This window comes from Ovis aries, chromosome 6 (assembly GCF_016772045.2).
Source record: "Ovis aries strain OAR_USU_Benz2616 breed Rambouillet chromosome 6, ARS-UI_Ramb_v3.0, whole genome shotgun sequence".
Taxonomy (NCBI): domain Eukaryota; kingdom Metazoa; phylum Chordata; class Mammalia; order Artiodactyla; family Bovidae; genus Ovis; species Ovis aries.
Genome location: NC_056059.1, coordinates 101,559,204 through 102,135,919, shown reverse-complemented (window position 1 = coordinate 102,135,919; position 576,716 = coordinate 101,559,204). Strand labels below are relative to the sequence as shown.

General features: G+C 39.6%; 1 protein-coding gene and 1 pseudogene across 11 annotated transcripts; both read left to right on the top strand.

Annotated features, from left to right (window-relative positions):
• Positions 1-159,156: 159,156 nt before the first annotated feature.
• On the top strand, positions 159,157-576,360 carry MAPK10 (mitogen-activated protein kinase 10). 11 transcript variants are annotated; one of them, XM_060417390.1, is made up of 15 exons: positions 196,476-196,881; positions 202,349-202,463; positions 342,062-342,177; positions 384,174-384,245; positions 413,999-414,168; positions 466,246-466,375; positions 471,221-471,279; positions 472,107-472,245; positions 472,949-473,114; positions 487,074-487,145; positions 499,182-499,364; positions 504,411-504,535; positions 548,433-548,496; positions 550,374-550,451; positions 575,465-576,360. In XM_060417390.1, the coding sequence occupies exons 4-15, from the start codon at positions 384,180-384,182 to the stop codon at positions 575,605-575,607; spliced, it is 1,395 nt and encodes a 464-aa protein (XP_060273373.1). In that variant the 5' UTR covers positions 196,476-196,881; positions 202,349-202,463; positions 342,062-342,177; positions 384,174-384,179; the 3' UTR covers positions 575,608-576,360. The 11 variants fall into 11 exon arrangements, with proteins under 11 accessions (XP_042107540.1, XP_060273373.1, XP_060273375.1 ...); XM_060417392.1 differs by lacking the exon at positions 487,074-487,145 and adding an exon at positions 475,650-475,721 and having other exon boundaries at positions 575,460-576,360; XM_042251607.2 differs by lacking the exon at positions 487,074-487,145 and adding an exon at positions 475,650-475,721 and having other exon boundaries at positions 384,174-384,272.
• On the top strand, positions 351,182-351,752 carry LOC114115338 (large ribosomal subunit protein eL33-like; annotated as a pseudogene).
• Positions 576,361-576,716: the final 356 nt, after the last annotated feature.

Here is a 576,716-nt window from a genome sequence, read left to right as displayed (position 1 = left end):
TAACGGTAGGGAGAGAGATGGCAGCATCTGGGTGCGTCGGCTCATCTGGGGCTGCGTCAGCGCCAGGTGCCCGCTGTGCTCTCACGCTGGTGGCAGGCAACGCGGGGCTGCTTTCTTCCAAGAGACAGCATGAAAACCAGATGAAAAATATCCAAGTGGTACTGTTAGGTCTTGGGCTCAGAAGCAGAACAAGCGGTATCTGTAGCCTTCTCTTGTGAGTATTCTGAAAGATAAAACGCGGCTGGCCCTACAGGGACATCTTGTCCCATCTCACGTGTATCTGAGAAACGTTGGGAGTTGGAGCCTGAGCCTGGGTCTGGTTGATAGGTCAGTGACCTCTATGGTTTTATAGGCAGTTCAGTCCTTCATTTCACAGATGAAGATGCTTGGGGCTCAGGGAGGTGAAAGACTTATTGAAGGTCCACAGCCTGGTAGGGGCAGAGCCAGACCTAAAACTCAGTCTGTAGCTCCCTGGTGCTGCCCTACAGATCTTAGGCTTGCAGCTGCTGGCTGGCCCGGGATGCCAAGAGACAAAGCCCGATGGCATGTCTTTTTAATAAACTGGACTTCCTAATGTTATTTTCCAGAACACTATGAATAATGCTTCTCTGAAGGTGAAAGTGTTAGTAGCTCAGTCGTGTCTGACTCTGTGACCCCATGGACTGTACCCCCCCAGGCTCCTCTGTCCGTGGGATTCACCAGGCAAGAATACTGAGTGAGTAGCCATTTCCTTCTCCTGGGGATCTTTTCAACCCAGGAAATGAACTCTGGTCTCCTGCATTGCAGGCAGATTCTTTACCCCTTGAGCCACCAAGTACTTCTCTATCTTTTCATATTCTGAATAAAAATACAATGTGTACTCATTATGGAGAGTAAAAAATTTAGAAACAAAGAGAGAAGAAACTAATGATATTTTATAATCCTATTACCCAGAGACGATCACTATTAACATTTCATTGATTTCTTTCGCATCTTTTCCTTGTGTCTATGTGTGTGTAGGTGTTGTGTGTGAGCTCTTGTGCAGTTACCAACCTGAGGTTATATACTTTGTATCAGCTGGTATCCTTTAGTTGCAAATAACAAACTGACCTACTTTCAAATTTAAAGGAAGGAAAGGCCTTTTCTTGGCAGGCTACAAAATCAAAGAAACACCCAGGCCTTGGGAAAAAAGCACCAAGGGAAGCTCAGCTGCTTTTATCAGAAGAGAGAATAAATACTGGATAGGCCTAAATAACATTGGATATAGAGGTCTTAGTTTTGAAATTTACAGTCACATCTCAGATGAATACGTGAATGACTCTAAATTTCTTTGTAACTGAGGTCAATCTGTTACTAGTTGAGTATTTCTCTTCCAGGTCATTACGGCATTCAAAGTTCAAACTCCCATTCAGGATTCTCCTTCCTCCTACCCTCCTCTGCCCAGGCAGCGGCCTCTGGGAATAGAGGAAACTCATGGTACTGTCCGGCTGGTAGGGGATGGGTATCCTGTCCTTGTGTTACCCTCCAGTCCTTTCGGGCTGCATCCTGCCTTCTGTAAATGTCGCCTGTGGGTCCCTGGCCCCGCTGGTGTACTGAGGATGCAGCATGTTCTTTATATTCTGGGCATGGGCAGTGCGGTACAGAGCAATTGCTGCTGGGAGTTTTAGTATCTTCCCTGCTGCTGCTGAAAACCACCTGCCTCAAGTTTTAGTGTGGGGCCTCCTTATCCTCTGAGGTGGTCATTCCCCACTCCCCACCTGCCTGCAAGCTAGCTGTCTCATTAGTCCGAGCTCCCTTCCATTTTCCTTGTGCAGAATCACGGAGGTTATGCAGGCTGGCCACTCTCTCCATCTCTAGCCCTGACCTGCTGCCTTTCATACCCCTCTGCAGCCACCTTGGGTTGTCAGTGGCTCTTCTGAAAGAGACTCCTTTGTTATCTCATGGAGGAAGTAGAACAAAAGTACCTGCTTTTCTCAGATCTAGAAACCTATTTGGAGCTCAAGTGTCCATGTTGAATTTCTGCCCAGGAAAGGGGACAGTCCTCTCAGTGACTGCAGGGGTCCTGACCCTTTTTCACCCTACCCAGTCTCCCATACCCTGAGCCCGGCACCCTCATGCTTGGACATCTTCCTTCTTGTCCGTCTCCAGCATCCTTGCTGGGTCTTCCTTCTATGCAGATAGATTCTCATATAACATCACCCAGGGTCACCATGACTTCCCCTATCCTGCTTGTCTCCACCTAACGACTTTAGGACTTAATTGTTTTGGGAAAAAAAAAAAAAAAAAGAGAGAGAAGAGAAAGTGGAAAGGAAGAGCTCTCTAGATTTCTATGGTTTCTTTTCAGCCTTTGTTTTAAATTGTGTTGGCCAAAATGTTCATTCGAATTCTTCCATACCATCTTAGGAAAAACCTGAACAAATATTTACTAAATAGTTATTTATATCCCCATATAAATACTTTTGATTAGCATAATATACAATGTTGAAATAAGATACAATCTTTGCAGAAAGTGGTAGAAAGGCAACCCTGGGAGTAACAAAGCAAGCGAGGTTTTGTCTACAACTAAAAGAAGAGAAGTTGAATTTTAGCAAGGTTGAATTTTTCCTTTAAGAAGATGGTATGTAAAGTATAACTCAGGAGAATTTTAAAATTAAATAGAGAAAGCTATTCCCTAAAATCTGAAACCTCAGGATGAATAAATGTAATATTGTCTGGGCTCTGTGACTGCAGTGCATTAGTTACTCATGACAGATTGTTCTCTAATACACATCTGTTTCCATCTAGAAAAACAAACAAAAAAGCCCTTTCTTACCCTTGGCTCTACTTCTTTGAATTATGTCAAGTAAAATTAAACACTGAAAACCAAAAACTGTCCAAAGAAAGCATGGATTTATGTAAGCCTATTTACTATTATAGGTATTATTGTAGAAGACTGCCTGCTGAGTGTTTTTAGTGTAGATTATATTCTTCTATCACTAAATTCTTTAGTAGATAGATGCTGTTATTGCTTCAATTTTGCCTTGAATCAGACTGTCTTTTTCTAGTTTTCCTACATCAATTTTTCAGTTGACTAGAACCTCACAGTTGTCAATATCTGGGGACATAGAGGAATAAAATGTCCTCATTACATTTTTTCCTTATGATATTACTGTAGATTTACTATGAACTTCCTCTAGGAAACTCTTTTGGGAATTTCCTCTGGACTTCCCTGGTGGCTCAGACAGTACAGAATCTGTCCACAGTGTAGGAGACCTGGGTTTGATCCCTGGGTTGTGAAGATCCCCTGGAGAAGGGAATGGCTACCCACTCTAGTATTCTTACCTGGAGAATTCCATGGACAGAGGAGCCTGGGGGGCTTCAGTCCGTGGGATTGCAAAGAGTTGGACCTGATTGAGCGACTAACACTTTCAGTTTCGCTGTGAATTTTCTCTGGGATACATCCCATAATTCTCTTGGATCTACTTAATCCTTAAGAGTGCAATGGCCATAGACTTGATAGAAAATTTGTGGGATTATTTGCATCACAGTTGATACCATGCTTTGAAGTATCCTTCGGTACTTTGTTACAATAGACAAGCAAACGTTTCAAAATTTCAACCCTGGAAATTTGGTGGGTCCAACGGTTTTAACTCAGCTTGTTCTGATTATTCCCATTCAGAAGTGGTGAACTACTAAAGTAGATTAAGAAGTTTATGAAGACATAGTTATCTCATAGCATAAAGAGCACATACATTTAAATATATTCCTATATTAATTAAGTATATTTAAGCAAGGGATTGAACCTGGGCCCTTGGCAGTGAGAGCACAGAGTTATAACCACTGGACCACCAGGGAATTCCCCTTAATCAAGTATATAGTTGTTGATAGAAGAGAGTATAATTAATTTGGGTTGTGTCTTCATATGATTCTTGGGTTCTCGGTTTTGAATAAATTGCCAAATCTGTTTCAGCAGTAATTAACTTGAATTATTTGCTCGTAAATTTTAGCATTTTATAAATGTATCCTGGAATTTAGTTTTGGCAGAAGAATCTTGGGTGCTCACTTCTCAGAAATGGAGTTCAAGGGGCTGTTTCTTTCTTTTCACCAACCAAACTCAAAATGGAAGTAAGACCCCCAATCCAGTCATGACAAGGTTGAGAAAAAGCATTAAGCCATGTTAAGCCATTTACACAGAGGGGCATAAGTCTATAGTGTTGATTTTTTTAAGTCTCAGGATAGAAAAGGAGCCTCTTCCATGGCCAGGGGAATATTTCTCTATTTGCTTCTAAAGATGACCAGAGAAGGTATTAATGGATTTTTCAAAATTAACTTTTTATTTTGGAAAAATTTTAATTCACAGAAAGTTGCAAAGATAGTACGGAGTTTCTGCATATTCCTCATCAGTTTCCCTGAATGATATCCTTACATTACCATCGCACATTTGTCATAACTAAAACACTAGCACTGGCGCATTTCTACTCATTGACCTTCATACTTTATTTGGATTTTCCTCATTCTTCCAATATGTCTTTTTTTCCAGGATCCACTCTGGGATACCACAGTCAGTCATCATATCTCATTGCTGCTAAGTCGTGTCAGTCGTGTCCGACTCTGTGCAACCCCATAGATGGCAGCCCACCAAGCTCCTATCCCTGGGATTCTCCAGGCAAGAACACTGGAGTGGGCTGCCATTCATTAATCCCCTCAAGTCTGTGGCAGTTTCTCCATTGCCTCTTGCTTTTCATGACCTGGACAGTTTTGTGGTGTACTGGCCAGGTGTTTTGTAGAATGTTCACTAACTCTGGTTTGTCTAATGTTTTTCTCATGAGTAGAGTGAGGTTACAAGTTTTGGGAAGAAAATCACAGGGGTGAAGCACCCTTCTCTTCACATCCTATCAGGGGTACACGCTATCAACATGACTATTCCTGGTGATGTTAACCGTGTCAGTTTTTGTTTGCCAAGTTTTCCCGTTGGAAGTTTACTATTTTTCCATTTCTGAACCCTATTCTTTGGAAGCAAGTCCCTACGTCTAGCTCACACCCAAGAGGAAGAGAGTGTATGGGGAATTAATATTCACTTCCTGGAAGGGGGAGTATCTATCTATCTGTCCATCTATCTATGTTTGGGAGTCATTTGTAACAAAATTTTATTTGCTCTGTTTTATTTGTTTATTCATTCATTCATTTATATGACTGTGGACTCATGTGAATTTATTTTGTACTTTGGATTGCAATTCCTTGCCATGTTTTCTATTTTGTCGCTTAAATTTTTCTAGTTTGGTCCATTGGGAGCTTCCAGATTGGCTTATGAGTACCTTTGACATTCCTCTATCTTTCTGTGTTTTGAGCTTTCTGGCACCATAAGATGCTCTGGGCTCCTCATATATTTCTTCTAATCTAGCCCTAGAATCAGCATGTCTCTAAGAAGTTCTCATTTGTTTGCTGGAGAATGATATTTGGGTGAAATTTTCTAATGGGTTATAGCCTAGACAGAGCTCAGACAATTTTCACAATAGAGATCAAAGGCATGATCCAAAGTCTAGGAATTTTACCGGAAACCACCCTACTGAGGATTTTTATGAAAAGGCATTTAAGTGAATTATAGGATTGAAGAACAGTACTCATATTATATCATCTTGGAAATTTTCATTAGAGTGAGTAGGATTTATCAGACTGACATATATTAAATCTCTATGATTCATACCTGAGGGACGTTGCAATGGAATTCAGTGAACTCTGCGAATAGCCTGCATGAACTTTATGGGAATTAAGGAAAAGAGGAGCAACATTTAAAAGTAATACATAGATTCAAGCTTAAAAGAAATTCTGTGGTTAATTAAAAATTTTTTTTCTGGGTTAATAATTATGATTCCTTAAAGTGTCTGACATTCTAGTTATATGTATATTTTAAATGTGGCATGCATAGTTAAAGTCACTACAAAGTATATAAAGATATATGAGAAAGTACTTCTGCCTTCCAGAGAGGTAAATATTACAAGAAAACACTATGTGGTGGAAAAGACAAGTATTAATGAAGTGTCTTGGGAGCTGTATGGTAAATAAATTCAGTGGTTATGGCAACAGGATCCCTGTGGAGGCAGTAGAAGGCTGTATCTTTAGAAGCCATGATTCTAAGCAGATGGTTGTGGTGTGTCCGTGAGAGGGGGAGGGAAACTGAGATAGTGAAAGAGATTGGTTCCTCTCTTTCTCATGGGAGAAATATACTCACTAGTCAGGGAGCAAATGAGGTTGAGTCGACAGGACGTGAAGTCCGAAGAGGGTGGGAAAATCAAACAGTAGGACCATGAGCAGGAAGTCATACCTTGGTGAACTTATTTGTTTAGAAACCCTTAGCTCTAAATTGCTCACACACTTTATTTTAAAGTGTATTATTCAGAGTCAGGCCACAAAGTGGCTCAGAAGAAACCAAAGCCAAGTACTAGAGAGAACAAAGGTATATCAGAGCAGATATTCAGTCTTATGAAATCTTAGTAGGGGAGATACTTAGCCAGCTAGTTAGGAATCTCAAAAGAATGAGTGCAGATAGAGTTCTCTATTTTGATTTTCCACCAAACTCTCAGTGCCTTACTTTTTCTCTTCATGTTGTGAATAATTCATTTTAAAATTAAATTTATTTATTTTATCGTGGTAAAATATATATAACATAAAAGTTACCATTTTAGTCACCTTTAAAAAATATTTATATATTTGGCTTTACTGAGTCTTGGTTGGGACACGCGGGTTCCATAATTGCTGCACTTGAACTCTTAGTTGTGACATGTGGGATCTAGTTCCCTGACCAGGGATCAAACCTGAGCCCCCTACATTGGAAGCACAGAGTCTTAGCCACTGGACCACCAGGGAAGACCTTCCATTTTGATCATTTTTAAGTGTACAGTTGAGTGGCACTAAGTATATTCACATACCCATCAAATAATTACCTCCCATTCCTCTCTCCCTCCAGCCCTTGGTAATCACTATTCTAGCTTCTGTCTCATCCCCTGGAGAAGGAAATGGCAACCCACTCCAGTACTCTTGCCTGGAAAATTCCATGGACTGAGGAACCTGGTAGGCTACAGTCCACGGGGTCGCAAAGAGTTGGACACGACTGAGCAACTTCGGCACCTCATCTAAGCCGAATAATATAGTATCTGTTCTTTTGTTGTATGGCTTATTTCACTTAGCAAATTAAAAGACGCTTACTCATTGGAAGGAAAGTTTTGACCAACCTAGACAGCATATTCAAAAGCAGAGACATTACTTTGTTAACAAAGGTCTGTCTAGTCAAGGCTATGGTTTTCCAGTAGTCATGTATGGATGTGAGAGCTGGACTATAAAGAAAGCTGAGTGCTGAAGAATTGATGCTTTTGAACTGTGGTGTTGGAGAAGACTCTTGAGAGTCCCTTGGACTGCAAGGAGATCCAACCAGTCCATCCTAATGGAGATCAGTTCTGGGTGTTCATTGGAAGGACTGATGTTGAAGCTGAAACTCCAATTCTTTGGCCATTTCATGTGAAGAGTTGACTCATTTGAAAAGACCCTGATGCTGGGAAAGATTGAGGGCAGGAGGAGAAGGGGACGACAGAGGGTGAGATGGTTGGATGCCATCACCAACTCAATGGACATGAGTTTAGGTAAACTCTGGGAGTTGGTGATGGACAGGGAGGCCTGGTGTGCTGCGGTTCATGGGGTTGCAAAGAGTCGGACACGACTGAATGACTGAACTGAACTGAATGTCTTATTTCACTTAGCATATGTCTTTCAAGTCTCATCCATGTCGTCATGCTATACTTTCGTTCCTAATATCATCTCAGTCAAATTCTGCTGAGTTTTTGCTTTTTTTCCTGAGGCAGTTTCGTGAAGGTGAAGGCGAAGTCGCTCAGTCGTGTCTGACTCTTTGCGACCCTGTGGACTGTAGCCTACCAGGCTCCTCCGTCCAGGGAATTCTCCAGGCAAGAATACTGGAGTGGGTTGCCATTTCCTTCTCCAGGGGATCTTCCCAACCCAGGGATCGAACCCAGGTCTCCCGCATTGGAGGCAGATGCTTTAACCTCTGAGCCACCAGGGAAGCCTGAGGTAAATAGGAAGACACATGGAACGCATGTTGGAGGGGAGAGGGTGTGGTCTCCATAGTAGGGGCGGGATGGTCTCCGAGGTTGAAGACCAGGCATAGCACTGGGGATGTGGACCATGAAGCGCTGGATTGCCAGGCCAAGGCCGGTGGTTAAGGCTAGGATGCTGGACTGGGGCAGAGATATTAGATGGGAAAGACCCAGAATCCTGTGCGTCCTGGAGATGGAGTGCATGCGGAGGTGACTGTGGACACAGGGAAAGAGTCCAGCGAGTGACTCAGGTGCTGAGGAGAGGAAGGCCACTCTGGGTGGTTGATGCAGGACAGCCTTCATAGAAAAGTTGGTATATAAAGTGGGTAGAATCTGGACAGGCAGAGAGGCCTGAGCTGGTGATCTCCTCAGAAAACATGGCATCAGAACAGAGACGGGGGCAGACACAGCAAGATACTTTTGGAGCTGAACAGACCGATTCAACCGAGTCTGTAAAGATCTCAGGAGACAGCAGTAAGTTGATGGTGCCTATTTATGACGTACACTGGATACATGATTCAGATTCTTTTGTAAGCCATGGGAATCATCAGAAAAGGAACCAGCTTCTTTCTTTCTTTGCCTTGACTGCCATAGCCTTAATCTTAACCTTAAATAGAATACTTTAGCCTTAAAATCAGAGAAGGCAATGACACCCCACTCCAGTACTCATGGAAAATCTCATGGATGGAGGAGCCTGGTAGGCTGCAGTCCATGGGGTCGCGAAAAGTCGGACACGACTGAGAGACTTCACTTTCACTTTTCACTTTCATGCTTTGGAGAAGGAAATGGCAACCCACTCCAGTGTTCTTGCCTGGAGAATCCCAGGGACGGGAGAGCCTGGTGGGCTGCCGTCTATGGGGTCGCACAGAGTCAGACTCGACTGAGGCGACTTAGTAGCCTTATAATAGGGCTTCCCTGGTGGTTCAGACAGTAAAGAATCTGCAAAGCGGAATACCTGGCTTTGATTTCTGGGTTGGGAGATCCCCTGGAAGAGGACATGGCAATCCATTCCAGTATTCTTGCCTGGAGAATCCCTATGGACAGAGGAGCCTGGTGGGCTACAGTTCATGGGGTTTCAAAGAGTCAGACACGACTAAGCGAATAACACTTTCACACTAAAGTAAATGGACAAATATACTATGATTGTGGATAAAACATTCAACATTAGATATCCATTCTTCCCAATATGATCTATAGTTCTAATGCAACCTCAAACAAAATTGTACAAGTTTTTCTTTTTTAATTTATTAGTATTTTGAAACCCTGAGCGACTAAGCACCGCCTTATAGTAAGTTAGCATACTTTGCCCTGTAGTAGGTTGGAAGATGTCTGCATCTCCTTTGAGAATGTAAACTGCCTGAAGGCAGAGCTGTCTTCTTCAAGATCTTATCTCAGAGTATTAAGCACAATGTCTTTAACTTCCTGATTCCTCATTCAGCATTCTTTGAATGGAATGGTATTAGATTAGGGGGTTTTGATGGGAGAATTGGATAAAATGGCTAAGGTTCTGATTTAGGAAGATTAATCTAATGACAGTGTATAGAGAAACTGGACAGGCTGACTGATGGAGGAGCTATAACAGCAGTGGAGTGAGGAGGTAACTGAAGGCATTTCTCTTCCAGGCCTGGACAAGAAGGAAAGGATTGAAGAGACATCCATTACCAGATAACCCAGGCTTCACATGCCAGATGCCTTTCAGTGGCAGCTCAAAACAAAGGTTAGGAAGAAAGAAAGTTAAAAAAAAAGCAAAAAAAAGCTGAGAGGTGAATCATCAGTTACGCCTGCTGCATATTTTCTCCTGTGGAATCCTGAACAAGTCGCTTAACAAATATCATTTCCTTTTCTCGGAAATCACAGAAGCTGGTGCTTCCATGGAAAACTTCATTAGTCAGAAAGTAAAATTAACCTAGCTCTTCTCATTTTTTACTGGGACTTGTCTGACTAGTTAGTGACCTCGTGGGTTCTTTGTAAATGTGTTACCTCCCATCTGTCCGTGAACAGTACAAAAAAAAAAAAAAACAAACACACACACACACACACACAAAACCCACACACATTATATTTGAGGAGATTTTTGTTGGCACATGGAAGCACAGTGAAGTGTTTCCTAGTTATATAGAAATAAGATTGCTTGCTGAGAGTTAAGCCTATAAAATTCACTCACAAGCAGTAGATTAGCCACCTGTACAAGTAAACCATGAGAGATTGCCTGTAAATCTGGATCTAAAGAGTTTGGACAAACTTTAGGGCTTACACATTTCCCTGCAATGCTTTGGCACAGGAAAAATCACAGCACTTAATTTTCCAAATCTGATGAAACCTGGCTCCAAGCACCCTCTCATGGAGTGGGGAGCGCGGCGGTGGCCTGGCAGTGAGATGCATGCAAGTGTGTTAAATCACTTCAGTCCTGCCTGACTCGTTGTGACCCCATGGATGGTAGCCCACCAGATTCCTCTGTCCATGGGATTCTCCAGGCAAGAATACTGGAGTGAGTTACCATGCCCTCCTGCAGGGGATCTTCCTGACCCAGTGAGATGCCAAATATCAATCAGTGTTGAGGGTTCCTCCCCTTTCCTAAGGGCTTATATTTAGTAACTATCCAGAAACTTGTCATTGAAGCCCCTGGGATCCTTTTCGAAGACGAGTGCGTCCTCTCACTCTTGCTGGTTGCCGGGAGCTTTTGCTGAGGTTCCTTGGCCTGTTGTCCAGCCTCCTTCTCACTCCATGTGGTTCCAGCCTCCCCCAGCGATGGGCTCTTTGGGCCAGAAGAGCCCGTGGCTTGGCAGCTGTGACGACCCCCAGTACTGTCTCTGTTCCCTGCTGGAAATGCTCCCCTCCCCAGTGGCATCTTCTACCTTCTTTCCTCCACACCGCCTCCACTGGGGAATTAAGCTGAATCTCCTCCAGTCTACCTCAAACACATAAGCTGTTTACTTCCTTCCTGATGAGGGAGACAGGGAGCTCAACTTTTAAAAAAATTTTCATTGGAATATAATTGTTTTACAATGTTGTGTTACTTTCTACTGGACATCAAAGTGAATCAGTTATACATATACATATATCCCATCTTTTATGGATTTCCATCCCGTTCAGGTCACCACAAAGCACTGTGAAGTTCCCTGTGCTGCACAGCTCTCATTAGTTAGCTAATGTGCATCTGTGCTCAGTTGCTTCAGTCGTGTCCGACCCTTTGCGGCAAATGCAGGGTTCCAAAGAATAGCAAGGAGAGATAAGAAAGCCTTCCTCAGCGATCAATGCAGAGAAATAGAGAAAAACAATAGAATGGGAAAGACTGGAGATCTCTTCAAGAAAATTAGAGATACCAAGGGACCATTTCTTCTCTGTATAGTTCTTCTGTGTATTCTTGCCACCTCTTCTTAATATCTTCTGCTTCTGTTAGGTCCATACCATTTCTGTCCTTTATTGAGCCTATCTTTGCAGGAAATGTTCCCTTGGTATCTCTAATTTTCTTGAAGAGATCTCTAGTCTTTCCCATTCTATTGTTTTCCTCTATTTCTTTGTATTGATCATTGAGGAAGGCTTTCTTATCTCTCCTTGCTATTCTTTGGAACTCTGCATTCAGATGCTTATATCTTTCCTTTCCTCCTTGGTGTTTTGCTTCTCTTCTTTTCACAGCTATTTGTAAGGCTTCCCCAGACAGCCGTTTTGCTTTTTTTTGCATTTCTTTTCCATGGGGATGGTCTTGATCTCTGTCTCCTGTACAATGTCATGAACCTCCGTCCATAGTTTATCAGGCACTGTGTCTATCAGATCTAGTCCCTTAAATCTATTTCTCACTTCCATTGTATAATCATAAGGGATTTGATTTAGGTCATGAAATGCCTGGATGGCATCACCGACTCAATGGACATGAGTTTGAGTAAACTCCAGGAGTTGGTGATGGATAGGGAATTGGCCACCTCATGCGAAGAGTTGACTCATTGGAAAAGACTCTGATGCTGGGAGGGATTGGGGGCAGGAGAAGAAGGGGACGACAGAGGATGAGATGGCTGGATGGCATCACTGACTGGATGGATGCGAGTCTGAGTGAACTCTGGGAGTTGGTGATGGACAGGGAGGCCTGGGGTGCTGGGATTCATGGGGTCGCAAAGAGTCGGACACAACTGAGTAACTGAACTGAACTGAGGGAGGCCTGACGTGCTGCGATTCAAGGGATCGCAAAGAGTCGGACATGACTGAGCGACTGAACTGACAATTGACAGAATGGTCTAGTGGTTTTTCCCACTTTCTTCAATGTAAGTCTGAATTTGGCAATAAGGAGTTCATGATCTGAGCTACAGTCAGCTCCCGGTCTTGTTTTTGTTGACTGTATAGAGAGAGCTTCTCTATCTTTGGCTGCAAAGAGTATAATCAATCTGATTTCGGTGTTGACCATCTGGTGATGTCCATGTGTAGAGTCTTCTCTTGTGTTGTTGGAAGAGGGTGTTTGCTATGACCAGTGTGTTCTCTTGGCAAAGCAGACCTTTGCCCTGCTTCATTCTGTACTCCCAAGGTCAAATTTGCCGGTTACTCTGGGTATTTCTTCACTTCCTACTTTTGCATCCAGTCCCCTATAATGAAAAGGACATCATTTTTGGGTGTTAGTTCTAAAAGGTCTTGTAAGTCTTCATAGTACCATTCAACTTCAGCTTCTTCAGCGTTACTGGTCAATAAAGGAAAGAAATGGTATGGATCTGACAGAAGCAGAAGATATTAAGAAGAGGTGGCAAGAATACACAGAAGAATTATACAAAAAAATCTTCACAACTCAGATAATCACAATGGTGTGATCACTCACCTAGAGCCAGACAACCTGGAATGTGAAGTCAAGTGGGGCTTAGAAAGCATCACTATGAACAAAGCTAGTGGAGGTGATGGAATTCCAGTTGAGCTGTTTCAAATCCTAAAAGATGATGCTGTGAAAGTGCTGCACTCAATATGTCAGCAAATTTGGAAAACTCAGCAGTGGCCACAGGACTGGAAAAGGTCAGTTTTCATTCCAATCCCAAAGGAAGGCAATGGCAAAGAGCACTCAAACTACTGCACAATTGCACTTATCTCATATGCTAGTAAAGTAATGCTCAAAATTCTCCAAGCCAGGCTTCAGCAGTACGTGAACCATGAACTTCCAGATGTTCAAGCTGGTTTTAGAAAAGGCAGAGGAACCAGAGATCAAATTGCCAACATCCACTGGATCATTGAAAAAGCAAGATAGTTCAAGAAAAATATCTATTTCTGCTTTATTGACTATGCCAAATCATTTGACTGTGTGGATCACAATAAACTGTGGGAAATTCTGAAAGAGATGGGGATACCAGACTACCTGACCTGCCTCTTGAGAAACTTATATGCAGGTCAGGAAGCAACAGTTAGAACTGGACATGGAACAACAGACTGACTCCAAACAGGAAAAGGAGTACGTCAAGGCTGTATAGTGTCACCCTGATTATTTAACTTATATGCAGAGAACATCCTGAGAAACGCTGGGCTAGATGAAGCACAAGGTGGAATCAAGATTGCTGGGAGGAATATCAATAACCTCGGATATGCAGATGACACCACCCTTATGGCAGAAAGTGAAGAGGAGCTAAAAAGCCTCTTGATGAAAGTGAAAGAGGAGAGTGAAAAAGTTGGCTTAAAGCTCAACATTCAGAAAACTAAGATCATGGCATCTGGTCGCATCACTTCATGGGAAATAGATGGGGAAATAGTGGAAACAGTGGCTAACTTTATTTTTGCAGGGGCTCCAAAATCACTGCAGATGGTGATTGTAGCCATGAAATTAAAAGACACTTACTCCTTGGAAGGAAAGTTATGAGCAACCTGCTGCTGCTGCTGCTAAGTCGTTCAGTCGTGTCCGACTCTGTGTGACCCCATAGACGGCAGCCCACCAGGCTCCCCTGTCCCTGGGATTCTCCAACCAAGAATACTGGAGTGGGTTGCCATTTCCTTCTCCAATGCATGAAAGTGAAAAGTGAAAGGGAAGTTGCTCAGTCATGTCCAACTCTTAGCGACCCCATGGACTACAGCTTACCAGGCTCCTCCATCCATGGGATTTTCCAGGCAAGAGTATTAGAGTGGGGTGCCATTGTCTTCTCTGATCACCAACCTAGACAGCATATTAAAAAGTAGAGACATTACTTTGTCAACAAAGGTCTGTCTAGTCAAGGCAATGATCTTTCCAGTGGTCATGTATGGATGTGAGAGTTGGACTATAAAGAAAGCTGAGTGTTGAAGAATTGATGCTTTTGAACTGTGGTATTGGAGAAGACTCTTGAGAGTCCCTTGGACTGCAAGGAGATCCAACCAGTCCATCCTAAAGGAGATCAGTCCTGAGTGTTCATTGGAAGAACTGATGTTGAAGCTGAAACTCCAATACTTTGGCCACCTGATGCGAAGAGCTGACTCATTTGAAAAGACCCTGATGCTGGGAAAGATTGAAGGCAGGAGGAGAAGGGGACAACAAAGGATGAGATGGTTGGATGGCTTCACCAACTCAATGGACATGGGTTTGGGTAGACTCCGGGAGTTTGTAATGGACAAGGAGGCCTCTCGTGCTGTGGTTCAAGGGGGCACAAAGATTCAGACACAACTGAGCGACTGAACTGAAATGAATGGATGTTGCCTGCCAGGCTCCTCTGTCCATGGGATTCTTCAGGCAAGAATGTTGGAATGGATTGCCATGCCCTACTCCAGGGGATCTTCCCAACCAAGGATCCAACTGGGCCTCCTTTGTTTTCTGCATTGCAAGTGGATTCTTTACTGCTGGGCCACCATTCTATATGTAGTATCAGTAGTGTATACATGTCATTCCCAAGGGGTTCAACTTTAGAAACCAGTGCTTCCTGCATTGGGGTGGGGAAAAGAGATTGTTATCTTTCCTTGGTGAGTCTACAGTAATAATAGTAATATTTGCAACTATAGAAAAATATCCCATAACAGCAACAAGTACCACCTCAAAACAATCCCAAGGCATCAGTTTTGTTTTTTTTTCTTCCCCTTTTATTAACTCATCTGATTGAACAATACACACTGGTAATCAAGGGGATGTGAACATATTCTCAGAGTAACGGATCTTACACATGACTCTAATGTAAAGGCGCAAATAGAATCAATTGTTTTATAACTTGCTTAGACAAAGACTGGTTAACTACTGAGTCTGATAAACAGAATGGAGTCTAGAGAAAAGATAGCCAGTGAGAGAGAATTTTTTTCAGTAAATCTCCAGCACTCTTTAATTTAAATGGCTTAATCATGTTTGGCAGGTTACATTACGTACTTGTTTTGTTATGGTGGGAAAGGGTGCACCAAGCGATGTTAGCTCGACAATCATGGAGCTCTTCTAACTTTCTTTGTTTGGATTTCATCCCTCCTGGTCAGTTCTAGGTCTTGCAAGGCTGAGATCTTGTCATGGTGTCAGGCAGCCCTGAGAACTCTTACCCCAGTGGCCAGTCAGCCTAAGTAGTGTTTCTCATCTTACCCAATTTAGCTAGATCCAAATTTAAAAAAAAATTTCTTTGTTTATTTTACAATGACTACAGAAAAAAATACGTTTTCTTTTGGTTAGACTCTTGTTTTCCCACTGTGTGATGTGGTACATGTTTGTGAGACTGGTAGTTGCTTTTCCCATGAAAAGGAAATGTTCCAGTCACCCATTCATTCATGCAATAAATATTTACTGGAATTCTAGTATATGCTAGGCACTGTTCTAAGTATTCAGTTCAGTTCAGTTGCTTAGTCGTGTCTGACTCTTTGCGACCCCATGAACCGCAGCACACCAGGCCTCCCTGTCCATCACCAACTCCCGGAGTTCACTCAGACTCATGTCCATCAAGTCTGTGATGTCATCCAGCCATCTCATCCTCAGTCGTCCCCTTCTCCTCCTGCCCCCAATCCCTCCCAGCATCAGAGTCTTTTCCAATGAGTCAACTCTTCGCATGAGGTGGCCAAAGTACTGGAGCTTCAGCTTTAGCATCATTCCTTCCAAAGAAATCCCAGGGCTGATCTCCTTCAGAATGGACTGGTTGGATCTCCTTGCAGTCCAAGGGACTCTCAAGAGTATTCTGCATCACCACAGTTCTAAGTATGGGAGCTATGAAAATGAATCAGATAGATATGGTTTCTGTCCATGGGGCTTATATTTAACCCAAATAATTTCCTGACGTTTTGTCAAAATCACTCTCTTTATTTTCCCTTTTTTCCTTTTTTATTTGTGTTCTTAATTACAAGTTCTAAACATCAGACTGCTTGTATTTGAATCAATTGCAAATTCCCTGATCCTAGCCCTTGACATTCTAATCAAGTGGTTCTAAGATAGATATCTATATTTTTTCAAAAAATGCTTCTAGGTTGTTTGATGTGACCTAGATTTGAGAACCATTATTACCAAGACCTTTTAATCATTTAGAACTAAAATTGTGGTGGTATCTTAATCATACATGGATGATAGAAGCCATCGACAAATATAGGATGCCAACTAGGAATTTTCTTTTTGCCATGGAACTACTGTTAAGACTCAAACTGAAGCCCAAAGTGCAATGTGGTTCATTTCCTAAATTTATAAAATTACTAGCAATTGAGGTCAGCCACCCTCCTGGAGGACTCAAGTCTATGAGAGGCCCAGAGTTAGAGAAAGGACCCAACCACCCATGACTCCCAGGGAACTTTCGGGGAGAGGAAGACAGCCTTTTAGGGAGTGGATGTACAAAGTCATTCCTTCTCTCAAGTCAAGTGTGTGAAGGAGGGGAGCTCAGGCAAATCACTGGAAAGTAAACAATGTTGTTCCCTGACGGCATGACCTTCTCAAGCAGCAGACTTGCTGATGCACCTTGTGAGTGATGGGGATGTGGGGAAAGAGACCTGAGTGGAAATGGCATGAGGGGAACAAAATCCAGCTGGTGAGGGTTCCTCCTTCTTCAAAGTGCAGACGAGGGAGCCCTCACATGCCTGCAGACCCGGAAGTGGGCTCTGAGAAATAATTAATATCTGAGCCTGGGAGCTGCAGTTGTCCCAAGACTGATGCAGTGTTGGGGCAAAGAGGGACCCACACGTGGGGGAAGCCTCCAGGGCAGCATTTGCTAAAGATGTAACCAAACCTCTCTCCAGAGGGGAGGCCTGGAGCCACCACTGGTCCTCCCTGAGCCCATAGATGGTAGTCTGCTGCTGCTGCTGCTGCTAAGTCGCTTCAGTCGTGTCCGACTCTGTGCGACCCCAGAGATGGCAGCCCACCAGGCTCCCCCGTCCCTGGGATTCTCCAGGCAAGAACACTGGAGTGGGTTGCCATTTCCTTCTCCAGTGCATGAAAGTGAAAAGTGAAAGGGAAGTCGCTCAGTCATGTCTGACTCTTAGCGACCCCATGGACTGCAGCCCACCAGGCTCCTCCATCCGTGGGATTTTCCAGGCAAGAGTACTGGAGTGGGGTGCCCCTGCCTTCTCCAAGATGATAGTCTAGGAGAAGTAACAATCCACCGAGGAGAGGATGACCGTTTGCTCAGTCACAAGAGGAGATGCTCATGGCTTGCTCCCTGATCCAACGTAGGCAGAGGTGCATGGGGCACAGAGCTAGAATCCTACCTCATGACTCGCCCCCCCACCCCCACGCCAACCCTGTCATCTTGCCAATTCCCTCAGCTTTTAGTCCAAAACAAAAGGTCTGACGTTTTCTGGGTCATGCGACAAGTTGAGTTTTGATGGAAAATATAACTGAAGTGTTTGAGTGAACAGCACAGAGTCTGATATAGTTGAATGAGATAGTTGTAATAATCATATTTGTTTTCAAAGCACATGATATGTTTGGGGAGCTGCGATGCAGTAGGAAAATGGTGTGGGTTTGGGAAACTTATTGGAAACCTGAAACTATTATATATCCACGTGAAAGTGAAAGTGTTAGTTGCCCAGTCGTGTCCAACTCTTCGTGAACCCATGGACTGAAGCCCACCAGGCTCCTCTGTCCATGGGATTCTCCAGGCAAGAACACTGCAGTGGGTTGCCATTTCCTTCTACATTGGATCCTCCCAACTCAAGGATCAAACCTGGGTCTCCTGCACTGCAGCAGATTCTTTACCTCCTGGGAAAGCCACTGGGGAAGCCCCAGTATATGTCCATAAAGAGCTGATATTCTTTAACAGTGTTTTTGTTTTAAAATTTTTTGAATAGTTATATATATATATGCTTGTGTGACAGAATTTAAAACCTATAAAAAGCTAAGAATAGAAGATATGCTTTCTCCCCTTTCCTCTCCCTCAACCATGCAGTTCTTATATTTCTTTCTTAAAATAACACAGAACTGCTTTATAGTAAAGTGTCCAGAAATAGTATTTTTTCTTTTTTAAAAAGAATTTTAATTGGAGGCTAATTACTTTATAATATTGTGGTGGTTTTTGCCATACATTCACATGAACACATGGGTGTACATGTGTTCCCCATCCTGAACCCCCCTGCCCCCTCCCTCCCCATCCCATCCTTCATGGTCATCCCAGTGCACCAGCCCTGAGCACCTTGTCCCATGCATTGAACCTGGACTGGCGATCTATTTCACATATGATATTATACATGTTTCAATGCTTTTCTCTCAAATCATCCTACCCTCACCTTCGCCCACAAAGTTTCCAAAAATAGTATTTTTTAAATAAAATTATATTATAGTCATATAATTCTTCTATAGCACTGATGAACATAAATAAGAAATGTGTGGGCTAGATACATTTCTACAATCTAGGGTTAGTTTTCAGAAGCTGCTGTCAGGCAGCACCATCTTGTTCTCATGACTTCTTTGTGACCCAGTTAGTCTCAGTGTTTGAAATTCCCCAGAAGCAGATATTCAGAATATACTCAGGGGTTTGCCTTTAAATTTTGGATCTTTGAAACAGCTATTCCCATATTAATTAAGTCTTATTGATTTGCTTATTCATCACTATGTATTGCTTATTCAAATAAAATCACTTTATTCATTAAAGGTTTTATTTTTATGTATTTATTTGGCTGCACTAGGTCTTAGTTGGGGCATGCAGAATCTTCAATTTCTGTGGCAGCATTTAGTTGCGGCTTGCAAACTCTTAGTTGCGGCATGTAGGATCTAGTTCCCTGACCTGCGGTCAAACCCAGGCTCCCCGAATTGCGAAGGCAGAGTCTTAGCCCACTGGGCCACTAGGGAAGTCTCTCCTCAAAGATCTGAAGTCCTATATAGCTTCAGAAAGTTTGTTTAGTCACTGAGTCGTGTCTGACTCTTTGTGACTCCATGGACTGTAGTCTACCATGCTCCTCCGTCCATGGGATTTTCCAGGCAAGAGTACTGGAGTGGGTTGCCATTTCCTTCTCCAGAGGATCTTGCCATCCCAGGGATCAAACCTGGGTCTCCCACATTGTAGGCAGACGCTTTACTGTCTGAGCCACCAGGGAAGTCTATATAGCTTCAGAAGGAACGCTAAATGTACCTTCTGCCTCCTCTAATCATTCAGGATTCTGTATAAATTATGAAAACTATATACTTGGTTTTCTCAGCTATGGAACTGAATAAAGACATCTTGCTTTCTTCTGCTTTATATACTGGGGAAAAGCTTTGTTAGCTGGCTTTGTCACAGGCTAAAGATGAATGTCAAGAAGTTGACTTGTTTAAGTGACTTTTTTAGGATTAGTGTGTGGGTGGGGTTAAAAAAGCTTTCATTGGCCCAAGGCCAAATTCAAATTTAGGTAACAAGATTATAAAGCTGAGAATCTCTTCAACTCTCATCTCTCAAACTAAATTGGGTTTTCTCACTCTGTATTTGCTTGTTTCTTCAAGTCAATAATCATTCTTTAGCATGCAAGCTCCTTACAGAGACTGTAAATTATTTATTTTGCCTACTTGACAATACAATCAGAGCATTTTGTGCACTGCGAGTAATGGATAAAATATTTGTAGAGTGAGAGGCTGAAGAGTTTAGCTTTAATTCAGTAATGGATAGGAAAGTAAAACAACAACGAAAACTAAAAATAAAAAACTCAGGAATAGAAAGGGAGAGAGTTTAAATAGGAGCATTACACAATCAGAATTGTGTTTAGAAAGGTGAGTGTGGTACATGGCTACCAGATTCAGCAAATAAAAACACAGGATGCCCTGCATTTTACCTGACGTCTCTGGTAGGGTGTTAATACACTGTATAGATTGAGTGGGCTTCCCAGGTGGCACTAGTGGTAAAAAACCTGCCTTCCAAAGCAGGAGACCTAAGAGACTTGAGTTCATTCCCTGAGTTTGGAAGATCCCCTGGAGGAGGGCATGGCAACTCCTCCAGGATTCTTGCCTGGAGAATCCCATGGACAGGGGAGCCTGGCGGGCTATAGTCCATGGGGTCTCAAAGAGTCAGACAGGACTGAAGCAGCTTAGCATGCACTCATGCAAAGATTCAGTAGAAAGCGAATGGGCTTCCCTGATACCTCGGACGGTAAAGAATCTGCCTGCAGTGTAGGAGACTCAAGTTCAAACCCTGGGTGGGGAAGATCCCCTGGAGAAGGGAAAGGCAACCAACCCACTTGAGTATTCCTGCCTGGAGAATTCAATGGACAGAGGAGCCTGGCAGGCTACAGTCCATGGCGTCACAGAGTCAGACATGACTGAGCGACTAACACTTTCAGGAGACTACTGAGATTACTGTGGGTGAGGAGGTTGCTGCTGACAGTGGATATGCAAGGATTGGATTTGGGGCACACTGTGGAAGTGGAATGGGCAGGACTTTTTGACTGTGTGTGGGAGATGAAGGAGAAGTGAAATCCAAGTCATTTCTGCAAGGGTTTATATGAGTTGATGATCTCCAGAAAGCTGAGAGGTGACCAGGTTTGGGTAGGGAGAGGAAAAAGATCAAGATAGAAAATAAGTTCGATTGAAACCTTTTTGAATTTACAGTTGGACATGACCAGAAGATGTTTAGAAATACTGATTTCAAACTAGGGAGAAGTTTGGTAGGTTCAGACACAAGAGCCTTTTAAGAAGAATTCCAAGAAGCAGTAGGTAGAAAGATTTTTACTGGAGTATACCTGGTTGTGGATTAGGATGAAGACACGTGTCTCTTAATGCTGAATTTAATCAAGAAATAGGAGCCAAATGTATTTAAACATTCCATTAAGCGATGGTGTATATATTGGTGATTGTTTTCAAAACAATGTCATCCTGAGTATAATAGGGCCGTTAGTGAAGCAAAAAATTTTTCTTGCCAAACCTTAACAGAAGCACTGACAGCTTTGTCCTCAGGGTAAGAAACAAAGGCCAAGGAAGGGTCCTAACAGATGATGCTGTTCCTGCTTGAGTCTCTCCTGGGTTTCCTAGGTTGTGTATTCTTGAATAAATTTACTGAGGACTTAGAGGAGGAGGTGTGTGTGTGTGTGTGTGTGTGTCCCACCATAACCTTTCTGCAATTTTGCAGTGGTGATCAATAAATATTTATTGAAAAAAGAGAGTCAATAAATGAATGAATTGTCAATTAATAGGCAAAGATACAGCTGTATTAGTAATATCAACATAATGGTAATAGAGTGAATATTATGGAAATTTAGAAAATTCATTATTTTCTGTGAGTCTTTAGCAGTCTCAAGGAAGACGTCTGTGGATTTATGCTGGAAAATCATAGATGCTGGAGAACTGTCTCAAGTATTGATTCCAGCCCTGCCAGGTCCTCTTCCCACAGCACACCAGTTCCTGCATACACATAGTGACAAAGCCTGGGTGTAGCAGGGTTGGAAGCATGAGATGTTGGCGCCTGTTTAGAGTGCGCTTTTCTATTTTGAGGAGTTCCAGATGGGAAGAGTTGGATAAAAATGTATGAACCTAGTGCATGGAACAAGGAAGTCCCCAGAGGTAGAAAAATCTGACTAAAGGGTGAACTTCCCCTATAGTCGCTCTTCCTATCTGCTCTGTCAGCAATTGGATTTTGATCATCTGAGAACTAAATACAAATGGAAGAGTTTAAGTGGCAACCAGAACTCAAGAAACAAAACCACAACCTCTACGAAGAGGTTAAAAGAAAAAAAAGGTTTAAATGTTTGGAGCTCCATCTTCTGGTCATGAAATAAGATAGAATTGAAAGGTGAAGTGGAAGTTGCTCAGTCGTGTCCGACTCTTTGCGACTCCATGAACTATACAGTCCATGGAATTCTCCCGGCCAGAATACTGGAGTGGGTAGCTGTTCCCTTCTGCAGGGGATCTTCCCAACCCAGGGGTCGAACCCAGGTCTCTCACATTGCAGTCGTATTCTTTACCAGCTGAGCCACAAGCGAAGCCCTGAAATATGATGTTGATCATAAATGCTAAAATGTATCAATAGCAACTGTGCTAAATGTATTGTCTCATTTATCTGTTATGTCAAACAAATTGCAAGCTCACAAACCCAGAAATTAAGGTTCTTCATGATCTGACTCCAACTTCCTGTTTCATCCCCATTCATTCATCCATTTTTACAAGCGTGTACTTGAGCCTACCAGGTACTGGTCGGACTCCATGGGAAGTGCCAAACTATGTCTTCAGTCTTGGCCTTGCTTAAGGAACGATTCTTTTATTTGCATACCATCAAAAAACACATTGGCTATTTTACATGTAGTGTAAACTGCATCAAGAGTACATGGATAATGCTTCTTTTCCCAAATTAAAAGTTTGACAGAAATGGGTCAGTTTTCCGCTGATTGGCACCCCAGACATAATACACTCTTCCTCCCTCCAGCAGCCACAGCTGTAGGTTTGTGGATGCTGTTTAAGCTGTGACAGATATGCAAATACATGTTTGGTACTTCTTGTGAATTTGAGTAAGGACAAATGTGTGTATGAGTGTTTTTTTTTTTTTTTAAACAAAAAATAGTAAAATACTGTCCCTCTGTATGCAGTTGCTTACCACCCCAAGATGCAACACATAACATTTCATAATATTTAGCCTGTCTCCTTTTTAGGCTTGTCTGTAGAATTATAAGCAACGCTTACAAAGATTCTTACGCTCATGGGTGTTTCTCCAGAAGAGATACTGAGAAGCGGGATTATTGGGCCCCTGGGTATGTCTGTTTTTGGCTTGACAGACACTGGTCATTGCCCTGTGAAGTGGCAGTTGTAATGAAAGGGCTGTTTTTCTACATTTCTCTGTCTGTACACCTGCCAACACTTGATATAGTCAAACTCTTTATCTTTTTGGTCATTCCGATAGCTAAGCACTTGTATTTTACTATTGTTTTCACTTTTATTTTCTGCTTGTTCATCCTTTAATGCTTATTGACCATTTTGTCTTTTCTTCTGGGAATAGCATTTTATTCTTTCTGTGCTTCTATCCATTACCCATTTTTACTGGACTGGTTTGTGTATGTTGAATATATAGGAATTCTTGGTATATTACAGATTATTGTTTGCTATATATGTGGATTTTTTTTCTGTATTATTGCCCCTTTATTTCATTTTACTTTATTTTTTGTGAAAGTATAGATGGCATCACTGACTCAATGGACATGATTTTGAGCAAACTCAGGGAGTTAGTGAAGGACAGGGGAGACTGGCATGCTATAGTTCATGGGATCATAAAGAGTTGGGCTCAACTTAGCGGCTGAACAACAACAAATAGTTAATACACAATATTGTGTTAGTTTCAGGTGTACAACATAGCGGCTTGACACTTACATTATGAAATGGTCACCACTATGAATGTAGTTACCATCTGTCATCATACAAAGTTATTACAATATTATTGGCTATATTCTCTATGCTGTATATTACATCCCTTTGACTTATTTATTTTATGATTGGAAGTTTGTATCTCTTAATCTCCTTCACCTATTTCTCTGTTCCTCCATGCCCTCTTTCCCTGTGACAACCACCCGTTTGCTCTCTGTAGGTATGAGTCTGTTTTTGTTTTGCTTTGCTTGCTCATTTGTTTTGCTTTTTAGATTACACATATAAGTTATACAGATAGCTTTTGTCCTTTTCTGTCTGACTTATTTCACTTAGCATAGTACCCTCTAACTCCATCCATATTATTGCAAATGGCAAGATTTCATTCTTTTTTATAGTTGAGTAATATTTCATTGTATTCCTTTTAAAAACATTGCCAGTGGTATTATTTATAATGCATAAGTTTTTATTTTGGCTTCCCTGCTGGCTCAGATGGTAAACAATCCACCTACCATCTGGAAGACCTGGGTTTGATCCCTGGGTCAGGAAGATCCTCTGGAGAATGGGATGGCAACCCACTCCAGTATACTTGCCTGGAGAATCCTATGGACAGAGGAGCCTGGCAGGCTACAGTCCAAGGTGTCTCAGAGAGTTGGATACAGCTGACTATGAGTTTCAAGTTTTTATTTGTCAATCTGAATCATCAATCTTTTCCTGATATATATTTGTTCTATATTCTCATGCATGCATGCGTGCATGCTCAGTTGCTTCAGTATAAGGAGCTCTTTTAGTCTCTGACAATAAAGCTGTAAAAGAAACAAAGGCCTTCCTATCAGGGCGTTTATATTCTAGTAGGAAGAAACAGATGATATAGAATGTTACACAAATAAAATATTTCAAATGATGCCAAGTGTTATGGAGAATAGGGAGTGGCTGGGTAGGCTGGGGGGAATGTTAGTTACACAGAGTGGAGAGAGAAGAGCCCTTCATTGTGGTGATATTGAATAGACATTTGAATGGGTCTGAGAGAGCCATGCAGCACTCAGGTCAAGGGAACTGCCATTGCGCAAAACCTCAAAGGTGAGGGTACTACAGCTTTGTCCTTTAGTACCACCAAGATGACAGGTGTAGCTAGAGTGGGTTAAAAAGACGGAGGCTTGGGGCAGAGGATGAGGTCGGAGAGGTAGACCCACGTCATACAGGGTCTTGCAGGCCATTGCACGTGCTTTGAATTTTACCCCAAGTGAGATAGAAAGAAGCCATTGGAGGACTTTAATGAGAATAGTGACATAATCTATGTTTTAAAAGTATTACCATAGCTGCTTATGAAATCAGTTATCAAGTAAGGATTGAAATAAGACTAACTGCAGAAATTCAAGTTAGAGATTAATTGTCCAATGCTCTTGATTGGTTTAATAAAATAAAGACTGAGACTTGATCCCTGGATTTGGCAATGGGGAGTTTACTGTGGAGTGTGTACTCAGTTTAACAGGTAATACAGAGCCTTTGAAGATTTTATAGGGAAGTGATATCATCAACACTGTACTGTATGAAAATCTGTTTATTGGTCAATGGGAAGGATTGGATTAAATGAAAAAAAAAAAAAACCTGAGGATAGAGAGACATGTTAGGTGCCCATTTTATTGAAAAATTATGGGGTAGCAAAGAGAAAGGACATTTTAGAGCCTGAAGTGAAAGAACTAGCCAACTGAAGGAATACAGGGTAAGATCAAGACAGAAGAGTCAAAGGCAAATTTTTTGAAATTGTGTGACTAGAAAACTCAGAGTTCCATTAACAGAGATTGGACTGTCAGGAACGGAAGATGATACCTTTAATTTCATGTATAATGACTTTGAAGTTCTACACATCTAGGTTCATTTCAGTGTTCCTGTTTATTCATTTATTTATAGTTATTTACTTGGGCTTTCCAGGTGGCACTAGTAGTAGAGAATCCTCCTGCCATTGCAGGAGATGCAGGAGACCTGGGTTCGAACCCTGAGTCGGGAAGATCCCCTGGAGAAGGGCATGGCAACCCACTGCAATATTCTTGCCTGAAAGATTCCATGGACAGAGAAGCCTGGTGGGTTACATTCTGTAGAGGTGCAAAGAGCTGGACAGGACTGAGCATTTATTTATTTGGAAGTGCTGGGTCTTAGCCACTGGATCACCAGGGAAGTCCCTCAGTACTCTGAATTGTTGTTTTGCAACCCCTATCAGCAGTGCCTGCTTTGGGACTTCAGAGGCATCTGGTAAACCACGATCTTCTGACAGGCAGAAGGTCTTTTCACATCCTTGGAAGCCTTGGCAATTGAATCCTACTCTTCTTCCTAGTGTAAACCTTTGTTACTTTACTCTATAGTCCATATTGTTGATTCACATGGAATAGGAGCCTCGCAGAATAGGCCTTATTTTCCTTGGATTATGTGCTAATTTTGAAGTCTGTCTGTGTGATAAGTTTTGGTGAAGATATCCTTCAGAATGGAAATGTCAGTCCAGAATATAAAAGAGAGATAAAAGTTGACGATTGAAAGGTGGAAGTTATATGCTCTCCAACTGGATAAGAATCCCAAGGGAAAGAATGTAAAAAGAGAAGACTGTTAATTACAGATGCTGAAAGAAATCTATGTAGAAAGAAAGTTAATTTGAAAAATTGATGGGGTGGTAGGAGAAGATGTACATTTAAAAGCTATTGAGATCTTTTTTTTAAAAAAAAAAGATTTTAAGAAGATTTATTTATTTGGCCATGCCAGGTCTTAGTGAGGCAGGCAAATCTCCACTCTTCTTTGTGACATGAAGGATCTTTTAGTTTTGACATGAAGGGTCTTTAGTTGCAGCATGCAAACTCTTAGTTGTGGCCTGTAGCATCTAGTTCCCTGACCAGGGATGGAACCTGGGCCCCTGCATTGCGAGTGCAGAGTCTTAGCTACTGGACCACCGGGGAAGTCCCCAAACTGTTGCTATCTTAAATGTTCTCACAACAAGAAAGAAATGATAAATACTTATGTGGCAGAGGTGTTAGCTAATGCTATGGTAGTAATCATCTTGTAATATAAATTTATCAAATCAACATGTCATATACCTTAAACTTATACAATGTTACATTGTCAACTATATCTCAATTTAAAACATGTTTAAAAAAATTGGAAAAAAAGAGAAAGCAAGGAGGAAAAACAAAAGCCATTAAAAAAATTTCTCAAAAAAGAAAATGTTTTCTTTAGTCGGTCACCTTGATGGGCCTTGCTGTAGTGGAAAATAAAATTCAGAGCACAATAGTGGTCTACGGAAGACATAGAAACAAGGTTTGTGAGGCCTACAGGATCAATATAGAGGAAGAATGGGAAGAACTCCAAGAACTGGGGAAAATTGGGAAACAGGAAACGATGGGAGGGGATGGAGTGGATGTTGGAGTGAAGAGGGATGAGGAGATCGGTGAGAAGTTCCTGACTGTGGGTGTGGCTTTGGACTTTTAAGACCACAGGTGGCTTTTTTAAAAAATCAAATCCCTTTGATTTTAGGATACTGTGGGTAATGTGATATACTATCAATTTAATAAAATCTTTTCAAGAGAAAATATGACAGCACTTTAATTGTACAGATTGATTGTAAGGTATATCAAAATTCCAAGCTCATTAAAGTGGAGAGAATGTCTCTTTGAATGGCAGGAATACTGAATTCATTTTTAAATCTTTTGGTATGTTGTGCTGTGATACAGCACACCCTCTTACCTCATGTTGTTACTGAAACTTTAGTAAAGATATATGATCACAGCTATAATGTGACTAGATCTTAAGGGATTATTGTTTGCGGGAAATTAGTGTTTTGGAATATATTCTATACTGAGTCAATGTGGATTAAACCTAAGGAAAGACAAAGATGCCACTTAAGAATTCGGCAGAGGCAAGAAATCTGAGGAAGTGACTCAGAGTAACGTAAGTTCTTTCATTGTTCCTGAAAGTATTAGGGATGAGGTGGGTTTTCCATCATATACAGGATAGGGATTCTTTCCATTTTAATTCACATAATGTATATAAAAATATGTGGAAATAGAAGGGGGTGGTGTCTATTTTGGGAACATCCAGCTAGTAAACATATGGGTCACAACACACTTAAAGCAGAAAAGAAGAAATGGAGATGAGAAAAGTAATCATCAAAGAAGTAGAAGAAAATAATTTTAGATTATTTCTAACACTTCAGTGACTAAATCTGGACTGGTTAAGATGTCATCAAATCCTCTGACCTTTAAAAGTTGCTCTTGTCCTGTAATGCAATTACCTACTCCCTCTCTCTTTTCTCTCTTTAGAAAAAATTTTATAAGAAGTTAATTGTCTCCAGAAAGCTTTTCCTTTCAACTCAGAAGAATGTTGACTTTGTGCTTTTGGGGGATGAAATGAATGTGTCTTTTTATCTTCCATGTAAACCCAACTAGATCATAAGTTTCCAAACTGACCAAATTTTGTGGAAGTTGGAAGAGGAGGGCAGTCATCATCTCATTCTCTGAGACCATGTAATGATGAATCCCATTGCAATGTCTTTCAGAACCACGTGGGGTTCATCCTTTGTGCAGTTAGTCTATTGTGCATGTTCATTGTGTGGGTTTGTGTGTGTGTTGTATTTTCACTCTTAAGACTATTGGTTCTCTTTGAAACTCTACATCCAGGGTAAGCTGTGGATGGATAGTATGGACTTACCCCAACTAATTGCTTGTTAGCAGGGCTCTTTCTATTTCCTAATTCTCTCTCTGTTACACAGCAAGGGGAGCATTAGGATCCAGACTTGAAAAAGAGCTCCATGTTGTACAACAAAGTGATAGTTTTATATACCAAAATAGAGCATATAGTGTGAATGATTCCTTGGTTCAGAAATATATAAAATCTTAATAAGTACTTATTATCTAAATGTAGTTGTATATTTAGTTGAAAATTGTTGAAGACTGTATATAAAATAGTATGTATGTATCTCATCATATTGCACATTTGAACTCAAGAAACATTGTACTGAACTTTCAAGGTTATCAGTTTATTTTTTAAATTTCCTATGAAATTCAGAGCATTCTTTTTTTAAAAAACATATATATTACATATATATAAAAACATATACATATATTTATTTATGTATTTTTTTGGCTGCCCTGGGTGTTAGTTGAGGCATGCTGGGATCTTTTGGTCATGTCATGTGGGATCTAGTTCCCTGACCTGGGATTGAACCCAGGCCCCCTGCATTGGAGCATGGGATCTTAACCATTAGACCACCAGGAAAGTCCCGAAATTTTCTTGCTAGTTTCAATTGTGGAAGAATCAAAATTTCTCCAAGTTGTATAGAGTTTCGCATCGCTACAGATTGAATCTTTATCTTCATATTAAAGTATAAAGAACTTTAGATGTTACCCAAATGTATCATGTCTTCATTGTAACCTTAACCTTCTAATCAGTTTCTATTCTTAAAAGCTAAGGGGTTTCAAGTAAATACTTGTTAGAAGGGGAATCAAAAAAGCACATTGCTCTAATAATAAGGAGCTTCAGGTGTTGGCTTTGTGGACCTGGCATACAGATTTAAATCTCTCTGAGATTTATATTTGACCTAATGTGTATTCATAACTATTTTAGCTGTAGCAACATGACTTTCGTTTTGCATACCTAATAAGGGTAAGTGATGAGTCAGACTAATGATACTACTTTATGCTTCTTTAGCATCTTTCATCTACAGCTTACTATATACTTTGTAAACATTAATTAAACATCACAACACACCTTGGAGGAAAGGTAAGTATTATTATCCTTCTATGGATACAGATATAGAGGGCTTAGGTAAGGTGAATATTAAGTATATAGAACTGAGTTCTATAGGATAAGGCGCCAGTAAACTTCTTGGTGGATACAGAGAGAAGCATGGGCATAATTACCACACAGTTATCAAAGTTTATGGGGGAGGAGAATGTGAGTTTCTGGAGGACCAGAACCCTTTGTGAAATTACTTTCAGAGATTACATATTAAACTAAAGCTTCTGGTTAGAATGGTGTGTATCACCTGGCACCTAGACTTATCTTTTTCTGATGAAGTGGAAAATGAGGTCAGGATTACTTCAGCGTGCTTGAACTTAATAACTCAAGTAGAATCATAGGATCTGGGTGTTCTAGCACAGCCTGGCTTTCAAATGAGCTGATGATCTGCTTCTCCCATAAGTAGATTCAAACTATTCTTATTGTGTGACCTAATTTTTGGCTTGAGAATCAAATCACCCATAACTATCACAGTTAGTTTGAAAGTTTTGTTTCTGTATCCCAAAATGATTTAACTGGGTACTGGGGCAGTTTCCAGGTAACTTGGATAATTTGTAGAGCTAACATATTAGTTGTAAATTTCTTTCAATTGCTGATAACACCGATAGGAATTTAACAAGATGGGCTTTTGTCTTTTTTTTTCTTTTATAAAGGAAGGCTGAAGAGAGATAACCCCAGGCTTTAAATGGGGCATCTAAAGTGGAAGTAAGGACCAGGCTCTTTCTGTTATTTCTCCACTGTCGATAGCATGTGGTTCCCATCCCCAAGGTTGTCTTAAGGTCTAAGATAGTTGCTAGGGTTTGAGACATCACATGTATGTTCTAGGAAGGAATCAGGAAGGACAAAGAGGCACACTCTAGCTGTCTGCCTTTAGGATTTTTTCTCTAAAGCTCCACTTATTGTTCTTCAACCATCCCAAGCTGCAGGAGAGGTCAGGAAAGGCAGTCATTTAGCTGGACACACCACTGCTTGGAATAAAGTCAAAGTTCTATTATTAAGGGAAACCCTAGTGGCTCAGATAGTAAAGAATCTGCCTGCAATGTGGAAGAACTGGGTTCGACCCCTGGGTTGGGAAGATCCCTGGTGAAGGACATGGCAACCCACTCCAGTGTTCTTGCCTGGAGAATCCCCATGGACAGAGGAGCCTCGTGGTCTATAGGCGATGGGGTCGCAAAGAGTTGGACACGACTGAGCAACTAAGCACGTATGTCAGATAGGTGACAAGTGGTTTATAGCAAGAAACCAAAATCAATTGTAAAAGCAAAAACAAAACAATTCTCTCTGGACAAGTGAATTATCTGGGTAGCCTTTTGTCTAGTTCATATCGTCTGAACAACCTACCCATTTTTACTGCATTTCGTGATCTGGAGACACCGCCTATGGGTGTGTATGTACGGCCCTGGCAAGAAAAGAACTGAAACAACCAGTGCATCAGCAGAATCATTTGGAAACGTTCTTGCTGAATTCCTCCCCTCCCTCCCTTTGGTCATGAATGCAAGTCTGGGTTTCCGATGTGCTTACAACTCAGCTGCCTCTGATCCAAGTTAGGCCGAGACAGTGTAGAGTAAATCTCCCCTTTAATGTTTGATTCCAATCACCTGAGATACAGAGCCACTTTTCCTTTTGTGCAGCTTTCTGCACTGTGTCTTCTGTGAGTGTGTCTGTCTCTCTATGTGTTATCCTGAGGTCCAGCTATTCCACACTCTCCAGACACTGGTTGGGAGGAGTTTGAAAGCACAGGTGGCAGCTAACTTGCTGGAAAGGAATGTTTCATTTCAAATTCTAATTGCAAAAGGGTGTGGACATGCTCAGTTGCTGTCATGAAGGATTCTTTGTGACCCGTTGGACTGTAGCCCACTAGGCTCTTCTATCCGCGGGATTTTTCAGGCAAGAATACTGGAATGAGTTGTTGTTTCCTTCTCCAGGGGATCTTCCTGACCCAGGGATCAAACCCACATCTCCTGTGTCTCCTGCATTGCAGGCAAATTCTTTACCCCTGAGCCACTAGGGAAGCCTCCAAAGGGTGTGGCCATCCAGTAGTAATTTTTTCTCCATCCCTTTCTCCCTCCTTTCCTTCCTCTTTCTCTCCCCTTCTCTTTCTTGCTCTTTCCTTCCTTCCTTCCTTGCTGCCTCTCCAGGAATGCTTCAGAGCTACTTTCCAAACAAATTTTGATTATGCAATACAGTATTATTGACTAGAATGGCCAGGCTGTGCTTAGAACTTACTCATCTTATAACTGAAAGTTTGTACTCTTTTACCGCTTTCTTCCCATTCCCTGCAATTCTCCTAGCTCCTGGTAGCTAGTGTTCTACTCTTTGTTTCTATGAATTTGACTTAAAAGAAAAAGATTCCACATGTAGGTGATACCGTGCTATTTGGCTTATTTCACTTTGTCATTCTTTGACTTATTTTATTTAGCATAATGCCCTCCAAGACCATCCGTGATGTTGCAAATGACAGGATCTCTTGATTTTTTTTAAATTTTTATTTTTACTTTATTTTACTTACAATACTGCATTGGTTTTGCCATACATTGACATGAATCCACCACAGGTGTACATGAGTTCCCAAACATGAACCCCCCTCCCACCTCCCACCCCATATCATCTCTCTGGATCATCCCCATGCACCAGCCCCAAGCATCCTGTATCCTGCATAGAACATAGACTGGCGATTCATTTCTTACATGATAGTATACATGTTTCAATGCCATTCTCCCAAATCATCCCACCCTCTCCCTCTCCCTCTGAGTCCAAAAGTCCACTCTACACATCTGTGTCTCTTTTGCTGTCTCACATACAGGGTCATCATTGCCATCTTTCTAAATTCCATGTATATGTGTTAGTATACTGTATTGGTGTTTTTCTTTCTGGCTTACTTCACTCTGTATAATCGGCTCCAGTTTCATCCATCTCATTAGAACTGATTCAGAGTATTTTTTTAAGGTCAAATAATATTCCAGTGTGTGTGTATGTGTGTGCGTGTGTTGTCGTGCATGCGTGCTAAATCGATTCTGTCGTGTCTGACTCTTTGTGACCCCATGGACTGTAGCCCTCCAGGCTTCTCCGTCCCTGGGATTCTCCAGGCAAGAATACTGGAGTGGGTTGCCATATTCTCCTCCAGAGGATCTTCCTGATCCAGGGATTAGTCTCTTATGTCTCCTGCACTAGCAACCAAGGTCTTTACCACTAGCGCCACCTGGGAAGCCTGTGTGCGTGTGTCTCACATCTGATTTATTCATTAATTCACTGATGGACACCTAAGTTGTTTCCATATTCCAGCGCCATCGTGAATAATGCTACAATGAACATGTGAGTACAGATAATCTCTTCAATATTCTGTCCTCATTTCCTTTGGATATACACTCAGAAGTGGAATTGCTCACCAAATGGTAGTTCTATTTCTAATTTTTTGAGGAAATCCATGTTGTTTACCACAGTGGTTGCACCAATTTGCATTCCTGCAACAGGTGCACAAGGATTCTCTTTCCTCTGAATCCTCAGCAACACTTCTTATTGGTCTTTTTGATATAGCCATTCTGACAGGTGTGAGATGATATCTCATCATGGTCTTCATTTGCATTTCCCTGATGGTCAGTGAGTTGGAGCATCTTTCTATGTATCATTTGGCCACTTGTGTATCTTTGGAAAATGTCTACTCAGTCCCTCTTCCCATAATTGTTTTTTTTTTTTTTTTTGCCATGGAGCCGAGTGAGATCTTGTGTATTTAGAATATTAGCCCCTTACCAGATATATGATTTGAAAAAAGTTCCTGTCATCCATAGGTTGTCTTTTCATCTTCTTGGTGGTTTTCTTTGCTGTGCAGAAGCTTTTTAGTTTGATATAGTCCCACTTGCTCATTTTCGCTTTTGTGACATTTGCTTTTGGTGCCAAATACAAAAAAAGAAAATCATTGCCAAGACCCATGTTGAGGAGCTTACCCCCAACATGTGTTTTCTTTTAGGAGTTTTACAGTTTCAAGCCTTAAATTTAAATCTTTAGTTCATTTTGAGTCTATTCTGGTGTATGGTAGAAGACAGTGGTGCAGTTGTTTTCTTTTGCATGAAGCTGTCCCCTTTTCCCAACACCACTTATTGAAGAGATTATCCCTTGTCCTTTGTATAGTCTTATCTCCTTTGTCATGATTTAATTGACCAAACATCCATGGATTTATTTCTGGGCTCTCTATTCTGTTCCATTGACCTATGTGTCTATTTTTATGCCAAAACTGTACCATTATGCTTACTATAGCTTTGTAATATAGTTTGGAATCAGTAAGTATGATGCTTCCAGCTTTGTTCTTCTGCCTCAAGATTGCTTTGTCTGTTTGGGGCCTTTTGCACTTCCATACAAATTTTAGGATCATTTTTCCTTTTTTCTGAGGAAAAAAAAAAAAAAAGAAAAGAAAACATTGGAATTAAAAAGGTTTTATTGGAATATAGTTGTTTTACAGTGTTGTGTTAGTTTCAGATATATAACAAAGTGAATTTGTTATACGTATACGTATATTGTATCTTTTCTTTATAAGATTCTTTTCCCTTAGGTACCATTACAGAGTACTGAGTAGAGTCCCTTGTGCTACACAGACATTTGAATTTTGATAGGATTGCATTGAACATATAGATCAGTTTGGGTGGTTAAGTGAAAGTGAAGACGCTCGGTCATGTCCGACTCTTTGTGACCCCATGGACTGTAGCCTACCAAGCTCCTCCGTCAGTGGGTTTCTCCAGGCAAGAGTACTGGAGTGGGTTGCCGTTTCCTTCTCCAGGAGATCTTCCCAACTCAGGGATCGAACTTGGGTCTCTCGCATTGCAGGCAGACTCTTTACCATCTGAGCCACCAGAGAAGCTCAAATTTCAAAGTGAAAGTGAAGTCGCTCAGTCGTGTCCGACTCTTTACAACCCCATGGACTGTAGCCTATCAGGTTACATGGAATTTTCCAGGCAAGAGTACTGGAGTGGGTTGCCATTTCCTTCTCCAGGGGATCTTCCTGACTTAGGGATCGAACCCAGGTCTCCTGCATAGTAGGCAGACGCTTTTACTGTCTGAGCCACCAGGAAGGGATATTTAAAAATATATATAAGCTCTTTCAATCCATAGCCATGAGTGTCTTCTTTGGTTAGAGAAGGACTTCCCTGGTGGCTCAGATGGTAAAGCGCCTGTCTAGAATGTGGGAGACCTGAGTTCGATTCCTGGGCCAGGGAAGATCCCCTGGAGAAGGAAATGGCAATCCCCTCCAGTACTATTGCCTGGAAATTCTTCCATCAGCATCTTATAGATTTCTGCATACATATCTTTACATTGTTAGTTAAGTTTAACCCTAAGTATTTTATTCTTGATACAATTGTAAATAAGATTGTTTTCTTAATTTATCTTTCTGATAGTTTATTACCAGTGTAACGAAATGTATGTCACTGATTTTTGTATGCTGAGAGTTTACTGAATTTTTTATTAGTTTTAGAAAGATGATAGACATCCTAACAGATGTGACGTGATTTCTCACATCTGTTGTGATTTTGATTTTCATTTCCTTGATGATTAGTGATGTTGAGTACCTTTTCATATACCTGCTTGCCATTCATATATCTTTTTGGAATAGTGTTTAGTCAGGTCATTTGTTCATTTTTAAATTGTGTTATTTATTTTCTTGCTGTTGAGCTGTATGAATCAGTTGTGATTCTTTGTAGTTGGGTGTGATCTTTAAAGGTTTCCCAGGTGGCTCAGTGACAAAAAAAAAAACCCACCTGCCAATGCAGTAGGCATAGGTTCCATCCTTGGGTGTTCAAGATCCCTTGAAGAAGGAGGTGACAACCCACTTCAGTATTCTTTCCTGGGAAATCCCATGGACAGAAGGAACCTGGTGGGGCTACAGTCCATGGGGTTGTAAAAAAGAGTGATCTTTAAAAAGTAAGTATTCAATTCCATATTTGAACTAAATGTTTGGTCAGGTGGACTTTGATTTAAGATGAGAAGGTAGTTTAGATGTAATTCTGAAATAGCACGTATTTAAGTACTTCACAAATATGCAGAGCTTTATAATTTTACTCTGAGTGCCACTTGGGTGTTCCGCAACGTCATCTATGTAGATACACAGGTAGGGGGCTGAAGAAAGTGGAGTTTATTTGTAGGGCAAAAGGGCAGTGAAGGTTGAGGAAAAATGATGCTTGGAGACAAGCAGGTCCCTCCAACAGCAGCTAACATAAACACACTTGTGTGTGTTCTCAGTCGCTCAGTTGTGTCCGACTTTTGTGACCCCATGGAGGTGTTAATGATTGGTGAGTACAAGCACATATATGATGGCCATGAAAAACTCCAGCCTTTATACCATCTGAAGGCCTCTCAGAGATATAGTCCACTGGGTCTGCCCCGGGTCCTAAACAGTTGCAGTGCTCTGAGTCCTCCGTACTGAAAGAGCCAAGGAGCCTGGACTGTGCCTTCCATTGGCACCAAGACTGGCCATTCAGTACAGGCTTCTGTAGTCCCTTGCCAAGTTCACTGAGGTGGAAACCATCAGAGTCACTTTGATGCTTTTAAGAGTCTTACAGGTCTTGATACAGGAAACAAGTCAGTGCATGGGGGAACTAAAATTGTTTGCAGTGGTTTTTTTCAGTGGAGTCACAAAGTGTGTGAGTTTTAGAAGTTTGAAGTTCTGGATTTGAGTCCTGTTTATGTAGACTACAGCTGTGGAACTTCCCCCAAAATATTTCACTGCTTGGAATGTTTGTTTTTCTTGAAGTGGGAATAATAGTTTTCGATTATTAAGTTTTGAGGATAAATGAAATAGCACGTGAAAAGGAGTTATAAAGCTTAAAGAGCTATTTAATGTAAAGCATAATAAGGAGAGTGCATGTTTTGCGGCAAAAGAAGAGGTAATTGGGTTCTGACATTTTTAGCTAGTTATTTACAGGATAGGATAACACAGCTGGCTTATCCCAAAGCTGGTGAAGCACAAGCTTGTTGAGACCCCGTGGGCTGCAGCTCGTCAGGCTCCTCTTTTATTCTGTCTCCAGGAGTCTGCTCAGATTCATGTCCATTGAGTCAATGATGCTACCTAACCATCTCATCCTCTGCTTCCCCTTCTCCTTTTGCCTTAGCCCTCAAGCAAAGGGGTATTGACTTATTTTTTGGAGAGAAAGAATTTGATATCTCCCCCAGTCCCTCCAAAATATATTAGTTATCGTTAGAAGAAAAATATAAATTTGTTGAATTTCCTTATGCTTCTTTTACAGCTTAATGTTTTAAAATTATAATTTGAAAGGGAGTAGGGAATATTGCATTCTTTAAGAGTGCTTAGAATTTCTTTAAGAAAAACTCACATGAAATAGATTCTACTTAGGTTCTTATACGTCTTCTTGTCTTGAAAAGGACTGGGGTGAAGGAAGCCTTTAAAGGTGCATTTTGTGTCAAACACTTTGTACAGAACTCATAAAGGCTATTTTTTTTCTTCACAATACAGGCAGATATCAGATATAAAATGACTTTAGTACAATGTTTCCTCGTAAAATGCAAAATGTGAAAAAGTGAGTCGCTCAGTCGCGTCTGACTCTTTGCTATCCCATGAACTATACAGTCCATGGAATTCTCCAGGCCGGAATACTGGAGTGGGTAGTCATTCCCTTCTCCAGGGGATCTTCCTAACCCGGGGATCAAACCCATGTCTCCTTCATTGCAGGCAAATTCTTTACCAACTGAGCTATCAGGGAAGCCCAAAATGCAAAATAAATAATTCTTAATATTGAATTTTGATGTGTGGCAGAAACTTGAAATCTTTCAGGTTTGAGGCCTCGTTTCTAAGTGGTTTTTTAGGTGTATCTCGGTCTCCCTCTACTGGTTGCTGAGGTGAACTGAACTAAAACCTGGGGGATGAAAACTCCATTCTTTGAATCAAAAATAGTTTTGAACATCTAAGCCTTCAATTTAAACGGCTAGAAAGTGTGTCATTAATCCAGGTTTGCGCATTTCTTAGATGCTAAGTGTTGTTGTTGTTACTTGAACTTTTCTTGTGTTTATTTTTGGTGGTGGTCGTGTGTGTGTGTTATACTCTTTTCCATGAGATGCAGAGTCCTATGTCTAAATATAAATTATAGGTTCTTGGTGCTTTATGCAATATCTTCTAGTATAAACTCTGCAAAGATTTTGGCTAAGTATTTGGCCAAAACTTGAGATTACTCTAGTGGACACTTTTTTTTTTGGTAGAAATTAATATATTGCAAAAAAATTTTACCAAACTTGATTTTGATCAAACTTCTAGATCCAACTACCAACTTACAGGCAATCTGTAGGACAGAGGGTTTACTGGTGGCTCAGCGGTAAAGAATACCTCTGGTGGCTCAGTGGTAAAGAATACCTCTGCAATGCAGCAGACACGGGAGATGCGAGTTTGATCCCTGGGTCGAGAAGATTCCCCTGGAGAAGAAAAAGGCAACCCATCCCAGTATTCTTGCCTGGGAAATCCCATGGGCAGAGGAGCCTGGTGGGCTACAGTCCATGGGGCCTCAAAGAGTTGGACGCAACCTCATGACTAAACAGCAACAATATAGGACAGAAGAATATGTTAGACTGTACTGAGGAGATGTAATCAAATTCAGACTGTGAGAAATTCTACAAGACATAAAAGCACAATTCTTCAACAAATAAATTGCAAGAGGAAAAAAGAAAAAGATGAAGGTGAAAAGTCAACATTAAAAGAGATTCAAAAGACTATCATCGTTTATCATATCTGGTTCTTATTTGGATCCTGATTAAAATGAGTATGGTAAAGAAAACCTATTTGTCAAATTCAGGAGACAAATAGTTGATAAGATGTGTTTGATATTATTAAGGAATTAGAGTTCCAAAGAATAGCAAGGAGAGATAAGAAAGCCTTCCTCAGCAATCAATGCAAAGAAATAGAGGAAAACAACAGAATGGGAAAGACTAGAGATCACTTCAAGAAAATTAGAGATACCAAGGGAACATTTCATGCAAAGATGGGCTCGATAAAGGACAGAAATGGTATGGACCTAACAGAAGCAGAAGATATTAAGAAGAGGTGGCAAGAATACATAGAAGAACTGTACAAAAAAGATCTCCATGACCCAGATAATCATGATGGTGTGATCACTCATCTAGAGCCAGACATCCTGGAATGTGAAGTCAAGTGGGGTTTAGGAAGCATCACTATGAACAAAACTAGTGGAGGTGATGGAATTCCAGTTGAGCTATTTCAAATCCTGAAAGATGATGCTGTGAAAGTGCTGCACTCAATATGCCAGCAAATTTGGAGAACTCAGCAGTGGCCACAGGACTGGGAAAGGTCAGTTTTCATTCCAATCCCAGAGAAAGGCGGTGCCAAAGAATGCTCAAACTACCGCACAATTGCACTCATCTCACATGCTAGTAAAGTAATGCTCAAAATTCTCCAAGCCAGGCTTCAGCAATACATGAACCGTTAACTTCCAGATGTTCAAGCTGGTTTTAGGAAAGGCAGAGGAACCAGAGCTCAAATTGCCAACATCCATTGGATTATGGAAAAAGCAAGAGAGTTCTAGAAAAACATCTATTTCTGCTTTATTGACTATGCCAAAGCCTTTGACTGTGTGGCTCACAATAAACTGTGGAAAATTCTGAAAGAGATGGGAATACAGACCACCTGACCTGCCTCTTGTATGCAGGTCAGGAAGCAACAGTTAGAACAAGACATGGAACAACAGACTGGTTCCAAATAGGAAAAGGAGTACGTCAAGGCTGTATATTGTCACCCTGCTTATTTAACTTCTATGCAGAGTACATCATGAGAAACACTGGGCTGGAAGAAGCACAAGCTGGAATCAACATTGCCGGGAGAAATATCAATAACCTTGGATATGCAGATGACACCACCATTATGGCAGAAAGTGAAGAGGAACTAAAAGCCTCTTGATGAAAGTGAAAGAAGAGGATGAAAAAGTTGGCTTAAAGCTCAACATTCAGAAAACTAAGATCATGGCATCTGGTCGCATCACTTCATGGCAAATAGATAGGGAAACAGTGGAAACAGTGTCAGGCTCCAAAATCACTGCAGATGTTAATTGCAGCCATGAAATTAAAAGATGCTTACTCCTTGGAAGAAAAGTTATGACCAACCTAGATAGCATATTCAAAAGCAGAGATATTACTTTGCCAACAAAGGTCTGTCTAGTCAAGGCTATAGTTTTCCAGTGGTCATGTATGGATGCGAGAGTTGGACTGTGAAGAAGGCTGAGCGCCGAAGAATTGATACTTTTGAACTGTGGTGTTGGAGAAGACTCTTGAGAGTCCCTTGGACTGCAAGGAGATCCAACCAGTCCTCCCTAAAGGAGACCAGTCCTGGGTGTTCTTTGGAAGGACTGATGCTAAAGCTGAAACTCCAGTACTTTGGCCACCTCATTCGAAGTGTTAACTCATTGGAAAAGACCCTGATGCTGGGAGGGATTGGGGGGCAGGCGGAGAAGGGGATGACAGAGGATGAGATGGCTGGATGGCGTCACCGACTCGATGGACATGAGTTTGAGTGAACTCCAGGAGTTGATGATGGAAAGGGAGGCCTGGTATGCTGTGATTCATGGGGTCTCAAAGAGTCGGACACTACTGAGCGACTGAACTGAAATATTTTTAGGTGTGATAATAGTATTAGAGTTCCATATAAAGACAAGTTGTTGTCTTTTAAGGATTCCCACTGAAATATTTATAGATGAAATCATATGATATCTGGGACCTGCTTCAATATAGTGGAAAGGAAGGAATGGATGGAAGTGGGCATATGGCAGCATTGGTCCTGGGCTTATAGTTGTTGGCACGAGATGAATACCGGGGAACTCACTGTACCATTCTCTCTACATTTGAGTATATTTGAATTTCTCCATAATAAAACAGTGCCTTTAGTAACAGTTATGTAAATGAATACAGGCTGTCAGACTATTAAAACCATTCCCTTCACCCTCCTCAACCCAGCATAAGGTCACCTTGAACTTCATTTTGTATTGAAGGTACACCATAAACTTCTTAGGGCAGCCTTGAGAAGTCAGGTTCAGACCAAACTGAGCCTTGAGTTCTTGAACTACTAGAAAATTGGGTTAGTTTTATCTGGACCCTAATTCCAAATTAAACCAAAGGAGACTTTATACTAAAGGTCAAGGGTGGGGATCCTTTGGGAAGAAACAATGCGGTAAGCTCATATTACCCAATTCCTTGAGATAGTGGCAAGATCAATTAAGGATTTGCAAGCAAAGGCTTTATAAACAGTTACTACAGCTGAAACATTTCAGGCATTTTAAAGTTAGAGTAGTGGCAGGTTGGGGTGACAAAGAATGACACTGACTGACTGTGGTGTTCACATTCCACTTAGCTTCAGGGTTTCAGAGGGCCTTCCCTGATAGCTCAGTTGGTAAAGAATCTGCCTGCAATACAGGAGACCCCAGTTCGACTCCTGGCTTGGGAAGATACCCTGGATAAGGGAAAGGCTACCCACTCCAGTATTCTGGCCTGGAGAATTTCATGGACTCTATAGTTGATGGGGTCTCACAGAGTCAGACATGACTGAGTGACTTTCATTTCACTCAGGGTTGAAGATTTGCCCATATATCTCTCAGGTTTCCTTGGTGGCTTAGATGGTAAGGAATCTGCCTGCTGCCTGCAATTCTGATAGGTTTGATTCCTGGGTCAGGAAGATCCCCCAAAGAAGGGAATGGCAAACCACTCTAATATTCTTGCCTGGAGAATCCCATGGACAGGAGAGTTTGGTGGGCTATAGTCCATGGGGTTGCTAGAGCTGGACACGACTGAGTGACTCACACACACACACATATACCCCTCCCCAGCTATCTTCCCTCCTCCTCCCACCTGACCCTAACCTCAGCACACATGGGAAACCCCTCCCGTTCTTGTTCCAAGGAGGCTGAGTACAGCTTGCCTACCTAGTGTTTCCCTGGATTTCCCTACATGAACACACTGTTCATGTAGACCCAGGATACTGCCATCCCGCCAGGCTTGCATTGTTGCTCTTCTGATGTAATGTTCCCTCTCTCTGCCCACAAGCAGACAAGACTAAGCCTCACTGCACCCTAAGGTCAGTCTGAAATAACGCATGATCCTTTGCACATTTTAAGTTAAATTATTTCCCCTTGGAAACTCCAAGTTAAGCCCCAACCACTCCCTAATCTCCCACCTAGCGATTTCATACTTCATTCAACAAATAGCCTACTGAATGCCTAAAATATGTGAGGCTCAGAGGTAGGCAATGCAGATAGAAAGGTAAGCAAAAAAATAAAATAAAATAAAAGAGAGAGACCAGGTCCTTGTCTTCAGGAGACAGAGCAGTAGGCAGGAAATGTCTTCCGTACCAGCTCAGGCTAGCTTCCTACTTCTGCCCTCTTGGTCTAGTTCCTTTTGTGTGGTGGTGGCAGTTTAGTCACTAGCTTGTGTCCGACTCTTGTGACCCCATGGGCTGTAGCCCATCAGGCTGTCCATGGGGTTTCCCAGGCAAGAATACTGGAGTGGCTTGCCATTTGCTTCTCCATTCCTTTGTGTAGGGGCAGCTTTTTTTTCTCACCACTGGAATTGTTCTGGACCATTTCATGACTCATAATCCAGGACAAACTCCAAGGGCCCAGAGAGAGAATATTTTTCTACAAACTCTGTTAAATCTACTTTCTTAAATCCTCATTTCTTACCAGGATTAACCTCTTTCCAGGAAACTTAGAAAAAGTAGAATTTCAAGATAGGTGATCAAAAATTTGCAAGTTAGAATAAAAGAAAAGCATGTAGAGACAAGTCTCAACCTTTTGTAAGAAAGAATTTTCTAACAACTTTTCATGTTCAAAATGAAGGGAGTCACCTTGTGATGTTGTCCTTGGAAACATAAACAGGTAGGATGACTATTTTGTCAAGGCTGTGAAAACTCCTGTTTAATTGCTAAAAATTTCTTTGAACAGTGAAAGTGGGAATAGTGAAGGCACTGTAATATCTGGAACGGAGAGGAATATCAGGTCAGAGGTGTTTTCCGTTTATAGCTTATATGTAAGATGTTGTGTTGTTGTTTAGTCACTAAGCCGTGTGACTACTGACTCTTTTGCGACCCCATGGACTGTAGCCCACCAGCCTCCTCTGCTCAAGGGATTCTCCAGGCAAGAATACTGAAGTGGTTTGCCATTTCCTTCTCCAGGGGATCTTCCTGACCCAGGGTTCAAACCCAGGTCTCCTGCACTGGCAGGCAGATTCTTTACCACTGAGCCACTAAAGAAGCCCGTATATAGGATGGGTGTAGATAGAAGTTTAGGCATCAGGATTACTATATGTGTCAGTGGGTAGGGTCCTGACCCTAGACTGTGGGAGCCGTGACGAACCTATCTATCACAGGTCCTACATTCTCAACAGAGACCTGAGCAGAATCTTTATGGAGAACATTTTTTTTTTTTTTTTACTGCAGCTTCCAAAGTGTTGATATCTTCTGGGGGCGTCTGAAGACATCCAGGATACTTTGAGTCATCTCTTAGGCCATTCTCAAGGGGATGGTCCTGGCTATGTTGCCAGTTATAGAGTTTGACACACCAAATTGATGTACTGCTTAGGTCTAGATCCTCTTGAAACAGCCACCGCCACGACCAGCAGCAATCATTGTGTTAGATAATGATAATGCTGGGTAACAAACAACTGTGAAACTCTAGTGACCTAAGACAACAAAATTTGCTTGCACTTTACACTGCGTGCTCATTACAGATTGGCTGAAGTTCTGCTCAAGTCTCCTCCTCTGGAATCCGTGCTGATGAAATTTGTTGTTCCTTGTTCAGCCGCTCAGTCACGTCCAACTGTTTGAGGCCCTGTGGTTGGCAGCCTGCCAGGCTTCCCTGTCCTTCACTGTCTCCCGGAGTTTGCTCAACCTCATGTCCATTGAGTCGATGATGCCATCCAACTTTAGCATAGCCAGTGAAGCAGAAATAAATGTTTTCCTGGAATTTCCTTCCTTTTTCTATGCTGATGGAAAAGCCCCCATCTACAGCTTTGCCAGCTACCGTGGTTGAGGGAGTAAGAGAATATAAACATTGTTTACCAGCTCTTAAAATTTCCTATTGAAATTGGATGTTTGGTTTCTGAGTTGTGATTAAGATGGTATTTTGACCATATTAGATTTGAGATCCCAGAAAACCTGGGTCCAGCCTCCCACTAGCAATTTTCTTTACCAGATCCTTAAAAAAAAATATGTGAAGAAAATAATAAGAATCCAAAACAAAAACAGACTTGCAGACATAGAAAACAAGTTTGTGGCGACTGAAGGGGAGGAGGGTGTGGGGAAGGGATAAATTAGGATTCTGGGATTAGCACATATAAGCTACTTTTCATAAACTAGATAAACAATAAGATCCCACTGAATAGCAAGGGCTCCCCAGGTGGTGCTACTGGTAAAGAACCCGCTTGCCAATGCAGAAGACATAAGAGATGCAGGTTCAGTCCCTGGGTCGGGAAGATCCCCTGGAGGAGGCCAGGGCAACCCACTCCAGTATTCTTACCTGGAGGTTCCCATGGACAGGAAGCCTGGCAGGCTACAGTCCATAGGGTCACAAAGAGTCAGACACGACTGAAGTGACTTAGCATGCACACACACATACAGCACAGGAAACTATATTCAATATCCTGTAATAAACCTAATGGGAAAGAATTTTTAAAAATTATAAGAAAATACACTGTCTTTCCACAGATGTGTGTGTGTAGCCCCGGTGAAGAATTTCAGTGAGCTAGGAAGGACACCACCAGGAACTCTACATAAGCCTGGGAAGCTGAGGACTATAAAAGGGGTTAATTACCTGTTCTGCTTGCTTCTACTCCACAGCCTGGATCAGAATCTTATTCTTGTAACTGCACGTATGCCAACAAGAGGCTAAAGTGAGCACAAGATAGAGGGGAAGGAACTAGAGAGTGTTGGTCTCAAAATCCAGTGGAGAGCTGGTCTAGGGTGCATGTCCATCACCAAGCCCGGTAGGGAAAGAAGCCGGAGAACCCAGAGAGAGAAACAGCATGAGCCTGCCAGTGGAGATCACAGAGGGTGTTGGGGTGGGTGGGTGGGTGGCGGGCTGTCTCAGGGAGGATGGGCTGAGAACATACCTTCATCTCTTGGGTGCTGAGGAAGAGAGAGGAGAAGGGACCACATCACATGGTACATGTTCTCTTTTCAACCATTTCAACATCTCCAGTCGAACACCATAGCCCAAAAAGCCATCTTCATAAATCCATAGCAACCATCACAGGTCAGTACTAAAGAGGAAATCATGAGCAGATGGGGTTTCCTAACCATGATTTCCCTCTGGGCAGGGTTGGAGGTGAAGTGGGAGAATGAGGAGGGCTTTAATATGGTATTCTTTCCCCTCGACCTTGTTATCTGATAACAGTGGCCCTAAATTAAAGCATGTAGATGCATGTAGGAGATTAGTTAATAGTCTGTTTTTATTTCTTGGTAAGAAGGTGTGTCACTTTAATGCTTAGACTTTAAAAAGCTTTTTGTAGGTTGTTGGTTATGCTGACTCCTTACAATTTTATTCTGTATTTTTCAAGCATGTACCCCGTCCATTCTAAAGGAGATCAGTCCTGGGTGTTGTTTGGAAGGAATGATGCTAAAGCTGAAACTCCAGTACTTTGGCCACCTCATGCGAAGAGTTGACTCATTGGAAAAGACTCTGATGCTGGGAGGGATTGGGGGCAGGAGGAGAAAGGGACAACAGAGGATGAGATGGCTGGATGGCATCACCAACTCGATGGACATGAGTTTGAGTGACCTCTGGGAGTTGATGATGGACAGGGAGGCCTTGCGTGCTGCAATTCATGGGGGTCACAAAGAGTCGAACATGACTGAACTGAACTGAACTGACAAGTATTTTTAGTTTTTCTTAAAGGTGAGAAGTGGTCTATTTTTTACCTTACACATAGCGTGTGGTTAGGGACTGTGACTAGGTGTGAATGTCCTCTCCAGCTTCTAATTTGGTTCTCTAGCTACTTCTTTCCAGCCAGGATTCTTAACAGCAAAGAGAAAAAGTAATGTAGTCTCAATAAATAGGATATTTTAATTTTTTGCACACAGTGATTTGTTAATAGCAGGCAACTCTTGTTTTTTCTTTCCTTATTTTTTTAATTGGAGGAAAATTACTTTCCAATGTTGTGTTGGTTCCTGCCATACAACAATGCGAATCAGTCATAATTATATATATATTTCCTCTCTCTTGAGCCTCCCTCCCTCCTCTGTTTCACCCCTTTAGGTCGTCACAGAGTGCCAGGGTGGGCTCCCTGAACTATACAGCAACTTCCCATTAGCTATTTGTTTTACACGTGATACTGTATATATGTCAATGCTACTTTCTCGATTCTTCCCATCCTCTCCTTCCCTTGCTGAGTCCACAAGTCCATTCTTTATGTCTGTGTCTCCATTCCTTCCCTGCAAATAGATTCATCAGTGCTGTTTTTCTAGATTCCATATATACGCATTCATATGTGATATTTATTTTTCTCTTTCTGACTTACTTCACTCTGTATAATAGGTTCTGCTGCTGCTGCTGCTAAGTCACGTTAGTCGTGTCCAAGTCTGTGCGACCCCATAGATGGCAGCCCACCAGGCTCCGCCATCCCTGGGATTCTCCAGGCAAGAGTACTGGAGTGGGTTGCCATTGCCTTCTCCAGTATAATAGGTTCTAGGTTCACCCAACTCAGTAGAACTAACGCAAATTCATTCCCTTTTTGTGGTTTCGTTGAATAAATGTACTACATTTTCTTTATCTGTTCATCTGGCAGTGGACATCTAGATTGCTTCCATGTCCTGGCTATTGTAAGTAGCATACTTCCTGTTTTTTCTTAGCAACAGATAAGTTTCATTTAGACTTTCAGATATGAAATTGATCACGAAATCATAGTATGTGAGCTTATTTCTGAGGGTAAAAGTAGTCAGAATACTTTAGTAGATTCTGAGAAATGAAGTTGCTTAGTGGTGTATGATTCTTTGTGATCCCATGCAGTATAGCCTACCAGGCTCCTCTGTCCATGGCATTTTCCAGGCAAGAGTCCTGGAGGGGGTTGCCATTTCCTTCTCCAGGGGATCTTCCCAACCCGGGGATCAAACCCAGGTCTCCCTCATTGCAGACAGATGCTTTACCCTCTGAGCCATGAGGGAAGCCCCCTAGCAGATTCAAGGCATGTAAATTACCCTGATGGTAGGTGCTGAGAAGGACTGATGAGGGCTGATTATTTCATAATCATACCAAAAAAGAAGTGCTCAATATTACAGCCAAAGTCTAAATCCATATTTCTGGTTAATAATTAATGTATTTAAAAAAATTCACCTGTGTTATATTTGGACAGGGCTTCCAAGGTGGCACTAGTAATAAAGCATCTGCCTGCCAGTGCAGGAGACACAAGAGATGCAGGTTTGATACCTGGGTTGGGAATATCCCCTGGAGAAGGAAATGGCAACTCACTCCAGTATTCTTGTCTGGAAAATTCCATGGACAGAGGAAGTAGCCTGGTGGGCTGCAGTCCATGGGGTTGCAAAGAGTCAGACATGACTGAACTACTAACAGTTTTGCTCTTTGTATAGCCACAATTACTATGGGAGTCAACTTTCTCAAGATGACTTGATTTTTATGCAGTTTAGACACACTGTAAAATCATAAGTTTTGTTTCTTGGTTCAGGAATTCTGTTACTTCTAAGATGAAGGAGCGTGATAACTGCAGTTTAAAAAGGAATGTTATCTATGACGGATGTCAAAATGAAGTTCTCATCTGTTCAGTTGATCTTAGCTTCTTACACTGGGTCAACATATTTCTGAAAAACAAATAAGTAGGTAAAAAAAAAAAAAAAAGGAAAACAAAACCTCTCTTTATAACCTCTGCATATTCTAGGGAGTTGCTCAAGAATCCTCATCTCTCTTGTATTTCCTTCCTCCCATTCATTGTTCCCAGATTGTAGCTGGGCTCCCTTTGCCTGATTCTGGATTTGAGGCTTTGACATCACTTTGAAATTTGCTTCTGGCTTTTTCAGATTTGATAACCTTCAAGACAGCCTTCCTGCCATTTTGGGCCTTAGCACCCCTCACCGTGTCTCAGCTCTTCTCATCTTTTTGGTCATAGGGTCTCCCTCCTGATTGCAGGAGTAGACCTTGGTGGCCCTGAGCCAGAGCTGCTGGGAGACCTTCTCCCAGGACATGGACCTTTGGTTCCCCCGGCCTGGCACTAAGCAGCAGTGTTTGGGGCTGGTAACCCTGGTGGGCAGTCAGATTCTTAGAGTCTCCAGAACTGGGGTGGAGTCAACGGATGTGAAAAAGCTCCATGAATGAATGAATGAAAGTCACTCAGTTGTGTCTGACTCTTTGCGACCCCGTGGACTGCAGCCCGCCAGACTTCTCTGACCATGGAATTCTCCTGGCAAGAATACTGGAGTGGGTTGCCATTGCCTCCTCCAGCGGATCTTCCCAACCCAGGGATCAAACCTGGGTCTCCTGCATTGCAGGCAGATTCTTTACCATCTGAGCCACCAGGGAAGCAGAAAAGAAGCTTCCTGAGGGACACAGAAGGTCTTTTCCTGAACAGGTGCTTAGTGATCATCAGTCAGGTGGGCGCCTCTGACTGGCAGGGTTGTGTGCTCCTCACTCTGGCTGTGCTGCTGTCTCAGCTGCCCTGAGTCGCTGTTAGTGTGTAAAGTAAACTTTGCCATGCACCTCTATTTTCTTGTTTTGTTTCCTTTTGCAATTTTTAAAAAGTTTTAATTATTTTAGTTTTGGCTGAGCTGGGTCTTCGTTGCTGTGTGGGCTTTCCCTAGTTGTGGAGCTGGGGCTGCTTTTCCTTGCGGTGCGCAGGCTTCTCGTTGCAGTGGCTTCTGTTGTGGAGCACAGGGTCTAGGGGCAGGAGCTTCAGTAGTTGCAGCTCCTGGGCTCTAGAGCACAAGCTCATTAGTTGTGGCACCAGCTTAGTTGCCCCTTTTCTTGTGAGATCTTCCTGGAGCAGGATTGAACCCATATCCCCTGCACTGGCAGGTGGATTCATTAACACTGAACCCCCAGGAAAGTTCATGCACTTATATGTGAGGAACTTGTGTCCATTCACATCAGCCACAGCTCTGTCACCCTTGTGACCGCTGTACACAGTTCCCGTCCCTGGTTCACACAGCTTAACTCATGCCTGGGAGGCCCCTCAAGACCCTGAGTGGGAGCCAAGAATGCAGACATTCAAAGGGACAGGCCATTGAACTTTCTCTCTATATAAAAACAAACAAATATCAGTGGTTTTGGGAATTTACCTAGACAATGAGCTTTTTAAAGTCAAGGACTCATCTTACTCAGGTTCTCCCTCCACTCCTTCCAACGCCTAGCACAATACCTGGTCCAATACCACCTGCCTAGCAGTGGTACTGGAATTTTAGGAGCTGAATTAATGACACTTGCTTTCCTTCTTAAGTTGGGAACCAATCAAGAAATAGACAAAGGAATCAGATAGCTGGAAATCAACCGTCTGCTGCTAGCTCATAAACTGCCTTTGTTCAGATTAGAAAGAGGCATTTCTTTTTTTTGCTTGTTTTGGACAAATGAACTAGAAGAAAACTTCCACTGCAGGAAGATGATATGAAGATAGACTGACTCTCTGGGTGGATAAGCTAGAAGAAAGTTGTAGGGAGCTGGCTTGGTGTGCAGGAGTTGGGCTGGATTTAGTCCTTGCTTCTTCCCAGGGCCGGTACTTTTGTGCAGGTGCCTCTGGAGATCAAAGCAGAAGGGTGTTATATGCTCTAGTTCAACTTTTATTATTTATATATATATAATAAAAGTTGAACTAGAGCATATTGCATAGATATACCACTGCAATGGACTTTCTAATAATCTGTCATTGGGAATTCTCTGGTGGCCCTGTGGTTTGGACTCCACACTTTCATTGCTCAGTGCCCAGTTCAGTCTCTGGTTGGGAAACTATGGTCTCGCAAGCAGTAACTAAGGTCTGTTACCTCACCATCAACCAATCATGGAATTGAGTACACGCTGTGAGTACATCGTCTTTGAAACCCTGCCTTGGAAGTCATCGAGGAGTTTGGGCCTTTGAACATGGGCTGCCCATGTTCTCCTTGCAATAGACGCTGTAGTTTAGATTGGCTTTGCTGTGTCAAAGCAGGCCCACGTGTGGTTTGGTAACACTTTCTCCCAAAGTCAGCTATAGTATACTTCGTTTTTCTGTCTTGGATGGAGTGAGTAAGCAGGTGGGAAAGAAGCCATGGAAATTATTGTTGCAGAAGTTCTTACCCTTGGAATCATGAGACCAGGAGAAAGGAGGTTCTCAGTGACATAGTAGTTAATGTTTCCCGAATGAGTGAATACGTTTTAAGAAGAGGCAGATATGAAATTTACTGTATAAATATAGTTAAGAATGAACAACGGTAGAACAGTTAGGTGGCAAGTTTGGTGGTCTAAATGAATGTTTTGTGACTTGCCGATGAGTCAGGAATATGTAAACCATATTTGACTTTTTATCTGGAGGGCTTTGTTAACCTTTGACATTGGAGGTGGAGAGAATGATTACTGATAAAGGAACAGAAAAATGGTCTTTTGAAGGACTTAATTGTTCAGAGAGTGAGTTGGGAAGTACTCAAGATATATCCATTTTAGTGGAGAAAGATTAATCAACTCATTTGGAAACCATTCAAATCTGACTAGAGAGAGGAGAGATAAGGAATGAGAGTAATGATTTCTTAACTTGGGTGCATTTGAACAGACTTTATCTCTAGAGGATAAAATGAGAGTTAACTTTTATTCCTTGCAAGGGGAAAAAAAGAGGTAGACCTATGAATTCTCAAGCTGCTGCTTGAGAGGGAGATACCTGACGGAAGAAATGTGAAGGCTTATGCTGCCCCTTTTGTAAGTACTCTGTATGTTATCTTATTTTTTATCCTCAAATTACATTAATTAGGGTTAATTCATATTATAAGTTATTTGACTCATATTAGTTGTTGTTCAGTCTCCCAGTTGTGTCCAACTCTGTGTGACACTGTGGGCTGCAGCACACCGGGCTTCCCTGTCCTTCACCATCTCATGGAATTTGCTCAAACTCATGTCTGTTGAGTTGATGATACCATCCAACTGTCTCATCCTCTGTCTCCTTGTTCTCTTCCTGCCCTGAATCTTTCCCAGCATTAGAGTCTTTTCCCAGCATCAGGGTCTTTTCCCCATAGTGGTCTTTGCAGCTTAGTGTCAGCTACAAATTGGCACTTGCCACGGGCATTTGCCATCTGCCTGTGCTGCTGCAGCTGATGACCTTCGACATGCCCTGAGCGAGTTTGGGGTGGAGAGTAAGGCATTCTGTGCTTCAGGGAATCTGGTGTATTGACCTTCTCCCACTGCCTCTTTGGAGCAGTCTTTCAGAGCTATCTGAGGTGCTGTCTCCTGGGCTGCAGTCCTCATTTTGCCCTCAAATAAAACTTAACTCGTAATTCTCATGTTGTGCATCGTTTTAGTCAACAGTGCTGCTAAGTCACTTCAGTCGTGTCCAACTCTGTGCGACCCCATAGGTGGCAGCCCACAAGGCTCCCCCGTCCCTGAGATTCTCCAGGCAAGAACACTGGAGTGAGTTGCCATTTCCTTCTCCAATGCATGAAAGTGAAAAGTGAAAGTGAAGTCGTTCAGTCGTATCCGACTCTTAGCGACCCCATGGACTGCAGCCCACTAGGCTCCTCCATCCATGGGATTTTCCAGGCAGGAGTACTGGAGTGGGGTGCCATTGCCTTCTCCATTTAGTCAACATTAGTCCAGGATTTTGAGGTCTTAAACCTATGAAATGAAATTTGATGGTGGAAGAAAAGATCAGCTTTTGGGTAACCAGGAGGCTGGGTGATAGCAATACCTTCTTGGAGGTATTTGAGACTAAATTAGTAATCTATTGCCCCATGAACAACTACTCCAAGATTTAGTGGCTTGAAACAATAGTCACTAGTTAGCTTATAGTTAGGGTATGGGATAGCTTGGTATTCCTGCTGGTCTTAGCTGGGCTTACTCATGAGGCTCTGGTCACCTGCTAGATAAGTTAGTGAGTCAGCTGGGGAATTGGTTGGTCTCAGACGGCCTCCTTCACATGTCCAATAGTTGGCTGGCTGTTAGCTAGGGTATCTCTATGTCCTCCTCCATTGGCTTCTTGTCCTCTAGCACATTACAACCAGCCTGTAGAGACAGTTTTGGGTGTTTAGGTGCAGCAAGGGAGCCAGCACCAGCACTTTTAAGCCTCTGCTATACCTCTTGTTTGCTTATGTCCCACTTGGCAGCTCATGTGGCCAAATGATTCAAAGAGTGGAGAAATCAAATCTCTCTCTTATAGGAGGCTCCACATTGCCACTGGGTGGGGAGGGGCTTGATGCAGTTTTTACCATCTGCTACAGGACTTCAGGTTGCTGTGAAGACAGCAGGTTTGAAAAAAGAGAGGGATGTGAAGAAGGGAAGGGTAAAGATGATCTTTGTCTACTTCAAATCTTTTCCTGGGATTGCGCCTAGCTTGGGCCAAGCACCATTGTGTAGTAAAGAAAAATCTGGCAGATGTGGAAGCTAAAGTTCATACCAGAAATTATTGGAAAGGGGAAAACTATTAGAATAAAGGGGTTTGGTTGGGAAAAGGGAAACTTATTAGAGGAAAGGAGTTTGGTTGATTTGAGGATACATGTTGCAAAAATTGTGGTTGTTGTTTAGTCACCCAGCTGTGTCTGACTGTTTGCAACCCCCTGAACAATAGCCCGTGAGGCTGCTCTGTCCATGGAATTTTCCAGGCAAGAATACTGGAGGAGGTTACCATTTCCTACTCCAGGGGATCTTCCCGACCCAGGGATTGAACCCACATCTCTTGAATTTCCTGTATTCACAGGCAGATTCTCTAACATTGAGCCACCAGTTCAGTTCAGTTCAGTCGCTCAGTTGTGTCAGACTCTTTGCAACCCCATGGACTGCAACATGCCAGGCCTCCCTATCCATTACCAACTCCTGGAATTTACTCAAGCTCATGTCCATGGAGTTGGTGATGCCATCCAACCATCTCATCCTCTGTTGTCCCCTTCTCCTCCCACCTTCAATCTTTCCCAGCATCAGGGTCTTTTCCAATGAGTCAGCTCTTCACATCAGGTAGCCAAAGTATTGGAGTTTCAGCTTCAGCTTCAGTCCTTCCAATGAATATTCAGGACTGATTTCCTTTAGGATGGACTGGTTGGATCTCCTTGCAGTCCAAGGGACTCTCAAGAGTCTTCTCCAACACCGCAGTTCAAAAGCATCAATTCTTCGGTGCTCAGCCTTCATCACAGTCCAACTCTCACATCCATACATGACCACTGGAAAAACCATAGCCTCAACCAGACGGACCTTTGTTGGCAAGGTAACATCTCTGCTTTTGAATATGCTATCTAGGTTGGTCATAACTTTCCTTCCAAGGAGTAAGTGTCTTTTAATTTCATGGCTGCAATCACCATCTGCAGTGATTTTGGAGCCCCCCAAAATAAAGTCAGCCACTGTTTCCACTGTTTCCCCACCTATTTGCCATGAAGTGATGGGACCAGATGCCATGATCTTAGTTTTCTGAATGTTGAGCTTTAAGCCAACTTTTTCACTCTCCTCTTTCACTTTCATCAAGAGGCTTTTTAATTCTTCTTCACTTTCTGCCATAAGGGTGGTGTCATCTGCATATCTGAGGTTATTGATATTTCTGCCGGCAATGTTGATTCCAGCTTGTGCTTCCTCCAGCCCAGTGTTTCTCATGATGTACTCTGCATATAAGTTAAATAAGCAGGGTGACAGTATACAGCCTTGACGTACTCCTTTTCCTATTTGAAACGAGTCTGTTGTTCATTCCCCATTACTCAGTCCAGTAATCTAGATCTGGTATTACCCTCCCTTTATCTGGATAGGAATACTGGGTTATAGGATGTTACCCAACTCATAAAATTGTATGTAAGAAGCTTGAAAAAAAAATCATACTTATTAAACCTGAACCTGACATTGATGAAAAAGTGTCTTTTCCTTTATTGCTGTGGAAACCTGAGGTAAGGGCAGACATCTTACCACAGTTTCTTTATTATCAGCTGTGTCTGGAAATAAGAGGCCAGTATCACTTAACTGTACATGCTGGAGCCTTATGAGATAATTAACGATCTCAGCAGAACATCATTTCAGAAATGGAGGAGGTGGGGAATGGTGTGAGGAAACTGCTTTCTTCCCTTCAGTGAGCTCATCTGTCAAGGGACTAAATTAAGAAAGGAAGTAGAGCCAAGGAAGGAACTTGGCTCATTTTCTTCTCATCTGGGTCTTATCTTCTCTAGCCTCAAATCTTGAGGCCTCTTAAAGTCCCAACTTCGTCTTAGTAAATTGAGGTTGTTATGATTTGTGTTTTAGACTATTCAGGAATCTATCTTAAAATCAAGGCTTGGACTTCACAACATCCCGACTCCTCTACATCTTGTCTTTGTGTTTATTCACCTGATATTTTCTTTAAAATTTTTTTTCTTTTGTGTTGGGATATAGCCGATTAACAATGTTGTGATGGTTTCAGGTGAACAGCGAAGGGACTTAGTCATGCATATACATGTGTGATATTTTCTAATTGATATCTTTTTTTAGAGAAGTTCGGCTCACAGAAGAATTGAGGGGACAGTGTGGAGATTTTCCATATACCACCTGCCTTCACTCATGCAAAGACTCCCCCAGTTTCAACATCCCCTGCCAGAGTATACGTTTGTTTAAAAAAAACAAAAACAAAAACTTTGTTATTTTGAAACAATTTTAAACATAGAAAGGTTGAAAGAATAATAGAGGCGCCTATGTACCCTTTATACAGATTTAAAAAATTTTAATATTTTGCCACATTTGCTTTTTTTAATATTCTCTGTCCACCCTTCCCCCATGAATATATATAAAATCATTTGAGCGCATATTACAGTATGATTCCCTTTGACCTCTTAATACTTTATTATGTGTTTCCTGATAAAAATGATACGTTTTTTAACACTATCATAGTATGGTTGTCAAGTTTAGGATAACACTGACACAATACTTTTTCCCCCATCTATAGTTCATAATCCCATTTGTCTATTATCCCAGTAATGTCTTTTTTCTTTCTAATACAGGATCCAATTCAGGTTCCTGTATTGCAATTGGTTGTCCTATCTCTGTTGTGTCCAGATAGATTTCTTCAGCTTTTTAAAAAAGTTCTTTAATAACAAATGATTGATATTTTCAAAGAATACAGGATAGGGTGTTCATCACTTTGGATCTGTCTGGTGTTTCCTGATGATTAGACTTGGATCATGTGTGCCTACCCATCCACAACATTAATATATTTTCCCTTTCAGAGTACCACATCATCCGTTTGCCCTTACTGGTGATGCTAATTTGGTCACCTAACCAAGATGTTCTGGTTTCTCCATGTATGGTTATTATAATAATTTTTTTCTTTCAATGCTAAGTCATCTGTGGGGAGACACTCTGGGACTATGCATATATGCTTCTCCTCATTGAGCTCCTCTCACTGGGAGGCAGTGAATGAGTCTTTATTATGATAGTTTCAGGGTGTTTTTTCCCTATCTCATTACATAATTTTATCCTTCTTTTCCCACAGTTGTGTTTTGTTGAAAGATTTACTTTTGTTTCAGGTTTGGAGGATTAATTAACAGAAGAAACTACTTGTTACACATAAACAGTTTCAATCTTTAATAGATTATTTTACTTAATTTTAATATACAGTCATTAAAGGAAAAGAAATAGAAGCAATAGAGAGAAGTAACCAAGTATACATCACCAAATTGGGCCGATACCTATGGGCTTACTTGGTGGCTCGGCTGGTAAAGAATCCCCCTGCAATGCAGAAGACCTGGGTTTGATCCCTGGGTTGGGAAGATCCCCTGGAGAAGGAAATGGCTACCCACTCCAGTATTCTGGCCTGAAGAATTCCATGGACTGTATAGTTCATGGGGTTGCAAAGAGTCGGACACGACTGAGCAAATTTCACTTTCATTAATCCAGACTTGAAAAGTGCTGGAAAGTACCAAATGACAGCACTCTGGAGTTCTAGTTGGGAAAGGGTCCTGGCACTGTATCCACTCCATGGGTGAGATTTCAAATTGCATCTTTGGGGGTTCCTGCTTATAAGCCCAGGCCACAGACTGATACTGTTATCAGTTTGCTTGCAAAAATGCAGCTCCAGTTTTTAACTTTTACAAAGCTGTTTGTTTCACCTCTTGAGTCATAAGATTCCTTCGGCCGTGAGGGATTGGCTAGGTCTCCAGGGGCTGAAGAAATTTAAAGGTTCATTTGCTTTCTTATCCAAAGTGCTGTTTGACTTGCTGGAAATGATTGATGTGCTTGCAGGCAGGTGTGTAGTCTAGGTAGGTCCAGGCGAGGTCAGAAGTCAGTCAGAGCCCTGCTCCCCTAAAGCCTGAACAAGACTATCCTCATTTTAATTTTCCTAACAAGTTGAAACGTAGCTCCCAAGATCATCATCAAATTATTTATTTTCTCAATCTTACACTACACACAAAATAGTGTCAGAATAACTATACCCAATATCATGATGAAAAACCCAGCAGAAAGAGCTCAAGATTTTTTTGTAGCTCTTTTATTCTCTAGATTGTGGGTATAATGTCAAAATACTGTGCTCAAAAGTTACTTGGATTGATTCTCTTTCCTCCCCTTCTATGTGGTATTTATCCTTTGATTCCCTGGATTGGGAAGATCCTCTGGAAAAGGGCATGGCAACCCACTCTAGTATTTTTCCTGGAGAATCCCACGGACAGGGGGAGCCTGGTGGGCTACAGTCCATAGGATCACAAAGAGTCAGACATGACTGAAATGACTTAGCGTGCACGTACTCAATACGGTTATTAAACTGCAGTGTATTAATTTGTTTTTGTGTCTATTAAGTTTTAGTTTTTTTTTCCCCTACTTTCACTCCATTCTTTCAAACTTAAAATCTATAGCTTACCTTTTTAGCCTCCCAGGAATGCCATAATAGAGTACCATAGACTGGGTGGCTTGAAAACAGAAATTAATTTTCTCACAATTCTGGAAGATGGGAGTCCAGGAAAAAGGTGCTGGTAGGGTTGGTTTCTCCTCCTAGTTTATAGAAGGCCGCCTTCTCCTTGTGAGCTTGCATGACCTTTCCCCTGTGCTTAAGCCCCCCTGGTGTATCTTCCTCGTATAAGGATGCTGGTTCTATCGTATTCTCATCCTTTGACCTCATTTAAGCTTGGTTACACCCTAAAAGTCCCATCCTCTAAGTGATATTGAGTTTCAGGACTTCATATGAGAATTTTGAAGGGTACACAATTCAGTCTATAATACCCACAGCCTTTGGCTCTCTGGTGAAACTCTTAAATCTGTTTTTGAACTCATTGAAGCTGCTGACCCTTTTTGATTCAGTTCCCTCCTTGTCCACCTGTTTATATGCTTCCTTATTTATTATTTTCACAAATTCATCCAATCATTCATTTTTGAGTAATTTACTCATTCAAAAAACTATTTCTTGAACACCTACTAGACATAGGCTCTTTGCTACACATAGGAGATATAATGGTGAGGAGGAAAGCAGAGAAAAGATAAATTCCAAGAGTTTACAATCAACTGGGGGAGTCTGACATTGATCAAAGAGTAATCCAAATAACAATTGCATTTTTAATTTCCTAAACATGTAAGATGACAATGCAACTGTGCTCCAAAGAGTTGTATAAGAAAGTGTGAAAGTGTTAGTCACTCAGTTGTGTCTGACTCTTTGTGACCTCATGGATTGTAGCCCAACAGGCTTTTCTGTCCATGGGATTTCCCAGGCAAGAATACTGGAGGGGGTTGCCATTTCCTTCTCCAGGGGATCTTTCTGATCCAGGGATTGAACCCAGGTCTCCCACTTTGTAGGCACATTCTTTACCATCTGAGCCACCAGGGAAGACCATAAGAAAGTGTAAGAGGAGGAACTGACATATTTGGTGTAATCAGGGAAGGCATCTCCAGTAAAATGATATCTATGCTGCATCTACTGGAAGGCCAAGAGTTCACTGGAGAAAGAGAAATAAAGGAGAAGAGGAGGTGGTCTAATAGGGAACTGATGGTTCCAGCAAAGGAACAGAATACCCTAAGGACTATCATTTTAATAATCTGTACCAACACTGTCAAATTCTTTGCCAATAGTAATATTAATACTCCAACAGAGAATTAGTTCAACTATCTAAGAATAACGTTGCTATAAGGCATTATGGCAACTATGTGGATTAGTTCCACTGCAGATTCATTACCTGCAGTAATAGTAGCCTTTACTACTATAGTTTGCTGATGTTTCTGTGTTTCTGGGCAATTCTCTTTCTCTTGAATGTGAAAGTGAAAGTCGCTCAGTCATGTCCGACTCTTTCTGACCCCACGGACTATAATGTCCATGGAATTCTCCAGGCCAGAATACTGAAGTGGGTGGCCTTTCCCTTTTCCAGGGGATCTTCTCAATTCAGGGATTGAACCCAGGCCTCCTGCATTGCAGGCGAATTCTTTACCAGCTGAGCCACAAGGGAAGCCCAAGAATACTAGAGTGTGTAGCCTATCCCTTCTCCAGCGGATCTTCCTGACCCAGGAATCAAACTGGGGTCTCCTGCATTGCAAGTGGATTCTTTACCAACTGAGCTATCATTGCTGCTGCTCAAAAGCTAATTCAAACCTGGCTAGGTTTCCTTGAGCAACCTTGCCCATTATATCCTATGAATGAATTTTCCTAACACACAGCAAATAGAAGCTGTTACACGAGAACATCCTAAATATTAATATTTATTAGTATTTAAAAATACTATATGGCGAGGAGGAAAGCAGAAAAAAAGATACATTCCAAGAGTTTATAGCCATATGCTGAGGAGCTTGGTGCTGTTTCTCTAGCTCCCTGATTTCCCAACATCCAATTTGTCATCCACTCTTGCTCATTCAACCTTGTTGATATCTTTTAAGTGTCTTTTATTTTTTTAACTCTACTTATTTCAGACTCTTGCCATCTCTCTCTTACATTTCTGTAAAAACCTGTTTAACTATTCTCCTCCTTGCCTCCTGTCTTATCTCCTTTTAATTTATCTTTTATAGGGCATCAGGGACAGTCTCTGATTCACTATATTCTACATTAAAAGAACGAGTGTGGGCTTCGGAGCAGAACAAGCTCTCCCATATATTAACAGTTATATGTCTTTCTGTGAGTGACTTAATTTCTTTAAGTTTCAGCATTTAAATAGAATCTGCAAAATGAAGATCATAACACCCATACTTGGTTCTTGTATGTAAAATGTGCTCAAGCATGACCTGCTATCATGCTGCTAATGGTTAGCGTTCAGCTGCGGGATGGGCACTGTACTAACCGCTTTATGTTCACTATTGCATTTATCTTTTCCAGAAGATGAAATATTTGCACAAAGTCGCACAGAAAATAAAGTGGTAAAGAATTCATGTTAGCCTCCAAAACACCTGCTCTTCACCACACAACTATAGCTATTATGAGCGAGAGAGTGGGAAACTGAGAACATTGTGAAACATAGCTGCTAGATGAACTTGGACAAGTTTCTTAAAGATTTTGAGCATCAGTTGTTTTATCTGTAAAATGAGGATATAATACGTACAATATTTATAGAGAGTTACATAGAATTAATGTCGAAGGTAAAAGGCATGAAATATTAATAAAGAATGTCTATGACAGTCTTTATTTCTAGACTAGAAATACAGTTTTTGAGCTACTCTGTTTAAAAATTATGTTGCTCTCTCTCTGTAGGGTCTGCATAAGGCCCACTATCTTTAGCAAAGTCCACTAAGCTGTGTATTAAGGTCTTTTTCCCTTGTCTTCCATTTTGAAGTTTAATGATGACCATTTGGTGTTCTAAACATGTGTTGCTTTCATAGAACTCCCTGCCTTTGTTTGGCTGTGAGATCTTAGTTCCCTGACCAGGGATTGAACCTGTGCCCCCTGCATTGAGAGCTCAGAGTCTGTACCACTGGACCAGCAGTGAAGTCTCTGCCCTTTTAAAGGCTGCTTTCTTGACCTGAAAAAACTGCCCCTGCTTCTCTTGTTCCCACCCGAATATTTTCTCTTCTGGCTAACTTAGGTTTTTCAGTACTTGCATCACCTCCTGCCCCTCCCCCCACCTTTTTTTTTTTTTTAACAAATCTGTATTTGCTTAACATCTTCAACTCCCTCAATTATAGTTGAATGACTTTTCTCAGAAGACTTTGTAAGTGGGCATGCATCCATTGAATTCATTTCACAATTTTTTTACCAGTCATTTTTCCTCACTAGACCGTGAGCTATCAGAGGGGTAAATATTGTGTCTTTCTCATCTGTATGACAATACTTAGCACAGTGTGGGTGCAAGGCTGAATGCCTGATGTGTGAGGATTAAATACAATGCTTGAAAGTATAGAGCCTGGGTCTTGGCAGGTATTTAATAAATATTTTCTGACATTTTAATAATTTTTAATATTGGTTACAGTCATAAATATCTATTAATAATATTTATTGATTTATAATGTGAGGGTGATGTTTGTCTCTTTGTTCCCTTGTACACATTTCAGAATTTACACAACATATTTAGGAAAGTCTTTCTTCTACAGTTATCCTATTATCAGTTGAAGTAATTAAAAGGTGTTTCTGCAAACTACTTATTTTCCTCATTGTCCGGACATGGTGAGAGTCTCCAATTACGATGATTATTTTTAAAGCACACCTGTTAACCAAATGTGACGTCTTTTGTTAAGTTGTTAGCTGACCTAAAATAAAGGCATTTCCATGAAATCAAACTGGAAAGAATCAGCAAGGGTTAATGCAAAAATGACATACTGAAATAAACATGACAAGCAACGCAAAGAAGGTTGGAAATCCTTTTAGAAAGATACAGTTTGCCAATCTGACTCTGTCTTCTCTTTTGACAAAAATTCAGTGCTGGGGGCTCCTGCTGAGGAGATCGTGGAGGAGGGAGGGAGGAAAGACAGGGACACAATTTAAATGTTTTGACAGCTTAGTCAAAGAGAGTGATGTGCCGCAGGCGTTTGCACATTTTAACCCCAGCTGTAACAGCTAGAATTCTTATTGCACCACCTAAATCCAAGAATCGGCTGTTTGGAAAACTGTCTCCTGACTGCTACACACACACACAAAAGAAAAAGTGAAAAATATCAGGTAAGCAAGAAACTGAATACACTCAAGTCTCTGTTAAGTGACAGTAGTTAACTTGATTTTAATTTTCTCATGTCCATTTTTCATTACATTTTTATCCCAGATAGAACCAAGAGTGCCACAGCACTGTGTCTTTATTCTCTTGGGTCTCATGTGCAAAATTTCAACGCATCCTGGCAGCATGAGCAGGTTTAATGGTAAGGAATTAAAAAGTTCACTACGATTTAGTTCCGAAGTTGATCGAATCAGTCCATTGTAATTTGAAGATGCCTCATTCAGGTCATTTCTTTTGTCTACACAATGCTTATTGGAAGAGGCAAGTCAATCCACAATAAATTTCTCATTGTTGGGAGAAGGCGTGGTCTTCTAGGATAGCAGCAACTTTGCTCTGTGTCTTTCTCTTCCTCCCCCCACTTCACACAGGCACACACACATTGTGACCCTTAGCTAGAAATGAATGGGTGCCACTGAATACATATTGCCTGCCGTGTCAGTGAACAAAGGATGTGTCCGCCCCTCCCCCATCATGTACCCTGGGGAGACTCAAGATGAGAAAGCACAGGATATTCTGACCCGAAAGAGAGCTGAGGTTCATATCAAAGGAATGATTTCAGTGAGCCCATACTCTTGCATCTTTCCATGCATAGAAAAGCACTAAATTCCTTAAATTGAGATAGCTGGTTTTCTTTCATTAATAGTAATCTTTTGATATTCTGACTACCTGGTCTTTGTTGCAAAAACTCCTGTGTATCCCAGCTCCTCCCATACCTCTTCGGAGCAGTATTTCAGAGGTTGTATTCCAAACTTAAGTCCTCAGTTTTGTCCAGTGAATAAAACATAACTCTCAGCTTTCAGGTTGTGCGTTTTTGTTCAGTAGACATTGGGGAAGAGGCATAAAGGAAAAGAGGAATGTGGTGTTTGGGAAGTGACTTCATATAGCATTTCGTTCTACAAGCAGGATTTATGTTGTTGGACTGACTATTGTTTGAAATGAAATGAAGCAGCACTAGGTTTTGGGTGGTGTTATTAAATTTCAAATCCCCAGTCACAGTCACCTATCACTGTTAGGCACATGGGAGAATTTAAGAGCGACAAAACAGCGTCAGGCTGCCCTCTAGCCCTGTAAATGAACCAGGCAGGAGTGTGCGACTTGGCAAACAAAGCCTCTGTTTTATTAAGCTAACGAGTTTTTGTGAATAAGCAAGGCCAGCATTAAATCATTTAAAATGAATTTTCTCCTAGATTGAAACATTGTACCCACTGTATTATGAAATGAATTTTAAATTTTGGGTAAAGTTTGATTTCTAATAACATGCAATATTTTCTTCTTCTCTTTCATTGCTTTTCATTTAGAATTACTAAAGCTACATGACTTACTTCCTCTTGACTTTGAAGTAGTAAAAGAAAATAACTGAAAGTGCCAAGAATCTGGAGAATCAAGCTGTCCAGAGTCGAGCAGAAAGTGCTTATTGTTTTGCTTGTCTGGGTGGTGGTTTCCAGCAGAAGACTTCACGGGGTTAATTTGAATTTCTTGCCTTCTTAAAACTGTAAGACAGCCACATTCTTTTGCATCTGTTTTTAGCAGTACACACTTGCCTTGAAATCGCTGTTTCCATTGTAATGGACTAAGTGGTTGCTCAGCCTTGAGAATAAATAAGCCTCCTTAAGCACTTAAATCCCTCCTGGGGAGACACTTCCAGAAAGGTTCATTTTGTGTCACAGCTAGGGACAACACTCAAATAACAGGCGAGAACAACACCAATTATTTTAAAGGAGACTAATTAGGGGATACACAAGAGGAATTTCAGCTGAGAGCTGTAGAAACAATTTAGAGGTGGGAATCATAGCGGTAAAAGTTTTTACTCCTCCACTTCCATAACTTTTACGGTAAAAAGTCTCTGGCTTCAAAGCTGTCTCCCACAAATTGAACTCTGGCAGGGATTAGGGCGACTGGATGTTGATGCCCGTGGCTACACATTTGATCACTTGCGTTTCCAAACGTTTGTTTTCTTCATCCCGTGTCAGAGTAGAAGAGAGTATTTACAGACAGAGGCTCCTGAATCTCTGTCAAAATGTGTTCACTCACTTACCTGTCCCTTCATTTATGTCTGGTCAGGTTTTGGGGAATGCTCACTTTGTGTCAAGCACTGGATTAGTCAATACTTTGTCGTCAGCGCACTTTGCAGCTTTGTGAGCTAAACTGCGGTGCAGTGGGGTGAGGTGGTCAGCGGTGATGACGAAGGAAGAAAAAAAAATAGTTTCAAGGACCAGTATGACATTGTGTGCAAGAAAATATTCGCAGGATATTCTGCCAGAGATGATAGGTAATAGAAATTGTGGACACCTATTCAGCTCAGTTCAGTTCAGCCACTCAGTCATGTCCGACTCTTTGCCACCCCATGAACCGCAGTACGCCAGGCCTCCCTGTCCATCACCAACCCCCAGAGTCCACCCAAACCCATGTCCATTGAGTTGGTGATGCCATCCAACCATCTCATCCTCTGTCGTCCCCTTCTCCTCCTGCCCTCAATCTTTCCCAGCGTCAGGGTCTTTTCAAATGAGTCAGCTCTTCACATCAGGTGGCCAAAGTATTGGAGTTTCAGCTTCAAAATCAGTCCTTCCAATGAACACCCAGGACTGCTCTCCTTTAAGATGGACTGGTTGGATCTCCTTGCAGTCCAAGGGACTCTCAAGAGTCTTCTTCAACACCACTGTTCAAAAACATCATTTCTTCGGCACTCAGCTTTCTTTATAGTCCAACTCTCACATCCATCAGACACCTATTGTGTCTCTGTTAATAGTAACTCCAACTTCAGTATTTTGTTTGGGTTCCATCTTATCATATAATCATAGCTAAATTAAATTGTTGTTTTTAAAAGCAGTATATTGACCGCTCGTGTCATGTGATCGACTGAGGGGCCCCTGACACGAGTGTGGCATAGAAGGAGGCAATGCGTGGCGGGATGGAGGCTACCTTACAGCAGCGCTTGGAGGACTCAGTGGAGAATCTGTCCACTATTGGAGTCCTATGCACAGATTTACAAGCATTTACAAGTCTGGGCTGCCACAGACCTTGTCAGATGAGCATGCTGGGGTGATATCTGTTCTAGCCCAGCAAGCAGCTAAGCTAACCTCATACCCCACTGGTATTTCTGTGGTGTGTCTAGAATCAGATAATGGGAATATTATGCTCCAGAAACACAGTGGCAGTGTTCAAAGTGGCCTCCTGATGTCTTGTATCAGTGCTCCGAAGCCTGTCACAGGCCCTCAGTGGTACCTTATGTTAATTATCTTATAGATAATATAATATACTAGAGTTCTGAGTGACTTCACTTTCACTTTTCACTTTCATGCATTGGAGAAGGAAATGGCAACCCACTCCAGTGTTCTTGCCTGGAGAATCCCAGGGACAGGGGAGCCTGATGGGCTGCTGTCTATGGGGTCACACGGAGTTGGACACGACTGAAGTGACTTAGCAGCAGAGTTCTAGTAATTAGACCGTTCATGTACTAGGCATTGATCACTTTCCTATTAAGTTCAGAGTAAGCCTTTTGACCCTCTGTGGCTTGACTTATCAAATATTAGTTAAGGAAAGTACCATATTTTGAAACAGCAGGTTTAAGTCACCTTGTATATAGAATTTTGTTATGTTTAATAATCCTGGTTGGAGGAAAAACAAGCAGTATATTGATGTCTTAGGATGGGATGTCTTGGGATCCCATCAGTCTTGGGATGTCTCAATTATTATATATGAAAGCTATTTTAATACTGATTAACCTCTGCCAACAATTTGTAGAACTTTCCATATCAATCAGAAAAATGACCATATGTAGTGATAAATTAATTGTGAGACCATTACACTTTGGTGGCTCTAATGCCATGGTGGCTTATGTAAGCAAAACAGAATCTTAGCCTGCAAATGCCTCAAGGTCACAAAATTGAAAATGTAGGGATGACCAATCACAAACAATTTAGGCTTTACACTGTAACCAATCAAGTAGCTTCCTTTCTTTGTATCTGTACTTTCTCTGTATGTCTTCCCCTTGCCTCCTGTCTGCCAAGAGTCTGTCTAAGAGTACTCTTAACCATTTCCTGTTTGGTGCTGCCTCATTTCAATTAATTTTTGCTCATTTGCCTAAAATTTAAAATATGCCTCACTTTATCCATCAACAGTTGTTTTGTATAGCTACTTCATTCATCTCTAACAAATAATAACGATTTCTGAGATGCGCCAGAAACATTCAAAGATGCATATGTGCTCAGCCCCTTAGTTGTGTGCGACCCTCTGTGACCCCATGGACTGCAGCCCATCAGGGTCCTCTGTCCATGCGATTTTCCAGGCAAGAGTACTGGAATGAGTTGCCATGCCCGTCTCCAGGGGATCTCCCCAACCCAGGGATTGAATCCATGTCTCCTGCTTTGCAGGTGGAGTCTTTACTTGCTGAGCCATCCAGGAAGCCTACATATACATAGATCTCCTCCCTTTTCCATTTCCTCTTTTTTTTTTTGTTAATTTTTATTTTTACTTTATTTTACTTTACAATACTGTATTGATTTTGCTCTTTTTGAAAAACTCAATCCCACTGCTCTAAGGTGAATCACTTTGAATCATTTTTATGGGGAATTTCTTCCAGGTTTCCTCTGGCCAGTCATCTTGCTTTGTTTGCCTGGTTCTGAGTCTGTATTTGGTATATATTAATATCAAGGTCCCTTCCTCTGTGCATTCAAGATGGTTTCTAGTGAAGATGCTTAAGAACAGGTTGACATCATTACTATGAGGTGATGCCCCTGTCTTTTTGACCTTCAGGGAGCCTTTCTGTGTTGTTGTTGTTCTTCAGTCACTCAGTTGTGTTGGACTCTTTGTGACCCCATGGACTGCAGCAAGCCAGGCTTCCCTGTCCTTCACCATCTTCTGGAGTTTGCTCAAACTTATGTCCATTGAGTCGGTGATGCCATCCAACCATCTCATCCTCTGTCGTCCCCTTTTCTTCCTGCCTTCAATCTTTCCCAGCATCAGGGACTTTTCCAATGAGTTGGCTCTTTGCAGAAGGTGTCCAAGTATTGGAGTTTCAGCTTCCTCATCAGTCCTTCCAATGAATATTCGGGATTGATTTCCTTTAGGATTGACTAGTTTGATCTCCTTGCAATCCAAGGGACTCTCAAAAGTCTTCACCAACACCACAGTTTAAAAGTATCAATTCTTCGGCGTTCAGCTTTCTTCACAGTCCCACTCTCACATCCATACATGACTACGGGAAAAACCATAGCTTTGACTAGACGGACCTTTGTTGGCAAAGTAATGTCTCTGCTTTTTAATATGCTGTCTAGATTTGTCATAGCTTTTTGTCCAAGGAACAAGCATCTTTTAATTTCATGGCCTCAGTCATCATCCACAGTGATTTTGGAGCCCAAGAAAATAATGTTTGTCACTGTTTAAATTGTTTCCCCATCTATTTGCCATAAAGTGATGGGACCAGATACCATGATAATCATTTTTTGAATGTTGAGTTTTAAGCAAGCTTTTTTGCCCTCCTCTTTCACCTTCATCAAGAGACACTTTAGTTCCTCTTCACTTTCTGCCATAAGGGTGGTGTCTTCTGCATATCTGAGATTATTGATATTACTCCTGGCAATCTTGATTCCAGCTCGCACTTCATCCAGCCCAGTATTTTGCATGATGGACTCTGCATATAAGTTAAATAAGCAGGGTGACAATATACAACCTTGACATACTCCTTTCCCGACTTGAAACCAGTGTGTTGTTCCATGTCTGGTTCTAACTGTAGCTTCTTGATGGGCACTCAGATTTCTCAGGAGGCAGGTAAGGTGGTCTGGTATTCCATCCCTATCAAAATTTTCCAGTTGGTTGGGACCCACAGAGTTAAAGGCTTTGGTGTAGTCAGTGAAGCAGAAGTAGATATTTTTCTGGAATTCTCTTGCTTTTTCTGTGATCCCTGGATGTTGGTAATTTGATCTCTGGTTCCTCTGCCTTTTCTAAAACCAGCTTGAATATCTGGAAGGTCTCGGTTCAGATACTGTTGAAGCCTGGCTTGAAGGATTTTGAGCATTTCTGTGCTAGCATGTGAAATGAGTGCAATTTTGAGGTATGGTGAACGTTCTTTGGCATTGCTCTTCTTTGGGATTGGAATCAAAACTGACCTTTTCCAGTCCTGTGGCCACTGCTGAGTTTTTCAAATTTGCAGGCATATGGAGTACAGCACTTTAACAGTGTCATCTTTTAGGATTCTCTGTATGTATGTAGTAGGGAAGTTCTCCTTGACTTCGAGAATGAGGAATATGTGGTCATTTATCTCTTATCTGAGCAGGGTTCAGCTTCTTTTCTTGCTCCTCATTTGGGATATCCATCCACAAGGACAAATTCTGGCTGCTTAGCCTGGGGCCCATCTCTCTCCTGCCTCAGTATGTGGTATCTGTTTAAATATGGCTGATTTTGACCCCCTCCAAAGAGAAACACAACATTTATGAGCTCAAAATATAATAAGATAATTATTTCTAGGTAAAAATTTTGGAAGGACTTCAGTTTTCACAGGCCCTGGACAGAACATCTGAAAAAACAGCAGTTTCATTGCCAAATATAAGTGAATCACAAATGACATAATTTCCCCTGAAAAATGCCAGGAATATTTCTCTGTATATGGTTGTCTATATCGTGCTCTTACATATTTCTGAATCCCACTTTGTGTTTAAAGTCTGCAACTGTATCTTTTATCTGTATTCTACACTTAAAAATCTTTTATAAATACAATGCCAAACCATTCCTCTCGGATGTGTACCTATCGATAATTGAATAAAACTATTAAGGCTTCCTCGGTGTGTATGCCCAGCAGTGGGATTGCTGGGTCATACGGTAGTTCTATTTGCAATTTTTAAAGGAATCTCCACACTGTTCTCCATAGTGGCTGTACTAGTTTGCATTCCCACCAACAGTGTAGGAGGGTTCCCTTTTCTCCACACCCTCTCCAGCATTTATTGCTTGCAGATTTTTGGATCGCAGCCATTCTGACTGGTGTGAAGTGGTACCTCATTGTGGTTTTGATTTGCATTTCTCTAATAATGAGTGATGTTGAGCATCTTTTCATGTGTTTGTTAGCCATTGGTATGTCTTCTTTGGAGAAATGTCTATTTAGTTCTTTGGCCCATTTTTTGATTGGGTCGTTTATTTTTCTGGAATTGAGCTGCATAAGTTGCTTGTATATTTTTGAGATTAGTTGTTTGTCAGTTGCTTCATTTGCTATTATTTTCTCCCATTCAGAAGGCTGTCTTTTCACCTTGCTTATAGTTTCCTTTGTTGTGCAGAAGCTTTTAATTTTAATTAGATCCCAAAGAGACACATGTACCCCAATGTTCATTGCAGCACTGTTTATAATAGCCAGGACATGGAAACAACCTAGATGTCCATCAGCAGATGAATGGATAAGAAAGCTGTGGTACATATACACAATGGAGTATTACTCAGCCATTAAAAAGAATTCATTTGAATCAGTTCTGATGAGATGGATGAAAGTGGAGCCAGTTATACAGAGTGAAGTAAGCCAGAAAGAAAAACACCAATACAGTATACTAACACATATATATGGAATTTAGGAAGATGGCAATGACGACCCTGTATGCAAGACAGGAAAAAAGACACAGATGTGTATAACGGACTTTTGGATTCAGAGGGAGAGGGAGAGGGTGGGATGATTTGGGAGAATGGCATTCTAACATGTATACTATTATGTAAGAATTGAATCGCCAGTCTATGTCTGACACAGGGTGCAGCATGCTTGGAGCTGGTGCATGGGGATGACCCAGAGAGATGTTGTGGGGAGGGAGGTGGGAGGGGGTTCATGTTTGGGAATGCATGTAAGAATTAAAGATTTTAAAATTTAAAAAATAAAAAACTAAAAGAAAAAAAAAATTCAAATGTGAAAGGTTTAGATAGTATCATATATATTTTTAAAATAAAGATTAACTCAAGTTCTGAAAAAAAAACTATTAAGGCATAAATACTTGATTTCTTAAAATCCATAAATATAATTAAGAATCACTTTTACTGTTTTAATATATTGTGAGAAAAGGTTGTAGGAGACATACTATTACTCTACTGAAAAAATTTATTTAAACGAACTAAAGTGAACTATTGATGACTTAAGTTTGTGTTCTTAGAGTTCTCGTTTTCTAAAAAGGAGAACTCTTGAATTTGGTGAAACTGAAAGTTTTAGTCACTCAGTCATGTCTGACTCTTTGTGACCCCATGTACTGTAGCCCACCAGGCAGCTCTGTCCATGAGATTTTTTCAGGCAAGAATACTGGAGAGGGTTGCCATTCTCTTCTCCAAGGGATCTTTCTGACTCAGAGATTGAACCCAGGTCTCCTGCATTGCAGGCAGATTTGTTATCATCTTAGTCATTGGATGGAGAAGGAAATGGCAACCCGCTCCAGTATTCCTGCCTGGAAAATTCCATGAACAGAGAAGCCTGGCAGGCTACAGTCCATGGGTTGCAGAGTTGGACACAACTAAGCACACACATGTAGCCATTGGAACATTCATCAATTTAAAATTTAAAAATAGCTGAGATTAGAATTTACTGTAATGTACTCAGCCTCCTGTCCTGTAACTCAGTTTGATACGTACAAGTTTATTGTGACAGTTGGTTTATTTCTGATGAATATTGCTAGGAAAATTTCTTCATAACTATAACAGGCCCCCTAAACTCTTAAAAAGCAAATGACTGTAATTGTATTCAAAGGCAAAGTTCTAAAATTACTCTGAATTCGACATATGTTATTTACATTTTCATTTTCTACAATTATCCTTCTTGATTCATATTAGAGTACCCAGAAATCACCTGGGTTCATCTTTGAAAAAAAAAAAAAGTGAAAACATAGCAGATGCATTAGAGTAATTATATAACAATTTCTGCTGCAGGCTAAAAGCATCTTTCAGGCATTTTAATTAAGCCAGGGGTGTTGCAGCATGCTAGCTAATATACTCCATTTGGTCTTCAAAAAATACATATTATGACATGCACGATGACAGAATCAATGCTTTACATTTTAAAGAAACAATCTTTTTTCATATAATCAACTTTATTTTAAATGGTAAATTTCTATGTATAATTTAAAGAAGACAGGAGACGCCAATTATTTTGAGGAGAGATGGATTTGGGTGCAGGCTTCCACTGTATTTACTTTTCATGGATTTCTTTTTATTTTGCAAGAAGAGATTAGTAGAATACTTATGAAGTAAGATTTTCTTCTTGAAGAATTCTCCATAGTATTCAATTTTATTGCCAATGTACTATAAGAACTAAATATTTTGATTGATTAGTAATAAAATGTCAATAGCTATTTTAGGAAGAATGGAACTGTCTTTGTTTTGGTGACTGTAATAACCACTAATCTTAATTTCTAGATTTGAGTAGTTTGACTTTTGGGTTATTTTGGCCATCTTTTATTATTTTTTTACTTCACATTTGACTGTCTTCTATGATGACACTTTTTAGAAGTGTCTTTCTATAGGAGGGTCTTCTGTATGCAAAGTAATTCCCCCCACTGGCATTCAGTTCTTTCCCTTTGTAGTGAACAATTATGAATCCTTTTGGTTGCAAAGATAGAATAAAGAAGGAGGAAGATAGGGAATAAGAGAAATGGAAAGGAGTGGAAAAATAAAGGAGATACAATGGAAGCAGGTGAAGAATTTTAACCGAGGGAGTTGTAAGTAAAAACACTTAATTCTGGAGAAAATGAATGGATAGAATGAATGGACGAATAGATAAGTATTAAAATAAAAAGATAGTATAGAATAAAGCAAATAGCAAAACAAACATCCTGTGTTATTCATTTTAGTTAAAGAAAATATAATCTCATGCCTAAAAAGAAATTAAATTCTCTTGGAAGATGTTAATGTCAAAATATCTATTCAGTCTTGTCATACTTTAGATAAAAGCATAATCTTGCAGCTTGAATGTATTCTGATGTATTTCTTCTGTAAACGATTTTCTGGGACAGGAAACTCTAAATGACATCAACTACATGTTTCAATTACAAACCAAATTAACATTATTTTAGAAGAAAAATGGGTATCTTCATTTAGAAGCCAGATGTCTTATTAAATACAATTTCCTCTGTTGGCTGCTTTATATTAGGGGCAGATTTAAAATAAGAACAGCTTCTGTGAAATATAATTATACCCTTTGTGTGGCTTTCATGGTCCTGGAGGCTGGAATATGAAAATCACTGACAAACAGATCTGCAAAGCAGTTTTTTTTTTTTTTTTTGCTCTAAAGAAGTTGTTTAAATCCAATCAGCTGTCATTTTCTTTTTGGCTGTCCAGAACCTTGTTATTGTCTCAGTTATGTTAGATTGATTGATATATCCATTCAGAGTTTCCTGTTATGGCTTTCAGAAAAGTCTCTCATTGCTCTATCCAATGTTCAGCCATCAAATACTTCGTTGGTGGAGAATTTACTTTTTTTTTTTTTTGGTCTCATAAATGCTTTAAGACGGATGCAGTTAAGAAGCATAAGCTACGTCTGGTGTTTGGGAGTTAGAGTTCTTTTTGTATCTGTCTCATGTGGACACTCTAATGAAAGAATGACTTCTTTTGCTTATTGATTATTCTTATTTTATTCTTTCCCCTCTTAAAAAAAGTTCTTAATGCCTGTATCTTCCAATGGGTGGCATTTACTTTTTTTGGCTCCTTATGTCTAATGAATCGGAAACTATTGGCAGTTGGAAAACATGGGCAGTAAGTGACTGCCTGCTCATTAAAGTTTACTCAGACGCTCTCTGCATTATCCAGTAGGTAGAACCATGGAATCCAGAAGCCAATGGGTTATCTGGTCCAACAACCTGTCTAACACAATTGGTCTAGCGGTTCATACACATAATGTCTGGACCTTGGCACTTGCAAGGAGCCCATTCCATCTTTGGACAATGCTGTCAGACAGTTCTTCAGTAGATTGTGCTGAGATTTTCCTGACGCTTCCATTTATTGATCACAATTCTACCTAATGGCAATGTATAGAAACTTCTTGCATTTCTCATGTAACTAACCCATTACATATCTGAAGGCAACTGTTTTGCCCATTTGAGTCTTAATTCCCCAGATTTAACTTTCCTAGTTCCTTCACTTGTATTTCATAGGGGTCCCCTGACCGGCCTGGTCAATCAGAAATTCTAATCCTACCTCTGCTAGAAGGTTGATACAACTAGAGTTCTGTTGCTGTTTTCATCAAGACATTTTGAAAACTATTCTTTTTAAACAACTATTGTTTCTACTTAATAAGTCCCTCTTTAAAATCTCTTCTATATTATGAAATAGTCAATATGTGAGAAAGTAGAAGTACTTGAGTTGTCAAATAAAAAACAAATCCAGACTTAGTAAAGACTTTATTTTATTATTTTTTTAAAAACTTTGCAAGGTATCTTTTATTTTTATTTTATTTTTTTTCTTTTTATAAGCAACACACTTTATTATTTATTTGTTTTATATTTAAAATACTTTATTTATTATTATTTTATTTTTTTTAAATTTTACAATACTATATTGGTTTTGCCATACATTGACATGAATCTGCCACGAGTGTACATGAGTTCCCAATCCTGAATCCCCCTCCCACCATCCTCCCCATATCATCTCTCTGGGTCATCCCAGTGCACCAGCCCCAAGCATCCTGTATCCTGTATCAAACCTAGACTGGCGATTCATTTCTTACATGATGGTATACATGTTTCAATGCCATTCTCCCAAATCATCCCACCCTCTCCCTCTCCCACAGAGTCCAAAAGTCTGTTCTATCCATCTGTGTCTCTTTTGCTGTCTCACATACAGGGTTATCATTACCATCTTTCTAAATTCCATATATATGTGTTAGTATACTGTATTGGTGTTTTTCTTTCTGGCTTACTCTGTATAATCGGCTCCAGTTTCATCCACCTCATTAGAACGGATTCAAATGTATTCTTTCTGATGGCTGAGTAATACTCCATTGTGTATATATACCACAGCTTTCTTATCCATTCGTCTGCTGATGGACATCTAGGTTGCTTCCATGTCCTGGCTATTATAAACAGTGCTGCGATGAACATTGGGGTACATGTGTCTCTTTCAGTTCTGGTTTCCTTGGTGTGTATGCCCAGCAGTGGGATTACTAGGTCATAAGGCAGTTCTATTTCCAGTTTTTAAAGGAATCTCCACATTGTTCTCCATAGTGGTTGTACTAGTTTGCATTCCCACCAACAGTGTAAGAGGGTTCCCTTTTCTCCACACCCTCTCCAGCATTTATTACTTTAAGACTTTTGGATCGCAGCCATTTTGACTGGTGTGAAATGGTACTTCATTGTGGTCTTGATTGGCATTTCTCTGATAATGAGTGATGTTGAGCATCTTTTCACGTGTTTGTTAGCCATCTGTATGTCTTCTTTGGAGAAATGTCTATTTAGTTCTTTGGCCCATTTTTTGATTGGGTCATTTATTTTTCTGGAATTGAGTTGCAGGAGTTGATTGTATATTTTTGAGATTAGTTGTTTGTCAGTTGCTTCATTTGCTATTATTTTCTCCCATTCTGAAGGCTGTCTTTTCACCTTGTTTATAGTTTCCTTTGTTGTGCAGAAGTTTTTAATTTTAATTAGATCTCATTTGTTTATTTTTGCTTTTATTTCCAGTATTCTGGGAGGTGGATTATAGAGGATCCTGCTGTGATTTATGTCAGAGAGTGTTTTGCCTATGTTCTCCTCTAGGAGTTTTATAGTTTCTGGTCTTAATTTTATTTATTTGTTTTATTTTTCTCTGTACTGTCTTTGTTGCTGCGTGGGTTTTCTCTAGTTGGGGCGAGCAGGAGCTACTCTCCAGCTGTGTTGATGGGCTCTGGAGTGTGTGGGCTCCAGTAGTTGCACATGGACTCAGTAGTTGGAGCTCCTGGGCTGAAGAGCACAGCCTCAATAGTTACGGCACATGGGCTTAGTTGCTGTGCAGCATGTGAAATCTTCCTGGACCAGGGATGGAACCTGTGTCTCCCACACTGGCAGGTGGATTCTTTACCACTGGACCACCAGGGAAGCCCGAGAAAGACTTTATTTGAGGGGATTATTGCACAATGGGGAAAGAGACTATTGCAATTCGTAGAAGACTTTGACCATCAGATCTGCAAGCATTATACAAAAAGGGATCTTCTTTAATAGAAAGAATAGGAAGGTGAGAGGGACTGGTGTGTGCGGAAGTGGGCTGGAAGGGTAGCCAGATGGGATAGAAGATTGGAGACTCTTCTACCCTAAGGACAGTCTGTTCTCCAGGGACCTCTAAGGGAGGAACTGTATGCTGGCCAGAGTCAAGAGACCTTGGGGTAGGAGAGGAGTTAATCACAGGTTAACAAGCACTTTCTTCTGCTGAATCAGTGGGGACAAGCAGTTCCGTGAATCATTTCTGAGGTGGAGAATAGGAATTTGGAGGGTCTGTATCTGGCCACGGTGACGGTAAACCAGAACACTGTCTGTGAGTCTTATCTAGTTTACATGGGGACCAGTGGTGGTTTGAGCTAAGCCATTTTCCAGTACACAAAAGAGTGAGTGGGGGGGATTTCTTTAAACATTGCTGTTTTCCAGGATCACAGGGCTCTGATGAAGCTCAACATTGTTACTATTCACTGCTGGATTTCACAGATGTCAACATTTTGGGCCATATTTGCTCTAAAAACAAAAGAAATCTATACTACAGATACAGTGAACCCATGCAACCTACTTCATTTCCTTATTTTTCTCCCCAGAGTTTACCACAATCCATTTCTCTTTAGATGTTGCTGCTTCTGTGTGATACATCAGACAGACAGACAGACGCACACACCCACACAGAGTATGGTTTGTTGTTTTCAGTTTACTAAATGGTTTCATGCAATATATCCATACCTGTCAATCTCTAACCTATCCTCTATCTCTGTTTCTTTATCTATATCTCACTTTTTCTCAGCCAGTGATGAGTATTTGAGATCTGCACATATTGGTATATGTCTTTCTATTTCATATATTTTAATTAAATATAATCATATTTAATTATTTTAATTTATTTAATAAATTTACTATTTAATTACTGGGGAGCCTGGTGGGCTGCCGTCTATGGGGTTGCACAGAGTCAGACATGACTGAAGTGACTTAGCAGCAGCAGCAGCAGTACCCTATTGGAATATTTAATTTTTAAAAATCCATTCTTCTGTAGATAGGCACTTAGATTGTTTTAATTTTTCCCTATTAAAACCAATAAAGTCTTTTGTGTGTATCTCTAAGCTTGTGTATGTGTTAAAAAGTTTCTTTAGGGGGTGAACCTAGAAGTGGAGTTTCTGAAGCTTTACTATTAATAGATACTATCAAATTTTTCTCTAAAGCAGTTGTACAAATTTATACCCCCCTTTTTTCTCTAGCAGCCTGTGACAATTCCTTCTGCTCCACATTCTTATAATATATTTTAGTGGCAGAATAAAATTTTTGCCATATTGCTAGGCATGAACTATGGTATCATTTTGTGTTAATTTTTAGTTCCTGATTAGTAATGAGATTGGGTTTATTTTCATGGTTATAGACCATTTGGTTTTTATTTTTGCGGTATGGCTATTCATAGACTTTGCCCATTTTCCTTGAGTTATTTTTCTTATTAATTTGTAGATATTCTTCCTGTTTTCTGTATACCAGTTTCTTTGTCAATCATATCCATTGAAAAGATCTGTACCTAATCTGTTTGCTTTCATAGTTTTTTAAAAAAGATATATATTTATTTTCATTTATTTATTTGACTGTGCTGGGTCTTACTTAGTTGCTGTCCGCAGAGTCTTCAGTCTTCATTGCAGCATGTGGGAGTTGTAGCTGAGGCATGTGGGATCTAGTTCTCCAGTGATCGAACCCAGGCCCCCTGCATTGGGAGTGCAGAGTCTTAGCCACTGGACCACCAGGGAAGTCTTGCTTTCATAGTTTTTATGTTTGAACGTAGCTGTTTCAGTCAGCTTAAGGTAGATCATGCGGTGGTGATAGAGCTCCCAGATCTCAGGGTTTATTGCAGCAAAAGTTCCGCTTTTACTCACGTTCACCTGGGTTGACAGGCCCTGCTCCACAAATTTTTCACTCCAGAGATCAGAGTTGAAGATGCAGCTCTTATCTTAGACATGTCAATCTTGCAGCCTAGAGAAGAGATTACAGACCCACAGGAAGGCTCTTAAAGCTTCTGTTTGCCAGTGGCACCTGTCACTTTATACCCACATTTCAGTGGCCAAAGCAAATAGCATGGGGTGAGGGGGCGCAGTTGTGTTCAGAATGATACAGTCTGTCGCACCAAGACACTGGTCCTTTTCTTTGTGGTCTGTGTGTTTCATGACCTGTTGAAATAATTCCCTGCTGAAGGTCATAAAGATATTCTACATGTTCTTTGGAGGGCTTGATTTTTACATTTATGTTTTTGATATATCTGAATATATTTGGGATGTAGTGTGAGTTAGATATCTAAGTTTAGTTTGTTTCTATGGATATTTATATGGATATTTTTATTTATATTTATGGATAGTGAAACATGCCGATCAGCCTTTTCATCAGCCATCCCGGCCTTTTTCCTCTGATGGTTTTAATGTGATCAGTGCCATGTATCCAGTTCCCATATATGTGTGGTCCCTTTCTGGTGTCTCCAGTTACGTTCTGTTTGTCTATTTGTGTACATCTATGCTAATTACACCAAAGAATTGATGTTTTTGAACTGTGGTGTTGGAGAAGACTCTTGAGAGTCCCTTGGACTGCAAGGAGATCCAACCAGTCCATTCTGAAGGAGATCAACCCTGGGATTTCTTTGGAGGGAATGATGCTGAAACTGAAACTCCAGTACTTGGGCCACCTCATGCAAAGAGTCAACTCATTGGAAAAGACTCTGTTGCTGGGAGGGATTGGGGGCAGGAGGAGAAGGGGACAACAGAGGATGAGATGGCTGGATGAGATCACTGACTCGATGGATGTGAGACTGAGTGAACTCCGGGAGTTGGTGATGGACAGGGAGGCCTGGCATGCTGCGATTCATGGGGTGGCAAAGAGTCGGACATGACTGAGCGACTGAACTGAACTGAACTGAATGCTAATTTCTCTCTCTGTGTCTCTCCATATATTTATTTTATATAATTTTAAATTTAGAAATATACCCAAGCATGCTTCAGCCTTGGGGCTTTAATTTACTGAGGTGGAGTTAGTTTTCACCCCTTAGGTTTCCTATCTTGGAGACAGCCTCTTCCAGGACTTGGTTTCCTTGCCTTCTTTCCTGGCTCCGCCCTCCAGATCCATGCCATCCACTTCTGTTGTCACCCCTCTGGTTTTGAGTTCCTGCTTAATTTCTGGCTCTTAAGATTTACCTTTCTTATTTATTATTATTACCCAGCTTTGTAAATTAATTTTGGGATATATATAGACTTTCCTTATGGGTCAGCTGGTAAAGAATCTGCCTGCAATGTGGGAGACCTGGGTTGGATCCCTGGGTTGGGAAGATCCCCCAGAGAAGGGAATGCCTACCCACTCCAGTATTCTCGCCTGGAGAATTCCATGGACCATAGTCCATGGGGTCACAAAGAGTCAGACCTGACTGAGTGACTTTCACTTTCACATATATGTTTTTCTGGAACTCTCTTGCTTTTTCAATGATCCAATGGATGTTCACATGAGTTTGAGCAAGTTCCAGGAGTTGGTGGTGGACAGGGAAGCCTGGCATGCTGCAGTCCATGGGGTCACAAAGAGTCGGACATGACTGAGCGACTGAACTGAACTGAACTGATATATATATCTCTGCCTATCCAGGAATTGAATATATATTCGATTCCTGATCAGGGATCGAACCTGCGGCCCCTGCAGTGGAAACACTGAGTCTTGTTATTTTATCTATTTATTTTTGTCTGTGCTGGGTCTTTGTTGATGTGAGGACTACTTTCCAGTTGCATGCCCAGTTTTTTCATTGCAGTGGTTTCTCTTGTTGCAGAGCATGCACTCTAGGGTACAAGGGCTTCAGAAGTGGTGGCACGGGGGCTCAGCAGTTGTGGCTCCCTGGCTCTGGAGCAAGGCTCAGTAGTTGTAGTGCAGGGGCTTAGGTGCCCCATGTGGAGGCACTGAGTGTTAGCCACTGGACCACCAGAGAAGTCCCTGGGGGTTATATTTTATCCAGCGTTTTGTTTTTTGGTAACATGAGGGGAGTCTGTTCTGCTGAGTCTATCTCATTGCTGAAACTCATAGGAGACTCTTTAAAAGTTGAAAGTATTCAAATGAGAGAAAATCTAATAGTAGATTTAATAACTTGATTGACAAAAGAAATATTTTATGGGTCACAAGCCTTCCCAGGGAGTCTCAAATTATGTACTGAAGCAACTAACTTTTAAAATTAATTAAAAAGCTATCTGTTACCTAAGCTATTTTGATGGGTGAGCTTTAACTTATAGGAAGTTCTCTTGACATGGTTCCTTGCTATGGTGTGTTGAATTTAATATCTCAACTAATTTTCTCTAATTATTTTCAATAAATATCAGAAACAAACTGCAGGAAGCTTTCAGATTTCAGTGCGTGTGTGTGTACATGCACATATGCATGACAGTGTGTACAGAAGGAGAAGGTGGGGAGTTAGAGAGGGAAAGGGAAGTGGGAGGGAAAATTGTCTTATGTTCCTTTCCTCTCCCTACAGCTACTTTTCTGCCTGCGATAATTTCTCTCCCCTGCATGCTTAGAGAGAACATGAATGTTATGTGTAACTCAAGGATCTGATGCCCTTATTAGTAGAAAGATCTCATTACCACCTTCCCCCAAACAAGGATCGTCTTGCTCTAGGGTATTTGGGCTGCATCTTAGTCATTTCTGGTTCTCCCTGTTCTCTATTATCGCTCAGTTCCTAGCCATGGTTTTGTTCTGCCTTTGGTCTCTGTACGTTCTGCTCTGGTGCTTAACTTAATCATATGATATGTACAGACTCTGGAGGCAGATGATCTGGTGTCAGGTCTTGGCTTGACACTTACCAGCTGTAGGATCTTGGGTATCTCTCTTAATCTTTCTGTATTTCAGACTCCTCGCCTATAAAATGGAAATAAAATAAGTAGCTATCTCTTGGAGTTGTTGTGAGAATTATGTAGCAAGTGGATTGTCCAATATCTTCAGATTTTGTTTCCATTTCTGTGCATGCATGTTCCAAATGAGCTGTCATTCCAGAGCCAGCACTGGCTGTCTTTATTGTCAACTGCCCTTGACTGTCAGAACCTGCTTTATAAAGTTTTTGGGAATTCCCGAAAGTATTTGGGAATTTATGTCTGTGGTCCCTAGTCCCCTCCAACTCTGCCCCAGCCTTTTAATCAATGACTGATTAAATGGTTTTTAGAGTATAAATAGGGGCTTTGGGCTCCCCTTGTGGCTCAGCTGTTAAAGAATCCGCCTGTAATGTGGGAGACCTGGGTTCAATCCCTGGATTGGGAAGATCCCCTGGAGAAGGGAAAGGCTACTCACTCCAGTCTTCTGGCCTGGAGAATTCCATGGACTGGATAGTCCATGGGGTCACAAAGAGTTGGACACAACTGAGTAACTTTCACTCCCTGGTGACTCAGTGATAAAGAAACTGCCTGCACTGCTGGAGACACAGATTTGATCCCTGGGTCAGGAAGATCCTCTGGAGAAGGAAAGGGAAACCCACTCCAGTATTCTTGCCTGGGAAATCCTATGGTCAGAGGAGCTTGGTGGGCTACACTCTGGGGTCATAAAGAGTCGGACATAACAACTGAACAAGAACAACAAATTAGTAAGAGAACTGCTAACGTAAAGCTGTTGTGCTGTGATGTTCTTAGTCGCTCAGTCATGTTTGACTCTTTGTGACCCTATGGACTGTAGACTGCCAGGCTTCTCTGTCCATGGAGATTCTCCAGGCAAGAATACTGGAGTGGGTTGCTGTACCCTTCTCCAGGGGATCTTCCCAACCCAGGAATCGAACCTGGGTCTCCTGCATTCCAGGCAGATTCTTTATTGCTGAGCTACCAGGGAAGCCCATATAAGGCTGTTATGTACCAGCTTTCCAGAAAGTTTGGAACTAACAGTGTAGGACATAAAAATTTAAAACTGGATGAGGAATACAACTTATTTGTTAAGAGGACTTTTCAAATAAATAGAGTCTGGCCTTGCCTTCTTCTCTGGTTGTCTGTGCTTCTCTCTGACCCTGAGTGGGGACTCCTTGAAGTCTGTGGTGTTAATCCCCATCCTCTTGAGAAACTCCATCTACTCCAGGGTCTTTCCAAAATGTGACTTTGGACATGATCCTTTTCTTTGAGTGACTGAAGGATTTGCATCCAGGTAGACTGTCAGATGCTAATTTTGTAGGCTTTTACAATACATGGAGAAGAAAAAGAAAAAAAATTTTAATAATAAAAGTAATTTTGAATTCAAGGACTTCAAGCATTGAAAGGACTTGGTCAGCCAACGTATTGTTTTGTAAGCCAACATTTTAATGTTTTTTTCTTTTGAAAGAGATGAAACAGTTTGCTTTAAGCCTTGAGACATTAAATGTCAAGTTTGAACCCATATGCTGGATTGTAAGTGTTCAAATAGCTGTATTATGCGAAATTTTAGGAAACTGGATTTGCCATGGAAATGTTATTGTAGTTATAACTATGGGCAGGCTATTGTGGTTTTGTTTCTGACCATAAAAAAAGCACTAAAATTTATACCCCAGGGGTTAACTGAAGAAGAAAAGGCAGAGATAAATGAAACATTTCAATTTATTCTAAATAAGACTCTGTTCTCTCCATTGTCAGTTATAAATTAATATAATACTTTGATTTTTCAAACAGACTCTTGTACATATGAAAGATTTCAGTTTCAGTCAGGTCAGTTCAGTCACTCAGTTGTGTCCGACCGTTTGTGACCCCATGGACTGCAGCATCCCAGGCTTCCCTGTCCATCACCAGCTCCTGGAGCCTGCTCAAACTCAAGTCCATCAAGTCTGTGATACCATCCAACCATCTCATCCTCTGTTGTCACCTACTCCTCCTGACTTCAATCTTTCCCAGAATCAGAGTCTTTGCCAGTGAGTCAATTCTTTGCATCAAGTGGGCAAAGTATTGGAGCTTCAGTTTCAGCATCAGTCCTTCCTGTGAATATTCAGGACTGATTTCTTCAGGATTGACTGGTTTGATCTCCTTGCAGTCCAAGGGACTCTCAAGAGTCTTCTCCAATACCACAGTTCAAAAGCATCAGTTCTTTGGTGCTCAGATTTCTTTATAGTCCAACTCTCATGTCCATACATATTTCAGTTTAGACAAGTTCTAAATGCTGGTGAGTAATATTTAGTTTAGGTTTTGAAGTATGTGGTATGAAAGAATAATGTCAAAGCTTTGAGTTTAAGGAGTGTCTGGGAATAGTCTGGAATTCCTTACACAAATCTAAATTTAGAAAGAGAATGAAACTGTAGTATACTGATTTTTTCACTCATAAGTAACTTCACCACAAATTTGCTGATCTATGAGATATTTGCTTTATGTAGCTGCAACATTAGGGGGTAGGCTTTGACACAGTGTTTATTAGCTTTTTATTGCTGCTGTCACCAATTACCACAAACCTGAAGCTTAAAACAACATTCGCTTATTGTCTCACAGTTTCTATAGATTAGTAGTTCAGGTACAACTTAGCCAGGTCCTTTTCTCAGAGCTTCACGAGATCTCAGTCAGAGTGCCAGCTGGGCTGCATTTCTCTCCGGAACTCAGGGTCGTCTTCTTTTTAAATTTAAGATTTAAATTAAACGTTTGTTTTTGGCTGTACTGGGTCTTTGTTAGTTGGGCTTTCCCTAGTGGTGGAGAGCAGGGGCTATTCTCTAGTTGCCCTGTGCGGGCTTCTCACTGTGTTGGCTTCTTTGGTTTCAGAGCACAGCCTCTAGCTGCATGGGCTTCTAAGTAGTGGTGGCACATGGGCTGAGTTGCTCTGGGCCATGTGGAATCTTCCCTGACCAGGTACTGAACCCATGTCCCCTGCATTGCAGGCGGATTCTTAACCACTGGACCACCAGGGATGTTTAAGATCCTTTTTCAAGCTCCTGCGATTACTGGCAGAATTCAAGTCCATGAGGTTATAGAACTGAGGGCCTCATTTCTCGCTGGTGATTATCCAGGGCGACTTTTAGCTCCTAGAGATCTCATATACTGCTTGGCACATGGCCCTCTTACAACATGGTAGCATACTTCCTTAAGCTGGCGGGGGAATCTCTCCCTCCATTCTGAAAGACATTCTTACATAATGCAGCACAGTCACAGGAGTGACTGTGCTAGCGTTTTGCCGTATAATGTAACCTAACCAAGGGAGGACTTAGCCTATTACCAGTGCTGTATTCTGTTGACTAAGAGGCAGGTCATAGTTTCTTCTGCCCTGAAGGGGATTATGTAAAGGCATGTATCACTCATTGGAAGTCATGTTTGGGATAACCTGCTGTTCTTGGTATACCGAAAACTATATCAGTAGGTCATATAGCACATTAAAATTGAGCTAGGGCGCAGATGACAGCACCCTTATGGCAGAAAGTGAAGAGGAACTAAAAAGCCTCTTGATGAAGCTGAAAGTGGAGAGTGAAAAAGTTGGCTTAAAGCTCAACATTCAGAAAATGAAGATCATGGCATCCGGTCCCATCACTTCATGGGAAATAGATGGGGAAACAGTGGAAACAGTGTCAGACTTTATTTTTTTGGGCTCCAAAATCACTGCAGATGGTGACTGCAGCCATGAAATTAAAAGACGCTTATTCCTTGGAAGGAAAGTTATGACCAACCTAGATAGCATATTCAAAAGCAGAGACATTACTTTGCCAACTAAGGTCCGTCTAGTCAAGGCTATGGTTTTTCCAGTAGTCATGTATGGATGTGAGAGTTGGACTGTGAAGAAGGCTGAGCGCCGAAGAATTGATGCTTTTGAACTGTGTTGTTGGAGAAGACTCTTGAGAGTCCCTTGGACTGCAAGGAGATCCAACCAGTCCATTCTAAGGAGATCAGCCCTGGGATTTCTTTGGAAGGAATGATGCTGAAGCAGAAACTCCAGTACTTTGGCCACCTCATGAAAAGAGTTGACCCATTGGAAAAGACTTTGATGCTGGGAGGGATTGGGGGCAGGAGGAGAAGGGGACAACAGAGGATGAGATGGCTGGATGATATCACTGACTCGATGGATGTGAGTCTGAGTGAACTCTGGGAGTTGGTGATGGACAGGGAAGCATGGTGTGCTGCGATTCATGGGGTTGCAAAGAGTTGGACACGACTGAGCGACTGAACTGAACTGAACTGAGGGTCTGCTAGTTTTTCCATCTCATGTCATAGTATGGTAAATTGAAATACAATTAAAAAATATTATATTATGGAAGCCCATGAGTTCACTGAAACCACTGGTAGTCTTGAGTAAAGCGTTCTTTAGCTTTGAATTTGTATTTTAATTTCAGAAAAATAAATAAGAGGTCCATGCTACCCCCATGACCATGGTGACATTTGTGCTGTCTTTTGATTAGTATTTACTGGTCAGCCCAGGGCTTCAGAAGATTTTGATGGATTACAGGGGTAGAAAACTTTCATAGAGGGTTAGATCTGGAAGCAATAAAATGAGGCCCCAAGCACAATAGATAAACAACAGCCAGTTAGAAGATGCAATAGAAAAAATGCTCATTAATAATAGTGATAAAAGATGAAATACCTAGAAATGAAATTAAGAAACATTTACAAGATCTACATGAAAAAATTAAAATATTACTAGAGAACCCAAAGAAGACTTGGGGAAACAACGAGGCATGTCATGTTCAAGGAAAGGAGGATATAATGTTACTAGGCTGATATTTCTCCCTAAATTAATCTATAAATCTAAGCTAAGATACTACCAGAATTTTTGTTTTGGTTTAACAGACTAGTTTACTCTGAAACTCATATGGAAAAATGATCAAGAAACTATAGCCTGGAAAATTCTAATACACTGAAAGAGGGAGACTGGCGTGCTGCAGTCCATGGGGTCGCAGAGTCAGACACGACTATGTGACTTGCTCATCTCATATTAATATGTAAATGCTACAATGAAGCCACATAATTTAAGTGTAGTACTGCTTTATGAATAGAAAGAATAGAAAGCTGTGAAATAGACTCAAGTATATATATAGAATTTTAACGTAAAAGTGGTATTTCATATCAATGGAGAAAAGATGAGACACAACTGAGCGACTGAACAGAAACATGCTTTATAGCACTTATTTTCACTTATATTCAGTTGCCAAAGAAAAATTGGATAATACTTGGTAGCAAGACAGGGAAACTTACTGTCCTACTGATTACTGATGAGAGTGTAATTTGATACAAGTTATCCTCAAGGAGGTTATCTTAGCCATATCTTGCTAACTGAGAAATTCATATAGCCTTTCATCTTGCTATATATTTTTGAGGTATTGATCCTAAGGAATATTCATATGTGGGCAAAAGGAATGTACACAAAGATCTTCATGGAAGTATTGTTTGTTTATAATAGAAATATTTGGAAGCCACTTTAATTCCCTTTGATAGGATATCGTTTAAATAAAATATGATTTATGAGGATAGTAAGAGTTTTTCTGAATGTTCAGTGTGTGCTAAGTACCATAGTGGGCTTCCTGGGTGGCTCAGCGGTAAAGAATCTGCCTGACAATGCAGGAGACAGGTTCGACCTCTGGGTTGAAAAGAGTCCCTGGAGAAGGAAATGGTAACCCACTCCAGTATTCTTGCCTGGCAAATCCCATGGACAGAGAAGACTGGCAGGCTACACTCCATGAGGTCACAAAGAGTTGGACACAATTTAGCCACTAAACAACAACAAAGTACCATAATATGCACTTATACAATCTTATTTAACTCTCCTAAGAAATAGATGAGGAAGGAATCATTATCCTCTTTTCGCAAAAACGGGAAACTGAGACACAGAACAACTAATTTGCTTCTCATAGAGGAAAAGTGGAGTCACTCAGTCATGTCCGACTCTTTGAGACCCCATGGACTGTAGCCTACCAGGCTCCTCTGTCCATGGGATTTTCCAGGCAAGAATACTGGAGTGGGTTGCTATCTTTCTCCAGGAGATCTTCCCAACCCAGGGATTGAATCCGGGTCTCCCGCATTGTAGGCAGACAGTTTGTCGTCTGAGCCACCAGGGAATTCCTCCTAATAGGGGAGCTGGAACTCAAATTGAGGCTCTCAAGCTGACATATTCTTAACTAGGCTATCGTTTCTCTCATCAATGTGGAATTCTAGGATGGTTTGAAAAAGAAGGAAGCCACTCTATGTGCTTTACTATTATCCTAGAGTGTCTAGAAACACAAGCATTTTATATTTCTAAGACATATATTTTATAGGAAAACTGCAAGGAATAGCATGGTGTAGCATATTATCATTTTGTGGGAAAAAGACTATAGTGATAAATGTTCATAAGTACATGGTTTGTCTTCACAGATACAAAAAATTTAGCACTAGCATTTGCCTCAGAAGAGAGAAACTATGTATTTTGGGGGGAACAGAGAAAGGAAGAAGATTTATTGTTTATATATATCATTTTGTATATTTTGAATTTTGTGCTAGGCATGTATGCTATTTACTAAAGAAAAATATAATAAATAACAATAACAAAAGCAGTAAACACAGGGAAGAAGCCTCGTTCATATACCCTGTTTCTGCAAGTATCTTACTTCTACTTATAAGGATAGTTTATGTTATAAAAATTTAATGTGCACCATAAATAAGTGAAAAGGTGAGTTCCAAAAACTGAGAAGAGATGTTTATTTATAACACATAGGATCAACAAAGGATTCTTAGCTAGGACATATACGGGACTCAGTAAGAAAAAGACAAACAAACTAATAGAAAAAATGAGCAAAGAAATGAGCAGCTAATTCATAGAAGAAGAAGTTCAGGCTAACAAACACATGAAAAGATGATGAATCACATTAATAATTGTAGAAGTGACATTGCTCAGTCGTGTATGAGTCTTTGCCATCCCATTGACTGTAGCCTACTGGGCTTCTCCTTCCATGGCATTTTCTAGGCAAGAGTACTGGAGTGATTTGCCATTTCCTTCTCCAGGGGATCTTCCTGATCCAGGGATTAAACCCAGGTCTCCCAATTTGTAAGCAGATGCCTTACCCTCTGAGCCTCCAGGGAAGCCCAATAATTGTAGAAGGCAAGTTAAAATGATTTATGTCATCTGATACCCCAACTTTGACAGTTTAACACTACGGAGTATCAACAAGGATGGAGAGCAATAGCAAGAACCACTGGTGGAGTGTAAATTGGTTCAAGCACTTTGGGTGTTGCCTAGCAGAATGGAAGATGCTCCTGAAGACCTTGTGGCTCAGCAGTTTCATCCACATCTGCTCAGGGAGAACCACGCAAGGATGTTCAGAGTAACATTTTCTTTTAAATAAAATTTTTATTGGACATGTTAGATAATGCACTTCTCAAATATTTTATCTTAGAATTTCTAAAGCACTTTTCAATTAATGCCCATGACATCTATGAAATTGGCATTGCTACCACGTTTTTACTTTCTTAAGTGGTTGCCCTGGGCTTCCCGGGTGGCTCAGTGGTAATGAGCCATTGCAGGAGATGTGGGCTTGATCCCTGGGTCAGGAAAATCCCCTGGAGAAGGAAATGGCAACCCACTCCAGTATTCTTCTCTGAGAATCCCACAGACAGAGGTGCCTGGTGGGCTGTAGCCCATGGGGTCACGAAAGAGTTGGACAGAACTTAACGACTAAATAACCACAGTGGTTGCTCTAGAATTTGCAGTACACATTGACAACCAGTCCAAGTACATTTTCAAACAACATTGTGCTGCTTTCTGAGTACAAGTACCTTATTGCAACCAAGCCTGATGATTACTACTTTTGTGTCAGCTTGATTGGCCAAAAGAGAGCCAGACTAAACATCTTTTCTTAGTGTGTTTGTGAGGGTGTTTCTGGATGAGATTAACATTTGAATTTGTGGCTTAAAGAAATTATTTCCCTCCCTAATATGAGTGGGCATCATCCAATCCCTTGAGGGCTTGAACTGAACCAAAGGCAGAGGAAGGGAGAATTGGCCCCTTTTTTTTCCCTACCTCACCATTTGGACTAGGACAATCCATCATATTTTTTTCTGCCTTTGACTGGTATTTACACAAACACCTTCTTTAATTCTCAGACCTTAAGGATTCAGACTGAATTCTACTACTGGTTCTTTTGAGTCTCCAGCTTTTGGATAAGAGGTCTTGAGATTTCTCAGCCTCCGTAATTGTATAAGCCAATCCCTCATTTTATATGTACATATACAAATGGGGTTCCCTGGTGGCTCAGATGGCAAAGAATCTGCTTGCAATGCAGGAGACCCAGGTTTGATCCCTGGGTGAGGAAGATCCCCTAGAAATGGGAATGGCTATCTACTCCAGTATTCTTGCCTTGAGAATTCCATGGACAGAGGAGCCTGGTGTGCTACGGTCCACAGGGCCACAAAGAGTCAGACATGACTGAGCAATAAACTAGTAGACACACACACCCACACACACAAACACACACACACACACTCTCTCTCTCTCTCTACTCATTCTGTTTCTGGAGAACCCTGATTAATACACCAAGTATTCCTAATTTCTCCCTCTCATCCCTTGTATCACTGCTGGCATTCATTTCACTTATACATAAGTAATAATCACCAAATATATTGTTGTTATTATTATTTTGAACAAACAGTTATCTGCTAGATCAACTATGAATAAAAAAATAAAAGTTTCTATATACCTTCACTTGTTCATCCCCTCTAATCTTCCTCTCTTTATGTAGATCTGAGTTTCTGACCTTGTATTGTTTTCCTTCTCTCTGAAGAACTTTCTAAAAAATACTTTGCAAAGCAGATCTCCTGTCTTTATTTTTGTTTGTGTGAGAAAGTCTTTTTTTCTCCTTTACTTTTGAAGGATAATTCCAGAGGATACAGAATTCCATTTTGGTGTTTTTGTTTCTCTCAGTGCTTGAAATATTTCACTTCATTTTCTTCTTGATTGCATGATTTCTGAAGAGAAGTCAGATGTAATTCTCATCTTTGTTCCTCTGTGTGTGCGCACACTCCGTCATGTCTGAATCTTTGTGACCCCATGGACTATAGCCCTCCTGGCTCCTCTGTCCATGAAATTTTCCAGTCGAGAATGCTGGAGTGGGTTGCCACTTCCTACTCCAGGGGATTTTCCCCCACCCAGGGATGGAACCCTCATCTTTTGTGTCTCCTGCATTGGCAGGCAAATTATTTACCACTGCGCCACTTGGGAAGCCCTCTATAGGTGAGGTGCTTTTTCTTCTGGCTTCTTTCAGGATATTTTTGTTTTTCTTTACTATTTTTTTAAAAATGGATGTGTAATCGACATTTTAAGATTTTTTTCTTTATTTTGATTTTCTTCAATTTGAATGTGATATGCCTAGGTGTAGTGGGTTTTTGTTTTTGTTTGACATTTACCTTGCTTGGTGTTTTCTGACTTCTTGGATCTGTGCTTTGGTGTCAGCCATGAAACTGGAAACATTCTCAGTCATGTTGCTTCAGATCTGGCTCTTGTTCCCCTCTCTGTTCTCCTTCTGGTAGTCCACGGTGTAGTTATGTTACATCTTTTGTAGTTGTTCCGTAGTACTTGGATATTCTCTTCTGTCTTTTTCAATCAATCTTTTTTATTTTCCTTTTTTAGTTTCTACTGACATATCCTCAAGCTCAGAGATTCTTTCCTTAGCTCTATCTAGTCTACTTATGAGCCTATTGAAGACATTCCTTATTTTTGTTACAGTATTTTTGATTTCTAGCACTTCTTTTCGGTCCTGTCTGAGAACTTCCATCTCTGCTTATATTGCCTATCTGTTCTTGTATATTGTCTGCTTTTCCCATTAGGCTTCTTAGCATATTATTCGTAGTTGTTTCAAATTAATGGTCTGATGCTTCCAACTGTCTTGCCATATCTGAGTCTGGTTCTGTTACTAGTTCATTCTCTTTAAACTGTGTTTTTGCCTTTTATTACACCTTGTCATTTTTTATTAAAACCAGATATGATGTATGGGGTAAAAGAAACTTCTGTAAACAGCCTTTAGTGGAGTGGTGGTAGAGTGTCAGAGGCGGGGGGGGCGGGGGGTTGTTCTATAGTCTTATGATTTGGTCTCCGTCATTTAGTGAGTCTGCACCCCTGCTCTGTGAACTTCACATGTGCCTCTCAGCTTTTTTCCCCTGGCTTAGGCGGGACAGAATGGCTAGAGGGGGCTGGAATTGGGGTTGAATGGCTGGAGTTCCTTTCCTCCAAGTAGATTTGGTTCAGTTCAGTTCAGTTCATTCGCTCAGTCGTGTCCGACTCTTTGTGACCCCATGAATCGCAGCATGCCAGGCCTCCCTGTCCATCACCAACTCCCAGAGTTCACTCAGATTCACAGCCATCAAGTCAGTGATGCCATCCAGACATCTCATCCTCGGTCGTCCCCTTCTCCTCCTGCCCTCAATCCCTCCCAGCATCAAAGTCTTTTCCAATGGGTCAACTCTTTTCATGAGGTGGCCAAAGTACTGGAGTTTCTGCTTCAGCATCATTCCTTCCAAAGAAATCCCAGGGCTGATCTCCTTAGAATGGACTGGTTGGATCTCCTTGCAGTCCAAGGGACTCTCAAGAGTCTTCTCCAACAACACAGTTCAAAAGCATCAATTCTTCGGCGCTCAGCCTTCTTCACAGTCCAACTCTCACATCCATACATGACTACTGGAAAAACCATAGCCTTGACTAGACGGACCTTAGTTGGCAAAATAATGTCTCTGCTTTTGCATATGCTATCTAGGTTGGTCATAACTTTCCTTCCAAGGAATAAGCGTCTTTTAATTTCATGGCTGCAGTCACCATCTGCAGTGATTTTGGAGCCCCCAAAAATAAAGTCTGACACTGTTTCCACTGTTTCCCCATCTATTTCCCATGAAGTGATGGGACCGGAGGCCATAATCTTCCTTAGGCTCTGATAAAACTCCAGTCCTATAGAGTCTTGTAAAACAGTTTTTTGAGGGCAAGATTTGTTAAGAACAGAATGCTCTAGTGAGTTAAAAATGGTTGCTTTTCTCCTCCCCCACAGCAAGAAGCAATTTTTTTTTTCCTTTCAGTCTTCACTGTGAGAACTTGGTAGAAATTCTGATGGTAAAACTCACAAAAATGTGGAGAACTGGAAGATGAGGCTCCCTGGAAATTTTAACTCTTGGCTTGTCCACACTGAGCCTCCACCCATTCTTCAATTACAGTTCAGATTTTCCTACTCCAGCATGGAGGTTTCTGCTCATGGATTTCTGTTTTGGTAAATTGTAACTCTCTGAATGCATTTCTCCAATTTTTGAGGGCAGCAGTTTGCCCTGTGGACCTTACTTCTTTGATGGATCTCAGGAGAGTTGTTGATTTTTAACTTTTTACTTGTTAGGGTCGACTGCCAACGTCCAAGCTCCTTGGAAGGACTTACTGAGAATGAGAAATCTGCTCAGTGTCATTGTTTTTAGTACTGAAAAATTTGAAACATCATAAACATCTATCATTAGGAGAAATAATAGTTAGATTGTGATATATTTGTATAATGGACTACTATATTGCAGCTAAGTGAATGCAGTGGATTTATATGATTTAAAGTGGCTATATCACAAAAACATAGAGTAAAAAAAAAGCAAATACAGAATGATATACAGAAAACAACCCTACATATTATGAATAGATATATATGTAATAAAGGTACAATAATGTAACAAATGATACATATCTTTAGGATACTGATTTCATCTAGGACGTAAGAAGAAACAGAATCACTGAGGACTGAAACAGGGACTTCATCTATGTGTGTAATATTTTATTTCTAAAGCTGACAAAAGATTTAAAGCAAATGCAACAAAGTCTTAACAACTGTTAATTATGTGTGACCTTAGGAAAGTTAAATAACCTCCAAGTACTTTAGTTTTCTTTCTTTGACATAGAGGCAGTTGTGAGGGTTGAATTGATTGCATGCATGTATTTCTAATACATCAAAAATTTTTATAATAAAAATGTAAAGAAAAGTTACTATAGAAGAAGATTGAAATATTTTAAAAATTTGTATGAATTAAAAAAAATGATTGGATTATTATTGTAACAAGTTCTACCATATTTGACTCAAATTAGAACATATACATCTGTTAGCATTCCTTACTGGAGCAGGGGTTTTATTTTAAAAATGCCACTGATGCTCCCGCTTTTGGTAACCAAAGGTAAAATGGAAAAACAAAGCGTTAGTTTTACTTGTTCTTCAGGAGTCAGATACTGATTTGGTTTCCATCATCATTTCCTGGGGAATGAGAAAAACTTTTCTGAGCTCACTTGATTTCTGTCTCCATACTTTAATAACACACGAAGATACCTCATTTTGCGTCCCTAGAATGAAATAAAAGATATTTTCAAGCTCCTAGTGGAATTTACTCCTCTTCTATTCATTAACAAAATACCAGAAAAGAACAGGAGAGCCATCAGTGGGCGTAATAGAGGGAACCAGAATCATCCTAGAATGTGCTGCTCAGGTGTCTTCCTCCTGGTCCTCTAGTGTGGGTGGTATTTCTGATCTGATTGACATTTTGGTTGATGTTTTCTAAATCACTACAGCTTCATGGCATATCAGATTACTATGACCTTCATTGAAACTGCTTTAAGAAGTACAGTATTTTTGAATGACTTGGCAACTACTTTCTGTTTGGAAAAACATTTGCGTTCTGGGTGTCAGTAGGCTGAGGTTATTTTTTAAAAATGAAGAAGATAAAGTCCTCCGGGAATCATTTTTCTAACTTTAAGTGAAAAGAAGTCTACACAACTATATGGGCTATGAAAGCCTGAAATTTCTATTGTGAAATATCATGTCTTTGGGACACATACTTTGTGGCTAAAAGATTCCTATAGTTCCTGTAACTATGTAATGCAAAAGTAAGTCTCTTTGACTCAAACTGAGGGAAACTGTTAAAGTGTGAGTTACTCTGTGAACTCAATTCTTGTAGCAAAATAAGAATAAAAAACATTTCAACAGTTCCGGTTCAGGCTTTGGGATCAATCAGAAGGTTGCCCTCCAGGTCAAATATTCTCTATAACTAAGTGGGAAAGGCTAGGGAGTCCCAGGCTGACTTTGTAGAATATACATACAGACAAACACACTTTCATGACTGCTGCTAAGTCACCTCAGTCGTGTCCCACTCTGTGCAACCCCATAGACGGCAGCCCACCAGGCTTCTCCGTCCCTGGGATTCTCCAGGCAAGAGCACTGGAGTGGGTTCACTTTTATGCATATGCGCACAAATATGCACACAACAATATACCTCATCTCCTTCTTCATAAGAATGAGGTTTTTTCTGTACAAATGAAACATATTCAACTCAATAGAATATTTTAATATTTAATATTGAATCTGCCTTCCTTAATAAGTATATCAAACACATTTAAACTTTTTCTTGATGATTCATCCATCATTATTAATAATTAAATATGATGTTTTTATTTCTCTGTAATGCTTTGCTTTCCTTCCCTACCCTTTCCCCATTACGAAAGCAATATTCATTACAGAAAATCAGAAATACACAGAGGAAAACATCAGTTATTACAGTTATCTAAAGATAACCAATGCTCACTCTTGTGTAAGTATTTTCAAATGCACACTTATAGGCACACATATACTAAAACAAATAGGAACATACAGTAATATCTTTAGTGATCTGCCTTTTTCTCATAGTAATTTATCATGAATACTTTTTTATATCTGTAGATTTGTACCTGAAATATTTTGAATGACTGTATGATATATTATATAGATATATTATATTTATTTCAACAATTCCATATTGTTGAAATTAGATTATGTTCAGTCTTATGCCACAGATGACATTGTATTGAATGTACATGTGTGTGTTGGTATGTATATATGTACACCTATATATATATATATATATATATCTTTATGTATATTCTCAATTATTTCCTTGCTGTGCTTAGTTGCTCAGTCGTGTCTGACTCTTTGTGACCCCATGGACTGTAGCTCACCAGGCTCCTCTGTCTATGGGGATTCTCCAGACAAGAATACTGGTGTGGATTGCCATGTCCTCCTCCAGGGGATCTTTCCAACTCAGGGATTGAACCCAGGTCTCCCGCATTGCAGGCGAATTCTTTACTGTCTGAGCCACTAAGGAAGCCCAATTGTTAGATACAGAATTTATAGTTCAAAGAATTCATTCATTCCTTCAGGAACAGGAGTTGTTTCTCTGAAGTGATGTCAGTTTTTTTCAGCCGTTAGCCTATTCTTTTGGAAGACTTCTATCTTCTGGAGACTGGCTAAAAAAACTCTTCAAACTGGATCCTCTAGACCAAGCTTCCTCCTTAAGATTGGCTAGGAAGGGCTTGGAAGCTGTTTACATTGAGCTGTTGTGCTGTAAGTTGTTTGAGCTTTTGAAACTTGTTTTTAAAAGCTTCTGCACAACAAAGGAAACTATAAGCAAGGTGAAAAGACAGCCTTCGGAATGGGGGAAAATAATAGGAAATGAAGCAACTGACAAACAACTAATCTCAAAAATATACAATCAACTCCTGCAGCTCAATTCCAGAAAAATAAACGACCCAATCAAGAAATGGGCCAAAGAACCAAATAGACATTTCTCCAAAGAAGACATATAGATGGCTAACAAATACATGAAAAGATGCTCAACATCACTCATTATCAGAGAAATGCAAATCAAAACCACAATGAGGTACTATTTCACGCCAGTCAGAATGGCTGCGATCCAAAAGTCTAAAAGCAATAAATGCTGGAGAGGGTGTGGAGAAAAGGGAACCCTCTTACATTGTTGGTGGGAATGCAAACTATGTTCTCCACTATGGAGAACAATGTGGAGATTCCTTAAAAACTGGAAATAGAACTGCCTAATGACCCAGCAATCCCACTGCTGGGCATACATACTGAGGAAACCAGAACTGAAAGAGACACGTGTACCCCAATGTTCATCATAGCACTATTTATAATAGCCAGGACATGGAAGCAACCTAGATGTCCATCAGCAGATGAATGGATAAGAAAGCTGTGGTACATATACACAATGGAGTATTACTCAGCCATTAAAAAGAATACATTTGAATCAGTTCTAATGAGATGGATGAAACTGGAGCCGATTATACACAGTGAAGTAAGCCAGAAAGAAAAACACCAATACAGTATACTAACACATATATATGGAATTTATAAAGACGGTAACGATAACCCTGTATGCTGTTGCTGCCGCTAAGTCACTTCAGTCATATCCGACTCTGTGTGACCCCATAGATGGCAGCTCACCAGGCTCCCCCATCCCTGGGATTCTCCAGGCAAGAACACTGGAGTGGGTGCGAGACAGCAAAAGAGATGCAGATGTATAGAACAGTCTTTTGAACTCTGTGGGAGAGGAAGAGGGTGGGATGATTTGGGAGAATGGCATTGAAACATGTATAATATCATATAAGAAATGAATCGCCAGTCTAGGTTCGATGCAGGGTGCAGGATGCTTGGGAAGGTACACTGGGATGACCCGGAGGGATGGTGTGGTGGGGGAGGTGGGAGGGGAGTTTGGGATTGGGAACTCATATACACCTGTGGTGGATTCATGTTGATATGTGGCAAAACCAATACAATATTGTAAAGTAAAAAAAAAAAACCAAACCCGAAAAAAGAAAAAAAAAAAAAGAAAATTGTTCTTTACTCTAGAGGAAAAACCTCTAGGAAATGGGATCCCAGTTATCTAGGTATTTTGAGGGCACTCCAACCCCCAGAGAACTCTGGCTGATTTTACGTTTAAAAACCACAACCCTTCCTCATGTGCATTTCTAACTAAATGGCTGTGTCTAGCAAATGCATCCCTCCATCTAATGGATATGAATATATTTGAGCAATCATCTGTATGTTTTCACACTGGACTGAAGCCTGCCCTTGCAGACAGGCTGCCACTGCTTCTTTTATGGCTAAAATCCTTTTGGGAAATGTTACCTCTACCTGGAGAACTCCTCTCAAACTTCATGTTAATCGAGGAACCCAACTGGCTGGGTGCTTCAACAAGTCTGTGCTGTTGGCTTATTTTACAACACTGTCACTATGCTTTCCATCCTCAAACCTCTGGTTTACTCACATGCATTAATGGCATTATTAAGTAATGGCATAATTAAGACTCAATTAGCAAAATTGATAGAGGCCCTGCAAATAACGTTGCCAAAAACATTGTCATCAGTCCGTCTACATCTCAAATCCACTCTTTTTGGAACTCATAAGCTCTCATCCTTTGAGATAGTCACTGGATGCCCATTGCACTTGACTCCTTCTTTTGACTCATGACTGACTAAAGGAGAGATACTCCAATATTGGAGGACCTTGATGTTGAAGCTGAAACTTCAATACTTTGGCCCCCTGATGCGAAGAGCTAACTCATTTGAAAAGACCCTGATGGTGGGAAAGATTGAGGGCAGGAGGAGAAGAGGATGACAGAGGATGAGATGGTTGGATGGCATCACTGACTTAATGGACATGGGTTTGGGTGGACTCCAGGAGCTGGTGATGGACAGGGAGGCCTGGCGTGCTGCGGTTCATGGGGTCACAAAGAGTTGGACACGACTGAGCGACTGAACTGAACTGCTTCTATTAAAAATAACCATGTTTTGGTAGACCAGTCTTTTCTCTGTGTGTTTCTGGGAAACAAAGACCTTAAGCATTATACTTTGCATCCTGGAGATTTCATCTGCTGGAAAAGACAACTGCAGAAGAACACTCTTCAGCCTCACTGGAAAGGACCAATCAAGCACTGCTAACTAACCCTCGTGCTGAGAATCTTCAAGGACGTGGCACACCTAAAGAAAGTGTCAAATCCCGACTGCACCCGAACATCATCTGGTAATCTGAAAATATATATTCCCTGGGATTGGAGTAGACAACATCTGATGAGACAACATCCCCAAGACATCCTGACCAGGTAACAACCTGGAAATTTGTTGCCAAGCCTTCAAAGATGACATAATGCTTCAGATAATCTCTAATGTTTTCCTATGATCTTGATTGCATATGTAGATAAAAAGTGCCTTAAAGTTCTCCTTCCTATCCCTCATGTTACTTGAATGTGATGGTAAATAGATTTCCAATGTGTGCACTTTCCCTCTGACATGAGGCACAACATTCAGTCTACCCCAAAACATATTTGCAAATACTTACAGTGGCTTTATCCATAAATACCTCAAATGGGAAACAAACTAAACATTCTCAATTGATGGACGGATAAAAAAAGTGTTGTATATCAATATAGTGAAATATTGCTCAGAAATAAATATTAAAAAAGAAAATAAAAAAATACTGATGCATGTAAGAATATGGATTAGTTTCGAATGTATTAAGACTCAACAGGCTACATAACATGTGATTTCACTTATAGTCTAGAAAAGGAAAAAATTATAGGGGCAATTGTGGCCGGGGTCTGGGGATGGGGTCAGGAATTTTTAGGGTGATGGAACTGATAAATTTCTTAACAAGTGGTTGTGGCGATATGGTTATGTATTTGTCAAAGCTCATAGAACTATCCCTAAAATCAGTCAGTTTTGCTGTATATAAATTTAAAAAGTGGATAAAAATTTAGAAACTAAAAAAAATAAATTTTAATAAAAAAGAGAATACTTTGCCAAAGTGTCTGTAGTGTCCATAAGAATACGCATCGCACGCATCCAACACAGGGAGCTTGATGGAACAAAGGGTCTGCTACTGTGCTTGAAATACTTTGCTGCATTTGTCGATGACTAAGCATGGCAGGGGCGCTAAGGCAGGCCTATTCTTGAGAGTCAGGGGTCTCCCCAATGGCCTTGTCAAACCTTCTGTAGGCCACACTGCAGTGGAGGACGCTTCCACCCAACCTTCTTTCCTTCTTCACTCACTTCAGACTTGCATGGTGGCTATGGCCCTCCCAGCCCCACTGGCTCTCTTCTCAGTGTCTCCCACACAAGTGTTACCCTGAATAAAACCCTTGCATATTTAATCCTGTCTTGGCAACTGCTCATTGTAGGACCTGAACTGACACAACCTCCAGTTTTATGCTCTATAATATGATCACAACAGAAATAAGATGCATAATCACATTTTAGTTTTACCTAATTAATCTTTTAAAATAAATTATTGAATATAGTATATATAAAGAGAAATGTATAAAATGTAAGTGTACCACTCTATGAGTTTTCACAAAGTGAAAATATTACACAGATCAAGAATAAGAACATTACTAGTAATTCAGAAGCAACCCTTCTCATTCCCCAACAAATGCCCTCTTCCACTGATTGATTCTATCGCAAAGGCAATCAGTGGCCTGAATTCCTAACACCATAGATCTGTTTTGCATATTTTTGAATTTTAAGTAAGTAGAATCATTCAGCATATACTTTTATTTTGGTTTGTGTGTGGGTGCTAAGTCACTTCAGTTGTGTCCGACTCTATGTGACCCACTGGACTGCAGCCAGCCAGGCTCCTCTGTCCATGGGATTCTTCAGCCAAGAATACTGGAGTGGGTTGCCATGCCCTCCTCCAGGGGACCTTCCAGACCCAGGGATCGAACCCATGTCTCTTATGTTTCCTGCATTGGCAGGCGAGTTCTTTACCACTAGTGTTCCTTTCAATTATTATTATGTTTGTGAGAATCACTCATGATGGTATGTATGTAGGTTGTATATGTAAGGCTACATTGGTACTTATACTGAACAAGAAGGGAATGGCAACCCACTCCAGTACTCTTGCCTGGAGAATCCGAGGGACAGGGGAGCCTCGTAGGCTGCAGTCCATGGGGTCGCTAAGAATCAGACATGACTGAGCGACTTCACTTTCACTTTTCACTTTCATGCATTGGAGAAGGCAATGGCAACCCACTCCAGTACTCTTGCCTGGAGAATCCCAGGGACAGGGGAGTCTGGTGGGCTGCCGTCTATGGGGTTGCCCAGAGTCGGACACGACTGAAGTGACTTAGCAGCAGCAAGAGGGTTTAACAGAGAAGGCAATGGCAACCCACTCCAGTATTCTTGCCTGGAGAATCCCAGGGACTGGGGAGCCTGGTGGGCTGCCATCTCTGGGGTCGCACAGAGTTGGACACGACTGACATGACTTAGCAGCAGCAGCAGCATAAACTGCTATGTTTTGGTGTCCTCTTATCAGAGCTTTGACAGTTTTCCTATTTCTCATCTTAGTGAGTTGTTAGCTATCATTTTTATTGCTATCACTATCCTTATATCTAAGTGAAACATCTTTTAGTAATTTTCTGCCTTAAGTATGCTATGATTGGAAAATCAATAACAATGTAAAACGGGTAAAAATTCTTCTAATAAACTGAAAGGATTTTGGCACCTAGACTATGTGACTTTTATTTTCACTCTCTAGGAGTTGCTCAGAGACTTTTACTCTTAAAATCAAGGTCTAATTTTGCTCAAAGTGACTTGGATTGCCAGAAATGCAAACTCCAGGGAAGAGGGATGTTATTGTGTATCCATATTTCTTTAGATGGTAGAGAGGACTGATGAAATCTGTAGTTCCTTACCTGAATAGGACATTTTTTGAAGTGTTCTATGAGATAATTTTAGCTTGAAAGGTAAAGAAAAAGGAAAGTTGGTTTCAACTTCTGTATAGGAATTTTAAATAAAATATTTTGATTATCTCCCTTAAGGTAAGAATTTGGTATGTGTTAGTCACTCAGTCACATCCAACTCTTTGTGACTCCATGGACTGTAGCCCCCCAGGCTCCTCAGTCCTTGGAACTTTCCAGGCAAGAATACTGGAGTAGGTTGCCATTCCCTTTTCTAGGGGATCTTCCCAGCCCAGGGATTGAACCTGGGTCCCCTGCCTTGCAGGCAGATTCTTTACTATCTGAGCTACCAAAGAAGCCTTAGGATTTGGGATAAACCTTATCACTAAGTTTGGGATTAGTTATTGACTCTGATGTGATTTAAAAAGCACAGCTCTTAGATATGTGGCCTTGGCTTTGAGAAGGCTTTGTTTCTAGTATTAGTTGAATTTGGCTCAGCTTAGTAAGATTAGAACCTAAAAATACTCTTAACCAAATAAGGCAATATATCATCAGGACCCCACTCTAAAAAACTGGATTTCAGAAGAGTGTAATCCAATAAGCATCGAATCTCTGTAGATAATTTAACAGAAGGAGCAAAAGGTACTAGTGAAGATCTAGTCTCCTCTGCTTGACAGGAGCTATTGGGACTGGCTATGTAATTAATTATTTGATCTCTAGTCATATCCTGTGGGTGCTGTGCCATCTTCTACTTCTTCCGTTCTGCTGTAATTTGTTCATTTCATTTAAGAAATACTGGTGGTAGTTCCATAAACTGATTTCATTGCTCATGAACTTTAATTTGGAAATCACTAATTTACATGACACCAAGAAGAATCTTATTCTTTCAGCGCTCCCTTGAAGCGGAGCCTTGGTACTGGGTCCAGCCCCACTCACTCATGGTCTAGTAGTTATCAATCCTCCATTCCATCAACCATGCATCCCTATAATAGAAAGCTCAGGCTTTGAAAATATTTTCACCCTGCACTACAGATGGGGAAGTGAGATGATGTGTAATTAGTGCCATGTCTTTCTCTGTTCACAAAGCTCTATTTATTAGTCTACTTTCTACTTCTAAAATGATTAACGTAAAACAATGGTAAATTTTATTGTAACCTATGGGTAGGCTCGAGAAGATTCTAACAAAATGATCCAGAGACAAAAATGAGAATGCAACCCTGATCCAGAATTTGTGAAGTGGGACTGAAAATCTTTTTCCTATGCCATTATTATAAGGATAAATGACCTGATGAATATGTGTAAAATAGGTCCATAGACCCTAGGGTGAATGATTGTAAAGATAGCCAAACAGATTTTTCCATCCCTGGCTTCTTGCCCCTTTGTAGCATGATTTTCCATTTATTCTAAGACAAGAAGTCCATTTTCCCCATCCATCTGCCTCACCAACTCCCACTGGAGTTTGGGCTGAATTTTGACTTTTGACTAATAAAATGTAGTTGAAATGATGTTGTGGTGCTTCTGTGCTTAGGTAACAGGAGACTGTGTGTTTTATATCTTCTTGAAACTCCTTGACTTTCATGTGAAGAAGGCTCCTTGAAAATGAGAGGCCAGGTAGAGAGAGGTCCAATAGCCCATGCCAGTCACCAGGCATAGAAGGGGGGCCATGCTAGCCCACCCAACCCAGTTGCTATAGACTGAATTTTATGCCTCCCCCAACATTCATATGTTAAATCTTAATACCCAATATAATGGTATTTGGAGGTGGGGCATTTAGTAGGTGATTAAGTCATGAGGTTGGGATTGGTGCCCTGGCTCCAGAGAGATCCCTTGCCTCTTCTGCTGTGTGAGGACACAGTGAGAAGACAGCCCGTCCATGAATCAGGAAGCAAGATACCACCAGATATCATACCTGCAGTCAAGGCCAGATCTTGGACTTTCAGCCTCTAGAACTATGAGAAATGTATGTTTTTCAAGTCACTCAGCCTACGGTATTTTGTTAAAGCAGCTCAGACAACAGATAGTCAAACCTATCTGTTCCTGTAGCCCTAGAGGGACTCCATGTGAGACCAGTGAAGAACCACCCAGCTGAATACAGCACAAACTGCTGGTCCACAGAATCATCAAAAATGTTGGGGTGTTATTTTAAGCTACCCTGATTTGGAATAGTTTATGACATTGGTTAGATAAATGATAGATTTGTAATGAGTGTTCAGTAAATGGACATAAATACTTGCTTGTTGTGTACTCAGTCACGGAATCGTGTCCGACTCTTTGTGACCCCATGAACTGTAGCCCAGTCCACCAGGCTCCTCTGTCCATGGGATTTTCCTGGCAAGAATTCTGCAGTGAGTTGCCATTACCTTCTCCAGGGGGATCTTCCCAACCCAGGGATTGAACCCATGTCTCCAGCATCTTTTGCATTGGCAGGCAGATTTTTTACTATTGAGCCACCTGGGAAGTCCTTGCCTCTTGAGGGTAAATTTAATTTTGAAGCACAGTTTCAAAGGTAATCCTTTTAAAGTACTGAGATTTATTTCTTAGGATTAGGTGGACAATATTTTAGAAAGTTATTTGGCTTATTATTGTTCTGATTGTGTGTTTATCCATTTCCAGACCAGTGTGTGAAGCTCAATTACTCAGTCGTATCTGACTTTTTGTGACCCCAGGGACTATAGCCAATGAGGGTCTTCTGTCTATGAATTTTTATATATTTAGACAAAAACTATTCAAGACAAAACTGAGTTTGTTGAAAATTTGTAAATCATGAGGAAACTTTGCTCTTGATTAGTTAGGGTCCTTACAGAGGTTAAAGTGTCTGCCTCCAATGTAAGAGACGTGGGTTTGATCCCTGGGTCGGGAAGATCCCCTGAGAAGGAAATGGTAACCCACTCCAGTATTCTTGCCTGGAGCATCCCATGGATGGAGAAGCCTGGTGGGCTACAGTCCACAGGGTTGCAAAGAGTCGGACACGACTGAGAGACTTCACTTACTTACTTACTTACATGGAATGGTTGCTGGTAACCTAGCCGGTAAAGAATTCACCTGCAATGCAGGAGACCTGGGTTCTATCCCTGGGTTGGGAACATCCCCTGGAGAAAGGAAAGGCTACCCACTCCAGTATTCTGGCCTGGAGAATTCCATGGACTGTATAGTCCCTGGGGTTGCAAAGAGTCAGACATGACTGAGTGACTTTCGCTTTTACATAGACATACATGTTGGCTAAATGGAATGCCAATATCAGAGCTAGGAGCTGGGGATAGGTCTATATTGAACAGTGCTCAGGATCCAGAGATGAGCAATTTTTAAATCTCTCTCTGAGAAAACAGTAAGGTAGATGCTTTCTTTGAGCCCATAGAAGTTGTTGTGCAGTTGCTAAGTGATGTCTGACTTTTTGTGACCCCATGAACTGCAGCACATTAGGCTTCTCTGTCCTTCACTATTTCCCAGAGTTTGCTCAAACTCATGTCTACTGAGTCAGTGATGCCATCCAACCATCTCATCCTCTGTTGCCCCCTTCTCCTCTTGCCCTCAACCTCTCCTAGCATCAGAGTCTGTTCCAATGAATCAGCTCTTTGCACCAGAGGGCCAAAGTACTGGAGCTTCAGCTTCAGCATCAGTCCTTCTAGTGAATATTTAGGGTACATTTCCTTTAGGATTGACTGGTTTGATCTCCTTCCTGTCCAAAGGACTGTCAGGAGTCTTCTCCAGGACAACAGTTCGAAAGCATCAATTCTTTGGCACTCAGCCTTCTTTATGGTCCAACTCTCACAACCATATATGACTACTGAAAATCATAGCTTTGACTATACAGATCTTTGTTGGCAAAGTGTGCAAGGTGAATAATTTGTTCTTTAATTTGAAGAAGATACTTGAGTATGACCCAGACCAGTGGACTCTTAAATATTTTGCTGATGAGATAGGCCCTTGAATCTTTGCAAGGTTTATCTCCTACCCTCTAGAGCACATTAATTTCACTATGGCACTCAGAATACTAGCTACTTCTGGCTAATCAGGCCTGATTTATATGATATCATGAATATAGTGAATTAATGTGATGTTCTATAGAATGTCCAGATGGTCCAGGTGCTTTCGTTATAACTGGGAGCAGGAGGTTTATAGCCTTACGTCAAGACATTGAATTGATATTGTCTGTCTCACATGAATGATAACCATGAGACAGACTTGGCCAGAAATCCATTTATTGTCTCATTTCCATAATGACACCAAATATCAGCATCAGCTCAGACCCCGTGTACAACAGCCTTCAAAAGATCTGGATTTTTCTTCTTCCAGTATATCATGAACTGAGTGAATTGCTATGGTTCCCTGGGGGAAAGAACAGGGAATTACTGCATACATTTTCCATGCTCTTTTACAATTTTTTCTAATGTAATCCCAGCCTCTACTTATGGTAGGAAGCTCTGGGTCTGAGAATTGGCTCAGGTCTGGAAATTAGGGAAAGCATCATGACTTTTGTATTGGAGGTCTGACTTCAGCCTTCTGCTCACCCATTTATGATCCCTTTGGTCATATAAATTAAGGATTATCCTTATTTGGCTGTCCATTTGTTTCCCCCTAGGAGCCCTGTGTTTTATTTCCATTTTCATTGATCCTTTTGAGTCAGGCCATTCAGTCCTCACTGCTCATCATGGTAATTACGCCTTTCTTGCATCTGAGGGTTAAGAGCTGCCCTCAGACTCTTGCTCTTCTGGGATCCTGTCATCTCCCTGAAATAAAGAATGAGTTCTGTAGCATCATTTCTGTTATCAGCCCTCTTGCAAGGCAACCAGTCCCCAGTAAGCTGCCTAGACATGCAGATCTCCACTGAGAGCTTGCTCTCTGAAGACTCAGCCTGCAGCACTGGGTTAAGCCAAATTAAATGTAATTTCTTTACTGAAGGGTTTTTAAATGTATTTCTTGTGAGAGTAGAATGTGAATTTTCACCAATAGTAGATAACATTTTGAGGAAAAAGTCTATTTAATAATTTTGTCATGCAGCACTTCTTAAACTCCCAAACTGACCTTCACTGGGGCCTTCAATGTTGCTAATATAGGTGAAAAATATCTCAAAATGTTTTTTAATTCTCTAATTATAAACATTTAAAATATGATTTTTACAACATTTGTATTTTCATTTCTATAAAGTGCTCATTGTTTGCTGCATTTAAACATTGAGTAGCTAGTCTTTCGTTGATTTGTAGAAGTTCTGTATATGTGGTGGGAATTGATTCTTTGCCTAATATGGTAGAAAATATATTTTTTTATTGTTATTTGACATTTGAAGTTAAGAGTTTTCTTTTTCCTCCCTCCTTTCCTCATACTTCAACCTTTCCCCTCCTTCCTTTCTTTATTTCCTGTCATCTTTTCTATCCTGCAATAACCTTCTAACAATAACAGCCTAGCTTTCATTCCTGTCCCTGTCAGGTTTTTTTTCCTTCATACAGCAGTCAGAATGGTTTTTTAAGAAGCACACTTGTGAATATTTCACACCTACTGCTTCAAGTACGTCAGTGGTTTCCAGTTGCTCTTAAGATGAGGCACTAAGTTGGTCACAAGTCTTCTCTAATCTGGTCCCCACCTGCTCCTGTAACCCCAACTCTAGCCACGTGCCCCTTTTCCCTCTCATTGTTCCCCTCAGAGCCTTCACACATAGTCACTTGTCCCTCTTCATGTCTCTCTAACTCTGCCTGGATGGGAGGCCTGGTGTGCTGCGGTTCATGGGGTCGCAAAGAGTCGGACACGACTGAGCGAATGAACTGAACTGAACTGAACTCTGCTTGGATAATTTCTTGTTCTTGTTTCTAGATCTTCAGCTAAGATCTTTAAGATCTTAGCTTAAATGACACCTCTGCAGGGGCAGCTTTTCTACCCCTCAGATTGGGTCTCTGTATTATGCTCCTGTTGCATCCTGTGATAACCTTTGTAGTCCCTGACCCAGCTACGCAGTATACGTAATTAAAGGCAACTTTTTGTGTCTTCTGCTAGAGTCTAATCTCTGCTGTCAGGAATTCTCTCTCTCCTCCTCACCCTCTGTTTGCATTCCTAGCACTTAACAAAGAACCTGGCACAGAGTGGATGCTCAGTAAGTAATTGGTTAAAAACTATTGAAAGAAACAATGAGGTTTGAGAAGCAGGCAGTAGAAAAAATGGTAAAGATTTTTGTGTTATGCCAATAGATTTATACTGTATGCTATGGAAAAAGGAGAGTCATTGAAACATTTAATAACAGATAGTTTTATGTTTGTTCTGTTCTTCCCTCTCTTCTTGCAAAATGTTGGATTTTCAATCAATAATTATTTCTTGAATTTTTTTTATATGACCAGAAATCTGCATGAGTACAAGTGGGGCATCTGTAATTCTGTAATTAAAATGAAATGTGTTTTTTTCTCCATTGGTTTAGGGAATGGATTTTAAAGTTAGAGCAGTATCTCTATATATCTGATTTTTATTTTTATTTATTTTTACTTTTATTTTATTTTTATTTTTTTTTTAAATTTTATTTTACTTTACAATACTGTATTGCTTTTGCCATACATTGACATGAATCTGCCACGGGTGTACATGAGCTCCCATTCCTGAACCCCCCTCCCATCTCCCACCCCATATCATCTCTCTGGATCATCCCCGTGCACCATCCCCAAGCATCCTATATCCTGCATTGAACATAGACTGGCGATTTATTTATTTTATTTTCTGCAAGTAATTTTAAAAAGAGACTTGCTGTTTCTTCTCAATACTCACCCAATCAAAAGAACATGCTGTGGTCCAAGCCATACAACAATGTTTATGAAACAGGTCAACATCACTGGGTTAGGAAATCACAAATTTGAGTGGTAATAAGGAGAAGGGCATGGCAGCCCTGCCTAGTATTCTTGCCTGAAGAATCCCCATGGACAGAGGTGTCTGGCAGGCTACAGTCCATGGGGTTGAAAAGAATTGGACACAACTGAGCGACTAAGCACAGCACAGCAACATACTCAGTGGACTTCCTTGGTGGCTCAGTGGTAAAGAACCCCTCCTCTAATAGAGCAGATGTGGGTTTGATCCTTAGGTCAGGAAGATCCCCTGTAGAAGGAAATGGAAACCCACTCCAATACTCTTCCCTGGGAAATCCCATGGACAGAGGAGCTTGGTGGGCTACAGTCCATGGAATCACAAAAGAGTTGGACACGACTTAGCAACTAAAGAACAACAATGTGATCAATGCTACTTTTGTGAAAGAGGGAAACCCCTATGCGAGTGTCAGGTCTTAAAGAAAAAAAAATCTCATTTGTTGTCTTACATTTTTAAATCTAGAAATTATTAGATAATGATCTAATAATATACATGATAATAATAAAAATAAAGACAGAAAAATAATAAGCAGAGACTATGTGCTTTTTTACAGAGTAGCTCAGTAATTTCTGTTTTAATATTAGTACCTACTTTCATTTGTGTAATGCTTTTCATGTTCAAATTACTTATCCAAAATTAAGTAATTAATCTTACTACTAGACTGTGCAAGGCAGATAAGAAGTATTTTCATTTTATAGATTAAGTCAAATGTACCATATTCCAAGTGATTAATGTTTTAAAAATCTCCAGTACCAAATGGTCTGTGTTTCTTTGGAAGCATGTGGAAATCCACATTTACATAGTAATTATGTGTTCAATTGTGCTGAGGAAGCAAGTGGCAGGCCCAGATAATATTCCAAAGGAAAAAAAATACTGGTAATATACAAAATAGAGGGGAGCAGTTTTTCATTCCTGTTGAATGATAATATCATTATTCATACATGGTGTGTTTTCCTCCTCAGAAGTTCTCCAAAGCTGAAACAAACACAAAAACCCAAAACCACACAAAGCTTGGTAAATGCTGTTTAATGTACAGAATCAATGAAATGAGATGTTGAATTTGCATCTTGACAAATGCGAAAGAAGCTACAGTCTATTTGGAGATAATAATGGTGCACAGCCATTTCCTTATCATTTGGTACATACAGAGTAGTATTGGCTTCCCACATAGCTCGGTTGGTAAAGAATCCACCTGCAATGCAGGAGACCCTGGTTCAGTTCCTGGGTTGGGAAGATCCCCTGGAGAAGGGATAAGCTACCCACTCCAGTATTCTTGGGCTTCCCTTATGACCCAGTTGGTAAAGAATCTCCCTGCAATGTGGGAAACCTAGTTTTGATCCCTGGGTTGGGAAGATCCCCTGGAGAAGGGAAAGGCCACCCACTCCAGTATTCTGGCCTGGAGAATTCCATGGACTATGCAGTCCATGGGGGTCACAAAGAATTGGACATGACTGACCAACTTTCACTTTCCTTCACTTTCACTTTAGTAGTATTGCGCTGCAATCTGGTTGCTGTTAATGCACCTTCTTCATGAATAATTTTTTTGTGAGGAGAATATGTGTTCAAAAATAAATGATAAAATATTGTTAGAAAGTAATTCTTTAGCTTGTGGAAAGCCTCTGATCGATATGTCATTTTTACTTCTTAAATAGACATAGTACTTTCCCTTTTTTTTCATGGTGGAGAGAAAAGTCCTAACTGTCAGTGGAAAAATGAGAAAAGTTTCTCTATCGATCTATCTATCATTTTCTCAATGCAGTGTTCCACTGTATTCAGATGAAAGGCCATCCCCGTTCAAAAATAGAAAAGGAGGGTTGATGGTATTTTAGTTCAGTGAGAACAGTTCCTTCAACACTGCCTGATACTGTGCAAAAGTGCCAGAAACATCCCTATTTATAGATTCAGGAACTTCTATTTCTGGTAATATGGTGTACCAGATATCTGGAGTAACTCTTCTTGTAAAGGACATCTACAAGTCCAGTATAATATTTTAAAAAATTAATGTTTAGATGAGCCACTAGGAAATTAAGGGAAATTACCAGAGAGAGGACAAGAAGGCATGAATCAGAAGGCAAAGACAGTCAGTGTCACTTTCATGAGTTGTGAGAGGACCATGGAGACCAATCTTGGGACTTGCCCAAAGTGAAAGATTGGGCCATAAAGCTAACTCCTCCACATCCTTGGTAGGTAGACCAGAAAAACCCCTGTCTCCTGGAGGGTGGTGCACAGATTCTTGCCTATCTCTGCCATGGCTCTTGGAAAAGCAGGAGAAAATATGTCTCCTGAGAAGTCTCTATGAGGCCCACCCTAACATAGATTTTTTCCTTTATTGCGGGGGTGGGGGGTGGGGTTCCAAATCCATACTATTGAAAAACATTTGAAAATTTAAGTGCTCTCGGGTTTTGGGTTTTCCTATGCCCTAAGCAAAATCAAAGGCAAATCTACCCGGCGGAATTCATTACAAACTCAAGCTTCAGTGCAGTCCTTCAGATAGAATTCCTATGCATATAAGCAGATAATAAATATCATAAAATATATGTAGAAGCATGCATGTGCATGCTAAGTCACTTCAGTCATGTCTGACTCTTTGCGATCCTATGGACTATAGCCCACCAGGCTCCTCTGTCCATGGGATTCTCCATGCAAGAATAGTGAAGTGGGTGCTGTGCCCTCCTTCAGGGGACCTTTCTGATCCAGGGGTCAAAACACACATCTCTTAAGTCTCTTGCATTAGCAGGTCGATTTTTTTTTTTTTTTAACCACTAGCGCCAACTGGGAAGTCCCAAAACATGAGTGAAGGCCAGTTAAAAAAACCTACAGAATCAGACAAGCAAAAACTGGATATTTGAATTTATCAGATGCCAAATGTAAGTAAGAATATTTAATATTTTTAAAGAAGATTCAGGATACTATCATAAAAACCACAGAAGACAACAGTCTACCAAAAATAAACAATCAGATTTAAAAAACAACAACAAGGGCTTCTGGAAATTATATATATATATATATATATATATATATATATATATATATGTATATATATGTATATATATATATAAATTTATGAGAAACTCAAAGAACCATTTATACAGCAGACTTGACATGATAAGGAAAGGAAAAATGAATGTAAACTGTCTTCAGGAATTGAGGTATAAAGTTGGAAATATGAAAGAGAGGTGCATGATATGTAACAGAGAGTAAGAAGGCACTATCTCCATCTAATTGGAGTGCCAGAGGGGGCTAGAGAAAAGGAGGAAGAGACAATATTCTGAAGAAACAGTAGAGAGGATTATACAAAATGATGAAGGTATGATACTCAAATCCTAGAGGCCCAGTGAACCCCAGAAGGATCTATAAAAATAAACCCACACTGAAATCTATCCTAGTGCAACTGCAGAACCTCAAAGACAAGGGAAGATCTTAAAAGCTGCAAGGTAATTATTTACAGTTAATTTCTATATAGTAACAATAGGAGCCAGAAGACATTATAATAGAACTTTGAACAACTGAGATAAAATCGTTGTTAATCTGTGGACTTCTCTGACAGTCCAGTGGTTAAGACTGCATGCTTCCACTTCAGGGAGCAGGGGTTCCATCCCTGGTTCAGGAACTAAGATTCCTTATGCCGTGCAGTGTGGCCAAAAAACAAAACAAAATAAAATTAGTGTTAATCTAGAATTCTATGCCACGTGAAACTCTCTCAAGAACAATTGTATAATAGATGCTCATTAGAGGAAATTCTTGAAGATTTACTTCAAGAGGAAGCAAAATCTCAGAAGGAAGAGCTGAGAGGTAAAGATGAGCAAAGAACATGGTAACCATGAAATCTAAATGACCATTAAACATATTAAACATCAATAACTATATCTAATTTGTAGGGTAAGAAAGATAAAGCTAAGTTAAAATACCAGGAAACTGTAGCTTTCAAGATGAGCAGTCATAGCTTGAGTTAAAGAATCATTGTTTACTCGTTAAGTTATGTCTGACTCTTTTGCAACCCCATAAACTGTAGCCCATCAGGCTCCTCTATCCATGGGTATTTCCCTGGCACGCATTCTGGCTTGAGTAGTCATTTCCTTTTCCAGGGTAAAGTAGTTATAGTACTTAGAGGAGGGGAAGAGTATTATATCATCTGATATTAAGATAAATATCCATTTTTTATTTTAGGGTAATCACTAAAGTAACAGAATTAGAGCATAACATTTCCAACATATTCAAGAAGAAATATGAAATGAGAGCTATACTTAACGTGAATTAGGTCAATTTGTTTAAGCTGTCAGTACACTGAGAACCTTGCACAGTCTATTTTTCACACATTAAAGCAAAATATATATTTAAAAAATGTATTTATTTATTTTAATTGGAGGCTAAGCAAAATATTTTATCTAACCTTCTTTCTCTTCTTCTGTTCTTTCCTCTCTCCTTTTCTGTTTTCTCTTCTTAATTATTCTTTGGGTATCTTATATGTTGTAGGGTTTAAGTAGATGCTGTGGATTCAGAAATAAATAAGACAAAGCCTTTGTTTTCAGCAGTTCAATGACCTCCTACTCTCTGATGAAACAAAGGAGAAGTAATTTTGATCCATGGGAATGAGTGTAGCTACAAAGAGGGCAACTATGAGAAAGAAGAGAAGATTAGGCTGATACAAGACCCAGGGCTACCAAAATAGCTCTGAGTTGCAGTTATGAGAGTGATATAGATAGTATTTATGACCTGGAAACCACATTTAAAATTTTCTTATTATTTTAAATATTTATTTATATATATATATATATTTTTTTAATTTATATTTATTTATTTGGCTGCCCTGGGTCTTAATTGCAGCTTGTGGGACTTTTAGTTGTGGCATGCAGGATCTACTTCCCTGACCAGGGATTGAACCTGGGTGCCCCATGCATTAGTAATGCAGAGTCTTAACCTCTAGACCAGGGAAGTCCCTGGAAATCACATTTGAGCATTTAATACTGCCAGGGGCCAGTGTGAGGAACTCCGCCCATGGCAAAGGTCATGAGGAAGGAGGCTTGGCATACGCAAAGGCGTGATCAAGCCTCAGGAAACCCCCTGTTCCTGAGCATCTACCCCAAAACCAGAGTCTGTTTTATGCTCTCACCTACACCTCTGACTTTACGGGGGGCTCTCCCCCATAACCGTTTCTCTTGGAGAAGGAGTAAACGCGCAGCTCCAAGGCAATAAAAATTCTTGGGCGTGACAAGAGTGTTTCAGCTTATGGACTCCTCTGAAGGTTATCTAGCCCACCTGTATAGGTTCGTCTGGCCACATGTGATTGTTTACAGCCTCCCAATCTGAGAGGCATGAGATGTTTTAGACTTACTAAAGGCAAATTCTTTTGGGGAGTTGGAAATTATTAGTATAATGGGTTGGTTAGGAATTATATTAGTGAAGGGTTTTTCATTTGTTGTGTCAATAATTGCTGCTAATTCCCTGCTCTGGGTGGGACAAGGATGTCTCAGGTCAAACCTCTCTGCTGACAGACTAGCTTGTGTGACAGGATTATCCATACTCCTGCCACATGATTGTTTACTACCTCTTAACCGTAAACAGCACAGAGAGTTTTGGAGTATTTTGAGAGTCTTAATTAGCATAGGGCTTTTTCTTCTTATTGAGTCAATGATTGCCGCCAGGCCTCCATATCCTTAGGCACCTGGGAATATATTAATCAGTGTATTTGGAATATAGCAAAGGAAATATAGTAGTTTGATGTTAGCAATACTAGACTTTTTGAGTTAATGGATTTTCTCTTTTGTAATAGATCACTGTGCTTTGTTATAAATCACTGTGTCCTTGCTACGTAAAAATGTAACTTTATCAATATCTTAAGACTAAATAGATCTTAAGGGGAGCATTGGTGAAAGGATTTTCATTTGTTGGGCTGATGTTTGCTGCTAAATCTCCATGTTCCCTACCCTTATAATGCATATAACTAACATATAGGAGAAATAAGTATTAACCTTTAAGCATATAGGAGAAATAAGTATTAACCTTTAAGATTAATCATGTTAACCTTGGGCTAAATAAATTCCTTTCTTGACTGTAACTCACTACACCCTCACCCTATAGGAATGTAACTTTATTTGGAGGGTGGTGCCTGGTTTAAGAAAAAACACCCTTGGAAAAAATAAGTTTTTTGGTTATCAGAAAGAAAGGATCATAAAATGTCAGCAGGTCTCACTCATGGCCAGAAGATGATGTAATATCCCTAAGACCTTTTTTTATACATTTATGTGAAGCACCTGATTTTGATAAAGGTCAGGACTGCTGACTCCCGTGTGACTCTGTATTCATCCCTAAGTGTAACAAAAGGTATATAAGCAAACCCCAAAATAAAGAGATCGGATCAGTTTCCGGAAAGACTGATTCCCCCATGTCGCTTCTTTCTTGCTCCCGTTTTTCTGGCTGAATTCCCATCTGGAGCATGGATGCTATTCCACGTAATCCAAGTTATTCAGCCTCTTTTTTCCCACTAATCTTCCTACTACACTATCCGTTTTTAATCTCTCTCTATATCTGTGATTAAATATGTATTTTTCCAAAGATGCCGACTCTGTCCCCCCACCTTCGAATCACCCTGGATCCACTGGGGCTGGATCCCGGCATAATACAACTTTAATATTTTCCTTGATAAGAGTGATCAAGTTGAAAAAATGAAAAAACTAGGTACCAACTTTCTGTGTTTTCCCCTCCTTAGGATTTGTAGAATACTTATTATATGCTAAGCACTTTATATACATTGGACTGTTTCATGCTCTCAAATAATATATGAGGTAGGTATGGCTATTGTCACCCTGCTTACTTAACTTATATGCAGAGTACATCATGCGAAATGCCCTGCTGGATGAAGCACAAGCTGGAATCAAGATTGCCAGGAGAAATATCAATAACCATAGATACGCAGATGACACCACCCTTAAGGCAGAAAGTGAGGAAGAAATAAAGAGCCTCTTGATGAAAGTGAAAGAGGAGAGTGAAAAACTTGGCTTAAAATTCAACATTCAGAAAACTAAGATCATGGCATCTGGTCCCATGAGTTCATGGCAAATAGATGGGGAAACAGTGGCTGACTTTATTTTTTGGGGCTCCAAAATCCCTGCAGATGGTGACTGCAGCCATGAAATTAAAAGATGCTTGCTTCTTGGAAGGAAAGCTATGGCAAACCCAGACAGCATATTAAAAAGCAGAGACATTACTTTCCCAACAAAAGTCTGTCTAGTCAAAGCTATGGTTTTTCCAGTAGTCATGTATGGATGAGAGAGTTGGACTATAAAGAAAGCTGAATGCTGAAGAATTGATGCTTTAGAACTGTGGTGTTGGAGAAGACTCCTGAGAATCCCTTGGACTGCAAGGAGGTCCAACCAGTCCATCCTAAAGGAGATCAGTCCTGAGTGTTCACTGGAAGGACTGATGCTGAAGCTGAAACTCCAATACTTTGGCCACCTGATGCCAAGAACTGGCTAATTAGAAAAGACCCTGATACTGGGAAAGATTGAAGGAAGGAGGAGAAGGGGATGACAGAGAATGAGATGGTTGGATGGCGTCACTGACGCAATGGACATGAGTTTGAGTAGGCTCCCGGAGTTGGTGATGGACAGGGAGGCCTGGCTTGCTGCAGTCCATGGGGTCACAAAGAGTCAGACAAGACTGAGCGACTGAACTGAACTCAGTTCAGTCATTGAACTGAACTCAATTCAGCTATTGTCTCTATTTCAAAGATGGAGAAATCCGGGCTTAGCTGGGCAAAATAACTTGCACAAGAACTGATTCCAGAACATAGACGGTAAGTGAACAGAAAGGGAGATATGCTCAACCAAGCTTGGGGTGTGTAGGGCTAAAGAAAGCTAAGCAGGCAGCTTTCCTGCTGTGTTTTTCAGATATTTTATGTGTCCCTAAAATTCCCCTGTGACTCAGCAGGTAAAGAATCTGCCTGCAATGCAGGAGACACGGAAGACTAGGGTTTGATCCCTGGGTTGGCAAGATCCCCTGGAGGAAGAACGGGCAACCCACTCCAGGATTCTTGCTTGGAAAATCCTATGGACAGAGGAGCCTGGCGGGGCACAGTCCAATGGGTCACAAAGGGTCGGACATGACTGAGCGCCTAAGCACAGCACAAAGGGAAACTGTGGACTTTCTTGGTGGCTCAGATGGTAAAGAATCTGCTTGCCAGGCAGGAGGCTCAGGTTTGGTCCCTGAGCAAACACACACAGTATGCACCATTTCCCAAACTCGTGGAGCTGGTGTGTTTGACCAGCACAACCTGTCGGATGCAATCCAAATACAAATTTAGTTTTGTCTCTTACCATCTCTCTACAATTTTTTTTCACAGGGGATGTACTTCCCTAGCCCCTGGATGAAAACTTGACAGGCCTAGATTTTCTGGTCACTTAGTGAAAACAACAACAACAACAACAACATTGATTTACTTTAAACTGGATGCAGCATCTTAGATCAGTTATTAAAATCTTTTCCCCTCCCCCAGCTTGAGCTAACCTTGGGGCAGTATCTCTCTCCCCTTCCTCGCTACTTTTACAAGGTCTTCAGTATGAGCAGAAGGAGGTAAGGATGGAGTGGAAGAAGGGAAAAATTCCTTTCTTAAGCTTTTTATTTTGTATTGGAGTATAGCTAATTAGCAATGTTGTGATAGTTTCAGGTGAACAGCAGAGGGACTCAGCCATAAATACACACATATCCATTCCCCCTCAAACTCCCCTCCCATCCAGGCTGCCACCTAACATTGATCAGAGTTCCCTATGCTATACAGCAGGCCCTTGTTAGTTATCCGTTTAAAATGTAGCAGCATGTACATGTCCATCCCAAACTCCCTAACTATCACTTCAAAGGGGGATAGAAAACTCTTAATTTACATTGCCATAGTAGGGCTTTATGCTGAATTTGGCAGGTGTCTGATGCTATATCTTTCTGGGACTTTGGAGGCTTCCCTGCATCTTTTCTGAAACAGACAGTGATGTTCTATTTTTCCTGCTGTGGTTTCCCCTCTCAGCCTTGGTTTCTGCTGATCTGCTTTATGTTAACTCACTCTGTTGAGGCCTATCACTCTTGCAGGTGGTCCTCTTACCAAGTTTAATTGGCTGCAGGCCACTTTTTTTTTTTTTTCAGGTGGCCCACTTCTGGAATTCATGTTGGCCTGACAAATTTGAGGTCTTGAGATCAAGCCAAGGTATTCACTTGTTCCTCTTCCCTGCCACAGCAGCCAAGCCTGGCTTCATGCTTATTGTTTATTCAAGTGGGAATCACCCTCGGTTAACTGTGTGCCCAACTACAATGCTGACATGCCCTCTGACTGGTAATATTAAAACCACTTTCATAGACTTGAAATGAAGCACAAGCACCTCCATCCTTCTCAGTCCTCTTTGGTGATGATGGTTTCATGGAGGACATTTTTTTCAGTGGACTAATGGGCAGGGAACGGCTTGGGGATGATTCAAACGCATTAATTGCACACTTTATTTCCATTGTTATTCCATCAGCTCTACCTCAGAGCATCAGGCATTTGATCCTGGAGTTTGGGGACCCCTACCCTAGAGGGTCTCTTGAAATAAATCCTTCTCATGAATCTTCTCTATTCTATTTTATTGAATCTAAGAGACCATCTATGTTAGTTACCTATGGCTGCATAATAAATTATTCCCCAAATTAGAAGACATTTATTAACACACACAGTGTCTAAGGGTCAGGAAACTGATTCTGGTTCAGGGTCTATTGTGAGGTGGTAGTCACAGTGCCACCCACCCGGCAGTGACCTGTCACCTTCACCAGGGCTGAAGATCTGCTTCCGAGGGAGCTTACTCAGAAGGTTGCTGATGGGAGGCTTCTGTTCCTGGCTGACTGTTAACAAAAGGCCTTAGTTCCTTGCCATGTGAACTCTCCATAGCATTGTTCACAACATAGCAGCTGACTTCCTCAACGTGGAAAGTGAGTGATGTGAGACAGAGATACCTAGACAAAAGCAGCAGTTTCCTTTATAAACTCGTCTTGGGAATGACATACTATCACTTCTACTATATTCTGTTGGATACACAGACCATCCTGGTATGGTGTTGGAGGAGTCAAGGCCGTGAATGGCAGGACGTAGGGGTCACTGGGAGCTACTGAATACTGGCTACCATCCTGTCTATTGTAAACGCACCATTTATTTTCTAGACCACTATCCAACCAGTCCATTCTGAAGGAGATCAACCCTGGGATTTCTTTGGAAGGAATGATGTTAAAGCTGAAGCTCCAGTACTTTGGCCACCTCATGTGAAGAGTTGACTCATTGGAAAAGACTCTGATGCTGGGAGGGATTGGGGGCAGGAGGAGAAGGGGACGACTGAGGATGAGATGGCTGGATGGCATCATGGACTCGATGGACGTGAGTCTGAGTGAACTCTGGGAGTTGGCGATGGACAGGGAGGCCTGGCATGCTGCGATTCATGGGGTCACAAAGAGTGGGACATGACTGAGCGACTGAACTGAACTGAACTGAGAAAAGAAAAAAGGTATTGAGGATTATGATATGAAATCAAGTTTAAAACATATCTAATTTCAGAAATGTTACAAGGTGAAAGAAATGAGTGCTACAATTGATGACACATAGAAAAATCTCCCTGTGGGTAAGAATATTTTGAAATCATAAAGTTGATTTCTGACTATCTTCATTGAAATTGCATCTTGGTCCATCTATCCTCCACCTTTTTTCTTGAAGTATTCTCAGGCACTAATTTTCTGTTGAATCCTTTATGGGTTATTCTAGTTTGAATGCTAGTTAGGTCTCTCTGCTTGTTTCTATGGTTTAAATCCCTTTATTATTAAATATTAACAGAATGCCAACATTGAGCAGAACTGCATGAAATCACAGGAGGGCATAGGTGGTCTTTAAGTGATTCTATAATCTCATTTCCTAGAGAGGATAAGATAGCAAATATAATGAAAATATCTGCTTAACTGGATAGTAGAACAGATTTTTTTTTAATTTTAAATAAGCAATTTGAAATATTAGCTCAAATATCTAAATGGCATCTTTGAGGATCTTATACACTATACAGTTTTTAACACTGTTTATTTAAAATGTCTGCTTAGGTGAATTCAGGTTAATAGTCATTGCCATTTTAGTATCATCTACCAATGTAATTTGGTATTTTAAAACTATAACAAAGTTCAGACATTTACATTGGCTATTTATACTATTTTTCAGGTTATAGGGTGATTTGCAGGGGAGGGCATGTGTACAATTGAAAACCTGCACTCTGAAGTTAGGCAAAGCTAGGCTGAACAAAGATTCCATTAATAACTAGTGGTATAACTGAGTTCATGTTAACCTCTTTGAGTTTTAGCTACTTTTTCTGTAAAGTAAGAATGATGTTGTTACCCACTCTGTTAAGAAGTAGTGAGCATTAAATAAAATGGTGTGTGTAAAGCCCTTGCCCATTTCCTGGCACACAGTGGTCCTAACAAATGGTAGTTATTCTTGTTATTTACCCATAGGCAGTGTAGAATTTGATGTGTTGTTCTGACTTCATATCTGTCTGAGGTTTTAAGAGCCCTCTATAGAGAAAGTGGGAATTTGGGTGTTGAGCAAAGTTCATACTCTGCCTGCACTTGTATTCTGAAAAAGGCTTAAAAACCCAGTTCATAGTGGCCCACCAGTTATTCTGAATGTAAGTGCTTTGATCATAATCAGTTCAGTTCAGTTCAGTCACTCAGTCATGTCCGACTCTTTCCGACCCTGTGGACTGCTGCACGCTGCGCTTCCCCGTCCATCACCAACTCCTGGAGTTTACTCAAACTCATGTCCATTGCGTTGGTGATGCCATCCCACCATCTCATCCTCTGTCATCCCTTCTCCTCCCACCTTTAATCTTTCCCAGCATCAGGGGTTTTTCCAGTGAGTTGGTTCTTCACATCAGGTGGCCAAAGTACTGGAGTTTTAGCTTCAACATCAGTCCTTCCAATGAACACTCAGGACTAATTTCCTTTAGGATGGACTGGTTGGATCTCCTTGCAGTTCAAGGGACTCTCAAGAGTCTTCTCCAGCACCACAGTTCAAAAGCATCAATTCTTTAGCACTCAGCTTTCTTTATAACCCAATTCTCACATCCATACATGACTACTGGAAAAACCACAGCTTTGACTGTGTTTGTCGGTAAAGTAATATCTCTGCTTTTTAATATGCTGTCTAGGTTGGTCATAGCTTTTCTTCCAAGGAGCAAGCATCTGTTAATTTCATGGCTGCCGTCACCATCTGCAGTGATTTTGGAGCCCCCCCAAAATAAAATCTCTCACTGTTTCCATTGTTTTCCCATCTATTTACCATGAAGTGATGGGACCAGATGCCAAGATCTTAGTTTTCTGAATGTTGATTGTAATAAAAATGTACATTTAAAGATAAGAATGTAGGAATTCCTGGTTAGTTGGGAAATCAGTGGTTAGTTCTTGGCGCTTTCACTGCAGGGCCTGAGTTCAGTCCCTGGTGGGGGAACCAAGATGCTGCACAGAAAGGCAAAAACAAACAAAATAAACACCCCCAACACCCCTCACCAACCAAAACCAAACAGCAAAACAACAAAGAAATGCTGACAAGAAAAGAAATACAAAGACTTTTTGAAGGAACTATTTGAAATATAGGAATTTTTAGCATGGCTTAGTTTAGACTGAGTCTAGAAAATTTTTTTTACCTGTGACATAGATTTAAAATACAACTCTCTGTGGGACATTGCTGTGGAAGAAATGAGTTCAAGAAGAGAAGGAAAGGCATAGGTTAGGCCCAGTGCTTGAGTCATAAAACTGGGTCATTTGAAGAAGGTCTTAGAAAAACTGAAATCTCCAACAGACAAAACAGATATATTTTTAGTAGTTTAGTGAAAATACTAAAGTGAAAATTTCTTTTCATTTGGAAAGTAGGAAAATATTTGGAGTTATTTTGTATATATATATATATAGTGTGTGTGTATATATATATATATATAAACTTTTAAAAAATGAACTAAACCAATACATGCAGCTTCCAGAAACACATTTCTATATTAGACGTCATGTTTGAACTAATAGTCATTTTGTTCTAGGACTACCACTCTATTATCTACCATTAAACCAACAAGCATTGTTGTGGGAAGTTAAACTCTATTAGGAAAAAGGGATTTTATCAGTCCTTAGTCTCTTTAAAAAAATTTTATTTGGCTGAGCTGGGTCTTAGTTTCAGCATACAGAATCTTAGTTCCCTCTGTGGAAAATTCTGAAAGAGGTAGGAATACCAGACTACCTGACCTGCCTCCTGAGAAATCTGTATGCAGGTCAGGAAGCAACAGTTAGAACTGGACATGGAACAACAGACTGGTTCCAAATAGGAAAAGGAGTATGTCAAGGCTGTATATTGTCACCCTGATTATTTAACTTATAAGCAGAGTACATCATGAGAAAAGCTGGGCTGAAGCACAAGCTGGAATCAAGATTGCCAGGACAAATATCAATAACCTCAGATATGCAGATGACACCACTCTTATGGCAGAAAGTGAAGAACTAAATAGCCTCTTGATGAAAGTGAAAGAGGAGAGTGAAAAAGTTGGCTTAAAGCTCAACATTCAGAAAATGAAGATCATGGCATCTGGTCCCATCACATCATGGCAAATAGATGGGACAACAGTGGAAACAGTGGCTGACTTTATTTTGGGGGGCTCCCAAATCACTGCAGATGGTGACTGCAGCCATGAAATTAAAAGACGCTTATTCCTTGGAAGGAAAGTTATGACCAATCTAGATAGAATATTGGGCTTCCCTGGTGGCTCAGAGGTTAAAGTGCCTGCCTCCAAAGCGGGAGACCCGGGTTTGATCCCTGGGTCAAAGCAGAGACATTACTTTGCCAACAAAGGTCCATCTAGTCAAGGCTATGGTTTTTCCAGTGGTCATGTATGGGTGTGATAGTTGGACTATAAAGAAAGCTGAGCACTGAAGAATTGATGTTTTTGAACTGTGGTGTTTGAGAAGACTCTTGAGAGTCCCTTGGACGGCAAGGAGAGCCAACCAGTCCATCCTAAAGGAAATTAGTCCTGAGTGTGCATTGGAAGGACTGATGTTGAATCTGAAACTCCAATACTTTGGCCACCTGATGTGAAGAACTAACTCATGGGAAAAGACCCTGATGCTGGAAAAGATTGAGGTGAGAGGAGAAGGGGACGACAGAGGATGAGATGGTTGAATGGCATCACTGACTCAATGGACATGAGTTTGGGTAAACTCCAGGAGCTGGTGATGGACAGGGAGGCCTGGTGTGCTGCGGTCCATGAAGTCGCAAAGAGTTGGACAAGACTGAGTGACTGAACTGAACTGGACTGACCAGGGATCAAACCCAAGCCCCCTGCATTTGGAGCATGGAGTCCTAGCCACTGGACCACCAGTGACATCTCTATCTGTTCTTATTCTTGTTGCCCTCTTTGCTGTTTTCAGAGCCCCTAAGTTTTGATTCATTCTTTTCTTGGCTTTCGCTATCTAAATGCCTGCTTGCCTCTGTCCTCTTGCTGGCCGATTCCTCTTCCTCCTGACACTGAATGTGGGCTTAGTCCTTGACACTCTGCTATTTCCTCACAAGTCTTTCCTTACAAGGCTCACTGAGATGCTTCTCAATCTTCTGGCCTTGATGCCCTGAGATTTATTTCTTGACCTTTGTCTGCTGTGGGCATGTGTCTTATGGCCAGCTATGGTTGAGTCACAAAGTCAGCATTAGCTTTTCTCTCTCCCTTGTCTCCAAATCAAATGAGTCACAGTTTCTCTCTTCTGATTCATTTTCAGATTAGCAGGAGTCCAGAGCTCTGGACTCTGGGTTTCTCTTTTTTTTTTTTTTAAGAGAAGGATAAGATGGGCTAGGGCAGGTGGCCAAGCATGATTCAATAGGCAGCTTCCTGCAGGGAGTCTGAGTGAGAGCAGACAGCCAGCCTGCCACGGGGTCCTTCACAAAGATGCTAGATATAGTATGAGCGTCTAAGCTGAAGCAAAGCAGTGAAAACAAGAGATGTACAACCTGAAGAGAGGGTCTGAAGTGGAGGATGGGAAGTGAAGCTTGGTGGAATCCCACCAGCTGTCAGAATATCACCATAAATGTTTTCATAAGGCTTCTTCAGTTTTGTAAAGGGCAAGTCATGTAAAATGCACTTTCTTTATATGAATATTACAAGTTTCCCCATTGGTTTGTGGATCTCTCAGTTCAGTTCAGTCTCTCAGTCGTGTCCGACTCTTTGCCACCCCATGAATCGCAGCACGTCAGGCCTCCCTGTCCATCACCAACTCCCGGAGTTCACTCAAACTCACATCCATCGAGTTGGTGATGCCATCCAGCCATCTCATCCTCTGTTGTCCCCTTCTCCTCCTCTCTCCAATCCCTCCTAGCATTAGAGTCTTTTCCAATGAGTCAACTTTTCGCATGAGGTGGCCAGAGTACTGGAGTTTCAGCTTTAGCATCATTCCTTCCAAAGAACACCCAGGACTGATTTCCTTTAGAATGGACTGGTTGGATCTCCTTGCAGTCCAAGGGACTGTCAAGAGTGGATCTCTCAAGTATTCACCTTTTCAATGCATCTTGTATGCTACTTTCAGATTAATATATATATATAATTGTTAGGCGCTCAGTCATGTCTGACTCTTTACAACCCCATGGGCTTTAGCCCACCAGGCTCCTCTGTCCATGGGATTCTCCAGGCAAGAATACTGGAATGGGTTGCAATTTCCTTCTCCAGGGGATCTTCCCAACCCAGGGATGGAAACTGTGTCTGTTACAACTCCTGCATCGGCAGACGAGAGTTTGCAAGTTGGAACAAGGTCCCTTCTGAGGTCTGGCTCTTACAGTCCCTCAGGAACTGGAAGAGGAAGGAGCTATTTCCTTGACGTGTACATTTGAAAAAGCTGGCTCTCAGGATCTTGAGACATTCCTACATCATAAAACTGATTAAAAAAAAAAAAACAGACGGGCTGACAAAAGACCTATTTAGTATTTAGCAGGATATATTTTTTTCTTTAAATTTTTAAAATTTATTCTTGGCTGTGCTGGGTCTTCACTGATTTGCCCGGACTCTCTCTAGTTGCGTGGAGCGGGCGCTATTCTTCATTGAGGAACTCAGGCTTATCATTGGGGAACTCAGGCTTCTCATTGAGGAATTCAGGCTTCTCATTGTGGTGGCTTCTTTCTTCATGGAGCCCTGGCTCTAGCTGTGCGGGCTTCAGCAGTGGTTCTGCACAGGCTCAGTAGTTGTGGCTCTCAGGCTTAGCTGCTCCCTGGCATGCGGGACCTTCCTGGACCAGGAATCGAACCCGTGTCCTCTTCATTGGCAGGCAGATTCTTATCCAGTGTACCACTGTGGAAGTCCCTTTAGCCGGATACATTTAAAGAGACGAGAATGCACTTAGAAGCCTTCTAAGGCATATACTCAGAAAAATAGAGAGATTCTTTCCCAGTTTTCAGTAGGGAGAATGAAGCCTCTTTTAGAAAACTTAGTATTTGACTCATCTGGAAACACACAGAGTGTGACTATGTTTTTATAGCACATAGCTACACCCTTGAGGGTGCCTGATTATGACACTCCAGCAGAGGTGCAGACCTGGAGGGAACCCTGTGTGACATGTGTGTGATACTGACATATTTCAGCACAACCTGGGGACACCTCATATATATCCCGGGGACCTAGTGTGACAGGTGTGGGATGCTGTCATCATGTCATATGTGACAGGTACGAGGTCTCCAGATTTTCTAGGCCATAAAAACTATCTACACCTTCAGTAACCTACCACCTAACTGCCATAACCATGAGCAAGGACGTCCACTGCCCTTGCTGACATTTGTTGATTTTTATAATATGCTGCTGCTGCTGCTGCTAGGTCACTTCAGTTGTGTCCGACTCTGTGCGACCCCATAGATGGCAGCCCACCAGGCTCCCCCGTCCCTGGGATTCTCCAGGCAAGAACACTGGAGTGGATTGCCATTTCCTTCTCCAATGCATGAAAGTGAAAAGTGAAAGTGAAGTCACTCAGTCGTGTCCGACCCTTAGCATGGACTGCAGCCTACCAGGCTCCTCCATCCATGGGATTTTCCAGGCAAGAGTACTGGAGTGGGGTGCCACTGCCTTCTCCTTATAATATACTAAATACTTTAAATACATTAACTGGTTTAATTCTTAACTTACTGAGTGATAGTCGCTCAGTCATGTCTGACTCTTTGCGACCCATTGACTGTAGCTCGCCAGGCTCCTCTATCCATGGAATACTGATCTTCCCAACCCAGGGATCAACACATTGCAGGCAGATTCTTTGCCGTCTGAGCCACCAGGGAAGCCCACTATTACTTACTAACATTATATTAATAGATGGTAAGCAACCTATCCAAGATCATCCTGCTAGTAAAACTAAGGTTGGCCTGCCTTCACTCTTTCCTTTTATGCCTTAATTCCTTCATCATCTAAATCCTATGGTTGATTTGCTATTGACTGCAAGCACGTGTATGGTTTGTGTTCCTACCAGGATATTTTGCTCATCCGACAGCAAGGCTTCTGCCTAAAATTCTCTGCGTCCTCAGAATTTAAAGGGAAACAACAGATGCGCAGTCATTATTCACTGCTGTTTGTTGATGCTCCAGTATTTCCAGAATGAAAAAGCAATTGAAGCCTGGCTCTTTAGATTATTTTGTCCCACCTGAGTTTTTTTAATAGAACAGTTTGTATGATAATAACGAGGAAAATTCTTAGAACATTCCTATCCCATAATGCTTTTCTCTTTACATTGCTTCTGTAGGTAAAATACGTTTTACCCTAAGCTATTTTGATTTCATTGTGATATAAATGTGTTTGTAAGTAGTGCAAGGGGAAATATAGACAGTATTCGTTTTAGCTGTATGTATTTCTGAAGTGAGGGTCTATGAAGAGTTGATATCTGCCTGTGGAAAAGAATAAAGCTAATGAGAAAATAAATTCTAGTTTTCTACCTTCGGAAACTACATTAGCAAATAACAACAAAGGCTCAGGAAAGAATTAAAATTCATTACAATAAGTCTCTTATGCTTGCCTTAATGTGTTTCTTTTCCTAGTATAATTCCTGTTTGCTAAAATTTTCCAATTTTCATAGTCTGCACAGGCTGTTCTCATTTTGATAATATACCCAGTTGAGTTTCATATAACCTCCGCTGTATCATATACCCTTAAAACTTCCCACCCTTTCATTTATATGCCTGCTGTTCTCTTTTGAAATTTACTTTAGTGAGTGTTAAAAAAAATCCTACCTTGAGTGAGTCCGTGAAAGTGAAAGCCACTCAGTCATGTCCAACTCTGAGACCCCATGGACTATACAATCCATGGAATTCTCCAGGCCAGAACACTGGAATGGGTAGCCTTTCCCTTCTCCAGGGGATCTTCCCAACCCAGAGATCGAACCCAGGTCTCCAACATTGCAGGTGGATTCTTTACCAACTGAGCCACCAGGGAAGCCCAAGAATACTGGAGTGGGTAGCCTATCCCTTCTCCAGCGGATCTTCCTGACCCAGGAATCAAACTGGGGTCTCCTGCGTTGCAGGTGGATTCTTTACCAACTGAGCTATTATGGAAGTGTACACTTAAAGTACATACACTAAAGAAATCTATGTACTGATTGGTTTGCCAAGGGTGCCAAGAAATTAATATATGTGGTGCTTAAAAACGTGTATTATTTACTTTGCAAAAGAGAAACAAGCTATTCTGTTTTTCTATAGTATTTTTATAGGCACACTAGGAACCATATAGATAGTCATTTAGAAAATTTCATTATTCACATCTTTGGTAAGTATAATGGAGTGAAGGACAAGAAAGATATCATTACCCTAGATCAAATAAAGAATTGACTAATAATGTATATAAAGTACTTGGCATGTGATATTATAATTCAACAGATGATGACAGTTGATTGTTTTCGCTGTTGTGAGTGTCCTTACTAATGGTCATGGCAGTTAAGTGATCAGCAGAATATATCTTCAGGTAAAGACTGAAGTATTTGAGAGTCTCTTTCACACCAATGCTTCCAGTTTAATATTAGAAGATTATTTCCACATGTTAAACATTGCCTTCTGCTTTTATCTTCTTTAAAAATGCAAGTCTTCTTGGAGTGTAGTACATTCAGTGTAGTACCTTGTCTACCAAAAAGTGTTAGGAGGCTGCAAATAAGAAAAGATTGATTGTCTTAAGAATTGCAATTTGAGAGGAACAGATTCAGATAACTTTGAAAGACAGTTGGGGGAAGAAAAGGGGTCAGAGGTTTATATAAAAAGCTATGAAGTTGTGAAAAGTTGCCTAACGAGAACTGTGATTGACTGATGCGAATAAGAAAGTATTTGTTCTTAAGGAATCAAGAATTGTGTTAGGATAGGGTCTGATAAGTACATAGACTCTCATGCGTTATGTTAGGGTCTTGTAAGGATCTTGAAGGCCTTCCCTAGTGGCTCAGTGATAAAGAATCTGCTTCCCAATGCAGGAGGCATGAGTTCAATCCCTGGATTGGAAGGATACCCCTGGAGAAGGAAATGGCAACCCACTGCATTATTCTTGCCTGGGAAATCCCATGGACAGAGGAACCTGGTGGGCTACAGTCCATGGGGTTGCGAAAGAGTCAGACACAACTGAACGACTAAGTATCTTGAGTTTCTGACAGATGTTCTGGATGCATTTGTTAAGACAGTTAGTGGTCAAAGGTCAGATTCTGTCCAGACTGAGATGTGCATAAGTCAGAGTTCTTGTGGCCTCCAAGCTCCATCTTCGAGGGTCCTCTTAGCAACTCCATGATGCTTTTGCTTTTATACCTAACACTTCACTCATTCAGGTATAATTCATAAAACACCTGTATTTTGCAGGTTACTTTGCTGGTAAGAGCAATGTATCTGTGAACATTACAGTTAAGGTTCTTGCCCTTGAGGGCTCACATTCTGATGTTAGAGCCAGATGACCAATAAATACACAACATAAATACCTAAAATAGTTAACTGAGGGGATGAAGCTATAAGCGACCTAAGCAGGGTGCTGGGATAGATAATTCAGTAGAGCTGGGGGTGGGGAGGACTTTAAGCAGAAATGTTCCTCTCTGAGGAACTGAGAAAATATGTGAACCTTGAAGTTGGCCATAGAGGAGAGTGAGGCTGAAGTGAGCATGGGGCTGGAGACAGGGGCAAAGCTGATCCCATGGGGCCTTGTAGGTCATAGTAAGGAATTCAGGCTTTATTCTAGGGGAAATGGAAGACCACTGACACGATTTTGTCAGAGGACTGGCCTGGCGTCACTTTGCTTTCGAAAGCTTCTTCTCACTGCAGTGTAGGGAATATTTGCAACTGGTTCAGTTCAGTTCAGTTCAGTTCAGTCGCTCAGTCATGTTTGACTCTTTGCAACCCCATGGACTGCAGCACACCATGCTTCCCTGTCCATCACCAACTCCTGGAGCCTACTCAAACTCATGTCCATCACATTTGTGATGCCACTAACCATCTCACCCTCTGTCGTCCCCTTCTCCTCCAGCCTTCAATCTTTTCCAGCATCAGGGTCTTTTCGAATGAATCAGTTCTTCTCATCAGGTAGCCAAAGTATCAGAGTCTCAGCTTCAGCATCAGTCCTTACAATGGATATTCAGGACTGATTTCCTTTAGGATGGATTGGTTGGATCTCTGTGCAGTCCAGAGGATTCTCAAGAGTCTTCTCCAACACTACAGTTCAAAAGCATCAGTTCTTCAGTGCTCAGGTTTCTTTATAGTCCAACTGTCACATCCATACATGACTACTAGAAATACCATAGCTTTGATGAACCTTTGTTGGTAATGTCTCTGCTTTTTAATATGCTGTCTAGGTTGGTCATAGCTTTTCTTCCAAGGAGCAAGCGTCTTTTAATTTCATGGCTGCAGTCATCATCTGCAATGATTTTGAGGCCCCCCAAAATACTCTCACTGTTTCCATTGTTTCCCCATCTATTTGCCATGAAGTAATGGGACCAGATGTCATGATCTTAGTTTTCTGAATGTTGAGTTTTAAGCCGACTTTTTCACTCTCCTCTTTCACTTTCATCAAGAAGCTCTTTAGTTCTTCACTTTCTGCCATAAGGGTGGCATCATCTGCATATCTGAGGTTATTGATGTTTCTCCCGGCAATCCTGATTCCAGCTTGTGTTTCTTCCAGCCCAGCATTTCTCATGATGTACTCTGCATATAAGTTAAATAAGCAGGGTGACAATATACACCCTTGACGTACTCCTTTTCCTATTTGGAACCAGTCTGTTGTTCCATGTCCAGTTCTAACTGTTGCTTCTTGACCTGCATACAGTTGTCTTGGGAGGCAGGTCAGGTGGTTTGGTAGTCCCATCTCTTTCAGAATTTTCCACAGTTTATTGTGATCCACACAGTCAAAGGCTTTGGCATAGTCAATAAAGCATAAGTAGGTGTTTTTCTGGAACTCTCTTGCTTTTTCCATGATCCAGCAGATGTTGGCAATTTGATCTCTGATTTCTCTGCCTTTTCTAAACCCAGCTTGAACCTCTGGAAGTTCATGGTTCACCTACTGTTGAAGCCTGGCTTGGAGAATTTTGATCATTACTTTGCTAGTGTGCGAGATAAGTGCAATTTTGCGATAGTTTGAGCATTCTTTGGCATTGCCTTTCTTTGGGAATGGAATGAAAACTGACCTTCTCTGGTGACTCAGACAGTAAAGAATTTGCTTGCAGTGTGGAAGACCTGGGCCAGGAAGATCCCCTGGAGATGGGAATGGCTACTCACTCCAGTATTCTTGCCAGGAGAATCTCACGGACAGAGGAGCCTGGTGGGCTACAGTCCATGGGCTTGTAAAGAGTCGGACACGACGGAGTAACTAACACCAACTACTAATTTTAGTGGCTGGCTGAGATCTGTCTGCAGGTTTTCTTTCCCAGTGCCCAGGTCCTTCTTTCCTGAGCTGGACTCCTGAGCTGGTGTTTTGAATTCCTTTTGCCTGGAGCAGACTTCTTCCTGAACCACACATTCTCTAGCTGGCAACCTCCCATTTGCTTTTTTCTTTTTTAATTGGTGTTTAGTTGCTTTGCAATGTTGTGTTAGTTTTTGCTCTATAGCAAAGTGAGTCAGCTATACATAATCTTCTTTGGATTTCCTTCCCATTTGTTTTTTTAAATGTAAGCCCAAATGCAACCTCCTCTATGAATAGGATGACCATATAATTATTATCCTCTTGAGATATTTTGAGGGGCACTGGTAAAAATTATCCTAGGAAAACATGAGTAAAATAAAGTGTTCCAAGCAAGAATGAATGACTCTCTGTGACCCCCTGTTGCTTTTACCTACATCATCACAGCATTCCATACTATTGTTTCTCCTCTTGGATGCTGTATACCCAATGGTTAAGACCATGGGCCCTGAAGTCAGGCCACCAGAATTCACATTTCAGCTCCATCCACTGCTCACATTGAGCTGTGTGACTTTGGTCAAGTCCCCAAAACTCTCCAGGTTTCAATGTCTTCATTTGTTTAATGCAGGTGATGATGGAGTTTCCTTAATGATTATTTTATTGTGGAGAAAAAAATTAAATAATAATGCAGAATACTTAGCACAGAACCTGGCACATACTTAAGATTCATTAAATATTAACTATTATTGTCTTTTTCAAATAAGACTACAATTATGTTTACAGTTCTCTCTTCCCTAATAGACTCTGACCAACTTAGGGCAGAGGCCATGTATTATTTATTCACCTTTGTATTCTTGGTTTAAAGCCCAATGCATAGTGTACAAATAATTTTTTAAAAATGACAAAAAATGCAGAAAAGATGAAAGGTGACTTAGAGATTAAAAAAAAATGTCCCCACTCCACTTTTTACATGTGAAAGAAGAAAAATAAGAGTATTTCTTGAGTCACAGAGAGAGAATCAAAACCTAGTTCACTTGATTGCTTGACTACTATGCAAAGGTGTCTGATTTGATCATGGTGAGAATAAATAGATATTTGTGTATAGGTGTGCGTGCTCAGTGGTTCAGTTATGTTTGAGTCTTTGAGACACCATGGACTGTAGCTTGCCAGGCTCCTCTGTCCATGGAATTTTCCAGGAAAGAATACTGGACTGAGTTGCCATTTCCTCCTCTGGGGATTTTCCTGACCCAGAGATTGAACCAGAGATATCAATGTACTGTCAAGTTAATACCAAAATAATTAGAAGAATCTTTTTCTCAAAAGGTGAAACAAGTGTAAATGTTTATTCAGTTACTACCTAGGAGTATTAATATTTTTAGGTAAATTAAATAGCAGCTATTTATTATTTTTTGCTTAGTGCTGTTTTGCTTTGTAAATTTGCTTAGAATTTTAATCATACACACAGCTAAAAATTAAAATAAAACAGTATATCTAGAATTATTCAAAATATAATAATGGTTAGAATAGGTCAAGATAAAAAGTCAGAAAGGCTTATGTTGTTACATGTTTTTCTTTAAAACTAGAATTTAACGAACGTTTTCTAAAGAGAATAATTTATTTCTCTTAAAAGAAAATAAATATAATTAGAGTCATGTGTACTTCTGGATTAGCCAGAACAATGTGAATTAGTTGCCCAATTCTACTATAGGTGCATCAGGAAGCCAAAAAGGGAAATAGAACTTGGTGAAATGACTCAGAAGATAAGAATTCTTATTGCACATTTAAATTAATCAGATGCACATCCACACATGCACACGTGACACACTAGATTGCCTCATCACTTTCCCTTTCAAGTTAATGGCAGTCCCTTACCAAACATTCATGGTATCGCCATTGTAATCACGTTTATGACCCATTTCCCTTGGTAGCCTATAGCCTCCTAAGCAGAAGGAACTGAGTCTTATTCTTTGTTTACCCCAGTGGTGGTGCAGAACTTGGCACATATTTGCTGGCATTCAGAATTGTGATGGCATGAGGGAGTGAGTACAATTCCATTGAGAGCATCATGTTAGGAGATACAGGAGCCACCATTATGACCAAGATACAGTTAGAACATCTTCCTTGGGTCCTCACATCTTTACATAAGACTTTCTATTTAAAAATCAGTGAAAACTTATTATCCTGGATGTTATCTGATGCCACTAAGTCAGATTCCTAAGAAGGGGTATAAGAGGAAATAAACTAGAAGATGAAACACACGTGATTTGAAATTTTAGGGGTTTTTCTCAAATCTCAATGAGTATTCTTGTATGAAACATTATTTCATTTTCATTGAAGACTCACTCATCAAAATCTATGAACTTGAAATTCAAGTCAGGTGTATTATAAAATGCTAAGTGATTATTAAGCAATTTGGTTTTACTGCTTATGACCACACAAATTTTATGGAAATGAATTGATTTAAAATGTGATCTCCAATTTGATGGTACAGTCTATTTGATTTGAGTCCTATAGAGTAATTAGGTAAGATCAGGTTGTATGGTAAATTGTTATATATCTAATTTTTGTGTTCATAAATGTATGTGCTGTAGAGATCAGTTGTTAAATGTATATGAATAGCAGTATTTTTCATATTGTATTTAATTTGTGGAATTGGTGTTTCAATTATTTTACTACTGTCAAAGGGAGAAGGAAAACAAAACCAGCAAAACTGATAAAAGCACAAAGAAATTATGATAAAGAAATAATTTTTCATTTAGAAAAAGATTTATATTAATAGTCAAGGCTACCCTTCAAAAGCCAGTAGAAGAGATGTATTTTTAAATTTGTGAAAACTTCTTAGATGTAAATCCTTGCAAATATTCTACCATTGCTATTTTTTGATAAATAGGATTGATTGATCTAGCCTTTAGAGAAGATTGTTAAAATCAAAGAAGGAGTATTTTATACTAGGATGCTTTGACTAGTCTGCAGTTGCTAATTTTTATCAATAGTTTATAATTTATTAAGTCTTCATGACTTTCAGGTTACTGCCTTGGTACATTTCACAGCAAATGATTTAGCAATAAGTCTATAATAATCTGTTGTTTTAATTATAATCTCTAACTGATGTGTGGAGAGGCAATGGCACTCCACTCCAGTACTCTTGCCTGGAAAATCCCATGGACGAGGGAGCCTGGTAGGCTGCAGTCCATAAGGTCGCGAACAGTCGGACACAACTGAGTGACTTCACTTTCACTTTTCACTTTCATGCATTGGAGAAGGAAATGGCAACCCACTCCAGTGTTCTTTCCTGGAGAATCCCAGGGACGGGGGAGCCTGGTGGGCTGCCACCTATGGGGTCGCACAGAGTCGGACACGACTGAAGTGACTTAGCAGCAGCAGCAGCAACTGATGTGTGAAAGTAAAACACTTTATATGACTTTGGATAAAAGTATATGAGTGTTTTAAATGCAGGGTTTAAAGTGAAAACACATTTGAGTTGCTGATTTAGAAATGGCAAACACCACACATTGAGAAAATAACTCCAGATTAGAAGAAAAAAATCATTTTTTCACTCTCAATTTGCTGTTAAATTGAGTTATTTAATGAGTCTTTACTGACTACTGTGTGCCTTAAATGTTCATACTGTTAATCATAATCTCCAATAACATTTATTGAGTGTGTACTGTGTGTAGATTACTGTACTAAAGGGAGCTAGTAGTTTGAAATGATTAATAGTTTGTTCATTTGCAGTAGAGCCAGGCTCTGCTCTGTGTTGTTTGGGGTTTGATGGTTCATGAGGGAAGCTGCAGGATGTTCATAGAAAAAGGTTGCTTTAAGGTCATTTGAAACAAGGAGGTAACTATGGAATGAAGAAAATTTTCTACATTTTAGGTCAAATTTTGGGAAAGGTATCTTACATATTTTTCTCTAACATTCTTCGCTCTACCTCTTGTATGCTTACTGTGTACCATGTATACATACGCAATGCATTATGTGAGTAAAAAGATCAATAAAGCATATTAAGACTTCCCTAGTTGCTCAGATGGTAAAGAATTTGCCTGCAAGGTAGGAGACCCAGATTCGATCCCTGGGTTGGGAAGATCCCCTGGAGAACGAAATGCCAACCCACTCCAATATTCTTGCCTGGAGAATTCACTGAGGGGACTGGTGGGCTATAGTCCATAGGGTCACAAAGACAGACTGTGTACTCTATATACATATGCAATACATTATGTGAACACAAAGATCAATAAAACATATTATCCATGTATAAAATGCATTTATTATTTATCTGCCATTGAGATAATTCACAAGTACAGTATGAATGATTTTTTACTATTTCTTCAGAAAAGCAAGAACTTGTGGGATAAGACCCCAAACAAGGAAAGTCTTGAAAAGAGAGAAGAGGATTTGCAAAAGATCAGAGACTAGAGATCCTCTGGGTAGTGCAGCAAGAATGGCCTTGAACACACTGGGAATACAGTAGGATCTCTCAAGAGATAAGCAGGCTCTAGAGGAGGATCTCCAGATTAATTAAAATAATCTCAGAAATCATCTGTAAGGGGATATTAAACATAATACCTTAAGTCATCCTTGTTCAACTCCATCAAAATTCAGTTTCTGTGATTAAGTAACTCATGCTGAAATAACTATAGCAGCCTGGGGCTATAGCTTTAAACAAGTTGTTCAAGGGTTATTTTGAGTTATAAGCAGAAAGATTGAAGAGGAGATAGATTTGGGAAATGGTTTATTTAAGAACTTAAGAATCTAAGTTTTAAAAATTGAATCCACATGCACAAAATATCATGGAGAAGCACAACAGCTTTTTTTGCATAATTAAATGAAAATAAATAACAATATTAAAAAACCCCTCCATTACAATTCTTTAGTGATTCAAATAATCAATATTGAAGGGTTTTATTTTTTCAGGGGAATATGAATCTTTTATAAAAGCTTTAGGATGGCTTCCCTGGTGGCTCAGTTGGTACAGAATCTGCCTGTAATGCTGGAAACATGGGTTCGATACCTGGATCAAGAAAATCCCCAGGAGAAGGAAATGCAACCCATTCCAGTATCCTCTGTCCTGGAGAGTTCCATGGACAGAGGAGCCTGGTGAGCTACAGTCCGTGGAGTTGCAAAGAGTTGGATGTGACTGAATGACTAACTTCACTTCTGCTTTTAAAATAACTTCAAAAATTATGCAAAAAGCACACATCTATCATACAAAATTAACAGAAATTAAAGTCCAAAAAAAGAAAATTTTTATAAAGCTTTAATAATCTAGTAAGCGTTAGAAAGTCACTGTTAATACTTTGATGTGTTTATGTACTTCTATCTGTGTGTACATGTGGACATAAATAGATGAAGCATGTTTTCCCTGAGTTAGAGAAATGAAAAGGAGGGGAATGTGTGGGCAATGTGAAGGTGGACAGTTTATTTTACATATAACCTACCTATAAGAGCGATTCCACTAGAAGGTTCTTAAGAGAGAGACCCTTAATACAGTGGGGGATGGGGGAGAAAACTGATTCCACCCTTGGTTTCGACCTTCTATTCTTCCCATGGTTCGAGAACTGGATATTTATTAGCTGTCAGAAATTTGTCCCTTGGGAGAATATGACTGATGGTGGGTTAATATAGGGGACACCCTCTGGACCATGGTTTAGCTACTGCTGGACCTTCATATCTGTTGCATGTGTTAGGAAATGAGGAATGCAGTTTGGATCCCAGTGTCATCTGAAAAAGGAAGGTGTGCATGAAGATAGCTTCTTGCTGTGAACCAAATCAGTTGATGAGTATAGAGTCTAGGGCGTGGAAATGCTCATGAATGTTTCTTCCTGTTATTTTTATTAATTCATAAACAATGAATGAATGAATTGTGCTGTGCTTGGTCACTCAGTTGTGTTCGACACTTTGCGACTCCATGGACTGTAGCTTGCCAGGCTCCTCTGTTCATGGGATTCTCTAGGCAAGAATATTGGAGTGGGTTGCCATGCCCTCCTCCAGGGGATCTTCCCAACCTAGGGATTGAACCCAGGTCTCTGCATTGCAGGTGGATTCTTTTCCCTCTGAACCACCAGGGAAATCCCAATAAATTAATTAAATAATTGTAATTAGTTAATAAACAAGACCATGTGGAAAAGGGTGGAAGAACACTTTCTACTTCCCTCTATATCTGTCCCAAAATTCCTTTGGTGAGTTAGCCAAGGAAGATTAATCCCCCATTAACTGATTTAATTCTCACAACAGTCCATGAGGGTAGCTGTATTTTCTTTCTAGGGCTGCCTTAATAAAATGCAACAGATCAAATGACTTAAACATCAGAAATTTTTTTCTCACAGTTCTAGAACCAAGATCAAGGTATCAGTAGGGATGGTTTCTCCTGAGACCTCTCTCCTTGACTCAGAGATGGCTGACTTCTCACTGTGTGCTCACATGACCTTTTCTCTGAATGTACATCCTTGGGATCTCTTCTTCTTCACTTTAAAAAATTAAATTATAGCTGGTTTGTGCTTCCCAGGTGGTACTAGTGGTAAAGAAGTGAAGTGAAGTGAAGTTGCTCAGTTGTGTCCGACTCTTTGTGACCCCGTGGACTGTAGCCCACCAGGTTTCTCCATCCATGGGATTCTCCAGGCAAGAATACTGGAGTGGGTTGCCATTTAATCCACCTGTCAATGCAGGAGACATAAGAGATGCAGCTTCAATCCTGGGGTCAGGAAGATCCCATGGAGGAGGGCATGACAACTCACTCCATATTCTTGCCTGGAGAATCCCATGGACAGAGGAGCATGGCAGACTACAGTCCATAGGGTTGCAAAAAGTTGGACATGACTGAAGTGTCTTAGCACGTAGTTAGTTGACAATGTTATATTAGTTTCAGTTGTACAATATAGTGCTTTAGTATTTTTATATACTACACTTCATTTAAAGTTATTACAAAATAATGGATACTGTATTATACAGTGTACCCATGCTACTTATTGTATACCTAGTAATTTGTATCTCTCTCCTTTTTTGTCCATGCCTTGTGGCATGTGGGATCTTAGTTCCCCAACCAGGGATTGAGCCCATGCTCCCAATGTTAACCCCTGAACCACCAGGGAAGTCCTGATAGTTTGTATCTCTTAATTTTATAATCCTATCTTGCCTCTCTCCCTTCCCTCTTCCCACTGGTAGCCATTAGTTTGCTCTCTGTATCTGAGTCTAATTCTGTTTTTTAATTTTTATTTTTTTATGCATATGGATGAAATTTTTATTATTTGTGAATACAAATTTAAAGAATAGATTATATTTATAGCAAAACTGATAAGAGTAGACTTTAATTTTATTTAAGAAAATATGTCCAAGTTACTAGTCTAACTGGTCTAACATAACAATGAAGCAATAACTGAGGTCAGCAGCACTGACCATGGAGACTCCAGTTTATTTGGTGATTATGATAGGCGGGAGGATTTTTAATTTCTATATTATATGAAATGAGATGAAATCAATTTTAAAACGCAAATATACATTTGTTTTATTTTTCAGATTTCACAGGTAAATGATAACAAAGTATTTGTCTTTCTCTGACTTATTTCACTAAGCATAGTAACCTCTAGGTCCATCCATGTTCTTGCAAATGGCGGAATTTCATTCTTTTTTATGGCTAAGTAATATTCCATGGTGTGTGTGTATACATATATAATATATATATATATACATTATATGTGTGTGTGTATAATAACTTCTTTGTTCTTCAGTTGATGGATATTTGTGTTGCTTCCAGATCTTGACTATTGTAAATAATGTTGCTATGAACATTGCATGTATTTCTTGCATTAGTACTTTCATTTCCTATGGATATACACCCTATGGTGGAATTGCTGGATCATATCTATTATTTTTCTGGTTCTATCTTTGTTGTTGTTGTTCAGTTGCTAAGCCGTGTCTGACTCTTTGTGACTGCCTGGGCTGCAGCATGCCACTGTCCTTCATTATCTCCCAGTTTGCTCAAACTCAAGTCCTTTGAATCGGTGATGCCATCCAACCATCTCATTCTCTGTTATGCCCTTCTCCTCCTGCCCTCAGTTTTTTCCAGCATCAGTGTCTTTTCCAGTGAGTTGGCTCTTTGCATCAGGAGGCCAGAGTATTGGAGCTTCAGCTTTAGCATCAGTCCTTTCAATGAATATTCAGGGTTGATTTCTTTGATGATTGACTGGTTTGATCTCCTTACTGTCCCAGGGACTCTCAAAAGTCTTCTTCAACACCACAGTTAGAAAGCATCAATTCTTTGGTGCTCAGCCTTCTTTATGGTTCAACTCTCACATCCGTACATGACTAATGGAAAAACCATAGCTTTGACTATATGGACCTTTGTCAGCAAAGTGATGTCTCTGCTTTTTAATATGCTGTCTAGGTTTGTGATAGCCTTTCTTCCAAGGAGCAAGTGTCTTTTAACATGGCTGCATGAAGTTAATTTTTAGTAGCATGTTATTTAGTTTCCATGTGTTTCAGCTTTACCATTTTCTTCCTGTGTTGATTTCTAGCTGCATACTATTGTTGTGGGGGAAAAAAAATGCTTACTATAATTTCTGTCCTCTTAAATTTGTTGAGATTTGTTTTTTGTCCTAGTATGTAATCTATCCTGGAGATTGCTCCATGTGCACTTGAAAAAAAATGTTTATTCTGCTGTTTTTGGGTAGAATGTTCTTTTGATATCTAGTACAGCCAACTGATCTATTTTATCATTTAAGGTCAGTGTTTCCTTATTGATTTTCTATCTGGATGATTTGTCCATTGATATATATAGGGTGTTAAAGTTCCCTACTGTTATTTTAGTATTGTCAATTTTTCCTTTTATGCCTTTAACACTTGTTTTATATATATTTCTGTGCTCTTGTATTAGGTTCAGTTCAGTTGCTCAGTCATGTCCAACTCTTTGTGACCCCATGAATCAGCACGCCAGGCCTCCCTGTCCATCACCAACTCCCAGAGTTCACTCAAACTCTATCTATGTCTATCGAGTTAGTGATGCTATACAGCCATCTCATTCTCTGTTTGTCCCCTTCTCTTCCTGCCCCCAATCCGTCCCAGCATCAGAGTCTTTTCCAATGAGTCAACTCTTCCCATGAGGTGGCCAAAGTACTGGAGCTTCAGCTTCAGCATCATTCCTTCCAAAGAACACCTAGAACTGATCTCCTTTTGGATGGACTGGTTGGATCTCCTTGCAGTCCAAGGGACTCTCAAGAGTCTTCTCCAACACCACAGTTCAAAAGCATCAATTCTTTGGTGCTCAGCTTTCTTCACAGTCCAACTCTCACATCCATACATGACCACTGGAAAAACCATAGCCTTGACTAGACGGACCTTAGTTGGCAAAGTAATATCTCTGCTTTTGAATATGCTGTCTAGTTTGGACATAACTTTCCTTCCAAGGAGTAAGCGTCTTTTAATTTCCTGGCTGCAATCACCATCTGCAGTGATTTTGGAGCCCCCAAAATTAAGTCTGACGCTGTATTAGGTACGTATATGTTAATAAGTGCAATATCCTCTTTTTGTGTTGTTCCTCAGGAATCTTGTCTTCTTATAAGGACAGCAGTTCAGTTGGATGAGGACCCCATGCTTATGACTTCTTTTAACCTTAATTACTTATTTAAAGAGTCTATCTCAAAGTACAGTCACATTGGGGTTATGGCTTCAACATACAATTTTTTTTAAGGGGATGAGTGTCACAGTTCAGTCCCCAGTAGTGGTACTATTATTATCCCCATTTTATAGAAAATAAAATTCATAAATTTTAATTTACCAGGTTCACCTAGCTAGATAATGATGAAATTCAACCCACATTTGTGTGATTTGGATCACATGTTCTTGACCACCATGCTATATTGCTGTGAGATGCAACTTAGGGATATTTTCCTCTGTCTAGCTTCATTTTACACTCTAACTACTGAATTTAAGATTCTGACATTAAGCTGTCTTTCAGTTTTAGTTTTCAAGGTTGTTTTAAATTTTCATGACTCTTTTCTGTCTTCTGAGTGTTTTTCTGAGAAGATGAGAGAAATTGAATTAGTGACTAGTAAATGATTTTGAGCCATTTGGACTAGCTAACTTCTGATCTCAAGTATATTTTATATGCTTAGAAATAACTGACTCTGGAATGGTGTCAAATCTTTTCTTGTCAGATTACAGTAGGCATATTTTTCCCAAAATAAAATGTTTACTTATCAACTGTTTCCTATTGACTATAGTTAGAAAGGTTAAGAAAACAAGGCATAAGAGATTCAGTTGTCAGAAAGGGTAGAAGGTTTCAGATTTGGGCACTAGTTCAGAGTTGAATAGGCTAAAGTGACTGGTCCTGGGTCTTAAGAGTTTGGGGTTAAGGCAATGAGATTTCTGCTGTTTAATATCAAGTTTTCTAGAGTTCATAGGAAGGGCTAATACATTAGTTAACATACATATGATTCTAATTGTTGAAAGAGAAAGGATACAGAAGCTGGGATAGATTAAGAGTTCTGTTAAGATCAGAAAGTATTAGCTTGCATCAAAGGAAAAAATCAGCACGGACTGACCAAAATAATAGGAAACTTAACTGAAAATTGAGCAACCTGTGGGGCCCTAAATGGGAAACCTTGAAAAAAGAAGGGCTAGTTTTGCGGTTTAGAGCTAAGATGGCACCTGGCGGAGGAGATGAGGGCGTGGCCTAAGTTGTTTGTTAAAACTTTTGATTGGCTCTCTTGATTTCCGTGACCGTGGACAGCGGGTGATCACCATAGACTCTTGTTACAATGAAGCGCATGACGACTTGACCTTTAACGTGATTGGTGCAACTATGGAAAGTCCATCGTAGCGTCCCCCTTTGCTTGCCTATATAAACCAAGAGTTTGTGGCAATAAAGCGGAACTGCTTTGACAGAACCCCTGTCTCATCTGATTGTCTCTCGCTCGCCGAGGGGCTGGGTTGGCGGACAGCAGGCTCACCTCTCCTCAGGACCCCTCGGCTTTGCTGAGGGAAGTTCCACCGCCTCTCTCTTTCTGCGGAGTGCCCCCCGCAGCAACCCAGCAGTAATAATGGACTTCAAAAAAAGTTTGATCAAGACAGTTGTAATGTGGTTATTCTGGTTCTACCCTCCTCTGTGTATCTGCTTCTTCAGGTTACTTTTTTTCATGATAGTAAAGTGGCAACAATTTCATTTATTGTACCTGCACATCACATACTTCTGAGAAGTAGAGATTATCTTTATACCAGAATTTGCAGCATAAGGTCTGATACCCTCTTTGACTATATTAGTCTAGATTTCATGTCCGTGAATGAGCCAATAATAGTGCTCAGAGTGCAATGATTACCTTATGCTAGGTTTTGTACTCCCATCCTTGGGCTGAGGGTAAAGCAAATTTTCTAGAACCACATGGGTATAACATCAGGGATGAAGGGTAGAATGGTTAGTAGGATGATAACCAAGCTGTCTGTTATATTCACAAGTTCTCTTTTTATTGGACCCAAACCGAAATGTAAAAACTAAAGGGATTCCTTGAGAATAAATCATGTTTGCTATGTTTATTAGGTGGCACTTTATATAGGATGCTCTAGTGGGTAACAATCTGAACAGCATCCCTCCAGCTATTGCAATTTTTAATGCTATTTCTTACCTTGCCTTTCAGTGGAAGCCAACAATCTAGAGCCAAAGTTCAAATCAGTAAAAGCTGTTGTTACAGGACAGGATAATTCCCACTTCCTTACCACATCATATATTCACAGACATAAAGGATGGACAAAACAGGAGTTGCATTTCTCCTTTAATATATGGGAGGCTAATGGTAATTTCTTTCTTCACTTCAATATTTCATATTCATTTTGACTTGAACTTTATTGTCTTTCCTGCAGTACATCACTTTAAATATATTTATAAACCTATTAAAGAAATAGAGACAAATCTGAAATGAAATTCTGTTAATAAAACGTGAAGCCAGATATACTAATTCCCTTAATTTATAGCTCTGTAAATTATAATTTATTTAACTATGAAGAAGTTGACTTAGTGACTTACATTTGATTTTTCAATCTATATTCACTATTCATGTATATGTAATCACTTCATGGGAAATAGATGGGGAAACAGTGGAAACAGTGTCAGACTTTATTTTGAGGGGCTCCAAAATCACTGCAGATGGTGATTACAGCCATGAAATTAAAAGATGCTTGCTCCTTGGAAGAAAAGTTATGACCAACCTAGATAGTATATTCAAAACCAGAGACATTTCTTTGCCGACTAAGGTCCATCTAGTCAAGGCGATGGTTTTTCCTGTGGTCATGTATGGATGTCAGAGTTGGACTGTGAAGAAGGCTGAGCGCTGAAGAATTAATGCTTTTGAACTGTGGTGTTGGAGAAGACTCTTGAGAGTCCCTTGGACTGCAAGGAGATCCAACCAGTCCATTCTGAAGAAGATCAGCCCTGGGATTTCTTTTGGAAGGAATGATGCTAAAGCTGAAGCTCCAGTACTTTGGCCACCTCATGTGAAGAGTTGAGTCATTGGAAAAGACTCTGATGCTGGGAGGGATTGGGGGCAGGAGGAGAAGGGGATGACAGAGGATGAGATGGCTGGATGGCATCATGGACTCGATGGACGTGAGTCTGAGTGAACTCCGGGAGTTGGTGATGGACAGGGAGGCCTGGTGTGCTGAGATTCATGGGGTCGCAAAGAGTCAGACATGACTGAGCAACTGAACTGAACTGAATTGAAGCACATAATCAGAATTAATATTTACTGGATCGACAAAACTCTTTAAAAAATAAAGTGAAAGTTGCTCAGTTGTGTCCAGCTTTTTTTGACCCCATGGACTGCAATCCATGGAATTCTCCAGGCCAGAATACTGGAGTGGGCAGCTGTTCCCTTCTCCAGTGGATCTTCCCAACCCAGGGATTGAACTCATGTCTTCCGCGTTACAGGTGGATTCTTTACCAGCTGGGCCATAAGGGAAGCCCAAGAATACTGGAGTGGGTAGCCTGTCCCTTCTCCAGGAGATCTTCCTGACCCATGAATTGAACCAGGGCCTCCTGCACTACACGGTGATTCTTTACCAACTGAGCTATCAGGGAAGCTGCCCGCCCCCCCCCCCCCCCAAATAAAAGTAATAATGGTCAATTATAATTTATGGAGGAATTAGTTTATGAGTACATTTATGGTAAAGCCTCTGAACTTTGCCACCAAAATGTCATTGAATTAGAAGGAAGTAGCTTCCAAAGAAAATGCAGGGGAGCAAGGAAGCAAATACCACCATTAAACTCTTCTTCCAGAGGGTACCATCTGTTACATGTTGAGTGACAGCTTATATAATTAGGAAGCTCATTATAACTTTTTCGGTGAAAAAGTGAGTTGATTCAAGCAAATTTATTATAGAAATTAAGTCAACTGTTAACACTACCCTGATTTGAATACATTCATATGGGCGTTGGAATAAAAAGATATTTTCTGTTGTGCTGTCGCATCTTTGTGGTAACTGACTATTCCTAGTAGCTAAATCTCTCTACAACTTGAAAGAAAGGGAAGGAAAGAGAAAGAATAACGAAAGAAAGGAAGGAAGGAAAGAAAGAAGAGAAAGAGAAAGAGAGTGGAGAGAGAGTAAGAGAGAGCAAAGGAAGGAAGGAGGGAAGGAAAGAGAGAGGGAGGGAGGAAGTCATTGATATCCCTTGCTTATTTTTCCTGTACATTACCACAGTAATGTTCTCAGGGCTTGAAAGATGTCTACTCTCTTTTAATATGACTGTTTTTTTTTTGTTTTTTGGTCATAAGAAACTGCACTAAACATGGATGTGGAAAAGAAAAGCATTAGCAGAAAGGCAAAATAAATAACACTAAGTAAGAGGAAAAAATAATCATGTAAATAATGTCAGAGAGGAGGTGAGCTTTTGTCAGAAACTTATCTAACCCTAAGGCATATCATTAAAATTTCTAACAGAGTGGCAAAATACTAATAGTTTAGCAGAAACTTTGAACCTGATGTGATTGTAAGATGTGAGAAGTATATTTATAATTCTGCATGAGAGTGTGTTTGTATATTTATGTATTAGCAATATATACCACAAAAGAATTCTTTAGCTGCATCATGTTTTCCAATGTTACAGTTTCCCGTACTTATTTACATCTCATCTAAGTGACTTTCTTTGTAGAAACTCTTCCATGGGGTTGCCAGATTTGGGCACAACTTAGCAACTAAGCCACCACTACCATACAATTTTATACGTACCATGAAAGTGAAAGTGAAAAGGTTAGTTGCTCAGTCACGTTCAACTTTTTTGCGACCCCCTGGACTGGACTGTAGCCAGCCAGGCTCCTCTGTTCATGGAATTCTCCAGGCAAGAATACTGGAGTGGGTTGCCTGTCCTCCTCCAGCGGATCTTTCCAACCCAGGGATCAAACCTGGGTCTCCTGCATTTCAGGCAGATTCTTTACTGCCTGAGCCACCAGGGAAGCCCATATGTATTATGGACAACTTAAAGTTGTCTGTGTGTGTTTTGGACAACTTTAAATAAATATCTCTAAGCTGTCAAGTTTTCATCCTTTTATAATATTGCTAAGTCGAATGAATTATTTCCTTCTCATTGTACTGCTGTCGTACTACTAAGACAGCATTTGTCAAAATGTATTACGGCTAAGGAACCACCTCCAACTGTGAAGACATGGACAGAGACTGTCTTGCCCATCGTATACCCTCAGCATCTGTTTGGGCATCTAGTGCCTATTGGGTGCTCAGTATTGGATTTGTTGAATGACTGAATTGATAAAACCACTTTGAGGGAGGGTTGCAACTGCAAGTGATTCTTGCCTTCAGGCTATTCATAATATAGAAATGGAGATTGTATGTTACTTATTAATAACAAGGGTCACTAATATTGGGAAGAAAACCATGGGCTAAGTAAGAATCTTGACTTAGATTTGAGTTCATCCTTCAGAGATGCAGAACTGTGCAGGGACTGGGAGCACATATTCTACAGACATTATCTGAGTTCAGTCTCAGCTCTGCTGTTTGCTAACAAATATCCTGGCCAGCTGGCAAGTAAATTAATTTTCTGAGTTTTAGACTCCCATCTTAAAGGGGCTTGTCGATAATAATATACTATCTACCACATAGCTATTGCTGCTGCTTGGTCTCTTCAGTTGTGTCCGACTCTGTGCGGCCCTATGGATTGCAGCCCGCCAGGCTCCTGTGTCCATGGGATTCTCCAGGCAAGAGTACTGGGGCGGGTTGCCATGCCCTCTTCCAGGGATCTTCCCGGCACAGGGATCAAATCCGCGTCTCTTACGTCTACCTCCACTGTCAGGCAGGTTCTTTGCTACTAGTGTCACCTGGGAAGCCACATAGAGCTGTTATGAATTTAAATGAGTTTGCTCTCTCAGTGTGGTGAGAACAGTATCTGGCATATAATAAATAGTCGTAATAAGCCACGAAATCTTTGGGCTTCTAAAAAAAAGTCTTCATAAATAATATGCTTTTGGCATTTTTCTTCTGAATTGAACTTCAGTGTTTTTTTTTTTTTTTAAATTAACTAAAGGGCACAGTTTTTGTTGGTTTATTTATCTATCTAACTTGTATCTATTTACCTACCATCTCTCTCTCTAGGACTGAAATGAAGATTATTATTAGGGACGACAATATCTGGGCACACGGAAAAAGAGGGAAAAGTAGATAGATTTTGTGCTTGCTTCTTGAAAAAGAATCATTTTCTCCACATGTGTTTAATTGAAACTGGAAAAGCCTGGAAATTTATTTATTTTGGAATAGCATGTTCAGAGCTTATGTAACTATCTGTGAAATTCATTTGTCACAGTCTATTTCCACCTTTTCTTCCCTTATCTTTAGCTATCAGAGTAAATTTAAACAGAATGGAACTGAATGCCAGGACTAACTTTCAAATGAATGGCAATTGATAAGGTAGGACTCTAAATAAAAAAGAAATGACAGTATTTACCCAGGGAGGGTGATAGTACGTGTAGCTGATCCACAGGGTAAGGAAGTTATCTCATACTGGGGAGCCCAGAGCAGATAGAGAAGCTCCCCTGGAAGTTCCTGATGTCTTGAGAAAGGGTGAAGATGTCAAAGACTATTACTCCCTTCTTCAAAAATGTTTGGAGATCTTTAAAATAGGAGAGTTCACCATCTGTCTTGAGTGATGATTTGTTCACTTTCCCTGAAAACATAGTTGGAGTAGTTGACTTTCTAGACCTTGGCAAATCTATATAAAGTATACAGTTGTAATGTGGCAGAGTTTTCTTGTGGGTCTTTTTTTGCAGTTGTCACTTATTCCATAAAGAAGAGATATCTATCTATCTATCTATCTGTCATCTAAATATCTATCAAAATACTTGAAGGAGGAATGTATAAAAGTGATAACTAAAGACTTCATTTAAAATGACTAAATTCATGTTACAGGCTGAGAACAACACACAATTAAGTTAGTTAGGCCAAACACAGTGGGTGACCTAATTTATAATTTCTCCTCACTGAGGAATTAATAGAAACATTTTTGGTGTGCTTATTAGAAATGTCTATTTCCTGACCTATTCCAGAGCATCTTCTTTTTCCACCTCTGTGTTCCATCTTTCTCTTCTCTCATACATAGTTTGTGCTCTAGGCCAGCACTATCCAGTCCAAGTATAATGTGAGCCACATCAGCTCAGTTCAGTTGCTCAGTTGTGTCCGACTCTTTGAGGCCCCATGAATCTCAGCACACCAGGCCTCCCTGTCCATCACCAACTCCCGGAGTTCACTCAGACTCATGTCCATCGAGTCAGTGATACCATCCAGCCATCTCATCCTCTGTCATCCCCTTCTCCTCCTGCCCCCAATCCCTCCCAGCATCAGAGTCTTTTCCAATGAGTCAATTTTTCGCATAAGGTGGCCAAAGTACTGGCATTTCAGCTTTAGCATCATTCCTTCCAAAGAAATCCCAGGGTTGATCTCCTTCAGAATGGACTGGTTGGATCTCCTTGCAGTCCAAGGGACTCTCAAGAGTCTTCTCCAACACCACAGTTCAAAAGCATCAATTCTTCAGTGCTCAGCCTTCTTCACAGTCCACCTCTCGCATCCATACATGACCACAGGAAAAACCATAGCCTTGTGTCTCTACTATCTAGGTTGGTCATAATTTTTCTTACAAGGAGCAAGCATCTTTTAATTTCCTGGCTGCAGTCACCATCTGCAGTGATTTTGGAGCCCCCCAAAATGAAGTCTGACACTGTTTCCACTGTTTTCCCATCTATTTCCCATGAAGTGATGGGACCGGATGCCATGATCTTCATTTTCTGAATGTTGAGCTTTAAGCCAAATTTTTCACTCTCCTCTTTCACTTTCATCAAGAGGCTTTTGAGTTCCTCTTCACTTTCTGCCATAAGGGTGGTGTCATCTGCATATCTGAGGTTATTGATATTTCTGCCGGCAATGTTGATTCCAGCTTGTGTTTCTTCCAGTCCAGCGTTTCTCATGATGTACTCTGCATAGAAGTTAAATAAGCAGGGTGACAATATACAGCCTTGATGTACTCTTTTCCCAATTTGGAACCAGTCTGTTGTTCCATGTCCAGTTCTAACTGCTGCTTCCTAACCTGCATACAGATTTCTCAGGAGGCAGGTCAGGTGGTCTGGTATTCCCATCTCTTTCAGAATTTTCCAGTTTATTGTGATCCACACAGTCAAAGTCTTTGGCACAGTCAATAAAGCAGAAATAGATGTTTTCTGGAACTCTCTTGCTTTTTCCATGATCCAGTGGATGTTGGCAATTTGATTTCTGGTTCCTCTGCCTTTTCTAAAACCAGCTTGAACATCAGGAAGTTCATGGTTCACGTATTGCTGAAGCCTGGCTTGGAGAATTTTGAGCATTATTTTACTAGCATGTGAGATGAGTGCAATTGTGCGGTAGTTTGAGCATTCTTTGGCATTGCCTTTCTTTGGAATTGGAATGAAAACTCACCTTTTCCAGTCCTGTGGCCAATTCTGAGTTTTCCAAATTTGCCGGCATATTGAGTGCAGCACTTTCACAGTGTCATCTTTCAAGATTTGAAACAGCTCAACTAGAATTCCATCACCTCCACTAGCTTTGTTCATAGCGATGCTTTCCAAGGCCCACTTGACTTCACATTCCAGGATGTCTGGCTCTAGATTAGTGATCGCACCATTATGATTATCTGGGTCATGAAGATCTTTTTTGTACAGTTCTTCTGTGTATTCTTGCCACGTCTTCTTAATATCTTCTGCTTCTGTTAGGTCCAGACCATTTCTGTCCTTTATCGAGCCACATAGATAATTTTAAATTTTCTTGAAGCCATATTAAAAAATAATGTGGTGAAATTAATTTTAATAGTATATTTTATTTAACTCAGTATATCTAAAATATGGTGCTTCCCTGGTGGCTCAGTTAGTAAAGAATCTGCCTGCAACGCAGGAGGCTGCCTATAGTTCAGGACACCTGGTTTTAATCTCTGGGTCAGGAAAATCCCCTGGAGAAAGAAATGGCAACCCACTCCAGTATCTTGCCTGGGAAATCCCATGGACAGAGGAACCGGGGGTGGGGGGTGGGCTACAGTCTAAGTGGTTGTAAGAGTTGGACACAACTTAGTGACTAAACCAAAATATTTTAAGTTCAGTTTGTAGTCAGTATAATACTAATGAGCTACTTGATATCTTTTGGCACTAGGTCTTTAAAATAGAATGTGTATTTTTCACTTATGTAGTTCATCACAATTAGGCCTAACCACATTTCATGGCTACTGTTTTGGGTCAAGGAGCTCCAGACCTTCCATGTTGTAAGGATCGCTTACTTAGGTTTGCCCTAAAAATGCTTGCAATGTACAGATATAAAGAATATAATGCATGCAGTGAAACATTAACTCCACTCTCTGACACCTTCATCTCTCTCCAGCTATATCTTCTCCAACCTCTACAACTACTTTTTTTTGTGTGTGTGTGTGTGATTTATAGTCTAACCATCTTCTTCATAATGATTTGGTCACATCTTATATTCTTTTGTTCCTTCTCTTGGCATTTTTTATATTACACTTAATCCTTGGTTGCTACATGAGAGTCTGGTTTTAGAAAATGTTGACATGTTAGCTAATAATTACACTTGTTGAAATGGCTAGCTAAAAAATAGAAGTGACAGAAAGAAAGCATCTACTTTATAGCTAGAGATTAATTTTGGTTAATTGTCCAAATATTGTGTGTGCTCAGTTACTCAGTTGAGTCTGACTTTTTGTTGCCCCATGTATTGTAGCCTGCCAGCCTCCACTGTCCATGGAATTTTCCAGGCAAGAATATTGGAGTGGGGTGCCATTTCCTACTCTGGGGGATCTTCCAGAACCAGGGATCAAATTTAAGTGTTTGCATTGGCAGGCAGATCCTTTACCACTAGGGCCACTTAGGAAGCCCAGTCCAAATATAAGATAGGTGAATTTTTAAAATACATTGGATATGAATCAAAAATATGGATTTAAAAGGCAAAGGAGAAAAGGAAAGTTATATGCATCTGAATGCAGAGTTCCAAAGAATGGCAAGGAGAGATAAGAAAACCTTATTCAGTGATCAATGCAAAGAAATAGAGGAAAATAGTAGAATGGAAAAGACTAGAGATCTCTTCAAGAAAATTAGCGATACCAAGGGAACATTTCATGCAAAGATGGGCACAAAAAAGGACAAAAATGGTATGGACCTAACAGAAGCAGAAGATATTAAGAAGAGGTGGCAAGAATACACAGAAGAATTGTACAAAAAAAGATCATCATGACCCAGATAACTATGATGGTGTGATCACTCACCTAGAGCCAGACATCCTGGAATGTAAAGTCAAGTGGACCTTAGGAAGCATTACTATGAACAAAGCTAGTGGAGGTGATGGAATTCCAGTTGAGCTAATTCAAATCCTAAAAGATGATGCCATGAAAGTGCTGCACTCAATATGCCAGGAAATTTGGAAAACTCAGCAGTGGCCACAGGACTGGAGAAGCTCAGTTTTCATTCCAATTCCAAAGAAAGGCAATGCCAAAGAATGCTCAAACTACCGCATAATTGCACTCATCTCACACACTAGCAAAGTAATTATCAAAATTCTCCAAGCTAGGCTTCAACAGTAGCCGAACTGTGAACTTCCAGTTGTTTAAATTGGTTTTAGAAAAGGCAGGGGAACCAGAGATCAAATTGCCAACATCCATTGGATCATAGAAAAGCAAGAGATTACCAGAAAAACATCTACTTCTGCTTTATTGATTACGCCAAAGCCTTGACTGTGTAGAACACAACAAACTGTGGAAAATTCTGAAAGAGATGGGAATACCAGACCACCTGACCTGCCTCCTGAGAAATCTGTTTGCAGGTCAGGAAGCAGCAGTTAGAATTGGACATGGAACAACAGACTGGTTCCAAATTGGGAAAAGAGCACGTCAGGGCTGTGTATCGTCACTCTGCTTATTTAACTTGTATGCAGAGTACATCATGAGAAACGCTGGGCTGGATGAAGCACAAGCTGGAGTCAAGATTGCCGGCAGAAGTATCAGTAACCTCAGATATGCAGATGACACCACCCTTCTGGAAGACAGTGAAGAGGAACTAAAGAGCCTCTTGATGAAAGTGAAAGAGGAGAGTGAAAAAGTTGGTTTAAAACTCAACATTCAGAAAACTAAGACCATGACATCCAGTCCCATCACTTCATGGCAAATAGATGGGGAAACAATGGAAACAATGACAGACTTTATTTTTCTGGGCTCCAAAATCACTGCAGATGGTGAGTGCAGCCATGAAATTAAAAGATATATATATATATATATATATATATACATATATATATATATATTTGTAAGCAAAGCTATACCAACTTGGACAGCATATTAAAAAGCGGAGAGATTACTTTGCCAACAAAGGTCCGTCTAGTAAAAGCTGTGGTTTTTCCAGTAGTCATGTATGGATATGAGAGTTGGAGTAAAAAGAACGGTGAGCACTGAAGAATGGATGCTTTTGAACTTTGGTTTTGGAGAAGACTCTTGAGCGTCCCTTGAAGTACAAGGAGTTCCAACCAATCTATCCTAAAAGAAATCAGTCCTGAATATTCATTGTAAAGACTGATGCTAAAGCTGAAACTCCAATACTATGGCCACCATATGTGAAGAACTGATTCATAGGAAAAGATTCTAATGGTGGGAAAGATTGAAGGCAGGAGGAGAAGCGAACTACAGAGGATGAGATGGTTGGATGGTATCACCAACTCAATGGGCATGAGTTTGAGCAAGCTTTGGGAGCTGGTGATGGACAGGGAAGCCTGGGATGCTGCAGTCCATGGGGTCAGAAAGAATCAGACACAACTGAGCGAGTGATCTGAAAAACTGAGTGCTTCTTTATTCATATAGTTATGAAATGAAGATAATTGCCCTTGTTTTTATATGCAAGTCTTGAGCTTATAGTATAGCTTGGCCCTCAAAAATAGCTTGTATGGAATATTTAATGCTGCAATAAGGTAGTGGATTTTTGTGAATGGTGCACTTTGCACTGTTTTCCAGAAGAGGTGGACGATTTATATGACCTTTCATTTTGGGGACTAAACTTTCCCTACACATGACACAACAGTGGACACAGATGTATGGAGATATTGATCCACTCAGCCACTAGAGTAGCTGGCTTTTGCCTGGGGGTGACCCAAAGCCTTTGCTGTCATCTCAGCTTGCAGCAACCTCTTCCGTAATCCCAGAGCATTGTGTAAATGCTGTTTCCTATGTGAGCCAAGATTTGGTAAGTTTGGGAAGCTCTGCCATAGTAGATCTAAATGTCACTTCAATTTTAAAAGTACATGAGATTCTACTTAAGGTGGAAAATGTGTTAAGTAGGAAGTTTAACCCAGTACTCTGTGACAACTTAGAGGCGTGGGATGGGATGGGAGGTGGGAGGGAGGTTCAAGAGGGAGGGGACATATGTATACTCACGGCTGATTCACGGTTATTGTATGGCAGTGAGCAACATGACATTGTAAAGCAATTATCTTCCAATTAAAAAAAAAAAGATGTTTAGAGATAAGGTACTGAGTAAATCTAATAATAATAATGAAGTTGAGAAATCTGGGGAACAAAAAGAAAATGTGTTTGGATGTTAAAGAAATATAGTATTTTCCCCCATATCCCTTTCCATAGGTAATTGTGCCTCCTTGAACTCCTTTCAAGTTTCCAAGTAAAGTTTGCTTTAGTTTTTGATTCTTGTTAAACCTACTAAGTTTGGTTTCCCAATCTGCAAAAATCTTATCAGTTCAGTTCAGTTCAGTCACTCAGTTGTTTCTCTTTGTGACCCAAAGGACTGATGCATACCAGGCTTCCCTGTCCATCATCAACCCCTGGAGCTTACTCAGACTCATGTCCAGCGAGTCGGTGATGCTATACAACGTATCATATACTGTTAATTATTAAAAATGTTTAAAAATATTATTTGCAAGCATTTTAGAAGCAAAAAGAAAGTAGTCAAAACAAAGGGTAAGTAGTTATTTTATTTTCAAACTTACATGTTTTCCAATTTTGATATATTCTTCTGGGATATATCCTCTCTAAAAATAACTAAAAATAATTTTGAAATATTGATAAAGCAAGCATGAAAAAATGTCATATTATTATTTGCTCAAAGAGAAACAATTTCAAATATTATCAATTCCCATTTCTTATTAGTTATCTTATGTTCTCATTTTCACTAACATGTTTTAAATGTTATGCTCTTAAAGCTGCAACAACAGAGTGGATCTTTAATACCCTTAAAGAGGACCTTCACCTATGCAAGTCAGTGAGACATGAAGAGAGCAAGAAAGATATTTAAGGTCACACAGAGAGTTGCTATGGAACTTAGAGTCGTGTTTCTATTGTTATCCCTGGTGTCATGGAGAGCTTTCAGTTTTGTTTCCGTTTCTGCCATTCTGCTTAAAGTCTTCTAGTATGAACAGACCCATAGATTTAAAGATAGTGTCTCACAGAGATTAAGTAAAGGATGCTTGTATTAGCATCACAACATAGATTGGTTCTTTCTTAAAAAGCTTTGAAAATAATCCTTGATGACTGTGGGAAAAAATGGAACAAAAGCTATAATGGCAGTATTTAAAATATTTAATATAAAATTTAATATAAAATATTAAAATAATAATATTCAGCTTGCTAATGTTTGCCTGGTAGTAATTCTATTAGAAACATTATTTTTGGTCATAAACATTATTGAGTTGTAGATAATCATGAATATTTTTTCAATTATGAAAATTATAGGACTGTCAATTTACATAATAGCAACATTTTTTTATTCTCTAATTTACCTCTTTTTTTTTTTTTAAAAAAAGGAATGCTTTATTTATTTATTTTTGGCCACACCCCATGACATGTGGGATCTTAGTTCCCCAGCCAGGGATCGAACCCATGCCCCTTGCAATGGAGGCATGGAGTCTCAACCACTGGACCTCCAGGGAAGTCCTACCTTTTCTTTTTATTAACAAAGTCTAGTAAATTATTCTTTTAAGAGAAGAATTCCCTGATTTCCCAATGGTTAGGACTCCTTGCTTCCACTGCTGGGGGCCAAGGTTCTATCCCCAGTCAGGGAACTAAGATCCGTGGTGTGGCAAAAAGGAAAAAAAAAAAAAAAAAAGAAAGAAGCTTGATATAAAAGAGGAACCTATAAGAAATGAACTTAGATGGCCAAAAATTTGAGTTGAATTTCTTGAAGTAAATAACCATAGGCTTATTGGGTGCACATTTGGAATTATCTTATTAAATGATTTTAACTTTCTAATTAAAGCTTTTCTTGAAGGGAAAAAAGGTTGATTTTTTCTCTTGATAAAATGTCAAAATATGCCTATTTTTATCAACACATTTGAATTTGACTTCTACTTAAAGAATTTAAATACATATGGGTGTGTGCTAAGTTGCTTTAGTCATGTCTGACTCTGTGAGACCTTATGGACTGTAGCCTGCCAGGCTCTTCTGTCCATGGGATTCTCCAGGCAAGAATACTGGAGTGGGTTGCCATTTCCTCCTCCAGGGGACTTTCCCAACCCAGGAATCGAATCAGCGTCTCTTATGTCTCCTGCATTGGCAGGTAGGTTCTTTACCACTGGTGCCACCTGGGGAGCTGAGGATTACACGTGGGTAATTCTGATTACACCTGGCAAGTGTGCTCTGTCTTGAAGTCAGCCTCTGCAAGAGCTCTCTGTCAAAGTCATAAGTCTAACTCCCAAAGCCTTGAACAATGGACTACAGAAACTTAGGTTATGTTTTCTAGGAATCTTACATGTAGCTTATCTTAGAGCATAACTTCCTAAAAGTTCTTTTTATATCTCTCTTGGAGAAGGCAATGGCAACCCACTCCAGTACTCTTGCCTGGAAAATCCCATGGACGGAGGAGCCTGGTAGGCTGCAGTCTGTGGGGTTGTGAAGAGTCAGGCACGACTGAGCGACTTCACTTTCACTTTTTACTTTCATGCATTGGAGAAGGAAATGGCAACCCACTTCAGTGTTCTTGCCTGGAGAATCCCAGGGACAGTGGAGCCTGGTGGGCTGCTGTCTATGGGGTCGCATAGAGTTGGACATGACTGAAGCAACTTAGCAGCAGCAGCCATCTCCCCAAGTGCCATACTCATATATGAAATCTCTGAATCACCAGAGAGGAAATTGACTGACTAGAGATCTAGCTTACTCCTTGGAAGGAAAGTTATGACCAACCTAGACAGCATATTAAAAAGCAGAGACATTACTTTGTCAACAAAGGTCTGTCTAATCAAGGCTATGGTTTTTCCAGTAGTCATGTTTGTATGTGAGAGTTGGACTATAAAGAAAGCTGAGCACCGAAGAATTGATGCTTTTGAACTGTGGTGTTGGAGAAGACTCTTGAGAGTCCCTTGGACTGCAAGGAGATCCAACCAGACCATCCTGAAGGAGATCAGGCCTGGGTGTTCATTGGAAGGACTGATGCTGAAGCTGAAACTCCAATACTTTGGCCACCTGATGTAAAGGGCTGATTCATTTGAAAAGACCCTGATGCTGGGAAAGATTGAGGGCAGGAGGAGAAGGGGATGACAGAGGATGAGATGGTTGGATGGCATCACTGACTCAATGGACATGAGTTTGGGTAGACTCTAGGAGTTGGTGATGGACAGGGAGGCCTGGTGTGCTGTGGTTCATGGGGTTGCAAAAAGTTGGACACAACTGAGTGACTGAACTGAACTTAACTGAAAGAGAGCTAGCTGGACTCTAAGCTATGGAGTTGAGCCTCTGCTCATTTTGCACTTCATACCTGGCTTGATGTGGCATTGCAAAAATAGTTGTGAATACTTAGAGTAGATAATTCTATTATTCTTCAATCATAATATACTTGAAAAACTTGCATGTAGACATATGCATGATATTGCTAAAGATTAAACTCTGGTTAATATGACCAGAAAATAAAAATCTAAATTGTTTCCATTTGGTCTTATCTGAAAGGATAATTATTCAAGCAGAGCTTTTTCTTACAATAATTAAAGTGATGATCTATGATAGTATTTATAGAGCCTCGCATTCTGATGACATGCAAGTTTGAGAAATTCTAATATAATTTCATGGACTAAAACCTTGCTTAAGGGAGATGCCATTAAATATACAAATAACCTCGGATGTAAATTATGCATGTCCAGTTTCATCTTCCTCAGATTCATATCTGATTTTGTATATAGGCTTTCATGTCTTAGATGAGGCCAAATGTGGAAAAAAGGGGTCTTTCCTAAAAAATATTCTATTATTTTCAAAAAGAATGCACTGGTAATGTAAATAGTGAAAATAATGAAACCTCTGAAATAGCAACTGTGTGGCACATTACTTTGAGAGCCAGTTTCTAAAAGAGGCAAGCCCAAGAAAATACCTAGGTTAATTTCTACATGGACAGAGATTGGTAGCTTGATTCTCTGGCCCTAAGTGTTTCAGAAGGCGCTAAAAATTGGACTACTTGGGAGAAGTTATAAGGGCCTTAACACAGATGTATTGTTCATGTATATTGAACAATGCTGAGTTGCTAAGTAGTTTGTTTTTCTTTATAGTTAACTTTTAAAAAAAATTTTAATTGGAGGATAATTAATTTACAATATTGTGCTGGTTTCTGCCACACATCGACATGAATCAGCCACAGGTATAGATATGTCCCCTCCCTCTTCAACCTCCCTCCCATTTCCCACCCTATCCCACCCCTGCAGGTTGTCACAGAGCACTGGGTTGAGCTCCATGTATCAAGCAGCAAATTCCCAATAGCTTTTTTTTTTTTTTTTTACAGATGATAATGTATATGTTTCCATGCTACCTACTCTTGAATAACAAAGTTGAGTCTTAGAATCACTTGTTTCAGATGGAAGCAAGAGAGTAAATGATTTCCCTAGGGTTATACTGAGTTAAAGGTTAAAATAAAGAAGTAGGTCTATGGATAATTCTGTAGGAAACACTGTTTTTCTTTTTTTTCCTTTCTTTTGAAATACTGTTTTAACCCTTGCCTCCACACTGGGGGAAATTTATGTAAGGGCAGAGATGGGGTTTTCTCTGTTCACCCATGATGTAGCTTCTTGAAAAATAGCTCACAGTAGCTGATTGGTGGAGAGAGGATTCTTGTAAGAGACATGAGCCTGTTTGCCTTATAATGTGCTGCTAAGGATATGCTGAAACATATATTGCTATTTGTAAAATGTCAGTCAAATCATTCATAAATACTTACAATTGCATTTCCTTTGCTTTCCTGAAAAAGAACCAATTGCACAAAACAGTTACATAAAGGAGTTTTGTTTTTTTTTTTTCTCTCCTAACAATGGGTGCTGCTGCTGCTGTGTAGTTGCTTGGTCCAGTCCAACTCTTCGCGTCCCCATGAACTATGGCCGGTCAGTCTCCTCTCCCCCTGGGATTTCCCAGGCAAGAATACTGGAGTGGGTTGTCATATCCTTCTCCAGGGGATCTTCCTGACCCAAGGATGGAACCTCATCTCCTGCATTGGCAGGCGGATTCTTTACCACTGAGCCACCTGGGAAGCTGCTAACAGTGGGTATCACTGTTTATATAAAGATGCTCTCAGCTTTAAGGGCTTCCCTTGTGGTTCAGCTGGTAAAGAATCCACCTGCAATGCTGGAGACCTGGGTGTGGTCCCTGGGTGAGCAAGATTCCTTGGAGAAGGGAACAGCTACCCACTCCAGTATTCTGGTCTGGAGAATTCTATGGACTGTATAGTCCATGGGGTCGCAAAGAGTCGGATGTGACTGAGTGACTTTCACTTTCAATTTTAAGCACCTGTCTGAGCATTTCATCTATTAATAGATGATGAAAGCTAATATTTGGAAATCTGGCCAGGATACATTCTAATATCTGAAAATGAATAGTACAGGTATTATGAATTCAGATATTTAGCATTTTGGGCCACATTAGGTTGTAAAGAAATATTATTAAAGCAATATTTCATAATTTGAAATAAAATTTATTAAATATTTATATATTTTAAATTATAAAATTTATAAAAACTTAAATTTTTAAATAATTTTGTAAAATTATAAGAATTATAAAATTTATAAAAACCTTTTATAAAAATGGTTACTTTTTTCTCATCGGCCTAATCATCACTGCTAACCTTTGTAAAGTGTTAAAACAAAGTTCAAGTAGGAAATCAGGTATATGCTAAGTAAGAGGAAACTATTGGCATCTTGATTTAGCTGTAAACTTCTGGTAAATAGGGGCTTTCCTGGAAGCTCAGCTGGTACAGATCTGCCTTCAATGCTGGAGACCCCAGTTCAATCCCTAGATAGGGAAGATCTGCTGGAGAAGGGATAGGCTACCCACTCCAGTGTTTTGGGGCTTCCCTGGTGGCTCAGCTGGTAAAGAATCTGCCTACAATGTGGGAGACCTGGGTTCGATCCTTGGGTTGGGAAGATCCCCTGGAGAAGGGAACTGCTAACCACTCCAGTGTTCTGGTCTCGAGAATTCCCTGACTGTATAGTCCATGTGGTCCCGAAGAGTTGGACACGACTGAGCAAATTTCACTTCTCTGGTAGCTGCGTTTAGTTATGCTGAATGACACAAAATTATGCTCTGGGTCAAGACCTTTTGTTTTTCTGTACTCTTCTCAAAAGATTTCATACTTCCCTCACTCCATCAGGATGTAAGGGAAGTAACATCTAAGTTTTGTTCTAGGCATCTTGAGACAGTAGATGAGTGATTCTTGGTGGGAAAAGCTATGTCACACTTACCCAGGAGAAGTTTTGGAGGTTTTGGGTTTCTTGGTCTTTGTTGGGTATTCCAGTGATTAGGGGTCCAATTGGCCTTTAACTCACAGGAAGGAGAGGGCTGGATGTTTCGCAGTGTGTGGGACAGCCCCACACAATGAGAAACTGTCCCATATTCTGTGAGACTTTTGAATATATCACATGGGACAAACCTTTATATTTTGTCATGATTTTCATATGCCCTGAATTTTCTAGGAATGCAATTACTGTGTAAGTGGAGGAAAAATTTTATACAATCTTTTTATGTATTCAGAGTTCCTAGGAGTTGGCAAAGAATTCACAATATGTCACTGACGGCAGTGTCACTTGTGGAATTTGAATTGTTAAAGTGGATCATTTTGCATTTATAGCTCTTGAATCCATGTTGAAAGAGCCTTTTTCTCTCATCTGTCCAACTCTGAATATATTTATTTATCCCCTACTTTAAAATGACAAATACAGAGAAGAAAGGTTGACAATATTCAATTGAATATTGCTTTTTCTTAAATACGCGTTTATTCACTGAAGTGAGGGCAAACATCTGGCTTCTTCGTTTTCTTTTCTGGTAGAGCCACACCTGAACATTTAAATACTGAAATGTATATGATTTTAGTATGTGTATATTAAAATATTATTTATTTTCTATTTCACATTTGATGCATTATATTGATTCTTTGAAATTGTATATGTTGTATTATTTACAAAGATAAGTTGTGTTATTTACACAGAGTTAGAGAATGAACTTACGGTTGCTGAAAGGGTGATGGGGGATAAATGGGGGGGAGGTGGAGAGAGTTGGAGAGTTGGGGATGGGCATGTGTTGTGTGCTAATTCATTCAGTTGTGCCTGACTCTCTGTGATCCTATGGACTGTAGCCCACCAGGCTCCTCTATCTGTGGAAATCTCCAGGCGAGAATAGTGGAGTGTTGCCATGCCCTCCTCCAGGGGATCTTCCTGACCCAGGGATCTAACCCGCATCTCTTACCTGTCTTGCACTGGCAGACGGGTTCTTTACCACTAGCACCAACTGGGAAGCCCTAGTGAAAGTCGCTCAGTCATGTCCGACTCTTTGTGACTCCATGGACTATACAGTCCATGGAATTCTCTAGGCCAGAATACTGGGGTGGGTAGCCTTTCCCTTCTCCAGGGGATCTTCCCAACCCAGGGATCGAACCCAGGTCTCCCACATTGCAGGTGGATTCTTTACCAGGTGAGTCACAAGGGAAGCCCTGGGAAGCCTTATTCTCAGAGAACACTTTCTTGAAGGATTATCTCCTATGCAGAGTGAGATCCCACCCATGAGCAGGGGTCTTTGGACTAGTGATCTTTCTTGGAGAGCTTCTTGTCCTCAGAAGTTTAAAAGCCACACCCTGTATCTGCAGTGAGTGAACATCTCACCTGGCTTCACTGGGGCAAACTTTTGTTTCCTGCGGAATCTGTGAGCTCTCCTCTTGCTGCTGGAGTTTCTGTGTCTCTAGAGCGGCTGACACCACTTCTTCCCAGCGTGCTGTGAGGCTGAAGTGCACACCCAGAAACTCCCAAGACTACACTTCCTTCAGCTGACTCTGGGTTTGTAACCTTCTGGTTATTCTCAGAGAAAAACTTTAATAAAGGCAGATTTTATTTACCACAGTTATAGAGTTAGGATTCCAAAGAAAACAAGGTGGTGATTGTTGTTGTTCAGTCATTAAGTTGTGTTCAGATCTTTCAGACATCATGGACTATAGCCCTCCAGGCTCCTCTGTCCATGGGATTTTCCAGGCAAGAACACTGGAGTGGGCTGCCATTACCTTCTCCAGGAATGGACATGTCCACACTGCTATATTTAACATGGATAACCAACAAGGACCTACTGTATAGTACAGGGAACTCTGCTCAATGTTATGTGGCAGCCTGGATGAGAGGGGAGTTTGGAGGAGAATAGATACATGTTTATGTATGGCTGAGTCCCTTTGCTGTCCACCTGAAGGTATCACATTGTTAACTGGCTATACTACAATATAAAATTAAAAGTTTAATAAAAAAATAAAAAGAGTCAGAAAGTGGAGAGGGGAGAGAGAATTTGTTAAAAAAAAATGTCTTTGAAGAGAAGTATAGCCTTTAGGTCCCCACTCCCTTACTCTGGGTTACTTGGGTAGGAAGCTGCCTTGACTTTAGGTCCAGGGTAGGATGCTTCTTTGGAGAAGTCAGTGGCACCCCACTCCAGTACTCTTGCCTGGAAAATCCCATGGGTGGAGGAGCCTGGTAGGCTGCAGCCCATGGGGTCACGAAGAGTCGGACACGACTGAGTGACTTCACTTTCACTTTGCACTTTCATGCATTGGAGAAGGAAATGGCAACCCACTCCAGTGTTCTTGCCTGGAGAATCCCAGGGACTGCCTGCCTGGGCTGCCGTCTATGGGGTCGCACAGTGTCAGACACGACTGAAGAGACGTAGCAGCAGCGGCAGCAGGAAGCTTCTTGAATATTCATTGGAAGGACTAATGCTGAAGCTCCAATACTTTGGCCACCTGATGCAAAGAGCTGACTCATAGGAAAAGACCCTGAGGCTGGGAAAGATTGAAGACAGGAGAAGAGGGCGACAGAGGATGAGATGGTTGGATATCATCACTGACTCAATAGACATGAATATGAGCAAAGTCTAGGAGATAGTGGAGGACAGGAGAGCCTGGCGTGCTGAAGTCCACGGAGTCGCAGAGTTGGACATGACTTAGCAGCAACAAACCACCAGCCTCTCTCCCCTTGCGGGAGATGGAAGAGCTTGGGGGTGGGGCTGAAAGTTCCAATGCTGAAACTTACAGGTTGTTTCCCCTGGCAACCTCCCACAGAAGAACTTGTTTTCTTGGTTAAGCCTTGTAAATCTAGGAAATCTGGGCTTATATTTTCAGAATGCCTTCTAGTTTCTTCTTATAATATTGTACTTTCAATTTTTGTTTGTTTTACTTTTATTCCATATCTTTTAGTGCCTTAAATGCTTTCTATGCAGCCACTGTCTTCTTAGATAATTCCAAGAAAAAACGAAAAGAAATCATGCTGATTTCCTCTCAAACTGACACCACATCTCTACCAAGGGAAGTTGTCTTTAAAGATGCATCAAAACTGTGACGAAGATCTGGACAATTCTTGTTGGTTTCTTGTGCAACTTTGGCTCAGGGAGGACTGAAAGGGAGGTTTAAGAATGATAGTTTCCACACTACTAGTAAAAGACTAGTTATTTTTTAGCCATAGTAACAAGTAACCGTTGGAGCTGGTGACAGAATCAACAACAATTGACCTGAGTGAACATACTTCTGTGGGCCAACCAAGCAGAGTAAGAGCGTCTAACTTCTGAAAGTCAGCCAGACTCACTACAATGAATTTGCTTGGACAATCAAACTGAGCAACAGTGTGACTCAAGTAGTCTTGCTTCCGCACTTAATGTCAACTCACTTCTGCTTCTGGAAATCTGCCCATCTCTAAACTGTGCTTCCTGAAAGTCCGCAATGTCAGTGGTCTCTTCTGTGCATAGGCAGAATAGCGCTCTGTAAGCAATACATTTAGCTTTGAGGTTTCGTTGCAGATTTTGCATAGAGCTATCATCCTTTGTCTATTACCATCGTATCTCCTGAATCTCATTTGCCGCTTAAACGCAGATAGCCTAGCAGTTATGAACTTGGGCTCTAGGCTGATTCTGCTGCATTCTGGCTGTGTGATCCTGAGTAATTTGCCCTGATTTTTTCATTTGTAAAATCAGGAGACTTATAGCATCTACTTTACAGGATTGCATTAAATATATGAATCACTTTAAGTGCTTTATAAATATTAGTTAGTATTACTATTTCTTGCTCTTATAAATACCAAGCGTAAAGTAAAAGTTAAAAGGAAGTGAAGGGTATCACTGCTGCTGCTGCTACTAAGTTGCTTCAGTTGTGTCCGACTCTGTGCAACCCCAGGGACAGCAGCCCACCAGGCTCCCCCGTGCCTGGGATTCTCCAGGCAAGAACACTGGAGTGAAAAAAAAAAAAAAAAAAAAAGAACACTGGAGTGGGTTGCCATTTCCTTCTCCAATGCATGAAAGTGAAAAGTGAAAGTGAAGTCGCTCAGCCGTGTCCAACTCTTCTCGACCCCATGGACTGCAGCCCACCAGGCTCCTCCGTCCATGCATTTTCCAGGCAAGAGTACTGGTGTGGGGTGCCGTCACCTTCTCTGAAAGGTATCACTCCCTTACAATTCAAGGCTTTGCTTGTACTTTCCAACATCAATATTTTTAAAGTATAAGCTTAATACTTTTAAAGCTTGGAGGAGTTGTGCTTGTGTTTATGTGTTTGTGCATGTGATATATGTGATACAGACATACATATGCCTCTGTCAATTTTGAAACTATTCTCATTGTTTGAAGAAGAGCTCATATTCAGACTTCATTCATAAGGGAACAAACATCTGTTTAATATAGGGCATACAGCCACAGTAGTATTGTTAATAAACATGTAGATGTTTCTTGTTAAGGACTAGCATATTGAGTTCTATATTTTAATTATTTTACCAAGAATATTACATACATTGTATTATTTTATACATTTATTAAATCATTTAACAAAATTTTATTATGTGTCTGTTTTGTGCCAGGCAGTGTTCTTGAGACTAGAAATAAAATGATGAACTGTGGTACTGAATAAATTCCACTCATCTAGGTTTCCTTTTGAAAACAGAAATGTCATGGGTATAATTAAATGATTTATTATTACTTATCTTGATATGTGTTTATATTTATGCTTATATTAAAGTTGTTGTTTATTTGCTAAGTCGTGTCCAGCTCTTTGCAACCCCATGGACTGTAGCCTGCCAGACTCCTCTGTCCATGGGATTTCCCAGGCAAGAATATTGGAGAATATAGAATATTGGAGTTTGCCATTTTCTTCTCCCGGGGATCTTCCCCATCCAGGGAGCGAGCCTACATCTCCTATGTCTCCCGCAGGCAGATTCTTTACCCACAGAGCCATTACAAAACTAAAACCAGTAGGAGTGTTGTTTTGTTACATGAATTCTGTTGCCGTTGTTGGAATGACTTGTTATACAGTGACACCGGAAGCACAGAGAAAGCCTGGCAAATGTTTGTGAGATTAAGTTGGTGGTCAGGATTTCCAGGGGGAGCAAGTCACAGACACCATGTTTCCTGCTCTTTTAATCCAATTTCCCATAAAGACCAATGAATAAAGTTCACCTCGTATATCATTTGGCAAATAACTGAATTGGCTCTGTGATAATCTGCTTGATTCTTCTTGTGTCTATGTTTTAATCTGTAGTGTTTAGTGTTAATATTTGTTAGTTATTAATTTTAGGGTTGTATGGAAAAGTTAATACTATATGAGGGCTTCCCAGGTGGTGCTAGTGGAAAAGAAGCCACCTGCCAATGCAGGAGACGCAACAGATGCGGGCTCAATCCCTGGGTCAGGAAGATCCTCTGGAGGAGGGCACAGCAACCGACTCCAGTGTTCTTGCCTAGAGAATTCCATATACAGAGGAACTTGGCAGGCTACAGTCCATGGGGTCGCAAAGAGTCAGGTATAAATACTCATATATATTTTTATATCTTGGTCATAGCTATAATGTGTATACACATTAACTGACAAAAGTAAGTACTCTACAATGCCCTGTGGGAGTGGTGGCATGTTTTATAGGAATTGTGTGTATATTCTGCAAACACACTTTTTTTTTTCTGAACTGTATGAGGTAAACTACAAGTTATATTATACACTATGGCTCTTTTAATATTGTGAATTTTCTGACATGATTACAGAAGTTATACAGTTCACAAATTTACATTGATAATCTACCATTTGTTTAGTAATTTCATTAGTGTTTGATCTTAAACTTTTCTCGCATATTTATGTGTATATACTTTAAATAATCTTTAAATAAAAGAACTTTCTCATTATGTTAAGTAACTGCCTTAAACATTAGTTATGTTCAAGTAGTATACTGTATTTTGTGTAAATAAGAACCAACTAGATTCAGTTTAAAAAAACAACTGGTTTTAGGAGGCATTTGGCTATGTGCTCAGTCGTGTCAGCTCTTTGTGACCCTGTGGACTGCAGCCCACCAGGTTCTTCTGTCTGTGGAATTTTCCAGATGAGAAATACTGGAGTGGGTTGCCATTTCCTTCTCCAGGGGATCATCCCAACCCAGGAATCAAACCCACATCTCTTGCATCTCTTGCATGCAGACAGATTCTTTACCACCTGTGCCGCTGGTGGAGTCTGATATTATGAGAGCCCTAAAAAATAACTCAGAAAACACTAATTGGAGAAGAAGGTTCAGTTTACCCTTTTCATGTCCACATGAACTCTGTGGCTGTTTTTTCCTTTTACTTTTCTTCTACCATATGAGGATAGTAAAAATAATAGCTTCCAAACAAGGTGACCAAGGTTTTCCCTTCCCTTCCTTTCCTCTGTGGAAGAGATTGAATGGAACCACAGTGACTGCCAGCTGCCTGGAGACAGGTGCTCAGGGACTCATTCTGGCCCTGAACCTTGAGAACAAATGTCAGGAAATGCTTTTTTTAATGTCAAGATTCTGGTTGTATGGATAAGAGTAAGTATTGCGTGATATGGTAAAGGCTTGCACCTACGTAGTCGTTCATTGTGAAAGGAAACCCTAATTTATTGTTTAATGTTTAATACAAGGCGTTTTAATCAGTACATTTTGGTAATAATACCCAGGAGCAGAAAATCATTGGCAAAATTAAGTTGAAACAGGCCAGATATGATCTTTTTTCTTGTTCAAGTAAAATGCAATTTAGTCCGTTTGAGCTTGAGGGATATCTTCCCTGTCGACTGCTGTCCCCTCAAAGCCAGCCAAACAAGTCCAACTTAACCTACTCCCCTCTGCTTCCTCCCTACCCCAGCTCCAGTGACAGAATTTATAATAAAACACACTGCAGCTGTTTGCAAGTCTGATCGGAGTATTTCTCCAGAACTTCTCCTCTCCACAAACCTTTATTCTAATCCATTTAGAATGGATTACATGTGTGTGTGTGTCCCTGGCTTTTATCCTTTTGGCTTCATACCTAGATTTTTAAATCTCTATACCTCCTTTTAATTGAATAGACAGCCCACTTCTCTTCTCTACTGAAGTCCTAAGTTGAATGATGTTCCATATTCAGCACAGCCTCCTAGCCTAAAAGGATCTCCTAGGAGGAGATATGTCAGTAGATATCTTCCTAGACACCAACAGGATATCCCAGCCCAACCTAGGTCTCAGGACTCCAGACCACTCTGTTATTTTATCTGAAAAATGGACTTTGAGCTGCTAGGCCTTAAGCCTTCAAGTTTCAACCAGTAGTACACTAATTCATCTTGTTGGCAGAGGACTTCAGTTGCAGGATCAACCTTTTGTACTAATCTCTACAGTCAATCAACAAATATTTGCTAAGTGACTACAGTAAGTCAGATATTGTGCGATATGTAGGAATTCAAGAGAGCCAAATAAATAAGAACTTCTTCCTCCCTGCCTGAATTCTGAATAATTTAAGGAAAAAACCAGCACAGCAGATAGAAATAAAAATATCACCTCTGTTCTCATAGAGCAGGAATGAAGGCATAGATTCGTGAGAGAATCAAGTGGGCTGATGAACTGAATCTCAGAATTAGAAATACCTATTCGCATGGTCCCTCCAGTCCTAGACCAGGACAGAGCTTTCCTGCTCAGGAACTTAGGTCCTAGAGGGGAAGTGAAAAACGCCCTCTTGCATGCAGGTAGCTCCCAAGAGAGAAAACAGTACAACTGAGAATGCCCAATTGTTCTTCCCAGTTTTCGTTTCTCTCACACAAGTGCACACTCAGTCGCTAAGTCATGTCTGACTCTTGTGACCCCATGGACCATAGCCTGCCAGGTTCCTCTATCCATGTGCTTTCCCAAGCAGGAATACTGGAGTGGGTAGTCATTTCCTTCTCTAGAGGATCTTCCCAACCCAGGCATCAACCCCGTGTCTCCTGAATTGCAGGCAGATTCTTTACTGCTGAGCCACCTGGGAAAGTCCTCTCTTACATGAGGGATGTGAAAAGGGACAGAGAGATGCCATAATTGTGTGCGGGGAACTATATCTCTATGTCATCCAGGAGTGGAGTGATGGAATTCCCTTCTGACCAAATGCACTGTGGATACAGTGGTATACAGATGTGGTCCCTCCCCTCATGGAGTTTATAATCCAGTGGGGGAAAGGCAGATATTAAACATGCAATTACAAATAATGAAGAAGGATGGAATATTTTTTTCCTTTACCAGTTCCTTTGTCTCTCTTATCTGATTAAGACTGGGTAAATACTCCAACCCTAAGATTTTCTTTTGTGTTCATTAATCTAAATATCCTGTTGCTATTCATAGTCTTTCCTTACATTAGACACAATGCAACTGATTGTCTCATTTCACTAGATTATAGGCACTTTTCCAGGTGGCGCTAGTGGTAAAGAACCCGCCTGCCAATGCAGCAGACGTGAGAGACACGGTTCAATCCCTGGGTCAGGAAGATCCCCTGGAGGGGGATACGGCAAGCCACTCCAGTATTCTTGCCTGGAGAATCCCATGGACAGAGGAGCCTGGTGGGCTACAGTCCATAGGGTCACAAAGAGTTGGACATGACTGAAGCAACATAGCACACGTGCATAACCACTTTTCTGACATCCTGGAGATTATACCCAAGAGTGCTGCATGTTCCAAACTTTTCAGCTTCGTATTTGCAATCTCTTAATTTCCCCTTAATTTTGGGAGCTCATTATATTCATTGTGTGTGGGTTTTTACAAGTTTAAATCATAGATTTGTTTTCTTTAGTTTAAAATTTGTGGGCAGCCCTTGATGGAAACCAAGTAGATTTTCAGAAATAACTAATCTTTATCAGTTTGTTTTGAAGATATATGATTAATTTGTAAAGGATCAATGATTAAATGGTTTATATTGTAAAGAAAGACAAGGCACATAGGAAATGTCATCAAAGCTGTAAGTTGAAGGAAGTGATACTGCTGAAGTCAGTCACAGGGCTTTTAAAATTTTTTAAAAAAATTTCACCAGGTGTGAGGAAATCCTTTGGAAAGCTTTGGTCATTTCTGAGCATTGAATGATTTTAAAATGGTAGATTAACAATAGTTGTTAGAATGGTAAAAATGATCAGCAGTGATTGGTAGATTAAAATGGTTGAATGTTGTTGTTTAGTTGCTAAGTTGTGTGTGATTCTTTGAGACCCAATGGAGCCCACTAGGTTCCTCCATCCATGGGATTTCCCAGGCAAGAATACAGGAGTGGGTTGTCTTTCCAAATAGAAATTTGCCAGTTGTTTCTGCAGCGGCTAATCAGCAGAATATTTGGTGATACTTCTATTCATTAATTACAGGAAATATTTATGTTACACTGAAACATTTTTTAATCTAAAATTGAGAAAGATAAGTAGTAAAATGTATGGAGATCAAAATATGAACAATTTTGTTTTTATGTACTTTAAAATTCCAATAAATTCTACTATGCCGGTGCTATGCCCAAAAGCATTACATGTATAAGAAAACAATTTAGATGTAATTATTTGAAAATCTGTTTTTCCTTCTGTTTAGGTGGATATTGTTAAAACTTCAGTGTTTTCTTTTAGTACATGTGTGCATGACAGTTTCTTGATTGACTTAAACTTTGCAAGATGCGTTGTTGGAATTTTATGAACCATTCATAAATAAAAAACAAGTATTTATTATTATCCCATGCTTTCCATCCTACAGTCAACAAATCTGTTGTCTCCACATTCAGAATGTGTTCTGAATCCAACCACTTCTCTTCTTATCTGCCCTTACTCTCTTCATTCAACTCACCATCACCTCTTAGCTCAACTAATAATGAAAAGGAAAAGTTAAAATTTTACATGACCTCCTTCTCCTTCTGCCTCTGTAACTCAGCTTGCCCCTTGCAAAGTCTAGATCATGTAGGTCACGTAGTCTCAGAAAGTGGGGACCTGCAATACTAGGAGTTGGAGCTTATCTCACTCATCCTTGTCCTGCTCTTTGCAATTGTCCAGCCCCTGCAAACCTGCTTAGTCATGCCTGTCCATGTAAAGGTCAGGCATCCCCCTCCCCATCTTGACTATTGTTCCTGTGCGCATGAAACCCCTTAGTTTAAACCAGCCTATTAACAGCTAGTGTTGCCCACTACAGTCTGTCTATGAAAACTCTGTAATCCCTTTGTTCGGGGCTCAGAGCTTGGAGTGTTAACTTCTCTGGGCCTGCTGGCATAATAAACCTGAATTCTCCAACTCTCTGAGTGTGGTTCTTGGTTTCTCGAATACTGGTTTCTGCAACAATAACATCCTAATTTCTTTTTTTAATTGGAAGATAATTGCTTTACAAAGTTATGTTAGTTTCTGCTGTACAATGAAGTGGATCAACTATATGCATACATATATCCCCTCCCTCTTAAACCTTCCTTCCACTCCCATGCTACCCTACTAAGTCATCACAGCGCACTGAGCTGAGCTCCCTGTGCCGCACAGCAGCTTCCCACTAGCCATCTATTTTATACATAGTAGTGTTTATACGCCAGTTCTAATACGCTAATCATTTCATCCTCTCCTGTGTCCACCCCACCTGTGTCCATTCTGTATGTCTATATCTCTATTCCTGCCTAATTTGTTTCTTTGTCTCTTGCTTTTTCCATTTACACTGTGAAGTGAAAGTGAAAGTCACTCAGTTGTATCCGACTCTTTGTGACCCCATGGACTGGATAGTCCATGGAATTCTCCAGGCCAGAATACTGGAGTGGGTAGCCTTTCCCTTCTCCAGGGGGTCTTCCCAACCCAGGAATCGAACCCAGGTCTCCTGCACTGGAGGTGGATTCTTTACCAGCTGATCCACAAGAGCAGCCCATTTACACTGTGGTCTCCACATATTTCCTGCTCCCAGAATGATCTGCAGGTGTGAGCCAGGGTCTGTCAAATCCTGGCTTTCAGTTCTCCAGCGCTTCCCGTTACACAGAAGACAATTCAAAGCCCCTAGCACACCTCCCGGCTACCCCTCTGGCCTCATTTCCTACTGTTCTCGCTTTCTTTCCAGGCTTCCTTGCTGTTTTTTGAATATATCATGTTCTGTCTTAACATATGGTTCTTCCACTGGTTATTCTTTCTGCCTTGAATATGCAAAGTTCTTTGCTTAAAGGCCTCTCTGTTCTGTCCCTGCAGATGGAATATAGCCTTTATGTAGCAGGAACTTCTTGCTATTTTTCAGCTCCTGGTATAGGAGTCACTCGATAAAAATTGCTAAATGGATAAACAGGCTGATGACAAAATCAAAGCCAACATTCTATATTGTAGAGATGGCCCAGATAAAAGACAGTAATGGTGATGTGTAAGGAGAGCTTTCATGTTCTTCAATGCTTGTAATGTTTAAGTGTACTGTAGAAACCAGTGAGTGCTAAATAGTCCGTGAAGCTTTGGGATATAATGATGAAAGAAATGATGTGTTTTAGGTTGTTTAGAAATGAGAGCAAAGAGATGTGAAGATGAAAAATTAATCAAAGAAGATAAACCAGGCCATTTAGTTCTTTACAATTATTATGCACTTTAGTCATAGGTATTCCCTCTTTTGCCTTTCAACTCTATGTAAGGTACAATATGTCATGTCTATTTATGATTGTCTAAGTTTTCTTAGAAAACTTAAAAATCATTTATATTCTTGGTACTTCCCCCAACTCTTTGTAATGGTACTTAAATTTTTTTTAAAGTAAATTTTCTGTATCTTCCTCCTATATTAAATCTATGTTTAAAGGATAACATACAGTTGAAGAAGGGAATACTTACTATTTTATTCTTTATTGAAAGCAAGCAAAATTTCATGGTTTTGAAGTCATATATAGATGGTGATTGCAGCCATGAAATTAAAAGACGCTTACTCCTTGGAAGGAAAGTTATGACCAACCTAGACAGCATATTCAAAAGCAGAGACATTACTTTGCCAACAAAGGTCTGTCTAGTCAAGGCTATAGTTTTTTCAGTGGTCATGTGTGGATGTGAGAGTTGGACTGTGAAGAAAGCTGAGCACCAAAAAATTGATGCTTTTGAACTGTGGTGTTGGAGAAGACTCTTGAGAGTCCCTTGGATTGCAAGGGTATCCAACCAGTCCATCCTAAAGGAGATCAGTCCTGGGTGTTCATTGGAAGGACTGATGCTAAAGTTGAAACTCCAATACTTTGGCCACCTCATGTGAAGAGTTGAGTCATTGGAAAGACTCTGATGCTGGGAGGGATTAGGGGCAGAAGGAGAAGGGGACGACAGAGAATGAGATGGCTGAATGGCATCACCGACTCAATGGACATAAGTTTGAGTGAACTCCGGGAGTTGGTGATAGACAGTGAGGCCTAACATGCTGCGATTCATGGTGTCGCAAAGAGCTGGACACGACTGAGCGACTGAACTGAACTGAATAGGTGTTTTAACTCGTTTATTTGTGGTTAATGGTTCATCTTGAGTTGACCTAAAAGTACAATGTTTATTGGGTCACATCTAGATCATATTCTTCTGAAATTAATAAGTGTTGCCCTTCCAACATTAAGATGTTCTATGGAAAAACGTAAAATTAAAAAACCAGGAAGGGAGTTGAGTTTATCAATTATTTATCAACCTGCCCATCGTATGTCAAATGGAAAAAGAGGCTCAAAGAATTAGTAAGAGAAAAGGTGGTGAGGTTCTAGCCTTGCCTGAACAAAGCTTGCTCCCTCGGACAGCAGGAAGATCCTGACAGCTATTGTTGTCACAATGCACAGACAGACCTTTGGAAGACTAAAGGATTTGCCACTTGCTGGCTACTTGGCCTAGAGTAAATGCACAATACCTCTTAAGGGAGCAGTTTGTTAGAAGAAGGATGGACTCTTTCAGTCTTGTACCCAAAGGGAAGAAAAGTAAAAGAACAAGACTTCAAGGAAAGGAAGCCTCATGTATGTCTGAGACTGCATTTATTTTATATATTATATATATATATATATCTTCTAAGCACTTAAAAAAATCTTAACTCAATTCTTATAACCACAGAAAATTTTTTCAATGATTTTATGAAGTATGTAGTATTGAAAGAGTCAATTCCTAGGCTGATAAGAAGGTTGATAAGAAGTCCGGGGTCCCTGAGGAGGAGAAAGATGTCTGGAGCTCTCAAAATGAGATAGGGGTCTGGAATTCTCAAGAAGGAGGAAAGGACAAACATCTTTTTTTTTTTTTTCTTTCTCTCCATTCCTTAGTCTTAGTCACGTAAAACTTTTTTTTCTTTAAGCCTGGAACTGATGATTACACAACACACTTAGTTTAAACTCTGTACTAAGGATTATATAACAACAACATATCCTGCTTGAGGAAAGTTTCTCCTTCCTGAAAACCTTCTGGCTAATCCTGTTATCTTAAAATATAAATTATGGGAGTGGGTCTAGTAAGATCTTTACAACCTTGAGACATTCTTTTGATTTATTGTAATAACTAATTTAAAAAGTATATAACTCCCTTGCTCACACTAGCGAGGGGGGCACGCTCGATTCCCCGTCTGATGTTAATGTCAGAAACTTTCTCTGTCCCTTTTTCACTTTAATAAAACTCTGCTACACAAAAGCTCTTGAGTGATCAAGCCTGGTCCCTGGTCCCTGGTCCCTGTTCCCGAAGCTAAATCTTCTTCGGATATCACGAATCCAATACCGTTTACCATAAGCTATCAGTATCATTATTCTTATTTTACTGATGAGAAAGCTAAAGCACAGAGAAGTTAAGCAGTCTGTTCAAGGTCACACAGCAAGTAAGAAGTAGAAGAAGCAGGGATTTAAGCCTAGGCAATCTGTCTCTGGATTCATGCCCTTAATGCTACTCTCTGCTGCTTCCCACACTGACCTAAAAGTGTGTTTCTCTGACATCAGCCAGCAGCAGAATCACCAGGCAGAAATTAAATGGGTCACAGTCTCCAATGGAACTTATGCCTGTCTTTTGGTAGTGATAACCCAGGGACTTTGTACTGCTAAGTTGCTGCTGTTGTTCAGTTGCCCAGTCATGTCCATCTCTTTGTGACCGCATAGACACCAGGCCTCCCTGTCCCTCACCATCTCTCAGAGTTTGCCTGAGTTCATGTCCATTGTACCGGTGATGCCATCCAGCCATCTCATCCTCTGACGCCGTCTTATCCTTCTGCCCTCAATCTTTCCCAGCATCAGGGACTTTTCCTATGAGTTGGCTCTTCGCATGAGGTGACCAAAATACTGGAGCTTCAGATTCAGCATCGGTCCTTCCAATGAGTATCCAGCATTCATTTCCCTTAAGATTGATTCGTTTAATCTCTTTGCTGACCAAGGAGGGACTTCTTCTCCAGCACCATGAAGGCATCCGTTCTTTGATGCTCTGCCTTCTTCAGAGTCTAGCTCTCACAACCACATGTGACCACTGGGAATACCATAGCCTTTACTATATGGACCTTTGTTGGCAAAGTACTATCTCTGCTTTTTAACACACTGTCTAGGTTTGCCATAGCTTTCCTTGTACTGCTATAGATACTGCTTATGTTTATTTCTGTATTTTGAGTGATCTTATTTATTTATATATTTACTTACTTTTTGCCTTTTAAAACTTTTATTTTTGTAGTAAAAGATACCTAACATAAAATACACCATTTTAACCATTTAAAATTCAATAGTGTTAAGTATATTACATTGCTGTGCAATCTCCAGAACTTTTTCATTTTGCAAAACTGAAACTCTATGCTCATTAAACAACTCTCCATCACCCCCTTCCTCCAGGCCCTGGCAACCACCATTGTACTTTATGTCTCTATGAATGTGGTTAATCTAGGTGCCTCATATAAAGAGAACCATATAGAATTTTCCCTTTTGTGACTGGCTTGTTTCACTTAGCATAATGTCCTCAAGATTCATCCATAATGTAACATGTGTCAGAATTTTCTTCCATTGTAAGGCTGAATAATAGTCATCATATGTATATGAAAGTGAAAGTTGCTCACTCATGTCTGACTCTTTGCTTTGACCCCTAAACTATACAGTCCATGGAATTCTCCAGGCCAGAATACTGGAGTGGGTAGCTGTTCCCTTCTCCAGGGGCTCTTCCCAACCCAGGGATCAAACCCAGGTCTTCTGCATTGCAGGCAGATTCTTTACCAGCTGAGCCACCAGGGAAACTATGCCACATTTTGTTGATCCATTAATTTGTTGATAGACCTGCGGCTTCCTTCCATCTTTTGACTACTGTGATCAATGCTTCTATGAATGTGAGTATACAAGTGAGTTTATTCATTTTAAACATTGTTTTCATTTTTATTAACTAGGTTACTGTGCCCAATAACTACTTTTTATTTCTACCTTTTAAGTTTTTCTCTGTTTAAAATATTTTTATAGTCCAAATTATATTTGTTACAGAAATTTTGCATTCTTTTTGTGAATACTTTTGTTATTAATTTGCCTGGTTTTGTCTGTCTCATTAGTTTAACTTAGTTTCACGTATAAAATAAGGAAGCTCTACTGGGTAAGAGATTTTTATATTTTTTGTGAACTTGAGGTAAGCGATGTTTGAATATTTGAGTCAAATTTTATTTCTTGACTGTATTTGAAATATATTTTGTTTGTTTACCTATGAGAATACCCAAATGTGATCCAAAACAAATTTAAGCTAACAAAAACCTCTTAGCACATTAACATACGCTGTCAAGTTGGCACACTCATCATAATTCAATTATTCATCACATGTTTATTGAGCTCCAACTTTATGCCACCACTGTGCTAGGTGACAGGTGAATTAGCAGTCATGGCCCATATCCTCAGAAGGGCTTTGGTCCACAGGTGAGACACATATTAAAAATAAACAGACACATAGAATACATTATTGCAAGCTGTGATAAGGTCTGAGGGGAAAGAACAGGGAAGAGTTAGTTAGAATAATGAGTGAGAGTTTTATTTAACAAGTGGGGGGCTGGCTAGGAAAGGGCTTTCACTAGGTAAAAGTGGGGGCTCAATACCAGGTCAGGTTAATGCAGAGCAAAGAGTTGGGCCAACTGTCTTTTGTTTGCCCTTCCAGGTCCATCCTCCCCCTTTGTCTACCTCTCTCTTTGCTCTGGGCAGCTGACCTGAACAGACTACAACAGGTAGTTGGACTTCAGTGGTTCTCACCTGGGGAGTGATTTTGATCCCCAGGGGACATTAGACAGTGTCTGGAGACATCTTTAGTTGTTGCCATATCTCATGGAACGCTGCTAAACGCCCAGCAATGCACAAGACAGCCCTGCTTCTCCATGTAGAATTACTGGCCCCAAATGATGCCTTAGTTCCATGGTAGAGAAACCCAGAGGAATGAGGAGAGTAATTGTATTCTGAGGGATTTTGTTCTGCTCGCTCCTTCCTGTGGAGTTGTCTTCAGTTGGCTGTATCTGTTGCCTGAAAGTACCTGCTCCTTACGAAGGCAAGCCTCTGCCTGACTCTCCTTGCTACTGAGTCTAGGAGTGCTAAGCACTAACCCCTGTGGTTCCTCTGTGGTTTAGTTGCTCAGTTGTGTCCAACTCTTTGTGACCCCATGGACTGTAGCCCACCAGACTCCTCTGTGGGATATTCCAAGCAAGGATACTGGAACGGGTTGCCATTTCCTTCTTCAAGTTGCTCTGTACCTATATCTTTGTAAATAATCCCTTTGCAAATAAATTCACTTTGAATTATTCTTTCCAAATGTGCCATCTCCTTGTTGGGACCCCATGGCTATTTCTAATAGAAGAAATGACCTGTGTGAAGACTTCAGGAGATAGAGTCATGGGAGGGAGATGCTCCTGTTAGAGTTGCTGCACAAGGCAGAGAGGAGGGACACATAAGCATTGGCTTTTCCTTTTCACCCTCATCTGACCTCCTGTAGTGCCGCCCCCTTGGCTGATCTCAGTCAGAAGACAGCTAATAGGAGTGTCCGGAAAATGCAGACTACATGAGGCAGGGAAGGATAAGGAATGGATCCAAGGCAAATACAACACAAATAGGCTTGCACAGGGATGGTAGGCCCAGAATAAGAACATATAGGAGGTTACTGCAGTGGTCCACAGGGAGCCTGATGGTGTCCTGGATTGGGGTAATGGGGTAGAGTGATAGTGTAGAGACAGAAAGAAGGGAAACAGCTTCTCCCAACATCTTTGAATGCATAGTTCAGGGAGCACAAATGTAATTGCTGTAGGACCCCTAAGGGTATGGAGTGGAAGCTTGTGTGTGTGTGTGTGTGTGTAAGGCTACCTGGAAACAGCAAACCATCTAAAGAAGTAGTTGTAGGCAGGAATACGATTTTTGCAGATTCTCAGAGATTTCAAGAGAAATCAGAAATCCAGATATTTTTATATCTACAAAAAATATTTGTGTATTTCATAAATTAATAAATAGCATGCTTACTTAAATCTACCAGAATTTTGTAAAGGTTTCAGAGAACCATAGATACAATTTTCTTACACAGCAACAATTTCAGGGAAAAAAGAGCTCTCCAATGCCATGAATACAAACTAAACAGACAAGTCTTTCTGAAATAATGTCAATATAAGAGCACAAGAAAATACACAAATAAACATAAGATATAATTGAAAGTGAGCTCTGAAATGGCACACTTAAGATTTTGTGCCATCTAAGAAATGCAACAGATTTTTACCATACTTTAGGTGACCTACCCTGCTGCTGCTGCTGCTGCTGCTGCTAAGTTGCTTCAGTCGTGTCCGACTCTGTGTGACCCCATAGATGGCAGCCCACCAGGCTCCCCCGTCCCTGGGATTCTCCAGGCAAGAACACTGGAGTGGGTTGCCATTTCCTTCTCCAATGCATGAAAGTGAAAAGTGAAAATGAAGTTGCTCAGTTGTGTCTGACTCTTCTCGACCCCATGGACTGCAGCCCACCAGGCTCCTCCGTCAATGGGATTTTCCAGGCAAGAGTACTGGAGTGGGGTGCCATCGCCTTCTCTGGACCTACCCTAATGCTTTCTAATTCTTATTTTTGTTTTTAATTTTTTAATCAATTATTTTAATTGGAGGATAATTTCTTTACAATATTGTGGTGGGTTTTTGTCATATATCGACAGGAATTAGCTGCAAGTGCACGTTTACCCCCATCCTGAACCCCCTCCCACCTTCCTCCCCAGCCCATCCCTCTGGATTGTCCCAGAGCAACGGCTTTGAGTTTGATGCCTCATGCATCGAACCTGCACTGGTCATCTGTTTTACATATGGTAATATACACATTTCAATGCTGTTCTCTCAAGTCATCTCACCCTCACCTTCTCCCACAGAGTCAAAAAGTCTGTTCTTTATATCTGTGTCTCTTTTGCTGCCTTGCATATAGGATCATCATTATCGTCTTTCTAAATTCCATATATATGCATTAATATACTGTTTTGGGGTTTCTCTTTCTGACTTATTTCACTGTATAATAGGTTCCAGTTTCATCCAACTCGTTAGAAATGACTCAAATGCATCCTTTTTTATAACTGAGTAATATTCCATTGTGTATATGTACCACAACTTCCTTATCCATTCGTCTGCAGATGGACGTCTAGGTTGCTTCCACGTCCTAGCTCTTGTAAACAGTGTTGCAATGAACATGGGGTACATGTGTCTCTTTCAATTCTGGTTTCCTCAGTGTGTATGCCCAGCAGTGGGATTGCTGGGTCATATGGCACTTGTATTTCCAGTTTTCTAAGGAATCTCTACACGGTTCTCCATAACGGCTGTACTAGCGTGCATTCCCACCAGCAGTGTAAGAGAGTTCCCTTTTCTCCACACCCTCTCCTCTCCAGCAAGAAACACAGATTTTTAAGTCAACTCTTTCAGTTTGTAAACAAAGGCAATTAATTAAAAAACATACTATGAACTAAACGGAACTAAACTGGAGTCTAGATTGATGAGTTTACAACATCCAATGTACAACTTACATAAACTAATTGTATTCTATAAATGAGACATAGGATAAAGTTTCTAGCTCTGCTTTGATTGCTCTTAGAATCTATGAATCAGTTTCAGAAAAGAAATGTATTAAAAAACTATATATATATATATATATATATATATATATGTATATATACATATACAGAACCAGATTTCCTGATGGTAATAACAGGTCCATGGCTGTCTTCCATCAGTCAGGATTGAAAATATCTGATTCATCAAAAAAGCCGTGGTGCATTCACCAATCATTTTTACTATAAACAAATGGTACAAACTTAAATCTGCATAATGTATTTGTAATGAATTAAACATTGCCGTACAGATTTTATACACTGGACTCTGTGTGAGATTTTGCTTAGAAAAAGAAAAAAGGATTTCATTAAGAAAATAAAAAACAAGTTAGACTAGATAAATGCACTAAGGGTTTGTGATTGGAAAACTGACAACCAGAAGGCCTGAAGCTCAGGGCTAAAATGGTTAGAAAAACCAATTTGTTAGCAGCAGTCCTTATATATGACTGGCCTGTTCTCTTTGTTAAAACTGGGACTAAAGCACAGTTGAGGGGTAAATTACTCCAAGCAAAATCAACAAATAATTGTGACATGCTGTCTCCAGAGAAGTGTTGATGCCAGGGAAATCAGACCTACATAGAGAAGTAGCAATTATAAAACTGGAGACTCTAAGCCAACAGGTAATAGACCTTGACCAAACCGCACTTTAATAGAAAATAAAAAGAAACCAATAACCCCAAAGTTCCCATCTCTAACAAATCAAATTGCCTGCATGCATTTTTGTTCCTTTTTAGCTGTTATTCCAAAGCAATTTTTGCAATACGGTAGATGCTGGTCCAGTAGTCATGTGTGGATGTGAGAGTTGGACCTAAAGAAGGCTGAGCACTGCGGAATTGATGCTTTTGAACTGTGATGCTGGAGAAGACTCTTGAGAGTCCATTGGATTGCAAGGAGAACAAACCACACAATCCTAAAGGAAATCAACCCTGAATACTCATTGAAAGGACTGTTGCTGAAGCTGAATCTCCAATACCTTGGCTACTTGATATAAAGAACTGACTCAGTGGAAAAGACCCTGATGTTGGGAAAGATTGAAGGCAGAAGGAAAAGGGGATGACAGAGGATGAGATGGTTGGATGGCATCAATGACTTGATGGAGATGAGTTTGAGCAAGCTCTGGGAGTTTGTGATGGACAGGGAAGCCTGGTGTGTTGCAGTCCATGGGTTGCAAAGAGTCGGACACGACTTAGTGACTGAACAACAACAACAAATGCTGGTCGTTAGAGTTGTGATACGTGTTGTCAGAGATTTAGGTTTCCTACCTGGAGAATCCCATGGACAGAGGAGCCTGGTGGGCCACAGTCATTGGGGGCTGCAAACAGTCAGACACGACTTAGCGACTAAGCAACAACAACAAGAACAAATGCTGGTAGGAGAGTTGTGTGATCCCTTTCAGACTTTAAACTAGTATTGTGTCCTCTGGGCTGGGTCTTAGGAAAATTCTTTGGGCCCTAGGATAAACTCCCAATTTCTTAAAATGGGAAATAAGCTATCTGTCCCCTGCTTTCCCATTGAACCTCAACTCTAACCATGTCAGCACTGGGCTCTTGTGCCCGTGAGCTCTTGTGCTCCAACAATACTTCAGTACTTTCTGTCATCAAAATCCATCAGTCTGGCCCATGCTATCTTGGGCATGATTATGGGGCCTCTTTTATATTGAAAGTTCTTTTAAGCCTACATTCACCTGTTACTTACTCCAAGAAGCCTTTCGTACCTGCCAGGTAGGACTGATTGTTTTCTCCTTTGTAACTCATGGAACATGCTTATATTTCTTGCCAAGCTTCTCAAGGGCTTGGTCCATGACGGATGTATATGCATCTCTCCTGTGTCTATTCCAGTTCCAGCTGCAAAAGTGCCAAGTAGATGTTTAGTGACTGAGTGATATCTCCTTTTTATAGACTTTTCAAGGATGTCAGAGCATCCTCGTGTGTGTAAAATTATTACATTCAGTCTTTCCCCATGTAATTATTGAGTGTACCTACTATGTGTCAGGCACTGTTCTGGGTGCTGAGGATACAAATGTATCCTCAAATGTAAATAAAACATTGTCTCCATCCTCAAACATTTTAAAGAAGAAGACAGAAAATGGACACATTAACACTGAATATATCAGGAAGCAGTAACTGCAGTACAGCCACCGAATAAGGGATAAAGGTGCTGTGGGTTGCTATTTTAGACAGGTTTATCAAAAAGTCCTCTCTTGAAGCCCTTCCCATGAGGTCTGAATGAACTGAGGTACAGATATTACACATATTACGGAATAGAGTCTTAGAGAGGATGAACAGCAAATGGGAAAGTTATGAGATGGAAGCATTCTTGACTATTTCGAGAAACAGTAAAGAGGCTGGAAGGACAAGGGAGGGAAGGAGAGAAGGGTAGAGAATGAGGTCAGCGAGGGAGACAGGAGTCAGAGCCTGGTGGACCATGATAAGGAATTTGCATTGTGTTCTCAGCGTGGTGAAAGCTATTGTGTATTTTGTGTGGTGAAGAGACATGGTATAATTGATCACGGTGGTTGCTCTGGGGAGAACAGACAGGACAGGAGCAGGGAGAAGCTGGAGGATTGTTTAGTTTGCTAGGGCTGCTGAAGTAAAAAAATACCACCAGGTGGGTGGCGTAAACCATAGAAATGTCCTGTCTCACAGTTCCGGAAGCTTCAAGTCCAAGGTCAAGGTGTGGGCAGGACTGGTTCCTTCTGAGGCTGTGAGGAAACATTCTGTCCCAGGCCTCCTTCCTTGGCTTGCAGATAGCCCTTTTTTCCTGGGGCCATTTCTCATCACCTTCATTCAATGCATGTCTGCCTCTGTATGGATTTCCCTTTTTTATAAGGACATCTTGTCTTTAATGGATTAAAGTGCTAGTTGCTCAGTCATGTCCGACTCTTTGCGACTCCATGGACTGTAGCCCTCTAGGCTTCTCTGTCCACGGAATTCTCCAAGCAAGAATATTGGAGTGAGTAGCCATTCCCTTCTCCAGGGGACCTCCCTGACCCAGAGATTGAACTCTGGTCTCCTGCATTGCAGGCAGATTCTGCACTGGGAGTGTGGCGTCTTAGTTACAGGACCACAGATCAGGAAGTCCCTGATCATATCTTAACTAATTGTATCTGCAAATTATCTGGACTGTATTTCCAAATATAAGATCACATCCTAAGGTACTAGGGGGGGTGGTTAACATTTCAATGCATCTTTTTTGAGGGGAGCACAATTCAATCCATGATAGAAACTTTAAAACATCTGCTCCTTGTACTGTTCATGCTTGATTGTTTAATTGATTCACTGATTCACTGTTTTTCATTCACTTTAAAAATGTCCATTAAATGTTTCCCAGGAACTCTTCTAGCTATGTAGGATATCGACATAAATAGAAAACATTCCTGCCCTCATGAAATGTGCTGTCTAAGATACTCCTCCCAGTAAGAGTTTAGGTCATCTGGCCCTTGGTTTGGAGAAGGCAATAGCAACCCACTCCAGTACTCTTGGCTGGAAAATCCCAAGGATGGTGGAGGTGGGTGGGCTGCCGTCTTTGAGGTTGCATAGAGTCGGACACGACTGAAGTGACTTAGCAGCAGCAGCATCAGCCCTTGGTTCTGGTCCCTCTCTCTCCAAGGCCTGCAGCTCAATTGCCAACTCCTGACAGCAGAGGCTCTTTGGGAGGCTCTGTAGGTAGCTGTTAAAGAGTTAAAGTGAAGTCGCTCAGTCGTGTCCAACTCTTTGGGACCCCATGGACTGTAGCCTACCAGGCTCCTCTGTCCATAGGATTTTCCAAGCAAGAATACTGGAGTGGATTGCCATTTCCTTCTCCAGAGGATCTTCCCAACCCAGGGATTGAACCCGGGTCTCCCGCATTGTAGACAGATGCTTTACCATCTGAGCCACCAGGGAAGTTCCAGGTAAGTAGCTGTAGTTGATCACTAGTCTCATTGTTAGGTCAGCTTCTTTCCAGGACTTGGGAGAATCACCTTCTCTTCTTCTGGAAATCTGAGTCTTCTGGGTTATGGAGTAATGCAACTCTGCTGGGAGTTGTTGCAATTGTGAACATCTGTCTTCAGAGATTTGTATAAGAGTGGCTTTAAGTCAAGGAGAATCTGGATGGCCTTCACCCTCAGAGTGCTAGTGCCAACCCAATGGGAAGACAGTTCTTAGGAAGTGGAGATGCTTCATCAAAAGCCTCCCCAATCTCTTTAAGGTAGCTACTTTACAGGGAATGACTGGCTGCCAGAGAATTCTGAAGAGCCCATGGGCTTTAGTTATTTATGATATGGACACTCGGCCTTGGAAATGGGTTCCTGCTGTAAAGCCATCACATTTCTCATCACCTTTGATGGGCTACTCTGGAGCAGAAAACCCCAGCAAGGGTCAGAAAGAACCTAAGAGAAGAATTTCCCACAGGAAGTTTGTCTCCAGAAGTCATCTTCACTCTAGTGGTCCACTTGTGTTTAATTTAAATTATTTTCTCTGTTTTTGAAAGACATGGCAGAGTATGTTTTCCAAAATATTTGTTTGAGAGATTCTGCATTAGTCTTGGAAAAGTGCATGGTTGTTTCTTAGCATATCGGATGCTAGGAACTTTAGGCAACTGTCTTAAAAAGGGTATGTTTAATTATATAAGTCCTCAAGTAAATGTGATTTCTCCCGCCCCCTTTTTTTCCACCAAGCTCTATATTAGCTACTGGGGATGATGGGATGTCTGGGACATGGTCTCAATAAGCATTCCGTCTAGTTGAGGAGGTAATCTTAACAGCGGACTTAGGCATGTACTTTAGGCAAGAATTGGACTGTCATATTTCCTTTTCATGAAGTCTGAATATGGTGAATTGGATTACTCATTTTTAGGAAGTTTTTTGTTGGGTTTTACTGTGTTTACTTAGCTTTAGGCCTCCATTTTTTGATGCCTGCATTTCCAGCTGTAAAATCAGGTTTCTCTTATGCTAGTCACTTAGCTAAGATAATGACTTATTGTATGTGTGTTGTTGTTCAGTTGCTAAGCCATGTCCAACTCTTTGCAATCCCATGGACTGCAGCAGGTCAGAGTTACTTGTCCTTCACCACCTCCCAGAGTTTGCTCAAGCTCATATCCATTGAGTCAGTGATACCACCCAACCAACTCATCTTCCTTCATCTAGGGTGTTGTATGTGGTGGGCTGCAGTCCATGAGGTCGCACAGAATCAGACTCGACTGAAGCGACTTAACAGCAGCAGCATGTGTGTTTTTGATATTATGGAATATATTTTGACCAGATTTTGAGTTGGCAGTAAAAAAGTTAAAAACGTTTTGTATAACACTATCTGACTAGGCTGAAAGATGAAGTCCTGAGACTATCTAAGGAGGAACAGAAGGGAATAACTTCTTTGATTTTGGAATGTTTGCCTTTATTTTGAATGCTTACTGGAGTTTGAGTAGGCAAATCTCAATCCTTCTTCCCAAGTGAGTGAATTATGTTTCATCAGTAGGATAGAATAAGGCAGGATTTCCCTGGTGGTCCAGGGCTTAAGAATCCATTTGTCAAAGCAGGGGACGTGGGTTCGATCCCTGGTCCAGGAAGATTCCACCTGCTTCAGGGCAACAAAGCTCAGGAGCCACAACTTCTGGGCCTGCATGCTGCAACCACCAAAGCCTGTGCACTCTAGACCCCATGCTCCGCAATAAGAGGAGCCACCACAGTGAGAAGCACACTGCAGCTGGAAAGAGTAACCCCCTGCTTGCTGTAACTAGAGCAAGCCTGTGCAGCAATGAAGACACAGTGCAGTTAATAATAATAATAACAGCAGCAATAACAATGATAAACAGAGGAATGGGATAAGGCCCGGAATAGAGGAATAAGTGTGAAAGCCCATAGTATAATGCTTGGCGTACTGCAGACACTGTTTTGTGTTAAACTATTGTGGGATTGAGGGAATTAATTTGTACTTATATCTATTGCATTAGAATGACAATACGTTCACAGAATTCATCACAGAAAATCGTCTGAGGTTCACACAGGAGGTAAGGGAATACTTAACACACTGGTTTGAGAGAGTGTTTTCTACTGGACTGTTAAATTTCTTGCAAATTGAATCTAGTTCCCACTGAATTTTTATTGGTCTTGTAACTTGAACTTCTTTTCTGGTTTGTCTCTCCCAAATGCATCACTAGAAATGGTTGCAGTCTCTTGGTGTTGTCTGTGACAGTGAGTAACCTAGCCCATTTCTGCGTTTCAAGTATTCCTATTGGTATTCTATATATCTTTAGTCAGCAGTCTCTTCATTACTCTAAGCTAGTTTCTTCTCTATATCCCTACAAATTTCCCGCAAACTACATTGCTGACTATGCTATGTGTGTTGTGCACAGATGTGTATGAAGGAAAACTTACTTCTGTTTTCCTCTGCACATGCTCACCACACTTTTGAATCATTGGTGTACGAGGAAACCAGAATTGAAAGAGACACATGTACCCCAATGTTCATCGCAGCACTGTTTATAATAGCCAGGACATGGAAACAACCTAGATGTCCATCAGCAGATGAATGGATAAGAAAGCTGTGGTACATATACACAATGGAGTATTACTCAGCCGTTAAAAAGAATTCATTTGAATCAGTTCTGATGAGATGGATGAAACTGGAGCCGATTATACAGAGTGAAGTAAGCCAGAAAGAAAAACACCAATACAGTATACTAACACATATATATGGAATTTAGGAAGATGGCAATGACGACCCTGTATGCAAGACAGGGAAAGAGACACAGATGTGTATAACGGACTTTTGGACTCAGAGGGAGAGGGAGAGGGTGGGATGATGTGGGAGAATGGGAATTCTAACATGTATACTATCATGTGAATTGAATCGCCAGTCTATGTCTGACGCAGGATGCAGCATGCTTGGGGCTGGTGCATGGGGATGACCCAGAAAGATGTTATGGGGAGGGAGGTGGGAGGGGGGTTCATGTTTGGGAATGCATGTAAGAATTAAAGATTGTAAAATTTAAAAAATAAAAAACTAAAAAAAAAAAAAAAATGAATCATTGGTGTAACTCTGTGTCTCTGACCAGTGCAGCACTGATGTCACTTCTGATAATGTGTGCATTTGCCTAAAACCTTTGCTGAAAAAAAAACCTGTCACCTTCCTTACAGAGGAACTCCAGGTGTTCTATTAGCTACTGCTATTTTGCAGCAGTTCACAGCCATATCATATATTTTAAAAGCTGTTTTTACCCAGTTATGCTACATCTTTGAAGGGCTTCTTCTGCCTTCCTGTTTAGGGGTTTCTCTGCTTCTGCTCATAAGGTTTTACTGCCCTGACAATTTTCCATGTGTACCATGTGAGGCCAAAGGACTGATGCTTTCAAACTGTGGTGCTGGAGAAGACTCTTGAGAGTCCCTTGGACAGTAAGAAGATCAAATTAGTCAGTCTTAAATGAAATAAACCCTGAATGTTCATTGGAAGGCCTGATGCTGAAGCTGACGCTCCAATACTTTGGCCACCTGATGTGAAGAGACAACTCACTGGAAAAGACGCTGATGCTGGGAAAGACTGAGGGCAGGAGGAGAAGGGGATGAAAGAAGATGAGTTGGTTGGGTGGTATCACTGACTCAATGGATATGAGCTTGAGCAAACTCTGGGAGGTGGTGAAGGACAAGTAAGTCTGACCTGCTGCAGTCCGTGGGATTGCAAAGAGCTGGACATGACTTAGCAACTGAGCAACAACAAACCGTACAAGGCAACAGTAACAACAGGACATGATTAGTGCCCCTATTCTGAATGTGTGCAGACTTTCTCTTTGAAGGATACGACTTTTATAATTGAAGCTCATTAGCATTTCCCCTCTTACTCTCTCAATGTAGGAACTTCAATCAGATAGACATGTATTTAAATCCTGATGCATCTAGTTATTAGCTGTGTGATTCTGGACTAATGACTTCAAGTCTTAGTTTTCTTGTCTATAAAGTAGGGGCAGGAATCCTACCTACTGATGGGATAGTAGTGAGGACTATGGTCACAGAGCATGGACTCAAGCACACAGTGGCTTATCAATAAATGTTGGTGAGACGTGTGCTCAGTTGCTCAGTCATGTCTGACTTTTTGCAATGCCATGAATTCCTCTGTCCATGGGATTCTCCAGGCAAGAATACTGGAGGCGGTTGCCATTCCTTTCTCCAGGGGATCTTCCCGATCCAGGGATAGAGCCTGTGTCTCTTGCATTCCCTGTGTTGGCAGGCAGATCCTTTATCACTAGTACCTCCTGGGAAGCACCTGTTAGTGAGACACTGATCAAGAAATACTGTGTGATTGGAACTGAAGTCTGTAAATTTAGCCTAGCTCTTGAGATAGAGTATGTTCTTAAAAGATAGTAGTAAAAATAACTGTAAAGATGTTTATGAAGATAATAGTGATAAAATGATAAAAACTATGAATTATTGTTGTCAAATAATGTTTTTTAATGACTCAAAAAACCAGAACTGACTTCAGCCATGGATCCTCTTGTCTCTGCCTTACATTTTCATTTGTAATACAAACGTTTGGTTTGCATCTTTGCCTCGTAAGACCATCTGGTTGAAGATTTTCTGTTTCTCCCACCACTTTCCTACTCTCTTCAACCAGGGAAGTATTATATCTTTACTCTCGTCTAAATGTGATATGTTTTCCCTCGCTTTTAAGCTCATTGTCCTTAAATCTCCAACTGTCCAAATTCTATTCATTGCTCGAGAATCATCTTAAGGCTCTTTCTTTCATTTTGCTGAAGAACTATAATTATCATATTTTGTAAAAGAGGAAACTGAAATCTGGAGAGCATCTGCCTGCCCAGCACCTTCTAGATGGTTCATCATAGTGGAATTAGAACTTAGATCTCTGTTTTTATTGGACCATGCTCCTTCTGAATACACACAGGATTTGAGGTCTATGCTTTTAGCATAGAGCCCCATGTTAAGGTCTTCCCTCTTCTAACAAGAGACTCCACCGTTTTATCCTATATTTAAGGACTTAGAGTTGTTGTTGTTGTTTTTTTTTTTTTAATCTAGTGGGTCAGTCTTGACTCTACAATAAGATCATGAGTTTCTTTTTAATGGGTACCACATCTTGCACTTCTTTTCCAAATCTCCAACACAGGGTTTTGTATTTGTATGCTACTCAGTGATTTGCTAATTGAATGGACTTTAATTAAATTATAGAAATGTCAAGCGGTTCCAACAGCTGTGCTTTTTTTTTTTTTTTGCTTAGTTTTCTTGATCTGGTTCTCTATTTCTTGTGAAAGAGTATATCTCTGAATATCTGCTGACCAAGTAGCTGAATTTTCTCTGGGAAATTTCCAGGGAGAATTGCTGATGTCCTGAATAGCTTCTCAAGTGTAGACTGGCAGGTAGGCTCAAATTCCTTCAAGTTTATTATTAGTTCCATAGTGCTGCTTCCACACCGCCAAGTAGCACATGGTCAACTACACCTCCTCTTGTGTATCTACTTTAAGAATAGTATCAAGCAACAGAAGATGAATGCTCCTGGGGGCACTGGACAGTGTTCATAACTTACAAAGTCATGCCAGGAAAATTTTTTAACTTTTTATTTTATATTGGAATATAGCTGATTAAAAATATTGTGATGGTTTCAGGTACCCAGCAAAGTGACCCAGCCATAGGAAATGGCAGACCACTCCACTATTCTTGCCTGGAAAATTCCATGGATAGAGGAGCCTGGTGGATTACAGTCCATGGGGCTGCAAAAAGATGGACATGACTAAGCGTGCACACACATAACCGATAACAATGTTGTGATGGTTTCAGGTGCACAGCAAAGTGAGTCAGCCATACACATACATGCACCCATTCTCCCCCAGACTCCTCTCCCATCCAGGCAGTCACATAATGTTGAGCGGACTTCCCTGTGCTATACAGTAGGTCCTTGTTGCATACCAGGACATTTAAATTTAACTGTGGGTTACATATATCTTATTGTGAATAGATTCAGTTGACTATTTCTTGACTGTCATGTGCCAAGGGTTGCCAGGCACTGTAATATACATTATTTAATTTGATTATCACAAAAATTCTGTGAAGGCAATGTTATTACACCCATTATGTCAATGCTTAAATTAAGAAGTAGAGAGGCTGTGTGGTCTGTGCAACTCACACAGATAGGAAATAGGATGTCTATTTGAACAATAGATTAAAGCAAAATCTGTTGGTGGATCCAATACTCTTTTCACTATCCAGTATTTCAAGTGAACTTTAAAAAGTATTTACACTTTATTTTGTAATTTAAAAAATGTCTTCAGCATAGATCCACAAGACATTCAGCATAGATACCCAAGATGTTCATTTAATTTATGCTGTCATCATTGCTCTTTGTGAATTCAGATAATTTTCAAAATTGGATTCTTATTTCCCCCTCTCTCTCTTGAATATAGTATTTCAATAAAGGTTGAATGGCATCTTTAGGAAATTCCTACAGATGTGCATGGATGGAAGTGTGGACTTTTTTTTTGGTTAATAATTTGAAAATATAGCAAGTATAAGCTATACATATAAGTTAATACTGATGACTATTGTTTTTTTTTAAATTTTAAATTAATAATTAATATTATTATTAATATATTTAATAATATTATTAATATTATTATAATAATATTATTAAATTAATAATTTTTTAAATTATTTTTTAAATTTTAAAATCTTTAATTCTTACATGCATTCCCAAACATGACCCCCCCTCCCACCTCCCTCCCCACAACATCTCTCTGGGTCATCCCCATGCACCAGCCCCAAGCATGCTGCACCCTACGTCAGACATGGACTGGCGATTCAATCTTACATGATAGTATACATGTTAGAATTCCCATTCTCCCAAATCATCCCACCCTCTCCCTCTCCCTCTGAGTCCAAAAGTCCGTTATACACATCTGTGTCTTTTTTCCTGACTTGCATACAGGGTCGTCATTGCCATCTTCCTAAATTCCATATATATGTGTTAGTATACTGTATTGGTGTTTTTCTTTCTGGCTTGGTTTAAAAATATAAGACCAAAGAGATCAAATCCTGTATTATATTATTAACTCTGGTTACTATTCTTTTGATTGCTGGGATACTCTTACCATGCATTACTATTATGTAGCCTGTTGCTCTATCTCACAGACCCAGAAATCACTCACTAATTTTGTGGTTAAAAAAGTCTTCTTACATCAGTGTTTAAAAATAGGCTCTCCAATATTAGGAAATTTCATTTAGTGGTGATAGAAGATCTATATTTATAAAAGGATATGCTAACATTTTATCTTAAATTTGATTACAAAAATTTGAGCTTGCATGTTGTCTCTTGGCCTGTGTCAATGACTATTTGCTTTTTGAGTGCTGTGGTGGCAAGTCAGAGTCAGTGGTGAGAACAGCCTTTGTAGAAAGCTTGCCGTTTATGACAATAAGGGTGGACCTTGAGGGTATTATGCTCAGTGGAATAAGCCAGACAGAGAAAGACAAATACTGCATGATAGTACTTATATGTGGAACCTGAAAAAAATTGAACTTACAGAATTGAGCTATTACAGAAACAGAATAGAAAAGTGATTTCCAGGGACTGGAGGCTGGGGGAAATAGGCAGAGCTTGGTAAAAGAGTATGCACTTTCAAAAATAAGAGGAATAAATTCTGAGGATCTCACATATAACATGCTAACTGCAGTGGAGAATGCTATATTGTAGAGTTGAAATTTGCTAAGAGAGTAGATCTTAAACGTTCTCATTAAAAATAAAACACAAATATGTTGCGTTAGGTGATGGATATGATAATTAACTCAGTGGGGAGAATCTTTTCACAATGTATACATATATCAAATCTGCACATTGTATACCTTAAATATCTTACAATTTTGTCAATTATACCTCAATGAAGCTGGAAAAAAAGAATAGTCCTTTTAATAAAGATATGAATTGCGACAGAGTTGTAAGAAGTTCAATTTCTAGGCCAGACTCGAATATAATCCATGCTATCTCCATGCTTTTGTTGTGCTTTGAGGGCACTGCAGTAAAGCAGGGATAAGGAAAATTGAAATTCCTACAGATGTGCATGGATGGAAGTGTGGATAAACCTGAGGCTGTCTGGGAAGAATAGCTCTTTCTTTATCTCATACACCAGCTTCTGTTGGGATCTAAGGAAGGGCAATTTTCTGTTAGCATTATTGTTCAAAAGACAAACGCTCTAATTAGATTTTTAAAGCTGTTGCTTAAAACTACCTGAGGAAGTTTAAGCTAGTTTGCTATTTTTTAAAAATAGAATCCCTTAATTATTGTAAACTAAATCCAGATGTTCGAAAAAGTCTATCAGGCTACTGAAAAGCGGCATATAACTACTATTTTCCAAGCAGCAGGTATTCTCCATTTATAATCAAAGTGTGTTTAACCACAAAGGGACATAATTTGGCTAGTTACGGGTGTTCCCACTGAAAAAAAAAATCAGTGCTTTTATAAGCTTAATAAAAATTGGTTCAAGGTACATTTCCTGCCACTAAAGCCTTGCAATAATTCCTTGTCCAGTAGGAAAGACCTTCAGCAGACCAATATCTACTTCCTTTTGATATGAAAACAGTTGTTTCCTGAATGCAAAATTGACTCCTAAGCAGGAAGAAAATTAAAAGTGAATGCAATCTGTAGAATTGCTCAGTTGTGTCCAACTCTTTGAGACTCTTTGAACTATAGACCACCAGACTCCTCTGTCCATGGGATTCTTCAAGTAAGAATACCAGAGTGGGCTGCCATTTCCTCCTCCAGGGCATCTTCCTAACCCAGGGATTGAACTTGTGTCTCCTGCATTGCACACATATTCTTTACTTGCTGAGCCATCTGGGAAGCCCATAAGACAAACAGTCAACTCTAATCTAAATTATGGGTTCTGTGACTGATAATGTATTAACATTGGTTCATCAGCTGTGACAAATTTACCACATTGATGCAAAATGTTAATAATGGCAGAAACTGCATGGAGAGGGAAGCAGAGTATATGGGATTTTCTGTATTTCTCTGTACAATATTCTTATAAACCTAAAACTACTTTAAAATAATAAAGTCTGTTCATTAAGAAGAAAAAGGCATCCACAGGTAGATTCTTTCCCTTTTTTGACATTGAAAAGTCACAAAATTTACTCTTTTAAAATAAATTAGTGTTCAATTTTTTTTTAGATATTAAGAAGGGGTGGCAAGAATACAAAGAACTATACAAAAAAAGATCTTAATGACCCTGATAATCACAATGATGTGATCACTCACCTAGCACCAAACATCCTGGAGTGGGAAGTCAGGTGATCCTTAGGAAGTATCACTACGAACAAAGCTGGTGGAGGTGAAGGAATTCCAGCTGAGGTATTTCAAATCCTAAAAGATGATGCTGTGAAAGTGCTGCACTCAATATACCAGCAAATTTGGAAAACTCAGCAGTGGCCACAGGACTGGAAAAGGCCAGCTTTCATTCCAATCCCAAAGAAAGGCAATGCCAGAGAATGTTTGAACTACCACTCAACTGTACTCATCTCACATGCAAGCAAAGTAATGCTCAAGATTCTCCAAGCAAGGCTTCAACAGCATGTGGACCAAGAACTTCCAGATGTTCAAGCTGGATTTAGAAAAGGCAGAGGAACCAGAGATCAGATTGCCAACATCCGCTGGATCATAGAAAAAGCAAGAGAATTGCAGAAAAGCATCTACTTCTGCTTCATTAACTACCCTAAAGCCTTTGACTGTGTGAATCACGACAAACGGTGGAAAATTCTTAAAGAGATGGGAGTACCAGAACCCCTTACTGCCTCCAGAGAAACTGGTATGCAGGTCAAGAAGCAACAGTTAGAACCAAACATGGAACAATGGATTGGTTCCAAATTGGGAAAGGAGTATGTCAAGGCTATATATATATATTGTCACCCTGCTTATTTAACTTCTATGCAAAATTCTGGGTGCATCATGCAAAATTCTGGGCTGGATGAAGCACAAGCTGGAATCAAGATTGCAGGGAGAAATATCGGTAACTTAAGATATGTAGATGACACCACCCTTATAACAGAAAGTGAACAGGAACTGAGGAGCCTCTTGATGAAGGTGAAAGAGGAGAGTGAAAAAGCTGGCTTAAAACTCAACATTCAGAAAATGAAGATAATGTCATCTAGTCCCATCACTTCATGGCAGATAGATGGGGAAACTGTGGAGACAGTGGCAGACTTTACTTTTTGGGCTCCAAAATCACTGCAGATGGTGACTACAGTCATGAAATCAAAAGACGCTTACTCCTTGGAAGAAAAGCTATGACCAACCTAGATAGCATATTCAAAAGCAGACACATTACCGACAAAGGTCCGTCTAGTCAAGGCTATGGTTTTTCCAGTGGTCATGTATGGATGTGAGAGTTGGACCATAAAGAAGGCTAAGGGTCAAAGAATTGATGCTTTTCAACTGTGGTGTTGGAGAAGACTCTTGAGAGTCCCTTGGACTGTAAGGAGATCCAACCAGTCCATCCTAAAGGAAATCAATCCTGAATATTCATTGAAAGGACTGAAGCTAAAACTTCAATACTTTGGCCACCTGATATGATGAACTGACTCTTTAGAAAAGACCCTGATGCTGGGAAAGATTGAAGGCAGGAGAATAAGGGGACAACTGAGGATGAGATGGTTGGATGGTATCCCTGACTCAATGGGCATGAGTTTGAACAAGCTCCGGGAGATGGTGAAGGACAGCGAAGCCTGGTGTGCTGCAGTCCATGGGGGCGCAAAGAGTCAGACACAACTGAGTGACTGAACAACAACAACAACAACAACAACAACAACAACAACAACAAAGATATGATGGCCACCCGCTTAAGTACTCCTTCCTGGAAAATTCCATGGACAGAGGAGCCTGGTGGGCTGTAGTCCATGAGGTCGCAAAAGACCCAGACACAGCTGAGCACAGATGGCACAGCCCCTGCTTTTGGCAATCTAGTCTCGGTACCTGTGAGCTGTTTTTGTTTTTTCATTAGTTTAGTTTAGATTCCACATATAAGTGAGATCATGTGTATTTTCTTTCTTATTTCACTTAGCGTGATTCCTTCAAGGTCCATCCATGTTGTAAAAAATGGCAATATTTCATTCTTTTTATGGCTGAATAATATTCTGTTGTATGTGATTATATATATATATATACACTATATATGTGTGTGATAGTTGCTCAGTTGTGTCTGACTCTTTGAGACCCCACAGACTGTAGCCCGCCAGGCTCCTCTGTCAATGGAATTCTCTAGGCAAGAATACTGGAGTATGTTGCCATTTCCTTCTCCAGGGGATCTTCCCAACTCAGGAATCAAACCCAGGTCTCCCACTTTGCAGGCAGATCTTTTTACCATCTAAGCGACCAGAGAAACCCTGGGGATCTTCCCAACCTAGGGACCAAACCCGGGTCTCCTGCATTACAGGCAGATTCATACCATCTGAGCCACCAGTAAATATATGTGTGTGCATATATGCACACTATGTATACACCATATCTTCTTTATACATTTATCTATCAGCGGATACTTAAGTTGCTTCCATATCTTAGCTGTTGTAAATAATGCTGCAATGAATATGGAGGTGCATGTGTCTTTTCAATTTAATATTTTTGTTTCTTTCAGAAAAATATCCAGAAATGAAACTGGATCATATGAGGGACCATTAATACTTTAAGACAGTATTGATCGGGGAATTTTTGCAGAAATTAACACCCGAGGCATTAGTATATCTCTGGTCAATAATGTGTTACTTTCCACTGAAGATTATTATGGCCATGGTAAGATGTTGGCCATGTGTTTCCTATCCAAGTAGAATGATAAAATATATTAATTAAAAATTACTTTCAAAAAGATATTTTGAGATATAAATTTTGATTTAATTTTAAGAAATTTAAATAGTTGTTTTTAACCTCAATTTTTCTCAGTGCTTTTATTATATTTTATTTGAACTTTTTAGTTTGTTTTGGGGTTAATGTTAACTGGTCAATAGCTGGTTAACAATGTTGTGATAGGTGAACAGCAAAGGGACTCATCCCTAAACAGATATGTATCCATTCTCCCCCAAACTCCCCTCCCATCCAGGCTGCCAGATAACATTGAGCAGAGTTCCATGTGCTGTACAGTAGGTCCTTGTTGGTTATCCATTTAAAATATAGCAGTGTGGATGTATCTCTCCCAAACTCCCTAACTATCCCTTCCCCCCACCCTTCCCCCCAGCAACCATAAATTCATTCTCTAAGTCTATGAATCTGTTTCTATTTTGTAAATAAGTTCATTTGTATCATTTCTTTGCAGGTGGGACCTTTAATTCTCATCTGAGGGTTCAAGTCCATTCTAAATTCTGAAATAGGGCAGTCAGCCTTCCCTGTTTGCCTAAGCCTGAGGGATTTCCTGGCATGTGGACTTGCTAAAACCTGGGAAGTCCCTGGCAAATGAGAACCAGTTAATCTCTGCTCTGGGACCAGTTTTGGTAAGAGACCTTCCTTCCTTGAAAGTTGGTCACTCGTGTCCAAATCTCTGCGACCCCATGGGCTACATGGTTCATGGAATTCTCCAGGCCAGAATACTGGAGGGGGTATCCTTTCCCTTCTCCAGGAGATCTTCCCAACCCAGAGATCGAACCCACATCTCCCGTATTGCAGGCAGATTCTTTAACAGCTGATCCACAAAGGAAGCCCAAAAGACCTTAGTACAGTAATTGGTTTTACAGTTAGCCCCCATGAATGTACTTGAGACTTAGATTTAGAAATTAAATTCCTACTTGGAAGTCAAATCTCACTTGATCCCTTTATGTTCTCCTATCCCTGAGGTCTTTGCCATTTATTGTTCGGAAAACCAGGTATTGACCACCTTCATTTCCTTCAGTTTTATTCCTGTGGCTGAATAATAATCCCTACAGAGGAACCTGGGAATTCTTGCCAGGCATCTCTTAAAAATCTCTTTTTAAACATCTCATTTCTTGTTTGTCAGGCAAATCTCCACCAATTGTCTTCCTCACTTCAGAGGGATTGCTCTGTCTCTTAAGATCCTGGTGACCCAGAGTTTAGCTGTTTCTATTTCTTGGTCAGCTTTGCTGTGTTGTCCAGTCACTCAGTCATGTCTGATTCTTTGCAACCCCACCGACTGCAGCACATCAAGCTGCCCTGTACTTCACCATCTCCCGGAGCCTCCTCAAATTCATGTCCATTGAATCAGTGATGCCATCCAACCAACTCGTCCTCTGCTGTCCCCTTCTCCTCCTGCCCTCAATCTTTCCCAGCCTCAGGGTCTTTTCCAATGAGTCGACTCTTCTCATCAGGTGGCCAAAGTATCAGAGCTTCAGCTTTAGCATCAGTCCTTAAAATGAATATTCAAGATTGATTTCTTTTAGGATTGACCAGTTTGATCTCCTTGCAGTCTAAGAGACTCTCAAGAATCTTCTTCAATACCACAGTTTGAAGGCACCAGTTCTTTGGCACTCAGCTCTTTTTATGGTCTAGTTGTCACATGCATACATGACTACTGAAAAAACACATAGCCTTGACTATATGGACCTTCGTTGGAAAGTAACGCCTCTATTTTTTAATATGCTGTCTAGGTTTGTCATAGCTTTTTTTTTTTTCCAAGGAGAGATAGCAACCCACTCCAGTATTCATGCCTATAAAATCCCATAGACCGAGGAGCCTGCAGGGCTACAGTCCATGGAGTTGCAAAGAGTCAGACATGACTGAGTGACTTCACTTCTCTTCACTTCAAGCATCCTTTAATTTCATGATTTCCGTCACCATCTGCAGCAAGTTTGGAGCTCAAGAAAATAAAGTTTGTCACTGTTTCCTTTGTTTCCCCATCTATTTGCCATGAAGTGATGGGACCAGATGCCATGATCTTCGTTTTTTGAATGTTGAGTTTTAAGCCAGTTTTTTCACTCTCCCCTTTCACCTTCATCAAGAGGCTCTTTAGTTCTTCTTCACTGCCTGCCATAAGGATGGTGTCATCTGCATATCTGAGTTTACTGACATTTCCCCCTGCAATCTTAATTCCAGCTTGTGCTTCATCCAGCCCAGCATTTTGCATGATGTATTCTGCTTAGACGTTAAATAAGCAGGGTGACAATATACAGCCTTGACAAACTCCTTTCCCAATTTGGAACCAGTCCATTGTTCCATGTTTGGTTCTAACTGTTGCTTCTTGACCTGCATACAGGTTTAGCAGGAGGCAGGTAAGGTGTTCTGGTATTCCCATCGCTTTAAGAATGTTCCACAGTTTGTTGTGATCCACACAGTCAAAGGCTTTAGGGTAGTCAATGAAGCAGAAGTTATTCTGCAGTTCTGTTGCTTTTTCTATGATCCAATGGATATTGGCAATTTGATCTCTGCTTCCTCTGCCTTTTCTAAATCCAGCTTGAACATCTGGAAGTTCCTGGTTTATATCCTGAGCATCACTTTGAATGCTCAGATGTAATTGCAAGATTACTGAGAATCTTGAGCATTACTTTACTACCATGTGAAACGAGCACAATTGTTTGGTAGTTTGAATATTCTTTGGCACTGCCTTTCTTTGGGATTGGAATGAAAACTGACCTTTTTCAGTCCTGTGGCCACTGCTGAGTTTTCGAGTGCAGCACTTTCACAGCATCATCTTTTAGGATTTAAAATAGCTTAGCTAGAATTCCATCACCTCCACTAGCTTTGTTCATAGTGATGTTTCCTAAGGTCCACCTGACTTTGCACTCCAAGATGTCTGGCTCTAGGTGAGTGATCACACCATTGTGGTTATCTGGGACATTAAGATCATTTTTGTATAGATGGATGTATTCCTGCCACCTCTTCCTAGTATCTTCTGCTACTGTTGCTGCTGCTGCTGCTGTTAAGTCACTTCAGTCGTGGTCGACTCTGTGCGACCTCATAGATGGCAGCCCACCAGGCTCCCCCATCCCTGGGATTCTCCAGGCAAGAACGCTGGAGTGGGTTGCCATTTCCTTCTCTAACGCATGAAAGTGGAAAGTGAAAAGTGAAAGTGAAGTCGCTCATTCGTGTCTGACTCTTAGTGACCCCATGGCAGTCCATACCATTTCTGTCCTTTATTGTGCCCATCTTTGCATGAAATGTTCCCTTGGTATCTCTAATTTTTTTTTAATTATTATTTTTTATTTTTTTAAAATATAAATTTATTTATTTTAATTAGAGGTTAATTACTTTACAATATTGTATTGGTTTTGCCATACATCAACATGAATCCGCCACATCTCTTGTATTTTCCATTCTGTTATTTTCCTCTATTGGTCTGCTGGGGTTTGTAAAGTCAGGACTCAGGTATAGGACCAGATTTGTAGGTTTAGGCACTCTAACTTATTGTTCATTTAGCAATTTTCTTCTTGGGAATTGACTTTAATTTTTTGAAAACAGCAACTTAATTTACACTGAGTGAATGCACTGATCTTAAGAGTTAGAATTTGAAGAGTTTTGACAAATGCTTACATCTACGTAATAACTAACACCTTTATCGAGATGTCGAATATTTTCATCACTACATAAATTTCCTTCAGCTGTGTGGTCCCTCAATCATAGTTCTGATTTCTGTCACCATAGAATATTTCTGTCTTAGAGCTTTATGTAAACGGATTTATATACTAAACACTCTTTTGTCTCATTTTTTTTAACATAGCGTATTTTTGAGATTCATTTATATTGTTGCATATTTCCATAGTTCATTCTCAAAATGTGATATTCTCTTACTGAGGACTTTAAATGAAGAGTTTTGGTTTTATCCAATAAGGAATGAAATATATTTAAGTGTTAAAAATTAGCTTGTATTAGACGATCTAATTTCAGGAAATTATTTTTTTCTATGCTGTATAGAATAGACTTAAAAGAACATTTTAATCATCTAAATATTACTGAAATGAATAGGTTGAGCATTAAAGCCCTAGTAAAATATTCCCCAGTGCAATGTTGGCATCTACCACTGTCATTTGTGAAATCAAGAATTAACACCTAATAGAAGAAATATGAATAGGTTTTAACCTATTCATAGTTATCATTCTTTTTTATTGCTGAAACAGTATGTTATTATATGAATATACCATAGTTTGCTTACCCATTCTTCCGTTGATATACTTTGAGTTGTTTCCAGTTTTTACCAATTATAAATAAAGCTGGAATAAACATTTAAGTGTAACTTTTTTTGATAGACAAATATTTCTGTTCTCTTAGGTGACTATGAATAGAATTGTTGAGTCATACTGTAGGTATATGCTTATCTTTAAAAACCATCAAACCATTTCCCAAAGTAGTTTTACCATTTAATATTCCCACAGGTAACGCAAGAGAGCTCTGATTTCCATACCCTACTCAGGACTTAGTGTTGTTAGTCATTCCAATTTTAGCCAATTTTTTTTGTGAGTGTGAAATGGCATTTATGCAGTTTTAATTTGCATTTCTCTGATGACCAATTCTGTTGAATACTTTTTAATATACTTATTGACTATATATATATATCTTTGTTTGTCAAATGCCTGCTCAAGACTTTTGCCCATTAAACAAAATTGTTTTTATCATTGAGTTGTGGGATATTTTTAAAAAATCTAGAAATTGTGAATATCAAGAGTATTTTCAGACATGTTTATCAAGAATATTTTCTTCTAGCCTGAGGCTGTCTACTCATTTTCTTAATGGTTATTTTGGAAGCTTTTGGTTTTGATGAAGTCTATTTTTTTTTCTCCTATTATGGTGAGTACTTTCTGTGTCCTAAGAAATCTTTGCCTGCTCTGAGAACAGAAAGCTGTTTTTTTCTTCTGAAAGATACATTTTATTCTAATAGCTTTACATAGTTTGGCTTTCATGTTTCAGTGTAAATTTACATTGAATTAATTTTTGTGTTTGCAGTGTGTGGTAGGAGTCGAAGTTCATTTTTTCCTCATTGATATACAGTTATTAAGAATTAACTTTTGATATCAAAACTTAGAATAAAGTAAATTAAAAGCTTGAATGCCAGTTATATTGTGCTATAAAGTTGTTTGGCTAGTTAATACATATTTTTCTTGAGACAAAGTTGTCTTGTAGGTTCATTGCCAAGACTCAAAATTAATAAGCAACTGCTTCTTGTTGAACTTGAAATTAGAACAAAGCAATATCCAAAAACTTGTCCAGTGGATGAAAAAGAAAACACACGACTTTTTTCCCCCCTTGATTCCCTCCTAAAATGAGGGAATCTGATGTGGTCCCATATGGTTTTATGATGTGTTTCATTGGATCAATCATTACTTAATTTGTATCTGTTGCAAGTTGTATCTTTTCTGTTAACATATGGAAGAAGCTCCTTATTCATGTATGTATGCTAGTTCTAAAACATAGTGTCAAGTGGTATAAAGCTCAGTCTTACTTGGTTGCAATACACAGAAACTCACCTCAAAGTTATTTAAGCAAAAAAGGAATTTGATTCAATTATGTAACCTGAGATGCCCAAGGGTTGAGCCTGGTTAGGCCAGATATGTATTGAAAAATTTACTTATGTAAAAAATATTTTTAAACAGGTAAAAAAAAAAAGATAATTAAAAAAAAGTGGGAGTATTCCATTATTCTGAACTCTCACTCTAGAAATCTAATATTTACAGATTAATGCTCTAGATTTCATAATCTATGACATCTATATTTAAGCACCTATATTTAACATTTAACAAACTATTAATATATGGAGACAAAAATAGACTCTGACAGTCAAAGATAGGGCAAATTACTTAAATAAAATTGAGATATCTGCCCCCAAATAGTAATAATGCAATTTGTATCCATTTTCTAAAGAATTATCCAATTAAAAAAAAAGAATCTAGATTTGGTAACTCAGATTATCAGTATTTTCTTTCTAAATTCAAGCTGCAATCTCAGAATTAGTTTGCTGACTTTGGTTTAGTTGGTATTTATTTAGAATTTCTCTGATAGATAAGGAAACAGACAAGAGGGATTGTGACATTTCAAATGTGGGACCCAAACGCTCACTTGGCCTCCGAGGTTATTACCATCCTTGTTTGCTTTGACACTTAGAGGCACGACATGCCTTTGTGCTGTTTGCAAAAAGCTGGGTGAGTTGAAAAGCATAGATTGAGTACATTTCCAATGGTGTTTGGGTCTGCAAGCATTTGTTTTCTGAGCGCTGCCGAGTGCTGGGCCAGGGCTGCATGGAGAGAGCTGTTTCCGTTGCGCAGACTGGCTGCCTGATATCCTAGGTGCTGATAGCGGCCGCCAACGAACCCTGCTCCTTTCCATTTCGCCAGGTCCTCATTTCATCGGAAAACACGGTAGCTGCAGACGCACAGAGACTTTTTCCTCTTCTTTCCCCCCTCTGCCCCCTCCCTAGACCTCTCTGGGCCTTGACGTCACGTGTGCTCCTTTTGGTTGCCATAGCAACCCCATTCCCCAAGCCCTCTGTCCTCTCCTCTGGTCGGTTCCACAATGGTACAGGCAGCATCGCGCTGCACAATGGTTTCCAGGCACTGAGAGAGGGTGATTCAGCAAGCCACTCTTCGTGTTTTTTTTTTTAAACCTCCCCTTCTCTTTTTATTTTTATGGGGGTGGTTGGTGCTTGTTCCGTACTTACCTTTTTTCTTTCCTTTTTCTTTTTTACAGTATTCCATTTTTCTCCTCACCCCTCGATTCCTAGGGGCTCGAGTGACTTTACGCTTGGGTTTTCTTGGCAATCACCTGTCCATCATTAATTTTAAACAATTTCCCCACCTCCAAACAATCTATTCCTTATTACAGTTTGGAATGTGGTTAATGAGAGACAAGTAGGGAGGATTTCTGGGGCAAACACTGCTGGATCAGGATCGTAGTTCTCAAGCACGGAATGGTAGGTGGCTCTTTGCTCATTCTGGGTTCTAACCGGTTTTTTGGAGGGTGGTGTGATGTCTATTGATTGCTCCTAGTGGGGCGGGAGAGTGAGCATGGGAGAGGGGGGCAGAGATGGGGTGGATAGGAGATTAATGAAGTGAACTACCTCTGAGGCAAGAAGCCACCAGCCTTTCCTTCTGTGCCGAGCATCTCTCCTAGGACTTGGGCGTGTTGAAACCTTTCTGTTTGGAGTAAGGGTTGGCAGAGGGTGGGAGGGAGCATTTTTATTGTGACCAGGGGTTTTTTAGACCAATGCAGAGCTGCAAAAAGGAAGAGAAAATTAGAGACAGAGCGAAACAGCTGTGCTTGTTAGAAGTGCTTGCCTTAGTCCCATATTTAAGAAATGCTGTGGGCTCCATAAAACATTAAAAAATCACATCTTTAAGTTATGCGTTTATGCTTACTTCATGAGATGTTGCGCTTAAAGAGATATTTGGGGGCATATTTACAGACTTTAGTTAGGGAATGGTATTTTTTTATCTTGTAGTTGCAAAACTAACAGCATTACTCTTGCAGAGAGACCCAAGGCTAAATCTGAGCTGGGGAGAGGAACATAGAATGGGAAGTGGCGGCGGCAGGGGGGTGGGGGGTCAGGTTAAAGATATGAGGAAACATTGGCACTGCAGTCGAACAGGTAAAGGGTCCCTTTAAGAAAGTGATCTAGTCAACAGCAGGCAGCATTTTTTTCTTTATGGCATGGTTCCCAGGTACTCTGTACTGGGATACTGTGTCCCCTAGAAATGTCAGAGCCCATTTGGGAGAAAAAGATCTATCATCAGAAAGGACCAGGGCAGTATATTTAGCAGAAATGATGTCTTTGTGCCTGCAGCAAAATAAATGTGATTTATAGGAAGATCTTCAAGAAAATCAAGACTAGAGCCATTTCAAGAAAATTACAGGCATGTTTCTTTCCCCCCCTCCTCTCCATTTCAATCTAGAGACCAAGTCTCTGCTTTTACCCCCTTAAATGCATGCATTCCTAGGGTACTGCAATTTAACCACAGCAGAAGAGCGGCTTATCCCATGGCAGCTGGCGCTGAGGCAGTCACAAGGTTGTTTACACGGGCTGTCTTTGCTGCAGAGCTCCACAGCGTCTGCACAGCCACCCACCCTGCCTTGGTGTGTTGACAGTAACTTTTATGAACGGACCCGACAGAGGCAGGCTGAGTCCTATGGGACAGGCCACAGTTTAGATGGAAGGAAATTGGGTCTAAGTGCACCAGGCATTGCCAGTCCGAGGTCCGATTTCTCCCTCTGACCCTCGTCTGCCAGTTGTCAGACTCCAGAAGATCTCACAGAACGCTGATGCATGTGTTAAAATGGTTGCAGGAAGGCCCATGACTCTCAGAGAGGCTTCTGTAAATTTCTGCCTTAGGTGAGTGTTTCTGTTGTACATCTAGACAGTGATGCTCACGCTATGGATGAGCTCGCCAGCTTCCGACTCCACTTTGGAGCCATCGGATTATAGGGGTCAGACAGTTTGGATGTAGCAGTTTTGCCATCTCTGGGTATGTATTCCTTCCACCACCTTGATCTCACTCTTAAAATTGACACAAAGTACTAAGTTACCTTATTTGATCACACAAAGCACACTGGGTTTTCTCGCCCTGACAACGGAACTGGAAAATCCAGTGACAAAGGTGGTATGACCTTAGATATTAAAAGAGTCTTCTTGCTTCCTCATTTGCGCATCACTCCCTCTCGTTGTTGCAAGGTGTCTTTAATCCGACAGTCTCCTGGTGTTATAAAATCTTCACAGTGTGGGTGAAAAGACTCTTGATGATGAGACAGTAACAAATGATACGTCCAGCGGGAAAGACCAGGTGCTGCCTCCAGCTTCCTGCTTGTCTACCCCAGAACAGCATCTGCTGTGGGGAGGAGCGTGTTTGCCAGGCTGGAAGGGGATGTTCATGAACAGATCCCAGAGGGACCAACTGTGTTTTTGCTGTCATTGTCTGGTATGTCTGCAGCTATTAGGGTTTAATGGTTTCATAGTGTGTGGTCAATATTTTTCAAGGCTGAAATGAACTGAGAATGGATGGTGGATGCCCTAAAATATGTGTATATTTAAAAATTACAGGAAAATTCATAGGATTTCCCTTGTTAGTATATCCTATAGGAATATCATAAGCAAAAGGAATCTGCCTAATTTTTAAGTAATGTGATAAAGCCTCCCGTATTTAAAGGGAGGGCTTTTTGTTTTTGTTTGTTTGTTTTGTGTGTGTGTGTGACTTTATGTAAGTGAATCTTAGTCTTTGAATACAGATGGTCAGGGAAAGAAGGCAAATTGGGTTTCTCTTGTTAAGCATGAGGGCAGATGCTCTGCCCTCCTGATCTAGTTCTGGCTGCAGGTCCCATTTGTAGCTATAAGACTTTACATGGGATTGGTGTGCTTAAGTCAAATGATTGCTTAGTTGCTAGTGAGAATAATGAACTCAAAGCAAGAGAGACTTGCTTCACTTAGAATAAGAAGTGATAAACTGACATTTTAAATTCTTTCTCCATTGCCCCTGTTTTGTCTTGTAGTCTCTTTTATGCTTTTGGTTGGACATTGCGACACTTACGCAAAAAAGAGGCACAAAGTGTCCAAGGATGACACAAAGAGGTATAGTGCCTTGTTTGCTCTAGGCTGAGGGCTTCCTTCCTACCATACTTGCATCTCTTACAGCTTCTTCCGAGGACTAAGGACTTGTGGGAAAAGTTGGGCCCATAGACTGCAGGGGGAGATGCTTATTGATAAAGAACAGAATCCATTTGCTTCTTTAGCATATGAGAGATATTTATTGCATTGCATAAGTCTGAAATAAGATACTGTTGCTGATTCAGATACAAGATAATGCTGCAAATTGATTGAAAATTTAATTTGGATCTGGAGCCTGGATTTTCAGAAATGTACCTGTCTGTACGTATTTTCATAGCAGACTTGTAAGGGTTTTGACTAAAGATATTTTAGTTTGAGTACATTTTATCCTTATAAGAAAATCAAGGCAAAGAGGGAAAAGTGGAAAGCCTGTATGTTTCAGATTCTGTTTCCCCCCACTATTTAATGAAAGAGAACTCTGTTTCTTAATTGTGAATCTTGGTAGAAACTCTAAATGGAGACTTCAGGTGATATTTGAAAATTCTTAAATTGAAAGAAACATTTTTTAGTTTAAAAAGTGGACTGCAAGTTTCTAATTGTTTTTGATAAAGGATTTTCTAGTTGAATTGACATTTTAGATTTATAACAAGCCTTTCTCACTGGTCTTATCCCTGGTGACTGTGAGATGTGAAACTCATAGGCTTATAGAACTAATGCTCCTAGGAATGGAAATTAAATTTTGAGTGGAGAAAGAAAGAGCTGAAGTTTCCTTAGAAGCATTCCTAACCCATAGCTGCTCTAAAACCTCACATGGCACACAGGTATAAAATGAAATTCTCCTCCAGGGCAATTAGGCATTTGCAGAGTGGCCTGCATAATAACAAACAAGACTTCTGCTACATTGTGTGTGTGTATGTGTGTGTGTGTGTATGAGTAAGTAGGAAAACAAACACATAACCCAGTACTGACTTGTCTTCATAGATGTAAAACCGCCTCCTGGGTTTTGGATGTTAACCTGCTTGGGTGCTTCATGTACTTTGTGAAAATGAGTTTCTTAAAGTAATCATCCTCTTCTCATGCATTGGAAATAGGATCTGAAAGCCCGGATAGAGAAGTCAGGCTGGTGTGTCTGTTACTTGGCAGTGTTCATTCAGCGTCTGTGCTTCCTCCGTCATAGCACTTATCCTGGAGCACAGTAATTGCCGCTTCCTGGGCTTCACGTATTCACTACTCAGTTATAATCTCTGTCAGGCACTGACTGTGTCTGCCTGGTGCATAGTAGGGGCACAATCACTATTCCATGAATGAAGGTATCCCATGCACAGAGTTATCTAAGTACTGTGGGTGACAGAGTTTGAAACTGTAACACAGCTTCTGGGCCTCCCTGGTGGCTGAGATGGTAAAGCATCGGCCTGCCATGTAGGAGACCTGGGTTTGATCCCTGGGTCAGGAAGATCCCTTGGAGAAGGGAATGGTTACCCACTCCAGTATTTTCCCTTGGGAAATCCCATGGACAGAGGAGTTCATGGACTCTCAAAGAGTTAGACGTGACTGAGCAACTAACACACACACATACAACACAGCTTCTGCCATTAGGGAGCTTATAGTCATTTAGGGAGATGAGGTTAAATAACAAACGTGGTATATGAGCAAGTGTCCCTATTCAACAAATGCAATAGGGATTCACAGGAGAAAGAAATTCACCCTTTCTGAAATGGTGGTAGGCCATGTTGGGATGGGAAGGCAGGAAGATGTGGTGGAGGAGAAGTCCAACAACAGTCCTAAGTACTTGGCCTGGAAGGGAACTCTTGCTTGGAACAAGTGTGTGTGTGCTCAGTCATGTCTGACTTTTTGCAACCCCGTGGACTGGAGTTTGCCAGGCTCCTCTATCCATGGGATTTTCCAGGCAAGAATACTGGAGTGGGGTGCCATTTCCTCCTCCAGGGGTTCTTCCCGACTCAGGGACTTAACCTGCATCTCCTACCTTGGCAGGTGGGTTCCTTACCACTGAGCTACATGGGAAGCCCTGCTGCTGCTGCTGCTAAGTCACTTCAGTCGTGTCCAACTCTGTGAGACCCCACAGACGGCAGCCCACCAGGCTCCCCCGTCCCTGGGGTTCTCCAGGCAAGAACACTGGAGTGGGTTGCCATTTCCTTCTCCCAGGGAAGCGCTAGAACATAGAAAACTGGCCCAGTCCTGAGATTTTTTTCCAATACGAAGTCAAAAAGGAACAGTAGCAGACTGAAGTTACAAACCTACTTCTGTAGCTGGATCAGATTATGGAAAAATGTGCATAAGGCCTCTTTCTAGCTTTACACCAACTTCAGTTTTTAACATTTTAATTTATTTTTTGCCTTCTTTATTAAATAATTTTTGTTGGAGTATGGTTGCTCAAATTCAGTTTAGTTTCATTTTATTTCACACAGTTCAGAAAATTTTCCAACTTCTCCTTTATCGACGACTCTGTAATGCATTTTTCCACATGAACCCATTGTTCTTTATCAGGAGCAGACTGTGCAGACATGTTACAGGGAGCTTATAGTTGAAGCTGAATAGGGTGCCTCCTATCACAAACTCAAATCCATGTCGACCAAAGTAACAATTACTACTTGGGCTTATGTTCAGATTTTAAAATATCCAGCTACTCTGGTGATGGCCATACCAGAGTTCTAGTGTTTGATAAATTTGAACAGAGTGAACTATGTTGAGATTTTATTCCTTCCCCTTGTGTGCTCACTACCCATCCCCCAACGTCTTTGTTAGTCTTTTGATTTTTCTAAATGCAGGTGAAATCCCCACTGAAATGGTAAAATCAAACTTGATTGTGTTTTTGCTTTGATTTTAGGCTAGCGTGAGAAACACCCACGGCGACACCATCTCAGATCTCTGTTATGGCGACTCAGGCAAGAAGCTGTTGAATTAGACCCATTTCCTGTAGATGAGAAACTGTACAAGCAGTGGTGAGTTGCAAACTTAAAAATATTCCTTAGCAGGAAACATGTGATCTATATAACCAATTTAAATATTGCATATGATTTAGTGTGTGGATCTGAAGAAATACTGCTCCCAAATCATGTCAACTAAAGAGGTGAAAATCAGTGTTTAACTGATGGTGTGGTGCTATGCTATTAATACCACGTGAAGGAGCTTGAGGTCTTTAGGTGCATAAGTGCGTCATACAGCACCATGATGCTACCACCCTGGATGATGCTAGTCTAAGTAAGATGATTGCAGTGAGCAATTTCCTGTGGCTGCATAACAGTTGGGTATTTACATAACAGTATTTTTCAGTGGCATTTATTATCTGCAACATAATTCTACATTTTACTGCTTCATCTTCTCTAGTAGAATATTGGTTCTGATCTAAATTCTAACACTTAATTCCTTTCAGGAACTTATATGCTTGTATATGGGGCTTCTCAGGTGGTGCTAGTGGTAAGAACCCACCTGCTAATGCAGGAGACACAAGAGATGCTGAAGACACAGGAGACGCTGGTTCGATCTCTGGGTTGGGAAGATCCCCTGGAGGAGGCCATAGCAACCCACTCCAGTATTCTTGCCTGGAGAATCCCATGGACAGAGGAGCCTGGTGGGCTACAGTCCATATAGGGTTGCAAAGAGTCAGACATGACTGAAGCAACTTAGCATATACACAGCATGCATGTACATACACATGTGTATATAAGATATATGTGATATATATTAACATAACATTTAGATCTTTAGACATAAGGGAAGAGAAACCACATCATAGTTTTATAAAACTCCATTTGTGAACATTATAGCCTACAAATTCTTTGCTTAATAAAGACAGTACTAAAAATGGATCCAGCTGCTTTGATATTTGGAATCAGTTTAAAATCTTATTATTTTATAAAAATATCAGCTCACATAGGCAAAATATATTTTTTAATCAAATACTTGATGCTTCATAGTTGCCAATGTCAATAATCAATAGACTCCAATGGAGATGAACCAGGTATAATCTGTCAAAAAACATCTCTGAGAAATAGATTATGACAGTGATGCTTATAAGACTCCAAAAGAAGCTGTTCTGAACGGGTGATCAATATCTCTCTTTCATTTGCTTAGTGGCTTATATAACTCTGGGTATATAGGCTGCCCTATGAATTAATGCATAACCCGTAACTGTGGAGTATTAATGAAATTAACCTTGTACTTTTTTCACATCATGATTCTCATTACAGTCTGATTATGATTACATTGAGGAAGCAGATATAATAGTCATCACTATGCTGTGCTTAATCAATATGTGTTAAATGAGTGTTTGTTATGACTGAGAAACATATGTAATTGCCAGTAATCAACCATTTTGATTTCAAACAAGGGTGATTTTTTTTTATGGCTGAAGTTAATCTTTTGAGTTACAGGTCATTCCCAGTGATGTCGAAAATATATATTGCCCCCTCTTAAACATGTATTCATTAAGCAAACCTTTACTGAGAATCTGCAGTATAGATATCATCCTTTGCACTTGGGATAGATGAAAAAGACAGCACCTGCTTTAAAGGAGCTGTGTTTAAAGTATGTGACACTTGTGATAAAGTATGTCATTAAAAAAGGGAGTGATTTCTAAAGAGTGGGGTACTTATCCACTGCTATTAAATGGGTAGCCATCCAGGGCTGAAGGAAGTGCCGTAGAGGAGAGTCAAAGACAGATGGGATGGGGGTTTGGAAGGGAAGGCTTCCCAGAGGGAGCGAGATTTTAGCTGAATGTTAAGGGCAATAAGAGGTTAGCTAGAAGAAGGGGAACAGTGAGAACATTTTTCAAGGGCCTAGAGACTTGAGGGAGTATGATTGATGGGGGAGCTAGATGTCATTTACTGCGCTGGGGCATAAATGGGTATAGTAAAGATAAAGCTGAAGAAAGGTACAGGAGATATAACATGAAAGGGTTTTAAAGACAAAGCTAAGGAGTTTGTATTTTATTCCACAATAAAGAACCTCTGAAAGATTTGAAGTAGAATGATGTGATGAAACTTATTTTTTAGAAAATACCATGTAGTCTAGATCCCATGGACGGAGGAGCCTGGAAGGCTGCAGTCCATGGGGTCGCTGAGGGTGAGACACGACTGAGCGACTTCACTTTCACTTTTCACGTTCATGCATTGGAGAAGGAAATGGCAACCCACTCCAGCATCCTTGCCTGGAGAATCCCAGGGATGGGGGAGCCTGGTGGGCTGCCATCTATGGAGTCACGCAGAGTTGGACATGACTGAAGCAACTTAGCAGCAGAAGAGTACATAAAACAAATTCAGTTAAAGAATAATTACAAAGCAAACCTTGTATAACCAGCAACCCACTTCAGTGTTCTTGCCTGGAGAATCCCAGGGATGGGGAGCCTGATGGGCTGCCGTCTATGGGGTCGCACAGAGTCGGACACGACTGAAGCGCCTTAGCAGCAGCAGCAGACTCCCAGTAAGCCCTTTGTGCTCCTTTAAGACCTCGTGCTTTTCCTTCCCCGCTAGAGGTAACCACTACTTTGCCTTTTGTCACTTATCCCCTTGCCTTTCTTTGTAGGTTTTCAATCTTGTAATTGTGGTGAAAGAAAGTGATGGTTGCTCAGTCGTGTCTGATCCTTTGTGACCCCATGAACCACAGCCCATCAGGTTCCTCTTCCCATGGAATTCTTTGGGCAAGAATGCTGGAGTGGGTTGCCATTCCCTTCTCAAGGGTATCTTCATGACCCAGGGATTGAACCTGGGTCTCCTGCATTGCAGGCATATTCTTTACTGTCTGAGCCACTAGGGAAGCCATGGTAGTGTATATACATATATATATTCTTAATCACTTGATTTTGTGAAACCCTCTAGTGAAAGTGAAAGTTGCTCAGTCATGTCTGACTCTTGTGACCCAATGGACCATGGAATTCTCCAGGCGAGAATGCTGGAGTGGGTCAAACCCACATTGTAGGCAGATTCTTTACTAGCTGAGCCACCAGGGAAGCCCAAGAATACTGGAGTGGGTAGCCTATCCCTTCTCCAGAGGATCTGCCCAACCCAGGAATCAAACTGGGGTCTCCTGCATTGCAGGTGGATTCTTTACCAACTGAGCTATCAGGGAAACCTGTGAAATACTGTAAGGCTCATGTTAATGTATGTAGTTTATTCAAGTAACTTAAGTAGTATTTGACTCTATGACTACATCAAAATTTACTTATCCATTTCACCATTGATAGACATTTGGATTGTTTCTATATTACTTATGTGTGTCTGTCTATGTATGCTGTTTTTGTTCAGTTATTAAGCCCACCTATTTGCGACCCTATGAACTACAGCGTCCCAGGCTTCCCTGTCCTTCACTATCTCCTGGAGTTTGCCCAGATTCATGTCCATTGTGTCCACGATGCTATCTAACCATCTCATCCTCTGTCATTTTCTTCTCCTTTTGCCTTCAAACTTTCCCAACAACAGGGTCTTTTCCAATGAGTCAGCTCTTTGCATCAGGTGGTCAAAGTATTGGAGATTCAGCTTCAGTATCGGTCCTTCCAATGAATGTTCAGGGTTGATTTCCTTCTGTCAATCCAAAAGGAAATCAACCCTAATTATTAACCTGAGTTATTTATATATCAATGTACTAAGTAAATTTTAATAACTATATATATTTATATATGATAACATTAAGTATACATATGGTACTTTTTATGCACATATATTGTTGCTCATAGATTCTAGAGCACATGTATAAGAACTTCTCTAGGATACATATCAAGGAAAGGAACTCTTGAGTTTTGGGGTTTGTGCACATTAAGTTTTTCTGCTGCTGCTGCTGCTGCTGCTAACTTGCTTCAGTCGTGTCTGACTCTGTGCGACCCCATAGACGGCAGCCCACCAGGCTCCCCCGTCCCTGGGATTCTCCAGGCAAGAACACTGGAGTGGGTTGCCATTTCCTTCTCCCAACGCATGAAAGTGAAAAGTGAAAGTGAAGTCACTCAGTCGTGTCCAACTCTTCGCAACCCCATGGACTGCAGCCTTCCAGGCTCCTCCGTCCATGGGATTTTCTAGGCAAGAGTACTGGAGTGCGTTGCCACTGCCTTCTCCAAGTTTTTCTAAATAATGCCAAATATTTTTCTCAATTGATTGCATGAATTTACATCCCCATCAGCAGTATATAAAAAGCTCTATATCCTCACCAACGCTTCATTTTTAAGTTCTCAAAATTTGCTGATCAGGTGGATACCTAATTGTACTTCATGCCACTCATGAAGTAGTAGTTTGCATTTGCTGACTACTAAGGAAGAAGAATTGTTTTAATTTTTATTGGCCATTTGATCTTCTATTGTGAAGTGCCTGCTCAAGTCTTTATGAGACTAGTTTTTCCGAATGACAACTAGCACTTATGGAGTTCTTGCTGTGTAATAATCACTGTGCTAAGCACTTGACAAACATTTAATTCTCATATCATCCCTATGATTTATAGATAAGGAAACTCAGGTTTAGAGAGGTTTAAATAAGTTGCTAGCAATCACGTAACCAAGAAGCAGAGGATTTAGCATTTAAGCCCAGGTCCTTCTGACTCTGGAGTTCTTCTGTTTCTTTTTTTAATTTATATATTTTTGGTTGCTCTGGATCTTCGTTGCTGCAAGTTGCTTCGTTTTCTTCGGTTGTGGTGAGCGGGGCTACTCTCTAGCTGTGTCGCGTGGGTTTCTCACTGGAGTTGTCTTTTCTTGTGCAGCTCAGGCTCTGAGTGCTCAGGCTCCAGTAGTTGCAGTATGTGGGCTCAGTACTTAAGGCTTGTGGGCTCGAGGGTGAGGGCTCAGCAGCTGTGGGACACGGGCTTAGCTCCTCCATGCATGTGGGGTTTTCCTGGATCAGGGATTGAACCCGTGTCTTCTGCATGGCAGGTGGATTCCTTACCACTGAGCTACCAAGCAGTTTCTTGAATCACGTTTGAAAGGGGTTTAGATTAGAGCCAGGGGACTTATCAGCTACTATGGCAGGAGCTCAGCTAAAGAATAATAAGGGCATAAACCAAAGAATTATCAGTAGGACACAAGCGCAAATTAATTGAACCCAATAATGAATGTCATGGGTGAAGGAGAGGGAGGATTTTAAAAGTCCCAAATTTTCAGACCTGCTGGCTACGTAGCTTCAAAGTTAGTAATACAATGTATATTTAAATATATTCTAGGTCTTGTGATAGGCTTTAAGAATATATTTGGTGGTTGCGCTATCCACTGAGAGATGAATTTAATTCATAGGATTATAAACTTTAGGGTTTAAAGAGACCACAGTGTTTATTTGGGTCAACTCTTTACTGTTTTAAAATGTGAAACCTAGTGTGAAAAGAAGTTAAGTGTCTTGTTCAAGATCACAGGTTACTGTCAGATTAAGAATAGACACCTGGATGAGAAAGAATGCAAAGAAATAGCAACTTTTTTTGATTTTTTTAAAATTAATAAGTTAAAATAAATTGATCTACTTTATCTCCTAAACATTTCTCACATCAGTTCCCTTTGAAATAAATCTGTTGCTAACAGCACAAATTAGGGCCTCATCATCACTGTGAGCCGTTTTATTTAAAGTAGTCTAGCATATTATCTTCTTGCTCATGATTCTACCAATGAAACCCCCAGATCTGATGTGCAGTTTTTACTGTGTGACAACCCAGCTTACTTAGATATGCTCCATTGCCTATGTAATAAATTCCCCTCTGCTTAAAATATACCATACTCCCGTCTACCTCCAATTTAGCAGTGAATATCTCTCCAATTACCTGGGGACACCAATGCGCTTCAGTTTCATCACACACTCAAGTGTATTTCTTCCGTAATTTACTTCATATTGTCTCTTCCGCCTGTATTCACCCTCTCCATCCTTTACTTAGTCATTGGCCATTTTTAAAGACCTTTGCAACTCAAAGAATGATCTGGGGACCAACAGCTCAAACACTGTCTGGAGCTTGATTAGAATCACAGCATCTCAAGTCTCCCCTACATCTGATTCAGAATTTTTCCCACAAGATTCTCAGGTGGTTTTGTGTTCGAGAGGCGCTGCTTAGACTCACATTAGACTTCTTCAGAAACCCTTCCTGAATCCTTCCATAAGGCTGAGGTGTTCTCACTGCAGCCTATGCATGTCTATCTCACTGCATTTTGTTGTTCAATTGCTCAGTCATATCCACCTGCTTGTGACCCCATGAACAGCAGCACACCAGGCTTCCCTGTCCTTCACTGTCTCTCAGAGTTTGCTCAAACTCATGTCTGTTGAGTTGGTGATGCCATCCAACCATCTCATCCTCTGTCTCCCCCTTCTCCTGCCTTTAGTCTTCCCAAGCATCAGGGTCTTTTCCAATGAGTTGGCTCTTCCCATCAGGTGGCCAAAAGATTGGAGCTTCTCACTGCGTTACTACAGTGTTTTATTAACTGTTTAATGTCTATCTCTCCACCTTAGCCTGTGAGTAATTTGAGCCAGATCTAATTATCTTTGACTTGTCTATGCCTAGCACAGTGCCTGATACTTGTTAGTACAGCATGAATATATGCTGACTGGTTGATAAAGCAAAGAAGGCTGTTAGGCTGCTTTCCAGATTGTACAATTCCCAAAGTATATCCAGAGGTACAATTTTTGATGCATTTTTTGGTAGTCTAGTTATTTTTCTACAAGTCCCTTGGGCTGTATTTTTTCTGCTTGTTATTTTCTTTCTCCTTCCTCTGTTTCTTTTTCTTTCTTTCTCTCTATTTATATATCTATCCATATCCATACATATATATATAGAGAGAGCTTCTCTTTCCAGGTGGCTCAGTGGTAAAGAATCCACCTGCAATGCGGGGGATGCAGGAGACACGCTGTGTTGAGCCCTGGGTTGGGAAGAGCCCTAGAGGAGGGCATAGCAGCCCACTCCAGTGTTTTTGCCTGGTGAACCCCATGGACAGAGGAGCCTGGCAGGCTGCTCTCCACATTGTTGCAAAGAGTCGTACACGACCGAAGCTACTGAGCATGCACGCACCACGTGTATATATTTCTCTCTGACTTTGTGTCATGATTTAAGGAGCCAGAATGTCCTCTGGTTCTCAGTTCTCGTGTTTCTGACCCTGATATAATGTGTGAGAGTCCCACTTACTCCTTTGGTTGAAGACTGTTCCTATTACAATGGAAATCTGATGAGAATTCCCTGGTGGTCCAGCAGGTAGAACTTGGTATTTTCACTGCTGGGGTCTGGAGAATTGGTTGGAGAACTAAGATGCCACAAGCTATGCTGTGAGGCCCCCCAATATTATGAGGTAAAGTGGCTGGAGAACTAAGCTGATAAACTAACCTCAGTTAAAGTATGATTGACTTTAATGGATTTTGAATATAGATAAAATTCATGGTTGGTTAACTGTCTTACTGCATTAACAGGAGACTATGTTAAGGAAATGGAATATGTAGGAAAAGTTGTTACATGGAGAGGGAATTAAGAGTGGTCTGCAACAGAGTGCTTTGTAAGGGATCTAGCAGATTATTTAAAATTTTTCATTACATTATTTCTGGAAAAGGAAGAGAACTTGATGTTAGATTCTCACTGCAGCTTTGTCATGAATTAATACCTGTTGGGTCAAGTCTTAACCTGGTTGAGTTTCAATTGTGTATGAGGGAGTTGTGATAGATGATGTTTAACTTTCTTTTTGACTGTAAAAATTATATGGATTAAATTGTACAGATTGAATTAAAGCATAGATTAATGCCCCGAAGGCCAGGCCAAGTGGAGTACCTTGGTGAGGGTGGGCTTGATCAGTGAAGGGACATCATAGGGATGACAAGCAGCGTCATGGGCAGCTGAAGGGGAAGAATAGGCCAGATAGAGATTTAGAGGATCTTGAAGATAGACTTGCCTATGCCCAGTTTTGCTTTGACCCATCGCCATTTATTATCTTTGGCTTAATTCTACCCATTCTCACTCTAAATCTAGGGATAAAGTATTTTAACTATAGGAAGTCACCTCTAATTATTGAGATTTTATTATCTGTAAGGAAGATAACTTATGCATACACAACCAAATTGACTGCATCTGTTTTCCTAATTTGTATCTTTCTTTATCTTAAAATTATCCTCTGATATTGAAGGATTAGTGTGCATAAATGTTTGTTCATTTATTTATGAGAAGATCCTTTAAAACTTTGTCTTTAAAATCATGGTTTCTAAGCTGTATTTGGGACGTACCAACATATCAGATAAGACTACTGGCATCTTAGTCACCTTAGAAATCATATCAATGTGACATATTTACTTGAAGGTTAATAATTTCAGTGGACAGATTACTGTGGTAGAATTTTTGAAGAACGAAGGAGACACGTCTCCTTCTTTTCCCTCCTTCCTTCCTGTTTCCCCTCCTCTCTCCATCCCATCCTCTCTTCCCCTCCTTCCTTCCTTCTTTCCTTCTCTCAAGTATTTATTGGCTGCCTCTGTGCTAGGTGCTCCAGCTTCAATAATCAATTCATCTCATACGGAGGATGAATAGTTGCTTTAACAGAGGACACGTTCGGGAACAGTGCAATTACAAATCACTCAACTAATCACTCAGACCTTCTTGACTGGGGCTCCACAGAAACACATGAGTCCCTGCTCTCTAAGGTAGCCGTTCTCGAGCTTTGTGGCCTCTGGATTCCTTTACACACTCGATGGTTGTTGAAAAACCTGAGGATTTTGTTCATGTGCGTTATATCCATTGGTATTTGTGTGCGGGCCCAGTCACTCAATCGTGTCTGACTCTTTGCGACCCCATGGACTATGGCCAGCCAGGCTCCTCTGTCCATGGGATTTCTCAGGCAAGAATACTGGAGTGGGTTGCCATTCCTTTCCCCAAGGGATCTTCCTGACCCAGACATTGACCCCACATCTCCTGTGGCTCCTGAATTGGAAGGTGGATTCTTTACTGCTGTACCACCTGGGAAGCCTCCCCCTACCATTGGTATTTACAGTATCAGAAATTAAGATATCAGTTTGAAATACTTTGGTAATTAAAGAGTAACAGTAAACTGTTAGATATGTTAAATAAAAGTAATGTATCTTTGAATGAAATCTGCCTTTTACAAACCAAAAATAAGTTAGCGACAAGCTTGGTGTTGCATTTTTGTATATCTGTTTAATGACTGGCTTAATGGAAGACAGCTGAATTCTCTTATCTACCTATGCCTTCAGTCTGTGTTAAATCACACACCATGCATTCTCCGGAGGACTGTATCACAAATCTGAAAGAAAAATAAGAGTGAAATGGGAAACTGTGTCTTAAGATTATTTGGAGTTAGTTTTGACCTCAGGGGCCCCTCTGAAAAAGTCTTGAGGACCTTCAGGACATCTATATATGATACTTTCCTGGAGTAGGAAATGGCAGCCCACTCCAGTGTTCTTGCCTGGAAAGTCCCATGGACAGAGGAGCCTGGCGGGCTACAATCCACGGGGCCGCAAAGAGCTGGGCGTGACTGAGCACATGTATAATACTTGGAGAGCTACTTTGGTGGGTTTATGTTGATGTATGGCAAAACCAATACAATATTCTAAAGTAAATAGCCTCCAATTAAAATAAATAAATTTAAATAAAAAAACCAATATGACAAAAAGAAGTATTTATTTACTTATATTTGGCTGTGCTGGGTCTTCGTTGCTGCAGGCAGGCTTTCTCTAGTTGCTGTGAGTGGCGGCTTCTTACTGCGGTGTCTTCTGTTGTTGCAGAGCCCAGGCTCTAGGGTGTGTGGGCTTCAGTAGTTGCAGCACATGGGCCCGGTAGTTACGGCTCGAGGCTCTAGAGTGTGGGCTCAGAAGTTACCGTGCACCGGCTCAGTTGCCCACACAGCATACGGAATCTTCCCAGACTGGGGATTGAACCCAAGTCCCTTGCATTGGCAGGCAGATTCTTAAGCACTGAACCACCATGGAAGTCTGGAGAACCACTTCTAAAAAGCATCTGCTGTATGCAATGAGTTAACATCTCTTTTATGACCTAGAATGGCATCTTTCGTGGAGGAACAGAAGCTATATAGTGTGTTCGGTCATTCAAAGGAGAAACTCGAGATGAGAAATCAAAGGCAGAGATCTATGTCTCTTGTTTCACCTATTAGCTGTCACAGGGCCCGACACCTTGTTGACTCTGTGAATCTCAGTGATAGAACATTCTAAGGTAGATATATACCTTTATAAGTCACAGTAGCCCCAGGTGGAATTCAGCGAGTGCAACAAATAAAGGTTAAATGGGTATTGTGGAGTTGGAGGGAGCAGCCGTTTTTAACTAAGGTGTTGCCAGGAGGGATTCATGAGGAGATGGCATCAGAGTGGAAGTGGGAAGGTAATTTTAGCAGTCAGCGTTGGAGTTAGAAAGGTTACTTCTAGAAGAGGCAATAGAATGAGTAAAGAAAAGAGTGGGCTTGGGGTTCTTAAGTTTAGGCTTATGTGATACAGGCACAGAGGAGATTGAAGTCAAACACGGCTGGGAAAAAGTGTGGGGCCAGATTAAGGGAGCTCGTGAATGATCTCTGAAGGAATTGGGTCTGTTTTCCATAGACCAAGAAGAGCTACCACTGTTTTCTGAGCAGAGTGAAGAAAATGAATCCGGCAGCAAGACTGAGAATGGTTTGAGGAGGAGAGAGGATGGAGGTGAGCTGAGCTGCTACAGGGAGGGAAGGAATGAGAATTGAAGAGGAGGTGGTAAGAATGGGCAGGAAAGATCCAGTAGATAGAGAAGGTACCTATGTCCAGATAATTTGGAGTAAGAAGGGCTTCCATCAGTAAAAAAGGGGAATGCCAGGTTCCTTTTGATTCATTGTAGACACAGCCACAGTATTACTAAGCAGTTATAAAAAGGTCCTTGGGCTTTGGTTTTTCCATATGTAAAAACGCAGAAATGGATTTCTTATCTGTCTGTGTCATGAGAGTCCATGGAAGCATTAGTGAACTCCTTCATAGAAAAGTGCTCCACTAATCTAAGCCATCAATAATAAAAATGAGAATGTTTGCCAGGTGCTTTTGCTCCTCTGTTGAAGGCTTGCTATGCAAATATGAAATATTGCCTGGAACTATTGTCATTGTTAATAATAGTAAACTCATTACCACGAAATGCCTACACAGCAAACTGATTCTCTGTCAATTCCAAAGTGAGATGACAAAGCCAGGCATTGAAGTCCCTTCTGTTTTGTTGATTATGAATCTTGCTTATTGTAAACTATTTTCCTGGTTAGGGAAGACATGCTTTTAAGAGCATTTGAATCTCATTGTATCTCATTACTTCCATCATTCTATTCTGCTCAGGTTTCTTATTGCTATTGGGAGCCTCATTATCCTGAATTTTCTCTCTGCAGATAGAGGTGTACAGCAGTGGATGTGTCTGGTACTTGCATCTGTGCTCTTGTTAATTGTGGCTACTTCCATTAATTTAACACTCAGCTGTATAGCATGGTGCTCAAGCATATAAACTCCAAAGTTTAAACCATCTGGTTTAAAAGCCAAATTCTATTACCTCATGTGAATGATCCTGGTTAAATCACATAATCTCTTAAGCTTCAGTTTTCTTATTTGTAAAATGGTACTATTAATAATAATGCTACTGATCTCATACAGTTATTGTAAGGGTGAAGTGAAGTGAAGTGAAGTTGCTCAGTCATGTCCGACTCTTTGTGACCCCATGGACTATAGCCTACCAGGCTCCTCTGTCCATGGGATTCTCCAGGCAAGAATACTGGAGTGGGTTGCCATTTCCTTCTCCAATGCATGAAAGTCAAAAGTGAAAGTGAAGTCACTTAGTCGTGACCAACTCTTCGTGACGCCATGGACTGTAGCCTACCAGGCTCCTCTGTCCATGGGATTCTCCAGGCAAGAGTACTGGAGTGGGTTGCCATTTCCTTCTCCAGGGGATTTTCCTGACCCAGGGATCGAATCCGGGTCTCCTGCATTGCAGGCAGACGCTTTACCGTCTGAGCCACCAGGGAAGCTGTATGTAAAATACATGAAGTGCTCAGTAACTGCCGGGTTTTGTTTTAGTTTTGGTCAAATTTATTACTATTATCAACATATCTTCTTTTTTTAATCAGGTTCTTGTTGTGTGTTTTGTTAATTCATTATTTGTTTACTGAGTTAATTTGTGACCACACAATTGATCATCAACCTTTTCTTTACTGAGAATAACATTCTGAAGAATGCCCCAAATCTTAAAAATGTTTCATTATTTTGTGTATATGTATATATTCATACTGGGCTTTCTTTTTGCCTAGCAAATCAGCTGTGTTTAATTGTGCAGTGGATAAAGAGATCTGACAACTTGTTCTAATCACCTGACTGGTATTATTCCTCATGGCACAGTGTTGTCTTCCTACACAATCTTTCTATAAAAAAATTTGTTAACCATCCTCCTTCTGAACTTTTGTGTCTTATTCAGTCTGTTCCCAAGATCTGTAACAGTATGCTTCTGTCCTGGCTGTGCATCACGTCTCTTGGAACTTCTAAAGGCACCCTCCCGTATGAGCTCGCACGTGTTGAGATCCATTTGAAACATACACCAGACCCTTTGTTCATACTGTTGAGGCTTAGTGAGTTGTTTGGGCTATAATGAAACCTTTGCTCTGTTCACCAAACCAGGGCTTATTTTTATAATTTGCTTTAATAGTTCAAGATTTATAGGATTACTGTGGTCCTGCTCAGCACCCAATCGATTGTTATCCATTACAACTGATGCTTATCAGTTCTCCTCTTGTCATAGTTGTGTAGATTGAATAGTCATCCACTATCTCTCTCTCTGGATTGCCTCTTAACTTCTATGGGACAGGAAATGCATGAAGGTAATGGTCCTGTTTCCTATCAAAAGTTGATCCTTATTCGATAATAGTGAATCTATTCAAACTGTAGAGGATAGAATGAAAATGACTACTGAAAATAGCTGCTATTAGAGGTGGGAAGATGATGGAGTAGTAAGGCAAATCAGAATAAATTAGCATTTAATCAGTTCCTTCTTTTATGATTCCAACATTGAGTATCTGTCTTAATCATTCTGGCTCAGAAATTGTTCAGATGGATATACTAGGAAGGCGTTTTCTTTTTGAAAATTGTGATGCTCAATCTGATATTGTTGTTGTTCAGTCACTAAATTGTGTCTGCATCTTTGTGGCCCCGTGGACTGTGGATCACTGAAATTTAAATCTAGCACTTCAGCTCTCCCCACCTTTCAGTAAGAGGTGCACTTACTTTAGCCGTCTGCCAGTTGTGTGATCTTGGCCATGTAACCTAATGCCTGGCTTCTTGGTTTTCTCATTGTAAAACAGGCACAATAAATGCATCTGTCCCATAAGGTAGTTTTGAGAATTTTACTTAATTTTCACAAGAGATATAAGGTATTCTTTAAGAGATTTAAAGTTATTAGAATAAAGCCTGGTACAGAGCAAAACTTCAGTAGCTATTAGCAAATATTATTACCCATCTGAAATAACATGGTGGTTTAGAACCTGATTCTGGAATCAGACTTACTTGACTTGAGTCCCAGCCCTGTCACTTACTGCTTGGCTAATTTGCAGTTCAGTTCAGTCGCTCAGTCGTATCCAACTCTTCACAACCCCATGGACTGCAGCACACCAGGCCTCCCTGTCCATCACCAACTCCCAGAGTTCACTCAAACTCATGTCCATTGAGTCGATGAATCCATTCAACCATCTCATCCTCTGACATCCCCTTCTCCTCTTCCCTTCAATCTTTCCCAGCATTAGGGTCTTTTCAAATGAGTCAGTTCTTCGCATCAGGTAGCCAAAGTATTGGAGTTTCAGCTTCAGCATCAGTCCTTCCAATTAATATTCAGGACTGATTTCCATTAGGATGGACTGGTTGGATCTCCTTGCAGTCCAAGGGACTCTCAAGAGTCTTCTCCAACACCACAGTTCAAAAGAATAAATTCTGTGGTGCTCAGCTTTTTTCATAGCCCAACTCTCACATCCATACATGACTACTGGAAAAACCATAGCTTTGTCTAGATGGACCTTTGTTGGCAAAGTAATGTTTCTGCTTTTTAATATGCTGTCTAGGTTGGTCATAACTTTTTTCCCAAGGAGCAAGCATCTTTTAATTTCATGGGTGCAGTCACCATTAGTAGTGATTTTAGAACTCAAAAAATAAAGTTAATTTTGTTTAATTTTGGACTCCTCTATAACCTCTCTGAGCCTCTGTTTCATTTATAATTGGGACAGTGGTAGCATCTACTTCACAAGATTCATGGGAGGAATAGACAGAAATCACATTGCATCTTTCATTGAATATTAGGCATCATTTTTGTAATTCTTATGACACATGCATTATGTAGTAATTGTAATAGTAAATGCTCATAGAGCACTTACTCTGAGCCAGGCAACATCTCAAGTACACCGCATGGATTATCTCATTTATTCTTTGCAATACCTTAGAGTGAGGCAGGCACTATTACTGTGCTCCTTTTACAGATGAATAAATTGTGGCACAGAGAGGTCAAGCAACATGTTCAAGATCCCATAGTTGCTGAAAGTGGAGCACAATCTGAACACTATGCATTGCACTTTGTTGCCTCTTATGACAATAAAGAAACAAGTCGACTACAGTGTCTGGAGGGTGAAGTTACACCGTTAGGCTAATGACTGAGGCTCTCCCTGTGTCCCCCCTCTTTCAAACCCTACCTCTATTCATATGGCCAGATAAACCTGATTAAAATGAAGATTGATAAGTAGCACTGTGAAGATGAGGGGCTTCCCGGGTGGCACAGTGGTAAAGAGTCTGCCTGCCAATGAGGAGACTCAAGAATTGTGGGCTTGATCTTTGGGTTGGGAAGATCCCCTGGAGGAGGGAGGGCATGGCAACCCACTCCAGTATTCTTGCCTGGGAAATCCCATGGACAGAGGAACCTTGCGGGCTACAGTCCGTGGGGTTGCAAAAGAGTTTTACGTGACTGAGTGACTGAGAATACGCGCGTGCGCGTGCGCGTGCGCGCACACACACACGCACACACACACACTCGCGCACACACACACACACACACACACACACACGGAAGATGAGAAGGTGAGGCAGTTCATAAAAGGGGGACCTGAATTCTCTGTGGTTGAATCTAGAAGGAAAGCCTCCAGACCTCCTTGCCCCAGATAAACTCTCCTGTCCTCGGTTGAGGTGGGAGGGCAGGTTTACTGAAGATTCTCATCTTGTTTAGCTCCAGCCTGTCCCCTTTCTCTGCTGCTGCCTTAGTCACTGCACGACTGTCTGAAGCCCCAGGCAATCACATACATTTCCTATTTACATATTGATAAGGAAAATCAATATTATTTATTGTCCTTTGTCCTCTGTATGTTCCTGGCAATAGTTGAAGTGACTTTGCCCTGTGCTGTAGACGCCCTTAAACTCTGTATAACAGAATAATGCCTGACTGCAGTGTGAGCCAAAGGGCTTGGGCTATCAAGTCCTACAGATCTGGTCCAAATTTCCAATCTGACACTAGGCAATTAGTTAACAATTTTAAGACTGACTTTCCTCATCTATAAAATGGTTATGTTTTACATATTCCATAGTTTTTGAGAGAACTGAATGTAAGACATTTTTAGTATGATGTCTTGCTACAGCAGAGAATTGCATTTTGTTATTGCTATTATAACACTAAAACTTTGAAAAAGATTGGCTTGCTTTGGATCATTGCCAAGCAGTTTCATTATTGAAATAACTAAAGAAACTCAGTTGTTATCATGGCAAATGCCCTGAGGTACTTTCAATACAATAAAATAATTTTATTTTCATCCTTATTAGCATGCATGCTCTGGGTGACCCTACTAGGTTTGGGAAAAGTAAGCTGTGAAAAGGGTTTAGGGTTGTAAAGTACAAGAAAAAAGTGAGTCTATAAAATAGTACTCTGCTGTTTATTTATCTAAGTGAAATAATGTATACAGACACATTTTGCAGGTTCTTCAATCCTTTGCAAATGTAAGATTAAAAAATAATTTCCATAGGAATTCTAACAAGAAGAAAAGAGTGGAATTAATTAGCCTAAGAAGGCAGGGTGAAGAGGAGATCTTAAATTATATGTTAAGGAAAATCAGTTCAGTTCAGTTCAGTCACTCAGTCATGTCCGACTCTTTGCGACCCCATGGACTGCAGCATGCCAGGCCTCTCTGTCCATCACCAACTCCCAGAGATTATTCAAACTCATGTCCATTGAGTTGGTGATGCCATTCAACCATTTCATCCTCTGTCATCCTCCTCTCCTGCCTTCAGTCTTCCCTAGCATCAGTGTTTTTTCAAATGAATCAGTTCTTCTCATCAGGTGGCCAAAGTATTGGAGTTTCAGCTTCAGTATCAGTCCTTCCAATGCATATTCAGGACTGATTTCCTTTAGGAAGGACTGGTTGGATCACCTTGCAGTGCAAGGGACTCTCAGGAGTCTTCTCCAACACCACAATTCAAGGAAACCAGAATTTAAGCAGCTGGACACTTGTTGACTCTTTTGTGACCCTATGGACTGCAGCCCACCAGGCTCCTCTTGTCCATGGGATTTTCCCTGCAAGAATACTGGAGTGGGCTGCCATTTCCTTCTCCAGGGTATCTTGTGACCCACAGAAAAAGGCAACTAGGTAAATCTTGAGAAAGCATATATGATAAGCATAAAACTAACTGGTCTGTTAGTATTTGAATATTTGGGCAGATGAATGGGAGCTTGCATGCCAGGTAGAGGATTCTGGATGATACTTTAGCCTCAGTGCATTCCCAGCATCAGTGCTTGGTCCCACAGACTGGTTCATCTGGTGATCGAGGGAGGGAGAGAGCATTTTCTTTCATTATATGTGGACTGACAATTGCAGATAAAGTGGGTGCTCTGCATCCGCTCTCTCTCTCTTTTTATTGGAGGATAATTGATTTACAACGTTGTGTGTCTCTGCTGTACCACAAAGTGAATCAGGTATAAGTATACACACACCCCCTCCCTCTTGAGCTTCCTCCCACCTCCCCCTCCATCCTACCCCTCTAGGTCATCATAGGGCACTGAGCTGAGCTCCCTGTGTTGTATCCAGCAGCTTCCCAGTAGCCATCTGCTTTACACGTGGTGGTGTGTGTATGTTAATGCTACTCTCCCAGTTTGACCTACTGTTCCCTTCCCCACCCGCTCTGTGCCCACATGTCATTCTCTCTGTCTTCTGCACCAGCTCCTGACTGATGTGCTGATATAATGACTAGTTGCAATAGTCCCTCTTCTTGGGTTGCAAACTTGCTGGATTATACAATCGTGTCTGATGCAGATGTCCACCATCTTATGGACTCAGAATTTTTACCACTTTCCATTTCCCCATCCTGTCTGTGGTGTGAGGCAGTTTCTTTTTTCTGACTCTCAAACACAGAGGGGCTTATAACCCACTTTGTTCTAGACCACCACTCATGCGAGTGTAGACAGAGGCCTTGAGCAGCACCTGAAGTATCCATCGGAAGAGATTCAGGTATGATTTGCCTTTCTTGGGTGATCAAAGTAATTATCAACCTCTATCCCAAGTGCAGAAAACTGCTTCCAAATTTAACCTATGAACTTCCAGATGTTCAAGCTGGATTTAGAAAAGGCAGAGGAACCAGAGATCAAATTGCTGACATCCATTGGATCATAGAAAAAGCAAGAGAATTCCAGAAAAACATCTACTTTGCTTTATTGACTATGCCAAAGCCTTTCTGTGGATCACAACAAACTGGAAAGTTCTTAAAGAGATAGGAATACCAGAGCACCTGACCTGCCTGCTGAGCAATCTGTATGCAGGTCAAGACAAGAAGAAACAGTTAGAACTGGGCATGGAACAACAGACTGGTTCCCAATAGGGAAAGGAGTGTGTCAAGCCTATAGTCACCCTGCTTATTTAACTTCTATGCAGAGTACATCAGGCAAAATGCTGGGCTGGATGAAGCACAAGCTAGAATCAAGATTGCCAGGAGAAATATCAATAACCTCAGATATGCAGATGACACTACCCTCACGGTGGAAAGCGAGGAAGAACTAAAGAGCCTCTTGATGAAAGTCAAAGAGGAGAGTGGAAAAGGTGGCTTAAAACTCAACATTCCGATAACTCGGATCATGACATCTGTTCCCATCACTTCATGGCAAATATATGGGGAAACAATGGAAACAGTGAGAGACTTTATAATTTGGGGGGGCTCCAAAATCACTGCTAATGGTGACTGCAGCCATGAAATTAAAAGATGGTTGCTCCTTGGAAGAAAAGCTATGACCAACCTAGATAGCATATTAAAAAGCAGAGACATGACTTTGCCAACAAAGGTCCATCTAGTCAAAGCTATGATTTTTCCAGTGGTCATGTATGGATGTGAGAGTTGGACTGTGAAGAAAGCTGAGTGCCAAAGAATTGATACTTTTGAACTGTGGTGTTGGAGAAGACTCTGGAGGGTCCCTTCCACTGCAAGGAGATCCAACCAGTCCTTCCTAAAGTAAATCAGTCCTGAATATTCATTGGAAGGACTGATGCTGAAGCTGAAACTCCAATACTTTGGCTACATGATGGGAAGAACTGACTCATTGCAAAGGACTCTGATGCTGGGAAAGATTGAAGGAGGGAGGAGAAGGGGATGACAGAGGATGAGATGGTTGGATGGCATCACCAACTCGATGGACGTGAGTTTGAGTAATCTCTGGGAGTTGGTGACAGACAGGGAGGCCTGGCATGCTGCAGTCCATGGGGTCACAAAGAGTCAGACACGACTGAGCGACTGAACTGAACTGAAACTTCTTGCTACATTAAACTAACCATGTGGAGGTAAAGGTAATCTGGATGCACCATAAATTGCCCTGTGATTTACCATAAGTTACCATAGGATAGGGTTATTCACTCAGCAAATATTTACTGAGCACTTCTGCATGCTGGGTCCTCTTCTAGGTGTGAGGATACAGTGATGAATGCAGTGGACTAAAAATCATCTCTGACTTTATGACCTTATATTCTGGGTGAAGGAGACAGAGAGTAAACCAGAAGAATAAGTAAAATATATTGTGTATCACATGTTGGAAATGGTCAAGGAGAATATTAAAGCAGGGAAGTGGATTGGATAGTGTGGTGGAGGGTTACAATTTTAGACAGGGTGACTAGTGAAGGCTCCCTGGAGTGTTATTGAACACAGACTTCTTTTGGTATGTCCACATGAGCATATTTCCTCTCTGTGTGTGATTCTATATTTGTCCCTCCCAAAACTGTATACTTGATAAAAGTGGAAGCATTTCCTGGGTAAGTTCTCTACATGTTATCTTCCTGGATAATACCATCTATCCAAGGGTTTGTGGGTGCCTCTAATTTTTTGCTAGACCCTTCAGACAAGTTCTCAAGAATGACTTATAGGAGAAAGAGTTGTCAAGCTTCAGTTAAAACATTCAGTTCTGCTTAAGCTGGGTTTCAAACAGTTAAGACCAGGTTCTAGAGTTAGTCACAATGGTTTAGCTCTCCCAAAATACACAGATCACTAAAAGAAAGCAATTTAAACTTTAAAAATTATCTCTCTTCCATGAAATTGATTCTGCCCTGACTTAGAAATTATCTGACATTAATTTATAAAAGTAATTTCATGTTCTAGTTGTTTTCTAAAGGTTATTATATGGCATTTTTTTGTTCGTACATTTATTATTTGCTCTTACACTGGTTTCAACAGAAATTATGCTTGTCTTTTTATGTTAGAAATTTTTTGATATGCGTTTGATTTCTTTTGACAAATTTCCTACTCAGGGGGCGTCTCTGACATTTTGTGACTTGTGTAAGGTATTATCTAGTGCAGAGAGAGACAGCAATAGAGAAGAAAAAGAAGAAAAGAGAACAAGAAGATAAAAAGCAAAATGATTTAAAAAAATCCCAACTTATTTTTTAGCCTGCCACTTCTATCTGTAGGAATATTATCTGGTTCTTTGTTACCTTATACTCTAGGGCAGGTTTTAAATTTGAAAAATCATTTTTCACATAGCGTTTATATACCATTGTTTTCAACATATTTGCTGCAAATGGTTTTTAGCTTTAGCTTCTAACAGTTTTGTGATCTTTTAATTTGAAAAGACTTCTACACTTAAGATAGTCTATCACATACAGACAATTATTAATAACTGTTGAAGGGCTTTCCAGGTAGCGCTAGTGGTAGAGAATCTGACTGTCAGTGCAAGAGACTCAGGAGACACGTGTTCGATCCCTGGGTCAGGAAGATGCCCTGGAGTAGGATATGGCAACCCACTCCAGTATTCTTGCCTGGGAAATTCCATGGGCAGAGGAGCCTGGTGGACTCGCAAAGAGTTGGACGCAACTAAGCAACTGAGCATGCACGATCAAATCAAAGCATGTGTCAAACTTTATCCCAGGCGTGAGTTACCTTTCACTGGGTCAGTTACTGAGATGACACTGGAGGTGCAGGTTGACGTGTGGAGACTGGCAGTGACAGGAAGTGCTGTAGAGAAGCTGATTTTCTACCTGTACAGGTGAGTGCACGTGGAAAATCGAACTATCTTTTCTCCTCTTCCCTCTTATTTCTTTCTGTTAGTAATGATCTCTCTGTGTATACACAGGCTTCCCTGGTGGCTCAAATGGTAAAGAATCTGCCTGCCAATACAGGAGACCCAGGTTCGATCCCTGGGTTGGGAAGATCCCCTGGAGAAGGGAATGGCAACCCACTCCAGTATTCTTGCCTGGAGAATTTCATGAGCAGAGAAGCCTGGTGGGTTACAGTCGATGGGGTCACATAGAGTCAGACACGACTGAATGACTAACATACACATATATATCTATACATATATACATATACACATACACATTTGAATGCCTGTTATTCTAGACATTGAGCTCAGAGAAGGTCTTGTCCTTGTAAGATCGGAGTTTGTGAGGGACACAAACAGTTCACTTCATAGCATGTATCACATTTTGTAAATATATAAATTATATAATTTATTTGAGTATTAACTTTAAATATTTATATAAATGTAAATATTACTGGGAGGAGGGCTGAAGCATTTTTTGTGAGCGTTTTACAAAAGTACCAAATATAGTTTAGGTGTCAGAGAACATCTCCTTGAGTAAAGTTGGCTGGGTAGGAACTATCCAGATAAAGGAAGGAGGTTGGTGAAGTGGGAGAAGGTTTTAGACTGAGGCAACAGCATCTGTGAGAGTCTAGCAGTGACAAAGATTTGAAGAGAGCTGCTGTTGCTGCTGCTAAGTCGCTTCAGTCGTGTCTGACTCTGTGCGACTCCATAGACGGCAGCCCACCAGGCTCCCCTGTCCCTGGGATTCTCCAGGCAAGAAGACTGGAGTGGGTTGCCATTTCCATCTCCAATGCATGAAAGTGAAAAGTGAACGTGAAGTTGCTCAGTCGTGTCCAACTCTTCACAACCCCATGGACTGCAGCTCACCAGGTTCCTCTGTCTATAGGATTTTTCAGGCAAGAGTACTGGAGTGGGTTGCAGTTGCCTTCTCCCTTGAAGAGAGAGAAGAATACAAATGAGACTTAAGAAACATGCAGGGTCCACGTTCTATCATGAAGAGCCTTACATGCCATATTCATTATGATGATAGAAGAGCTTGAAGTGAAGGGTTGGAGGCATGATCAGATTTGAGGGTTAGAAGAAAGCTGCCTTTGCCATATTGGAAAATGTTTAGAGAAGGGTAAGTTCAATGGTGAAGAGATAAGAAGGCTGTTGCAATGGTCCAGAGAAACATAGCAGCACCCTGGACTAGGCGCTGCAGAGTTAGAAGACAAGAGGATGGTTGTGTTCAAGGGATATTTAGGAGGAAGATAGAATCTGCAGGACTTGTCTGCTTTTGGAAGATGAGGGAATGACAGAGGCAGACACGATCCCTGGTTTCTGGCTTGAATGACTGTGTAGTTGGTGGTTGCTGTTTTAGAGAATGGGAACACTGGAGGAGGAACAGGCCTGGAAGAAATATAAATTCATTTGTGGATGTGTTGAATTTGAGATATCCGGTAGGCAGCTGCATATGGACGCTTAAAGTTTAAGAACTAGGTGTGGGCTGGAGATGACTTTCAGGCTTTATCAGCAAGTAGCAAGACCCTGTAGCTGGTAGGGGGAAGGAGAGAATCTAGGAACAAACCTTGATAAACACAAACAAACAGGGACCAGAGAAGTAGGAAGAAAACTCTAATAAAAAATGATAAAATCTAAAATCTATATGGCAGTTCCTGTGTGTGTGTGTGTGTGTGTGTGTGTGTGTGTGTGTGTGTGCATTAGTTGCTCAGTCATGTCCTAGTCCTACCCTTTGTGACCCCATGAACTGAAGCCTGCTGGCTCCTCTGCCTATGGGGTTCCCATGCCAGAGTACTGGAGTGGGTAGCCATTCCCTTTTCCACGGGATCTTCCTGACCTGGGGATTGAACCCAGGTCTCCTGAATTGCAGGCAGTTTCTTTACCGTCTGAGCCATCCGGGAAGCCCCCTAGTTACTGTGAGCCAGGCATTATTTTATGTTCTGTTTCATATATTAAATCAATTTCGTCATCTTGACAGTTTGGTGCTACTGCTATCCCTCATTTTATGGATGAAAAATATGTGTGGAGTCCAAATGAGGTTGTGTGCCTTACAGATTGTCACAGAGCTGGTGTCTGTCAGAGCTGATTTAAGCACGGGTGATCTGACTTCAGTGATGTGGGCTCTTTCTCGGTGTCTTTATGTTCTGCTGAATGCCGTGGAGTTGTGTTGCACAGAAACTCTGGGCAGAGAGGGTGTCTAGAGCCATGTCACTGCCTAGAGGCCAAGGAAGATCAGGGCTGAAAATTGTCCATTACGTTTAATGACATTTGCCACTAACAAGAACTTGTTTACCGTTGAGATGGCCTGAGAAGGTAGATCATAGGCTGAGGATCTAGCGGGAGATGAGGGGGCAAAGACAGCAAGTGTGGAGGGTGTTGTCCAGCAGTTTGACAGGGAAGGTGAGGAGAGAGGTGTTGGGAAGTTCTAGATGGCAGACTTGGAATAGGAAAAGAAGTCACAGAAACAACTTGCTTTTGGAGTAGAGCAGCAGGGGGTTCTTTATGATGGGAATACATTTGAGAAGCATTGCTTTTTCTAGAAGGCTTCTCAGATGGCTCAGTGGTAAAGAATCTGCCTGGCAATGCAGGAGATGCAGGAGACTTGGGATCGATCCCTGGGTCAAGAAGATCCCCTGGAAGAGAAAATGGCAACGCATTCCGGTATTCTTGACTAGAAAATCCCGTGGACAGAGGGGCCTGGCAGGCTGCAGTCCATAGGGTCACAAAGAGTTGGATGTGACTGAATGTGCATGCTTTTTCTAGAAGGAGGCAGGTATGACCTAAAATAATCATCAGGCAATCCTTGATTATAAATTAGAGTTCTGCTGCTTTTTAAAAATCTCCACAGCCACACCGTAATTAGTTGATTGTCATTATCCATCAGTCGGCAGCATTAAATTTGGATGCAAAACCTATGGCCTTCTCTCTTGAGAACCTTGGGAACAAATACAGGATAAAATTGTAACCAGACATAAATAGAGTGCTCTCACCTAGGACAAATGACAATTATATTTTAGTGCATTTCACTCCACTTGTTTGCTTCTTTCCATTTATTACAGATGGCAAGAATTGCCTGGGGGAAGTTTCCCTAAAAATTGCTTTTCCTTACTAGCTTCAAATCAGGTTTGGTTTTGACCCTAGGCTTTTGTCTTTGAAGGTCAGTTGGACCATCATCTCTGCTATGACCTCCAGGCCAATAAGGAGCTCTTGTGAAAGATTTTGGGGAAAGTTACAGGATGAAGTGGCCTATTTGTCTATGGGAGAATAGGGCACAGAGAAATGTCACAAATGACAGAGTGGTACTATGTTGTATCAAACCACAGCAGTGCCTTCATAATAAAGGTAGGACGGAACGTGTTCTTTAATGTTCTATGGAATTTCACGGGTGGTATTTCCTTATTCCATTATGCACGCGTGCTAAGTCACCTCAGTCCTGTCCAACTCTTTGCGACCCTATGGATTGTAGCCTGCCAGGCTCCTCTGTCCATGGGATTCTCCAGGCAAGAATACTGGAGTGGGTTGGCATGCCCTTTTCCAGGGAATCTTCCTGACCCAGGGATCGAACCTGTGTCTGTTATGTCTCCTGCGTTGGCAGGTGTGTTCTTTACCACTGCCACTACCTCGGAAGCTCTTTTCCATGATAGCTGAATTACAGAATTTTTATTTTTCAAACTGAATCTCAAGAATGTATTTGCTCCACGAGTTTTTCCCCCTATCTAAAATCCACAACATGAATTTGATGAGTCTGTGAAACTTTAGAATAATTAAAAAAAAATCTTCGCAATGGGGGATAATGATTTATGAAATGATGCATTTAAGTGGGAGCCTTCTCCGGTGGCACAGGGGTAAAGAATATGCCTGCCAAAGCATGAGATGCAAGATACATGGGCTTGATCCCTTGGTCCGAAAGATCCCCTGCAGGAGGAAGTGGCAACCCACTCCAGTATTCTTGCTGAGGTAATCCAGTGGACAGAGGAGTATGAGGGCTACTGTCCAAGGGATTGCAAAGAGTCGGACACAACTGAGTAAGTACTAGCACAAGCATTTCAGTACACAGTTGTATTTAATGTAAAGTTTTATTTAAAATAAAGCTTACTTAAGGCTTTTAAAAGTTTATTTAAATGGAAAATGTGTTTAAGTGTGGTTTTATTATCTTAACACTTTAATTTTGTTGTGTTTGTGTTGTTTTAAACATCTATAGTACATTTGCATATTATTTAAAGGAAAAAATAGTGGGCCATAAGTAGAGTCTTGCTACAAGGGTGTACCTTTTTAGGAAAAAATGTAAGGTTGTCAGTTAAATCATTTCAGATGCTAAAATGGATCCCAAGGGAAAAAGAAAGTAAGATTAATGACAAGAAAGACATAGTTAAGGATTAAGTGAATTTCAGTTATAAACCCAGGAAAAGCATAGGCAAAACCAGTTAAAGAGTCCTTTTTTCTTTAGTAGTAGGTAGTATTTTTTTCCTTCCAAACAGGCTTTGTAGATAATTATACTTGCTGAATCACTTGTCACACTGCGCATTTCCTCATAACTATGAAATGTCTTTCATGAGGTCCATTTCATGATTGAGTTGTTGCTCTTAAGAAAAAAAAATGCTTGAGACTTTCCCTGTTGAAAAGCCTTCAATGACTGTTTGCTTGAGGAAATTCTCGGTACCGAGTCTTTGTCGAAGGAAAAACACGTGATGAAGCCAGCTGAGAACATTTTTCTTTTCGGTTCAGCGAGGTTGTGAGAGGGAAGGAAGGCCTGTGTTTTCAGGTGGCGCCTCTTAGAGTCCTTTTCTGAGAATCATAAACAGAAGTGGCTCTTTTCCCCCCTGTTTGGTTTATTCTGATGAGACTCTGTTCTTGAGTTTACAGGCTGATAGAAGGGTCCAGAGGGGACTCTGTAATCACATTCAAACTGGAACTTGGCCACACATCATGTTTGAGAAATTTCCTGTATTCAGAGAAAAGTGCGGAGTCTGCCCGTGTTCTGTGTCTTGCCCGTGTGCTATTAAGCAAGGGGAACGACATTCCTTCTCTGCTACTGTTGCTGTCTGCCTTGAATGCAATTATCTACACCTTTGGAAAAGCCTGTTTTTCTGGCTCCTGCTTTGATGAACTTGAAGAAAGCTATAGACTGTCTTTGATCTCAAGATCTTTCCTGGTAGATTAAGTCAGCCTTGAGCGAGGAAGGCATTGTTCCTATTATCTTCACACTTCATTTTCTAGCTTCCTTGTAAAGATGAGTTTTTAACTCAGGTGTTTATATATATACGTGAAAGTGAAAGTTGCTCAGCCATGTCCAACTCTTTGCAACCCCATGGACTATAAAGTCCATGGAATTCTCCAGGCCAGAATACTGGAGTGGGTAGCCATTCCTTTCTCCAGTGGATCTTCCCAACCCAGGGATTGAACCCAGGTCTCCTGCATTGCAGGTGGATTCTTTGCCAGCTGAACTATTGTATTATATATCTATCTCTCCCTCTCTCTATATATACACAGATATACATATACATACATTTTATATATACTGACCAGGGCTTCCCTGGTGGTTCAGATAGTAAAGAATCTGCTTGTGACGTGGGAGACCTGGGTTTGATCCCTGGATTGGGAAGATCCCCTGAAGAAGAAAATGGAAACCCACTCTGGTATTCTTGCTTGGAGAATCCATGGACAGAGAAGCCTGGTGGGCTACAGACCATGGGGCTGCAAAGAGTTGGAAAGGACTGATGGACTTACACTTTCTTTCTTCCACTTTCATAGTGACCTGAACTCTCTGAGTTTGTAGATTTATTTGTAAGCCATTCACAATATTGGTAAACCACTTGCCAGTATTTGTTTTCTCTTTGGTAATTTTTTCAAACTTTTTTTTTTTTAATTCAACAAATACTTATTGAGTAGCTAGACATTGTGCTATAACTCTAGGATGAAAATGAATAGTATACAGTTTCTACACGTGATCTCTTGGTATCCAGAAAGAACACCAACAAGCATGTTTAACATATTTAATTAGCTTAATATTTTGACAAAAAGATTCGGACTTCTACCCATCATTATGACTGTGTTGAGTTAACATAGAAATGGAAGCAGCCCGCTTAGTAGTGATCCCTGTAGCTCCTGAGTCGCTGCTAGAGTTTCCTTCAGGTGTGGAAGAGTGGATAGAGAAACCCAGTGACAAAGATGTAGTTTATTTGGGAGCCTCCTGCTCGCATCTGTTTTTGATTCACTTGTGCGTAGTTTGTGAATTCCATTAGGGCGAGGAGTTTAGCTAGCAGGTGCCTGAGGTTCTCATGAACTTCTGCTTGAATACAAAGAAACTGAAATAAGTGCCATATTATTATTGTATCAGTTCCCATAGAAAGATACTGATTATTCTGAGCAACACAAGACAATACACATTTATGTGAAATCTTATATATGTAGACGCTCATTTTCAGGGAGAAGGACACCTCTGCACACATATGCACAGCAGGGTACACATATGTTCTTCTGCGCTGTCTCTGGTGACCCCTCATAACTCAACTTTCCTGAATTAGGGATATAAAAATCTACTAAATGGAAAGTCTAGAAAATAGTTGCCTCTGTCAGTCCTTATCCAAGCAAGATTTGTTTTACTGTCTTCACTGCTTATGAGACTTATCACTTTGGACACAGCTGCATTTGAAAACAGTAGAAGACTTTCTTAAAATAGGAGTTTTTCCAAAAAGGTTCATTCTTCCTACCTCCTTCCCTCTCTGTTTCCTCCCTCCCTCCCTTCCTTCCTTCCTTTCTTCATTCACTCATTTTGGGCAGGTAGAAATGAGGTGACCTGTAGAGACCAGAGAGGGAGGTTATTCAGCAAAACTAGGGGAAGAAGCTGAGCGCCGAATAATTGATGCTTTTGAACTGTGGTGTTGGAGAAGACTCTTGAGAGGCCCTTGGGCTGCAAGGAGATCCAACCAGTCCATTCTGAAGGAGATCAGCCCTGGGATTTCTTTGGAGGGAATGATGCTGAAGCTGAAACTCCAGTACTTTGGCCACCTCCTGCAAAGAGTTGACTCATTGGAAAAGACTCTGATGCTGGGAGGGATTGGGGGCAGGAGGAGAAGGGGACGACAGAGGATGAGATGTCTGGATGGCATCACTGACTCAATGGACGCGAGTCTGAGTGAACTCCGGGAGTTGGTGATAGACAGGGAGGCCTGGCGTGCTGTGATTCATGGGGTCGCAGAAAGTCAGACACGACTGAGTGACTGAACTGAACTGAGGGAAAGAAAGACAAATTGATGACTTGGGATCTTTGCAAAGGGGTCTGACAGGAGGTGCAGTGAAGAACGAAGTGATGAAAATAGGCCTGGAGAAGAGAAGTCACGCTGTCGTAAGCCCCAGACAAGGATCTCTTTTTGTTGAGCCTGTCCTTGCCCATGGTAACGGGCCGTGGATATTAAAAGGCATCTTCCTCTTTATTACACAGTGCTGGTTTCCTGCTTAAATAAAAGTGTAATATAACAGTGTAGTTTAGTATCAAGATTAATTGCATTCTTAAAAATCTCTGTAGTAGTAATAATCTAAAAAGGAGTAGAACTAGGAGATCAGTGAATTAAAAACATATTCATTTATCTAGCTGGTTATGATATGTTTAGCTATGATTATATTTGTGGAGTGTGTTTGATTGCAAATAGAGTTTATAACAATAAACATTAAATAAATATTGAGAGTTTAGAAAAAGTAGCATTTAAAAACGTATAGTGTTATGCTACTTAATGAAGCATTATGTAAGACATTGCAATCATGTTGTCCTTCAAAGGACAGTATTCAATGCAAGAGTGAAACTTGCAAATATTTCAGCATTTGTAAAAGAAAGTAGGGCTATCAGTAACTCAGGGAAAAGTGTCAAACACTATAAAGTAGAATTCTTTAGGATTTTAGTGGTTAAAGCTGCATGTTGGCACTGACTAAAGGAAAAAATTTATATTTTTTAAACTTCAGCATGAGATCATTTTTTAAACCCTGAGGTGGGATAAACTATGTGAAAGTCAAAAACAAAAATCGTGGTACTGTGTATTTGGTAAATGTTTCTTGGAATACTCAAGGTTTCCAAGATTTGTAAAATTTAATAAAGTATTTGACTTTCAACCAGATGGATTAGATACCATGTGAAATAGAAAGATGCCTCCTTGTACATCTACTCCCTCTGCACAGTTATAAAAAGATTCTTAAAATAGATTTAAGAATGCTGAAAGTAATATAATAAGGAACAAGGTGGTTAAATACTTACACAGTGCAGATTTAAAATCAAGTAACTGTATATATTTCCTGTGCTCCCAGGCACACTTATATAATTGTTAGCATAAATAGTTTGCACCATATTTCATTAGTGATTTTATCTCCCTACTGAATGTGGTTTTCTTTTAGTTCTATTATTTGTTATTGCTTAATTTCTTTTCCAGTGGCAAAGAGAGCTGTAGACTTGTTCTTGGTAGATTTTTCAGCTAAAAATCTAGCGTAAGCTGACCGTGTTTAACTCCAGAGGTGTACTACTCTAAAAGGAATTTAGGCTACTATATAGCGGGCTTCCTTTTTCAGTGTTTAGGAGGAGTTGCAGGGGGAAGGGAGAAGCTGTGAGAAGCCATCTCTCCATTAAATCTCCTCTTAACCATGGCTGCCTCAGCTCAGCCCCAAACCACTGCAATTACCTCCCTCCCAGACTCTACCTCAGCTCTGTCAGAGTGAATTTTTGAAAAAAAGATTAGACATGTCTCATCCCTGCTGACATGTATCCAATGATTCTCCCATAAAGTCCAAATTTCTTACCATGGTAACCAAGTCTCTTCATATTCTTGCTGGCCACATTTCCTGATTTCCTGGCCTGTGTGAATCTAAGACTCTGGTTGTTCCCTGAACAAGCCATATCCTTTCTTTCTTTTTTTGGCTGTGCCACGCAGCATATGTGGGATCTCAGATCCCTGATCAGGGATTGAACCCATGCCCTCTGCATTGGAAGCAAGGAGTCTTAACCACTGGACAGATAGGGAAGTCCCCCGTCTATTTTTCTCGTTGCCATGTCCTTTCATGCATTTCCTTCTGACTGGAGTCTTCTGTGCAGCTAATTTCAGTCTCTGCCTGGGTAAGTCACATTTATTTTGCAGTGTCCCTGACCCTGTGAAGGCCTTTCTGGGCATTTTTACACTCAGCAAAAATAGTACTCCCTTTTCTTGTTCCTCATAGCTGTTTTGAGGGAGACATCCTCAGAGACAGGGCTGTTTTCTTCGTACAGTCCTCTGCGCATGCTATCTGAACATGCTAAGTGCTCAATTAATTCTGCTTGACGAATAAATTCTATATAGACTTTTTGATTTATAAATTCTTTATGTATTCTTTTCTCAGTGATGATTTACCCATTTGATACTGGTTAGATATGTGTTAGGAATCTTAATCAAACAATTGTTTAAACTAAGGAATCAAGGTGAAGTGAATTAACGTGCAGCATTTTACATTAAATTGTAAAAATTGGCACTTCTTGGCACTTCTTTACATTGCAGCTATAATAAAAATTACAGTGTTCTTATATATGTATTTTGCAACTTTAAAATGTATACTATAATATTACTGACTATAGTCACCAGCCTGTATGGTACATCCCTTTATTTGTTTTGTAACTGGAAGATTGATGTCTTGATTTCCTTCACCCATTTCGCTGCCCCAACCCAACCCTTTTCCTGCTGGTGACCGCCCTTTTGTCTTCTGTGAATTTTGTTTTGCTTGTTTTTTTTCTTTACATTTCATACAGAGGTGAGATCATATGGTATTTGTCTTTTACTTAGCGTACTATCTGCAGATCTAGCCATGTTATTGCACATGGAATATGCCCTCCTTTTGTATGGCTAGTAGTATTCCATTGCGTGTGTATATGTCACATTTTCTTTATCTATTCATCCATCAATGGACACTTAGGTCGATTTCATATTATATTGAAATGTTATTGTAAATTTTGCTGTAGTGAACACAGGGCAGTGTATATCTTTTCAAATTAGTTTTTCCATTTTCTTCAGATTAATATCCAGAAATGGAATTTCTGGATCATATGGTAGTTCTCATTTTAATTTTTGAGGAACCCCCAAACTGTTTTTCATAGTGGCAGCACCAGTTTGCTCTTCCTCCATCTTTTATGTTTTTGAAGTCGCATTTTACCTCCTTTTTATTTTGTGTTATAACTTAACTGATTATTTTAGTTATAATTATTTTTAGTATTTTTTGTCTTTTAACCTTTGTACTGTCTTCCTAAGTGATTAATTCACTACCTTTACTACATATATTGGCCTCTACCAATGGGATTTATACTTTCATATGTTGTCAACTAATTAATGTTCTTTTTTTTAATTTAAAGAAGTTCCTTTAACATTTCTGGTAAGGCTCGTTTAGTGGCAATGAATTCTTTCAGCTTTTACTTATCTGGAAAATGCTTTATTTTCTTTCAGTTTTAAATGATAACCTTGCTAGCTAGAATATTTTTGGTTAGTATTTTTTCTGTTCAGCACTTTGAAAATATTGTTCTGCTCTCTTTTGGCCTGCAAAGTTTTTGCTGAAAAATCTGCTGGTAGTCTTATGGGGGTTCCCTTGTACATAACAAGCTGTTTTTCTCTTGATGCTTTAAAGATTCTCTCTTTATTTTTAACTGTCAACATTTTAATGTGTCTTGGTGTGGATCTTTTGGGATTCATCTTATTTAGATATTTCTAGATTTCCTGGAATTGGATGTCAGTTTTGTGCCCTAGGTTAGAGAAGTTTTCAGCCGTTATTTCTTCAGAGTCCCGAGTGCTAACCGTTACACTATGGAATCCACAGCTGTTATTTTTTCAAATACATTTTCTGCCCTCTTCTCTCTTTTCACCTTCTGGAACTCCTATAATGCAAATGTCATCTGCTTGATGTTGTTCCACATGTCTCTTAAGTGATCTTCATTTTCAAGAATTCTTTTCTTCTTTTTTCTGCTCTCTCTGTATAAATGTCACTGCTCTGTCTTCTAGATCACTAATCCTTTCTTCAGATTCATCTAGTAGAGTCTGCTGTTGAACCCTTCTGGTGTATTTCTCAGTTCACTTAGTGTATTCCTCACCTCTGTGACTTCTGCTTATGACTATTACTTTGAACTGTTTATCGGGGAAATTGCTTATCTCTGTCTCATTAAGATTTTTTCCCCTGAGGTTTTTTTTTTTTTTTTTTAACTTGGAATATATTCCCCAGTTTCCTTATTTTGCTTGACTCTCTGTGTTTGTTTTTGCATGTTAGGTGAGCGAGCTTCCTCTCCTAGTCCTAACAAAGTGGCTCTGTATAGGAGATGAACCTTATCTTTCAACTTTGAACTAGCTCTTGGGTGTCTCTTAATCTGTTGTGATTGTCTAAGAAGCCTGATTTATTCCTGAGAGGTCTCAGTTGTTGAGGGTGTGCCAAAACCTGTCAGTATTCCAAAGGGAGGGATTACAGTTTGCACCTAGTTTCAGGCTGTTTGGAAGCCTGGCTTTTAAAGTGTGCAAACATATATAGTCCCATTTGGGGGACTTCCCTGGTGGCTAAGATGGTAAAAAAAAAATCTGCCTACAATGCAGGAGATCTGGGTTTGATCCCTGAGTAGAGAAGATTGCCTTGAGACAGGGATGACAACCCAACTCCAGTATTCTTGCCTGGGGAATTCCATGGACAGAGGAGCCTGGCAGGCTACAGTTTACAGTCCACGGGTTCAGAGTCGAACTTGACTGAGGGACTAACACTTTTGCACTTTCATGGGATTACAGTTATAAACCCTGTTTGCTCCAGACCAAGTGATCTGGCGGGTGACCCCTGGGCAACAATTGCAGAACTTGGGGTTTTAGATGAGTGTCTCCACTCCTTTCTGAGACATTCTAGTGAACTTCTGAGAACTCTCCTGGTGAGTTCTAGTGAGGTAGAGGAAGAGTGCAAAGCTGCTGTCACCTGGCCTACATTCCCTAAGAGCATTTCCGTACCCTGTAGATAGATGCGTGGCGTGCCTGAAGTCTGCCCCTCAGGCTGAAGCTCCAAGACAAGTAGACAGGCTTTTTTTCACAGAAAGACTGAGGATGTATTTCAGTCTGTAGTTTGTGCAGTGCCCTGGGACTGGTAGCCTGCTAAGAACTGTCTCTCCAGTTATTTAAAGTCCTGTAGGACCCAGGCACAGAAGTCCCCCGTCACCAGAGCCACACAATCAAGGAGCCTCTTCTTTGTGTGCTCCTCCCAGCTTTGGCACGGCAGCAGGAGAGCGCAGGGCTGGGGCGCACCTCCCGGATGTGTGCATTGCTGGGAGAGCGCAGGGCTGCTGAGTGCCCACTGGTTCTTGCCAGGCCATGGGAAGGTGCAGGGCTGCATGCCTGCTGGCAATATCAGGGTGGAGGGAGAATGCAAAAATGATCCCTTGTGATGCCTTTGTCCCCAGAGAGGGTCCCAGCAGGCCCCCAGCCCTCTGGCAGACATGAAGATTAGCAAATAAATCTCTTTCACATAGAGTCCAGGTGCTTTCCAAACCACTGCATTTTCATTGGTCCCTGGGGTGAGTGAGTCCACGTGCAAGCCCTTTAGGAGGAGTATCTCAGTTCTCTCCATCCCTTTAGGTCACCCGGACATGAACCTCATTGGTTTTCAAAGCCAGATGTTTTGAGGGCTTGTTTCCCTGATGCAGATCCCAGTGGCTAGGATTCTTGATATGGGGCCCAAACCCCTTTCTCTTCAGGGAGGGGCTCTGGATTTGTGAGACCCCTTCTGATCCTGAGTTGCTGTGCTGGGGGTGGGGTTCTCTTTTGTGAGAGACTGTGTCTTTGCCTCTCTTACTCCTCTCAATGTGGCCCTTTAACCAACTGTGAAGAAGCTGTTCAGTTTTACTTTTCAGGTCTTTTTCAGAGGCAATTGTTCCATACATAGCTGGAGATTTAGTGTGTCCATGAGAGGAGATGAGTTCAGAATCTTCCTATGTCACCATCTTGGACTGCCCCTTAAATTTTATTTAAACACTAGGATACAATTGCATCTTTTTTAAATCTATTTGAGTTCCTAGATCTAAGTGTGTGCAGTTTTTAACAATAAACACTCATAAGTAATGAAGGTTGTGTCTTATAAAATTTAAGACATTTCTAACACCACATTCATGTCTAAGATTGTTTAGTAGTACTATTTGTTGATAATGCTAATTCAATAAACGAAATATGGAAAACAGCAGAGTATAGTGGTTAAGCAAAGTAGCCTTAGAGGCAAACTGTTGAAATATTGGCTACACCAATTACTACTTGAATAACTTTAAGATGTTACTGTGCTTAAATTTATTTTTCCTTTAAATGGAGACAATATTGGTGAGACATCGCTTTGCCGACAAAGGTCTGTATAGTAAAAGCTATGGTTTTTCCAGTAATCATGTACGGATGTGAGAGTTGGACCATAAAGAAAGCTGAGAGCCAAAGAATTGATGTTTTTGAATTGTGGTGCTGGAGAAGACTCTTGAGAGTCCCTTGGACAGCAAGGAGATCAAACCAGTCAATCCTAAAGGAAATCAGTCCTGAATATTCATTGGAAGGACTGATGCTGAAACTGAAATTCCAATACTTTGGCCACCTGAGGCAAACAGCTGACTCATTGGAAAAGACCCTGATGCTGAGAAAGAGGGAAGGCAGGAGGAAAAGGGGACAGCAGAGAATGAGATGGTTACATAGTATCACTGACTCAATAGACATGAGTTTGCGCAAACTCCTGGAGACAGTGAGGAACAGGGGAGCTTGGGATGCTGAGTCCATGGGGTGGCAAAGAGTTAGAAACAACTTAGCAACTGAACAACAATTGGTAACTTTCCTTATATGACGGTTTTGTGAATTAAGTGAGTTATTTCATTTAAAAGTAACTAGGTTCCCAGTACAGGTCAATAAGTGTTAGCTGTTATTAATATTCCTCAATTACTTCACCACCTGCTTTTCCTCTGTGCTCTGTCGAACCTTGCTTATTTAATTATTGGTTTAGGGTGTATTTAGGAGTATTTTCCATTTCAAATTGCAACTGTTAGTTGGAAGCTTACAGGGACAGAAGGCTGCACTAAAATGACGACAAAGGGAGAGATAGGAATCAGAAACTAAATCCAACTCCTCATTTCCTTTGTGCAAATGTTGTCCGAAACAATATGCAGGTTAGAAGACTGTGCACAGAGTGCAGTGGCTTAAGTATGAGAGTTTATGGAGGCTATAAACCAGAGAAAGAATTTTAAAATGCACAGTTTTTGCTATGAAGGGCAAATTTTGTGAATGTGTGTGTGTGTGTGTGTGTGTGAATAAAGATATATGTTTTAGGGGGTGCTCAGACTTATGAGTAGGTAGAAGAAATTCATAGATGAGAATTCCTCAAAAGAAGAGTGACTAAAAAATGAGGGGAATACAGGCTCATTAGTGATGCTCTTTATGATGGAATTTTTGCAGTAGATTTTATAGGCAATGTGAATTTCTTTCATTTATAGAGATGGAATATATTCTTCTATCTATAACAATTTATTTGGCTATTACATGCTCAAAATGAACAGAAGATAATTCCTCAGAGGAAGGAGAGATAAACTCAAATAAATGACGCTCAGTATTTTCCCAGCTTGAATCATACCTCTGCCTAAATGTCATCTTCTTTACCGAATATCTCTTTTTAGTAACTATCTGAAAGGCATGAGCGCATGCTCAGTCGTGTCCGACTCTTTGCCACTCCAGGGACTGTAGCCCGTCAGGCTCCTCTGTCCACGGGATTTTCCAGGCAAGAATACTGGAGTGGCTTGCCATTTCCTCCTCCAGGGGATCTTCCTGACCCAGGGATCGAACCTGTGTCTCTTGCGTCTCCGGCATTGGCAGGCGGATTCCTTACCACTAGGGCCACCGGGGAACCAAATATTATGAAGATGATATGGTGTAAGGAATCTGAAAACAAACTGCTACTTGTATTCAAATCTTTTTTTAAAGCATTTCGGTTTTTTAAAAAGGTTTATTCACGTATGCATGTATTTTTGGCTGTGTGGACTCTTCTAGTTGTGAGTAGGGGCCACTCTCTAGCTGCTGGTGTGCAGGCTTCTCACTGCAGTGGCTTCCCCTGGTGCGGAGCACAGATTCTATAGTGCTCTGCCTTCAGTCGTGACACATCCACTCAGCAGTTGTGACTCCGGGCTTCAAAGCACAGGCTCTACAGCGGTGGCACACAGGCTTTGCTGCTCTGAGCCACGTGGGTTCTTCCTGAACCAGGGATCAAACCTGTGTCTCCTGCATTGGAAAGCAAATTCTTCACCACTGAGCCACGAGGGAAGGCTGTGTTCAAATCTTAATTCTGCCTTTTACAAGTTTTGTGATTTGGGTATGGTTTGACCACATCAAACCTCCACTTCGTCTACAAAATGGAGATAATATTAATAGTACATAAGAGACAGTGTTGTCGTGAGGACAGAGATGCTGAATGTGTGGTTCTAGTATTTGACATACAATAAGTGAGCAAAAATATTAGTTATTTGGTCCTCAGGAGCCTCCCAGGTGGCTCAGACAGTAAAGAATCCACATGCCAAAGCAGGAGACCCAGGTTTGATCCCTGGGTCTGGAAGATCCCCTGGAGAAGGAAATGGCAACCCACTCTAGTAGTCTTGCCTGGAAAACTCCATGGACAGAGGGGCCTAGCGGGCAATAGTCCATGGGGTTGCAAAGAGTTGGACACACAACCGAGCTACTAACACTTTCACTTTTCACATTCAGTGTGTAGTGTGGCCCTTCTTTTAGGCCCAGATGTTGGTACTGCTTCTTCTAAATCTTTACTGGGAACTTTCCAACTCAAACGAAGAGAACCTGTACAATATTTTCAATTTTACCACTTAGAATTGGTCTATAAAAGACTATGTAATAGTTCAATCCTGCAATCTAGTCATGGCAAAGAAATACCCCTGTAACCTCACTTGGATTTCTTAGAAGGAAGATTATTTCTCTTTAGATTAAGATAAGCATTATTTTCATGCAGGTTTTTCAATGTATTTTGTCTTTGGTGGTTTGACTCTCTTGATCATCCCTAAATCAACTTATGCATCCTGTTCATAACAAATAATACCCTGCTGAATGTAATGGTAAAATATTTTTTGATAATTTTATTGTATAGCACCTTCTGACCAGGCACCGATGCCACAGAGACTCTGACAGGGAACTTTATATGTTATTAGAATTCTTACCTATTATTCTCCCTAGAATTTTCAGTTATGTTTGGTCTGTTAGAGGAGAAATTGTGATTGTAAAATCTGATAGATCTGGTTTCAACTTTGATTCTGACACTTATTGTATAATCTTGGACAAGTTAGTTTTCCAAGGCACTCAGGATGATTTGGTGAAGTTTAAATGTGATTACATACATAAAATACTTAGTTTAATGTCTGACACAGTGTTGGCAAACATTATTCCTAGTTTATTTTGATTTGTGCCATGACTGGCCTGCCCTGCATTTATAATAAAAATGAAACATGAGGCCACATTGAGAGATTAAGAGATTACACAGATTTGCTCCTGAGGGATCATAAGGAAGAGAGAAGGGAGAAAGTTTGCCTTTCATTACCAGCATTTTCTTTGCAACATATATGGTGGATTTCTGCTGTATCTCCTACGATAGGTGCTTAGTTGCTCAGTCATGTCCAGGTCTCTGCAACCCTTTGAACTGTAGCTCACCAGGCTCCTCTGTCCCTGGGATTTTTCAGGCAAGAATTCTGGAGTGGATTGCCATTTCCCTCTGCAGGAGATCCTCCTGTGTCTCCTGCATTTCAGGTGTATTCTTTACGCCTTGAGCCATCAAGTCCGCCTCCTGCCATAAATGAATGCTGTTTTTCAAAATGAACTCATTTTTCCTCTGAAATCTGAAAATTAAAATTTGCCTCTTTCCTGACCTGAATATTTCAGATTTTGAATGAGTTTGGGGAGCATTCAAACCATAATTACTGACTTTTTTAAATTCCCCAGGAAAGAGAATGGGACTTCTCTGGGTCCAAGGCAAAGTCTCTAATGAGGTGCTGTGGTTGTACTGGGGGTAATTCTTATTTGATATAAACTTCCTGTGACAAGCAATAACCTGTGGCTGGAGCTGCTGACATCTCAGAACAAGGTAGTCAGTCATATGAGCACGTGTGGACTTGAATTCTGCCATAGGAGTGATTCCCAGTTACTGACTTTTCTTTCCTTTTAAGCTCTGTAAGGAGGTCAGACTCGAGTAGAAGGCTCTTAGACTTCTGCATAGGCATTATTCAGGTTGGTTTGCCTCCTCCCTGCCAATTAATTTGTGTTAGAATTCATAACTTCACATCTTTTTGGAGCTGCCTTGTTCTCTGAGTTCCATAAATAGAAGCTCTGCAGAATGTGTGGTGGCTGACTAGATTATGTTCTGAAATATTTCCTGTATAGGGGACGTATTCTCCTGAGATGTGAGAAGCTGAATCAGAAATTTCAAGGACAAACAGATGCAACTTTTGCCATGATTTTTCTGATCTGTAAACAAAAATTGTTAAAAGCTGTTCCTTAAATAGTTTCTCATGACTCAAAACATGCTGTAGCACTGTTTAAACGTGTGCAGTAGTTTGAGGCTATATTTTAGCTATTATGGATGAAGGCAGATGATTTTATGGAATTATGAACTTCCAATAGAATTTGACTTCCAATAGAATTTAGTATTTATCTGATAACTCTTTCCAGAGTTTCATTTGAAAAGGATAAATTATAAATGAGACAGAACATACCTGTCTTAGAATTACAGAACAAGTTTACAATTAGAATGCTTAGTAAAGCAACCCATACAGATTCTTTATTACCCAAAATGCTATGGCAATGGTGCTATTCTTTCTGGCAACAAATATAGATATTCTACTTGATTTGATATTAGACTGTTTGGGAACTTGGACCAGAAATAAGTACCAACACTGAAAATGTGAATCAAATTAAATCACCGCAGGTTCTCGTTCAAGTTTGAAATGTAATAGACTATGGGTTTCCCAGGTGGCGCTGGTGGTAAAGAAGCTTCCTGCCAGTGCAGGTAGACAGAGGAGACACGGGTTTGACCCCTGGGTTGGAAAGATCCCCTGGAAGAGGAAATGGCAAGCCACTCCAGTACTCCTGCTTGGGGAATCCAATGGACAGAGGAGCCTGGTGGGCTATAGTCCATGGGGTTACTAAGAATCAGACACCACTGAAGCAACTTATCATGTATGCATGCATGTACACACAGAAATGAGCAAATGCCACGTATCAGAGGATTTTGTTCCCCTGAAGAGGCAGTTTTCAAGCATTTGTTAGCACTCCACTGTCTCTAATCTGTGTTCACATACCTGTCAAAGACTATAACCCACAGGGCTACTCATGACCATGTGATCAACTTCTCAGAAGGCATTAAGGCAACACCAAATGCAAACATTAAAACGAAGAGTAGGTGCCCGCACAGAAGTCTCAAGTGTGCAACTTTTATTGCTGTGGGGAAGAAACTGATATTTTATTTTATTTTTTAATATATATCAGAAGTTATTAATTTTTTATTTTAATTTTTTAAAATAAATCTAGGTGAAGAAGCTTTAATGTAACTCTGCCTTTGAGGCTGAGTGATTTCTATCCACTTCATTTTGGTTATTTGATATTATCTCTCTCAGCATCAAGAATTTATGACTTTACCAAAGTTAGACAATTTCTCTACTTACCTTAGAAAGCAATTTTATACATAAACATAAATAAAACTAACAGGCAAAAAATATTCTGGTATAACATTCTTGGAAGGTAATTTGATAATGACAATGTGGTATTAGCAAGTTAACAGTGTAAAGTTTACATTGTGAGATTTAGTAATTCACTTCTAGAATGTGTGTGTATAATCAAAAACTATATAAGGATATTCATTCAGTGTAATTTACAATAGCAAAGGTTATGTGCAGGCTACTAGGCAGTAAAGAGCCTCTGTGTGCTTATTGTTATATGTATGGAAGCAACTCTGGACTATTGGATCTCTCTGCAAAAGGGAAGAGGAGAAATTGGCATCATTTAGCAAATAAATGTAGTCACAAACTTTTAAAGTCTCATGTGCTCTCTGCAAGATAAAAAAATTCTTAGCGACAGTGTTGGAGATGGAGGTCCTCAAACTCCATGCAAGAATTATCCTGAAGGTCCTATAATGTAAGGTCAGTGCCATTTAAAAAATGCTTGCAGCCATAGCATAGAAAAGATAATGATTCACCTAGGATTACCTATAAAAACCAATGTGTGTGTGTTAGTCGCTCAGTAATGTCCAACTCTTTGTGACCCTACGGACCGTACCTCACCAGGCTCCTCTGTCCATGGAATTCTCCAGGCAAGAATACCCTAGTGGATTGCCATTCCCTTCTCCAGAGGAACTTACCAACCCAGGGATCGAACTCTGGTCTCCTGACTTGCAGGCAGATTCTTTACAGTTTGAGCTACAGGGAAGTTATAAAAACCAATATGTAAGATAATAGTGAGCCTAAGATTTCCATCTTATAACTTTTTTCTGCTTAATATTATTTTATCTTTAAGCTTCTTAATGCTCAGCCGTTTTTGTTGTTCTTAACACATTTATACTATTCAAGCAGTAAAAACATGTTGTATTGCTATCATGTTAGCAGAACTGTTTGCTTTTGAGGACAAATATGTGAAGTGCTTCTTATTGTGTGTGTGTATGTGTAACTTAAAACTGTGTATCATATGAAAGTGATAGGTGAAGGTCGCTCAGTCATGTCTGACTCTTTGTGAAACCCATGGACGATACAGTCCCTGGAATTCTCCAGGCCAGAATACTGGAGTGGGTAGCCTTTCCCTTCTCCAAGGGATCTTCACAACCCAGGGATCAAACCCAGGTCTCCTGCATTGCAGGCGGATTCTTTACCAGCTGCGCCACAAGTATATCATATAGTGCTTGGGAATTGACATCCTGATACTGTTTGTCTCTGGGCCTCTTTCTGACTTGAGCTCTCACAAGAAACCTATGTAACAGCCCATCTTAAAAGTAATGTGACTTGTGCCACAGTAGGAGGTATGGAGTAAACAATTAAAGCCGCTTTCATGAAAAGCATTCCACAGCAGGAAAGGAATGAAGAATCTTCTTTGTGAAGAAAAGCACTAAATCACACAGTGAGAAATTAGGGAAACAAAACCCAACAGAGAGCAAGCCATCATAAATAGTGCCTCGAGGAAGTGAACAATGTTTTAAAAACAGGACTCAAGCTTACGAAGCTGAAAACATTTCAGTGGATTTTTGGGTTGCCAGCAATTTTAGAATCAATTCCCTTAACATTATATTGGCATCATATCTATGTTGCTTGTAAGGAAGTTAGTAATAGAGGAGCCCACGGCTATCAGAAGCCTTCACACTTTATCAAGTCACTTAGTCATATATTGGGCTTCCCAGGTGGTGGTGGTGCTAGTGGTAAAGAATCCACTTGCCAATGCAGGAGACAAGAGTCACAGTTTCGATCCCTGGATCAGGAAGATCCCCTGGAGGAGGAAACAACAACCCACTTCAGTATTCTTGTCTGGAGAGTCCATGGGGTCTCAAGGAATCAGACATGACTGAGCGACTAACACTTTCACTTCAGCAGTCGAATATTACTTGGTATATAAATGGAGGGGCTTCCCTGATGGCTCTGTGGTAGAGTCCGCCTGCAATGCAGGAGACACGATCTGATCCCTGGGTAGGGGAGATCCCCTGAGAAGGGAAATGGTGACCCACTCCATTTTCTTTCCTGGGAGATCCCAAGGACAGTGGAGCCTGGGGGGCTGCAGTCCATGGGATCACAAAGAGTCAGACCCAGCTTAGCAACTAAACAACAATAATAAATGGAGCCCCATACCTAAGAAATATATTCCCTGTATTTTTGAATGGAAGCCAAAACAGAGGGTATTAATGGATGTGCTCAGGGTGTTACCGGCAGACTCCAACAGTTCAGAATTGAGTGGTGCAGCAGCAAATCCCAAGGCCGGCACGTGGCCTGGCACACAGCCTTGCCAGCTTAAGTTCCATCTAGTAAGCACTTAGTGTGTGCCAGGCACTGCTTGGACCTCTCCACATGTCTTAACTCATTGGCTCTTAACAGTTGCATGAAGAAGATTCTATCAATATCACATAGTCACTGGCAGGGAGAAAGGTTGGGAACTTGCCCAAGGTCTCACATTTGGAATTTACTGGGATTTGAACACAGACCAACTGTCTCTGGGTCCAGTTTTAACCATTACAAATTATTTCCAGCTCATGGCCAGGAAAGGGAAGGTCCCAGTGGTTGAGTTTAAATTTACATCAGTGTGGCTGGAAGAATCCCCTTTACGAAGCTCTCCTGCAGACTGTTGAATGCAGATGGCAGGTATGTGAAGACACTGTGGCCTTGGTCCTTGACTTCTGAGCAAAGGCCCCCTTCACCTATGACACCAATGTGACGTGTATGCATGGAGGCGACAAGATATCTGCAAGCCAGAGTTCATCTGACCATAATTTGCCTGTGGCAATGGTGGAGATGTGGCCATTGACTAGCCTCAGTGGAGAGTGTGGCACTGCACTTGAGCCTCAATTATTTTTCATTTTAGTTAGAGTTTCTAAATTAGGAAGCAAGTTACAAAATAAACAGCAAACAACTAAATTAGAAGCCAGATTCCAGTGCCAACAGAGAATACTCACCTGCAAGGTTTTAGATTTTAAATGATTCCTTTTCACTTTAACATGAGGAGTATGGTAATTTTTTTCAATTTTATAAATGGAAGAAAATTTTAATAACCAAGGTTTTCAGCTGCTGCTCAGCATTATATGGCTGCTGCAGCAGCTAATGACCATACCAGTGCTTAAATAACACCTGACTATGTGGCAGGCAGTATTCTAAGGACTTGACATATGCTAACTCAATCATCATCATATTGAGTGTTTCCAGTGTTATGAAGTCCACTGAGTACAATTTAAATATTGTTTAATTGAATGGCAGTTATTTTAGCAAAATTAGCAGAGAAGGTAGATGGTGTTTCTTCTTCAGTGGTATGTTTTCTTTCGAATCCCAGATAGCTTTGAAAAATCTTCTCCTTGGTCAGGACAGCAGGTGCATTATTCCCCTGCCTATTCTAAAGTAAGCTAAAGGCTTGACAGCTCGTCAGGTAAGTAGCTTGTGAGTATTATTTTTGGATAGATCACCTAAACAGGCTATTTATAATTTAACTAAATCATGCCATGAGACGTATCCTCACTTACAAAAAGGGGGATGACCTCTAGAAATTCATGCAAGAGAAGAGGCACAGAAGTATTATATTGCATACAACCATGTCCTCTTACAAGTCTATTCTCTTTCCCCTCCTTTTTTTTCCTTTTCTCTCTGTAATTTTCAAGTTAAGACAGCAATTCAGCAAAGAAAGAAGACTACTTATTTGAAGCTGTATGCAGAAATATTGGATATTAATGTCAGATATTTCATCTTTTTGGAATAAAATGTAATGATAAAATCAATCTGTTTTCTTTCCCATAAGAAACTCATTCTTATCTTTTTCTTCCCCTTGAGGTTTAAGATGTTAAAGAGATATCTCAAGATGGCAATAAATGAGACTTAGATCCTATTCTAATGCCTCCTTGACCTCTAGTCTGAAATTCACAATGTTGAACAACTTCTTTCTTCCAAATCAATTCATTTCCTCTTTGTACTTTCCTATTAATATTAATAGTATCACTATTTCCCTAATGGTTTAGGGGCAGAATCAGAGTCATTTTTGAGAGGTCTTTCTCTCTTAAGCATTGTATTCACCTGTTGGTACGTCATATAGACTCTTACCTGGAAAATGACTTGTGTCTCCGTAACTCCAGTTTATGACTCATTCATTCTTTGCTTCCTGCCTCAACTGAAATAGCAGAAAGTTTGTTGTTGTTGTTTAGTTGCTCAGTAATGTCCCACTCTTTGTGACCCCATAGACTGGAGCCTGCCAGGCTCCTCTGTCTGTGGGATTTCCCAGGCAAGAATACTGGAGTAGGTTGCCACTTCCTTTCCAGAGGATCTTCCCAGTCTGGGGATCGAACCCACAACTCCTGCAAGTCTCTTGCATTGCAAGTGGATTCTTTATCACTGAGCCGCTGAGGAAGCCCTAACAGACAGTTACTGATGTTTTACTTCCCTTCTCCAATCCACCTGATGCATGACTCTCTGATCACTACTTAACATTTTTTAAAAAATTATTTCCTCTTGAAGCTGTATGCAGAAATATTGGATATTAATGTCAGATATTTCATCTTTTTGGAATAAAATGTAATGATAAAATCAATCTGTTTTCTTTCCTATAAGAAACTCATTCTTATCTTTTTCTTCCCCTTGAGGTTTAAGATGTTAAAGAGATATCTCAAGATGGCAATAAATGAGACTTAGATCCTATTCTAATGCCTCCTTGACCTCCTTGAATGAACTATAAACTTTTGGACCAGGAATTCAAGGATCTTTACAATAAGGCACCATCATTCTACTGTTCCTGTTTGACTTCTCCTATTTATGCCCAACAAGTCTTATCCTCCAACCAAACTGGGCTCCTCGCCATTTCATGAACATGAATCATGTTTCTATTTCCTGTCTTTTTTTTTTTTTTTTTTAACCCATTCCTCCCCCGCCCCCCAGGATAACCTCTCTTTCCATGTCTACTTTTTGAAGTCATATCTGCCTGTGTTTTTCTGTGTCCATCACCTCCAACTCTCTCTCATTTTCCCAACCTAAAGTCCTCCCTAAACTCTGGACTGGAAGAAACACAAGCTGGAATCAAGATTGCCGGGAGAAATATCAATAACCTCAGATATGCAGATGATACCACCCTTATGGCAGAAAGTGAAGAGGAACTCAAAAGCCTCTTGATGAAAGTGAAAGAGGAGAATGAATAAGTTGGCCTAAAGCTCAACATTCAGAAAATGAAGATCATGGCATCTGGTCGCATCACTTCATGGGAAATAGATGGGGAAACAGTGGAAACAGTGTCAGACTATTTTTTTTTGGCTCCAAAATCACTGCAGATGGTGACTGCAGCCATGAAATTAAAAGACGCTTACTCCTTGGAAGAAAAGTTGCAACCAACCTAGATAGCGTATTGAACAACAGAGACATTACTTTGCCTACAAAGGTCTGTCTAGTCAAGGCTATGGTTTTTCCAGCGGTCATGTATGGATGTGAGAGTTGGACTGTGAAGAAAGCTTCTTGAGTGCCAAGGAATTGATGCTTTTGAACTGTGGTGTTGGAGAAGACTCTTGAGAGTCCCTTGGACTGCAAGGAGATCCAACCAGTCCATTCTGAAGGAGGTCAGCCCTGGGATTTCTTTGGAGGGAATGATGCTGAAGCTGAAACTCCAGTATTTTGGCCACCTCATGCAAAGAGTCTACTCATTGGAAAAGACTCTGATGCTGGGAGGGATTGGGGGCAGGAGGAGAAGGGGATGACGGAGGATGAGATGGCTGGATGGCATCACTGACTCAATGGACGTGAGTCTGAGTGAACTCCGGGGGTTGGTAATGGACAGGGAGGCCTGGCGTGCTGCGATTCATGGGGTCACAAAGAGTCGGACTTGACTGAGTGACTGAACTGAAGTCCTCCCTTGTCTCTATGAATCCCCATAGCCCTCTGTGAAAGTGAAAGTGAAGTGAAAGTTGCTCAGATGTGTCTGACTCTTTGCGACCCCATGGACTATGTATTCCATGGAATTCTCCAGACCACAATACTGACATAGGTAGCCTTTCCCTTCTCCAGGGGATCTTCCCAACCCAGGGACTGAATCCAGGTCTTTCACATTGCAGGTGGATACTTTACCAGCTGAGCCACAAGGGAAGCCCATAGCCCTCTGTACTTCTCTTAAAATTCTTTGTATTATAATCAGTGCTACATTTCCCAGCACACTTCCAACTCCCTAGTCCCACACTCATTCATATGTGTAAGGGTTTCTTATAAAAAATATTAGGCCATTTAAATGGAACTGGGGTACTATCACCCTAGGTAGCTCTCAGTTACATGTTGGTAAGACTCAAAGATCTGTGTTTAACCTATTGAAAAGACAGTCTGAAACTGTGTGCAGTGTGAACCCATGGACTCTTTCTATCACAAGGTAGATGATGTAAGGATATATTTATTTTCTAATTAATGAAAATGTTGAAACTTTTCTTAAAATTTAGCTTGATTTATACCATTGTAGGTCACCTGAAGATTTTTTTTGCCCTAGTAGATGACACTAGTTATGCTTCATTATCTTTTCTGGCCATCCTTATGGCACATGGTTTATGAGTGGAATGATTGCACAGACTCAGAAGGTTATTAGACCCATGCTTGAATGATAGACTTGAAGATGGCTCAGTAGTAAAGAATCCACTTGCCAATGTAGGAGATACCGGTTCAATCCCTGAGTCAGGAAGATTCCCCTGGAGGAGGAAATGACAACCCACTACAGTATTCTTGCCTGGAAAATTCCACAGACAGCAGAGCCTGGCAGGCAACAGTCCATGGGGTCACAAAAAGTCAGACATGACTAAGCACGCACACACGCAACATACATATATCCCCTCCCTTGTGAGCCTCCCTTCCAGCTTCTCATCCAGCCCTTCTAGGTTGTCACAGAGCAGCAAAAACACTGCCGTTCTTTTCATGCATCTTGGAGGAAAATACAGTTATCTTGTGAAAATGCATTATTTGTATTAATATTTAATGGCTTTATTATGGCTATTTGAACCAATAGACATATAAAACATTTATTAGTTTTTCTTTCTAAACTGGTAAATCTGATAGACCTAATGATCATAAGCAATTCTTTGGAGTTCTCAATTATTTTTAAGAGGGTTTGGAGAAAAAGTTTGATAATTATATTCATGTATATAAAATAAAGTCCCAATATTATCAAGCAGATTGTTTTTGTTTATGATAACTATTACATTGACCTTTGAACCACAAGGATTTGAACTGCATGGGTCCACTTTTATTTGGCTTTTCTTCAATAAATTCAGTACTATAGAATCTGTGGTTGAATCCACAAATGAAAAACCATGGATATGGAGAGCCAAGTGTACAGTTATATGTGGAATTTCCACTGTGCTAAGGGTGGATGACCCTAATCCATGTTGGTCAAGGGTCAACTGTATTTTAAATTGTGATGATATTAGGCATGAAAATTGATTTCACTTCCTTGATTTTTAAAAATAATGGGTATTAATAGAGATTCTTTCTTGCCTTAAAAAGAAAATGAAGTGTCAGTTTTTATTTTATTTTAATTTTTATTGAAGCCCTAAATAAGTAGTAACAATAAAATCATGTATTTTTCCTCTTGCTTTACCATCATATTTCAGGATTACCTTTTCTTTAATTCTTAATTATTTTAATTTTAATATGTGACTATCATTTAGTTACTGAAAATGATCTTTATATTCTTATATAATGGAAGTATAAGCTTTCTTGAGGGAGTAATCTTAAAATAATTCAGTGATAATTTCTTAAGTTCCAGAGTCTACATGGCTTTTTCCTAAGGTAGCATTTATGGAAGGAAATATGGGTAGAAATAGAAACTTTTTGGGGAGACATTTTTAAAATTTAGAAAACATGAAAAAATTAAATATTGGATTAAGAAACACTCCAAAACAAGCCATGTATGCAGAAATTGCAGATTTGAATAAATTTAGAGTCAGGAGTAAGGAAACAGAAAACATTTTTTAATTTAACACTTTGTGTCAAATCCTTCAATGGCTTTCCACCATTTGAGAGCCAAATCTAAACCCTTTAGCAAGGCTTGTGAGATCCTTCATAATTTGACTCCAAGATCCCAGTTCCAGTGTGGGTCTTTTCCTCATGGCTCAGATGGTAAAGAATCTGCCTGCAGTTCAGGAGACGTGGGTTTGATTCGTGGGTCAGGAGGATCCCTTGGAGAAGGGAATGGCTACCCACTCTAGTATTCTTGCCTGAAAATTTCCATGGGCAGAGAAACCTGGTGGGCTATAGTCCATGGGGTTGCAAAGAGTCAGAAACAACTGAGTGACTGAGCTTGCACATATGAATTTTATATATGGTGGGGAGTAATATTTTTAACTTTTGGAAAAGTATATTTTAGTATCTGCCCCTTCAACTTCTATGTATAAACTCCCAATTATTCTTTAAGATGGGGCTCTGTGGTGGCTCAGTGGTAAAGAAGCCACCTGCCAGCACAGGAGACTCTGACTCCATCTCTGGGTTGGGAAGATTCTTTGGAGAAGAAAATGTCAACCCATGCCAGTATTCTTTCTTTTTTAATTTATTTTTTAATTAAAGGATAATTGCTTTACAGAATTTTGTTGTTTTCTGTCAAAACTTAACCTGAATCAGCCATAAGTATACATATATCCCCTCCCTTTTGAACTTCCCTCCCATCTTCCTCCCCATCCCACCCCTCTGGGTTGATACAGAGCCCCTGTTTGAGTTTCCTGAGCCATACAGCAAATTCCCATTGGCTATCTATTTTTACATATGATGATGTAAGTTTCCATGTTACTCTTTTCCATACATCTCACCCTCTCCTCCCCTCTCCCCATGTCTGTAAGTCTGTTCTCTATGTCTGTTTCTCCATTTGTAAATAAGTTGTTTTAAATAAGTTGTTTATAGTAAATAAATTGTTCAGTACCATTTTTCTAGATTCCATGTATATGTGTTAGAATACGATATTTATCTTTCTCTTTCTGTCTTAATTTACTCTGTATAATCAATTCTAGGTTTATCCACCTCATTAGAACTGACTCAAATGTGTTCCTTTTTATGGCTGAGTAATATTCCATTGTGTATATGTACCACAACTTCTTTATCCATTCATCTGTCGATGGACATCTAGGTTGAATTGACTCCATGTTCTGGTGATTGTAAATAGTGCTGCAATGAACAATGGGATACATGTGTCTTTTTCAGTTTTGGTTTCCTCAGGGTATATGCCTAGGAGTGGGACTGCTGAGTCATATGGTAGTTTTATTCCTTGTTTTTTTAAGGAATCTCCATACTATCTTCCATAGTGGCTGTATCAATTTATATTCCCACCAACAGTTCAAGAGGGTTCCCTTTTCTGCACACTGTCTCCAGCATTTATTGTTCGAAGACTTTGGTGATGGCCATTCTGACCAGTGTGAGGTGATTTCTCATTGTAGTTTTGATTTGCATTTCTCTAATAATGAGCTATGTTGAGCATCTTTTCATCACTCCAGTATTCTTGCCTAGGAAATCCCATGGACAGAGGAGCCTGGTGAGCTGCAGTCCATGGTATTACAAAGAGTTATAAGTGACTGAGCGACTGAACAACACAACAGTTCTTTACAATATGATGAAAGTACCTTCATAGTAGGTCCTTTCCTATTTCTGTTAGCAAAATTAACATTTTTACCTCATAATGCTCCCATCGCACTTAATCTACTTAAATCTATTTTAATCTACTTCTACCACAGCTCTTACCAAATTGGAGTATATCCATCTATATTTCTGTTTTCCCCACTAGACTAGCTCTTCAAAAGCAAAAAACATGCTTTATTCATCTTTGTATCATCTACTTTTTTTGCCAAGCATTATACCATACAACATATAGACATTTGCTTGGTAAATGTTTATTGATGAATGAAAGTAGAAATCACAGAAGAGGGTGTGGGCATGTTTTAGCATTTGTTGATGAGGGGGAATAGGCTTCTCAAGGCAAAGTCCCAAATAACTCTCTATTTTATGGGAAAATATAATTCAGCATGAAATTGAAAAGAGTTGAAAGAAGATGCTCAATGAAGCCAGAATGACCTAGAAGAAATATGGATTAAGAAAGCTGAGACTTAGAGGCTTGCATTATGGCTTTTTTCCTGGATTGCTGCAGTCCAGACATTTTTTTTTCTGTCATATTTTATATATCTGTAAACTAGGGAGAATAATTATCATAATTATCAAGAGAGGAATTTCCAGAAGGGGATATTTGAGTGAAAAGTGGGCAAGAGGCAGTCTAAGCTCATTTCTTATAAGTGAGAATGAAAGAAACTTAAAATAAATATGACTTCTGTTTTTACAATTTGAAATATGGAGCTATGGGTTGAATAAAATTAAAAAGTGACTTGATTCTTTATCCTGAATTTAGAAAAGTCTTTAGGATTCCCATTTTTGCATTTTTAGGAGCCAGTTTTTGGCCAAATAAGCAACCGTTAGAATGAAGAGAGAGACTTTTTTTGTCAGATATTTTGCATAATTGAATTTAATTGTGTTTGGATACCTTAAGATATTTTTATGAATGTTTGGATGTTTCTTATGAAGTAAAGAGTGATTTCTCTTATTTACTTCATAAGTAGGTCATTTACAAATAGTAGACTTAAAATCTAGCAGTAAATTCTGAATTTATGTCCTGGCAGGTAAGAGAACCCAAACTATTTACTAACACAGCTCACTGCTGTTTCCATAGCAACGGAGGCCAGTTACTGTCAGCCCAGTCTCTTTGACGGTTGACTTCCGCCGTGAACTCTGTGTGCTGCTGCCAAATGTCTGGCTTCTGTGTTTCCTGTTCCAAGCAATTGTTTCTTATTCTGAATACTAATGACTTGTCTATAAAGGCTATGTGGTTCAATTCCCCTGAAGATGGGCCTGTGAGGATATGTGGAAAAGTAGTGAGCTTTTTGCCTGTAGTGAATTAAATACTGTATGTAATTGGATTGTATGTTTCCAAACCAGCTATGCAAGTAATTTATTAATAATGGTACCTTGCTATTATTAGGCAGCTGGGCCTCAATGAGAAATGACAGCACATCAGTCATCATTGTGTCAAAGACATTTTCAGGAAGGTTCGCAGACCCAGGCTGGTCAGCATTGTCATGTGAATCCAAACGATTGTGCCCATGGTTGCCAGTGGAAAAATACATTTGCAACTGAAGTGCTTTTTTTTTTTTTTTTTTGCTGTTTAACATGTTCATATATTGATTGCTCTGAAATGGAGAAAAAGCAGCTGCCTGAAATGCCAGTGAAATGGTTGAGAAATTTAAAATGAGAGGGGAAAAAAATAGAGCATTTGAATAGAGAAACAAGCTAAGCAGTTTTTGCTGTTTAAAAATGAAGCGTACTATGATTTTGAAATTTTAGTTATGTGGTGGTTATCAGTGTAGAGAGCTGGAATCCTTTTTGGCTACCCTAACCCTATACTGGGAATCTGAAGACCAGATTTGTCGTAATTGTGTTTCTGTCTAGAGCCTGCATTCCTTGAGGGTAGACTGTTTCCATCACTGCATTCCTGACAGCCGGCACAGGGCCTGACACACACTGTGTGTGCATTTGTGCGTGCTCAGTCACTCAGTTGTGTCTGATTCTTTTGTGACCCCGAGGACTGTAGCACGCCAGGCTCCTCTGTCCATGAAATTCTCCAGGCAAGAATATTGAAGTGGGTTACCATTTCCTACTTCAGGGAATTGTCCTGGCCCAGGGATCGAACCCACATCTCCTGAGTTTCCTGCCTTGGCAGGCAGATTTTTTTTTTACTGCCTAGCCACTTGGGAAGCCCGCAACACAACAGAGTGCTCAATAAATATTTAATGAGTTAGATGAAACTCAGTGAACCCCCTGCAAGAAATTTCTGGTATTTAAGCCGGTCAGGTTTCCTAGAAGACGCTGTTAGACTCTTCCTTTCATTGAAGAGCCTATAGCCGACTACCATGATCCTCACTTTTGGGTATCAGCTGTGGTGCTTCCATAGTCAGGTACTTAGGGGTGTAGCCCAAGTGTCTGTTCCCAACAGACACCACTCAAAGGCAGCTCTTACCATCAGCACTCTCCCTGCCCCAGTTAGTGGAGCCAACTAGTCACAGATTTTGGTGGCATCATTTGTCATTTCTGACTCTTTGGCCACCTCTTCTTATCACAGAGCTCCCAGGAGTTGTTTTATACAGGCATTTCCAAGGGTGTTTTTGTGCCAAATTCTGTCCCTGGTTTTCCACTGAGGATGATTTTGTCTCAGCCTCCTTTCCCCTAGTTCCCCACACCTCCCCTCCAGCCCCGCTGCCCTGGGGACATTGGGTGATATCTGGAGTTGTTTTTTGGTTGTCCCATGTGGCAGAGGATGAGGTCAGATGAGGAGTGCTACCAGCATTTAGTAAGTAGAGGCTAAGGATGCTGCTAGACATCCTACAGTGCACAGGACATCTCTCCAAACCAAGACCTTTGGGGCACGAAATGTCAGTATTGCCAAGGCTGAGAAATCCTGCTCTGATGCTTCAAGCTCTTTCATGGACCGTGTTCAGAACCCTTCAGAATTATGCCTTCTTCATCTCCATCCCCCTCCCCCATGTTTTATCCCTTTCATGAACATCCATGCTTAGTTGAGTCAGACTCTTTGTGACCTCATGAACTGTAGCCCACCAGACTCCTCTATCCATGGAATTTTCCAGGCAAAAATATTGGAGTGCGTTGCCATTTCCTTCTCCAGGGGATCTTCCCAACCCAGGGACTGAACCCACGTCTCCTGCATTGGCAGACATATTCTTTACCACTGTGCCCCCCGAGAAGATTTTCCCCCTTAAGTCTGGCTTATCTTCTTTTTCTTTAGAATAGCAACTTTATTACAATAATTTATTACAAACATTGTAACAGCCTCAATTCTTTAATATCCTTGATTCTTTACTAAATCTACCTGCTCCCCACTATTGAATAAAAATATGTGATGTACTTTCTTCAGGGCCTATTTAAAAAATAAATATTGCAACAAGTAACTGTTAGCATTGTTTGTGGAGTCTCACTTGTATACAGATTCTCTCAGGGGAGGACCAATAGGACTAAGGATTTAATAAAACATTAGGCTGAATCAGTTATCATGGGATTTAAATCTTGAATAATTTTTGTAGATGTGGGTGATAATCACATTTGCTGGGCATTTTTTTTAAAACATCTTTTCTTTCAGAAAAAAAGAATAGCAACATACTGTCAGGTATTCTTCAAGTTCTGTACTAATTCTAATTCTTGTTGGCTTATTTTCTTATACTTAAAAATTTTTTTCTTACCTCAAGAGGTTACCATGGAAACAGAGATTCTTACAAAGACTCTTGTTTGCTACCAGAGTCTGAACTCAGATACATGGTTATCTTACCAGTAGCTCCAAATTCCAGAGAGTAAAAAGGCAAATACGCAAATTGAGTGCCAGGAATAATCAATCCTGAATATCCCATTGCTTTTAAGAGAAACATAAAAAACAAAGCTCTACAAATATACCACATAGAGTTTTGAAGCTGCTATAAATAATAAATAATTTATATTATTCTAAATCTTTTCTCACTGCAGAAAAATTTAAAATTGGGTATTTGTGTATTACATGAAATTCTGAAAAGTAAATGTGGTTCAGTAATCTTAATAACATCATTTTTAGGTTGGGCACATTTTGTCTTTGAAAACTCTAAATTGAACTGAATGATATTATTGGTAAGTCACTCAGTCATGTCCGACTCTTTGCAACCCCATGGACTGCAGCATGCTAGGCTTCCCTGTCCTTCACCATCTCCCAGAGCGTGCTCAAACTCATGTCCATTGAGTTGGTGATGGCAACCAACCATATCATCCTCTGTTGTCCCCTTCTCCTCCCGCCTTCAATCCTTCCCAGCATCAGGGTCTTTGCTAAAAAGTCAGCTCTTCACATCAGGTGCCTAGAGTATTGGAGCTTCAGCTTCAGCATCAGTACTTCCAATGAATATTCAGGACTGATTTCCTTTAGGAGAGACTGGTTGGATCTCCTTGCAGTCCAAGGGACTCTCAAGAGTCTTCTCTAACACCACAGTTCAAAAGCATCAATTCTTCACTGCTCAGTTTTCTTTATGGTCCAAATTTCACATCCATACATGAGCACTGGAAAAACCATAGCTTTGACTAGACAGACCTTTGTTGGCAAAGAAATGTCTCTGCTTTTTAATATGCTATCTAGGTTGGTCATAGCTTTTCTTCCAAGGAGCAAGCATCTTTTAATTTCACGGCTGCAGTCACCATCTGCAGTGATTTTGGAATCTAAGAAAATAAAGTCTGTCACTGTTCCCATTATTTCCCCATCTATTTCCCATGAAGTGATGGGACTGGGTGCCATGATCTTCATGTTTTGAATGTTGAATTTTAAGCCAACTTTTTCACTCTCTTCTTTCACTTTAATCAAGAAGCTCTTTAGTTTCCCTTTGTTTTCTGCCGTGAGGGTGGTGTCTTCTGCATATCTGAGGTTATTGATATTTCTCCTGGCCATCTTGATTCCAGCTTGTGCTCCATCCAGCCTGGCTTTTTGCATGATGTACTGTGCATATAAGTTAAATAAACAGGGTGACAATATACAACCTTGAACTGCTCCTTTTCCAATTTGGAACCAGTCTGTTGTTCCACGTTCAGTTCTAACTGTTCTTCTGTTTTAAAAAGAACTGAACACTTTTATTCATGGATATGTGGCTAAAGGAGTTCTCAGGTGGCGCTAGTGGTAAGAACCCACCTGCCAATGCAGGAGACATGAGTTCAATTCCTGGGTTGGGAAGATCCCCTCCAGGAGGGCATGGCAACCCACTCCAGAATTCTTGCCTGGAGAATTCCACGGACACAGAAGCCTGGTGGGCTACAGTCCACAGGGTTGCTAAGAGTGAGACATGACTGAAGCAACTTAGCACACATGCATGGGGTTCAAATTTCGGTTCTAACGTGGATAAGTTAGATAATTGCCCAGTACTGGATAAACCTTTCCAAAGTTTAAGAAGGGGATATTGATTGTCATTGTTTAGTGATTTCAGTGACATTTAAAGGGAAGGAAGCTTTTTATTTTAAAATTCTTCATGTGTATTAACTATTTAATCCTCACAAACTTCTCATAGTAAGAAATGTATAATATCTCTTTTGAAAGATCTGAACAGTTTACCATATAATATTCTAGTTTAGCAAATACATGAACAGTGATTAAGGGTAGTGTTTCTGCTCTCAAATACTATAATTAAATCCTTTTTCCAGATGCTTTCTTTGTAAATAGTAAAACATAGTAATTTCTAGTTTTCGTCTTTAACCACCTAGTCTTGATGGTTTAAAAGAAAGGAAATCTGGAAAATAAATTTATAAAGTATTTAGATAAAATAATATTAATATTATATTATCATATCTATGTGCTGCCAAAATCAGGTCTGTAAACTCTTCTACTTTTAATTTTTATTTAAAATACTTAAACAGTTCTCTTTCATAAAGATTCATATACTTAAAGTTGCACAATAAATAAGGTTTTATTATTATAATTTTTATTCTGAAAAACTAACTTTTTTGTTTTTGGCTAATTACTGTTTATTGTACTAATAAATTGATTCAAGTTATAGATACATAACAAGGGGGTCATATCTCACAAGTACTCAAACAAACAGTAGGCCCTTCAGATTTCTTTTTCACAAGTCGAAAGCTAGAGTTTGTGTTAGCACTGACTATTAATATTGGCTTCAAAGGGGGGAAAAAACAGAAAATATCTTTCTATTTTTCTTGCCCTCATTGTCCAAATCCAGTTCTCATGTTTCCTACTTCTTCTCTCCATAAAGAAAAATAGAGAACTAAATCAAAACCATTCCGCCCATCATCTGCCTTACTTTTTAAAGTTGAGTACAAAGGAAGAAGAAAGCAAAAACAAAAAGGAAAGTGATGGAGAGTGAAAATATGTTTGAGTCAGTCCCTGAGCATTCAGGAAATATCCAGTTGGCTGTCTGAATTAACTTTGATCATATACTAATGACCAGACATGGGTTTCCCTGGTGGCTCAGTAGTAAGGAATTTGTCTGCTAATGCAGGAGATGTGGGTTTGATCCCTGGGTTGGGAAGATCCCCTGGAGAAGGAAATGGCAACCCACTCCAGTATTCTTGCCTGGGAAATACTGTGGACAGAGGAGCCTGGTGGGCTACAGTCCATGGGGTTACAAAAGAGTCAGACACGACTTAGTGACTAACCAACAACAATGACCAGAAATAAGGCTTATCAGTAACCATGATTAGGTTACAATAAGCAACCAATGTTTACTAAGCATTTACAATGTGCCTGGCACCGGGATGCAGTGGGACACAGTTTCTACCTTTGTGAAGCTTCCAGAATAGGAGATAGTGGAGTAGTTCCTAGTTCAAGCATGTGGGTAAGTATTTAGTGTCTGCAAGTAGTGAAGGCATGATCAGGGAAGGGCTTCAGGTATTTACTACAGCTCAGCACTCCAGTCTTCCTGCTGGCTGGAGGAGGGTCTCAGTGGCGGTTAATGGGACAGTGGCTGGGCTCATCAAGATTCAGACCTATTTATTCTATCATTGAGTTTCATTCTTATATTTTAGAAAGTTTGCTTAGTCCATTCTGTACACCAAAATTTTGGGAGGCATTCAATAATATTAATATTGATACAGCTCTGGAAAAATCTGCAAACTTTTGGCAGAATGCAAACAAGAAAATAGAACATGATAATTGAGTGTGACTATGATGAATATTGCTATGGGTAATCTAGAGTGCTCTGGAAGAGGTCAGCAAAAAACTTAGAGAGAAATTGATATCTAAGCTGAATCTTACAAAAACATGGAATTGAGTAAGTCCAGTGAAATTATGGGAATAACATTTTGGGCAGATGGAACAGCTCAGACAAATGAGAACAAACATTTGATTCAAGTAAGAACACATACAGAGAATCACTAGTGGTTCAAGTGACTATGGGTAGAGGCAAGGAGATACAAGCCTCGAGTCTGGAGAGATAAGAAGGGGCCAGGACATGAAGACATTCTGCGTCCTCTTAGGGAACTTAGGGTTTATCCAGATGAAAAGAGGGAGCCATTGAAAAGTGTATCAGAGGGAAGGGTCATTAAAAGATTTATATTTTACATCAGTCACTCTGGCTGCAATGAAAGGAATAGCGTTGAGGCAAGATTAGATATAAGAAAGGTGCTTAAGACAGTGATAACATTGGGTAACATCTATGGAAACAATTACAGGATCAAAGTTCTCATCAGTAAACATTTTTAAATAAAATTATTCATATGTGTGGTGGTGGGTTAGTTGCTAAGTCACGTCCGACTCTTGCGACCCCATGGACTGTAGCCCACCAGTCTCCTCTACCTGGGTATTCCTAAGCAGGAATACTGCAGCAAGTTGCCATTTCTTTCTCTGGGGATCCTCCTAACCAGGGATCCAATCCACGTTTCCTGCAATGCAGGCAGACTCCTGCATTGCAGGCGAATTCTTTACTGACTGAGCTGTGACGGAAGCTATTCAAATGTGTACACATATAAAACTCTATATAACGTCTATGTGTTTACAATTTTTATGTAACTATAAAGCCAGCAGATTTACAAATTAAACGTGAACCAGATTAAAAAATATTAAGGTTTGAATGAGCAGTATTAAATGAACAAGACAGATGGTGTGATTTTGCTGAAAATAGACCCCTGGTATTAAGTGTTAGGATAGAAAGTTGTGTTGGTTTTTTTTTTTTTTTAAATTTCTGTGTTTTGCTTGTTTACGTGATTCTTTGAGTATGATTCTTTGAGTCCTCATTATAGTTACTGGTTTCTTTTTCCTCTTTTAGAAATAAATCATTTTAAAATGACAATCTCTTATTTTGATAACCCCAAAATGTAATAGTATCTCACAAAGTATAATACTAAAAAGTTAAAAGTACTGTTTAATATGACATATTCTTCACTGCATCTTCTTGTTATTGACCAACTATTGCATACAAATATGGCATCTGCTCAAAAACTTTAACTTACAACAAATGTTTGATGATGATCCAGCCCAGGATTTTTTGTTTTCAGTGTTTATTATGTTGCTGTATGTGATGTGAAGTCTTAAGTATTTGCACCCCACTTTCCTTTTTTGGTTTTTGAACTACTGTGAAATATGATACCAGAAACCATGATATCATTTAGCCTTTCATTGACTTGAGTTACTAATTTATCTATCAGTTCAACTTTCCGATTAGGTCAAGATAATTAAAGTAGGTATTTTAACACCTGTGTTTTTTATGGCGTAGAATAAAAGCCTTAACTTATTAAATAACACAGAAAGCTAAATCTTATTCTATAATGTCTATTTCATTTACAAGATATGTTCATAAAATAGAAGTTTGCCTTGATAACTGGTAAAAAATTCATATGGATATAATGATACCTGGTGATTTTCATATGACTTTAGAAACAAGCCAATCTCATTCATCCAACAAAGGTCTACTGAGAGCTCACCATGTGCCAGCAACTTGTATTGCAAGTTGTACAAGAGACAAAGCAGATAACGGAAGCCAGAAATGCTTATAACTCTTTAATTAAAACGTTTAGTCAGTGGCTGTTAAACTGAAGTACCTGGACCAGCGCATCGACATCATCTAGGAGTTTGTCAAAACTGCAGATGCTCAGGCCTCATCTCAGGCTTATGAGTCAGAACCTCTGAGAGTGGGGTCCACATTCAGTCTTTAACAAGCCCTCTAATGGATTCCCATTGCTCACTGAAGGTTAATAACCAAGACTTTGGCAGGTTGAGATTGATCTCTTTCAATACTAAGAATACAATAAGTCATTTTTTCTAAAGGCAGAGGTCCAAGGAATAAAATTTACAAAGAATGTCTTAAGAAATAATTAGAATTGCATATGCAGGGTCATCAAATGACTAAGATGTAAGAAATTCTCATTATTAAAGAAGAACTCGTAGTAGAAACTATTAAAAATTCTAACTTTAATGAGAATTTGATTGTGCTTTTCTTCTTTGAGTGGATTAGGTCGCTTCTGTAATCCAAATCTTTGGCATGTGGTTCCTTGTGCCATTAAATAGTTTATAGGCAAAGAAAATCATGTTTGCATTCCAGTCCTAGGTTCACCAGTCAGTGCTGCTCTTTATTAATAATTTTTTCTCATTTAAAGAAAAATCTCATCTAATAGGGAAATTCTTACCTGGCTCTGTCTGGCTCTACTTTCTCTGAAGGGTGAAGCATTTCTTCACATCCTGACTCACAAAAAGTGTCCATCTCTCCTTTAAGGGCTCAGTGTCCAGTGTAGGACCATTCAAGGTTGGTTTCTTGATGCTCCTCAGATGGTCCTGTTCTCCCTTCCCACTCCTGAGACCTTAGGCCTACCTTCTTTTTCAGTTAGTCACCACTGAACTTTCCTCTCCTCTCCTCTTCAATATGGCCTTAACTCATCTATGTAGGGCTCCTAATGTATGTAATCTTTAAGAGCAGGAAATAAAAAAAGTTTGCATTGCTACCAAATTTTTCTGTTTTGCATTTCTGTTAGAACCTTTGAGTGTTTCGATTTCTGTGTTGATCAGGGGAGGGAAAAAAATAGTCTTTGGTTTACTAACAAGAGAGAAAAGGAGCAGGGAAATGCTGAGAACATACAGTTATGAATATGAAGATATATAGTGATGTCAGGAGATATAATACCAAAAGATGTGTCACATTTTTATTAAACTTTATTTTCGATTTCTTTTGTGTTGTGATAGACTGTCAGTGTACATTGGAGCCAGAGTTATTTTTCCAAAATATTCACTTGACATATATTCTTTGACCACTTATGATGTGCCAGGAACTGAAATACCTGTTAGGGAGACAGCAAACACAGGGGAAAAGAAAAGTCTGCCCTCATGAAGGTTATAGTTTAGTGAGGAAAATTGACTAAAGCCTGCCAGAAGAAAGACCACACACGTTAAAAGTGCATGCTAAGTTGCTTCCATCATGTCCTACTCTTTCTGACCCTGCGGACTGGGCCTGCCAGGCTCTTCTGTCCATGGGATTCTCCAGGCAAGAATACTGGAGTGGGTTGCCATTCTCTTCTCCAGGGGATCTTCCCGACCCAGGGATGGAAACCAAGTCTCTTACGTCTTCTTCATTGGTGGGCGGGTTCTTTACCACAAGCAGAAGCAAGGAATATGGTGAAATATTCTATGGAGAAGTTCCCCAATGGCTCAGTGGGTAAAGAATCAGTCTGCAGTGCAGGAGACGCAGAAGACGTGGGTTCAATCCCTGGGTCAGGAACATTCCTTGAAGGAGGAAATGGCAACCCACTCTAGTATTCTTGCCTGGAGAATTTCATGAACAGAAGAACCTGGTGGGTTATAGTCCATGGGGTCACAAAGAGTCACACAACTGAGTGACTAAGCACAGCATTCTATGGAGAAAAACAAAGCAGGCAAAGAGGCTGAGAAGTAAGTTGGAGAATAGGGGTTTAAATGGGATAGGCAGGGAGGCCCTCCCAGAGATGGGAACATCAGAGCAGAGACCTGAGGGAGTGAGGGAGCAAGTCAGACACAATCTGGGCTCCTGGCAGAGGCATCAGCCAGTGCAAAGTCCCTGAGGCCTGGGGCCAGAGGAGGATGTAGTGGGTGAAATCCTACTGGCTCAGTATTTTAAGGCTTTGTCATTCTTTGCAATTTCTCCTTTCAGACATTCAGACATTCATAATCAGAAGTTCCATTTGGAGCTTTTAGTGTCTCCCATTTCTCTCCCCATTATGTACATACCTTCCCTACACTTTTGAGCCCATTTATCAAGTTCTGCTTTAGGGTCCTTGTCTGTTCATTTCACCTTTTCTGCCGTTCTTGGGTCTGTTTCTGTTAACTGATATTTTCCCCTCCTGCTTAGGAGTCATATTTTTTTCTGCTGCTTTACATACCTGGTAACTTTTACTGGATGTAGAATTCTTTGAACATTGTGCTGTTTTATTTTTTGATGATGTAGACATGAAAGCCAAGGGGATAGAAGTGTTGGGCTTGGTTTTAGCGCACAGTTAAGCTACTTCGGATCACACTGACCTTTTCAAATCTTGCTTTTATGCTTTATTTTGGCAAGTCCACAGCAGCTTTGGCCACTTCTCTGGTGGGTCAGTTGGTAAAAAATCTGCCCGCAGTGCAGGAGACCCAGGTTCAATCCCTGTGTTGGAAAGATCCCCTTGAGGAGGAAATGACACCCCACTTCAGTGTTCTTGCCTAGGAAATCCCATGGATAGAGGAACCTGGTGGGCTACAGTCCATGGGGTCAGAAGAGTCAGACACAACTTAGAGACTAAACCACCACCACCACAGCAGCTTTTAATCTAGGGCTAATTTAACTGATTACTCAGGTGACAGCTTTCTGAGGACTCTATCCAAGTTCCATGGATTATCAATTTTTTTCTCTGGTGCATGAAGAGGCAAACTCCTCTTAATCTGATTTGATCTCTGAGAGTTTCCTCAGGAGGATTTTTTCCATGGTTGTGTGGAGTGTTGATCAGCATCCTGAAAAATCTCAAAAGGCCTTCTCTTCAGATTTCAGAAGCTCTTTCTCTGCAGCTCGCCCCTTTCTGGCTGCCTCAGCCCTCTTGAACTCCTCTGCTGCAGGAGACAGTGAGATCCTGAGCTTCCTGTGCTCAGTTGCTCAGTCGTGTCTGACTCTTTGCGACCCCTTGGACTGTAGCCCACCAGGCTTCTCTGTCCATAGAATCCTCCAGGCAAGAATACTGGAGTGGGTTGCCATTTCCTCCTCCAGGGGATCTTCCTGATCTGGGGATTGAACCCACATCTCCTGCATCTCCTGGGAAGGCAGGTGGATTCTTTACCACTTGTGCCACCTGGGAAGCCCCAGGGAACTTCCTTAGGCTTCTCCCCTGTGGCTCTCTCTAGAGCTGCTTCTAGGCAATAACTTAGAGAAAGTATAAAGATCACTTCATTTGTTTCTCTTCTCTTACGGGTCACAGTCTTGCTCTGGCTGTTGTCCAATGTGGGGGAAAAAACCCCTTATTTTCATAGATAAATTTAATTTTTTTAAAGAAGGAGAGCAATCCTCTTGGCTCTTAATCCCTCATGGGGAAAAAGTTATATGAAGTGCCAGTATAACTTCTGATTGCCCAACACATGGGCTAATTAAAAGCTTCTCAGAGCCTAACCTGTTTATATATTTATAATGTGAACTCTGACTCACACTTAAAAATCTGTGTGAGAGAGTAGCGTTGAAACATATACGTTACCATATGTAAAATTAGATAGCCAGTGGGAATTTGCAGGGAGCTCAAATCCAGTGCTCTGTAACAACATAGAGGAGTGGGGTGGGGTGGGGGGTGGGAGGGAGGTTCAAGAGGGAGGGGACACCTGTATACCTGTGGCTGATTCATGTTGATATGGCTGAAACCCACATAATATTGTAAAGCAATTATCCTTCAATTAAAATAAATAAAGAAAACCTGTGTACAGTGGAAGCATAAATTCTGCCCTGTATTTCAGATTGGGTTATCTCAGAATAAACCCAGAGATAGTGATTTACATGCAGAGTGGTTCATTTGGGAGGTGATCCCAAGAAACACACATGGAAGAGTGGGAGTAGGGGAAGAAGACACTAAATGGGGTGTTATCAACTCACTCACCAGATTTGGCAATGGACTCGGGCCTGCAGAAGTGGAATAGACACATCACACCTCAGAGCTATCAAAGCCTGGGAGGAAGAAAGCTGGGTATATTTCTCTGGACTCCTCATCTATCATTTGTTGAGAAGCACTTCTGTGGGTGTTGACTGCATGCCCAGTTTTTTCTCTATGTGGTTGAGCACATTCCCCGTGGCCAGAAGGAATGTCATGTATTGAAATCATAGACATAATTGTAGGTGTGGAGAGAAGGAAATAGATGGGAACCTCCGAAGTGGCTTTTTTGGCAAAACATATCCTGCCAACTTAGTTTTATGCATCTGTACCTTTCTCATGAGAGGAGGTGGAGAAAGCAATGGCACCCCACTCCAGTACTCTTGCCTGGAAAATCCCATGGACGGAAGAGCCTGGTAGGCTGCAGTCCATGGGGTCACTAGGAATCGGACACGACTGAGCGACTTCACTTTCACTTTTCACTTTCATGCATTGGAAAAGGAAATGGCAACCCACTCAAGTATTCTTGCCTGGAGAATCCCAGGGATGGGGGAGCCTGGTAGGCTGCTGTCTATGGGGTCGCACAGAGTTGGACACGACTGAAGCGACTTAGCAGCAGCAGCAGCAGCATGAGAGGAGGAGTATAGCTTGACAGCTGGACAGGAAAACAATACTAGTGAGTTATGTGAAAAATAGTTATGAGATCACCGATACCGTAGCCTTCTCTGAAGTGATTTCATTACCCCTGCCACCCCTGAATTATCTCCTTTGGCTTGTCAGCACCGTTCAACACGTCTATTATTACTGCTACACTGCAAACACACTTGACCCCGGGAATCTCTCCATTCATTTACTTAAATGCTTTTCCCTCCAATATGTTATTGACAGAATTAAATGAGGATTATGCTTTGACAGTTTAAGCATTTGTGCTGGAGGTGTGGAGGGAAGGATTATATTTTTCTTAATAGTCATGGAAGTCAATGTCATATTACTCTTTTCTTGGACAACAGTTGCACACATTTCTGTATATTCTTCTAAATTTTTCATTAGAAATAGATTAGATGCCATTTTTTAAAAAAGAGAATTCTAACTTTAATCACTAGAAAATATTGGTGGTTGCTTGGTTCCTGATTAATTGGTCAGCTTCCTTATAAACGCTCTTCAGACTCAGAAACCTTGTTAAATCTGAGAAGTTTCTCTCTTTATGGGTTCTGTTAGTAAATGGCCATGGCGGCTTAGGAGGATTTGAGAAATGCTCTGATGTAATGGTGGTCTTATCTGAGGGAAGCATGATTGCCTGAAGTTTTTTTCCCCCACTAATGTATAGACATTTATACTTATAAAAAGTTTATAGTATAAGTATAAAATTAATAAAAATTACACAACCATATAAATACTTATTTGCATTTGACTTCCAACTGTTTTATAAGAATTTGTAGCATTAACCCTTGAAAATTAATTTGTTTTCCCTTCTCCTGCTGTAAGCCAGGGCATGGGGTTCCTTGGAATCTTTTCAGTTTGGAAATTGGCAAGTGCAATGGAATATCATACAGAAAGTGGCCAGTACTTAGAAATAAATTATCTGAAAACCTAAAAAAAATGTGCTGAAATGTTGTAATTTACAAGTTTTTCATCCCAGCATCTAGCCTTCCAGCGCCACGTCTCAGTTTGAAATGCCAAAGCTAAATGCATTTGTTAAAAAAAAAAATGTATATAGCTCCACTGTCCCCCTTTGCTCAAATAAAACCTTGTACTTTTTCTGTAACTACTGGGCCAGTGATGAGATGTGCTTGGATGTTTTCACTAAGAACCATTCATCAGACCATCACATCTGCTTCTTCAGTGTAGGCTGGTGAGATGTGTAATTCAGCTACTTAGAATTGGTTGACTGAGGACCTGTAAAGCATTTTAACAGCTGCTTTTTTGAAGCACTGCTTTCACGCAGATAGATCATAACCCCTGCTGGATCACATTCTTTAAGGGAAGTGGCTGTGTTCATTTTGCTTATTGTACCCCTGGTGTCTAACATGGTGCTCAGATGTCAATGAATATTCGGTGAACAGATGACTCAAGTCTCAGATTTTTTCTGGCATTGTGCTCCCCATCATGCATGGGTAGAGTCTGACCCAATTCTCCAGCTGTCTGGAGACGCAGTGCAAAAACAGGTAAAACCAACAGAAGCTTAATAGAAGTGAAGGGTCAGGAAGACCCTTTGGAGAAGGGCTAGGCTACCCACCCCAGTATTCTTGGGCTGCCCTGTGGCTCAGCTGGTAAAGAATCCGCCTGCAATGTGGGGAGACCTGGGTTTGATCCCTGTGTTGGGATCATCCCCTGGAGAAGGGAGAGGCTACCCTCTCCAGTATTCTGGCCTGGAGAATTCCATGAACTATACAGTCCATGGGGTCTCACAGAGTCAGACACGACTGAGCGACTTTCAGTTTCATTTCTTCATTGGTTTTACCTGTGTTTGTACTTACGGCAATATTGTTCATAGCTTTCCTGTTTACAAGCCTTCTATCACCATCATACTGAATGTCCCTTGAGAGTGGCCACCCTGCCTTATATATCCTTTCATTATCAAGTCTATACAATGGTTTACATAGTATCTGGTAAACTTTTAACAAGCTAGTCTTTCAACATTTTCAAGAAATATGCAAGAATCTCTTCCTTTATGTATTTGCTTTTCACTAAAGGAAGATAGGTCTGTACCCAAAGGTAAGCTTTGATTTGAAAAGAAAGGAAAAAAGGCCAAACTTGTAGAGCTCCTAGATCTGATGTAGTAATTGATGGATTTGTCATTCATTCAATCAATATTTACTAAGTGCTTAGTGTCAGCTGGATACCAGGCACTGTTCTATGTCTAAGGAAACAGCAATGAATAAAAAAGAAATTCCAGTCTTTTCTAATGGATTTATTCTTATTGAAAGATAAACTGCCCACGTTAAAAATGTTAAGCACTTATTTAAACAAAAAATTGATTTTATTTGGGCAACATCTAATCTGATAGATAGAAAGGAGCTCCAAAAAATGCTTGTTCCCTAAGTTGTGTCCGGTTCTTTTGTGATGCTATGGACTATAGCCCACCAGGCTCCTCTGTCCTTGGGATTTCCCTGGCAAGATTACTGGAGTGGGTTGCCATCTCTTCCTTTAGGGGATCTTCATGACCCAGGGATCAAACCCATGTCTCCTGCACTGGCATGTAGATTCTTACTTCTGAGCCATCTTGGAAGCCAGGGAGCTCCCAGGAGCTATACTAAGTGAAAGACTTTTATCAGCAGAAGGGAATGGGAACAAGGAAGTTATCCTACGTGAAAAGTGGGTGGGTTATAGCAAGGTTACTTGCCTTTAGGGAAGGGCAGGGGTCTATCAGGCAGATTACCTACCTAGTGCTAAACAGCCTGTTCCTGATGGACTGGGTTTGAGATTTTATTTCTGGGAGAGCTGAAACTGTAATTAAGTAAAGTCTCAGTTTGGTGGCCTGGGGCTTGGCATAAGTGACTCTATTTTGTGTCTATTGCTTGTTCTTTAAAATTCTAAGGAAGAAAATGGACAATAAGTAGAACATCTAGTCTATTACACAGTGAAAAATTGCTAAGGAAAAGAAATAAAGTGGAGTAAGGGGATGCAAGTAACTGGGAGAGTGGGTTGACATTACTGATCGTGTGGCCATTGCCAACATCATCAAGAAGGTACTTTTGGGTAAAGACTTGAAGAGATTGACAGCAGTGTGGCCATCTGGAACAGTGTTCCAAGAAGAACAGCTTGTTAAGTCCAATGAGCAGTTCTTCAGTTCTTATGACTTCTCCTTCTTAGCAGCACTCCACACAGTAGACCACTCTGCTACCATGATGCCACTATTCTCTTCTCTTAATCAATATCTCCTTTGCTGGTTTCTCCTCATGATTTGGAAATGTTGGGGTACTTTGTAGCTCAATCATCATAATTCTTTTCTTCCTTTTCCGCTTCTTGTATCAGCTCATCCACTCCTGTGGCTTACTATACACGATACATCTAAATTTGTGTTTCCAACTCTGACTTTTCTGACCACTTTATCAAGACCTTGATATCTCACTGCTTACTTGACATCTCATCTACATTCATCCCAAACTTAGTGTGTCCAAAATAAAACTTTTGATTCTCAGCGCTGCTTCCCAAACCTTCACCGTCACCTTTTTTTTTTTTCCATCTCAGTAAATGGCATCATTGCTCATATTGTTGCTCAAGCCAAAACTTAAGAGTCTTCCACAAGCCTTTTCTTCTCTCACCTCTCATAGAAAATCCACTGGCAGGTCCTGTTGGATCTAACTCTGCATGAAAATATAAAAAATATGTTTGATTTACTGATACTCTTGGTATGTAAGAATGTTTTTGTATCATTATAAAATAGTACATTGTGGTATATATGTGATTTACATAATCATTATAATATAAATATGGAAATATAATTTATGGCATTATTTATTAATATAACCCATGACATAGTGACATAAGCATACATGTATGTGCATCAGCTCAGCTCAGCTCAGCTTAGTTCAGTTCAGTTCAGTTCAGCTCAGCTCAGTTCAGTTCAGCTCAGCTCAGCTCAGCTCAGCTCAGCTCAGCTCAGCTCAGTTCAGTTCAGCTCAGCTCAGCTCAGCCGCTCAGTCATGTCCGACTTTGCGACCCCATGAATTACAGCACGCCAGGCCTCCCTGTCCATCACCAACTCCCGGAGTCCACTCAGATTTACGTTCATCGAGTCAGTGATGCCATCCAGCCATCTCATCCTCCGTCATCCTCTTCTCTTCCTGACCCCAATCCCTCCCAGCATCAGAGTCTTTTCCAATGAGTCAACTCTTCGCATGAGGTGGCCAAAGAAATGGAGTTTCAGCTTTAACATCATTCCCTCCAAAGCAATCCCAGGGCTGATCTCCTTCACAGTGGACTGGTTGGATCTCCTTGCAGTCCAAGGAACTCTCGAGTCTTCTCCAACACCACAGTTCAAAAGCATCAATTCTTCGGTGCTCAGCCTTCTTCACAGTCCAACTCTCACATCCATACATGACCACAGGAAAAACCATAGCCTTGACTAGATGGACCTTTGTTGGCAAAGTAATGTCTCTGCTTTTGAATATGCTATCTAGGTTGGTCATAAATTTTCTTCCAAGGAGTAAGTGTCTTTTAATTTCATGTCTGCAATCACCATCTTCAGTGATTTTGTAGCCCCCCAAAATAAAGTCTGACACTGTTTCTACTGTTTCCCCATCTATTTCCCATGAAGTGATGGGACCAGATGCCATGATCTTCGTTTTCTGGATGTTGAGCTTTAAGCCAACTTTTTCACTCTCCACTTTCACTTTCATCAAGAAGCTTTTTAGTTTCTCTTCACTTTCTGCCATAAGGGTGGTGTCCTCTGCATATCTGAGGTTCTTGATATTTCTCACAGCAATCTTGATTCCAGCTTGTGTTTCTTCCAGCCCAGCGTTTCTCATGATGTACTCTGCATATAAGTTAAATAAGCAGGGTGACAATATACAGCCTTGACGTCCTCCTTTTCCTATTTGGAACCAGTCTGTTGTTCCATGTCCAGTTCTAACTGTTGCTTCCTGACCTGCATATAGATTTCTCAAGAAGCAGGTCAGGTATGTGTATAGTAACATGAATATAAAAAATTATCTTCTAATTTTTTTCTCTGCTTCAACTCTTGTTCTCTGCCTCTGCCTCTTCATAGTAGATTCTCTATACAGCATCTAGAATCATCCTTAAAAATAAAAAATGTGATCATGTCAATCTTTGACTCAAAAACCTTCAGTGGCTTTCTATCCTCCCAGAAGCCAATCCAGGCTCCTTATCATATCCAACTGGCTCTACATAATTTAGCAGCCTTTCATCTCTATAACCTTCCTTGTCACTTTCTACTTTTCTGTGGATGCTCCCTTTGCCTGGAACATTCACTTGAATATGCTTAATGCCCTTTCACTTCATTCATGTCTGCCTAAACGTCACGTCAACACAGAGACAATCCCTGACACTAGCTAAACATGGAACACTGTCTATCTAAACATGGAATCCTCCTCCAGTCTATATGCCCATGTCTTATTTTACTGTTCTTTATAACCTTCTTTGGAAGGACTGATGCTGAAGCTCCAATATTTTGACCATCTGATGTGAAGAGCCTAATGTTTGGAAGAAAGCCTAATGTTTGGAAAAGACCCTGATGGTGGGAAAGATTGAAGACAAGAGAAGAGGGGGGCAACAGAGGATGAGATGGTTGGATGGCATCACTGACTCAATGGACATGAGTCTGAACAAGCTCAGGGAGATAGTGAAGGACAGGAAAGCCTGGCATGCTACAGTTCATGGGATTGCAAAGAGTCGAACATGATTTAGTGATTCAACAACAAATAACCTTCATCATTATATGGCAATATGAAAGTGGAAGTGAAAGTCGCTCAGTCATGTCCGACTCTTTGCGACCCCATCAACTATATAGTCCATGGAATTCTCCAGGCCAGAATACTGGAGTGGGTAGCCTTTCCCTTCTCCAGGGGATCTTCCCAACCCAGGGATTGAATCCAGGTCTCCTGCATTGCAGGCGGATTCTTTACTAGCTGAGCCACAAGGGAAACATGTGGCAATATAGTACATATTTATTTGAATTTTTAATTTATTTTGAATTTTATCTTCTATAGGGCTATAACTGTTTATAGCCCTATCATAGCATTTTAAAAACTGTATCTTAGTTGGAAGTAATTTTTTTCATTTATTGGATTGTAAACACTTGGAAGGAAGTGGCATTAACATTCATCTCTGGTTTGCCAATGTTTAGAAAAGAACTGGGCACATAGGGGTGCTACAAGTGTATTGATGAATTAATGATTACTTAGTATCATTGTTTCCTAAAGAAGCAATTCAGAGAATCTCTGGTGTTTCCTCCAAACATTAGGCTAGTAGCATTGTTATGATCAACAGCCTTGCACTGGGTTAAATGCAGCCCATATCTGGTTTAGAAAACAGTTAAATGATGTTCTGAGGCTATATGAAATTTTAGATTATATTTTTTAAATGTATGCAGTTTTCCACCTGACAAAAATGCAGAGTTTGTCAACGTTAAGGCAGCAAATGCAGATTTAGGAATCTCTGATTTTGTAGAATTCAACATGGTGATCATCTAATCCAATGCCTTATTTTATACACAATGAAGCTGAAGGCCAGAACTCTGGAGGTGACAAAACTAAGCCGAAAGCTATAGTTGGGATATCTGGATCATAGTCCAGTTCTTTCCTCACTGTGCCATTCTTCCATCCGTACTCAATGTCCTTGATCTTGGTGCTCACATCTCCAGTGGTAACCTCAGAAAGCAGCATATATCCAGCCTCTTAATACTATTGTTTTTTATTTTCTTTTTCATATTTATAGGAGCCCCAGTGACCCAACTCAGTGACTCAAACTTTTTATCACAAGAATATGAACAAGGCAGACACAGATCTGATTTTTAGATAAATTCCAAGCTATAGCTTGGTTCTAGATACCATCAATATTATTGAAGACCATTCTTAACTTGAATTATTTCTGGTAGTGATTGCTGTTCAGTCGCTTAGTCATGTTTTTGCAACCCCAGGGACTGTAGCATGCCAGGCTTCCATGTCCTTCACTATCTCCCAGAGTTTGCTTGAACTCACATCCGCTGAGTTGGTGATGCCATCCAACCATCTCAAACTGTTGCCCTGTTCTCTTCCTGCCATCAGTCTTTTCCAGCATCAAGGTCTTTTCCAGTGAGTGGGCTCGTCTCATCAGGTGGCCAGAGTATTGGAACTTCAGCTTCAGCATCAAGATCTGGTAGTGATTAGGCTTTTGTTTAAAAATATATTAGGTATATTTATGCAGTGGTGTGCAATTTATGGATTAGTGGGGATAATTTTAAAGTAAGCATTTAAACAATGAAAATCGCATTATGCCTCAAATATTTAGGGACAGTAAAAGTAACTTGACTCTCTTGAGACTTTTTTTAGAACACCTGATGCTGAGAGATGTAGAATAAACTGTTACTCATGATTCTTTTCTGAAAGAATAGCATCTGTGTTTCCTATTTGGTAATGCATATTCCTAAGATTAAAATATAGAAAAGGGCGAGACTATATTTAGACAGCATGTAGAGTTCATATGGCCCATTTTTTGGTTAAAAAAAGAAACCCCCAAACCCCAAACCCACAAAACAACAAAAAGCAAAACCCAAAAATGTTCATGGATAAGACATTTTGACATAAATAGTTCATGATTAATAGATGCTTAGAAAACTGAAAACTAGAATCACTCTGGTACAGTCTGCAACGCTTCTGTTTAACTGTGATAAATATAGACAACATTAAAAAAACATTTTTATTGATGGATTGTAAGAGGAAATACTGGATTTATGGGTCTGTAATCCTAGAAAATGGGTTTACCTATTTTAAGCTTTCCTTGATGATCCTTTTTCCTCCCCCAGCTGGTTAAGTGCTCCTCCTTTGTCCTTCTGAACACCTGGAGCAAATCATACTACTTTCCTCATTGAATTGAAATGGTGCATTTATACTCTGGTCTTTCATGAATGCAACTGAAGGTCCCTGAAGGCAGATCTGATTCTCTATTTTTGTTAACAGTACATTCTACCAAACAGGCTCTAACTCGCTCTCCATCCATCAGTTTGCAAATCCTGTTGGTTCAGCCTTTAAGATTTCTTTCCCATCAGTCTTTTCTGACACTGAAAAGTATCGTCAACCAGCAAACCGAGTTACCATGCCTAAGGCTACTCTTAGGTGGGTAGCTCAAAGAGGGAGCAGGCTCTAGAGATGACAACCTTCCTGCCCACCCCGTCTCTCATGGACCTAAGGAATTCCACAGCACCCTCATTCAGCACAGCCTGAGATTAAGAGCAAGAGCTCTGGAGCCAGGCCACCTGGATTTGAATCTCTGCCGTGTCGTTTACTAGCTCTGCCACTTAGCTGTGTGACTTTGGGTGAATTTCTTCACTTCTCTCTGCCTCAGTTTCCCTATCTGTGAAACGAAGATAATAATAATGCTAACTCATGTATTTACTATGAAGGATGAAGTTGAATGAGTTTACACATGCACACACACACACACACACACACACACACACTTGTTCTTCTTGTTCAGTCACATCGCATCTGACTTTTTGTGACTCCATGGACTGTAGCCTGCCAGACTCCTCTGTCCATGGATTTTCCAGGCAAGAAATACTGGGGTGGGTTGCCGTTTCCTTCTCCAATACACATACATATCTAAAGGTATATATATATATATATGAAGGTCTTCCTAGGTAGGTCAGTGGTAATGAATCTCTCTCCCAATGCAGGAGATGCAGGAGACACGGATTTGATCCCTGGGTCAGGAAGATCCCCTGGAGGAGGAAATGGCAACCCACTCCAGTATTCTTGCCTGGAAAATTCCATGGACAGAGGAGCCTCGTGGGCTACAGTCCATGAAGCCACAAAGAATCTGACAAGACTGAGCAACTGAGCTCACAGCACGCACACACACACACACACACACACACACACACACACACACACACACACACGAAGTGCTTAAAACACTGCCTGATACAGAGTAAACATTGTAAGTGTTAGTTGTTGTAATTGTTATTATTTATTACTTTTCAGTAATACTACTTCTCTGGGCAGTGATGGGAAAGAACAATAATAGGATCTCTATGAGAATGAGGTGGTAAGACCATGTCACCAAAGCCCTGTTGAGAGACACTGCTTTAGGTTGGAAGGCCAGCGCTGCCCAGGCACTGAAAGTCAGCTTCAGATGGAAAGCTCAGAAAGCAGTCCAGTTACCATCTACTGCTGTATGGATCAAGGGATTCATGCTAACAGTGACGTGGTTTAAGCTTTCAAGGTTCTTTCACAGTTCTTTCAAATATTAGGCCTCTCTGAAACTCATGAATGAGAATGACACTGAACTGATAAAACCACTCTCTTCAAATAAGACAATTTCCTTGAGTTTTAAGTAACTGGAAAGAAATCTCAGTGTTTTTAGAGGATGCAAACTTTGTTGAAGACTATCTTTTAAAAGCAAAATTCCATGATTTGGTTAAAAATAACATCTCACTGGCTTTCTCTAATACATTCATTTCCATCTTCTAACTTAAGTGTCTCTAAAAACAGATGGAAACACAAAAAAAATCACAATAGGAAAGAAAACAGGGATTGGCAGTTTATTTTTTCTAGATTCCAAGGGACTTTCTACTTATTGCAAGGCCATAGAGACTAGACTGAGTAGTCTCCATTGCAAGAGAGAAAAAAGCTTGCTCTTCTGAAAGAAGGTTTTAAGACCCTTTGTTTCTTAGTCACTTCATACCCCAAGTAGTTGAATGCCATCATCCTTCTGTTATCCATGTGATGTTCTCTATACCCACATGGAAGCTGACTCTGTGTCTGAATCAATGAGGAAAACAATAACAATAATATAAATAATGGTGGTGATCATTCACCAAGCTCTTCCTGCACCGGCTGCTGCTCAAAAGATTGCTCACTTCAGGTCTTTGTTTATGCCTCACAATAACCTGTGAGGCAGGTAGTATCATTCCTGTTCTCTAGATGAGTAAACAGAGGCACAGTGTGCCACGGAAGGCACGCTTGAGAACCACTGACAAAATGCAGAGGGAAGGGACAGTGAAATCACAACCACACAGCTGATGGACATGGAAACCAGGGAATGTAATGCTAACCAGCCATGGAGTAGAAGTCATTCAGAGGAGTGAATGAGACCTGTAGGCTTAAAAAATATTCACAACCTAAAAGTTGAGAGTTATGTTTTATTCGGTGGGAATTTTTAGGACTTAAGCCTGGGAGGTAGCATCTCAAGTAACTCTGAGAGAACTACTCCGAGGAGGTGAGATGGGGGAGCCAGGGTTACAGAAAAGTTTTGCAACAGAGGGTAGGCAATCTGAATATCAAAAGCTTATTGTAAATTAAAGAAAACCAGTTATCCCAAGTTAAAGCATTTAGCCCTTTTCTATGTATGAGAATATGCAAGAATCTGGGCTCCCTGTCTGGGGCCAGTATCCTGTGTTTTCACAACCTGAGCTTCCTCAGGGCTCACCGTGGGGAGTGGCTGTAGTCTGAAGGCTACTAGATGGCGGGTAGTCTTTTCCTTCCTGAGTTCCCTCAGGGCTCACCAGCTCACCATTTTTGGCGATGACAATTGCTGATGACTGTGACATCCTTTGTTTACTGATATGGCAGGAAATATCCCATTTCTCAGAACACTTGAAACGGAAGCAGTAACTTTCCCTGGTAATAAATGCTCTGAGCAGACACAACTCTCTGCCAAGGAAGGAGAGGCAGCTGAGCAAAGTCACTGGGGCCAGGCTGTCTAGATTCAAGTTCTTCCTCTACCACAGGCTGGGTAATCTTGGGCCAGTTACTCAGCCCTCCTAAGCTTCAGTTTCTTCATTTGTAAAATGGAGATGATAATGATAGCATGTTCCTCATATGGTTTTTATGAGGATTAGATGAATCTTAATGTAAAGTAGTACACAAAACTGTGACACAGAGTAAGTCTCCGGTAAGTGAGAGCTATCATCATCATCATTATTACTGAATGGGTAAAAATGAAAGGGAGGAGAATCCACAGGCAAATAATTTTGGGAGTTCTCATTAACTGGGTTTGTTTACTGCATGTCTGGGGTTCCCAGGTGGCGCTAGTGGTAAAGAACCCGCCTGCCAATGCAGGAGAAAAAAAGAGACGAGCGTTTGATCCCTGGTTGGGGAAGATCCCCTGGAGGAGAGCATGGAAAGGCACTCCAGTATTCTTGCCTGGAAAATCCCATGGACAGAGGAGCCTGGCGGGCTACCGTCCATAGGGCTGCAAAGAGTCAGACACAACTGAAGCGACTTAGCACGCATGTACTGCATATGTCCTCGTAGCCTTTCCTATGATTACCTAGATCCTAAAACTTCAAGAGGGGGATTTTCCGAGTTATTTGATCACCGAACCTCTTCCCCCTTCCTCCCCCTTTTTTTCCTCATGCAGTATAAATGATGTCTTGTGGGGGATTGGTGTTATACAGAACAGAGTCTGGGAAATTTTCTCTGAAAGTGAAAGCGAACAGTGAAAATGTTAGTCACTATTTGCCATCCCATGGAATGTAGCCTGCCAGGTTCCTCTCTCCATGGGATTCTCCAGGCAAGAATACTGGAGTGGGTTGCCATTTCCTCTTCCAAGGGATCTTCCTGACCCAGGGATTGAACCCCAGTCTCCTGCATTGGCAGTTTATTTACTGTCTGTGCCACTATTTGGAAAACCCAACTGGAAGCCCGATTTTCTTTATTTCATACTTATTATGCAGAAGAATAGAAAAACAGAGGAGAGAATGTCTTTCAGTGATCACCTGCACTGTAAACAACTATCCATCAAAGGCCTTTTAAGCTTTATGAAGCACCGTGAATGCCTTCTTTATCCAGTGTACAAAACCATGTATCTAAGCTCTCAAGCCTTGGCAACATCATCACCTTTAACACTGAAAGTTTTCTCAGCACATTTACAGAACATTGTAAAAAAAAATGTGTCAAAATTGGCATGGCTCCAGCCATCTCCAGTCTGGAGGTTTATTTTGTGAGTGCAGGCTAAGTCGCTTCAGTTATGTCTTGCTCTTTGTGACCTTATGGACTGTCCTTGGGATTCTCCAGGCAAAAATACTGGAGTGGGTTGCCATGCTGTCCTCCAGGGATCTTCCTGACCAGGATTCGAACCCACATCGTCTATGCCTCCTGCATTGCAGGCGGATTCTTTACCACTAGTGCCACCTGGGAAGCCCAGAGGTATCACCCTCTTATAATTCCCTTAAAGTGTTTGTGGTCCATTGCTCATTATCATGTAAAGACACTATTCCCTTATATGTTGGAATTACATTTCTCTAGTGCACTCTGCTTTTATATTAACATAAAAAAACACACTATTCAAAAGTCTTATTTTATTTTTTGCCCCTAGAACTGCTGGCAGCTTATATTGATCAGTTGGTGTTCTATTTAATATTTCTGTATCTGATGACATATCTTACATGGCTTTCAAGGACTAGGCATGAGTTTATTCAGAGAGAAGTCAACTAGGTTCTATAGCAATTATTCCCACTGTACCCAATTATGACTAATCTGGATTGGGGAAATATAATTAGAAGTGAAATCTCCTGACATTCCAATGAATCTTCTCTATGTAGAAAAGAAGGAAAATGTTTTATTATTGAATAAATATTAAATCAGGCTGAGATGCACATCACAGGCAATCTGCTAAGGAGACTGCAAATGGAGAAACAAACCTCACCCTGTTATATAGGTAGGCAGATACAATCCACTGCATACATGTTAACTGTCTTTATCAAAAATAAAACCCCAAACTTCTTGTATCTTTATGACAAGCAGGAAGTGGTGTTGCAGGGAAAAGTTAATTGTGACTCCCTGTTGGAATTATTTCTTTGACATGATTTCCATGGCTTTTGTTATTATAATCATACATAATGGCCTGCCTCAGAGAATACTGCCCTTCCGCCTGAGTGTTAAACTAAAGTGCCTTTCTTCAGAATCCTGCCTACCTTTAGAAGGCAGGAAGAAAGAAATGAACATATCCCCCACCAGAGTTTTGCCGTTCTAGGAGATATTTGCAAGATTACTGTCCTTTTGGCTTTGCTTCCTCACCTCCCCCCTCTCCCCGCCCCCCATCTCTGTTCTATAAAAGAACCTGGCGTGCAGACTCTGAGAAGATGGTTTTTTTGGTAAGACTTCAGTCTTCCATCTTCCCAGTCAGCTGGCTTTCCAAATAAAGTCCTGTTTCTTGCCTCAACACCTTGTCTCCAATTCATTGGCCTGTCACGCAGTGAGTAAAATGAACGTGGACTCGGTAACAGTACCATCATGAAAGCGAACACCTAGGCTTAAATTCCCTCAGAGGCAGAGAGCCAAGTACCATCCATCCTCCTAGAAGTTCACATTTCAAAGAAATGATTCTGAGCCCTCTAAGAAATACATTCCTGAGATGCAAAACTGACATAAAGCTTTTCAAGCTTTTTTAAAGATTTATATACATCTCTAGAAGACAGAGAAAGCAGTTTCAATTTCAGGTTTTCTAAGGAAGATGCTAAAGCGAGAGGGAGAAGTACTCTTCCTTTTTGGCACTAGGGAAAATTTAAAATAAAGTGTTTTTTTAGATCTGTATTTACCATCGCAATTTCCCATTTCGTTACTATTTTATAGTTGCAGTACAGTTTTAAAATTATCTCCAAGACTGTTTCTACTTTTTGCAATTGTATAAATATGAAGCAAGTCTACAGTAAAATGCCAAACCATGCAGTTGTTAGAATTACAATAGAATGAATTTAAAAAATTAATGCAATATTCACCTTGAGGGAATATCTTTAAATATATCATATTAATGGTATGATTCATGACTAGACTTCCTGATTCTTAATTAGCAACATGTAACATTCTTGTTATACATTCATCCACAAACCATTGTGTAGATTTTCCTTTGTACTTTCAAATGCTTAACTAATTGAGTGCTATTTTGAGTTTCTTGTGAAATATTACCCAATCTGAGCCTAAAAGTGTGTGAAATTGTTAATCGTTCAGTTATGTCTGACTCTTTGTGACCCCATGAACTGTAGCCTGCCAGGCTCTTCTGTCCATGGAATTCTCCAGGAAAGAATACTGGAGTGGGAAGCCCTTCCCTTCTCCAGGGGATCTTCAGGAACCAGGGATTGAATTCAGGTCTCCTGCATTGCAGGCAGATTCTTTACCAGCTGAGCCACTAATTGGATATTCTAAAATTCTAATTAACAGTTTTTTGTGAGACAGATACATTTCTTTGGAGTTCTTATCAATCACTTAAGCAACATTGCATTTACATGGTAATCTAGGCACCTCAGTAATTATTCCATCTTCTCAAATAACTTTTCCCACATGCAAAACATGATGATAGCCATAGCCACTCTCTAGTACAAAATTTTCTTTTGAAGCATCCACTAAAGATACAGATTGAAATTTTACTGTTTAACATATAATGCCTTGTCCAGAGAACAAACTCAAGCCTAGGGGTCATTTCCTCTACTGGTTCAATCAATAGTTGTATCCTTATTTGTTGTTCTTCAGTTGCTAAGTTGTGTCTGATTCTTTGCTACCCCATGGACTGCAGCATGCCAGGCTGCCCTGTCCTTCACTATCTCCTGGAGTTTGCTCAAACTCATGTCCACTGAGTCAGTGATGCTGTCTAATCACCTCATCCTCTGCCACCCTCTTCTTCTTTGCCTTCAGTCTTTCCCAGCTTCAGGGTCTTTTCCACTGAGTTGGCTTTTCGCATCAGGTGGTCAAAGTATTGGAGTTTCAGCTTCAGCATCAGTCCTTCCAATGAATATTCAGGATTGATTTCCTTTAGGATTGACTGATTTGATCTCCTTTCAGTCCAAGGGACTCTCAAGAGTCTTGCCCAGCACCATACTTCAAAAGTACCAGTTCTTTGGTGCTTAGCCTTCTTTATGGTCCAATTCTTACATCTGTACATGAATACTGATAAAACCGTAGTTTTGACTATATTGGCCTTTGTTGGCAAAGTGATGTCTCTGCTTTTTAATATGCTGTCTAGGTTTGTCATAACTTTCCTCCCAAGAAGCAAGCATCCTTTAATTTCCTGAATAGTCACTGTCCACAGTGATTTTGGAGCCCCCAAAATAAAATCTGTCACTGCTTCCACTTTTTCCCCTTTCTATTTGCCATGAAGTTATGGAACCAGATGCCATGATCTTAGTTTTTTGAATGTTTAGTTTTAAGTCAGCTTTTTCACTCTCCTCTTTCACCCTCATCAAGAGGTTCTTTAGTTCCTTTTTGCTTTCTGCCATTAGACTGGTATCGTCTGCATATTTAAGGTTGTTGATATTTCTTCCGGCAATCTTGATTCCAGCCTGTGATTCATCCAGCCTGGCATTTTCCAAGATGTACTCTGCATATAAGTTAAGTAAGCAGGATGACAATGTACAGCCTTGTCGTACTCTTTTCCCAGTTTGGGACCAGTCCATTGTTCCATGTCCTGGTTCTAACTGTTGGTTCTTGACTTGCATACAGGTTTCTCAGGATACAGTTAAGGTGGTCTGATATTCCCATCTCTTTAAGAATTTTCTACAGTTTGTTGTGATCCACAGAATTAAAGGCTTTAGTGTAGTGAATAAAGCAGGAAGTAGATGTTTTTTCTGGAATTCCTTTACTTTCTCTATGATCCAATGAATATTGACAATTTGATCTCTGGTTCCTCTGCTTAGGGCTTCCTAGTGGCGCTAGTGGTAAAAAATCCACCTGTCAATGCAAGAGACCATGCAGGTTCGACCCCTGGGTCAGAAAGATTCCCTGAAGTAGGAAATGGCAACCTGCTCCAGTATTCTTGCCTGGAAAAATTCCATGGACAGAGGACCCTGGTCGGCTACCTTCCATGGAGTTGCTAAGAGTTGGAAATGACTGAAGCACTGCACCTTTCCTCAAGGAGCCTACATTCTAATGGGATTTCCTCTTCAATTTATTGTCTCAAACACCAACTCAACAAACTTCATTTCTTTTCAAAGTATGATTTAAGAACATTTGATATGTAAGGGCACTTCTCCTCCCACAGTTTAGGAATTGGACAACAGTATCTGAACACACACACAGTACCAGGGCATGCACCCAGCATGTTTGTGGTTGGCTGCAAGTATTAGAAAACAATAATTGCCAAGTTGAGCAGCAGAAGGAAGGGCTTGGGATGGCTCACAGAGCAGCAGTTGCTTTGGAGAACCAGGATGGGAAGATGACCAGGAAGCCAAAAGGCAGTCAGTTGAGAGTCCATCTAGGGAGGGTTTGTTTAGATGCCATGACTGGGAATTTTCTGCCCTTTGACATGTTATTCTTTCTGAAGTGAAAATTCCCGTCAGCGACATTCGGTTAGATGAGTCAAATTCTAGTAATATTGGCTGCATTAGAGCAAAGGCGAAAAGGGAGGGAAAGTTATTCCATTTTGCTTTTGTTGGGAGAAGGAATTTTCCTTTATTCTTCATGGGTTCTTTTGGCTGGTCTAATAATCAAATTGACATGAGACAGATTAACAGGAGAAAAACAAATTTAATTTTGTACATACAGAAACCTCCAAATATATGAGGGGTTCAAAGACAGGGTAAAAAGAAGTAGATACGCCATCCTGAGCTAAGAAATGAGAAAAGGATTGAGGCTTCAACTGGAAGGAGGGTAATTAACAGCATAACAAGAAAAAGAAGAGATGTTTGATAATTAGATGTTTGCTCCCTGATTCTGGGAAAGATTGAAGGCAGGAGGAGAACGGGACAACAGAGGATGAGTTGGTTGAATGGCATCACCGACTCAATGCACATGAGTCTGAATAAACTCCGGGAGTTGGTGATGGACAGGGAAGCCTGGCGTGCTGCAGTCCATGTGGTCGCAAATAGTCAGACATGACTGAGCGACTGAACTGAATTGAACTGCCATGCAGATGGGTCACTCACATAAAATTAATCTCTGGCAATAATTTCCATTCTGGGAAAGACTCCCACCCCCCAATTTAAATTCTTTAGATAGTTAGGGAGGGACAGAAGTCTTTCTTGAGCCCACAGGGTCTGGATTACTTTTAGCTTAAAATAATCTACTTGCTAAGGTGGTACATTTTATGGAGGCTCATTCTGAGCCCCTTCTCTGTCCAGATTGGGAGACATCACTGCTTCCAGACTGTTTTGATATTTCTGTCGAATGGTGCTTACTTTTGCACATACTGTTCTGTGCTTTGCACATTATTTCATTTATTCTCACAACAACTTGATTTGGCAGATATTATTCTTCCCATCTGTACAACAAAGGAACTGGGCACAGGAAGTTCATTTATTTGCCCCAAATCACACATTAAATGATAGAGATAGAATCTGAATATATGCCTTTTTCCACATTCCTCAGTCTTGCAAAGACAAGTGTTCAGAGACTTAGTATCAAAAAGAAAGAAAGAGAAAATGATAGATCAGCAATCAACAACTGTCTCTTTCATTTGATGATAAAATATATGCTTTCTGTTTTTTCTTTATTTTGTATATTGTAATTCCATGTAACTTTTTAAACTTGTAATGTTTGTATAATGTTATATTTTTCAGAAGATTTGAAAAGATAGTACGAACAGTTCCCATGTATAGTCTTAGCCTCTCTAAGGTTAACACGTCAGATACCCATGGCACAATGAGACAAGCAAAGAAATTAGCATTGACACATCATTATTAACAAACTACAGACTTTGGGGCAGGCAGGGGATAATTTAGGAGTTTGGGATTAATATATATATACTACTATATAAAATGAAGATAAATGACAATTATTAATATAAGGACAGGGAGCTATACTCAATATTTTGTAACAACCTATAATGGAAAAGAATCTGTATAGCTAAATCATTTTGCTGTACACCTGAAACTAACACAGTATTATAAATGAACTATGTTTCAATTAAAAAAAAATGCTTAAAAAAGAACCGCAGACTTCAATTCTATTTTCTTAGCCTTTCTACTAACATTGCTTCTCTGCTCCAAAAGCCAAGCCTAGGACCCTACATGGCATTTACTTACCATATCTCTTTAATCACTTTCAATCTGCCCCAGAGCCTTTGTCTTTTGTTTTGTTTTTTCTTTAGTTCTCTTATGACTTTGGTACTTTAAGTACTTTCAAAATACTACAAAGTATTAGAGTATTGTTTTGGATTTGTGTGATCATTCTTATAAGTAAATTGAAGTTATGCATTTAGAGAAATAATGCCCTTTTTAGTGCATTCATTCAGGGAATTTGTAATATCAATCTGTTCATTACTGCTAGTGATGTTCAATATTGCTCAGTTAAGGTGACATGAATTTGAGCAAACTCTGGGAGATAGTGAAGGACAGGGAAGCCTGGCATGCTGCAATCTGTGGGGTTGCAAAGAGACATGACTTTAGAGGCTGAACAGTGACAACAAGGTGACTATATCTAACTTTTTAATCATGTTTCTTTTCCTTTTAATAAACTGCTAAATTAACTTTTTTTTGAAACAGGTTGGATTAACATTTTCGATTTTAGCAAATTTTATTTATTTTTCTTATTAGGTTTTGTTATACTGCGGCACCTCTAACCATATGGATTCCTGGATCAATAATGCATTCTTGCCTTTCAGTGTCTAAGTTTCTGTGATATAAAACCTAATCTGTTCCTTAAGCCACATGTAACTAAATGCTGTATCTGGTGTGTAATAAGCTAAGTGAAAGATGAGTAAGTACTCTGCTCTGTTCACACTTTGGAGTGGATGCCACAGCCAAAGGTAATCTTTATTCTGAAACGAAATGTAGTACCACACTAGGGAGTTAGTGAATTATAGTCAAATCTGTCCATTTGATGAGTATCCAAGCCATTTCTTTTGCTGTTTTTGAAAGCTACATTTATTAGTAAGGCCTTCAGGCCAATTTGGCTATTAGCCTAGGTTTTATGATACTGTGTGTAGCTCATTAAAACAATCCTCCATACGTAAAATTGTGCATCTGTCTTTTGATATGAGTAAAACATTCGCCAAAAGAGTGATATGAATTATTCTGAAAGAAAATAATTTTGCAGTCATCTGTTTACAATTTGTTTGTTTTGGTTATAATTTTAAAAGTACCCATTTAAAAACCATCATAATTTTATACTTTTGTGTTTAATATCTATAATAAATTTATACACATGTAAGTTTTTCTCATGTTAGAGAACCAATCTTTAAGCGCTCCTTAATTTTTTGCAATTTTAGGAGTATTATTATGTGTTGTTTTTGTGTGTTTGTTTCCTCTTAAAAATAAATAGTGACATCTGCTCCAGTTCTCCAACAGATACAGAAAATTTTTGATGTTTGGTAGACCATTTCCTGCCAATTATATTTAGATGAGTGATAGTGAAGTTGTGACTAAATGTAGAAAAAATAAAATTATATACTTGTTATAAGCCACTATTTTGTATGCTAGCAATGCTCTTATATTTATCAACTCAGGACACAGGAATGTTGGTTATTCAGCATTGCATTCTGGTATACATTGCTTTTGCAAAAAACGTTAGCATTTTTTGTTTTTAGGTAGAAAAGAATAGCTTTATTACTTTGCCAGGCAAAGGGGAGTATAGGAGCTTCTGCCCTTGAAACCTGTGTGTCCCCCCACAAAATTAGCATTTTAAAAGTTGCATTCTGCTGTGTCATCTAATAGCATAATCACTAGCTTTTATTTCAATGCTTGAGTACTTTAAAAAGCATGTTAGTAATCTTAGTATTAAATTTAAGTTTGTCATACGATTTCTTTTAAACAATTTTATTACTTTCTTACTACCAAGACTTAGGATCCCCAGAAAACTAGCTTTCAACCTTAATATTTGCGAAGTCTTAAAAATTAAAAAATAACAGTTTACTTCCCAGGATTTGCCACAGATGATATACCTATACACCATTATTTCCTTTTCCTTTTTCTTTTCAGTGAGTGATGGGGAAGTGGAAAAAGCCATTTGGCAACAGGGAGCTAGACCGAAAATTAAATGTCCTTGTAGATCATTTTAGGTTTCTGGGCAGATTAAAGAGCCCTGACTCAGAGTGTGCAGTAGTGGTGTGCTGAAGCTGCCTTGTAAGCAGCTTCAGCTGGTTCTAAGAACCAATTGTTAAATTCTAAGGAGTTTTGTCACCCAGTTATTAAACACAGTTGTTATTAAAAATTAAATTGTATAAACACACAAAAAGTACTATTCATAACAAATTAAAAGTTCAAGACATCATTTCCTGGTTTCTAAAATTACTTTTTACTATTATTGTGTTATTGGTGTTCTTGAGGTTATTTGTCTTTGAAATGCTCTCTAATACTGTGGCACTGCACATCTCTGCCCAGCTCTGTATGCAGGGAGTTCGCATTGGTAGTTTGATAAGCTCATGATTAACAATGTGAGTGTGTATTTTCAGTGTTGTTTGCCCAGTCACGTCCGACTGTTTGCGGCTCCATGGACTGCAGCACGCCAGGCCTCCCTGTCCCTAACTGTCTCCCAGAGTTTACCCAAGTCCATGTCCATTGAATTGGTGATGTACTTTCATAAAGAAAATGAGATATACTGGAAGACTATGTGATTTGAAGACCATACCCATCTCCTATTATTAGTGACTGGTTTTCCACTAGTCAAGCACGCTATGCTCATATCTTTCTCAGGTTATTTGAGTTTGCTGTTGTATTCTTTCTCCCCAGAAAGCTTTTCCCTCAAATATACCCTGTCTCTTTTTCCCATCTGAATTTATATGCTGTCCCTTCAGAAAGACTTTATCTGATTGTCCTATCTAAAATAGCCCACCCTTGCCTGTGAGAGGCAAATTCAAAATAATTAAAAATTATTTAAACAAACAAACAAAAATAGCCCACCTTGTCCTGTGTACCCCTTGACCTGACACATTTGCATTTCATCACCCTGTCTCTACTGTTGTTAAAACTTTTACTACTCTCGGTAAGTTCTTTGTTTGTTTACTGTTTTTCTCCCTTACTCTAATATAAGCTACTTAAGGGGAGGAATCTTCTATGATCCTTTTATTTCTGATTTTCAATGCCTAAAACAGGACTGAACACACAGTAAATGACCAACATTTTTGTTTTTTAAAAATAATTTTTAAGATTTGGATAGACTATATCAGTAAAAGGCATCTAAATTAAGATGAGGATTGGGAAATAGAATTCCATGGACAGAGGAGCCTGGTGGGCTGCAGTCCATGGGGTTGCGAAGAGTCAGACACGGTTGAATGACTAAGCACAGCCCACAGCACAGCGTGTTAAAATTCTAGTTGGAGATGGAGTTTGTACATTGCATTAATTATGCTGTACTTATCCACAGAAATAATGCTTCCAAAGCAACACTAATTACAGGAATGAGAGAGGGTTTTATTTTAGGGAACAGCAGCATATTCAGATTTTTGTGTGGCATTTCTCCAGCTCCAGAAGCTAGCTGTCAAGAACTCTTTTCTTTCCCAGAAGACTTTTGTAAGGTGGAAGCTGAGGCTGCAATTCTATTACAAGCTCAACTTTGTATAAAATGAGCAAATAAAACGCAAAAGAGCATTTTCAGTGACTTTGATGATGGTTGCTATTTCTAATATTTTAGAGCCCAGTCAGGTTTATTGCTGACTTTTAAAAAGCGTGACCTGGAGATAGATAGCCTCTCAGTAACCCATAATGTCCTGGAACATTTGGTTCATAAACTGAGGAGGAAAGGGTAAGCTGTTGCTAAGAGTAGTGGTGTGAAGATTGGCAAATATTTGGGCAAAGACCTTTATTTGTTATTTCCTTAGAATCCCATGGACACAGGAGCCTGGTAGGTTACAGTCCATGGGGTCGCAAAGAGTCGGACACGACTGAGTGACTTCACTTTTACTTTACTTATACCACAAATAGGTTTTAAGCACTGATTTTGTGTCAGGCAGTGTTTTAGGTTGCTAGGGACACAATGAAAGAAACACTTTCTATTCTCAAACACTATAACGGGGCAGTAAGGTAAACAGACCATTGCAATACAGGGTGATCAGTGCTAGGGTCATCAAGTTTGAAGCCTTTGAAGACCACAGGAAAGAACCAACTAGCCCAGATTTATAAAGTCTGTGAAGTTGATCACATGATCATGAGTAGCATTATGGATTATAAAGTCTTTGGTATATGAACATAGATTGGAGACAGTGGTGTGCTAACAAATGCCTGAAAAGTGGCTCTTCAGAGGAATGAAAGCCTCTGATGTGTGGTGCTTGTCCATTTCTGTGGTGTACATATTTCCACTATGCTGATTTGAAAGCTACCCATATGATGTCCCTGGGCTTCTCAAGTGGCACTAGTGGTAAAGAACCTGCTTGCCAACGCAGGACACGTGAGACACAGGTTTGATCCCTGGATCGGGAAGATCCCCTGGAGGAAGGCATGGCAACGCACTCCAGTATTGTTGCCTGGAGAATCCCCTGGAAAGAGGAGCCTGGCCGGCTATAGTCCATAGGGTTGCAGAGAGTCAGAAATGACTGAAGTGACTTAGCACATGTGATGTCACTAAATGTGAAGATAAGAAGGGATAAACAGTTTGCTTTAATGGACTGATAAGAGCAGGTTCTCTAGTGATTTGATATGAGAATATCTCTGGCTGGAGGAGACAGAGTGGAGGTTTAGAGACTAGTTAGAGGCCACTCTATTAAACCTGGCAGATTATGTGGTCCAGACTATGTTGGTGAGATCTGAGCAGGTTGGAGAAACTTTTAAGGGATGAGGAAGCAGTTTAGAGGAATAGCTGAGGGTTAAGGCCATATATTAAGAACCAAATTTCCAGTCCAAATCCTGGTCATTGCCCTGAATTAGCACTGTGATGCTAGTTCACTGTGATGCTAGGATGCTAGTCATCCTAGCCACCCGAGTTTCAGTGTCTCATTTAAAAATTGTGATAGTGATAGTACCAGGTACTTTGGGTCATTAAGGGGAATAATAGAGTCAGGACACATGAAGTGCTTCAATCAGTAAATATTATCTTTGATCAATAAAGGTTATCTTTAGCAATAGAGGAGATGTTGGTAAGTAATGAGTAGTGTGTTGGTTTGTGGGCAAAAGGAGAAAGAGGAGTCAAGATTGACTTGTAGTTTTCTAGCCCATCTGAATAGGTAGAGAGAGACGTAATTTCCATAATCTCCCAAGTGGACTACTAAGGATGGAAACAGAATTGGGTGTATAAATAGGTGAGGAAGTACATTCTAGGGAGTTCCAAACTGGGTAAGTTTAAGATCATCTGGGGCTTTATGAATATAGATTCTACACCATGCTAGGTTTTCTGAATTGACTTTCTCCAAGATAAGACCTAGGTATCTGAATTTTTAGAGTGTTCCCGAGGTAATTCTGGTGAAGGCAGTTCATAGAACAGCATATCGCTCTACTTCAGAGGAATATTTCAAGAACTTAAATTTATAAAGGGCATTATAGAAGAAAATAGCTCAAGGAAATTAAAGAATGAAAACAGGAGAGATCTAAACATGTAATTCTGATGGGGAGAAGTGAGCAGACACAGGGTATTTTGAAGTTGCAGAAGAGAGTAAATGATAGAGGAAGCTCCTGAACAATGAAATAGGATAGATTCAAGATGAAAGGAGGCTGGTTAGATGCTCCACTAACCAAAGGGCATCAGAAGGAATGAGTGTGGATCCAGGTATATTTTTTTTGTGGCTTTTGGTTAGGGTTAGAGTTATGATTTATGGAGCTAATTTGAAAAATTCCTGTCTACTGGTTTGATGGATGCTAAATTGCCTCTGGTATTAATTTCCCTTGTATTCTTATTAGAAATAGAATCCTCCTTAATTTTAGCAAGGCACATAGCCTCCCTTACAGCTAATTGTGTTCTGTGATCATATTTGGGCTCGTGGGATGTGACTGGAACAATGTGTGAATCTTCTGGGGAAGATAAAGGGGCTTGTCTCTTCCTACTCACCTCCACCTGGTTGAAATGGAAGTCAGTCTTGGACATTTTCGTCATGTAGGGTCATGAGTCAACATTTGGGGTCCTGACTGTTATCCTGAGCAGAAGCTAGATTGTCTGCCCATTTACTTTTGCATATTATGTCAGAAGCAAATAAGCATTTGTCTTATTTAAATGCTGAGTTTTACTGCTAATCCTTGGTTGTAGCAACATATACTGTTGCAGAGACAAACTCTGTATTCTATGTGAATGAGATGACATTATTTTCTGAGAATGAAGAATTCATGGAAAAGGGCATGAAGTTTGAAAAGAATGAAATTAGTTTGAAATAATGGTAACTGGGGGATGGAATAAAAGAGACAGGTACTAGGAAAATATGGAAACATTGCCTGGTCATCTTGAGAAACTAGAAGATCATTGATTATGGAAAAATATGAGTTAATTAAATAACTGAACAAAACAAGGGAAAAACTCTTACAAAGAGTTTTCATATAGGCCCCAAATTTCTATCAGAAAGGTTCACAAGACTTAAAAAAATATTTCATGAAACCGAAATATCAAAAGTATATTTTCGGTGTTAATAATACTCATTGAACAAACCTATACAGATATAGCTGATAGGCTTGCTTGACATTGAAGTCAAATAGGCCTTGAGTACTAGCGACATTTAAATGCCAAATCAAATATGAATGAAGTGTTAGGAAAGTTGAAATTAAGTGAGATGGAAATGCTTTAACCTAATCATGAGAAGTTTCGTGAAGGGGATGGCTTTTTAGTTAAAACTCAAAATTCATATATCTTTATACTTTAGAAACCAGAGCACGTATTTTTATTCTATACTTCTTGTACACCTTTTCTAGAGGCAATAAAACCATATTTGACTTCAGGATCTTTTAGGTCTGGACAGATATAACACAATGGAGATCTTTCGTAAGTTGAAACTTTCTTGGGCATCTACTGACTTTTGGGCCTTCCACATCTGATAAAATGTGATTTTAAATGTGATGGTCCCAGTATGGACCATGTAGAATTAAGTATATGGAGTTGCTCATTAGAAGTAGACTCTATCATTTTTTTTTTTGGTCACAGATTTCACTTTTATCTTATCTGAAAAGTTACATAGATTATTTTAAGTTGTGACTTTTAAAATATTCTAGCAAGGGTTAATAAACCTAGCAGCCCTATGTTTTACACAAAATTAGCTAGACTCTTATTCTTTACATATTGGGCTGGCCAAAATGTTCGTTTTCCATAACACTGTATGGGAAAACCCAAACAAATTTTTGACCAATCCAATAGATATGGAGATAAGGGTTTTAATATTTTTGCTTATCTATCAGGCAGTATAATTGAAAGTGATCTCTTTAAGCATCCATTAGATCAGAATTGTATATTTATTTTGTGAAAAAGCTGGTCCACGTTCACCTAGTAACTGTACCAAATGATTACCATTTGTTTAATTTTTTTTAATCAAGATCCTTTGTTTTAGAAGAGTGGAGAAAGTTTATAATGCCAGTAAAATCAGTTTTGAAGAGGAATAAGATGTGTCTGTACATGTAAAGCCTTAGAGAGGCTTGGTGTACCCTGGGAACATGTTTTAATTTGGGAGACAGAGCCCTAAGCCAAATTCCTTAGTATCGTCAATTTAATTGAGAAAATTGCTTAACCTCAGTCTTTCTGTCAAGTTTGATTGACAGACGACTACTATCTGGAGGTGCACTGGAATGCTGAGTACCTTAAAATACCTTGAGACTTCTCAAAAAGAGGAGATGTGTATGTAACAGGGACAGGAGATATCAGTGTGTGAGGAGACATGTTTTTCTCTATTCCCCTGCCTAACCAATTTACTATGCACATTGGCATAATCTTTAGAGGCTGAACAATAGAATTAGGGATGAGTATTTGCATGAAGGTATTGCCTTGAGAAAACAGAGAATAGTAGAGGATAACAAGGAAGCAGGGAAAGGAAAGGGAAGTTCCCATCAAGAAACAGAAAGGGAAGGAGGTTTAGGAAAAAGAGTAGAAAGTGAGTGTAGGGAGAGTTTAGGAGTGGGAGAAATGGGCAATCAATAGGAATGAGAAAGAAAGAGAAGATTTTAAGAAAATGGGTTGTAAATTGAATCCCTTTTAATAGTTTTCAAGGGGTCCAACTGGGAATTGAAGTTACTTTTAATTACTTTTGGTTGCTGCTTTCTCTTTCTTTGGATATGACACTTTGTACCAGGTATTTGAGGGCTTCCCTGGTGGTTTAGCAACAAAGAATCTGCCTGCCAATGCAGGAGATACAGAAGACACCAGTTTGATCCCTGGGTCAGGAAGATCCCCTGGAGAAGGAAATGGCAACCTGCTCCAGTATTCTTACCTGGGAAATCCCATGGACAGAGGACCCTAGCAGGCTACAGTCCATGGTGTTGCAAAGGAGTCAGACACTACTTAGCAACTAAACAACAACACCCAGGTATTTGAATTTTATATAAAAATCACAGAAGTTATAAATTCAGTTCTTATTTTGAAATACTTTAGAAGAGTGCCATATCAAAAGCAAATATGGTGAAGGCAAACATTTTTATACAGTATTAATATCTGATTGCTCAGAGAGTCAGACTTGGTGACTTTCGGCAAAAAATCAGATTCTCTGGAGATCATAGACACCACTACAAAATTGTGTTAGTTTCTGCTAAAGTGGTTTCTGGCCTTAGTGACCATGAGCTAGTTAATGTCTGTGTTAGAAAAGTACAAGTGAAACATGTTAACTCTTCTCCCTTGGTTGGCTTTATTAACAGGATTTTGGAAAAGAAAGAAATGTGAACTGTTATTCTGAGAGATTTTGGAACTCTGTTAGTAGGTGCAGCTTATGTCTTGGCTTTGTTAACAGCTCAGGAGCAACTGTCTTACTTTTGTTTGGCCTTAGGCAAACTAATTTTGTGCTCATACAGCTTTTATTTTCTGTTTATTACAGTAGAGCTGTGGTTTTCCTAAGGTCAGGATGCTGGTGTGTACTTTATTGTAAATAAAAATGGCATATTTTGTATTCCTGTGGCTGATTCATGGTGGGCTTCCCTTCTGGCTCCCTTGGTAAAGAATCCGCCTGCAATGCAGGAGACCCCTGTTAAATTCCTGGAGAAGGGATAGGCTACCCACTCCAGTATTTTGGGGCTTCCCTTCTGGCTCAGCTGGTAAAGAATCCACCTACAATGCAGGGAGGCCTAGTTTTGATTCTTGGGTTGGGAAGATCCCCTGGAGAGGGGAACGGCTACCCACTCCGGTACTCTGGCCTGGAGAATTCCATAGTCCACGGGGTCGCAAAGAATCAGGGTGATGTGTGGCAGAACCCAACGCAATATTTCATGTTTGGGAACGCATGTAAGAATTAAAGATATTAAAATTTAAAAAAAATAAAAAAATAAAAAATAAAAATAAATAAAGTAATTATTCCTCCAATTAAATAAAAATTTTAATAAAATAATGAGATCTCATAATTAGATATGTTGAAGTGTTAGGTTTTACTTGGTTATTTTATTTTGTAGAATTTTAAAAAGCCCGTCTGAATAGCATTGTGTTATCTTTATTAAAAAGAGATCTGGCAGTTAACTTAATCTTTAGTCCCATGGCCAGGTAGCAACTGCATGACTGCATGTTTTGGTAGATTTCTGGGTAGAAGTTCGAATCATTTGTCAATGTCATGCATTTCGTAAGAACAGCAGCTGATGTAATCCACTCAATATGCATGTTGACTGAAGATATGTGAGACCTTCTAAGAAACCTCCTGAGCTTGAGCCATCCAGAAAATATCCTCAGAAAAGGTAGAATTTGGCCACAAGCAAATGGCAAAAGCAGTTTGCCCTCTCCAGACCCGTGAACCGTCTTAGTCTGCTTCTGTTTGGACTATTCTTGTGCAGACAGAAGCTATATTAAAAGCAACCACAACATTAAAAAGAAAGCTGGCAAAATGTAAAAGGGAAAAAAAGTAAGTGCTGATGTTAGGTATATGTGTTTTTATGTTTCTCACCTAAAATTTTAATTTAAAATTAATAATGAATATAAATATATGGAAAAAAATAAATCTCAAACTCTATTTCACATCATATAGACATTAATTTGAAGTGATTATTGATTTAAACAATAAGCTAAAGCCTTAAAACTTCTACAAAAAATTTAAAAAATACATTTTACACCTTGTGGATAGATATAGCTTTTTAGATAGGTACCAGAAAGCATTAATGATAAAAAAATAATGGTGGAAAAAAAGAGGATAAATTCTGCTTGCCCATAGATAACTGCTAGGAAAATGAAAGGGTAAGTAAGCCACACACTGGAAGGAAATACTTGCAATACAAAATCTGACAAAGGGCTTGTTCCCAGAGTATCTTTTTAAAAATGATTATGAATCAATAATAAAATGACAAACAGGCCATTTGAAGAAATTGGGCAAAAATTGGAATAGACAAAAAAAGAAGATATAGGAAGGGCCAAGAAGCACTTGAAAAGGTGTTAACATTGTTGGCCATCAGGTAAATGCAAATTAAACCACAATGAAATACCATATTATGTCTGCTTGAATATCTATCACTGAAAAGCTGACTACACCAAATCGGTTATGTGGACAACAAAATGGGAGATCTTTGAAAAGCAGTTTGTTAGTTTATTAAAAAGTTAACATAGATATACCTATCTCAGTTCAGTTCAGTCGCTCAGTCGTGTCCGACTCTTTGCGACCCCGTGAGTTGTAGCACGCCAGGCCTCCCTGTCCGTCACCAACTCCCGGAGTTCACTCAGACTCATGTCCATCGAGTCAGTGATGCCATCCAGCCATCTCATCCTGGGTCGTCCCCTTCTCCTCCTGCCCCCAATCCCTCCCAGCATCACAGTCTTTTCCAATGGGTCAACTCTTCACATGAGGTTGCCAAAGTACTGGAGTTTCAGCTTTAGCATCATTCCTTCCAAAGAAATCCCAGGGCTGATCTCCTTTAGGATGGACTAGTTGGATCTCCTTGCAGTCCAAGGGCCTCTCAAGACTCTTCTCCAACACCACAGTTCAAAAGCATCAATTCATCTTATCTATTAACCAGTAATTCCTCTCCTAGATGTTTTTTTAACAAAGAGACATGAAACATTTTTCCACAAAAAGACCTGTGCTGAGTGTTCAAAGGAGCTTTATTCATAATTGCTCCAACCTGGAAACAACCCAGGAATTTCAACAACAGCTTGAATGGATAAACAAATGGTGATTTATTCATTCAGAGGAATAATACCCATGAATAAAAAAGAATCGACTATCGATGGATATCACAACAGGCATAAATCTTAAAAACATAATTCTGAGAAGTATCCACCAGGCACAAAACATTATACACTACATGTTTTCATATTCTGAAACACAGGAACAGACAACACTCATCTATGGTGATAGAATTCAAGACAGTGGTTGCTGATAAGATGTGGGGTGGTCTAGAAATGAGATGATGGAACTTTATGGGATATTAGAGACATTCTGTATTTTTATTGGAGTAGTGGTTGCAGGATGTAAATATGTATCCAAAATCATTAAATTATGCACTTAACGGTATTTTTTAAAAATTGAGGTATAGTTGTTTCACAATATTGTATTAGTCTTTGCTGGACAATCAAGTGAGTCAGCCTATGTTGTTCAGCCACATATGTGTATATTTATCCCTTGCTTGGACCTCCCTCTCACCCCACCCCATTCCACCCCACTAGGTCATCATCCAGCACCGAGCTGAGTTCCTTGTGCTATACTCGCCATCTATTTTACATATGGAAATGTATGCATGTCGGTCTCAATCTCACCGTCATTTTTATCTCAATTAAGATTTCAATTCGTTATTATCATAGTGTTTCCTAAGTTGTACAGGAAAATGGGTCAAAGGAATAAGGATGAATAATATCTGGTCTTGAAGTCAAAGGTATGTAAAAGTCATTTGATTTAATCTTCTGTTTTATCAGTATGAGTCAAGGAGTATAAGCCTTTGGGACTTAGTAGGACCTGGATTTTCCCTCTTAATTTCATGTATTTTACAACTATCTGGATTCTAGAAATTTTCAATTAGCATTTCCATATTCTTCTGCACACAACATTCTAGTTACCTAAATTTAAATTGCAACTGCAAATAGCGGTTTCTTATTTTTGCTCATATCTCACTTTGCTGCATCCTTTCTTGTTTTAGGCAAAAAGTAAATAAAAAAATTATTTCTTAAGAAATACACTAAAATGTTGAGAATCCAAGTTAATTGTCTCATTTTATGAGTTAAAATCCTGAGCAACTTTAGAACAGTAAGATCCTAAATTTCTAGTTGTAATTTTTCTATATTATGTTTGCTTTCCATTTCTGTACCCAAATGGGTGCTATATAAATTGGTCCATTGCTTTTAAAATATTTTGATTTTCTTGAACAACTTTTAAGATATTTTATAAGCACTGCATTTTTCTTATTTAAAATTGTAAGCTTTCTCTTATAAATCGATGTAGTAATATGTTTATAATATTCTTCATGATCTTTGCATTATAATATGCAATTATTCATAAGAGTTTCTGAGTAACATATTTTACTTTAAAATTTAGGCTACATTGATATATAAATATCTTTTAATTTGAGTTTCCTTGTTAAATATTTTTGCTACTACTTTACAGGATTCCTGCTATTATATGACCTTAAGGACACCAGATATTGAATTTTGCTCACATCATAGCAACTGTATTAGAATGAACTTTAATTGCTTTCTTATAATCTTTATTTTGTTATCTAGGGTTTTGTTATTAACCAGTCTGAGCCTGGGTTTGGGTGAGCAGGTGTTGGCAAGGAGTGTAGTACTTGACGTAGAAGTGCTCTCCGAATAGGAATGGACACATGGAGGAAAAAATATGAATTAGTAAGTGGCCTGCATAGAGGCAAGACAGTAGGAACTGAGATACAGGGCCTTGAGTGCTGAGATAGGATGTACAGACTCAGTGTGTTCATAAGCACTCAAGCGCTTTCTGAATTGAATTATTAAGACCTAGGAAGCGAGAGGAAGGACTTGAGTGCAGTGAGGTAGTCATGGTGATAAAAAGGGAAGATTTTAAAAGACCAAATTTGCATTAACTGGAAGAGGAGATTTGAAGCGTTGAGGCTAGCAAAGAGAAAGTTGAATTTGTCAAAATGACAGGAACCAAAAACATTAAGCAGTGCAGGCAAACGTCATAATGACAGAGCGGCGTACTCACTATACAGCCTAATAGCTCACGCTGCATTAAAATAATTTATGTAGTTTGTATTTAGGAAGTTTGGAGAGAAATGCAGAGAATGTCACATTGCATTGCTGAAATTTATTTATTTATCTATCTTTTTCTCTCATAATATGAGTATTTTATTTCTTTCACCTTTGTATAGCCTCCATATTTTGAACAGAGAAAAGTATATTTTAGCTATTGGGTAAAGAAGTGTAGGTGGCTCAGTGATCAAGAACCCACCTGCAATGCCGGAGATGCAGGTTCGATCCCTGGGTCAGGAAGATCCCTTGGAGAAGGAAATGGCAACTCACTCCAGTATTCTAGCCTGGGAAATCCCAGACAGAGGAATCTGGTCGGCTATAGTCCATGGGGTTGCCAAAGAGTTGGACATGATTGAGAGACTAAAAAACAACAAATTCTGGTAGATATTATGAAGTCAGTAATTAAATCATGACTGTATGTATAATACCACATACCACTCCCTATGGTAGATGCTGCAAATATAATGGAGAACCACATAGAAGTAGTCAGGTCCCTCAAAGAGTTTACATCCTGAAGGCAATGGCACCCCACTCCAGTACTCTTGCCTGGAAAATCCCATGGATGGAGGAGCCTGGTAGGCTGTAGTCCATGGGGTCATGAAGAGTCGGACACGACTGAGCGACTTCCCTTTCACTTTTCACTTTCATGCATTGGAGAAGGAAATGGCAACCCACTCCAGTGTTCTTGCCTGGAAAGTCCCAGGGATGGGGGAGCTTGGTGGGCTGCCGTCTATGGGGTCGCACAGGGTCGGACACGACTGAAGTGACTTAGCAGCAGGAATAAGACAGTAGAGGAGACAATGACATGTAATTCACTCGTTCACCTACTGATAAGTTCTACAAAACGTTAAACATTTGGGTAACATATAGAAAAAGGGAGGGATTGGCCAGTAACTCTGTCTAGAGCTGGCAGGGAAAGCCCATGGGAGGATGAAGTATTTTAGTTAAGACCTGAAATGTAAGGGGAAAGCAGCCATAATGAAGACCTAGAGAAGGAGTTATTTGAGGAGAAGGAACACCGAAAGCAAATAAACAAAGGTGGAGATGGTCTTTGCATGTCTAAGAAAGGGAAAGAAAGCCCACCTGATAGGAGTGCAGTGGAGGATGGAGGGAATGAGATCTGAGAGGCAGCCCAGGCATTAATGCAGCACCTGTGGGCTGCAGTGAGGGTGTTAGATCTTCCTCCAGCTGTAATGAGAAGCCAGAGAGGTGGGGAAGGGATGTACTCTGAACTTATGCTTCAGAACTATCACTTGGTTGTTGGGTGGACATCAAGACTGGGGCAGAAAGCTGTTGTAGCGGTCCAGGTGGAAGTTCCTAAAGGCTTGGGATAGAATTATGGCAGTAAATATGATTAGAATGTGGCCCAAGGTGGAATTGATTTTTATGGTGGCTTAATGTGGGCATGGCTTCCTGAAGAATTGTATATGGGGTCTGAGGGCAAGGTGGGACTAAAGATGACAACATAGGTTTTTCACTTGAGCAGTTGGGGGAATAATGGAGCTATTTAGAGAGATGGCAAATTTGGTGGAGGATGTAGAGTGTGTGTGTGTGTGTGTGTGTGTGTATGTGTGTGTGTGTGTGACTGGTTCTATTTTGGCTATGTTGCTGTTTCAATGAGTTAATTTCAAGAAATATTTTCTGAGCATGTTATAGATTCCATTCACCATTCCAGATGCTGGGAAAAGAGCCAGAAGGAAAGTAAAGACTGTCCTCCATAGAGATTACATTGTAAGATATTGTTGTGTATGTGTGTGTGTTAGTCACTCAGTCATGTCTGACTCTTTGTGACCCCACGAACTATAGCCCACCAAGCTTCTCTGTCCATGGAATTCTCCAGGCAAGGATACTGGATTGGATTGCCATTCCCTTCTCCAGAGGATCTTCCTGACCCAGGGATCAAACCCTGGTCTCCTGCATCGCAGGCAGATTCTTTACTATTTGAGCTACAGGGAAGTCCAAGATATGGAAAAATATGGATAAATATAAAAACAGAACGGGGATGAGAGCACTGAAGGTGGAGGTAGCCTTGCAATTTTTTAGTGTGATCACGGAAGGTCATTTTAATAAGGTGATATTTGACCAGGCATTTTAAGAAAGCGAGGGTACCAGCCATGTGGATATCTAGGGTAAAAGAGTTTCAGGCAGAGAGAACAGAAAATACAGAGGCCATGAAACAGGTGTGTTTTGACTTCTTAGAGAAATGGCATTGAAGGCAATGTGGAATGAAGGGGGCATGGTAGGATAGTAGTTGATGCTTCCAGGAGAGGCCAGGCACCCCAGGATGTGGGGGACCATGGACCATTGTAAGGACTTTGCTTTTGACTCTGAGTGAGAATCTAATGGTGGATTTTGAGCAGAGGAATGCAGATTCTTTAAAAGCAGTCTATGTCCGATGCAGGATACAGCATACTTGGGGCTGGTGCACGGGGATGACCCAGAGGGATGTTGTGGGGAGGGAGGTGGGAGGGGGGTTCATGTTTGGGAATGCATGTACACCCGTGGTGGATTCATGTCAGTGTATGGCAAAACCAATACAGTATTGTAAAGTAAAATAAAGTAAAAATAAAAATAAAAAAATAAAAAAGTAAAAGCACCACTTTGGTGGTCATGTTGTATGCAGTGCCTGGGGAGGCAAGGACTGAGGCAGAGATTAAGAGGCTATTTTGATCATTTAGGCCTGAAGTATAGGATTAGGAAGGTAGTAGGGAGGATGATGACAGGTGATTAAATTATGGAAAAGCAGAGCAGATAGTATTTGTTGACAGCCTGGATTTGGGTAAGTAAGAGAAGAATCAATGGCTGCAAGGTTTTGGAAAAATGAAATTGCTGTTTACAGAAATGGGGAAGACCTCAGGGTAGGTAAGTTTTTAGAAGAAAAGCAAGTGTCAGTTTTCTGGGCTTTTTTTGAGACATCTTTAAACACGTAAAATGTGATGTGGAGCATGTGTATGCAAGCACACATGCCCCCCCCCACCACATCCTCTAAACTTCAGTGGAGAAATCCTGACTTCAACTATAGATCCAAATGTGGGAGTGATCAGCATTAGATGATATTTACAGAAGAAACAGAACAAGGTACCTTAGGAAGGAGAGAAAAGGTCTGAGGACTGAGGTCCAGGCACTTCAATGTCTGCAAGTCAGGCGGTGAGGAAACTGAGGAGATACCAGTTAGGCAGAGAACAAAGAAGCCAAGTGAAGAAATTCTTTCAAGAAGGAGAAAATGGTCAACTGTGTCAAATGATGCTGATAGATCAGGCAGGTTTGGGGTCTGACATTTTAGCATTAGATGTGGCAACAAGGAATCACTAAAATTTGACAAGATCTGTTTCAATGAGTGGTAAGGGCAAAAGCCCAACTGATATTGGTTCAAGAGGAAAGGGGAAAAGGAATTTGAAGACAAGAAATGGAGACTTTCAAGGATTTTTATTGTGAAAGTACATAGAGAAATGGGATGGTAGCTAGAAGGGGACATGAGTTCAACAGAAGCTTTTGTTTTGTTCTATTTTTAAGTAGGGTAATGTTAACACACATTTGTATGCTGATGAAAGGATTCAGCAGAGCATGAGAAATCGCCATTGGAAAGGCCTTTGAGAAAATGAGAGCATAATAGAGCAAGTGTTGGAACACAGAGGAAGGGTTGGCAAAGATCTGAGCAGCAATTCTTCTGGCATTAGAGCAAGAGGAAAGGCAGAGAGAAGGAGCAAGAATTTTTGATGGAAAGATGGGGTAGGTCTTTGATTACATTTGTTTTCTTGAATTATGATATAAGATTATCAGGTGAAAGTGGAGCAGAAGAGGTTTTTTTTTGTTTTTGTTTTTTGAAGATTTCAGAAGAATAAGAAGGAATGAAAATCATCTGGGAGAATGGAAATTGAGTTTTTAAGAGAAGAATCGTGAATTATTTCTGGCAATACCAAGAAATGTAGATTCCAGTTTGAAGTGCAGCTAATCAAGGTGGTCAGGATCTTTTCCAAAAGTGTGCATTTGTTCAGGTTCTGGCAAGAATGATCGGATAGTCGTGTTTAACAGAGGCCAAGGTTTCTCCAGGCAGATGTGATCAAGGAAGAGTCTTCCCAATTTCAGTAAACAGCAACTCTGTCCTTCCCTAACCTTGGAGCCATTGTTTATTCTCCTCTCTTCCTTTTCCATTCCGAATCCAATCTGTCAGCAAATCCTATCAGAGAGGGATTATGGTTCTGGACCGTGGATGAGATACTAAATAAAGGAGAGCCAAGATTATGGTGGAGGGATTGGAAATGAAACGCCAGAGGGGGTAATGGATTGGAGATCCGGAGTGAGAATGGAAAGTACTGGTAAGGATTGCTAGATGAGTGGTTTCGATGCAAAAGTGGTATTTTGAAATTGAGATTTGGAGGTTCTGTAATTATTGATGATGGGTAATCCGTGGCTCAGTGGTAAAAGAATCTACCTGCCAATGCAGGAAATGTGGGTTCAATTCCTGGGTCAGGAAGATCCCTGGAGTAGGAAATGGCAACCCACTCTAGTATTCTTGCCTGGAAAATTCCATGGACAGAGAACCTGACAGGCTACAGAGTCCGTGGGGTCACAGAGTCAGACATGAGCACACACATGCTCAGTCCTTGAGAGTAGAGCTTTGTGCGATTGGTGGAGAAAAAGTCACTGGAACTAAGGGAGACAAGGAACTGAGAGACCAGAAGATTCGTTGGTGGATGTTGAAGTCACTGAGAATGGTGACGAAAAACAGTGGGCAAGAGTGAAACAATGAGTTAAATGCTAAGATAATTAGTAAATAGAAGAGAATGACTGAGAGTTGGATTTGTGACCCCCAAAAGAAATGAAAGGTAGACTATAATGAAACAGGCTTTAGAGACTTAAGATTTTGAAGGACAAAGAGGGAAAATACTCAGAAAAAGTGCTGGGAAGGAAGGAGCAAACTAACTTTACCTGAAATCTTTGAGAAACATGGGATGTGAAACAAACTAAATCTACCACTTCAGAGCACTGTAAGGGAAACCCCGAGGTCAGTCACAGCAGGAAGGTGGAAAATTGTCTGAGATCACAGGAGGGAGATAAAAGGCTGAATTGCAGAGAGCAAGGTGGAGGGGCGTCGGCGCGTAAGGCCAGGTTAGGGCATGTCCAGGGCAGAATGGGGATCAACCTCCTTGAGAGAGAGAATGCTGGGAATTCCAGTGGCTACTGAAGGAAACAGGGACATGATGCAATTTGTCCTACAAGCCTCAAAGCAAGTGGTATTTGAAGACCTCAAGAGGCTGACCTCTTCCTTGAGGGACAGAAGTAGCTGACAGGAGTACTCAGAGAATTAAGATCTCAGGACATCTTGAGGCACTGGCAAGAAGAAAAAGGATGTGATGGAATAATTACATTTATGTGGCTTTTGATTCAGGTGCTCTGTTAGAATTTTTCTTTTGTCTACTTATCAAAAGTCAGAGGGCAATTTTATCTTTGCAGAAGCAAATTACAGCATTTGAGGGGAAAAAAAATCTATACTAAAATAATAACTTCTATGGGCTTTTTCATTTAGGACAGCATTTTTCTTGTAGTTATGAATCCATTTCTGGCTGATTGCACCTATTTATGCTTGAATTACACACCTGTTAATTTGTTTCATCTAATATTCAGCAGAGCACCCTGGGGTTGGAGACTAAAATGGTCCAAACAACTTGGTTGCTCACAGAAATCCGAACTTTGATATAAAAAAAAGTGCGGTACATAATACATACCCACGTCACCAATGATGGATCTGATCAGGATTGAAATTTAAAAACTTATACTTTTGGGGGGGCATGCTACTTTTTACTTTGTGTTTTTAGAATTTTGTGTTATCTAGGTCTGATTGTATAGAGGCAGACAGTAATCAATTAAAACTCTAGAGGATTAAGTGAATTTCAGAGTTGCAAACAGAATGAAGCTTCTCAAAATCCTGGTTCATTTATGATTCACGAAGATTTTATTAACACATACTAGTCCATCAGGAAGCAAATATAAAAGCTTCTTTTTTAATTTTACATAATTTGAATAGATATTTATATGATATATGCCAATTGCTACTCTAATTGATTTAGGATGGTAGAGAAAGTAGGAAGATGTTTATTAGGCTTAGAGAATGCTACTTAATCTGTTTCCAGATGTTTCTGATGTCATCAACCTATGGGTACAAATGGGATGAAATTCAAACGCTCAAATGTTTGTCATTATTATTGTTACTATTCTAACCATCTGCATGTATAAACCCTTGAAATCTCTCAGCAGTAATGTGAAGTAGGGACTGTTATGATGTCTGTTTTACTCATGAAGAAACCAAAGCACTGTTTATTAAATAACATGCCCAAGGCTATACAGCTGTAAGTGCTAGGCCAGCATTTAAATCTGGGGGCTGACTGCAGAGCTCAGCATCTTATTACAGTATTGCTGTATTATTTCACATACCATGGCAGCTCTCAGCTTGGTACCTGCTGAAAGAGGACCCCATCTTCCAGTTACTAGACATCTCTCCTCTTTTCTTTGGGTGTTTTGTATGCCCAGCCAATGTTAAAGGAAGCTCCACAAAGTTCCTCAGATGTTTTCTTGAACCAATCTGCCAACACTTTTTTATAACATTTCTTTTTTTAATTTCCACCTTCCCTTTATCCTTCTCTTTATTTATGAAGCTGTCTTGTTTTCAGATGTGAAAATGCTGAGTTAAAGATGTTGTCCCTTGCTGCCCAGGAAACCAGCAATCCTCAAGGTCAGAGCAAGCTTGGCATTCATGCAGAAGGGGTAATGAATCTTGCCTCAACTCTGGGTGGCACATTGACAGTAAAACAGCACTGCTTGTGGGCATCATTAAAAACAAAAACAAAAAATTTCTTGAAAATAGTTTCTGCAGTATCTATCTCTAATGCCTCTCTCCATTTGTGCTCCAGGTAAGGGGTGGAAAGAGAATTCAAGCATTCTTCTAATCTTTTTTCATATATCCTCCTTCAGTGCCCATGTATCATAAACAAAGGAAAACAAAATGAAATGATAACCCATACATGTTGTTTTCCCGTCACCAAAGCCAATCCATTCTGTAGATTCTATCAGTGGATACTCAAGGGAGTGGCCCATGAATTCCACAGCCTGGCAGGCCACCTTTGGGCATAGTCATTTCAGCTCAGTTGCTCAGTCGTGTCCGACTCTTTGCGACCCCATGGACGGCAGCATGCCAGACTTTCCTGTCCATCAATTCCCAGAGCTTGCTCAAACCCATGTCCATTGAGTCGGTGATGCCATCCAACCATCTCTTCGTCTGTCATCTCCTTCTCCTCCTGCCTTCAATCTTTCCTAGCATCAGGGTCTTTTCCAATGAGTCAGTTGGGCATAGAAGGGGCTTTGAATTCCTTTACTTTATGACAAAATATTTTTTAGGTTATTGGGTGAAGAAATGCTTCTGATTGGGCTCAGAATCTCCATGACCCTTAATTCCATGACCATCAAAAACTAAGAGAAGGGGGACTGACTTAAGAGGAAAGAAGCGCAGTAAGAAATTCTATTCAACTCTTGAAGATCTGGGTGCAGGGCCAGCCTGAGGCACAAATGTGAATTAGGTGATGTTTATTTTCAATGCTCCCAGCTCCATCCTCTCAACCATTCAGTTCCTTCCTTGCTGTAAATTTTTTTCAGAATCAGGAAAAAACAAAAGCAAATATAGCTAGACATTTCAATTTAATGACTTTTTGAATTTTAAAGTAATCTCTAGTTATGAGAGGATAGACTTCTTTATTGTCAGAGGAATTTCAGACATCATTGAAGGGGATTAGAATGAAGGGCAGAAGATTTAAAAAAATCCTTTTGGCAGCCTTAAAATGACAATTTGCAACCTACCAGCTCTTCTGACTTTAAGGCTGATATAGTAGTGGGACTTTTAAAAGCTTTTTCTAATGCAGACCAAGAAGTTAAAGAGAAATATCTTGTTTTCTCATGTTCTTGTGTGGTGTGAAACTCATTTGGCTTGGAAAATTTTTTACTCTTTGAATGTTTGCACTTGAAAGACCATATTCTTAATTTGGACTGGCAACTATGCCAAACATCTTGGCAACTTTACAAAAAATAAAGCTTTAATGTTAAAGGAAAATCATACACTATGAAGCCTGTCATAATATGTTACACTGATAGGGGGAAATGGAATTAATATGGTATTTCTTGTTAACTTCAAATTTCAAAATTTTTTTATTATAAGCCAGAAGTAGAAGTCTTGGATACATAACTTTTCTTCTGTTTACTCTGGAGCAACTAGAGGCAATAGAATATTTACCTTCTCTAAGCAACAATTATAATCAGTAATTGTAATCATTTGATATTGTGAGTTTATATGAGAGAAATAGGCAGTGAAGGATTTTTTGCACCTAAAGCAGAATTTCAAAATCTCTCTATGAAGAATTGATGCTTTCAAATTGTGGTGCTGGAGAAGACTCTCGAGAGTCCCTTGGACTGCAAGGAGATCAAATCAGTCACTCCTAAAGGAAACAACCCTGAATATTCATTGGGAGGACTGATGCTGAAGCTTCAATACTTTGCCCACGTGACGCAAAGAGTTTACTCATTGGAAAAGACCTTGATGCTGGAAAAGATTGAAAGCAAAATAAGTAGGGGGCGGCAGAGGATGAGATGGTTAGATAGCATCACTGACTCAATGGACGTGAATTTGAGCAAACTCAGAGAGTGGAGGACAGGAGCCTGGCGTGCTGTAGTCCACGGAGTTGCAGAGTCAGACAAGACTTAACAATGGAATAACAACAAATATAGCTGAATGGACCTTTGAAAACGATCCCTTTGTTGGCATGAGCTTTATAATAGGTCTTGGGTTTTAAATATGTTGCAATAATAACATAACCTACCCCCTTTTTTCAGTGCACGTTACTTTTTAATATCAATGTACATCATCTTCAGTGTTTGTTCAAATCTTGCAAAATAGGTCTCATTCTCTCTGGTTTCCAGAAGAAATGGGAGCTCAGATAGTTCTCTTGACTTGCTCAGGCAGCAGCGAAGTGCCACCATGAATATTCAAGCCTTCGTCTATCTGGACCTAAATCCTTGGCTCTTTCAACTATATCCAGCTATGTCTCCAAACCAAAAATTAATACCTGACTACTTGTCATAACAATATATAAGGGGGAGTGGCTATAAGGGCATGGGCAGTTAGTTTGGGCCCAGAAAATACAGTGAGGTCTTGAGGGGTTGGGTAAGTAAACATCAAGGGTTAGCATTGATTGCAGCTAGATTAGACCGAGTTTGGAAAATATGGGAGCACTCAAGGTAGGTGGCTGAAGCAGGTGGATACATTAAGAGCAGGAAAATTATTATAAGAAATCTGAAAAATAGCAGAAGCAACAGTGATTCAGTCAGAGTCCTGCAAGACAGTGTACTCACATTTGGTGTTTTGTGGATATTTAAACAGAGACTAATTTAAACATATGGACATAGTGTAGAAAAATAATGAGATGGTATGGTCTCCTGAGGAAAATAGACAGGGAGCTATGACCATGCCTAAGCCTAAAGGGGTTCGGTTCAGTTCAGTCACTCAGTCATGTCCGACTCTTTGAGACCCCATGGACTGCAGCACATCAGGCCTCCCTGTCCATCACCAACTCCCAGAGTACATCCAAACCCATGTCCACCCAGTCGGTGATGCCATCCAACCATCTCATCCTCTGTCGGCCCCTTCTCCTCCTGCCCTCAATCTTTCCCAGCATCAGGGTTTTTTCAAATGAGTCAGCTCTTCACATCAGGTGGTGGAAGTATTGGAGTTTCAGCTTCAACATCAGTCCTTCCAATGAACACCCAGGACTGATCTCCTTTAGGATGGACTGGTTGGATCTCCTTGCAGTCCAAGGGACTCTCAAGAGTCTTCTCCAACACCACAGTTCAAAAGCATCAATTCTTCAGTGCTCAGCTTTCTTTATAGTCCAACTCTCACTCTGTACTAAAGGGGTTAGGGGTTGGTGGCTCCTGAAACCTGGAAATGTGACCTTTACTGTAGTAGCTTCATAGTAGCTGTGACTTTTACAGCCACTCAGTGATGACTGTGACAATGGCCTCCTTATGATGTGCTTCACAAGGCAGGAGTTGGTGAAAAAAATATCCCAACCTCCGGTTTTGCAAATGTCAATAAGTTGTATCTGACTCTTTTGTGACTCCATGAATTTTAGCCCACCGGGCTCCTCTGTTCATGGGATTTCCCAGGCAAGACTTCTGGAGTGGGTTGCCATTTCCTTCTCCAGGGGAACTCCCTGACCCAGGAATTGGACCTGCATGAAATCGAACCTGTACTGAGCCAGCAGGGAAGGCAACTTTACCCTCCCTCTAATCTCTGTGGTGCTCCTTAGCAGTTCAACAGGAAGCAGCTGGGCAAGGCAGTGAATGAAGTGCACGCTGGCCATCCTCCTGGACACAGGGCAGATGGAGGAACTGGAGAGGAACCACAGAAGTGCAGGTAGAAGTTCCCCAGTGCAAGAGGTCAGGCAGAGGATCAGTGAGTGGATTGAAGATCAGGGGGACAGTCGAGCTATGACAACTGAGTTAGGATCACTCAGTTTCCTCAGTTAGGAAAACTGAGTTAGGATCAAATGGGGCCTGAGAGCTGAGGCTCTAATTTCTTTCAGTCATTGCATTGGTGAGAATCATTAACTCATTCACTCGTTTATTTATTTATTCATTTACTCAATAATCTTCAGTTTCTATTAGATGTCAGGCATATGGTTATTGTGTTAGGTAGAGTACACAGTATGAGTCCAGATAATGAAGTATGTTATAAAGGGCAATCAGAAGCATCTTCCTGGTGTGTTTATTCATTATTTATGTGTTGTTCTGTTATCTGCCATTACTCTACTTTAAGCTCTGAAGGCAAGGCCAGGGCTTTTTTTTTTTTAATTTTAAGTTCCACTGAAGAATCAGATTCATAAGATGACCGTAAGTCATCCATGGCATCAAATTCACTTAGAAGGGCATGGGCCAGGAACACCAGCTGGGCAGCAGGGCAATATCAGATATTGCTCTTTTGTGAGACCAGCCCTTGCAGAAATTCCTGAAGTCTGTACAACAGTTTGAGCTGTACCATTTGGTTTCCCAGGTGACAGCTCAGGTTTGAAAGAATGATTCTCAGATGGAGCAGGTGTCAAAGTTCTCTTGTCTTTAAAGCCCCCTGTTCCACAGGAGCCAATATCTCTAGTAACAACTCCTTAGGCAGGGCTACTCCAGCCTTTGCAAAAGACATGCCAGTTATAAGAGACTAAAACTGTCAGGTATTTATCATTCATTTATAGTTTTTCCCAACCCAGATGCAATTGACCAAGCATAGATTATTTTTACCATAAGCAATGCTACCTGGTAACTTAGTTGATATATCTCCTCTATCAGGTTGCCAAGGTAACAGATCTAAAAAGTGAATTGAATGTCAAATTCGAAGAGAGAAAGAAAAAAGAGATTTTGTTAACCCTTTGCCCCACATATTATGCTTCTAATTAGTATTTGCTGGATTTCCTGTACAGCAACAGAGAAAGACGTGAAAAAGGGCGGGAGACAAGGTTCTTGACTGGGCTAAGGTTTCAAACATCAGAAGACCTATTCAGCTCCTGTTACAAAAAAGAAAGCCCACATTCCATTTTGTACCAGCAGATGATTTTAAATAGCCAGTGAGCCAACAGGATCTTCCAAAGAGATGGTTCATGATGGAACATGATGAATTATTGTTTTGACTATTATTGTATGAAGAGCATTGAGCAACAGCTAATTCTGTATTCAGGCAGCCCCTTGAATTAGTTGATATCGTAATGCTTAGTTTGCAAAGTGTGTGTGTTAGTTGCTTGGTTGTGTCTGACTCTGTGATCCCATGGATTATAGCTCACCAGACTCCTCTGTCCATGGAATTCTCCAGGAAAGAATACTGGAGTGGGTTGCCATTTCCTTCTCCAGGTTTGCAAAGTGAAAAGATATGAAAAAGATGATGTGTTTTTTTCTGTGCCCTAAAAAATGTGTTAATGTGAAGTAAGTCAGAAAGAGAAAAACAAATATCGGATATTAACGCATATATGTGGAATCTAGAAAAATGGTACAAATGAACCTATTAGCAGGGAAGGAAGAGAGATGCAGATGAAGAGACCAAACATGTGGGCTGGAGGGGGGAGAGGGATGAATTGGGAGCTTGGGAGAGTGTATGTATGTCATGAACATATATACACTAATTGTAAAATAGTAATATAGTAAAATTGTAAAATAGATAGCTAGTGGGAACCTGCTACAAAGCACAGGAAGCTCAGCTCAGGGCTCAGTGGTGACCTAAATGGGTAAGATGGGGAGAGGGCCAAGAAGAGAGGGATTTATGTATACATATAGCTGATTCTCTTCATTGTATAACACTGGAAAGCAACTATACCCCGATTTAAAATATACTGTCATATTGCCTTCCAAACAATGTATTAGCATGGGCTTTCATATATGTGCCACATGTCTCATGGCCTCTCCTGTCCTAAACCATACTATACTTCTCATCATGTTGCATTATAATACTTTTGTGGAAAAATTTGCGCTACTGGACAATAACCCTGTGAGGACAGTAGTCTTATCTGTCTCATCATTGCATCTGTGACATCTAATGCAGTGGCCTGGTATATACTCAGTAAAGTGCATGGTAAATACTCAGTAAAGTTTGTTGAATGGATGAGTGAATAAATGAAAGACCATAACGGCAATGCATGCTATAGTAGATTAAAACTTTGGACCAAATTTTTCTTATGGGCAAGTGCCTTTGTTAAATGGCATTAAAACTTGATTTTCGTAGATTTTTTTTTTTTTATAAAGAGCCAGTTATATCTGTTTCCTTTTAAGGATGACAGATGAAAATTTATCCATTAAGTTGGTGAGGAATGCAAATAAGATTTGAGCTGTGTGTTTTTCTTTAGTGCACTACTATAAGAATATTTGTCAGGATGCCTGAGAGCTCTCCTCTGAATATTAGTAGACTTTCAGTGTTATCTTTAAGGTCCCTGCAGAGTAACTCTTAAGACTCAACAATGAAATTCAAATCAGAGAATCCACTACATGAAGAAAATAGCGTCTCAAATCCATTTAGGCAGTGATGCAGTACAAATCCTAACGAAAGAAAGAAACCACTTCTTGGAGTTTATCATTTACTAGATTAATAATTTTATTTTAATTTTGTTTATTTACTTTTGCTAATTTTTATTGGAGTATAGTTGGTTTGCAATGTTAATTTATGCTGTACAGCAAAGTGAATCATTTATCTGTTGTTGTTCAGTTGCTAAGTTGTGTCTGACTCTTTGTGACCCCATGGAATGCAGCACGCCAGGCTTCCCTGTTCTTCACCATCTCCTGGAGTTTGCTCAAACTCATGTCCATTGAGTTGGTGATGCTATCCAGCCATCTCATCCTCGGCCACTTCCTTCTCTTCCTGTCTTCAGTCTTTCCCAGCATCAGTGTCTTTACCAATGAGCCTAGTCTTTGCACGATGTGACCAAAGTATTGGAGCTTCAGCAACAGTCCTTCCAATGAATATTCAGGGTTGAGTTTCTTTAGAACTGACTGATTTTATCTCCTTGCAGTCCAAGGACTCTCAAGAGTCTTCTCTAGCACCACAGTTCAAAAGCATCATTCTTTGGCTCTCATCCTGCTTTATGGTCCAACTCTCACATCTGTACATAACTACTGGAAAAACCATAGCTTTGACCATACAGACCTTTGTTGGTGAAGCAATGTCTCTGCTTTTTAATATGCTGTCTAGCTTTATCACCTATACGTTTGCATATATCCCCTCTTTTTTAGATTTCCTTCCTGTTTAGGTCACCGCAGGGCATTGAGTAGAGTTCCCTGTGCTATAGGGTAGTTTCTCAATAGTGATCTATTTTATACATAGTATCAATAGTGTATATGTATCAATCTCAGTCGTCCAGTTCATCCCACGCCCCCCTTTCCCCTTGGTGTCTGTATATTTGTTCTCTACACCTGTGTCTCTATAGACTAGTAATTTTATATCTTACATTTGAGAGTATTTTAAAACCTGCAAAAAGACGTTTTTACATGCTATCTTAACTAAACCTTCATTTTTGATATGAAACCTCTATTTTGTAAATGGCAAACCCTCAAAACACAATTTGGGCCCTGGAACTAAACAACCTAGATTTGAAACACGAATGCCAGCTACAAAGTGTGATCTTGAATAAATTACTTCTACATTCCTCGGTTTCTTCATCTGGAAATTGAGAAACACGATGGTGCCTGTTGTGTAGAGTTGTCATGAAAATTGAAAAATGCAAAACTATTAGAAAAGTAAACAGCATATAGTAAGTACTCAGTATGTATTCACTATTACTGACTTGCTTGAAGCCAAACAATTAAATAGAAGTAAACTTTGAACCCAAGTCATCAGTTTTTAACTTTAGTACTCTTTCCCCCAGTCCACAGTGTATGTATGTTATTTATTTAAAATTTATTTAGAATAGGGTATGCTTTGCCCATGTCACACTTTTCTGGTGTTTGGAGATCATGCTACATGGTTTTAATTATATGTTTTGCTTCTGAAATGTGATCATCTTGGTTAAATTTATTAGATAATGGTTGCTAGTTTATGGCTTTCATTTGTAGACACAAATGGCTTGGAGGGTAAATTAAAAAAAAATTTTTCTCTATATGTACTTGTAACAGAAAATTCAGTATACTAAGTCATTATTTTCCTGATTATCAGAATTATAGATAAAATATCACTGAGGGTAGAGACCAAAGGTTTCCTTGATCTACCCATAAATATTTCCCTTTCATACAATTAGAATTCTAAATCTCTAGATGTGGTTTGATCATTTCCTGGTTAAATAAAACATAGGTTCAGTTTCACATCCAGAGTATCATTCACCTCCACCATGAGATTTTAGGTAAAATATTGTACTTAACTTAGAAATGATACTTTACAGAAGACATGTAAATACATAGCTGGTGAAGGGTTGTAGTAGGTTGGAGTTTGAACATGTTGAGATTGAGTTCCCTATGGGAACTTTAAGTGTAGATGTGTAGGAAGAAGTGAGATACATGGGTCTGAATTCAGGAGAAAGATATGGACTCGAAATACAGGTATTTCATGTTTAACATAAAGGAAGTAGCTCAAATCCTAATAGTGGCTGAGATCTCTCAGGGGAATATGGAAAAGGGGCCTATGGACAGCAGACTAAAAGTTAAAGAGTGTATAGAGGGGGTTGCAAAGGAAATGAGAAAGACAAATCCAAAATTCATGAGAAAAACTGAGAGAGACTTTTGTCCTGGAAACCAAGAGACCAATTCTTTTTACAAATAGTTTTTGAGTTATTACTTTGTGTGAGATGTTGAGATAAATCGGGGAACACAGCAGATACATTTCTTTGTTGCTAGGGAGAGATAGATGAAAATATAATAAATAAGTAAATTCTATATTTTGTTGAAAGATGAAAATGCAATAAAACATAATAAAGCAAAATGTAAGGGGGACCAAGAGTGCAGGGGTCAGTGTTGACATTTTAAAATCAGGTAACCCAGGTAGGTAGATAAGAAAGTGGCATCTGAGTAAAGACTTGACGGAAGTTAAGGGAGAGAGATATAATTTCAAAAAGGATACAGTAGTCCATATGTTTCAGAAGGTTAAGTAAGGTAGTAGTTGAAAAGTTTCCGTTTGATTTTTAGAGTCAATGTTACCTGGATAAAAGGAAGTATGGAAGCATGGGGAGGAGGTGGAAGGTAGATTGCCTTGGAAGAATAAATGTAAGGTGAAGGACGTGAGGGAAAGCACGTGGTCCTCTCTTTCTAGTGGTATAATTACGAAGGGAAAGGAAAAACAAAGTGGTATTCAGACATGCAGGTTAGTAAATATTTTGTTTAAGAAAAATCTTGTTGTATTATTAGAGGAAAGACTTGAACATAATTATAGACAAAGAGAGGGTGAAACCAGAATAGAAGAGATTAAAAATCCAGTTGGGCAAGATGGTGTGAATTTATAGGAAGAGATATCTAAGGACATGGGAAATGAGGGGAAGAGAATGGACTCTAATGGGTTGGCCAAAACGTTTGTTTGAATTTTTCTGTAACATACTATGTTGTTATTTGGTTGCTGAGTCATGTTGGATTCTTTGTAACCCCATGAATTATAGCATGCCAGGCTTCCCTGTCCTTTCCTATCTCCCAGAGTTTGCTCAAACTCATGTCCATTGAGTCACTAATGCCATCCAATCATCTCATCCTCTGTAAGATGGTATGGAAAACCCCCAACTAACATACTTCCCACCCAATACATGGAGAAAGATCTCTTCTGCTGGGACAAAAATGAATAAGGAAATGTTGTTCAATCACTGCTGCTGCTGCTGTTGCTGCTAAGTCGCTTCAGTCGTGTCTGACTCTGTGCGACCCCACAGACGGCAGTCCACCAGGCTCCCCCGTCCCTGGGATTCTCCAGGCAAGAACACTGGAGTGGGTTGCCATTTCCTTCTCCAAGGCATGAAAGTGAAAAGTGAAAGTGAAGTCGCTCAGTCATGTCCGACAATCACTAAGTTGTGTCTAACTTTGCAACCCCAAGGAAATATTGAGTTGCTTATAAATAATTTAGTGTTGAGGGGAGGCAAATGACAACTTTAGTGTTTTCTTGGAAGTAGGGAATCGATGCTATTTGTTAAAAATGATAAGGTAGGGTAGAAGCGTGGGATGATTTCACACAGCCACTGTGGGACAAAGAATATGATGACAAGAAATGCAGAACAATTTTGAAGGTACAGTTGAAGCTGGCCTCCATGAATTTTTCATACGCTTCTTCTTCCTGATTGTGCATTCTGTCTTTTCCGTAGTACGCCTTATCAGTCTAGGCATAGAGGAGGAATAAATAGGCAGCCAAATTGATCCAGGCTTGAGGTTTTGCTTGGTACGTGTGATGAATTGATTGAGAGAATGGGAGTTAAGGGGTTTGGTGAGATTGAATTTAAAACGATGCTTAGGTTGCTCAGAAAGAAGAGAGAAAATAAATAGGAGTAGACTGATGAATTAGAACCAATTGGAGAGATTAAAGGGCAGAAAAGATGGAGTGGTGCGAAGGAACTGGAGATATGAGAGGATGTGGTTCAGTGGATTTGACATTGGAAAATGGGGCAGTTTTGACTGATACAAATGCTTCAGATGAAGATGCCTAAAGCAAAGTGGAGGTGGGTAGTAAATGGAACCGAGAAGGACAAAGAACTGGGATGCAAGTCTACTGGATGTTAGCAGTGTGAGGATCGAATTCACCCAGCACAGCTGCAGGGGTTAAGAGGGAGTCTGAACCTGTATGAAGTTATTGCTGACTCAGTGGAAAATTGCAATCAGTGAAAAAGAGGGAGGTGATATATGGATCACATAAGCCCTGTAGAATGAGTTCATGAGATTTAAGACATTCTGTGGGACTCAGAAAGACTGCCTGGGAAATTCGCCCTCAGTGGGTATGATATGTAGGTTCGGTATCTGTCCTTTCTAATAGCAAATTAAGCCTCAGTTGATCATAATCCAAACCAACCTAAAATGATCCATTAATTAGTTGGGCTTTGCTTCTTCTTCCTTTTTGGGTGAGATAAAATCGTAAGAAAATGAATTATTATTCGGGTTAATAAAAATACCAATTTATTAGTCATGTATAGTTGAGAATATATTCATGCTTACATCCTATCTTTTCTGTAATTCTTTAAAATAGTACAGTGAGACATGATATTCACAATAAAGGCAGAGTAATATAGCACATGGCCAGTTACCAGATATAAAGACCTAGTGCAACCATTATCAGTGGAATATAGTACATAAAGCTTCAGATATCCAATGATATATATTTGAAAAGAATGTGGTTATTTGCTCAGAAGAAATATAGGTACTTATTAAATAAATTGAAATATTTGTTCATTTTGTAATATATATCCTGTTCCTATGAAAATAAAAGAAGGAAAATTATCTAATTTTACAGAAATATTCAGTTTTCAGAATAAACAAAACAGAAACATAATGTAATTTTGGCCAATTTCAAAACAGGAGTGGAAACTTTTATAATATGATTTTACAGCTATAATTTCCTCATTGTAACTAACTCCCTAAGTTTCTGACTATTGGCAATTAAAATAAACAGGCAGATGTTAGTTAAATGGATATTTCCACTCTCCTCTGGGACATTTCTTGGCTCTTATGTGCTTGCTGTATGTGAGGTTCCCAGATGCAGAAACTTCTGTCCAGCACCTATAAATGTGTAACTCAGCTTACTTACCTGACACCTGGACTCCCTCCTTTCCATTTGTCTTCTCCATTCTCTTTCTTTGTATCTTCTGGCAAATTTTCTGTTGAGTGATTATATATTGTAAAAGTCACTCAGTGATGTCAGACTTTTTACGACTCCATGGGCTATTCAGTATATGGAATTCTCCAGGCCAGAATACTGGAGTGGGTAGCTTTTCCCTTCTCCAGGGGATCTTCCCAACCCAGGGATCAAACCCAGGTCTTGTGCATTGCAGGTGGATTCTTTACCAGGGAAGCCCAAGAATACTGGACTGGGTAGCCTATCCGTTCTCCAGCAGATCTTCCTGACCCAGGAATTGAACTGGGGTCACCTGCATCACAGGTGAATTCTTTGCCAGCTAAGCTGACAGGGAAGCCTGGTGTCTATCATGTGCTAAGTATATGCTGGTGTTCCCAGGGGCACTAATGGTAAAGAACCTAGTTGCCAATGCAGGAGACATAAGACATAGGTTTGATCCCTGGGTCAGGAAGATCCCCTGGAAGAGGGCATGGCAACCCACTCCAGCATTCTTGCCTGGAGAATCCCATGGACAGAAGAGCCTGACAGGCTACAACCCCCAGATCTCTTCCCCTAGAAAAAGAAAATTCAGTTTGTATCAACTTCTTTAAAATTTTGCAGTCAAAAAAAGCAGAGAGAATCATGATTTCTAAAATATTTCAGTATTCAGATGTAAAAGCCATCATTCAAGACCAGATTGTGGTTTTAATTAGATCTAAACGCAGGTCTCCAAAGTCCTTTCCCTGTTGCATATAAGAGCAGATGCAGTGGAAAATGTCTTAAGGCAGCATTTATGTGTTGATAAAGGAAGAGCGTTCTTCCATTTGAGACTATCCCCTTCTGCCGCAGCATCCTATCTAGATGAAGCTATTATGCAGGGCAGGAATAGAGACGAAGAGGTAGAGAACGGACATATAGACACAGTGGGGGAAGAAGAGGGATGAATTGAGAGCAGCATTGGCTTATGCACGCTACCAGGTATGGGATAGACAGCTGGTGGGAAGCTGCTGCATAACACAGGGAGCGAAGCTTGGTGCCGGTGATGACCTGGAGGGGTGGGATGGGGGAACTGGGAGGGAGGCTCGTGGGGGAGGGGAGGTATGTATACATATGGCCGATTTAAGTTGTTCGGCAAAAACCAACACAACATTGTAAAGCAGTCAAACTCAAATAAAACCAAAGTATATACAGACTAAAACTAAAAATGTTACATGCACTGAAGAAGAAGTCAGGAAGAGTGAGACAGGTTATAGACTGAAAACCTCGATACCAAATTCCGTGCATGTTCTTCATTCACTGACACCAAGAAATGCATTTTGCAAAACTATACGTTAAAAAAGCAGGTGCACTAATTTTTCTAATTTTTTAAACTGGGAAGTAGTGATAGTCCCAGGCGAAACCAAACCAACACACCTTCTTACCCACTTCCATCCTCTATCCTATTCAGGCTTCCATCTTAGTCGGTTTTTTTTTTTTTTTTTTCTGTAATGAGAGTCTCTTTATCATTGTTTATCTTCAGAAAATAGGATTTCAAAAATACATTACTCTGATTAACATATTAATTATATTAATTAAGCAGATTGGTCGACTCAGTGATATCACTCATGTATTGCATCCTTGTAGAGGAGCTGTATTTGTATGTTAGTTTATCTTCTTTTGAAAAATAAGCATTATTTTAAGCATTTTGATACTTTGGGGAAAATATTTTATTTTTTTAATTTTATGTTTATTGTAAAGTTTTTTAAAAAAAGATGTTTACTTAACACTGAGAATTGTAGATTGCTGTCTTTGCTCAGTGATTTGAAGAACTAGGATCTTTTTTAGACTTTGAGCAATTATTTGTTGTGATGGGTAACTCCTTCACTTCTAGGGGTTGCTCCCTGAAGTTTTACTTCAGTGAGAAAATTATTGGTCAGTTGGTTGAAAACAACACTTTAACTGCATGATTGAGCTTACTTCTTCCCAGCTATGATTTCAACAGTTACAGCATTGGTCACAGAGGAAAAATAATAGTTTCCTCCAACAGTCAATCTGTCATGTCCCCTGGCTGTGTTGTGGCTCCTGACTGCTGGTGAAATTAATCAGCTTGGCTCTTTGAAAACATGTTTCCTGGACACTAGTACATCGTTAAGGCCCCAGGAAGCTTGTCCATGACTTGTTTACAGCAGTGACTGCATTTCCAGAAATTGTGTAATTGACTATTTATTCTTTCTTTGCTACTTTCTCTATTCCATAATAAGGAAATTTAAAGACAGGGGATGTCAAATGACTCCCCTATAAAATTTAGACTTAATTTAATTAAAATGTAAGAAATCAACTTGATTCTTTACTTCAAAATTGGGTAAATATTGCCTCTTTCTAATTTTTTTTCACCCTGAAAGTCTCTAGGCTTTCAGTCGGTTTTAACAGCAGAAACATGGTTCACTAGGAATAACAGCTATTTTTATGATACACTTATTTTGAGACTGTATAATCTCCTTCTGCTAACGTTGTTTAAAATAGAACATAGAATAGAGCTCGTCTGTCTGAGATCTTTTAAAACCTCTGATGAGAATACTTAAGATGACCACAAGTACAGTACAAGGATTGCTAGGAAATCAGTCACTTACCTCTGTGATTGAGTGAGTGAGCATAGTCCTTCAGTCATGTCTGACTGTTTGTGACCCCATGGGCTGTAGCCTCCAGGCTCCTCTGTCCTTGGGATTTTCCAGGCAAGCATACTGGAGTGGGTTGCTATTCCCTTCTCCGGGGGATCTTCCTGATGCAGGGATTGAACCCTGGTCTCCTGCATTACAGGCAGATTCTATACTATCTGAGTCACCAGGGAAGCCTCTGTGATTATTGGACAGAAATGTTGATTTCAAAGCTCTGTAGGATAGACAAACAAATATATTTAACTAATGGCCACAGCTCCATGGGTCTGACAAATTCCTTGCAGAAAGTCTGTAAAGATCATCATTCCTGTGAGCATAGCTGGATAGTTTACTACGTGCTTCTGTGTGCTCAGTCATGTCTGACTCTTTGTGACTCCATGGGCTTTAACCTGCCAGGCTCTTCTGTCAGTGGGATTCTCCAGGCAAGAATACTGGAGTGTGTTGCTATTTCCTCCTCCAGGGTATCTTCCCAACCCAGGGATTGAACACAAATCTCCTGTGGCGCCGGGGTCCAGCCCCCGCAGGATCCAGGGAAACCCGAAGGAGAAACAGCTTCGCCGATTGTGATTGATTTAGAGAGAGAGATAAGGAAAGAATGCTGAAGATACGAAAATAGAGGAGAGAAAGAGGCTGATATTCCTTGGTTTACATAGAAAGCCAGTAAAACTCCAAGACAAGAAGTTTGCCCTGTTCACGGAGGCCACAGGTGCCCTCCCAGTCTCCCGAGGGAATGAAGATGCAGAACGTCTTCCCGTTCAGGTCTTAGAAACTCTGGCAGATAAGTGAATGCAGGGAGCCTCTATGCTCCAAGGGATCAGCCTGAAAAAGAGAGGGAGAGGGAGAGAAAGAGAGAGAGAGAGAGAGAAAGATAGAGAGAAGAAAAAACATGGGGTGACCAAGCTGTTTTGATGAGCGAGGCCCAAAAGCTTTATTTTTCAAAAGGTACTTTTATACCTTGCCTTATACATAGAGGGAAATGAAAGATGCAAGGTCATACAGAGTCAGCCCAAACATTCTAGCAGTTTTGCACTTATCGAAACCAGGATTTTTTTCTGCATACCTTTCCCACAAATGATGTTGTGTACAGTATCTTCGGGCCTTGGAGGCCTGTGAACATTTTACGACCATCTTTTGATAAAGGCTGCTCAACTAGAAAACTTATTTACCCTCAAAGTGTTTTTTCGTCATATTTCTAATCTACGTCAGCCTCAGAAAATGCCAAACAGAGTTACGTTTTTCACAGAGCAAAGGTGCAGTGAATTACAAGAAAGAACCAATTAGCTCAAAGATCTAATGTGGTTAATTTCAAGGCTACACTTGTTTTTCTTACATTCTCACTATGTTAACTAATGCATTCCCAGGGGCACAGTGGATAAGAGATATGGGAACTTAGCAACAAGCATTGGCCCAATAATGAAATCCTACATCAGCACTACTCTAATAACTTTTAACTCTTTCAAAGGCTCTATGTTTTAGGCTTTCCGTGCCTCTCACAGTTGGGAGGCTGTAAATAATCACATGCGTAGCTGTAAGAGTCTGGATATACCTGCCGAGCAAGCTAGAATGCTAACAGAGGGAGTTTGATTTGAAATATTCCTCTCATGTCCAGGAGACTTATTAGCTATAGTCCTAAGTTGATTTTCTCCAGAGAAAGGTGGTCAGGGTTAGCCCCCTGTTAATGTCAGAGGAGTTGGTGAAAGTCATGAAATAGTAAAACAGACAGATTCTGGTTTTGGGGTAGATGCTCGAGGAAGCCTGGGGAGCCCCTTGAGTCCTGAAGCCTTGCCTAACAGTTCTCTTCCACGTGACCCTGTCATGGGGGGGATCTCCCGTGGCGGCTCCCGGCACTGTGGCTCCTGCATTGCAGGCAGATTCTTTACCTGCTGAGCCATGGAGGAAGCCCACAGTTTTACCGTGGAAAGACCTTAAAAGGTCAGTTAGCCAGTCTTCCTGCTTTTGGATAAAGACAAATGATAAGAAATAGTCAAAGGTACTATTTTTAGCTGCCCTGCTTTTGTGCACGTGTTCTGACCTCACTTCATGTGATTTCCTCCTTTTTAGACACAAAGCTTTTCTTAGTACAGTCGCTTAATATCCTTATTTAACATTCCCATTAGTGTTCAATGATGTGTAGGCTATACAGTCAGGAGTGAGTTTGTTAAGGCTTCATTGTATAATCATGATGTTTTCTCAGATTATTCCCTCAGGTATAAACCTCTTGGCTGAATTTGTCTTTAGGGTGCCCACTTGGTCAAGAAGTCTCTCTTAAAAATATCTGAAAAGACTCTTTAGTGTGGGATTCAGTGTCAACGATTTGTTGGCATTGGTCAAACCCACTATATGGCCAAAAAGCTGTATCCCACCATACTGATCAATGAGTTCCTGCGTTTGCAGGCTGACCTGGTTCAGACTGACCTGCAGTCCTTTCCAATCCTTTTTCTCTCTTGCTTTCATCTTTCACTATAGAGGCTGGAAAAGGTTTCTAAAAAATTCTCTCTCCTGCCTCTTTTGCTAAAAGGGGCCACCCCTGGGACACAGTTCTGCCCAAGTGGAAGTCTGCTAAGACTGTGTCTCAGAAAATGTCACTTTCTAAGTTAACAGGGACTGACTTGGCGAGTCTGGTCCTCCACTGCTTGTTTTAGCAGCTAACAAGGATGAGCCTAGAGTTACAGCAACCATCTTGGGATGGTTCCATTCCACCCAGCACAGGGGAATCACAGAAACAAGGGTGTTACATAACTGAGCTTCTAGATCAATGCCAGCAACCACCTACCTCCAGATGGCTTTTTAAGTGACGAAAATAAATTTCTATTTAATTTCAGCCACTGTTTCATTATATGTACCTGAAAGCATACGGTATGTGTATACATACATATATATATAATATATAAATATAACAAAGTTCTGGGTTTCTATCAGTTTATCCTCACTAGAGATCTGATAAGAAGCTGGAGGTTGAAATGGCAAAGAGATTTTTCTTGGACCCAGTCAGATTTCTTCTCTTTTGTTATTTTTGTTTGCTGACTCAAATTAGTGTCATAATTGCCTGTGCTAAATTCTACTTTTTAAAACAATTTCAGAACATTCTAAGTCTTTCAGAATTAATTCAAAATTTAGATTTTCAACAGAATCTTTACTGATGGCATTTCTGTCTCCTCACTATTGTGATACTGAAATTTATGATTTGTTCTTTGAAATATTTAATAAGATTGACAATTCAGCTGCTCTTTCATCTAAAAATAATGGCATTGCTGCTTGGGGGGGCGTCACTAGTCTGCTTCACTGTTGCCTCTCACTGTGAGAGAGAGTGAATCTTCCCAGTTGACCCCAAATTACATTGGACGGCGATCTCAACCTAGGTAGGAAAGAGGAGTTGCTTGGTGGGGTCATGCACTCTATGAAATTTCCTCTGTGGTACCATCAGAAATATTTTCTGGCTACAGCCACTTGAGATTTTATTATTTAACCATTTCCTGTGGACTTAGTTCTAAAGCTACATTTGAATAAAAATCTGCAGTGCTTATTATGCATTTATTAGGTGCCCAGTAAAAATATAGTATATATATGCTAAGTGACAAATTGAGATTAAAAGAAACTTTATTGATTTCTCTTGTTTGATTCTCTTGACTCATTTAGAATACAGTTTGTATATAAGTTAAGGTTGTGAGTCAGCTTTACAGGAAGAAGTTAACAAATTAACATTGTAACTGAAATAGCCAGAAAATTTCAAAAAATACGTAAAAACTAATTGTGGAAGAAAAGTTTAGGAAAATTAGTAAAGTAACATGTTCAGTTCAGTTCAGTCACTCAGTCATGTCTGACTCTTTTCAACCCATGAATCGCAGCACGCCAGGCCTCCTTGTCCATCACCAACTCCTGCAGTTCACTCAGACTCACATCCATCGAGTCAGTGATGCCATCCAGCCATCTCATCCTCTGTCGTCCCCTTCTCCTCCGGCCCCCAATCCCTCCCAGCATCAGAGTCTTTTCCAGTGAGTCAACTCTTTGCATGAGGTGGCCAAAGTACTGGAGTTTCAGCTTTAGCATCATTCCTTCCAAAGAACACCCAGGGCTGATCTCCTTTAGGACGGACTGGTTGGATCTCCTTGCAGTCCAAGGGACTCTCAAGAGTCTTCTCCAACACCACAGTTCAAAAGCATCAATTCTTTGGCGCTCAGCTTTCTTCACAGTTCAACTCTCACATCCATACATGACCACTGGAAAAACCATAGCCTTGACTAGACGGACCTTTGTTGGCAAAGTAATGTCTGCTTTTCTATATGCTATCTAGATTGGTCATAGCTTTCCTTCCAAGGAGTAAGTGTCTTTTAATTTCATGGCTGCAGTCACCATCTGCAATGATTTTGGAGCCCCCCCAAAATAACATGAAGCACTAACAAATTATGATTTTCAAGAAAGTAATACCAGAGTTTTAGAAATCACTATTAGGGTCTCACAAATGCTCTACTGGTAATTAAATACATCTCTTGAGCTTTTTGCGTCTGGTCTTGGATGGAGGACTAGAAAAGCCAGAGAAACACAGCTTTGACTTTTTTGTTGTTGTTCAGTCACTCGGTCATGTCTTACTTTTTGCAACCCCATGGACTGCAGCATGCCAGCCTTCCCTGTCCTTCACTATTTCCCGGACATTGCTCAAACTCATGTCCATTGAGTCAATGATACCATCCAAACACCTCATCCTTTGTCTCCCAATTCTGTTCTTGCCCTTAATCTTTCTCAGCATTAGGGTCTTTCCCAATGAGTCAGCTCTTCACATCAGGTGGCCAAAGTATTGGAGCTTAACCCTTTGTTTGGCTGTATTAATTCAACTGAGGGTAATGCAGCGTAAGTGAAAGAAAGTAAAGTATGAGAATAAAAAACCAGAAAGACCTTTGAGACTAAGCCAGGGCTGGAGCCCTAGAACTTGGCTCTTTTCTTACTTTTCTGAAGCACAACATCACTTGGAACTTTCTGCCATTCTCAAACCTTCCCAGCACTTGTAGTCATAGGCTTCTGATCAGATGCTTTCCCTAGAAGTCCTTTTCTCTGCTGTAAAACTCCTAGTCAAGGATAAAATGTTAAGCCTTCTGCAAAACATTCATAAAGACTTCAAAACATTTTGATTTCTATCCTGTATGCTCTCAGGGCACCTGCACAGCTTGTGTATACACGCAGAGTTTATATATTCTAACACCATCACATATTATGGTAATTTGTTGATTTATATGTCTTTCTCCCTTCCTAGACATTAATTCTGTGAGAGTAGGAGCTGTGACTCATTTATCTCCCTAAACCAGGACCTCACAATGCCTGAGACAGAGTAAGTGTGCAATAAATCTTTGTCAAGTTGATGAGTGTCCTAGAAAGGGAATGACTCAGCAGTAAGTTCAGTGGCGGTAACATAAATGTTGCATTACCACAGGTCTCAGGATCAGGGTAGGGGGAAAATCAGTTCAGATTAAATAATGATTTTTAGCAATTTAGAACTTGTGTGCATGCATACTTAGTCACTCAGTTGTGTCTGACTCTTTGCAACCCCATGGACTGTAGCCAACTAGGCTCCGCTGTCCATGGGATTTCTCAGGTAAGAATACTGGAATGCGTTGCCATTTCCTCCTCCAGGGGATCTTCCTGACTTAGGGATCAAAACCCTGTGTCTTCTGTATTGTAAGCAGATTCTTTATCTGCTGAACCATCAAGGAAGCCCCTAGAATTTGTGTATAAGGTGCTTAATCATGCCAATATTTATCAGCTACCTTCAGGTGTAAGAAAGAGACATCTTGATTCAAGTTGGCTCAGACAATAAGGGAACTTGTTGTCCAAACAAAAGAAAGTACTGAGACAGAGCAGGCTGAGAGTGGAATGAAATCAGGACTCCAGCTTCATGACTTCAGGATTCTTTTGACTCCTCCTCCTTCCTTCCTCTGGGCTTTGACCTCTGATTGGCTTTCTTCATCATTGGCAGGTGGCTGCCAGCAGCATGGGCAGTAACACACATTCTTTTCTGGAGTAGACCTCCCTTCTTATCACAGAGCAAATATTCCTCCCTTTAGGCTGATTGGTTCCACTTAAAGTGAAAGAAAATCAAGTCGCTCAGATGTGTTCAACTCTTTGTGACCCCATGGACTGCAGCCTACCACATTCCTTTGTCCATGGGATTTTCCAGACAAGAGTACTGGAGTGGGTTGCCATTGTCTTCTCCAGGGGATTTTCCCAACTCAGGGATTGAACCCGGGTCTCCTGCATTGCAGGCAGACACTTTAGCATCTGAGCCACCAGGGAAGTCCTCAAGTTCCACTTAAGTTGTGCATTAGCCCTGACTATTATGATATTATGATTGCAATGTAGCCCTGGTTTCTTTAAAAATATTTTCTGTGATTCATTTGTGTATAGGATTATTTTAGTAGGTAGCATCAGGGCCTCAGTAGAAGGCCTTGTCCTGTGAAATATTCTCCAGCACATCTACTCCCATCCTTAATATTCACAGTGTTTGAACGAAGCAAAGATGAGATGCTTTCCATGGTGGGATGGAAGCTGATTTGGGAAGCAGTCTCTAGGAAGACTCAGCCAATGATTCTTCTCACCGGCCAATTGGATGTGTTCAGATGGGAGTCATAGTAAGGGACATGGTCACTAATGCAACCTGACAGGTTCCTGAGAAAAAGAGTGAGGACTTCCTTTCTGCAAACTGCTCTATGGTATGGAAGAGGTACTAAATGGGATGCATTTAGCTCCTGTGAAAAGTAACTCTGGCAGTGAGAGAAGGTGAATTCTCCCCAGCTAATTCAGGTCATTTTGTGAATACCATGTCACTTCCTGGAAATATATTGGTTGACCCAAAAGATTGTTGGGGTTTTTCCATGAAATGTTACAAAAAACCTAAATGAACTTTGGGGCCAACCCTATAGTAAATATGGAGAAGGGAGTGGCACCCCACTCCAGTATTCTTGCCTGCAGAATCCTGTGGACGGAGGAGCCTGGTGGGCTACAGTCCATGGGGTTGCAAAGAGTTGGACATGACTGAAGTGACTTGAATGCATGCAATATAGTTGGAATGACTGTGATTGGCTTACTAGTCTGGAGATTCTCTTGAAATTGTAGGAAATTAACTTCCCCCAACCAAGCAGGCTGAGCGTGGGAAGGTGTGAAGGCTAAGAGCACAGACAGCCCCACTGCCTGCATTCAGATTTCCGCCTCTTCTCCTTACCTACTCTGTGAATTAGCACAAGCTAACTCTAACTCAGATTCTTCATTTTTAGTAGGAGTGATAACAGTACTTACTTCATAAAGTTACCCTGAGGTTTAGTGTGTTATTAGATGCAAATTATTAAGAAACCGAGAAGGCACTACTGAAGTGTTAGCTCTCACTTTTTGATTATTTAACCAAAATTGGTGTTATATTAAAAAGGTGAAAGCAATGAATAGATTCTATGTAGGCAAGCAGCAATGGTCATTACGTAAGTTTTTGTTTTCCTTATCAAGTTAGCTGTTGGGCCAGTGTGTGTTCTGTAATTTATTGTTTAGAGCCATGTACACAGTTATACTGAGAAAATCAGTGTCTTCAAAGCAACTCAAATATAAGATGTAAAAAGAACTCTTACAGGGACTTCCCTGGTGGTCCAGTGGTTAAGAATCCACCTTGCAGTGCAGGGGACTCAAATTCAATCCCTGGTCAGGCAACAAAGATCCCACAAGTCACAGAGCAATTAAGCTTGTGAACCACAACTACTGAACCTACACACGACAACTAAAAAGTCCCTGTGCTGCAACAAAAGATCCCAAATGATGCAACAAAGATTCCATGTACTTCAACTAAGACCTGATGCAGCCAAATAAATAAATAAAAATATTAAAGAGCTCTTACAGTTAGTATTATGTCATACACACAGGATTGAAAGAGATAGGTTATGCAAGCAATTGGATATCCTAAGAAGAGATTGTGTCAGTGTCCAAGGATTAGGGAGTCTTCTAGAGTTTCCCAAATTTCAGTGTTAAGTTTGACAAGAAAATTTCTTAGGCTCAAAGAGACCACATGATGCCATTCAAAATAGAAAAGCCAGGGACACTTAGGCTCAGCCCTTTGATTATCCCTCTGAAAGTTACCTTTTAAACTGGTTGCTGTCATTTTATTGCTCTCCAACACGTCCTCTGGGAACCACAAAATACACATATGCACTCTGTATGGTACTTGATAGTCCCTCCCAGATGTTCGCAGGAAGTGTCATAAGCCACATTATGGTTCTTACAGGACGCTGTGTTTATTAGAGTTGCTTCTAAACTGGCACTTCACTTATTAATGCTGAAAGGTGTTATTAAGGACTATTGTGAATTCAACCACTAGAAATGACCTTTTGTTTGATGCATATTAAAGAGAAGCATAAGATCCAGTAAGTATTCAGTTCAGTTCAGTCGCTCAGTCGTGTCCGACTCTTTGCAACCCCATGAATCGCAGCATGCCAGGCCTCCCTGTCCGTCACCAACTCCCGGAGTTCACTCAGACTCGCGTCCACTGAGTCCGTGATGCCATCCAGCCATCTCATCCTCGGTCGTCTCCTTCTCCTACCCCCAATCCCTCCCAGCATCAGAGTCTTTTCCAATGAGTCAACTCTTCGCATGAGGTGGCCAAAGTACTGGAGCTTCAGCTTTAGCATCATTCCTTCCAAAGAAATCGCAGGGTTGATCTCCTTCAGAATGGACTGGTTGGATCTCCTTGCAGTCCAAGGGACTCTCAAGAGTCTTCTCCAACACCACACTTCAAAAGCATCAATTCTTTGGCGCTCAGCCTTCTTCACAGTCCAATTCTCACATCCATACATGACCACAGGAAAAACCATAGCCTTGACTAGACGGACCTTAGTCGGCAAAGTAATGTCTCTGCTTTTGAATATACTATCTAGGTTGGTCATAACTTTCCTTCCAAGGAGTAAGCGTCTTTTAATTTCATGGCTGCCATCACCATCTGCAGTGATTTTGGAGCCCCCCAAAATAAAGTCTGTCACTGTTTCTACTGTTTCCCCATCTATTTCCCATGAAGTGATGGGACCAGATGCCATGATCTTCGTTTTCTGAATGTTGAGCTTTAAGCCAGCTTTTTCACTCTCCTCTTTCACTTTCATCAAGAGGCTTTTTAGCTCCTCTTCACTTTCTGCCATAAGGGTGGTGTCATCTGCATATCTGAGGTTATTGATATTTCTCCCAGCAATCTTGATTCCAGCTTGTGTTTCTTCCAACCCAGCATTTCTCATGATGTACTCTGCAAAGAAGTTAAATAAGCAGGATGACAATATACAGCCTTGACATACTCCTTTTCCTATTTGGAACCAGTCTGTTGTTCCATGTCCAGTTCTACCTGTTGCTTCCTGACCTGCATATAGATTTGTCAAGAGGCAGGTGAGGTCGTTTGGTATTCCCTTCTCTTTCAGAATTTTCCAGTTGATTGTGATGAAATTGCAGGTGTCTCAAATATAAGAAGCTTTACCTTTTGCATAACCCTTGTTGCAGTGTCTTCTCTGATTTCATGTTGTCATTCATTAAACATGATTCTACGTGGATGTGTTGTAGTGTCACAGATTATTAAGATGCACAAAACGGTTGGCATTATTTTTCTAAATGTTTTTAAAAAGTATGTAATACTTCTCTCTTTCATACAGATTTTCTCCCCTAAGCTTTATGCTTCTTTAGTTGTAATGTAAGAATTATAAAGAACACCTGGAAAAGGGTGTATCTGTGTAGCACTGTGGATGTGCTAGTATAGGTCTCTACTTATGTGACTTTAAGAAATATAGCTGTGTTGGGTCTTAGTTGTGTAATGTGGAATCTTTGTTGTAGCGCGCTGGCTCAGTAGTTGCAGAGTGTAAGGTTAGTTGTCCTACGGCATGGCACGTGCATATTAGTTCCCTGACCAGGGATGGAACCTGCATCCCCTGCACTGGAAAGTGAATTCTTAATCTCTAGACCACCAGGGAAGTCCCCACTTATGTAACTCTTAAATACGTGCTTCCATTTGGACTTCTTTGCACTCCAGCATTAATCAGGAAACGAATATTTATTGAATTGCTACTACCTGCCAGGTAGTGTTCCCTGTATAGCAGTGACTCAAAAGTCACACCTGCTGTTGTGAAACTCACTACATTCTAGTGGGTTCAGGAGGAGGTTAGGCTTATAGGGGAGGACAGACAGTAAACAAGCCAAGAAAGAAACTGTAAGTTTGCAAAGAACAGGGCCATGTGAGCAAAGCAGGAAACAGGGACTCAGAGTACTAGGGCGGGCAGGTAATCACTTCATTACCTAGGTGATCAGGGAAGATGTCAGCGGGCATGTGATGTTTGAACCAAGACTGGAAGCACCCCAAGGCAGGAGATACAAGAGCATTTCAGATGGAGCGAAGAATGCGTGCAAAGGTCCTGAGGTGGGAGTGTGCCTAAGGTATCTGGGGAGCTACCATGAGTGTCTGGAGTGGAACAGGTGAGGTAAGGAAGAGTAGAGAACAAGCTTAGAGACTCTGAGGGTGCCAGACTGTCTACCCTGATAGAGAGGATTTGGGATTTGACTCTGAATGCATTTGGAGTCATTTGGGGTTTTGACCAGGGAAGAAAGCATGGTTTCTCTGGTGACTGTGTATTGAATAGACCAAATGTGCATGCTAAGTTGCTTCAGTCGTGTCCAACTCTTTGCAGTCCAGGCTTCTCTGTCCATGGGATTCTCCAGGCAAGAATACTGCAGTGTGTTGCCGTGCCATCCCCAGAGGATCTTCCAACTCAGAGATCAAACGTGTGTCTCCTGCACTAGTAGGCAGATTCTTTATGACTGAGCCACCTGGGAAGCCTGAGGTTATGCAGAGCGTTAAAGTATTTAAAAAAATACACATCAGATCACATCACTCTTCTGCTTTAAATTCCTCTGTGTTTCATTTTGTGATATGAACTTTCTACCTTGGCAGTTGACCTTGATGGCTACTCCATTTCTTCCAAGGGATTCTTGCCCACAGTAGTAAATAAAATGGTCATCTGAATTTAATTCACCCATTCCAGTCCATTTTAGTTCACTGATTCATAAAATGTCAATCTTTTCTCTTGCCATCTCCTGTTTGACCACTTCCAGTTTGCCTTGATTCATGGACCTGACATTCCAGGTTCCTATGCAGTATTGCTTGTTACAGTATCAGACTTTGCTTCTATCACCAGTCACATCCACAACTGGGTGTTGTTTTTGCTTTGGCTCCATCTCTTCATTCTTTCTGGAGTTATTTCTCCACTGCTCTCCAATAGCATATTGGACACCTACTGACCTGGGGAGTTCATCTTTCAGTGTCCTATCTTTTGCCTTTTCATACTGTTCATGGGGTTCTCAAGGCAAGAATACTGAAGTGGTTTGCCATTCCCTTCTCCAGTGGACCACATTCTGTCAGCCCTCTCCACCATGACCTGTTCATCTTAGGTGGCCCTGCGCAGCATGGCTCATAGTTTCAATGAGTTAGACAAGGCTGTGGTCCATGTGATCAGATTGGTTGGTTTTCCGTGCTTGTGGTTTTCAGTCTGTCTGCCCTCTGATGGAGAAGGTTAAGACCCTTATGGCAGAAAGCGAAGAATAACTAAAGAGCCTCTTGTTGAAAGTGAAAGAGGAGAGTGAAAAAGTTGGCTTAAAATCAACATTAAGAAGATTAAGATCATGGCATCTGGTCCCATCACTTCATGGCAAATAGATGGTGAAACAGTGGAAACAATGACAGACTATTTTTTTGGGCTCCAAAATCACTGCAGATGGTGACTGCAGCCATGAAATCAAAAGAGACTTGCTCTTTGAAAGAAAAGTTATGACCAACCTAGACAGCATATTAAAAAGCAGAGACATTACTTTACCAACAAAGGTCCGTCTAGTCAAAGCTATGGTTTTTCCAGTACTCATGTATGGAAGTGAGAGTTGGACTATAAAGAAAGCTGAGTGCCAAAGAATTGATGCTTTTGAACTGTGGTTTTGGAGAAGACTCTTGAGAGTCCCTTGGACTGCAAGGAAATCCAACCTAAAGGAAATTAGTCCTGAATATTCATTGGAAGGACTGATGCTGAAACTGAAACTCCAATCCTTTGGTCACCTGATTCAAAGAACTGACTCATTTGAAAAGACTCTGATGCTGGGAAAGATTGAAGGCAGGAGGAGAAGGGGACGACAGAGGATGAGATGGTTGGATGGCATCACCGACTCAATGGACATGAGTTTGAGTAAACTCCGGGAGTTGGTAATGGACAGGGAGGCCTGGTGTGCTGCAGTCCATGGGGTCACTAAGAGTCAGACACGACTGAGCAACTGAACTGAACTGACTGACCTTGGCAGTATTAATCGCATTATAATCTGACCTATGTTTCTATCTGGCCTTATCAAAGGACTCAAAATTTGACTCCCTTTTACAGGCATATTCTTTTCTCTGTTTTCCAGTTGGCTCACATCTACTCATCTTTCAGGACGTGGTGAACTGAATAATGTCCTCTCACTCCAAATATCTACATCCGGATTCCCAGAACCCATGACCATGATACCTTACATAGTAAAACACTTTGCAGGTGTGATTGAATTAAGACTCTTGCCATGAGGCTGCTACCCTGTATTATTCAGGTGGACTCAGTGTAACCACAAGAGTCCCTATGAATTGGGAAGGAGGGTCAGAGTCAGGAGAAAGAGATTTGGTAACTGAAGCAGAGGTCAGAAGGAGAGAGATTTGAAAGTCCTACATTGCTATTGACTTTGAAGATGCAGGAAGGTGGTCATGATCCAAGGAGTGTAGGAGGCCCTGGAAGCTGGTCAAGGCAGCTGATGCTCCCTCAGAGCCTCCAAGGGGAGCTATCTAAGCCAACACCTTGACTTTAGCCTGGGGGAACTGACTGTGGACTTGACCTCCAGGAACTATTGTTCAGTTGCTCAGTCGTGTTCGACTCTTTTCAACCCTGTAGAATGCAGCACACCAGCCTTCCCTGTCTTTCACTGTGTCCTGGAGATTGCTCAAACTCTTGTCCATTAAGTTGGTGATGCCATCCAACCATCTCATCCTCTGTTGTTCCCTTTCCTCCTGCCCCAAATCTTTCCCAGCATCAGGGTCTTTTCCAATGAGTTGCTTCTTTGCCTCAGATGGCCAAAGTATTGGAACTTCAGCATCAGTCCTTACAGTGAATACTCAGGGTTGATTTCCTTTAGAATTGACTGGTTTGATCTCTTGCTGTTCAAGGGACTTTCAAGAGCCTTTTCTAGTACCACAACTCAAAAGCATCAATTCTTCAACACTCAGCCGCCTTTGTGGTCCAACTCTCACTTCCATACATGACTACTGGAAAAACCATAGCTTTGACCACAAAGACCTTTGTAGGCAAAATAATGCCTCTGCTTTTTAGTACGCCGTCTAGATTTGCCATAGCTTTTCTTCCAAGGAGCGCACATCTTTTAATTTCATGGCTGAAGTCACTGCCCACAGTGATTTTGGAGCCCAAGAAAATAAAATCTGTCACTATTTACATTTTTTCCCCTATTTATTTGCCATGACGTGATGCGACTGGATGCCATGGTTTTTGTTTTTTGAATGTTGAGTTTTAAGCCAGATTTTTCACTCTCCTCTTTCACCTTCATCAAGAGGCTGTTTAGATCCTCTTTGTTTTCCGCCATTAGGGTGGTGTTATCCACGTATCAGAGGTTATTGATATTTCTGCCAGCAGTCTTTAAGGTATTATCCTTGTAATAATTTGTTGCAGCAGCAGTGGGAAATTAATAGGGGACATAAATCTCTCTCTCTCTCTCTTTTTTGTAGTGAAACAAGGAGGGAAAAGAGTACACTACATATGACTAGACACACAGGTGCTCTCAGAGAGAGAGTTACATATTCATAGCAGTTTGAATCACCTATGTGGGGCATTTCTTCTGGGATTCCTTTGGCCAGTCAGTTTGATTTGGCTGGTTCTAAGTCTGTGTTGGGCTTATCTCAGATCCTCCCATGTGCAGGCATGCATTGCTCAGCCAAGATGGATTCCAGCGAAGAGGCCTGTGGGTAGCTTTGGCATCACTCCCCTTTTGACCTTCAAGGAGCTTTCTAGTCAAGAAGGTCTCCCTGACTTTGAGAATGAGAAATATGTGGTCTCTTTGCTGGGCAGGGCCCAGCCTCCTCTCTCAGTTGTCCTCCTGTTGATATTTTGGAGTTTCTGTCCTCAGAGAATGAACTCCAGTGCTCACCTGGGGTGGGAGGGGCATCTTCTCTTTCTGAAACTTGTCCTCAGCACACTGTTCACCTCCAGCCCTGCTGACTCAGGTGCTGGAGTCCAGCAGCTCCTCGTCTACTCAGCTATCAGCACTTTGCTCACAGCTTTGCAACTGTTTACTTGTCTTTCTCCAGACTGTGAAAGATGCTTGAGGGAAGTGTTTTTTGTTTTTGTTTTTTTAACCTCATTTATCTTTATATTTTCAGTACAAATCACTGGACTTGGCAAATAGTGGATATTCAATAAAAGATGAGTGACTTTCCACTATTATGTAATATATGTCAATTAGCACTAACGGAGAGTAGAAACTCATCTTACTACATTTTAATGAAATATAACAAGTATATTGAGAAGTGTACAGAGCCCAAGTGTGAAGTATGATGGATTTTCATGAGGTGAACACACCAAAATCATCAGCCAGATCAAGAAATGAAACATTGTGGGCACCCAGGAGCCCTCCTTGCGTCCCACCCCTGTCCTGACCTCTAATACCAGGGAGTCTGTGCAAACAAAACATATTTTTGATAGGAATTAGGAATATTGAATTTCAAAATGAATTTCCCTTTTGATCAAGTAAGGGTGATCAACAGAAATGTTTGAGACTCAGATAAAAATCTTTCCTTCTGAGGCCTCAGTTTCTTCATCTAGAAAGCAAGGAGGTGCCCAGTAATCTCAGTTCATTTCCATGTGTGAGTCTAAGAACTGGTTTCTGTGATGTCTGGGTGAATTTGATAATGCAGGAAAATTGGATTTTATCATTAAAGCTTGTATGTTATTAAATTATAGGATAATATGATATAACCCAGATTCTTTACCTGGACAAATGAATGTAGCACCAGAGTAGAGGAGCAGTGACTGGTGATGATTTTTATTTTTCTTGATTCCTCTCTTTCCTCCTAATCTGCTGTTGCATGCTTTCAGTAAATGCATGAAGGCATCTGCCTACTTTATTAAGTAAATAAGATGGCTGAAATTTTTCTTACAAAGACATGGACTTCCTGAAAAGGTCTTAGAGATTGCTGATTTCAGTCTAATATTATAACTTCCCCCTTAATGTACAGGACAGTGTTTCTAGAGTATTCTAAACTTTGAGAGCTAGAGGATTAACTCTGGGGTCAGTGAGTAAAAATCCATGTTAATAAGGAAACTGACAATGATGATATTAAATAGAAAAGTTGATTTGTTCAATTGTTTAGAAAAGAAAACAAATTTTCTGTAATTGTTAATAGATTTGTCAGAGGATCACTCATTTATTTTACTAAAGTGTTTCGTGTTGAAGATTTGGGCTAGGTATTCATGGTTTAAATGAAAGTAGTCAAGATACTATTTTAAAGAAAATGAAAGTGAAAACCAAGTATCTAACAAAGACATAAAAAGAAAATGGTTCTTATTTTGTAAGTAGCATTATAATTTATATCAAATTCAACTCAGAATTTTGAATATAACCTATCCTGAATTTTGGAATATATTTTTGTAAGAATATTATTGTCTATTACTCAAAGGATGATAGAAAAAATACTACTTATTGACCAAATAATATATATCAGAATTTTTACATTAATTTCTTATTTTTATGACTCCTTATGTCGACACTGAAACAGAGGTACTATTTTTCCCATTTTATGTATAAGTTAATGGAAGCACTGAAAGATCAAATTCAAGGTCGCATAGTTAGTTCACTGTGAGTCCTACATTTTAGTGCAGAGACACTGACTCTATAGTTTCATTTTTTAAAATTTTCTTCATGCTAGGCAGCTTCACTCTGATATATATTATGATTGAGAAGACAGTCATTTTACATATGATTCTTGGTTTTAAAGGAAAAGCCTTGGCCTGTTATCTTTTTTCCTCTTCTTTCATCTAAAATCAGTGTCACCTAGAATGTGTAACTTGGAATGCGCACACCTTGGGAAACACAATACCATATCCTGGGCTTCTGAGCATCTCTTTTTGGTTCTTGCAATGACTGCCACAAGGATGGGTAGGTTAAGAAAACCTGATCAAAGTGAAATGGTCAGAAAAATCTGTGGTTGCTTTAGAAGGTGCCTAGGGTAGAAAGGTGCTAAACCAAAGGGGTGGGAAATAGTACACTGCTGTACAAGGTGGTACCTTTCCACTTTTTTTCAGACTCAGGGGGTAAGGATAGCCTTGAAAATCCACCACCAAAATGTTAGTTAGAAGAAATCGAGCATTGAAAAACATCATGCTCTTTTATTCCCATTAATAGAATAGAAGGACAAATTGTGGTTTATTTACTCAATGAAATCTTGTACAATAGTAAAAACGATACATTGAGTGGCATGCACCAGCATGGATGAATTTGGGGAGTATAATGTTGAGTGAAAGGAAAATTTCAAAGATTGTATATAATATGATTCTAAAGACTGCCAAGCCTTTGCTTGTCACTGGTGTGTCAACTTTCAAAGGATGCTCTCTGGGGAGGGAGATTCATGCCTGGAAGAAGCAAAATAGCTGAGACATACCTATTCAGCCAAATCTCTGTGGCAGTCACTCAGAAAATTTATTTTTCCCTAGAATGTTTTTAAACTAGTTCTTCCCCATACTATGAAAGTGAAAAATGAAAGCCATTCAGTCGTGTTTGACTCTGCAACCCCACGGACTATAGAGTCCATGGAATTCTCCAGGCCAGAATATTGGAGTGGGTAGCCTTTCTCTTCTCCAGGGTGTCTTTCAAACCCAGGGATCAAAGCTAGGTCTCCTGCATTGGAGGCAGATTCTCTACCAGCTGAGCCACAAGGGAAGCCCAAGAATACTGGAGTGGGTAGTTTTAACTTCCAGTTATTCCTATAACTAGGCCTTATGTAATCATCAGTTATTCTGACTTTACTGAGTACTTAGATTCTGTATTATAACATATGTATTCCTGAGTTACCCAAATTAGTTAAATGTATGGTTTTGCTCCTTGGGTCTTTGTGCTTGGTTCTTTGTCTATATTTGACTACCGGCTGCTCAAAAACAAGGGCCATGACTACTTTCTGTGAAACCAAGAGCTCAGAAGATTGGAATATAAGCCTGACCTTTCTATTTCTGACATGATTCTTGGAAGATATTTAACCTCTTTGGGTGGTTTCCTTAACTTCAAAATGGGAATAGTAACTCTTTCACCCATTTACTATTAAGGGGCTTGCATTATGTGAAAAGAAAACTCTTGGAACCCCAAGAAGGGCTTTGAGGCTTGTATATATGAACAGTTTTCAGCCCTGCATGGCCTGTCATGTAGCCACCACTCCAGAAAGGACAGACCAGGAGTCACTTGTCTATGCTTTTCTTCATGTTTTTTTCCTTTGACTTTTTTTTTTTTAACCAATAAAAAGGCATATGAAAGTAAATAAAAATTAAATAGGAGAGGAAGATAAAGGGAACTTTTATTACATTTCTTATTATGCATTCCCTGATACACATTTTTAGAGTATCTAGTACTCTTGCCTGGAAAATTCCATGGACGGAGGAGCCTGGAAGGCTGCAGTCCATGGGGTCGCTGAGGGTCAGACATGACTGAATGACTTCACTTTCACTTTTCACTTTCATGCATTGGAGAAGGAAATGGCAACCCACTCCAGTGTTCTTGCCTGGAGAATCCCAGGGACGGGGGAGCCTGGTGGGCTGCCGTCTATGGGGTTGTACAGAGTCGGACACGACTGAAGCGACTTAGCAGCAGCAGCAGAAGACTGAGGCAGTGGTTTGAGTAAATTACATGGTTGCATTTAGTGTGAAGATACATACTTAATAAACTCTGTTATCTAGTTTTGCAAAATTGTTTTAATGTCTTGTGGAAATGAGTATAATCCAAATGTCTACCTTAGGTGTTATATTTGTGTAGACTGTGAACAGATCTAACCAATAAATTTGCTCATGTTTGTAGTATAGTCTAGCGGTCAGCAAACAATAGACCATGGGTCAGTTTGGTCCACAGCTCCTTTGTAAAAATAAAGCTTTATTGGAACACAGCTTGGAATTTTGTTTATGTACAGCAGAGTTAATAGTTGTGACAGAAACTGCCTGGCCTAAAAGCCTAAAATATTTACTAATACTCTGTGACCCTTTATAGATGAAGTTTGGTGACCCCTGTTATAGACCAGTTCCAGTTAAAAATGGCCCCATTTGTTTCTCTGTAATGTAAGAGTACTTGATTCAGATGTAACCTAATGTCTGGGATGCTAAACTTCTAAGAATGGGACTGGCTTCATGGATACTTGGCTTAAGACTCTATTGCTGCCATCTTGAAATAATAATAAATTTTGGAAGGGGGCCTGTGTTATATTTTGAAGGGAGCCCCACACCTTATGTAGCTAGTCCTGTCTAAGAACATGTATTTTTATAACATTTAGAGTCAAAAACATGAGGGGAAATGATTAGTATCCCTCTACTTGGGGTTCCAGGTGGCTCTGGGGTAAAAAATCCACCTGCCAATGCAGGACATGCAGGAGACGCTGGTTTGATCCCTGAATTAGGAAGAATCCCTGCAAGAGAGAATGGCAACATTCCAGTATTTTTGCCTAAAAAATCCCATGGACAGAAGAGCCTGGCAGACTGCAGTCCATGGGATTGCAAAGAGTCAGATATGACTGAGTGACTGAGCACATCCCTCTAATTACTTCAACAGAAGTTGCAAGATTTAGCTAATAAAAATACAAATGCCCAATTAAATTAGAATTTCAAATAATGACCAATAAATAAGCTTTTTAGTATAAGTGTGTCTCAAATATTGCAGGTATTTTATTTGGATATTCAACTTCTACACAACTGGTAAAAGCTCTCTAGGGATGATAATAAATCTGTATCTTAAATATCTACAGTGCAATTACAGGATATACTACAGAAATCATTTTAATAACCGGGGTAATATATTAGGCTATTAAAAGTCCCCTCCTTGCATTTTGACTTTCTTGTCATCGTTAGTCTTGGGTGAAGATTCTAATGCTTATCAATTCATCTTTTCTGACAAAATATTCAGCTGGAACTAAAATTGTAATATTCCTTCAATGTATCTTTTCTAGTTATCTCAGCTTTAGATTTTTCATATTAATTTATCTTAATTGGAGGCTAATTACTTTACAATATTGTGGTGGTTTTTGCCATACATCGACATGAGTCAGTCATGGGTGCACATGTGTCCCCCATCCTGAACCCCCTCTCACCTCCCTCCCCACCCCATCTCCCTGGGTTGTCCCAGAGCACCAGCTCTGAGTGCTCTGCTTCATGCATCAAACTTGCACTGGTCGTCTATTTTATATATGGTAATATACATGCTTCAATGACCACTTTTTCTAAGACTGTTAAATTGCCTTTTGTATCTGAGCAGATTAAAAAAGGTAATTAATAAAACAAAAAGTAGCCTGAACAAGTATTTAAAAGTGCCAAGACTTTATAATTTCCAATAAAACTAGAGATGATAAAAATGTTGACTAGATGTTATGTAATATTTTAGGATTAAAATCATTGCGGCAGTAACATTTTGCTGAAATTCAAATTGTACAAAAATAAAGGTGAATAAATCAAGGGTGGTTTTAAAGAATTAATTTATAAATTAGTTCTATAGTAGGGAGTTAGTAAGGTGAGCTTGTACAAATACAATTTCCTTAGTACAGAGGTACTGTATTAACTTTGATGTATATAAGTGATATGAATCAATAATTCCAATAATCCTCTTGATTCCTCACTTGCATAGAAAGTAGAATATTCACAAAAATAATCCTGAAATAAAATTAGTAGAGATAGTTTATTTCAAAAATTAGCAGTGAACAGTAGGCTGTCATGATAGGCAAAGGTATTTCATAGTCTTTTTGAATGTTTTCTTAGAAATGAGTAAGGGAAGCTCTCTTTATATGTTACATGTTATTTTCTTTAAGTGGTAAAATTTAAAATCATATGGTAATTCTTGCAGTGACATTTCACATGCTTAATCTCCCATTTAAGAAAGAAATTAATAACCTTCAAAAAGAAATACAGTCCTGAATGGGAAATATATTTTGGAATCAACCTAACTGTGTTATTTTGGTTTTTTAAATAATCACTTATATATAAAAACTGAGAAACACTTTTTCCCAAACTGATTGATTATTTTCAGTTCTGATAATTCAGAATTATTCTCTGAGCATGTCATTTTAATTTTGTCAGAAAATTATATTATACATGTGATTTTCATAAAATAAAATCCAAAAAAGTTGAATTTATCATCTTGTAAAAAGTAATAAAGTTCCTATATATTTCATGTTTTTAATCTGGTCTGCAATGAAAAGCCAGTTATTTCTCTCCATTTAAAAAAATTAATTTCTTTGATGTGGACCATTTTAAAAGCCTGTATTGAATTTGTTGCAATATTACTTGTGTTTTATGTTTTTTTTTTTTTTTTTTTTGCCCTAAGTCTTGTGGGATCTTAGATTCCTGACCAGGGATCGAACCTGCACCCCCTGCATTGGAAGGCAAAGTCTTAATCACTGGACCACCAGGGAAGTCCCGTCCTTGCATTTTTGTTGTTCAGCTACTCAGTCATGTCCGACTCTTTGTGACCCCATGGATTGCAACACACTAGGCTTCCTTGTCCTTCACTGTCTCCCGGAGTTTGCTCAAACTCAAGTCCACTGAGCTGATGATGCCATCCAACCAGCTCATCCTCTGTCGCCCTCTTCTCCTCCTGCCCTCAGTCTTTCCCAGCAGAGGGTCTTTTCAAACAAGTCAGCTCTTCGCATCAGGTGGCGAAGCTTCAGTCTTGGAGCTTCAGCTTCAGCATCAATCCTTCCAGTGAATATTCAGGGTTGATTTCCTTTAGGACTGACTAGTTTGATCTCCTTGTCCAAGGGTCTCTCAAGAGTCTTCTCCAGGACCATAGTTCGAAAGCATCAATTCTTCAGTGCTTGGCCTTCTTTATGGTCCAACTCTCACATCCCTACACAACTACAGGGAAAACCATAGGTTTGAATAGATGGACCTTTGTTGGCAAAGTGATGTCTCTGTTTTTTAATATGCTGTCTAGGTTTGTCATAGCTTTTCTTCCAAGGAGCAAGCGTGGTTTAATTTCATGCCTGAAGTCACTGAATTTTTGATGAATATCAAAATATGAATAATTTTCTTCACAACAATATATCAGTTTCTCCTGATGGATAGTGTTTGGAGAGTGTTTACCTACAAAGACAAGTGCTGGAGAAAAGAGTTTTGTAAGTCATTTCTATATGATTAATCCTTGATAAACATTGACTAATATGCTAGGGCTTTCCCTTTTAGGTGTGGGTATTAGGTAGATTAATCTTGATGGCTCTGCATGCATATTGCTGCCATATGGTCTTTTCACAGTGGCTAGTTTATTATTTTATTATGACCAAATTTTAGCTCATTGAAGATATTTTAATGATCCATAATTCATATATCTGGGAGTGTAGGCAGTAGACATGAACAAATTAGACTTCACATGGCTCCTGGAATGTGAATGGGTCCTTTGTTCTTCCCATTAGGATTTAACTGGGATTTTTATGTTTAAACTTAACAGAAGTTCAGTGGGGGTATTGGTGGACAATCTTTAGCTGCCTTGCAGACTCAAAAAGGAGGTTGAAAATGTCAATATATGGAGAATTTATTTAAAGTCTTGATTTTTGCTTTGTCTCAAAAGGCAAATTTAGAGGTGCTGTAGAATTTTAATTGCTGCATGTTTAGAACCATGCATAGCCTTGTTTCTTAATAAAATGCGTATCACTGAAGCATGGACTCAACCTGTAATTTGTAGTCATTGTTATTCATGATGGATTCAAATTAAGACATAAAGATAGGTTGACTGAAACCATACCTTACCAGGAGTCAGTATCATTTATTCAGCAAATATGTATTGTGTGTCTACCGTTGTGTCTGGTCCTGTGTAAGGTGCTAGGTATACAACCATGAATAAGAGGTAGCCTCTTTTTCCAGATGCCCATTGTACAGTGGGTAGCAGACATTGTAATTCTAAGGTAAAGAGAGTGGCAGAAATATACCTGTGGTATCTTATCGTCGTTGTGGTTTAGTCACTAAGTTGTGTCTGATCCTTTTGTAGCCCCATGGAGTGTAGCCTGCCAGGCTCCTCCGCTGTCCATGGGATTTTCCAGGTACCTTGGGAGCATAGTTTTCCTAGTCTAGATCTGGTAGGAGTGGTCTGATGAGGCTTCTAGATGAATTTATATCTTCAGTGAAACAAAGTATAAAAATAAAACAGAAGTGTGTGAGAGGATTTCAGGCAGAAGAAATTGCACGAGGAAAGGAGAAGGGAGACAGAACATGGTATTATATGATATCATAAGCAGTTTAAGGTTGTTAAAGCAAAATGTGAGGTGAGGATGGGAAGGAAGTGTGTCTACAGAGGTAGAAAGTGTCCAGTCTGAGGATCAGAGATGGGAAGGTGGAAAGATCCATATCATTATTACTTTTTGTTTCTTTTCTACCTATTCATGTAAGAATAACATTTTTTGAGAGCCTCTGATGATTTTTGGTTTGGCCATACGTAATCTCCAAGGCTGGTCTAAGTGTCTTTTAGGACAACCCCTATCTTGTAATCAATTTTGCTGACAGATGGAAAAATAATCTTAAAAACCTGAGAATAATACCATCTACATGTCTTTTTTCAAATAGCTTTTGGTGTTCTGCAGAGAAGATATTTACATTTTGCTACCACCAGAACAAATATGGGAGGAACAGTGTGAGAAAGGCCCTGTCTCAATTTTGGTTCATTGTGGGTTTTATATTATCATGAGTGATAAGATGAATTGTGACATTCACAATGTGTTATTATTGGACATAAAATGTTTTTTTTTTTCAAAAATCAGGTAAAATAATGCATCAAATATATTGAAAACGTGCTACCAAGTTTAGCCAGATAAACTGAATTTACAAAGCCTTGTGAGTGCACATTTCTCACATGGAGGACTTATGCTCATTTGACACAATATTGGTAAAAGTTAAAGGACAGCCATATCAGACTCTTAAGGAATTACTTCTCACTATGGAAATGGTCTTCAGTTATACTTGTAATATAAAACACATAATTCTCAAATATATTGTGCTAACATGAAATAGAAAATTAAACACCTGTCACATCTGTCACTTCTTGTTTTCTGGAACTATTTTTAAAATTCTTAAGGAGAAATCAAAGTGATAGCTTCCTCCTGGATTCTTCCATCAAGGATCACTCATTCTGAAACTGACTGAAATAATATTCAATTACAGGACTGAATTAAAATCTTTAAAGAAAAAATACGGTTTCATGCTCTTTACTAACCCGTGTGTCCAATAAAGAAGTTTCAAAATATCTTTACATTCTGGCGTAATGTACTATTAATATAATGATGGGCACTAAAATAATAATCTTTCAACCTATCACTAATAATGTGCTTTTTTCTTCTATTTTAAGATTTAATTATACCTGAAATGAACACCATATTGTAAATCAACTATACCTCAATAAAAAATTAATTTTAAAAATATAATTACATTTGTCCCCATTGTATCTGACAGCATCTAAGGACTCTAAAATGTACCATGATCTTAAAATTGCTCTCTGAAAGTCTGGTAAAGTCTGGCTTTACATGGGGAGTAAGCCTTGGATATTTAGACACCCAGGTGATAGAAACTTGCCTGATAATTATCATGTGGACCCCTACAAACTTAGATTATTTTTTCATGAAATCATGCCTGTTTGCCAAGCTCACCTCAGTTAGAAGCAAGTGTGTGAGTCAAGCTGAAAGCCAGAAAGCCCCAGGTAGTGAAAAATATTTTTAACCTTAAAAAAACAAAATTCCATGTTTATTTAGTGCAATATAAGGACCACTTGCATTACACTGTTGTAATTAAAAAGGTTTTCTTGATCTACTCTCAGAGAAATCTGTTGTTAGAAGTCTCTCTTCTTTCTCTTTTGAAATATACATATATATATGTACATCTGTCTTATCTAGATCTATATTTGTATCCACATATGTCTGTGTTTGCATGCTCAGTCGCTCAATAGTGGCTGACTTTTTGTGATCCCATGGACTGTAACCTGCCAGGTTCCTCTGTCCGTGGAATTTTCCAGGCAATAATACTGGGGTGGATTGCCATTTCATATTCCAGGAAATCTTCCTGATGCAGGGATTGAACCTGCATCAACTGTGTCTTCTGCATTGCAGGCAGTTTTTTACTGCTGAGCCACCAGGGAAACCCCTATGTATATATATATCTAACAGACTGTATATGTGGGCTCAGCTGCTTCAGTCCTGTCTGACTCTTTGCCACCTATAGCCCGCCAGGCTCCTCAGTCCATGGGATTCTCCAGACAAGAACAGTGGAGTGGGTTGTCATGCCTTCCTCCAGGGAAGCTTCCAGATCTAGGAATTGAATTCGTGTCTCTTGCATTGCAGGCAGATTCTTTACCCACTGAGTCACCTGGGAAGACCAACAGAGTATATATCCATGGAAAAATTTGTAGAGAATATATAGGAGAGAAACTTAACTATGATGCATAGATCAGTGGGCACCAGGAATACAGTATCTTCTAGAAATGCTTATTACTTTTAAATATGACTAGGCAAATAATATGTTAATATTTTATTAAAAATTATTAAGTATAAGAATTCCAAAATAGGAATAAATGATATATTTGTTCATTCCTATTATTTTACTGATAAAATATGGAAACTGTGTCAGGGTCACAAGACTGTTGTCAGGTTTGGAGATGGATTCAGGGACTCATAGGATTGAGTATAGCCATACTCACAGCCAAGATTTATTAGAGTGAAAGGATGCAAGGCAGGGTCAGCAAAAGAAACAGACAGGTGGGCTGACATCTGACGGGAATCACACTCCAGCTTCCTAAGTCTTGCTTCTCCCAGCAGAGTCTCAGAGGACCTGCCTAATCCCTCCAGCAAAAAATTGTGACAACATGGCTACTGGGGAAGCTCACTGGAGACTCACTGCCCAAGAAGTCTAGTCACATTGTCCTGTTTGCCTGGTATGTACCAATATTGAGAGTCTCAGAAGGAAAGCACGTGTTTGGCCAAAACCACATTGTGTGTACACACAATTTTGGCATGGTCAGTTCTAGTAATGGTGGAAATGTGCCTCAAATACAAGTTCCCATACTTCAGCCAATGGCCCAACTTTCATGCAAGCCTTTTTAGAATTAACAATCTCAAGCCTGCTATTGGATTCCCAGTTGGCACTAGTGGTAAAGAACCCACTTGCCAATTCAGGAGACATAAAAGACATGGGTTTGATCCCTGGGTCAGGAAGATCCCCTGGAAGAGGACATGGCAACCCACTCCAGGATTCTTGCTTGGAGAATCCCATGAACAGAGGAGCCAGGCAGGCTTTGGTTCACAGGATCGCAAAGAGTCAGACATGACATGACCGAAGTGACTTAGTATGCACACACGGCCTGCTACTGACTGTTTTCTCCACAGAAACCAAATGTATTAAACTATTTAGATTCTTGTGTGGGTATTTAAACTGTTTTTCCCTCTAGGGTATTAATATACTTTAGCAGTTGAATTTCCACACTAATTGGGAACAGTCAGCTTCAAGGTTTCTTTAGGCCAACTAAACATCTGCTGTCTATAAGTTTTGGATTACTGCAAAATAAACGAGGCTTAATTTTCATTGCTATAGAGAGTCATATTTAAGATATTACTTCTATAAATGGTGAAGGCATTAATTGTGAGTAATTTTTCTTTAAATATCCATTTCAGAAGATGAAGTTCTCTGAACTTAACCTAAACTTAGAAGAAAACACAAACTGAGGTATATACCATCCTCTGCAGTGACTGTGTACTGGCATTTGGTATTGATACTTGATCTTCTACTACTCAACCTTCTTCAATTCATTCTTCATGCTGACTCAGAGTAATCATTTAAAAATACAAGTCTGCTTATGTTTTGCTTACCCTGAAACCATCTGATGGCATTGACTGCTCTGAGTTTCAGGCCCTCCGATTTCCCTAAGCTCCCCCTGTCCTGTGTTAGTCCTGCCTGGAATTCTCATCACTATCCACTAGTTCACTTCTCATTCTTCAGCTTTCAGCACAGATATCAGTTCCTTAAACTTCCTGTCTAGGATTGATCCCATCCATTATAACAGACAGGTCCACCCAGCATCGTAGACTTTTCTTCCCTGGAACTTGTCACAGTTGAAAATTAGCATTTCCTGAAATGGCTTTGATCTGTTTATGTAGTATATATTCAAGAAATGTTTTGTAGTATGTATTCAATAAATTTTTTTTAAAAAATATTTGTTTATTTGGCTGCCTCAGACCTTAGTTGTGGCACACGGGATCTTCATTTCTTGTGTGGGATCTTCCTTCGCAGCGCAAAGGTGCATGGGCTTAGTTGCCCCACTGATGTGGGATCCTAGGTCCCCCGAACAGGGACTGAACTAGCATTTCCTGCATCTCAAGGTGGATTCTTAACCACTGGGCCACAAGGGATGTCCCATAAATGTTTGTTACGTGAAAGCTCAGGGAAAGCTTTGTTTCTATATGTACTCAGATCATCAGAATTGAAAAATGAAAAGTGAAAGTGTTTGTCTCTCAGTTGTGTTGACTCTTTGCGATCCCATGGACTGTAGCCCATCAGGCTCTTCTGTCCATGGAATTTCCCAGGCAAGGATGGTGGAATGGGTTGCCATTCCTTTCTTCAGGGGATCTTCCCAACCCAGGGATCAAACCCAGGTTTCCTGCATTGTAGGCAGATACTTTACCATCTGAGCCACCAGGGAAGCTCATCAGAATTGAGGTAGAGATCTAATTCTTACAAATGGAATTTTGGGTATTACAAAATGTTAAGTAAGCCATAGTTCAAAAAAGTTTTAAAATAAAAACTGTGGCATGTTTTAACCATTAATGTAGACGGGTGTTGTACTCAGCCTGCAGAGGGAGGCTGTACACCCACCCCAAATTTGGTTCTTATGTTGAGTAATGATGCTACGCATGTACTGAGAGGGTACGAAAAGGCTTATTGCTCATATAATGGAATTGTTGGGGGACAGCAGGGTATGTTCCTAAGCAGGTTCAAAAATGGCATGAGAAAGCAAGGGAAAGAGAGGCATGAGAAAGCAAGGGAAAGAGACTGGCTTGGGGTTTCTTTATGGTTGGGGGTGAGAGTTTCTTTATGCATGGTACAGAGGTTGTGTGATCCAAATGTCCTGCTGGTGCCAAATCAGGGAGCATCTGGTGCTTTCTTATCAGCTTGCCCGGAAGTGGAAAGGGGGTGAGGGGTGAGGGTGGAATAGGGTGGACCACTTCCTCCTGCAGGGAAGTGATAAGGGGCCCGGGTTTGACGCAGTTCTGTAGCAAGGAGGCCTCAGTGGTGGTGCGATTCTTGCAGGTTGTACTTCCATGACTCAAGGCAGCTAAGTGTGGAGGATCTTGGACTCAGACCCTGTGAGAGCGCCTCTTTTCAGAAGAGTACTGAATACAAGCAGCAAATGCCACTCTGATGGAATGTAACTGAGGAGGGCAGTGTCTTGTGCCACAGTCCATGGGCAATTCCTGTCCATCACAGGTGGTCCAGAGATTCCAGGAAATGAGATTAAAAAATTACTGAAGTCTTTGCACTGAAGAAATCTCAAGAAAGCAGGGGGCACTAGTGGGAAGACCTTCTGTGCTGCAATTTGGATAGATTTTAGAGCCTTTTTTTTGGGAGATCCCATTCTAGATGGGCTTATTTGTAAATAACAGCATAAATGGGTTTGAAAGTGAAAGTGTTAGTTGCTCAGTCATGTCTGACTCTTTGCAACCCTGTGGCTGCCAGGCTCCTCTGTCTATGGAATTCTCCAGGCAAGAATACTGGAGTGGGTTGCCTTTCCCTTCTTCAGGGGATCTTCCCAACTCAGGAATTGAACCCAGGACTCCTGCATTGCAGGCGGATTCTTTAGGAGAGCCCCTAAATGGGCTTAAGTAAAATTTGCAAGTGAGGCATATAGTGTGTCCTGAACCCAGAAAGGCATAAAAGATGCTGGGCTTGTTTAACACTGAGTGCTGAGGGTTAACAACTATTTCTTGATAGAGATATAGTGACACTTGTCTTACCAAATAATTTTCAGGAATTTAACTGAGATGGTGGGAACTTCTACTTTGTGTGTGGCATCCCGTTTTTTTGTGAGCTTGTTTGTAAATGTTTGTATGTCTTGACTAAGTGTTTCAACTGAATCTCTTTGGAGAAAAATGTCATCAGTGTGATATAACACTTGCCCCTGGAGAAAGCTGGATAAAGTTTAGACTTTGCCACAAACACTGTGTGTCATGGCAGGGCAGTTGAAGTATTCAACCATGGGTAGCCAGGTTGTCTGTTCTGTCCCTTCAAAGGTGAAGGCAAGCTGTAAACTGTGACTGAGAGGCTGTTGAAATAGGCACTGAAGACAGCATATTAACCAAATCTAGAACACCAAAATATGCACCAATAGCTGATTGGATCCATCCAATCAATAATTTTAATAGTATTGGGTGTGGAGACCTTAAATGGGTAAGACTGTGGTATTAGGTAATAGTAATAGTAAATATTAGTAATCCACCCTGAGGTGCTATTCATTCATTCAGATTTAAGAAAAACCCAAATCTGGCTGTTGATGAAGGAATAGGGGTCATTATCACCCTTTTCCTAAATAGGTCTTATAATAGTCCTCTAAGGGGAAGGTCCATGGAGTTCCTTTTTAAGAAGCCAGTTGCGAGTACCAAAGACTTAATTTAATTTGGTTCAGAGTATCCATGACCTCTGGAAGATATTTTAGAGCAGTGGACATCATGTGTGCATTTGTGCTAAGTTGTTTCAGTCGTGTCTGACTCTTTGTGACCCTATGGACTGTAGCCCACCAGGCTTCTCTGTCCATGGGATTCTCCAGGCAAGAATACTAGAATCAGTTGCCATGGCTTCCTCCATGGGGTCTTCATGGCTATGTGAAATTTAGGCAAAGAATAGTTCTGGTGGTTAAGATGAGAATGGATTCTATCTCTATTTTATATCTTATAACTTTCCTGGGAGTCTAAAAAATACTTTGTATAAGTTTAGTAGATGCCCTGATGCTTCTGCTGCTAAGTCACTCCAGTTGTGTCCGACTCTGTGCGACCCCATAGATGGCAGCCCACCAGGTTCCCCCATTCCTGGGATTCTCCAGACAAGAACACTGGAGTGGGTTGCCATTTCCTTCTCCAATGCATGAAAGTGAAAAGTGAAAGAGAAGTCGCTCAGTCATGTCCATCTCTTTGCGACCCCATGGACTGCAGCCTACCAGGCTCCTCCATCCATGCAATTTTCCAGGAAAGAGTAACGGAGTGGGGTGCCATCGCCCTAGTGTAAATTAATTTGAGTCTCCAAATTGATGGAGGTTGTGAGAGTCTTTGAAAAACAAGGAAATCAAACAAGCCAATCCTACAGGAACTCAACCCCTAGTATTCATTGCAAGGCTGCACTTAGCTGGAGCAGCTGTGAAGAGAGACTCCATGTCCAAGGTAAGTGAAACCCAAGTAAGATGGTAGGCACTGAGAGAGGGGATCAGGTGGCAGACAGACTGAAACTACAATCGCAGACAACAAGCCAATCTGATCACATGGACCACAGCCTTGTCTAACTCAGTGAAACTATGAGCTATGCCATATGGGGCTACCCAAGATGGATGGGTCATGGTGGAGAGGCCTGACAGAATGTGGTCCACTGGAGAAGGGAATGGTAAACCACTTCAGTATTCTTTCCTTAAGAACCCCATGAACAGTTTGAAAAGGCAAAAAGATAGGACACTGAAAGATGAACTTCCCAGCTCGGTAGGTGCCCAATATGCTACTGGAGATCAGTGGAGAAATAACTCCAGAAAGAATGAAGAGATGGAGCCAAAGCAAAAACAACATCCAGTTGTGAATGGAACGGGTGATAGAAGCAAGGTTCGATGCTGTAAAGAGCAATATTGCATAGCAACCTGGAATGTTAGGTCTGTGAGTCAAAGCAAATTGGAAGTGGTCAAACAGGAGATGGCAAGAATGAACGTTGACATTTTAGGAATCAGAGAACTGAAATGGACTGGAATGGGTGAATTTAACTCAGATGACCATTATATCTACTATTGTGGACAGGAATCCCTTAGAAGAGATGGAGTAGCTGTCATAGTCAACACGAGTCCAAAATGCAGTACTTGGATGCAATCTCAAAAGCTACAGAATGATCTCTATTCCTTTTCAAGGCAAACCATTCAATATCACGGTAATCCAAGTCTATACTTGACCAGTAATGCTGAAAAGCTGAAGTTGAATAGTTCTATGAAGACCTACAAGACCTTCTGGAACTAACACCCCAAAAAGATGTCCTTTTCACTATAGGGGGCTGGAATGCAAAAGTAGGAAGTCAAAAAAACACCTGGAATAACAGGCAAATTTGGCCTTGGAGTACAGAATGAAGCAGGGCAAAGGCTAATAGAGTTCTACCAAGAGAACGCACTGGTCGTAGCAAACACCCTCTTCCAACAACACAAAAGAAGACTCCACACATGGACATCACCAGATGGCCAACACTGAAATCAGATTGATTATATTCTTTGTAGCCAAAGATGGAGAAGCTCTATACAGTCAGCAAAAACAAGACCTGGAGCTGACTGTGGTTCGGATCATGAACTCCTTATTGCCAAATTCAGACTGGAATTGAAAAAAGTGGAGAAAACCACTAGACCTATCAGGTATGACCTAAGTCAAATCTCTTCTGACTATACAATAGAAGTGAGAAATAGATTTAAGGGACTAGATCTGATAGACACAGTGCCTGATAAACTATGTATGGAGGTTTGTGACATTGTACAGGAGACAGGAATCAAGACCATCCTCAAGAAAAAGAAATGTAAAAAAAGCAAAATGGCTGTCTGGGGAGGCCTTACAAATAGCTGTGGAAGAAGAGAAGTGAAAAGCAAAGGAGAAAAGGAAAAATATACCCATCTGAATGCAGAGTTCCAAAGAAGAGCAAGAAGAGATAAGAAAGCCTTCCTCAGCGATCAATGCAAAGAAATAGAGGAAAACAATAGAATGGGAAAGGCTAGAGATCTCCTCAAGAAAATGAGAGATACCAAGGGAACATTTCATGCAAAGATGGGCTCGATAAAGGACAGAAATGGTATGGACCTAACAGAAGCAGAAGATATTAAGAAGAGGTGGCAAGAATACACAGAAAAACTATACAAAAAAGATCTTCAGGACCCAGATAACCACAATGGTGTGATCACTCAGCTAGAGCCAAATATCCTGGAATGTGAAGTCAAGTGGGCCTTAGGAAGCCTCACTACGAAGAAAGCTAGTGGAGATGATGGAATTCCATTTGAGCTATTTCAAATCCTGAAAGATGATGCCGTGAAAGTGCTGCACTCAATATGCCAGCAAATTTGGAAAACCCAGCAATGGTCACAGGACTGGAAAAGTCAGTTTTCATTCCAATCCCAAAGAAAGGCAATGCCAAAGAATGCTCAAACGACTGCACAGTTGCACTCATCTCACATGCTAGTAAAGTAATGCTCAAAATTCTCCAAGCCAGGCTTCAACAGTAGGTGAACCGTGAACTTCCAGAGGTTCAAGCTGGTTTTAGAAAAGGCAGAGGAACCAGAGATCAAATTGCCAACATCTGCTGGATCATGGAAAAAGCAAGAGAGTTCCAGAAAAACACCTACTTATGCTTTATTGACTATGCCAAAGCCTTTGACTGTGTGGATCACAATAAACTGTGGAAAATTTTGAGAGAGATGGGCATACCAGACCACCTGACATGCCTCTTGAGAAACCTGTATGCAGGTCAGGAAGCAAGAGTTAGAACTGAACAACAGACTGGTTCCAAATAGGAAAAGGAGTACGTCAAGGCTGTATATTGTCACCCTGCTTATTTAACTTACATGCATCATGAGAAATGCTGGGCTGGAAGAAGCATGGGCTGGAAGAAGCACAAGCTGGAATCAAGATTGCTGGGAGAAATATCAATAACCTGAGATATGCAGATGACACCACCCTTATAGCAGAAAGTGAAGAAGAACTAAAGAGCCTCTTGATGAAAGTGAAAGAGGAGAGTGAAAAAGTTAGCTTAAAACTCAACATTCAGAAAACGAAGATCATGGCATCCGGTCCCATCACTTCATGGAAAATAGATGGGGAAACAGTGGAACAAGTGGCTGACTTTATTTTTGGGGGCTCCAAAATCACTGCAGATGGTGATTCTCAGCCATGAGATTAAAAGACGCTTGCTCTTTGGAAGGAAAGTTATGATCAACCTAGACAGCACATTAAAAAGCAGAGACATTACTTTCCCAACAAATGTCCATCTAGTCAAGGCTATGGTTTTTCCAGTGGTCATGTAAGGATGTGAGAGTTGGACTATAAAGAAAGCTGAGTGCCAAAGCATTGATGTTTTTGAACTGTGAAGTTGGAGAAGACTCTTGAGAGTCCCTTGGACTGCAAGGAGATCCATCCAGTCCATCCTAAAGGAGATCAGTCCTGGGTGTTCTTTGGAAGGACTGCTGTAGAAGCTGAAACTCCAATATTTTAGCCACCTGATGCGAAGAGTTGACTCATTTGAAAAGACCCTGATGCTGGGAAAGATTGAAAGCAGGAAGAGAAGGGGATGACAGAGGATGAGATGGTTGGATGGCATCACCGACTCGATGGACATGGGTTTGGGTGGACTCCGGGAGTTGGTGATGGACAGGGAGGCCTGACGTCCTGTGTTCATGAGGTCTCAATGAGTCGGACATGACCTAGCAACTGAACTGAACTGAACTGATGCTGAAACTGAAACTCCAATACTTTTGCCACCTGGTGCAAAGAGCTGACTCATTGGGAAAGACCCTAATGCTGGGAAAAATTGAGGTCAGGAGGAGAAGGGGTGATAGTGGATGAGATGTTGAATGGTATCACTGACTCAATGAACATGAGTTTGAGCAAACTTTGGGGGATAGTGAAGGACAGGGAATCCGGGCATGCTGCAGTCCATGAGGTTGTTAAGCATCAGATATGACTTAGTGATTGAACAACGTGAGAATTTGACAGTTGGTGCATTTCAATATTTGTTAAAATTGATTCAGAACCAACACTGTAAAGGCATGAAAGCTAATTATTTTCCTTTTATCTTTTTGTTGTATAAATTTTTTTTAAGTAAAATTTGATGTTCCAGTTAGTCAAGGTATGGACTTCTGTTTCATTTTTTGTTTGTTTGTTTCCATCTCTTGTATTAGTTTTCTGTTTATGGTTGTTTTGTTCAGTATGCCTCAATGGAAAGGTGGTCCTCTATACACTTCATATTTATGTTTCTTCTTTCAGAAGCCTCAAATCAGTATCTGAAAGATTAGAGTTCTCCTCCATGTCAATGGTTACTTTGTGGAATTTAAGAAATCCAGGTTGATGTTGTGTTTGGCTTAACCCTTGGCTGTGGCATGGGGTGGGGCGTTGGGGGAGGCATGGGGGGAGCATGGCTGTTTTTCTTGGTAATCCTAAGGTAAAGACCTTTATTGTTGACAGAGGTATAGGCAGCAGCATTAGCAAAGGCAGTTAATAGTGTCCTAGTTTCAGCCATCTGTTCTTAGAGTGGGACCTTAGCATGTCACATAGTAACTGCTTTTCGTCCACACAAGAGATCAGCCAGGGGGCCCATCCCTTGTACAGAATATTGGTCTTTCTCCTGAGCACTCTACAGCAGGGGTCCCCAAACCCTGGGTCAGTACCACATGTACTTGTTAGGAACTGGGTTGCACCACAGAGGGTGAACAGCAGGTGAGTGAAGCTTCATCTGTACTGACAGCTGTTCCTCTTCACTTGCTTGATCATCTGAGCTCCGCCTCCTTTCAGATCAGCAGCAACATTAGATTATCACAAGAGCACTAACCCTAAATGTACTTCAATCCTTCCCAAACCATACCCCTTGTCCTGTTTGTAAAAAAAAAAAAAAAAAAAAAAATTGTCTTCCACGATACCCAGAAGACTGAGGACTGCTGCTCTAAAAAAGGGCCAGTTCCACTCTTTCAGCCATCTTGGACCCTGTGAAGGCCTGCTGGGAACGGGACTTCTAAAACGACAAATATGTCTGGAAGGCTGTGGTCCAAGGCAATTTTTGCTGGCTGTAAACAGGGTCTCTGGAACCAAAGGGAACACACTGCTCTCCTGAAAATTGAAGGTGTATATGCTTGAGATGAAACTGAATTCTATTTAGGCAAGAGATATGCTTATGTGTACAAAGCAAAGAACAACACAGTAAGTCCTGGTGGAAAACCTAACAAAACCAGAGCAATCTGGGGGAAGATCACTTGAGCTCATGGAAACAGTGGCATGGTTCGTGCCAAATTCCGAAGCAACCTTCCTGCTAAGGCCATTGGACACAGAATTCGTGTGATGCTGTACCCTTCGAAAATTTAAACTTCTTGAAAATAAATAAAAGTGTGGATTTGTAAAAAAATAAAAAAATAAAAAAGGGCCAGTTCCTCAGTGAAACACATACTCTGAGTCTAGCATCAGTGGCATTGTGTGCTGGAATCAAGACACATGACTCACAGATAGGTCCAGGGTGAGAAGCATGATCACAGTCACTTTAAGGTGGGCCCCAATTCCATACTCCTGTCCTAAGTGCCAAAGAGTGAAACTTTTGGTGCAGGTCAGTTGAATCCACAACAGAAGCTTGAACAGGGACTCAGCAAATGCAGCAAAGAGAGGCACAGCTCAAAGCACAAGCTAGTCCACAGGCAGCAGAGCTAGTTAGCAAGCCTGAGCAAGAGGAGAAAGACCTCCCCCAACCTTCCTGACCCTACCATCACTGGTTGATTATCATTTGGACATGCCTGCTGGGTCAGTTGTTCTGGTCACCCTGAAGAGGAGAGATGAATCTCCCACCCGATATTTGCTTCAGATGTTAAGACTGATGATACCATACTTGCTTCAAAAAGCTGTGCAAAGTTTTGTATGCATACTAAGTTGCTTCAGTTGTGTCCAGCTCTTTGTAACCCTATGGACCAGGACTTGAGTATTTTGAACTTCCTGACATCACCAAGAGAGGGGGCATCTGAGCTTTCTTCTCAGTTTTCCTACATGTGGGGCAGGAGGGGAGGGGAAAGGGGAAAACTGGATAAGTGTCAGCAATCAAGCATCAAAAATGGAATCAGACTCTGTTACGTGTGTGGGAAAGAGCTGCATGTATATTTCTGAGTGGCCTGTTTTGGTATTAGAGGTATGTATCTTTATAAGGAAATGTTGGGTGTCTCATTTTTATGTAAATACTACTTTTACTTTTGTTCAAAACCATGCTGAGATAAGCTTTTTTGCTCTTTTTTAACTCTCAAATTTTATATTATCTGATATAGAAATTTAATAATACTGATTTACTAAGTCTGTTATTAGCACTGCAGACTTTAATTACTATTCTGTAAGTCCAGTTCAAAATCATGAATTCCATCTGAATTTTATTATATTCTCATACAGAATTCATCTGGGAAGTCAGCCAACCAGAATGGGCATGTGCAAATAAGTTTCTCATTTTGGACAGTCATTATAATTTATGACTTATCTATGCCCACACTGTGTAAATAGTTCTTAAAAAGGTCAAACATAGAATTCCAACAGTGGGCACATTTAGGGAGAGTTCTCATAAGTGTTCTCTTTTTCAATTATGTGGATGAACTTGGTCCGCTCTGGCCATGCAGTTTGAAGTTGTGGTTTGGCATCATTCTTCTAGAAGCTGTCTATTGGTATGGATCTAGTACTGCACCACATTAATTTTTTTCAATTGTCTTGTACAAATAGAATGCAAATTCAGTGAAGGCAGGAATTCTTTTATTGTTTGCTTGATTCATTGTTACATCTTCAGTGCCTAGAACCATGCAATAATAGCTGCTGAATGAATATTTATAATTGAGTTCCTTGATAAGCACTCTGTCCCTCTTTGATAATTAAAAATGCTTAATTGTGATTTTGGTAAATTATAAGCTCAATTTCAAGTTCAACATCACAGTGTTCCTCAAACCAAGAGTACAATGGTAATTTAAAAAAATATATATATGGAAAGTACTTTTTCTGGTGACTGTTCAAATTTATATATATTAAGACAGGGTAGAAGGACTCATAAGTAGAACAATTTGTTGAGCATATAGAAGTGTATGTATCAATTATGTTTACTTGGCACATTTGACTTTCAGGATTTAGAAATCTTACATGAGCCCAAGGATAGGATGTATATTGTAGTCAATCTTTTGGGGAACTAGATATACAAGATTCTTGCTTTAGATTGTCTTTCCTTTTCAGGAAAGGACATGATCTTTTCTTATGGTTTTTTAGTTGCCATTTTCTCATATAACTGGCAGGATTGTACAGTGGATAAGTATAAGAAATAAGGATTCAGATACTCATGTTCTATACTAATTCTGGTTTTACACAAATATTTGACTTTGGGCAAGTTACTTACCCTCTCTGTGACTCAGTTTGCTACTCTGTAAATTGTGACTAAAAAGAATATCTATTACATAGGGTTATCATTAAGATTGGAGAAGGCAATGGCACCCCACTCCAGTACTCTTGCCTGGAAAATCCCATGGACGGAGGAGCCTGGTAGGCTGTAGTCCATGCTAAGGGTTGGACACGACTGAGCGACTTCACTTTCATTTTTCACTTTCATGCATTAGAGAAGGAAATGGCAACCCACTCCAGTGTTCTTGCCTGGAGAATCCCAGGGATGGGGCAGCCTGGCCTGGTGGGCTGCCATCTATGGGGTCGCACAGAGTCGGACACGACTGAAGTGACTTAGCAGCATCATTAAGATTACATGAGATGATGCATGTAACATATTTAGCATAGTTTTGGGCACATAGGATAAGCACTCAGTTCAGTTCAGTTCATTTCAGTCACTCAGTCGTGTCTGACTCTTTGCAGTCCCAAGGACTGCAGCACGCCAAGCTTCCCTATCCATCACCAACTCCCGAAGCCTACTCAAACTCACATCCATTGAGTTGGTGATGCCATTCAAACATCTCGTCTTCTGTTGTCCCCTTCTCCTCCCGACTTCAATCTTTCAAAACTTCAGAGTCTTTTCCAATGAGTTGGTTCTTTGCATCAAGAGGACAAGGTATTGGATTTTCAGCTTCAGCATCAGTCCTTCCAATGAATATTCAGGACTGATTTCCTTTAGGATGGACTGGTTGGATCTCCTTCCAGTCCAAGGGACTCTCACGATTCTTCTCCAACACTGTAGTTCAAAAGCATCAATTCTTCTGTGCTCAGATTTCTTTATAGTCCGACTCTCACATCTATACCTGACTACTGGAAAAACTGTGGCTTTGACTAGATGAACCTGTGTTGATAAAGTAATGTCTCTGCTTTTTAATATGCCGTCTAGGGGTCATAACTTTTCTACCAAGGAGCAAGTGTCTTAATTTCATGGGTGCAGTTACCATCTGCAGTGATTTTGGAGCCCCCCAAAATAAAGTCAGCCACTGGTTCCACTGTTTCCCCATCTATTTGCCATGAAGTGATGGGACCAGATGCCATGATCTTAGTTTTCTGAATGTTGAGTTTTAAGCCAACTTTTTCACTCTTCTCTTTCACTTTCATCAAGAGCCTCTTTAGTTCTTCTTCACTTTCTGCCATAAGGGTGGTGTCATCTCTGTATCTGAGATTATTGATATTTCTCCTGGAAATCTTGATACCAGATTGTGCTTCATCCAACCTGGCATTTCTCATGATGTACTCTGCCTATAAGTTAAATAAGCATGGTGACAATATATAGCCTTGATGTACTCCTTCCCAGTTTGGAACCATTCTGTTGTTCCATGTCCAGTTCTAACTGTGGCTTCTTGACTTGCACACAGATTCCCAGGAGACAGGTCAGGTGGTCTGCTATTCCCATCTCTTGAAGAATTTTCCACAGTTTGTTGTGATCCACACAGTCAAAGGCTTTGGTGTAGTCAATAAAGCCAAAGTAGATGTTATTCTGGAACTCTTGCGTTTTCGATGATCTAACAGTTGTTGGTAATTTGATCTCTGGTTCCTCTGCCTTTTCTAAATCCAGCTTGAACATCTGAAAGTTCATGGTTCAGATAGTGTTGTACTGTTGAAGCCTGGCTTGGAGAATTTTGAGCATTACTTTGCTACCATGTGAGATGAGTGCAATTGTGCAGTAGTTTGAGCATTCTTTGGGATTGCCTTTCTTTGGGATTGGAATGAAAACTGACCTTTTCCAGTCCTATGGCCACTGCTGAGTTTTCCAAATTTGCTGGCATATTGAGTGCAGCACTTTCACAGCATCATCTTTTAGAATTTGAAATCGCTCAACTGGAATTCCATCATCTCCACTAGCTTTGTTTGTAGTGAGGCTTCCTAAGGCCCACTTGACTTTGCATTCCAGGATATCTGGCTCTAGGTGAGTGATCACACCATTGTGGTTATCTGGGTCATGAAGATCCTTTTTGTATAGTTCTTCTGTGTATTCTTGCCACCTCTTCTTAATATCTTCTGCTTCTGTTAGGTCCATACCATTTCTGTCCTTTATTGAGCCTACGTTTGCATGAAATGTTCCCTTGGTATCTCTAATTTTCTTGAAGAGATCTCTAGTCTTTTCCATTTTATTGTTTTCCTCTATTTCTTTGCATTGATTACTGAGGAAGGTTTTCTTATCTCTCTGTGCTCTTCTTTGGAACTCTACATTCAAATGCCTATATCTTTCCTTTTCTCCCTTGCCTTTGGCTTCTCTTCTTTCCATCTGTTTGTAAGGCCTCCTCAGACAACCATTTTGCCCGTTTGCATTTCTTTTTCTTGGGGATAGTCTTGATCCCTGACTCCTATACAATGTCACAAACCTCTGTCCATAGTTCTTCAGGCACTCTGTCTATCACATCTAATCCCTTAAATCTATTTGTCACTTCCACTGTATAATCATAAGGGATTTGATATAGGTCATACCCCAATGGTCTGGTGGTTTTCCCTACTTTCTTCAATTTAAGTGTGAATTTGGCAATAAGGGGTTCATGATCTAAGCCACAGGCAGCTCCTGGTCCTGTTTTTTGCTGACTGTATAGAGCTTTTCCATCTTTGGCTGCAAAGAATATAATCAATCTGATTTCAGTGTTGGCCATCTGGTGATGTCCATGTGTCTCTACAGGTCTTCTCTTGTTTTGTTGGAAGAGAATGTTTGCTATGATCAGTAAGTTCTCTTGGCAAAACTCTATTAGCCTTTGCCCTGCTTCATTCTGTACTCTAAGGCCAAATTTGCCTGTTACTCCAGGTGTTTCTTGACTTCCTACTTTTACATTCCGGTCCCCTATAATGAGAAGGACATCTTTTTTGGTTGTTAATTCTAAAAGGTTTTGTAGGTCTTCATAGAACCATTCAACTTCAGCTTCTTCAGTGTTGCTGGTTGGGGCATACACTTGGATTACCACGATATTGAATGATTTTCTTTGGGAAAGAACAGAGATCTTTCTGTCATTTTTGAGATTGCATCCAAGTACTGCATTTCAGACTCTTTTGTTGACCATGATGGCTACTCCATTTCTTCTAAGGGATTCCTGCCCACAGTAGTAGATATAATGGTCATCTGAGTTAAATTCACCCATTCCAGTCCATTTCAGTTCTCTGATTCATAAAATGTCAATCTTTTCTCTTGCCATCTCCTGTTTGACCACTTCCAATTTGCCTTGATTCATGGACCTGACATTCCAGGTTCCTATGCAGTATTGCTTGTTACAGTATCAGATTTTGTTTCTATCACCAGTCACATCTACAACTTGGTGCTGTTTTTGCTATGGCTCCATCTCTTCATTCTTTCTGGAGTTATTTCTCCACTGATCTCCAGTAGCATATTGGGCACCTACTGACCTGGGGAGTTCATCTTTCAGTGTCCTATCTTTCTGTGTTTTCATACTGTTCATGGGGTTCCCAAGGTAAAAATACTGAAGTGGCTTTCCATTCCCTTCTCCAGTGGGCCACGTTTTGTCAGAACTCTCCGCCATGACCTGTCTGTCTTGGGTGTCCCTACATGGCATGGCTAATGGTTTCATTGAGCTAGACAAGGCTGCGGTCCTTGTGATCAGTTTGGTTTAGTTTACTGTGATTGTGTTTTTCAGTCTGTCTGACCTTTGATGGCAGAGAAGGCAATGGCACCCCACTGCAGTACTCTTGCCTGGAAAATCCCATGAATGGAGGAGCCTGGTGGGCTGCAGTCCATGGGGTTGCTAAGAGTCAGACACGACTGAATGACTTCACTTTCACTTTTCACTTTCATGCATTGGAGAAGGAAATGGCAACTCACTCCAGTGTTCTTGTCTGGAGAACCCCAGGGACGAGGGAGCCTGGTGGGCTGCTGTCTATGGGGTCACACAGAGTCAGACATGACTGAAGCAACTTAGCAGCAGCAGCAAGCAGCAGCCCTCTGATGGATAAGGATAAGAGGTTTATGGAAGCTTCCTGATGGGAGAGACTGACTTAGGGGAAAACTGGATCTTATTCTGGTGGGCGGGACCATGTTCAGTAAATCTTTAATCCAATTTTCTGTTGATGGGCAGGCCTGTGTTCCTTCCCTGTAGTTTGACCTGAGGCCAAACTATGATGGAGGTAATGAAGATAATGAGGACCTCCTTCAAAATGTCCCATGCACACATGACTGCACTCAGTGACTGACCCTGAAGCAGGCCACCACCAACCCATGCCTCTGCCGGAGACTCCTGGAGACTCATGGTCCTGTCTAGGTCAGTTTCTTGTGGGTTCACTGCTCCTTTCTCCTGGGTCCTGGTGCACACAAGGTCTTGTTTGTGCCCTCCAAGAGTCTGTTTCCCCCAGTCCCATGTAGGTTCTGGTGGTTCTGTGGTGGGGTTAATGGTGACCTCCTCCAAGAAGGCTTGTGCTGTACTCTGGTCTGCTGCACCCAGAGCCCCTGCCCCTGTGGCAGGCCACTGCTGACCCTTATATTTACAAGAGACACTCAGGCACAGTTCTGGCTCAGTCTCTGTGGGTTGGGTGTGTGTTTTGTGCCCTTCCCAGGTCTGAGCAGCTCAGGTGACCAGGTTCTTGGCGAGCACACTGTCCCAGGTGGACTATGTGTCTTAATCACCTCCCTGGTCCAGGCTGTGCAGTTTCCTGGGTGTGTCATGAGAGCATCATCTCAGGTGCACTGTATGTCTCTTCTAAAGAGCTGATCTCAGACTATGACCCTCCTGGCAGATGTCAATCATCCAGGATCTCAGGAAGACCTGGTTAGCAGCTGGGAGCCTGCTTACAGTGTGGTGGAAAGTGCCATCTCTGTGGCTGAGACTGCAACAGCCTGTTGCCTTCTGGCTCTGGCTGTAGGAAGCCTGCCTCTCTGCTTCCAGGTGGGGAGGGACTGGTATGCAGTTCTCCTTTGGTATTTGCTCAATCCTTTGTTCTGTGAGCCGGTTCAGTTCAGTTCAGTCACTCAGTCATGTCCGACTCTTTGCGACCCCATGAATCACAGCACACCAGGCCTCCCTGTCCATCACCAACTCCCGGAGTTCACTCAGACTCGCGTCCATTGAATCAGTGATGCCATCCAGCCATCTCATCCTCTGTCATCCCCTTCTTTTCCTGCCCCCAATCCCTCCCAGCATCAAAGTCTTTTCCAATGAGTCAACTCTTCACATGAGGTGGCCAAAGTACTGGAGTTTCAGCTTTAGCATCATTCCTTCCAAAGAAATCCCAGGGTTGATGTCCTTCAGAATGGACTGATTGGATCTCCTTGCAGTCCAAGGGACTCTCAAGAGTCTTCTCCAACACCACAGTTCAAAAGCATCAATTCTTCGGTGCTCAGCCTTCTTCACAGTCCAATTCTCACATCCATACATGACCACTGGAAAAACCATTGCCTTGACTAGAAAGACCTTAGTCGGCAAAGTAATGTCTCTGCTTTTGAATATGCTATCTAGGATTGGTCATAACTTTTCTTCCAAGGAGTAAGTGTCTTTTAATTTCATGGCTGCAGTCACCATCTGCAGTGATTTTGGAGCCCTCAGAAATAAAGTCTGAAACTGTTCCCACTGTTTCCCCATCTATTTCCCATGGAGTGATGGGACTGGATGCCATGATCTTCATTTTCTGAATGTTGAGTTTTAAGCTAACTTTTTCACTCTCCTCTTTTACTTTCATCAAGAGGCTTTTTAGTTCTTCTTCACTTTCTGCCATAAGGGTTGTGTCATCTGCATATCTGAGGTTATTGATATTTCTCCCGGCAATCTTGATTCCAGCTTGTGGTTCTTCCAGTCCAGCGTTTCTCATGATGTACTCTGCATAGAAGTTAAATAAGCAGGGTGATAATATACAGCCTTGACATACTCCTTTTCCTATTTGGAACCAGTCTGTTGTTCCATGTCCAGTTCTAACTGTTGCTTCCTGACCTGCATACAGGTTTCTCAAGAGGCAGGTCAGGTGGTCTGGTATTCCCATCCCTTTCGAATTTTCCACAGTTTATTGTGATCCACACAGTCAAGGCTTTGGCATAGTCAATAAAGCAGAAATAGATGATTTTCTGGAACTGTCTTACTTTTTCCATGATCCAGCGGATGTTGGTAATTTGGTCTCTGGTTCCTCTGCCTTTTCTAAAACCAGCTTGAACATTTGGAAGTTCAAGGTTCACATATTGCTGAAGCCTGGCTTGGAGAATTTTGAGCATTACTTTACTAGCATGTGAGATGAGTGCAATTGTGTGGTAGTCTGAGCATTCTTTGGCATTTCCTTTCTTTGGAATTGGAATGAAAACTGACCTTTCCAGTCCTGTGGCCACTGCTGAGTTTTCCAAATTTGTTGGCATATTGAGTGCAGCACTTTCATAGCATCATCTTTCAGGATTTGAAATAGCTCTACTGGAATTCCATCACCTCCACTAGCTTTGTTTGTAGTGATACCTTCTAAGGCCCACTTGACTTCACATTCCAAGATGTCTGGCTCTAGATGAGTGATCACACCATCGTGATTGTCCGGGTCATGAAGATCTTTTTTGTACAGTTCTTCCGTGTATTCTTGCCACCTCTTCTTAATATCTTCTGCTTCTGTTAGGTCCATACCATTTCTGTCCTTTATCGAGCCCATCTTTGCATGAAATGTTCCCTTGGTATCTCTCATTTTCTTGAGGAGATCTCTAGCCTTTCCCATTCTATTGTTTTCCTCTATTTCATTGCATTGATTGCTGAAGAAGGCTTTCTTATCTCTTCTTGCTATTCTTTGGAACTGTGCATTCAGATGCTTATATCTTTCCTTTTCTCCTTGGTGTTTCGCTTCTCTTCTTTTCACAGCTTTTTGTAAGGCTTCCCCAGACAGCCATTTTGCTTTTTCACATTTCTTTTCCATCGGGATGGTCATGATCCCTGTCTTCTGTACTGTGTCACGAACCTCATTCCATAGTTCATCAGGCACTGTATCTATCAGATCTAGACTCTTAAATCTATTTCTCACTTCCACTGTATAATCATAAGGGATTTGATTTAGGTCATATCTGAATGGTCTAGTGGTTTTCCCTGCTTTCTTCAATTTCAGTCTGAATTTGGTAATAAGGAGTTCATGATCTGAGCCACAGTCAGCTCCTTGTCTTGTTTTTGTTGACTGTATAGAGCTTCTCCATCTTTGGCTGCAGAGAATATAATCAATCTGATTTTGGTGTTGACCATCTGGTGATGTCCATGTGTAGAGTCTTCTCTTGTGTTGTTGGAAGAGGGTGCTTGCTTTGACCAGTGCGTTCTCTTGGCAAAACTCTATTAGTCTTTCCCCTGCTTCATTCTGCATTCCAACGCCAAATTTGCCTGTTACTCCAGGTGTTTCTTGACTTCCTACTTTTGCATTCCAGTCCCCTATAATGAAAAGGACATCTTTTTTGGGTGTTAGTTCTAAAAGGTCTTGTAGGTCTTCATAGAACCATTCAACTTCAGCTTCTTCAGTGTTACTGGTTGGGGCATAGACTTGGATTACTGTGATATTGAATGGTTTGCCTTGGAGACGAACAGAGATCATTCTGTCATTTTTGAGACTGCATCCACGTACTGCATTTTGGACTCTTCTGTTGACCATGATGGCTACTCCATTTCTTCTGAGGGATTCCTGCCCGCAGTAGTAGATATAATGGTCATCTTGGAGCCTATCAAGGGTAAGTTCTCTTTCTGCAATTAGGTGTGTATTCCGTGGGTTTTTTTTTTGTTTTGTTTTGTTCGTTTGTTTTGTGTTGCCTTCTGAGATTTGAAAACTCCCCACAGACCTGCCTGTGAGAGGGCTTCCTACTGTGCGGAAACTTTTTGACAACTCCTTCTGCAGAACAGGTCTCCATCCCTAACTCTTTTGTCTGCCTTTTTGTCTTTTATATTTTGTCCTACCTCCTGCTACGTTTCAATTTTAACTGATGTGTATTGTTACAGTAGCATGTGCTTTCTTCTTACACTTCCATTGCCTCATTTTAAAGCACAACTTATTCTTTCATTTAATTTGTACAGTCTCTTAATTTTCTTGTTTCAAATTTCAAGGAAAAATATAGTTGACCCAAGTCACAATTTTGAGCCAGAACACAAGAGGTTTGATGTAGCTCTCTATCCTAGGTCGGCCCAGTCCAGTCGGCTGTGATGGAAGGGCTGTTCCAAAAAGGTGCAGAATATGGTTGCTTAGACAGTAGGAGCTATGGACCTAAGGACCAACATAGGTAGTTTAGTAACACATATGCCATTATACACATCTACAAATACTCATGTATGTGTACTGCTTGTTTTTAAATAATTGCCTGGATAAAATATATAATATCAATTAAACCACTCTATTGATGGAAATTATGATTATTTAGTGACATAAAATATATTTATACAATTGGTTTATGTAAAAAAAAATTGTGTTTTTTTCCACATTTGGGAATACTTAATCCATTTGATTTTGAAAGTATTTCAAAATTGAAATAATATTTATATTAATAGAGGTTGAGACTTATTTTGGAATATTTTTATATTTATTTCTGCAACTAATTCATTGACATACAGATTTTAACAAATAAAAAGCATAATTGAAAAGAGATTAAATGTGGCTTAAGATAAAGAACCTGTGAATATTTTAGATTTGTTTTGCCAATTCAGGCTAATGTTGTTGTCTTTAACTGTAGTGTCTTTGATATAATACATTTTTATGGCAATTTTATTCTGTTTGTATTTTGCAGCTGAATATTTCCATATATTTGTAGCTTAGGGTAACATTTCTTAGTACTAGGACTATCTAATTTGAACTAAAATTATCTCAAGACAAGTAAAGAAGATCTTCTCTTGTACATTTCTAGTTCTGTTCATCTGGATAACATATTATTGGATTTAATTATCCAGTCAAGATATCTATATGTAAAAAAAAAAAAAAAAAACACTAGAAGTCTTCAACTCAGGATGTTACGAGAATGATGATAAAATTTGTTGAGAATGTCAAACCAATTTTCCTAATGAGATCAACATGTAATTGAATATAAAGAAGTAAATAGATTCCGGCAGTTATCTCCACTTCCTCTCCATTAAGGAGCTAGTGATAATTTTTAACCATTGACTGAGAAAGTCCTTGTATTGGACCTAATAGTAACTTTCCTGGGTACCATGTAGTTGTTGTTTTTTTTTTTAATTTTTCTGTATAGTTTCTACCCTGCAAAGGTATCTTTTTTGCTCTTGCTAGTTTAAGCAGAAGAATTCGGTAAAAGGGCATTAGGTGGCTTATCTTATGGATGACTGGAGGACCAGTCAAGAACCAAGGGTGATGAGCAGAGGCAAAAAGCCAAAGAAAGGGATGTTTCTGGACTCTGGTGCTTCTGAACACCTGCTACCACTGCCCTCTCTCGTTTCCAATACTGCCCAGCAATAATCTCCATCTGATGCATAGCTCTGAATTACTTCCTTATGATGACTGTGCTTAAATCACTGACCACATTCCATCTTATAGGAGGCAGGCAAAAGAAATATTTTTCCCCCTTTCCACTCTAGTAGGAAAAAGTTGGACCCATTTTCTACGCCAGGGATCTTCCAGACCCGGGGATTGAACCTACATCTCCTACACTATAGGCAGATTCTTTTCCACTGAACCACTAGGGAAACCCCAAAGTTTGTATGGGATTGGCCAAGAAGTTCCATTGGGTTTTTCTGTAACACAGATAAACTTTTTGGCCAACCCAGTAGATATGCATAAGTGAACAGAACAACATGCATGTCACGTTTTTACCCAGTTTTTTCGAATGAGCATGATTAAGGCAAGCTTTGAAGTGTCTCCCATTGAGTTACTTACAAGGACAGTCTCATGCAGTTGACTTTGGAGTGATATATTATGCAGTAAGAAACTTGATAAGTCATTTTGGCTAAATTTCTCTACCGAGTTTTTTTTACCCTGTCTTTTCAACTTTGGTTTATGAGATAGTTTAGATAAAATGATTGTCTACAAAGTCTTTAAATTTATCCAAAATAAATGCAAATTCTTTGTGCAATAATAGTATCTCATTATCCATATAGCAATAGATTATCAAGAATGTTCTAGACTTTTCCTTGGAGTGTGAATGCTGCAGGCAGTTGGCATCTCCCTGTCCCCTTCTCCTCAGTGGTCTCTATCCCAGCAGAGCTATCCAAGGTCTGCTTTTAAGTCAAGGAAAGGGAGAACTTTCATAAACATGTTCAATCGAGAGGAAAGTGGTACAAAATGCTAATCCTTAGGCATATCAAATTGTTCCCTCACAAGTACCTTATGTTGTCAGATAATTAAGATACAACTGAATCTATGACCGTATTCAAAGGTTATAGAGAGCCTGGAGATTAAGACAGAAATAAATTAGGGAAAATAAACAAAAAGAGAGATATTTGCCTTGATCCAAACATTAGAATCCTAGATAGAAATGCCATAACAAACACAATATACTAGGCTGAAAATGTCACTAGAAGAAACATTAGCTACTGTCTTTTATTCAGAAGTAATTGCAAAAATTTGAACTTGCTTTTCTAACTTTAAACTCAAATGGAGTTTAATATGTATACATACATTTGCTTCTAAATACTAACCAGTTAATTATATGATCAATGTATATAAAAGAAGAAAATAAAATATTCCTCTGTCACTTTTCATATGTTAAGATGAAATGGAACTTAAGGAGGATTCATGGCACCACTGCCTTTTCTTTCCTGACTCCACCCATCCACTTATCAAAGTGTTATTACTTTCAGAAAGAGAGTGGATATAATTCATGATTCATATCGTCTTTTGAAATCATATTACTCCTATAATGATCTTATATTTTTCCACATTACCCATTGTTCAATTAAAAAACATATAGGTTCAAAATGTTAATATCTTGTGAAACTTGAATTTTTGTTTTTGTTCTTTTTATTTAACTGTGGATGAAACATTCAACCTGAGTAGCTCTTATAAGTGGGGCTTACCAGGTGGTGCTAGTGGTAAAGAATCCGCCTCCAATACAAGAGACTCAAGAGATGCAGGTTCTATCCTAGGGTCTGGAAGATCCCCTACAGTAGGAAATGGCAACCCACTCAAGTTTTCTTTTCTGGGAAATGCCATGGACAGAGGAGCCTGGCTGGCTATTGCTCCTGTCCATGGGGCCGCAGACAGTTGGACATGACTAAGCACATACACAGCTCTTGCAAGTGATGGCTAAATACAGGTCAGCTTTCTAATAGTGCTTTTTTGAACTTTATTTTTTGCTGTTGTGACATTTCAACTAATCATGAAATATCATAGATGAAATTAAAGCAAACTAAATGTGTATGGCATAACATTTTATTTTGTCATAAGTCATATTAAAATACCTTTTTGTTTGATTCAGTTCAGTTCAGTTCAGTTGCTCAGTCCTGTCTGACCCTTTGTGACCCCTTGAACCGCAGCACACCAGGCCTCCCTGTCCATCACCAACTCTCACAGTTCACCCAAACCCATGCCCATTGAGTTGGTGATGCCATCCAACCATCTCATCCTCTGTCGTCCCCTTCTCCTCCTACCTTCAATCTTTCCCAGCATCAGGGTCTTTTCAAATGAGTCAGTTCTTTGCATGAGGTGGCCAAAGTATTGGAGTTTCAGCTTTAGCATCAGTCCTTCCAGTGAACACCCAGCACTAATCTCTTTAGAATAGACTGGTTGGATTGCCTTGCAGGCCAAGGGACTCTCAAGAGTCTTCTCCAACATCACAGTTCAAAAGCATCAGTTCTTCTGCGCTCAGCTTTCTTTATAGTCCAACTCTCACATCCATACATGACCACTGGAAAAACCATAGCCTTGACTAGATAGACCTTAGTCAGCAAAGTAATGTCTCTGCTTTTTAATATGCTGTATAGGTAGGTTGGTGTTCTTTGGAAGGAATGATGCTAAAGCTGAAGCTCCAGTACTTTGGCCACCTCATGCGAAGAGTTGACTCATTGGAAAAGACTTTCATGCTGGGAGGGATTGGGGGCAAGAGGAGAAGGGGACAACAGAGGATGAGATGGCTGGATGGCATCACTGACTCGATGGATGTGAGCCTGAGTGAACTCCGGGAGTCGGTGATGGACAGGGAGGCCTGGTGTGCTGCGATTCATGGGGTCGCAAAGAGTCGGACATGACTGAGCGACTGAACTGAACTGAGGCTGGTCATAACTTTCCTTTCAAGGAGTAAGCATCGTTTAATTTCATGGCTGCAGTCACCATCTGCAGTGATTTTGGAGTCCAGAAAAATAAAGTCAGCCACTGTTTCCACTGCTTCCCCATTTATATGCCATGAAGTGATGATTACACATTTTTAAAACAAATAGTTTGTTGGCATTTATGTAGTGTACATTTTAAAATAGTTTTTTCTGTGCAACTTAGTATATCATAATTTATTTAGATTGGATAGAGATAAGATTTCTAAACATAAGCTTTGCAGAAGCATGTGCAGGTTTATGCTGTAAGATTAGGAGATACACTGTTGTTCATATATGTATTTCTGAAAAAATATTAAACAATTATTTTAAAAAGCAGTTAGCAGGGAACTCTGTCTGTAGATGATTTTCAGTAGATGTTTTTTGCCTTCTCCTTACTTCATTTCATAATCTGTGGGTTACACTGCTGCTGCTGCTAAGTCGCTTCAGTCGTGTCCGACTCTGTGCAACCCCATAGACAGCAGCCCACCAGACTCCCCCGTCCCTGGGATTCTCCAGGGAAGTACACTGGAGTGGGTTGCCATTCCCTTCTCTAATGCATGAAAGTGAAAAGTGAAAGTGAAGTCGCTCAGTGGTGTCCAACTCTTAGCAACCCCATGGACTGCAGCCTACGAGGCTCCTCCATTCATGGGATTTTCCAGGCAAGAGTACTGGAGTGGGGTGCCATTGCCTTCTCTGATGGGTTACACTAGCAGGTAATTAAAACAATTTGAATGCAAGAAAATAAATATTCTACTTAAAGAATATAAAATATTTTTTCTATGAAATAATTATCTAGAGAAAAAAATCTTTAAATTGTCTCCTAATTTAATTATTATTAAAGAAAATACTTTTTCTAAAAGGTTAAGGATTATTTGGTTAAACCTGCTGCAATCTTTGTAATAACCACAAGACAATATCATTGTATATTACTACATTTCCTAAAATTACAGACATATTATTCTTATACTTGGAGGAGGAAATAGCAATCCATTCCAGGAGTCTTTCCTGAAAAATTCCATGAACTAAGGAGCCTAACGGGCTAAAGTCATGGCATTGCAAGAGTCAGGCACAACTGAATGACTAAGCACACCCATTATTCTTATAAGAAACATACTTTTAAAATACACACTCTAAGAAATTAATTTAAAAGAATAAATTGAGGAACATTTGATCTCATGTGAATTTATGATTTATTCTGCTGGAATAAATGGGTTGTGATACGAGTTTGTGTTGGTCATATCCCAAGTATCCTCCTTTTCTTTCTTTAATATAAAGAAGTATGTTACTAAATGAAATGAATAGCTGTTTATATTTTTGATTCCTTAAATTTTTGGTTTATATTTTAAATTAATTTTCATTGGATTATCAGTCAGTTCAGTTGCTCAGTCATGTCCGACTCTTTGCGATCCCAAGGACTGCAGCATGCCAGGCTTCCCTGTCTATCCCCAACTCCTGAAGCTTGCTCAAACTCATGTCCATCGAGTTGGTGATGCCATCTAACCATCTCATCCTCTTTCGTCCCCATTCTTCTCCTGCCTTCAATCTTGTCTGGCATCTTTTCCAATGAGTCAGTTTTTCGCATCTGGAGCGACTTCACTTTGACTTTTCACTTCCATGCATTGGAGAAGGAAATGGCAACCCACTCCAGTGTTCTTGCCTGGAGAGTCCCAGGGACGGGGGAGCCTGGTGGGCTGCCATCTCTGGGGTGGCACAGAGTCGGACACGACTGAAGCGACTTAGCAGCAGCAGCAGCAGCAGCCAAAGTATAGTTGCAGTATAGTTGTTTTAAAATATTGTGTTTTTACTGTACTGCAAAGTAAATCAGCTATAGGTATACATAGATTCTGTAAATCAGCTATAGGTATACATATATTCCATCTTTTTCGGATTTCTTTCCCATTTAGGTCACCACTGTGCATTAAGGAGAATTCGCTGTGCTACACAGTACTTCTCATTAGTTATCTATTTTGTGCATAGTATCAAAAGTGTGTATCTGTCAGTCTGAATCTCCCAGTTCCTCTCACCACCTTGGTATCCATATATTTGTTCTCTACGTCTGTGTCTGCTACATCTTTCTAGATTCCACGTATGTGCTTCCCAGGTGCCAGTGCAGGAGACATAAGAGAAGTGGGTTCTAGTCCCTGGGTTGGGAAGATCCTCTGGAGAAGGAAATGGCAACCCACCCCAGTATTCTTGCTTAGGAAATCCCATGGACAAAGGATTCTAGTGGGCTAAGGTCCATAGGGTCTCAAAGAGTCGGACACTCATGGAGCAACTTAGTATATGATATTTATTTTTCTCTTTCTGACTTCACTGTTTGATGCTAAGTCTATCTGGGCTGTGCTTTACTTTAGAATTTAAAAAGATCTGGTCTGTGAGATAGGATGTTTGCTAATTGTGCCTGCAGCAAGAGGCTAGTCAGAGGAATCTGTCCTGCAAATCCGAGGGGGAAGGAGGGCATGAAGAAGACAAAGAACATGGCTTTAGTTTTGCGTGTGTGTGTGTGTGTGTGTGTGTGTGTGTGTGTGTGTGTGTGTGTGTGTGTAAAGCAGAGCAGTAGAAAGAAGTTGGTGGGGGCAGAGGGATGTATGGATAAAAAGAAAGGGTGGTAAGCCTTATCTCTGGGCCTTTGTGTGATGATAAATAAATATGTTCCTACTAGGAGAGCTGGCTTGAAGCCCTGGGTAAAAACTGCTTCCTCTGTACTAATCTCTGCTTCAGAGTTTATGGTTAATTATTTTTACAAATCATTTCCCTCTTGCCCTCTTCACTCCAATTCAGTTGCTAAGTGACTGGAAGATAAAGTGACCTCTGAATTTATTCTTCTCATTACATTGTTAGATTTTTTTCCGCATCACTTAAAGGATGGATTTGTTCGTTGTAAGTTCAACACCTCTCAAAGATTCAAGTTGACATTTCACCTAATTAATAGCCCCTGTTGGCCTAGTTATTCTGCGGATGCATAATTAAGGCAATAATGCTACTTGTTCAGTGGAATTGGATTTTATTTTGCCTTTTAAATGGATTGCCCAAAGGTTTATTGCTTTTTCTGCCTTAATGCATATTATTATGCCCATCTGTGTTAAAATAAACATCCTTAGAAAATTCCATCCTTAGAAAAATTTTTAAAATTACTCCAATAGAAAATTTTGAACTCTGAGGATTAAAAATATATATATATGAACAGTATTTTAATTTAATGGGAACTCATTAAAGGCACTAATTTTTACCTCTTATCTTTGTTTTTTATTTTTTTACCTCTTATCTTTGAATTGTTCACTTTCGTACTTGGAGTCCTCTCTGTAGCACCTGACAGAGTGGATACTGGATATATACATATATTGTTCATTGACTTCATGTGCTAAGAATTCAAATTTTCCTTTTAAAGTGAAGTTAGTATAAAAATAGTTGTACATATCATAAGTAATTCTGACTAAAAATCAAAATAAAACTACAAACATTGTTTTTATTTTTACTCTTTGGGACTTGTAGTCTGTATGTATTATCCTCTGTGATGTGAAATGTTATTTACTTATCAAATCAAATGTATATATAAAGATCCATAGTTAACTCTTACTATATAAAAAACATTCTGCTCCATGCTTTACAAATATTGTTAATGTGGAATCACTAAGGGAAAAAAAATCATCTTTTTCCTTACCTAGGGCTTCCCTGGTGGCTCAGAAGGTAAGGAATCTGCCTGCAATGCAGGATTCAATCCCTGGGTCGGGAAGATGCCTTGGAGAAGGGAATGGCTACCCACTCCAGTATTCTTGCCTGGAGGATTCCATGGACAGAGGAGCCTGGCAGGCTGCAGTCCATGGAATTTCAGAGTCAGACACAACTTTCTTTTCTCTTTACCTCAGGTAACTATTTAGAAAAAAAGACCACCTGTAATTCACACGTGTACACACACACAAACCTACAAATGACTGTGGGTGAATGGAGCACGCAGATGTCAGATGCGGAGTTTTCTGTGAATATGATGATGGCTGTGGTGGTGGGAGGTACACAGGTTTCTTGCAGCAACTGAGGAGCCGAGCTTTACATTTCTTGATATTTAGATGGAAAATGTCATGACAAACAAGATATAACCAGGCAAAAAAAAATAGTAGTTTAGATCTCATACCTAGACAAAGTAAGTTTTGTGATAATGAGATCTGAAATGGAGGTGTCTGTTAAACCCACTAGAACCAATTCAAGAAATATTTTATTAGATTTATAAATTATAAGGATGATGAAAAATCTTGTTTCTCTGTGTTAATGTAATTGTATATGGGATAGTCTAGAAAAATAAGTAAAACACTTGTGTCTGGGTGCAAGCCCCATATACATGAATTTTAGGAACATTTAGAGGAGGAAAAAAATCAGTTGGTCAGAGGCTATTTTTGTTGTTGTTTAGCCGGGTCCAACTCTTTTGCAACCCAATGGACTTTAGCCCGCTAGGCTCCTCCCTCCACGGAATTCTCCAGGCAAGAATACTGGAGGGGGGTTGCCGTTTCCTTCTCCAGGGGATCTTCCCAACACAGGGATCAAACCCTGCAGGGATCAATCTCCTGCATTGGCAGGTGTGTTCTTTACCATTAAGCCATCTCAGAAGCCTCAGAGGCCATCACTGGTATATTTAAAATGTTGGCCAGCCAACATTTTGAGGAATCTTAACCTGTGTTTACTGCATAGCATTTGGGACATTTGGGTTAGAGTCCTTATTGCCTCGCTGATGAGGTATATGAATTTGGAAGATTTAGTAACTGTTTTCCATTAGGCCTCAGTTTCTCATCTGTGAAAAGAAGTTGCTTAGATGCTTGCTCTGTTTTATTTTGCTTCAAAAGCTTTGCATCTGTTATTTTACCATATCCTGTAATAACATTTTTCCTTATTAAAAAGAGGTAGTCTTCATTGTAGAAACTGGAAAATACATAAAAGCACAAAGCACATGTCTAGCTCTGTAAAGTTATATTCATATCTATCCATATCCATTTAGTTTTTAAAAGATTGAAGTTGTTGCTGTTTAGTCACCAAATAGCATCTGACTTTTTGTGACCCCATGGACTGTAGCCCACCAGGTTTCTCTGTTCATGGGATTTCTGAGGCAGGAATACTGGAGTGGGTTGCCTTTTCCTCCTGCAGGGGATCTTCCCCACCCAGGAATCGAACCTTTGTCTCCAGCATTGGCAGGCATATTATTTACCACCAGGCTATCAGGGATGCCCAAAAGACTGAGGACATATTGTCATATATTCTGTTATGTTTTTCCACTTTATAATGTATTGTGAACATTCATCTATCTTATAATTTATAAATGCTTAAATGAAATTATGATATATGCTTTTACAGTAATTATTTTATTAACCCATTTTACTGAACACTTAATTTTGCAATTATTTTACTATATATAGTGCTATGGTGAACATTCTTAGAGATTAATATTTGTAAGATATTTGATTATATCTTTAGCACAAATTCTTAGGTATAGAATTACTTGTCTTAAATGCATTTTTAAGCAATTGAATACCTGTTGTCAAGCTACCCCCATAGTGAATGGATATTTATTTGCTATTGATTCACTCAACAAGTATTTATTTAATGCTTATTTTATATTGGGTAAATATGAACAAAGTATTGAGAAAAATGAATGTTTGGGAAGAGGAGAGCAGGGTAGCTCTGTTTCTTTGCATTTAATATTGTTTCATCAAAAAAAAATTCTTCAATTTGGTGAGTAAAGAGTGAAAAGTGAAAGTGTTAGTCACTCAGTTTGTGTTTGACTTTTTGAGATCCCATGGACTGCAGCCTGCTAGGCTCCTCTATCCATGAGATTCTCCAGGCAAGAATACTGGAGTGGGTAAACATTCATTTTTTCCAGGGGATCTTCCTAACCCAGAGGTGAACCTGGGTCTCCTGCTTTGCAGGCGGATTCTTTACGATCTGAACCACCAGGGAAGCCCTGGGTGAATAAAATGCTATCTTATTTTCTATTTCTTCATTATAAAGATCAAAACCCTTTAAAAATTATTTTGGTAGCCATTTTTGTATTGGGATTTTCTGCTGTACTTACTACCTTGCTTGGTGTCTGTATCTCTCTTTGGTGAAGGAGGAAGATGATCTCCAATATTATTTAGTTCTCTTTCAACTGGTTGCCAATCATACTATGTCTTATCATCAAAATTAGAATTTTTCTTATCAACATTAGAGCACTTCTCTTTCTATTATATGTTGGTGATAAACTGATCTCTTTTGTTTGTATGTTTTATTATTCTCATTATGTTAGTTCTATAGTGTGTTTTAATTGGTTTATTTCTAAAACATCATTTTTCCTACCCACTTTATTTTATGCCCATCTGTCTTCCTTCAGTCCAATCATTATTTTCAGGGAATTCTGACTCCTTTCTGTAATTGTTTTTAAGATTTTATCACTGTGTTGGCTGTTCTACAGTTGGTCATGCTATTTCTAGGCATGGATTTATCCTTATCTATCCTGCTAAGCACTTCATTATGTTTTTCAGTTTTTAAGAATTAAATTCAGGTTATTACTTCATTATTACTTCAGATATTGCCCCTTTGTATTTTCTATTTATTTGCTTTGTTTGTTCTCTCTGGAACTCCCATTATATTTATTTTTGACCTTATATTGCATATGTCTCTCAATCTTTCATATTTTTCATCTCTTTATTATTCTGTCACAGATTTCTGTGAATGTCCTACCAGTTCATTAGCTCAACTGTTTCAATTTAACCTGTTTTTAATCTATAAGGCTTTTAATTTAAAAGCTACATTTTTCACAATTTCTATTTAGTTCATTTTCAAATCTATCCATTCTTCCTTTTATCACGTCAGTAGCTTATTTCTTATGACATTTATTTTGAATCTTTAATTATTTTGCTCATTCCTACATATGGTCTTTCTGTTTTTTTCTGTCATGTCTGAAATTCTTGTGGTGGTAATATGTCTTTTATAGTATCTGACGATTCTCGCTTGTGATGTTTGCTTTCCTCATGATATTTATAGAAAATATATGATTCATCTTTTAGCGTTTTTTTTTTTCTCTGTCATTTTCGGTACCTGGTAACTTCCAGTGGTGTGTTAGTAAATGTTTAATTATAAGCTTTCTGAGAAACAGTGCTCAGGTTTGTAGCATCTCCCTAGCATAGCCAATTTTAAACAACTGAAGTAGTGTCATTGAGCATGGAGGTGGGAAGAGATGTGCTCACTCAGATTTTGTAAGCTTATTAACTTCAACATCACTGGCAGTTTTCCTTTCTTACTACAAATTCAGCTGTCTGTTAATTTTTTGTTATATTTTACCCAGCACATGTAGAGTTTTATGATATGAGTTTCCATTAGCTAACTTTACCAGGTTTCCAGGACTGGAAGCAATGCTGTATGTCCAAAATTCAAAAAGCTAAAAAATGTTTGTACGTGTTATAATTCTTGAGTTGGCGAATTTCACCATATTTGATATGTTCTGTCTCTTAATACTCCACTCCATTTCTTCTTCATTTGCCTCTTTCCCTCATCTCTGGTTGCAAAACAGTCAGACACGACTTAGCGACTAAACAACAACAAAATCCCATCAACCCATCAATCCCAACAACAACCCATCTCTTACCTTTCAGTCTCTATTGCTTTATTTCTGCTAAATAAGCTTATCAGAGGACTTCTGTGGAAGGAATCATCTTGTTATATAAACAGTATTTTAAGAGATACTTAGCTTTTAGAGGTAGACAAGCACAGATTCCTTGAAAGGAGATAGCATATTTCCTGAAGTTAATTATGTTCTCCTAGATGTTTGTGGGAAGAGTGCTCTCATCACAGGCAATCATTTTTGTAAATGGTGAGATGGTAAATATTTTAGACTTTGCAGGCCATATATTCCCTCCCCCAAATCCTCCGCTTTGCCACTACAGTGTGAAAGCAGCCTTAGATAATATGTAAATGAATCAATGGGCTGTGTTCCAATAAAACTTTATTTACAAGCAGGTAGTGAGTTGAATTTTGTCCATGGACTACAGCCTTGCTGAGCCCTGCTCTAAATGATAGTCCATGGATGTAAAGACCTAATAATATTTTAAAGTGAACACACAGTTGTTAATAGAAAATTAAATTTAATTTCATTTTCTATATCAGTACTTGGAAAGATAATTACTAGTTTTAAGATATAATTACTTTTTTTCTGCATATAGTTGGGATAATTGTTTTGGGCATAGAAGAGGCAGTGTTTTTCGTAATTAACAGTGACTTTGTATTTTAATATTGTACATATGCTTGCAGGCTATTAGTCATTTATAATAAATGTGAGATGTATGAAATACAAAAATTATTTACAAACAATGAATTTGTTGTGTGCCAACTCAACTTGGCAACTGCTGGACCTTAGGCTATTTTTGGAATCAGTAGTTCACTTTGTTTTCCCCTGTGTATATTGCATTTCAGTGACAAACCATGGGAGCCTGGAGCTGCCCAGAACAATTTGATTTTTTCATCTGCAAAGATTCTTAAGCTTCCTGTGGTTTAGCTGGCACATCTTGCATACAAAAGAATTTAAGTATTGATCTAAGCTATTAAAACACATCATAGTTACATTCTTTTATAGCAACTGCTGTGCACCAGTTTAGCCTAATGAATTCTCAAATGTATCTCATTCATACAATTTGGTCTACTGTTCTGCTCAGAGTGGCTATTAACTCCTATAGGCATGTAATGAGGAGGAACTCAGTAGAGTACATGGCAAGAAATGAACATATGGGGGTTTTCCCAAAAGAACAACCAGTAATTGAAAGCACTAAACTCCCCCAGTTATCATCCCCTCCCTTTTCAAGCTATTCGTAGATACCAAGATGCTCTCACTAATTCCACTGCAGACTAGTGTCAGGAGAATGCCCTGGCCATTTATGCTGTTTCTATGTAATGGTGCCAGATGTTTTCTACCATGCTATCAGGAAATATAATTACCAAACTAGCTTTCTGTGATTCACTAGAATTATCATACTGGGTATCCTTTTTCCTTTAATGTCCCTTTGTAGAACAAGAAGCTTCTGCCTTGATTTAGTGACTTGGTCATAGGTGCTATTAATACATTTGGAATCTTTATAATGCAAACCAGGAAAGGTCAAGATGCTTGCTTTTCATAGAAAGATTATTCATTCATTAAAAATTAAAATACATTGTTCATTTCAGGTGGGTGGGCTGGATATTATTATTTCCCACATGTCCAGTTCAGCAGTACAGAACAAAAACATTCCTGCTTGAAGATTTCTGAGGTTGTCTTTGCTAGGCTCTTTCATACTTTCACTACTGCAGACTCCTCGTTACTAATTTGTTTGCATCAGGTTTACTGAAAATTCATAGGTCTCAATATGAGAAGATAGGGAAAATACTTAGATTTGTGGTAGAGAAGGAAAGTTGTTTTCCTTTGATTTTTTTTAATTCAATAAACATTTATTTGACATCAACTATACACTAAGAGTGGAGAAGGCAATGGCACCCCATTCCAGTACTCTTACCTGGAAAATCCCATGGACGGAGGAGCTTGGTAGGCTGCAGTCCATGGGGTTGCTAGAAGTCGGACACGACTGAGTGACTTCACTTTCACTTTTATGCATTGGAGAAGGAAATGGCAACCCACTCCAGTGTTCTTGCCTGGCGAATCCCAGGGACGGGGGGAGCCTGGTGGGCTGCCGTCTATGGGGTGGCACAGAGTCAGACATGACTGAAGCGACTTGGCAGCAGCAGCAGCATACACTGAGTAGTGCTCTGTCCTGGTGGTGTGACCATGAATAAAACATAATCATTTTCCCCAAAGGTCATAATATAGTATGGAGCAAACATATGAACAGCTACAGTATTATAAGATACTCATAATAAAAGTATGAACAAAGTGCTGTGAGAAGAAGGAAAAGACTGAGTGGCCGGGAGAACATTTCCCCATTTAATGCACTGTACGGGAAGATCCCCTGGAGGAGGAAATGGCAACTCGCACTAGTATTTGTGTTTGGAAAATCCCATGGACAGAGGAGCCTGTCAGGCTACAGTTCATAACGTCACAAAGAGTGGACATGACTGAGTGAGCACGCACGCACACACGAAGTAGTGAAACAGCAATGGAACAACCCCCTTTTTTTTTTTTTTTGATGTAGAACATTTTTAAAGTCTTTATTGAATTTGTTACAATATTACTTCTGTTCTATGTTTTGGGTTTTTGGCCCCAAGGCATGTGGGATCTTATCTCCTTGACCAAAAATCGAACCCACACCCCCTGCATTGGAAAGTGAAGTCTTAACCATTGGACCACCAGGAAAGTCTTGGAAAATCATGTTTTAAATGCTGAAAATGAGCATTTGGAAAATGGAAATGAAATAAAAATGCCATTTATAATAACATGAAAATATAAGAATATAAGTGCTTAAGAATAAACTCAGAGGTATGAAAGGACTACACATATAGAATATATGATTAAATATAAAGTACTTTTCTTTGTAAATTCTTAATTTCTTTAAAATAGAATGACTTAAGCAAAGGAAAAATAATAGCAATGTGCTGTAGGGTTTATAAAATATGTATAAATAAAACATATGATAATAATACCTTAAAGGACTAGAGGTGAAAATTGAAGCATACTATTGTTAAGTTTTTAAAACTACGTGTGTGGGGTAGAATAACATTATTTGACTCTAATTTACTAAAAATTAAAAATGAAGATTGCAAACTCTAGAACAACACTGATTAAAAAAAGAAAAAGAAGTATAACTAATAAGTTATTATGTAAAATGAAATGGGAAACAAAACAATACTCAATTCTTACAGAAAAGCTCTTCCAGAAAATTGGGATAAAAGAATAAATACAAAACTAATGGCTTCCCAGGTGGCACTAGTGGTAAATAACCCGCCTGCCAAGTGGGAGACACAAAAGATGTGGTTTTGATCCCCAGGGAAGATTCCCCTGGAGGAGGGCATTACTACCCAGTCCAGTATTCTTGCCTGGAGAATTTGATGGACAGAGGAGATTGACAGGCTACAGTCTATAGAGTCTCAGAGTTGAAACAGACTGAAACAACTTAGTACACACACATTCAAAACTAATTGTATGATGATGGACTTAACATTTATAATTACTTTAAATGAAAATGGATACATGGATCTGTTAAAAGGCAGAGATTATCAGCAAGTCATCACTTCTATTCAATGTTGTTTCAGAGGCAGAACAATTAGGTGAAAAAAAAAAAGGCATACTAGAAAGGAAAAAGCAAAAACTGTCTTCAGTGAAGACATTTTTGTGTGTAAAGAAACTCCTAAACTATCAGCAAAATATTTACTAGGTTTAGGTGACTCAGACAGGAAAGAATTCACCTGCAATGCAGGAGACCTGAGTTCAATCCCTGGATCAAGAAGATCCCCTGGAAAAGGAAATGGCAACCCACTCCAGTATTCTTGCCTGGAGAATTCCATGGACTGAAGAGCCTGGCGGGCTACAGTCTGTGGGGTACCGAAGAGTCGGACATGACTGAGTGACTAACACACACATAATGAGTGAATTCAGCAAGCCTCTAAATATAAGGTCGCTTACAAAAATTGACTTTATTTTTAGAATTGAGTGTTTAGGAAGTGAAAATGAAAAGGTCTTTTATAATTGCATCAAAAATATAAATGTTTAAGAGTAAACTTAATTAGAGAGTACTCAAGTCAATGGAAAAATATACTATGATTGTGGTGGATTGAACACTCAACATTAAGATATCTGTTCTTCCCAATGCAATCCAAAACAACATTTTAGAAGTTTTTCTTTTTTAATTTATTAATATTTTGAAACACTAGGCTGATTTTAAAATTAATGTGGAAATGCAGAGACCTCGACTAGTCTCCCAAATAAAAACAAAAATTTGAAGTATTTACCTAATTTTAAGACTATTATAAATCTATAGTAATCAAGACAGGATGGTGTTGGGTTATAGACAGACAACAGATAAATGGAATAGAATGGAGTGCTGAAACAGACTTACACTGGTACAGTCAATTGAACCAGGGCAGCAAGGCAACTCAATATGGAAAGGAAAGTCTTTTCACCAAGAATGTTTGAGCTGCTGGGTATCATTAAGGAAATAAAAGTGAATCTCAACATATACATCATAGCATAAATTGAAATTTATTGGAGAGGTATCACAGACCTAAAAATAAAAAAAAACAGTGTCAAGCTTCATGAAGAAAATGTGCAGGAAAATCCTAATAAACTTGGGGTGGGCAAAGATCCCTAACAAAACCAAGAAAACACTAATAATTAAAGGAAAATAAATTGTAAAATAAATTTCATAAAATTATTATTTACTGAAAAACAACATTAATAACCTGAATATGTAAGCTACAGACTGAAAGAAAATATTCATAATACATGTAAGTAATAGTAAACTTATACCCAAAATAGCGAATTTCTAAAATTTCTATAAAAAGACAAGCCCCTTCCCCTGTCTACAATCCCACCAAATGGACAAAGTACTTGAAAAGGCACTTCACCAAATAAGATAAATAAATGGCCAATAAACACATGAAAAAGTTGATAACACTACTAGTCATCAGGGAAGTAAAAAATAAAAACTATAATGAAATATTACTAAACACTCACTAGAATGATTAAAATTGAGAAAACTGATAACTCCAGTTGTTGGCAAGGATGTAAAACAACTGAATTTTTATGCATTGCTACAGTGGGTAGACAATGTGTCTAACAGTTTTTAATAAGTCAAATATATCCTTATCCAATGACCCAACAATTCCTTCTTTAGATATTTTCCCCAAAGAAATGAAAACATATTTGTGCAAAAATACATGTACATAAATGTTCATGCAACATTATTGATATCCAAAATATAGAAACACCTCTAATGTCTAAAAGTAGAATAGAAAAATGCACTGATGCATTTGACTCAGCAACAAATGTAACTATTATTGATATTTATGCCAACACAGATACATTTAAAAGCATTTTGCTGAGCAAAAGAAGCCCAATCAAAGAAAAAAGAAACTACACACTGTAGGATTTCTTTTCATTTGTTTCGCATGCTTATGATATTGTGTCACCTTGATGCTTGTTTCTTTGAACAACCATTTCATTGCTTTGTACTCAATGAATGTACCATAGTTTATTTATTCATTGGTCTTTCTATGATTATTTGTTTTTTCCTAGTATTAGTTTTTATTATTTATTTTACCATTAGAAAAGTATTCTCATGAACTGTCTTTTATATGTATCCTGGTAGCAAAACACAAGAGTGTCTCTGGAAATATGTGTAGAAATAGAATTGCTGGGTGGTAGGGTATGCAGAAGTTTATTTCATAGTGCTATTTTGCCCCTAAAATTGGTTATTCCAACTGCCAGTTGTGTATAACTATCAGCAGTGTATAAACATCCCCATCTGAGCAACTGCTTTGTAAAAACTGAACATCATCATACTTTTCAGTTTTTATCAATTTGATAGGTATAAAATAGTATCTCAATGTGGCTTAAAATTATACATATATTTATGAAAGCTTTTTTTATTTCTTTTTCTATGAAATGTAATCCATGTTTTATTGTCCATTCTTCTTGTGGATTCTCTGCCTTTTTATTCTTATATTTTAGGAGCTCTTTATAGATTCTGGATAAATCTTCTTCTGGTTATGTGTCTGTCAAATATCTTTTCTGAATTTACGGGCTACTTTTTTACCCTGTCACATTTTTTCATAAACAGAAATGATTTGTTTTAAGTAGTCTGTTTCGTCAACAGTTTCCTTTACAAGATAGCAACTTACATATTTTTTTAAAATTTTATTTCAATTGAGGATAATTACTTTACAGTAGTGTGATGGTTTCTGCCATACGTCAACATGAATCAGCCACAGGTATACATATATGCCCTCCCTCTTGAACTTCCCTCCCAGCTCCCACCAGCAACTTGCATATTATTTATGATGTATTTTTCAGACTTTCAACTACATTTCCTTCCATATTATTTAAAGTTTGGACTTTCTTGAACAATTGTATCCATCTGGAATTGTGTTTTGTATACAATGTGCAGTAGAGATTGTCAAGAACTTTTAACAGTCTAAGATGTTACTCTACCTGCAAGCTAACAAGGTAGCCTGCCAGAGGATGCTGGGGCAGAAGAAATTCCCAAGTCAGGTGAAAAGTTCTTTACTACTCACATTAATAGCAGGAGCTACAGTGCCAGTTTCTCAAACCCAGTTCCCGCAGGGTGACTCAAGGAAGGTCAGATGACTACCGCACATAGAGTGAGTTGTACTACAGAAGAGGGTTACCCAAATCTCTTGTAGTGGGAGGTTAGCATGCTTTACCTTTAACCTAGAGGGTCACCTTGTCTATATTATACTGGATAATAAATAGTAATAAAACCTGCCTTATACTCCAGAGAGTGGCATCTTTCGCTTCCAAGGCTGTTTTTTCTATAACTATCCTTGAGAACATAGTCTGGAATAAAGGCAGCCAGCGCCTCTGCCTGTAAGACTTGCCCAAATAAGAGAAGCAACTGTCTCTTAGCAAAGGGTGTACGTCCTTTCTCCCCTTGCCCCAATATTCATGACCAATTGTCTCTGCATGGTTTAATGCACAGTTTCATCTTTCCCCATATATGTTTAATATGATCAGGTTGAAACATCTACATTAACATAACATTATCCTTTTGATTCCATGTATGTAAGCGTCTGTTTCTGGGCTCTCTGATCTATTAATCAGGCTTCTCTGATAGCTCAGCTGGTAAAGAATCTGCCTGCAATGCAGGAGACCCTGGTTTGATTCTGGGTTGGGAAGATCCTCTGGAGAAGGGTTAAGCTTACCCACTCCACTATTCTTGGGCTTCCCTGGTTGGCTCAGCTGACAAAGAATCTGCCCACAATATAGGCAACCCCTGCTCCATTCCTGGGTTGGGAAGATCCCCTGGAGAAGGGAACAACTACCCACTCCAGTAATCTGGCCTGGAGAATGCCATGGACTGTATAGTCCATGGGATTGCAAAAGAGTCAGACAAGACTGAGACTTTCACTTCCACTTTCACTTTCTTTCCCTGGTGGCTCAGATGTTAAAGAATCTGCCTGCAATGCAGGAGGCCCCAGTTGGATCTCTGGGTCGGGTAAATCCCTCAGAGAAGAGAATGGCTACCCACTCTGGTATTCTTGCCTGGAGAATCCCATGGACAGAGGAGCCTGGTGGGCTACAGTTCATGGAGCCAGAAAGAGTCAGACATGAATGAGCAACTGTCTCAGCATCAACACCATATAGCTTTACATACTACAAGTGAAGTGAAGTCGCTCAGTCATGTCCAACTCTTTGCAACCCCGTGGACTATAGCCTGCAATGCTCCTCCATCCATGAGATTTTCCAGGCAAGAGTACTGGAGTGGGTTGCCATTTCCTTCTCCAGATTATATGCTACAGCTTTATATTAAATCTTATTGTCTGGTAGAGCAATTCTCTCCCAACCCCCTAAAATATCCACCTTGTTCTTCAGAAATGTCTTATATATTCTACTCCTTCCATTTCTTCTTTGTATTTAAAAAAATCTACACACATTCCAATGTAAAAGATAAATCTGTGTGTGTGTGTGTGTGTGTGTGTGTGTGTATTTGCAATTCTGAACTTCTGGAATTATTTTGCTTGTTTCAGAGTTTTGTTTGAAACTTTTTGTAGTAAATGTTATGCAGGTGTTTCCGGTATGACTACCCATCACAGATTAGCTCCAAGCTTTGGCTTCTTGCCTGCTGCCCTCTAAAAGCTAAGGTTCTGATCTTCAGACATCAGCAGATGGTCTGAGCACAAGTGACAGGTTCAGCTCATTTACTTCTCTGCGTGGATCCTTTCACTTTGTTTTCAGTCTCGCAGAATTCTTCTTACCTTTTTTTCTCGAGCAGCTCAGCTATGCATTTAAAAAAATATATTTTGTCTCTTTCATCTAACCTTTTTAACAATTTTGCACTGAAAGTGGTTTTCAGGATATCTAGCCATTCATATTGCCTGAAACAGATGTCTTTGTCAATAGTGGTTTTAAAATTGTTTAATCACAGAATTGTATCATTTGCATAATAAATATTCAATAAAGTGTGTTTAATTGAACTGAATAAGATTTCAGTTGGATTTTTGTGATGCTGCCTCATCATTTCCAAATAATCAACACCTAATTTGGCACTTCCACCATTAGATTATTATTCTCTCCTTAAAACTTTAGGAGTTTTAAGAAACATACAGAAAATAATACACTTGAAATCTTTTCTTACCACCACGATTAACCACGTTAATATAGTATCTTTTTTACTCTATGGTTATATGGTTAGATAACAAAGCAATTTATATTATTTTTTATACTTCAAAATTTTACACTAATAATGATATTGATACTTTTTTGAAAGATACTTTTCCCCCATTCAGCATCAAGTTTGAAATATTTATCTATGGTGATACCCTAAGCTCTGATTCAATTACTCCAAGTCCTGTCTGTAATTTTATTATAAATTAAATTTTATTTGAGTGTGTGCTCAGTTGCTTCAGTCCCGTCTGACTCTTTGCGACTGTATGGACTATCGCCCACCAGGTTCTCCTGTCCACGGGATTATCTAGGTGAAAAAACTGGAGTGGGTTGTCTTTTCCTTCTCCAGGGGATCTTCTGGACCCAGAAACTGAACCAGGGTCTCCTGCCTCTTCTGCATTGCAGGCAGATTCTCTACTGCTGAACCATCGGGGAAGCCCTTAATTCTACAATAAATATTCTTATATATATTTTCTTGAGCATATATTTGATATTTTTAAGAATTAGAAGCCTAGAACTGAAAGTGCTTTGTGATAAGATGTACGTAACTTTGACCCCATGGACTGTAAGCTACCAGGCTCCTCTGTCCATGGGATTCTCCAGGCAAGCACACTGGAGCAGATAGCCATTCATTTCTCCAGGGGAATCTTCCTGACCTAAGGTCCTAACCTGGGTCTCCTGCATTGTAGGCAGATTCTTTACCATCTGAGCCACCAGGGAAGTCCAGAACTGAAAGTGCTCTGTGATAGGATGTAGTTAACTTTAACATATTCAGTTCAGTTCAGTTCAGTTCAGTTCAGTCGCTCAGTCGTGTCCGACTCTTTGCGACCCCATGAATCGCAGCACGCCAGGCCTCCCTGTTCATCACCAACTCCCAGAGTTCACTCAGACTCACGTCCATCGAGTCCGGGATGCCATCCAGCCATCTCATCCTCCATCATCCTCTTCTCTTCCTGCCCCCAGTCCCTCCCAGCATCAGAATCTTTTTCAATGAGTCAACTCTTCTCGTGAGGTGGCCAACGTACTGGAGTTTCAGCTTTAGCATCTTTCCTTCCAAAGAAATCCCAGGGCTGACCTCCTTCAGAATGGACTGATTGGATCTCCTTGCAGTCCAAGGGACTCTCAAGAGTCTTCTCCAACACCACAGTTCAAAAGCATCAATTCTTCGGCGCTCAGCCTTCTTCACAGTCCAACTCTCACATCCATACATGACCACAGGAAAAACCACAGCCTTGACTAGACGGACCTTTGTTGGCAAAGTAATGTCTCTGCTTTTCAATACGCTATCTAGGTTGGTCGTAACTTTTCTTCCAAGGAGTAAGCGTCTTTTAATTTCATGGCTGCAATCACCATCTGCAGTGTTTTTGGAGCTCCCCAAAAATAAAGTCTGACACTGTTTCCACTGTTTCCCTATCTATTTCCCATGAAGTGATGGGACCGGATGCCATGATCTTCGTTTTCTGAATGTTGAGCTTTAAGCCAACTTTTTCACTCTCCTCTTTCACTTTCATCAAGAGGCTTTTTAGCTCCTCTTCACTTTCTGCCATAAGGGTGGTGTCATCTGCATATCTGAGGTTATTGATATTTCTCCCAGCAATCTTGATTCCAGCTCGTGTTTCTTCCAGTCCAGCATTTCTCATGATGCATATAAGTTAAATAAGCAGGGTGACAATATACAGCCTTGACATACTCCTTTTCCTATTTGGAACCAGTCTGTTGTTCCATGTCCAGTTCTAACTGTTGCTTCCTGACCTGCATACAGATTTCTCAAGAGGCAGGTCAGGTGGTCTGTATTCCCATCTCTTTCAGAATTTTCCACAGTTTATTGTGATTTAACATATTAGGTATATTCAATTTCTTATATCTAGTCTTTATGATTGTGATGACATCCATCAGTATAGATGATAAGCCCTTTTTTACCTTATTTCATTTAATATTTGCAATTTGTGAAAAGTACCTAGCACTGGTCTGAAAAGGATTATGTCAAACATATGTTGTGCATGACACCTTGTGTATAATTCAAATTATGCTAAATTTTATAACTGTTAAATAACAAATGATTAGGTGAGTTAGCAATTCATGCCCCCCTTTTTTTCTGTAGGTATTTATGAGCCTCCATTTATTGTACTACTGCAGTGAACCAACCTTGGATGTGAAAATTGCCTTTTGTCAGGTGTGTGTTCCTTACAGGTAAAACAAGGTACAGTACATTCCCTTGTATTTCCATTTTGCCATTTCATCTTGCACGTTTCACACTAAAGTTAGTGTTTATGTAGAATTAAAAGTAGCCTACGGAATAGAATTGGATGCCTAGATTTTTTCCCCCTAGTTCATTTATCTTAGAATAGGAATGAAGAGAATTCTTTTTAATGATTGTAAATATTGTACTTAATCTCTGTATAAAGTGATTTCTTACTATATTTAACATCATTAATGACTTTTTCAAATCCTTAAAATGTGGTTTAAATAATTGAAATAGCTGAAATAAATGATATTTTTCATCCAAGGACTGATGAGCCCCAAGTAGAGTCTCCAGTACTCAAATATAACAGTATGTAGTTAGCGCTTAGTTTGGGCTTCCCTGGTGGTGCTAGTGGTAAAGAGTCCACCTGCCGATGCAGATGACACAAGAGACAGGGTTGTGGTTCCTGAGTTGGGAAGATCCCCTGGAGAAGGGAATGGCAACCCACTCCAGTATTTTTGCTGGGAAAATTCCATGGAAGAGAGCCTCATGGGCTACAGTCCATGAGGCTGCAAAGAGTCAGACACAACTGAACATGCACACACAGCCCTTAGTCTATTTTTCAATGCCCTGTTCTAGCCAGTAGTTGGGAAAAAATAAGGCTAGCGGCAATAATGACAAATAAAGGTATCTCTAACCTGCTAGTGACAAGGTAGTGTACACGGACAATAGAAGGTCTGCACTCTTGTATTCATACAAATGATATTCTTAAGAAAAAGTCTACCTGAGGCACTGGTACCTACTCTAAGTATGTTTAGGTCATTCTGACTTAAGACTGTGGTCATTGTATCATTAATAGAGCTCAGTTTTACACTAGGAATTGTTATGTGGCTGGTAAATTTTATAGTAGCTCTAATCGTACTCCAAGAAGAGAGCACTTCCATTTTTTCTGTAATGATTTTTGCTGTATTTTCTCATTGAGATGGGTTGTATACACAGAATGACATATGTCCCTTGGAATGCAGTTTAAACAATAACTCAAAATAATATTATTTTAATACAATATTTTCTAATTCTAGAAGTAACATGCTTATTATAGAAAATATAGAAAAATACAAAGGAAGCAAAACACTGGTAAATCTACTCTCTACGCTGAGCGTAGTTAGAATTTCTACAGAAAAATAAAATGTATTATGTTCTATGAATAGGATTTACTGATCTATTTTATCTTCCTGGCCTCTAAATTTTTGTAGTGCCAAACATTTCCAGGCTTTCAGATGATTTCTCTAATAAGAACTCTGGATCTGGAGTGAAGTAGGTCAGAAAGAGAAAAACCAATACAATGTATTAACATATATATATATATATGGAATTTAGAGAGACAGTAATGACAATCCTATATGCAAGGCAGCAAAAGGGACACAGATGTAAAGAACAGACTTTTGGAATACGTGGGAGAAGATGAGGGTGGGATGATTGGAGAGAATAGCATTGAAACATGTATATTACCATATGTAAAATAGACGACCAGTGCAAGTTCCATGCATGACGAAGAGCACTCAGAGCTGGTGCTCTGGGACAACCCAGGGGGATGGGGTGGGAGAGGGGTTCAGGATGGGGCACACGTGTGCACCCATGACTGATTCATGTCGATGTATGGCAAAAACCACTACAATATTGTAAAGTAATTATCCTCCTTTAATTAAAATTGAAAAAAAAAATCTCTGAATCTGAGCAGCTTGGGCTAGAAATTCTAAATCTGCCACTTACTTAGCCATTTACTTCTGAGTTTGGGCGAGTTAGTTAACCTTACTGTGCTTTGGTTAATAAAAAGGGAAGAGATAATAGGTTTATAAGAATCAAGCAAGTTCATACTTGCAGAGCACTGAGAATATGTTTTTGTTACATAGTTAACTAAATCTTCACTAAATTCATGCTCTCTCTTGTGGGGCTGTCATTTAAATCCTAGTGTTTTAAATATTATCAATACCATGAATACTCCCCAGTTATACATCTAGCAAAAGCTTTCCTGAAACTTGGCTCATATACCCAATTGCTTGTTCTACATCTCAGCTCAGATGTCTAATAGGTGTAGCAAATGACACATATACCAAACCAAATCCTTGATCTTTCCTTCAAAATTGCTCTGCTCTAATTCAGTAAATGCTAAACTCCTCTTTTCAGTTGCTTAGAGCAAAATCTTCAGAATAAGCTTTTGGACAACACTTTGCATCCAATCTGTCGGCAAATTCTGTGGCTCCCCTTTAAAACTAAATGTAGAATCTTACCAATTTCTCCATTACCACTTTGATCCATTCTGATGGTAAGACTAGAGATCTTAAAATTAGAGATACCAAGGGAACATTTCATGCAAAGATGGGCTCCATAAAGTACAGGAATGGTATGAACCTAACAGAAGCAGAAGATATTAAGAAGAGGTGGCAAGAATACACAGAAGAAATGTACAAAAAAGATCTTCATGACCCAGATAACCACAATGGTGTGATCACTCACCTAGAGCCAGACATCCTGGAATGCAAAGTCAAGTGGGCCTTAGGAAGCATTACTATGAACAAAGCTAGTGGAGGTGATGGAACTCCAGTTGAGCTATTTCAAATACTAAAAGATTATGCTGTGAAAGTGCTGCACTCAATATGTCAGCAAATTTGGAAAACTCAGCAGTGGCCATAGGACCGGAAAAAGTCAGTTTTCATTCCAATCCCAAAGAAAGACAATCCCAAAGAAAGGCAATGCCAAAGAATGCTCAAACGACTGCACAATTGCACTCATCTCACACATTAGTAAAGTAATGCTCAAAATTCTCCAAGCCAGGCTTCAGCAATATATGAACCATGAACTTCCAGATGTTCAAGCTGGTTTTAGAAAAGGCAGAGGAATCAGAGATCAAATTGCCAACATCCGCTGGATCATCAAAAAAGAGAATTCCAGAAAAACATCTATTTCTGCTTTATTGACTATGCCAAAGCCTTTGACTGTGTGGATCACAATAAACTGTGGAAAATTCTGAAAGAGATGGGAATACCAGACCACCTGACCTGCCTCTTGAGAAACCTGTATTCAGGTCAGGAAGCAACAGTCAGAACTGAATATAAAACAACAGACTGGTTCCAAATAGGAAAAGGAGTACGTCAAGGCTGTGTATTGTCACCCTGCTTATTTAACTTCTATGCAGAGTACATCATGAGAAACACTAGGCTGGAAGAAGCACAAGCTGGAATCAAGATCACTGGGAGAAATATCAATTACCTCAGATATGCAGATGACACCGCCCTTATGGCAGAAAGTGAAGAATTAAAGAGCCTCTTGATGAAAGTGAAAGAGAAGAGTGAAAAAGTTGGTTTAAAGCTCAACATTCAGAAAACGAAGATCATGACATCTGGTCTCATAACTTCGTGGTAAATAGATGGGGAAACAGTGGAACCAGTGGCTGACTTTATTTTTGAGGGCTCCAAAATCACTGCAGATGGTAACTGCAGCCATGAAATTAAAAGGCACTCCTTGGAAGGAAAGTTATGACCAACCTAGACAGCATATTAAAAAGCAGAGACATTACTTTGTCAACAAAGGTCTGTCTAGTCAAGGCTATGGTTTTTCCATTAGTTATGTATGGGTGTGAGAGTTGGACTATAAAGAAAGCTGAGCACCAAAGAATTGATGCTTTTGAACTGTGGTGTTTGAACTGTGGAGAAGACTCTTAAGAGTCCCTTGGACTGCAAGGAGATCCAACCATTCCATTCTAAAGGAAATCAGTCCTGGGTGTTTATTGGAGGGACTGATGTTGAAGCTGAAACTCCGATACTTTGGCCACCTGATGCGAAGAGCTGACTCGTTTGAGACCCAGAGAGGTGTTATGGGGAGGGAGGTGGGAGGGGGGTTCATGTTTGGGAATGCATGTAAGAATTAAAGATTTTAAAATTTAAATAATAAAAAACTAAAAAAAAAAAAAAAGAAAGAAAAGACCCTGATGCTGGGAAAGATTGAGGGCAGGAGGAGAAGGGGATGACAGAGGATGAGATGGTTGGATGGCATCACCAACTCGATGGACATGAATTTGGGTAAACTCCAGGAGTTGGTGATGGACAGGGGGGCCTGGCATGCTGTGGTTCATGGGGTCGCAAAGAGTAAAACTCTCCTGAGCGACTGAACTGAACTGAACTGATTCTGATCCAAGCCTGGGTTATTGCAGGAGCTTAAGGGGTTTACTCTCAAAACTTCATCAAGAGATATATTTGAAAAATATAAGTGAGATCATGTCACTCCTTGGTTAAAACCAAAACAAACAAAACAGAAAAACCATTTGGTCAGTGAGATGTCTTCAAAATAAATACCTAACCCTTTGCCTTGGGTATTGCCACCTAGACACGCTTCCTTAAAATGCTCTACCTTTATTATCCACTTGGCTCACTCATTCACTATCTTCAGAAGTTGGCTCAAATATTCATTTTTAAAGGAGTCTTTCCTGCTTATCTATCTAAAATTACCCCTTCCTACTCCACACTGCCTATCTCACACTTCCTACCCAACTTCTTTGTCTTCTATTTTGTCCCCTCCATGACAGCTCTTGATATATGTGACTTGCATGTTGTTTCTGCTGGAATACATTTTTTGCTTGGGCATGGAAGTTTTTCAGTGATGTGCTGTGAGCTCCCACAGGCTGACAAGGCTCACAAGCATTGAGCGTGCACACCTCTTCCCTGCTCTAAGTTCAGTGATGTTGGTTTGGTAGATCTGTCATGATAGGAATATGTACATTATGTAAATAAACAATTGGTGCAGATGAGTCCTCTTCCCTCCCCCAACCCCAGCCAGTTGTTGAATAATTACAGCACATAGTTGGGAGTTTGTCTCTTTTGCACACAGCTATGTTGTAGTACTAACAATAATATCTGGCAGAGGGTGGGCTCTCACCAAATATTTGCATAATGAATGAATGAATGATACATGTTTGGTTAATGCAGTCAATTGCAGCTATGATAGTGCCCTGGTGGAAAATGAGCGGGTCTGAATTTCTGGTTAGGATATCTGGACCATTTGCAAGCTTTATGATTGTAAGCCATTTCCTTAGTGTCCATGATCCTAGTCATTTATCATGGGTGTTAGCCCTTAAGAACCAAACCAAAAACAAACAAAAAAGTTTATTTTTTTACATATTTTGAGATTAATCTGAATTTAAGAAATTATCAAAAAAATCTTAAAACTTCAGCTATTATTTTTAGTCCAAAAAGTTTCTGTGTGGGTTGAAGTTATTTTTAAATCATCTCCCCAAATTTGCGTACAGATTCAGAATGTCTATTTCTAGGAAGAGTTCTTAAAGAGTTTAAAGCAAAGGAATAAAGAGAAGAAATGAAGCATGAACTTTTTTAATGGCTCTGATTTTTTTTTTTTGCTTATTGTGAACTTTTAATACCTAGAAAATATACATGTGTATTCTATAACTTAAACCCTAAAAATATCATAGCAAGCAGGATATTTCTAGGTGTGACTCAGAGTGCTTAATTTACTTTCCATGTAGAATTTTAATTTGATGATGTTTATTTTTTTCTATCCTGTAGCAGTGTGCCTCATTTACTATTCCAGCAATTTAAAGAAAATGGTGTATTTATTTTCTCTAAATGAATACAGAATTTATTTATTTGAGTTTTATTTATTTATTTGCTTGAGTTTTCTTTCAAACTATGTGCTTTGGAAGCTTCTCATTTTATGAGATATCTCATGGATCCCTGGTATGCAGCGACATTTAACACCATGCACAGTAGGGTTAGGTTGTCCCAACTTCTTGCCTCACAGGTGGTATGTGAAGACCTTTAAGTAACTTGTCAATGATTAGGGATTGAGTATATCCCAAATGGAGGGCTTCCCTGGTGGCTCAGTGGTAAAAGAATCTGCCTGCCAATGCAGGAGGCATGGGCTCCATCCCTAAGTGGGAAGAGTCCCTGGAGAAGGAAATGACAAGGCACTCCAGGATTCTTGCCTGGGAAATCTCACAGACAGAGGAGCCTGGCAAGCTACAGTTCATGGGGTCGCAAAAAGTCGGATGCAGCTTAGTGACTAAGCAACAATATCCAGAATCTAGGTCTCTTGAATCTTAACCTCTGGCTTTAAAAAGTTATATCATATTTCCAGGTTTCTCACTGTTATAAGAAAGAAATCACAGAAAATATAGAAAATAAAATTGCCCAGGTAGTTATCAACAGTAAATATGCCAGTTAACTGTAGTAATAACCTTATTTCTTTGTTAAATTATTTGAAGACCATGAGATTCATTGAATTTTTAAGCTACTCCTATTCATTTCTTTTTTTTTTTCTTTAAAAACATCAAGCAGCTTTTGTAGACAGGAGGTTTCTTGCTCTATTATGGGGAGAAATTTGTCATAGACAATAAAAAACAATCTTAAGTTTGTCCCTTGTATAAATCATTTACAAAATGTAGACCAATAGGGAATTGAAAGTGCCAGAACTCTTGATTCTCCAGAGATGTAGGTAAACCTTCTTAGCCTTCTTTTCTCAATTGAATAGAAAAGTGAAGAACTGTTAAATTTCACTCTATGAATTAAGAACAAAATCTGTGAAAATTGCTGTTTTTGAAACTCTGGTGTACTGAATAGATGAGTCATGGTTTTAACCAAGAAAGATAACACACAGAGAGATAATGTACGTTGGAAACCACATGCACACCCACTGGTGTCTGCAGCATTCACCACATCCCAGTTTGTGTTACCGTTGGTTGTACAGGTTTATGCTTTCCCAGCTCAATGGTGATGGCCTCTAGGGTAGGGCCAGGCATCCTTATCCTTGTCTGCCAAGCCCAGACTTCTACCTTAATTCAGGAAATGCTCAATAAGTGCTTTTTGAATAAGAAAGGGTAAATAAAAACTCAGAAAAGCACTAGTAGAAATTTGCTCACCTTTGAAAATCAAGTCAATTTCTCAACATCTTAACATCTTGATAAGTGCATATCAGTTCAGTTCAGTTCAGTTCAGTCGCTCAGTCGTGTCTGATTCTTTGTGACCCCATGAACTCCAGCACGCCAGGCTTCCCTGTCCATCACCAACACCTGGAGTCCACCCCAACCCATGTCCATTGAGTTGGTGATGCCATCCAATCATCTCATCCTCTGTCATCCCCTTCTCCTGCCCTCAATCTTTCCCAGCATCAGGGTCTTTTAAAATGAGTCAGCTCTTCACATCAGGCGGCCAAAGTATTGGTTTCAGCTTCAACATCAGTCCTACCAATGAACATCCAGGGCTGATCTCCTTTAGAATGGACTGGCTGGATCTCCTTGCAGTCCAAGGGACTCTCAAGAGTCTTCTCTAAAACCACAGTGCAAAAGCATCAATTCTTTGGTGCTCAGCTTTCTTTATGGTCCAACTCTCACATCCATACATGACCACTGGAAAAACCATAGCCTTGACTAGATGGACCTTTGTTGACAAAGTAATGTCTGCTTTTTAATATGCTGTCTAGGTTGTTCATAACTTTCCTTCCAAGGAGTAAGCGTCTTTTAATTTCATGGCTGCAATCACCATCTGCAGTGATTTTGGAGCCCCCAAAATAAAGTCAGCCACTGTTTCCACTCTTTAACCATCTAATTGCCGTGAAGTGATGGGATTGGAATATATTTAATTTGTATTTTGGTTAATTTGTTAATCACAAGTGTTAATCTAACATTTATCTAACAATTTATCAACTTATTGCCCTATCCTATTATTGATGCTCGAGTTGGTTACAAATCATTTAAAATGATTTCTTGATTTTCCAAAAGCCTTAAGAGACAGGAGGTTCATGTTAGTGAGTCAACAATTATGGTTTTATGTAACAGTGGAAATAAAGAGACTGAGCTCAGTGATCTGCTTTTTTGCTGTGACACAGAAACTCTTTGGGCTTTCTTTGCATGGAGACATCTACACATCGAATGATTATTGATTGGAGACACCTACATATTGAATGATTATTGATTGGCTCCATCATTCATTTATTCAACACATCTTTATTGAGTGGGGTTCCCTGGTGGCTCAGACGGTAAAGAGTCTGCCTGCAATGCAGGAGACCCATGTTTGATAACTGGGTCAGGAAGATCCTCTGGAGAAGGGAATAGCTACCCACTCCAATATTTCTTGCCTGGAGAATTCCACAGACAGAGGAACCTGGAGGGCTACAATCCATGGGGTTGTAAAGGGTCAGACACAACTAAGTGACTAACACACTTCTTTACTGAGTAGCTCTAATATGAACCTGTAACTTGTAGAAATTAAGGGTACAGGGTGGGTATTGTTACTCTCCTCAAAGAACACACCATCTAGTCTAAAGCACAGTAGAGAGTAGCTTGGCTTAAAATATAAAGAAAACTTCTTCCGCTTTGAGTTAAAACCTCAGTGATAACTATGGGCTAAACGATAATAAATCAGAAAAGGAAACACCTCAATACTTAACAGAGGTTTACTATCTGTGAGGACTACATTAAGACTTTATCTCATTTAATCTTTACAATGCCACTAACTACCAAGACAGAATTCAATTATGTTTTATTCTGGGGTTGGAAACCCGAACCATTTTACTAGAATGTCATTATCCAGTCTCATCATGGAATTTTGACATCTTCTATTGGTTATACAGAATTTTAACTGAACTGAGTAGCGACTAGGACTCAGAACCAAAATACTATAATTAAATGCAAAGAAGCCTAAGATACTATTGGTCACTGGTGGGAAAAAAAAAGAAGACTTTTATATAAATTCCAAAGGACAGTAGTGATGTATAAGGTCTAAAATATTACTGGATAATGACATAAATAGCAGTCTCTTTCTAGAGTTCTTAATGTCAAAATTGTTTTCAGTGTCTTCAGAAGTTAGTGCTTTTTGGTATAGCCCCTTGTTAGATATAATTGCCAAGACTGAGCATGTTGAATTTTCTAGTTAAAGCAATGCTTTTCTTAATAGATATAAAATATTACAAGATGACTAGGTAACTAAATTTTATTTTTCTGCTCTATGTCTGGATAAGAAATGCGCTATGTGTGTATATATAGTAATAATAATTTTCCTAGCCACAAATGGTGGCTGTTCTAAATAAACGAAAACTTAACTTTTAAACAGATTTCAAAAGAGTGACTTTAGTGTGACATTTATGTCTTATACCTTGGGCAGGCTTTTTTAATAGAAATTTATTAAGTAATTATTCCAGTTAGTAGACTCCGTTATGCTACTAAATATTATCTAACACAAATATATAGATCCTACCTAAGATTTGGTTCTGTAATGATAAACTTCTCTATTGGTTTATGTGAGTATGTGTTTGGTTTGCTTGAAACATGTAAAAGTTCAGGCTTGACTTCTTGTTGAATGATCTTAACCTGAAAGGAATGTAGCTCAATATTATGAGAGCAATTATGGTTGAGGTAGTAATCAGATTACATGAAGTTATTGCTTATATCTGACAAAATAATTGTGCTGTGAAAGGTCCCAGAATTATCCGTGGTTTTCAGTGTATGGTTAATAATGCTCTGTCAGTTAGGTTCACTTGAGTTCAGTCACTCAGTCGTGTCCGACTCTTTGCGACCCCATGAATCGCACCACGCCAGGCCTCCCTGTCCAGCACCAGCTCCCGGAGTTCACTCAGACTCACGTCCATCGAGTCGGTGATGCCATCCAGCCATCTCATCCTCCATCGGCCCCTTCTCCTCCTGCCCCAAAACCCTCCCAGCATCAGAATCTTTTCCAATGAGTCAACTCTTCGCATGAGGTGGCCAAAGTACTGGAGTTTCAGCTTCAGCATCATTCCCTCCAAAGAAATCCCAGGGCTGATCTCCTTCAGAATGGACTGGTTGGATCTCCTTGCAGTCCAAGGGACTCTCAAGAGTCTTCTCCAACACCACAGTTCAAAAGCATCAATTCTTTGGCACTCAGCTTTCTTCACAGTCCAACTCTCACATCCATACATGACTACTGGAAAAACCATATCCTTGACTAGATGGACCTTTGTTGACAAAATAATGTCTCTGCTTTTTAATATGCTATCTAGGTTGGTCATAACTTTCCTTCCAAGGAGTAAGCATCTTTTAATTTCATGGCTGCAATCACCATCTGCAGTGATTTTGGAGCCCTCAAAAATAAAGTCTGACATTGTTCCCCCATCTATTTGTCATCAAGTGATAGGCCCAGATGCCATGATCTTCATTTTCTGAATGTTGAGTTTTAAGCCAACTTTTTCACTCTCCTCTTTCACTTTCATCAAGAGGCTCTTTAGTTCTTCTTCACTTTCTGCCATAAAGGTGGTGTCATCTGCATACCTGTGGTTATTGATATTTCTCCCAGCAATCTTGATTCCAGCTTGTGTTTCTTGCAGTCCAGGGTTTCTCATGATGTACTCTGCATATAAGTTAAATAAGCAGGATGATAATATACAGCCTTGACATACTCCTTTTCCTGTTTGGAACCAGTCTGTTGCTCCATGTCCAGTTCTAACTGTTGCTTCTTGACCTGCATACAGGTTTCTCAAGAGGCAGGTGAGGTGGTCTAGTATCCCCATCTCTTTCAGAATTTTCCACAGTTTGCTGTGATCCACGCAGTCAAAGGCTTTGGCATAGTGAATAAAGCAAAAATGGATGTTTTTTTTTTTTGGAACTCTCTTGCTTTTTCAAAGATCCAACGGATGTCGGCAATTTGATCTCTGGTTCCTCTGCCTTTTCTAAAACCAGCTTGAACATCTGGCAGTTCATGTATTGCTGAAGCCTGGCTTGGAGAATTTTGAGCATTACTTAATGCTCTGTCAGAAAAGCACCAATTTGTGGATTCCACTTTAATCTATATAAGTGTTCCTAAGATATCAGCTAATTAGTGGGTAGATATTCTGTTCTCCAGGGGATCTTCCCAACCCTGGGATTGATCCTGGGGCTCTTGCATTACAGGTAGATTCTTTACCATGTGAGCACCAGGGAAACCCAATTCCTTAAATACAGTATTTTAATTTCATTGCCCTTCTGGTGTAAGACTTCAAAAAATAAATTAAGTGATAGTTTTGCTCTTCTGCAAAGCTATTATTGAGGTTGGGGTTCAAAGGCTAAAATTTTACCAAAGGTGAAATTTTTCAGTAGGTTAAGAAGAGTAATGTCCATTTTCTTTCTGAGTTCTAAAAACAGTACTAATCAGGAATATGTTATTCAACTATTCTTTTGTCTGTCTTCTCTAAAGGTAAATATTTATCTGGTTATATACTTGATACATCTCTAACTCATTCTGAAAAAGGTCAAGATACCTACAAAATGCATTAGGTGGCACCTGCCACTTCTGTTTGTAATCCCTTGGCCAGAAATGCCCCAGTAGAACTTCAAGGGAGGCTGGGAAATGTAGTAGAGCACATGAGTATCCACAGAGAACCGAACTGTCTCCACCACAAATGATAGAAAAATATTTTATTCCCTGGCCATTCTGAAACCTGTTGGCTGTACGCTGATTTTATAGCAGTGTCTTGAGACACTTTTAAATTAAAAGCTAGAAATGATTAAGCCTGGTGAGGAAGTCATTATAAGCTGAAAGTGAAAGTGAAAATTTCTCAGTTGTGTCCAACTCTTTGTGACCCCTTGGACTATATTCTCAGGTCAAACTGTATTCTCAGGTCAGACTGTATTCTCCAGGTCAAAATACTGGGGTGGGTAGCCTTTCTCTTCTCCAGGGGATCTTTCCAACCCAGGGATCAAACCCAGGTCTCCTGCATTGCAGGCGGATTCTTTACCAGCTGAGCCACAAAGGAAGCCCAAGAATACTGGAGTAGGTAGCCTATCCCTTCTCCAGGGGATCTTCCCAACCCAGGAATCAAACCAGTGTCTCCTGCATTGCAGGTGGATTCTTTACCATCTGAGCTATGAGGGAAGTCCATTATAAGCTGAAGTCAGCCAGAAGTTAGGCCTCTTTTGCCAAAAAGTTAGCTAAGTTGTGAATGCAAAGGAAAAGTTCTTGAAGGAAATTAAAATCACTACTCCAGTGAACACATGAATGATAAGAAAATGAAACATCTTTATTTCTGGTATGGAAGAAGTTTTACTGGTCTGGATAGAAGATTTAGCCATCCACAACATTTCCGGAAGCCAAAACCTAATCCAGAGCAAGGTCTTAAGTTCCTTCAATTCTACAAATGCTGAGAGAAATGAGGAAACTGCCAGTCAGTCAATTCAGTTCAGTCACTCAATCGTGTCCAACTCTTTGCTACCCTATGGACTGCAGCATGCCAGGCTTTCCTGTCCATCACCAACTCCTGAAGCTTGCTCAAACTCATGTCCATCGAGTCAGTGATGCCATCCAACCATCTCATCCTCTGTCATCCCCTTCTCCTCCTGCCTTCAATCTTTCTCAGCATCAGGGTCTTTTCCAAGGAGTCAGTTCTTCACATCAGGTGGCCAAAGTATTGGATTTTCAGCTTCACCATCAGTCCTCCCAATGAATATTCAGGAATGATTTCCTTTTGGATTGACTGGCTTGATCTCCTTGCAGTCCAAGGGACTTTCAAGAGTCTTCACCAACACCACAGTTCAAACGCATCAGTTATTTGGCACTCAGCTATCTTTATAGTCCAACTCTCACATCCATACATGACTACTCAAAAAATCATAGCTTTGACTAGATGGACCTTTGTTGGCAAAATAACGTCTCTGTTTTTAAATATGTTGTCTAGGTTGGTCATAGCTTTTCTTCCAAGGAGCAAGGGTCTTTTAATTTCATGGCTGCAGTCACCATCTGCAGTGATTTTTGAGCCCCCCCAAAATAAAGTCTGCCACTGTTTCTACTCTTTCCCCATCTATTTGCCATGAAGTGATGGGACCAGATGCCATGATCTTAGTTTTCTGAATTTTGAGTTTTAAGCCAAGTTTTTCACTCTCTTCTTTTACTTTCATCAAGAGGGTTTTTAGTTCTTCTTTGCTTTCTGCCATAAGGGTGGTGTCATCTGTGTATCTGAGGTTATTGATATTTTTCCCAGCTATCTTGATTCCAGCTTCTGCTTTATCTAGCTTGGTATTTCACATGATGTACTCTGCATGTAAGTCAAATAGTTTGATGCTAGCACAGGTAGGTTCATAAGGTTTAAGAAAAGATGCCATCATCTTAACATAAAAGTACAAGGTGAAGTAGCAAGTACTGAAGTAGAAGCTGCAGAAAGTTATCCAGATGACCTAACTAAGATGATTAATGAAGGTGGTAACACTGAGCAACAGATTTCTAGCATTGTCAAAGCAGCCTTCTATTAGAAGAAGATTCCATTTAGGATTTTCATAGCTATAGAGGAGAAGTCAATGCCTGACTTCAAAGCTTCAAAGGACAGCCTAACTGTCTTGTTAGGGGTTAATATACCCAGTGACTTTAAGTTGAAACCAATGCTTGTTTACCATTCCGGAAATCCTGGGGCCCTTAAGAATGATGCTAATCTACTCTGCCTGTGCTCTCTATACGAAAAAACAAAGCCTAGATGGCAGCACATCTATTCATGATATGGTTTACTAGATAATTTAAGCCCACTGTTGAGACCTAGTGCTCAAAAAAGATTCCTTTTGACATATTACTGCTCATTGATAAGGCATCTGCTCACCCAAGAGCTCTGATGGAGATGTACAGTGAAATTGATGTTGTTTTCATGTCTGCTAGCACAGCATCCATTATGGAGGTCATGGACTGAGGAATGATTTCCACTTTCAAGTCTTATTATTTAAGACATTTTGAAAGGACAGAGCTGCCATAAACAGTGATTTTTATGGTGGATCTCGGAAAAGTAGATTGAAAACCTTCTGGAAAGGATTCACTATTCTAGTTGTCATTAAGAATATTTGTGATTCATGGGGCAAGGTCAGAATATCAATTAAACAGGAGTTTAGAGGAAGTTGATTCTAACCCTCCTGGATAACTTTAAAGGGTTTGAGACTTCAGTGGAGGGAGGAACTGCAGATTCTTGCAGTGAAAAAGCAGGAGAATTAGAATTAGAAGTGAAGCCTGAAGATGTGACTGAATTGCTACCATCTCATGATAAAACTTTAACAGATGAGGAACTGCTTCTTAAGGATGAGCAAAAAAAGTAGTTTCTTGAGAAGGTAGCTACTCCTGGTGATTTTCTTTGAAGAATGTTGAAATGGCAACAAAGGATTTAGAATATAATGTAAAAGTAGTTTACATTTAATATCACAGTAATCCAAGTCTATGCCCCAACCATTAATGCTGAAGAAGGTGAAGTTGAATGGTTCTATGAATACCTATAAGACCTTCGAGAACTAATACCCTGCAAAGATGTCCTTTTCATTATAGGGGAATGGAATGCAATGGTGGGAAGTCAAGAAACACCTGGAGTAACAGGCAAATTTGGCTTTGGAGTACAAAATGAAGCAAGGCAAAGACTAATAGAGTTTTGTCAAGAGAACACACTGGTCATAACAAACACCCTTTACCAACAACAGAAGAGAAGACTCTGTACATGGACATCACCAGATGGTCAATAATGAAATCAGATTGATTATATTTTTTGCAGCCAAAGATGGAGAAGCTCTATACAATTAGCAAAAACAAGACTGGGAGCTGACTATGGCTCAGACCTTATTGCCAAATTCACACTTAAATTGAAGAAAGTAGGGAAAACCACTAGGCCATTCAGGTATGACCTAAATAAAGTCCCTTATGATTATATAGTGGAAGTGACAAATAGATTCAAGGTACTAGATCTGATAGACAGAATGCCTGAAGAACTATGGGGTGAGGTTCATGGCATTGTACAGGAGGCAGGGATTAAGACCATCCCCAAGGGAAAAAAAAAAGCAAAAAGGCAAGATGGTTGTCTGAGAAGGCCTTACAAAGAGCTGAGAAAAGAAAATAAATGAAAGGCAAAGGAGAAAAGGAAAAATATACCCATTTGAATGCAGAGTTCCAAAGACTAGCAAGGAGAGATAAGAAAGCCTTCCTCAGCAATCAATGCAAAGAAATAGAGGAAAACAGTAGAATGGGAAAGACTAGATATCTCTTCAAGAAAAACAGTGATACCAAGAGAACATTTCATGCAAAGATGGGCACAATAAAGGACAGAAATGGTATGAACCTAACAGAAGTAGAAGATATTAAGAAGAGGTGGCAAGAATATACAGAAGAACTATACAAAAAAGATATTCATGACCCAGATAACCACAATCGTGTGATCCCTGGCCTAGAGTCAGACATCCTGGAATGCAAAGTCGAGTGAGTCTTAGGAAGCATCACTGAGAACAAAGCTAGTGGAGGTGATGGAATTCCAGTTGAGTGATTTCAAATCCTAAAAGATGGTGCTGTGAAAGTGCTGCACTCAATATGTCAGCAAATTTGGAAAACTCATCAGTGGCCACAGGACTGGAAAAGGTCAGTTTTCATTCTAATCTCAAAGAAAGGCAATGGAATGGGAAAGAATGCTCAAACTACCCCACAATTGCACTCATCTCAGATGATAGCAAAGTAATGCTCAAAATTCTCCAACCCAGACTTCAATAGTATGTGAACCATGAACTTTCAGATGTTCAAGCTGAATTTACAAAAGGCAGAGGAATCAGAGATCAAACTTCCAACATCCACTGGATCATAGAAAAAGCAAGAGAGTTTCAGAAAAACTTCTACTTCTGCTTTATTGACTATGCCAAAGCCTTTGACACAGCAAAAGTGGATCACAGCAAAGTGTGGAAAATTCTTCAAGTGATGGGAATACCAGACCCCATGACCTGCCTCCTGAGAAATCTGTATGGAGATCAGGGAGCAACAGTTAGAGCTGGACATGGAACAACAGACTGGTTCCAAATAGGGAAAGGAGTATGTTGAGGTTGTATATTGTCACTCTGTTTATTTAAATTATATGAAGGATATATCATGCGAAATGGCAGGCTGGATAAAGCACAAGCTGTAAATAAGATTGCTGGGAAAAATATCAATAACCTCAGATATTCAGATAACACCATCCTTACGGCAGAAATCAGAGAACCAAAGAGCCTCTTGATGAAAGTGAAAGAGGAGAGTGAAAAAGTTGGCTTAAAACTCAACATTCAGAAAATGAAGATCATTGCATCCTGTCCCATCACTTCATGGAAAATAGATGGGGAAACAATGGAAACAGTGACAAACTTTATTTTGGGGGGCTCCTAAATCACTGCAGATGGTGATTGCAGCCATGAAATTAAAAGACCCTTGCTCCTTGGAGGAAAAGCTATGACCAACCTAGACAGCATATTAAGAAGCAGAAACATTACTTTGCCAACAAAGGTTTGTCTAGTCAAAGCTATGGTTATTGAGTAGTCATGTATGGATGTGAGATTTGGACTATAAAGAAAGATGAGTGCCAAAGAATTGATGCTTTTGAACTGTGGTGTTGTCCCTTGGACTTCAAGGAGATCCAAGCAGTCCATCCAAAAGGAAATCATTCCTGAATATTCATTGAAAGGGCTGATCCTGAAGGTGAAAATCCAATAGTTTGGCCACCTGATGTGAAGAACTCACTCCTTGGAAAAGACCCTGATGCTGGGAAAGATTGAAGGCAGGAGGAGAAGGTGATGACAGGGGATGAGATGGTTGGATGGCATCACCGACTCGACATGAGTTTAATCAAGCTTCGGGAGTTGTGATGGACAGGGAAGCCTGGTGTGCTACAGTCCATGGGGTAGCAAAGAGGCGGACACGACTGAGCGACTGAACTGAAGTGTAAACGTAGTTGATAAGGCAGTGGCAGTGTTAGGACTGACTCCAATTTTGAAAGAAGTTTTACTGTGGGTTAAATGTTATGAAATTGCTTTGTATGCTACGAATGAATCATTTGTGAAAGGAAGTCTGTTGATGTGGCAAACTTCATTGTTGTCTTACTTTGAGAAATTTCCACAGCCCCTCAATCTTCAGCAGCCACCACCCTGAGCAGTCAGCAGTCATCAATGTCGAGATAAGAGCTTCCACCAGCTAAAAGACTATGATTCACTTCACGATCATTGGAGTTAGCATTTTTTTATCACTAAAATATTTTAAAATTGAGATATTTATTTTTAGATTCAATACTATTGCACACTTAAGAGACTACAGTATAGTGTAAACACAACTTTTATATGCACTGGGAAGCCAGAAAAATCTGTGTGACTCTTTGATGTTGTTGTTTTTTTTTTAAATTATGGTGAACTGGAATGAAACTTACACTATTGCCAAGATATGCATGTGTTGCCGGCATTCCATATAAAAGGACTAAGGCTAAGATTGTTAAAAGCTTGCCCCAGGCCTCACAGTAATGATTCTTAGATAAAAGTTGTACTGTTACCCTTTGCTGAAGTACTCAGTCTAGGATTTCTCAAGTGCAAAATGGAAATACTTAAATCTTTTGTGTGTATTTTGTGCTGATTTATTATACACTTAACACAGCATCTGATCCTAATATAAGCATGGTACTTAGTAGGTATTCAAGCAATTTTAGTTATCTTCCTTTATATACAAGGAACAGGCAGGCAGAAGCCATGCCTGTCCTGTTATTGATTACCATTATATGCTTTTTCACATAAGTGCAAATAGTGATTAAACAAAATTTAAGTCTTAAGAGTTTTTATTGCATTACTGATTTGTAACAAGCCATTGATTCCACAGAGTAAGAGTCTCTGGGAAAGTGATATAGATTCCATACTACAGTCTTCCTCTTAAAGTGGAAACACTTCCCACTTTGAATGGGGAAAATATGCTCTGGACAGAACAAAATTTATTTCAGTTCAGTTCAGTTCAGTCGGTCAGTCGTGTCCGACTCTCTGCGATCCCATGAATCGCAGCACACCAGGCCTCCCTGTCCATCAGCAACTCCTGGAGTTCACTCAAACTCACGTCCATCGAGTCCGTGATGCCATCCAACCATCTCATCCTCTGTTGTCCCGTTCTCCTCCTGCCTCCAATCCCTCCCAGCATCAGGGTCTTTTCCAATGAGTCAACTCTTTGCATGAGGTGGCCAAAGTATTGGAGTTTCAGCTTCAGCATTAGTCCTTCCAAAGAACACCCAGGGCTGATATCCTTTAGGATGAACTGGTTGGATCTCCCTGCAGTCCAAGGGACTCTCGAGAGTCTTCTCCAACACCACAGTTCAAAAGCATCAATTCTTCAGCGCTCAGCTTTCTTCACAGTCCGACTCTCGCATCCATACATGACCACTGGAAAAACCATAGCCTTGACTAGATGGACCTTTGTTGGCAAAGTAATGTCTCTGCTTTTGAATATACTATCTAGGTTGGTCATAATTTCCTTCCAAGGAGTAAGCATCTTTTAATTTCATGGCTGCAGTCACCATCTGCAGGGATTTTGGAGCCCCAAAAAATAAAGTCTGACACTGTTTCCACTGTTTCCCCATCTATTTCCCATGAAGTGATGGTTGATGCAAAAATAATTCTTTTACATTTTGAACTTTGCTGTTAGATACTGAAATGCATTCTTAAATAAATGTTATGCTGTACATCATTTTAATGTGCATTTCTCACTTTTTTTTTGCTAATGACTTATTACTCGCTGTTTCTTTTATATTTATTTTTAACTAGGGGAATAATGTAGGCCAAAAGCAAATTCAAGTGATTTTCTTATTAGAATTCAAAATGGGTCATAAAACAGCAAAGACAACTCACAACATCCATAAGGCATTTGGCCCAGGAACTGCTAATGAAAGTACAGTGCAGTGGTACTTCAAGAAGTTTTGCAAAAGAGATGAAAGCCTTGAAGATGAGGAGTGTGTTGGCTGGCCATCGGAAGGTGACAGCAACCAACCGAGAGGGTCATTAATGTGGTCCTCTTATAACTGCACAAGAAGTTGCTGAAGAACTCACTGTTGGCTGTTCTATGGTTGTTCAGCATTTAAAGCAAATTGAAAAGGTGAAAACCTCAAACACGTGGGTGCCTCGTGTTGTTGCTCAGTCGCTAAGTTGTGTCTGATTTTTTGTGACCCCATGGACTGCAGCACTCCAGGCTTCCTTGTCCTTCACCACCTCCTGGAGTTTGCTCAAACTCATATCCAGTGAGTCATCCAACCCTCTTATCTGTCATCCCCTTCTCCTCCTGTCTTCAATCTTTGCTGACTGAACATCAAAAAATTTGTTCTTTTGAAATGTTATCTTTTCTTATCCTACGCAAAAGCAATGAACCATTTCTTGATCAGATTGTGACATGCCACTAAAAGTGGATTTTATACAACAGCTGGCAATGGCCAGTTCAGTTGTTGGACCAAGAAGAAGCTCTAAAGCACTTCCCAAAGCCAACCTTGCACCCCCCCCCCCAAAAAAGGTCATGGTTACTGTTTCGTGCTCTGCTGCCCATTTGATCCACTACAGCTTTCTGAATCTTGGTGAAGCCACTACATCTGAGAAGTATGCTCAGCAAATCGATGAGATGCACCAGAAACTGCGACTCCTGTGGCTGGCGTTGGTCAACAGAAAAGGCCTGATTGTTCTCCACAATGACGCCTGACCACATGTCACACAACCAATGCTTCAAAAGTTGAATGAATTGGGCTTTGAAGTTTCGCCTCATTCACCATATTCACCTGACCTCTTGCCAACTAACTACCACTTCTTCAAGCATCTTGAGAACTTTTTGCAGGGAAAATGCTTCCATAACCAGCAGGATGCAGAAAATGCTTTCTAAGAGTTCATTGAATCCCAAAGCAAGGGTTTTAATGCTTTGGGAATAAGCAAACATATTTCTTGTTGGCAGAAATATGTTGATTGTAATGGTTCCTATTTTGACTAATAAAGATGTTTTTGAGCCTAGTTTTAATGATTTAAAATTCACGGTCCAAAACCACAATTACTCTTTCAGCAACCTTAATCATCCTTAATGTCATTAAAGATTGTCTCAAATCTCCCCTTTAAAACTCATATGTAGACTATGTGATTCAGATTTTAAATGGATTCAACACATGCCTTTCCGGCATAACAAACAGAGTAGCAGGCATTGTTCCTGCTGACTTTATATTGCAATCATGGAGAGACACCATGAGCAATTCAATATATTGGTCATAACTACAAGACTAAAGAGCTCATTATCACTTGTGTCCAAAGCAGAATCATCACTTTTGGCAGATAGTTTTCAGTATCCAAATATCAATGCTAAAATACTATCCAACTGATTGACCAGTTCTTTTTCTGGAGATGTGTTTTGTAGTGGACTCATCTTGGCTATCCTGTTGAGCTAGATCGACATCACATCCAGAGCATCTTCAATAGTGCCTGGTACAAAGCATTTAACACCCACTCCAGTATTCCTGGGCTTCCCTGTGGCTCAGCTGGTAAAGAATCCGCATGCAATGCAGGAGACCTGGGTTTGATCCCTGGGTTGGAAAGATCCCCTGGAGAAGGGAAAGGCTACCCACTCCAGTATTCTGGCCTGGAGAATTCCATGGACTGTATAGTCCATGGGGTAGCAAAGAGTCAGACATGACTGAGCGACTTTCACTTTCACTTCAAGCATTTAACAAATACATTTTCTGGGCAGCTCTGAAAATCCGGTTTCCATCACAGCACAAGGCTGTCTACTTCAATCCTGAACTTCAGTCACCAACACAGGACTGTCTACTTCAATCCTGAACTGTTCAATGAACTTCAAATTCCAGACTGAGACAATTGATCAGTGAAAGAGTAGGATGTGTTACTCATTCACCTCTCTTAAGCTCTATTCCTACAGCTCAGTTTTTCATAAGAAAATGACATCACCGTTCTAAGTTATTTTAGCTGAACAAATGAATAGTAAAAGAAAAGCACATGTTTTGGATTTGGACAAACTTCAATTCATATTAATTGGTACAACTATTAATAATTAATAGTTTCAAGACTTTGAGCCAATTAATAACTCTATATGCCTCTTCCCCCACCTGTTGTTAGTGCTGAATATAGTATTTAACAGAATATGAAGTTCACCTTCACTTGGTAAGTGATTAATGCTGGTTCATCTTTCTCCCCCTGCCTTATTGAGAACTGATATCATATGACTTGTATGGAGCAGAGTTCCATGTCTTTGATGGAAAAATGCTATATCTACTGCCTATTTGTTGATTCCAGGGTTATATAAAGAACTGTTGAATATTGTTTCCCTTACGGTTGAGTGCTGGAGAAATTTTGCTTTTACTATGAACTATTGTATGATATACTTCATGAAATTAACAAATCAAAACTTGCCATTCACTGTGGTTTTGTTGTTGTCATGCTTTTCTTTGGCTTGCTGTAAGCATGACACTAACTTTCGTGTTCCAGACAGTAGGCATTTGTAACTTAAGTCTTCTGGTAAAACTGTTATCTCTCAGCCTGCTTTATTTGACATTTGCTCTTAAAAGTGGATTTAATGGTTTTATTGCTTCTATGTCTTTTATGGTGAACTGCACAAATCCTTTTTGAAACCACACAGAATATAAATAATAAATGAATGAAAGAATAAAATTGCTTGGTTTTATAGATATTAAGTGCAGAATTAATCCAGGCCTGATGATCTTTTCAGTTATATCATTCAAGAGAAACGAAAGAAACTTAACATCTAAAAATTCTTAAACCTTAATGCTTCCTGCTCAGGAAATGACTGGCAGTAACATTGGCCAGCCATGCACAAATGAAAATGGGGAGGGGATGGCATACGGGTTATTAAATTTGAGAAAAATGCAACCAAAGCTTTGGACATTTGCAAGATAGGATCAGTAACGTGGGACTTTTTTTTTTGTTATCTCCGAAGCAGTGTGCTAGCCACTGAACTGATGATGGGCAATCATGAAACAAGGCCCACCCCCCTTTTTTATAGTTCTCTGTAATATGCAGTCTTTTCACAGAACAGGTTCTATTCAGGTTTCCTTTCTGCCTACCAAACTACCAAACTGCTAGTAACAAAAAAGTCTTCTTTTAAAATAGCTTAAATTTTTTTTTTTTGGCAGATGGGGGACAGGGAGGAAATGAGTTTGTTTTGAAATTTTTCTTTTCTTTTTTTTTTTTTTAATAACAGAATACACTTCTTTTTTTTTTTAATTTTAGTTTTTTATTTTTTAAATTTTAAAATCTTTAATTCTTACATGCATTCCCAAACATGAACCCCCCTCCCACCTCCCTCCCCATAACATCTTTCTGGGTCATCCCCATGCACCAGCCCCAAGCATGCTGCATCCTGCGTCAGACATAGACTGGCGATTCAATTCACATGATAGTATACATGTTAGAATGGCATTCTCCCAAATCATCCCACCCTCTCCCTCTCCCTCTGAGTCCAAAAGTCCGTTATACACATCTGTGTCTCTTTCCCTGTCTTGCATACAGGGTCGTCATTGCCATCTTCCTAAATTCCATATATATGTGTTAGTATACTGTATTGGTGTTTTTCTTTCTGGCTTACTTCACTCTGTATAATCGGCTCCAGTTTCATCCATCTCATCAGAACTGATTCAAATGAATTCTTTTTAACTGCTGAGTAATACTCCATTGTGTATATGTACCACAGCTTTCTTATCCATTCATCTGCTGATGGACATCTAGGTTGTTTCCATGTCCTGGCTATTATAAACAGTGCTGCGATGAACATTGGGGTACATGTGTCTCTTTCAATTCTGGTTTCCTCGGTGTGTATGCCCAGAAGTGGGATTGCTGGGTCATAAGGTAGTTCTATTTGCAATTTTTTAAGGAATCTCCACACTGTTCTCCATAGTGGCTGTACTAGTTTGCATTCCCACCAACAGTGTAGGAGGGTTCCCTTTTCTCCACACCCCCTCCAGCATTTATTGCTTGCAGATTTTTGGATCGCAGCCATTCTGACTGGTGTGAAGTGGTACCTCATTGTGGTTTTGATTTGCATTTCTCTAATAATGAGTGATGTTGAGCATCTTTTCATGTGTTTGTTAGCCATCCGTATGTCTTCTTTGGAGAAATGTCTATTTAGTTCTTTGGCCCATTTTTTGATTGGGTCGTTTATTTTTCTGGAATTGAGCTGCATAAGTTGCTTGTAAATTTTTGAGATTAGTTGTTTGTCAGTTGCTTCATTTGCTATTATTTTCTCCCACTCAGAAGGCTGTCTTTTCACCTTGCTTATATTTTCCTTTGTTGTGCAGAAGCTTTTAATTTTAATTAGATCCCATTTGTTTATTTTTGCTTTTATTTCCAGAATTCTGGGAGGTGGATCATAGAGGATCCTGCTGTGATTTATGTCTGAGAGTGTTTTGCCTATGTTCTCCTCTAGGAGTTTTATAGTTTCTGATCTTACATTTAGATCTTTAATCCATTTTGAGTTTATTTTTGTGTACGGTGTTAGAAAGTGATCTAGTTTCATTCTTTTACAAGTGGTTGACCAGTTTTCCCAGCACCACTTGTTAAAGAGGTTGTCTTTACTCCATTGTATATTCTTGCCTCCTTTGTCAAAGATAAGGTGTCCATATGTGTGTGGATTTATCTCTGGGCTTTCTATTTTGTTCCATTGATCTATATGTCTGTCTTTGTGCCAGTACCATACTGTCTTGATGACTGTGGCTTTGTAATAGAGCCTGAAGTCAGGCAAGTTGATTCCTCCAGTTCCATTCTTCTTTCTCAAGATTGCTTTGGCTATTCGAGGTTTTTTGTATTTCCATACAAATCTTGAAATTATTTGTTCTAGTTCTGTGAAAATGTGGCTGGTAGCTTGATAGGGATTGCATTGAATTTGTAAATTGCTTTGGGTAGTATACTCATTTTCACTATATTGATTCTTCCAATCCATGAACATGGTATATTTCTCCATCTATTAGTGTCCTCTTTGATTTCTTTCATCAGTGTTTTATAGTTTTCTATATATAGGTCTTTATTTTCTTTAGGTAGATATATTCCTAAGTATTTTATTCTTTTCGTTGCAATGGTGAATGGAATTGTTTCCTTAATTTCAAGAAAATTTTATTATGTCTGTATCAAGTAAATTGTCAAGTCATTTAAATATAAGATTAGTATTTGGTGAAAGAATGAGTTAAGTACTTTTAAAAATAATTTGTCAATAATAGAATAGGCTATTCTAAACCTATAGTTATTTTGAGCTGTATTGATCTCCAAATGTTATCACTGTGATATTTATCATTTTTAGTGTAATATTTCTTATTTATAATTAATTTCAACATCTTAGCTTCTTCTCTGAAAGGGGCTTTTCATTTTGATGAGCATGTATGAATAGTTGTGAATTTCATACATTCCTCCCATGTTTTATATAAATTTAATATGAATAGGTCATGGAATGTTTATTTCCATGAGATAAATGAGATAAAGTTGACTGAGCACTATATTGCACCTGTGAGGTAGGAGAACATATCCTAGGGAATACGACATCCGGGCCTGTTATAGGGGTGCTGGGACCAAGGAAAGTCATCTTAGCATTATTTTTAACTTCCATATCCTTTGTTTACTTGGGTTGACCTGCATTTCTTTGAGTTTTGGCCTCTCCAGCTGGCCCTTTTTGAGTGGTGAGACCTCTTACATCTACTGTTCTTCAAAATAGTGGTTCTTGAAGTTTGTGAAGCTTTTTAGAAATACAAACTCTTGGTCTTGTCTTAGTCCCACTGAATTGGAAACTTTTCAGTGGGACTCAGCAGTCTGTTTTATAAGCTCCTCAGGAAGTTCTGATCTATATTAAAACATCAGAATCTCTGCCTTAATCTATTGGCCTTAAAGTCATACCTTTCCAATGGGCTCTCTGGGTGGTGCAGTGTTAAAGAATCTACCTGCCAATGCAGGAGACTCAGGGCATGTGGGCTTTATCCCTGGCACAGGAAGATCCCCTGGAGTAGGAAATGGCAATCCACTTCAGGATTCTTGCCTGAGAAATCCCGTGGATAGAGGAGCCTGGTGGGCTACAGTCCATGGAGTCACAAAGAGTCAAATATGACTGAACACGCACTCACGCCTTTCTAATATGAATTTCTGGTTCTTCCCTTCTTGGGTTCAAATCATCAGTTCTGGGATATGAACCAAGAATATATTAAAATATACAACTGGTGAAAAATCTCTTCATCACTGATCATATTTTCTATAGTATGCTTAATAGCATATTTTCATAGGCACATTTTTAAAGAAGAGTTTATATTTGACCTTTATAGTCATGACAAGAGAGACTGCATGGAAATTAAGGACGGAAAGTGTGTGTGTGTGTGTGTGTGTGTGTGTGTGTGTGTGTGTATGTGTGAGTTCACAAACTTCACAATGATGATTTTCAATCTTATTGTAAGAAATTCTCTGAAATGGATAAAAAGATCACTGAGTAATTTTTATTTTAGAAAATGTGTCAGGGCATTAGGTATTTCATTTGACTAACTTTTATTTGTTTCTTTCTGACAAGGAATACTTTTGTAGCTAAAATTTTGCTCTTAGTCTAAGCTCTTTGATTGTTTTAAACATTTTACCAAACTACCACTAAGTCCATTTATAGCTTCCCCTTTATGTGAAAAGTCCTGCTCCAGGCACACACTGGGAAAAATTATAGGGTACTTCTCAGGTGGGTCAATTGCTGGGATGAAATGATAAACTCCATTACATAGAACTTGGCCAGCTGGTGACCTGTCTGAGTACCAAGACTTTGTTAGTCCTTGAGTCTGGTGCAGTGGGTCTCTTTCAAATACTTGAATCTGAGATACAGGATAAATCCTTGTCCTAACTAGGCATTCTGGTTGCCAGTTTGTGTTTGCCATGGACAATGGAATTTGGCAATATGTAAAGACACAGAGTGTGTTCCCTGATGTAGATGCAGAAATATTATTTCTGCTGTGTAATAAGTGTTTCACTTTGCCAATAATCTCAGGCAGAGCTGTATGATCTGTTTCACAGGCTTCAGGCAGTCCTTCACTCCAGGGTGTGATTCTAAATATCCATCAGAACACTTAGAGGGCTTATTAAAGCAAGATGTTGGACTGCAGAGTTCCTGATTCAGTAGGATTGGGGTGGGAGTGAGGCAGTCGTAGTTCTAAACAAGCCTGCAGGTGATGCCAGTATGGATGCTCCAAGGAGCACACTGTGAGAATGATGTTCTAATGCTGCCTTTCTCAAAGTCAGATCCTCAAAGCAGAACCCCCTGGACTGCCTGCTAATCTCCTGACCCTCAGGACTATCGTGATGGCCTGAATTCAAATCTCTGAGGTGTTATGTCAGTGATTTGTATTTGATCAAGTGCCCCAGGTGGTCCAGACACACATTCACATCTGAGAACCAGTTAGAGGGGGAGAACTGGGAATAAGGTTAGCCAGAGAAAACCCAAATCAAGTCTTCTTTTCAACGTAACCAATTTTAAACCATGGCTTGGCATTTGTGGTTGTTTTATATGTAGTAGTTGAATGAATTAATGGTAATGAATGTAAGGCAGGCAATTAGTCACTACTCTGTTTGCTCCCAGCATCTTTTCTTTATTCTGCTCTAAGCTACATCATCCACATTTTAACTCCCTGCTTCTTTGACTGTCTTCATTTAGGCGGGGACTTTATCTTTCTGTTCTGTCTCTAGTGTCAGAGGTCTGGAACAAAAGGATCATTACATAGGATCACTACACACATAGAGTGCCATTGGAATAAGTGACATTCCAGAGGTGAAGAGAATACATGGGGGAAGAAGAAAATAGATTACTTAGGTTTGATGAGACTAGCATGTGCTAAGAATTTTGTGGGTGGTCAGAAATAGAATAGTAAAGAATGTAAATGACAAATGGCAAATCAGGCATTGCTTCCCAAGTTAACCTTGACGGGGGGTGGGGGGTGGGTGCTTCCCCTGTGGCTCGGTGATAAAGAATTCACGTACCAATGCAGGAGACATAAGAGAGGCAGGTTTGATCCCTAGGTAGGGAAGATCCCCTGGAGGAGGGGATGGCAATCCGCGCCAGTATTCTCGCCTGGAGAGTCCCATGGACAGAGAAGCCTGGTGGGTTATGGTGCATAGGGTCACAAAGAGTCAGACATGACTGAAGTGAGGTAGCATGCATGTACAACCGTGACAGATGAAATTTGTTTGTTAGTCTAATTACGATTTATTTAACCTTTCCTAGTTGAGAGGAAAAATGACTTTATTAGGGTTACTTTGCCAATATGTAAAAAAAAAATCTAGAGTAAAAATAGATTATAGATGTGGAGAAGAGTTCCTGATACTGTGGTTGAAATAAAGGGTTGTCATAATGCCCTTGTTTCTGTTATTGTCCACACCCATTGTCTAAATTATAAACTCTATTTAGTCTCCTGTGAATGGGCTTACAATGCTCTGATTCTTAATAGTCTTGTTTGATTTTCTGTTCTGTGCTTCATAGACTACCTCCTGAATTTCAAACCTCTCATCACTGTATTTGTAAATGACTTGAATTTTCAGTCTCTGTCCGAACAACCTTGATTCCTAACATAGTCCACTCTGTTCTTTGAGCTCTGTGTGCATTGGTACTGGATTGTTTCTAGCACATGCATCCCAATCATAGACTGCTTCTGTCACGAGTATTCAGTCTCAAGTCTGTCTGCGGTCTTAATATTCTTGCACCAGATTCATGGATTTTGCCACCATGTCCGCACAGTCCCCACTGTATTCTCCTCATTTGCATCATTGATGCTGCTTGCCCCTCTTCCAATAGCATACTAGGGCAAATTAGTTTGTACTTCCATTTCAATTTTTTAATTAGAAATGAAATGCCAAAAATGTCTAAGGATATATGCAATGGAATATTACTCAGCCACAAAAAAGAATGCATTTGAGTCAGTTCTAGTGAGATGGAGGAACCTAGAGCCTGTTAAACAGAGTGAAGAAAGTCAGAAAGAGAAAAAACAAATTTGGTATATTAAGGCGTATATATGGAGTCTAGAAAAACGATACTGATGAACCTATTTACAAGGCAGGAATAGAGACACAGACATAGAGAACAGATTTTAGACTCAGAGGGGGAAGGAGAGGGTGGGACAAATTGAGAGGGTAGCATTGACATGTATGCATCACCATATGGAAAACAGATAACTAGTGGAAAGTTTTGTACAGGAACAAGGAGCTCAACCCAGTGCTTGGTGAGAATTAAGAGGAGTGGGGTGGGGTGGGAGTAGGGGAGAGGTTCAAGAGGGAGGGGGCACATGTATATTCTTATGGCTGATTCATGTTGATGTATGGCGGAAGTCAACACAATATTGTAAAGCAATTATGCTCCAATTTAAAAATATTTTTAAATGTCTAGGGAAATGATTTTATTATCGACTAGAATTTCAGAGCCTGAGAAGGTTTAACTTTTCTTTCATATTATGTGAGAATTAGATTTTCTGAGGTCAGTGTAGAAACCATACAAAGACCTTTAGTTTAGATTCTGGGTTCAGAACATTAAAGCCAGTTTTGTTTTATTTTTCACTAGTTAAAACTTTGGCATGCTCAAAAATTATAAAGGACATAGAAAATTATTCACTGTGCGGGAATGTCCCATTCATTATGAGTGGGGAATGTCCCATTCATAGACCACTAGCGCTGGTTGATAAGCCACATCTCCTATTATTGTGGCAACCAAAACATGCCCACAGGTCTCCCAAATGCTGCTAAGGGTTGGCACCACCTCTAAAGAGAACCGCTGGTTTAGATTGTTCAGTTGTCAAGTGCTGGAACTTGGAAGGAACCCATGGAGCATGTGTGTGCTCAAAACCTGAACATCAGCAAGAAGGAAATGAATGACTTTTTGGATAGGCATCCACCAATGTGTGCCGCAAGGAAAAGGATGGATAATATTCTGTAACGTCCCTTCTCACTAGAGAATCCAAACTACATAAAGTCATAGAAACCAGTGTAAGATCATTTATGCATAAACAATAATCATGGATAATGGATATTTACATTATATATTTATAAATCATGATTCAAAATAGCAATTTCGTCAATTGCTAAATATAATTAATAGAATTTCTCTTAATGATAAATGAAAGATATAACAATTGAGATACTTAAAATCTAAACTTGAAGTAAATAAAAAAGCTGTCATGTGGTATTTTAGAACAGTGATAGTGACTAAAATCTCTCAATGCAGGACAGTAGCACTTTTGGTATTATTGAGAGCAAAAGAAGTCAACACTATTTAATTCAAATGTTCCAAATTAAAATTGTGCATTATTTTGTATCTCATTTCTTTCTGAGAAAAGGATGTATATACAACCTTTTTCTAAGGCAAATTAGCCCTCATTGCTCTTTTTCTAAAAATTTAGTTTATTTATTTGGCTGTGCCAGGTCTTAGCTGTGACATGTGAGATCTTTACTTGTGGGATGCCAACTCTTTGTTGCAGCATCTAAGAGTAGTTCCCTGACCAGGGGTTGAACCTGGACCCCCTGCATTGAGAGCACAGAGTCTTAGCCACTGGACCACTAGGAAAGACCTAAATACATTCTTTTATTCTTCTTCATATGGCTGTTACAACAGATGATCAGGGAGCATCTTTGAAGTATTAATATCTAACATAGTCCCTGGGGCCAGTATATGTTTGGTAGGTGTTTGCTGCATAAATAAATGGTTTCAGTGAAACATTTCAGAAAAGATGATGCAGATCTAAGAATATTTTATCATAAATAGTTTTAACATTGAAAACAAATTTTTCTTTGCACATTTCTAAGCTCTTTTACTCCAGATTATCATGTGTGGGCTAATAGATATTTTTTCCTGTGTGAAATGTGGGCTTATATAATGATCACAGATGACAAAGTATTAGTAATCACTGAAAGAACAGGCTTCTCTGCAGCTCATTGCCATTCTGGCTGTACACTTGTCTCATGTTTTCGTTGTTCTTTTCCACAGGGATTCGATAAACAAGTGGATGTGTCATATATTGCCAAACATTACAACATGAGCAAAAGCAAGGTTGACAACCAGTTCTATAGTGTGGAAGTGGGGGACTCAACGTTTACGGTTCTCAAACGCTACCAGAATCTAAAGCCTATTGGCTCTGGGGCTCAGGGAATAGTCTGGTAAGTACGATGGATTTAACTTCTATTTTTAGAGGGAACCAGCTGCAAACACACGTATACAAATAAATAGTACGACTTGAGATGGGAAATATCCATTCTACCAAAGAAAAATACGTTTATGAACATTATTAGAAATTTATTGACCCATTGGTTAACAATATGTACATCTTTGCTTGTGATTAGATTTTTCCTAGTTAAAATAAAAAATCCATTAGACAACAACCATAGAAGAACCAAGAAAACCAGAGTCTTTGCTAAAGCATTTCAAAAATCTTATTTGGATGTTCTCACAGCCAGAAAAGAGGAAATATGTGTTCAGATAACCAGAAAATAAAATTATCTACTCTGAAGAAGTATAAATGAGATCTCAAATGTTTCAGTGACTTTTAAAGTTTAATGTTCAAAATTCAGTTGCCTATTAGAAAAGAGGTATTTAAAAAATGTTTGTTGAGTATTTCCAAAATGGAAAGATTTTGGGCTCCTTGGTAACCATTCTTTTTGTGACATTTTGAGTGGCAAATTGAAATGATGACAAATCAGGATCTAACTTACTGATTATAAAACTCTTGCAAAAGTGATGATATCAGATTAGTAAGCATTTTTTTTATAGTTTTAACTTGTAATTTAGCAACCGAATATATTTAGTGTGAACTTCTTAGTGTAATGTTCAATTTTGTGGCTCGCAACTATAAGTAAAAAGTTAGGACAATGCATTATAAGTATACATGTATATTGATATTTATTTATAAGGGATATTTACTTATAACAATATATTTATTTGTTGTATAACATATTAGGGATATCTGTTTAAAAACACAAATATCCCTTTTAAGAGATGAGTAAGAGGAAGGTGAAAGAAACATTATTTTAAAATAGGTAGGTTTTTAAAAATAATTTTATGCATTTTATGATTTATTTTTGGCTGTGCTGGGTCTTTGTTGCTACGGAGGCTTTCCCCTCGTTGCGGCGAGTAGGGGCTACTCTGTAGTAGTGGTGTGTGGCTCATTGTGTGGCTTGGTCTCGTTATGGAACATGTGCTCTAGAGCTTAGGCTCAGTAGTTGTGGCACACAGGCTTAGCTGCTCCACAGCATGTGGGATCTTCCTTAGTCAGGGATTGAAACTATCTCTCCTGGATTGGCAGGAGGATTCTTTACCATAGAGCCACCAGGGAAGCTCTCGATTTTGTTTTAAAAATCCTTCTCCCCCTCTCGTTTGATATATGTATTTTTTTCATATTTCATAAGATGATCCTAAAATCTGATTCACTTCACTCTTTTAAAAATTCATTTTTTTTTAGTTTTTTATTTTTTTAATTTTAAAATCTTTAATTCTTACATGCGTTCCCAAACATGAACCCCCCTCCCACCTCCCTCCCCATAACATCTCTCTGGGTCATCCCCATGCACCAGCCCCAAGCATGCTGTATCCTGCGTCAGACATAGACTGGCGATTCAATTCTTACATGATAGTATACATGTTAGAATGCCATTCTCCCAAATCATCCCACCCTCTCCCTCCCCCTCTGAGTCCAAAAGTCCGTTATACACATCTGTGTCTTTTTTCCTGTCTTGCAAAAAAATTCATTTTTAAGACTATTTTTAAGAGTAGCTTTAGATTCACAGCAAAATCAAGAGGATGATTCAGATATTTCCTGTAAATCCCTAGCTCATACAGATGCATAGCATCCCCCGAATCAACATCCTTCACAAGAATGGTACATTTATTACAACTGACGAACCTACATTCACATGTCATAATCACCAAAGCCCATAGTTTGCAGCAGGGTTCACTCTTGGTGTCCTACGTGCTATGGCTTTGGATAGATGTAAAATGATATGTATCCATTTTTATGGTATCATATAGAGTATTTCCACTACCCTGCCAATCCAATATACTCCACCTGTTTATTTCCCTCTATATCCTCAACCACTGGCAACAGTTGATCTTTCTACTGTTTTCATAGTTTGCCTTTTTCAGAATGTATAGTTGGAATCCAACAGAATATTGGATTGGCTATTCAGATTGTCTTCTTTCACTTAGTAATATACACTTAAGTTTATGCCACGTCTCATTTATTTTTAGCAGTGAATAATATTCTATTGTCTGGGTGTACCATAGTTTATGTATTCATTCACCTACTCTTAAGACATCTTGGTTGCTTTTGTTGTGGCAAATATAAGTAAAGCTGCCTTAAACATTTGTGTGCAGTTTTCATGTGGATATAAGTTTTAATCGTTCACTTCATGTTGACAACACATTTTAAGCTCACTCTCAACGCTTCAGTTCAGTTCAACTCAGTCGCTCAGTCATGTCCGACTCTGCGACCCCATGAATCGCAGCACACCAGGCCTCCCTGTCCATCACCAACTCCCGGAGTTCACTCAGACTCACGTCCATCGAGTCAGTGATGCCATCCAACCATCTCATCCTCTGTCGTCCCCTTCTTCTCCTGCCCCCAATCCCTCCCAGCGTCAGAGTCTTTTCCAATGAGTCACCTCTTCGCATGAGGTGGCCAAAGTACTGGAGTTTCAGCTTTAGCATCATTCCTTCCAAAGAAATCCCAGGGCTGATCTCCTTCAGAATGGACTGGTTGGATCTCCTTGCAGTCCAAGGGACTCTCAAGAGTCTTCTCCAACACCACACTTCAAAAGCATCAATTCTTTGGCACTCAGCCTTCTTCACAGTCCAACTCTCACATCCATACATGACCACTAGAAAAACCATAGCCTTGACTAGATGGACCTTAGTCGGCAAAGTAATGTCTCTGCTTTTGAATATGCTATCTAGGTTGGTCATAACTTTTCTTCCAAGGAGTAAGCGTCTTTTAATCTCAATGCTTAGTCAATGCAAATGGCAGAAGTGCCTGGCTGGTATACTACTAAATCATTTACTAGCACTTAAACTTCATTTATCAAATATACCAAAATTTTTATTGAAATTCACCCAGGGAATTTCAGTCTTTGCCAGTGTCAATCAGTAGCTGTTTTTGCGATTTGAAGATGGAATATTTTAATATTTTAAAATAATGGGCCAAAACTTCATTGTGTAGATATTTTAAAAGTTAGGTAATTTTTTATTTTTAACATTTATTTATTATGGTGCAAGGTTCCAGGTCAACATCTTTGTGACACAAAATGTCACAGGTGGCACAGTGGTAAAGAATCATCTGCCAATGCAGGAGATATAAGAGATGTGGGTTTGATCCCTGAATCAGGAAGATTCCCTGGAAAAGCAAACAGCTCAGTATTCTTGCCTGGAAAGTCCCATGCACAGAGGCACCTGGCAGGCCATTGTCCATGAGGTTACAAAGAGTTGGACACAACTGAGTGACTGAGCACACACACACACACACACAAGGTTGCAGGTGAACTTCTGTATCACACAAAACAATTTCAAAGTGTGGCAGACAGAATAATGTTCTTCAAATAATCCCCAGAATTCTTAGTATGTTATCTTATTTGGCAAAAGGAACTTTTGCCATATAACTTTAAGATGAATGGGGCGTTAAAATGAGGGGATTGATTATCCTAGAATATCAAGGTGGGACCATTGTAATCACATGAATTCTTAAAAATGGAAATGGAAGACAGAAGGATGGATAAGAGAGACGCAAGGAGAGAGAAGGGAATAGAGATTCAAAACATGACAGGGGCTTGCCTTGTTGCTGGTTTTGAAGTCAGAGGAAAAGTGTCATGAGACAAAGAGTAGGGCAGCTTCTGGAAGCTGGGAATAGCCCTCAGTTGCCAATTAGCAAGACAATGGAGATCACAGTGATACAACCATGAGGAACTGAAATTTGCCAGCAATACCCAAATGAGCAAGGAAACAGATTGTTCTCCAGAAAGGAACTCAGCCAGCTGATGTCTTGACTTTATCCCTGAGGGACTCATGTAGGACCTCTGACCTGAAGAACTGTAAGATAATAAATTTATGTTCTTTGAGTAGCTAAGTTTGTGGTGATTTGTTGTGGCATTAACACTAATACATACTTTATAATATTCTACTATTAAGATGATTGCTAAAATCTCCTAAAAAGCAGACACACTGAACTATTATTTTCAAAGGAAGGAGTTCAGAGTGCCTTTGTCAACTGTCCCCAAACTGTGAAATTCCTTTTTTCCTTCCAAGTTGCGTCTTTTACCCTAGATTATATATGACCAATGTAAGGAGGATAAAATGTGCTTGGGAGAAACCAATATTAATTGTTCAGTTCAGTTCAGTCGCTTAGTTGTGTCTGACTCTTTGTGACCCCGTGAACCGCAGCATGCCAGGCCTCCCTGTCCATTACCAACTCCCAGAGTTTACCCAAACTCTTATCCATTGAGTCAGTGATGCCATCCAACCATCTCATCCTCTGTCATCCCCTTTTCCTCCTGCCTTCAATCTTTCCCAGCTTCAGGGTCTTTTCATATGAGTCAGCTCTTCACATCAGGTGGCCAAAATATTGTAGCTTCAGCTTCAACATCAGTCCTTCCAATGAACAGCCAGGACTGATCTCCTTTAGGATGGACTGGTTGGATCTTCTTGCAGTCCAAGGGACTCTCAAGAGTCTTCTCCAACACCACAGTTCAAAAGCATCAATTCTTCAGTGCTCAGCTTTCATTATAGTCCAACTCTCACATCCGTACATGACTACTGGAAAAACCATAGCTTTGACTAAATGGACCTTTGCTTGCAAAGCAATGTCTTTGCTTTTTAATATGCTGTCTAGGTTGGTCATAACTTTCCTTCCAAGGAGTAAGAGTCTTTTAATTTCATGGCTGCAATCACCATCTGCAGTGATTTTGGACCCCCAAAATAAAGCTTGACACTGTTTCCCCATCTATTTGCCATGAAGTGATGGGACCGGATGCCATGATCTTAGCTTTTAGAATGTTGAGCTTTAAGCCAACTTTTTCACTCTCCTCTTTCACTTTCATCAAGAGGCTCTTTAGTTCTTCACTTTCTGCCATAAGGGCGGTGTCATCTGCATATCTGAGGTTATTGATATTTCTCTCGGCAATCTTGATTCCAGCTTGTGCTTCCTCCAGCCCAGTGTTTCTCATGATGTACTCTGCATATAAGTTAAATAATCAGGGTGACAAGATACAACCTTGATGTACTCCTTTTCCTATTTGGACCCAGTCTGTTGTTCCATGTCCAGTTCTAACTGTTGTTTCCTGAGCTGCATACAAGTTTCTCAAGAAGCAGGTCAGGTGGTCTGGTATTCCCATCTCTTGCAGAACTTTCCACAGTTTATTAATTATTAGTAAGGCTTAATTTGGGCTTCCTTGTGGTTCAGCAGTAAAGAATCCGCTTGGAATGCAGGAGCCACAGGAGATGTGGGTTCAATCCCTGGGTCAGGAAGAGCCTTTGGAGGCATTGTGGCAACCCACGGCAGTGTTCTTGCCTGGACAATCCCATGGACAGAGCATCCTGGTGGGTTATGGTCCATATGATTGCAGAGAGTCGGATACGACTAAAGCAACATAGCAGCACAAGGTTTAATTTATTTTCTAGATTACATGTTTATGGTTTCTCCTGCATTCTACTGTGTGGCTTGGATACCACTTGGAGAGTAGGAACCCCATTTAAGAGGTAACTGCATCCATGAAGAATTTTCAAAGTAAAATAGAAAATAAAACAGAAACAAAAATTCCTGTGAAGGAGGAGAAATAGCAGACAGAGAAAGTAGAATGATTCCTGGATACCTTTTTAAAATGGAAAGTTGTAGAACACGAGAAAATTTTCCCAAGACCCTCAGTTTGGACGCTCCAACCTTCATTGGTATCATTTCATTTTCTTGCAAATAAAACTACCACAAAAATCAGGAGTAGTATTAAGAGGAAGTTAATAGATTTTTAAAGATTGAAAAATAGACCCAAAGCACCATTTTGCTCAAGAAGTTAACAGATTGTCCCAGAAACATTTGAAAATCTATTAGGACTAGTACTCTTGCCTGGAAAATCCCATGATGGAGGAGCCTGGTAAGCTGCAGTCCATGGGGTTGCTAACAGTTGGACATGACTGAGCGACTTCACTTTCACTTTTCACTTTCATGCATCGGAGAAGGAAATGGCAACCCACTCCACTATTCTTGCCTGGAGAATCCCAGGGACGGGGGAGCCTGGTGGGCTGCCGTCTATGGGGTCGCACAGAGTCGGACACGACTGAAGCGACTTAGCAGCAGCAGCAGCAGCAGCTAGTTGCTAGTGTTAGTCACTCAGTCATGTCCAACTCTTTGCAACCCCATGGACTGTAGTCTACCAGGCTCCTCTGTCCATGGAATTCTCCAGGCAAGAATACTGGACTGGGTAGCCATACCCTTCTCCAGAAGATCTTCCCTACCCAGGGATTGAACCTGGGTCTGATACATTGCAGGCAGATTCTTTATCATCTGACCCACCTGGGAAGCCCTTTATAGGGTACATTGGGCCTCTGTTTCTCCTTGTACAGAAATGAAATCATACAAGGTCTTAAGTATAGTAATTGAAACAAATTTCAGTAAATAAAATGTCCTTGAGTACAATTTTTACTCCAGTAAAATCAGTAAAATTAGTGATAGCTTTATCAGCAAACTTGTCAATAAAAGGACACCTGAATTCCAAAATTAATATTAGCCTTGGAATTTCCTGAGATTAGAGGAAAATAAAAGTAGCAAAGACGAAGATGAAGGGGCAGAAATGGGATAATGTATTCCTCTCCATCATCTTCCAGTACCGTTCTACCACATGCACAGACACGATCCCAGCACATTCCCTTCTATATACGTATAGAGTTGTCTCTTCCTTGTCCCTCCTCCTCAACCTAACTTTGAGTTATCTCTGTGTACTTATTATAATTTGGGTTTGTGATGTGCTATTTTTCTGGAAGATCTACTTTTGTATTAATTTGTCCTATCTACCTTCTTTATATTTAATTGTTTTTTCTGTTGCCTTTTGTCAATGGTGAATTCATCCACTTCTCTACACCAAAAACGCATTTATTCCCAACATGCTTGCAAAATCCACACCTTTCCTCTGTTCATGAAAATTCAGATTTGCATATTTTGAATGTCCCACGTAGGGTTGCAAAGAGTCGGAAATGACTGAAGAGACTTAGCACACACACACATGCATGATCCTGAGTAGAGTAAGTGGGAGAAATTGGAAACTGGGAGTGTCTGGGGTCCCCAGAAGGAGGTGGAGGGCAGACAATGTGAAGCAGATGATTTATTTTATTTTATTTAGAGCAGGAATAAGACATGGAGTAACCAATTCCTCCTCCTCCAAATAGGAAATTAATCATCAAGTTTTTTTTTTTTTATTTTGGCATACATCACTATAAAATTCTCTGTTTATGTATAAGAAGGATTTTGCTTTTCAAGTGAACTATTGATATATTAATACTTATGTCACAGAATCTCCATTCTCCTAACTTGTTTAAAATGGATTATCTTTTCTCCTGTTCCTGTTACCTTCAACTTTTTTTCTTATATGTTGTTTCCTCCCTTTGAATGGCTTCATTGCTTATTTACTATCAGGAAAATAAATAGGCAATAACTAAAGTATTTTCAAAAGGAACTCACCATTACCATGCTATTTTTCATTCACCATAGATAATAGACCAAATATATCATTATTTAGAATCATTAAATAAAATCTAATATAAAATCTTTAGAATAAATGAAAAATTTCTTTCTACCACTGAGGAAAATATATTATCCATTGAAACAAAAAGAAACTGATGACTTTCCTTCTCCAGGTGAACAAAGAAGTCTTCTGTGGCTTCCTAGGTGGGGAATCATAAAGTGATCTATAAAATGTGGTTTTAACAACAGTAGTCAGGAGCCAGATGAACAAATCATTTCAGAACATCTTTTCAATCATCAGAAGAGGATCTCATTAGCACTGTGTCTGCTACCAGCTCCAGAACAAAAACTGAACATAGGAAGAAATCAACAGCAGGGAGTTCATTATCTTCTCTTACTTCAGTTCTGCTGTTGCTTGTCAAACCCAGAAAACATTTCTATTTTCTCAGTTCTTTCTGCAAAGATGATTTAAAGTGACAGTGAAATGGTGGCAAAATTCAGGTCAGTCAAGTTCAGCAGAGAAGACTTGCCAAGTTTGATCTGCCCCTTAATCGAAAAGAATTGGTTATACAGTTTTAAATGACAGGAAGTATTTTAAATGACATTTTCTTTCCTTCTTGAGGTTGTTCTCTTTATTATCTGTGCATGTATGCTAGGTCACTTCAGTTGTGTCTGATTCTCTGTGACACCATGGACTGTAACCCACCAGGCTCCTCTGTCCATGGAATTCTTCAGGCAAGAATACTGGAGTGGGTTGCCATTCCCTTCTCCAGGGGATCTTCCCAACTCGGACTGAACCCATACCTCCTGCATTGGCAGGCAGGTTCTTTATCGCTAGTGCCACCTGGGAAGCCCCTCTTTATTATCTACATGTAATCAAATTGTAAGCAGTTCCAATGTAATTTTGCAAGATGATATGTTACAGGATATTTGTGTCAAAGATGTAAGCTGAATGCTGAAAAAATAGAGACTTATAGTGGCTTATTATAAAAAATGTGTACTTAGAAAATTAAATATTTATTATACACTGTGTATTAACTAAACTTTACCGAAATTCCAATTAGAACAGGAGAACATAGAGATAGAAGTAATTGTAGTCATAAGATGCCCTGGTAATAATGCAGTGGGTTAATCAATTTTAAATTAGATACATATCCATATGTGTATATACAAAATGAAGAACACTGGAGTGGGTTGCTATTTCCTTCTCCAATGCATGAAAGTGAAAAATGAAAGTGAAGTCGCTCAGTCGTGTCCGACTCTTAGCGACCCCATGGACTGCAGCCTACCAGGCTCCTCCGTCCATGGGATTTTCCAGGCAAGAGTACTGGAGTGGGGTGCCCTTGCCTTCTCCATATAACAAATACATAATTTATAACATATTGCATATGTATATGTTAATATAATTTACATAATTTACAAAAATGTAAAAAATCATTTCTGGTGATTGTCCTTCAATCAGAGGTCTATAGCAATAGGCTCCCGTGCAGATAAACAATCTAAGATTTAAGTTGCCAAACATGTTCAGCAGAACATCGTGTGTTCATGTGTTCTTATTTCATCACCTTCCTTTGATAAGTGGACACTGGTGAGTACAGTGAGCCTGCCTAGCAATGTCCCATCACCCTGGTCAGGTTATGGATCCGGGAGACGGTGAAGTACAGGGAAGCCTGGCGTGCTGCCATCCACAGGATCACAAAGAGTTGGACACGACTGAGTGACTGAACTGAACGGAGACTGAAAAATTGTCTAGAGTTCTTGTACTTGTGGCTTTTTAAATCTATTTAGGATGGGTGTGATCTACATGGAAGGAAGACAGGGATAGAAAACATTCTGTAAGAAACTCTGTGATGCAGAAAACTAAGTCAGTTACGGCATTTTATCTCATGGGCCCATTTTTGGCTCAGCATCTGAAACTGTAGTTATATAATTTTGGTACCTGTATACAGATACATATGTGTTGGAACCTTGTTTACCCTCAAATAGGATTTAAAGTGATGAGGCCATACTATTGCACAGGAAGCCCTACTTAATGCAACATGGTGATCTGAGTGGGAAGGAAATCCAAAAAGTAGGAGATACGTGTATATGTTGGCTGATTCATTTTGCTATACTGTAGAAATTAACACAGCATTGTGAAGCAACTATACTCCAATAAAAATTAATTTAAAAAGGAAAAAAAGTGGTGGAAAAGATAGGTGTGACTTAGTATCCATCTAACGTTTAGGGAAGATGGTTACCATATGCCTCAAAGTAGAATCTCCTTAAGGGTGATGATATAATAAGGCATACAACCTAAGTTGATTGAAGACCTCCCCTGTGCTTTAGTAGGGATAAAAGGAAAAGGAGTTTTCTTCATGGTTTGTTTTTCTAATTGTGGAACATAGTTTGTTTAGGTGGTTTTCTTCATGGCTTTTTTAAATTGTGGAACACAGTTTGAATCTTTGCGATCCTAATTCCGCATAGTACTTATAAGAAGAAGAATAATAATGAGTTGTATCCTCAGTGCTCAGCGTGTCTAACTCTTTGTGACCGCATGGGCTATGGCCCACCGGGCTCCTCTGTCCATGGAATTCTCCAGGCAAGAATACTGGAATGGGTTGTCATTTCCTCCTCCAGGAAGTCTTCCCAACCCAGGGACTGAATCTGTGCCTCCTGCATTGACAGGGGCTATCTGGGAAACCCGTAGTAAATAGAATTACTGTGGGTAGGCCAGAGCTCTCATCAAAAATCAAACCAAGACAACCAAGAACCAGCCCCCCTAAGAATTTCTGAATTTGTTCAAATGCTCAAAATAATTACTGATAATCATCAAATCACATTATTAGAGCATCAAAATCCTTGAATTTTCTTCAAATTATAGTAGTTTCTATGTGCTTTAAAAAGTGAGTTATGGAAAGTCTCCCCCTTTTGATGTTCATTTTTATTAAAAAAGATATTATTGGCTCACTGATGCTTTTAGCAGCTTTTCTCATCATGATGATGAATTGGAGCTCTTTTATCTAGACTCTGATTTAATCACCCTTGAAATTATGGCACACATTTACAAAATGACTGGCAAAGGTTAAGGAATATCTGTAGATATACACCAAAATAAAGGAGTTGTAACCTTGTCAAGGTTAGGCTGTATGATGGAAAGATATTCAATATATGTTTATTGCTGATTGAGATTGGGATGGAAGTTAAGTAAATTATCTGAATTCTATTAAATATTTGTATATTTAAATACTGTTGATTCAATTAAAGTGTTTTTTTTTTTGTTTGTTTGTGTGTGTATGTGCTCAGCCATGTCTGACTCCAACTCTTTGCAACCCCAGGGACTGTAGTCAACTAGGCTTCTCTGTCCATGGAATTTTCCAGGCAAGAATTATGGAGTGGGTTGCTATTTTCTCCTCCAGGGGATCTTCCCAACCCAGGGATCGAAGCCTCATTTCCTGCATCTCCTGCATTGCAGGTGGACTGTTTACTGCTGAGCCATCCAGGAAGCCCTACACATATTTTAAGATACCTCATATTATCATGCTCAGTCATTATAATTATAAATACACTTATACTTCAGAATAATTGAATTTCCCATTGTGCTTTATCAGTGATAGAATTTATCATTCAGTCTTTCAGAACTCATCTGTACTCAACTGTGAAATGGAGACATTGGTATCTCAGAGGACTCAAACAGCATAAAACAAATTAGATATATGAGATTGCTTTATAAATCTGATGTTGTCATGAATTTTAGTAGATTTCAAGGAAGGTAGACAATGTTACTCTTCTATCAATGGAAAATTGCAGAAAGTCAACACATATAACCCAAGACAGCTGATTGTAACAGCTGCTTAGACTGGGCATATTGTTTGCATATTGTAGTTGAGAATATGGGATGCAAAAAATAACTTATGTAATGCTCCATAATGGAGTCAAGAAAAGCCTCTGAACTTTTTCATTCCTATCTTTCTATCTGAGTTTCAATTAACCAAGGATATTTACAATATTTACACAAATTTTAAATATTAGTTTTTAAATTTGCAACATGGTGACACAGAGTCAGCTAACCATCTTGAAGCACGGAATTTGGATAGAAATGTTTTATGGTAATTAGGTTGATGGTATGAAGTGAGACCATCCAGAGGGTGATCAGGCTTCCTGAATAACACAAAAGGGGCCTGATCAGTGGGTCCCAGATGATGGTTTTATTTTGCTTCTGGAAACATCACTTTTGATCCTGTAGTGCATTTTTCTTCTGAGAGTTCCTAATGAGCCATTATACTAAACAATGCAGCGTTACTCACACATTTCCATTTAGCCTCTGACTAGGGGACATGATTGCCTTCTGATCCACATCTGGAATATCAGCACACTTTTGTGTCCCTGTTATTTTCCATTATTTTTACATTTTAGACCCTTAATTGCAAACTTTTTTATTTTTTAATTAAAAAATTTCCATTATAGTTTATTACAGGATACTGAATATAGTCTCCTGTGTGTAGTGGTTTTTTTTTTTTTTTTTTAAATCACAACCTTCTTGGTATAAGGAGCATTGAGCTTCAAATATTGCCTTTTGTATTGGTAAGACAGTTGAGGTTGCGATGGTACAATACAACAGAATTAGACACTGTATTCTCCTGCTATATTTCAGTTTTTCTTGGCCTTGTTGCCTAGCATAAGCCCCAAATATTTACTTGCTCTATTACTCGACTAGTGATTAAGACTTATACACATTACCTTCTTTCCCTTCACTGAGAAAAGGTGGACTTTGAGAAACCATGGGTAGAGGAGTTTCGTAGCAGCATGCTTTTAGAGAAAACATTATACAAGTTCCATATTTCTGTGTGTTAACCATAAAGTACATGTGTCCATACTTGTAAATATATAATTGCCAGAGCAATAAATGATGGCATAGCTTGTATATAATCTTAAAACTATGTTTGATTTTGCAATGTGTTATGGATATTTATTCTGAATCCTGTCTTTCTTTAATAAACTTGCAATTAATTTATATCCCTGTTGTTAAAATGGACAGTGAGAGTTTGTAGCTGAGAAACATTTTTATTGGCAGAAGGGATAAGTAGTTATTTAAATTCCATAGATATTTATTCACTTATGCATGAATGAATCTTCTCTGTAAATCAGTTTTTGATATAAATGCTAATGTCCTATCAGGAGAACTATTAATAATAAACAAATGAACTATTTTTTTTTCAGTTTCTACTTCAGTTCCAAAGATTAAGAGTTTAAGTGACACTAATTCTTATTTCTTTTAGGATCTGTCTTCTAGGGCATCAACAGGTATTTTCATTGCAAAGCTAAAATTAGTTTATGGTTCATGTACTCCTTTGCTAGATACATTCTGATTGTTTGGATTAGAGGGCATTCACAGTTTTATATATAAACTATAACCTAAATATAAGTGAAAAAGTGAAGGGGCTCAGTCATGTCAGACTTTTTGTGACTCCATGAACTATTGCCTGCCAGGCTCCTCCAGCAAGGATTTTCCAGGCAAGAATACTGGAATGGGTTGCTATTTCCTTCTCCAGCGGATCTTCCAAACCCAGGGATCAAACCCCTGTCTCCTGCACTGCACGCAGACTCTTTGCTGTCTGAGCCACCAAGGAATCCCTAAAAGATTAATCTTGTATTATCTTGCATGTTCAGAAAGAAACATCATTCTTCACAGAAAGGAGACAATGTCTTCAGTTAAATTAAATTATGCTCAATATAGATGGGCTTCCCAGTTTGGCTCAGTGGTAAAGAATCTGCCTGCTACCAGGAGACACAGGTTTGATCCCTGGGTCAGGAGAATCAGCTGGGGAAGGAAAGACAATCCATTCCCATATTCTTGCCTGGAAAAGCTCATGGACAGAGGAGCCTGGTGTGCTGCAGTCCATGGGGTTGCAAGGAGTCAGACACAATTTAGAGGCTGAACAACAACAACAAATAACAGATGACAATTGCTGTTCCTCAGATTTCATAGATTATGCTGAGTTATTGGTCTTAGAGATCTTTCCATTCTATCTGTAGATTAATATGACTTAAAAAAAAAAGGAGAGCAGGTAGGTGTTATAAATTTGGTAACTAAAAATACTAAGGCTTCAAGGAGCTTTTTATAAAGCTCCGAGGGAAGATACTTGGCCCCCTCTCTTTTGCAGAGTCATGCTTCTGGCCCATTCCAGCATCCTATTCTGTTTATAGAGTTTGAGCTGTCTTGCTAATCATGGATTTGAACGTGGAAGCTGAGGACAAAGGAAGACATCTTTTAGAAGTTTGAGAGACAGCCCTGTCATTCCCTGGTTCCGCTCTCTGTTCCTGGACTCGTTAAATGTATTTGAAATACTTGACCTTGTCAAGCGACTTGCACTTTACGTGTCCAACATTTTGAATCCAGCACTGAACCACTGAATTTTAAGCTTCTCGATATGATGGGGTAGTCAGTCACCATCAGAGAGGGAATTTAGCCACTTCATATGACATGGGGCTTCTTTTGTTTAAAGACAGGTACTTTAGAGACCTCTTAGCTATGCTCCTCTTTGTCTATGTTCACCTTTACTTTTTATCATTAAAATGTTTTCCACAGAAGATTTCATACATCCGTTCATAAGATCAAGATTGTACTCCCAATCCAGAGAGCTACAATGCTGAATATATTTTAAACATTTTTTCACTGGGCTCACTTGGGACTGGAAAATATAGCTGGGGAAGGATGCCCTGCACAACTGCACACAGATGAGGGAAAAGTGTAGGGGCTGAAACCCAGGCTGCTCTTCACCCCTCCCAGCAGTGTGCCCCGTGGGGGAGGTCCCCTGTACCCCAAGGAGTTGCCTGCTCCTTATTCACACACCACACCTGAGCTGCTATTGAATGAATGAACTTTGGATTTCAGGTGATCCATGAGAGAAACATTGAAAGACTGAGAGCAAGAGGGAAAAGAGGGAAAGATTGAGGGCAAGAGGAGAAGGAGGTGACAGAGGATGAGACGGTTGGATGGCATCATGGACTCAGTGGACGTGAGTTTGAGCAAACTCTGGGAGGTAGTGAAGGTCAAGGAAGCCCGGCGTGCTGCAGTGCATTGGGTTGCAAACTGTTGGGCATGACTCAACTACTGAAGAGCAACAAATGAGAGAGGCTCAATTTACCTAGCAAAAATAGAAGTTGAAGAGTGAGTAGTATGTAGTGGAAATCTAGTAAATTTAGGAGGTGAAATAATTCCCTGGTGGGGAAATATAAGAAAATGGAGAGAAATAGGGAGCAGAGAGAAATTAAAAGTAAATTGTTGTTGCTCACTATGCTGTTCCTTCTCGCACCTTCTTTCTCTCCCTGTATGTCCTTTCAGATGTCAGTCTCTCAAGGTTTCCCTGTTCTCTGAGTCTGTCACCCTCCTGCTAGATTAACATTTTTCCTATTAAGTCTGAAGCCATGAAAATAATTTCAAAGACTGTATAGGAGGCTGTCTATTTTCTTCCCTCTCTGTCTCCTGCAGCTCTCTGTTTTCCAAACCCTCATCCTGGGCAGCCCCACAAGCTGTTTCCTCCTGCCAAAGCCTGAGCCCAGCTGGAGAAAACACATAATCACGCTGATTTCCTCCATTATAAGTTTATGAGCTTCATCCTCAGCTGGGCCCTTGATGCTGCTTAGCAATCCTTTTACTTATATGTCTCATCAGCCCCCTATCCCATTTCCCATGGTGACCCTTACCATCCTTTTATGACTGTTATTGCAAGCTCCTGGTTCCACTTCACCCACGCTATTCTTGGTGGAAGGTTTGCCTCCTACTTCCTGGAGAAAACAGATGGCCTCAGTCAGGCATGTGAGCTCTCAATTTCCCCTTCCACCTCCTAAGTCTGTCTGCAGTCTTCTCTCCCAATTTGTTCCTCTGTGAGGAGCTCTGGAGGTGGGCGCCCACCAGGGTTCTTAATTTCATTCCTTGCCTCTGGGGTCTGCCAGTAGTTCCCTGTCTCGCTTCAACTGTCTCTTCTCTAGTAGCTTCTTCTGCCCAGACCCTCGAAGACCTCCGACTTGATTCTCGGTAAAAAACGTTATTTAGAATGTGCCTAATTTCTGCCTCTTGACTCTCTTTTCGTCATCGTCAAACTTCTGGATAAAATATTCTACATTTAGGGACTCACATACTGTTTAAATTCTCATGCCACAGACAGCCCCAGTTCCAGTACCATCACACCCTCGGATGGAGTAGGATGCTATAGAGAAGGCTACTGTTGACCCCTAAATAGTTAATAAGCCACCGACTTCTTTTTCAGCCCTCGTTTCTTTACTTCTCTTTAATGTTTGGAAATAGTAAGTATTCATTTAATTCTTCTTGAGTGTTGTCTTACTTTGATTGTCAAACTGGGAATTTTCAAAATCTGCCCTTTGGAATAGGATGAACTGAGCAGCGCGTGAAGGGCAGCATGGTGGTTAAGAAAGCAGACTCGAGTCTGACCGCCTGATGGGGATCTTGGCTAGGTCTTACCCATGTGTGACCTCCATTACCTCATCTGAAGATGGGGACAGTAGAAATATGCATGTATAGGGTTGTTGTTAAAACAAGTTAAATTAGTGTTTGACTTTAGTAAGTAGCCAATACATGTTGGTTTTCATTAGTGTTGGCTGATCTGGGTCATGGCCAGTTGCTAAGGGACTGGCTGGATGGAGAACTGTATTTGATAGCGTAATGCTCAGAAAGATAGGAAAAGAAAAATCAATCCAAAGTTCCCGAAGGCAGATTGGAATCAGGAGCCAGAGCAAAATGAGCAAAAAGGCAGGTACTAATTCTAAATCCTATGGAGAGGGAGATTCTAAAGGGGGAATGGAGGCAAATGCCAAAAACCGGTATGAAGCTGGATCAAAATGGGAGAAGTTTGGAAACAATGGAGTGAATCTCAGACAAGTGTCATGAATATTATTGGCTGGTGGGTGAGTGGTTGTGATGTTAAACTGGGTTGAAGCCAACTGTTTCCTGGTCCCTTCCTTCTCTAATGAAGAATTATCTATCTCTTTTATAAGTAATTTTTCTCTACTTTTCAAATATTTGTGTGCTTTAAATGTTCATCCAACCTTGGCTTTTCATTTCCTCTCAAAGTTCAATCCCTAATGTTTTCCACGTTTATATTGTTCTGGCTACCCCTTGTTTCTTTTTTATTGATAATGTATATTTAATAATCTACTTCAAATATACATTTTTATTGAGGTATGATTGTCATTAGTTTCAGGTATATAGCATAGTGATTCTATAGTTGTGTATATTTAGCAATGATCTTCACAATAAGTCTAGTTAATATCTGTCATCATTCATTGTTACAAAAATTTTTTTCTTGTGATGAGAACTTATAAGATCTACTCTCTTAGCAACTTTCAAATGTGCAATACAGTATTATTAATTATAGTTTAAAATGTGAGTCATCTATTCAGTGATCAGAGGAGCCAGGCTGGTGAAGGCTTTGTCATATTCGTCTTGTGGCCTCTAAGGTCTCCAGACAACAGCAGGGGATAAAGCACGGAATTACTCTTATTGCACAAGCCCAGAAGTGGTGTGTTTTCCTCTGTTTACAGTCCAGTGACCAAAGCTCAGTTACATGGCTGTTTAGGAGGCTGAAAATATCATCTAGCCATGTGCCCAAGAAGAGGAGGGGGACTAGGATTTGAAGTCTTTACCTTATTTTATTGTTTTTATTATTTTTTTAAAAAATATAAATATAGCTTAAACAACAGGTATATTATTGCTGGGTATATAGTTTCCAAGATTGATTAATTCAGAGGCCCAACAAATGTCATCAAGCACCCAACCTTTCTGCCTTTTCCCTTTACCATCCACAGAATGTAGGTTTTCATTCTCAGAGTTGTCCCTCATGGTCACAAGATGGCTGCCATAGCTCCATAAATTGTATCTGCAGATAATTTCATCTAAAGATAGAAAAAGGAACATTTCTCATCATGCCCCCTGCCTCCACCCTAAATGTCTATCACCCACCTGAATCCAATGTCAGTGCCTCTCTGATATGCTTCCACACCACTCCATGTTTCTTTGATCAAATCATCATCAGGCCGCATTTATGTTGTTTCTTTGTAGTGTTGTATTTCCCACTTGTTGTTTTCTCTTCTTCATCTCCTGTTCACTCCCCAGCTCACTGGAGTCCACTTCTGTGCACACTGCTCTGTGGGAACTGCTTTTGCTAAGTTCCCAGTAACCAAATGACGAAGATGGCAAGTACTCGTGGGTCTCTTCCTCTTTGGTTTGGCACTTGCTACTTCATTTTGGCACTCTCTTATTAAAGGTTTATCTTTGAGTTTTTCAGCTTTACCTTCTCAATTCTTATGTGGATTCCTTTCCCCTAAAATTTGCTTGCAAAGAAGCACTCTTGAGTGTTCAGTGCTTGCTTTACACAGATCAAGGAAAGAGTGTATTTTTAAATACAGGAAAGTCTGTGTACCCCATCTGATGGGAAATGCTGGATGCTGGAGAGTGAGCGTGTGGAGAGGAAGGTGGGTAGCAGAGAGACAAGTCTAGAGAAGTAAGAGAAGACAGAGACAGATGTAGAAACAGAAATAGTGAGAGAGAAACCAGCGACAGATGCACAAAAGGAAGAGTGAATATGGAGAGATGTGGGGGAACAAAGAGGTGCCTGAGAGACCCCCAGAGAACAGAGAGAGGCAGAGAGCCCGAGGATACCAGCAAGTGAAAACAAATCTGTTAGAGAACAATTTCTGAGGAAACAAGACGATGCTAATGGGATTAGCTTTAAACAGAGATAATAATTCCTCATGAAAGAGCGAAAGTGAGAAAAATGCTTTTTTCTTGCGTTTATAGAGAAGCGTCTTCGATATATTGTGTAACATTTCTTGCTTTACACATAATGTTGCTTTACTCTCAAATAGAGGTAGAGATCTGAATGGACAAAGAAGTCTTTTGACCATGCAGCTACATATGAAAAGGCAATTGAAAGAAAAAGTGGGACAAAAGAGAATAGGATTAGTCACAAAGCGGTTCTTATAAAATTGCCACTGACTCAATGGACATGAATCTGAGCAAACTCCAGGGGAGATAGTGAAGGACAGGGAAGCCTAGTGTGCTGCAGTCCATGGAGTAGCAAAGAGTAGGACACAACTTAGCGACCGGACAACTGTTTCTTTGCCCTTTGAGGAGGATGAAGCTTATCAGTTGAAGTGCTTTATGATTAATAGCTTTTCTTTTGGTAAATAGGATAATAGGTAGGGAATGGAAACAGACTCTGCGACCATGTCCATGACTTACCTGATGATGTTCATAGATCTCTGCTTCTTTTACACCTCATTCTAAGTTTTTAACATCTATAGTAATTTATCTTGTCCTGAAAGCAAACAAGAAGTTTCTAGATCTGATGCAGAATATTGTTACTTATAGCAACAACTACATCGGTTACCCAAGTCCCCTTTCAGGGTTAAGCTATAAAAGCCAAATATTACCCTGGATATGCAGATGGGTTTTTGAAAACAAGAAGAAATTATGAATCTTAGAGTTTGTATAGGAAACGCGACACAGCTGCAGCCTCCTCCTCCTAAGACAGAGGGTGGGAAGTGGGGAGGGCAGGAGAAAGAGAGCGAGAGATCTAATGTCCCTAATATGAAGAATCTTCTCCAGGAAGAGAAAGGAAAAGTCTCTATTTAACAGTCCTTTGGAATGTAAAGGATGGTTCTGATTTTCACTTGCTTTGAAATAAAACACATTTTTCTTGGGAAGTCACTATTTATTTACTTTTTAATTTTCAAGGTCTGTGCTTGATCAAATTATTCCCTCCAAGTTCACATATTTCTTTAGCATCATGATTTGAATTCCTTTTATCACCCACCTGAAGTTCCCTTCTTTTTGAATGACAGTTTTTAGATAAAAAGTAAAACACCAAAGGAATCTGGGTTTAAAATCTGCCTGAACTGGCACAGCATCATCCCCATATATATTAGCTGAGTGGCTGTTCATAGATTACTTACAATCTCTGATCCTTGTTTTCAGTGTCAGTAGAGGAGCATAAAAAGTGCCCAGCACAATCTTTGGGTGCATAGTAGATAGTTAATTCCTGAAATTCCATCCTTAACTATGGCAAAAAATTATGAGAAAGAAAATGAACTTCCTCTAAAAACTAAAGGAACTAGCCATATTTTTCTTTTTTCTCTCCCAGGAAAAGAAAAATCCTACAGCTGAATTTGAGAAAACAATGATATTCAATGAAGTAACTAACAGTAGCAAATATGTCATTTATCACATTAATTGATTTTTTTGGTTGGAATCTTTAACAATTTTGAGAACTGAAACAGATGGAGAAACAACACTTCTAGCAGTATATTTCAGACTTGACCTATCCTTGGGTTTCAAAAGGGCAGGATTGGTAAGAGTCTCTGGAAGCAACTGATCTGCCAAATATGGACAGTTTATATTTATATTTGGGTCTGCCTATTGATGCTTCAAAACACTGACCTAATTAGGAGTGCTAAAACAAAAGATAATCTAGCTGTATTATCTGGGTCATCAGAAGGATGAAGTTTGTATTATTTTCTTGATAGCTTGCTTGCAACCCTTTCATAATTGAGTTTTGTTTTTTCCCATGGGACAATTAAATCCCAGCTGGCTAGCTTCCCTTTGTCCTTGTTCTGTGTCAGAAACTGCAACTGATTTAGAACGGAGTAAAAACTTATGAGCAAGAAGATCTGGATGACTAAATTCACTGCTACAGCTTTCTGATTTGAGGTCTGTCTTGGTCATCTCAGGCTGCTATTACAAAATACTGTAAACTGGCTGGCTTACAAACACCAGGAATTTATTCCCCACAGTTCTGGAGGCTGGAAGTCCAAGGTCAGTTTGTCTGCATTGGTGAGGGTTCAGTGTCTTATGAGACCCTGTTTCCTAGTTCACAGATGGCTCTCTCCTCAGTGTTATCACCTGATGAAAGAGGAAGCAAGGTCCCTCCAGACTCTTGGAAGGACACTAATCCCATTTATGAGGTCATCCCTCATGGTTTCACTGAATTGTCCTTACCTCCCAAAAATCTCACTTCTTAACATCATCACATTAGGGGGTAGGGTTTCAATGCATGGATTTGGGAGATACCAAACATTCAGTCATAGCAAGTCCATGGTGGATACACATGGATGTAATCCCCAATGAGTCAAACCCTTGTACAACCTTCCCCTCTTGGGAGCAGATGGAACCTGTGTCTTACGTCTAGTCACTGAAATATGACAATGGTGATAGATAGGATCATCGCTTCCTTGATTAGGTTGTAAGACAGTCTTAGGAGACTGAGTGAGATGTTTTCCTGCTGGCTTCGAAGGAGTGAGCCATTATCTGGTAAGTGGGTAATGAGCCTCTGACTTGGAGGTGGCATCTAGAAGCTGATAGGAGCCTCTGACTGACAGCTAGCAAGAAAGTAAGGACCTCTGTCTTACAGCCACAGAAGAGTGAGTTCTTCCAAAAACTACATGAGCTCAGAAGAGAATCTTGAGATCTAGAAAGCTCCTTCAGCTCTCCGACATCTTGATTTCAGCTTTGTGAGATCCTGAGCAAAGGGTCCAGCTAGGCTATGCATGCCTGGAATCCTGACCCAGGAAACCCCTGAGATGATAAATTTTTTGTTATTTTAAACCATTAAGTTTGGGGTAATTATTATGCAGCATGTAAAACTAATTCAAAGTCATCTCATTTGCCCTCTGAGGATTATTCAGTTAATCCTCATAAGTGGATGAGATTCTTGGAAGGATGATATCTTAGAAATGCGTCAAACATACCTACATTCCCGCGTGTGGAGGATTTTACACAAATGGCTACTGACTCATTCATTTTCTAGTGCTGGAAGTAGGTTTTACACTGTTAAACTTTGCTGCAATCAGGAATTCTACAGCTATTTTACTTAAATATGCACCTTACAGGTTAATGTGGAGGAAAGTGAAAGTGTTAGTCACTCAGTCGTGTCCAGCTCCATGGACTATAGCCTGCCAGCCTTCTCTGTCCATGGATTTCTCCAGGCAGGATTACTGGAGTGGGTTGCGATTTCCTTCTGCATGGGATCTTCCTGACCTAGAAGATAAACCTGGGTCTCCTGTATTACAGCCGGACCCTTTATAGTCTGAACCACCAGGAGTCACTACTTACAAAGAGCATGTTTAAAGAGAAATAAGCCTTGTCCGACAGAGTTTTCCAAAGAATACTGACTCACTGGTTTTGACCTTCCTCTCACTACTAGGGAGTTCTCAGTGAAGATATTTAGATGCAACAGAATTGTTAGTTTGTTATGGGGTAGTCTGATGGTTGTATATAACTAAATGAGAATGACCAAGTCCACACTGAAAAAAAATAAAAAAAGATAAGTACTTCAGCATGTAATTAATATGACATCAATTGAATGATTGTTGATTTTAATATTCAGCATACATAGATTTCAGCCTAGCTACTACCACTTCTTAGCAATATGACCTGAAGCTCCAGAGCTTCTTTCCTTTTTTGCAAAAAAGGAATAGTAATACCTACATCACAGGATTATGTGAGGGTATGTAAGGATTAAAATGTATAATATAAGTAAAACACAACATGCAGTATGTGACACAGATGCTCAACAAATTCTGGTTCTGTCCCTTCCTAGGCCCAAACTGACACACACACACATGCACACACACTCAGACTCACAAACATGTGCATACCCACACCACAGATACATAAAAGAACTCTTTGATCTGGATTGAAAATTATTTTCTATTCTGGCCCAATCTTGATACTTCTTTTTGTCTTACTAAATGTGAATTGTGCTTATCTGTTTTTATTACATCAATATTATAGTAAAAGATGCTCTTCTTTAGCACTGCCCTATTAGATTGTTCAAAGTGCATTTTTAAAAGTCTAATCTATATCAGTAAATTCTCCAGAGATTTGTTTTGTTTGTATTGAACACAGAATTCTCCCTGCTCCTTACTCCCAATGAAGAGATGGACCTTATGACAGTTTCCTCGCGTTCAGGGATCGGTTATCTTGTGTCACAACACCTGTGGTGTGAACTGCACCTCTTAGCATCTTGTTCAGTGGACAAGTATCTCATGTTCACTGTGGACTTAATTTCTTGTAAGATACTAGCAAGGCTTCCTAGGTGGCGCTAGTGGTAAAGAATCTGCCTGTCAATGCAGGAGACACAGAGACACAGGTTCAATCCCTCAGTCATTCCCTGGAGTAGGAAGTAACCCACTGCAGTATTCTTGGAAAATTCCTGGAAAATTTCATGGACAGAAGAGCCTGGTTGTTTACAGTCCATGGGGTTGCAAAGAGTTGGGTACTAGCATCATTTTTTGTAAATGGTATCTTTTTTATAAGATGGTTTCATGGTTCCTTAACTCAGTCTTGGTCATTAACCATGCTGAGCTTGACTTGTATGTTTTAGTACAGCTGAATCTTTAGAACATAAGACAGAATCTTGTAGAACTGATGTTGCAAATAAGCCATGTATCTTTGGGTAAGTCAGTTGTCTTCCTTAGGCCTTGATTTCCTCTTTATAAACAAAATGGATTCAATGATTAGAAGTCTTGCTAGCTAGAAATTAAGTCTTGCTATGTAGCCCATTTGCTATTTATGGAAATGTACAATATGCTTTTTCTTTCCTTTTGAAAACTGCTGCTGACAAGCACAGTGCTTTCAGCAGTTAGCAAAGTATTTATTGTACATCTGTTAGGAACCTTGGCTTGGGAGCATGGGAAGTAATTGCCAAGTCTCAAGCCTCTGCAGCCAATAGTTTGTGTCTATGTATGTATACTTGAGTGTGTATCTGTCTGACCATACTCATGCCCACATGTGTGTGTACATTGCAGCCAGTAGGAATCTGAATGTGTACATAAATTTCCTTTCCTCTAAATGATGAGTAGAATATATAGTCTTGTTGCCAAAGGTAAAATTTCTTTCATTTTCATGGCTTCTTATTCTTTGGAAAATCTGAAACACTTGAATGTTATCATCAGCTTGCAGATCAAATACAAGTAATAAACCAAAAAAATGTGTGTGTTTGTGTGTGTGCGTGTGTGTGTGATGGCAGTGGGATAGAGGGGATGGGGTAGAGACTGATGTTGTTTTGCAACATTTGATTACTAATTGCTATTAAGAGAGTTGGACTGTGAAGAAAGCTGAGCACCGAAGAATTGATGCTTTTGAACTGTGGTGTTGGAGAAGACTCTTGAGAGTCCCTTGGACTGCAAGGAGATCCAACCAGTCTATTCTAAAGGAGATCAGCTCTGGGTGTTCTTTGGAAGAATGATGCTAAAGCAGAAACTCTAGTACTTTGGCCATCTCACGCGAAGAGTTGACTCATTGGAAAAGGCTCTGATGCTGGGAGGGATTGGGGCCAGGAGGAAAAGGGGATGACAGAGGATGAGATGGCTGGATGGCATCACTAACTCGATGGATGTGAGTCTGAGTGAACTCACAAACTCAGGGAGTTGGTGATGGACAGGGAAGCCTGGTGTGCTGCAATTCATGGGGTTGCAAAGAGTCCGACACGACTGAGCGACTGAACTGAATTGAACTGAAGGGGCGTCCCTGGTGGCTCAGACAGTAAAGAATCCACCTGCAATGCAGGAGATAAGGGTTCGATCCCTGGGTTGGGAAGATCCTCTGGAGAAGGGAAAGGCTGCCCATTCCAGTATTCTTGCCTGGAGATTTCCACGGACTGTATAGTCTATGTGGTCACAAAGAGTCGGACATGACTGAATGACTCACTTTCTTTCTCTCTTACACATAGGAAGGGTATGGTTGTTGAATCTAGAGCTAGAGATTCTTAATTTGGCGAGAGGTTGACTTTTCAGGGAGATAGAAAATATCTTCAAATATTTGAAGATACCCGTGTCCATAAATCAGTAATGTACTCCATTTGACTCCAGAGAACATATAGAGGGATTAAGAGGAGTTGAATTTGGTTTTAAGAAAGAACTTTATCAGAGTCAGAACCATTCATCAATGGGCTGTCTTCTTTGTGAAGATGTAAGCAATTGGTTACTGATAGTTTTTAAGCAAAAGCTGGCAGGATGAATCTCTCTCTTTTTATTGAAGTATAATTGATTTATAGTATATTAGTTTCAAGTGTGCAATATAGTGATTCAATATTTTATAGATTATACTTCACTTAAAGTTATTATAAAATAATGGCTATTTTTTCTGTGCTATGCATCATATCCTTATAACTTATTTATTTTATACATAGTAATTTGTGTCTCTTAATCCCATATCCCTATCTCACTCTGCCTCTGTCCCCTCTCCCTACTGGTAATCACTGGTTTGTTCTCCCTATCTGTGAGTCTGCTTCTTTTTAGTTATATTCACTACTTTGTTGTATTTTTTAGATTCCATATATAAGTAATATCATGCAATATTTATCTTTATCTGACATTTCACTAAGCATAATATTCTGTAGGTCCATTCGCATTGTTGTAAATGGTAGTATTTCATTTTTATGGCTAAGTAATAGTCATATATATATATGAATATTATATACATGAATATATATGAATATTGAATACATATATGAATATATACATATACCCCATCTTATTTATCCATTCATTTGTTGATGGGCATTTGGGTTACTTCCATATCCTGACTATTATAAATAATGCTGTTATGAATGTTAGAATGCATATTTCTTTTCAAGTTAGTGTTTTCATTTTTTTTCAGATATATACCCAGCAATGGAGTTGTTGGATCATATGGTAGTTCTGTTTTTAGCTTTTTTGAAAAACCTCTATTCTGTTTTTCATAGTGAGTGCACCAATTTACAATTCCACCTCTCTTGGTCTGTGTGTGGGTTGGAAAATAATTTCTAGACATGAGGCATAATGAGAGCAGAGGAGAGTTTACTAGAATGAGAGACACTGTTAGAACAGTGGACAGGCTCAAGGGAGAGCTGACTGTTAAGAACAGTGGGCTAGCTGAAGGGAGAGCTGACCTTTTCATGGGTCAGTAGCCAATTTTTGTAATCTTGAGACTAAGAAAATTCCTGCTGGAAGGGTGGCATTAGGTGACTAGTTAGGGTGGGTGTTTTTACCTAATATGGGGCTATGTATCTGGCTGGTTAGATCAGGGGTGCTCATAGCAATGGTTGTCACGGTGCTTGGTCAGTTCCATAGATGACATTGGTGAAGGGCTCTGCACCTGTGTCCTTGGTATAGGGCTCCACACCACCAACGATATACTAGGGTTCCTTTTTTTTCCCTGTCCTCACCAACACTTGTTATTTCTTTTTTTATAATAGCCATTCTGACAGGTGTGAGGTGATATTCATTTTGATTTTGACTTGCATTCTTTGATGATTCATGATTTGGAGCATTTTTTTCTTGTGCCTGTTGGTCACCTGTATATCTTCTTTGGAAAAATGTCTATTCAGTTCTTCTGCTCTCATATTTAGTTGGGTTGACTTTTTTCTTTGATATTGCATTGTATGAGATGTTTGTATATTTTGGATATTAACATCTTATAGATCATATCATTTACAAATATTTTATCCCATTGAATAGGTTGTCTTTTTATTCTGGATTTGTTTATTTTCACCTTTATTTCCTTTGCCTTAGGAGATAGATTTTTAAAAAATTTCTACAGTTTAGGTCAGCATGTTCTACTTATGTTCTCTTCTAGGTTTTATGGTTAATTTTTTATGGCTTTCAGCTTACAGTTGGTCCTTAATCCATTTTGAGCTTATTTTTGTGTGCGGTGTGAGGAAATGTCCTAATCTCACTTTTTACATGTATCAAGAGCTGTCTACCTTCCCCAGCACCAGTTATTGAAGAGATTATCTTTTCCATTGTATATTCTTGTCTCTTTTGTTGTAGACTAATTGACTGTAAGGGTATGGTTTCATTTCTGGGCTCCCTATTCTGTTTTTGATCTATAATTCTACTTTTGCACCAATACCATGCTATTTGGAAGAGAAAATGCCAACCCGCTCCAGTATTCTTACCTGAAAAATTCCATGGAGGGGAGCCTGGCGGTCTATGGTCCATAAGGTTTCAAAGAGTTGGACATGGACATGACTGAGTGCACATTCACGCACCATGCTATTTGGATGACTATCTCTTAAGGATATTCTATTCCGCATAAAATTTCTTCTTTTGGTGGACTGTTGGATTAAGTGGGTTAGTTTTCTTCCCATTCTAAGTTTGTGTAGATTTTTTGTTACCTTAGAGACATTATTTGTAAGCTATCAGTGTTTTTAAGTAGAGAATCTGCTCCTAGAAGATGGTTAAGGTAGTGCTATGTTTAGCTCTGGAGCAGGGTATATCCCCACTTCATGCACCACATTGTTGGTAATGGCTGAATATCGGATTGAGTTGCAGTGAAGATGTCTTGACTCTACACCCAAAGTCTGAACCTAAAATTCCATCCAGAATGTTAAATTCATATGTTTGACACCAACAGAAAGAATTACTTATTCAGATTTTCTCAAATACAAAACTGTAGACACATGTTTCAGTTTTTTCCAGCTGGTGTAACAAAATGCCATAAACTGTGTGGCTTAGACACAACAGAAATTTATTTCTCACAGCTATGGGAAGTTCAACTTGCCCGATGGCTCAATGGTAAAGAATCTGCCTGCAAGGCAGGGTGGGGGAGATCCCCTGGAAAAGGAAAAGGCAACCCATTCCAGTACTGTTGACTAAAAAATCCAATCAACAGAGTATCCTGGGGGGTCAACCGTCCATTGGGTTGCAAAGAGCATACATGACTGAGCATGCATGCAAACTAATGGAAATTTCAGAATTAAGATGCCAGAGGATTTTGTGTCTGGTGGAAGTTTGTCTTCTGGTTCATAATTGGTGTCTTTTAGTGACAACCTTACATGGCAGATGGCAGAGGGAATCTCTCTGGGGACTCTTTTATAAAAGCATTAATCCAGTGTATGAGGGCTCTGCTTTCAGGACACAATTACCCCCTAATGGCCCCATCTCCAATCAGCATCACGTAGGCATTAGGATCTCAACATATGAATTTGGAGGAAAGTGAAAGTGAAGTGTTAGTTGCTCAGTCATGTCCGACTCTTTGTGACACCATGGACGGTAGCCCACCACCTGCATTGGGTGAAGCCTGATACATTTGACACTAGCACCCAAAAGATGAAGTGGGGCTTTATGCTGCCCACCCAGAATCTCTTTATTACTGCCCAGACTTCCCCAGTGACCCATTGGTTGAGGCTCTGTGTTCCCAATGCAGGGGGCATGGGTTCAGTCCCTGGTTGGGGAAGATCTGCATGTTATGCAGCCAATAAACAAAACAAAAAGTATCTAAACTTTCCACATTTGGGCTTCCCTGGTGACTCAGACAGCCTGAAATGCGGGAGACCTGGGTTCGATCTCTGGGTTGGGAAGATCCCCTGGAGAATGGAATGGCAACCCACTCCAGTATTCTTGCCTGGAGAATTCCACAGACAGAGGAGCCTGTGAGCTACAGTCCATGGGGTCGCAATGAGTTGGACACGACTGAGCGACTAACACACACACATGCAGTGACTCGAGCTCTCTGAGTTTTACCTATTGGGGCCTCTCAGGTGGCACTAGTGGTGAAGAACAAGCCAGCCAATGCAAGAGATCAGATGTGAGTTCCATCCTTGAGCTGGGAAGATCCCCTGGAAGAGGGCATGGCAACCCATTCCAGTATTCTTGCCTGGAGAATCCCATGGGCAGAGGAGACTGACAGGCTGCAGTCCATAGGGTCACACAGAGTTGGACATGACTGAAGCAACTTAGCACTCAGCACTCAGAAACTCTAGCCCATTACATTTCTACCACTATAGGTGACAATTTTATTCTTTTTTCTGCCCTCAAAACTCAAACACCGCTTTTCCCATTCTTTCTTTTAGCAGGTGATCTTGCTTCCTGTTTCACTTCAAAATTAAAAGCCAATAGAAATGAACATTGGCAAGTTCTTACCATGTACTGTCATCTAAACCTATTCAGGTTTCTTTTCTGGGTGATGCTGTACAGCATTTTTCCTGTATAAATTAATCCCTACACCTGTATAAACTAGTCCTGTGTAAACTGGATCCCACATCATTTTATCATCTTTAGCAATTGTCCTTTTGCCATCTTCCTTAAAACTAGACTTTTCTTGTATTTTCTTCTCTCATTTTTTAGTTAATATTTTCAGTTTGTATTTTTTTCCTGTATTAGGTCATCCCTAATATGTCGCAGTGCTTTGAGTATAAGAAACTGAGCTTGTATCCTTTTTTGTATATATCACAATAAATAATTGCAAGATTTTGCTTAATTTTCTACCTGGCAGAATTTAACCTTCTTCTATGAAGTTTTTTATTTTATCCAAATAAAGATATCTAATAAATAAAAACAGACACTTGACAGATTAGTAAACTTATGTTGAGTGAATAAAGAGATAGTCCTGCAACAATTTCAAATTAACTTGATTTTAAAAACTATTAGTTCAAATTAAAAAGAAACGTGACAATGGAATTCCATTTCCTTACCGTGTGTACCCAAAGGACAAAGAGAGGTGTTGTTTTGAATAATCCTAGAGGACGTAGAGTTTGTGTTCACATAGTTTCATCTATATTAAGGTGTCCCAGAATAGATGATTAATACAAATGCATATGTATGTGTGTGCACTTGGGTACACATGCATACGCATAGGCAAATATACGTACACATGCTTTAATCTTTACCAGTGACACAGAAAGAACCTTTGCAAGAAGAGAATTTTTGTTATTGTTAAAGTGACTCTTGTACATTCTGAACTCAGACTACATCACAAAAAGAATACATAAATAAATCTCTTTTCCATTTTGGTGCTTTATGAGTGTTGGGTGTCTTGGGTTCCTAAATTGAGCACACATAAAACCATAAAAGCAGGATGCAGTGGGAGTGCTGTTAACACCAGCTCATCAGGAAACCCATTTGGGGTCAGTAAGCAGGTTGCTAATGATACCAACCAACAGGAAGAAGGTGGAGATGGCAAGAGGCAGGCAGTCATTTAGAAGTAAAATCAATACTTGTACTTGATAGGTGTGTTCCTTTTTGGGTAGTTCTGCAAAGAAATTCCAGTGTAGAGTCTTAAAGTGCCAATTCTCTATCACTGTTTAACATTTTTAGGAAGATAGGTTTTGTGAGAAGAATACTTGATAGACCAAACCTATGCTGAACAATCTTCTTGTTTGTTTGAAGCAAACAGAAACAACTAACCCCAGCAGAATTTGCCAGCCATTTATCTGATTTTACCATGTTTCTCAAAGGAATTGATCACATCAAAAATTCGTTATTTAAAAATATGCTTTTGGTATTTCCTGGAAGCTCAGTTTTCATTTCTTTTCAAGGAGTAAAGCTTTAATGGGGAGTAGTTTATCCCCAGATCACTCATGTGCTAATTATTTCATGAGCAAGTTCTTTAACCATTCTGAGTCTCAGTTTCCTTAGCTCCACTAGTTTGCCAATGTTCTGTAAAAATATGGCAAGTTTGCTAACATCTGTCCAGATGAGAAATGTAAGTTTTAGTTATTATCACGAAGTGATTTTTCAATTATCTAAATAAATATTAACTATCTGTTGATTGAATGTATACATGAATGAAGAATGAACTAATTGTGAAGTAAGAATCAGACATCTTAGAGTAATGGCTTGCAGATGTTTGTAGTTTTGACTTTAACAATAGAGATAGTAAAGGGAACATAGAAAGTTCTAATAATAAGAACCGGAGGAAAATTAAGAGAGCTCACAATGTTGCGGTCATATAACATGTTACATTTTTATTTTTCAAATGTGTGCTGTATTTCTATATATTTATAATCATGATGTCAAATTTTTATTTTGAAATGATTTTAAAGTTGCAGGAATAGCAAAAATAACCATATAAGATCATAATAATACTTCATAAAATTTTGGTGAGGATCAAATGCGCTAGTAAATAGAAAGTTTTAAGAACTTTAGAAGAAAATAAACTGGGAGGAAAACTGCTTGAAGCTGATAAACATTGGTTGTTATCACTAAGTTTCAGTTTTGTCATGTCAATGATGGTGGTAATAAGAGTGCCTATCTTATAAGATTATTACACGCATAATACTTAGCAACCTGGGATTTTTCCTGCCTAAGTTAATGACAACCTGTGCTTTATAGATAATAAAACTTACTGTAAGAAACCCCATTTGAGTTTCTATGATTACTTAAATAACATCCCCCTAAAATTGAATTGCCTAGGCATAGTTTGTTTGTTTGTTTGTTTTACCTAGAGTTAACACTTACATCAAGTCTTCACATTTCAGATTTACCTAGGCTTCCCATCAGTATCTGTCAATGTGAGGATGAACCTCGTTGATCTTTCCTAAAGTGCAGCTGGTAAATTATTTGACATTAGGAAAAGGTTTACCAGTGGAAGAAACTTCAGTCACCTTATTGTTGTCTAGAAATGCTAATCAAATTTTGGCAGAAAGAAAACAGCCTAGATGTTACTCTCCCATTTTTCAAACTGGAGTCTTTGTGGTTCAGGGTAAGGGGCTGCTTGGGGAGGGATACTGATGCAGCTTGGCAGGAATGCTCAAAGCCCCATGATAAATATGGCAGGCCTGCCTGGAACTCAGATTTAATGTAAAGACTGAAGTATTAATGAAGAAGTGAAATTTTATATTAAATATGGATATATATGGAATTAAAATACTATATGAATTTTAAAGATGAAACATATGACTTCAAGAATATCTATAAGTTAGTTGACTCTTGTTTTTATAAATCTGGGATCAATAATTCATTTTGCTCTACTCTTAGGAGTATTTCAATCAGCAATTAGGTTACTTGTTGAAAAATACATGCCAGACACTGTACTGTGCTCTCAATGCAAACAAAGGTGAGCAAGTCTCATTGCAGCATTACTTACCAAATACCTAAGTGCCCATTTGGCTCAGCTGATAAAGAATCCACCTGCAATGCGGGAGAGCTGGGTTCGATCCCTAAGTTGGGATGATTCCCCTGGAGGAGGGCATGACAACCTTCTCCAGTATTCTTGCCTGGAGAATCCCATGGACAGAGGAGACTGGTGGGCTATAGTCCATGGGGTTGCAAAGACTGACTGACGTGGACACGACTGAGTGACTAAGCACACAGCACCTAATTGCCCTTTGATGGATGAATTGATAAAGAAAATGTGGTATCTATACACACATACACACACAATGGAATATTATCCATCCATAAAAAGAAGGGAATTCTGCCATTTGTGTCAACATAGATGGACCTTGTTAACAAGGTCAGAGAAAAACGAATACTGTATGATCACACTTATATGTAGAATCTAAAAAAAATTGAACTCATAGAGGCAGAAACAGATTGATGGTTGCCAGAGATGGGTTTAAGGGTGGGAAGAGGGATTGTTGAAGGTGGTCAAAAGGTATAAACTTCTAGTTATAAAATAAGTCATGAGATGTAACACACAGCATGGTATCTATAGTTAACAATATTGTATTATATTTTGCAAGTTGCTGAGACTAAGTCTCACCATAAGAAAAATTTGTAACTAAGTCAGGTGATGAGATGAAGAGAGATCTCTAGTCTTTCCCATTCAATTGTTTTCCTCTATTTCTTTTCATTGATCGCTGAGGAAGGCTGTCTATCTCTCCTTGCTATTCTTTGGAACTCTGCATTCAATGGGTAATCTTTCCTTTTCTCCTTTGCTTTTCACTTCCCTTCTTTCCGCAGCTATTTGTAAGGCCTCCTCAGACAGCCATTTTGCATTTTTTTTTTCCCTTGGGGTTGGTCTTGATTTCTGGCTCCTGTACAATACACTGAACCTCCATCCATAGTTCATCAGGCACTCTATCTGTCAGATCTAATCCCTTAAATCTATTTCTCACTTCCACTGTATCGTCATAAGGGATTTGATTTAGGTCATACCTGATAGGTCTAGTGGTTTTCTCCACTTTCTTCAATTTAAGTCTGAATTTGGCAATAAGGAGTTCATGATCTGAGCCACAGTCAGCTCCTGGTCTTATTTTTGTTGACTGTATAGAGCTTCTCCATCTTTGACTGCAAAGAATATAATCAATCTGATTTCAGTGTTGACCATCAGATGATGTCCATGTGTAGAGTCTTCTCTTGTGTTGTTGGAAGAGGGCGTTTGCTATGACCAGTGTGTTCTCTTGGCAAAACTCTATTAGCCTTTGCCCTGCTTCATTCTGTACTCCAAGGCCAAATTTGCCTGTTACTCCAGGTGTTTCTTGACTTCCTACTTTTGCATTCCAGTCCCCTATAATAAAAAGGACATCTTTTTTGGGGGTGTTAGTTCTAAATGGTCTTGTAGGTCTTCATATAACTGTTCAACTTCAGCTTTTCAGTGTTACTGGTCAGGCATAGGCTTGGATTACCGTGATACTGAATGGTTTGCCTTGGAGATGAACAGAGATCATTCTGTCGTTTTTGAGATTGCATCCAAGTACTGCATTTTGGACTCTTTTGTTGACCATGATGGCTACTCCATTTCTTCTGAGGGATTCCTGCCCGCAGTAGTAGATATAATGGTCACCTGAGTTAAATTCACCCATTCCAGTCCATCTTAGTTTGCTCATTCCTAGAGTAGATGTTTACTCTTGTCATCTCTTGTTTGACCACTTCTAATTTGCCTTGATTCATGGATCTAACATTCCAGATTCCTATGCAATATTGCTCTTTACAGCATCAAACCTTGCTTCTACCACCAGTCTCATCCACAACTGTGTGTTGTTTTTGCTTTGGCTCCATGCCTCCATTCTTTCTGGAATTATTTCTCCACTGATCTCCAGTAGTATATTGGGGACCTACTGACCTGGGGAGTTCATCTTTCAGTGTCCTATCTTTTTGCCTTTTCATACTGTTCATGGGGTTCTCAAGGCAAGAATACTGAAGTGGTTTGCCATTCCCCTCTCCAGTGGACCACATTCTGTCAGATCTCTCCACCCTGACCCATCCATCTTGGATGGCCCCACACGGCAAGACTAGAGATCTCTTCAAGAAAATTAGAGACACCAAGGGAACATTTCATACAAAGATGGGCACAATAAAGGACAGAAATGATAGGGACCTAACAGAAGCAGAAGATATTAAGAAGAGGTGGCAAGAATACACAGAAGAACTGTACAAAAAAGATCATCACAACTCAGATAATCATGATGGTATGAACACTCACCTAGAGCCAGACATCCTGGAATGTGAAGTCAAGTGGGCCTTAGGAAGCATCACTAAGAACAAAGCTAGTGGAGGTGATGCAATTCCAGTAGAGCTATTTCAAATCCTGAAAGACGATGCTGTGAAAGTGCTGCACTCAATATGCCAGCAAATTTGGAAAACTCAGCCATGGCCACAGGACTGGAAAAGGTCAGTTTTCATTCCAATCCTTAAGAAAGGCAATGACAAAGAATGCTCAAACTACAACACATTTGCACTCATCTCACATGCTAGTAAAGTAATGCTTAAAATTCTCCAAGCCGGGCTTCAGCAATACATGAACCGTGAACTTCCTGATGTTCAAGCTGGTTTTAGAAAAGGCAGAGGAACCAAAGATCAAATTGCCAACATCTGCTGGATCATGGAAAAAGCAACAGAGTTCCAGAAAAACATCTGTATCTGCTTTATTGACTGTGCCAAAACCTTTGACTGTGTGGATCACAATAAACTGTGGAAAATTCTGAGAGAGATGAAAATAGCAGACCATCTGACCTGCTTCTTAAGAAACCTATATGCAGGTCAGGAAGCAACAGTCAGAACTGGACATAAAACAACAGACTGGTTCCAAATAGGAAAAGGAGTTTGTCAAGGCTGTATATTGTCACCCTGCTTATTTAACTTATATGCAGAGTGCATCATGAGAAACTCTGGACTGGAGTAAGTACAAGCTGGAGTCAAAGATTGCTGGGAGAAATATCAGTAACCTCAGATATGCAGATGACACCACCCTTATAGCAGAAAGTGAAGAGGAACTAAAAAGCCTCTTGATGAAAGTGAAAGAGGAGAGTGAAAAAGTTGGCTTAAAGCTCAACATTCAGAAAATGAAAATCATGGCATGTGGTCCCATCACTTCATGGGAAATAGATAGGAAAACAGTGGAAACAGGGGCTGACTTTATTTTTCTGGGCTCCAAAATCACTGCAGATGGTGGTTGCTGTCATGAAATTGAAAAGACGTTTATTCCTTGGAAGCACAGTTATGACCAACCTAGTTAGCATATTGAAAAGCAGAGACATTACTTTGCCAACAAAGGTCCATCTAGTCAAGGCTATGGTTTTTCCAGTAGTCATGTATGGATGTGAGAGTTGGACTGTGAAGAAGGTTGAGTGCTGAAGAATTGATGCTTTTGAACTGTGGTGTTGGAGAAGACTCTTGAGAGTCCCTTGGACTGCAAGGAGATCCAACCAGTCCATTCTGAAGGAGATCAGCCCTGGGATTTCTTTGGAGGGAATGATGCTAAAGCTGAAACTCCAGTACTTTGGCCACCTCATGCGAAGAGTTGACTCATTGGAAAAGACTCTGATGCTGGGAGGGATTGGGGGCAGGAGAAGAAGCAGTGTGGCAGATATTTTTTTAAGTTAAGCTAACAATTTTTATATCAATTTATGAGGTTCTATCAGTTATTTTATTAATGCTGTGTTACTTCAAGTCATTTTCTTGATAAGTACTAAAAATGAGCAGGATTCTCAGAAACAAAGTAGTGTGGCAGGGACAGCCCCATTTACATAAAATGAGACTATGCAGGTGGGGAGTTGCAGGTTGTTGAGAAGCAAGAGTTAATCTAAGGAGACCATTTAAGGGGAGTCTCTGCACTACATGTAGCACATTATAGTGGAAATGGAGTTAGAGTTAAGTGGATTAATTTGAAAATTTTTATTGGAATTAAATACAGACCTTCATGAATTGGCTATGCAGAGGAGATGAGAAGAGAAAAATCAAGATGACTTCTATTTTGAATAAATGGTGTTTAAAAGAGAAACAGATGAAGAGAGAAATCAGGGGTTTCTTCAGTTTATGGGCATATTAATTTTCAGATAATTCTTAGACATTTAATTAGGGGTGTACAGTAGGTAGTTGTATATGTGAGTCAGGAGCTTTGCGACAGACATCTTAGCTAGAGATAATATCTTGGCATCTTGAGTAACCAGCATTAAATTAAAATATGCTGCTTGGTTTATTTGAACTTTTGTTCTTAACTTATCCAGTGCTATCTTCCTAACATCTTTAAACCTCTAGACATAAAAAATTAGCAACAGCAAATATAATTCCATGCAACAAACATGTAGGGTATACAGAGCTAAATCCCTCAGGATTTTGACCATTAAGAAGCACAACAACTCTGAGGATAGCAAGAAATATATTAGAAGGTAATGTATGATAATTATACCATAATGATCATAGAAATAAACTGTTGCAGATATAGAAGTCAGTTTCATAAAGATCGGCCAAATATCAGAGTCAGGGAAGTGAATTTAAAAAGACAAATAGTAGACAAAGAGGAACAGGACCATAACAAAGGAAAGAAGTCCAGGGGCCGTAAAAAATAGCTAAGACACATTTTCAGAGTCAAGAGATGCTGGGGGTCATCCATACGATGCTGCACCAATCGTCAGACTATGGAGGGCAGTCATAAAGCCAGAAATGCTGTGCTGGGCCAGGCGCAGAAGAAGAGAGAGTAGGCCCATGGGCTGGGCAGTGAAGCTTATTCCTGACATAATTATATATCCTGTGTGCAGGAACCATTTGCGAGTCCTGTGGGTCACCTAATGGATCTCATTAAGCTGCAGGTGTCAAGAAATAGTACCAACCTCTGAGCCATAGGAACATCCTACTGTCTTTAGTTACATTAAATTTAGACATAGCACATTTTTTATTATAAGGCCAATCTGAGAGGTGGCATTTCAGAGTAGAGTTACTTGCACAAATAAAAATGATGTGCTCAGTAAATGCTCAGTCCTTAGCTAACTCTGCCATCATCTAGGTTCTGACACTCACCTAACCTATATGCACTTAAAACTATTAAGTAGAAATCAGACTTCAAATTTTATTGCCAGGAAACAGCCAAAGATAAGAATGTAACAATAATCCTGGAAGAGCAATTCCTTGCTTCTGTCTCTTCCATCTTGTGGAAGCAACCTGCAAAAGCCTCTTCAACAAGAAGCACAGTGGCCATCAGTAGCAAGGGACCATATCATTTATCTCTAAATGGGGAAATTTTTGGCAGTGAGAAGGCACTCTACAATACATTGGTGGATGTCAAAGAATTGTGGTTGCTGGAGAAGGCTCTTGAGATTCCCTTGGATAGCAAGGAGATCAAACCAGTTAGTCCTGAAGGAAATCAGTCCTGAATATTCACTGGAAGGACTGATGCTGAAACTGAAGCTCCAGTACTTTGGCTACCTGATGCAAAGAACTGACTCATTGAAATAGACCCTGATGCTGAGAAAGAGTGAAGGCAAAAGAAGAATGGGGTGGCAGAGGATGAGATGGTTGGATGGCATCACTGACTCAATGGATATGAGTTTGAGCAAACTGGGAGATGCTGAAGGACAGGGCAGCATGCTGCAATCTATGAAGCTGCAAAGAGTTGGACACAACTTAGTGACTAAATAACAACTTTAAAATTAGAGCTGTTTGTTCTAAATTACTTAAAATAATACAAATAAAAATTTAATATGTGTTTATATTGATAACCTAAGTATTAAAAATATAACATGAGAAGAATGATTATTCTTCATTTATTCTCATGTGCTTTTATCAACTGAAAATTCATTGCCCTCTCTGTCTCTCATACAATTTCACTGGCATTTTTCTGAAGGAAACTTTTTTCAAATATGATTTCATTATTTGATTTGTTCAATTTCTTTCTTGCGTCAGTTCCTTTCGCCACATTTCAGTGTGGTTCTATTTACACGTAGTATTTATTTATATCAATAGCTGTTTCCTAAAATTTCAAGAGGTGAAGTATAGGGATGCTCCATTTACTGAATACTATTGTTAAAGATTTCTAAGTGATGATGAAAAACAATCTGAAATTTAAGAATTATTTACTAAAAGTTGTTTTTCAACCAGAATCATAAGGGTTGCTAAGAAAATGCCAACTGCCTTCCAGAAGCATCTGTATTTTTTCATTCAACATCAGCTTTTTCTCCAAAATTTTGTAATAAAGTTATTTTAACCATTTATACATTCTATTTTCAAATCTTGGCACATATGCAAATTTTATTTTGATTCATAGAATATTTCAATTTGCTTGAACTCAAATGTGAATTGTTTTTATATCACAACCACTGTTCTATAGAAAATCAAGCTAAACTATAGTATAGTTTCTAATATACTATATAAAATCCAACTATTACTGAAAAGTTCTGATTTTATATTTGAAGCATTTGGCATAAAGCAGATAAAATGATGTAAAGCAGACATAATCTAAATGCCTTAAGAGTTATTTTTCTGTGGCAACACATTAATAAACTTTTGCTTAACTTTTTGTACATATCCAAAAATACACCTTGATATAGAAAATAAGCAAAATTAATTTAAAATTGTCATTTGACCTAAATGAAAAGTCATAGTTCAAATGCATTTTAGGTGCATGTGTTAAATCATTGTCTTTGGGCATGGCCTTAAAATAATTACTAATTTTTGAAATAGATACTGATGTTTCTTTAGGGAAATTATTTTCTAGTTTTCATTTAGTTATGCCCAAGAAAACATGAGAAATGAAAATTCAGCATATGGTATTTTAATTAAATATGCAGTCTCAATTTTATTTACTTTTGTCAAAAGGGTTTTATTGCAAAGTTAAAAAAGCTTTTACTAAACACTAAAAGATAAATAGTTATCAATTGATGCCACACACATGGCAAAGTCAATGTAGCACAGTTATTCTGACTAATCTCTATAACCTCATTATAGGCTTTATAGCAGGCTGATCAGCCTCTTTACTCCCAGATATTTCTTATCAAGCTAAACTGTAATTTTAAACTAAACTCTTTCCTACTGAGTTTATCAAAGAGTGGCACGGTAGCTCTGTGAATTTTGTAGGTTAAGTCATGGACCGGATCACACATGGTGGTGCACTTAGCGGTCACTAAGGGCAGCAGAGTGGGCATGAGACAACTTGTTACAAAGATAAAAGAAAAGCAACAGAAGCAGCACCTTTCATTCCCTCTCACTGAGATGAAGCAGCTTCCAATCGGGAGCCTTCAGTTCTTCTCCAACGCCATCATCTCAATTTCCGAGAATATTGTTGCCTTGTGCTTAAGACAGTCATCCTCTTCACATTCATCTATTTTTGGTGGTGATGAGTTTGTTTAGCTAGTCCCCCATTCTTCATCCATGTGGTAACTCTTTATGTGATCTCCCACAACACTCGTTTGCAGGGAGCTGTAAAGTTCTAGTTCAGTATCTAGTGTTTGGAAGAGCTGCTGCTTTTCGTCTTTGAGGGTTTGGCTTCCGAGCCCTTTGCTGTTCATGCTTCGACTCTGTTGTCCATCAAGTGCAAAGTGTATTTTTTACATTTGCTTTTATGGCACAGAGTTGCCTGCAAGGAGATCCAACCTGTCAGCCCTAAAGGAAATCAATCCTGAATATTCATTGGAAGAACTGATGCTGAAGCTGAAACTCCAGTACTTTGGCCACCAGATCAAAGAGCTGACTCATTGGAAAAGACCCTGAGGCTGAGAAAGATTGAAGGCAGGAGGAGAAGGGGACGACAGAGGATGAGATGGTTGGATGGCATCACCGACTCGAGGGACATGAGTTTGAACTCCAGGAGTTGGGGACAGCAGGGAAGCCTAGTGTGCTGCAATCCATGGGGCCACAAAGAGTTGGACACAACTGAGCGACTGAACTGAGCTGAACTGCCTTGCAATGTTGTCTTAGTTTCTACTGTACAGCAAAATGAATCAGCCATTGTTGTTCAGTTGCTCAGTTGTGTCGAACTCTGCAACCTCATGAACTGCAGCACTCCAAGCTTCCCTGTCCTTCACTGTTTCCTGGAGTTTCCTCAAATTCATGTCCATTGAGTCGGTGATGCTACCTAACCATCTCATCTTCTGCTGTATGGCAAAATGAATCAGCCATACATATACATGTATTTCTTCCTTTTTGAGCTACCATCCCATACAAGTTTATCACAGTGCATTAAGGAGAGTTCCCTGTGCTATACAATCAGTTCTCATTTTCTATTTTATGGGGGGAGAAAAAAAAGTGAAAGAGAAAGTCACTCAGTCTTGTCCAACTCTTTGCGATCCCATGGACTATACAGTCCATGACATTCTCTAGGCCAGAATACTGGAGTGGGTAGCCTTTCCCTTCTCCAGGGGATCTTCCCAACCCAGGGATCGAACGCAGGTCTCCCACATTGCAGGCGGATCCTTTACCAGCTGAACCACAGGGAAGCCCAAGAATACTGGAATTGGTAGCCTATCCCTTCTCCAGTGGATCTTCCCAACCCAGGAATCAAATTGCGGTCTCCTGCATTGCAGTGGATTCTTTACCAACTGAGCTATTGGGGAAGTTTTATACATAGTATCAAAATTGTGTGGGTGTCAATCCCAGTCTTCCAATTCCTCCCACCCCTTGTTCACCCCTTGGTATCCATATATTTGTTCTCTATGTCTGTCTCTATTTCTGCTTTGCAGATATGATCATCTATACCATTTTCTAGGTTCATATATGCATTAATATACGATATTTGTTTTTCCCTTTCTGACTTCACTCCGTATGATGACACTCTCTAGGTCCATCCACATCTCTGCAAACGACCCATGTAGATAATAAGGCTTGGTCATCTAGGTTCAGGTCAGTTCAGTTCAGTCGCTCAGTTGTGTCCAACTCTTTGCGACCCCATGAACCGCAGCACGCCAGGCCTCCCTGTCCATCACTAACTCCCGGAGTTCACCCAGACTCGCTTCCATCGAGTCAGTGATGCCATCCAGCCGTCTCATCCTTGGTCGCCCCCTTCTTCTCCTGCCTTCAATTCCTCCCAGCATCAGAGTCTTCTCCAATGAGTCAGCTCTTTGCATGACGTGGCCAAAGTACTGGAGTTTCAGCTTTAGCATCATTCTTTCCAAAGAGATCCTAGGGTTGATGTCCTTGAGAATGGACTGGTTGGATCTCCTTTGTTGCATATGAAGTGGCTTTCTTGGTGTTGAGCTTTGAGCCCAGACACCTTCATCTGCAATGGGACACTGCCTTTTGCTTAGAAAAAGATCCTGACAAATGCCACAGCTTATTGCTCTATTTGACCATGAGTTACTACTAATCTAGAGCCAGACATCTTGGAATGTGAAGTCAAGTGGGCCTTAGAAAGCATCACTATGAATAAAGCTAGTGGAGGTGATGGAATTCCAGTTGAGCTGTTTCACATCCTGAAAGATGATGCTGTAAAAGTGCTGCACTCAATATGCCAGCACATTCGGAAAACTCAGCCATGGCCACAGGACTGGAAAAGGTCAGTTTTCATTCCAATTCCAAAGAAAGGCAATGCCAAAGAATGCTCAAACTACCGCACAACTGCACTCATCTCACACGCTAGTAAAGTAGTGCTCAGAATTCTCCAAGCCAGGCTTCAGCAATATGTGAACCGTGAACTTCCTGATGTTCAAGCTGGTTTTAGAAATGGCAGAGGAACCAGAGATCAAATTGCCAACATCCACTGGATCATGGAAAAAGTAAGAGAGTTCCAGAAAAACATCTATTTCTGCTTTATTGACTATGCCAAAGCCTTTACCTGTGTGGATCACAATAAACTGTGGAAAATTCTGAAAGAGATGGGAGTACCAGACCACCTAACCTGCCTCTTGAGAAATCTGTATGCAGGTCAGGAAGCAACAGTTAGAACTGGGCATGGAATAACAGACTGGTTCCAAATAGGGAAAGGAGTATGTCAAGGCTGTATATTGTCACCCTGCTTATTTAACTTCTATGCAGAGTACATCATGAGAAACGCTGGACTGGAAGAAACACAAGCTGGAATCAAGATTGCCGGGAGAAATACCAATAACCTCAGATATGCAGATGATACCACCCTTATGGCAGAAAGTGAAGAGGAGCTAAAAAGCCTCTTGATGAAAGTGAAAGAGGAGAGCAAAAACTTTGGCTTAAAGCTCAACATTCAGAAAATGAAAATCATGGCATCTGGTCCCATCACTTCATGGGAAATAGATGGGAAACAGTAGAAACAGTGTCAGACTTTATTTTTTGGGGGCTCCAAAATCACTGCAGATGGTGGCTGCAGCCATGAAATTAAAAGACTCTTACTCCTTGAAAGAAAAGTTATGACCAACCTAGATAGCATACTGAAAAGCAGAGACATTACTTTGCCGACTAAGGTCCGTCTAGTCAAGGCTATGGTTTTTCCTGTGGTCATGTATGGATGTGAGAGTTGGACTGTGAAGAAGGCTGAGTGCCAAAGAATTGATGCTTTTGAACTGTGGTGTCGGAGAAGACTCTTGAGAGTCCCTTGGACTGCAGGGAGATCCAACCAATACATTCTGAAGGAGATCAACCCTGCGATTTCTTTGGAAGGAATGATGCTAAAGCTGAAGCTCCAGTACTTTGGCCACCTCATGCGAAGAGTTGACTCGTTACAAAAGACTCTGATGCTGGGAGGGATTGGGGGCAGGAGGAGAAGGGGATGACTGAGGATGACATGGCTGGATTGCATCACGGACTCGATGGACGTGAGTCTGAGTGAACTCTGAGAGATGGTGATGGACAGGGAGGCCTGGCGTGCTGCGATTCATGGGGTCACAAAGAGTCAGATACGAATGAGCGACTGAACTGAACTGAATTACTGCTTGTCAAATGTTGTGTTCCCCAGAAAATATACTTAGAGATGGTGATCACATGCAGGAGATTTATTAGTGAGTGTTTTGGGGATTTACAGCAGTGGAAAGGAAGGGAAAAAACAGAGGCAGAAGTTCAGCTGCAGTGGAAACTCATTGGAAGCCTCTGCTGACCCTACTGGGAATTCTGAAGAGGGAATGAGCCTTCTTTGCTCTCCCGAGTTGGCGCAAGATGGCCATGCTTTCATAATCCTGGATTTGTTAGTTGCTGATTGCAGGCTGCCAAAGAAGAGAGTGTAACTTTGATTAGGCAGCTCTTTTCAGCTGAGGTTATAACCAGAGAGGACTAAGAGCTGCAGGGCTGTGTGCCAGCAGTGTTCCCAGCAGTTGGATACAAACAAAGTCCTTTGTTCCTGAAGGGGCATCTTAGTGGTTCATGGCAACACCTACACTTCCCTTGGAAAAACTAATGGATTTCTGTTATTGGCTTCCGTTTTCAACATGTTTAGAAGCAGAAAATCAGAAATCAAAAGTGTCTATGGCCCATGAGAGTTATAATGTATTCCTGAAACCTGGACATGCCTATTTTTAGAATTTCTGTTACATGATATAATGAATACCTTTAATAATTAAGTCACTGTTAGTCATAATTCTATTACTCGCTATCTAAAGTGGTGATATAGACAATCTTATTTATAAAATAGAAAAAAAGGTAGAGAACAAACATATGAATACCAAGGGGAAAAGGAGGGCAATGGGATGAATTGGGAGATTGGGACTGACGTACATATACTATTGATACTGTCTATAAAATAGATAACTAACGAGAACCTACTGTATAGCAAGGAAATCTTCTCAGTGCTCTGTGGTGACCTAAATGGGAAGGAAAACAAGAAAAGAGAGAATATATATACATAGCTAATTCACTTTGCTGTATAGGTAGAAACTAGCACAGCATTGTAAAGCAACTATATGCCAATAAAATGTTTTTAAAAAATACTTCTATGAGTTTAAAACTTTTTAAAATTTCATTTTATTTATATATTTATGTCTGTGTGTCTGTCTGCATTAAGATATGAATGTAAATAAACCAAAATGACCATGAGCAGAAAAAAGTGTCTCAATATATAATCAAAGTGATATAGCCAAGCAATTCAATGACAAATTAATCAATCAAAAAATATCAACTGCTGACTTTTGATAAGAGGGTTAGGGAAAGCCTGTACTGAGGAGATGATGTTTAGGCTGAAACCTGAATCATAAGATGGAGTCAGGCTAGTGGGGATGTGGGAAGAGCATTTCTGGCAGGAAAAAACAAAAGCCCTGATGCAGAGGTGATTTTGTAGGCTGGCCTATGCATTTTTCTGTGGTGGAGTCAGTGTCTTGATAGCATGGCTAGGAACTGTAAAGTTTGGGTGTAAAAGAGATATTTGAGGGTACTGGATAAAGACTTTTTGATAGTTTTCAATTAAAGTCCAGGCCTTTGGTAAAAGCCAAACTGAGAACATAATAGTAACATGGGGACAGAACAGTGAAGGGTGCAGTGTAGGGTGCAGTGTGTATTCCGGGACAGAATTTGGCTTCCCAGCTGTGGCTTGAGAATCTTAAGATGCTCCAATGATAAGGTTTTTTTAATTTTTATTTTATTAAGACATAAAGCTCTTTTCATCCTGCCTAGGGATTTTTGGTTTATTCTTTTTAATTTTCTGTGCACTAACATGTTAATATTGATCAAGAACATTTTAAATGTGATAGGGAAGGGGAACAAGAGAAATTATCAAATAAATAATGATGACTTAGGAAGAAGAAAATTTTGCAAAAGGTCGTCTATAGTTGCTAGAAGGAAAACTGATTTTATGTTTAAAACAGACTTGGCTACAAGGATGTGTGTGTGTGTGTGTGTGTGTGTGTGTGTGTGTGTGTGTTTGTATAAATATATTCAAGGAGGTAAACATAACTTTATTGTGTCATAAAACTGGATTAAATAACAGGAGCATAACAACAGAAGGCTATATCTTTCTTTTATGAATAAACCTGGTAGAAGTGGAGGTGAGATAGTACTGTGTGTCAAGAAATTTCTCAAAAATTTTCAGTAAAGTTGCCAGAAAGTTGCTAGAAGTTGTTGGAAAACCTTTATAAAGATTTATCTCTTTTTCACCTACATGAAGAAAAAAGAAAAACTACTGAAAGAAATAAAGTAATATTTTATAGACCAAGATTCAAAAAAAGGAGGACTTAAGAGTAATGGAAAACTTTCAGACATTAATTTATGACTATGCAGCATCAGTGATGCCAACTTGCAGATGTATTTGCTAAACTGTTGCCAGTAATCACTGAGAAATTACAGAAAATGGGAAAGATAGTAGCGTCAGCCAAGGTTCATAGCAGGAGACAGAAATACTGTAAATAAGCAAAGATTTAATTCAGTAAATTGGGTGCATTGGAAAACCTGGAGAAGTGGACTCTAGTCTGGGCTTCCTGGAATGGCTTCCAGACACAAGAGAGCTGAATCACCAGAGGAGCTCCAACCCTGAGATTATCCTAAAAAACTTGAACTTCCAGAGTACATGATGTAACCAAGATTTGAAAATCACAGAGCTGGAACTGTGTGCTCATTATTACCATCATTGCTACTCCATCAGGCTAGTGACTGGAAACCAGTGGCTTGGTGGCTGGGCCCTTAAGAGCAGTAATGCCTCTGCTTCAAATGCTCCCCTCCCCCAGGAACCTGGTGCATGGCATGAATTTTCACTGCTTCAGAAGAAAATTTCAGGTCTTCTTGAGGCCAGGCCTGCCAACTGAGAGGTGATGGAAGATGACCACCCTTGCTTTTGCCTTACGAACCTCCCATGATTGCATCTGCGTGGCAGGACCATATTGGAATCCAGAATACCAGCTGCAAAAGCTTCTGGGAATAGTATGTGTGTCTTTCAAGTCTCTTCAGTAGAGGAAAGCATGATACATGGGGTTAAGTGGAAGCTCAGTGAGCCAAACTACCATGTTCCATACAACCGTAGATAGGCAAACATTCTTATTTCTCTAGAAGGAAGAAAGAACACATAAAAGACATCTGCTGAACTTGATATTGGCCCTAGCATTAGTTAGAAAAGAAAACCTGTGACCCATTGAGAAAGGATGTAGTGATCACTGAGAATAGGAGTTTCATTAAAAAGAAATCACAGCAAATAGCTTATTAAAGTGGTAGCTAATGGAACTGTATGGCTATGATGTATCTGGAGTTTAACAAAGCTTTTGTCCCAGACTTTTATATCGTGGGACAAACTTGTGAAATGTGGTCAAGATGGTAGTATAACTGATTTGTAATTAGTAGAAAGAGTAAAAATTGCTAATTAGTAGATATTATAACCTATCCAATTATAACACATAAATATAAAAAAGAATGATATATCTCTATATATTTTATCCTACCCTACATCACACAATGACTCTAGCAAGGATATTACCAAGTCCAAGCTCACTTTGCTCACTGCATGACAGGCTAATAAAATTGGGAGATGAGGTGTTGAGGCAAGGAATAGCAATTTTGTTCAGAAAGCCAGCAGACTGAGAAGATGGCAGACTAGTGTCTCAAAATAAATAACTGTCTTGTCAGGGGTCTGGATGCCAGTTTCTTTTATAGAACGGAAAGGTGGAGGAGGTTAGGAAGTAAAGTAAAAAGGCCCAAAGTCTTTTAAATATCTCCTGGAATAGCCTGCTTTGGGGAGGGGATGTGTTAATTTCTTCTTTCCTGTAGCCGTTCACAGGTCAGGAATGGGTCAGCTATTCCTAGACACTTTGGTTTAACCTTCAGGCGGAAGGGCAGGGTTCCCTGAGGCAAGCCATTATGTATAGACAGTATCCTTTTAGTAAATAAAAGCAATGGGAAGCAAAGGTTAAAGTAAAAGAGACAGGTCCAACATGGAGTCAGATTTTGTTCCTCCATGTAACAAAGACATTGACTTGAAAAACAGTAATAGTCATTGTTTATTGAGTGCACACTCTAGGCGAGGCACTGTAGATACATCGCCACCTCATTTACTCCTTATAGCAATCTTATCAGATTGTTATTATCTCCATTTTTAAGTATGAGGACATTGATACCAGAAAGTGTAAGTGGCTCGCTCATACTTCACATCTATTAAGCAGTAGTGCTGATTCAGACCTAGAATTGTTTCAAAAAGAGGCACCAGATGGAGAGAGAACTTTACAACACTTCTAGGAGAAACTGGCCAGAACCTGCCTAGATCCCCAGAAGGTGACATTTTCTCGGTCATCCCACATAGGCCTATGGTGTTGCAGGATCTGTTCAGTATCTCAGGGACTCAAATGCACATTGATGAGCTTCACTAAAGGCTCACACATAAAACCAGATGCCAATATTTTAAATTACAAGAAATTCAGCAGTCAAGCTAATTAACTATGGGTGGATTTCTTGCATGTAGGAGTCTGAAGGAGAGCCTGATGAGCAGAATTTCAACTGCAGAGGATAGAATCAGCCTATGGAGACAGACTAGATTGCTAACTGGCCTAGGTCTGTGACTTCCACAGTGTGGAAGTCCACCTGGCTGACTGGATGGCCGGACCAACATCAGTCAGTCAGTGTTAGTCGTTCAGTCATGTCTGACTGAGACCCAATGGACTATAACCCACTAGAGTCCTCTGTCCATGGGATTCTCCAGGCAAGAATACTGGAGTAGCTTGCCATTTCCTTCTCCAGGAGATCTTCCCAATCCATAGATCAAACCCCAGTCTCCCACACTGCAGGCAGAATCTTTACCATCTGTGCCACCAGAGTCCTACATCAGAAGGCATTTATTTTGCCCGGCAGTGCCAGAATTTGCCTCTCTTACTCCTTCCCTGGAATGTTAGGTCCATGAATCAAGGCAAATTGGAAGTGGTCATACAGGATATAGCAAGAGTGAATGTCAACATTCTAAGAATCAGTGAACTAAAATGGACTGGAATGGATGAATTTAACTCAGATGACCATTATATCTACTACTGCAGGCAGGAATCCCTTAGAAGAAATGGAATAGCCATCATGGTCAACAAAAGAGTCCGAAATGCAGTACTTGGCTGCAATCTCAAAAACGACAGAATGATCTCTGTTCATTTCCAAGGCAAACCATTCAATATCACGGTAATCCAAGCCTATGCCCCAACCAGTAACGCTGAAGAAGCTGAAGTTGAACAGTTCTATGAAGACCTACAAGACCTTTTAGAACTAACACCCAAAAAAGATGTCCTTTTCATTATAGGGGACTAGAATGCAAAAGTAGAAAGTCAAGAAACATCTGGCGTAACAGGTAAATTTGGCCTTGGAGTACAGAATAAAGCAGGGCAAAGGCTAATAGAGTTTTGCCAAGAGAACACATTGGTCATAGCAAACTCCCTCTTCCAACAACACAAGAAAAGACTCTACACATGGACATCACCTGATGGTCAACACTGAAATCAGATTGATTATATTCTTTGCAGCCAAAGATGGAGAAGCTCTATACAGCCATCAAAAACAAGACCAGGAGCTGACTGTGGCTCAGATCATGAACTCCTTATTACCAAATTCAGACTTAAATTGAAGAAAGTAGGGGAAACTACTAGACCATTCAGGTATGACATAAATCAAATTCCTTCTGACTATACAGTTGAAATGAGAAATAGATTTAAGGGATTAGATCTGATAGACAGAGTGCCTAATGACCTACGGATGGAGGTTTATGACATTGTACAGGAGACAGAAATCAAGATCATCCAAAAGAAAAAGAAATGCAACAAAAGCAAAATGGCTGTCTGAGGAGGCCTTACAGATAGCTGTGAAAAGAAGGGAAATGAAAAGCAAAGGAGAAAAGGAAAGATATAAGCATCTGAATGCAGAGTTCCAAAGAATAGCAAAGAGAGATAAGAAAGCCTTCCTCAGTGATCAATGCAGAGAAATAGAGGAAAAGAACAGAATGGGAAAGACTAGAGATCTCTTTAAGAAAATTAAAGATACCAAGGGAACATTTCATGCAAAGATGGGCTCTATAAAGGACAGAAATGGTCTGGACCTAACAGAAGCAGAAGATATTAAGAAGACGTGGCAAGAATACACGGAAGAACTGTACAAAAAAGATGACTAAGATAATCACAATGGTGTGATCACTCATCTAGAGCTAGACATCCTGGAATATGAAGTCAAGTGGGCCTTAGAAAGCATCACTATGAACAAAGCTAGTGGAGGTGATGGAATTCCAGCAGAGCTGTTTCAGATCCTGAAAGATGATGCTGTGAAAGTGCTGCACTCAATATGCCAGCAAATTTGGAAAACTCAGCAGTGGCCACAGGACTGGAAAAGGTCAGTTTTCATTCCAATTCCCAAGAAAGGCAATGCCAAAGAATGCTCCAACTACCACACAATTGCACTCATCTCATATGCTAGTAAAGTAATGCTCAGAATTCTCCAAGCCAGGCTTCAGCAGTATGTGAACCGTGAACTTTCAGGTGTTCAAGCTGGTTTCAGAAAAGGCAGAGGAACCAGAGATCAAATTGCCAACATCTGCTAGATCATCGAAAAAGCAAAAGAGTTCCAGAAAAATAACTATTTCTGCTTTCTTGACTATGCCAAAGCCTTTGACTGTGTGGATCACAATAAACTGTGGAAAATTCTAAAGAGATGGGAATACCAGACCACCTGACCTGCCTCTTGAGAAACCTGTATGCAGGTCAGGAAGCAACAATCAGAACTGGAGATAGAAAAACAGACTGGTTCCAAATAGGGAAAGGAGTATGTCAAGGCTGTATATTGTCACCCTGCTTATTTAACTTCTATGCAGAGTACATCATGAGAAACGTTGGACTGGAAGAAACACAAGCTGGAATCAAGATTGCTGGGAGAAATATCAATAACCTCAGATATGCAGATGACACCACCCTTATGGCAGAAAGTGAAGAGGAACTAAAAAGCCTCTTGATGAAAGTGAAAGAGGAGAGTGAAAAAGTTGGCTTAAAGCTCAACATTCAGAATACGAAGATCATGGTGTCTGGTCCCATCACTTCATGGGAAATAGATGGGGAAACAGTGGAACCAGTGGCTGCCTTTATTTTGGGGGGCTCCAAAATCACTGCAGATGGTGATTGCAGCCTTGAAATTAAAAGACTCTTACTCCTTGGAACGAAAGTTATGACCAACCTAGTTAGCATATTAAAAAGCAGAGACGTTACTTTGCCAACAAAGATCCTGCTAGTGAATGCTATGGTTTTTCCTGTGGTTATGTATGGATGTGAAAGTTGTACTGTGAAGAAAGCTGAGCGCCAAAGAATTGATGCTTTTGAACTGTGGTGTTGGAGAAGACTCTTGAGAGTTCCTTGGACTGCAACGAGATCCAACCAGTCCATCCTAAAAGAAATCAGTCCTGGGTGTTCTTTGGAAGGACTGATGCTGAAGCTGAGACTCCAATACTCTGGCCACCTCATGTGAAGAGTTGACTCATTTGAAAAGATCCTGATGCTGGGAAGGATTGCTGGCAGGAGGAGAAGGGGACAACAGAGGATGAGATGGCTGGATGGTATCACCAACTCGATGGACATGAGTTTGGGTAAACTCCAGGAGTTGTTGATGGGCAGGGAGGCCTGACATACTACGATTCATGGGGTCGCAAAGAGTTGGACATGACTGAGCAACTGAACTGACCTAAACTGAACTCCTTCATAGGCTGACATAACTAATTGCTATTCTTTCTTTAAATATTTTAATGACTTGATCTTAGTTATTTTTACTTTAAATTTAGTCTTTCTCTTTAAGGTGACTGTTCTGATCAGTTTCCTGCTGATACAATTTCTTATCTGCAGGAAGCAATTTCACTTCCTCTATTTCCAGACTTATTGTTACCCTTATACACTACATATAAGATGAAGGCCCGTTTGACTCTTTCCTTTCCTTGTGCTGCCATTGGTAGGTTAACAAGATCAAACACAAGAATAGAAGTACCAGTGTTGAAAGACAGAGTCAAATAGCAACATAAGATTTTAAGAAGACAGTAGCATAGGTTCACTGTGAATCAATAGTGTGTGATACATTTATCAGTGGAGCTAGGACAGACTCAGCTGTATTAACTGTCAACAGAATGAATGAGCAAGTGAATGTATGAAGGAGTTAGCCTTTCTCTGCTCGTCACTGATATGACATGCTTAGAGGAACAACGTCACTTTCAGAGATCGACAGACTGGAATATATTCAGCAGAAACTGACCAGATGGCAGTAGGACTTGAAATCACATTCAGACAAATGGAGTAAGACATTGGTGATATTTAGCTCAAAAAAGAAAATACTTGGCGGGGGGGGGGGGGGGGGGGGGGGGGGGGGGGGGGGGTGGTAAGGAAAGCTAGGAGTTATTGAGTGCTTACTGAGTGCTGATAGATTAGGCCAGAGATTGAGTAGGGTCTTTAGTGGATTTCAGTCACTATAGGTCTGTCATGATGAAAAGTCCTGGAGGAGGGCACAGCAACCCACTCCAGTATTCTTGTCTGGAGAATTCCATGAACAGAGGAGCCTGGTGGGCTACAGTCCATAGGGTCTCAAAGAGTCGGGATCCGCTGAGGAACTAAGCACAACACCGCACAACATGATGAAAAGGGAGGACTTTATTTTGAGTTGCCCTGGAAGGCAAGGCTGAACGTAGTTATTAGAAATCAAAGAGACCATTCTGTTCATTAGAATGATGACATTTCTAACCCTTGAAATTGTCCAGCGACAGAGTGGGTTGCCCTTTTGTCTAGGAGCCCAGGTGTTTGAAGCTGCACAAGCAGAGACTGGTCAAAATTTGATGAAGATATTTTGGAGAGGAATAAATATATATGCAGGCATGGACCAGATGAACTCTAAGGCTGTGTCCAAACTTATCTTGTAAGTCTGTCATCCTGTAACACAGCAATCATTTTCTTTATCTTTTAGTGTAGAGACTGGAGCTCTACATGGTTAATGTCATTTCCAATACAATATATCAGTAGGATACTGGTTACTGCCTTCCTTCCTGGAAACTAAGACAAAATCTGGTACAATCCAAATTTGCAGGGATGGAAAAAACTTCGTAAGTGGGCTAATTAGATGTAATAGCAAGAAGAGACTCACTTCCTCATTGACCCCTAGACCCATATACTTTGCTTATGGCAAAAACATAAAGCATGGTAAATTATTCTTAAATGGTTTGAAAGCTTCAAATGTTAGTAGCATTCATTTCTGTCTTTGTATTTAAATGCAGTTATTTATGCTTCTGAAATTCTCTCTGATTACATTCTGTATTTCAAGCTCTGTTATCATTAATGAGTGTACTTGGAACATCAGCCCACCTGTGCATTCAAGGCAATTAGCATCATGCCTTAAAAACTGGTTCCTGTGAATGGGGAAAAATGAATGTCTACTTAAAATAATCAAAGAACAATAAAGTTTTATAGCAAATATCACATATTAATAGATGAGAAATTCAAGCCCCTTGAGATTAAATGCCTTGCCACAGTCACGTGGCTAGTGGGAAAGTTGAGCACTTTTCTTTCTTCTTTTGTCCCCAACTCAGTGATGCAATTACATGCTGTTTTCTTAGCAAGATACCCTTTTTTTCCCCTAGCAAGTAGAAGGTTTCTATACTAATCACTCTTATGTTTTTATTTACAGTTGATTGACATGTGCCTTGAGAAGCAGGTATTTGAGTAGGATTCTAAACTGATGTTTTCCTTATCCATACCCTTAGCTCGGTAGGTAGGAACTGTAAGGGCTCCTTTGTTCTTAATTCTGGATTGCTCTTGGGTCTCTGCAGCGCTGCATACGATGCTGTTCTTGACAGAAATGTGGCCATTAAGAAGCTCAGCAGACCCTTTCAGAACCAAACGCATGCCAAGAGAGCCTACCGGGAGCTGGTCCTCATGAAGTGTGTGAATCATAAAAACGTGAGTTGGTATTTTAAACTGCTGCTGGTGGGAGGTGGTGAGATTGGGAAGAGAAGATCAGTATGCCAACTTGAGTGGGAAAAGCTTTCTTTACTTTGCAATTTTTGCCTCTTAAGACTGTTTATCCTGCCCATATGCTACATTTGCTTTCATTGTCCTCACGGTAGCTTTCTGCTTAAAAATCATCTGAAAACCATATGGCATGGAAGGACTGAATTGGATAGATATTTCCCTGTTAAGAAGTTAACCATTGGATGCATGAAACAGGGCACTCAAAGTCAGTGCCCTGGGAAAACACAGAGGGATGGGATAGGGAGGGCAGTGGGAGGGGGGGTTCGGGATAGGGGACACATGTACACCAGTGGCTGATTCATGTCAATGTATGGCAAAAACCACCACAATATTGTAAAGTAATTAGCCTCCAATTAAAATAAATTAATTAATTTTAAAAATTAACGATATTTGGTTTTCTTACTCTAGATTAACCAGAAAACTTCATGCATTTCCAGAAAAAAAAAAAACTCCAGAAAAACCAAACAAAAACCAAAAATATCTTAAAGAACAATATGCTATATTTCTTTACAACAATTTAAATTTAATTATTAACAGGTGAAGATTTTTATCTCCTTTTACTTTTAGCTATAGTCTGGCAGTGGCCGCCAACTGTTCCGTGTACACACTGTGCTTTGGCATGTTGCTTTTGGTAGGATGGGGCAAAGGTGCAGAGACATATCTGCAAAGCATTCAGAACAGGTTTGTTCAAGAACATTGCTCAGGGACTTCTTTGGAGGTCAAGTGGTTAAGACTCTGTGCTTCCACTGCAGTGAAGAACTAAGATCCCACATGTCTTGCATGCAGCCACAAAAAATAAAAGCATTTTGCATTGAAACTCAGTAGGGAGCACCATTATAGAGCTTTCTGCACTTCAGAGTATAATCTTCAACCACCAGTAAAGGCCTCTAGAATTCTTCCTGTGCTCCTGTTCTTCTTAGTAAGGATAAATGGGAGATAATTCTTCTTTTAATAGAGACAATATTAATAAATAAATCATAATAAATATAGTATATATTTTGTTACATATAAACGTAATAAAATAGATTATTACTATAAAACTGTAATATTAACTGCTTACAAAGTTCTTCTTGAATATGAGTCAAATCACAGAATATATGAAATTATGAGTACACTTTTATAAATAGGTGAATTTGTCATAAGATGCTAAGTAGCAGCAAATATATGAGTGTATATAGTTGAAAGATATTTGAAATAAAAATATAAGGATTTAGGCCCAATGATAGTGTTTCTTTTTTCCTCAATTTCTCTACTCTGATGAGTTTTTAGTTCAGTTACTTGACAAATACTTGTTAACTGAATAAAAGTGCCAGGTCTAGATTGCGCTCTAGATGCTAAGAATACAGCGGTGAAGATAAGAGAGACCAGTCACTGCCCAAGTGATTCTCATGTTCTACTGAGGAGAGAAAGGCAGTCTGCAGAATAGGCCTATCTATGTATAGAATGTCTATCAGGTAAAACAAAGCAAAGAAGGAAGAGAAAAACTACTGGTCAGTGCAGAGTGGATAGGGTAACTCTTTTATAAATAGGTTGAGCAGGAAAGGCCTTACTAAGAAAGAGAAATTTTATGAAGTGTGAGCTCATCTCTAGTTTGGCCAGGCAAGGAACATGATACTACTAGGAAGGAATATAAAAATGACAGAAAGGATGATTCCTAAGAAAAATCATTCTGCTAATGTAATTTCTTCTTTGAGTACGATAAGTAAAGGCAGGAGCAAGATTAACCACATGATCAATGCAATCTATTTTTATGATAGCAAAGAGGATGAGAAATACCACAGGCAGTGGAAGATGGATGGACAGAAATGATGAAGCAACTACATGGGAAGTTTTGATAGTTTTTGTTTTCGTATATTTATATTTCCCTAACCCTTCTTCCAGCCCTTATAATGCAATAAAGACATGGTGGAGAAAGTCCTGCTTACTTTGCCAATTTGAGGGACTCATATTCCCCAATCTTGACTGGACTATGGGGGTTCGTGTTTATGATATCGGAAAAGGATTTCCAAATTGAAACAATGATTTTAAATGGCATCTGATATGCTACTCCATTTATCTGTGTATGTACATAGGTTTGTATATATGTATGTATATAAGCCTATGGAAATAAATTTCTAGAACTTGTTACTAGAGAGGAAGTTCACTTACAACTAAATGTAAATTCTACATTAGTGCTTATAATACTAACTAAAAGCAGTCAGAATGCAGAACTCTGTTAATGCTGTGGAAAGTAATGTAAAATATTGAAATTATGCCAATTAAATTTTTAATAATAAAGAAGACAATCTGTTTAGAAAATGAACACCCTTCTAGGAAGTGATTGCTGGTGTGATAGTGGGGTCACTGATTCATATCTGTGCAGCTTAAGATGCTAGCATAAAAAGGAACCAAATCACATTCCTGCCTGAAAACTGTCGAACTAAAATGGAAATACCTGTGATGATCTGTTTCTAAAGACAAGATTTTTAATTGGTTATTAATAAGAATTAGGATTTACAAGGGATCAAAGGAAGAACAGAGGAGAAATTCTAAAGGAAAATCAAACACAATGAAGGTGTTACAACAAGGGCATGGTAAAAAGGAATACAATAATATATAGTTGGGAGTTTACCTTTTAAAGTAATAAACCTTGATTTATTTAAAATTGTAATGCTATTTTCTATAAATTTAGATTATCTAGATTATCTATTCACCAGATAATATCGATTAGCACTTTTTCATCTTTAAGAGTTGTTTGTATGTTTGTGTGTGTGTGTCCTATACACAGTCACTAATGTTTTCATTTGAACAAATATCAAAATAAATTGTTTGATTGGGAAAATCCCCTGGAGGAGGGCATGGCAACCCACTCCAGGATTCTTGCTTGGAGAATCCCATGTACAGAGGAGCCTGGTGAGCTATAGTTTATAGGGTCACAAAGAATCTGACATGACTGAAGCAACTTGGCACACACGCAAAATAAATTACTTTCTAAGATTGATGAAGTAATATAAAAACAGGCTCACAATATATGTTCCAAAGAGATCTGGAGACATTTTTCAACACAAACCATAACTAAGTATACAGAATAACAAAGCGCTTTAATTACAAGTTTGAAAATATTTTGAAACACTTTTATTTCTATGTGCATATTCCATACTGCAAGGTTGCTTCAGAATAGATCGTCTTGTTTTTTGATACAACCATCACCATGTACATATACCTGTGTATGTGTGCTAACTCACTTCAGTCATGTCCGACTCTTAGCAACCCCATGGACTGTAGACAACCAGGTTCTCTCTCTCTATATATATATATATGCATTGAATAGTATTGTGATTTTTTTTTCAGTAATTTATCAACAAATGAAAACTACTGAAGACCTAAATCATTCCCTAAATTGACTGCGTTCCTCAGATGTTGAAAATGATTTTGTTTTGTTTATTACTTCTTGTTTGTGTACCACTTATGAACTTTATTGCAATTCATTAGTTCATGTTTTGCTGCTGCTACTGCTGCTAAGTCGCTTCAGTCGTGTCTGACTCTGTGTGACCCCATAGATGTCAGCCCACCAGGCTCCCCCGTCCCTGGGATTCTCCAGGCAAGAACACTGGTGTGGGTTGCCATTTCCTTCTCCAATGCATGAAAGTGAAAAGTGAAAGTAAAGTCGCTCAGTTGTGCCCAACTCCTAGCGACCCCAAAGATGTATAAATCTTCCACTTATTTTTGTTAAATGGTTGCATCTATTTGATGAGTAGAGTATTGCTTTCTATGTTTTTATTTTTATTTCCCACTGGCACATTAATACAGAATATTTAGCTGAAAGAAAATTTTGAGTAACTTGTGTATGCAATTGAGTTGCATAAGACAAAGGTTTTCTCCTTTTAAAGTTTACTTGTTCTGTTTACTGTCTAATATATTAAATAAAGCAGGAGAACAAAAAAGTTCAAAAACCAGAATTTTAATAACTTTAAAAAAGTACATTTGTCTTTAAATTCATCATTGATATCATGTAAGACATACCTTTCCCCACACATACCATTGGAGTTTTAGTTTAAATAGTACTGGAGTGTGAATGAAGTAGGCGCAAAAGAAACTAAAGTAACAACACATGAAAAATCTTGACTTAGAATACCTCCTGACTTAGAACATCTCCTTTACGTAGTAAGCAAACTTTTCATTTGGAGGAAGACATGGGCTTCCCAGGTAGCACTAGTGGTGAAGAATCCATAAGAGATGCTGGTTCAATCCATGGGTTGGGAAGATCCCCTGGAGTAGAATGGCAACCCACTCCAGTATTCATGCCTGAAGAATCCCATGGACAGAGGAGCCTGGCAGGCTATAGGCCATGGGGTCACAGAGAGTTGGACACCACTGAAGCAATTTAGCGTGCACAACCCTTTCACATAGGCTTGCCATGTCCTGCTGGGTATTTCACTGATGCTTAACTTTCCTTACATGTTTTTTTCTCCTTTTTTGTTTAATTGTATTATCACCTTGTATTTACCAAGGAGAACCACACTCTAGAGCAATATTACAACTATGTACCTTCTCTGACTCTTCTGCTTAAGAATTTGAGCTTTTTAATCACATTTTACCGAAGACAGATCATATATCCTTTCTGAGTACATTTTTCTATGAGACAGTTCTAGAAAAATTTTCCAACTTTTCTATTTCCATCATAGTACTAATATGTGACTTTGAATGGAATAAGTCCTTGTTTAAACATGCTTTTCAAATAATTATTTTTCTCCCTTTTTCTCTCTCTCCTCCCATCCCACTGTCTCTTCTCAGATTATTAGTTTATTAAATGTCTTCACACCCCAGAAAACATTGGAGGAGTTCCAAGATGTGTAAGTAACACAACTCATGAAGGAAGCGGGAGTATAACATCCAAATAACACAAGTGACATTGCCAGGAGTCAAATGAATGAAATCCCTCAAGAACTGCCAGCAAATGAAAGGGATCCCGCAAATCTCATTTTCTGGTGTTTCTTCCTGGAAAGACAGTTCTGCTATTTTCTGGCCTTCGGGTTCTTTGTGTTTTGCTGTCCCATGTTCTTGGTTCAATCAGAATCAAGGAAGGCTTGCTAGTTACTCTTTATTTGTATTTATTTTTAATGTATTTTGTGAGCTTTCTAGAATGAGTCAGTTTACTTTGAGAAATATTAATGGTGGACATGATAAAAAAAAATCATCCTTAATCTATTTTGGTGGTGTCTTAGATTTTGTGCAAAAAAAATTACCAGGAATATAGTGACTATAAGTGAATCACAACATGTTGTCTTTTTTTTTTTTTAACACAGATACACTGCATTTAATGGAAAATTCTATTCTGAAATTTTTTTCTTATTTGTAATAAGAAAAATTACAATTTCCTGACATTAATACTCAGGAAAGAGTTCAGGGAATTCAGGGTAAAGTTGAGAACAAAATGAAGGGAGAAACTACACAAATAGCAACCACACACCCGTAAATGCTACCTCTATTAGCACCTTGGTGGTAGAGTTACCACGGCTATCACGCATGCAATACTTGCGCGGTTTTCGTATTCTTAATTCGATCAGAGGTTGAGCTGGGAAGTTTGGGAGACTTCAAGATTTAGGAGAGGATTCCGACTTGTTTGAAGGACTTCGTGGGTCTTGTGATTTGAAACTAACGATGTGGATTTACCTTGCAGTTACTTAGTGATGGAACTGATGGATGCTAACTTGTGTCAGGTCATTCAGATGGAGTTAGACCACGAGCGAATGTCGTACCTACTATACCAAATGTTGTGTGGCATCAAGCACCTTCACTCTGCTGGGATTATCCACAGGGTAAGAACACAGTCCAGAATTATAATGAAGGTGCTTGTGGAGAAGACAAAGAGCAACTGTAGGTTACGTTCTTTAGGTAGGGGAGCTTGGTTAAATATAATGTACTTCATTTATTTTACTACAGAATAAGCATATAGCTCACTAACGTGTAGGAGGAAACATGTAGCAAGCACACTGTAGCTGATTTTGTTTAATATTTTGTTTCAGCTCACTGAAAGTCAGCTTATGAGACTTCTCAGAAATTCTGATTGGCAGAGGTCATATGTGCAGCTGAAACAAGACAACTCCTTTCCACTGTTTGTTCCTGGTCCCATAAACACAGCTGCCCTGATCTGCTCTTCTGTCAGGCCTAGAAATGAAATATAAACTAAAAGGCTTATGTTGCTGTAAAGATAAACTTAACAGATGACAATCGATGATTCTTTTTTTCCTAAAAACTTCTTCCCAAGATGAGCCAAAAATTGTAAAAATGATGCAATTATCTTCTGAGTTTAAAAAACTTCCTGAGGATATTGAAACAAAAAATCCCAGACCTAATTTTAAGCTTCCTTGGGGCAGTACTGTTTGGCTTTACATAGGGCTCTACAGTCAGTGGGGAGGCCCATCAGTGCTATTGCAAGACTGCCATGTTGATTGAGTAGATGGACATCACATGTGCCATTTGATGTTAGTTTTTAATTTCTTCTCTTGTTCTTATTGTCAGGACTTAAAACCAAGTAACATTGTAGTCAAGTCTGATTGTACATTGAAAATCCTAGACTTTGGGCTGGCCAGAACAGCAGGCACAAGCTTCATGATGACTCCCTATGTGGTAACACGTTATTACCGGGCCCCCGAGGTCATTCTGGGAATGGGCTACAAGGAGAACGGTAAGGATGCCTCTGAGTAGCAGCCACAGAAACTGTAAAGAAACTAAGTATGTCAAGAGCAGTGTTCTCTCTCATGTATATGAATTTTTTAAAATAGGGCTACCAGCCTTCATATTCAGAAGTTTTCAAAAATTATTACTAAGAAGAATCAACATGAAGGATGCTTCTAAGAAGCATGCATAACTAGAAGAACATTGACATGTTATAACTTGAAAGAATGAAAAATAAGAGTCTGATTAAACAGTTGTATGGATACTGATGAGCACGCATGCTGTAGATCTTCAGAAACACTGATATTTAGAAGGCAGCTCAGCTTCAATGTATGAAGAAGTATACATTCTTCATATTTAAACAGGAAGAAATCCATCTATTGCATTTTACCATTTGGCTTTATGTCATGTCTTAAACTGATGTCTCTAGTCCTAAGAAAAGACAAACAAAAAGATACCACAAATCCTCGGAGCAAGAATCTTCACACATGCTCAATGCATAGTCATTTTATAATAATCCAAATTGTTCAAGTTGGATACATACTGTTCTGTAAGTAATAGTTAAGGTAGTAATTACCTGGTAAGCTTTTATAAATTCTGAAACCATACAGAGAGAAAAATATTAAACTTTACACTGCTGCTTTCATAAAGAAAATCTAGTATTCATAAACACTTGCAAAGAAAAGGTAGAAAGAATCTTCAAAATATAGTACAATTTGATTTTATTAAAATGAAGATTTATAAAAATACTTATTAGAAAGCACTGCACTATATTATTTTGAAAGAATAGTCCTAACAAGTAATGAGGTGTATTAAAAAAATCCAACATATTCAGGAAATAAAACTTTTAAAGTAGAATTGTAAATGTATACTTAATATACCTTTCATGCTTATTTTGATACTTTATTCTATTAAGTTATTGGAAAGCTGTAAGTTCTATAGAAATAATTATTATTGTATTTTTATGTGTAGGTGCTACAGAGTACTTTTATGAAAATTCCCTGGCCACCAAAATTTTGAAAAATTTCTCATGCTCCTTCCAGATTAGAGGAGAGCCAATACTTTTGTGCATTTGTGCAGAGGAAGCGAAAAAGTTCTCAGGAAGGTCAGGCTTACTGTGGTGAACAGTGGCAGAGTTCTGTTTCCTTTTGACTTGGAGGAGGAAAAAAATCTAATCCTGTTCCAAGGCAATACTACATCTAACTTATTTGGAAAAGCAGATAGTTGTATATATTCTTCATATTAAAAAAAAATATCAAAGTGGGAACCAATTTTAAAAATTCAAGAATCTACAAAAATCTGTAGGGAAGTCTGAATTTGCTATTAATGATTTTCAGATCTTTGCTGAACACAGATGGCATGTGATTGCATCCCTTGTCCTTCCCTCACTAGAAAGGATTGCAAGTTTCTGCCTCCGTTTTTTGGCTTCTCTGGATCCGTGGAGAAAGCATACCTACCACCCTTGTGCTGCTCTCACCCACGTGTGGGATGAGGGTTATCATGCACAAAATCCCGCTTGCTCCCACATCAGGCATGCCAGCTCTCCTGTGCACCGAACCCTGCCTTCCTTCCTCAAGGAGCGTTTTAGCCTAATGTTTTTGCCCAATTCCCTTCATCCTTACTAAAAAGCTAGTTGGAAGAGGGTAAAGATTAGTAAGAGAAGGTGAAGTATGTTTCGTTAACAAGCATGGCAATGAAAACCAACATATGTGCATAACAACTTTTTAACACCATTAATACTCTGTTTCCTTCATGACTCCTTTATACATGTGCAAATTAATTATACATCTTTTTTCTTGAGATATATCAAAAAGGAACTCAAACTGATATTTATAAGAGTAACTTCTGAAGGAAAAATTAAGTCCTGAATATTAGGACTTAATTAAATTTTCAGTGTTTTTTTATTCTTCTTAAATTATTTTATTGTCTATAATTCAAAATAGCAGTGTTGTTTTTCACAAATAAGAGAGGCCAACATTTCTCAAGTGATTAAAATATATTTCGAATTAGTAAAAGAAGTCATTAATACTTCTGCCTTTAAACCATAGTTTCAGCCATTTCCTAGTTTCTTGGATTTGGCAGCATGTACCTTATTTTGGACCAAAAAAAGATGATCTCTAGTTGCCTTATTCCATGTAATTGGGTAGAATAGAAAGTGGAAAGAGCCACCCCTAAGATTTGATTGAGATTATTTTCTCTTCCTCCAGAGAATGACATTGAAAACCCTTTGGTGGCTTTGAGCTGTCACCTGACACGGAGATAAGTTTGGTTGAGCTGGTGCTTGTCCACGTTACCACTTTGTGGCACTGAAGGATAATCTAAGACACTCACAAAGTAATTTTTAAAACTTGAGTTCTTCTACTAGACATGGTTTATGTCATATTACAGTGCTGGTTTTAATTCACCTTTTTGGCCAACTTTTGGTGGGAGACAAAAATTTGTACCTTCTAATCAAACTGTTCTTTTTCCTCCTCCTTCAGAGATCAATTATCTTAGTTAACTTTACTTTCCTCCCTTTTCTTCACCTCCCTCTCTCCTGTTCTAGTGGATATATGGTCTGTGGGATGCATTATGGGAGAAATGGTTCGCCACAAAATCCTGTTTCCAGGAAGGGACTGTATCCTTGTACCTTTTGCTGCAGCTTTACCTGTTTTGTTCTCTCTCCCTTTAAACACATAATGATTTTACCAGGAGAGTAAAGATAGAAGCAAAAAGTTGGGTAAGTGATGTAACTGTGATTAAAAAAAAGTGATTATTTCTATAATCTGACCAGTACTGAAGACTACCTATCTCAATAGTTTAATTACATTTTTGATGGGTTTTTTCCTTAAATTATTTTATCTATAACTCAGAATAGCAGTGCTCTTTTTCATAAATAAGAGAGGCCAACATATCTCAAGTGATTAAAATATATTTCAAATTAGCAAAAGAAATCACTATTTTCAAGTATTACCCATCTTTTTTCTAAATCCATTTTATGCTTCTACAAATTTAGGCATGATCATTTCTCTTCTTGCCAACATCTTAAGCTTCTGTCCACACCTTTATTGATTTGAATTACTCTCAAAACTATATCCAGTCTTAAGGCATATCTTCCTTAAAACATGAACTTCCACATTTAAAAATCATAATTTTAGTCAACTTGCTGGAGGCTAGGTAGGTTTAAAATAGGCTTTCCTTATTTGACTTGGAGATGTGACTTAGACATAGATATTTGCTTTTCCAATGAAATTTAGAATCAAAGAAATGAAATGTACAATGTGGAGGATGTAGTCAATTAAAAAAAAGCTGTGTTGCTTTGCTTTATACCACTGAGTCTTTAGCTAGATTTCATCAGGAATTTTTTTGACAGATATCTCTGATTTGGAATTATTAAATGAGCTGGTGATATGAAATATGATAAGGAGCCCAAGTATAGATGTGAAAGTCAGTGGGGAAGCTACATAAAGATAGTATGTCTTGCTTAAGTTAAATTTTACTTAAATATGGGTAAATGATTTCCACATGAAATATGTTGAAATTAGTTCATTTTCCTATAATTAAAATTATAATTTAATGCCAGTCATGACCATATTTAAAAATTAAACTAAACCATAGAAACCCTTATTGAACAATGGATTATATACACTCTGTGTTTTGGGTGAAATTGTTTCATTAATCTTTATATGAAATTATTATCATTTTGTAATTAGAGCTTACTACCAGTAATAAAGGGATCAGAACACTAAAGTAACTTCACTAGACCATGATGATCAGACACAAGTTTGGGGGCTGATGGAGCTTATTTATGGGGAGAAGACTCATATCAATATTTTAGCATAATGAAGTGATTTCAGCATTTACTGGAAGTAATATCAAAGGTTCAGTTCAGTTCAGTTCAGTCTCTCAGTCGTGTCCAACTCTTTGCGACCCCATGAATTGCAGCATGGCAGGCCTCCCTGTCCATCACCAACTCCTGGAGTTCACTCAAACCCATGTCCATTGTGTTAATGATGCCATCCAGCCATCTCATCCTCTGTCGTCCCCTTCTCCTCCTGCCCCCAATCCCTCCCAGCATCAGTCTTTTCCAATGAGTCAACTCTTCGCATGAGGTGGCCAAAGTACTATCAAAGTCTAGTATATGCTAATTTATACCTTGACTACTTCCAAGATTCTTCACAGACAAAACAAAAAAACAATCTAAGTGAATAATTCACTTAGAATTATTCAGAGTGATTTCCGGTGAATTTCTCTGAGGCTGAAAAATGATGTTATAGTACTCTGTCGTCATAATCAAAGTTATTCTTCTCTCTGAACAAAACTTTTTAATGTTCCTTCTAAAAAAATCTGTATTCTAAGTGAAAATATTAAAACACCTTGAAAAATTGGGAGCTCTTAGGAAATTACCATTCACAACTGAAGTTTTAGCTGTTTCCCTGTGTTAAAATTGTTTTTTCACTTTGAGGAACATTGTGTGGGTTTCTTGACTATTGACATGACCCAGATGATATCACAAGGTAGTTTCTTGATGATTAAAGTGTTGGCAAAATACATACATACATGTTTACTTTTCCATTCATTAGTTTGCTAGCTTTTGTAGTATCCAAAGAAACATTTAGAAAGTATTTGTTTTTATTGTGTAAATAGTTTCTTAATTATATAAACATGCACTATTATACACTCAATTTTCATTTGTGGTTTTATGATTAAAACCTGCATATAGGTTGACATAATAATAGTATTACTAATAATTCTTCAGTCCATGATGAATTTCAAGTTAGAGAACAATAAATATGCCAAGTCACTTATTTTCTGTTTTCTTTACATAGTCCAATGATCATATGAGGCATCAAAGACTACATTTCATTAAGATCTTGTTTCTTTTAATAATAGCTTATAGTACAGCAGTTTTATGATACTTCCTTGGAAGTTTGTTTGTCTGTTTTGTTTTTTTTTTTTAAAGAACTATCTAGTCACTGACTCCTTCCACAGCCCAACCAGGGCATGGTATTTTTTTGATTACCAAAGTCTCATATAATATCAGTATAGTTTATATATACTGTAATATCAGTTCTTTCTTTAAACCTGCATCTTTTTTTAATTAAACTTTTTATTTTGTGTTGGAGTACAGCTGATTAACAATGTTGTGATTGTTTCAGGTGGGACTGTTCTGAAAAAATGGGACTCAGCCATACATACACATGTGGCCATTCTCCACCAAACTCCCCTCCCATCCAGGCTGCTACATAACACTGAGCAGAGTTCCCTCTGTTATACAGAAGGACCTTGTTGGTTATCCATTTCAAATAGATACACTCTTTCTACCTTTTTATTTCTATTCTACTTCAAATGGTTGCACCTTTTTTGAACAAGGTCAGGTGATATTCCTTTATTTTGAGTTCTGGCTAGAGTTCTCTGGATCTGGGGAATAATATAAAAGGCACACCATATTCATTTGAAACTTCTAGACCTCAGGCATATTATTTCTGATTAAAGCTGACAGTTGAGCTGCTAAAACACTGTTTCTTGCCTTTCCCTCTGAGGACATGAGAAATTTCAGTTAGAAAGAAAAGAGTATATATATAATCTTCCCAAGAAAACAGGTTATTAAGGAACAGGGAATGATTTACCAAAATATTATATATTTGAAGAAATAAAGAAAATATCCTCAGATTAACTAAATATCACATCTTTCTAAGCTTGAAGAAATGAAAATTAGGGATAATCAAGGTAAGGTGAACAAAAATTGGAGGTTGTGGATTATTATATCCATCTAGTATAGATAGACACTTTTAATCCTTCTTCCCTCTTTGAAATAACTTTGCTTATTTCCTAATAATCTTTTGCAATTAATAAATTTTGTTATAGTCTGAGTCTTCTACCTAATATTACTGTAATATAACATTATCTCAAACAATACATACTTTATAGTCAGGGTTTAAAAATATAGTCATTCTTCACATTCATAAACAAATTGCCAATAATCACAGACATTTGAAAAAATAAGATTTAACTTCTTTTTCTTTGTATTTGCTTAAGAGAATATTTTTCACCATGAATTTGTTAATACACTTCCCTTTACTACTTTAAGAAAATCTGAGTAAGCCGAAGATTCTGAGATGATCTGAACAGATGGAAGAAGAACAGAGTTAAGAGGGAAATTCTTCTCCCAGGAAATTTAGAGGAGGCCAGAGTATTCTAGGGGCTTCCCTGGTGGCTCAGAGGGTAAAGCGTCTGCCTGCAATGCAGGAGACCTGGGTTCGATCCCTGGGTCAGGAAGATCCTCTGGAGAAGGAAATGGCAACCCACTCCAGTATTCTTGCCTGGAGAATCCCATGGACAGAGGAGCCTGGTGGGCTACAGTCCACAGGGTTGCAAAGAGTCAGACATGACTGAGCGACTTCACTTTCACTTTCACTTTCAGAGTATTCTAGAGTGGGGGGGTCTCAAACCTCCAGGATCTAAAGCCTGATGATCTCAGGTGGAGTTAGTGTAATAATAATAGAAATAAAGTGCATAATAAATGTAATGTGCTTGAATTATCCTGAAACCATCCTCCTCCCCATCCCAGGTCCATGGAAAAATGGTCTCCCATGAAACCAGTCCCTGGTGCCAGTAAGGTTGAGAACCACTGTACTAGAGGGCAGGATAAGGCATAACTGGGATAAAAGAAGGTCAGAAGTGTATGTTGAGAGGGGGCAGAAAGTAAGGGAGGACACAGCGAACCAGCTTTGGTGGTAGAACAGGAAAAAATAAATTGAGGTGATGGACCTCGATGACTTAGAGAGAAGCATTTGGGTGACCATGCACATAGCTCCACCAGGACTGCCATTTCCCCCAGGAGCCCCTGTCCCCCAGAAATAGATATCAGTACAGTTCAGTTCAGTCACTCAGTCATTCCGACTCGGCAACCCCATGAATTGCAGCACGCCAGGCCTCCCTGTCCATCACCAACTCCCGGAGTTCGCTCAAACTCATGTTCTTCGAGTCAGTGATGCCATCCAGCCATCTCATCCTCTGTCGTCCCCTTCTCCTCCTGCCCCCAATCCCTCCCAGCATCAGAGTCTTTTCCAATGAGTCAGCTCTTTGCATGAGGTGGCCAAAGTATTGGAGTTTCAGCTTTAGCATCAGTCCTTCCAATGAACACCCTGGACTGATCTCCTTTAGGATGGACTGGTTGGAACTCCTTGCAGTCCAAGGGACTCTCAAGAGTCTTCTCCAACACCACAGTTCAAAAGTATCAATTCTTTGGTGCTCAGCCGTCTTTTCAGTCCAACTCTCACATCCATACATGACCACTGGAAAAACCATAGCCTTGACTAGATGGACCTTTGTTGGCAAAGTAATGTCTCTGCTTTTGAATATGCTATCTAGTTAGGTCATAATGTGAACTTACAGAGGTTCAAGCTGGTTTTAGAAAAGGCAGAGGAACCAGAGATCAAATTGCTAACATCCACTGGATCATTGATAAAGCAACAGAGTTCCAGAAAAACATCTATTTCTGCTTTATTGACTATGCCAAAGCCTTTGACTGTGTGGATCACAATAAACTGTGGAAAATTCTGAAAGAGATGGGAATACAGACCACCTGACCTGCCTTTCGACAAACCTATATGCAGGTCAGGAAGCAACAGTTAGAACTGGACATGGAACAACAGGCTGGTTGCAAGTAGGAAAAGGAGTATGTCAAGGCTGTATATTGTCACCCTGCTTATTTAACTTCTATGCAGAGTACATCATGGGAAACGCTGGGCTCGAGGAAACACAAGCTGGAATCAAGATTGTCGGGAGAAATATCAATAACCTCAGATATGCAGATGACACCACCCTTATGGCAGAAAGTGAAGAGGAACTAAAAAGCCTCTTGATGAAAGTGAAAGAGGAGAGAAATAGATATAGAAAGGTTTAAAAGCATATTGCTTTTCCTTATCCCTCTACAGTTCTGTAGACAGAGTACTGGAAGGTCTTTAAAAATAAACTGAACTAATTGACAGAGTGAAACTACAACAACCAAACAGATTCCTTAGTCATTACTGTGCTATTCCATTCCAACTGCCCTTAGCCTGATTGGCTCTTAGGACGAAATGCATGAATAGTGATAACTTATTGTGGGACTCTCTCCCTTCAGCAGTCAGATGAGACTCCAGAGCATAATGATTCCAAGAACTGGCTTTGGTCCTCTTCATTTTAGTCATAAATGATCTCCTAGGAGTTTCAATGTATTTTGTATAATACCTCCTTTGCCAGCCTTACAGAATTGCTGTGATGATAGTATATATATATTATATCATCATTAGATGTTTAGATGTTTTCAAACATACATGTTTTGTGTGCTAAGTTGCTTCAGTCATGTCTGACTCTTTGCGACTCTATGGACTGTAGCCCACCAGTCTACTCAGTCCATGGAATTCTCCAGGCAAGAATACTGGAGTGGGTTGCCATACCTCCTTGAGGGGATCGTCCTGACCCAGGGCTTGAACCTGTGTCCCTTATATTTCCTGTATTGGTAGGTGCATTCTTTACCACTAGTGCCACCCGGGAAGCCCCTTACAAACATACACATATCTGTAAATAACTTTAAAATACAAAGAACTCCAATTTTTATGGCATGGAATTAGTTTAGGGGCACCTTAGCCCAAATATAACCTTCAAATTGAATTAGATAAACTATTAAAAAATAGAAATAACCAAAAGACCGCCTAGAAAAAAAATTCTCAAGTGATGAGAAACCAAAATTATCTGTGAATTAGACAGTAAAAGGAAAGAAAATGAGTAGTTCGTCAGTTACTGAAGTACTTCTGCAAGTTGATGTGTAAAATGAAATGAGGATAATTACCCCAATCTTTAGGGAACTTGTATTTAATTTGGTGATAATGTGAAACATTCAGAACCAAGAATTTACTCTGTGTTCATCAAAACATGAAAAGTTTAAAGAAAAAAATTATTTTTTCAGCATTAGGATTTCTTCAGATTCCTCATTTATACACACTGCAGAATTATAGAGATTTTAAAGATGACAATTTAAAATATTTTGGTGCAATAAAAAATGACTGAAGCCTTTTTATGGCAGAGTATTTTGAAAATTATTAGTCTACAGTTTTATTTATAATTTAACATAAAGCTAAAGTTTTTCTTCTTTATAGTAAATTTCAATGGATTTTATTCTGTTTCATTAAAAAAGAAAATCAATGGTATAACATCTATAAAAAAACATTAAAAATTAATATGATGCCATAGAAGTTATAAAGGAAGAAAAACAAGTTGAATAGCTAGATCCAAGGAGAAAAATCTTCCTCTGTTTCCTGGAACTAGAATATTTAGCATTGTGTTCCATGAATGTTTTTTATTTTTCTTAGTTAGATCCACAGGTGCAAAATAGGTACATTCACAGTTTATTTATACATATTGGTAGTTTTTCATAATTCTATCTTTGCACTAAAGTTTAAAACAATGTGTTTTTGTAAAATATCTAATTAAATTTTGAACTTTAAAAGCAAACATTTTAAAGAAATGGTGTTCTGATTTTAGAAAACCATATTAAATCTTCTATTGTACTTTGAAGTGCTTGTTGAAAGATTTATCAAAACCCATTGTCTGAATCCTATGCTAAATGAAGATATAATTAGGTTAAAGAGAAAAGCAGTGTGGTCTCATAATTGTGTTACCAGAACCGCATAATCTCCTAGACAGGAAACATTTGTCAGGTTGCTGGATAGAAGCTGAAAAAAAAATAGTCCAAAAATATTTCATATAGTCCAAAAAAAGTTTCATCATAAATCACAAATCAAGCCACTGGGGTGTGGGAGTAGCAAGATTTAAACTGACACAACCTTGTTGTTAAGTCATGTCTTACTCTTTGCAACCCCATGGACCGTAGCCCACCAGGCTTCTCTGTCTATGGCCTTTCCCAAGCAAAAATACTGGAGTGGGTTGCCATTTTCTTCACTAGAGGCTTCCCTGGTAGATCAGTGGTAAAGAATTGCCTGCAAATATAGGAGATGCAGATTTGATCCCCAGGTCAGGAAGATCCCCTTGAGAAGGAAATGGAAACCCACGCCAGTATTCTTGCCTGGGAAAGCCCATGGACAGAGGAGCCTGACAGGCTACAGCCCATGGGGTCACAAAAGAATCAGACATGACTAAACAACAACAACAACAATTTAGATTTAAATTGTTATTTTATTTCTATCTCTTGACTAGAGTAGAAAAATGATAATTTAGCGTAATCTAATGCCTGACAAATGATACATGTGAAATTTTCTCCCTTAGAAAACTGATAACCATATTTTAGTAACATCAAAACTTACTAAACATTCCTTTTAAGGAAAGTAAATCAGTTTCTGTGTGCCACAATTGCAAATGAATCTGCTTTCTCTGGAAATATTGATGATGAGAGGAATGTAATGATCAGAATCATGGAAGGAACTAGAATTCTGCTTGGGTGGCATTAGTGTACAAAAATCTTATGGAGACTCACATACCATATCAGACTGTCTCAGAGAGCAACAAAATCCAGTTTCCAACTGTGATTGAATTTGCCAGTTTCTCCTAAGGTCTATGCACAGTTGGTATTCATTGGAATATCTTGAAAATTTCATAAAATAATCCAGTCTTATCTTGATAAGCATATAGATGTATTAGTTGAGGGAGGGCTATCACCCCTCATCCCCAAAGGATTTAAAAAGATCTAGTACCAAATTCTTTTATTCCCTATTTCTTGTTTTAGTTATGATGACTAATTAATAAAATCCCTCGCTGGTGGCTGTTGCAATGACATTCTCTTGAAATTTCATCCTGTCTTGAGTAATAAAAATCTATATAAACTCATATGCATCTACTCCCCTTTTTGTAATTTATAATGGTGGTGGTGGTTTAGTCATTAAGTCACGGCCGACTCTTGCGACCCCACGTACTCTAACCCACCAGGCTCCTCTCTCCATGGGATTTCCCAGACAAGAATACTAGAGTCGGTTGCCATTTCCTCTTCCAGGGGATCTTCCTGACCCATGGATTGATCCCTGAACCTGGGTCTGCTGGCTTGCAGGTGGTCTCCTGCATTGCAGGTAGATTCTTTACCAATTTAGCTTCCAGGCCAGGCATAAAAAAAAAAAAAAAAGTGAAGTCGCTCAGTCGTGTCCAACTCTTTGCAACCCCATGGACACCAGGCTCCTCTGTCCATGGGACTTTCTAGGCAAGAGTACTGGAGTGGGTTGCTGTTTCCTTCTCCAGGGAACTTCCCGACCCAGGGATCGAACCCAGGTCTCCCACATTGTAGACAGACACTTTCTGTCTGAGCCACCACTTGATCTTAGCCAAAAGGTCAAGGCTTAGCATTTCTGTGGCATAAGCATGGAGAGTCTATAGGAATAGTGAATTGTGAGGAAAGTTAAATGGAAACTGGAATTTGGAGAGGTTTCCAGGGTATTATAACTCCAAAAAGGTACATTAAATAAAGCAAATGGAATTCAGTATTTTCATCAGGAGTTCAAATCTTGATTTTGTATCTCTGCATTATTTTCACACAAAGGCATTGTGATCTATTAAGTCTACAACTGTAGCTTCTATCATGAAGATATATTTCCAAAAATGTTCTGCTTTTACTTTAGAATATCTGTATCCTGCAGAGCCTCATAACTGAGAACTGGGAGACACAGTAGTTATTAAACCAACAACTATCTAGAGCCAAATGAGACTGAAGTAACCCCAGGACTGAGACTTCCTGCAGGGCATCTGTTGGTACTGTTGTTGCTGTTTAACGGCGTTAGGTGAGGGAGAAGAAAACCCAAGGGATTCTAGTCTGAAAGAGGAAAATTTGTCAGTTTTGCAAGAGTGGTCAGGGGTCACAGATTCTATCTTAAAATTATTATTTGTATTAGAGAACAAGATAATTCTGATTTAGATAATGGAGAGAAATTCCATGGAGTCAACTGTGATTTAATACGTAGAGTGCCTTTCAAAGTGGTTTCAACAGTGAAAAGGATTGCCCAGTGAGTGGTAAGCTTCCCTCATTGGAAAAATTTCTTAATTATAGATATTAATATAAGATAGAGTATAATAGTATATAAATATTAAATGAATAAGCCTTTTCTATCTATATTTAATTCTAATATATATATATATATATATAATATATGATATATAACAAACATTTATTGATAACTTACTATATGCCAGGCAATATGGAAGGATCTTTACCAGGCATAATCCTTTTAAGTCAAAAAATTTTTACATGATAAATGCCATCCATGTTTTAGAGGATGAAAAGAGAGAGTCAGTAACTTGGCCAAGTTGATACATTTAGAAGGCTTCCCTGGTGGCTCAGACAGACACAACACAGAAGATCTGAGTTTGATTCCTGGTTCAGGAAGATCCGCTGGAGGAGGAAATGGCAACCCACTCCGGTATTCTTGCCTGGAGAATCCCATGGACAGAGGAGCCTGGCAGGCTACAGTCCATGGGGTCACGAAAAGTTGTACATGACCAAGTGACTAACACACACACATACGGTTAGAAAGCAATGTCATTGGTTCTGCAGCAGAAAAAAAAAAAAAAAGAATATCTGCCAGAGATAACATAAAAGAGACATTTTTTCATTACATAAATATAGAAATAGATGGTTTTTAACTAGCAGATAGGTTTGGGGCAGAAATAACCTTTTTCCAAATGTTTAAATTGATGCAGGCAAGAGAAAACCTTGCTTACTGAGCCTTTAGCTCTCTCTCTCTTTTTTAAAAAAATCTGTCTCTCCCACAATATCTCTGAAAAATAGATACATGGTAAATAACAACTTACACTGGTCACTTTGATGATAAGAATATTTGCAATTCAAAAGCAAATTTTGTTTAAGAGAATTTTTTTTGCCCTTTAATCAAAGTGCTCACAATACCAACCTCTTGTGAGACATATTATCTTGAATTCCAAATGTATTAATAATAAAGGGATGCACAACTGTTTGCTCTATCTTTTCCTGATCTTTTTGCATGTCACTTGCTTTCCTAAAATGGAAGCAAGACAAATTTGCTTCTCTGGGTATGCTTGTCACCTTCATAGCTATAACCGTTTCTTTGCAGTGATAACTCTGTTTAGGTATTTGGTCAAACTTTGCATTTAACCTGAGTGAGACCTTCACCTGGGAAAGAATCTCGAGGAATTCTATAAGGTCACTGCCAAATTACAATATATAATTGGAAGAATAAGTGGAGCAAAATTCTAGTGTGCTATCTTAATGTCTTTCCCTATTTGTTCCCCCTCAACTTCCCTTATTCTTCCAGGTTAATTTTCCTCATAAGAATGACCTATCTTTCTTTCTGAGTTTTCAGTAGGAACACGTGAGTAACCAAGGACAGTTAGAAAGCAATTGTTTTTATGAGAATAAGACAAAGCTTCCTGTTTAAAAATATATTTCTTTGGTGAGAGTCAATGAAACTGAACCAGCCTATTCGAAAACACTCATTGTTGAACTGGCATTTCACTTCCGGAAATTTATTCATATTTATAAATAAGAGTAAGTGTGTTTTATAAAAGAAACCCTTTCTTCTGAGTTTGCAGGCAGCTCAATCTTTCCTTTTTTTTTTTCCTCCAAGTATGGTATACAAAAGAATGAAAGAGAAACCAATTTGCATGTTTCCCACATTAACACAATCTAGCATAATTTACAATACAAATCAGTAGGATTCTAGAGATGAATGCAAATCAGACCTTTTAAATCAGAACCTAAATTAATCATTGCATTATAATTGCAAAGTAATATTATCATACATTAGGTGGCATTGAATGGCATGGTTAGTTCCGTTGCATAGCAGAAAGGGCCCTGACATTCTTGTGTTCTTCCCCCCCCTGTTTTAAAGCACTCTTAAGTGTTTTAAAGCTCTGTTATCCAGTCAGCAAAAGGTCAGACCATTGCTCCAAGGCCTGGGTAGTGAAGTGTTTTTGTTTATTTGCTGTTCTATTCCTGTCTTCTTGTTTATCTTCATTTCATTTTTGTTTTCAGTTGACATGTGGTCAGTAGGGTGCATCATGGGAGAAATGATAAAAGGTGCAGTGCTGTTTCCTGGCACTGATCGTATCCTTCTTAGAAGCCAGGGGTCTCTATGGGTAATGTTTTCAATCAATTCCATTAGGTCTCCAGTATAATACTATTGATGGTATATCCTCACTGCCCTTAGAGGGGTTCTATGAAACTCCAATGTTAAATATTTACCAGCTGGCATCATGGTAGAGTAACCTTGTCTCCTAGCAAGATTGTATGTAGATAATATTGTAACACATATGAAACATTCAATTACTATCAAAAGATCTGCCTTAATTCAGTCTTATGAAGCTAATAATAATAATATACTCTATTAGGTTTTACTGTTTTTTGTTGTGAAAGTGTTAGTCGCTCAGTTGTGTCAGTTATATCCATAGCTAGATAATAAATGACAAAATCTTTAAGTTTTAGACTAAAGATTTATGCTTTTATACCATAAGAAATATTCATTTGGCATGGAAATCTTTTATCAGTTAAATTTATGTTCACTCATAAATGCAATCAGTTTATTATTAACACATATTCAGAGAACATTCATATGAATTTCCTTTTAAAAATGATCTTCTAAAATAATTTTTCTCATTTCCTTAATGTCTAGGAATAATAACTCCATTACTGCTTTTATTCTCTCCACGTTATCAACAAGTACAATGATTAAAACCTCATGAATTAATAATGATTATATGAAATATCCAAAGAAAACAAATGTATATCATTTGGTTAAGTAAAAGTGATCTCTTAAGCAGCTAATAATTAGCAAGTAAATGTTCTATAGGCTTTGCAGTATTAAAAAAATATGGAGATTGTGATTTAGTGTATGGGTTTGTAATAACTTATTTTATTTAGTCAGCTAAGTATCCTACTCAAAAAATATTATGTCACAAAAATATTATGTCATTATCATACTAAAGATAAAACAATCATAAATGATCACCATTCAAAAACAAAATTGAGCCTATAATAATGGGGTTTTAATGTATAAAGTAAATCTAATTAATAATATTGTAGCCTAACCATGTAATTAGCCATTTACTTTGAAGATTAATATGTAACATATATTAAGTGCATGCATATATTCTCTGTATTTTTGGACAAATTTACAAACTGACTGAATTAGGCACTCAGTTTTTGTGGATAAGAAGCTTAACATGAAATGTTTAATTTAGTTAAAAATAAAACTACACTACTTTTAACTCTATTCTTACTAAAAATATTTTTTTAGTTTTATATGACACACATTTACTTCTAAAAAATGTATGCCTGTTTTGCAGAATTGCCTTCTGCATATACATTTTGCTAAATAGTATCTATAAATTTACTGCATTCATGTTTATATTAATACTCTTTAAAAGTATGTTAGCATGATAAAAACTGAATTCCTTCAGATTGGGAAAAGAAAAAAGAACGAAAAACAAGATTTCTCTGATACCCTGTGGATGATAAACTTGAATTTGGACTTTGAACATGAATATGAAACAGTTAAGTTTTGCCTAATTTTTAGACATTTGATAAAAACAGACTCAACTTTGTACTCTTTGATATTTTAGAAGTTCATTTTGCTTGAATAATTGATGATTGAAATGAATTATTTGCCACCTATAAATTAAAATGATTAATTTTCATTACTTTTCTTATAATTTTTATTAAAGAAAATAAAATCAGATTTCCACAACTGAGTTATTAAAACAGATGAACATTTCTTAGAATCCATTTTTTTTTAAGTTGCTTGGTTATCATTTCTTAACTTGATACCAAAATCCCTTATAATTAAACCTTTGGGTTGCTGCTAATGTTAAAAAGTCTCAGACTGTCCTTTCAATACTTGAGCTTGGTATTTTTATTTTTGGTTATTTATGGAGCTCTTGTATAGGGATATATTTGTAAATTTTGGAAAAGGCAAATGGTAATTATTAACTAAAGCATCTCCTCTGAATGTCAGATGTGGTCTTTTCATAATTTTAAATATGTTGGTAATTTCAAATCAGAATTTTTCAGGCAAACAAATTATGAACACTCATTATTATAATGTTAAACTCTTAAAATAAAAGACAGATTACTTATTTTTTGAAATGCCCTATTATTAAACATGACATCTGAAAGTGGCAATAAAATTATATTTAATCTACTAGATATATAGTGTGTATAGTATACATCTATACAATACATTGTAAGCAGTCATATTATTTTTATTTAACATATCATTTATATGAAGACATTCTCAAAATAAATGATTGATAAAAGTCAGTGCAATATGAGCTATAATGTCTTCTTAATACATAAAATAACAACAAAACTTAAAAATATGGTCTTATACCCTTTCTTTTTTTATACCTAAACAAATTCACATTATCTTAAGCCTTGAGAAATTTAGATAACCAAAAGCAGTTCTTAAAATTTAATGCATTTTAATGCTACTTTATTCGTAGCTATATTTTTGTGTTGTGTGCTTAGTCACATAGTCGTGCCTGATTTTTTGCGACCCCATGAACTGTAGCCCACCAGGCTCCGCTGTCCATGGGATTTTCCAGGCAAGAATACTGCAGTGTGTTGCCATATCCTTCTCTAGGGGATCTTCTCAGCCCAGGGATTAAACCCAGGTTTCCTGCATTGGAGGTGGATTTTTTACTGTCTGAGTCACCAGGGAAACCCTTTATTAGTAGCTGTATTTTGATATATTTTAATTAAATTTTTTTCAAATCAAATGAGTTTAACTTTCTACAGAAAAATCAGAATTCAACTACTGAGATACTTTTCTATTAGGAGGTCTCCTAATGAACTTCACCCTGGCAGACACTTTTACTTTGAAATTACAAAATATATTATGCGAGTGAATTAGAAGAATATTAAATTCATAGCTTTTGAAAAGATCAATAAAATGAACACACATATATTACCACTCAGGTTATAAAACTAGAACATTATCAATACCTATGAACTTTTTGTGTGTGCTCCTGGTCAGTTATATCCTCTTTTCCCCAGAGGTCACCCCATTCCTAAAGGCATGTTTTTAAAATCTCTTGGACTTTCCTTATATTTTTATCACATACATATTTATCCCTAAACAACATATCATTTCAGTTCAGTTCAGTTGTTCAGTCTTGTCCGACTCTGCAACCCCATGAACCACAGCATGCCAGGCCTCCCTGTCCATCACCAGTTCCTGGAGTTCATACAGACTCACGTCCATCAAGTCGGTGATGCCATCCAGCCATTTTATCCTCTATCATCCCCTTCTCCTCCTGCCCCCAATCCCTCCCAAAAGATCAGGGTCTTTTGCAATGAGTCAACTCTTCACATGAGGAGTGGCCAGAGTATTGGAGTTTCAGCTTTAGCATCAGTCTTTCCAATGAACACCCAGGATTGATCTCCTTTAGGATGGACTGGTTGGATCTCCTTGCAGTCCAAGGGACTCTCAAGAGTCTTCTCCAACACCACAGTTCGAAAGCATCAATTCTTCGGCTCTCAGCTTTCTTCAGAGTCCAACTCTCACATCCGTACATGACCACAGGTAAAACCATAGCCTTGACTAGACGGACCTTTTGCTTTTTAATAAGCTGTCTAGGTTGGTCATAACTTTCCTTCCATTTAATTTTATCCATTTTACATATTGTGCTATTATTATTTCGTGACTTGCTTTTTTTTTTGGAAAGCAAGCTTTTTTTGAAGTTAGCATTATATTTTTAAGATTTACCCATGTTGATACATCAGAAATAGTTCATTCATTTTCATTGCTGTATAGCAGTCCTGTATATGAATGTTCTATTAATACAATAAATCTGTCTGTCTATAAATAGACTTTGGAATATGTTGAGTTTTTGTTTTTACTTGTATAAACAATGAATATATGTTTCTATGAGCACATGGACAAGATCTTTAATGATGAATGCCTGGGATCATTGTTTTTTAGTTGCTGAGCCATGTACCATGCCACTCTGTAGGATTTCCCAGGCAGCAATAAGAGTAGATTGCCATTTCCTTCTCCAGGCGATCTTTTCCACCCAGGAATTGAACCTGAGTCTCCTACTTGGTAGGTGGATTCTTCACCACTGAACCATCTGGGAAGTCACACCAGAACTCATAGGTGTGCTCATTTTAAGCTTGACTGTGTGTTGATAACATCAGATTGATTTCCAGAGTAACAGTATATATATATATATATATATATATATATATATATATATATAAGTAACTGTATACTCCACATCCAAACCCACTCTTGATATCGTCAGATTTGTTTTTAAATTTGTTAGCAGTCTCTTGGATGTAAAATCCTATTCATTGGAGCTTTTATTTATATTTTCTTTGCAAGCATTTTTCGTATTTACTGGCCATTAGTATTTCCTCCTGGTTATATATCTTTTGTTTTCTACTACAAATTTTTTAATTGTATTTTTAAAAACTAATTTGTAAGAATTCTTTATTTATTGTGGTATCTTTGTCTATTTTACGTGTTGAAAATATGCTTTCCCTTATTTAGAATATTTTGCCATTTTATTTTATATTGATTTTGAAATTTGCTTTTTTATAGTTCATTTATTTATATGTCATTCTTAAGAATCCTTTGATGCATTATATTCTCTTTTAGTTTTGGTGTGAATATTTTAAAGTTTAATCTTTTATATTTAAGCTTCTAGTTCACTTGGAAATGATTTTTGTGTATGGTGTGAAAGAGGAATTTCATTTCCAGTTACTGACTGAGGAAGAATAGCTAATTCTTTCTTCATTGTTCTATAATGCTGTCTTTGTCATAAGTTTTCACATTTAGGGGGAAAGGGTGTTAGATTCTTGGCTCTGTATTCTGTTTCATTATGAGGTGTTTTTTTTTTTTTTTCCTATCTCTATACCACAACTACCCTTTCTTAATGAATACAAGTGTATACTACACACATATCAGATAAGATAAATATCTTCCTTCTTTGTCTTCTTCTGAAGTACCTTAGCTATTAATGAGCCATTGCTTTTCCTCAAATATTTTAGAATTGGCTTGCTAACTTCTATAAAATGATCCCTATTTGCATTTATTTTGGAATTGTATTGAATCTGTAGTTCAGTTTGTGGAGAATTTCTGTTTTAATTCAGATAATTTTTATCTCTCTCCTGAATACACAAGGATCCTACCACATACTAATAATTTAGATCATTACTGTACCAATTTAAATATGCTATCTATGCTCAGTATTTTAGTTTTTTTCTTTGAACCTCATGAATTGACATTATCATTTGGTTATGTAAAGAGTTTGTTTAGATTTACCCTTATGATTATAATTTTCTTGGCTTATCAGTATTTCTTGCAATTTGACCATTTACTTTGGAATTATTTTCTTTCCTTCTGAAGTACATCCTTTAGAAGTTCTTTAGAAGTCTTTGATGATAAAGCTGTTTTCTGATTGTATTCCCTACTAGAAAGATAGTTTTGTTGGATATAGAATTTTAGATTGAGAGTTATTTCTTTCAGCATTTTAGAAGTGTTTTTCCACTGGCTTTTTCTTTTTAATATTAATGTTGAATAATTAGCTGTCCGTGTGATAGTCATCTTTGCACATACTCTGTCTTTTATCCCTTCTTTCTTTTAGGAATTTTTTTTCTTGATCTTTGGTTAGTTGCTGTTTCTCTCCCATGTGACTAGGTCTCAATTTCTTTTTATTTACCTCTCAGAATTCCCTTTGTTACTTAAATTTCAACCTTTCTCCAATTCCTGGAATTTCTCAATTGTTGTTTCTTTGAATACTTTATCTCCCTATTCTTCAAGTTATCTCCTTGAAAAACTCTAATTCAACATAAAATAGACATTTATTTATTCAACAAATATTGCTTATACCTAGGGATATACATGTAAAGAAAACATAAAAATCCTTGTCATCATGAAATTTAAAGTAAAAGGCATGGTATACTAGAAGGTGTTAACAACTAAGGGAAAAGAGGGATCAAAGTGCTAGGATGGAGGAGGCAGGGATTTTCTCCTTTCTTTTTGAATTGAAACATAAAAAGTTTTGTCAAGTATGCCTCATATAGCATATTTTCTTTACCTCATATAAACTTCATTGTCCCTTCTAAACCTTTTTCTTACATAGTGTTATATCCAGAAATGAGTGTAATCTTTCAGAGAGGTTTTCGCAGAACAGAGTAGAGAGTTACCAAACTGTTAAATAGAATTTTGTATTTCTTTTAGTGTTGGGAGCTGTTTGTATCAGCTACTTTGCTTAGTCATTTTACTTACCAATTTTAAAACATCTCAACATTTTTCAGCTATAAAATACAGATGTCAATTTAAATTATTTCCAAGACATCTTTCAGTTTCAAAAGGCAGGTAGAGTCAGATCTAGTCTTCATGAGGCCAGAATATAATGCAGTTGGAGGAAGCTGTTACGTAAAGAAAAAATTAATATTACAAATACAAAACTAGGCATAGAATTTTGCAAGGGACCTGTACAAATGAGTGGCCCTAAGGATTAACCCTCAATAGTTTAATGAAAATTCTACATTGTGATACATATTAACATATACTGAATTTGCTTATATGTGAAATGTCTCTTCAATATTTTTTGCTTTGTAAATAAATATAGATTACAATGATAAATAGATTTATTAGATGAAATAGATTATGCTGAGATGCATATATATCATGCTTCAAATATCAGTCTCTGAATATTTCTTGTTCCACAGTATTCCATGAGCAATCAGCTTCCAGTGATTGACAAATAGCCTTTTAATCAAACTGTCAGCTTTGACTTTTTCAAAGTGTTATTAGCTTATAATATTTCCCTTTCCTGTGCTCATTTATAATGAAAACAGATGTTAGTTATAATTTTTCATTGTCACTTATTCATATTTCTAGAATTTGAGGGGGACTATCAAGATGAAAATAACACTTTTCAAATGAAAAAAAGTAAAAATGTCTTTAAAGTAACAAAGAACTCAAGACAAAACCATGAAAATCTGAATCCAGACCTTTGTCATATGAATATAGATATATTTCTAGCCTGAATTTTACAATGTCCTCAGAAGTGAGAGTTCTTTGAGAAAAATTTTATCATAGAAAATTATGGAGTAATTACTGAAAAATAGTAAAATAGTTTGAACTTATATTGAATAGCTTTTATGCTTCCTATGAATAGCACTCCATATAACATGATATCAACCTGTATTTTTATGATGGCAACATGTAATTTCAGTCCTTCTATAGGTATTCATGAGTAGAACCCCTTTTTCTCTGCATAGAGCTATGTGTGACACTTGTCATAATTTCTCATGGTCTTTTCGGGAAAGTGACATGCGGAAAGGGAACAAATATTAGGATTTTTCTTTCCTTGTCATGTTTCCATGTGAACAACCCCTAAGTTTTCCATAGCAAAAGGTGTGGAATAATATTTTGGTGAAATTGACCCTAAACTAATCTGTGTCATAAAACTGAAACAGATTAGTACTTTATTCTTAGATCTGGACTTATTTTTTCACAAGATATTGTCAGTATTTCTCAAATATAACAGGGGCCACCTGGATTGCAATTACTGTGATGTTTCTTAATGATATCATCTCAAACATATGCATTCAGAATCTTGTAGATCAATGGGGAAAGGGGAGTGATCTATATTTTTATAAGTTCCCTAAGTTATGAATATTCAGTTTGGAAAATGCAGTTTTTTATCATGATGCCTAACACGTGGCATGCATACCTCCACCTCCTAATGCACATTCATTGAAGGGCTAACATAAAGCCACCCAATAATACACAACACAGTGCCAACCAGGTAGCTGCTTGTCTTGCAAGAAAAAGTAGTCACTCCTGGAACTTTTCTAAAGACAGTACTCTTATACAATATTATCTTTAAAAACATAGTGAAGAATTTGGGGACAGACACTGATATTCTTTAGGTTGTGAAGAGATGTCAACATTTTTGCACAGAATACTGAATATAAGGCTTAGAGCAGAGTAAAAAGCAAATCTGAATTCACAAAGATGTCAACTCTGGAAACCATATTCATCATAAGAAAAAGTAATCAATGGAAAAACAAAATGGAGATAAAATAATTCAAAGGGCATAGAAGAATGAAGCCACTAACAACTCTTTATGATCCCACTTGAAAGAAAAAGTGAAGTTGTTAAGTCACATCTGACTTTTTGCGACCCCATGGACTGTAGCCTACCAGCCTCCTCTGTCCATGGGATTTTCCAGCCAAGGGTGCTGGAGTGGGCTGCCGTTACCTTCTCTAGGGGATCTTCCCAGCCCAGGGATTGAACCCGGGTCTCCCGCATTGCAAGCAGATGCTTTACCATTTGAGTCACCAGGGAAGCCACTTGATCCCACTTGGTAGCCTCTGAAAGCTTAAATGTACATGGTATAAATTATGACCCCAAATTTTCAGAAAATATTAAGGCATTATTCATACATTAGGCTTAAGGCAGTTTGTTATATATTTCAGAAAGTTTCTCAACCAAGGAAGTTAATGTAAAAGAAGGACATTAAATGTAAATTCTTGGCTAACTGACAAAAATTAGCTGGAATGATTTCCAAACTTAGGATTTCAAATAATCACTTTTACAATCCATACTTTGTTTCTTTCATCTATTACAATACTACTTATTGAAGACAGTAGTAGTAGTCAATAGTTGTATATTATCTTATCATACTCTATTTAAAAAAACAAACTTTTTAGTGTAGTGAATTTAGAACTAGATGAGAATATTGTCAAATAATTCCTACTAGATGAAATTTTAAAATTTTTATTAAATACATTTGATAATTATGTTGTATGATGATTTCTGAACTAGTAGATCAAAAATATATATGTTTTGCTTTTTTGATGACTGCACATGCTGGAATCTATAGGTACTCACATAGTAGAAACATGATGACCTATTAGTGTCCTAAAGCAAAGAAATTGTTTTACAAAAGTAATTTTGGTCATTCTTTTAAAAAATATTTACTATTTTAAATTAATACATAATCATAAAAACCTGGTTAATATTTTCTGTATTTTTAAAAGTATAATCATTGTGGAAATCTGATGATTAAAAAGTTCTTTTAAAATATATCACCTTATTTTCTATTTAAATATTAATAAAATTAGTTGTTTTATGTGAATAAGTTGGCCTAATAGATTAAGAAAGCAGTTTCAGAGGCATTCTTTAAGAGGGATTGCCTGTGACAAACTTACGATCAATTTTATGGCAAAATTAAAGTAATATTTACTACATCAGTTCCAGACTTGGTCTTTTTTCTATTTGAATCCTTGGAACAAGACCTGGATTTAGAGCCAGGAGATATTTCTAGTATTGGATTGTATTTGTTTAATTATGATTATAGAGAAAACTCACATGGTTAACTAAGTATATAGTTGTTAATGACGTAACCCTGTGAATGCCTGTAAAACATGTACTTAGTGCTTAAATGTACTAGTCATGTTTTGGGGAAGAAAGAGCTTGAAATGGATTGGTTAAAATAAAGGGCACACACTTTTAAAGATGACTATACCACATATTTACAGTTAGAACAATCAAGTATTTCATTGCCAATAATAAAGATTAGTGTTTCTTTTTGGTAAACCATTACATCAAGGACCATAACAGTATTTCATCTAAAGAGCAATCTAAGGTAGGAAGATGTGCTGAATGCTTCTAGAGACTTTAATTATAACTTTTAATAAGAAACATTTTAATAGTTCTTGTTTCATTAATTCCAGGATGTTTGACTCTCCTTAAACTTCCCTGGTGGCTCGGCTGGTAAAGAATCTGCCTGCAATGTGGGAGACATGGGTTCAATCCCTGGGTTGGGAAGATCCCCTGGAGAAGGGAACGGCTATCCACTCCAGTATTCTGGCCTGGAGAATTTCATGGACTATATCGTCCATGGGGTTGCAAAATGTCAGACACGATTGAGTGACTTTCACTTTTTCTGAAAGTTTACTGTAAAAAAACCATGTAATTGTTTTGGAAATGTTACTTTAAAAGCAATTCACTTTTTAGTTAAATAACTGTATCAAGTGTTTGTTACTCAGTAGTGTCTGCCTCTTTGTGACCCCATGGACTGTAACCTGTCAGGCTCTTCTGTTTGTGTAATTCTCCAGGTAAGAATACCAGAGTGGGTAGCCATTCCCTTCTCCAGGGGATCTTCTTACCCACAGATCAAACCTGGGCCTCCTGCATTATAGGCAAATTATTTACCATCTGAGCCACCATACTGTAGCTAAATATAATTATACTAGTGTATTGGGAGTATTTTGCTAACTTTGTTAGAAGACTCCTTTACAGAAAATCTGATAACTTCTCTGCCCTGATCAAATCTTTAGAATTCTCTAGAAGTTTGATCACTGATTAAATTATGTCTTGTTAGGACATGATAACTGAACAGTATTAAAAAGTAGATCTCTTTTCATAATTTACAGTGTGAGCATTGAGGTTTATTTAACTGTATTAATGTTTTCTATTTAAAATATATCTAAGTAAATCTAGCTTACCTATTATCAATAGTACTAACATAAGTTTTTGTCTGAATAACTTTTAACTCTAATCTTTTGCATTTTTTTACTTTATTCCTAATGATTCTCATTTACTACTATATATTCTCATACACATGGTAACTGAGATGAATTTTTATTGAGAGACATTCTTGTTTAGTTATTTCTGTCATTTTGTAAAGGAATATTCTTTAGTTTTCCCCACTCTTACTTCATTTCTTGATATTACACAATCATACATTTTTTTCATCCTAGTAACTGAGAGGATATATAATTTAAATTTTATTCAGCTAGATTATAAGAGAAATAGAAGAACATTTGCAAATTAGCTTGGTTTTACCTTTGTTCAGTCACCTATCTACATTGTATTATATATTTATTTTTGTTAAATAGAGTTAATTTTGTCAGGACTGTCCATCATTTTTAGTCCAATGCTATAGAAAAACTAAGGGTAATGATTTTACAAATCTTAATTAAATAATATTATAGTAACATTCCCGGAACTGTCACAAATTGCATTAGCAGAAATGAATTAACTTTACACTAAAGATGGAGTTATAGAATTAGCAACATTGGAGACAACAGTGCCTATGGTATTGGATTTGAGAATTTCTAAGGCCTCTGTCTTTCATTGACACATGGCAAGGAAATCTATTTGAAATCAACTTCTTCCAGTTGGCTATTCAGAGTTTTCATGAGTGGTATTTATCGTTCCCAAGCTCTAACATATCAAATATCTATGAAAGATGAAAAAGAAAATCTCAATCAGTGGGTGTGCATGTCAAAGACCCCCAGTTTTGGAAGTATTAGTGTTCATAGAGAGGTAATGCTTTCCTTATAAAATTCCCCATGTTTAACATGCTTTTGAAACACAGGCATTTGGATGAAATCTGTCTTGAATTGAACATCCTATGTTTACCTTCATATTTCATTGAATATTACAATATTCAGGATATAAGGCACTATTATCAGAAGTAATAAAATGGGTATGAAACTGCAACTGCTTTGATAAACAGAATCTTTTAAGTCTTTGAAGAACAGTTAATAAGTTATTATCATACTGATTCTATTTGTAATGTGCATGAGTCGAAAAAATTAACAGACGAGGAAATTTCCCATTTTGTTGAGAACAAGAGGAAAAAAGAATCTTATAAAGAATTTAAGAAAAATACAGATGAATCTTATAAAACATTTATTCATCTGTCATTTTTAGAAAATAAATGGAATAATTTCATGATAATATAATTATATGTCATTATAATTTTTCTCTTCCACACTACATGGCTATATAGAAGTTTAACTCAATAAAAGAAATTCTTGCGTTATTTAAATACCTTTCCATTGACACAACCCAAAGACTCTTTCATGATATCATATTTTGTTAAGTAATGCTAATTCCTCAAAAGTGTATGTGTTCTCAAAGTGAATTTAAAATTCCAAGAGGATTCACTGCCTGACAATCTGATTTTATATGTTTGTCCGTTGTTGTTTTTTTAGAACTTCTTTTGTGTTATCGACTGTTCAGAGTTCTGAGAAGCAGTTAGTCTCCCAACTAGTGAAAGGCAAGAGCTGGTGTCCTGCACTTGTTTTTGCCCTTAACTATTCAATTCTCAGATATTGACCAGTGGAATAAGGTTATTGAGCAACTAGGAACACCATGTCCAGAGTTCATGAAGAAATTGCAACCCACCGTAAGAAACTATGTGGAGAATCGGCCCAAGTATGCAGGACTCACCTTCCCCAAGCTCTTTCCAGATTCCCTCTTCCCAGCGGACTCTGAGCACAATAAACTCAAAGGTAAGCCCTTCAGGGATAACTTCAGAACCACCGCGTGGGTGATGCAAACCATAGACACACTTCTCCCAATGCTGGGAAAATTGAGCGCAGGAAGAGAAGGAGGCGACAGGGGATGAGATGGTTGGATGGCATCACTGACTCAATAGACATGAGTTTGAGCAAACTTAGGGAGATAGTGAAGGATAGGAAAACCTGGCATGCTGCAATCCATGAGGTCGCAAAGAGTCGGACATAACTTAGCAACTGAACAACAACCTCAATTTAAGAAGAGGTATTTTTAAAAGATCCTCATTACAAAGGGAAAGTAATCAAGGATTTTAAAATTTTCTGGATATCTAGAGAGAAGACTAGTAATAAAGTGTGTGACAGTGGTATGGGTTAACTATTCACATATTTAGAATCTAAAATTACTTTGCAATGTTAATGCTAAAAGAACAACATTATATAGACATTGAAACAATTGTTCCAGTTATTTTTATATTCTGGAAAATATTTTCAACACAAGATTTTCATTGTAAAATCTTGAAACTATAGATGTTTGAGTTTTATTTGTATTTTACTAAATGCTTAGCCATCGTTTTTTATTTTAGAGTGACAAATGAGATTTTTACCTTCACATTTTGTTTTCAACATAAAGACTTTCATTAATAAGTAATTTTTTCTACTACTATGTCTGCCATTATGAACTTTAGTAATGAATCTTAATTTCTTACCCACAAAATGGAGATCATAATGGCTTCTTTATAGGATTCAAGACATAGAATAAATTTGGCAAGGTATAAAGTATAATGTAAGTAATATTTTAATTCTTATTCTAACTTATGACACTTCAGAAATTGGGGATATGAAGCAAATCTGATTTTTTTTCCTTTGCTGGGGGAAGGAATCCTATCCTTTAAAATCTGTGTGAACCTGGGCAAGTTATCTAATCTTTTTGTATCTTCTTTAACAAACTAAAGCAAGAAGTGTCTATCTTATAGGATCATTGGGAGGATTAATTGAATACTTGGCCAAGCACTTAAAACACTGCCTGTCTCACACTAAATGCTCAGTAACTGTTAGATATAAAAAATAATAAATCTTTATTAATAATAAAATGATTATTTCCAGGGGATCTATGTTGTTGTTTAGTTGTTATGTTGTCTGACTCTTTGTGACCCCATGGACTGTAGCACACCAGGCTCCTCTGTCCTCCTCTGTCTCCTGGAATTTGCTCAAATTCACATCCATTGAGTCAGTGATGCTATCTAACCATCTTATCCTCTGCTCATCTTATTCCTCATCTTATCTTTTCCTTTTGCCTTCAATCTTTCAGAGTATCAGGGTCTTTTCCAATGAGCTGGCTCTTCACATCAGGTGGTCAAAGTATTGGAACTTCAGCTTCCCCTGTGACCCCATGGACTTTACAGTCCATGGAATTTTCCAGGCCAGAATACTGGAGTGGGTAACCTTTCCCTTCTCCAGGGGATCTTCCCAACCTAGGTATCAAACCCAGGCCTCCTACATTGCAGGCGGATTCTTTACCATCTGAGCCACAGGGGAAGCCCAAGAATACTGGAGTGGGTAGCTTATCCCTTCTCCAGGGGATCTTCCTGACCCAGGAATCGAACCAGGATCTCCTGCATTGCAGGTGGATTCTTTACCAACTGAGCTATTAGGGAATCCCCCCACCCCGCCCCGCCCTGCAAAAGGACACACACTCGTGAAATTTTACTGCAAATTGTTCAGTGGACAATTAATTAGTTACAGATTAAATGTACAGACTTAATTTATAGTTAATATAGAATTAAATGAGGTGGAGAAACCAAAATATAGTGTTACAACTTCCCAGGGTCATATTATCTTCTCTAGACTTCCATCTTGTGGTTTTTAAATTAAGTACAGTGTTGTTTCTGTGTCTGTGACACTTTCGTTGCACAGTTGGGTTTCTCCCTTCAGCTACCTGTACCACTCTCTGAATTTTATAATTATTGAATTATAATTATAATGCAAAATCAGCAAATTATAAAGAATTACACAAATAATCAAAGGGAAGGATTTATTCTACTGTTGTTAAAGAGTGTAAGACATTTACTTGCAAACAAAAGAATGAAAGATGAAGAATTAAAATCTTTTCCTCTTCCTCATTTTGTTCCCTACAAGCAGTAGTGACCATTGTTTCTTAGTGAGATGATTTGGTGTTCCAGTGGTTCATTCTCCCATAGATGAGGAGACCACCGCAACCCCTACTCTTCCAAGAACAGAAATGTGGGTGACATGAGAACCCATGGAGTGTGTGAGTCTGGGTATAAAATCAGTTACAAATCAAAGAGGTCTTGAACTAATGAAATAGACACAGACCTGTTAGGTTAACAGTCAGAAAAACTAATACTTAAAATCATTGTATATTTCTGTACTTTTGTCACTCTGTCAACTTCAAAGTGTCAGTTTGGAAGTAGCAGAAATTAAGTGTTTGGAATTGAGATCCCCAGAAAAATGACTAATAGAAATAAAAAAATCTTCCAGTAATTTAACTAGTGATTTTTAAAAAATATATAATTAGTATAAATGTGAATATTTTAGTAAAATGTAATAACACAAGAAATACAAATGCTGTAGATGTGAAAATTAGACTGCCACATTTTAACTCTAGTATAATCAAAATTATGAAACAGTACATAAAACTAGAAGGGAATACATTAATAATAAGAATGATTGCTTCCAGATGGTGGGGAAGGTTGGCTTTTCTGGATTTTATGTTTAATGTAATTTCAAAATTTTATAATTAACCATATTTCATTAATAATAAAAATTGCTAATTAAAAATTGGTACATATTCATGAATTCAAACACACTGCCTTTTTCCTAAGTTAGCAAACCAGTTTTAGATTTTCCTTTCTTTAATTTGAAGTTTTACCATGTTTAGAATAAATTGAATATATTCACCATAAAAATTTCCAAATCAGTTTGGATCCTTATTTTCTGAAACATTTTTTGTATTTTCGGATATGTTTAGAGCATCCTTTAGAAAAGTTAGGGGCTTCCCTGGTGGCTTACATAGTAAAGAATCCACCTGCAATGCAGGAGAGCATGGTTCGATCCCTGGGTTGGGAAGATCCTCTGGAGAAGGGAGGGGCTACCTACTCCAGTGTTTTGCCTGGAAAATCCCATACTCAGAGAAACCTGATGGCTACAGTCCATGGGGTCACACACATACGATCAGACATGACTGAGCAACCAATACACTTCACTCAGCAATGTTATTAAATAAATACATTTACTGATTATCACTGTGCAAATTTTTTTGTATCCCTAGCATTTGAAACTGTACCTGGCACACAGTAGATGATGTATGTTGAATATTGAATAAATAAACAAGTTCCCTGCATCAATTTGTTTACTAAATCTTGTGGATTTTTTCTCTCAGAGTTGCCCCCTTCTCTCAATCTGTGAAGCTTCTGCTTCCGTTAAAGTCCTCATTCTCTCTCCCGTTCTCCAAAAGTCACCTCTGACTTCCTTGCCTCCCTCCAGATACTGCTTTGTCCTTTTTTGCAGCTCTGAAGTTTTAAAATGAGTGGTGTACACTCACTTTGTTTCCTTTTAAAAAACAATTCTTTAACCTTTATTTTTAATTATGCAAGCAATACATGTATGAATTTTCTTCCTCTCAGAGGTACCTATGATTTTCAATTTGTCTATGATCCTTGCAGAATTTTTCTATGCATTTATAACCATAAATAAAGAGAGAGAGAAATGTTTGTTGTTTTATTGGGAAGAGGCAGATTTATACAGTGGCATCAGGATCTATGGGTCATTCTGCAGTTGTTTTTTCAATTAATACTATGTCCATGTGAATACATCTGAAAGTGAAAGTTGCTCAGTCGTGTCTGACACTTTGCGACCCCATGGACTGTAGCCTGCCATGCTTAAAACTGCCAAACTTAATTGGTACAGGTGGATGACTCTTGAGAGTCCTTTGGACTACAAGGAGATCAAACCAGTCGATCCTAAAGGAAAGTGAAAGTGAAGTTGCACAGTCGGGCCTGACTCTTTGCAACCCCGTGGACTGTAGCCTACCAGGCTCCTCCCTACATGGGATTCTCCAGGCAAAAGTACTGGAATGGGTTGCCATTTCCTTCTCCAGGGGATCTTCCCGACCCAGGGATCGAACCCTGGTCTCCTGCATTCCAGGCAGACACTTTAACCTCTGGGCCACCAGGGCAGTCCAGCAATAGTACTGGAGTGGATTGCCATTTCCTTCTCCAGGGGATCTTCCCAACCCAGGGATTGAACCCGGGTCTCCTGAGTTGTAGACAGACACTTTACTGTCTGAGCCACCAGGGAAGTCCCTAAAGGAAAGCAGCCCCAAACATTCATTGGAAGGACTGATACTGAAGCTCCAACACTTTGACCACCTGGTGAGAAGAGCTAACTCATTGGAAAAGACCTTGATGCTGGGAAAGATAGAAGGCAAAAGGAGAAGGGGGTGGCAGAGGATGAGATGGTTAGATAGCATCACCAACTCAATGGACATGAATTTGAGCAAACTCCAGGAGATAGCGAAGGAGAGGGAAGCCTGGTGTGCTGCAGTCCATGGTGTTGCAAAGAGCTGAACATAGTGACTGAACAACAGCAACATTTAGATTGTTTAAAATGTTTTATCCTTGACCAATGCTGCAGTGAGCGTCCTTTCTGGATGCTTTTCCTGAACATGTGCAATTGTTTCTCTAGACTGTATACCTAAAAGTAGAACTGTTGGGTCATAAGATATTCACATTTAAAATTTTAAAAGATACTCCCAAATGTGCCCTCTAAAAAAGTCTTTATAAATTTACACTGCAACCAACATGAATGAGATTATTGAATATTATGCCATGTTTTGTGTGTATTTGATGGATAAAAAATATTTCATTGTTTCATTTTGCATTTCCCTAAACACTTGGTGAAGTTAGCTGATGTTTGGAAGGAAGGTGCTAACTGACTTTTTAAAAAGTATTTTTCCCTCTAAAAAATGTCCTTGCCACAATCAAAATTTAACAAATTTTTTTCTTCATTCATTTTTTTCAGCCAGCCAAGCCAGAGACTTGCTGTCAAAGATGCTAGTGATTGACCCAGCGAAAAGGATATCAGTGGATGACGCCTTACAACATCCATACATCAATGTCTGGTACGACCCTGCTGAAGTGGAAGCGGTAAGGTTTAGGTTTATTTTATTTTCTTTCCACAAACAAATCATAGCAACTGGGTGCTCCATGGTGTGCACTGAATGAGAGTTAGAATCCAAAAGAATTCTCAAAGGGCCTTCATAAAATTCCTAAGTCACAAAGCTACTACCTTCCCTTCTAAAAGTTATTTTCTTCAACCTATGTTTTGAGTTGCATTTCTTTTTCAGGATTTCCTATGTGAGATGGTGATTCAATCCAACACCTTGGCTATTCATGACATGCTTCCACTAGTTTTTGTTAAATTATTAATACCACCAGTATCTCCTTATGTTTAATGATCAGTCTCTCTTGATGCAAACTAAGTAACAAAAAATGTAATAGAGGATAAGTCTCTTTGCCTCTCTTCCAATCAGGTGCCTGGTTTTAATAAACTGTGGTACTAAGAACATTTATTCTTTTTAATTAACTTATTTATTTTAATTGAAGGATAATTACTTTACACTACCATGATGGTTTTTGCCATACATCCATGTGAATCAATCCCAGGTGTACATGTGTTCCCCTATCTTGACCCCCCCTCCCACATCACTCCCCACCCCATCCCTCTCGGTTATCCCAGAGCACTGGCTTTGGGTGCCCTGCTTCATGCATCGAACTTGTACTTGTCATCTGTATTACATATGGTAATGTACATGTTTCAATGCTGTTCTCTCAAATCATCCCACCCTTCCCTTCTCCTACTGAGTCAAAAAGTCTGTTCTTAACATCTGTGTCTCCTTTGCTGCCTTGTGTGTAGGATCATCATTACTGTCTTTCTAAATTCCATATATATGTGTTAATATACAGTATTTGTCTTTCTCTTTCTGACTTACTTCACTCTATATAATAGACTCCAGTTTCATCCACCTCATTAGAACTGACTCAAATAGACTCCTTTTTATAGCTGAGTAATAATCCACTGTGTATATGTACCACAACTTCCTTATCCATTCATCTGCCGACAGACATATAGATTGGTTCCATGTCCTAGCTATTTTAAAAAGTGTTGCAATGAACAATGGGGATACATGTGTCTCTTTCAGTTCTGGTTTCCTCAGGGTGTACGCCCAATAGTGGGATTGCTGGATCATATGGCAGTTCTATTTCCAGTTTTTTTAGGAATCTCCACACTGTTCTCTCAAGTGGCTGTACCAGATTGCCTTCCCACCAACAGTGTAAGAGGGTTCCCTTTTCTCCACACCTTCTCCAGCATTTACTGTTTGTAGCCTTTTCGATGATGGCCTTTCTGACCGGCATGAGATGATACCTCATTGTGGTTTTGATTTGTATTTCCCTAGCTGAGCACTGAAGAATTGATGCTTTTGAACTGTGGTGTTGGAGAAGACTCTTGAGAGTCCCTTGGACTGCAAGGAGGTCCAACCAGTCCATCCTAAAGGAATCAGTCCTCGGTGTTCAGTGGAAGGACTGATGCTAAAGCTGAAACTCCAATACTTTGGCCACCTCATGCGAAGAGTTGACTCATTGGAAAAGACTCTGATGCTGGGAGGGATTGGGGGCAGGGGAGGAGAGGACGACAGAGGATGAGATGGCTGGATGGCATCACTGACTCGATGGACGTGAGTCTGAGTGAACTCCGGGAGTTGGTGATGGACAGGGAGATCTGGTGTGCTGAGATTAATGGGGTCAAAAAGAGTCGGACATGACTGAGTGACTGAACTGAACTGACTGAATAATGAGTGATGTTGAGCAACTTTTTCATGTGTTTATTAGCCATCTGCATATCTCCTTTGGAGAAATGTCTGTTTAAGTCTTTTGCCCACTTTTTGATTGGATTGTTTGATTTTCTGGTCTTGAGCTGCACAAGCTCCCTTGTATATTTTGAAGATTAATTCTTTGTCAGTTGTTTCATTTACTGTTGTTTTCTCCCATTCTGAAGGCTGTCTTTTCACCTTGACTATAGTTTCCTTCATTGTGCAAAAGCAAAACATTTAGATTATAAAGTTTTTACTAGGCCACTGGTGCCCTTGTGAAGCTTTGCATAAATTATGTGAGAAAAATTGGGTATTTCAGTAAGGCCACTGTTTCAGGTTGGTTCTAAGTTGACTGCCATAGGAAGGTATATCTCCATACTTTCCATTGAGACATAGTATAAGAATCTTCTCAGAAGCATAACTCTGTAAATTTTTGCCTATCTCCTTTTCTCTGAGTAGATCCAGGGCTGCTCAGGAAACAGGGCTGTTGTTTTGCCCATGTGTGTTCAATAGGCCTCCCAATAGGAATGTCCTTCTGTCCCTCTTTTAAACTTTACTATCAACAGTTTTTACCTTCTCCCATCAAAAGCTCACATTCTTTGAAAACCTATGCTAAATGATCTCATTTCCCTTTAGTACCTTTCATAGTACCTTCAAATTACTTTGTTTGAGTTGGTCGTTTATTTTCCATTTGAAATACTCTTTCTATTTGTTTTCTTGTGAACTTCACTATACACCAAGATATTCTGGCGCAGCTAAAGCTTGCTTTTTTGGCTTTTTTTGTTCTGTTTCACTGTGTCAGAGATGCTAGGTTCAAGCTGGCATTAATTCTCATCCCTTCTTCATTGGGCAATTGAGAGCTGAAGGATGAGAGTAAACATCAGATAGAATCGAACTTTATAGACATGATATTAAAAAAGCAACTTTTCATAGTAACCCAGTTCTTAAGCATTACAAAATTTCTGAGAAAATAATTCAGTGATAAATGACTTTCATGTATGGGAACTGAGGTATAACATTCTAACATTTTCTTAAGACTTTCTTTCTTAAGCAGCTTTACAATGATGATGAAATTTTAATTTGCTTCAAATTAATTTTAGTCATTTTACAAAATTTTGTTGTTGTTCAGTCAGTCAGATGTGTTCAACTCTTTGCAACCCTATGGACTGCAGCACACCAGGCTTCCCTGTCCTTCACCTTCTCTCGGAGCTTGTTGAAACTCATGTACATCGAGTCGGTGATGCCATCTCATCCTTTGTCATCCCCTTCTTCTCTGGCCTGTATTTCTATTTTATATGTTTTCTAAAGGATGCATGAGCTTCCCTGGTAGTTCAGCTGGTGAAGAATCTGCCTGTAATGCAGAAGACCCCGGTTTGATTCCTGGGTTGGGAAGATCCCCTGGAGGAGGGCAAGGTAACCCACTCCAGAGAATCCCTATGAACAGAGGAGTCTGGCAGGCTAACAGTCCATGGGGTTGCAAAGAGTCGGACATGACTGAATAACTAAGCATGGCACAGCACAAATGATACACAGCCATACAGTTTGATGAGTAAAACCAATACTATGGCCTCAACACTTGGAAGCAAATCTTTTCTCCTAAACTCATGATGTAAGAATCATTGCAATTACTGCAGATGGTGATTGCAGCCATGAAATTAAAAGATGCTTACTCCTTGGAAAAAAAGTTATGACCAACCTAGATAGTATATTCAAAAGTAGAGACATTACTTTGCCGACTAAGGTCCGTCTAGTCAAGGCTATGGTTTTTCCAGTGGTCAAGGCTATGGTTTTTCCAGGGTTTTTCCAGTGGAGAGTTGGACTATGAAGAAGGCTAAGCGCCAAAGAATTGATGCTTTTGAACTGTGGTGTTGGAGAAAACTCTTGAGAGTCCCTTGGACTGGAAGGAGATCCAACCAGTCCATTCTGAAGGAGATCAGCCCTGGGATTTCTTTGGAAGGAATGATGCTAAAGCTGAAACTCCAGTACTTTGGCCACCTCATGTGAAGAGTTGACTCATTGGAAAAGACTCTGATGCTGGGAGGGATTGGGGGCAGGAGAAGGAGGGGATGACAGAGGATGAGATGGCTGGATGGCATCACCGACTCTACGGACGTGAGTCTGAGTGAAATCCGGGAGTTGGTGATGGACAGGGAGGCCTGGCGTGCTGAGATTAATGGGGTTACAAAGAGTCGGACACAACTGAGTGACTGAACTGAACTGAACTCAAAGAGTTTTAAAGAAGTGTACACAGAATGTAGCAAATGAACCCTTGATACTACCTATTTATTTCCAATTTATTCTTATGTGAATTTGCAGTTGATTTTTTTCTAGACTTTCAACTCAGTTTAGTTCAGTTCAGTTTAGTTGCATAGTCATCTGACTCTTTGCAACCCCATGGACTGCAGCACACCAGGCTTCCCTGTCCATAACCTGCTCCCCGAGTTTGCTCAAACTCATGTCCACCAAGTCAGTGATGCCGTCCAACCATCTTGTCCTCTGTTGTCCCCTTCTCCTGATTTCAACCTTTCCCAGCATCAGGGTCTTTTCTAAAGAGTCAGTTCTTTGCATCAGATAGCCAAAGTATTAGAACTTCAGCTTCAGATCAGTCCTTCCAATGCATATTCAGGACTGATTTTCTTTAGGATTGACTAGTTTGTTCTCCTTGCAGTCCAAGAGACTCTGAAAAGTCTTTTCCAACTCCACAGTTCAAAATCATCAGTTCTTCAGTGCTCAGCTTTCTTTATGGTCCAACTCTCACATCTATACATGACTATTGGAGAAACCATAGCTTTGACTAGACAGACCTTTGTTGGTAAAGTAATGTCTATGCTTTTCAATATGCTGTCTAGGTTGGTCATGGCTGTTCTTCCAAGGAGCAAGCGTCTTTTAATTTCATGGTTGCAGTCACCATCTGCAGTGATTTTGGAACCCAAGAAAATAAAGTCTCTCACTGTTTCCATTGTTTCCACATCTATTTGCCATGAAATGATGGGACCAGATGCCATGATCATCGTTTTTTGATTGTTGAGTTTTAAGCCAGCTTTTTCACTCTCCTCTTTCACCTTCATTAAGAGGCTCTTTAGTTCCTGCTTTATTTCTGCCATTAGGGTGGTGTCATCTGCATACCTGAGGTTACTGACATTCCTTCCTGGCAATCTTGATTCCAGCTGATGCTTCATCCAGCCTGGCATTTGTCACGATGGACTCTGCATATAAGTTCAATAAGCAGAGGGTTAATATACAGCCTTGACGTAGTCCTTTCCCAGTTTTGAACCAGTCCAGGTTTCCGTCTGGTTCTAACTGTTGCTTCTTGACCTGCATACAGGTTTTGCAGGAGGCAGGAAGGGGGTCTGGTATTCCCATCTCTTAAAGTATTTTCCACAGTTTGTTGTAACCCACACAGTTAGGCTTTAGCATAGTCAGTGAAACAGAAGTAGATGTTTTTATGGAATTCTCTTGCTTTTTCTATGACCCAACAGATGTTGGCAATTTTATCACTGGTTCTTCTGCCTGTTCTAAGTAAAATCCCTAAAATTAAATATTCTCAGTTTAATTCTAATGCTCTTAAAACGGAAAAAACTAGTGTTCTTACAACTAAAAACTAGAATCTCTTCCAATCTCTCATTCTTGGGAAATCCTTCAAATATATTCCTGGCATAGAATGAAATAATGAAATAAATAAGAGAAAGTATGATGTAGACATACATGAAAATTAAGCATGAGTTTTTTCTCTGATGATTTTTGAGGTTATGCTAATGAAATTTTAGATAAACATAAATTATTTGAAATTACTGCTCAGTTATTTTGATAGCTGGAATCATGTTGCATATATATTTTCCCTTATATGTAATGTAATGTGTATAATAGATTTTTAATGGATTGTGGCCTAGAGTTTAATTGGAGTCATAAAGTCTGTATTTGTAATTCACTTGTAATTATGTTGCCTATGAAAGAGACAGTTGCTTAGAATCTATAATAGTATATTAATGAATAGTTTCAATGGGTTTTTAAATTAATTTTATCTTCTTATGAAAAATTCCTCTCAAGTATAGAAAGATCAAATTTAGGGTACTTATAAGGCTAGAATCTTTTTCTCAGTCATTTCAATATTGCCAAAGTAAACATCTTTGGAGGAAAAGAGGAGCAAGTAGAGGGAAATAAAGGAGAAAGTGCAAAAGAATATGGTGTCTTCAGGAAAAATAGAGGTAGAGAAATGCTACGTGTATTAATCAGTTAATCATACTACAAGCTATCTTATCGCATTTCCAAAAGTGCCAAACTACCAAAGTGAAAAGCAGAGAGCATACGAATGCTGTCATAATGCGAGGAGAGAAAATTATTCATGTAACAATGAAGTTGAAAGTGTAAAAAGGTGACTGTCAAGGTTAATATTCATCTCTTTGTATAACAGAACATCAAATTTGAAGTTAGATCTGTTCAGATTATTAGCAAGTTCTTATTCAAGTAATGTTCAGAGCAACAGAAATATGTTCCTCAAACACAAAGGGCACATTTACTGTCAATACTTTTTCAGGAAACGATTGGGAGGTATTCTCGCTTTCAGTATTCATTAAGAAGAGTTCAGTATCAGACATAAGTGCCATTTATTTGAGTTGTTTGCATCATCACAGATGTGGAAAGATGCATTAGGTTTAAATTCCTGTTCTGTCACTTACAAGCTGGGCTAGTTTAAGTTTCTTGTCTCAACTCTGTTTTCTTAACTAGGAATGGAGAACAGTCACACATATTGTAGCGTGTTCTTTAGGAATTTAGAGTTAATGTAGATAAAGTATTTTGTACAGTGCTTGGTAGTTAGTAAATATCACACAAATTCTTATTCTCATAATCATTACTATTACTATTATGGTTTTTACTTGCATGCCTTTGCTATGTGTGGGGTGTGTGTGTGTGTGTGTGTGTGTGTATGTTAGTCACTCAGTCGTGTCCAACTCTGCAGCCCCATAGACTGTAGCCTGGCAAACTCCTCTGTCCATGGGATTCTCCAGGCAAGAATACTGGAGTGAGTTGCCATTTCCTTCTCCAGGGGATCTTCCCGACTCAGGGGTCGAACCCAGGTCTCCTGCATTGCAGGCAGATTCTTTACTGCCTGAGCCATCAGGGAAGCCTGCTCAAGCCTTTGCTACCTTTTGATATTCAGAAAAATAGATATATTTGGTGAAAAAGAGGAGCTGGTCAAGAAACTGTAGAGATACTCTACATTTTAAGAAAATCACTAAAATCCATCTAGTTCCTGTAAGATTTTAAATAGTTGGCTTTTATTTCTTTATTTATTTTGCTGATGTAGACCTTCCAAGTGTAAGAAAATCCAATGCCATTAATTTAAGCCAACATAAAGACAAATTATGGGGCTTCCCAGGTGACTAGGTGATAAAGAATTCACCTGCCATCGCAGGAGATGCTGGTTCAGTCCCTGGGTGAGAAGATTCCCCTGGAGTAGGGAATGGCAACTCACTCCAGTATTATTGCCTTGAAAATTCCATGGACAGAAGAGCCTGGTGGGCTACAGTCCATGGGGTCACAAAGAGTCAGACACAACTGAGAATGTAAGCATGCATGCAAAGATAAATTACATTGTTTACAAATATTCATTATAACTATTGGTATCTTTAAGAAACTAGCATATAGTCAGGGCAATTTTAGGGAATCAGCTTGACATTTTCTCTGTGCTCTGTTGGAGGGAAATACAGAGACAGTAGGGATCAGCTGCCTTGTTTCTTATCCGATTCCTGAGTTTAGAGACCCTGCTAGGATATAGGGTGACTCTCCTTGCAACCCCTGAGAATAGGCATATGGATACATGTTAGGAGGACTTTTGTGAACTGCAAGCTAAGGAGGAGTCAATTAACTCTGTCTCAGGGTATATAAAAAAGTAACTTAAGAAGAGTATGAAATGTGACCTTTTTTTTTTTTAAACATAGTTTTAACTTTTTCAGAAACTTCTGAGCACCCTATGGAAGCTCATGAGTACAGGAAACTTACTAAGGGCTTCTGTAATTCTTCTGTGTTTAGAGGAGGGAAGGGAGGAAGGAGGGAGGGGGAGGTCGATGCAGGGGAGGAAGAAGGGAGGAAGAAATGTTTGGCCACCAAAGCAAAGACATCCAAACTCAAAGGCATCATCATAGGACTTCCCTGGTGGTCCAGTGGCTAAGACTCCATGTTCACAATGCAGGGGGCCCAGGTCCGATCACTGCTCAGGGAGCTAGATCCCATATGCTGCAACTAAGAGTTCACATGCCACAACAAAGATCCCAGAGGATCCAAATAAATAAACACTCAAAGTAATCATCATGAGGATCTCAATTAGGAACTTACCATGTTAGAGAAAGACCTCCATTTCTCAATTCATGATAAAAAGGAAGGCTTCTGACCTGATACTAGAACTATTGTCTCAGGGGGTACTGCTCCTGGGAGCCAGGCTCATGGCCAGCCGTGATCAGGTCCACTTTTGGAAGGCTCTGTTTCTGAGAAGCCCAGATACAGTCCTAAATGGTCAAAACATCACTCTGGGAATCTGGACAGAGGGACAGGTTGAACCAGTCAGGCAGCTGGTATCTGAGAATTCTGCCCTCCAGTTGGCAAGCCACAGATACTTGACCGTATAGAGGAGGAGTGGCAGGCAACCCAAACCTTCTGCTTGGGGATTGAGTCAAAGTGACAGGAGAGAATGCTGGAAGAGAGGCTTGAAACATGGGCCTCAGCTGAGGATGGACTAGAGAGAGAGGTTGGGAATACAAATATACCTGCCATCCATATAGAGATCAAGGGGAAAGGTGTGGCTAATCCAATCCAGTTTCAGTGGAGTGTGATTAGGGAAGCAAAGCCAGTGCTGAACTTATTTGTTATTTCTTATCTAATTCAAGATTAATTTGGGAATTGGGACAAGGCTGTGTGGGAATTTAATCTACCTATATAGACCCTAAGTTAAACAACCTGGTTTTCAGCTCTCCAGTGAGAGAATAACCTGGGAAACAGAGTAATACTTACATGTATTAGTACTGAAGTTCAATTAAAATAAGCATAGTGAAAATGTAAGCCCAGAATAGTCAGTAATGTTACAAATTTACTGTTTATAACATAAGGTAATTAATAGAGCATTAAGTGTTTTATTAATATTTTTTATTAATATTTACTATTACATTGCTCTAGGGATTATGTTATTTTTGTGAGCAGTGAAAGTATAGGAACAAGCTAACCTGACTATTATAAACTCTTTTACTTCAAGACCATCATAGATATCATGCTTTTTGAGCAGTGTTCAGCTCAGTTCAGTTCAGTCGCTCAGTCGTGTCTGACTCTTTGCGACCCCATGAATCGCAGCTCGCCAGGCCTCCATGTCCATCACCAACTCCCGGAGTTCACTCAGACTCACGTCCATCAAGTCAGTGATGCCATCCAGCCATCTCATCCTCTGTCGTCCCCTTCTCCTCCTGCCCTCAATCCCTCCGAGCATCAGAGTCTTTTCCAATGAGTCAACTCTTCGCATGAGGTGGCCAAAGTACTGGAGTCTCAGCTTCAGCATCATTCCCTCCAAAGAAATCCCAGGGTTGATCTCCTTCAGCATGGACTGGCTGGATCTCCTTCCAGTCCAAGGGACTCTCAAGAGTCTTCTCCAACACCACAGTTCAAAAGCATCAATTCTTCGGCACTCCGCCTTCTTCACAGTCCAACTCTCACATCCATACATGACCACTGGAAAAACCATAGCCTTGACTAGACGGACCTTAGTCGGCAAAGTAATGTCTCTGCTTTTGAATATGCTATCTAGGTTGGTCATAACTTTTCTTCCAAGGAGTAAGCGTCTTTTAATTTCATGGATGCAATTGCCATCTGCAGTGTTACTCTCTGACATTATTTTATTTATCTTGTCTGCCTTTGTATCTTATTGGTCATTACCAAAGTGAGCACATGGAAGAGATGACCAACCATACAGGAAATATGCACTCTTTTTAATCTTTTTGTGACATAGATATGTAAATTTTAATGTTGTGTATGTCTAGAAATTTATTCAAGGTAAATCTTAATTGAGAGCTTAAAGGTCATTGTAGAATGTTTTCGTGCTACAGTTCATCCAATATCAGCATCCAGAATATCAACTCTACAATTACAAACAGCGACAGGCACACAGATCAGAAACCATGAGGGGAGTAGAATAGGGCTAGGTATGGAATCAGAAAGCATTGAAAAGAGAATCAGAAGCCTGTGTTAAAGTAGCACAGATTCCAGAGCTTGGTGTGAGCAATCCAGAGTGAGGGCTGACTCAGATGTGAACAAATCACATAGGGCAGGGCGGACACATCAGACCACTTCAGGAGAAACAAGTACTCTAAGGTCAGAGGTCTGAGCAGATACCACCCTACAGGGCATTTATACAGAGGTAAAGATAACATTTTCTGATCATAGGGCAAAAGTCAAGAGCAGATATGCTTTTCTCTCTTTCTCTCCTTTTAAATTGTAACCATATTTGACTGTACAGTTCAGTGGCACCAAGTACATTCACATTGTTGTACAACTCTCACCATCATCTATCTCCCGAATTTGTCACCTTCCTACACTGCAACTCTGTCTCCATTAAAGATTAACTCCTCATCTCCCTCACCCTCCCCACTCCAACTCCACCTTCTGGTCCCGGGCATCTACCAGTGTGCTTCCTGACTCTATGAATTTGACTGTTCTGTCGTTGTTCAGTCACTTAGTCATGTCTGACTTTTTGTGATCCCATGAACGGCAGCACTCCAGGCCTCCATGTCTTTCACCATGTCCCAGAGTTTGTTCAAACTCATGTCATGATGGATCGCATCACTGACTCGATGGACATGAGTTTGAGCAAACTCCAGGAGTTGGTGATGGACAGGGAAGCTTGGCATGCTGCAGTCCATGGGGTTGCAAAGAGTCAGACATGACTGAGCAACTGAAATGAACTGAACTGAACTGAACATGCCCATTGAGTTGGTGATGTCATCCAACCATCTCATCCTGTGTTGTTCCCTTATCCTTCTGCCTTCAATATTTCCCAGCATCAGGGTCTGTTCCAGTGAGTTGACTCTTTGCATCTGGTAGCCAAATTATTGGAGCTTCAGCTTCAACATCAGTCCTTCCAATGAATATTCAGAGTTGATTTCCTTTAGGATTTACTGGCTTGATCTCTTGCAGTCCAATGGACACTCAAGGGTTTTTTCCAGCACTATATAGTTTGAAGGCATCAATTCTGCAACACTCAGTAACTCTCACATCCATGCATGACCATTGGAAAAACCATAGCTTTGACTATATACACCTTTGTCGGCAAAGTAACCTCTCTGTTTTTTAATATGCTGTCTGGGTTTGTCATAGCTTTTCTTACAAGGCCACATTGGGTTTGCCCCTGCTCACGGGGTGTGTGCTTTCCCTGTCTACACTGCTTAGGTGCTAGGTTGCTCTGCCGGGAACTGTGTGAGGCCAGCCCTGGGTTGTATGCACTTTCCAGGTCTAAGCTGCTCAGGTTCAGGTATTCGGGTAGTCCTCAGAGGCACAGACTCGGTTGGGCCTGCGTTTTGTGCCCTTCCCAGATCCAAGCAGCTCAGGTGACCAGGTGTTTGGCGAGCACAGTCGCTGAGACTTATCGCCTCCCCTGTCCCTGCCACTTGGTTTTCTGGGTGTGCAACCGGCGCACCTTCTCAGGTGGATGTTGACTGTCCAGAATCCTAAGAAGTCTTGGTTAGTAACAAAGCCTGCTTGCAGTTTGGTAGATGATACCTCTCTGGGGCCCCAACTGCCCCCTTCCAGCTCTGGCTGCCTTCGCCTGCTTGTCACTGGAGGGGGATGGCCGGTCTGCAGCCAGCTAGCTCTGCTCAGTCCTTTGTTCTGTGAGCGGGCCTGACGGTGTCTTAGGTTAGGGATTTTCGCGTGGTAGTTATCCCACAGTTTGGTTTGCTAGCCCAAGCAACCTTATTTCCCTCAGGTTGCCCTCGGGGCATTCAGGCCGGGTCCTTACTCTAAGCAATGCAGCTCTCACCTCCCTGCCCAGGCCCCACTTGCTAGTGGCGGATGCAGGCATCAATGCTGCTTCTCCACTGGGGGAGTTACTATTGGGCACAGTAATCTGTGGGTTTTAATTATTTATTTATTTTTCCTCCCAGTTATATTGCCCTCTGTTGATCCAAGGCTCACCACAGACTCGGCAGTGAGAGTGTTTCCTGGTGTTTGGAAACCTCTCTTTTTTAAGACTCCCTTCCCAGGATGGAGCTCTGTCCCTACCTCTTTTGTCTTTTTATCTTTTATATTTTTTCCTACCTCCTTTTGAAGACAACAGGCTGCTTTTCTGGGTGCCCGATGTCCTCTGCCAGCATTCAGAAGTTGTTTTGTGGAATTTTCTCAGTGTTCAAATGTTCTTTTGATGAATTTGTGGGGGAGAAAGTGGTCTCCCCATCCTATTCCTCTGCCATCTTAGGACCACCCTCCCCCCCATTTTTTGAATGTTGAGTTTTAAGCCAGCTTGTTCACTCTCCTCTTTCACTTTCATCAGAGGCTCTTCAGTTCCTTTTCATTTTCTCCCATTAGGGTGGTATCATCTGCATATCTGAAGATACTGATATTTTCTCCTGGCATTCTTGATTCCAGCTTGTGCTTCATCCAGCCAGGCATTTCACATTATGTATTCTGCATATAAGTTAAATAAGCAAGGTGACAATATGCAGCCTTGATGTCCATGGTTCCATGTCTGGTTCTAACTGTTGCTTCTTGATCTGCATACAGGTTTCGCAGGAGGCAGGTAAGGGGGTCTGGTATTACCATCTCTTAAAGAGTTTTCCAGTTTGTTGTGATCCATACAGTGAAAGGCTTTAGCATAGTCAGTGAAGCAGAAGTACATGTTTTTCTGGAACTCTCTTGCTTTTCCTATGATCCAATGTTTGTTGGTAATTTGATCTCTGGTTCCTCTGCCTTTTCTAAATCTAGCTTGTAAATCTGGAAGTTCTCTGTTCACTAGGGGTCAGCTTGAAGGATTTTGAGCATTACCTTGCTACCATGTGAAATGATTGCAGTTGTGCTGTAGTTTGAACATTCTTTGATGTTGCCTTTCTTTGGGATTGGAATAAAAACTGATTTTTTTCCAGACTTGTGGCCAGTGTTGAGTTTTCCAGATTTGCTGGCATATTGAGTGCAGCACTTGAACAACATCATCTTTTAGAATTTAAAATAGCTTAGCTGGAATTCCATCATCTCCACCAGCTTTGTTCATAATGATGCTTCCTAAGGTTCACTTGACTTCGCACTCCAGGATGTCTGGCTCTAGGTGAGTGATCACACCATTTGGTTATCTGGGCCATTAAGGTCTTTTTTGTATAGTTCTACTATGTAATCTTGCCACCTCTTCTTCATATCTTCTGCTTCTGTTAGGTCCGTATCATTTCTGTCCTTTATTTTGCCCATCTTTGCATGAAATACTCCCTTGGTATCTCTAATTTTCTTGAAGAGATCTCTGGTCTTTCCCATTCTATTGTTTTTCTCTATTTCTTTGCATTGATCACTTAGGAAAGCTCTTTTATCTCTCCTTGCTATTCTCTGGAACTTAGCATTCAGATGGATATACTTTTCCTTTTTTCCTCTGCCTTCTTTTTTTTTCTCAGCTATTTTTAAGACCTCCTCAGAAGCTTTTTTGCATTTCTTTGATTAGGCACACTTATACTGCAGAGGAGAAGACTCTGGGTTCTTGCCAGGAAATCATGAATACTATGCCAACCTGAGTGTCTTGGCAAGAGAGCATTTCTCATTGGGTTTTCAACAGAATATGTGTACTCCCTTGTGTACATTGGTATCACTTTTTAATTGTTTGTTGTGCGGCTGAGGAGGAGCCTGCAGTTTGTGGAGCCAACGCTAGACAGCCCATGCATGGGGACATGAGGGACTCAGCCATCTGTTTTCCTTTAGGTTGTTTTCATGCTACCTTTTTGTTGCCAAGCAGGTAAAACACACCAAAAAAGGCCACTCTGCCATTCTTTCTTCTCATTCACTTCTTGGTTGGTTCTTTGTTCTTTGTCTTTTCTTCTCTTATTAGCCTGTTTTCTTTATCCAGCTCCTACAGAGTTATTCACATTTGTTTTGATTATTTATTAACAATTTAGTATTTCTTCACTCTGTAAATATTTTTTAAGCCCAAACTGTGTGTCCCTCACTGACCTAGCTTCTGGTGATTCGGCAGTGAATTAAAAACAAAACAAAACAAAACAAAAATAGTGCCTGCTTTTACTGATCTTCTATTTCTCTTAAATATATCTTGAATATTCATTTAATAGCTAACGAAGATTTTTATTGATGATTTATAACTTATCATCTCTGAACCTAAATGACTCCAAATGTGGGTTATCTACCTTACTTGACTATTTAACTTGTTTCGTATGTAAGATTCTGAATGTAAGAAGCATCTGTAATAGTTGTCCTTCAACGTTAATCAGGAATAACTAGATAGCAATGACCATCTTCCAATCCTTGACCTGATGTGCGTCAATTACTTTGAAACCTGTTTAACAAATTATGGTAGTCTATCTCTAGCTATGATATTAAAAAAACTATTTGACTTTGAATACAAATCAGTGTCCAATGTATGTTTTAGTAACTGTAACACATAGATTATTATTGAATAATCAAAGAATCCTGAAGTTGGCATACTAAGTAAAGACTTCATGTGTAGTTTAAAGGTTCATCGATAAATATATTGGCTATCTGGGGCCTTCCAGAAAATTCAAGTTATTGAGGATGATGGTGGGAAATTATTCTCCTTTTCTACTTCTAATTCTCCTGAATATATAGTAAAAGCTAGTATTATTTGATTATAAATATCATGTATTAACTTTTTCTATTACTTACTTCATGAATGAGTTGTTGTTCATATTATCTTTATCTTCACTAACTATGGTTTAACCAGCTATCTTCTACCAAATTCTCTTGAGTCCATAGATGTTCCTACAACAATGTGGTAAAGAATAGGCTTATAAATATTTTCATTTATAAATGCATTAAATGCATTCTGCAAGACTCAGAATGAATGTAAATTTAGGAATGAGAAAAATATGAGCCACTGTGAATATGAACTTGATGCCCCTCATGTTCAAAGAGTCCCTCAGCAGTTTACATTTTGGTGATAAACCACTGAATAAGAGGTATATGTGTTTGCTTCAGATTATTTTACAATCTCTTTACTAATTCAGTGAGTCTAACACCATTAAACATGAAGTGTCTAGAAGAGATGATATAAAAGAGTTATAAATGAAAACAACTCTCTATATAGGCTGTGTCTCTCCTATTGAGGGGAAAGGAGATTAAAGTCTTTGTAACTGACATTTCTCTTTGGGGAGTAATATCAAAAGGTTAGGCCATACCTTCAAGACAGCTTCTGAATAAGTAATCAATCTGAAATTCAGAAACCACTGTTTTTTGTTTCCTGATTTTGCCTGGGGAATATAGACACATGCTTAAAGGGTTAATGGGTGTTAGTTTGTTTTTTTTTTTTGCCTTTAGTGTGCCTGAGATAGAAGCCAGTTTGAATATGAAGTTTATGATATAAAATTTAACAAAGACTCTCAACTATTAATACAAAGAAAGAACCTTTACATATATAAGTAAACACGCATGCATGTTTGGTTGCTTCAGTAGCGTTTGATTCTTTGAAACCCCATGGACTGTAGCGCACCAGGCTCCTCTGTCCATGGGATTGTCCAGGCAAGAATACTGGAGTGGGTTGCCATGCCCTCCTCCAGGGGATCTTCCTGACCCAGTGATCAAACCCGCATCTCTTGCATCTCCTGAACCAATGTAATAAGATAACTAGTGTCTCTTAACATTTAATGGACAAAAAGCCTTCAGTGCTTTTCTTTAAAGGAAAAAAGACTATACGACACTATGTCTCTGACTATGACCTGGGATTTTACTGGTGATATTATTACTAGTTTGCTTCTTGATGTTAGGTACACTCACTTTTGGTATGAAAAAAAATCCTTTTACTTTTCTTTAGATAATTTCAATCACGTTGTTGTCTCCCCTTGGATTAAAATTTGGAAAACTTATAGAGTTTTTTCTTTTCATATTTGCAACTAGACATAGTGCTCTATGTAATAAAGAATATAAAGTGAATTTCCCCATGAAAGTCCTGGGAGATTGTATAAAGGAAATTGTTCTCAAAAAAGATTTTCACATTGTCTCTAGCATTTTGAGAATATCAAAAATGATAAGTTTTCTTAAATATGTTCATAAGTAGGGTAAACTGCCATTTCAGAGGGAGGAAAGAATAATTAACAATGGTTCCTCAAATGCCTAACATCATGGATTTCATTTCCTTAGTATGTTAGCATGCGTTATGTGTTTTAAATGTGACAATCAGTCTAAATGCTTCCCAAGCATTTGTCACCAGTCTGGTCTATAATTTGGGTTCAGGTCACTAGTGACCTTTTGCTGTTTTTTGTTTTTACTGTGTGATGTTGTAAGGTGAAACATTTTTATTTTATTCATTCCATTCTAAAATTGCCATCATTTAAATTCTTTTTTTTTCCCAGGCTGAATGTTCCTCTGAATTCTTTTCAATATGATTTATTCTACTCACAGGGAGTTATTAAATTGGCTGAATCCTTCTCTCAGCTGTTCTCTCCATCTGTCCTGACACAAGGACTACCTCTTTCAGTCTTATGATTTCTTATTATTGCAGCAGGCATCATGCTGGGAAAAAGCTAGTGCAACTCCCTGGCAAGCTTAATTTGAGAAATAGTTTAGTGCCATCTATCTGGCACAGAAAACCCTTTTGTTGTGGAGTTGAACTCTGAGTAGGTCTGTTATACAGAGAATGTATATAAATTTAGAAATAAGAAGGAAGAAACATGAGCTTACAATGGATATGAATCTGATATACTCTGATGACGTATTTATTTATAGAAAGAGTGACATGTATTTTTGGATTCTCGTTTGCTTGGTGAAAGTTAAATCAACGTCTCTAATTCCTAATATCTGCCATTTGTGGAATTCTGCATTTCCATCTGTTCATGCTGGTGTAGTCTTTTCAGCAGCAAAATGTGAGCAGTTTACTAATTGCCTGCTGGAGAAAAATATAACTTACAGTTCATGTGCCCAGTGCCTCAGCTGTTAGAGTGAAGATATCTTTTGAATCACATTGGGATTGTTTTGATGCCATGCTGGTGGGAGCTTGTCAAAATGTTTGTTGTAGATAGATTTAGCCACCTGCTCTTAGAGGCCCCTCTCCCTACATGACTTACAAGAAGAATATATACTTCACTCAAACACTAATTCATTCATCTCTAATTTTAGCAAATTGTTCTACAGAAGAAAAGCCTTCTTGACTTCAAATCATTGGGAGATTCGGAGTTCACTGAATGTATATAGTTCTCAGGTGTCAAAACTGGAGTGGTTGGAGAGTTTTTTCTCAGGAGATATCTGTTTTGCTGACTGGTAGAGTCTGGGATCAGGCTTTTCTTTTCATACGTTACTTTGAACACTGTTGTTGTTGCTCTGCCCCTGTCGTGTCTGACTCTGTGACCCACACAGACTGCGGCATGCCAGGCTCCTCTGTCCTGCAGCATCTCCCAGAGTTTGCTCAAACTCATGTCCATTGAATGAGTGATCCCATCCAACCATCTCATCCTTTGCTGCTCCTCTGGAGGGCCCTTTAAGCAGTGAATATTTTTAATCTCTTGAATAGACCACTGGAGCAGAATTCTTTTAAAAACATGGGAAGGGAACAGAAATTATCTTTCTAGAACATTCCACAGCCAGTGATCTCTGAAAGCCTGAGTTACAATGTCCATGTCAGCTTCTCCCAAATCTACATTTGTTTGTTTGTTTGTTTTTCTCCCAGATGACTTTAGTTATTGTGAGATCCACCCACTTTACTCACAGGAGTAGGCATTTATGAGAGCATATTTTATTTTCTTAATATTTTCATCCTAGAAAGAAAGATTATTCACTGTGGCAGATGCCACAGTTCAGTTCAGTTGCTCAGTCATGTCCGAGTCTTTGCAACCCCATGAGTCGCAGCACGCCAGACCTCCCTGTCCATCACCAACTCCTGGAGTTCACTCAGACTCACGTCCATCGAGTTGGTGATGCCACCCAGCCATCTCATCCTCTGTCGTCTCCTTCTCCTCCTGCCCCCAATCCCTCCCAGCATCAAAGTCTTTTCCAATGAGTCAACTCTTTGCATGAGGTGGCCAAAGTACTGGCGTTTCAGCTTTAGCATCATTCCTTCCAAAGAAATCCCAGGGTTGATCTCCTTCAGAATGGACTTGTTGGATCTCCTTGCAGTCCAAGGGGCTCTCAAGAGTCTTCTCCAACACCACAGTTCAAAAGCATCAATTCTTCGGCACTCAGCCTTCTTCACAATCCAACTCTCACATCCATACATGACCACAGGAAAAACCATAGCCTTGACTAGACGGACCTTTGTTGACAAAGATGCCACAAGGGAGTATAATTCACAAGCTGTGAGAGAATAAAAACTAAATTGTTTACCCTTTCAGAGCTGCCTGTAAGAGATAAGCAAAGAAGTTAATATTGGAACTTGTAAGGTTTTCTGTCAATGAAAACTTACCAAATTTTGTAGTAAGAGGAAGACTAAAGACGAAGAAAGAAAGGCCAGTCAGAAGAGAATCTCTGCTGGACAACTTTGCCTTGAGTTAAGTAGAAGTCATAAAAATCGCTCATCCCTAGGAAACCTAACTTACTTGGTAATTTGCATTTCTGCTTTGTTTGACTACCTACTGTGTTACTGAAATAATCAAACTAGGCTGTTTCCTTTAGACAGTTTTTTGTCTGTCCTAAAAGAATATCCTCTAAACTACTGTGTTTATAAGTTCAAGTGCAGCTGTGAGGCATTCCTGCCCACCCTCATATCATTATGAGTGCTTTCAATATAGAACCTTTATTGATAAAGAAATTGCTACTGCTGTGCAGAGTTGGGGATATTTTCTGCAAGGCACATGTGTTAATGATTATATAAAACATATATAAATTACATATAAATTAAATTTCATATATAAATCAGTATGTATGTAATTTAAAGGCAACCTATGTTCTATTTGGGCTTCCCTGATAGCTCAGTTGGTAAAGAATCCACTTGCAATTCAGGAGACCCCGGTTTAATTCCTGGGTCAGGAAGATCTGTTGGAGAAGGGATAGGCTACCCACTCCAGTATTCTTGGGCTTCCCTTGTGACTCAGCTGGTAAAGAATCCACCTGCAATGCAGGAGACCTGGGTTCGATCCCTGGGTTGGGAAGATGCCCTGGAGAAGGGAAAGGCTACCCACTCCAGTATTCTGGCCTGGAGAATTCCATGGACGTATAGCCTATGGGGTCTCCAAAGAATCGGATACAACTGAGCGATTTTCACTTTTACTTTCTGTTCTATTTCTAGCAGTAATGCTTATTTGGTGGGTTGTTTGTTGCTAAGTCATGTCTGACCCTTTTGTGACCCCAAGGACTGTAGCCTACCAGGCTCCTCTGTCCATGGGATTTCCCAGGCAAGAATACTGGCGTGGGTTGCTATTTCCTTCTCCAGGGAATCTTCCCAACCCAGGGATTAAACCCACATCTCCTGCATGGGCAGGCAAGTTCTTCACCACTGAGCCACCAGGGAAGCCCATTTGGTGGGTAGCCCTGTTCAAGTTTCTAAACCTGCTCTGGTTTGCTACTTAAAAAAAAAAAAAAAAACTTTTTCTTTGTCCTGTGTCTACCAGATTCAAGGAAGTTTATTTGTATGATGAACTTTTAAAAAGTATATCCTCCTAAAAAAAAGTCCCTTAATACACACATGCCAGCATGCACAATTCAATGTAACAAATGTGCTATGTTAAGCACCATTCCGTAGTTAAAGAGGCACAAATGAGGGAAACATTTTCCTACTCTGCTGAGCTCATGATCTAGCCCTAAGCTCTCTTATTCTGGCATTCATTTATCCCTAGAGGTTCCTTGGATGAGCCTCAGAGGGCTGGTGCAAAACATACTGAAATTATATGCCTATAATTATGTGTGTACATCTTCCTAGGGATATAGTTCATGAGTTTTATGAGATTTTAGAGTTTTTACCTTCAATGTTTTTAAAAAACATTAGTGTGATTCAGAAAGCTTTGGATGAGGGAGCCACAAAAATATGTGTAATTGACTATTAGATTTGGCTATCAGTCATAGCTGTAACCAAAAGAGTTAATGCCCTTCTTAAAAAAAATCTCAGGTTGTGCCCTTGAGGTAATTTTTATTTGTATGGAAAGACCCTTCATCTACAAACGTTCTACTTCTTTTAGATGGGGGTTCTTGGGAGAAAGGATAGGTAAATATAAGCACTATGCTTGCAAATTTTATTATGATTTTTTAAGTTTATTGAAGATATGAAAAGGTTTTCTGTGTTTTTAAGCAAGTTAAAAATGACATTTTTTTTCTAAGTAGAATTAATAGCCATTGTCTACTTTCCAAGTAGCTAAGCTCTTTTCTTGTGCTATGGAACTTTCAGAGGTTCAGTTAGCAGTTTGGTATATAGCTTTATGATGGCATTGTTCTGCAGTGAAGAACAGATCTCCTGAGAATGAGCCATTCAGTTTTTTCCATACTTCGCTTCCATTTTTTTTCCTCCTAATTAAAGACTTCCTTCCTTTGCACTATCTATTTTTCTCCCACCATGTTTGTCTCCAAAGATTTTTGGAATTTTGCTTATTTTCTAAGAAAGTGGATAGGTTGTTTATTGCAACATAAAAGAGAAATAAACAAATGAACAGCTAAAACACATAAAAAGGCCTAATTTCTTCAGTATGCAGGGGGCACCATAGGGTCAAGTTAGTCAATCATCTTGTTTTAAAATTCATGCTTAAATTTGGTTATGCAATCAAGGTAATGGGCTTCCCTGGTGACTCAGTGAGTGGTAAAGAATATGCCTGCAGTGCAGGAGATCTCCTGCAATGCAGGAGCTGCAAGTTCGATCCCTGCATCAGGAAGATCCCCTGGAGAAGGAAAAGGAAACAGCAACCCACTCCAGTATTCTTGCCTGGAAAATCCTATGAACAGAGGAGCCTGTCAGGCTACGGTCCATGGATTCATGAGTCAGACATGACATAGAGACTAAACAACACCACATGCTATCAAGGTTAGGAGATAAATTGAGAAATTTCACGTTGTAGGGAAATAATAAGAAACTATAATCCTTAATGGTGCTGAAAACAAATGTGTGGCGCTGTGAGAACAAAGCTATTAAACCTGAATGATGTTTAGTCTGGCTTTTTTAGCCCCAAATGAAAGCTATAGAGATGAAGTCAGCAGAACTATTCTAAGACCAGAAGACTATAGTCTGGAAATCTGAGGAGCTGTAGAATCAGAAAAAGGGTGGCTGGGAAGCACTCTTGAGTGCTAAATCATGGTAACCTTCAAATTCAGGGAAAAGACTGGATCTGAACATTTTCTTCTCGAATGTGGAACCATTGCTTAGGCCCTGGGGCATCCATCTTGCATGAGGAGAGGGTGGAATGGATTCACCCAAGGATGGCACAGAACATTGAAAAGGTTACACTCCCTTTTTATAAGTCTATTAAAAGTTTATGGTCTTTCCCAGAGTATGTAGTATAATAAAATTATTATGTCCCTTTCTAATGGCAAGACAGTCTGAAGAATGATAAAAACCACTTCTATTACTTGCTGCAGGTTTAATTTGGGATTTACAGTGTCATTTGTGGAATATTCACCCAAAACATGTTGTAAAAGAATGAAATTTATTGTTTATGCAAATGCTTTTAATTGATAACCAAGAGACATTCCCCACAGTTTCTAATTCCAGGGAGGATATTATTTCCATCTTTATGTACTTTTTGAAAACTGAACTCCTCATGTTCCTCTGAAAGTAGCAAGGGATAAAATAGCTATGCTTTGGGCACTTTTTCTGAAAATTTCTTATTTTAAGATGTTTGTTACTATGGACTAAATCTAGCCAAAGCGTTTTTGGTGACTTCTTTTTATGACATATGCACCAGAATGCTGTTATCATGTTACAGCAATCTGTTACCATTTCTTTTTCTGAAGCAAGCTTGTTCGTGTTCCCGGCTCCATTGCCTTGGACCTCCTATATAATTTCAAAGAAAAGTTTATCCCTGGCCAGAATTCTCACACATACGCTCACAGAGAAGTTCTTAAGTATTGGGTAGCTTCCCCACAAATAGAAAAATGAAAGTGCAAGTCACTCAGTCGTGTCTGACTCTTTGTGACCCCATGGACTGTATCAGTTCAGTTCAGTTCAGTTGAGTTGCTCAGTCGTGTCCAACTCTTTGCGACCCCATGAATCACAGCACGCTTAGAATTCTCCAGGTGGAAATACTAGAGTCTTTCACTTCTCCAGGGGATCTTCCCAACCCAGGATCGAACCCAGGTCTCCCACATTGCAGGCGGATTCTTTACCAGGTGAGCCACAAGGGCAGCCCAAGAATACTGAAGTGGGTAGCCTATCCTTTCTCCAACAGATCTTCCCAAAACCTGGGAATTGAACTGGGGTCTCCTGCATTGCAGGTGGATTCTTTACCAACTGAGCTATCTGGGAAGCCCCCCACAAATAGAAGGCTTAGCAAAAATATAAATAAACAACAACAACAAAAAGATTTGCAATGAGTTAATTTATAATATTGAGGCATATAACCTAACTTCATCAAACCAAGGGGTTCTAGGCAATGGGAGGAAACAAGGAGTTACAGAGTGTGGAGACCAAAGTCATTATCTGGGGGATAGCAGAGGACAATGGAAACCACTCATAGTCCGCAATTAGACCTGGACTCAAGACTTTATGTTACCTTTAATTCCCTAAGTTTTCATTGAGTTTCAATCACATATAGTCATTGAGGGTTCATTAATTATAATTATAAAATTACTTAATTCTTATTACTTAGTTTCTTATAATATAGTAGTGTTGCTAGACAAGTAGATTAGAAATTTTGACCTCTCTGGTAAATTATGTTAAAAAGAAAGACAAAGCACTACAGAAGCCAAAAGAATAATGAATTTGTTATTGTTCAGTTGCTAAGTCAAGTCTGACTCTTTGGGACCCCATGGACTGTAGCATACCAGTCTCCTCTATCCTCCATTCTCTCTTGGAGTTTGCTCAAATTCATGTCCATTAGATGCTGTCTAGCCATCTCATCCTCTGCTGCCCCCTTCTCCTTTTGCTTTCAATCTTTCCCAGCATCAGGGTCCTTTCCAGGGAGTTGGCTCTTAGTATCAGGTAGCTAAAGTATTGGGGCTTCAGCTTCACCATCAATCCTTCCAATGAATATTTCCTTTAGAATTGACTGGTTTGATCTCCTTGCTGTCCAAGGGACTCTCAAGAGTCTTCTCAGGCACCACAATTCAAAAGCATCAGTTCTTTGGCACTCAGCCTTATTTATGGTCCAACGCACATATCTGTATGTGACTACTGTGAAAGCCACAGCTTTGACTATATGCACATTTGTTGGTAAAGTAATATCTCCATTTTTTAATACACTATCTAGATTTCTCACAGTTGTCCTTCCAGGGAGCAAGCATCTTTTAATTTCGTGGCTGCACTCACTGTCTGCAGTGGTTTTGGAGTCCCCCCAAATAAAATCTGTCACTGCTTCCACTTTTTTCTCTTCTATTTGCTATGAAGTGATGGGACTGGATGCCTTGGTCTTAGTTTTTTGAATGTGGAGTTTTAAGCCAGGTTTTTCACTCTCCTCTTTCACCCTCATCAAGAGGCTCTTTAATTCCTCTTCACTTTCTGCCATTAGAGTTGTATCATCTGCATATCTGAGATTGTTGACATTTCTCACGACAATCTTGACTCCAGTTTGTGAGACTTTCAGGAGGAAAGAAAGTCTTAAATGGATCAAAAAGGATGGGGAAGTGTTAGCCAAATGAAACAGAGATTGAAGTGTAGAATCTTCTATTCAAAGGAATCAAGCTGTTCAAAGACCAAGAGAGAAAAAACATTTTCTTACAGTTCTTCTCAGGTAATTCAGTGTGACCAAGGAAGGGACCAGGTCAGGAAGCACCTTTAAGTCATTTTTAGAGAGAACCCACACTGAAAACAGGAAGAATGCCTATAGGAATATTGATCAGAGATGTCTGTTGAGGTTGACCCTTCTTTCTGACTGGTGAGGTGGTGACTATTATCAGAAAGAGCAGTTAGAAAGCTGGTGAAGTAGTTGATATGAAAGATGATGATAAAATGAACTTCAGTGGCAGTGAGGGTGAAAAAAGAATGATGGATTCTGGATGTTTTTGGTGGTATAATTGTCACAACTGATCTTTATCTATGAATTTTCCTATCTAACAATGTCAGTAGATAAGTATTATATGTGAAAATGCTCAGTAAATTTGAAAATACATGATGTTACTAAAGAGGGACTGTTTAGTTTGTGAGTGTAGTAAAAATAGTTTCAACCTAATGGTCTTAAACTTTATGACATAAGGGAAATGAAAATGCGTTTGTGTCTTATTAATAAAAAGCTCAATTATAATTATTTTCTTTTTCATATTTCATTACTGAATGAAAAGGCATGCTCTTTTTTTTAAAAATAAAATCTATTATGTGAAATGTTTTAAGAGGAAAAATAGGGACAATAGTTCTGCCTTATATTAGGTCATAGTTCTCTATGATTGTGATTGTAAGGAGGAAACTTGTGTTCTCAACCTGTATCTTCCTCAGTGTACCTGAGAAACAATCATCAAGTCATCAACATGCAATAAGACAATTAATATCATTTTCTTGTCTGTGCTCTAAGACTTGGAGGATCTCAGTTCCCTGACCAGGGATTGGTCACAGCAGAGAAACCTGGAATCCTAACCACTAGGCTATCAGGGAAATCCCAAGGCAATAATTCTTGATGGGATGTGTGGGGTATGCTAGAATCTTGTGAGCAAATCAATAGGAAATAATCCTTCATCATTAGGTGATTCTGTTCCTTAGCTAATCATCTACCCACCCACCCCAGCATCCTGTTCCCACCGTATATATATACATTAGAAATGATTGCTCTAGGAACAATTTGAAGACAATGGTTTTGTCTCTTTCAATTGCATCATCTGTGCAACTACTTGTTCTTAGCACACTGCAAGTTCTCAGAATAATTAATTAAGGAAATGTTTTAATCATCTTCATATTGACTACTTTATTTAATCTTCCCATCTATATTCCTGTTACCCCCGGCAAAAGAACCCCTACCACTATTTCTGGATACCATTATTCCCATTTGACAAAATTTAGAAATGACTTTTACACAGTCCGCAGCTAAAAACTTTGATTCTAAACCAGTGGTTGTTGCACTATGTCATGATTTTCTTTAAAAACATCTATTATTCAAAAAAAAAATAAAATCTATTATTCTTCATAAAGGAAATTCTTTAATAATATTTGTATCGATGAAATTTAGAATAGAAATGAAATTACAATATTTGCTACTTTTTTCCCGATAACCATCTTGTGTTTATAAAATGGTACATGAACATTTACTTATATAATGTGCCAAGTGTATTGAATCTAGGTGGGTCATGTGCATGTGTGTTAGTTGCTCAGACATGTCTGACTCTTTGTGACCCCAAGGACTGTAGACCGCCAAGCTCCTCTGCTCATGGAATTCTCCAGGCAAGAATCCTGGAGTGGGTTGCCATTTCCTTCTCCAGGGGATCTTCCCTATCCAGGGAACAAAGCTGCGTCTCCTGCATTGCAGGCAGATTCTGTACCAGTGAGCCACCAGGGAAACCCAAGGTAGGTAGAAGAAATAGTAATTACTAGATTAGCAGAACTCTTTATACATGATTGAAAATTTTCACTAATCCCAAATCTTTATGTCATGTTCTTGGGCTCCCCTTGTAGCTCAGTCAGTAAAGAATCTGCCTGCCTGCAGGAGACACTGGCTCAAGTCCTGGGTCAGGAAGATCCCCTGGAGAAGGCAATGGCAACCCACTCTAGTATTCTTGCCTGGAAAATCCCATGGGCAGAAGTGTCTGGTAGGTTCACAGTCCATGGGGTCGCAAGAATTGGACATGACTTAGCGACTAAACCACCACCACCAAGATTTTTCAGAGAGATCACTACTAGGAAAGACAGAAAAGCAGAAACTTGTAATTTGGAAAAACGTATACTTTAATAAAACTATTTTGTAATAGGAAAAAGATGAATTTTTATGTTAAAATACAATAGCATTCTTTTAATGGCAGTAAAGAATAGGCACGTCAGGTTTCCTTAATAGAGTTTCTATGTTTCTTTATGCATTGTGGATTCCTACTGGGGCTGCTCTACTCACTTATGCTAACTAGAGGAGTGTGGTTTTCTCTGGTAAATGTCTCTAGAATGAATTGCTATTGAGTCATGTCACTGATAGGGAAGTGCTGAAAGGCTTTTATCCCCTTGTTCCTTTTGCTTTTGCTTTGTGACTGTCCAACAGAGGTGCAAATGGCACGTGACCTTAAGAGGCTGACTCTTAATATTTATGTTCGATGGGTTGACTTTTCACCCAGGATGTTTTCCTATCTCCTTAATTTTGTCCTATAACATACGATGGGGGCTAATATGGCCTTTTGCCTGTGGTAAGCCTTGCAGTAAAAGCCATTGCTTCTCAGAATTTTAAGTTAACACTGTTTTTCTTTAGAACCCTCCACATGCCATCATCATATCAAGTACAATGCTGAAATGGTCCATTTTTAGATCTGTCTCTCCAACTCCACAGCTCTAATGCTCGCTGTGAGCACTTTTCGATTTACTACTAAGTGTTTCTGTCTGGTGTTTTTGTCACATACTTATGATCACTAGCCAACTTTGCCGCTGAAGGCAAAATGAGTGGTTGATAGGTTGGTTTGATAATTTGGTTTCAATGCCAGTTACAGGTAACAGAGGTGACTAGTAATTCACAAAAGTCTTTGAGAGCATTGATTACCAATTATTTAGCTGATTCAGATAAAGCAACTTGTTCTCAAAGGTATCTTAACCAAATTTATTGCACAATATTTGAAGATGGAGGCAAAAGGAGAATCAAGATCCTTCCATCTCTCTCCAACCCTAAATGGTTACCTGATTCATGATGACTGTAAATTTCCTGAAAATGGTGACATTTTTTGTTGTCTGATAGTGGAGAATGTCACGTTGGACAAGTGAAGTCGCTCTGTCGTGTCTGACTCTTTGCGACCCCGTGGACTGTAGCCTACCAAGCTCCTCTCCATCCATGGGATTTTCCAGGCAATAATATGGAGTGGGTTGCCATTCCCTTCTCCAGGGGATCTTCCCAACCCAGGGATCAAACCCGGGTCTCCTGCATTGTTGGCAGACACTTTACTGTCTGAGCCACCAGGGAAGTGATGTTGGAGAAAGCAATGGCAACCCACTCCAGTACTCTTGCCTGGATAATACCATGGACAGAGGAGCCTGGTAGGCTGCAGTCTATGGGGTTGCTAGGAGTTGCAACTTCACTTTCACTTTTCACTTTCATGCATTGGAAAAGGAAATGGCAACCTGCTCCCGTGTTCTTGCCTGGAGAATCCCAGGAATGGGGGAGCCTGGTGGGCTGCCATCGATGGGTTTGCGCAGAGTGGGACACGACTGAAGTGACTTAGCAGCAGCAGCAGCAGCAGCAGTGGAGAATGTGGTGTAGATTGAATTTGGGGATTTGGCACAGAATCTGACTTAGATGGTTTGGTGAAATATAAGGATTGGGCATGTGATGGGACACTTAAATGTAGTCCAGATGTGTAGCACCAGTTACACACGTTACATGGATTTATTGATAAGAAATAGCATCATTCCTTGTCTGGTTTTTTTTTACTTCCAGGGAAATCTGAAGAGACTTACAGCAGATTTTTTTTTTTTTTTGCATCATAAAACAAATCCACATGGCTTCCCTCCATTTTTTAATTTAGTCCTTTGCTTAAATGTCTTCTCAAAGAAACCTTGTTGTATCTGTTATATGCTGAGTACAATGTTTGGCTCTGGTGAATGAAGATACAATCTTTATCCTCCAGACTTTGTCCCCACAATCTAGTGTGAGAAATAAAACCACTAAGCATTAAGTGACCAGTAGTCCGAATTTTAAGCTTACTGAAGCACATTGAAAAAACTCAACTCAAAATGTGAATTAGGGAAGGCTCTTTGGATGATTTTACATGAAATTTAGATGATTAATATCTAAATAGATGTATGAAAAATAAAGCAGAAGTCATCCAAATGAAAGAAAGATAGAAGAAAATGTTGGCAAAAAACTCAGTCGAGAGAGGGTTGGGAGAACCGCAGATCTTTGGGGGTGACTCAGTGGAGAAGGTTGAGAAACAATCGGGGCTGATAAACAGGGACCAGACAAGGAAGAAAAACGTCATGGGGGAGCGTGTGCTCTATCCTAAGGGTGAAGGGAAGCTATTCAAAACTACTGTGTATAAAATAAATAAGCCACAACGATGTATTGTACACCACCAGGGAATATGGCCAATATTTTCTAAAACTTTAAATGGAGTATAATTTACGAAAATTATGAATCACTATGTTGTACACCTAAAACCAATATAACATTGTAAATCAACTATTCTTAAAAAAAGAAAGCTAGCAAGCAGAACACTAACATTATCTGATTTGAATTTCTGCAAGGTCACTCTCAGAGGATGAGATGGTTGGATGGCATCACCGATTCAATGGACATGAACTCAGGCAAATTTCAGGAGATGGTGAGGAGCAGGGAAGCCTGGCATGCTACAGTTCATGGGGTCACAAAGAGTTGAGTAGGACTTGGCGACTGAACCACAAAGTCCCTCTGTACACAATGTGAGACTCGAGGAGAGAAAAGGGAGATGGAAGGTTGGAGGAAAAATCTGTAATAACATAGGTTAGAACTAATGGGAGCCTGAGAATAGACATGAGCAAAATATTTTTTAAATTTTATTTAAAACAATTTTATTGAAGTATAGTTGCTTTATGTTGTGTTAGTTTCTGCTGTATAGCAATGTGAATCACTTATGCATATACATATATTCCCTCTTTTTTGGATGTCCTTCCCATTTAGGTCACCACAGAGCATTGAGTAGAGTTCCCGATGCTATACAGTAGGTTTTTATCTCTTTTATACATCAGTTGAGTTCAGTCACTCAGTCGTGTCCAAATCCTTGTGACTCCATGGACTGGAGCATGCCAGGTTTACCTGTCCATCACCAACTCCTGGAGCCTACTCAAACTCATGTCCATTGTATCGATGATGCCATCCAACCGTCTCATCCTCTGTTGTCCCCTTCTCCTCCTGCCTTCAATCTTTCCCAGCATCAGGGTCTTTTCAAATGAGTCAGTTCTTTGCATCATGTGGCCAAAGGATTGGAGCTTCAGCTTCAGCATCAGTCCTTCCAATGAATATTCAGGACTGATTTCTGTTAGGATTGACTGGTTGGATATCCTTGCAGTCCAAGGGACTCTCAAGAGTCTTCTCCAACACCACAGTTCAAAAGCATCAATTCTTTGGTGCTCAGCTTTCTTTATAGTCCAGCTCTCACATCTGTACATGACTACTGGAAAAATCATAGCCTTGACTAGACGGACCTTTGTTGGTAAAGTAATGTCTCTGCTTTGTAATATGCTATCTAGGTTGGTCATGGCTTTTCTTCCAAGAAGCAAGCATCTTTTAATTTCATGGCTGCAGTCACCATCTGCAATAATTTCGGAGCCCAAAAAACTAACGTCTCTCACTGTTTCCATCTTTTCCCCATCTATTTGCCATGAAGTGATGGGACCAGATGCCATGATCTTAGTTTTCTGAATGTTGAGCTTTAAGCCAACTGTTTCACTCTCCTCTTTCACTTTCATCAAGAGGCTCTTTAGTTCTTCACTTTCTGCCATGAGAGTGGTGACATCTGTGTATCTGAGGTTATTGATATTTCTCCCAGCAATCTTGACTCCAGCTCATGCTTCATCCAGCCTGGCATTTTGCATGTTGTACTCTGCATATAAGTTAAATAAGCAGGGTGACAATATACAGCCTTGACATACTCCTTTTCCTATTTGGAACCTGTCTAACTGTTGCTTCTTGACCTGCATACAGATTTCTTAGGAGGCAGGTCAGGTGGTCTGGTATTCCCATCTCTTTCAGAATTTTCCACAGTTTATTGTGATCCACACAGTCAAAGGCTTTGGCATAGTCAATAAAGAAAAAGTAGATGTTTTTGTGAAACTCTCTTGCTTTTTCCATGATCCAGCAGATGTTGGTAATTTGATCTCTGGTTCCTCTGCCTTTTCTAAATCCAGCTTGAACATCTGGAAGTTCACAGTTCACATACTGTTGAAGCCTGGTTTGGAGAATTTTGAGGCATTAGTTTGCTAGCATGTGAGATGAGTACAATTATGTGGTAGTTTGAACATTTTATATATATACTTTTCATTTTACTTTATTATATCTATATTTACATATATATGTTTTATATGTAGTAGTGTATACATCACTCCCAATCTCCCAATTCATCCCACCCTCCCCTGTTCCTCCCTAGGTATCGTAAATTTGCTGTCTACCTCTGTATCTGCATTTCTGCTGTGCAAAGAAATTGATCTGTACCATTTTCCTGGATTCCATGTATATGTGGTCATATATGATATTTGTTTTTCCCTGACATATTTCAGTCTGCATGGAGGTCATTAGGTCTATCCCCAGCTCATATTCATTGTAAATATGTATCATGTCTTCTTTATTCATCCCTCTGTTGATGGACATTTAGAGTGCTTTCGTGTCCTGGCTGTTGTAAACAGTGCGTCAATGAATGCTGAGCTGCATGTATCTTTTTGACTCATGATTTTCTCTGTGTATTTCCCAGGCAAAAGATTCAAAACACTTTTAGAAGCTAACAATAAACATGACTTATAAATGATTAGATTTGAGGTATAGGATGGTAGGATTCAAGAGGGCATACATATAGTAGTTGATTAATAAATATGTGTTAAATGAACAAATGACAATAATTTATGACTTGGATACTGAGTGATTCATTGTGCAATGACTTGGTCTTTATGATTAAAGAACCATAGAAAAATTTAGCTACCAAGGAACAGTAAAGAGAATTTCCACTTTCAAGACATGATTAAACTTTTTAATGGGTGTAAAGCTAATAAATTTGTGACCTAACATCTGAGAAAGCTCTAGAATAAAAATAAATAAATAAAACTGAATTTCACTTCCTTATCAGGCCACTGGAATGTTGTTAAATTAAGTTTCAAAATTACACTCAGTTTGCATTATAGTTACAGTTTGCACTATTAGCTTTTAAAATTTCCTCTGGTCACTTAGTGCTCTGGTGTCTCTGAACACTATTCATGCTTTCCGTATATAACACATTATATATAATACCAAGCTTTGCACAGGGCAAGTTCTCAAGAGAGGTGTGCTGAATGGCCTGTTATGCATGTGAAAGTAGTCTCCTCTTGAATAAAGCAGTATATGAAACTCTTTACAGGTAATTAAGACATGGTAAGCTAGGTGATTTGCCCAAGGTCACTTGTCTTTCTAGCGTCAGAGTCAAGGTTGCTCTGAGCCCCGTGCACTTTCCAATGTTCCTGTGAGTTCTGTGACTTTCAGCAAAGACTGAACCTGATTAAGAGATACAAATCTGGGGTCCACTTTAATTACAATCCACAAATCTCTGTTCCTATTCTTCACAACCATAGCACATGATGATTTCTGTTCACAAAACATTTTTTTCTCCCAAGAAATAGATATCTTTAAAGGCTAAGAGGAAAGCACTTACTTTCTCTTGAATATTTTCTCTTCAGTTCAGCCGCTCAGTCCTGTCCGACTCTTTGCGACCCCATGGACTGCAGCACGCCAGGCCTCCCTGTCCATCACCAACTCCCAGAGTTTACTCAAACTCATGTCCATTGAGTCGGTGATGCCATCCAACCATCTCATCCTCTGTTGTCCCCTTCACCTCCTGCCTTCAATCTTTTCCAGCATCAGGGTCTTTTCAAATGAGTCAGCATTTTGCATCAGGTGGCCAAAGTATTGGAGTTTCAGCTTCAACATCAGTCCTTCCAATGAGTATTCAGAACTGATTTCTTTTAGGATGGACCTGTTGGATCTCCTTGCAGTCCAAGGGACTCTTGCATCTATACAAATGAGGCCCACTTAGGCAGATAACAAAACTTGCCTTGATTACTGTGTAAGCATTTAGAACAGAGGTCCTAATCTTGGCTACCTGTTAGAATTACTCCAGGAGCTTTGAAATATCCTGGTGCTGAGATCTCACTCCAGGCCAATCATATGAAAACCTCTGGGGGTGGGATTAAGGAATCAGCATTTTTAAAGTTCCCAGTTGATTTCAACGTGCAACCGAAGTTGAGAGCCCCTGGTGTGAGAGCAATTTGATGAAAATGTTGAACTCGGGCTTTTAGTTAATGTTTGCTTTTTGTTTTTTACAACCACAAGGTGGCAGTATGACAATACAGTGCACATGCAGGCCCTTCTGTTGCAGGGACTTAAAAATTTGAATCAGTAATGCTAATTAATAGCATTTTGAGGGTTCCTCCAACTAGAGACAGCATTGACTTTTTTCCTCTGTTGTTCTCTCTTGCTTTGGTTGGTTAAGAAAACTTTTAAACAGAAAACTTTGTTTCAACGGGTTAAATTAGCACGAACTGTTCTTTACTGTCTGATCCACCAGGGAAGCTCCATATAATACGCTATAGTTCAGTGGAAAATGCAAAAAAGAAAACCCAAACAGATTTTACATTCAGATAGACTTGGGTTTAATGCTGCCTGTGCTGCTTACCGATAGACTGTTTAATCTCTTTGTGCTTTAATTGTATGCCTAGATATGGAGGACTGTTAATTGGACTAAATGAGGTAATATGTGAAAATCAACTCTATGTGAATGGTACTAGGATGGGGATGATGTCGAGCATGGCAATGAGAAAGCTGTGATAGAGTCAGTTACACAAAGTCCAGAAAAGCTCAGGATATGGCGCTTTCTCACGTATGGTCTTTTTCTGCACGGGCATTTCTTTTGTGGTGTGTGTCCCATCTTTTACTTTCATCTGGTAATTATACTAATACAAATAAACATGCTCCAGCTGCCTTCATTTAAAGAATAAAGAACCAGTCATTATTTTTTAAAAATACACCATTAGCAATGGAAATATCTTCCACCAATTTATAGTGAAGTTTCTGTAAAAAATTAGACTTTGTTCACAATTACTCTGGTTCATGTCTCAAACCTTAAAATTGATGCTTTTGAACTGTGGTGTTGGAGAAGACTCTTGAGAGTCCGTTGGAGAGCAAGGAGATCAAACCAGTCAATCCTAAAGGAAATCAGTCCTGAATATTCATTGGAAGGACTGATGCTGAAGCTGAAGCTCCAATACTTTGGCCACCTGATGCAAAGAACTGACTCATTTGAAAAGACCCTGATGCTGTGAAAGATTGAAGGCAGGAGGAGAAGGGGACTACAATGGATGAGATGGTTGGATGGCATCACCCGCTTGATGGACATGAGTTTAAGCAAGCTCAGGGTGTTGGTGATGGACAGGGAGGCCTGGTGTGCTACAGGCCATGGGGTCGCATAGAATTGGACAGGACTGAGCAAGTGAACTGAAGATCACCAATGACTTCCTAAGGGCCAAGTCCAAAGAAAATTGGCAGCTTGTGCATCTTTGACATTTGAATAGACTATAAACACCCTCCTTCCTGATACATTCCCCACAGATCTCTGTGATGACACCCTTCCTATTCTCTAGTCACCACTGCTGTCTGAGTTGTTTTCTCTTCCCTTGAACTGGGGATCCCAGGAGTTCTCTCCCATAGCCCTAACTTCTTTTCTCCAGGGGAATCTTTGGCTTCCTTGCCCACTGCATGAATTTTAATTACTATGAATGACTTTCAAATCTATGCATTGTTATACATGGCTGTCCTGAACTCCAGATCTGTAAATCTAGCTGTAGATTTAGATTGGCATTTAGACTGGCAACACAAAATTCACATGTCGAATTTTGAGCTGGACATAGCCCCTGTTACCCCAAACTGATTCCTCTTTCTTCCTGACTTCACACCTTTCAATCCACAGCGTTACTTTCCACCCAGGTGATTGAACCAAATCCCTAGGAGTCACTGTACACGTCTCCCTCTTCAAATCCAAATTGTGAGAAGTTTCTCAATTTTTTACCACCTCCTGCAAAATACTTTGCAACAGTGTTATTCAGTCTCAGAAGTCTTCACTTCTTACTTCACACTTAACGCTTTCACACATATCAGTCTGACTTCTGCACCAACACAACTCTTGTTAAGGTCACTAACTGTTGTCATTCATTCTTCCCTGTTCATCATCCACCCCTCCCTTACAGGATGCTCCCTGAGAGCACATCTTCAAATGATCATCTGCGCATGAATCCCCTTCTCAGCTCCTCCTTGAGGACCCAGTGCCATGGGTCTTAAAAAAGAATTAATCAGATTGGTTTCCGGAGACAGATTTTACTAACCTTTTTTCCCTCACAGTAGAGTACTTTCAACTCATTAGACTTTTAAAGGGCATTTACTTCATCTGTAGTATTAGAATGTTTAATTTCTATTTAAGAGCACAGACGTACTTCCTCAAACTTGTCTAAGCAATTTAAAAAATCAGCTGGTAAGTATTACAAGCTGCCATTTGTCTACTTGGGCTTTCTGGTGGCTCAGATGGTAAAGAATCTGCCTGCAATGCAGGAGACCTGGATTGGATCCCTGGGTTGTGAAGATCCCCAGGAGAAGGGAGTGGCTAACCATTCTAGTATTTTTGGCTGGAGAATTCCATGGACAGAGAAGCCTGGTGGGCTAGAGTACATGGGGTTGAAAAGATTCGGACACGACCAAGTGACTAACACTTTGACTTCACTTCATTTGTCTACTTTTCAAAGGCCAAGTGCTGTTTATTAATGTGGTAAATCTTATAAAACTATTAGAGGGACATTGAATCTCATTGTGGATAATGAACTGTTGTTGGTACTACAGGGAATATAAAGTTTTCAGAAAAATGTTTGTTTAGTCGCTAAGTTGTGGCTGAATTTTTGAAACCTCATGGACTGTAGCCCACCAGGCTTCTCTGCCCATGGGACTTTCCAGACAAGAATACTGGAATGGGTTGCCATTTCCTTCTCCAGAGGATCTTTCTGACCCAGGAATCGAACCCAAGGCTCATAGAACATATCAAACACTGTCATTAGCCAAAGAAACAAACATATCATTTATTGCTGTGTAAAAATTATTCAATATAAATGTTTATTTCCAGTCAAGAGTCTAAAATTTTAAGAAGTTATATTCTTCAAAATTTTTAAATACATTTGGAAAACTTACCTCTGTATGTGTTGAGTCAAGGAAATTTAAAAGCAAAATTTTCACATTTCTTTTAACAGTTTTTCTGATTTCATTTTGTACTAAAATACATTTATCTTGGTTGAAGCCTTACCGTAAATCATGCATGCCTTGGTAGTGCTCAGACTGCAAAGGTTAATAAGAAAAAACAAAGCATATTTCACTAGGACAGAATATAAGTTTCTTTGATCCAGCTACTGAATTAATAGAGAGAGCATACATAGAAAGACAATGCTATTTAAAGCTTTCATTGGCATTTTCAACAAGAGAGCAAACATACATGGAGAAAAAAGGTCGAACAAAACCATCCTGTATGCTGTAATAGGATAAAATAAAGCAGAAAACAAACACCAGCATCTTCATGATTGTCATATGGTCAGAACATGACTGATATGGAAAAAATGTTAATTCAGGGCTTAAAGATGACTACAAAGAACAACTTAGTGCAATTTAGCTCTTTCATATCTGGATTCATGTGTGGAGAGACCCTGTTGTTGGCCAGGGTATTATAACAAAAAGCCTTTTGGAATATGTATTGACTACTCAGGTGGTAGCTGCCAGATCCAGTTACATGTATAGACTGACAGAAAATGGGAACAGAAATTAGAGTGGCATCCTTAAATTTGTCATTAATGAAAATGTTCTGTGGCTGTTGAATTATTCTGTTTAACATTTCAACTCTAAGAATTCTTCATTCCATTTTTTCTCATAAGAGATAATACATTTTATTCGTAACTCTGCCACTAATGAACTCTATTCAGTTCATTTCAGTCCCTCAGTTGAGTCCATCTCTTTGCAACAGCAGGGACTGCAACACACCAGGCTTCCTTATCCATCACCAACTCCAGGAGCTTGTGATGCCATCCAATCATCTCATCCTCTGTTAACTCTATGACCATGGACAAATCACTTATGACCACCAAGTTTTCATATTCTCATTTGCAAATTAAATGAAGGTGGCACTAGATAATCTCTCACCCCTCTTCCATCACTAGCCTTCTATGATGCTGCTGATAACAAAATTATCTTGAAGATTAAGGAAAGAAGAATTCATACATTTAACTCAGTTAAGAAAAGTGAAGGTCGCTCATTCATGTCTGACTCTTAGGGACCATATGGACTGTCCATGGAATTCTCCAGGTCAGAATACTGGAATGGGTAGCCTTTACCTTCTCCAGGGTATCTTCCCAACCCAGGAATCAAAGCCAGGTCTCCTGCATTGCAGGCAGATTCTTTACCAACTGAGCTCTCAGGGAAGCCCTACTTAGTTAAGAACTATTACTTAAACATATGATATAAAACCTTGAATCTGTTACACAGAGTGAGGTAAGTCAGAAAAAGGAAGACAAATATTGTGTATATATATATATATATATATATATATATATACATGTGCAATATAAATATTGCACATATATATGGGATCTGAGGGCTTTCCAGGTAGCTCAGTGGTAAAGAATCCCCCTGCAATGCAGGAGACATAGGTTTGATCCCTGGATCAGGAATATACCCTAGAGAAGGAAATGGCAACCCACTCTGGTGTTCTTGCCTGGGAAATCCCAAAGAGAGAGGAGCCTGGCAGGTTACAGTTCATGGGGCTACAAAGAGTCAGGCATGACTTAGCCACTAAACAGCAGCAGCAGCATATAGAATCTAAAAGATGGACTAGATGTACAGATGAATCTGTTTACAAGAATAGAGACACAGATGTAGAAAATGGGCATGTGGACACAGAAGGGGAAGTGACATGGGAGAGGAGCTGGGAGAGTAAGACTGACGTATACACACTGCCATGTGTGAGATAGGCAGCTAGTGCGAAGCTGCTGTGAGCACAGGGAGCTCAGCTCGGTGCTCAGTGATGATGGGTGGGAATGAGGGGTGTGGGGGAGGGAGCTTCAAGAGGGAGGGGATATATGTATACTTATTGCTGATTCTTTTGAACTGTGGTGTTGAGAAGACTCTTAAGAGTCCCTTGGACTGCAAGGAGATCCAACCAGTCCATTCTAAAGGAAATCAGTCTATTATTCATTGGAAGGACTGATGCTAAAGCTGAAACTCCAATACTTTGGCCACATGATGGAAAGAAATGACTCATTGGAAAAAGACCCTGACTCTGGGAAGGGTGGAAGACAGGAGGAGAAGGGGATGACAGAGGATGAGATGGTTGGATGGCATCACCGACTCAATGGACATGAGTGTGAGCAAGCTCGGGGAGTTGGTGATGGACAGGGAAGCCTGGTGTGCTGCAGTCCATGGGGTCGCAAGGAGTCGGACATGACTGAGTGACTGAACTGATAGCTGATTCACATTGTTGTATAGCAGAAACCAAGACATTATAAAGCAATTATACTCCAATTAAAAAAATGAAGTTGCAAGAGAGAGCAACTTGTACTTTAGGAGAATCAACTCGGAATTTAAATAGATGCTGATTAAAAAGATCTCTTCAGCAAGAAATCATGTCCAGCCATAAGAACTCAAGAGATTGCCCCCCAAATCCATATTCCTTGATTTTAATCTTATTATGTAGAAACGTACTCTTTTATGTACTGCCTGGCGGTACCAATATCTGAGTTTCACATTCCCCAAAATGCAGAAAATGGAAGAAAATGCTGACTTGTCCTTGAGCAGGAAAGGGTATAGCAGCAAGTGTTGAGACTCCAGTGGTAGAAAAACATTGCAGTTCAGTTATTTTCTCCACCCTCCCAATTGCAGTATCCCTGACATCCCTAATAGGCATATTTCAGCATTGCCAAGTAGGCTGCTCACATAATTGTCCTCCAAGCACTTATGAGAGTGAAGGAGCTGAGGGCTATTAATAACTGTGAGGACAGCAAGCACACACGGTGACTGTGTTGGGCAAGTTGAGAAGTATAATCCTATGTATGCTTCATACAAAAACCCTCTGTACTTATGTTTCTATTTCCTGTTTTACAAAGATCTTAATTTAAATATTGTTTAGATATTGTTTCATTATTCCTTATTTTAGTTTCATCTCAATTACTATTTGCTCTGAATCATTCTTCATATTCTTAAACTTTTAATCAAAAGTCTATCATTAATTAAATTTGTAACTTCAAGATATTTTTTAAAAACTTTTTTGAATCCTAGTTTCCTGACTTGAGGATTATTACACTGTATATAAAAGCCTAGTGTATGGTATCTTCAGAGAAGGCAATGGCACCCCACTCGAGTACTCTTGCCTGGCAAATCCCATGGACAGAGGAGCCTGGTAGGCTGCAGTCCATGGAGTCGGCTAAGAGTCAGACACGACTGAGCGAATTCACTTTCACTTTTCACTTTCATGCACTGGAGAAGGAAATGGCAACCCACTCCAGTGTTCTTGCCTGGAGAATCTCAGGGACGGGGGAGCCTGGTGGGCTGCCGTCTATGGGGTCGCACAGAGTTGGACACAACTGATGTGACTTAGCAGTACAGTATCTTCTCAGAAAAAGAAATATGACTTCCCTTATTTAGATATAGAAGAGATAGAATTCGATATAGAAGAGATAGAAATAGATATAGAAGAGTGATATTCATTTATGAAGCCCTGCCTCCCAGGTGGCACTACTGGAAAAGAACCCACTTGCCAATGTAGGAGACATAAGAGTCACAGGTTCAATCCTCGGGTTGGGAAGATCCCCTGGAGAAGGGCATGGCAATCCACTTTACTATTCTTGACTGGAGAATCCCATGGACAGAGGAGCCTGGCAGGCTACAGTCCATGGGTTTGCAAAGAGTTGGACACGACTGAAGTAACTTAGCACATACAAAGACAGTTAGGGGAGCAGATCTAAGAGCATTGTAACTTTTCTTTAGTGTCACAATGTCACAATCTATTCCGCCATTCCTTTTTGTCTTATTCATATACCATATCCATGTTAGCATTGAAGGCGTTTCTTCTATATTGTTCCTGTCTTTTAGGTGCTAGCTCGTATTAATGTTCCCCACCAAGAATCTATCTGGATCTTTCTGAGCATGATGGCAATTTTGAAGTTTGGAAACCCTAATGGGTTTCAGAGGCATGCTTTCTATCATGCCTTTCTGGTGTTTTCAAAGCCAAAATCTTTACTTTATTTATAAGAAACTTCCAATTACTTTTTTTTTTTTTTTTGAAACTCTCTGGTCACTTCACCTCTATAGCAATATTCTCATTCTCCAAGTATTTCTGTAGATGTTCCTTTCCCCTCGTCTTGTTCCCCCCACCTCCTCCTTCTTTAACTCATCTTCCTCTGGCCAAACTTTAAATTTTGGTGTCTGACAGGGGCCCATTTTGGCCCCTTACTCTTTCTCCCTGCCTTGACTTCAGCAAACTCCTCTTGCTGATAGTCTCAAATAAATATGTCTCTAGCCAATGGCATTTCTGTGAACATCATATTATATGTTTGATTATCAAATAACCATCTCTGCCCACATAACACTAAGGCTCATTTCTCCATCAATCTCATTTTCAATTTTTTTTACTCTCTGTATTTTCAGTTGACTCCACCGATATTGCCATTGTCTAGCTACTGTGCTTAGAAATCGGAGTCATTCTTTCCCATCACACACATTCCATCGAAAACAAAATTCTAGCAATTTGATTTATTAATATTTAGTAAGGATTCTTTTTTAATTTGATTTACAAAATTTTGTTGTTTACTGTCAAACCTCAACATGAATCAGCCATAGGTATACATATATTTCCTCCCTTTTGAACCTCCCTCCCAATTTCCTCCCCATCCCACCCCAAGAACTAAGGATTCTTGAATCCATGTTTTCTATCTATTTTTACCTTCTCCACCCCAGCCAGACCTTTTAGTGTTTTTTCCAGATGGTACAGCAGCTCCCTGACTCTTCTGTGTGATTTTAGTTGTGTCTTTCTAGATTCTGGCCATAGATTTGGCCATGCTGTTCTCTTTCATTCTTTGGTGGGTTCTCCCCCATTAGAAAAACATCTTCATTTCAGTCATGGTACCTGAAACCGTTCTTGATCCAGCCTTTCTCTGACCCGTCTGTTTCTCTAGGCATGGCCCTCTTGTCCCTTCTGACCACATAAGTTATAGTTTATGACCACAGATGCCTCTGGTTCTCTTGCTGTGTGTGTGCAGCTGAGCAGAGAAACACACACACACCACCACCACCATTCTCAGCACCACCGTCCTCACTACCATCATCATTCTGTTTTCTAGATTCTGTGGCCTAGAGTCATCTTTTTCTTTTCCTCACTTTACCTTGTCAATATCCAAGATATTTTTTCCCTCACTGAACTAGTACAAGTGTCATCTACTCCAAGAAGAAAAGGTTTCACTTAGGGTTTCTTCACTCTGCTCCCATATACCACCTACGTATTTCCTTTATTTTTCATGTTGTATGTTAATTACCTGTTTTGCATAAGTCTTACCCTGCTAAATTCTGAGTTCCTTGAAGTCAGCAGTCACATTATTCACTTTCAAAATATCGATTTCTAATATAGCCTAGCATACATATACTGGGTGCCCCAAACCTTTATTGAATGAATGAATTTAATAAATGAGTAAGTCAATCCCAATATCTACTAACTCATAGTTACTTGTATTTGGCCATGTGTTTATCTAATTTAACTGAAACCATTTATACCTGTATACACGGTGTCATTAATATAAAACATATCTAATCCATATTAACTTATGATATGCAAGCTATATGAATTCCTAAAAGAATTTAAAATAGGTAAGCAGAGTTCAAATCTTCAAGAGGAAAGAAATCATCAGTCTCTTGAAGAATATGCAAAAGCATGCAAGATATAAGCCCTAATAACTCTCCATAGATTATTCTTAATTTCTTCTCATCCTTAATTTTCTCACATCTCAATTTGTTCAAATCTACTACACTTTCTTAAAATACACTCTGGGGCACTTTTCATGATACCCACTCCTCATTTCCTTTTTATTTAGAATGTTACTTGGGAAGAGAGAATCCTTCCTGTTTAGTAAGCTGGGGAAAGGGAACAACAGAGCAATAGACCCCTAGCTTCATCTAACAGGGAAAGGCAGGGAGTGTATGGACCACTGCGTGCTGACAGTAGCTGTCTGAACACATGCATATGTATGCTGGAATATGACATTACTCTTTTTGGATTATTGGTCAGTTACTATTTTATATTGCTATGTAGAAACATCTTTATGTGAAATACCCTTCCATTGCAGGTGATCAAACCCCCTATTTTAAAACAGACAAACAAACAAACATGTTGATCTTTCAACCATAGCGCTAAGGCAGGTGTGTTGAAAGTGGTCCTTTTGATTTGTTGAAAGGTAACATCTTGGATTCAGTACTCTGCTTTCTTTCTCTGTAGTTTGTAATTGGAGTGTAATACTTCGTGCTTTCTACATCAGCAACAGCGGTCTGCTGAAGCTCCAAGGAAAACCTTTCTCAAACAGTTTAGTTGCAAAGAGAATATGGCATTCATGAGCTTTGGCAGAAAATAACACTCTTGAGCCATGTTCCGTTTTGAAACTTGAAAAATCCACTGCTTGGTGAAGTCAGCCACAAAGGATCCTGAGCTGAGTCTATTGTTAGAAGAGGCACTAACAGTGCACAGAGATCGGGAGTGCGGGTAGCGGGGGAGTGGGGGCTCTGGGAGCTTCTGTGCCTCCCTGCTGGGGAGCCTGGACAGGGCTCACTTAGAGAAGACCTCACCATGGCTTTATGTAAGCTCAGTAAGAGGCAAAGCAGAAAACCTGCCGCTTGGGAAAAGTGTCTTTCCATAACCAGAGTTTGACTTTGCATTAGCTTACTTAGATGACATTTTCACAAATTAAAAAAAATAACCTTATTTTACTCATGCGCTCATTAAATCATCATATTTCTATGACTGGTGCACGCGTGCTTAGTTGCTCGGTGGTGTCCGACTCTTTGTGACCCCATGGACTGTAGCTCATCAGTGTTCTCTGTCCATGGGAATTCTCCAGGCAAGAATACTGGAGTGGATTGCCATGCCCTCCTCCTGGGCATCTTCCCAACCCAGGGATCAAACCCAGGTCTCTCGCATTGCAGGAGGATTCTTTACTGTGTGAACCACCAAGGAATCACAGTAGCTGGTTTAAAACCTTCTGTCCCAGTAGCAATCGTAGATTTTGAAGGAATGTCTGACCTCATCAGTAGCTGTTTCTCAGTAATTCCGTATGGTGTTAAGCTGCCCCACGACAACTGGTCAAAGTCTTTCATTTTCATATCCAACTCCTTCTGTGATATGTGACACTGGTCCAGCATGCTAAGACTAAGGGGAGTGTTCCTGTCTGTTATGATGCAGGCTGCCAGAAATTCTGCATACAGTAGAAAAGAACCATGATACTAGGGTGCTGCCCACAGGTCCAAGACCTTCCCACGGAAGCCAGAAACTTTCTCTGAAGATCTTGTCCAAAGTCTTCCTGTGATAGCCATTGTGAGGGAGGCTGTCCTCAAAATGAGCAGGCTTCACAGGTGGCTCAGCAGTAAAGAATCTGCCTGCCAATGCAGGAGACGCAGGAGATGTGCATTCAAACCCTGGGTGGAGTGGATCCCCTCAAGTAGGAAATGGCAACCCATTCCAGTATTCTTACCTGGAAAATTCCATGAACAGAGGAGCCTAGTGGGCTACAGTTCATGGGGTCCCAAACAGATATAACTGAGCGACTGAGTGTGCACACACATCCTAATAGACCTGAGTCACTTTATTGAGCAACTGTTAGTTTCTTATAAAAAACTGCTGCTTTTGGAGCTTTGGACAGCATGAATTCTGGGGCCCCTGTCTCATGACACCAGACGTTTGCTGCTCTTTTTATTTTCACTGAAGCCATTGTTGGCCAAGATACCTCCTTCTCTCTCATCTCTTTCTTTCTCCAAGAGATTTTTTTTTTCCTTTACCTCTTCCTTGAGCTGAATTGGAGCTACCATGTCACCATGATAGAATTCCCTAGGTCCAAGATTTGGGAGGAGGAGGTTAAGGAATCTGTCTGAGATCTCCTTTCTAAAAGGCACATCAATTTGTGAAAGTTTCTCCTTTTCCATATCCAAATTCCTCAGAGCAAGAGGAATGCATATGTTAGGCTAAAAGTTCCGTCATATCCTTTTCCTCGAGTGGGTTAACTCGGGCCACTCAGAGGTCCAAGGTGAGTGAACCTTGAACCCCTCTAGAGAACTGGCAGTTGCTTCTGAGGGGAGGAAATATCATAAACCATTTAAATATAGGGCACCCAGCTATGTCTAAAATGTCTTATGATGCTTCAAAAAAATAAAAATTGATTAGGTCTAAATATTCCTTTATGATGGAGGCTACTACTAAGGTCTGTTGAGAGGCATTGAAGACTCTTCTTCACAAGGGTCTAAAAATGGAACAGAATCTTATCAGTCTGATAATTTTAGCAGGGTTCTGTTAGAGGCTAGCGAATGGACAAAATGCAACTGCTGGGTCCTTGTTATCAAGTGTCTTGTTTGCTTTCTAAATAGAGTGAGTGCCTGCCTGCTCCATTGTTTCCAGCTCTTTGCGACCCCATGAGGCTCCTCTGTAAAGAGGGTTATCCCAGCAAGATACTGGAGCAGGTTGCCATTTCCAAACTGAACATTAATTGGTAACACTTAAGTTCTGAATCAGATTTTGGAAAGTGAGCTCTCGGGTTTTGGATTCTGCTGCCTTATTTGTTAGCAGCAAGTATTGGCATATAAATGAATCCTTCATAAGTTTGTTGGGGCAATTTAAACTTCTTCACCACTGTAATTACTCCACAATTTATATGAGATTCTGATCATCCCTAAAATCAGTGAATAACAAGATATTCTCCTTCACTGTAAGAGTTTATTTTTAGGCTATTATAGAAAGCTTATTGTCTGTCTGTTTTTTTTTTTTTCTCCCCACAGCCCCCACCTCAGATATATGACAAACAGCTGGATGAGAGAGAACACACCATTGAAGAATGGAAAGGTGATTCTACTGCTTAATTAAGTGTACTTTTTCTTTTCTTTAAACTCAGAAAATATTTTTAAGTCTTTTCCTTTTAAAATGCTTTAGTAACAGATGGTTTTCTAAGGCCTATCCTCTTAGACCATTTTCAAAACTCCTAAACTTCATCTGTCTTTTCATACTAATAACAATATTACATTTACTCAAGAATGAAAGGAATTAATTACTGACACATTTTAAAAAATAGTACTGATTGTCAAAATATTTGTCACAGTGAAAGTCAAGCTTTAATTCAAAATTTCAGAATTAAACATTCTAAGTTTGTACATAAAATAATCACATTAAATGGATAATGTTATGCCTGAGATGGTTTTAGGCATAAAATAAAAGAGTGAATATGTGAATTCACTCATTCAATTTATAGGACTTGAGATTTTAAATGAAAATGTATGTGTTCAAGCAGCTTATTTCTCATTTAAAGTAAGAAAACAGTGAGTGAATATATTAATTACCTTTGTTTCCAACAAAACTTTCCCAAACACATACTATATGGTCAAGATCATACTCAGGATGAAACAAAGCAGAGAAGAATTGCTAAACTAATATAAATAACCACAGAGTAGAATAAATATGAAAAAACCAAATTCAGTTTATAACAAATGATTAGCTCAAAATGAGGAGAAAGAGAAAGAGTGCATCAGAAGGAAAGAAATGTTTGAGCTACCTTGAAAGAATTAGTAATTCCAAGTTAGGAAAATAAAAAATAGAGGAAAATACTAGAATGAAAATATAAGAGGAAACTAAAGGGTAAGAATGAGCAAAATGTGCTATAAAGATAGTAAGGAGAATCCACTGTTCAAGAGATCATATTGGAGAGTATGGAAAAATGAGCTCATGTAAACAGTAGATCAGATTTTTTAAAATGATGAGAATGATAGACAGAAAAAGACTTGATCTAAATAAGGACCAGAGCTCACTCAAAGGTTCTTGATTAGGTAAGTGATAGGGTGTAAATATGACTCAAGGAGGATAGACTCAATTCTGAAAACTGGAGGAATACCTATAAAGGATGGTGATTGTGTTAACTGTAAGCCACTGCAAAGCAGAAATGAATTACACAGAGTAATTTTTAACTAAAAGGGATAAAGTAAAAATAAATGAATATATACACATTTTTATCTCTAGCAATAAAAGAGCCAGAAATGGATGCCAGTTTGGAAATGAGGGTAATAATTTTTTTAAATGTTGGATTATAGGCAAGTTTAGTTTTACAAATCCAAAATTTGAGTCTGGAAAAAAAAGATGAAGTAAGAGTTGGAAATAGATAGAAAGTAATAATTTCAAGTCACGAGAATATGTGCATCTCTTAGGGAGAGAACATAAAAGAGAAATGGATGTTCAAACTGAGGCATTAAAATCCATAAGAGATAAAGTCAGAATGCATCAGAAATTCCCCACAGAATTCAGAAAATAAGTAATGTGTATTCTACATACATTGATTTGGTCAAATGCACTGTTGAACACCTACGTTTGCCAGGCTCTGTGCTTTTGCAAGAAAATGGGGCTTCCTAGGTGGCTCAGTGGTAAGGAATCCACCTGCCAATGCAGGGGACTCAGGTTCAGTTCCTGGGTTGGAAAGATTCCTTAGAGGAGGAAATGGCAATCCATTTCAGTACTCTTGCCTGGAAAATTCCATGGACAGAGGAGCCTGGCAGGCTACAGTTCATGGGGTTGCAAGGAGTTGGACATGACTGAGCACGTAAAAATAGAAGAGTAAAAAATTCCACTTGATTTGTAATTGACTCAATCCCATCAAAATGTTATTATTTGTTATTAATGACTTTTTCTTTGGGTTGAGGAGAAAACTGATTTTCATAACCCTGATAACTTTGTTACAGAACTTATCTATAAGGAAGTAATGAACTCGGAAGAAAAGACTAAGAATGGCGTTGTGAAAGGACAGCCTTCTCCTTCAGGTACTCACTCTCAATGAATAACTAATAAACCGGTACTTGCATGTTTTTTTTGGCCTTAAGGAGAGATTGCAGTCAATAATATTGCTTATCAAGCATAGGAACCAGTGTCACCTGTTTCCCTCTAATGATTTCAGTCTCGTTACTTTTGATGGTTAGTGTGGCATTTATTCTGACTATAATGATTTAGCATGAGTTCTTTCAAAACTTTAAAATACCAAGGAATCTTCAAATAAATATTAGCATAAGCTGATTAAAGAGTGGCTTGGCAGCAGCAGCAGCTCCTCATCAAATCAGAGCCATAATGCCCTCTTGACCACCAAATCAGTGTGGAGTTCAGGAATCCCTGCAGCCAAAACCTTTTCCTTCATTCACTCTAATGTTTACTTTAATGTTTAATGTTTAAGGTTGATGTGACAGTAGTTGAAGGCTTAACCACAATGGGGTCCAATTAAAGTCAGTACAGAAAAATCTTTCCATTTGTAATCTACAAAATATAACACACATTGGTACATATGCATGGGCTTCCCAGTGGTAAAAAAAATCAAAAACGAAAACAAAACCTGCCTGCCAACATGGGAGATATAAGAGACATGGGTTCAATCCCTGGATTGGGACGATCCCCTGGAGGAGGGCATGACAACCCACTCCCTATCCTTGCCTGGAGAATCCCATTGACAGAGGAGCCTGGTGGGCCACAGTCCATAGGGTTACAAAGAGTTGTATACAACTGAAGCAACTTAGCGTGCACACATGTAATACACATATTTTCCTGAGCTCACCAATGAGCTTTAGGATGACTTGAGATAATTTGCTTACACTTTTTAATGCCAATATATTTTTCCTAAGACCCATGAAAGAGAATATAGAAATAGTTTTAAATAATGTAATGTCTTTATCATCAGCTTTAAACAACACTCAGATCATGCTGACAAAACCGTAGGCTGCAAATTATTACCTTAGAGAAAAGTAGATTTGGTGTCCTGCTTTTGATATATAATTTTTCCCATGCAATTTAAATCATTTCAGGAAACAAAATAGGATGAGTGAATCAATTCCTCCTGCTGATATTACTCTTTAAGTTTGCAACCCACAACTACTATGATACCCAAACTGATGCTGTTCAGTTATGACATGTTTTTCTCACTTCTAGACTTAGGGAAATGTCCAATTCTATGTCAAGTCTTTCCTTTCATCAAAGAAGGTTAAAGGAATCATCAGAGTTGGTTGTCTGCCCACCTTATTTATTCAACTCAGCCTCTATATTGATACAAGTCTGTAGAAGCTGCTTCTTACTTACCTGCCTGTTCTATCTGCTGCTGGCTAAAGAGCCCAGAGACTGAATCCAACAGCAAGATGCCACCTGCTAAGGCATAAAGACTCCCTAACTTAAGAATTATCATTATGATCAGAATATGTTTTCCTATAATCATTACGATGTTGAAATACCAGAATCCAGGGAAGGGTGACTTAGCATTTCAGGAAGTGTTGAAAGTGAAAGTGTTAGTTGCTCAGTTGTGTCCGACTCTTTGCAATCCTATGGACTGTAGCCTGCCAGGCCTCTTTATCCATGGAATTCTCCAGGCAATATGGGAGTGAGTTGCCATTCTCCTCTCCAGGGGATCTTTCTGGCCCAGGGATTGAACCCATTTCTCCTGCATTGCAAGCAGGTTCAGATTCTTTCTTTACCTCTAGCACCATCTAGGAAGCCCTATTTCAAGATGTGAAAGTGAAAGTTGCCTAGTTGTGTCCGACTGTTTGCAATCCCATGGACTGTAGCCCGCTAGGCTTCTCTGTCCCTGGAATTCTCCAGGCAAGAATACTGGAGTGGATTGCCATTTCCTTCTCCAGGGGATCTTTCCAAGCCAGGGCTCGAACCTGGGTCTCCTGAATTGCAGGCAGATTCTTTACCACTGAGGCACCAGGGAAGCCCCATTTCAAGATGGGACAGGACAAATTTCACAGTTTCTTCTATTCATCTTTCTTTTTTCTTTTTTTGAAACAGTAAGACACATTCTATTTTATTTTTACTTTATAATATTGTATTGATTTTGCCATACATCAACATGAATTCACCACAGGTATACTCGTGTTCCCCATCCTGAAACCCCCTCCCTCCCCGTACCATCCCTCTGTGTCGTCTCAGTGCACCAGCCCTGGTGCACCTGGACTGGCGATTCATTTCATATATGATATTATACATGTTTCAATGCCATTCTCCCAAATCATCCCACCCTCTATTCATCTTTCTTTAAAAAATTGTTTATTTCTGCATCAGGTCTTATTTGCAGCACACAGGATCTTCATTGCAACATGTAGAATCTTTTGTTGCTGCAGAAGAACCCTCTAGTTGTGCTGAATGGGCTCAGTAGCAGCAGCACATGGATTTAATTGTCCCATGGCAATATTCGATCTTAGTTCCCCAACCAGGGATCAAATCCCTACCCCCTGCATTGCAAGCCAGATTCTTAACCACTGGACCACCAGGGAAATCCATTCACTATCTCCTTTCTTTTTTGCAAAGAGCTCAGAATTATGCTATCCATTCCAGGATACCCATCTTCTGCTTGTTTCCTCCACTTTCCCCTCAACCCTGACCAGGTCTTTACAACAGCTAATCTGTGATGGCATAAAAATACACAATTTGCTTTCCAATACTTTCACAACACTTCTACAAAAATCTTCTTATTCCCATGATTCCTTTAAGGCAAACTGTACAGCTCAGGGAAGGCAGAACGGAATTAGCGATGGTACAAGTGAGATCAATGAATTATTAAAGGGATGGGATCAGTAGTCTGCCATAAGAAAGGCTTGCATGTTTGGTAAAGGAGCAAAGTTTGTATATAATCAAAGTGTAATTCTTTAATCATTAAAGCCATTATTCTTATTGCAAAGAGAAAGTGAGTACATGTAAAGTTTCTTTTAGCTCCTTAATGAGGGAAATGACAGGATGACAAAGTTCAGTGAAGATATGAGAAATTAAGATTAGGTAGTCTATGGAAAAAAGAACACTGAGATAAAATTACCAAATTAAATCAAAACCTGCAAATGTCCTACACAGCAACCAAACCTATCTTTGAGGTTGTCTTTTCTACTAGGCAGAAAAAGAAAAGAGTTTTACTTTATCAGTTTTCTACAAGTTTACAAAGTTATAAAACATCTGGATCCTAATCTATTGAGAATATTAAGTCAAAAAGTTATGTTCCACAAAACAGTCAGATGACCCTTAGGAGGGGGCCTATTAAAAAATGCTCAAGTATGATATTAAAAGGTTATATGCTCATTTTTTTGCACTAATCCCAAGGGTTGGATCATTTTCTTGAACAATATCTAAGGTTATTGACATAATTTCTACTTGCTCTGAATAGATGAACCTGAGTCTTGGCCAGGTAATTATTTTTAAGTTTGTAGGAAATATGTCTAAGGTAAATAAAGCTGAAGCCTAGTTTACAAAGTAGTTTGTTATTTCTGGAATGACTGTGAAATAAATTCATTCTGCCAAATTATGTAATGATGAGTGTAACCTAGTCATAAAGAAATTAGGATACTGGGCCAGGATGCATGAGATGCTGCCAATTCAGATTCCATTTGTTTAAAACCAAACACATCCTCTCCATTTAGATTCACCCATTCAGCAGTAAATTTTGTCTCAGCTTTCCCATTTCTATTAATGGCAACTCTATTTTTCTCAGCCTCCCAGCCTGAAACCCATAACTGACCTTTCACTCTATACCCACATTATTACTGTCAGTCACTCTTTGCATCCTAAACATTGTGCTTGCTAGATGTCTTACATCTAATTGCTACCATCCCTTTATGTTAACACCATTATGATTAAAGTTTTCTTGAAATAATTTTCCATACTTCAGTCTTGACCTGTTGATCTTTCAAAACTATAGGTTGAGCAATCATTTTACTGATCAGTGCCTCCAATAGCTTTGCATCACTTATAATTTACAGACAGCCCTCTGAAATACATTCCACATTTTCCCACTTTTGATACGATACCCATTCTAGGGTCCTGCATTGTCACTGCCTTACTTGACTGGCTCCCCACCTTTCTGCCCATTCAGAAGTGTTCTTTTATTACCACCTTGTCCCCAAATAGTTTTCATATCTATCCCAAAAGACTTTTCATATCTTCCCAAAGAATAAGATCTTTCTTTCCTGTGGGTCCTACTAGTACTTGTATTTTACACATTGTCTTATTACCCTTTTTGATTGTAAATTCATTGAGAAAAAATTGTATATATTCACTTTGTGTACCCTGCGGTGCCAGAGTACTGTCCCTTACACATGAGTGAGTGAAGTTGCTCAGTCATGTCTGACTCTTTGCGACCCCGTGGATTATAGCCCACCAGGCTCCTCTGTCCTTGGGATTCTCCAGGCAAGAATACTGGAGTGGGTAGCCTTTCCCTTCTCCAGGGTATCTTCCCAACCCAGAGATCGAACCCAGGTCTCCTGCATTACAGGCAGGCGCTTTAACCTCTGAGCCACCAGAGAAGGGCTTCCCTGGTGGCTCAGTGGTAAATAATCTGCCTGCTATGCGGGTGACATTGGTTTGATCCCTAGGTCAGACAGGACTGAGCAATTTACACATAATAGTAGCTTGTTAAATATTTATTAATTTGAAAATTGGTGCTCAGGTCTTTCCTCAACGTGTTTCTTGGTGATCTCCCAAAGACACAATTCAAGACAGGATTATAGTTTTGAGACAGTATGCAATTCAGTATGTTCTTATGCCAGTTAATATTTATTCACCTATTAATCATCATGAAGGTAAATGAACCGAGTATCAAGTACACAAATTGTTGCTTCTGCATTTGCTCATGCTTCAGATAAAGCTTTGCACATGCTTTCAGGTGGTTTTTTTTTTTTTTTTAATTTATTCACTTTGGGACATATATAGTCCTGAAATTTTTTTGCATGCCCATTTAGTTTAATGTGCTAGTGATTAATGATAAAGTATTCCCCTTAGGCTCTTTGTGCACATGAGAAGGCCAAAATATTTTTTACCCATTCCAACTACCTGTAACAATACTAAATTATCTACCTTCTGCACCTGCTCTAAACTGTAGTGGACTGGCTTAAGCAATTTATAGTTAAAATGATTGTGGATTCAGTCTTTCAACTACATGATTTTCTTTTTTTTTTTTTTACTTTAAACTTTTATTTATTTATTATTCCTTTTTTTAAAAAAATTATTATTATTATTATTTTTTACTTTACAATATTGTATTGGTTTTGCCACACATCAACATGAATCTGCCACAGGTGTACACGTGTTCCCAATCCCGAACCCCCCTCCCACCTCCCCCGACCACACCATCCCTCCGGGTCATCCCAGTACACCAGCCCCAAGCATCCTGCACCCTGCATCAAACCTAGACTGGCGATTCGTTTCTTATATGATATTATACATGTTTCAATGCCATTCTCCCAAATCATCCCACCCTCTCCCTCTCCCACAGAGTCCAAAAGACTGTTCTATACATCTGTGTCTCTTTTGCTGTCTCACGTACAGGGTTATCATTACCATCTTTCTAAATTCCATATATATGCATTAGTATACTGTATTGGTGTTTTTCTTTCTGGCTTACTTCACTCTGTATAATTGGCTCCAGTTTCATCCACCTCATTAGAACTGATTCAAATGTATTCTTTTTAATGGCTGAGTAATACTCCATTATGTATATGTACCACAGCTTTCTTATCCATTCATCTGCTGATGGACATCTAGGTTGCTTCCATGTCCTGGCTATTATAAACAGTGCTGCAATGAACATTGGGGTACATGTGTCTCTTCCAATTCTGGTTTCCTCAGTGTGTATGCCCAGCAGTGGGATTGCTGGGTCATAAGGCAGTTCTATTTGCAATTTTTAAAGGAATCTCCACACTGTTCTCCATAGTGGTTGTACTAGTTTGCATTCCCACCAACAGTGTAAAAGGGTTCCCTTTTCTCCACATCCTCTCCAGCATTTATTGCTTGTAGACTTTAGGATCACAGCCATTCTGACTGGTGTGAGATGGTACCTCACTGTGGTCTTGATTTGCATTTCTCTGATAATGAGTGATGTTGAGCATCTTTTCATGTGTTTGTTAGCCATCTGTATGTCTTCTTTGGAGAAATGTCTATTTAGTTCTTTGGCCCATTTTTTGATTGGGTCGTTTATTTTTCTGGAATTGAGCTGCTTAAGTTGCTTGTATATTTTTGAGATTAGTTGTTTGTCAGTTGTTTCATTTGCTATTATTTTCTCCCATTCTGAAGGCTGTCTTTTCACCTTGCTTATAGTTTCCTTTGTTGTGCAGAAGCTTTTAATTTTAATTAGGTCCCATTTGTTTATTTTTGCTTTTATTTCCAGTATTCTGGGAGGTGGATCATAGAGGATCCTGCTGTGATTTATGTCAGAGAGTGTTTTGCCTACGTTCTTCTCTAGGAATTTTATAGTTTCTGGTCTTACATTTAGATCTTTGATCCATTTTGAGTTTATTTTTGTGTATGGTGTTAGAAAGTGATCTAGTTTCATTCTTTTACAAGTGGTTGACCAGTTTTCCCAGCACCACTTGTTAAAGAGATTGTCTTTAATCCATTGTATATTCTTGCCTCCTTTGTTGAAGATAAGGTGTCCATAGGTGTGTGGATTTATCTCTGGGCTTTCTATATTGTTCCGTTGATCTATATTTCTGTCTTTGTGCCAGTACCATACTGTCTTGATGACTGTGGCTTTGTAGTAGAGCCTGAAGTCAGGCAGGTTGATTCCTCCAGTTCCATTCTTCTTTCTCAAGATTGCTTTGGCTATTCAAGGTTTTTTTGTATTTCCATACAAATTGTGAAATTATTTGTTCTAGCTCTGTGAAAAATACTACTGGTAGCTTGATAGGGATTTCATTGAATCTATAGATTGCTTTGGGTAGTATACTCATTTTCACTATATTGATTCTTCTGATCCATGTACATGGTATATTTCTCCATCTATTAGTGTCCTCTTTGATTTATTTCACCAGTGTTTTATAGTTTCATATATATAGGTCTTTAGTTTCTTTAGGTAGATATATTCCTAAGTATTTTATTTTTTTCACTGCAATAGTGAATGGAATTGTTTCCTTAATTTCTTTTTCTACTTTCTCATTATTCGTGTATAGGAATGCAAGGGATTTCTGTGTGTTGATTTTATATCCTGCAACTTTACTATATTCATTGATTAGCTCTAGTAATTTTCTGGTGGGGTCTTTAGGGTTTTCTAGGTAGAGGATCATGTCATTTGCAAACAGTGAGTGTTTTGCTTCTTCTTTTCCAGTTTGGATTCCTTTTATTTCTTTTTCTGCTCTGATTGCTGTGGCCCAAACTTCCAGAACTATGTTGAATAGTAGTGGTGAAACTGGGCATCCTTGTCTTGTTCCTGACTTTAGGGGAAATGCTTCCAGTTTTTCACCATTGAGGATAATGTTTGCTGTGGGTTTGTCATATATAGCTTTTATTATGTTGAGGTATGTTCCTTCTATTCCTACTTTCTGGAGAGTTTTTATCATAAATGGATGTTGAATTTTGTCAAAGGCTTTCTCTGCATCTATTGAGATAATCATAACACTTTTATTTTTCAACTTGTTAATGTGGTGAATTACATTGATTGATTTGTGGATATTGAAGAATCCTTGCATCCCTGGGATAAAGCCCACTTGATCATGGTGTATGATCTTTTTAATGTGTTGTTGGATTCTGATTGCTAGAATTTTGTTAAGGATTTTTGCATCTATGTTCATCAGTGTTATTGGCCTGTAGTTTTCTTTTTTTGTGGCATCATTGTCAGGTTTTGGTGTTAGGGTGATGGTGGCCTCATAGAATGAGTTTGGAAGTTCACCTTCCTCTGCAATTTTCTGGAAGAGTTAGAGTAGGATAGGTGTTAGCTCTTCTCGAAATTTTTGATAGAATTCAGCTGTGAAGCCGTCTGGACCTGGGCTTTTGTTTGCTGGAAGATTTCTGATTACAGTTTCAATTTCCGTGTTTGTGATGGGTCTGTTAAGATTTTCTATTTCTTCCTGGTTCAGTTTTGGAAAGTTGTACTTTTCTAAGAATTTGTCCATTGCTTCCACGTTGTCCATTTTATTGGCATATAATTGCTGATAGTAGTCTCTTATGATCCTTTGTATTTCTGTGTTGTCTGTTGTGATCTCTCCATTTTCATTTCTAATTTTATTGATTTGATTTTTCTCCCTTTGTTTCTTGATGAGTCTTGCTAATGGTTTGTCAATTTTATTTATCCTTTCAAAGAACCAGCTTTTTGCTTTGTTGATTTTTGCTATGGTCTCTTTTGTTTCTTTTGCATTTATTTCTGCCCTAATTTTTAAGATTTCTTTCCTTCTACTAGCCCTTGGGTTCTACATTTCTTCCTTTTCTAGTTGCTTTAGGTGTAGAATTAGGTTTTTAATTTAACTTTTTGCTTGTTTCTTGAGGTATGCCTGTATTGCTATGAACTTTCCCCTTAGCACTGCTTTTACAGTGTCCCACAGGTTTTGGGTTGTTGTGTTTTTATTTTCATTCATTTCTATGCATATTTTGATTTCTTTTTGATTTCTTCTGTGATTTGTTGGTTATTCAGAAGCGTGTTGTTCAGCCCCCATGTGTTGGAATTTTTAATAGTTTTGGTTCTGTAACTGAGATCTAATCTTATTGCATTATGGTCAGAAAAGATGCTTGGAATGATTTCAAATTTTTTGAATTCATCAAGGTTAGATTTATGGCCCAGGATGTGATCTATCCTGAAGGAGGTTCCGTGTGCACTTGAGAAAAAGGTGAAATTCATTGTTTTGGGGTGAAATGTCCTATAGATATCAATTAGGTCTAACTGGTATATTGTATCATTTAAAGTTTGTGTTTCTTTGTTAATTTTCTGTTTAGTTGATCTATCCATAGGTGTGAGTGGGGTATTAAAGTCTCCCACTATTATTGTGTTATTGTTAATTTCCTCTTTCATACTTATTAGCATTTGCCTTACATATTGCAGTGCTCCCATGTTGGGTGCATATGTATTTATAATTGTTATATCTTCTTTTTGGATTGATCCTTTTATCATTATGTATTGTCCTTCTTTATCTCTTTTTACAGGCTTTGTTTCAAAGTCTATTTTATTGGATATGAGTATTGCTACTCCTGCTTTCTTTTGGTCTCTATTTGCATGGAATATCTTTTCCCAGCCCTTCACTTTCAGGCTGTATGTGTCCCTTGTTTTGAGGTGGGTCTCTTGTAGACAACATATATAGCGGTTTTGTTTTTGTATCCATTCAGCCAGTCTTTGTCTTTTGGTTGGGGCATTCAACTCATTTACGTTTAAGGTAATAATTGATAAGTATGATCCCGTTGCTATTTACTTTATTGTATTGGGTTCAGGTTTATACACCCTTTTTGTGTTTCCTGTCTAGAGAGTATCCTTTAGCATTTGTTGGAGAGCTGGTTTGGTGGTGCTGAATTCTCTCAGCTTTTGCTTGTCTGTAAAGCTTTTGATTTCTCCTTCATATTTGAATGAGATCCTTGCTGAGTGCAGTAATCTGGGATATAAGTTATTTTCTTTCATCACTTTAAGTATGTCTTGCCATCCCCTCCTGGCCTGAAGAGTTTCTATTGAAAGATCAGCTGTTATCCTTATGGGAATCCCCTTGTGTGTTATTTGTTATTTTTCCCTTGCTGCTTTTATTTTTTTTTATTTTTATTTTTTTATTTTTATTTTTTTTTATTTTTTATTTTTTTTAGTTTTTTATTTTTTAAATTTTAAAATCTTTAATTCTTACATGCATTCCCAAACATGAACCCCCCTCCCACCTCCCCTCCCCATAACATCTTTCTGGGTCATCCCCATGCACCAGCCCCAAGCATGCTGCATCCTGCGTCAGACATAGACTGGCGATTCAATTCACATGATAGTATACATGTTAGAATGTCATTCTCCCAAATCATCCCACCCTCTCCCTCTCCCTCTGAGTCCAAAAGTCCGTTATACACATCTGTGTTTCTTTCCCTGTCTTGCATACAGGGTCGTCATTGCCATCTTCCTAAATTCCATATATATGTGTTAGTATACTATATTGGTGTTTTTCTTTCTGGCTTACTTCACTCTGTATAATCGGCTCCAGTTTCATCCATCTCATCAGAACTGATTCAAATGAATTCTTTTTAACGGCTGAGTAATACTCCATTGTGTATATGTACCACAGCTTTCTTATCCATTCATCTGCTGATGGACATCTAGGTTGTTTCCATGTCCTGGCTATTATAAACAGTGCTGCGATGAACATTGGGGTACATGTGTCTCTTTCAATTCTGGTTTCTCGGTGTGTATGCCCAGAAGTGGGATTGCTGGGTCATAAGGTAGTTCTATTTGCAATTTTTTAAGGAATCTCCACACTGTTTTCCATAGTGGCTGTACTAGTTTGCATTCCCACCAACAGTGTAGGAGGGTTCCCTTTTCTCCACATCCTCTCCAGCATTTATTGCTTGCAGATTTTTGGATCACAGCCATTCTGACTGGTGTGAAGTGGTACCTCATTGTGGTTTTGATTTGCATTTCTCTGATAATGAGTGATGTTGAGCATCTTTTCATGTGTTTGTTAGCCATCCGTATGTCTTCTTTGGAGAAATGTCTATTTAGTTCTTTGGCCCATTTTTTGATTGGGTCGTTTATTTTTCTGGAGTTGAGCTGCAGAAGTTGCTTGTATATTTTTGAGATTAGTTGTTTGTCAGTTGCTTCATTTGCTATTATTTTCTCCCATTCCGAAGGCTGTCTTTTCACCTTGCTTATATTTTCCTTTGTTGTGCAGAAGCTTTTAATTTTAATTAGATCCCATTTGTTTATTTTTGCTTTTATTTCCAGAATTCTGGGAGGTGGATCATAGAGGATCCTGCTGTGATTTATGTCTGAGAGTGTTTTGCCTATGTTCTCCTCTAGGAGTTTTATAGTTTCTGATATAGATCAATGGAACAAAATAGAAAGCCCAGAGATAAATCCACGCACATATGGACTCCCTTGCTGCTTTTAATATTTGTTCTTTGTGTTTGATCTTTGTTAATTTGATTAATATGTGTCTTGGGGTGTTTTGCCTTGAGTTTATCCTGTTTGGGACTCTCTGGGTTTCTTGGACTTGGGTGATTATTTCCTTCCCCACTTTAGGGAAGTTTACAACTATTATCTCCTCAAGTATTTTCTCATGGTCTTTCTTTTTGTCTTCTTCTTCTGGGACTCCTAAGATTCAAATATTGGAGCATTTCATATTGTCCTGGAGGTCTCTGAGATTGTCCTCATTTCTTTTAATTCATTTTTCTTTTTTCCTCTCTGATTCATTTATTTCTACCATTCTATCTTCTACTTCACTAATCCTATCTTCTGCCTCCGTTCAGGTCAGTTCAGTTCAGTTCAGTCGCTCAGTCGTGTCTGACTCTTTGCAACCCCATGAATCGCAGCATGCCAGGCCTCCCTGTTCCATCACCAACTCCTGGAGTTCACTCAGACTCGCATCCATCGAGTCAGTGATGCCATCCAGCCATCTCATCCTCTGTCATCCCCTTCTCCTCCTGCCCCCAATCCCTCCCAGCATCAAAGTCTTTTCCAATGAGTCAACTCTTTGCATGAGGTGGCCAAAATACTGGAGTTTCAGCTTTAGCATCATTCCTTCCAAAGAAATCCCAGGGCTGATCTCCTTCAGAATGGACTGGTTGGATCTCCTTCCAGTCCAAGGGACCCTCAAGAGTCTTCTCCAACACCACAGTTCAGAAGCATCAATTCTTTGGTGCTCAGCCTTCTTCACAGTCCAACTCTCACATCTATACATGACCACTGGAAAAATCATAGCTTTGACTAGATGGACCTTAGTCAGCAAAGTAATGTCTCTGCTTTTGAATATACTATCTAGGTTGGTCATAACTTTCCTTTCAAGGAGTAAGCGTCTTTTAATTTCATGGCTGCAATCACCATCTGCAGTGATTTTGGAGCCCCCCCAAAATAAAGTCTGACACTGTTCCCACTGTTTCCCCATCTATTTCCCATGAAGTGATGGGACCGGATGCCATGATCTTCGTTTTCTGAATGTTGAGCTTTAAACCAACTTTTTCTGTCTCCTCTTTTACTTTCATCAAGAGGCCTTTTAGTTCCTCTTCACTTTCTGCCATAAGGGTGGTGTCATCTGCATATCCGAGGTTATTGATATTTCTCCCAGCAATCTTGATTCCAGCTTGTGTTTCTTGCAGTCCAGGGTTTCTCATGATGTACTCTGCATATAAGTTAAATAAGCAGGGTGACATTATAACAGCCTTGACGTACTCCTTTTCCTATTTGGAACCAGTCTGTTGTTCCATGTCCAGTTCTAACTGTTGCTTCCTGACCTGCATACAGATTTCTCAAGAGGCAGGTCAGGGTCTGGTATTCCCATCTCTTTCAGAATTTTCCAGTTTCTTGTGATCCACACAGTCAAAGTGTTTGGCGTAGTCAATAAAGCAGAAATAGATGTTTTTCTGGAACTCTCTTGCCTTTTCCATGATTCTACTATATGTTGCCTCCAGAGTGTTTTTTCTCTCATTTATTGCATTATTCATTATATATTAACGCTTCTTTATTTCTTCTAGGTCCTTGTTAAACCTTTCTTACATCTTCTCAATCCTTTTTTCCAGACTATTTGTCTGTGATTCCATTTTTATTTCAAAATTTTGGGTCATTTTCACTATCATTATTTGGAATTCTTTATCAGGTAGATTCCCTATTTCTTCCTCCTTTGTTTGGTTTGGTGGGCATTTATCCTGTTCCTTTACCTGTTGGGTATGCCTCTGTCTCTTCATCTTGTTTATATTGCTGCGTTTTGGGTGGCCTTTCTGTATTCTGGCAGTTTGTGGAGTTCTCTTTATTGTGGAGTTTCTTCACTGTGGGTGGGGTTGTACGGGTGGCTTGTCAAGGTTTCTTGGTTAGGAAGCTTGTGTTGGTGTTCTGGTGGGTGGAACTGGATTCTTCTCTCTGGAGTGCAATGAAGTGTCCAGTAATGAGTTATGAGATATCAGTGGTTTTGGGGTAACTTTGGGCAGCCTGTATATTGAAGCTCAGGGCTCTGTTCCTGTGTTGCTGGAGAATTTGCATGGTATGTCTTGCTCTGGAACTTGTTGGCCCTTGGGTGGTGCTTGGTTTCAGTGTAGGCATGGAGGCGTTTGATGAGCTCATGTCGATTAATGTTCCCTGGAGTCAGGAGTTCTCTGATGTTCTCAGGATTTGGACTTAAGCCTCCTGCTTCTGGTTTTCAGTCTTATTTTTACAGTAGTCTCAAGACTTCTCCTTCTATACAGCACCATTGATAAAACATCAAGGTTAAAGATGAAAAGTTTCTCCACAGTGAGGGACACCCAGAGAGGTTCACAGAGTTACATGGAGAAGAGAAGAGGGAGGAGGGAGTTAGAGGTGACCCGAATGAGATGAGGTGGAATCAAAGAGGAGAGAGCAAGCTAGCCAGTAGTCACTTCCTTATGTGTGCTCCACAGTCTGGACTGCTCAGAGATGTTCATGGAGTTATACAGAGAAGAGAAGAGGGAGGAAGGAGGCAGAGGTGGCTAGGAGGATGAAAGGGGGAAAGGAAAAGGAGAGAGACAGATCCAGTCAGTAATCAGTTCCCTAAGTGTTCTCTACCATCTGGAACACACAGAGATTCACAGAGTCAGGTAGAGAAGAGAAGGGGGAGGGAGGAGACAGAGGCGACCTGATGGAGAAAAAGGAGAGTCCAAAGGAGGAGAGAGCAGTCAAGCCAGTAATCTCGCTCCCAAGTAAAAATGGGTACTGAAGATTGGGTTTTTAAAGGTACAAAATTGATAACAACTACCAAAAAGCAAAGATTAAAAATCTAGAGTAGAGGTTGGATTTTCAAAAATACAATGTTAAAGAAAAGAAGAAGAAAAAAAAAACAAAGTCACAAAAATTATTAAATATATATATATGAAGTTTGCTTTAAAAATAGAGTCTTTTCTTGAAAAGTAATAGTAGATTATAAAAATGAAAATTAAAGGAGTAATAGAGGACTTAAAAATTATAAAAAGTTAAAAAAAAGAAGAAGAAGAAAAGAATGATCATAAAAATCATAAAGGTATATCTAGGACTTTCTCTGGTGTTGTTGTGGGCAGTGTTGGGTCAGTTCAGTTTCAGATAGTCCGTTGGTCTGGCTTATATTTCCCAAGATCTATAGGCCCCTTCCTATGTAGTCGGTACTAAGGACAGGGTTTTAATCTATTGCACCTGTCACTTCCAAGGCGGTTCCCTCTGTTTTAGCGTCTTCTGTTTGCTGGTCTCTTCAGTGTCTGATTCCACCCTGACACAAGATGGGCAGTGGTGGACAGTTTTTTTAGGCTCACTTGTTTAGTCGCGCTGTGGGGAGGGAGGGACAGTGCAAACAAATAACACTGGTGTGTGCTCACAGTGTCTCAGCCACACTGGGCCTGCCCCCGCTCACGTCGCACACAGCTCAGGCTCTAGGTTGCTCCGCTGGGAACCCTCTGAGGCCGGCCCCGGGCTGCATGCGCCTCCCAGGTCTAAGCCGCTCAGGTTCAGGCACTCAGGGAGTCCTCTGAGGTGCAGACTTGGTTGGGCCTGTGTTTTGTGCCCTTCCCAGGTCTGAGTATGACAACCCACTCCAGTATTCTTGCCTGGAAAATTCCATGGACAGAGAAGCCTGGTAGTCTACAGTCCATGGGGTCTTAAAGAGTCGGACACGACTGAACAACTTCACTTTCCCTTTCCAGGTCCGAGTAGCTCAGGTGTTCGGCAAGCGTGGTCTCTGTGATTTATTGCCTCTCTTGTCCCTGCTGCTTGGTTTTCTGGGTGTACAACTGGCGCACCTTCTCAGGCGGATGATGACTGTCCAGAACCCCAAGAAGTCTTAGTTAGCAAAGGACCCTGCTTGCTGTTTGGTAGATAATGTCTCTCTGGGGCTGCAATTGCCCCGTTGCAGCCCTTCCAGCTCTGGCGGCCTGTCACCAGAGGGGGATGGTCTGCAGCAGGCTAATTCTGTTCCATCCTTTGTTCTGTGCGCGGTCTTGGCAGTGTCTTATGTTAGAGCTTTTCACGTGGTAGCTATCCCACAGTCTGGTTTGCTAGCCCAAGTTAGTTCGCTCTGATTACACTCTGGGCATTCAGGCCTGATCCTTACTCTAAGCAATGCAGTCCACGCCTCCCTGCCCAGCCCCCACTTGCTAGTGGCGGATGCAAGCATCTGTGCTGCTTCTCTGCTGGGGGAGTTGCCATTGGGCAAGTAATCTGTGGGTTTTAATTATTTATTTATTTTTCCTCCCTGTTATGTTGGCCTCTGTGCTTCCAAGGCTCACCACAGACTTGGCAGTGAGAGTGTTTCCTGGTGTTTGGAAACTTCTCTCATTTTAAGACTCCCTTCCCAGGACGGAACTCCCTTCCCAGGATGGAGCTCCCTCCCTACCTCTTTTGTCTCTTTTTTTGTCTTTTATATTTTTTCCTACCTCTTTTCGAAGACAATGGGCTGCTTTTCTGGGTGCCTGATGTCCTCTACCGGCATTCAGAAGTTGTTTTGTGGAATTTACTCAGCATTTAAATGTTCTTTTGATGAATTTGTGGAGGAGAAAGTGGTCTCCCCGTCTTATTCCTCCACCATCTTAGGACCACCTCCCCACTACATGATTTTAAAGGAAAATATTCCTGGCTTGATTTTGAGACATCATATGTATGATACATATTATATGACATATTTGTGTTTGGTGTTTTAATTCTTTTATTTATTTAGCTAGCTATTATTTATTTTTGGCTGCAGTGGGTCTTCATTGATGCCCATGGGCTTTCTCTAGTTGCAGTGAGTGGGGGACTACTCTCTAGTTGCAGTGCATGGGATTCTCATTGAGGTGGCTTCTCTTGTTGTCAGCATGGATTCTAGGGTGCATGCGCTTCATTAACTGTGGCATGAGTGCTCAGTAGTTGTGGCACATGAGCTTAGTTGCTCCGAGGCATGTGGAATCTTCCTGGAACAGGGACTGAACCTGTGTCCCTGCATTGGCACGTGGATTCTCAACCACTGGACCACCAAGGGAGTCCCTGTGTTTGATATATTTCCATGCCTTATGCGGAGACATAGGACACCCATGTGCTGGAGCAATTATTCTAGCTCATGAGAGCCACTTGTGTACATGAGTTTTTTGACCTCATATTGTATCTTGAAATCCACCATGCAATATTTAAGATATAGAAATTGGCTGACTCCCCAAATAAAGGCATTCTTAACCCCCCTGAAGAGCCAATTGCTAAATTTTTATTGGCACACCACTGTGTGTGTGTGCATGTGTGTGTGTGTGTGTGCATGGTGTGTGTGTGTGTGTGTGTGTGTATATATATATATATATATATATATATATATATATATATACACAACCACTCTGGTATCCTTGCCTGGAAAATCCATGGACTAAGGAGCCTAATGGGCTACAGTTCATGGGGTTGCAAAGTGTTGGACATGACTGAGCAATTAACACACACGCACAGATACACGTGCAGTAAATTATGCTGGAAAGAGAAAGCTATTACTTAGGAAACTTTTGAAGATTCAGCCTTATTGCATTCCTCATTATAATCACCTTTTCTCAGGAATGTTGCATATCACATTTTATTTTGTAAATAGCTGAGATGAAATAATATTACAACACAGACTCCCTTAATATTCAGTCATGGCAACACTGGAAACCCAGCAGCAAGGGAATAAGTTAATGCAGTTTTTCAGTGACAAAATTGTTCTAATACCCAAACTCATGTTTTAGTGATGCTTTTAAAATGTAAATAGAAAGTTAAATGTGCATTTGCAGAATAATACAGAAGCTTGAAATTTACTGATGGAATTGTTGTGTATCAATAAGAAATAAATCTAAACCCCAGATACACTTCTAAATAAATAATTGTATTCCCTTCTACTATCTGATTTCACTTGCATAGTGATTTATTTTCAAGAATAGCATGAGTGCTTGCTTTCTGAATTGATTTGTAAAGATTGTTGAGGGACTAACAGCCCATGAATAGAAATTAATTTTCTTATAGAATGTCAGGGCAAGAACAAACTAGAAGGTCATCTAATACAAAGACTCTCGGTCTGTTCACCACCCTGTTGCCTGAGACGTAAACCTCCCGGAAGTTACAATGACTCACTGCGCTAGGGATGCTTAGCATCAGGATGGGTAGAGATTTCTAAGAATCTCTAAATGGAAGATAAAGCTTTTCCAGTGATTTTAATATATAGCCCCTCCTTCTCCTCTACACCTTATGGGAGTGTGTTCCTCCCAATTAGTTACAGATCTATCCCAATAACTTTTTCTATTTAAAAACCTCAGCCCCTAAACCAACTGAAGCTGATGGCCATGAATACAGAGAAGGAATACATCTCAGTGGTTACAAAAAATCTAGTGGTTCGCATAGCACTTTGTGTCTCTTTCTATGTTTGGATGGGTCAGGAAAATAATTTTATTTAAAAAAGCAGAACAATATTTTCCTTGAGACTATGAATGCCTTTGGCTAGATAACTTCTAGGCTTCCCAGGTGGCTCAGTGGTAAAGAATCTGCCTGCTGGTGCAGGAGATGCAGAAGATGTGGGTTTGATCCGTGGGTTGGGAAGATTCCCTGGAGAAAGGAATGGCAACCCACTCTAGTATTCTTGCCTGGAAAACCCCATAAACAGAGGAATCTGGTGGGCTACAGTCCATGGGGTTGCAAAGAGTCAGACACAATGCAGTGACTGAGTGTGTGCACGCAGATATACACACAAATTTTAGCTGGTAAATTTTTGTAAGTTCAGCTCAGTTCAGTCACTCAGTCATGTCTGATCATTTGGGACCCCATGGACTGTAGCACCCCAGGCCTCCCTGTCCATCACCAACTCCTGGGTCTTGCTCAGACTCATATCCATTGAGTCGGCGATGCCATCCAGCCATCTCATCCTCTGTCATCCCCTTCTCCTCCTGCCTTCAGTCTTGCCCAGAATCAGGGTCTTTTCCAATGAGTCACTTCTTCCCATCAGGTGACCAAAGTATTGGAGCTTCAGCTTCAGCATCAGTCCTTCTGATGAATATTCAGGGTTGATTTCCTTTAGGATTGACTGGTTTCATCTCCCTTCAGTCCAAGGGACTCTCAAGAGTCTTCTCCAACACCACAATTTAAAAGTATCAATTCTTCAGTGCTCAGCTTTCTTTATAGTCCAACTTTCACATCCATATGTAACTACTGGGAAAAAAAATAGCTTTGACTAGATGGACCTTTGTTGGTAAAGTAATGTCTCTGCTTTTTAATGTGCTGTCTAGGTTGGTCATAGCTTTTCTTCCAAGGAGCAAGTGTCTTTTAATTTCATGGCTACAGTCACCATCTGTAGTGATTTTGGAGCCCCCAAAAATAAAGTCTGTCATTTTTTTTTTATTGTTTCCCTATCTATTTGCCATGAATTGATGGGGCCGGATGCCCTGATCTTTATTTTTTGAATGTTGAGTTTTAAGCCAGCTGTTTCACTCTCCTTTTCACTTTCATCAAGAGTCTCTTTAGTTCTTCTTCACTTTCTGCCATAAGGGTGGTGTCATCTGCATATCTGAGGTTATTATGTCTTTACATAAAACCTAAATTTTTTCAGGTAATTTTGAAAGTAATTAGTATTTTTTATCTGTGACTCTACTAGTATTTTCAGTTAATTTAAATGACGTATTTATTGACAAAAATTTAAATGACATATTTAATGACGTATTTATTGACACGTATTATGTGTTACTAACAAAAATGTTTTATAAAAAAGTATGTATATTACTGGTTTCTCTGAAAATAATAAAGGAAGAGGGGTATTTATCACATTGCTAGGATATCCTGGGCAATGATAAGTCCAATTTAGTTCAATTCTACTTTTAACATGTTGTCCCAAGCTGTTTGGCAGTAAACTAACAACTTGAAGCCAAAATATTTGTCTGGAACCTTCTAATTTTGTTTGGTTTTATGGTTTAAAAATTTATTTATGGTTTACATAAAAAACAGACTTGAGAGGATCATTCAGTAAAGCCAGAGATGGATACAGTTGAGAAGGCATATAGTATAGTGCAATAGAAAAAATCAAACAGAGGCAAAAGTTTTCTTTTTTTAATTACAGTGTGGGGTTTAATTTTTAATAATGATAGGGTTTGATCCCTGAGTGAGGAAGATCCCCTGGAGAGAATGGCTACCCACTCCAGTATTCTTGCCCGGAGATTTCCATAGACAGAGGAGTCTGGCTGGCTACAGTTCATGGGGCCGCAAAGAGTTGGACACAACTGAGCAAATGAGCATGCATGCATGCAACCATCTCTTTAAAAAAGATGGACTGATTGTAGCAATTACTAATTTCTATTGACTGCAGCCATGAAATTAAAAGACACTTACTCCTTGGAAGAAAAGTTATGACCAACCTAGATAGCATATTCAAAAGCAGAGACATTACTTTGTCAACAAAGGTCCATCTAGTCAAGGCTATGGTTTTTCTAGTGGTCATGTATGGATATGAGAGTTGGACTGTGAAGAAAGCTGAACGCCGAAGAATTGATGCTTTTGAACTGTGGTGTTGGAGAAGATTCTTGAGAGTCCCTTGGACTGCAAGGAGATCCAACCAGTCCATTCTGAAGGAGATCAGCCCTGGGATTTCTTTGGAAGGAATGATGCTGAAGCTGAAACTCCACTACTTTGGCCACCTCATGAAAAGAGTTGACTCATTGGAAAAGACTCTGATGCTGGGAGGGATTGGGGGCAGGAGGAGAAGGGAATGACAGAGGATGAGATGGCTGGATGGCATCACTGACTCGATGGATGTGAGTCTGAGTGAACTCTGGGAGCTGGTGATGGACAGGGAGGCCTGGCGTGCTGTGATTCATGGGGTTGCAAAGAGTCGGACACGACTGAGTGACTGAACTGAACTGAAGTGATTGTGTGATCAGTTTCAAGCTACTGATATGTTATCTATGAAGGCAAAATTGGAAAGAAATGCTAATAATTGACTCTCAAAAGCCACTAAAGCTGCTGCAGCATGCTGCTAGACAGTACACAAGATTCCTCCCCCCACCCATAGCACTATATAGATAAACTCTTTACATACAACATGAGAATGTAATGGGGAGTTTATAGAGGGACTGTTAAAAGAGAGAATCTCTTTTACATGCATTTGTGCTATACAGAGTCAGCAACAACAATTTATGGAACCCTAGAAATACGATTGATAAAGATTCTGAGAAATAAAAATCAAAACTACAATGAGATATCACCTCACACCAGTCCGAGTGGCTATCATAAAAAAGCCTACAAACAGTAAGTGCTGGTGAGGTTATGGGTTAAAGGGAACCCTCCTACACTGTTGGTGGGAATGTAATTTGGTACAACTACTATGGAGAATATGGAGGCTCCTTAAAAACTAAAAATACAACTACCATAAGATCTAGCAGTCCCAATCCTGGGCATATGTCCAGAGAAAAACATGGTTTGAAAGGATACATGCATGTCCATATTCATTGCAACACTGTTTACAATAGCCAAGACAGGAAGCAACATAAAGATCCATCTACAGATGGATGCACGAAGAAGATTTGGTACATATATACAATGGAATGTTACTCAGCCTTTAAAAAAAATGAAATAATGCCTTTTGCAGCAACATGGATGGACCTGGAGATTATCATACTAAGTGGAGTAAGTCAGAGAAAGACAAATATCATATGATATTATCTAATAAATAGATAAACAAAAGGGATATATTCATACAGTAAAATATTGTCATAAAAGAAGTGAAGTATTGATACAAATGAATCTTTTGAAAATATTAAGCTGTGTGAAAGAAACTAGTCACAAAAGACACATATTGTATGATCCCATTTATCTGATATGTTCAGAACACACAGTTTTATAAAGACAGAAAGTAAGTTAGTCATGGCCTAGGGTTGGGTGGTAAGAAATAGATTATTGGATTTCCTTTTGTGGTGATGAAAACTCTACAAAACTGATTGTTGTAATGGTTGCACAACTATATGAATAAGCTAAAAAAATGAATTATACAAATTAGATTTGTGAATCATGTCTCAGTGAAGCTGTTACACAAGGAATATGGGCAATATTTTATATTTCAAATTAAAACTAAATCTAAACTCTAGTACCATGATTTGAAAATCATCCATAGTGTAAGAATATATCATCCAGGAGATGAATAGACAGTAATCTCACTCTGTCAGCCCATACTTTGATCAAGCCTTTATTAAAATCTTGCATCTAGTTTTAATCTCTACCCTTTAATAATGATGTAGAAAAATTAAAGATGTTTCTGAGAAGCCCATCTCAGTAATGCTCAGTTATTAGAGACCATAGCTGATGAAAGAATATGAGGATGTTGGTATAATTTAATCTAAAATCAAAGGAAAAAAACAGAGCTGGGCAGTTGGGTTGTTTAATCAAGGGTTGTCTGCTGGCCTTTGAAATCTACTAGTATATGTCACGAGAGGAAATGAAGTAGCTCTGTACCATATCTGTAAAGGATATAATCAAATAAAGCTGGAATGAATTGAAGCCAGATAATTTTACGTTACTTGTGTGCTTACTGAGCAACTAAGCACACATTAGGTGGCCAAAGTATTGCCACCTGATGCGAAGTACTGACTCATTGGAAAAGCCCCAGATGCTGGGCAAAATTGAAGGCAGAAGAAGGGGAAGACAGAGGATGAGATGGTTGGATGGCATCAGCGACTTGATGGAAATGAGTTTGAGCAAGCTTCTGGAGTTGGTGATGGACAGGGAGGCCTGGCGTGCTGTAGTCCATGGAGTTGCAAAAAGTCAGACATGATTGAGTGACTGAGCTGAACTGAACTGAACTTTATGTTATATATTTTTATGATAATAAGAGTAAAAGTATTTATAAGAAGATGTTAATAAGACAGATTTAAAAATATAGAGACACTTAAGGTTAGGGGGAACTGATACTTTTAAGAGTTTAAATAACATGAAATATTGCATAGGTTTTTTGGATAAGAATGTGTATAACGGACTTTTGGACTCAGAGGGAGAGGGAGAGGGTGGGATGATTTGGGAGAATGACATTCTAACATGTATACTATCATGTGAATTGAATCGCCAGTCTATGTCTGACGCAGGATGCAGCATGCTTGGGGCTGGTGCATGGGGATGACCCAGAAAGATGTTATGGGGAGGGAGGTGGGAGGGGGGTTCATGTTTGGGAATGCATGTAAGAATTAAAGATTTTAAAATTTAAAAAAATAAAAAAAAAAAAAGAACAAAAAAAAAAAAAAGAAAATACAGGATACAAAAGGATATATATGAAATGATTATACTTAGAGAGAGTTCCTAGCAAAAAGACTAGAAAGTAAAATATCAAAAGTTCAATAGTTCTTATCATTAATTTGAGGATCAGTGCATATTGCTGTCTTTTTTTCCTATATTTTTTATATTTCTCATAATTTGCATAAATATGGTTATAATCAACAAAGAACAATTTAAAAAGGATCCATATAATTTGTCTTAGTTTAAGTATGTGTATCCTCTCCAGTTACTGCCACATTTTAATCACCTACCTACTCCAGGAACAAGGAGATTGTATTAAGTTCTCCACTTCATTAGATTTTTTCCCTAACTTATTAGATGTATTTGATAATACTACTGTGACTTATTCACAGGGATATATGATTTTCACCAAATACATCTCACTTTATTAGATGCTTATACTTCATATATTTTTAATAGTGAACTATTTCACAAAGCATGCATTTAACCACCCATATCACTTGAATATAAAGGCTCTATAAAGAGAAAAAGTGATTGGACTTTCCAGGGTGCTCTGGTTTAACTCAGTTTTATGATCTCCCCTGTGTGGTTCTTAAAACTACTGTAGCTCAGTAAGTATTTATTGAGTGATTACCATGAGCAGGTTTCTCCTCAGAGTTTCAAAATCTTTGTATTCCTACATAGCAGATCAATTAAAAATTTTTTGTAGTTCTTATCTGGAGATTCCCAGGTAAGCAAGCCTGATGAAAAGTAAACACACTCAAGAGGCTGACTGGTTCTGACTTCTGTTCTTTTTAACTTTCATCCACAGTCCTACCTGGATTTGCCTATATGGATTTTAAGTTTGATGTCAAATTAATGATGGTGTAATAATATTTACTTAATATACCTTCCTTTCTTAAAACTGTAGCCTCAAAGTAATTTTGATCTCTGGGAATTACCTCAGCCTATTATTTCTGGCTTATATGTGTTTGTTTTAAAAGTTGCCTGAGGGAGTTCCCTGGCAGACCAGTGGTTAAGACTCTGTGATTGCAGTTCCTGGAGTGTGGCTTGATCCCTAGTCAGTAACTAAAATCCCACCTGCTGCCTTATGCAGGAAACAAACAAACAAACAAACAAACATCTTCCTGAATTGAAACCATCAGGTTCAGGTGATTTCTTTAAAGGTGTTCACTTATTTGCCCTCTTCATAGAACAGTGGTCTTCAGCCTTTAACATCAGTCTCTGGGAGCTTTTGAAAAATGCAAATGCCTTGACTCTACCCAAGGCCAGACGCATTACAATATGGGAGGTGCAAAGGGTGAATGGGGTGTTCAGTGGAGTTTTTCTTTCCTTTTAGAAGCATTACAGGTGATTTCTAGGGTAGAGCAGAATTTGACAGTTATTGCATTGCTGTGATTTAGTCACTCAGTCATGTCCCACTCTCTGCAGCACCAAGGACTGCAGCACAACAGGCTTCCCTGTCCTTCACGATCTCCCAGAGCTTGCTTGAGTTCATGTCAGTGATGCCATCCAACCATTTCATCCTCTGTCATCCCCTTCTCCTGCCCTCAATCTTTGCCAGCATCAGGATCTTTTCCAATGAGCCAGTTCTTCCCATCAGGTGGCAAAGTATTGGAGCTTCAGCTTCAGCATGAGTCCTTCCAGTGAATATTCAGGGTTGATTTCCTTTAGGACTGACTAGTTGGATCTCCTTGCAGGGACTCTCAAGAGTCTTCTCCAGCATCACAGTTCAAAAGCATCAGTTATTCGGTGCTCAACCTTCTTTATGGTCCACCTCTTACCACCATACATGACTATTGGAAAAACCATAGCTTTGACTAGACAGACCTCTGTGAACAAAGTAATGTCTCTCCTTTTTAATATGCTGTCTAGGTTGGCCATAGTTTTTCTTCCAAGGGGCAAGTGTCTTTTATTTTCATGCTGCAGTCACAATCTTCAGTGACTTTGGGACCCCAAAATAAAGTCTGTCACTGTTTCCATTCTTTCCCCATCTATTTGCCACGAAATGATGGGTCCAGATGCCATGATCTTCACTGTTTGAATGTTGAGTTTTAAGCCAGCTTGTTCACTCTCCTCTTTCACCTCCATCAGGAGGCTTTTTAGTTTCTCTTTACTTTCTGCCATAAGGGTAGTGTCATCTGCATATCTGAGGTTATTAATATTTCTCCCAGCAACACTGATTCCAGCTTGTGCTTCATCCAGCCCAGCGTTTCTCATGATGTACTCCGCATATTATAAGTTAAATAAGCAGGGTGACAATATACAGCCTTGATGTATTCCTTTCCCAATTTTGAATTACTGCATTAACTCTTGAATAACTTGTGACCAGGGACACTGTGTTGTTATCCTCGTGTTCACAGTCTAACATACTGCTCTGTGTTAGTGGTTCTATGAGGACTTGTCAAATGAATGATGGAGCAGACATCCCCTATCTAGGGTCCCCAACCTTCTGGGTCTAATAATGCCTGATGATCTGAGGTGGAGCTGATGTAATAATAATAGAAATAAAATGCACAGTAAAGGCAAGGCGCATGAGTCATCCCCAAACCGCCCCCCCCTTATTGCTCTGTGGAAGAATTGTCTTCCATGAAACTGGTCCCTCTTGCCAAAAAGGTTGGGGACCACTGCCTTATCGTACGTGCACACACTTGGCCGCTGAGTGACATCCAGCTGAGTCTAGTTCCAGGTTTAGTCATGTCGGTCTTCGTTTTCTTAGCACAGGTGCAGCCGTGAACAGCAGTGAGAGTCTCCCTCCTTCCTCATCCGTCAACGACATCTCCTCCATGTCCACCGACCAGACCCTGGCATCTGACACTGACAGCAGCCTGGAAGCCTCGGCAGGACCCCTGGGTTGTTGCAGGTGACTAGCCGCCTGCCTGCGAAACCCAGCGTTCTTCAGGAGATGATGTGATGGAACACACACACAGACACTCACGCACACACGCAAACGCAGACACGCAACGACAAGAACGTGGCAAGGGAGAGAATCCGAGTCTAAAATTGAAACACATCTTTCAGCCTGCTTCTTCTCCAGAGTTCTGTATTGCAGCTAAGCCAAATGTATATTTAACTCCTAGTTGCTCTTGCTTTGGTATTCTTCCAATGATGCTTTTACTACAGAAAGCAAATCAAACACAATTAGAGAAGCCTTCTCCATAAAGTGTAATTTTAATGGCTGCAGAACCAGTGACCTGTAACTGCCCTTTCAAATGGCATGACAAGGTGTGCAGTGGCCCCATCCAGCATGTGTGTGTCTCTATCTTGCATCTACCTGCTCCTATTGGCCTAGTCAGATGGATGTAGATACAGATCCGCATGTGTCTGTATTCATACAGCACCACTTACTTAGAGATGCTACTGTCAGTGTCCTCAGGGCTCTCCCAAGACATCACGCACTGGGGTACCACATGGTCCATTTCATGTGATCTATTACTCTGACATAAACCCATCTGTAATATATTGCCAGTATATAAGCTATTTAGTTTGTTAATTGATTAAGCTGTATGTCTTATAAGAAAATGTGTAAAGGGTGGAATATGGGGAGGGAGTGAGTTCTCTTGGACCCTTGAAGATGTAGCTTCCAAATCTGAACTGATTAAATGGCACCTGTAAACCAATTTGTAGAAAGAACATATGTGATGCTTATGTACAGTGCGGGGTGGGAGAGGGTAACAGTTTCCAGGTACTGAATGGTTTGACCTTACGAAGGAAGGTAGGCATAACAGCTGAGGGTCTTTTCTCTGATAGTGAGTGGGTAGGAGAGGCTAGGGTAGTGTGGCCACGTGGGAGGAAGAGCTAAAGGAAGTATGACCCAGATTCTAGGAGACGCCGACATTCCTGTTTTAGAAAGGAGACCCTCATTTGTCTTTTGCAAATTATGTGTCACAACTGAGAAGAGATTGGCAGCTAGTGAGGCAGGGTTAGTGCGTCCATATCTGATGGGAACCCTTCTCTGAAATAGAGGGAGGCTGCC

Bases quoted from the DNA above. Each gene is read 5' to 3' on its own strand.
- MAPK10 (XM_042251606.2), top strand. From the start codon at position 384,180: ATGAGCCTCCATTTATTGTACTACTGCAGTGAACCAACCTTGGATGTG. The intron at 466,376-471,220 runs GTGAGTTGGTAT...GTCTCTTCTCAG, and splicing joins AGTGTGTGAATCATAAAAAC to ATTATTAGTTTATTAAATGT. The intron at 504,536-548,432 runs GTAAGGTTTAGG...TTCTCCCCACAG, and splicing joins ACCCTGCTGAAGTGGAAGCG to CCCCCACCTCAGATATATGA.